General features: G+C 38.7%; 11 protein-coding genes and 1 pseudogene across 19 annotated transcripts; 6 read left to right on the forward strand and 6 right to left on the reverse strand.

The window, feature by feature from the left end:
* Window positions 1-1,797: 1,797 nt before the first annotated feature.
* Window positions 1,798-12,062, reverse strand: wdr97 (WD repeat domain 97). 2 transcript variants are annotated; one of them, XM_059533225.1, is made up of 21 exons: window positions 11,710-12,062; window positions 10,916-11,257; window positions 10,131-10,381; window positions 8,921-9,039; window positions 8,018-8,717; window positions 7,733-7,881; window positions 7,400-7,636; window positions 7,023-7,113; window positions 6,778-6,907; window positions 6,448-6,509; window positions 6,316-6,379; window positions 6,077-6,232; window positions 5,854-5,979; window positions 5,321-5,473; window positions 4,643-4,837; window positions 4,325-4,516; window positions 4,018-4,139; window positions 3,719-3,887; window positions 3,464-3,633; window positions 3,076-3,137; window positions 1,798-2,806 (listed from the first exon to the last, which is right to left on the reverse strand). In XM_059533225.1, exons 1-21 carry the CDS (start codon window positions 11,824-11,826, stop codon window positions 2,622-2,624), a joined length of 3,792 nt encoding a protein of 1,263 aa, XP_059389208.1. In that variant the 5' UTR covers window positions 11,827-12,062; the 3' UTR covers window positions 1,798-2,621. The 2 variants fall into 2 exon arrangements, with proteins under 2 accessions (XP_059389208.1, XP_059389199.1); XM_059533216.1 differs by having other exon boundaries at window positions 5,321-5,476.
* Window positions 12,063-21,818: 9,756 nt separating this feature from the next.
* On the reverse strand, window positions 21,819-36,834 carry LOC132112979 (cytoplasmic dynein 2 intermediate chain 1-like; annotated as a pseudogene).
* A 6,120-nt stretch (window positions 36,835-42,954) lies between these two features.
* On the forward strand, window positions 42,955-87,122 carry esyt2b (extended synaptotagmin-like protein 2b). Of its 4 annotated transcripts, XM_059533236.1 has the most exons (24): window positions 42,955-43,943; window positions 47,960-48,001; window positions 49,001-49,135; window positions 51,467-51,543; window positions 51,638-51,710; window positions 53,559-53,648; window positions 56,549-56,604; window positions 68,055-68,175; window positions 68,285-68,461; window positions 69,210-69,292; window positions 69,385-69,433; window positions 69,932-70,021; window positions 70,454-70,534; window positions 71,130-71,231; window positions 80,801-80,857; window positions 81,854-81,928; window positions 82,007-82,093; window positions 82,423-82,572; window positions 82,683-83,047; window positions 84,008-84,106; window positions 84,427-84,558; window positions 85,779-85,884; window positions 85,963-86,012; window positions 86,092-87,122. In XM_059533236.1, the coding sequence occupies exons 1-24, from the start codon at window positions 43,554-43,556 to the stop codon at window positions 86,135-86,137; spliced, it is 2,733 nt and encodes a 910-aa protein (XP_059389219.1). In that variant the 5' UTR covers window positions 42,955-43,553; the 3' UTR covers window positions 86,138-87,122. The 4 variants fall into 4 exon arrangements, with proteins under 4 accessions (XP_059389219.1, XP_059389228.1, XP_059389236.1 ...); XM_059533245.1 differs by lacking the exon at window positions 80,801-80,857 and having other exon boundaries at window positions 42,956-43,943; XM_059533253.1 differs by lacking the exon at window positions 71,130-71,231 and having other exon boundaries at window positions 42,957-43,943.
* A 20,951-nt stretch (window positions 87,123-108,073) lies between these two features.
* On the forward strand, window positions 108,074-108,895 carry LOC132114608 (protein C19orf12 homolog). The gene is made up of 2 exons (XM_059522817.1): window positions 108,074-108,233; window positions 108,601-108,895. The coding sequence occupies exons 1-2, from the start codon at window positions 108,074-108,076 to the stop codon at window positions 108,867-108,869; spliced, it is 429 nt and encodes a 142-aa protein (XP_059378800.1). The 3' UTR covers window positions 108,870-108,895.
* Window positions 108,896-112,386: 3,491 nt separating this feature from the next.
* ncapg2 (non-SMC condensin II complex, subunit G2) lies at window positions 112,387-132,294 on the forward strand. Its single transcript, XM_059533276.1, has 27 exons — window positions 112,387-112,518; window positions 112,945-113,035; window positions 113,955-114,143; window positions 114,240-114,354; window positions 116,702-116,859; window positions 116,963-117,097; window positions 117,197-117,291; window positions 117,936-118,092; window positions 118,421-118,513; window positions 118,647-118,772; window positions 119,633-119,812; window positions 120,180-120,332; window positions 120,662-120,884; window positions 121,042-121,136; window positions 124,204-124,377; window positions 124,500-124,570; window positions 124,962-125,115; window positions 125,201-125,377; window positions 127,751-127,861; window positions 128,745-128,873; window positions 129,241-129,340; window positions 129,674-129,867; window positions 130,082-130,222; window positions 130,396-130,499; window positions 130,583-130,683; window positions 131,813-131,915; window positions 132,070-132,294. Exons 2-27 carry the CDS (start codon window positions 112,958-112,960, stop codon window positions 132,137-132,139), a joined length of 3,426 nt encoding a protein of 1,141 aa, XP_059389259.1. The 5' UTR covers window positions 112,387-112,518; window positions 112,945-112,957; the 3' UTR covers window positions 132,140-132,294.
* A 1,597-nt stretch (window positions 132,295-133,891) lies between these two features.
* ptprn2 (protein tyrosine phosphatase receptor type N2) lies at window positions 133,892-377,421 on the forward strand. Of its 2 annotated transcripts, XM_059533291.1 has the most exons (23): window positions 133,892-134,179; window positions 172,863-172,913; window positions 207,615-207,728; window positions 218,307-218,424; window positions 218,913-219,033; window positions 219,801-220,203; window positions 228,316-228,552; window positions 228,647-228,681; window positions 228,759-229,177; window positions 244,442-244,528; window positions 248,446-248,525; window positions 307,690-307,754; window positions 348,653-348,868; window positions 352,722-352,934; window positions 358,421-358,568; window positions 358,849-358,922; window positions 362,650-362,727; window positions 365,268-365,387; window positions 366,421-366,587; window positions 369,160-369,213; window positions 370,179-370,243; window positions 373,340-373,413; window positions 376,714-377,421. In XM_059533291.1, the coding sequence occupies exons 1-23, from the start codon at window positions 134,101-134,103 to the stop codon at window positions 376,783-376,785; spliced, it is 3,090 nt and encodes a 1,029-aa protein (XP_059389274.1). In that variant the 5' UTR covers window positions 133,892-134,100; the 3' UTR covers window positions 376,786-377,421. The 2 variants fall into 2 exon arrangements, with proteins under 2 accessions (XP_059389274.1, XP_059389284.1); XM_059533301.1 differs by lacking the exon at window positions 172,863-172,913.
* An 18,318-nt stretch (window positions 377,422-395,739) lies between these two features.
* Window positions 395,740-416,822, reverse strand: dnajb6b (DnaJ heat shock protein family (Hsp40) member B6b). 3 transcript variants are annotated; one of them, XM_059533312.1, is made up of 11 exons: window positions 416,595-416,822; window positions 412,759-412,879; window positions 407,705-407,814; window positions 407,220-407,273; window positions 407,013-407,117; window positions 404,699-404,824; window positions 404,477-404,627; window positions 404,183-404,253; window positions 398,827-398,877; window positions 396,339-396,494; window positions 395,740-395,865 (listed from the first exon to the last, which is right to left on the reverse strand). In XM_059533312.1, the coding sequence occupies exons 2-11, from the start codon at window positions 412,821-412,823 to the stop codon at window positions 395,765-395,767; spliced, it is 990 nt and encodes a 329-aa protein (XP_059389295.1). In that variant the 5' UTR covers window positions 412,824-412,879; window positions 416,595-416,822; the 3' UTR covers window positions 395,740-395,764. The 3 variants fall into 3 exon arrangements, with proteins under 3 accessions (XP_059389295.1, XP_059389303.1, XP_059389312.1); XM_059533320.1 differs by lacking the exon at window positions 398,827-398,877 and having other exon boundaries at window positions 416,595-416,819; XM_059533329.1 differs by lacking the exons at window positions 395,740-395,865; window positions 396,339-396,494; window positions 398,827-398,877 and adding an exon at window positions 403,438-404,074 and having other exon boundaries at window positions 416,595-416,816.
* Window positions 416,823-424,008: 7,186 nt separating this feature from the next.
* Window positions 424,009-454,845, reverse strand: ube3c (ubiquitin protein ligase E3C). The gene is made up of 24 exons (XM_059533342.1): window positions 454,721-454,845; window positions 453,579-453,717; window positions 453,268-453,321; window positions 452,771-452,845; window positions 452,516-452,662; window positions 452,214-452,329; window positions 451,931-452,088; window positions 451,629-451,782; window positions 450,043-450,263; window positions 449,786-449,937; window positions 449,485-449,672; window positions 445,317-445,403; window positions 445,055-445,209; window positions 444,609-444,835; window positions 441,336-441,440; window positions 439,734-439,821; window positions 437,978-438,075; window positions 437,637-437,769; window positions 437,042-437,289; window positions 433,652-433,864; window positions 429,416-429,604; window positions 429,118-429,184; window positions 427,615-427,745; window positions 424,009-424,539 (listed from the first exon to the last, which is right to left on the reverse strand). Exons 2-24 carry the CDS (start codon window positions 453,642-453,644, stop codon window positions 424,369-424,371), a joined length of 3,243 nt encoding a protein of 1,080 aa, XP_059389325.1. The 5' UTR covers window positions 453,645-453,717; window positions 454,721-454,845; the 3' UTR covers window positions 424,009-424,368.
* A 5,494-nt stretch (window positions 454,846-460,339) lies between these two features.
* Window positions 460,340-463,094, forward strand: mnx1 (motor neuron and pancreas homeobox 1). The gene is made up of 3 exons (XM_059522831.1): window positions 460,340-460,943; window positions 462,050-462,210; window positions 462,390-463,094. Exons 1-3 carry the CDS (start codon window positions 460,460-460,462, stop codon window positions 462,669-462,671), a joined length of 927 nt encoding a protein of 308 aa, XP_059378814.1. The 5' UTR covers window positions 460,340-460,459; the 3' UTR covers window positions 462,672-463,094.
* A 3,736-nt stretch (window positions 463,095-466,830) lies between these two features.
* nom1 (nucleolar protein with MIF4G domain 1) lies at window positions 466,831-473,366 on the reverse strand. The gene is given in 12 exon segments (XM_059533353.1): window positions 466,831-467,186; window positions 467,521-467,630; window positions 467,804-467,935; window positions 468,777-468,909; window positions 469,022-469,143; window positions 469,368-469,538; window positions 469,831-469,941; window positions 470,113-470,439; window positions 470,599-470,656; window positions 471,485-471,622; window positions 471,757-471,869; window positions 472,324-473,366. Coding segments are annotated over 12 exon segments (2,541 nt in total). The 5' UTR covers window positions 473,275-473,366; the 3' UTR covers window positions 466,831-467,011.
* Window positions 473,367-475,649: 2,283 nt separating this feature from the next.
* LOC132122870 (limb region 1 protein homolog) lies at window positions 475,650-510,209 on the forward strand. Of its 2 annotated transcripts, XM_059533365.1 has the most exons (17): window positions 475,650-475,857; window positions 477,953-478,025; window positions 479,147-479,186; window positions 479,474-479,613; window positions 481,453-481,556; window positions 488,680-488,806; window positions 488,913-488,981; window positions 492,740-492,804; window positions 492,916-492,988; window positions 498,315-498,404; window positions 500,405-500,481; window positions 500,625-500,702; window positions 505,379-505,452; window positions 505,615-505,705; window positions 506,033-506,099; window positions 509,200-509,361; window positions 509,535-510,209. In XM_059533365.1, the coding sequence occupies exons 1-17, from the start codon at window positions 475,795-475,797 to the stop codon at window positions 509,618-509,620; spliced, it is 1,479 nt and encodes a 492-aa protein (XP_059389348.1). In that variant the 5' UTR covers window positions 475,650-475,794; the 3' UTR covers window positions 509,621-510,209. The 2 variants fall into 2 exon arrangements, with proteins under 2 accessions (XP_059389348.1, XP_059389354.1); XM_059533371.1 differs by lacking the exons at window positions 475,650-475,857; window positions 477,953-478,025; window positions 479,147-479,186; window positions 479,474-479,613; window positions 481,453-481,556 and adding an exon at window positions 488,240-488,376.
* Window positions 510,210-512,998: 2,789 nt separating this feature from the next.
* On the reverse strand, window positions 512,999-522,254 carry rnf32 (ring finger protein 32). The gene is made up of 8 exons (XM_059533384.1): window positions 522,139-522,254; window positions 520,701-520,956; window positions 520,470-520,612; window positions 517,762-517,794; window positions 517,528-517,652; window positions 517,309-517,417; window positions 515,461-515,634; window positions 512,999-513,614 (listed from the first exon to the last, which is right to left on the reverse strand). The coding sequence occupies exons 1-8, from the start codon at window positions 522,145-522,147 to the stop codon at window positions 513,399-513,401; spliced, it is 1,065 nt and encodes a 354-aa protein (XP_059389367.1). The 5' UTR covers window positions 522,148-522,254; the 3' UTR covers window positions 512,999-513,398.
* Window positions 522,255-576,716: the final 54,462 nt, after the last annotated feature.

The following is a 576,716-nucleotide window of genomic DNA, read 5'->3' on the forward strand; positions in this document are numbered from 1 at the left end:
TGGGAACGGGGCGAGGCTGGTGGAGTGATTGGAAATGAGCGACACCTGCTCGACCCACCGGTCTCGAGTCCCACGGAGGAGATGGAAGGATTTAAAACAGGAGCGACAACAGTGATGGACGAGAGAGGACCAGGCCTGGATTTTAGTTTGTATTTTGTTTTTTTTTTTGTTTGTTTGTTATCAAAAGAAACACAAAACAGCGCGGCAGCTGTTTTGTGTTTCTTTTGATTATTAAAGTCTTATTTGATTGTCCGCTGGTTCCCACTTCCTTCTTCCCGATGATTATGAAGTTTTAATGCATTACAGCAGTGTTTATGGCAAGCACCAACAAAACGAGCCAAGACAACTCTTAAAGGGGTTATATGATGGGATTAAATTTTTTCCTTTCTCTTTGGAGTGTTACAAGCTCTTGGTGCATAAAGGAGATCTGTAAAGTTGCAAAGACTAAAGTCTCAAATTTAAGACTTGTCCACGCTTGTCCTCCTAAAACATGTCGGCGTGTGTGGGAAGATTTACAGAACACCGCCCAAATGTTCACACAAAGAAAGGCAGCGTACCTTTTATTCTGGCTGTTGCTGCCGGTGCCATGTTGTGGAGATGCTGTGTGTTTCATTGTGAAAGCGAAACTACTTTGTTTGGCCTTCCAAAAGAGGATGATATCCCTTTCGTCATGCCTAGAGCTGATCCGTGCTGGTCACTGAGGATATACATTAACTTTGCGCTGTGGATCGCTGGATCGGCCTTCACCATGGACGAAGCAGAGTCCAGCCCGGGGTCGTCACATGTGTTTGCCGCAAGCCCTGGCCACTCCTCCATCGAATCTAGCCCCCAGCCATTCCTCACTCTGGCCCCCGGCCGTTCCTCACTTTGGCCCCGGCCGTTCCTCACTCTAGCCACCTGCAGTTCCTCACTCTGGCCGCCGACCATTCCTCACTCTGGCCCCAGGCCGTTCCTCACTCTGGCCCCCGGCCGTTCCTCACTCTGGCCCCCGGCCGTTCCTCACTCTGGCCCCCGGCCGTTCCTCACTCTAGCCACCTGCAGTTCCTCACTCTGGCCCCCGGCCGTTCCTCACTCTAGCCACCTGCAGTTCCTCACTCTGGCCGCCGACCGTTCCTCACTCTGGCCCCCGGCCGTTCCTCACTCTAGCCACCTGCGGTTCCCGACTCTAGCCACCAGCAGTTCCTCACTCTGGCCCCCGGCCGTTCCTCACTCTAGCCACCTGCAGTTCCTCACTCTAGCCACCTGCAGTTCCTCACTCTAGCCACCTGCAGTTCCTCACTCTAGCCACCTGCAGTTCCTCACTCTGGCCCCCGGCCGTTCCTCACTCTGGCCCCTGGCCGTTCCTCACTCTGGCCCCCGGCCGTTCCTCACTCTGGCCCCCGGCCGTTCCTCACTCTGGCCCCTGGCCGTTCCTCACTCTGGCCACCTGCAGTTTATCACTCTAGCCACCTGCAGTTCCTCACTCTGGCCACCTGCAGTTCCTCACTCTGGCCTCAGTGTTCAGTGTCTCATGCAGAAAATCAAGTCCCTAAATGGAAAATTTACTGTAAAATACACGCAGAATTTAACAAGGTTCCCATGTAACTGAAAAAAAAATCTAATATAATAATTTAATTTTTTTTATGTAATTTTGCATTGCAGTTTTCTGACATAATTATTTGTCCTGGAAAATATTTTAATATTTAATCATTTATTTTGATTTAAAACTTTAATAATTTATATTTTGCACAAATTTTTATTATTTTGTCACTGTCAGTTGTTGCGCAATGTAAAACATTGTCAGAAGGCTATCTTGACTGAAGTTGTTGTATTATGTTATATTGTCTTGGTACATTTAATTTACCGGTACAGTCACTTTCATGATACTTTGACAAAATATCTGAAATATTAATATATTGCAAATCAAATCTCATGATTCAATTCAATTCCAAAACTTTCCATGAATATTCTTAATACTTTTCTCTTTCTCTATTAACTATTCTTCTGTGCAATGGAGGTGTGAATTTCCACTGCCCTCAAAATTTGATTTGATTACAGTTCAGACGGTAACGGATTACAAAATGACCCTTGATGCATCACATCCTCCATAAAATAATTTACAAAAAAAAATTGAATACATTATCGCAATTTAATTAATCTATTTATTTATTTATTTATCTGTCTGTCTATCAGGTGGGGGAGAGGATTAGGTTAGAGATGTTCAAACAGTATATCATCAAGAGTATATCATGCCATCTTTTGACCCCATCCATTCTAAGGCCAAAATACCAATACCAATGGCATTACCAATACCTATAGAGGATACTGGGCTGCACAGAACTGTTTTCCAAGGCTTGGTCTGCATGGGGTCAGCCTGTTTCGTTGCTGCTTTGCACAACACATCTTCCCCAGTGCTCAAGAAGGTGTCATGTAAAGTAAATTGCATTACAAAGAACTAGCATTCTCTCTGTATATTCTTTCACAATAAAACAAGCCATATGTCTCAAACATTCAACTGTCAAGTATGTACTAAAAGACTTCAAGATGACAGTGAGTTTGATCATTACATTTTTAGATTTGTGACATTTGATGCATCATAGATACAGTCTTTCACAGCTTCCATGCAATGCTTTTGGGAGTAACTATCTGTAATATTGTACATAGGAGCGTTCCAGGAAGAAGTATCTTTGTGGTGAGGGGCGTCTGAAGGTCTGAAAATCCAGGGAAAAGGGGAATGGAGAAAGTGTGACATGAGCCAATGGTAGAGAGAGGAACCTTGGGAAATCCATCAACATGGGTCGATATGGCAATGGTGGCAGCAGACGTCCTGTTGGTTTATAATGAAGATGACTGGATAAAACAAAACCTTGGATACAGTACAGTATATTTAATTACAGTTTAACAGATATCAGAACTGCAGAGTGAAAGAATCATTTCTATATTCCTTTGAGGCTGCACTTCTGCACAAGTTCGATTTCCACTTGAACGGAACATTAGAAACAAACTCCTTAACATCTTTTAGTGCCACGGGCATAACAGGTTGATAGCTGTGTTCAACAAATGAATGCTGAAAGTCTGACTGAAGTGTATTCTAACCTTGAGGCTCCCGTATCCTTGACATGCTGTACGTCTCTCCCAGGCGCTGAATTGGCTTCAGTCTAAACAAAAACAGAGATACATTTCTGATCATTTTAAACAAACAACGCTTATTTTAAAGAGCATTCCTTGGTTATGCAAACTATTTAAAGACAGATGCATTCAGTATTTTATATGAGGATCTTTTTGAGGCTGAATAGGACAAATTTTGCTGGTTTTATTTAAACATTTGTTCATGTTGTTTCTAAACGGACTAGAGGAAAAAAACTCTGGATTTGAATGTAAGGTTCCTGAGATCAACTTGTGATACATTTTAAAAACACCCACAAAAAATATACAACAGCCAAAACCAAATGATACTGGGAGTCCCTGTATTAGTATGACATACCTAGGCAAGTCTGAATGCACGATGACAGCATCTTTCCTGCCCTCTGGTGGAGGTGGAAGTGGTCGAGTCTGTTTGCCTTTTTGCACAGAGCAGAAATATTTGAGCACCTCCACAGATGCGAACACACTCTCTATTCCTTCACTGCTTAGGAACACAGACCCACTGTGTACCTGTGAGGCACAATAAAAATACAATTCAAATAAAAAAACTTTTGTTCTCAAAAATATCTCTACCGATCTGATATCTGCTCCATACCTTGTACTTTCTAGTCCAGGTAAGCAGCCAGTGGCTGGCCATGTCTCGAAGACTGTTGTGCTGGTCAGGCTTATGTTTCGTCAGGGAGTTCCAGGACTCTAATTCTGGACATAACCACAGTTCAGCTTCCTCCACACCCAACCTTTGCAGCACACACAGTACTAAAGCCCTACCAGAGATATAAAAATAGAATGGTTAATTCCTACATATGCGGATGTTGTGCAGTTGCTACTAAAGTAGGCCATTGACAAACATTTACATTGTACTTTGTATTGTGTTAAACATGCAGTATTCCTTACTTAAGATCAGCTTCTTTATTTGCCAACATAGCGAGTAGCTCTACAATGGTGTCAAAACCATCAGGACTCAGGTACACCAGTACATTTAGCAGCTCACCGACAAAATGCTGTTCCTCCCTTGACTGCAAAACACATATTCATGTTCTTATACTGAATAGAATTATCTGTAGTATTGACATAGAATTCATACATCTTACATGCTCTGTATTCATACATTATATTAAATCCAAACTTTAGAGAAATTGCTACCAAAATGTATTTTCAGCTATGCCTTATGGATTTATTCTAATATCACAATTTAATTTACCATGTTTTTGTGAATGTAGTTTTTCAGGCAAACCAGCAGTCCCGTGCTGAGAGATTCTTTGTCTAACACCTCCTGCTGTATTAGCATAAGTAATGCATTCAGGATGCTATTCTTCTGAGCCATGCTGCAAGTCACCATAAAGTTCAACAGATGCTTGCAGAATTCCTTGGGGCATAAAGAACTTGAAATACACTGCAAACACATGCAAGTATAAATGAGAACGATACAAATTTGGAGACTGAGATTGAGATTTTATAAAGAGTACGTCTGAACAGAAGAGTCCTTTTGAAAGGCTCATTGTTTTTGTATTCAACTTACACTCAGATCAGGAAACATCTTTTGAAACCAGTGTTCATCCACATACTGCAGGAGGAACTCTGGTAGATGTGAGGTGGGAGAGGGTAGGGCAGAAGAGGGCGAGGGAGGGACAGAGGTGAGTAAAGGTGGGGCAGACTCAGAGGGTGGAGTCAGAGGGGGTGTAGGACTCTTTATTGGTGGAAGGGCCTTTTGTGGCTGTAAACATAAGAGAGCAAATTAAAAAGAGTACAAGATGAAGAGGTTATGTGATAGCATTCCAATCTTTTCTTAAATGCAAGTAATTTATTCTGTAAGACAAGAGTACAATCATTCCCTGCTTTAATGAGAAATGTGATGTACAAATGTATTTATCGGCTGGACGATTCACATAATAATAATATGTTGTTGTCAAATCCTAGGCTTACTGAAGTGTGATTTCAGTCCTCTAAGAGGAAATACTGGTATAACTGTCTTTTTTAATTTATATTGTTCTGGTTTTGTACTCCGTGTTTTTTGTTAATTGACCTTGAGTCTGGAAATAAAGTTGAATTAATTGATTTATAGCCTGCAAAATTCCACTTGTGTAACCAGACCTTTATGCAACTTAGTCAATCCCTACATGATTTATGTAATTTCACTAAATGTGACTAAAATGAACATAAACACACACACAAACACAAAAAAGAAAAACATCCCAACAGGGTATATGAGTGTCTCTGCCACTGGTGAAGGAGGAAGAGGGCTCTTCTGTGTTGATGGAGTCTTTGCGATGGGTGTGCGATGCTTGTGAGCCTTTTCCCTCTTCTTCTCCTCCTCTTCATTATATAAGCATTGCACTTCATCTAGTTCGCTCTGCTCATGACAAGCGAAAACAAAAACATTCCACTATTTATTCAGTTATTTCTCCCCTCTGGGTACACTGTGTATTCACACAAAACCAGAATTGTATGTTGTTTTATGTTTATTGTATCTGCACAGCACAAACAGCAAAAACCTAGTTATTTTAGGCAATTTAGAAATCCTGGGCAGAACATGTGCCAGGGAAAGGGGCACGTCTGGACACCTTAAAATGTGATTCACACTATACAAAGAAAAATACTATATATTTTTAAGCAAAGAATATCTCTATTGGGTAATACATATACAGCAGACTAGTAATAGATATATTGTGTATGTAAAATGATAATTTTGTAATAAAACAACTCGTATGCATTTAATCCGCACTCTCTCACTTGTGTTTTAGGAGAATGTAGTCTCGTGGATAAGCCGTCGGTGAAGGAGGGAGGACTCAGAGGAGGAAGCTCAGGAAGTTTAGGTGGAAAAAGTGTAGCGTACACATCAAACATATCTTCTGGAATCTAGAGGAATGATGTGAAATCTTGTCATTTACACAAACCCATTTATTTGGAAAATATTGTCTAATACAAAAGACATGGAGACTGTTGATAAACATACCCTTATATCAAGAGGTCGCCTGCAGATTAGACCCAGGTAATTATTGAAAGCCTCTCGTTTGGATTTTATGTTGGCTGGTTTTCTCCTTCCGCACTCAACCTCTCCTTTTTGCAAGGATTCCAGATCTTTATGTAATGCCATAATTGCCCCAAAGTCCTTTAAGACAAACAAATGAAGGAGCTCTGACACACACACACACACACACACACTCACGCTCACATATATTTGATACTACTTACTAGATCTTTTATCCTGTCCTGCATTTCAGGACCATCCTTTCTAATAATATGGCAACTCTCTGTCCTAGAGTTAAAAGCAAAGGGTAAGGATATGGATGTGTATAAATGTATGTTATTTGAGTAGAAATTTACCTGCAGTCATGGCTCATGATTGGGATACAGGATTTGAGTAATTCAGAGTCTGGATACCATTTCTAAAGTGAATACATTCAAAATGAATGGTTAATTTTGTATACATAGACTATACAGATTATACTATATATTGTGTGAACCTCCTTTGTTCTAGAGTAAACTTTATTGGAGTAAACCTACAGTACAGTACTTTTATTTAGCCATCACTCTGAACTGTTTTTAACATCAGTGTTGGTAAAGACATCAAGAGTCTGACAACTTTTCAAATAGTTTGATTAAAAGAGCTTTTAAAATAAGATGAAAGCCATCTGATAAGATTTTAAGCTGTACTTGTGTCCTGAAGTCTAGAGGCAGTAGTTGTGTTTGGGGGATTCTGTAGAGGTCTCCAGTGATGCCCAATAGCAGGTCTCCACTTTCACAGTACGCCAAACACTCCGGCTCTGCATTCAGTTCAAGAATTCTAAAAAAAAACAACACAAAATTTGGAGTCAAAAATGGTATGCAATGATTATCAAAGTTTTTTGTTTTGTAGAATATACACAACTACAAACAAAAAGTAGCACTTAGGTCCTAACCTAAGAAGGTGGTTTTCCATATCCCAGATCCGTACAGTCCCATCCTGACTGCTTGAAGTAAACATGCTCAGTTGATGACAAGCACAGAGGCCTGGAGAAACATAAAACAGATTTACTCAATCTCAGGAGGGTAAAGGTGCGATATAATTTTATCTCTTTATATATATATTAAAAAATGAATGAGCTGATAAATTTTGGTTGAATAATTAATTAATTAATGATTTATTCTTTTAATTAAAATCAGCACAAATTCAAATCTGTATACACTTTTTGGGAAACTGGCATATTAAGTGTGTTTGCTTGCTTTTGTTTATGTGAAAGTATATTATAAGCTATTTTGTAATATTAGATATCTAGTAGAGTTTACTGTCTCTAACCTGTGATTTTGTTGTGATGCTTTTCATTGGGTTTCTGGTCAGATCTGCTTTGGCTCTCTAAGCTATATTGTACCAAGCTATAAGTATCGTTCTCAGGATCTTGTGAGGCGACGATGAGTTGGGTTCCCATCAGTGCCATCAAAACCGGAGGCATATCACACAACACGCTGAAATAGAGACTCAAACACTGCTGAGCACATGGGAACACACGCCAAACTAGCAAAGCTTTATCTTCACCTGTAATATAAAGCCATTGAGATTATCATCAGCAGATAGTCCATTTGAATGCAGTGTGATGATGCAGTAGAGTGTGTGTGAAGTGTGTGTGAGCACCTGCAGTCAGCAGGTAGCCACTGTTGGGGTATGCCTGCATGCTGCTGAGGTTTTGGTTGTTGTGAGCAGAAGTCCTGAACTGGATTTTGCCTGAATGCATATTAAGCACAGACACACAACCACCACAATGGCCCAGTACAACCAGAAACCTGTGAGGGACACACAAGCTAAGGATGTATCTTACTTTCCTTAAAAGAAAAAATTAAGGCATAATAAATGTTGAGAAAAATAACTTTTGACTTCTTATGACCAAAAAAAATTAAATAATCTACCACAAATACCAACCTGTTTTTTGCATCATGAAGAAGTTGTATCTTCTTTGGTTTTTGTGATCTCTGCATCTGTAAGGACCTCCATTCTTCTTGTCCAAGTTGTATACCTTTAACATCATTATATAAGACCATGCAGCAAACTATGCCTATATTAGCTTGCATCTGCCCACCTGACCAATCCCAATGCTCTATCCCATGCCACTCATCCAGTACTGTTACTGGACTGGTCAATGTACTAGCAGTAGTTACCACTCCATCCTCAGTGAGGACCAGTAAGATATCTTTAGGTACACAGTAATCAGCACACCTTACTCTTCCATTGGCTTGGAATCTAGTGAGCACTTCACCTGTTTCTGCCGCAACAACTGTGACATTGTTGTTTCCATGGATACAAACTACACAGGCATGGAAGGAAGGGGGGGTTGGTGGGGTCAAGATTTGGTGGACAGGTCCTCTCAGGACCCCATCCAGTCTGCAGTGTAGATTGTAAAGGCATTTGAAGGTCCAGAAGTCCACACTGTTGGTGGAATATGAGAAGAAGGTGCCAGCACTATCCGGGCCTCCCATGACAAGAGGAGGTGGGCACCCATTAGGAATGGGTATAATCTGGACCTGGTCTCCAACTTCTGGTCTCCAGCATCTCAAAGTACCATCAAGAGAAGATGACAACAACAGGCCAGACACAGGACACAGAACTAGAGAAGTGACAAGAGCTGGAGGAAGGACACAAAAACCCACACTCATGATGGTAGTAGACACTATTGTGACTGAATTACTGTTGTGAACTGACAAAGATCTTAAGTGCTGCTTGTTTACATCGTTGATACTTAATATAATTTCAACAATGCAGTTGCAAATACTGTCACTCATCACTCATACTTTGAAACTTTATTAATATTGAAGTTAATTGTCTGACCAGTATGTCCCACAAAGGCCATCTGAAGTTCCCAGTCTGGTCCCCACACTCTGATTGTCATATCTGATGCAGTAACTACAATATCCCTAAGTGGACAGTAGACCATCCCTGTAATTTCCCTAAAAAAGAGATTGATTTAATAGAACAAAAGTAAAAATTTTACATAACTATTTCAATTAAACCAATTTAATCATAATGTTTTCCCAGCTAACTGACTGCATGTATGTTACTCCCTTGGCAAGCCAATGAATCGAACCGGACACCTTGACAATAAAGCAACAAGCAAACAATAATTTTTTTCAGGCAATATAGTGCAGCAGGGATTACATATTTCAGTAAATTATATGAGCAATCTGTTTTGGTTTTTGGTTAAATGCAAAATATATTTCCACATTATTTTCTAAGACATGACATACATCCATAAGACCTCTTTGTGATTTTTAAGGCTTTTGTCTTGAAAAAGGCGGTTGCTATCAAGTGGCTGAATAGGATAACAGAGGTTGTCAGGGACATTAAACATCATCTCACCCAACAGGTTAACTCATCTACTCACTAGTCTGCTTTTACAGCCCTAGTGTGTTACAGTCAGTGTGTACAGTCTTACAAAACTATTCTAAATGAAACTTTTAGGAAAAACAATTGAATTGAATTGAATTGTTGAAACTTGAAAGCTTAATGGTGGTGACATTGAAATTAAGCGACCATGGCGTAGTGCATTTACAGCCTACAGCTTACATTTCACTTCTGGTTAATTGTATTTAGGCTTCAAAATTCATAAAAGATGTGAAGTTGTTCATTTGTGGAGATTATCATAAACGTTTTCTGGTTACAGAGCTTATTTTCTACAATAATTCAAAAGTCAGAAGAAAAATCCTATTGGGTTTTTGTCAAGGTAACCAGAGTGATGCTAACTTTCAGGTTGGCCTACAAAAATACATTATCACTGCAGGACTCTATAATCAAAAAATGGAATGGTCCAAGAATAAATGCATGCGTATTTGGATCTAGTCTGCACTTTCATTAATTGCTAAAATTTTATAATAAATGTTATTGGTCGGATTACGAATGTTTTCAACAAGAAAGAGAGAGGAGAGAGTAGAATTTTTTTTTTGGTTTTGAAAAATTTTCCAGTTTAGCAAGAACTCAATCCTTGTAAACAGGCCTTAATAGCTGCAAATGGCTGACTTAATACAAAACATTAAAAACAAACCTTAAATGGAGGTTCTTCTTATGCTCCATAATGCATCCCTCTGTAAGGTCCACCACAACCACAGCGCGTCCGTATGCAGCCAGTGCTCTGGGGCCCTGCTCAGTCCTGCTAGTCATCAGTGCTAGATGTGTGAACACAACTTGTCTCCCCAAACCCTCCACCACCCGTTTACGACACACTAAGTGTGTGAGGCACCATACACATACATTTCCTTTTCCAGCTGTGACAAGCTCATTAGAGTGCTCCAAAATCTGTAACACAGACAGATGAAAACGTCTCTTTAATTCACTTTCACTACAAGTTCCAGCGATCTATCAAACTGTGTCCCGATACCTTCACCAGTGGTTCTCAATCTTTTTGACTCCAAAAAAATTACTAAAATCATCATAATTTCAATCATTAAATTGTACAATTACAGAAGTTTGGGGATGAATGAAATTTAAATCAAATTAAATATCTTAAATTATTTTATTTTGAAGTTTTTGTCTTAATTTAAAAACTTTTAATTCATAGTCTAGCCAGAAAATATTTTTTGTCATAACTATTCATCACGTTGTTCCAGACCTATAAGCTTCTGTGGAACATACAAAAAGATAATTTTGTATGAACAAAAAATACTATGGATTCAGTAGGAAGCAGATGTACTTGAATTTTAGTCATATTGTTCCCTAAGGGGCCCATCCCCCTGGTTGAGAACCACATATACTGTAGCCTATATATTCTGTCAAAATTTCATAAAAAAATTTCAAGTTTAATTTAACTATGGTTTTTCATTAAAGCCACACCTTGCACACCCTCACATCCATGGGCTCCACAGCATAAACCAGAGGATTCAGTTCTGCATCTAGTACAGTGAGAACGGCCCCAGGTCCCCATCCAACCAGTCTGCCTGGTAGATGTGTGGAGGTGAGGCCGGCATAACGGAAGGTGAGGGATTGATAAAAAGACAGATCTCTTAGTCGGCCATCGGGATAATAGAACTGCACACGACTTCTCCTGTGAAGACTAGCGAAGCTCCCGGCGCCCACGCCACAGGTCATGTGACTCACAGACTCGTCACAGCAGAGGTGGAGGACATGACAAAGGCCATGGGTGAGGATGCTGGGGCTAACACTCCAATAATTCATCTGAACAGAGGCAGAATGTTCAACAGAGTGGAAGGAAAAGATGATGAAGAAGGTCCAAAGAAAAAATGTGGGAAGGGGGGGGGGGGATTAATGGCCTGTGATTAACATTTACATTTATTCATTTAGCAGACGCTTTTATCCAAAGCGACTTACAGATGAGAACAGTGAAAGCAATCAAAAACAACAAAAAGAGCAATGATATATAAGTGCTATAACAAGTCTCAGTTAGGTTAACACAGTACACGTAGCATGGGATTTTAAATAATATAATAAATAACAAGAAAACAGAATTTCATGCTCTGTTAACGCATTATGGTACTTAAGCATCATTATGAAGCATAAGATATACACATAATATAATAATGTATACTATATTAATGCATAAGCTTGACAAAATACATTTTTTCATGTGACAAGTAATTTGAGCTAAAGCATAATAGACATTCCCTTACTTCATCGATGCTCTCCGTACATGCTTGACCGTTTTTTTCTCCATTTGTTTGTTCAGGTGAGGAACTTTTCAGAGAATCAGCCTGTGAGGTCTCCATCTCCTCTTTAACCATCTTCATTAACTTACACAAGGTCACCTCACGGATTGGAAAGTCTCCTCTGATTCATCTGTTGTTGCGGAATCAAATTATTTTGATCTTCTTTGACTTGTATGTAGCGCTAGTTTATGGAGCTAAGTTCCTACTCAAAGGTCATCATGCTACGTTTTGTCTGTTCGTGGCAGTTATGTCATTTGTAAATTGCGGCTGTTTGTTATTAAAAATCTGTCGAAGGTCGTTAACTGATCCGTCTGAACAGAGCCGTTGGGCAACAGTTACCATGGAGAAAACGACAGACAACAGTCAACTCGCACTGCTCCTCATACAAGTTTTTGTAAAGCACAGATTTTCCTTTCTCTTGTTAATATTAAACATTGTCATGCAAAAAGATTTTAAAGGATTTCATGATCAAATTGACGCATTTACTTAAAAATAATAATATTTATTTCTTTATTGTTTTAAATGTTTTACTATGCTGTTTCATCTATTTTACTTAATTATGGAAAAAATAATAATAAGTGAAGTCGAAATAGCGCAGGTTTAATCGCCTTGGAAACGACGACAAATAAAATTTTACAGAAGAGTATAATGCAGTTAAGAGACAGACTATAATGCCTCGTTCAGACTGTCGAGAAGGGTCTGGCTGCAGACTTGCACGTCGCACTTGCACTCAGACTTGCATTCTCTCAGACACTTGCACTTTAGTGATGTGTCGTTCTTGAACGATTCGTTCATTTTGAACGAATCTTTAATGTGACTCGGGAAGAACGAGTCGTCTCGGGGAGTGATTCGTTCAGTCGCGCATGCGCATTATTCTATAGGTTCTGTTCTAGTAGTAGTGATTCACCTGTCAGTCAATGCAGTCTTGAGCCGGAAAGAGAATTGATTAGTTCATAGTTCGGGTCTATCGGGTTTTTGACTCGTTCCTTAATCACGTGACAGCCCCATACGCTTACCCAATGCAGTCTCTGAGCCGGAAAGAGAATTGATTAGTTCATAGTTCTTTTTTTTTTATTTTTATTTTTTTATTAAACAATACAAGCATTAAAACATTAATACAGTACACTTAAAATAATAAAGACAAAAAACAAAAACAACAATACACACAGATTTGTTTGTTATGCCAGGGTAACAACAAGAAAAACGAGGTAATAAAACTACATCTTAAGAAGACACAAAGGACGAATATAAAGAGACTGTTTTCATAGCTTTCAAATTAACAGAACTTCGGATAGTTTCCACATACTTGTCCAAGTCCAATTTGAATAAAGAAAAAAGAGGTTTAGAGCCAGTAAACTTTTGCTTATGAATGTGAAATTTAGCTAACAAGAAACATAAATTAATTATGTAATATTTTCCAGTATTCTCTTTTGAATTGTCAAACAATCCAAAGAAAGCATCATGAAAACAAAAAGAGAAGTCACTTACAAAATAACACTGAATAAATGCCAAAAAGTCTGACCAAAATTTTTCAGTGTAGGAGCATTGCCAAAATAAATGAATAAAGTCTTCTTCAGGAGAATGACAAAAACAGCAACTCACGTCAATGTCTGACTTATATTTCCTAAGAAAGGCTTTAGTTGGGTAACATTTGTGAATTAACTTAAATGTTATTTCTTTTACTTTATTGGTAAGCAGATATCTATGAGGCAAGGTCCATACTTCCTCCCAAGGTATATTCTCCACAATGCCATTCCAATAAGGTATTATGTAAGGAATTGTTATTATCTCTCTCTGAAAAAGAGCTCTAATTTTATAGTTATTTTTTTGTTGATCTGCAGAAAAGCAAACATTTCCGATCATTGTGTCAGTTAAATTCAGAGTGTAAGTACATGGCCATGGAAATGTAGTACCTTGGAACAGAAAAGACACACCAGATGGAATGGCATTGAAAACAACAGCATATTCATCAGCAGATACAGGAATATTATATTTCTGTGAGAAATCTGAGTAGTTGTAAAGTCTGCCTTGTGAATTAAAAAGCTGTCCAACTAAAAGAAGATTGTTTTCAAACCAGTTGTCAAAGAAAAGTGATTTATTCTTGTAAAGAATATCCTTATTGTTCCATAAATAATATCTGTGCGGGAAAAGTTATGTTTGTATATTAAGGACCAGGCCAAGAGCATCTGCTTATGGAAATTAGAAAGTTTGATAGGGATTTTTAAAACATTATAATTACAAAGTAAAAGGAAATTCAGGCCACCAACTTTAGAGAAAATATAATAAGGGATAATATTCCAAAGTGAGGAGGGATTTTTAAGAAAATTCTTCAGCCAATTAATTTTAAAAGTATTATTTAGGGTAGTAAAATCTACAAAATCCAGTCCCCCCCATTTAGTTTGGTTCATTATTACAGATTTCCTAATATAGTGAGTTTTATTTTTCCAAACAAAATTGTTTAACATGCTATCAATTTTTTTCAATGTTCCTTTATCAACCTCCAAGGAAAGAGCAGCATAAGTCAGTCGAGACAAACCTTCGGCTTTAGAGAGTAAAATTCTTCCTCTTATTGACAAATCTCTCTGCAGCCATGAGTTGAATTTTCTTTGGGTTTTCACTAGTAAAGGGTCGAAATTTATTTTGCATCTTGTTTTTTGGTCTTTATTAATTAAAATTCCTAAGTATGTAACTTGATCATTCACAGGAATGTTACAAATAGAGGGAAGATCACAGCGTTTGATTGACATTAACTCACACTTGTTGATATTTAAGCAGAGACCTGACGCTCTGGAAAAGGACTCGATCAATCTCAAAGCTAAAGGGATCTGAGAGGCGTCTTTCAGAAACAAAGTAGTGTCATCAGCCAGCTGGCTAATAATGATTTGTCTATCGTCAATTGTGATACCTTGCAAATTATTAGTAGAGATATGCAGAGCTAAAAACTGAGAGGCAAGTAAAAATAAATATGGAGATATAGGACAGCCTTGTCTTACTCCACGTGACAAATTGAATCTTGGTGAGGTTCCAAATTTTAACTTAATAACACTATTATTATTTCTGTATAATGTCCTGATGGCTTTGCAGAAATGATCTTCAAACCCAAATTTGTCAAGAGCTTGAAATATGAACTTGTGCTCAAGCGAATCAAAGGCTTTGTAGAAGTCTAAGAAAAGCATGAAACTGTTATTAGGAATGAGATTCTCGTAATCTAGAAGATCTAATATGACGTTTCTCCATAAAACCTGATTGTGATTCATCAATAATAGAGTTAAGGACGTCTTTAATTCTTCTTGCTAAAACTGAAGCTAAAATTTTGTAATCATTATTTAAGAGGGTGATTGGCCTCCAGTTTTCTAGACACTCTTTATCTTTGTTGGGTTTGGGTATCAGGGTGATGACTCCTTGTGTCATGGTTGGTGGAAGTGCTTCCAATTCAAGACTTTCTTCGAACACTTTTAATAAGAAAGGGGATACATTTTTAACAAACATCTTATATAGTTCAGCGGTTAGACCATCACTGCCTGGACTTTTATTATTTTTTAAATTCTTAATTGCCTGTTCAATTTCTGATTGAGCTATATCACCATCACAAGCTTCTTTTTCTTCTAATGAAATAACTTTAATTTGATTGACAGAATCAAAAAACAATTTGGCTGAATTATCACAATATCTTGATGTATATAATTTATTATAGAATTTGGAACAATAAGTAGCTATTTCTTTAGGCTTATCAAGAACTCTATCATTTGTTTGGAGACGATCTATAGAGACATTCATAGCATTGGATCTTTCCAACCTAAAGAAATAGGCTGAGTTCTGTTCTCCTTCTTCCAGCCATTTTTTCCTGGATCTAACATATGCTCCCTTAGCTTTGGATCTGTACAGGTCATCTAATTTATTCTGTAGATTAGAGTATTCAGTGTTTTGAGTCTCTGTCAATGGTTCCCCAACTGATAAAGAAGAAAGCTGTGAAAGAACTTCATCTTCAATTAATCTGTTTTGTTTTGCTATATTACTTCCAAATTTTCTTAAGAATTTCCCTAATTCATATTTTAGAAGCTCCCAATTCCGTCCATAAGATTTTTCTAATTCAGCTCTTTCCCAGTAAGTTTGGATTAACTCAACAATCTGCTCTTTAACCTTTTCATATTTAAGAAGAGAATTGTTAAGTTTCCAAAGTGACGCTTTAGAAGTATTAATTGTAGTATTGTGTGATAAATTAATTGAAATATAAATGGCATTATGGTCAGTCAGTGGACTGTTACTAATATTAACAGAGATATTATTATTCACTAGTGTTTTAGAGATCAACCAATAATCGATTCTAGACTGCCTTGAACGGTCTTTGTTACACCAGGTGTACTGTATTACATCCGGGTACATTTCTCTCCATATGTCAACTAAATCAAATTTATCCATAAATGCTATAAGATTTGAGTTTGGAGAAGCTGCTTTCCTTGGAGGGTGTCGATCTAGCATGTTATTCATTACCATGTTAAAGTCACCACCTAAAATCAGAAAGGCAGTAGGATATTTTCCTAATGCAGATGAAAGTTTATGATCTAGCGTGTTTAAGAAAGTGCAGTTTTCCCCAACAGAGTTGTATCCATAGATGTTGATAATAATTACTATAAACTGATTAATAACTACTACTATTAGCAGGAAGTGACCTGAAGGATCAATACTGGTTTCCAGAATACGACCATTAAAATTATACTTCATAATCCCTACTCCAGCAGAATATTCTGACCCGTGTGACAACCATATTTCATTGCCCCACTGTGACCTCCAGAATTTGGAGTCTTTAGCTGTGGAGTGACTTTCCTGGAAAAAACAGAAATCTACTTTGTGCCTCTTAGAAAACAAAAATAAGGCCTTCCTTTTAACATTATTTTTTAAACCTCTGGCATTTAAAGAAAACAAAGACAAAGACATAAAAAATAAACAAGAATATAAAACCTAAAGAACTAGGTATAGAACAAGATATCAATTAGAACAGAAGAAAACTTCACTAGAATAAGACAAAAAAAGCGATAATTCGCCTGACTCTGCAACATAGGCATGAGTAAAAGTCTGTTTTGTTTTCTTTTATCCTTAATTACAGTTCTTTCTCACTTTCGTTCTTTCAGTCATAATGACTTTAAATTTTGTTCAAAACGAGCGCTCATTCTTATTGACAGCTAAGGATGGTTCCAAAAGTAAATATTCCGTGTTTAAGAAAAATGTTCTAAACGATTAAAACCCAAAATAAAAATATGAACTGAAGATCCAGCACGTGAAGATTTTAAAGGTAATGGTACCTTTACATTTTCTAGCTCCAGACTCCAATTAGCTGAAAACTACACAGTCTGTCTATCCCGTTTAAAGAGAATAGAAAAAAAATAATAATAAATAAATAAATAAATAAATAATTAAGTAAATGAAAAAATCCCTGGAGCAGTTCGTGCTTAATCATGGGTATCAAGAGAGTCATCTGCTGCCTTGATTCTTCCATGAGGACGCCTCAGCATCATTCAGCCTAACTGATCTTTGGCAGAAATCCTTTTACCGTCCACATATGCAAACGGCCCTCTGAAGCCTGCTCTCTTCCCTTCCTTTCTCGCTCGTTCGACAAGAGGCCAAAGCTTGTTCCTGGCGTCTTTGGTGCTTTGTGTCAAGTCTTCAAAAATCCTGATTTTCCGATCTTTGAGGACGGCGGCGGTTCGAACGTTCCGTGAAAGAAACTGTACAATGATGCGTCGGCTCGAGCGCGCTCCCTCAGATCGAGCACCCAGTCTGTGGGCCACATCAAGCATGTAGATGAGCTGGTCTGCTATCCCAGGAGAAACTTTACCGAATAAGTCGATTAGAATCTTTCGAACATCTTCTCCTCGCTGCTCGTGAATACCGGCCACTCGTAGATTCCACCTCCTTTTGTAAGCATCCAGTTCGTCGCATTTCTCCCGTAGCACACAGTTCTCCTTTTCGAGTGATTCCACCCTGCTCTGTAATGAGCTCACCTTGCTTGTAACCTCTTCTACTTGATTGCTCATAAACTCAAGCGCCTCAGTCACACTGTTTAATGAATTCGTATTGTCTTTCACTGTTACCTCAAGGGACTGCATGCGATTCAGAAAATCCAATTGCATTTTTTCTACTCGCTCCAAAACTTCCATCAGGTGTAAATTGGAGACCGTCTGATTGTCCGACGCCACTCTGTCGACCATTTTTGATTTTTTGGAAGGCGGTTTAGGAGTTTCAGGTAATGGGATTTTCGATCCAGAGGCATTCGCAGCGTCATTCACTTTGAAGGCCAGAGATTTCCTCGCGTAAGAATGCATGGCTCTTCGAACAGGCTTATCTTCTTCCATGATATTCGTTAAAGGTTAGAAAAAAGTTAGAAAGACGAAAGAACGAAAAAACATGTACTTAGATCAGCAAATAAAGTATAATTATGTTCCCTTCTACATGTGTCAACTATAAAATAAGTGCAGAGCTTCAGCACATGGATGTTACACAGTCGCCATCTTGGCCCCTCTCCCTTAGTTCATAGTTCGGGTCTATCGGGTTTTTGACTCGTTCCTTAATCACGTGACAGCCACATACGCTAAAACCAATGCAATATGAGCCGGAAAGAGAATTGATTAGTTCATCTCATGAGTCTTCGGGTCGGGTCGAGTCATTCCTTAATCACGTGACAGACCCATACGCTAAAACCATAGACAGTAAAAGAATGCAGTATTGAGCCGGAGAGAGAATTGATTAGTTCATCTTTCGGTTCTTCGGGTTGTTCGTTCTTTTGTCCCGTGATGTGACAACATTGGCTAGAGTAATTATTAAATCAGATTGTCTGTATAAACCATACTTTTGTAACATATGACACTTTATAAACATTAAAAAACACTGTGTACATACTTTTGAATTGTTGTTTATTGTTTATTTTTGTGCCAGAAAAGCTTTGTAACAAAGAGGACAACTATTCCAAAATAAATCAAAATAATAAAAGTAAATAATTAAAAATAAAATTAAAATTAAAAGATAATAAAGCCACAAATAACAAATGAACTTTAAAAGTACAATATAAAAAAAGGAAAAAAAAAAGAAAAACTAAATATTGCACAACAAGCTTTGCTTTTTTTATATAATAATTTAAAATGAATACATTTTAAAATAAATAACACTTTTGTGCCAAAATAAAAACTTTATATCAAAGAGGATAACTATTCCCCAAATAATTTTAAACCATTTAAATAAAAATAAATGAAAATTAAGAGATACTAAAGCTTCGGAGCCTTATAACAATAACAAATTACCTTTAAAATCACAACAACAACAACAACAAAAATATTGCACAACAAGCTAGTCTTTTTAGGGGCGGCAGTGGCTCAGTGGTTCATGTAGGTTGTCTACAAACCGGAAGGTTGGTGGTTCCACAGCTCCCCCTGACCAAGTGTCGAGGTGTCCTTGAGCAAGACACCTAACCCCAGCTGCTCCCGACGAGCTGGATGGCGCCTTGAATGGCTGACACCGCAGTCGGTGTGTGAATGGGTGAATGTGAGGCAAATTGTAAAGTGCTTTGGATGGCCATGTGGTCTGTTGAAAGCGCTATATAAATGCATTCCATTCTTTTTCTAAATAAATAAAAATAAATAAGCTTTAAAATAAATAACACACTGTGGCTATATTTTTAGGACTTGCTTTAAGGCATGTTTGCATTAAAAAAAAACAAGCTCCCTGACCTTGGATGGGCTGAGTCTGTTTCTTCTATCTGAGATAATCTGCCCAGTTTTAGAAAAAATTCTTTCAGATGGCACAGATGTGGCCACAATGCAAAGTCTTGTCTTTGTGACTTCAGAAAGGCTTTTGTATACTGGTGAACATCTCCTCCACCAGGCCAGAGGGTCTGATGTGCGGGGTAAGAGTGGCTCTGCAAGGTAGGCCTGCACCTTTATAGCATCTGAGGTCTTAGAAGAGGTAGCAGAAGGCCTCAAGCTTGCTACCCTCTCGTCAAAGTCTTCCCAAAACATGGCCCCTGCACTGGCAGTCGCACCGGGATCTGAACTATCCTCCTCACTCTGAGCTGGGTTAAAACTGTTAAAGCTGAAGTTATCATAACCTTAATGTTTTAAACTAACATTATTAATTCAAATTCAAAATTTTATTTGCTTTTAATGTATATGTCATTATGTCCTTTTTTGAGCAATCTTCTTATACATATATTACACCAATATGTAAAGTCTGCCTAGGAAAAGCAATTATTATACCAGCAAACTCAAAATTGGAGTAAAAATGAACAAACTAGTATAAATACTTTTTATTGTAAGCTTGAATTATTATATTTTTATATAGCCTAGTGTTTATTTACCGATAGACAGTCAAAAAGACAAATTAATCAATATTTTATTTATAACAGGGTTTTATTTATTTATAAAATAATAACAAACCACAGATCCTCAACAAACAGTAACAAAAACACAGTGACAGAAAATGTCAGAAATAGCGTATGGGTCTGTCACGAGATTAAGGAACGAGTCAAACTCGACCCGAGACCCGAAAGACTCATGAGATGAACTAATAAATTCTCTTTCCGGCTCAAGACTGCGTTCGTTTTGCGTATGGGGCTGTCACGTGATTAAGGAACGAGTCAAACTAGACCTGAGACCCGAAAGACTCATGAGATGAACTAATAAATTCTCTTTCCGGCTCAAGACTGCGTTCGTTTTGCGTATGGGGCTGTCACGTGATTAAGGAACTAGTCAAACTCGACCAGAGACCCGAAAGACTCATGAGATGAACTAATAAATTCTCTTTCCGGCTCAAGACTGCGTTAGTTATGCGTATGGGGCTGTCACGTGATTAAGGAACGAGTCAAACTCGACCCGAGACCCGAAAGACTCATGAGATGAACTAATCAATTTCCTTTCCGGCTCAAGACTGCGTTCGTTTTGCGTATGTGGCTGTCACGTGATTAAGGAATGACTTAAACCCGAGGACTTCTTGTCAGATAAGAGGTGAGGTGAGCTAATCACAGACTGAAGACCCAGGTAAAGAATGAATTTTTTTTTCTGTATCTTATAGCATTTTAGTTTTGTATTGTTTTTAGTGTGATCAACGTTTGCGTAAGTACTAGATGTGTTGGGGAAGTAACACATAACATTTCCATTACATTTTGCTAAAATGAACGAAATGAACGAAATGACTCGAAAAAAGATTCGTTCATTTTGCTGAACGAGACTCAAAAGTCCGAGTCGGTAAAATGATCCGAACTTCCCATCACTATTGCACTTCCGCTAGCGACGTCACTTGCAGTCTTTACATATTTTATATTTTGTTCTATTTATTGATAACTTTTAGTTTGAATCTCTCAACATTTTACAACAGTAGCCAGGTGGCTAGGACAAGAAAAAAGAAACTAAATTACAACGTCACTTGCAATCGCCACTTGCACTCTCCGCTACCTGTGACGTCACTTGCAATCAACACAAATCGTGCGTGTTGCCAATGGAGGGGGCGATCCAAGATGGCAGCCGGAGCAGTCGCAGATTCATGCAGCTGATTCAATTTTACTTTCCATCCCCTATATTTTAACTCTATTTAAGGCTATTTTCTGTTTTGTTTAGGCGGAGTAAATTATTATTTAAGTTACTTAATTTCCTCCTTAAGTTGACGGTCGTTAACTGAACTCTTGAACGCACATGGAAACCAAGGATAGCACGATGAAACGCAAAGGAAAAAATAAGAATTCTATTTCCAAGTCGTTTATGGAAGAGATGGATTTAGAAGTTCCTGTCGCTGCTGCACACATCGAGGTAGACCATCCATATGACCAAAAAAATCCAGTTGTCACCCGGTCTGAAAGCCCAAGTCTCGAGTTCGTACGTGACTCCGACTTAGATACGCCTGTGAAACCTCAACAAAAGAAAGCTGGAGGCGAGATTTCCCTGACGGAATTGCAAGATAATGTCATCGAAGCACTGACATCCCGGATTAAAGAAAGTGCAAACATTGAGGGACTTAAGAAATCAATTGACTTTGTGTTTGAAGAAGTAAACGCTCTAAAAACAGACTTGAAGAGCTGCAAAACTACCACCAACTTAAACAGCACTAAACTCCACGAACTTGAGCAAAGTCTGAACGATGCCGAGCGTTATCAGCGGAGATGGAACCTCCGTCTGTACGGTATTCCTGAACATTCGGAAGAGAACATAAAGCAAAAAGTAATCGGAGTCTGTGGTTCAGTTGTTCCCGACTCAAACTTTTGTTTCAAAGAGGACATAGATGTTGTGCATCGACTGGGAAAGCGGAATGAGCTGGCCAATAGACCCAGACCAGTGATCATTCGCTTCGTAAGAAGATCTACGCGGGACCTGATCTGGCGGCAGGCCAAGCAGTCTGAATATCTGAGGAGTCACAAGCTGAGATTCACAGAAGATTTGTCTCAAGCAGATAAGTTGCTGAGGGTGAAGAGGTGGCCGTTGATTGAAGCTGCTAGGAAGGAAGGAAAGTGAGCGTTCTTTGTCGGTGTGCGCGTATTCATCGATGGGAAAGAGGTGCAATCACCCACGTGAAATCAAGTGGTTTTCATTTTGCGTCATAAGTACACTTCTCCCTCTGACCTATTCTAAGCCAAACTTGTAAGTTTGTGCTAAGGTTTATTACTTTCCTAATGCAAGTTAATTGTGGATGAATGTTTTCTATAATTTCACAACCGGGTTAATTCTTTCTTTTATTTCAAAGGGGATGGAAGTTACTCTAAAACTGTTCCTGTTTCTTCTGTTCATATATCCATGTCGTTTTCGTTAGTTACTCTTAATGCCAGGGGTTTAAGATTTAATGTTAAACGTAAAGCTTTGTTTTTATTTGCTAAACAGCAGAAAAGTGATTTTTGTTTTTTTCAAGAAGTTCATTCAACGCCTAAAGATGTAAATTTCTGGAAAGCTCAATGGGGTAATGATGTTTGGTTTGCTCATGGGTCTGAGCGTAAAGCTGGTGTTGCAATTCTAAAAAACTAATTTTCTGGGGACATTTTATTTTCTGAGGGGGATTCCCTTGGCCATTTCATTATTTTAGTTATTAAACTAGATCTGGTGTCTATAATTATTATAAATTTTTATGGGTACAATTCTAAAGTTGAAAATGATGCTCTACTTAAAAAGTTAGAGAGTCGTATTACACACTGTTTATCTAAATTCCCAAATTCACTTGTTATTATAGGAGGAGATTTTAATATCACCTTAGACAACTCCCTTGACCGATGGCCACCTCGTAGTGTAAATTATCATAACTCCACACTAAAGGCCTTTATGCAGAAGTTTAATGTAATAGATATTTGGATAGAGAAATTCCCTGGTATTAATTCTTTCACGTGGAATAATAAGGCATGTACCGTTATGTCTCGTATTGACTACTGGTTAACTCCGTGCAATTTACATAAAGAAGATATTTCTGTTAATATTCTTCCCACGCCATTAACCGATCATAAGGCAGTGTCTATCAACATTTCTTTACATTCCTCTCCTTCCTCCAGCTATAATAATTCTTATTGGAAGCTCAATAAGTCATTATTGGAGCATGAATTTGTTAAGGGGACCATTCGCAGTTTGATTGCACAATATTGGAATATAGCTCAAATTAGTAATAATTATTGCACCAATTGGGAGTTATTTAAATTTGAAGCTTGTAAATTTCTTAGACAATTTGGCAGTTTTTTGTCTAAAGCTAAAAAACTTGAAGAGGAGATGATCATTTCTAAAATTACATCTTTTACTCATAAATCTCCTCCAAATTTATCGGATAGTGAATATCTTGAGTTATACACGCTTCAAAGCCAATTAGATGATATTTATAAAAGGAAGGCAGAGGGGGCTTTCATTAGATCTAGACAGAGATGGTTAGAAAAAGGTGAGCAGAATTCAGCATATTTCTTTCAATTAGAAAAATTCCATGCCAAAACAAATACAATTTTGCATTTGAATATTAATGGTACGGTAACGCATGATTCAAAGGTGATTGCAGATTACTGTTCAACCTTTTATAGCACTCTTTATAAATCAGGATTTAATGAAAATTACTCCTCTGTTTTTATAGATAGTCTTACTAATTTGAAAACTATAAATGAAGTTCATAAAGAACACTGTGATAGTTCTATATGTATAAAAGAAGTCCTTCAAGCTATTGCAGAGCTTAAATTAAATAAATCCCCTGGTGTAGATGGGTTAAACTCTGAATTCTATAAAACCTTTTCAGAAGAACTTGCTCCTTTTCTTTTAAATCTTTTCTTACAGTCTATTGAATATGGTACAGAACAACCTCCTGGACAGCAACCAATCTGGCTTCAAAAGTGGCCACTCAACTGAGACTGCTCTGCTCTCGGTTACTGAAGCCCTGCGACTAGCAAGAGCAGCTTCAAAATCCTCGGTACTCATCTTACTGGACCTTTCTGCTGCTTTTGACACTGTTAATCACCAGATTCTCCTGTCCACCCTCAGAAAGATGGGCATCTCTGGAACAGCACTCCTGTGGGTTAAGTCCTACCTCTCTGACAGATCCTTCAGTGTGTCTTGGAGGGGTGATGTTTCAAAGTCACACCACCTTGCTACTGGGGTTCCTCAAGGCTCAGTACTTGGACCACTTCTCTTCTCAATCTACATGACATCATTAGGATCTGTCATTCAGAAGCATGGCTTTTCTTATCACTGCTACGCTGATGACACCCAACTCTACCTCTCATTCCAACCAGATGACCCGACGGTAGCTGCTCGCATTTCAGCCTGTCTGAGTGACATCTCTAGCTGGATGAATGACCATCACCTTCAGCTTAACCTTACGAAGACAGAACTCCTGGTGATTCCAGTTAACCCATTACTTCATCACAACTTCTCTATACAGCTGGGCTCATCAACCATTACTCCTTCGAGGACAGCTAGAAACCTAGGAGTTGTGATGGATCATCAGTTAAGCTTCACAGACCACATTGCTACAACTACCCGGTCCTGCAGGTTTGCCTTATACAACATTAGGAAGATTAGACCCTTCCTGTCAGAGCAAGCAACCCAACTTCTTGTCCAAGCTCTTGTTCTCTCCAGACTGGACTATTGTAATGCTCTCCTGGCGGGCCTTCCGGCATGTACTGTCAAGCCTCTGCAATTGATCCAAAATGCAGCAGCGAGGGTTGTCTTCAATGAGCCAAAAAAGCTCACATTACTCCTCTCCTCATCAGGTTACACAGGCTACCAGTAGCTGCTCGCATCAAATTCAAGGTACTGATGCTAGCCTACAAGACGACCACTGGCACGGCACCAACTTACCTAAACTCATTGGTTAAATCTTATGTGCCCTCCAGAAGTTTGCGCTCTGCAAGTGATCGACGCCTTGTGGTACCATCCCAAAGAAGTTCAAAATCACTCTCAAGGACCTTTTCCTGGACTGTGCCCGGCTGGTGGAATGACCTCCCAATCTCAATTCGTACAGCGTTTTCAACATTTTCAAGAAACAGCTAAAGACTCATCTTTTTCGCCTGCACTTAACCAACTAACACTAGCACTTTTCCTTTTCTTGTCTTTTAATAAAGAAAATAAATAAAATAAAATAAAAAAACCCTACCTATGCGTTCTATACTAGACTAACTGAGACTTGTCATGGCACTTGTGTACTGTTGTTGTTCTCTTGTTGACCTGACTGCTTCTATTGTTCTCATTTGTAAGTCGCTTTGGATAAAAGCGTCTGCTAAATGATTAAATGTAAATGTAAATATGGTAAACTCCCGCCTACTCTGACTCAAGGCCTAATTATCTTAATTCCCAAACCAAAAAAAGACACTTTAATTCTAGACAATTGGAGACCAATTTCCCTACTTAATAATGATTATAAAATTTTGGCCTCTATATTAGCTTCTAGAATTAAGACAACTTTGGATTTCATTATCGATGACACACAGTCAGGGTTTATGAGCAATAGGCCCATCTCGAATAATATTCGCTTGGTATTAGACCTTGTTGATTACCCACATCTATACCCAGACGAGAGTTTCATTTTCTTTTTAGAATTTCATAAGGCATTCGACATTGTTGAACATCATTTCATATATTCAGCCCTAAACAAATTTGGTTTTGGTGATTTCTTTATTAATTCCGTTAAAACTTTATACTCTAATGCAAATTGTTCAATCAAACTGCGTAATGGCACCTCACCCAGATTTAATCTCAGTCGTGGTATCAGACAGGGATGCCCTATTTCCCCATATTTATTTTTACTTTGTTAACAACTTCTTGCCGACCATATTAAACAGAGCCCTTTAAGAGGTATCACTGCTGCTGGCAGTGATATTAATTATTAGTCAATTAGCTGACGATACCACACTTTTTTTTAAAAGATGCAGGAGAAATACCTTTAGCCCTCAAGATTATTCATACATTTTCAAAAGCTTCAGGGCTTTACCTGAATTTAAATAAGTGTGAATTAATGTCTCTTAAAACCAGTAATCTTCTCTCAATTTGTAATATCCACATTAAAGATGAAATTACATATTTAGGTATTAAGATTATAAAGAATGAAGAGGAACGATGTAAACTTAATTTTTCACCAGTCATTGACAAAACAAAAAAAAAATTAAATCAGTGGTTAATGAGAAACCTATCCTTGAGGGGGAGAGTGCTGATCACAAAGGCAGAGGGCATCTCGAGACTTACATATGCAGCGCTCTCCTTAGCAGTTAATGATAACACTTGTAAAACTATTGATAAAATGCTGTTTAACTTCTTATGGAAAAATAAAACCCATTATATAAAAAAATCTGTGGTTATGAACTCAACTGAAAATGGAGGCCTGAACTTCTTAGATTTTACAACCCTTAATCATACCTTCAAAGTTAACTGGATTAAGCAATTTCTTAAAAAAAACAACTTCTATCTGGAATATTATACCACACTTTATCTTTTCACAAGTTGGTGGTCTCCAATTTCTTTTGCTTTGTGACTACAGTATTACCAAGCTTCCTTTAAAACTTTCTAACTTTCATAAACAAATGCTTCTTTCCTGGAATTTAATCTATAAACACAATTTCTCTCCAAACAGATGTTTTATCTGGAACAATAAGCATATTCTGTATAAATCTAAATCTTTATTCCTTATGAATTGGTTTTATAATGATATTGTTTTTGTTAGACAACTGTATAACAATAAAGGTCTTATGTTGACCTACTCTGAATTCCTTTCTAAATATAATGTTCCAGTTACTCCTAAGGACTTTGCTGTGGTTATGGATGCTGTTCCTTCTGGTTTAAACATGCTTCTTAAAAACACCTGTCCTCTGCTCCCTCCATACTCGTTTGATCCTGCTGATACTGAAGTAGGCCGTATCTGTTTCTCTCTTTCCTGTATGAAAAATAATAATCGTGGTGTACGGGCTTTGCTCCAAAGGGATATTGTCTCCAGACCTGCTATTATATCATTTTGGAATGGTTATGCTGATAATCTGTTATGGAATAATATCTGGAAACTTCCTCACAAATATTTAATCACAAACAAAATCAAAGAAATTTCACTTAAACTCATTTATAAATATTACCCATGTAATTATTATCTTGTGAACAGATTTAATTGTGATATTGATACAGTGTGTACATTTTGTCATCTACACGATGAAACATTTTATCATTTATTTTGGAGTTGTCCTCATACAATGTGTTTTTGGTCAGATTTCTGTTCTTTTATTAAGGCTCATGTCATGCCCAGCTTTCAACTGTGTTTTAAAAATGTTTTATTTGGTTTTTTCGCTTATGACAAAACCTTTCATAAGGAATATTACTTAATTAATCTGCTGCTTCTGTTAGCGAAATTTAGTATTCATAAAAGTACATTTGGAGGAAACAAGCCTTTATTTTTCATTTTAAGAGCAGAAATTTTACAATACCTAAACACAATATTGGGTTTGAAAAATAAGAAAGCTACAAAGTGTGTCTCAATCTGTAAACACTTTAAAATTTTTAGTTAACTTGTAAATTTGTCGCTGTTTATGTATGTTTTTTTATGTTTGTTTATCTGCTTTACGCGTTGTACCCCCCTGACTGTAACTGTAATTCTTAAAACAATAAAAAAAAAAAAAAAAAAATTTTTTGCCAATGTTGCCAATGGAGACAAGAAGCTGTGGTGGTGATTAAACGATTAAAACTAAATTAGTAGGCCTACTACTATAATGTACAGGGTCAGCAAGAAAAAGACCGGCAAATCCGTGGCCACAGAACAGCAGAATATAAACGCAATGCACAAAGTCTTTCGTTAAGCGTTTTCCTCCTTTAGAAAAAACAAACACTTAATATGGCATAATGTATAAAGATACGTTTAAGTTAAATTAAAATGCCAAATTCGATATATAGTAATTATTTAATGTACTACAAGGCAAGCAGATGGCTATGAACACAAAGCGCAAACTTTGTCCTCCCATACAGCAAAACGCTTAATGTGGCTTAATAACAGACTAAGATGATAAAGACAATTAAATAGGCCAGGCCTATATGTCTTGTTGTTGACTCAACGTATATACAGACCAGCAAATATATATGAACGTGCATTATGAAATGCATTAAGTGATTTTAAAAGGATCAGCTCCATACAGGCAAGCAGAGGAGTACAGAACGCAGTGCGTTAAATTGTAGGCCTACATTAAACGTTTTCCTCCTATAAAAATTCATTATAAATTAAAGCTGCAAGCAGTGATGAACGGGCCCTCGCACCCGGGCTCACCGCCAGCGAGAGGCTTTAGTAAATTGGCGAACGGCGAGATATATGCATTTAAAGTCGTAAATATAAGTGTAATATATCAAAATCATTTATATGTGCCAGTCTTCCTGTTGCCAGCAGGTGGTGCTATCACTATAATGGAATATTGGCCTTCAGATGTGTTCAGGGCTGCACTTTTATCGAACATGTGAAGTTTGGGGAAGATCAAACATTTTATGCCTGAGTTACAACAACTTCTCTTGCTGTGGCGAGACATCAAATTTTGTCATTTTTGCCATGGACACACTCTTTAACAAAAGCTCAAGATCTCCACAATTTAACATTACACAGGCCTTTAGATTAGACTGACCACAAAAATACATTAATGTCAAAAAATCTCTAGGAGTAGTTTGTCTCAGTGTAAAATATGTCACTTCCTGTTGCCAGCAGGTGGTGCTATGACTATAATTGAATATAGGCATGTAGAGCTGTTAAGGGCAGAAGTCTTATCTAACATGCAAAGTTTGGGGCAGATTGGACATTGTATGTCTGAGTTACAGCAACTTCCTTTTTCATGGCGAAACATCGAAATTTGTCAGGCCGCCATGGACACTCCCTTTAACGAAATCTCAAGATCTTCCCAATTTAACTTCGCAAAGGCCTTTAGATTTAACTGACCAAGTTTGATGCTGATCTGAATAAATCTCTAGAAGGAGTTCGTTAAAGTACAACCCCTGAAAATGGCAAAAACTACACCAATTTTGCAGAGAAAATTCTAAATAACTGACTTCCTGTTTGGATTCGGATTTCGTACCAAGAGACTTTTCGTAGATATTGGTGTGTTACATGTGTGTACCAATTTTTGTACATGTACGTGAAACATAGCTTGAGGCGCACTCCGTTGAAAGTGTATATGCACTCTGTTGAAAGTGTATAGGTGGCGCTATCGAGCCATTTTGCCACACCCAATGGAATATTGGCCTTCAGATCTGTTCGGGCCAGGACCCTTATCACAAATGTGAAGTTTGGGCAAGATCGGACTTTTTATGCCTGAGTTATAACATCTTTTATTCCCATGGTGACACATCGAACTTCGTCACGGCGCCATGGACACGCCTTTTAACAAAAACTCAAGATCTTCACAACTATACATCACACAGGTCTTTAGATTAGACTGACCACAAAAATGACATTGATGTCGTAAAATTTCTAGGAGTAGTTTGTCGCAGTGTAAAATATTTCACTTCCTGTTGCCAATAGGTGGCGCTATGACTATAACTGAATATTGGCATGTAGATCTGTTCAGGTCAAGAGTCTTATCCAACATGTGAAGTTTGGGGCAGATTGGACATTGTATGTCTCAGTTACAGCAACTTCCTTTTTTATGGCGAAACATTGAAATTTGTCAGGCCGCCATGGACACGCCCTTTAACGAAACCTCAAGTCCTTCGCAATTTAACATCGCAAATGGCTTTAGATTACACTGACCAAGTTTGGTGTTCATCTGAATAAATCTCTAGGAGGAGTTCGTTAAAGTACAACCCCTGAAAATGGCAAAAACAACTCCAATTTTGCAGGGAAAATTCAAAATAACTGACTTCCTGTTGGGATTAGGATTTCGTACCAAGAGACTTTTTTGTAGGTACTGGTGTGTTACATGTGTGTATCGATTTTTGTACATGAACGTGAAACGGAGCTCGAGGCGTGCTATGTTGAAAGTTTATAGGTGGCGCTATCGAGCCATTTTGCCACACCCGATGGAATATTGGCCTACAGATGTGTTCAGGCCAGGACTCTTATCACACATGTGAAGTTTGGGGAAGATCGGACATTTTATGCCTGAGTTATAACATCTTTTATTCCCTTGGCGAGACATCAAACTTCGTCACGGCGCCATGGACACGCCTTTTAACGAAAACTCAAGATCTTCACAACTTAACATCGCACAGGCCTTTAGAGTAGATTGACCACAAAAAGACATTGATGTCATAAAATTTCTAGGAGTAGTTAGTCGCAGTGTAAAATATGTCACTTCCTGTTGCCAATAGGTGGCGCTATGACTATAACTGAATATGGGCATGTCAATCTGTTCAGGTTCGGAGTCTCATCAAACATGTGAAGTTTGGGGCATATTGGACATTGTATGTCTGAGTTATAGCAACTTCATTTTTCATGGCGAATCATCGAAATTCGCCAGGCCGCCACGGACACGCCCTTTAACGAAAACTCAAACTCTTCGCAATTTAACATCGCAAAGGCCTTTAGATTAGGCATACCAACTTTGGTGTTGATCTGAATTAATCTCTAGGAGGAGTTCGTTAAAATACAACGCATGGAAATGACAAAAATGACACAAAATTTGCTCATAAAATTAAAAATAACCGACTTCCTGTTGGGTTTCGGATTTTGCTCCAAGAGACTTTTTTGTAGGTATTGGAGAGATACATGTGTATACCAATTTTCATACATTTAGGTGAAACGTAGCTCGAGGCGCACACCGTTGAACGTGTATAGGTGGCGCTGTCGAGCCATTTTGCCACACCCACTTCTGAAACCCATATCAGACGTAAATTGTCGCCAGTTCTGAGGTGTGTGCAAAGTTTCATGACTTTTCGAGCATGTTTAGGCTCTCAAAAATGCGATTCATCTTAGAGAAGAAGAATAATAATAATAATAATAATAATAATAATAATAATAATAATAATAAACGGAGCAATTCCAAGAGGGTCCTCACACCATCGGTGCTCGGGCCCTAATAAAACACATAATGTAGCTTAATGGAAAAGACAGTGATATAAACGAGTTGTAGACAGTTTATTCTATATGGAAAAATGCTTAACGCGAAAATTTGGGCTCACGTGCTTGCCTGTACATATTAGTTATGTATTTTAAAAATGTAGAGAAGCATATTGAGTTTGGCCTTTATCATCTTAGTCCATTATGCCACATTTTGCGGTATGTGAGGAAAATACTATATACATATTAATTAAAATAATAAACTGTATATTTAATTTGATATTTTAATAGCATCTTAATACATTAAGCCATGTTAAGTGTTTATGTTTTTAGCGAGAGACTTTGCGCAAGCGTTCATATTCTGCTGTTCTGTGGCCACGGATTTGCCGATCTTGTATTGTTCTTGCAGGACCCATGCATGTACGTTACAGTACTAAATTAGGTTTAATCGTTTAATCACCACCACAGCGTCTTGTCTCCATTGGCAACATGCACGATTTGTGGTGATTGCAAGTTACGTCACAGGTAGCGGACATTGTAATTTAGTTTCTTTTTTCTTGTCTTCGCCGCCTGGCTACTGTTGTAAAATGTTGAGAGATTCAAACAAAAAGTTATCAATAAATAGAACAAAATAAAAAAATAAAGACTGCAAGTGACGTCGCTAGCGGAAGTGCAAGTGTCTGAGAGTGCAAGTGCAAGTCTGCAGCCAGACCCTCTTGGGACTGACGATTTTACGACTGGAGTCCGATCTAAGTGAAAATGGTGTCCAAGTCCAAAAGATGACAAATCCATGGTGAGAGTGATGGTACAGCACAGGTTGCAGTTTCTAATATAGTGAAGAACACCCCTCTGCCAACAATCAAGTATGAGAACGAGAGAAATCACAGTCTAAATGTAATAGATTTTAATAAAAATATCCATCAATAATTATAGTATGACAGTCGACTTGATAGTGAAGAAATTATATGGAGCCTTAATAAAAAATATATTCCAGTTAAAAAGCTGCTCAGTGTTAATATTCATCTGTACAAAATGGATATAATGTCTTTATATCCCTGAGGAGCAGAAAGCTCATATTCATGTGCTCCCTTTAGTGTTTAATCGAACCTTACAAAATGCTGCTTACAGCAACAAAACCATCATGTTCTAGCAAACATCAGCAAACTTTCAGATGTAATACATTTTAGGCTAGGGAAGTTCATTTGTTATTTGTACAGACCAAGCGTGCCGCACAAGCCCTGAAAAGTGAAGCCAAAACGTCTCGATCGCCCCCTGGTGAGTGGTCCTAGTATAAGTCATAAACCCCGCCTCCCCATGTTATTCAATGGGACGCGAGACCAACTAAACAATTAAATTACCCTTCAAATATCTTTTTTCCGAAGCTGTTTTTTGTAATTTACTGTAGTTTGTATCACGCTAATGTAAATTCAAGTGTTTGTTTTTAAAATAAGTTGTTTTTTAGATAGTTATTTAATGCTCTAAAAACGGTGGTGTTACGTCGTGATTGACAGCTGTGATTGACAGCTCTCTGAGCCGGAGGAGGCACTGAAGCGTCAACAGGCTTTTTTCATGATCTTCGGAGGACTGAGGAGATTGTATTTACCTTATTTTAATGAGATTGGAGTGGAACGGAGCAGACAGAGTTCACAGGAGCAGGACTCCACTTCCAAAACAGTGCAGATTACGGTGTGTGCATTCTGCGAGGGAGAGTGAGGGCGGGGCACAGGGGCGGGGCCGTTGATTTCGCGGCTTTAAGGCTTTACTTCCTGCTTGCTACTGCGCATAGCTACTGCGCAGAACTGGTCCCTAGATCGCTATCTGCGCAGGCGCAAGTCCAAGATGTCAGCGCCATATCGGGACATTGGCGGCTTCAGTTTTGACCAATGGAAGAGAGCGAAGGCGAGTCGTCCATCTTTTTTTACAGTCTATGGTACAGACCAAAAAGTGTAGCCACTGTGACAGTAATAAACAACTATTTCTCATTCCTTTCATGCTGCTATAGCCACCATCAGTGTAGAATTGGGTACCTTATTGATGTAACATGGAAATATAATTCACTAGGTCAACCCTTACTATGCATGACTTTCCCTAATGTCTCTTTTTGTGTCATTTGCATTTTATGGGTTTAACTGGAAATTAATTTGAATCTGGGCTCAGATAGACCTTTGCTTGTTTTGGATGAGAATCCTTCTCATATTAAAAAAGCATTGTACAAAAAAGACTGAAGTTTTTCTTTGTCATAGGTGCTAGGTACTGTGAGGGACTCCTTAAAATACTGAATCTCCACTTCGCCGGACTGCTTGGCGAGCGAAATGCCAGAAAACGTGTTCTGTTTGACTGGCTCACCAAACACTGCCATGGCTGTCACCCTGTGAAAAACAGTGAGAAAAGAGAGGATTGTAAAAACAGTTAAGTGCCTGAGCATACAGCTCTACCACTGTATCACATACAGTATCTGACATATTATCTTACTGTATTGCACTACTTGAACTTTTTCTATCATATTAAAAAATATTTAATATTTGATGTCCTAGCTTTTTACCGGTCTTTGTGTATATTCTCAGTGACAACTGGCACATAATCCTTCACAGTCAGGTCCCAGATGTGAAGATCAGAGGCAGCATCTAGAACACAGAACACAGCTGGTCGTCTCTGAGACCACTGCACCGACAGAATGGAAGCGCCACTGGAACATCCAGACCATTCCATCAATGGATCTTCTCTCAGGACAGAGTGCAATCGGACTGTTCCATCACTTTCATCACTAATTACAGATAACTATGAACATAGAAAGACATAATAACACATAAAAAGCAATACAAGCTGCTCCTACCAAGAACAAGGGCTCCCCGGAAGGACTGAAGTCAAGTGCTGTGACCTCCACCGCTCTACAGCTATCAAACTGTGATCTGTAGGACTTTGGAAGAACTTTTAGGCTGTGCCTAGTACCATGTCTAACCAGACCCCTCAATAATGAAAGAAAATAAAGAAACACTTCAAGAAACATTTTAAGACCATGATGAAAGACTATAGGAAACACCGCCAATCCAAATATCCACTATCTTCAACAATTTCATGCAACCCCTACCATGTTAGTGCCAATGAAGTAATGGTTTGAGTCAGACGAGAGGAACTTTAACTGAAGGCTCACAGGAGGTCCAAATCCCATTATGATATCTTGAGAAGGTTTCTCAGTGGTCTGTAGAGAGGAGCAGTGGAGTAGTTTAACTTTACCATCAAATCTAAGACCTACCAAGGCAGATGCAGCATTATTAAAATGAGACATGTCTATTAGATGTGCATTTCAGCAAGTCACATGTATAGCGTTTTTACTTTTAAACATTGTTCAAAGCAGCTTTACAGAAACAATAACAATATTTTTAAACTTAGGCTTACCTAGGTCTGTTTGAGAACCAGAATCATTTCCTTTGGGCAGCTCAACCACAACCTGTCAGAGACAAAATATACAACTTCATTTAAATAATCTCTGTCTCAAAACAAAAACACAGTAATAAATGGAAGAAGGTTCCTGTGAAATAAAGTTACTGGTGAAATGCAGACATACCTAAAGAGTTAAAACTGAATTTTCATCTAGAGATCCTAACTTGAATGACAGTCCCAAAGACTCTAGAATTTTGCACAAGGAATTTCAATTAAGGGTTTTCAAAATATACACTACTGTTCGAAGTATTGGTGGGTAGTTATTACAAATTTGAAATCTCTTATGTGCAACAGGGCTGCATTTATTTTAAAGTGTTTTGGCAGTGATGGGAGTGTTGACATTTCATTACTCAGTTGAGGGGAAAAACAAATCAATGTTAAAAACAGCTTGTGCTGCTTCTTTAATGAATAAAACTTAAAAAGAAAAGCTAATCTTTTATAAAACTGTAAATGTCTTAGTTGTAACTTTTGATTTTTATTCTTGCTGAATAAATCTGTCAAAACATTTTTTACTGACCCCAACTTTTGAACTGTAGTGTTTTTATTTATTGATTCAAACACATTACCATCTGCCTGCAGTTAGTGTGCTCTTTGTACTTGTATCAGCAGTCTCCAGTACAGGTTCAATGGACACCACGGGAGAGAGGTGACCTACTCCTGAAAGCACAGCATCTACAACATATGCAAAACACAGGACACTTTATTTTCAACCTGTGACCTGACTCCAAATATCTATACCTAAATACCTAAAGTGAAGTTAGATAAACAGTTTTGCAAATGCTTGTGTTTTTTCTATTATTTATTTAGATGGCACAGCAGCTGAAGCAGTTAGCATCATCTGACCTTTAGAGAAGGTCGGATAGCATATTGTCCACACCTCCTTGCCAACCACCAAGTTTAAGTGAGTACCAGAATGTTCTCTGAGGTCCCATTACACCACTGAGCCTACTTCTGTACCAGCAAACACTAGTGTAACTTTACCAGGACTGAAACAGCAACACCTCACCTGAGAGGGGTAGACAAATAGGCGAATAAAAATTTTGATTTTTATTGGCTCTCATGGAAGAGCACTTAATTTCCGAAACATCAACAAATCCTTTTTTTATGATGCAAGCATGTTCTCCTCCATACCTCAGATTCATAAAGAAGAATTTTTTGGGGTCTGGATGGTTCCCAGATGTTCCAAACACAGATGATTGTCTCACAGTCGAACCGTACAGCACTGCTTTTGGAGGAAGGAGGATGAACAGATGGAAGAGTCTGTCTCTGGACCTGAGAGAACTGCAGCAGACTCACCTGCCGACCTGCAGACAGATGTGCACATATACATGATTGTACATATCGGTGCCATACACGTCCTGAAAAGTGAAGCCAAAACTTTTCGTTTGCCTCCTCTCCATGTAAACAAATGGGATACAAGCCAAACTTAAATTACACTTCAAATACATTTTTCCCAAAGATGTTTTCTATCATTTTAGGTAGTTCTTATCACACTCATGTATCCATCCCTCAAACACTGCTATTTATCAGTAAACATAATTTACAAAATATTACCATCCAGAAAGGGGAGATTGGTATGGAGTTGAATGCAGCCATCACTAAAGGACAGTGCGTCTTCTGATTGAATTACTCTCTGCCATATTCTCCTCTATCAGAACAGCCATTACCTGACATACAAATAAATACTTCAATAAATAGTACTTTTAATGAAACTAGTACTTTATCAGACAGTCTATGGACAACTTGATTTAATATGCATTTATTTGTTTATCTATTTCTGAGACAGAACAACACAAGACATGAGCACAGTGTTTTTAGTGTTTTTGCACTTTGGTTGAGATTAATTGTAATGTTTTAATTTTAATATGTTTAAAAAATTAGACCTATTAACAGGTAACTATTCTTAACCTGTGCAGCAGAGCGTATAAAAGTAGTCAGACACTGAGAATCAGTAGTTATTCTTGAAGTGGATTTATCTGTAGTGTCTTGAGATGCCTTAGATCCTGGTTACAGTTAGAGAATGAAACAGAACACAATACACTTTATTTGTTATTTTTATATTTCCATTTGGTATTCATTACTAATGACAGAGTCAATGCTGAACACAATACCTCCACATGCTGCATTTGCTTCTGGTGGATGCTGTGTCCATTTGTCTGTCAAGTCTACTTCTTCCGTTTGTATATCTCTATCAGTGTTGTCTTCATTGCACTGCATATAAACCTGGAGACACAGTAATCTCATGAGAACCTATAGACTTTCAAATATCAAAATGTCATGAATTAATATGTATTTGTGTACAAAATGACATATAAACATATTTTCCTATTATATTTTGCCTGGAAACGCTTCCAACACGCTTGTGTTGCGTGAAAAATAGGCGTCGGTTCTATTTCTAGCATGCACGCATTTTCCACGCGGCTCGAGCAGCGCCTGAGACGCGCGTCTCACGCAGGCAGTCTGCAAGCTCTAACCTGTTAACATGGGAGCCGAATTAAAAACAGACACAGCACGCAGCTGAGATGCTTGAGCCATGCATCCAGTGTGTCGCCGGCCTAAGGCACGGTTCTGGTGTCTAAAGACACAGAACCGTCTGTATATCTGTCTGAAAGAATGAAAAGACCGAGCTGAAGGCGGAGCGATTCGACCAATCAGATGAAAGCAGCGTTTCAGCTCCGCCCACAAGTGCGAATGAAATATCAGGCGTTGGATACTTCCTTGGCAGGACTGATCCTTACAAGTCACTTCCTCCAGAGGCTAGGCGAGACTCCTCTTTAGCATTCGGAGAACACGTAAATGGAACAGGCTAGCAAGTGCACGTAATTGCGTCATTATGTCAGTGAAAAGGTCCGTTTGAATAACGCTTTGAATGGTATCGTTAAATTACTTTGGACAACTTAACTAGTTATTTATAAAATGCAGATGACGCAACCAATTGTTAAATGACAGGTCCGGTTCAGTTAACCATTTGTATTTGTATAATTTACAATATCAATATGGTAGTAATTTGTACTGGCATTTAAACGTTAAACTTTACTTATATTTACTACAGTTATAACAAATGTTTGGTAACGTAAATAATAACCGTTAACGCTCCGACTCCGCTAACGTTCGACATTTTTTAATTTTTGAACAAGATAGCAAAGCTGCGCGCATAGGATTGTGGGTGATTTGAGAGCGCGAAGATCGCGAAGGATACACATATGCATCCTTTCCTGTGTATGGGATATTCTTCGACCGAAGGACTCAGTCCTTGGTTGAAATTCCGAGGATCCTCGACATTGGAACAGTCCTTCAACGGATGTCGATGACGTAGCATCCTCGAAATACTGGCTTCCGAGGATCCTTCCTTGACATTGAGAAACACCTATTGAAGCCATAAACCGAAATGATCAAAACTATGGCGTGCGGCCTGGTCCAAAAATAAGGCTACTGACTTGTGGCGGGAATTCACCGTACCATTGCCACTAGCCACTGAGTTTACCACTGATAGGCCGGCGGTGTATCAGTAACGTATACACACTCACCTCACGCAGCGAACAACTCACTTTCCTCACGCAGCGAACGAATCACTTTCCTCACGCAGCGAACGACACACTTTCCTCAGCGAACGACTCACTCACACAGCGAACGACTCACTTTCCTCACGCAGCGAACGACTAAGGCCCTGTCCCAAATGGCACACTCCGGACTTGTGGACTTCCTCAGAGTCCACACTTCGGTGACGTCATGTAGTGCAGACCTATAGGGCCCTTAGCGCGAGTCCGCGAGGGTGCATTGAGAGGTATTTTGGGACAGACTCGATCGTCACGCCGGAAACAGGAAGAAGGTCTGGTTGACTTATCCCTCTCCATACGGAGCTGAATTACCTGAATAAACTTAAAGGTCATCTCATCAGTCCCTTTATTAGAAAAATATCACAAATATCATTAAACAAATTACAGTCTTTAGCATAGAGAACAGGATTAATTTTAATTTCCCAAATAATATGTCCATGTGAAATACACAGCCTGCTTTTACAGTTCTATAATTGTAAATGCCACCTGGGCATTAGAATAGATGTCATGGTTATTTAAATGATAAATACATTTGTACATAATAATACATAATGTTAAATTTTAACACAAAATTAAAATGAGTTTAAGAAAAATATATAGGTTTCAATATTCATACTACGTTTATATGACTCATAAAGCCATGACATTCGGTTCTATTTATGTAATGAATCATAATGCGATCGTATTATTTAACGCGCTATTATTATGTTTGAGATATCAACTGGTCGATAATGTTTGTATAACTGTAAGTAACAACTGGTAAAATGTACGCCTATGTCATAAAAAACATTGATACTTTTACACTTAAATATTCTCTTCTCAGCCATGTTTACAGTCCGTGAGCGAAATATCCTCCCATCTGTTGTCTGATTGGTCTTTTGCAAGGATTCCTGGGTAGTTGAAGTGCGTGGAGCCTGCTTCTATGCGGGCTTCGCGGAAGACCGCTTCAAGGGTACAAAGGGGGCGCTGCTGAGCACACTTCGGAGCGTTAAAATGCTGAATGGGACGGCCTACGGACTCGTAGACTCGGCGAGCACGCGCATTTCAAGTCCACGAGACCGAAAGTCCACATGAAGTGCGCGATTTGGGACAGGGCCTAACTTTCCTCAGTGAACGAATCACTTTCCTCATGCAGCGAACGACTCACGCAACAAACGACTCACTTTCCTCAGCGAATGACTCATTTTACTCAGTGAACGACTCATGCAGCGAACGACTCACACAGCTAACGACTCACTTTCCTTAGTGAATGACTCACTCAGCGAACGACTCACTTTCCTCACGCAGCCGGCGACTCACTTGGCGCAGCCGGAGACTCACTTTCCTCACGCACCACTGACTGTCTCTTCATGTAGGGACCGAATATTATAATTAAAGTGACTTCTATATTACATCCAAAAGAATATTTAGATATAATATTTAAATATTCAAAAATGTGTACATTTCAATAAAATGAAATAATTGCCTAAAATTTATGAATGCATTATTAACTTTTTTTTCTGCAGTCACTAGGCTATATGTACTGAGACATTTAAAAAAATCTATATTTTGTAAAAAAAAGTTATATAAAATAAACCTGAATTATAATCTAAACATCTGCATTTTCATACAATTTCATAAATAAGTAGGCTAATAAATATATAATGTTTAAAAAATATATGATATAAACTATTATAATTTATAGTGAGAGCTAAGCTAAGCAATAAAAAAAAATGGTCCTGTTGGGGGTTGGTCCTGTAGCTAATTTTACATAATGATTACAAATTACAAAATCATAATTTTTAAAAACGTTTTATTGAAAATGTTGCCTTATTAAATGAAACTGATTAATTTCGGTAAATATTTTGCTAAATGTGTTTTTGTGCTGGTAGTAGGCTAGTGCTGGCACCTTGTCTGGTTTAGGCCTTTCATGGATAAATAATGATGACAATAAAACCGCCAGTAGGTGACAGCAAATCCATGGTTTAAGTATTTATTGAATCGTTCAAATCAAACTTTTCGTTCAAAACGGCTGATTCCATTAGAAAAGAAACAAGTGAGTCCATCTGAATGGACTGTTGAATCACTGGCTCACTTGATTCGTTGAAAATCTGATGAATTCAAGGAACGAAACACCGTTTTACTATGCACTGTTGTAGATATAAAATTAATAGCACTTTTGAGCTCGAGCACATCTGCTGATACTCAAGCATTGCTTAATGTGCAATGACTATAAAAAAGTAAAACTTTTTTTTTTCATTTCTTAAATTATAAGGACATTCTAACTTTATTTATTAATTCTAACAGACTTCATTTAATTGCGCAGTGAATGCTTTTGGAATCTCAGGACGGGATTTTTTTTTTTTTTTTGCAAAGTCGGTGACTCCAAATGTCAGCTCTATCGTCTCTCAATCCGTCACAAACAGCGTATGAGGGACAATGGAAGCAATCAAAAACAACAAAAGAACAATGATATACAAGTAGGCTACTATAAGAAGTCTCAGTTAGCTTAAACGCACACATAACAAAGGCTTTTAAATAATATAATAAAGGGGAAAAAACAGATTGAATAGAAAAAGAATAGAGCAAGCTAGTGTTAGAGGTCTTTCTTTGCCTTTGTTAATTGTATAATAAATTAAAAGTAAATCGATAGAATACAAAAAGATTAGAAAGCTAGTTTTATAATAGTGAATAGAATAGAATTAGAATAGTGAGTGTTAAAGTTAGAGGGTCAAATAAAGATGGAAGAGATGCGTTTTAAGATGATTCTTGAAGATGGCTAAGGATTGAGTACAGACAATCCAGTAAAGATTTACCCAAACAAAGGGCTGAGACTACAGAATATCCTCAATGCAGAAAGCACTCTCTCTCTCACACACACACACACACACACACACACACACACACACAGTATCACAATGTAACATGAATGATGTTTCTGCTGGGAAATTGCTGTTTTTTCCTTAACACAGTTAAATGTTAGTGATGTGGTGGAAAACAAATAGTTTATATCATATTTTTTTAAACATTATATATTTATTAGCCTACTTATTTATGTTATATATATATATACTTATATTATATTATATATATATATATACATATATATATATATATATATATATATATATATATATATATATATACTAATATAATATATGAAAATACAGATGTTTAGATTATAATTCAGGTTTATTTTTTATAATTTTTTTTACAAAATATAGATTTAAAAATGTCTCAATATAGCATAGTTACTGCAGAAAAAAGTAAACCATGCATTCATAAATTTGCAATAGGCAATTATTTATCAATTTATTGAAATATTGTAATGAAAGTAAAAAGAAAAAAAATACACTGTACACCTTTCTTAATATTTAAATATCATATCTAAATATTCTTTTGGACGCAATATAGAAGTCACTTTAATAATATTCAGTCCCTACATGAAGAGAGAGTCTGTGGTCTGCTTCGTGAGGAAAGTGAGTCGTTTGCTGCGTGAGTTGTTCGCTGCGTGAGGAAAGTGAGTTGTTCGCTGCGTGAGGAAAGTGAGTCGTTCTGAAGAAAGTGAGTCGTTAATTCGCTGTGCGAGGTGAGTTTACCGGCCTATAAGTGGTAAACTCAGTGGCTCCTGGCAATTGCATGGTGAATTCCCGCGACAAGTCAGTAGCCTTATTTTAGGACCGGACCGCACGCCATACAAAACGTACACGGACCAACTGTCTTGTCCATGTTCTCTCACTTGAATCCTCTTCTTGAGAATTGAGTCTCTTGACCTTCTGCAAGCCCCGCCTTGTTCACGCAGTTATTGACATGGAGGGAGGGGGCGGACACGTGATCGCCTCGGAATGCATTTTCAATGTGCACATTGAATTTTGCTACATTTATTCCGGGACATTGAATGAAAATGCAATCGTAAGTTTCACTCACAGTGAGTGTTAAAGCAATTTAAGAAAAATAGCATTTGAATGATAATTTTGCCACAGTTTTTGCTTGAACATGTTACACACATAATCATTTCTGTAATACATTTTCATTTTCATTTTGCAACTTATAAAGCGTTAAAATTAGTATTAATTTTACATATTAAAACTAGTGTATGAAATGGCAAATGAAAATTATGTAATTTAATTTTCATTTTGCACCAAACGTTGCAAAAATGTATTGGAAAATGTAAATGTAAATACAGAAATGCATTGCCATTTTACATATTGCATTGTCATTTATTACATTACAAATTGAATATTGCTACCCATATGCTTCCATATAAATGACTTGATTAGTTGTTTAGTTTAATCTAAACTGTGCAGGGCTGTGGCCCTCCAGGAACTGAGTTTGAGACCCCTGATCTAAGTGTATTCAAATGTGCTATTATGGGACATCATCAATATGAACTAAAATGTGCTTTTAACATAATTTTTTCAGTATTAAAAATGTATTAGATTACCAGTTTTAGTAGGCTACACTTAAACCCATCTTTCAAACACTAGTGGGTTCAAGTGTACTACAACTTGTACAAGTGGTAATACATTTTTTAAATACAGCATGTTAAAAGCACACTTAGTTCATATTCATTATGTCCCAAAATAGCAAAGTTGAGTACAACTATTTTAAGATTATCTTAAGAAGTATTAAAGGATCATTTTTAGTAGCTATTATTAAGTAAAACATTTGTGTGTGAAAATAGACCACTTTACTTTATGGAAGTGCACTTTTTTCACCTGGGTTGTCCCGTCCCTCCTTGTCGTGCTTTCGGAGTAATTTACTAAATGCAGTAGCCTAACGTAAAATAAAGCATGTAACTGGGATGAATCCACGACAGGGAAGGCGACGCAAGCAGTAGACTACAGCTTTTGACACAAACAGTCCATCAGAAAATATAAAATAAATGACGAAACGAACCGCTTCTTGTTATTGTTAATTAACAGTTAACACACTTGGGAGTCACTTGGCTGTCGACGCCTCATTGTTTGTGTATCTGCAGTTGCTTGGCTCAGGGTGGCGAGTTTGCGCTGTCTGCGACGCTCACTGACCTCCCGAGACTCGCTGCGTGTGTGTGTATGAAGAGCTCAGCTGTCTGTCATAAACCAGCACAACAGCACGCGCTTCTCCAGAGCAAACCGGACAGCACGCGTACAGAGGCGCTGGCGACGGCTGAGTTGGGTCTTCAGTTATGCACAGCTAGATTAAAGCAAAACGAGCCAGTATCCGCGTCTAAATATGGACTGGTGTATTGGCGAACTAACGTGAGAACATCCTCAAATTGATTTAGCCCAGCGTTGAACTTGAACCACGCATGCACGGGATGATCTGTAGCATTTTGTTTTTTACTCTCCAAGCTTTTGCATTTAAACGCAATGTTCACGTCCGACAGCCCTGCGTAACATTTCGTCCGCGCTGAACATGACAGAGGGCATAATGACTGCTGGGAGCCGAAATCTTTCTCAAACAGCAGGTGCCTCGGGACAAAAAGATAGCGGACAAACTGAACCGACAAACGGGGCGATTCCTTCGTCCTCCTCCGAGGAGCTGAGCCAGGACTCCGCGTCCTGCACCAGCGATCTGACGCGCACGTGGCTGCAGTTCGCCAAGACCTTCGTCATTATCTTCCCCATATATGTCTTGGGTTATTTTGGGTTCAGTTTTAGTTGGCTTTTAATTGCACTCACGATATTTTTCTTTTGGAAAAGAAACACTAGGTGTAAGAACACTAGGTTAAATAGAGCACTTTCGTTTTTTGAGCAGGAAGACACAGTTAAACAGGAGCTGGAGGCAACTGAATTACCATCATGGGTGAGTTCAACTCCACGTTCATTGATAACATTTCACTTGTTTCAAAGCATCATAGATCGCACACTAGAAAGAAGGGAAAACTAAGAGGGTGTTTATTTTTGTTTTCGAAATTATAAAGCTAGACTAAATAGACAGAATGGGTTGTCTTTTGTGGGATTTGATGAGATCGATGGACAACTTTAGTTTGAAATGTGGTAAACACAATATATTTCCTTGTTAGTTGTTTTGCTTCATTCAGGTTGTGTCCATTGAGCAAACTCTTGAGTGCATGAAACATAACTAAGTTTGGATCCCAGCTGACCCCGGGCTGTCAGACGTGAGGCAGTGAAGGTGAACAGTGTTATTCCAAATGATGCAGCATGTGGCTCTACCAATTTTCTGTCTATTTTTATCTTGTATATAAGCATTATCTTGAGCCTCTGCTCATCATGGCTGTAATCAAAAGCCAAGTGCAACAAAGTAAATATATGTTATGTAATGAGATATTCTGACCTGAAGGGTGAGGACCAAGGTCAGTCTGCATAGTTTAAAATGAAGATTCACTGACCTGCAGTCTATACAAGTGTAACAATAATGTTACTGCAGCATGTAAAACTGTAAATAACAATAAAGTGGTTAACTGCAATTACCTTACCATGTATGGCAAAAAAAACTGCATTATATGTAATTTTATTGTTAAATGCTATTGTTAATAAGGTCATATGGTTGATGATTTTTTTTAATTATTTTTTATTTTAACTGAGTATGTTTTTAAAGTGTTAAATAAAGATTGTTTTGGAGTATGGTACTCAACCTGCAACCTGTTTCTGGTGAAACCATGTAAAGTGTTTTGAAAAGTGACTTCATTTAGTCTTCAACTGCTCAGGAGCCTACTTGTCTGGAGCCTACTTGTCAGACAACTACTTATCTGTGTGAGATCAGAAGTCTGTTGAACTGGTTTATGAGTTTGAAGTGGTTGTTGTTGTTTTTTTAAAGAAAATATTTGTAGTTATGGATTCTGTGATAATTCACATTTTGTGGTGCCATGCTTTTAAACCAAGATCTTTTGAAACACTGATGACTTGTTGGTCTGGTTTCTCCGTGCTTCCTGGAAAGTGTGTTATACCTGAAGAAAATAGATAATTTTTTCTTGGTTCTCTGGAAGTACTCTCCAGAGGTGAAGTGTGTTATATCTCTTGCCTAAAAGCTTCAGGCTTGCTATACTAATGTCTAATTAAATGCATTTCAGAGTTCAAAGTATATATTGTTGCATACATGTTACAAAAATATGTAAGTACATGTAAAACCATTTTAATATATGCCAGTGATTCCAAGCAATTTTTTTTAGATAGGGACAAGATTTTTCACACAGATTATCACATTTTCATCAAATGATGTAACTGTCAGGAATCTATAGTCTTTACATTGCTACATAACTGTGCAATCTGTCTCATCTCTAGACAGATATTTTTTAAAGGAACATTCTCATAGTTATCTGTCTATGGCCTTGTCGATGTAGAGAAATCCTCAGAGATCTCGAGTGACCATAGAAACACAGTTACCATGGGAACTTTCAGTGTCTTTCTTTCCCACATATCATTAATACTAAACAAAATAGTCAATATTCATTTTGGAGGGACACCCAAAGTTTAGTGCTGGGTGTAGTAGCTATATCTGTGTCCAAACCTATCTGCCCTGATTGATGGTTATACTAGAATATGTCAGTGGGAGAGCTTGCCGACGAAAGTGCTGTGCACCAACACTGTTTTGTGAATAAAATAAATTCAGATTGAGTGCAATGCAGAAGGAAGTCTCACACCCCCATTTTGCCTCTTGAGATTACAATGTTACTTTTATAGGACATACAGGAGGTTAGCTTTATGGGTGCCACAAACACATTATCTTTTCAGGGTGAGAGCGTGTTGTATTCTCAGGTAAACTGATTTGGCTTACCTGAGATTTTCCTTTCTGCTTTCGCTTAATGTCTTTGAGAGAAGCGTTTATGGTTTTGCAGCTGTGTTACCATAGTGATGAGATTCAAATGTGCCCTATACATTTGTTTTGCTTGTGTGTGGCATTTGTTTGTAATTTAAAGTTTCAGTTGTAAGATGTTAAATTACAGAGGCCTTTTGTGGGTCAGTAAGTTTACATTCAGACAGGCAAAAGTGGCCGAAATCCTGTTTTTTGTTTTGCTAATAGACTCAGATCTGGTTTTGTTTTTATAGCAATGTGAACAGCACAAACCACATGAAATCGGATCTTTTTCATAATGGTTTAGACCACTTTTGGTCATGAGTCATATAGAGGTCTGCTGTTTTGCAGTGCGACCTCAGTCTGAATGGTTATATCATACATCACGAGAGTTTTATGGTTAATATAACATTCAATAAAAATTATCTGTTTTCAGAAGTCACTGAAAAAATTTTACATACCAGAATGTGGAAGAAAAAAAGCAAAGCTATTCAGTGAAGAGACAGTGAGCTGTTCTAGAAGTATTACAGTTACAGCTCTACACAATCAAAACCTGAAGGAGGACTATATGAGGAAAAACTTTGCTTTCTTTTTCCTCATCCTTGTCCTCCCTAATGCCTGCTCACAAATTTGCTGGTTCCTGCTGCACATCATCTTATAAATGAATGCATAAACACTGACTTCAGTGGCCTCCGCATTTTCTTTTGTATGACAGTATGCTGTGTGATATCTTTGCTATTCTTTTGTGCATGTGGGTAAGTTCAGGACCACTTCACACTGGAATCTGTTACTGACTATAAATGTGAACGTCCAACAAAAAATTATATCTGAGCAAAATAAGGCGTTGAGTGTCAATGTAGCCATGTTCTCAGAAGTTCTTTGTGGCATCACAGTGCCTGTTGGGTGGAAAAAACAATTATGTTTTTGATACCTGGCTGATAAGTTAAAGGGGTAGTAGTTCACCCGAGTCTGATTCTGACATAATTTACTATCCATCATGTCATTCCTAGTCTCAGCCTCAGACGTCATGCCCATAGACTGCTGGCTGAACGTCTGATGCATACAGCACAGAAAATTGGAATCACTTCAGGAGTTTCGAAGTCGTCATCTGAATGGTTAAATTATACAAGAATTCTGGGAGACATGCGTGTCGCATTCTTTAACATACCACCTGGCAACAAAGATGCCGTGCCGTGATGCCAAACCCACTCTTGAAAGAAGAAATCCGTCATGGTTACAATTTTGACAATGAGCACTCAGGATCAAATAAATGCTGGATTTATAAAAGTATGTGAAATATGTAAAGTTCACGGCATAGAATCTTTAAAATACGTCCAAGAGTTTTACACATCGGTCTGTTATTGTGGGGACATTTCCACACCCCTAAACCTGACGCAGCACAAAATGAAACGTGATTGCTGATTGTTTACTTTACCTGTCAGTCATATGGCCAGATGGGCAGTCCTTGGCCATTGAAAGCACCCAAGGTTCCCAGACCTTCTGCCGTCAGTCTGAAGATCTGGCTATGCGAGAATGTTGTTTCAAACCTGTATTACTTATTTTTCTGTAAAACACAAAAAAATATATTTTGAAGAATTTTATTGTCCGTATAATGAAAGTCAGTGGGGTCAAAAAAAAAAAAATGCTGGACCACAATGACATCATTGACTGTTATTGTATGGCACTGCTTTAGAAATGAAAAAAAGTGCAGTGTTGGTGTGTCATCTTGCTCCCTCCCACTGAATGAACAAATGCAGGCTAAGCATTTTACTCATACAGGGATTTGACTGCAGCTATGCTCATCCCTTATCCTACTGCTCTACATGAAGTCATGATAATACCACTGAAGTGAAATAAAAGGAGAGAATACACATGGGTGCCATTTTTTGGTATAGAGAACCATTCATGTTTAGACAAGGAAGTCTTTTTATTTCGTCATACATTGAATAATGTTTTTCATGTCATCTAGCCTGAGGGGTTTCTTCAGAGACACTGCAGCACATTTACAGAAGCAGTCTTGTTCCCTCTCTCTTTTATTAATATATATTTGTCAATTTATCCACTAGGTTCATTATCCAGATGTGGAGAGAGTTGAGTGGCTAAATAAGGTAAGAGAATTATTGGATAATAATTGCCTGTTTCTTAATGATTTCTTAATAATCATCATCCAGCTCTCTTGTGTCTGCAGTCAATATTCTAGAATCTGATACTCTCTCGCTCTCTTTCTTGGCGGGTTGTACACTGGTGCTATAATCCAGTGTGCTTTGCTCATGTTACACTACACGTAGCAACCATTTTTCACCCTCTGTGTCAAAATCAGTGGCTTTTTAAAATATTCATTGTACATATACATTCAGTGGCTCACAGCCTTCAAAAACATGCCTGATTTGAATATTTCATTAACATTTTGCCCAGCGGTGTAATTTATGAACCTGAATAGCCTCATGCCTTCTGCAAAGTATGTCTGCAACATTCAAAATCATGCAAATCTATTTACATGAAACACTGCAGAATCACTGATGTTTTTAAACATGACCAAACTGAGAAGGATAAAACTCTTACAGTACTGTATCATATTAATTTTACAGCCTTAACTTTCACATGCATTTTAAAGCTCATATTATTAATTATGTCTCTTTTTGATTATTTGGCTCTCTACATCTCTAACTTATTTCAAAGGTTTTAGATTATATTACTTTGCTCTCAGGCATGGTATGCTTCATTAATTTTTTTAATATTTCAGTTTTGTTCCTTCCCAGTATGGCTACCTGTTATGTTGTCATGGAGAATAGTTTCCAAATGTCTGGAGTATTTACAATAAGTCATAAGTTACAACATGTCCTCCAGCCTTTTAAATGAAAACTGTGAACCTTGTGTCACACAACCTTGTTGTGGAAAAATTTATTTTACACACATTGATGATTTTGTTTTTAGCAAATGTAGTCAAGAGGGTATAAAACAACATTTAAACCTTTCTGATGACTAATTAGTTTCAGAGCAGCTTATTTATCATACTTAAGTCAGTAACAGTAAGAAATGAAGATGCTCTAAGTGCCTCAGTTTACTCAGTTGCATAGTACTGAGCAGGTACACTCTTTGCCTTTCAGACAGTGAAACAGATGTGGCCTTACGTGTGTCAGTTTGTGGAGAAGCTGTTTAAAGAAACAATTGAGCCAGCAATCAAGGAAGCCAATGCCCACCTCAGTACATTCAGCTTCACCAAGATCGATCTTGGAGATAAGGTATGTGTGCATACAGAGTTCTCACTGCCTATAACATTAAATGCTTATAAAGTGCATCCTATTAGAGAACATGTAAATCTTTGTTCATGATATTAAATATAACATCAGTCATACTTCCTTGTATTTTATGGAGCTTTGACCCAGTCTGTCTCCCACTGTATAGACACCAACATATTGCATATACCTTTTTTGGCTCCTTTCTCCTCTCAGTCAGCTTGTGATTTAACATATCCACCAGCCAAGAATAATCTTGAAAGGGAGTAAAATCCGTTTTGGCACCATGGCTTAGCAGTGAGTCCACATGTGGCCACATTTAGTGGTTTTGCTCAGACAGATGACATGAGTCTCCACCTCTTCTCCCCATTATTTCCTGTACTTTTACCACTACCCCTATTAATAATTAAAGAAGAATTTTTAGTTCACCCAAAAATAAAAAAGTTCTCCTAAATAGCAGTAAAAGTTTTTAGCTCAGAGTTTTCTCTTAAAACCTATTCACAAAGCTGCTGAAACAAACTTTACTAAGGAATAGAAGAAGTTTTAAGCTAAGAGTAAGGGCAGAGCTGACCTTGCTATGGATGATGTCAGCATGGTTACTAATTCTGTGCACAGTGATTGGCTGATCTCTGTCAGAGATTTATTCATAGAAATATTGAAGAGCACAAATAAATAAAGGTTCAAGAACACGTTTTAAAAATAAAAAATTTAATTGCCACATTCAAATAAAGATTTTAAGATGCAGGCTAAGTGTCACTAATTAAACATGTATATGTTCATCTAATTGTCAGCCTCATAATATAATCAAAACCAATTAGCGGATATGCATATAAACAGTCTTTAATTAACAGAGTAGAATAATCATGGCTGATAGTAATACAAGCAAACATAAAAACAAAAAAAAACTGGATTCAAGAACAGCTGTTACTTCTTGCCAAACTGGTTGATGAACACAAGGATATAATCAAACAGCTCGGATAACTTTCAAAACCAAAGGTGATACCTTTTTTAAAAGGTCATTATCGTAAAATGTCATTTTCTAAAATGTTAATGTTCAGAGGCAGATTGTCGGCAACAGCCATTTTACAATAGTTTGGGGCTTGGTCTTAGTGACTTAGGAGTCCTCTTTACTACTACTAAAGTTTCACAGATTTAAGAGCTATTTTTAGTGCTAAAACGCTTTGTGAAATACTCTTAGTGCAAAAATTTAGGAGTCCTAAATTTAGGATTAACACTCCCATTATTTGTAAAATCTTCTCCTTAATCAGTGAGTTATGAGCTACTTTTAGTCTTAAAATGTTTTGTGAATATGGGCCCAGTTCCGAAGATACTTATTGCCTTATCGTAATCCGCCTTTTGCTCTGCAGACATTTTCCTCTTTTGTGCTCAGCTCGGCTAATGTCTGTCCTGTGCACTGAGTGCTCTCTCTCTCATCCACATCATAGATGTTTATCATAGATAGTAGACACGCCACTTACTGCTGATTGGCTATAAATTTTGTTTTGGTACTCAGCCCGACTTGTTTTTGAAAATATAAATACCCCACCTTTAATGACAGAATTTAAATTTTTGGGTGAACTAACCCTTTAACCCTTGCTGGTTTACATGTTTCAAATGATTAACAGTTAAAAACAATCATTCAAAATTTTGAAAATTAATTAAATGTAATCAGTTACATAACTTTACTTCAGTAATTTAAATAGTTCCAGTACGTATTACTTTTTAAATGGGGTCACTTGTAATCTGTAATCTATAACATTTCCAAAGTAACCTTCTCAACATTGGAAAAGACTGCTTCAGCAGACGAGTGCTTTACGAAACAATATACAGTATTTCATACAACTCTGCAAATGTAACTAAGCATTAATTCAAAAGCCTCTCTAAACAGTACATTGTAAAAATCTTTTATACAGCAAATCAAATTTCTAAACAAACAGTTTACATATTTTTTCCAGAGCAAATGTATAAATAAATAGATAGAGGCCAATACAGTATAATTTCTTATACTATAAATATATCAATAAATCGATCTAGTTAGTCTGTAAAACTGTTACATTCAAAAAACTCTATGTCATTTGCACAGTGTAAGACCACCATGCATATTTTATTAAAGATAAGATATTGCTTAACTACTTAACACTAAAACAACATTGCACTAAAAAGCTATATATTGCATCAGGAGTAGGAAGATTGACATGAGAAATTTAAACCTTTTGGAAAAGCTGACCAGCTGTCAGATGGAAATAGTTTATGTTGTCAGGGCTCTGTGGAGGAATGCATGCTGGTTAAAAAAATGTCAACCACCTGACGGGGCATCTGTGCTCATCTCTGTCACAGCCTCTCAGAATCAATGGGGTCAAAGTTTACTCTGAGAACGTAGACAAACGGCAGATCATCATGGACCTTCAGATCAGGTGACATCCCATTAAATATGCTATGCTGACATCTTTTGATCTTTTATTTAACTTTCTGTCCCACAGGTTTTAATATTTCTCTTTTCTTTTATAGCTATGTTGGAAATACTGAAATCGATGTGGATGTCAAAAGGTTCTACTGTAGAGCAGGGATCAAAAGTATACAGGTATATTGTTATATATTCTCATAAAACATTTTAGAGTGATAATTCTCTGCTCTTGTGCCACATACAGCTGTAGGATTGCACAGTTATTTGTTCACAACAGATACACATCAGCTCTGTTATGTATGGCATCTTCCATTGAGTTTGTCTCAATGACCCAATGGATTATATTAGCCAAGGCCAGAGAGTTAATTTGTTGGATACAGGGAAGCTTTTTCCTATATTGTGAAGCAACCACGTGTTTCATGGAAAGAATCCAGTCGACTGTAGAATGGAGCCTATTTTATTTTTACAGAAAGGGTGTGTGTGTATTTATAGGGAGGTGTGTAACCAAATACTAAAATGCCCTTGTACTGTTTGTAGTGCATGATCAGATATATACACACATGCTCACACAATGACCGTTTTGTACATGATTTATGGACTTGTTTCATCCTGTCGCATTAAATGCATTGCATAGTATACTCCTTGTGTGACAGCATGCTGTGTTTATGTATGATGTATTTTTTACTATATGTAAAGGAGGTCTATAATACCTGGAGAGAGCTGTTAGCATTCCCATTCTTCTCTACAATAGTTACACAGGGAAGTCTGAGTCTACCATCTTTGCTTTATGGAAACTTAGTTCCAGAAAAAAATAGCAGATTTGATGGCTTTAAGAGCCACTGGTAAAAAGATTTTCAATAATATAATAAACATTTTATTGAAACTTTGTTTTTTACATGTCACGAAATGTAAATTAGTGAGTAAGGTGGGGCAGGTTTACAACTTTCATACACAAATTGCAATTCAAAGTGCTTTACATACAAATAAAAAAAATATAAAAATAGAGTAAGAAAAAAAGTAAGAAAAATCATAAGAAAAAAAAGTTCATATATATACACCGACTTGCCTTGTATAACCTCTTCCACATATTAAGATTTCATAAAGGACTACTTGATACAGGACATTCCCTTGAGATATTTGTTCTCATTAGCAGCTCTTTGGTAATGGATGATTGTTCAAAACAGAAGCTCATAATTCTGTTGTGAAGGTGAAATGTCTATTACAGAGCATGTCAGAATGCTGTCAGATGCAAAATAATAAATGCATCAGTGTCAGGATCCTGAAACACTCATCATCAGCCTGGGGCACGTAGTGGTTACATTGACAGCACTGCTGTCTCATGCCAAAAATCTTTTTCTCATTTTGCAGAAAATAATATCCATCCTTAGAAGGAAATTACAGGAAAATAAGACAAAGATATTAAGAAAAAACAGTTCTGTCATTCCATTTGAGGTCTCCAAGGCTGATGAAGTGGGTTCCTAATTAAGGCAGCACTGCTTTCATTAATATAATCTGGTGAATGCCAATTTTTTTAATATATTTTTTAGCTTTTTTTAATTGAGAATATTTGATGTGTGACCCTGCACCACAAAAACAGTCTTAAGCCGCTGAGGTATATTTGTAGCAATAGCCAAAAATACATTGTATGTGTCAAAATTATAGATTTTTCTTTTATGCCAAAAATCATTAGGACATTAAGTGAAGATCATGTTTCATGTAGATATTTTGTAAATTTCCTACTGTAAATATACTAAAACTTAGTCTTTGATTAGTAATATGCATGGCTAAGAACCTCATTTGGACGACTTTAAAGGCAATTTTCTCAATATTTAGATTTTGTTGCACCATCAGATTCCAGATTTCAAATAGTTGTAAATAGTTTTATAGGTCCAGGGTCACATATTGCCTTAATTGGAGTAAGGTACACACCAAACCTCTAGTGAGAATCCTTATCAGTGTTTCAAAATGTAATTTGATGTGTCTGTCAATCTCTCTGTGTATGTGCTTGGCCGCATGTATAAATAGATACATGGAGTTCTGCGGGTGATTCTTGAGCCACTTTTGGGGAATATGCCTCTGGTTGGTGCTCTTTCCCTCTTCTTCCTCAAGAAGCCAGTGAGTTTACCAACAAATTTATTACTACCTTGATAATGTTGTCTGTATTTTTGCCTGATGAAAACTGAAGTAACTTTTTTTCTGATAAAGTCTGAAACTGTTTTATCAGTGTGTGGTCATGTATTCCCTTTTTGACATGTGCTGCCCCTTTACTGCAACTAAGTTTAACTCAGATTTGAATGTGAGCATTTTCCCAAAAAACTTCTATTTTACCACAACATACAAAGGAGCGTTGTGTCTGAAATGCTGTTGTTTGCAGTTATTGCAAATAATATGTTATACAGCATAATGAGATACAGCTCTTGAAATGATTAAATTAACTTAAAGTTGTATTGTACACAAAAACCTGGGTGAGTGTTAGGGATAAAGGATTTTAATGAAAGAGTGTTTTGAGGATATCTGACGAGACTGCTATCAGAGAAGATTGTGAATAATGAAAGAAGATAAGGCATAAGATCAGATGTCAGTGTGGAATTTGAGTGGGCAGTAACTTGGTTCTTGTTAAACAGCAAGAAATATTTAAACTTTTCAAAGTACATAAAAGAGTCCTCGTAATGAGTGCATGCAGAAGAGATGTTGTAGATCTTTTTTATTTCTGAATATTATGTTTTATTACTGCATTAGAACTATGTTGAAATTTGTATTGAAGTACAGGTAAAGGATATAATCAAGTTTCTGGGAATTGTTTAATATTAAAGTGATAGTCCACCCAAACTACTTACTTTCATGTTGTTCCAAACCTGAATTTTTATTTGTGTGTTTTTGTTTTTTTCTTCTTTTTTTTTCTGTGGCACATAGTTGAAGATATATTGAAGAATGTTGAGAACCGTACAGCATTGGATCCCAATGACTTCCATTGTATGGACATAATCTGAGACATTTCTCAGAATATCTTTTTGTTCCAAGAAAGAATGTTATACAGGTTTGGAACAACAAGAATGTGATGACAGTATTGTTATTGAACTATCCCTTTAAAGGTCCTGTTCTTCGTGATCCCATGTTTCAAATTTTGGTTAGTGTGTAATGATGTTGTTAGAGTATAAATAATATCTGTAAAATTATAAAGCTCAAAGTTCAATGCCAAGCGAGATATTTTATTTAACAGAAGTCGCCTACATTGAACGGCTAGTTTGGACTCAGCACTATGATACGGTCTAAATCCTCACTGGAAATCTTCACAGATACCATTTTTCTCTGCAAAGGAATCTTCTTGCTTCTTCTTGCTGTTCCCACCTACGTGGAGATGCTGTGTGTTTCATTGTGAAAGCGAAAATACTCTGTTTGGCCTTCCAAAAGAGGACACAACTAGAAATCAGTGGTTAAGTTGTATTTACAACCCTGTTACAGAACAGTTCAACCCAAATATTTAGATGTGTGCAACGCATTTTACGGAGGACGAGGTTCCTGTGAGTAGTTTACAACACCAGTGTCCGTTTCTATAAAGTGGGGCAATTCAAACTTTGCAAGGACAGTCTGGTGCTTCTGACTCACAGTCTGTAAGTACGTTTTCATGTAAAGAATTTGCCACTGATGATTCAAATGCAGTTTTGAGCAGTGTAGAGTAACTGTTACAGCTTGTTGTTTCTCCAATCACAAATGCAGACATGGTTTTATGTTAACGCTGCGTGACACTCAATGCAACGCTTAAAAAGACAGTCATTATAATTAGTAATTATGTCTCCACTGGATGGAACAAATGGCTCGTTTTGTCTCATGGCGCTGGGACATACAGTATTACAGTATTGTAAGGGGCGTAACATTTCTGTCACATGCTTGAGGCGTTCAGCCAATCACAACGCTCTGGATAGCTGGCCAATGAGCTTTGTAAAAATCGACTCGTTTCAGAAAGGCAGGGCATAGAGGAGAAACAATAATGTACAGTATGTGGAAAATAATGTGTTTTTTAACCTTAAAACACATAAACACATTGCATTATACCAAATGGACAATTTTTCTTTCCTTTTAGCAACATCATATGACCCCTTAAATAATAGTCAGAAGAGGATGTATGACTTCTGGAATAACCTATTTTAGGAGCTTAGATGGAATAGGATCTAACATACATGTTATTAGTTTAGATGAAAACATTGGAAAAAAAGTTATAAATGAAGAGAAAGTTATTAAAGATATTTGTCTTTTGCAAAGCTGCAGGATTGAGATTCTATTTAAAGGCTTGCTAAACAGCATAAAATGGTCTTAACAGTTCTACCATGTGCATATAGCAGTGGCAGACAGTCAGCGTCAGTGACCCAGATTCTACAGTCTGTCAGTACCAGTTTAGTAGCAGGGCTAATTTCACTGCAGGTTATCCCAGCTCAGCCTGATTCTAGCTCACATTCTGCTGCTGTTTCTGAATGAAGGCTTTAGTGAGTTTTCCTACACCTGCCTCATTGAGTTTAAGTCCTTTGCGAGGTGTCCAGTGTCCTGCGGTCTGACTGTACAGTAGTTTGTGGTGCACTGCAGAGGTGGCATCTCTTCATCTATTCCCCTGCAGTGTGGGCGACACTGAAATTCTAAGAGGAAAAGAGGCTAAAATAAATGTTTTATATTACGTCTATCCCCATTATAATGGATGGTTTATATTTATGTACTTTGTTTCTTTCCATCCTTTCCTCTTTCTTGTTTATGATCTAGTGCACTGGGATTCTTATTGTTCTAACTGCAGTAACAAACAGTACATAGTATTGTTATTTATTTGCTGTTTTAGAGTGAGACTTAACATCCAAGCTGATATTAAATTAAAGCCTCAGGCATGTCTACACATATTTTATTGTTGGTTGTCTTTTTGTGTTATCTGGTTTGTGCTTGTTTCTCTCCTCTGAACAGATATACCTGTATTTTCTCTGTGTTAACAGTTTGTTTAAGTTATCTATATGATTGATTCTCTCTTTTTCATTCAGCTTTTGGACATAAACTGGACAGGCCTCACAAATTTATTGGACATTCCAGGGCTTAAGTAAGTTAACTTTTTCTTCCTACAATGGATTCAATTTTTACTTACTTAGTCTTTGTTTCTTGGAATACTTTGTAAGTTTATTTTAGTCCTGCCAGGCATTTTATATAAACTTTGATTTATTTGTATTATTTTCATGTTGGTTAGGCTTCTGGTGCTTTGTTAATTTTAGGGCCTCTTGGTTTTCATCCATAGATACAGTAAATAAAACATGGAGTCGTGGCCTCTTCTTTTGTTTTTGTCTTCATTTAGTTGTACTTGGATTTAGGCCTATTTATTGGAAATAATTGAAAGAACCTTTGTTCAGCAGTCTTAGTGCATAATCAATAAAATCATTCTTCTTTCTCTCTAATGTATGTTGATTTTAATTAACTATAAGCTTTTACACATATTATAATTGGACTGTCTCATACTGAGTAGTGATGAATTTACCTTTTTGGCCACTTTGCCTGAACAGTTTATATTATCAGTCTAACTCACTTGACTAAATTTAAGTTTCACACATAAACGTTTCTGGGTAACACTTTAGAATAGGTAACACCTATTAGTTGATTATTAGCATGCATATTACTAGAATATTAGCCATGTATTAGTGCTAATTAAGAACATATTAATGCCTTATTCTACTTGACCATATTCTACATCCCTAATCTTACCCAATACCTAAACCTAACAACTACCTTACTGACTATTAATAAGCAGCAAATTAAGAATTTATTGAGAGAAATGTTAGTTAATAGTTACCAATTGTTACCTATTCTAAAGTGTTACCCCCTAATAACAAGTAAATTATATGTAATAAATATTTATATAGCTTTATATTTTATACATAGCTTTATATTTTTATATTTTTCAGTGGTGTGGTGCACTTGATAAAAGATAACTGGTAGATTAGTTTAAAGCCTTACCTTCATAATCAGGTTAATGCTACTGACAATAGTTGTTTTCATAAAGAGAACAACTACCCTTGGCATTTTATATATATATATATATATATATATATATATATATATATAAAAGAGCACTGTTTCTTCCCTTGGCTGTTATGAAACTTAGTAGTAATATAACTGGTGATTTTTCTTAATATATATTTTTTATAATAATAAAAATGACATCTAGTATCAAATTTGCTAGTGGCTATGAGAGAGTGTTCACTTAGAATGTATATGTATAGAAAAGCATGCATCATAAACAGTGTAATTTAATTTTGATCATTAAACCTGCTCTTTTTACTTTCAATATGATATATATGTGTGTGTATATGTTTACTGTATCTCCCTGCAATACATTCACAATTAAATTAGAATAATCACATTTATGCATTATGCATGAAGATTCAAGGAACACACTTTTTCATTCCCTAGGAATTATTTAGACGCATTAACTAAAACAATGTTAAACATCAGCCACTTAGTGCTCTCTATAATGGCAGATTAGAAATATCTTTAATGTGTTGATGTAACATACTGTCTGTAGTAAAAGTTGTAGCAGATTCATGAGTGTTGCACTTCTAGTTGTGCTGATCATGCACACACACACACACACACACACACAGGCAGATGACTGATTACACCCCTCTAGCTGTTTCTTAACACAGGCTACTGTGGACAGGGGTGGCCCATAGAAATATACAGTATAAGTTAGTATAGTGAAAAGTAGAGCTGTAGTCAAGTCCAGCTTTGTCGAGTCCAAGTCAAGTCCAAGTCCAGGACTAGTCGAGACCGAGTCAAGACCGAGTCCAAAGAGGTTAGAGTCCAAGTCAAGTCCAAGTCCAAAAGTTTAGAGTCCAAGTCAAGACCGAGTCCAAATGCGAGAAAAAAGGGTCCTCTTCAAGACCACATACTTAATTACTGATAATGTATGTGATGCGAGAGACAGCATATCTCCTATTCTAAGAAAATAATTTTACATTATTATGTAATGTATGTAATGTATGTAATGTATGTAATACATTTACGGAGTATGTAATGATCAAGCATGTGCAAAGTAACAACTCTGTAGGACGGTGGATGGCACCTATCTGGAAGATTCTAGTGTGTCTAGTAAGAGCTTGATTAGCTGTTTCAAGTATGTTTTATTAGGGTTGAAGCTAACAAGGGTGTTACACAAGATCCCGGGCCTATGCATAGGCAGTCCTGATGGGCCCCCATGCCCCCCACCCATGAAAATATCCAGGTAAAATAAAATATATTTCTGATTCATACTTTTCAGGGGCCCTCTCTTCCTTTGGGGCCCTGGTAATGAGTACTGGTTTTACCCCCAGTCCGACCCTGGGATCTAAAATCTAAAGGACAATGGCCCTCTAGAACAGAGTTCTGTAAGGTCAAATTATTTTTATGTACTTTATTTTCATTTTATTTACTTAATAATGCTGCTTTTGCTGACATTATTTCTGTGGTCAAAAATGTAAATGACTGATGCCTTGGCACAGTGCACATAAATGCAAAGCTCGAGATATGACAAATGCGCCCAGCAAGGCTAGAAGGGATAAGTTTGGCTCTACTGGGCATGCGCACATAAATACAGCGAAATTTTTGGCATACTATACTAGTGCTTGCATGGACTAGTCCAGCGCTGTCGGAAACAATCAACTGCTCCAGCATGCATTAACCATAATGCATACAAAGTGTTTGCAAGTACGACGTAAATTTTAGAATTACAATATTGTTTGGAGCTGTTACTTTCTATGACCTTATCTCTGTTGCATGTAAAATAAAATATGTAATGTAATAATTAGCAATTAGCAACACCGCATTGTTGTCGCCTCTCTGTGCATCTCTCAGAAATCAGTTTTGCTGGTTTGCGCGGCACACACACATCTGTTTAGTGAAGTTTACTAAACATTAAGACTCGCCTAAAGAGTTAATGTAATGAAAATGTGCGCATTGAATGGATCCAGTCGTTTGTCATGACATCTCTCTGCTTGCATGATAAATTTTATTTGAGAAATTAATAATTATTTTATTTTAACACGACATAGCTACTTGTTCAGTGATAACTACGAAAAAAAAGATAAAAAGTCGGTCTTATCAAGTAACTGTATGACGTTGTATCCGAATGCAGATACGAAAAATGTTGTGATTGTTACAGATACAAATACTGGCAGTTACATGATCATTTAAATATGTAAAATCATAAAGTTTTTAAAATTTACATATGTAATTGTTGCATAAGGCTATACATTAATAAGCGTTTATTGATAAAAAAAAATATTTAATGTGACTCGAGTAACTCAAGCATTTTTTAATTAAAAAAATCGACTAGTAGAAATCGGTAGTCTTGCAACCTTTATAAGTATTTCACTATTGCAAAGGGTAGCCTACGTTTAAGGCTATCTAGGTGTAGACATAAATAAAACACAATCTAACAGGTAGAAAATTAAATTAGAAACATCTAAACTTTTCAGGTCGCAGAAAGTGCACCGCTGGTCATGCACATCCTTTCCCGGAACAATACTGAAAGCTAAGCCAAGATGGAGAAACAGATGATCATAGCTGTACAAGGATGGATAGCCATTTTTAAATGAATCTATCAGCAGAGCTACTGCAAGGGATGTTTAGTGCTGGAAATCAATTTATTTTGTGCTGAAACTTCTGCGTCTTCATGGAGAGCGGCGCGGGTCATGGTTGCCTGGCAACAGCAGACGCCACTGGAGCGCGAGCAGAGATCGCAGGCTGCAGACTGCTTTGGAAAGCGGCGCACCTAGCGTTTTTCACACGTTTTCAGTCGCGACTTCGTGCAAATCTGGGTTTGTTTTGAAGGAGAATTTTTTGCTGGACTCGGTCGAGACCAACTAGTACACTTGGCGAGTCCAATGGCCAAGTCCGAGACAAGTCCGAGTGCAAATGCAACGAGTCCGAGACGACAGAAAAATGTCTCGAGTCCGGACTCGAGTCCAAGACCGGACTCGAGTACTACAGCCCTAGTGAAAAGCTTCTTCACTAAGAGAGTTTGAATATGTCTATTTACAATTTTGTGTATATTTTGTTTGCATTATGTTATGTGTATCCTGTTTCTGAAAAAATAATTACACTAGCTGATGCTGTTTGGGAGCTTGATGTCTGGATAATCCTTATTGCTAGCACAGCAAACAAACAAAAGTACCATTAGGCTGTGGTTATTAGCACTGCAGCATTGAGAGTGCTTGTCTTAGGCTATTAAAGTTTATTGGTGCTGCTTTGGATCTTCACAGCACAAAAGCTTCTCTCATGTCCACCATACTCTTTGCATCATACAGTAAATGTAAGACTGAAGAATAGTACACTGATCTTAGATCTGTCCCTCCAGGCAACCATAATACCTAATACAAACAGTAATGCAGTGTATTTCTGTGTTGTATATCTGTGGTGTCCCACTGCTGGACCGGTGAGTTATTTTTGTAACCTCAGATAATGCTATGCTTGCATTATGAAGATGTTTGGTCAACTGCATCTGCTCAGCAAGCAAATCAATAAGAGAGTTACGATCATCATTCTTGCTTTCATATTTTTTATGGTGTTTATAATTTATGTTCGGCTTATTGTTACCCACTGAATGTTGGTGCTCTTTTATTAAAGAGGAAGTAATTCACAATGACGTTGCCTTTGATCACAGAATTTGGGAGATTGAATGTCAGGTGTTACTGAAAAGAGTAACAAAAAACACATTGGAGGCCAATGTAAAAGAAAGAACGAGTGTAATTGAAAGCATGAATGGAAACAAAATTTAGAGACAGATTGTGATAAGCAATTTGAGGTTATAAAATTAAATAAATCAGGCTAAAGAGTTTGAATTTAATAAAATGTCCACTTGGAGGTTGGTGAATATCTTTTATCTTAAAAGTCTTTTATCTTCATAAAATCAATACATTTGCCTTGCGCATCTCCCATCCAAAGCTCTAAAGTTTGGTAAGATTATCTAATGGCCATAGGGGTTAAAGAACACCTTTAGAAATGCTTTTATGTACTAAAGTAGTTCCTCAAGCTTAATGTTATGTTGGATGTTGATATAATATTAGGCGTTGAACAAGCATTGTGCTTTCTGTCATGGATTCATAGTTTGCAACTCGTATCTGCATCAGTCCGGTACAGCATTCTTTGTTCTGTTGTTGAGTATCATGTTTCATTATCGTGAGGATGAGCTGGGTTCCAGAGAAGCAATTAACTGTATTTACCTTTAAGCTTATTTTTGTGTGTTGTATTATAAGTATGCCAACATTGCACAGAAAGGTTAATGTTTCTTTTACCTTGTAGAAGTGTCTTTGGTTTATAAGTATAAATTTCCACCGATTTAAACTTGCCTGCTGCAGTGTAAAATCATTTAAAATGCAAAGAAAACAAATGTTTTGAAAATGAAAGTACAGTAAATTGCTAGAACAATTGTGTGAAACTTTGTTTTAGTATTTTGTCATTGCATAAAAGACAACAATTAAATGTATTGCCATTTTGGCACACATGATGAATTTATTCATCTCGAATAATAAACAAAAAAACACTTGGCACTTGCTTAATAGTGGTGTTGTTGTTATACATGTCTTTGTTCAGTTGTTTTTCGATTTCCTTGTGTTTTTGATGAATGAAAATGAAAGTTAGTAGGCGTTGACAACAGCAATGCTCAAAATTAGTAATTGCTCTTGTGATTATCTTGAATTTCAAAAGAGCAAAGCACAATACTATACAATGTGCTGAAATCTATAATAATGTTATACAGAACATTTATACAGTACAAAAGTTATTTATTGTCTAAATTTGACTTGGACTGTAAACATATTAATTTGTATATGGTTATTCATCTGTGTATTTACTTATAAATAAATGCAAATGAATGTGGTGTGTGCTGTTTGTATGCAGTGAGAGATAAGTATGCATAAGACTTAAATCTTATTTGTGTATATATATGGCAGTAAAGTTCTCTCATCTACAAACATGCATGTACAAACCCGATTCCAAAAAAGTTGGGACACTGTACAGATTGTGAATAAAAATAGAATGCAATGATGTGGAAGTTTCAAATTTCAATATTTTATTCAGAATACAACATAGATGACATGTCAAATGTTTAAACTGAGAAAATGTATAATTTTAAGGGGAAAATAAGCTGATTTTAAATTTCATGGCATCAACACATCTCAAAAAAGTTGGGACAAGTCTGTGTTTACCACTGTGTGGCATCCCCTCTTCTTTTTATAACAGTCTGCAAACATCTGGGGACTGAGGAGACAAGTTGATCAAGTTTAAGAATAGGAATGTTGTCCCATTCTTGTCTAGTACAGGCTTCTAGTTGCTCAACTGTCTTAGGTCTTCGTCACATCTTCCTCTTTATGATGCGCCAAATATTGAGCTTCGTGTTAGCTCAGTCAGGCCAAGTTAGTCACGCTTGCATCAGCCGACAGCCAGCTGTTCCTGACGTGTACCAATCCAGTCTTGACACCTATCACCTGCGGTCTATTTAAATTCCCATTCTTCAGCGTCTCTTCCTCCGCATCGCTGCTTGCAATTAACTCCCTCCTCCAACCCCAACTCCACCAACTGAACCTGTAATCCGATCTAACTTTGTTCTTTCTTTACAGTATCTTCATTGGAAGCAGTCTCTATCACATTTGTTTACAACTCATGTAATTGTGAATTGTAATTATGTATGCGTATAATGGTTATGTTCTGTACCCCAGGGGGGTTTGTCTTGCTGTTTTTCCCGCTTTGTCCAAGCATGGCTGCATGGACAGGCGTGTGGAGTGTTGCCCAGAACATAACCATACCGCCAACACTAACTGCATGCAATATAATTGTCATAAATATACTTGACGGAAGTGGTCCTGATTGAAGTTTTCTATGGGTGAAAGATCTGGACTGTAGGCTGGCCATTTCAGTACCCAGATCCTTCTTCTACGCAGCATGATGTTGTAATTGATGCAGTATGTGGTCTGGCATTGTCATGTTGGAAAATGCAAGGTCTTCCCTGAAAGAGACGACGTCTGGATGTTGTTCAGAACTTGGATATACCTTTCAGCATTGATGGTGCCTTTCCAGATGTGTAAGTTGCCCATGCCACAGGCACTCATGCAACCCCATACTATCAGAGATTCAGGCTTCTTAACTGAGCACTGATAACAACTTGGGTTGTCCTTGTCCTCTTTAGTCCGGATGACATGGCGTCCCAGTTTTCCAAAAAGAACTTCAAATTTTGATTCGTCTGACCATAGAACAGTTTTCTGGGACTGTTATATTAAATGTGGACATAAAACTCATAAAGGTTTTTAACTCAATTGTCTGCATAAATAAATAAAAAACATTTCTCACCTTTTATTTGACTCTTTAGTTGCCCTTTAATGCTATTGTCCAGCTGCACATCATGTTATAGCCACTGGAAACCAAATGCTGGGTCCAACACGGATGCTACAAACTAGGCAATGGTGAAAGGAAATTTGGTGAGACCTCTTCCTTCATCTGACTCGCATCCTGGCATCATCACTGCACTGAAGATCTCTGTGAACCTTGCTTTCATGGAGTTCTCCAGAGCTCTCACCAGTGGCCCACAGTATCTGACTCTTTCTCTTATTTCCTGCAGATGACTGTGCAGAGTGAGGACACAGGGCACAACAACACTGACAGTGACAGTTTTCTCTCCCTGAGTCAGGTTGGTTGCCTCTAAGAATGGATCGAGAACTTCGATCAGTTCTTTAAGCTGAGCATATTCTCGCTGTGAAAGGATTAGACTTTTGTGCCCCTCTGAGTCCAACACATATGCTAGCATTTGTATGCCTTCACTTGCTTCAAAGTAGAATTCCATCGCGTACCATTTGCTGTTGGAATCGTTGCATCACCGAAGTTTGCTTCAAAGCAGTCTTTAAACGAGGTGCCACTGTGGAGGAGGTTGGCTGCACGGGACACCTTGGATAGGGTGCCTGACAGCCCACTGGCTTCTTTCAAACCATCTTTTATGACCAACTGCAGTGAATGTGTGAAGCACGATAGTCTCTGCATCTTACAGTTTTCATCCAAAGTAGCATTGACTGCCTCTTGATCTTCTGGTGTCAGATCTTGCCAGATTTCATCCTCGGCTCTGGCTCTGCAGCCTCATCTTCCTCTGGCAGAAATCTGGCCTGGAATGCTTTCCTCATATTGGACGCATTATCAGTGATGACAAAAGTTGATCTTATTCTTAATCAGATACTCTTCAGCACAGCATTCAAACATCATTGCAATCTTTTCTCCGGTGTGTTTGCCATGGACTCTTTCGCAGGTAAGAAGATATGACTGAAGGCTGAGTACATGGTATACCTCAGTCACTGTGTGTGCTGTCACTCCAAGGAATGACAGCATCTTGCGATCCACTCCAAATATCTGTAGTAACAGCAACACTCGATGCTTCAGCCAGCTGGCACTTTATCCATTCCTTTTGAAATTGTACCATTCCTGGAATGGTCACAGACGAGATAGTGGATCTTGCTATAGGCCTATACTGAGGGTCCAGGACATGAAGGAAGTGCCTGAAGTCCTCATTGTCAACCATGGAGAGAGGCAAGCAACAGCTAATGATAAGATCTTTCACAAGAGCATCACTTATAGCCTTTTGACGTGGATGTTTGGTGTCATAGCTCCCTTGTGGTCCAGCATGGAAAAATTATGTAATAGCACTCTGACCTGAAGCAGCCGGTGTCAAATGTGAAGCAACGGAGGCACAGTATTGTTGGTACCTAGTATATACAATATATACAATTTATATATTATATACAATATAATATATAAAAATTATATACAATTAAGCCAAATCAAGCAACATTTTTCAGGCACTCTTTCTTGCAGCTAGAAATGTGTATGATATCACTAGAATTGTCTTTGACCTTAGTTTAAATCATTGTTAACTAGCTGTGGCACGATTATATTTATTTAATTGTTTAAATATTTTTTTATAAGTAACATTAAAGGATTAGTTCACCTCAAAATGAAAATTTCCTAATAATTTACTTACCTTGATGTCATCTAAGATATCCATGTCTTTCTTTCTTCAGTGGAAAAGGTTTTAAGTTTTTTGAGGAAACAATAGCAACCAACTGATTTGGTAGGCATTGAAGTCCATTATATGAAGAAAACATCCTGAAATGTTTTCCTTAAAAAACATAATTTATTTTTTACTGAAGAAAAAAAGCCATGGATATCCTGGATGGCATCGGGAGAAGTAAATGATTATTAGGAAATGTTCATTTTTGAGTGAACTAATCCTTTAACACTGTATTACAGAAATCACTCAGCGAAAAAAAGAAATGTGCATTTTACAGAACACTGTATTTTAAAGATACTTAAAATGTAAAAATCAATACGATATGCAGAGAGAGAGAGTGAGAGTGTGTGTGTGTGTGTGTGAGAGAGAGAGAGCGAGAGAGAGCGTTTGTGTGTGAGTGACCAAGTGATTTAGCGTGAGTGCGTTTGTTTGTGTTCAAGTGAATGTGTGTGTGTGACGGCACGCGACTGGTCAGAAAGCAATGTGTAACGTTAGTCTGACATGTTTCTTGTCCACGACACCACAGGATTTTAGGAGTCAAAATTGCGTCATCCGTCTGACACAGTGACCATTGCAACAGACAAAAAAATTGTGTAATCTGACACAGTGACTATTGCAACAGACAAAAAAAATCATGTAATATGATCTGACACAGTGACTAGTAAGTTATCAACAGACAAAAAAAATTGTGTAATCTGAACCAGACATTAGACATCATCAATGCATCCGTGACAGTTGTGTGTTAAAGTTTGAAGTTGTCCCAGTCTTTTCCTCAATTGTGTGATTACACACACAACATTTAGCACTGCTCTTTCCAGCATTAGATGCAAAATTTGTGTAGGCGAAGTTCACGATCCGGGCACATCTTTCTGCATTTTCCAAATGTGAACATTTGACGTCAGTGAGTGTGTTGTCAAGCAAAGAGAGTGAGCGGTAGCAGTGTCTGTGAGGGAAAAAAACAGATCCTGGCCGGTCTTGGGCACGAAACATGAAAAGTGTAACACCTTATATAATTTTTTTTATAACATATTTAGTCAAAAACAACGTGATGAATGCTCAAGTCCGATTTTATATATCCTCAAGTCCGAGTCCAAGTGCGAGTCATCAGTCCGCGAGTCCAAGTCGAGTCACGAGTCCAGAGAATAGTGACTCGAGTCGGACTCGAGTCCGAGTCCAGGACTCAAGTACTCCATCACTGATTGGGGCTGTTGGTGATCCTCTGCCCATCTTGACTTCTGAGAGACACTGCCACTCTGAGAGGCTCTTTTTATACCCAATCATGTTGCCAATTGACCTAATAAGTTGCAAATTGGTCCTCCAGCTGTTCCTTATATGTACATTTAACTTTTCCAGCCTCTTATTGCTACCTGTCCCAACATTTTTGGAATGTGTAGCTCTCATGAAATCCAAAATGAGCCAATATTTGGCATGACATTTCAAAATGTCTCACTTTCAACATTTGATAAGTTAACTATATTCTATTGTGAATAAAATATAAGTTTATGAGATTTGTAAATTATTCCATTCCTTTTTTACTCAAAATTTTTACAGTGTCCCAACTTTATATTGTTATGGTTAACATTTAATTCAATTTAATTCTCTGTACAGTACGTTGCCTACTTGTCTGTGTTTGTGTGTAAAGATGACTTGAGGGAACCCAGTTCGCACTGACAAACCTACAGGCCTTTCAACAAAGACAGTCAGCTGCCCAGAGACAGGAGTATTGGGTCAAATGAGAGAGGGGGGAGCTGAGGAATGTCAGCACAAACCTCAAAATGGCACTATGGCTTCTGTGTGTTTCCTCTCCATTGCCTCTCTCCCTGCTTGTGCTTTTATTTTAACAAGGTTGTGGTGCATTTGTGCCAGGACAGACAGGCTGCAGGCCAATTAGATTCATGTATTGTCACACCACATGCTGCGGTAGGAGTCTGCTGAAATGTAGAAAATTTATTCATGCTAATGTTACAAAAACATACTTAAATAAACATTGTCAGATGATCTTTGTTTTTTGTCACATTGTTGGTTTAGTTAGCAAGGTGGCGTTTGAATGTGGTGGTTGTGGTTAGCAAATTAGCAATACATCCGGGAGATACAGGATTGTTTTTTCTCTTTCTCTCTCTCTTTTTTAAATAAAATAATCTATGGAGATCAGCTAGACTTTGTTTTAAGGCAACTTCTAAGACAACACCAACTAGTAGTAGTAAAACAAACTCCTTTAGACACCATTAAACAGGTTTGGTTGGTTGGCATAGAAATATTCCCTGTAGAACATTTTGAGTAAATCTGAAGCTTTTCCAAACTATTTGTGTCCTTTGTTTTTTTTATTACATTTATTTTACCACAGTATTTATCTTCTTTTTCCCACAAAATAATGTATTCTGAGAAAAGTTACACTTCTGTCCATTGCATTGATGATGATGATTGATATCTAGAAGTACAACATTTCATGTAACACATAATTTATTTTTTCTTGGCAGTGGCTTTTCAGAGCACATGATCCAGGATATTATCAGCACTTACATGGTGTTGCCTAACAGGATCACTGTACCACTGATAGGTGAGGTTGAACTGGCACAGCTTCGTTTCCCTATGCCAAAGGTGAATACACACACACTCACGCATCTCATCAAACCCTACAAATGTTTATTCATATAAATATTCATTAACCTCTCATTGTCTTTACTACATTCTTTCTCACACGCATTAGGGAGTTCTAAGGATTCATTTTCTTGAAGCTCAGAATCTAGAAGTTAAAGACACATATCTGGGCGGGCTGATCAAAGGGAAGTCTGACCCCTATGGCATGCTGCTGGTCAGCAATCAGCTCTTTAGAAGTAAGACCATCAAAGAATGTCTGCACCCCAAATGGAATGAGGTGTATGAGGTGAATACACACACACACACATACACATGCTTATTTAAAGGGTTAGTTCAGCCAAAAATTTAAATTAAGCCATAAATTACTCACCCTGAAGTCAAACCCTAGGTGTATATGACTTTCTTCTTTCAGACGAATTCATTTGGAGTTATTTTAAAAATTGTCTTTTTAAAAATATCAATATTCAAAACGTAATAATCACTTTGTTCTAGCTTGCACTCACTGTTGTAAAACAGAAGCAGTTCCGGGGCAGATGACGTATGAGGTCAGCGTTTCACATGTGCCGGTGAGTCTTGATAACAGGAGCAAAGGAAACAAAGTTTCCTTATTTTAGCAAAGGAAAACCAATCTCCTCTTGGCTTATATTCTTCTTTGCAAATCCTTGTTTTGTACTTCTAATTAGTGACAGTTGTTTTGATCTCTTCACTGCATTTGCGCGTGCATCACTTCTGAGCTGCACATGCGCAATGCTGACCTCATACGTCATTCCCCCGGTGAGACACTTCTTTTAAATGGATGAGCTTTTAATTAAACTTCTCATGGACCGATGGAGTATAACACCCACTAAGTTGCATCAAACGGCTTGAAAGGTCGAAGACAATTTTTAAAATAACTACAACTGAATTCGTCTGAAAGAAGAAAGTCATATACACCTAGGATGACTTCAGGGTGAGTAATTTATGCCTTAATATTCATTTTTGGCTGAACTAACTCTTTAATGCACTCGTAAGACTGAAATGTGTTTCATCATCAGGCACTAGTATATGAACATTCAGGACAACATCTGGAAATTGAGCTCTTCGATGAAGACCCAGATAAAGATGACTTCTTGGGCAGGTGCCACATTTATTTATATAGCTAAAACTTACAATGTTGTCTGTTATAGATCTTTATAAAGATGTATAATGTTTCTTTTATTATTGTTCCAGTCTAATGATTGACTTGAGTGAGCTTCATAAAGAACAGAAGGTTGATGAGGTAATGCAGTCACACTATTGTTCTTGCTGGGTTAGGGTTAGGGTTTGGGAGTGGTACCAGTTCTCTTTCAGCACCCTCTCATTAATGATCTGACTTTGAATTTACAAAAATTTAAAGTATTTTCAAACTCTTCATTCCAATCATTCTCAACACTGCCCTCATTTTTTACTCTCTGATTCATGAATTATTAAGCCATTCATTCATTTTTTTTTTTTTACTTCAAAACAGGAATATCTTTTTTCCACAATATGGAAGAGTACATTATTGTTAAACTTAATTTTATCTTATTAATGTACTGACTTCCGTAAATGTAGACATTTCCCTGTATTGATAATGGCATTGTTTTTTTTCAAAGAAATACCAGTTGTCATTTCTTTTGAACTTGTAGATCTTCATCATTGGTTTGGTTTGGAATGAATTGAATGTCATTTATGCTCATATCTGCCATTCCAGTGCCCTAATCACAATATTTATTATTATTATTTTATTTTTTTGCAGTGGTTTGACTTGGAAGAAGTTACTACAGGCAAACTTCATCTGAGATTAGAGTGGCTGTCATTGTACCCGAGTGCTGAGAAACTAGATCAAGTATGAGCACACACACACACACACACACACACACACACACACACACACACACACACACACACACACACACACACACACTCACACACACACACTCACACTGGTATCCATATCATTATGGGGATGTTTCATGGTTTTTATAGTTTTAATGGTTTTTATACTGTACCAGCTATACTTTCTATCCACTTACCCTAAACCTACCTCAACTTTCTGCATTTTCAGATTTCAGATTTTCAAAAAACTTAATTCTGTATGATTTATAAGCTTGTTTACTCATGGGGACCAAACAAATGTCAAAATGTACTGGTATTATTATCCTTGTGCTAGGTATACACATACACAATCACTGAATCATACTGACATGGTTAAACATACACTAGCTAACTATATCATTTAATTTTTGTCATCATCATTTGCTCTTTTCTATCTTATTAGGTATTAAGGAGCATAAGGGCTAATGAAAATCTTTCCTCAGCTCTGCTAGTTGTTTACCTGGACTCTGCCAGTAATTTGCCGGTAAGAACAAGAGTGAAGAACGTACATAGCTTCTGTCTGTGGATCTGGCATATTTTCTGATGTCCTGCAGCAGATACATGTTTTACATATTTGTTTGCTTTCAGTTCCATTATTTAATGTTCTATGTTTTTGAAATGCTTGAAAGTGTTTATTTATGTTCTATAATAGTCTACTTCAATATGAATACAAATGTGAACAAGCTGCAGTTTTACACACCCAAATGATTTACATGCACCGATGTTGTTCCCCAGGCTGTATCTTGCAAGGTGCAATTATCGTCTTGCTTCCCCCCTAAAGATATTAGTCACCCAGATATGAATCATCTGTCATCATTTACTCACCCTCATGTCGTTCCAAAACTTGCTTTCTTCAGAACACAAAATAAGATATACAAATATTTTTGTGCATACAATGAAAATCAGTGTAGTCCAAAATAATATTGGAATTTGTGGCCTAAAAATCATTTTAAAGAATGTTTGTTATTTAATAGACACCTTTTAATTATGCGGCCATAGAATTATGTATTATTAGATGACTGATGTACAGTGCCGACTTTATTAACACTTTACATTTTGCCTTCCTCCTCTACTGTAAGAGTGTCTTTGAGGGCAGCTTTGGCTGTGGAAACCTAAAGGAGAGGAGGGCCTCTGGTCTAGTCTTTTATGAGAACCCCGACTCTCTCTATAGAACGTTATTTGTGAGTTTGCCAGTAATCTGCATCCTGGTTCTCCTGACCTAGCGTATAGTTTTTAATCTAACATTGTGTGTAGATATTGCTTCCATCCAAGCTGTTCATTAGTAACAAACGAACAACACAGAATACGTTGATCTGATGCATGCAAACTTCCACTTTTGCCTGTTGGGCATGTGTAGTAGGGCTGGACGATTAATCGAAAAGTAATCAAAACCGAAATTCATAACCTCTAACCATCGTAATTTTCCCATGTCGGTTATTTCGTTTTTTTAATCCTGTTAACACTTCCCCCTTAAAAGCATACTACCGCGTGTGTAGCCGCATGACTCTGCCCCATCCAGTCAGTGGCATATAAGCAAAACACGGAGGTGAACGCCGGTTCAACACATAGTGATGGCGCATGAGCGGTGAGCCTTGCGTCTTCACTAAACTTTGTCAGTTGTATTTGTTTTATGGTTTGGACATTCAAGCGATTAGACGGTCTGATGTGTATTATTATATCGAGCTACCATGTTCGCGTAGCTGCATTGTGGCACGAACACTCATATAAACAGTAGATGTGAAGATCGCGCGCACAGAGGAACACAGAAACTAGTTGTCAGCGCTGTCCTGTGATTTATCACTAAAGTAGCTTGGAATCTCAAAACTTATTATAGCATGTTTGTGTGCAGCGGACATGAAACACAAGAACGTGCACATAGAGTAGCGGTCGGCGGTCGCGCTGCGGGATCACGGTTTGTGTCCGTTCTCGGACTGTTCTGTGTATTTTAACTGTAGAAAAGGTTGTTCCAAGTCGAAACTACGATACAGAAAACTACATCAGTATATCATCATAAACGCAGCCGTTTTTGTCTTACGTGAACATAAACAGCTGAGAAAGAAAACACACATGTGCAGTATTTTTGCTTAAAGAGACAACAGCCTAATAAACGCGCTGTCTGTCATTAATGTTAATCAAAGAACAAAAGAAAATCATTCACTGATCTTGACTGAATATATTTAATAACTTTACTTGATAAATCTTTATTTTATTTATAAAAGGAAAACTATGCAGTATTTTTAAACTTTTAATTACAGTTCCTCTTCAGGAACTCGAGCTGCATCAAACAATGCTTTGGGGAACGCGTTTAGCGTGAGCGACTCTGAATATCGTGTGTAATCAGTCCAATGGAAGAGCGTGACGTCGCAGGCGGGGTGACGTAAGCGACCAGGAAGCTATAAAACCACGTACCGCGCTGCTGGCGTCAGCTTCGCGTCTTTCAGCAAGAGCTCTGTGTGTGAATATCACTTGTTTGTCTTGTGAGTCTTATTTACTGTTGTCTGTCCAGTTAGAGCTCCAAGTCATGCCGAAGAGCAAGGCGAAATCAAAACATAGTGAAGGCGATTCCTGATCACGTTATAGGTTGTGTGTTCCTCCCTGCCCGCGATATATAACGGGTGGGGATACACACAGCTTATGCGTGGTTTGCCTGGGAGCGAAGCACGCTGAGTCGTCCCTCGAGGGGAGTGATGTGGAGTCCGTCAACAGGGATTCGCCACCCCATTCGCCGCAATATGAGGAGCTCTTGGAGGTGGTTACTCGCGCGGTGGCCAAATTAAGCAGTGAGTGGCCCGCTGAAAAAACGACCGAAGCACAGCAAAGCAAACTCGATGAACGCTTCCTGCACGTGAGTCAGCCACCTCCCAGCCGGGGCCTTCCCGACCTGCATGATGAGATCGCCAGGTCGTGGAAACGCCCATTCTCAGCCCGCCTCTACATCCCCTTGTCTGATTACTACGGCAACGTAGTGGGGATGGGAGAGCACGGTTATAGAGCGATGCCCCGGGTGGAAGAGTCCCCCGGCGCGGCATCGTCTCTGAAGACCCCAGCATTGCCCTCAAAGCCACCCAGAACAACATTGGCCTTTTTCTGTGCAAAGGGTATGCAGCTGCAGGTCAGGCTGGTGCGTGTCTGCACACCATGGCGGTGTTACAGGCGTACCAAGCCGACCTGCTTAAAGAGCTAGACGAGGGAGAGGAGATCAAGTCCCATGATGTCTCAGAGTTAAGAAGGACCGCTGATCTCTCCCTCCGCGCCACCAAGGAGACCGCCCGAGCGATTGGGCGGTCCATGGCAGCTATGGTGGCCGTGGAGAGGCACTTATGGTTGACCCTGTCCGATATGAAAGAGCGTCGGGAACGAGAGTCCCAGTGATGCTCTCGGCCGAGGTCTTCTAAGCCTAAACAAGATCTTAGGGCAGTCATAGAAGCTAAGAGGTCCTCGGCCAAGAAGCCCTGACGCCAGAAGCCCAGGGTTTCAGAGGGCAGCCTCTGCTGGGGTAGAGCGGTACACACTGCAGTACATGGTGCCCGTCTCGCCTCAGCACCCTTTGGGGCCGATCTGCCAACCCTGCCAGTGTTCCAGGGCACAGCGGTCGCCAGCAAGCATCGTTCTCAGTATCTTCCGCCCGTGCGTGAGAGACTGATTCCCTTAGTAGATTATTTAGCAGCGTGGAAACTACTGCCAAATCTATCTCAATGGGTCCTGCATACAGTAGAAAAAGGCTACCGTATTCAGTTCGGCTCTGCGCCGCCAATATTCAACGGGGTCGTTCCGACGATAGTCGGCCCCAGGCAGGGTCTGGTTATGGAACAGGAAGTGAAAACCCTATTAAAGAAGGAGGCCATCGAGGTGGTCCCTCCTCAAGACAGGGAGTCCGGATTTTACAGCCGGTATTTCTTAGTTCCAAAGAAGGATGGGGGGTTGCGTCCGATTATAGACTTGAGGGTCTTAAATCGTTCAGTTATGAGATTGAAGTTCAAAATGCTCACAATCAAGCATGTTGTAGCTCAGATCAGGTTCGAGGACTGGTTTGTCAAAATAGATCTCAAAGATGCATACTTCCACATATCCATCCTTCCACAACACAGGAAGTTTCTGAGGTTCGCTTTCGGGGGCGAAGCTTACCAATATCGAGTACTTCCCTTCGGCCTTGCACTCTCACCCCACAGGTTCACAAAATGTGTAGACGCGTCCCTGGTTCCCCTGCGCATGCAGGGCATCCGCATTCTTAACTATATCGACGATTGGTTGATTTTAGCTCAGTCAGAGCAGGTTGCGGCTTGGCATCGAGATGTCGTTCTCGCACATATGGGGGGGCTGGGTTTGAGACTGAACGCCAAGAAGAGTGTACTTTCTCCGGTTCAGAGAACCACCTATCTAGGCGTAGTATGGGATTCGACCGCGATGCAGACACGATTGTCCCCTGCTCGTATCGAGTCGATCCTCAGTCGAGAGAGTCAGAGAAGGCCAGTCACTTACTGTCAAACAATTTCAGAGATTGTTGGGTCTGATGGCAGCTGCGTCCAACGTGATACCTCTTGGCCTGCTGTACATGAGACCCCTACAGTGGTGGCTCAAGACCAAGGGATTTTCCCCGAGGGGCAATCCACTTCGCACTATCAAGGTCACGCGGCGCTGTTTGGAAGAAACCTTGGTTCTTGAATCAGGGCCCGGTGCTGTGAGCTCCTTGTCGCCGTGTAATACTAGCGACGGATGCATCCCTCACCGGTTGGGGTGCAGTCATGAGTGGCCACCCTGCCCGTGGTCTGTGGAGCGTTTGACATCTGACATGGCATATCAATTGTCTAGAAATGCTAGCAGTTTATCGTGCACTAAAGCACTTCCTCCCAGAAGGGGTCACCATGTGTTGGTGCGCACAGACAACACATCGGTGGTCTCTTACATCAAGCACCAGGGAGCTCTGCGTTCGCGCCCCTTGTACAAGCTGGCGCACCAAAGCAAACTCCTCTCATTAAGAGCAGTATATATTCCTGGGAAACTAAATATGGGAGCAGATATACTGTCGAGGCAGGGGCCGAGGCCCGGGGAATGGAGGCTTCACCCAGAGGTGGTGAAGCAGATATGGAGAGTGTTTGGCAAGGCTCAAGTAGACCTTTTTGCGACTCAAGAGACATCACAATGTCCCCTTTGGTTCTCTCTAGTTCATCCAGCTCCTCTGGCACTGGACGCTATGGTACAGACTTGGCCGAGGCTTCGTCTGTACGCCTTTCCCCCTATTGCTCTGCTCAAGGGAGTTCTGGCGAGAGTACACCGGGACAGGGTCCGTCTGTTATTAGTAACCCCGTTCTGGCCGGGCCGAGTATGGTTTGCAGATCTGGTCACGCTCCTCGACGGCTCTCCATGGGAGATACCGATCAGGACACACCTACTCTCACGGGCGCAGGGCACGATAATTTACCCACTCCACGCTGAAGGTTTACGTGGCGGCCATTGCGGCCTACCACGCCCTTCTCGTGGGGTGTGTCTTTGGGAAGACACCCCCTAGTTACACGTTTCCTCCGCGGTGCGCTGAGGCTGAGACCTCCAGTACAGTCCCGTATTCCCCCGTGGGACTTGGTTGTGGTGTTAGAGGCAATGTGCAAACCCCCGTTTGAACCCATTCAAGATATTTCAGACAGACATCTTACGCTTACAACCGCCTTTCTGTTGGCTATTACCTCTCTGCGGAGAGTAGGAGAACTTCAGGCCCTCTCTGTGGCCCCCACTTATCTTGAGTTTGCACCTGGCATGACCAAAGCGTTCATATACCCTCGAGCGGGATATGTTCCTAAGGTTCCCTCTGTTACACCACGACCTGTAGTGCTGCAGGCCTTCTGTCCTCCTCCCTTTCGGGAGCTCAAACAAGTGAAGCTAAATTGTATGTGTCCAGTTCGAGCGCTGGACGCATACGTCAACAGAGCTGCACTGTGGAGAAAAACTGACCAATTGCTTATATGCTATGGTCCCCCCAAGAGGGGTTCTCCTGCTTCTAAGCAGAATATTAGTCATTGGATAGTCGAGGCTATCAACGCCACCTATGAGACCTCTGTTCGTCCCCCGCTGTCGGGAGCCAAGGCTCACTCTACTCGGGGTATGGCGGCCTCCGAGGCCTTCCTAGCAGGTGTATCCATGCTGGACATCTGCAATGCTGCGGGGTGGTCCACGCCTTCTACGTTTGTTAAATTCTATGGCCTAGACATGCCAGTCAGCATGTCCAGGCGCTTCTGTCCTCTCGTCCTAAGCTGTGCTCTTCGGATACACACTACTCATTGTCGAAATCATACTCTAGATTTAATACTGTCACATGGAATTGATGTTGATGGTGTTGAAATTATTCAGCCAAGTGATGATATCTCAGATCATTATTTAGTTCTTTGCAAAATTCATATAGCCAAAATTGTAAATTCTACTTCTTGTTACAAGTATGGAAGAACCATCACTTCTAACACAAAAGACTGCTTTTTAAGTTATCTTCCTGATGTATCCAAATTCCTTAGCATATCCAAAACCTCAGAACAACTTGATGATGTAACAGAAACTATGGACTCTCTCTTTTCTAGCACTTTAAATAAAGTTGCTCCTTTACGCTTAAGGAAGGTTAAGGAAAACAGTTTGACACCATGGTATAATGAGCATACTCGCACCCTAAAGAGAGCAGCCCGAAAAATGGAGCGCAGCTGGAGGAAAACAAAACTAGAGGTATTTCGTATTGCTTGGCGGGAAAGTAACATATCCTACAGAAAAGCATTAAAAACTGCTAGATCCGATTACTTTTCTTCTCTTTTAGAAGAAAACAAACATAACCCCAGGTATTTATTCAATACAGTGGCTAAATTAACGAAAAATAAAGCCTCAACAAGTGTTGACATTTCCCAACACCACAGCAGTAATGAGTTTATGAACTACTTTACTTCTAAAATTGATACTATTAGAGATAAAATTGTAACCATTCAGCCGTCAGCTACAGTATCACATCAGACAGTGCACTATAGACCCCCTGAGGAACAGTTCCACTCATTCTCTACCATAGGAGAGGAAGAATTGTATAAACTTGTTAAATCATCTAAACCAACAACATGTATGTTAGACCCTATACCATCTAAGCTCCTGAAAGAGGTGCTTCCAGAAGTCATAGATCCTCTTCTGACTATTATTAATTCCTCATTGTCATTAGGACATGTCCCCAAAACCTTCAAACTGGCTGTTATTAAGCCCCTCATCAAAAAATCACAACTTGACCCCAAAGAACTAGTTAATTATAGACCAATCTCGAATCTCCCTTTTCTGTCCAAGATACTAGAAAAGGTGGTATCCACACAATTATATTCCTTCTTAGAGAAAAATGGTATATGTGAGGATTTCCAGTCAGGATTTAGACCGTATCATAGTACTGAGACTGCTCTTCTTAGAGTTACAAATGATCTGCTCTTATCATCTGATCGTGGGTGTATCTCTCTATTAGTTTTATTGGATCTTAGTGCTGCGTTTGACACAATTGACCACAACATTCTTTTGCATAGACTTGAATACTTTGTTGGCATCAGTGGAAGTGCATTAGCATGGTTTAAATCGTACTTATATGACCGCCATCAGTTCGTAGCAGTGAATGAAGATGTATCCTATCGATCACAAGTGCAGTATGGAGTACCTCAAGGCTCAGTACTAGGGCCGCTACTCTTCACGCTTTATATGTTACCCTTGGGAGATATCATCAGGAAACATGGTGTTAGCTTTCACTGTTATGCTGATGATACTCAGCTCTATATTTCTTCGCAGCCCAGTGAAACACACCAATTTGAAAAACTAATGGATTGCATAGTCGATATAAAAAACTGGATGACGAGTAATTTCTTACTGCTAAATTCTGAAAAAACAGAGGTGTTGATTATAGGACCTAAAAACTCTGCTTGTAATAACCTAGAACACTGTCTAAGACTTGATGGTTGCTCTGTCAATTCTTCGTCATCAGTTAGGAACCTAGGTGTGCTACTTGATCGCAATCTTTCCTTAGAAAGCCACGTTTCTAGCATTTGTAAAACTGCATTTTTCCATCTCAAAAATATATCTAAATTACGGCCTATGCTCTCAATGTCAAATGCAGAAATGTTAATCCATGCATTTATGACCTCAAGGTTAGATTATTGTAATGCTTTATTGGGTGGTTGTTCTGCACGCTTAGTAAACAAACTACAGCTAGTCCAAAATGCAGCAGCAAGAGTTCTTACTAGAACCAGGAAGTATGACCATATTAGCCCGGTCCTGTCAACACTGCACTGGCTCCCTATCAAGCATCGCATAGATTTTAAAATATTGCTTATTACTTATAAAGCCCTGAATGGTTTAGCACCTCAGTATTTGAATGAGCTCCTTTTACATTATAATCCTCTACGTCCGCTACGTTCTCAAAACTCAGGCAATTTGATAATACCTAGAATATCAAAATCCACTGCAGGCGGCAGATCCTTTTCCTATTTGGCGCCCAAACTCTGGAATAACCTACCTAACATTGTTCGGGAGGCAGACACACTCTTGCAGTTCAAATCTAGATTAAAGACCCATCTCTTTAACCTGGCATACACATAACATACTAATATGCTTTTATTATCCAAATCCGTTAAAGGATTTTTAGGCTGCATTAATTAGGTAAACCGGAACCGGAAACACTTCCCATAACAACCTATGTACTTGCTACATCATTAGAAGAATGGCATCTACGCTAATATTTGTCTGTTTCTCTCTCGTTCCGAGGTCACCGTGGCCACCAGATCCAGTCTGTGTCCAGATCAGAGGGTCACTGCAGTCACCCGGATCCAGTACGTATCCAGACCAGATGGTGGATCAGCACCTAGAAAGGACCTCTACATCCCTGAAAGACAGAGGAGACCAGGACAACTAGAGCCCCAGATACAGATCCCCTGTAAAGACCTTGTCTCAGAGGAGCACCAGGACAAGACCACAGGAAACAGATGATTCTTCTGCACAATCTGACTTTGCTGCAGCCTGGAATTGAACTACTGGTTTCGTCTGGTCAGAGGAGAACTGGCCCCCCAACTGAGCCTGGTTTCTCCCAAGGTTTTTTTCTCCATTCTGTCACCGATGGAGTTTCGGTTCCTTGCCGCTGTCGCCTCTGGCTTGCTTAGTTGGGGACACTTCATCTACAGCGATATCGTTGACTTGATTGCAAATAAATGCACAGACACTATTTAACTGAACAGAGATGACATAACTGAATCCAATGATGAACTGCCTTTAACTATCATTTTTGCATTATTGACACTGTTTTCCTAATGAATGTTGTTCAGTTGCTTTGACGCAATGTATTTTGTTTAAAGCGCTATATAAATAAAGGTGACATTGACATTGACTAGGCAGGGGTTTGGTAGTCTGGCGCCGTTGGTACTCGTTCCCCAAAGCGTTGTTTGACGCAGCTCGAGTTCCTGAAGAGGAACGTCATTAGGTTACTTATGTAACCCTAGTTCCTCAAGGGAACGAGACGCTGCGTCTCGGAGCCATACCCCCGGCACCCATGCCGGCGCTTGCTGGTACTCGAAGCTGACGCCAGCTGCGTGGCACATGCTTTTATAGCTTCCGGGTTACTTACGTCACCCCGCCTGTGACGTCACGCTCTTCCATTGGACTTATTACACACGATATTCAGAGTCACTCACACTAAACGCGTTCCCCAAAGCGTTGTTTGATGCAGCGTCTCGTTCCCTCGAAGAACTAGGGTTACATACGTAACCTAGAGACGTTTCTGTAACTGAAATTTTGTTTAGTTGTATTTATTTATGATATTGCTAATTGATTTGTTTGTTCCTATCTTATTACTGACTGTTTACTTGTCTTTAACACTTTAATATTTGAAATTTATATTAATCTAGTTGTTTTTGCTATGGTATTTTTTTAATCACAGGCAAAATTCCTCTTGCAGTGTTTTGTAGGCTGCTGATTTTTGCTCATGTTATTCAGCTGCAACAGAATGCTTTGTAAAAATTTTGACATCTAAATATTTGACTTAATTTTTTTATATTGGATTTTTTATCGAAACTAGGAATCGATAAGAATCGGAATCGATAAAATTCAAATGATACCCAACCCTAGTAAGAAATGTTACTAACATAGATAAAATAATTGCTGATAGTCAATCATATTTACAGTACAAACCTTGTCAGTGAACTATGAGGGCAAAAAAACAAAACAGAAACAAAATAATCGTTCATTAATCGTAATCGAGGTAAAATGTTCAATTAATCGAAGGTTTGATTTTAGGCCATAATCGTCCAGCCCTAATGTGTAGCTTGTGATTGTCATCCAATAAACTATGAGCATAACATTTCTTAAATCTTTGTCCTATTCTAATTGCTCAGTAACTGAGTATGTATGTATATTTTTATTACATGTTTATTTTTATTACGTCAGAAGCCAAGGTTTAAATATATAGATTTCATTCCTCCATTTATTTTTACCGTCACATTAAGTCATCTAAATGCAGCTTGGTCATTCTTATACATATGATTGAAGTTACCTGATCTAGACTTGGTAAGTAGTCTAAAGAGAAAGGACAAAACTTTTTTTTTTTAGCTCCTTTTGTCTCTGCTAGTATTGTTACACTAATTGGATATGCATATGTATTTGTAATATTTACTAGAAATCTGCAGGGCTGGACCAATCGAACTATCATTCTTGCATGTCCTCTTGCTTTATGTTAACCGTCCTATTCTCAATTTCTCTCAATACTTCCTGTGGAAAGACCAATCCTCTTGACTTTAACCCTGATGGCCCCAAACCCCCTTATAAAGGCCTGAAGGTACATTGAGACTGCATGCCGTTGATACAGTGACATGTATAACAAGCATTGCATTGCATCTGGAACCCTAAGCATGATTTCACATCATTTGTGATTTTGAATTTTCTTTTTTTAGTGCTTCTCCTATGTATTCTTCCCTCATGCCCCACTGCATGTGTTTAAATATTTAGCAGATGTTATAGAAATACAAATATACTTATATATACAGATATATATATATATCTGCTTACCCCCAGGTCATCCAATATGTAGGTGACTTTGTTTCTTCAGTAGAACACAAACCAAGATTTTTAGCTCAAACAGTTGCAGTCTATCAGTCTTATAATGTAAGTGGATGGAAATCACGGCTAAAACATAAAAAAAAAAAAAAAAAAAACATAAACCATACACAAACAAAACCAAATTAAACCCTCCGGCTCATGTCGATACATTGATGTTTAAGCAATCGGTCTGTGCAAGAAACTGATCAGTATTTATATTGTTTTTTACCTCTGATTCACACAATGTCCGAACTGTAGAATTCTTCTGAGCATGTCCTCAAGCAGCAGACACATGAGGCGTCTTCTTCTTCTTATTGCTTTACTGTGGATCCCAGACTTATAAGTGAATTACCGTCAACTATCTCTCAAATGGACCAATGACACTCTATCTACAATCTCAATTAGGAGTGTCAATGGTCCACTTGAGAGACAGGTGGTGGTAATGCACTTATAAGTCGATTTTGTATGGTTTTTTTTTGTAGTTGTTTTATTGTTTGTTTTAGCCGTGATTCTCATCAACTTACATTATTAGACTGATAGATTGCAACGGTTTCAGTTAAAAATCTTGGTTTGGTTCTACTGAAGAAACAACCTATATCTTGGATGCCCTGAGGGTAAACAGATAAACATCACATTTTCATTTTGGGTGACCTATCGCTTTAATGAGACTGTCATATTTGGAATGTCATATCATACTGTATAATTGAATGTTTTCTTTCTATTTTTTGTTCAACAGTCTGGGAAAAAAATGAGCATAGATCCAAATCCTTTTGTCAAACTGACTGTAGGACAAAAGATGTACACAAGCAAGGTAACATTGATTAATTGGCTTTAACATGTTCAAAACTAGAAATACACATATACCCAGTCCTGTTTTGCTGATTTTCAGGTGAGGTATAAAACTAGTGAGCCGCTGTGGGAGGAGGCTTTTCACTTCCTTATCAACAACCCTCGCACTCAGGAACTGGAAATTGAGGTATTCTAGAAGGGAACACCCCAAAAGCATGAATATTAAAATTACTAAGATAATGTAAGTCTACTGTAGTTCACACTAAGGCTTCAAAAGTTTAAGATTTAAATAAAAATAAATTAATACTATGATTCTACGTGGACACATTGACTTGATAAAAAGTCATAGTAAAGATGATTATTACTCCTTTAAAAAAAAAATCGTTCAGAGTTGGTTAGAATAATTTACTGTTCATTTTGAGAACTCTTCAAAAGATTTTATACAGTGTGTTCCTGATGGGTTTTGTGTTTGTAAAAAGTCAAGTGTCATGCATAGATGTTGTTTGTGTGTCTCAGGTGAGGGATAGTAAGCACAAGTGCTCTCTGGGTAGTGTGGGAGTTGCAGTTGCTTCTCTCCTAAAGGAGGCGGACATGACGCTGAATCAGCAGTTCCCCCTGCAGAACTCGGGCCCCAACAGCACCCTCAAACTCAAAATGGCTCTCAGGGTTGGTGTGTCTGTATGCTATCAAAATATATTGTCTCATTTTTGTGTTTGTTTCATTCAGCACTTGTGTCAGTGTGCTTTATCCATATAAATATGTTTTTGTGTAAACAGGTCCTCTGTTTAGAGAAGGAGGTCACATCCAGCCAGCCGTCTTCTATCCGGGTCAGACACAGTAGTCAGTATAACTCTTGCTTGACCCCTCAATCTCAAACAGTCACTAGCACCAGCAACTCCACAGTCATCCAGTCGTCACAAAACCCATCTTGTACCCTCGCACCGGACACCCCTCAAGTGAAAAGAGGATTGGATGGCTCCCCAGTGCGGTTAGAAGAGGCAGGCCGCAGCATCTCCAGTCTGGAGATAAGCAGCTCACACAAGCATCAGTCTCACAGAGACTCTACACCTAGTCTGGCCTCTGACATTTCGCTGCCCTCTGCCACACTGGAACTGCAGCAGAGGTTACAGAAGCTACAAAAGTGAGTCTGTGTTTGTGACACGCTGATACCTATATACAGAAGTCGTTTTGCTTTTGCATGTTTCCTGTCAGTGTAATTAAATTTTGTTAGAAGCCAAACTGGTGACTACTTTCTGCTTTGTTTGAGAAACACTAAAACCAAAATACAGCCAGAAGTGAGACACAAGTAGTACCCAGGGCAGTGTGAACCATTTATCTGCACTGCCCAGTGAACAACACGGCCTGCTCTGACTGGATAGCACTTAGCAGATTGATCTCTGCTGAGCCAGTCAGACCAATTTGAGCAAAGAAACAGTGGGAAGCATGACATGACCCATTTGTATTTGTCACTGATTCCCTGTTACAAACCACTTATGACATCAATTTTTCTCAGATAGTTGAAACCATATTAAACAATCTAAACCACACTGAGGAAAACTGGAGAAAACACAGCCATAAAGTAGGAGGATTTTCAATCCAAATAAAGATTACCAGGAGTTTACTCAAACTGGATTTTTTTGCAGCAATATTGCATATTCATTCTCAATATTACAGACTACCATTCAAAAGATGGGGCCGGGGATTATTATTTACTTATTTATTTTTAAAGAAATTAATTATTTTGTTCAGCAAGGATGCATTACATTGGTCAACCATGACAGTACAGAAATCTGTAATGTTACCAAATATTTCTATTTCAAATACAGTTAGTACTGTTCTTCACATTTTCTTTTCATCAAAGAATCCTGATTTCTGAAGGGTCATGTAACAACAAAGGCTGGAATAATGGCTGCTGAAAATGCAGCTTTGTCATCACAGAAATAAATGACATTTTTATATATATATTAATATAGAACACCGTTATTTTAAATAGTAATCATATTTAACAATATTATAGTTTTTACTGTATGTTTTTATCAAATAAATGCAGCCTTAAAGTAAATATTGTAGATATTATAAATATAAACTGTTTCTGTTACAGCGGCTCTGGGCTGAGACAGTATCTACTCGGTGAAGTCCAGCTCACTATCCGACACAGCTCACAAAGGAATAAACTTATTGTTGTGGTTCATGCCTGCAGGTGAGACTGCCACATACACATTAACCTTCATCTTTCTGTTTTATGGTACCATTTGCAATCATTTTATTTGCTAGTTTATTACATTTTTGCTATTTTTTACATTTACATTGAACACATCCAGTATAATAGTGATTTTTTTTGGGGGTGAATGATCAGTGATTAACTCTATTGAACAACAACAACAGTGTGTGCAAACAATGAGGGACATGTGTTTGCATTTGTATGTTTGAATTTTTATAAATGTGATTTATACAACAAGTCCTCTTGAAAATACTTCTCTTGCCTTTGTGTGAATATTTTTCCTTGTTTCCTTTTCACAGAAACCTCATAGCACTGAGTAAAGATGGTTCAGACCCATATGTCCGTCTGTACCTGTTACCAGACAAGAGCCGGAGTGGCCGCAGAAAGACCAGCACACTCAAGAAGACGCTCAATCCTATCTACGACCAGTCGTAAGAGACACACTAAGCACACAGGCCATTTCCAATTATGTTCTTTATAATAATTGGTTCAAAAGACCTTTTATAATTGGTCAAAAAGAAAAAGTTTTCTAAAGTGTACATCTTGTTTTTACAAGATAGCTTTGTTTTCTGTTTTATGACACTTAATTGCAATTAAATGAAAATGAGTTTAAATTCATATTAAATGCATTTAACTGAACTGAATGTTTTTGACTGACTTTAATAAGACTTGAGGACATCTTTATATATAAATTTATAATTACTTCTATTGTCTTTGAAATATGGTTGACAAATACTGACAAGCATTTATAGTACTGATGCAATTTCTATTGAAACTAATGAAATGTAATTAATGTATTTACATATGATTGCAATTACATATTTGTAATTATGAAGTAGCAGTTCATTAAATTGAAACTATATTTACTTATTACACACTTCAGCTAACATAAAAAGTCAAGTACTCTACATGTGCTTTAGTATGTTAGTCAATATAATACATGAATTAAATGTATTTATTTAAAACACAACAATAAATTATAATTTTTGTTTTTTTTAACAATTTCATTAATTTGCCAGTACAGCTTTTTTTTTTTAAATGAGGCTTTTAAGTTTTGAAGTACAATGCACATTTAGTACAATTAAGCACACTTCTTTTTCACAATCCATCTTCCACAAACTCATCTTCCATTTAATGTACAATATTGTGTAAGGTGATTATAAGGGCAGTTGAGGAGGGATTCACTCTGTTCATTAACCATCAGAGTGTTTGTTTTTTATTTTTTAGAACTTTTGCTAATTGTCTTGGCACACTAAAACACATTTTACTGATAGTATTCACGTCAAACCTAATGTGGTTACAGACATAGTGATGTCTTTAACTCATTTAAATTGCATTCAAATGAGAAGAGGACCCACCAGATCCAATTCGTGTCTGCTGTGCTGTTTATCTTTCTGTTTGCATTTGCATGACGTATTAAATCCACAGCGGAGCTTCTTACTGAAAAGAGCTAGCTAACTGTTTTACCCTCCAAACCAAGTCTTTATAATATACTGTATGATGCAACTGCTGATATTTCTGAGAAATTTTCTTTTGTATAACTGCATTACTGAAGGTCTCCTGATCCCAGTTGCCAGCATATTCAAGTGCAGAGATGCATGTCGCATAGTAAACCAGTATCTTGACTATCTTGTTGTGTTGCTTTTGTCAGCTTCGAGTTCAATGTGTCTATAGTGGAACTGCACAGGAGAACTTTGGATGTCGCTGTCAAGAATGGCGGAGGACTGTTGTCCAAACACAAAGTACTACTGGGCAAGGTAAAAAAAAAAAAAAAAAACTCTCATTCAGTTGATCACTGGATTTTTATGGAGGCTTACAGCTGTCTTTGTCTACAGGCACTTGTGGACTTGGCAAGTGAAGACATTTCTAAAGGATGGACTCGATGGTATGATTCTTATTTATTCGTACAGTCACTCTTGTAAATGTACTTTTTCTTGCTTACAAAAACTTCCTTTATCTCTCAGGTATCATCTAACTGAGGATGGCTCGAAGAAGATAATTCAGATGTAGCGGTCCATGCTAGAAAGCAGGAAAAAATGGAACAGCAGATAACTGGGACATGCCACGGCATGCACAGGATAAAGCAGAGGCTTTAGTAGCAGAAGAGCAGCGCTGGACTAACTAAACCAGGCTACTTCTACTGGGATTTACACTGGCCTACAAAGTGTCTCTCTCTCATTCTCACCAAAACTAAAATTGCCACCTTAAGCATTAATGGTCCGCTTACTATCTCGTTCTCAAAGGATTCAATCTGATTGTCTTTTTTATTTTTTCTGCTTGTTTGTTTTACCCTTATATTCATCTTATTGGTGTTTGGATGCATAACTTCATTTTTTATCAGATAAAAATGGTTGCCCATGGAGTTAAGAAACAACAGTAGACAAAAAGATCATAAGATTAATTATTAAATGTGCCTTTATTTATTTTATTTAAGTTATTTTGATAATATTATTAACCTTTTTGATTTATTTTTAATACTATGTTTTATAAGCAATCAAAATCACATTAGAATTTTTTTTTATGTTGCTGGTAAATCAGACATGTTATTGTAGCATTGTTGTTTGTTTGAGGCAGTATAAAAGACACTACACATATATGTGTATGTACTGTATGTATGAACATTTTCTTTCCTTTAGATTTTATGCTGTTTTTTCTACCACATACAGTTATGGAAAATTCAAGCTATGTTAAGCTCTTCATAAATGACCCATTGATAATTTATTTTAAAAGTATTTTACTGTATCCTGTTGAACACAAAAGGAACAGCCTGTAAAGAAATGTTTGATACGCATTTTGTCTGCAAGAGTTTTATGAGAAAAAGTAAAATGTGTTTTTAGTATGTGACATTTGTAAGATGATAATAGCTTGGTTATAAAGTGTTTTGGATTGTTTAAAGACTGTGAAATGGCTGTTGATATGATTTCCAGCCTTATTCTTCTCTATGCATTATGCATGATATCATTAAAATATGAAGATCAACACGAACCACAAAGAACTTGTAACTTGAATCCATTTTAGAGTTAAAGGGCCTGAATGCATTTTATAACCTTATTTGTTTAAACAGTTATTTTAATTTTGTGTCTATTCGTACTTTTGTTTTTGAGGTCGGGTCATTCCTGAGATTATGGTGCCTTTTTGACATCATAACACTCAAAAAATGAAACACTATATTATATACTACTTATTATTGTGTAATTATGATTACATAAGAGTAATCATAATATTAAAAGGGAGCTGTAAAACATGAAAAAATAATTTTGCTATATACATATATTGTATATACAACCTAGGGTATATAAATTCAAACAATTATAAGCTAAATTAATGCTGCAAGCAGCAATCAACGGGCCCTCGCACCCGGACTCACCGGCAGCGAGTGGCTTTAGTAAAAAGGTGAACGGTGAGAAATATGCATTTAAAGTCATAAATATAAGTGGAATATATCAAAGTATATTCCATATATGTGCCAATCTTCCTGTTGCCAGCAGGTGGCGCTATCATTATAATGGAATATAGGCCTTCACATGTGTTAAGGCCTGGACTCTTATCGAAAATGTGAAGTTTGGGGAAGATCAAACATTTTATGCCTGAGTTACAACAACTTCTCTTGCTGTGGCGAGACATCAAATTTTGTCATGGCGCCATGGACACGCCCTTTAACAAAAACTCAAGATCTCCACAATTTAACATTGCACAGGCCTTTAGATTAGACTGACCACAAAAAAATACATTAATGTCAAAAAATTTCTAGGAGTAGTTTGTAACAGCGTAAAACATGTCACTTCCTGTTGCCAGCAGGTGGCGCTATGACTATAATTGAATATGGGCATGTAGATCTGTTAAGGGCAGAAGTCTTATCTAGCATGTGAAGTTTGGGGCAGATTGGACAACTTCAGCAATGGTTTAAAAAGGTAAACTTAATCAAATGTAAGCATTAGGAGATAAACAATAGTTACGGTAGCTATAATGTCTAATAATATAAAAGTATAAATACCTTTTCGACCAAACAAAAGTAAAAACTCTAGGCCGTGTCTGAGGAAATCACCTGGACGACCGTTAACTGTCACTAGCGGCTGAGCGTTACCATGGATACATGCCGCATGCCCTAAAATGACGTCATTCAGTCATGTGCTCATTTGATCGATACCTGCTATCTCGGGGGGTTTTCCAAGATGGCGACCTAACTGCACATGTTTTGCTGAGCGCTTGCACTAGAAAACTAATATTGGCAATAAGACCATAATTACATTTTGAGCAGATCTTGAATGTGATATGTAAGCCCTATTTCATCAACTATATGTCTACACTAGAAAAAAGGAGGACGATGAAGGCGGTTAAACAGGCCAGTGCAACAGGTTTGACCCCCTCATGGCTAGCTGCCATGACTATAGTAAGCCAGTCGGTCAGTTATCTATGATGCTTTCTGAAGAGGAATTTCCTTCATTGCCAGTGACACCATGCAAGTCTTCTGCATCTAAAAAAGCTGTCCTTAAAGATCATTGTGCAGTTTCCCCTTCTAATTCGGATATAGTTGATACTCTTTCTAAACTGATCAACGCGAGATCAGATGCCATCGAAAAGATGGTAGGTGAAAACTCCATGAAAATAGAAGGTTTAAAGCTGACAATTGATTTTGCATGTGCAGAAATAAAGGAAAGAGTCGGATTGAGAAAGTTGAAAAATGCCAGAAGAAAGAAGAGGTGGTTGCGCAGCTTAAAGACAGAGTAACAGAACTGAAAAATTACTCAAGAAGGTGGAACTTGAAGTTACACGGGCTACCAGAGTCCGTCGAAGACATTAAAATGGAGACCATTAAGATCTGCCAGACCCTTTTGCCTCAAGAACAGAGCAAGCTGATGGAGGTGATTGACATTGTACACCGTCTGGGAAAGAGGATGCCGCGGGTCGTGAGACCAAGAGGAATCATACTTCGCTTTCTGTCAAGAACACACCGGGATGCTATCTGGGCTGCAGCGAAGAACAACCCGTTCCTACGTGAGAAGGGCTTAAGGTTTGCTGAAGATCTCCCTCAAGCTGTTAAGGAAATTAGAGCCAAGTTTTGGCCTACAATTCAAAAGGCGCGTAGTGAGGGGAAATCAGCTTATTTCATCGGGGCGCGTGCCTTCATCGGGGGCGTTGAGCTTCGTCTCCAGCAGATTGAGGATGCTCAGCGGGATGTTAGAGGTGATGGAGATGAAATGACTTAAATTCTAGATCATCTGCGGTCTATTTGATTTTTTCATGCCATGTATAGGTTACAGTTAGAAAGACTCCTCTGTTCAGGATTTATTTTTCTTGTTGATTTTATTTGACTTATGATATGGTGCTGCGTTCAGTCCATTAATGGATATATCTTTGCACAAGTGATATTTGGTTATTTTATTTTTTTTATTTTTTCAAGTTGACGGTTTATGTCTTTATCTATATTATCTGTAAATGCCAGGGGATTACGGCTTAATTTAAAACGTAAAGCACTTTTTTTATTTGTTAATCAATTTAAAACTGATATTTGCTTTTTCCAAGAATCACACTCTGTACCTGAAGACTCCAAGTTTTGGAGATCCCAATGGGGGAATAATATTTGGTTTTCCAATTGTTCTGAGCGTTCTGCTGCTGTTCTTACTTTGTTAAATCGTCTTAATGGTAATGTCTTACATTCAGAAGGTGATAGTAATGGCCATTTTCTCATACATGTATTAACTATTATTAACATAACAGTTTTGATTATCAATATTTATGGGTACAACTCCAATGCACAGAATGCCCGGTTGCTTGATTTGATAGAACATAGAATTAACCACTGGTTGACTAAATTTCCTAGTGCACATATTTTAATGGGAGGAGATTTTAATATTACGCTTAATAGTCAAATTGATCGCTGGCCCCCTGGTAGAAATAATTCGATAACTACAAAGATAAAATCATTAATGGATAGATATGGACTAGTAGATACGTGGAGGCAAAAATTCCCAGATGATCCGGGATTTACTTGGTCTACCAAGAACTGTAGTAACTTTTCGCGCATCGATTACTGGTTCGTATCAAAGGATTTTAACCAAGAGGACATTTCTATTTCTACTCATCCTGCTCTGTTGACTGGTCATAAAGCTATTTTAATACAAATTAATATATGTGCACTTACGAGAGAAATAGCCGGAACAACCTATTGGAAACTCAATAGCTCATATTTAAAAAACGAATATGTTAAAACAGAAATTAATCGTTTACTTGAATATTTCTTAAAGAAAACAACTGTAGGACAGTCTTTTTGTAAAAACTGGGAGCTATTCAAATACGAATGTGCAAATTCTTCAGCTAAAATGAACAGAATCACATAACAAATTAGACGAAATTTACAGAAGGAAAGCTGAGGGTGCATTCGTTCGCTCCAGGAAGAAGTGGCTTGAGGAGGGCGAGCAAAATTCCTCTTATTTCTTTCGCTTGGAAAAACAGCGTTCAAATCACAATACTATACATCAACTTAATATTGATGGTACGATTACCTCTGACTCTAAGCTAATTTCTAAATTTTGCTCTATGTTTTATAGTAAGCTATACACCTCAAATTATTCAGAACATTTAACATCATCCTTTTTTTCCTCTTTAAAAGATTCTAAGAATATTTTAACAGAAGATAAGATTTTCTGTGACGAACCCATAACTATTAAAGAAATATTGGACTCTATTAATCATTTAAAAAATAATAAATCACCTGGAACAGATGGGCTAATTTCAGAGTTGTATAAATCTTTTGCCCAGAAGATGGTGCCTTTCTTACTGCATGTATTCAATGAGAGTATTTATGGTCAGCTGCCATCTAGCATGGCTCAGGGTCTTATCACACTTATTCCAAAGTCAAAGAAAGATTTGTTGTTTATTGATAACTGGCGGCCAATATGTCTACTTAATAATGATTATAAAATACTAGCTACAATATTTGCTGAGAGGCTTAAAACTGTTCTAGACTCAATTATTGATCAAACACAATCTGGATTCATGAAGAATAGACACATTGCCAATAATATTAGACTCGTTTTGGATATTCTTGATTATTCCCATTTGATTTCTGATCAAAGTTTTATTTTATTTCTGGATTTCTACAAAGCATTTGATACTCTTGAACATAATTATATTTTCCTTAGTCTCAAAAGGTTTGGTTTTGGTCCTTTTTTCTGTAATGTAGTTAGAACTTTATATTGTAATGCTAACAGCTCAATTAAACTGAAGCATGGGACTTCATCTAGATTTGATGTTAAAAGGGGTATACGTCAAGGTTGTCCCATTTCTCCTTATTTATTTTTATTGGCGGTGCAGCTATTAGCAGACCATGTTAAGCAAAGTGATCTTACAGGTATTACTATTGCAGGGAGGGAAGTGGTCATCTCTCAGTTGGCGGATGACACTACTCTCTTCTTAAAAAATAGTGATCAAATTGCAGTAGCTTTAGGAGTAATAGATGTTTTTTCTAAAGCATCTGGCTTACACCTGAATATTTCTAAATGTGAACTATTGTCTATTATGGATTGTACCATTCCCTCAATTTGTAATATTCCAGTTAAAGAAAAAGTAGTTTATTTAGGAATTGTTATAACCAAAAATGAGTAAAAAACTTAACCAGTGGCTTCAAAGAAATATCTCTTTAAAAGGAAGGGTATTACTTACTAAAGCTGAAGGTTTATCTAGATTGACTTATGCAGCTTTAGCTTTACATTTGGAAAATAAAATTTGTAAAATGATAGATTATGTGTTATTTAACTTTGTTTGGAGGTATCATACCCATTATATTAAGAAAACAGTTGTGATGAACACGTATAAAAATGGAGGACTACATTTTCTAGATTTCAATACTCTTAAAGTAGCATTGCGTAGGTTCTGAATTTTCTAACCGTTACTGACACCAGTGGCCGTTAGAGGAACTGCAGCCAGTCTTATGCTCGTTCTCAGTGCGCACGCTCTTTTTTTTTTTTTTTTTACTTACGAGAAGTGTCCGTGGGTGTCTGAATTGTGCTGGAGGCTGGTCGCTTCTTTCCATCCGCAGAGTCCATTTGAAAACACTATTGCCGCTGCTTACTATAATGGCTGGCGTGCCATACGGTTGTAAGCCTAAGTAGACGAGAATGCGCATTACGTCACATTTTGTGAATTTTCGCGCCAATTCGGGCCCGACTCCTCCACACACAATTGAGCCTACAGGCTGATAGAGGCAACCGTGGTGGACAGTCGAGGTGTCATTCTTTTTTTTACATCATGGTTGGCTCGTACATGTACAAATGAAAACTCTATCTTAAAGATTTAAAGTAAAGTAAAAACTTCCACAAAACTCCTTTAATAACACTTTTAAAGTTAACTGGATGAAACAATTCTTAAAATGTCCCTCGTCGATTTGGAATTATATCCCTAATTATGTTTTTTCACAATTGGGTGGCCTAAATTTTCTTTCCTTGTGTAATTATAATATTGAAAAATTACCTGTTAAGCTCTCAGCATTCCACAAGCAAATGCTTCTTGTTTGGTCTCTTATTTATAAGCACAATTTCTCTCCTCACTCTTTTTTATATGGAATAATTGTAATATACTCTATAAAAACAAGTCTTTATTTTTTCAGAACTGGTATAATAATAAAATAATTTTAGTACGTGATCTTTTTAATGAAAGTGGTCTTCTTCTGTCATACTACGAGTTTTTAAAGAAGTTTAACTTTCCTGTTTCACCCAGAGAATTTGCAGTTGTCTTTGATGCTGTTCCTTCAGGAGTCATTACTTTATTTCAAGGCCTTGATAGAATTCTATATTCAGTACCACCTCTTTGTGATCCATTCCAAACAACAGTGGGTAAAGCTTGTCTCGTACCACATTCAAGTAACAAACTGATTCGGGCTCTTTTTCAGAAGGAAGTTGCATCCAAACCATATGTTATTGCTTATTGGAGTAATTTTATTAATATTAAAAAATTGGAAAAAAGTTTGGCTTTTGCCTCATAAATACCTCATTGTGAACAAAGTTAGAGACGTTTCCTTCAAATTAATCCACAGATTCTACCCAGTGAATAGTTACCTAAAGAAATTTAAACCTGATATTAACACAATGTGCAGCTTTTGTAATGCACAAGATGAAACGATTGTACATTTATTTTGGCACTGTAATTATACAAAAGTGTTTTGGAACAGTTTTTGCTAATTTGTAACTGACTTTGTGTACGCTAAATTTTTCTTTGTTTTGGAAAGATGTTTTGTTTGGTTTTGTGGATGTAGAAAAAAAAATATTGAGAAAGAATTTTATCTTATAAATCTTTTACTTCTCCTAGCCAAATACCATATTCACAAGTCCAAATTTTCCAATAATAAGCCGCATTTTAAGGTGTTTTTAGAGAGCTGCAACAATATTTTGAAACGCTTTCAGCATCAGAAAATACTAAGGCAAGGAAAACACTTGAAAACTTGTTTTGTCCTTTTCAGAATTCCCCTGTAAAATGTATCACTTTGCATTGTATTTTTCTGTTTGTTTACTTATTCATTTATATTCATATATATATTTATTATTATCATCATTATTATTATTATTATATATCATTATTTTTATTCAGAAGTTAATTGTATTTTTTTCTCCCCTGGCTGTTCTCTGTGTTCCATTTATTTCTGGTTTATTTTATTGTTATTATGATATTTTGTAATGTGATATTTGATTAAGTAGTTAATAAAAAATAAAAAAAGATACCTGATATCTCCCACTGTGGCTTGCTTTTTTTTTTTTTTTTGAGCTGCTTGTAGTATAGCAGTCTTAAATGCAATATCTAAAATAATATATTTCCTAAATAACTTTTCTTGTTGGCTTACCAACAGTTTAATGCGTAAATGAAAATAATTCATTTATTTGTCTTACCTTAAGACCTTATCTGTGTTATTTTCCATTTTCTTTTCTTCATGTTTTCCTTGGCTGCATTCATCACTCTGGAACATTCTTGTAGAGCTCCTGGAATCTAACCTTATTTTCTTCATTCATGTATAAACCTAATTGTAGCTATATGTTCAATTATATTATTGAAGGGTTTCATGAATTTTTTATGTTTAAATGCTGAAAACAATGACATTTTTCATTACAGAAGTTACTCCTATTTTCTTTTTCCATGAATGAAAATTATTTAAAGGAGCTATGTGGAGGTTTTTATTTAAAAAAAAATCTTTAAGATAGAGTTTTCATTTGTACATGTACGAGCCAACCATGATGTAAAAAAAAGAATGACACCTCGACTGTCCACCACGGTTGCCTCTATCAGCCTGTAGGCTCAATTGTGTGTGGAGGAGTCGGGCCCGAATTGGCGCGAAAATTCACAAAATGTGACGTCATGCGCGTTCTCGTCTACTTGGGCTTACAACCGTACGGCACGCCAGCCATTAAAGTAAGCAGCGGCAATAGTGTTTTCAAATGGACTCTGCGGATGGAAAGAAGTGACCAGCCTCCAGCACAATTCAGACACCCACAGACACTCCTCGTAAGTAAAAAAAAAAAAAAGAGCGTACCAACTGATCACCTCCATGCCGTGCCGAATTGAGGCAGCAATCAAAGCAAAAGGAGCCCCTACCAAGTATTGAGTACATGTACAGTAAATGAACATTCTTTTCAGAAGGCCAACAATTCACTAAAATTTTTTATTTTTTTATTTAATGTTATTTTTTACTGGTCTTATATATATATATATATCATTCCATTTTTACTTTCACTTTCTGTATTGTGAATTGAATTGAGATTAAGAAGTTCACCAGAGTAACTTGCAAAGTATGCTTGTGTGTGATATCCAATTGGCTCTCTTTCATGCTTTGAAACAGAAATATTTCCAACAATACAACGTAAACTAGAAAAAAAAGTTTGTTGAGAGAAACTTTAAGTTGGCTTGAGAAAGCCTGACCAGAAATTTGAAGAAGTTTAAAGAAGTAAAAAGTAGTTTAAAGTTAGATTGATAGAAAAAAAAAAAAGAGCGTACCAACTGATCACCTCCATGCCGTGCCGAATTGAGGCAGCAATCAAAGCAAAAGGAGCCCCTACCAAGTATTGAGTACATGTACAGTAAATGAACATTCTTTTCAGAAGGCCAACAATTCACTAAAATTTTTTATTTTTTTATTTAATGTTATTTTTTAACAATACAACGTAAACTAGAAAAAAAGTTTGTTGAGAGAAACTTTAAGTTGGCTTGAGAAAGCCTGACCAGAAATTTGAAGAAGTTTAAAGAAGTAAAAAGTAGTTTAAAGTTAGATTGATAGATTAGTTGAAAGAAAGAAAGATATATTAGAGAGAAAGAATGATAGATTAGTTCAAAAGAAAGAATGATAGATAGATTAGTTTGAAAGAAAGAATGATAGATTAGTTAGAAAGAAAGATAGATTAGTTAGAAAGAAAGATATATTAGTTAGAAAGAATGATAGATATATTAGTTAGAAAGAATGATAGACAGATAGATGAGTTCAAAAGAAAGAATGATAGATAGATGAGTTCAAAAGAAAGAATGATAGATAGATAGATAGATTAGTTTGAAAGAATGATATATTAGTTAAAAAGAAAGATAGATTACTTAGATAAATAGAAGTTAGAAGCATGTTTCAAGCATGATTAGCATGTTGCTAGCATGTCACTAGTATGTTTCTAGCATAATTAGCATGTCGCTAGCATGTTGCTAACATGATTAGCATGTTGCTAGCATGTTTCTAGCATGATTAGCATGTCGCTAGCACGTTTCTAGCATGATTAGCATGCTGCTAGCATGTTTTTAGCATGTTGCTAGCATGTTTCTAGCATTATTAGCATGCGACTAGCATGTTGCTAACATGATTAGCATGCGACTATCATCTTGCTAGCATGTTTCTATCATGCTTAGCATGTTTCTAGCATGATTAGCATGTCGTTAGCATGTTGTTAGCATTTTTACTCTTTGGCTTTTAACTCCGCGTGAGTTGTGTGGTACTTTGTGGTATTTAATATTTTTTATCTTTTGTATTTTATATATTTTTAATTGTTTTGTATTATCTGAATCTTTTGTGCAGCACTTTGGAAACTTGGTGTTTGTAAAATATGCTATAGAAATAAAGTGGATTGGATTGGATTGGATTGCTAGCATGATTAGCATGTTGCTAGCATGTTTTGAACATGACTAGCATGCGACTAGCATGTTTTAGCATGTTTCTAGCATGATTAACATTCAACTAGCATTTTGCTAGCATGTTTCTAGCATGATTAGCATGTTGCTACCATGTTTTTTCTAGCATTATTAGCATAATGCTAACATGTTTCTAGCATGACTAGAATGCGACTAGCATTTCGTTAACATATTTCTAGCATGATTATCATTTGACTAGCATGTTTCTAACATTATTAGCATGTTTGCTAGGATAGATGGATAGATTTAAAAGAGTTAAAGCTCTAGGAGGAATTAGAGTTGAAAATTTTGGGTCAGAAGAAGAAGAAGAAAAAGAAGAAGAAGAAGAAATTTAAATAGGATTTCTCAAGCCAACTTAACAAATCACTGTCGTATCGAACCGAACCATGAATTTTGTGAACAGTTATACCCCTATATGACATAGTGACATATTATATGCCACTGGGCAGACAGCACGTTGCCTGTTACGACGTTTGGGCTGCCTTGTTGAGCGCAGTGGCACTGAGAACATTATATTTCACTTACACACACACACACACACAGTTTGTAGACGGTTTGTAATGCGTACTGAACTGAATGTTCAAATATGAATACGTGATCATTAGCCTACAACCCCAAATATAGCCTATAATGTTGAGGAAAATATGCAATCATCCCAATTTTGTCTTTTCTTTATAAGTTATTTTTTAACCGTCACAGACATTTTGTAACCAATTTAATGTTATAAACCATTTTGTTTTGCTAAGAAACACACACACACACACACACACACACACACACACACACACACACACACATATATATATATATATATATATACATATATATATATATATATATATATATATATATATATATATATATATATATATATATATATATTATATATATATATACACACACACACACACACACACACACACACACATATATATATATATAAATTTAGGTAAGTTAAAGTGGAATTAATATAAATTGCACAAAGCTACACATGTAAATATTAGACTCATTTGAGATTAGCAAAATCTGAAAAGAAAAACTCTTAGTGTTTTCCTAACTTTCAATCAAATAAAAAAATGACAGAGACTGATAGCGGCAGTCAGAAGAGATAACAAATGTCAAATTTAGCATCCCTCCAAAAGTAACACCCTTGCATTATCATTAACTAGTTTTTTGCAATTGAATACAAATGTGATGCACATCATAAAAAACAAACAAAAAAAAACTAAATATATACTGTATAAAAATGAGGATTTACGATGCTTATGACAGCTGAAACACATTATCAGTCTTGTGAAATTGGTCCATGATCTCCTCCTGAATGCCCAACAGATACAGCAGAAAAATAGTGCACATTAGTGTACTTTTAATAGCTTTTCTGTGTAATGTTGAACAGAACATAGGCATTGATAGTAAGGTGAACTCATGTTGTCAGGGTCGTCAGCAAGTAGTTCCTCACCATCAGTAAAGTCTGCAGTGCTGCTCTCAACAAGTGGGTCTCCTCTTATTACCACACCTATTCTGAGATTCTGTGTAGGCTGTTCATCGAAAAAAATATATATATATAAAATTAAATAACAAAATATTTACATTTATTCATTTAGAACAGCCTTTTTTCAAAATATCTTAAAAATGAGGAACACCACAGGGAAATTTTTGTCATATTAGTAAATTGATAAATGGTTGTGGACTAATTAAATGCATAATATCTATAAAATAATAAACACTATGTAATGTGTGTGTGTGTACACTATATGTATACACACATGCACAAACTCAGATTTACCTCATTTATCATATACAGTCCAGCACAGCAGGGTCATCATGTAACAGGTTTTCTTTATATACTGTGTATGTATATATATATATATATATATATATATATATATATATATATATATATTGTGACGAGCGTCCCGATTCCACATCAGCATCGCCCTGGTAATTCACGAGGAGCACCGGCTCGAGGCTCATCACGGGCTGATCACCCGCACCTGCCTCTCATCAGCCGGGCCTCATATAAACAGCACGCACACAGGAAAAGGGTGAGAAGCCTCTCCACGAGCTAGCACACTGACTCTCCTCTCTCTGCCTTCCAGAAAGCAGCCTGTGACCGGAAGACTTTGCCATGTGCACTCCGCCGACTCACCTGCACCTGGAGGACAAACCGAAGCCCACCGCGGACCCTGCATCTCCCGCGCGGACGTGGTTGGCGGGCTGTATCGTACACCGCGACCTGCCCAAGGGGGCGCCGGAAGAGGAGGTGAAAATTGACGGCCGTCCAGTCCAAGCCCTCCTTGACTCCGGCAGCGTGGTCAGCTTGGTGCAATCTCACATCCTCACGCGGAGAAACCAAGGCTACCTGCCCCATCACCTGCGTGCACGGAGACACCCGCCATGTCCCGACCCGGAAAGTGACGATCTCCGCTTTCCCGGGCGCCTGGCCCCTTGAAGTGGGCATGCTGAAGGATTTGCACCATCCCCCTCCTTTTTGGCCGAGATTTCCCGGGGTTCGACCACCTCCTGGCCGCTGCCGTACAGCCCGCCACCACGAAGGGGAGCCGCCCCAAGAAAAGGCCAGCAAGAGGAACCCGTCAGCAGCCGGCCCTACTAGCCACGGACAGCGGGAGAGATGGTGAGTCCCCGGTTGTGGAAACTAACCTCTACCATGATCTGTTCCAACAGGTGAATGGGGGAGGTTCATTTGCCCGAGAACAACGTGAGGGTGATCGTCTCAAGCATTGCTGGTCCCAAGTGCGCATGGTGGACGGAAAGGAACTAAAACCGGGGCCCCATCCTCTCCCGCACTTCATTGTCCAAAATGGCCTACTCTACTGTGTCGCACAGCGAAGGGGGGAGGAAAAAACTTTTTTAGTGGTACCCCGGACGAAGACGGAAACGGTGCTAGAGTTGGCTCACTCGCACCCCCTGGTGGGCCACCTGGGGCCCGAGAATACCACTCACCGGGTTAGGGATCGTTTCCATTGGCCTGGGCTGGAAGCAGAAGTCAAACGTTTCTGCCAGGCTTGCCCGATCTGCCAGAAGACGTCCCCTGGAAACCTCCCCCCAGCCCGTGATTCCACTGCCCATCATTGGGGTGCCCTTTGAGCGCATCGGGATGGACCTCATAGGGCCGTTGCTTAAGTCTGTCCGCGGCCACAAGCACATCTTGGTGATTGTGGACTATGCCATTCGGTACCCCGAAGCCGTGTCCCTACGTAAGGCTACTGCCAAGACCATTGCCCACAAGCTCTTCCTGCTCTTCAGCCGGGTGGGCATCCCTTCGGAGATACTGACCGACCAGGGGACCCCCTTCATGTCCCGGCTAATGGCTGACCTGTGCAAACTCCTCCAGGTAAAGCAGCTAAAAACCTCTGTTTACCATCCCCAGACTGACGGCCTGGTGGAACGGTTCAACCAAACCCTCAAGCAAATGCTACGGCGGGTCGTGGCCGAAGACAGGCGTGACTGGGACCTCATGCTCCCCTACATTTTGTTCGGCATTCGAGAGGTCCCTCAGGCGTCCACGGGCTTCATCCCCTTCGAGTTGCTGTTCGGGCGCCAGCCTCGGGGACTGCTAGATATCGCAAGGGAAGCGTGGGAGCAACAGCCGGCCCCCCACCATTCCGTCATTGAACATGTGAGGGCGATGAGGGAAAAAATCGACCGGGTCATGCCATTAGTCTGGGAACCTCGCCAGGGCACAGCAAGCACAGCAGCGGCACTATGGCCGGGCCGCCCAGCCCCGTGAGTTCCAGCCTGGAGACCGGGTTATGGTCCTCATCCCCAACTCCGCCTGCAAGTTCCTGGCCAGCTGGCACGGCCCGTACACTGTCGCTGAAAAAGTCGGGCCCATCACCTACCGAGTCCGCCAGCCGGGGCGGTGGAAACCAGACCAGATCTACCACATCAACTTACTCAAAAAGTGGGTCAGAACAAGAGACCAGCTAGCGGCCCTCGCCACCAGGGACCCGGTCATAGTGGATGTCAACCCGGAACTGTCAGCGACCCAAAAGACCGAGCTGCAACACCTGGTCGGTCAATTCCCAGATGTGTTCTCGTCAGCCCCCGGGCGGACCCACGTGATCCAACACGAGATCAACACCCCAGCCGGAGTCATCGCCCGGCAACGGCCCTACCGTGTCCCAGAGGCTCGTCGGCAGGCTATTGAAGAGGAAATTCAATGCTGAAGTTAGGGGTAATTGAGCCATCAAACAGCCCTTGGTCCAGCCCTATCGTCATGGTCCCCAAGCCCGACGGCACCCTCTGCTTCTGTAATGACTTCCGCCGCCTGAACGAGGTCTCGACGTTCGACGGCTACCCCATGCCTCGGGTGGATGAGCTTCTCGATCGCCTGGGAAGGGCCCGCTATATCTCCACCCTGGACCTCACCAAGGGATACTGGCAGGTTCCCCTATCTGAAGCCGCCAAGCCCAAGACCGCCTTCAGTACCCCTGGTGGGCACTGGCACAACCGGACCCTCCCGTTTGGCCTACATGGGGCCCCAGCCACGTTCCAACATATGATGGACATCTTACGGCGGCCTCACCAGGCCTACGCTGCGACATACCTGGATGACGTGGTCATCCACTCCAAGCACTGGGAAGACCACCTGGACCATCTGCGGAGGGTGCTGATGGAGCTACGTAGGGCTGGGCTCACTGCCAACCCCCAGAAGGGCCACCTGGGCTTGACAGAGGCGAAGTACCTGGGTTTTCAAGTCGGATGGGGACTCATCTGACCACAGGAGAAGAAGGTCGAGGCGATATGGTCTGCCCCCAGACCCAGCACAAAGACCCAGGTACGAGCGTTTTTGGGGTTGGCAGGATACTACCGCTGTTTCATCCCTAACTTCTCCTCCTTAGCCGCCCCCCGACAGACCTGACCAGGAAGGGGCAGCCAGATAAAGTATGCTGGACACCGGAAGCGGAGGAGGCGTTTAAGAAGGTGAAGCTGGCCCTCACCTCGGAGCCAGTCCTGCGTGCCCCGGACTTCAGCTGCACCTTCCTGCTGCAGACGGATGCCTCTGACACAGGACTGGGGGCCGTCCTGACACAGGTTCAAGAAGGTGAGGAACATCCCATCCTATACATCAGCAGGAAGCTGACCCCGGCAGAAAGGAACTACGCCGCCGTCGAGAAGGAAGCTCTGGCCATCAAGTGGGCAGTCCTGGAGCTGCGGTATTACCTCCTTGGGCAGAAGTTTACTCTCCTCACAGACCACGCGCCCCTCCAGTGGATGGCCCGTGCCAAGGACACCATCACCAGGGTAACACGGTGGTTCCTTGCGCTCCAGGACTTCCACTTTGAAGTGCTCCATCGGGCCGGAGCGGCCAACTTCAACGCCGATGGCCTTTTCCGGATCTGGTCAGCTTATGCAGGTCTTTCAGGGGTCACTCCCCACCCACCCCCTTATTCACCCCTGCTAACAACATATTTCTCCACCAGACCAGGACAACGCTTGGGGGGGGTGGGGTGGGGGGGGGGTGACGAGCGTCCCGATTCCACATCAGCATCACCCTGGTAATTCACGAGGAGCACCGGCTCGAGGCTCATCACGGGCTGATCACCCGCACCTGCCTCTCATCATATAAACAGCATGCACACAGGAAAAGGGTGAGAAGCCTCTCCATGAGCTAGCACACTGACTCTCCTCTCTCTGCCTTCCAGAAAGCAGCCTGTGACCGGAAGACTTTGCCACGTGCACTCCACCGACTCACCTGCACCTGGACCCGAGTGAGAGCTAAAAAAATAAACCAACAAAGAGACCTGTTAATAAACTAGAAATAATTCAATGTTTTAGACCGCTTTCTGGTGTGTCTCTGCAATTGTTCACTTATTTACACACCTTCAAAAGATGGGATAGGTCCAGTGAGGTCTTTGCTTCACATTTGGGTCTATACCACATAGCCATATTCATGAAACATATGCAGAACAAACTTCTTTATTAACTGCTGAATAAAAAATAATACATGATAATTTTTTAACTGTTTAATTCAGTTCAGTGTAACAGCGTATACAGGCCTGGATTCACATATAATTGTGCATTAGGCCAGGCTGAAACACTATTTCAGTTATTTCAATAAATAAATACTTTACAAATAATACAAAGTGCTGCTCTGTGAACCCTTTGCGATTTTAAGAGAACTCATGTATAGTGGATGTTCTGAGGAGAGCAAATGATAAAAACAGTTTTATGTACGTGTAAATGACCAAATATATATATATATATATATATATATATATATATATATATATATTTTAATAGGCTAACATCTTACTATACTGAACAAAATTATAAACACATCACTTTTGTTTTTGCCCAATTTTTCATGAGCTGAACTGAAAGATCTAAGACTTTTTCTACGTACACAAAAGGCCTGTTTCTCTCACATATTGTTCACAAATCTATCTAAATCTGTGTTAGTGAGCACTTCCCCTTTGACAAAGATAATTCATCCACCTCACAGGTGTGCAGAGCTGGGTAGTAACGGATTACATGTAATCTGGATTACATAATCAGATTCCAAAACTCAAGTACTTGTAATTAGAATAAACTACTTTTTAAAATACTTGTAGTCACACTACAGTTACTTTTTTATGGATTACATGATTACATTTTATTTACACAATGGTAATAAAGCCTGGTTCACACGGGACGATTTTAAAATTGTCGGCCGATTTTCCAAACCTGAGAGACCCCACACACCGCGATAAAAAATCACGGGTCTAACAGTTTTGGTCATACAGTGTGTGGTGTGCAGCCACACGGCAAAATCAACACATCACACACGAACCGATTTGACTCCCGAGCATTCCCAGGTCAGACGGGAAATCTCGCAAAATCCCTCGAGATCAAACTTGACTTCAGAGTAAACAATCATGGCGGATGAAGAGGATGCAGTGGCCATAGTTTGTGCTTTGTTTGTAACCGAAAAAAAACATAAGAAAAACGAGAAAAGGCGATGGTCAAAGAAGTGGAGACAAAGTCCTCCATCTCCGACATCCACCGGACTTTCTGGTGCGCCATGCCGCCAGCTGTTTTGATTTTGTTTCCCGGTACTTCCTCGCCGCCTCGTCACCTCGCTTTCTGATTGGCTACACGCCACAGTCCACAGGCTGCGTGATCGTTTGTCCTCGGGGGACACCACACACGAGAAGAAATCGGGAATTGAGATCGGAGCGATCCCAACGTCCTTCCGAGCAGAGGAGAGCAGTCTTAACACACCACACACGGCAGGAATATATGATCAGATTATTTTACGATAATCGGAGCATCCTTAAGATTGTCGGAAGGTGTCAATCGAGGCTAAAATCGGCCTAATTATCCTGCCGTGTGAACCAGGCTTAAGTTGTTCACAATTCACTGATTTTCCTAAATGTCAATTTTTTTACGTTTATATTTTTTCCTATTAAACCTGATGTTTATATACGAAATCAGCAACAAGATAATGGAAAATTGAGGGGAACACTTTAATCACTTGGTGTACAGACCTGATTTCATTGAAAAAAAAAAAAAAAAACGGAAACCTGTCACTGTTCAGTGTAAACTGCCTACCAAGGATTAATTTGCTGTATATATATATATATATATATATATATATATATATATATATATATATATATATATATAAGCAATGTTATTGTTGTGAGTTTAACGTTCTTAATATTAATTTTTGTAATATTGTTTGTCTTTTCCTAATTGTTACTATGCACTTCAAATGTTTTGAGATGGATAGAAATGCCATTGCTGTGTGAATATAGTCTTTTTCAAAATTCATGTTTGCAATGTAGCTATTTATGTTTTTCATTGATACAGTCATATACACTTCTAGTGTTTTTAAGATTCAATATTTGACCTGGCAGTGATATTGCCGTGAATTTCATGTTTTTCAATATTGGTTTTTGTAATGTAGCTGTTTTATAAAATTTTTAATACTTAATTCTAAGTAAATATCCTTTAAAGGTGCCATGTGCAAAAATTTAGCTAAAAATATTCAAAAAATGACCTACACGCATCAAAAGTATGAGAAGAAATAAGGTGCGATGTCATTAAAAAAATGTAAAGTTATAGTGCTGCAGAGATATCAACCTTAATTAGCAGTAGCATTACTAGCCCCGGCCCGACAGGTGTCGTAATACCAGTTTCGGCCATGGGAGGCGGTATGCGGGCAACATAACCACCAGCCCACCTGCAATACACGAATAACTTGCACGGCTTGTGTGCGTAATCTAACCTGATGTCAATCATGTGGAAAGTACAGCCCACTACTTCATTTCAGTTCAGGGAAGAGAGCGGAAGGATGACTTAAGCCCTTGGCAAGAGACCACCACCCGCTACAGGGAAACAACCGCGCTCGGAATCACAAATCAAATCTGATAAGAAAAGGAGCCGAACCAGAGTAAACATCGGCACTGCTTTCAATCGCTGGAGACAACTGATGGACCTGAAAGAAATGAGGTCCGACACCGAACTTGCAACATTTCTTTTGGATTGGTAAGTTAGATGCTGTAAGTATTTCGTTAGAAGTTTGTTTTATATGTTTGTGTATTTTTTTTTCGGGAAGTTATAACATAGAAATGTATCGAAGGCTGTTCTATAAACGTTCTAATGTTAGCGATGGCTAACCGTAGCTGTGTTTGATAATTAGCTAGCTATAACTTACCCATTTTTTTATATCATAAGTAACCTGCTCTGTCTAGTCTGTTGGTCTCCGTGTCCTCTTTGCTTCGTGGTTTTTCTGTACGTGAGAAAATTGATGTGTGGCGTGAAAGCGTGTGAAAAGAGTCAATTGCGTGTGTCTCACGGTGAATGCTTGAGAGTTGGCAGCTCTGGTTACGTTGGTTGGCGCTAGCTTGGTCAACATCAGCTGTCTGATGTTGACCAATGATGTTGACAGAATGCTGTCTGTCAAATTAATTTAAGTCCAATAATGTGTATTTACAACTCAATGTAATCTGAACAAAACGAATATGAACATATTCACTGGTAAAGGTGAAGGGGAGTAGCTTGAAGATGTCATGTTTCAAAATCACTTGACATCACCCAATGTTCCTCTGGAGGCAAAACGTCCTCTTATAGCAGCGGTTCTCAATTCCAGTCCTCGCGCCCCACTGCTCTGCATATTTTGCACATTTCTCTTTGTTAACACACCTGATTCAGATAATCAGCTCGTTAGAAATGAACTCCGTGCATGAACTTTTTCAAATGTTCATTGCTCCCTACTCTCTGAGCAGGGGAAATCTGTTGAAGTTTACCTCACATCGAAACATTCATTCACTGATTTGTGCTGTGCAGCGTCTTTAAACATGGACAACTGTGACATCATATACCTCTGTAAATCAATACAATTTAAATTCACGTCTTGCACACTTCAATGCACTTTGATTGGAACATATAGCTACGTTCACTTCGAACTGGAATCATGGCTGAATATCCTGTGATGTCCACTTCGCAGGGCACTTATGTTCGAATAGAACAAATGTCTGAAGCTCTAAGAGAAACGTTCAAAATGTGCAGAGCAGTGGGGCGCGAGGACTGCAATTGAGAACCGCTGTCTTATAGGCTTCAGCTATGCTCTAGGGTTGTTGTGAAGGTAGGGGCGGAGCATAGAGACTATGCTGTTTCTCGTTTGTTACTCTAGAGTAGACCAATTCACTTTATTGAGGCATACTGCCCCCATCTGGTATGGAATGTGGAGTATGACTTGATTTTTTTGCCAGATATGACAGATGGCACCTTTAAAATGATAAGATGTGAATTTGTTTTATTCAGTGTTACTAGCAAACACTAACAGCAAGGTACATCAGTGTTAGTATTTTATAAGTATTAATTGTCCATACGTTACACTTGGAAAAGAAGCAATTGTGGCTCTTGTTGGTGAATTAAATATATTTTGTGTAATATATTTTTTCTTTGTATATGTCAATATTACAAGATTAGACTTATTCAATATATGTGATATCAAATAAGGGTTTGCACAAATGTAATCTAAATGTAATCCAAAAGTAATAAATGTGTAATCTAAGAGATTATATTACTGACTACAAATTTTGTCATGTAATCTGTAATCAGTAACTGATTACAATTCAAAAGTAATCTACCCAGTTCTGCAGGTGTGGCATATTAAGATGCTGATTAGACAGCACGATTATTGCACAGGTGTGCCTTAGGCTGGCCATGATAAAATACATTTATCACACAGCGCAATGCCACAGATGTTGTTTTTTTTCTGACTGCAGGAAAGTCCACCGGAGCTGTTGCCCATGAATTGAATGTTCATTTATCTACCATAAGCCTTCTACAAAGGCATTTTAGAGAATTTGTGAGTACATCCAACCACCTCACAATGTGTAATGTGTAACCACATCAGCCCAGTGATCCAAGTTTTTCCAAGTAGGTTGATTTTGTATGTATCATTGTTCTATTATAAGTTGTCACGGTTTTCTTGTGTTCAGTAAGCTTGGTTTACTTGAGCTAGTATTTATTTGTATTTTTTTGTGGTATTGAAATTGGTAACAAAAATTGTGAAATTTCAGTGCACCAAAAAAATTTTATAGCATAAAAACCCTACTTAACATACTGGCTGATTTGTAGATTTTGTATTTCCTTTTATTTTTATTTATGTTTTTTTGTAAGTGTAATGAAAGGGCGACTCCAGAACCTCAGAACTGGAAACAAAGTTTTTCAATGATCCCAAGAGTTCCTGCACAAACTGCAAAGACTGTAATGGTTTTTCCAGGAACCCTATTAGGAGGAAAAAAATTATATATTTTTTAATTCTGAATAGGATATCTGAGGCACCTTTAGTTCTTACAATGTATGCACAGGTGCAATAACAGGTGTGCTGCGCTTGCTTTTCTAAATGTAAACTACAAGGTACACTATTCGTATTATCTAAACATACAAGGGGTGATCAAAAGTTCAGAGACTATGCCCATCATGATAAACAATTGAAAACCGTCCTCTTCAAGGTAACATTAGTCTGTTTGTGTAATGATGCAGTAGCACTCCGGAGTCCTGACACTCGTTCTTAAAGGGACCCCATCACCATTTTCATATCACTATCACTTTCATTTAGTTCTAATGATGAAAGCATGAACTAAAACTAAAAGTTTAAAGCACAATACTACTAGTTACAACCCCGAACTGTGTTTGGATATGTAATAAGTCCAGCAATAAGTCCAGAGTAGAAAAGGAGAAGAATTGGAGCCTGCACGATGTAATCTGTGGTGTTTTATGAACAGATATTACATGAAACGGTTCAAACATTTCTGGGATGCAAAGGCACCTTTTTCCACCTTTGACCACAAGATATCATTAGTGTGCCATGTCTTGAAAAGCTTCCAGTAATAAACCATTTTACGATAGAGTAGAGGACAAAGTTTTGGTGCTTCGTAAAGCTTTTTGCTGTTTTATAATAAAATCGAATTGGTTGTGGGCAGAGTGACATGTATTGCACCGCCCCATTGTCCAGGCTGAAATACCTGCTGCTTTTTGCAGATTTCTCAAACCAGGAGTAACTTCAACTAAAGAGGTACTGTAAGATAAAGTCTGAGATGTATTAAATATGTAATGTAGTTTCAAACCAAAATAATTTTTTTTTTATGTAGCCTAACTTGTTTAGCTTGAACTTGTTCAGCTTTGACTCTTTAGTTTGTTGTAGTTAAAGACTGCTTGTTAGATAGAGTCTATGATTCTGTAGAGTGTTAAATCTTCTTGCATTTAAGAATAGTCAGCTCTTTGATTCATGTTTCTTCTCCTCAGACAGTGTTTGATCACAACACAATGATGTCCAGTATGCTCCCTCAGATAGATGATGTAATCGAGTTCTGCTGTAAGATATTAGAGAATACCCAGATTGAAGCGGCTGTAAAAAAATCTAAAAGAGGAGCTGTTGCTACTGGGGGAGGGGCTATTATAGGAGGGCTACTAGGAGGTCCACCCGGTATATTTATTGGTATGTGCACTTATGTTTTATTTCTTTTCCCTTACAAACTTTGACCCACTTCACTTCTTAACCACAGAGTGGTGCTATAATATCATCAAAATAAATAAAACACTTCTTTGGAACCTTCATTTTTAAAGTGTTGCTTAAATATTAATACATTTCGATTGCACTATGTACAGTAGAAAATATGGGAAATTCATCAGTGAAGCCAATGTTTAGGAAACTTTCTAACTTGATATGCTCAATTATAAATTGTAGTGAAGTGAAGAAAAAAACTTATTTTATCAATTAATAATTGTGGATGGTATTTTTAGTGAATCAGGTTTATCTTAAGCAGTTTGTTTCTTTGTTCTTGATCTTCTATTGTCATATGCAGGTGGTACTTTGGGAAGTGCTGTGGGATGGTTGATGACTAGAGACCAATTCCGTCCTCTTCATCAGATCATAATGGAGATGTCTCCTAAACAGAAGAAGAAACTGTACTCTGCGGTGATGGAAAAACTGGGCAATCTTGCATGGGATAACCTGCCTGAACTCATTTTGTCAGTGATAAGAAATGCCTCTCTAATGACGCAAATACTTGATATTTTAGAGTCTTTTGCCAAAGAGCAGCTCAAAGCCAAAGTGAAGCATGGAAAAAAGTAGAATCTTATAATTTCACCTAGGGCCTGTTTCATAAAACAAGTTTACCAAATAATCCAGGTTTATATAATTTAATCTGATTTATTGTCTTTTTTTTTTTTCAAAATAAGTCAGACTAACTGAAATACGCCTGGCTTATTTGGTAAACTTGTTTTATGAAAAAGCCCCCTGCTTAGTCTAAGCCTAGTTTGACTATCTGAAGAGCTTTTGAGGTTTTGTTGTTTCTGAAAAAAAATGTTTTTTACTTTACTTTTCTTTATTATAAACACTATTAGCAGCCCTTCAGCATCCAACAAAGGAGGAGTTTTGATAGTTGACTTTGATTTATTTACTCTGCAATAAACCTAATTTCTGAAGTATTTGCTGTCTCAGTGTTTTTTTTTTCATTCTCTCCATTGCATCACAACACTGTGTTCACCCAGTAATTGTCTTTATAGCACAATAACAAAGCATCACAACATAATGGCACATAAAACTACAAAGAAAACAAATAAAACAAACATGAACGCAAGAAAAATTTACTCAAACATTCATTGCATTAACAAAACATATTAAAATTAATCAACAATATCATACCAAAGAAATACATGAAAAACAAACCCTCTGCTTGCCAAAGGGATACTAAAGTTGAAGTCTCAAATCATTCTCCTGAGCTGTTCATGTAACAAGAACAAATGTGGACTGCTCTTGCTCTACTTCCTTTCACTCTGGTAGTGATGCCAAGCAAAGAGAGTTAAAGCCAACAATACATATATTAAATTATTATATATAATTATTAATATATTAAAAATATTTAAACCTATTGTCTGATCCAAGAGATTTACCTGCATCAATGAATCACCATTGAACCATTGCTCCCTTGAATGACCTCAACAACCGACCTAACTGCCACTGGATCATTGGCAGCATGTCATCCTTGATAATGAGTTCTGTCATTTTGAGATATTCAGGAGATACTCTCCTTTCCAATGACTCCAGACCAGAACTGTTTAATTAAGCATTGGACTCTGTACAACCTTTAGTAATGTCTTCCTTCAGAAATTTCCCAGGAGTTACATATGAAGGTGTTATAGTTGACTCCTTTTCCTCATTTCAATCCAGTTTACCAGAGTCACGGAGTATCACTGTGAACCTCAACATGTTTAAAATATTTCAATGTTGAAAATACTTAAAATAAATGAGGAATTAATCAATAATCTTATGATTCATTCTTATGAGCCGTTTCAGTACAGTTAAAGGGATAGTACAGTGCAAAATGAAAATTCAGCCATCATTTACTTGCACCACATGTGACTTTCTATTACATGTATAAATAATAATATGGATAATTTATCAAATATTGTAACAGTCAAAAGAAGAATGAAGTGAATTATGATTTAGTTTTACTACAAGAGCGCTGGAGGTTGTATAATGTTGGTTGTTTGCACTGATCTATATATAGTGCACAGTGGGTCTATAACATCTTTTATTCCCATGGCGAGACTTCGAACTTCGTCACGGCGCCATGGACACGCCTTTCAACGAAAACTCAAGATCTTCACAACTGAACATCGCACAGGCCTTTAGATTAGACTGACCACAAAAAAGACATTCCTGTTGGCTTTAGAATTTTGCTCCAAGAGTATTTTTTGTAGGTATTGGTGTGTTACATATGTGTGCTAATTTTCGTGCATGTACGTGAAACATAGCTGGAAGGCTGTTGATTTTTTTAGTATAGGTGGCGCTGCTGAGCCATTTTGCCACACCCTCTTCTGAATCCTATATCAGACGAAAATTTTCACCAGGTTTGACGCGTGTGCAAAGTTTCATGACTTTTAGAGCATGTTTAAGCCATCAAAAATGATCCATTTGGGAGAAAAAGAAGAAGAAGAACAGCCTGTTAGGTTTTCTGTGTGTTCATCATCAAAATGGCAGACACAGGCCTGGGGACATAGGAAAAAAAAATGTATTTGGTGGTTTAAAATGCTGTAAAAATGTTTAGATTTATATAGCTAATAAAAACTTAAATATGCTTAAAGATCACAAGGTGTTTTATGTCAAAGACAACTTCAAAAATTTTGTTGAAACTTTTAAGGCAATAATATAATGATCTTTACTGGGGACACAAAAGGCACCAAATCCCAGGAATATTTTGATAAGGTTGTGTGGAAGGTGTTGAAGCTAGTGATGGGAGAAACGAAGCTTTTCGAAGCATTGAATCAAATGAACCATTTGCTTCGAAAATATGATTCGATGTTTCGAAGCACTGGAAACAGCATATGATGGCGCAATCTGCTGGTGACAACGTTGTAAAAGCATCAAGAACTCAGACCAAACTTACAAAACAAATGGAAATACATTTTTAATAAATAATAAATACTTAAATACTATTAAATATTAGTGATTGTGTTGTGGTTTTTATTCAAGCGTAATCAAACCCTTACAATGAACTCAATTACTTATTTAATGAATTTATGTACTGTATGTAATTATTTAATTGTTTTCATTAGAGCTGTCTATAAAAACCAGCAAGCAGTATTATCAGTCAGGCGAAGGAGGTGGGTTTAATTCTATCACAAACTTATTTTGGTATTTTAGGGTATGATGTGATTTGTAGATTGGAAGTACTCAATGTTTTTACACTTATTTAAATTATATACACATCTGTGTCAAATGGAAGTTATCTTTTGTTTAACCCACAATATCTGGCCCTGAATTGTTTATTGTAAAATTTCGTGGGATTTTATGTCACATGATTAACTGGGCAACCAGAAGTGGTTCATTTTGAGATCAACACCCTCTCGAAACAGTGTGACGTAACGAAGCTGCGTTTGCTAAAATCACGTGACCTGGTTGGTTTGAAACGCGCTCCGCTGTTTTTATCTTTTACTGTCTATGGTTTTTATACAGTCTATGTCCGAAACATGATTCGAAACAAAAGATTCACAAATGTTTCGAACGAACTAGTTTCGAACTAGTTGAAGCAACCTAGTAAAATATAATGCTTAATATTTTGGCCTTTTTTTTTTTAGGTCCAGTAATACTAAAACATGATTCTGATAAAGACTAACATTTTGAATTTAATAATAATAATAATAATAATAATAATAATAATAATAATTTCTAATTACTGTAAAAACAATTGTTTCCATTGCTTGGTATTCCAAAAACAGAATAAAAGTTGTTTTGTTTCATTAGTATCTTTTTATAGCAGAACATTTGTAAGAATGTAATTACAATATAATGTATCATCTGTCATTAATATCTCGGAGACTTTTTTTTCGGAGACAACGTACTTTTGGCTCCGTCTGCTGGACATTAGCCTTTAGTTGTAGATTTTGAAGTAGTAAATTAACAAACTGAGTAGGTAGCACTTGATGCGTGTTAAGAATTATGAATAACGTTATACAGAATTTAGAAAAGATGTTTAATAGATATATCGATCAACGCATTGCATTTCATAGATATATACATATCTGTGTATATATGTATGGTTGCATTTAAACTCTAGCGCGTCCATCTCCCATACAGCAGGTGGCGATGTCACATCAGCACGCCGCGGATGAAACGTTACGCCTGACGTCATGACGCTTCTTTAATTTTGAGCGGGGAAACATTGAAACGGACGGAGCGAGTATCTCTGAGGATCTTCTGTGTGGTAACAACCTGACAGGTTTGCTCCGATGAAAAATATATTTGTAATGTGCTGTTATATGAGCTTCCGTGTCGAAACTACTGTTATATTAATACTTGCGCGGTTGCATACATAACGTCATTTTGTGAACTGGGGCGTCGGACAGGGGTAATGTTAACGTTAATAGTGGAACTGAGTAACAGGGGTCTATAATGATATACTGATTTGTATTATTACTAATATTATTATTAATACTATGATGATTGATGAGGCGTTGTGTTGTGAGAAGCCCACTCCGTTGGATGTGTGACTGGGGCCCAACATTTGGTTCTACGCTCTTGCTGTGAAGGGACACAAACATAAAATAAAATTTAAGTGTTACTCGCCGAAGTGCGCAGTAATCAGAGCCGTCTCTCTCAACGGCTCTGGTAGTAATTGTGTTTCTCTTTCTCTTCTGTCTGCTAGGACTGTAAGCGAGATGTCGAAACGAAAGCAATTTCTGGAGTCTTTCCATCATGAGCACGTCCAGGATTTTCTGACCTTCATCGGATTGCATGTGAGTCATGTTTACAACCAGCGCTCTCTGTCCGTGTCACTCAATACAGTTTAATGTAAAAACAAACTGTTAATGAATGTGCACGTGTACTTCTGAAGTAACGTTACATAAAAACTGTACTTGCAAATAAAGTAGTAATATAAACAACAGACCATTTAAGATTACTTGAGATTATATTTTCATGAATGTTACTTAACACACTTAAGTGCACAATTTACTTTGACATGCTTTAAAGAAGCACTTTATTTGAGTTGTCTAATATTAAAACACCTACTTGTTTTAATTTTATTTGTAGTGAGTTATTCAATATTACATAAGAAAATGTATTAAATTGCAAATTTAACATTAGAAATATATTTAACTACAAAACTTTTCAATAGAAACTACATTAAAATTTTGTTTACTATAAATTTTTGTCAGTACATTTGACCGTACACTTTAAACATGTTGCACAATAGAAATAAGAATGTTGTAGAAACAACAATAATAGAGACAATATAAATAATTATGAAATAACATTTACTACTTGCATTGTACTAATTGCATTTAATTAAAAATAACATGAAGTTAAGTGTCTAGAAACATTACATTCAGTTTGAGTCAATTCTTTTTAAGTATTCACACTTCTTATTCACAAGGCATTGTACATATTGTAATCTGCTTCAGGTAAATTACACTGGATACATGTTTTAACTGTTCAAATAACTAAAGAGAACAAAAGACAAACAAGACCTTGTATTTTGACTTTACGATGCAGTAGTTTCTTAGATGTATCGAGTTTACATTCAGAATAAAGAAGCAAAAAGTCTACGTCATTCAGACTTCCAAGCTACCATTGAAATCAAGGACATAGAAGGAGCTAAAACACCAGTCTGTATTATTCAGAAGATCATCCCGTTCATTGCTGTTTGTGTTACAGAAGGATGGAGCGGATCCGTTTGACCTGGCGGAGGTTTTGCCGGAGCTGCAGAGGAGTCAGAGGCAGGAGCTGTGGGAGAGACAGCTGAAGCTGCTGCAGCACAGCCTCATCGCTCACCCTCCAGAGCGCTGGATCACAGGAGCCGAGGAGGACGCGGGTGACATGGAGGTGGAGATATCTGAGGAACAGGTAAAACTGCTAATGCTTCGAAAGAGGCCGTAAACCAAGAGCAGTTTTAGGGAATGTGTCAAAATGACAGGTGGTTTGTTCTTGTTTCCTTTTCAGATACAGACAATGGCAGTAATAGAGGGCGTTACGATTGTTTCTACAGTCTCTGTAGACATTTTGCAGGAAAATGACAACTATACTTCTCTTCTCGAATGTGCTCAGACGCTAAACTGTAAGTACTGGTAAATCATTAAATATCTAAGTATTGACTTTTACATTTTTTTTTGTTTCTTAAAATGTAATCTGACTTTAAACTGTTTGTGAATGCTTAATAATTTTATCAGATTTTATGTCATATTTATACATACAACCATATATATATATATATATATATACACAAATACATGCTTATAGAGTTTGAATTTCAGTTTGGGTGCATAATTCTACTCATTAACGTGGGAAATTCCCAAAAATATTTAATTGTGAAAGACGTTCCGGACAGATTATAGAACGTAGCCTATCATTTTCAAATGCTTCTCAGTCTGTGCAGTGAGCAAGATGACGCCAAAGAGAACTCACTCAATTCAGTACTCTCTCTGTGAGACACTTTCTCTGAGCTTACACCCAAAGCGCGCACACAGATCCGCATCTGAAACAGCATGCAACTACAGAAATGAGTTTTGTGTTGAGCCTTATTGTGTGTGAATTGCTGAATTCAGACAAAATTATGTCAAAGTGATGAGTATTCACGTAAACACAGTCGATTTCTACTCAACATTATTCAACCCATTGCTTTTCATTTATTTGTTCTTATTTTATTACTGACTGTTTACTTGTCTTTTTTTAGTTAAAGTGCCCCTATTATGCCATTTTAAGGTTGCTAATATTGTTTAATGAGTCTCTTAAAACAGGTTTACATGCAAGGTCAAAAAACACATTCGTTTTCTTGAAAAATTTAAAAATGTAAAAAAAATTCTCGATTTAATTTGACCTCATTTCTAAATTATTCGTAAACAACTCATGCGAAGCAGTTCAAAGAATCAGTCTCTTTAAACCCCTCCTTTCCATGAGCCCTCACTGCTGTGATTGGTCAGATGGTGCAGTCCTCTGTGATCAGTCCAGAGCTGTAGATATTGGCTCTGGATTGGTCTAATGTGTACAGCGCGTGTTGGAAATGAAACGCTCATTGCCATGACGGAATGACAGCCCTGGAGACTTGTCGATACATAGAAAAGAAGGTATGGATTGTAGCTTACAAACTTGAGCCTGAGTCTGATAATGAAACGGTTGAACTGGCTGATTGACATGAGACTGATTCACAAGCACGACTGGAGCAGGACATTTCAGTGGTAAGTGTCAAATGTAAACAAGTTTGTGGTAATTATAAGATGTGATAAAACAAATTTTCTCTCACAGCGTAGGATACAGCGTCTTCTCAACGTGATGTTAACCACACAAAAATTTTTAACTGTTAGTGGACCGGCAAGTTGGTGGCGTAGAACATGGGCGGAAATTATGCAAATATGTTACTTTGTGACGTAGAGCCGTAACAGAATAAGATTCGAATTTCTGACGACTCGCTCAGGCGATTCTGTTAGGCCACTTTTTTTTCTTTATTTATCGTGCACTGTCGGCTTAACAGCTTCGCAGATAGTTTATGTTCACATAAAGCTACATGACACACTGCATGAAAGGTGATATTCGAAAAGGCACAGTAGGGGCACTTTATAATTAATTTTAAAGTTTAAAATCGAAAGTTCTTTGTAAGTAAATTCCTCATAATAAAAATATGAATCAAGAAACATTATACATTGTAAAACACAAATACACTGCATGACAGAACATGTTTAAATTAGATGATTGTAATTTAAAAATGTCTAAAAATATCCCCAACTCCTCCCTCAAATAAAAAAAAATCCGTAAGAGTCACCTAAATGGGGAATTCCCCACCAATTTCCAAAATGAAATTCAGGCCTTGTATATATTTATAGAAAGGTAAGATTTATAACAAATGTCCACTTATACTACTATAAAGTAGTTCTTAAGTTTTTTATTTTTTTTAAATGTTTTTAATAAGTCTCATGCTCACCAAGGCTGCATTTATTTGATCCAAAATACAGTAAATATGCAATCAATTTTTTGTTGTTGTTTTTTTTAAGCCATTACTCTAGTCTACAGTGTCGCACGATTCTTTGAAAATAAATCTGCTGAATAGCTGCTCAAGAAAATATTTATAATTATTATTATCATTGTTGAAAACTGTCATGCTGCTTAATATTTTTTGTGGAAAAGTGAAACTTTGGTTCTTTGCCAAATAATAGCATTTATTTGAAATAGAAGTATTTGTATTGCAACATAAATGTATTTTCTGTCACTTTGTCAACATAATGCATCCTTGATGAATAAAGTAATAATAATATATTTTTTTTAATGTAATAGGTTAAATCCAGATGTAATCTTACTTAATACAATTTTTGTCATTTCACATCACCTTTGTTCACTTCAAAAAGCTTCATAATTCAAATTCTTCTTAAATACAGTGTAGAATATATTTCCTCCATTGTTGTCCTTTATTCCAGGTATAGAGAGTGCTTTGCCACTGTCCCACACTCCCCTCCAGCAGGCTATTCATTGGCTGTTTGAATGCTGGTGGAGGCAGGATCTAAAAGGGAAGGAGGAGCTTGGTTGGACTGCTTTCCTTGTCTGTTTGGAGAACACTGTTACACTTGAGAAACCGGTAATAGAACCACTTTATATCATTATAAAATATAAACTGGCAGATCATTTAATATTCTAAATGGTGGATGAGAAATGTTTATGTGTTTTGGGTATGTTCCCAGGTCAGTGAGCTCAGAAGGCTCTGTACTCTACGAGAGGTGCTTCTCAGTGTGGACTTTGCATCTGAGAAAGGGCAGCAGGTCATCGATCCTCTCCTCCAGTGTTTCTTCAGGCCCTCTCATATTAAACAAGAAGAGGTTTGTGTAGATGTGTCTGTGGGAGCATACATTCGAGACATTATTTTCTACTTGTCATTGATCATTTTTATATAACTCTGGTTATTGCTAATTTTTCAGGGGAAGCGGTTCCTTGCCTTCCTTTTTTCTTGGAACGACAACTTCATTCGGATGATTCATGAAACTATTAAGAATCAGCTGCAGTTTTTCCCAAAGTATTTCAAACACTCATGACCTGTTGTTTTATAATGCTTAAAGGTGCACTCTGTAAATTTGATTAAGGGACAATATGAGGGTGAAACACCATTTGTAGTAATGTGAATCTGAAAACCTGCTACACTCAAAGTATAGACGTTAAGTATAGCAGCTACAACAATGGAAGTTTATTTTATGTGTATGTACATTAAATGCCTACCAAGATTTTTTTTTTTTTAGTTTTCTAGATGTGATATCAAGATGGGAGTCAGGAATACTGACTTGCATTTTTGGACTTTATGTGGACTTGACTGTCATTTGGGATGTATCTTTTTAATGCTTTTTAGTGGGTAAATTACTCAGTGCACCTTTAAAAATATTAAATGAAATGATACTTCACATATTTGGTGTATAAATTGCATGACGCTGCTTGATTATGGGAGTTATCAGGTTATCACTCACACAGACTCATTTTCTTCACACAAAACTTGTGCTTATTATAACAAGCCAAGCAAGACGGTTCTGTAGTATCTTCACATATATTAATCAGACAAGCAGTGTTAGAGTGGTCTCTGTGCTATCAAAGTACACTGTGCATTTGTTCCATTTGATCTGGTATTTTTTTTATTTATTTTAATCTTTTTTTCTTCCGATCTACCTATAGAGCTTTGTCTGTCCATGTAGCTGAGATTTACTTCAGAGCATGGAGAAAGGCATCAGGCTCTTTCCTGGAGGAGATTGAGTCCACCTGCATTCAGGACCTAATGCAGCATGCTATGCTACTGCATAGAAACTCACCTGTACACAGCAAAGTCAGACAGGTCACAGACTATTTCATCTTTATTTCAGTGAAGTGGTTAATTAAATGTGAATTTGTTAACGTTCAGTAACTTTCAAAAGTTTAGGGACGGTAAGATGTTTTAATGTTTTTAATAGAAGCCTTTTATGCTCACCAAGGCAGAATGTTTTTAATTTTTTACTTGGAAAATTACAATTCACAACAATTCATAATAAATAAGATAAATAATAACAAGAAAGCTTGCTACTTACACTGGAGATTTGACAAATGGAACAGATAATTTAGTGATGTGAAATTGTAAACTTAATTCTTCACTGTAAGTGAAAAATTGTCCCTGTCTCTGCATATAGATCCTTACATATTTCCACAAGCAGAAGTTCCGAGAAGGTGTCGATGAGATGCTGAACAGGCTCTACAAGCCAATTCTGTGGAAAGCATTAAAGGTAGATCATAAATCAGTTGACAGTGTGTTGTTTTATTTTGCTTTTATTTTAAACATGTTGTGCAAGACTAAATTTGGTGCTTTGAAGTATATCCCCATGTTCATTTAGACATGTTTTTAATCGTTTTCAACAGGCCACCAATGCTGAGGTTCGTGCCAATTCCACACTGCTCTTCACTGAGGCTTTTCCCATCCATGACCCCAGCATGAGCAGTGAGATGGTGGACCAGGCTGTTCAGAAACAACTCGATTTACTGTTTGTATGTCTTGCATTATTGTGCATTATCAGTATGTTGTAAGTGTTCTGTGTGTGTAAATGGATTGCATTAGTGTACACCCATTTTGTTTTCAGTGGCCTTGGTTACAGACGTATTTCTTTATTTTTAGAGAATAAAAAAAGTCTTTAAAGGGGTCATCGGATGCGACATGCACTTTACAAGTTGTTTGAACTGTAATGTTTGTTGGCAGTGTGTGTACACAACCATCCTATAATGATAAAGATCTCATTATAGATCAGTTATTCTCGTTAAATAATTTCTCCTTTCTCATATCTAGCCATTCTTAGATGCCTGTCTGTGTGAACTCACAAAGACCCAGGCCCCTCCCATGATTGTTGATTGGCGTTTTACCTTAGACCCATCCTGAGTAAACTGTGAACAGTCATTCGGTCATTGTTTCATGGTTTCACGGTTGTTGGATGTAATAATAAACATAGCAGTCGTCTAGGGATATGCCGGTATCAAATTTTCCTGTTGCGATTAATTGCTCACATTTAGCTACATTTGCTACAGAAGTTAATAATCTTTAAAAAAAAAAAAAAAAAAAAAAAAAACTCTTAGTTCATGTCAGCTCATTAAATAACACAGTTGCAACTTTCGATTGTAACAACGTGTTATTAAATATTGGAATACCTGAGATTAATGAATGTTCAGAAGGATTTTTTCATTGGCAGTTTATGTTGACTAATTAATTAACTAATATTAACCAATGAAGCCCTAATGTAAAGTGTGAATGTACAATTAAGAATCACAACTCTAGGGCATGTTGTAGTTCAGATTAAAATTAATATAAAAGATAGTAGCTTTAATGGCTATGAAATTGACCCTTTCTGTCTCTATAGGCTCTTCTTGATGACCCACAGCCCCTCGTAAGATCTTCTGCAGTGCTGGGTGTATGTTCTGTCCTGGGTCGTTGCTGGGAGGTCATCCCTTCCACGGTCATCACTGACCTACTGGAGAAGCTCATCCTGCAGCTGGCTAATGACACAAGCTCTCCAGATGTCCGATGCTCTGTGTTCATGGTAAAAGCCCAACCATCTATCAGCCACTTGAGAAAAGAGCAAAGTGATTAGAGAGTGATGGGGAGCAATTGCTTAACATCTTTCCAGTTTTGCAGTGGAATGCAATTTTAAAGCCATTTACAGCTTGAGAAAGGTCACTGTCTTGAATCACTGAGTGATTTTTAGCTTGATTTAGTCATTTAGGAGTTTCAAACCATAAAAGGATTTTTAAAGGGAATTACCAAATCAATTTACCAAATCATTAGTTAAAAGTTTAGAGTTTAGCATATTCATTTTAAATGAATATGTTTACAGGTCATTCGAACTTTATATATTTTTTTAACTATTTTCCATCATCAGTTTTAAAACCTGTGTGTTTGCTCTGCAGTGCATATCTATAATTCTGGATAACAGTTTAAGTCATCCACTCATGGAAAAACTGTTGCCTGCTCTGAAGAGTAGCCTCCATGACAGCTCTGAAAAGGTGCGTGTTGCTTTTGTGGGCATGCTACTCAAGATCAAGGCTGTACGGGCAGCCAAGGTAAGAAAAATAAATGTTTAAATCACATTCTGAGCCCTTCCAAGCTATAACTGAGACTTGTCAAAGCACTTGCATATCATGCATATGCTCTTTTGTTGATTTTGATTGCTACCATTGTCCTCATTTATAAGTCACTTTGGATAAAAGCTACTGCTAAATGACTTAATGTAAATGTAAAATTACATTGACATTGTTTGACACTTTATTTGTTCTTTCACCAAATTTGCTGTCCTTTGAGTTAAAATGTTATTATAAAAATATAAAAAGTTAATACAAAGCATTAGCATACTAATTGTTTGCCTGTTTTTTCCCACTTTGCCATGATACAGTTTTGGAAAGTTTGTTCCCTGGAGCACCTGTTGGCTCGATTGGAAATGGACTCTTCTCCAGTTTCCAAGCGAATCGTCAACCTCCTGTTCAACTCCTTCTTTCCAGTCAACCAACCAGAGACTGTCTGGTGCGAGCGATGTGTCACCCTGATTCAGACAAACCCTGGGGCAGCTCGAAAGTTTTACCAACATGCTTATCTGTACACGGCTCCTGCTAATATAGGTTAGATTGCTATGGATTACCGAGTAAGCTTTCTTAAATACGAATTCTGTTTTATATTGTGTGTTGACTTATGAGGGTTTAGTTTTGACATTTGGATGTACAGTATGTGTCATTTTTAGAAATGTCAATGTAAACTCACAGTGCTTTCTCTTTGTAGTCAAGCTGATGCTAGTGACCCGAAAGTGCCTGAATGTGTGCATTCAAAATGCAGGAGATGATGAAATAACATCTAGCAATAAAGAAAACAGCACGGTGAGACTTGCTATGCTCAGCTGTGTAAAAGTTTGGGGTCAGTAATTATTATTATTATTTTTTTTTTAGAAGTCTTATGTAAACCAAGGCTGAATTTATTTAATCAAAAATACAGTAAAAGCAGTAATATTGTAAAAAAAAAAAAAAAAAAAAAAAAAAAAAAGGTTTCCAGTTTAAAAGAGTATTTTCTATTATAATCTATTTAAAAAAGTTATTTATTTCTCTGATGGCAAAGCTAAATTTTCAGCAGTCATTACTAGAGCCCTGCATTTCAGCCCGAGCCCGACGGCCCCTGACTTTTTACGCCCCTCAGGTGGGCTTTGGGCCAATTTTCATGTTGTAGTTTAAATGCGGGCTTCTCCTTAATTTCATATTTTAGACATCCATCAATTAGTGATAAACAAAATAAATTCTGCACTGGTGGAAACAACACGAGATCGTGCTATCGCAACTGTGAGCGACTCCACGGTGTTTATTGTCCTGCCTGCAGCAGCCTATATGGTGCGAGCCATCAGCACAGCTGAACAGTTCTGTTCAAATGCAAACTATAAGCACAGGCAAAAGTAATTACCATAAATGTGTCAGGGGAAATACTAAGGAGATATTTGAATTATTTATTAATAAATTAGTGGTTGCTGAGTCGGTGTCACAAGGATGAAGTTGCAGATCCTGACTCGCCATCTCCGCATTAGACTCACCTTTAGAGAGAAGTGCATCTTTACTGATTATGATTATAAAAAAAAGTTTTTTTTGTGGGGTTTTTTTTCCGTTAAGTTGTAATTTAAAGCTTTCTATTAGGGCTGGGATAAACGATTATTTTTTAAACGATTAATCTAGCGATAATTTTTTCGATGCATCGATTAATCTAACGATTAATTTTTCAGACCGATTTGATTTCGATTATCTCCCCATTAATTGACTACTAACAATTTATACATGTTGATTTACATATCTGAATGAAAAAAACATCAATTCCTTAACATTGCAATATATGTTTATTGCTCTTAAAATTACAAAATAAAAGACTGACTAAGAATGCATTACTTTGCACTTGTATAGAGATAGCATTCAATAAAACCTTGAAAACACATAGCTCACTGAAACAAGCTTACTGAACACATAGGGCCTAGCTTACTGAAAAAAGAAGTTCTTTCAGATGTAGTTGTTGTTATTCTTTCAAATAACAACAACTTGATGTCTAGTATTCAATAAAAAAGGTCACCCAAAATACTTGTTTAGAGCAATTGAAAGAATACAGTATGTAAATGTAAACTTGAGGGCTTTAAGCTAATACAGAGAGTGCTTTTCCAAAAAAAAAAATAAATAAATTAACAGTGGGAGCCAGCAGCCTGTCATGGAGAAAAAAAATCTCTGAATGCTCCACGTGAAACTTTGGCATTCCGCCCTTTTTCTATCGTGTCTAATGATTTTGGTTAATATGCACAAGGGAGGGAGAGAGCAAGAAGCGCTCGTGTTGTTTGACGACTGTGAGTGCGCGCGCAGCCGGGGCTCTCTCTCGTACGCGCCCTGTCACTGTCACTCACCGATCAAATAAGGCTTTGACAGCCGCCAAAAAAAAAAGATCAATGCAGAAAAACCCCTGGATTGGTTATATAACGTTGGACAGAATGTTGATCCGGCCATCACGTATATTCAGCGCACATAAAGTAAACGTTTTGCAAACGTTTTTTTAGAGAAATAAAAACAGGTCGACGAATCGATGCGCATATTTTGCGTCGACGTATTTTTTGCGTCGACGTCATCGATGACCTCGACGCGTTGTCCCAGCCCTACTTTCTATAGATATATTTATCATGTCTGTGAGGCATGTTTTCACGTTTTATTTTTGTGAAGAGCTCCTGTTAAAGACGAGGCAAAAGAAAGCACATCATGTTTGTTTTCTTTATTTTATAAAAGCACAACATTTCGTTTATATTGTGTGAGTGCACACAAATAAAAGTAGACCCTTTATTGTTACAAATGATGTATTACCTTCATGAGCAAAAATTATGGTGTAGCCACTGAAAAATGGAAGTGATCGTGCTGGCACTTCCATGTCCTGCAAAGCGTGCTTCAGCTTCCACTCTCCGCACAAATTATTGGATATAGCACACATTTATCTAGTTTTAATGTTTAAACATTGTTATATGATTTGAGAAGGCTAACTTGAGCAAAAATAGGCTCACTGTCTACCGCTGGCTGCTTGGTTGTTATTTAAAAACTTACTTATATATAATATAACTTATATTCAGCAAACAAAAAAATGCTTTTTATAAATTAACTTTGAAAAAACTAAACGAAACATAACCACTTTACCATTACGCACAAAACTGAACAATTTTAATAGCTGAAATAGTAGTATACTGTAGGCTGTTTTGGGAGAAGGGAGAAAAACAGATGGGCTCGGCCCGTAATTCTGATGAGCTATCAGACATGGGCCTGGCTAGGGCCTGAGCGCCTTGGGCCCAAGCCAGAGCCTAAATTTGAGGCCCATGCAGGGCTCTACTTCAGTGTCACATGATCATTCTGATATGTTGATTTGGTGCTCAAGAAACATTTCTTCTCATTAAAGTTGAGAACATTTGTGCTGCTTAGTTTTTTTGTGAAAACCATAATACTTTTTTAGGTTTCTTTGGAACTTTTGGTCAATTTCATGCATCCATGCTGAAAAAAATTAACAACTTATGTATGACTTAAAAAAATACAAATCTTTCAAATGGTAGTGTATGTACAGTCAGATATTCTTTACAAACTGAATCTCACTTATATTATTATTTATATTATTAAATGTATTTCATCCAAATGTTTTCCACAAAATCCAACAAACTGTCGAGCGATGATTTGGAAGTTCAGATGGATATAAATAATATAGTAGTAGTAATATAAAATCCAAATTTAGTTTTAAGTTTGTTAGAAAAAATGATCTTAAACATATAATTTAGCTTTAATTTTGAATAACGTCTAGCTCTTCCCTATGAACATAGCCATACAAGCTGGCATGGAGTTAAAAAGGGAAAATATACTAAAAAATAATAATAGTAATGTTTATGTTTGCCGTTGTCACTAGATGTTGGAGGATGTTCTCTCAGTGCAGGACACTGCCACCATGGCCAGCCTTCTGGAGATCCTCGTAATTCTGTGGAAAAGTGTTCAGAAATCTCTCATGGCGAACCAAGAGGCCTTCAAGTACACCACGTCAAAGTTTGCATCAATTCTGCCTCAGTATCTTAAAATCTTCCAGGTAAGAGGTACATTCACACAGAGAACCAAAGGACGATTTAAAAAGCAAAGCTGAACACCCTTAAAGCTGATGCAATATGGTTGCAACATGATGCAGTTTTGTGCATATGTGTGTGTGTGCAGGAGGAACGGTGTAAAGCCCCTCTCATTCTTCTAGCCTCTCTACTTCCTGCCTCTTCCGTTCCAGCTCTGAGGTTAGTAGGACTCTCCCTCTCAACTACCCATCTGTGCAGCTCACATTGTTAAATGCCTCATTTTAAAGCAATAGTGCAGCTAAAAATGAAAACTTGACATGAGACAAATCTGAATTGAAATTTTTCGGGGTGCTTTTCATGCAAAGGGCAGTTCAATGAAGAAAAAAGCATTTCAAAATCATCTTTCCTGCTGAGTGTCTATACAGTCTGTATGGTGTCTCACCATCTCCCCAGAACAGCAGGTTGGCTCAGAAGCGAAATGCCAATTCTGATTCCTCTTTGATCCAAAGGCGTTCTCTAATGCTGGTGGGATTGAGTGTGTTTTGAAGGCTTTCGAGCGATCTGTAGTGCTGTCTGGGTGTACTGCATGACTGTGTGTTCCTCTCTGCAGGAGTAAAGTGATGTCTCACTTAAGGAGTCTGAAAGCGGGCACCGCTGTGACAGCATACAGTCAGTCGGTAGAGTGTCTCTGTAGCTGGGGGCAGATCAGCCATATTGTGGAGCTGATAGAGAACTGGCTTGTGGAGGCCGTACCTGTGAGAGCGGTAAATGTCCTTTTAGAGTGTTTATGTGGGGGTCATGAGGGTGTTTAAGGTGTTTTAATATCCTCTTTGATCCCTCTCTTCTCAGCAAGGTGATGAAGATACATCTGGTAAAGTGCATTTTGATGGGCTGGAGGAGTCGAAACCAGATCTGGGCCTAGACTATCTAGATTATTTACTCCTGCACCCTAAAACCCGAGACTGTCTGTTCACGCTGCCACTGGATCAGATTAGACCACTCCATAAGGCCCTCGACAAATGGAAGGTACAGAGGTTTGAAGATTACCATTACAGAGAACTCTCTTTACATGGTATTACTGTCATTACGAAGTCAATATGTTAATTGCAGGTTTTTACCAGTCTTGCTGTAAAGATACTGCTGCATTGAGCTGTTCAGCTAAATGACAGTGTTGTTATTGTATTAATCAAAGCTCTCTAATGAGCTTATAGAATAGGGTTGTGCCAATGGCCTAGTTGCATATCTCCTCCATCTTGGATTTCCGGTCTAGCAAGTGTGTGCATAGATACTTCCGGTTGTAAAAGGATACAGCTAATACATGACAAATTCAAAGATTTGTTTTATCAGATAATTAATGCAAAAGAAATCGTAAAAATATACATAATTATTTATGCAATATCTTTCACAAAACCAATATTAATAAAACCACACAGGTAGCCTAATGCAAACACGATCTTTTAATTAATGCCAGCCTGCCGTAATGACATTGTTAAATTGTACAGTTAGTTATTAAAACATGCAGAAATCTCAGAGCGTCTCGAAACAATCGCTTGACAGTCCCAAACCTTATAATCGTATAAATAGCAGACAACAAAATCAACTCTCCAAAAATGTACAGTATTGCAGATTTGAGTAGTTTGTGTTTGAATGAAGAGATCCCCTCATAATCAACAGAAGAAAGAACGAATCATTCTCGATCTGCGTGGTATCTTAATGAATTTACACACATATGTACACAATAATGTAAGAAGGATGTTTTCTCTTTTTAATATACCGCTATCCGCTTTTTTAATTTGAAAAACATTAATTAGTTCTATCTAGCCAAGTTTTGTATGTAAGTTTCCCCTTACAGTAAATGAAAATGTCGCAAGACCGGTAGTATGCACACACTCGCATTGCTGAAGCTCACTGGCGCCATCTTGTGCTCTGAGCCCATAGACGTTAGTAGCAAGTATCGACGAGAGATATTGTCACTTTGGCTGATGCCTTTGACGATATCTAGACTATTTTTATTATTGTTATTACTTTATTTTTATTATTATTGTGCTAATATTGTTATCTAATTAATATTAGGGCCTATTGTTTCATCATATTTCTTTTTACGCATTTTTACAGAGTTGTGCATTATAACCAATCACACACGATTCCATTGAGTTTATGAATGCTATGGCCAATCAGATGCGTTGAGATGAGTCATGTTTTGTTGCAGAGTTCGCACTCTCTGATGGAATTCTGCTCTCTCAAGTATTCTCTTATCTAGTGGTTGACCGATATTTGGCATTTTTCAAATATCGACATCGGCCGATTAGTTTTTCTGCTTGGCCGATGTGTTCGAGGTGGGACTTTTATTTTGATGTCGCTGAGAGCGGCAGCGCCTGAGCGCACACAGTGCTCACACTCTTTTTCTTGTTCATCATCTTGTTCGTCGTTAACCGTTCTGTCTGATATGGATAGAAGTCTGTCTAATAATAAGATAGAACGGTTCAACAAAGGAATGAATGTATGCAATGGAATGTAATTCGTTTCCTCATTTTAATATCATGTCATTTTCACTGTGTGCTGTATGAAAAGTGAGGGTTACCCTGAGTTTATTTGAAAAATATTATTCCCAGTGCACACAAACTTCCCAGAATACTGAGTGCCCTGTTGGTTACAGTGTTTGCTTTGTTTTTTATTAAATATTTTATTTATTTGTTAAAAATACTGTCATCTAAAGTATGTTTCTTTTACACAATTTTTTTTTTTTTGAATCCACTGTCAAATTATTTCAGATTTCTTAAGTATTAATAATAAAAATTGAAAAAAAATCATATCGGCTTTATATTGTGTATATATATATGTATATATATGTATATGTATTGTGTATGTATGTGTATATATATATATATATATATATATATATATATATATATATATATATATATATATATATATTAAACTCATGCTAGACTGAAGTAGGTGTTTTTTGATAATGTAACTGAGGAACCGTAAGCATTGTTAAATACAAATTCAGTTATATTAAAAATATTTTTCAAAGTACTTGAATATGTAGTTTAGGCTGCTTTTAGCCTTACCCTGGATTTGGTTCACTCTCCGGCTATAAATCTAAGTAAATAAATGTACATGATAATATTTTGTATCAGCGATCTCACAGGCTGAGGATGTAGCTATGGAGCATATTATAATTAAAACATTAGAATAGTTTTGTTCAAGGGAGTTTGTATTTACTAAGGCCTTCAGATATTACATAATATTTTTTCTGCCTCTATGATCTGTAAAAGAGGGTATGTTTTTCTGGTGGAAAAGTTTTAAGGTCCTTTTATGCCTAGTTCAGAATTGATTGCAGAATGTACCATCATTTGGGAGCTATTGTCATTTCTGTTTTGTATATGTGTGCAGTCGCTGTTGTTTTCCTCTCTGAGTGGAACAGAGGTCAGTGTGGCAGTCATTGAGACAGCGCTGAGAGCTTTTATCTTCCATGGCCGACTCTGTATCCATCTTCAACACAAAGTGAGTGTACAGCAGTAACCCCTCTGCATTCACTCTTTGAGTCTTTCACACTCCAAACAAAGCCAACATCCACTGAACATACTCACACAAGGGATGTTAAGATGTGAAGAGAGGTTTAAAGGAAATAAGTTGTCTGTCTTTAATTTAGCTACAGTATGCATTCTCAAGCACTGAGGTAACATGACACAATTCATTTCAGCAGTTAAAGTAGGTCTCAGAATCTCAAGCTATTATAGATGCAAACTCCTCACCTTTCAGTGACATTTCACTTTTTTTAAGCTAAAAATAGGTCACACATGAAATTTGCTTAGATCCAATGAGAAGTGTTTTTATTGGAGGGGGTGTCCTACAAGGGTCATGTCTAAAAAGGGTAATATGTTTTGTATTTGAGGTCTGAGATGTGGGAACAATGACGAGAGAGGGCAAACATTTTGCATTTTAGGTCAGCATTGCCGTCTAATTGGCCAATATTATCTTATAAATGGCCTGCTTAGCACTTCATCTTTTGTAAAATGGGATTTTGACACAATATATTCAATCTTGATTTTTTTTTTTATGTTGCAAGATTATTATAAATTTTTTTTTACAGTTTTGGACATATAAGGTAAAACATATTTGTAAAAATTACCTTAAAGTAACTACAAATGAGCATGTAAAACAAATATCTTCACACCTTTTTTCCACCTTACCTGTTTGCATCTCTGTACAGTAGAGAATTGATTTTTTTATTGCTGTCCTATGCTAAACTGTTCATGTGGTTTTCATTGGACATGACTTGGATTTTGTTCACTGCAGATCAAGCAGTGGTTGCTTGTATAGCCTGTAAGCTCACATAGACTGTACAAATAAAAGTCATAATCAGCACCTCTTTCTGACCCTACAGTACCCAGAGGAGCGGGAGTTCCTCAAATCTCTGGAGCATTCTGTGTCCTGGGTAGAGAAAAGAGTCCTTCCTTTCCTGGCCAGCTCCAGCAGTGAACAGCAATTGTCTTTAAGCAGGAAGACCATAGAAGTGAGTGGCATGATCAGTGTGAAAGTAGATTTTGTTGTTGTTGGTGGTGGTAATTTGTCAATTTAAATTGTCATAATAATTAACAAAATTACCTTTTTCTTTTTTTTTTGTATTTTTGATCAAATAAATGCAGCCTTGGAGAGACATCAAAAACTTAAAAAAAAAAAAAAAAAAAAAAAAAAAAAATCCTACTAACAAACATTTAGTGTACATGCAAAAAATCTATTTTTTTTATATAACATTATTATATTTAAAATAGTTTTTTCCTTGTTGAAAATGATAGACAACACATGAAGTCTAATCTGTGCAGACACAGATTTTGCATTATCTGTATATAATATGTTTCCCTTTTCTGTGTCATTGTCAGAGTTGTTTAACGGTGTGCAAGGATGTGCTGCGGGTTTCTTTAGGAGACGGTGATTTCAGAGACCACTTACTGCAGCATGTCGCTTCTGTCCTGCAGACAGGTGAATACGTCTTAAATCTTTATGCTGATGTAGGACCTAGTGATTGTATTATAAACTGACAGATTTGTGGTGTTAGTCAAGATATAATTACATGTTTAAGCACTTTCCCACAAAAGTTTACAAGTGCTGCATCTGTGATGCCAAAACCCAGAAGACTCATTCACCATTCAAGTTCCCCTGAGATTTTTCTTACGGGTTTTTCAATTAATTAGTAAAATAAGTTCTGTGTTGAACATATGGTGAATTAGTCTTCCGGGTATTGATATCTTGATGTTGCAGCACTGTATAGCGTAATGCTTTTATAACAATTGTTGTGTATGTGTGTTCATTTAGAGAAAGGATACATGTGCATCCCTCCTGTACTCGCTCTGCTTACTGAGGTGGCACAGGGCTGCCTTTCCCATAAGCCTGAGGACGATCAGGAAGATCAACTGTCCCTCACTATCCGCATTTTGACCAACATCTTTCAGAAGGTTGTGGAGATCATAGCTCATCGACTGCGTAAAGACAAGGAAGAGGGGCAGGAGGTGAGGTGTTAGCACCTTCCTCAAATACACTTTGCATTTCTGGATGTTTCTGAATGTGTTTGACAAACGTGTGTGTGTGTGTGTGTGTTTGTGTGTTGCACATGTACATATTTAAACTCAGTTTAGTCTTGTTAAAATTTGACTGACATTTCTGCATGACGACATTTTTCTCCTGACACTTTATTTTCAAAAGCCTTTCTTTATGTATCTTTAGTTGTGTTGCTCTTCTGAAGAAGCTCTCTATGACTTCTTGCTGGTGACTACGTTTACAACTGAGAGGTCAGAGTTCATGACCGGAGTCTTTTCATCACTCTGTGCAGCAGTTATTATTGATATCAGCCGCACCTTGCAGAAGGTAAATCTGTGAATAGTTTCATTTATTGTGCTGTTTGATGTTTGTGTGGCCTTTCTCCTTTGTCTTTTTAATTGAAAGACTTTTGAGCTCAAACCATTTCTTTTACTCTGATGTCATCTTTAAATGAGTTATTTGAATAAGAAATGTTTAGTTTTTGATGTTTCTTCATGCAGATCTCTCATGTGGAAGAGGTGTTGACTCCAGAGACGGTTAATGACCTTCCACCTCTCTCGAACACCATACTCAAAGTAATGATCAGATCACCTGCTGTTACCAGGTAACATTAAACACCAGCTAGAACTAAAATCCTTTGTTCATACTCGAATTGAACAATTCTAATCATTTTCTGGTATGTTCTAGGTTTTTTCTGTCTGAAATGAGCTCCTCCATAGAGTCAGAGGCCATCGATAGTATCACGCAGTGGGCTGCAGTTACGCACATTCTGACCATCATCCAACAATGTGAGTTTTTGTTACTAATTTTTAGTTGTTGTTAAGGCCCATTCACACCAATAAAGATAACAATAACTATATTAGCATCTGCACCAACTGACCATAATATCGTGCTATATATGCACACTGCAAATGTCATCTGCCACTTAAAATGCTCAAGCTCTGACTATCATCAGGTGGACAAAATAGAAAATGATTCCAGTCATATTGTTCCTCTGTGTTATCTCTACTGTAATTGTGTTCTGGCCTTCCATATTCTCATGAAATTATAATGATTTTTATTACACAGCTCTGTGGAATACTTGATTCTGATTGGTCAGTTGCAACATTCTGAGGTATGTTATCCCTCGATAACAACCGGTAAAAGCAGATAACACAGGTTTATCTGGGTAACTGAAGTTGGCGCTGTACTCTTGCTAGGAACAGTTTTTCTCAGTGGAAGCTTTGCATTTGTTTAGCTAATAAAATAATTAAACAACTGTACACCATTTTTGGACAGAGTTTTAATATGTCATCCTGCTATCACAGACTCACTCTCTCGTTTCATACAAACACAGCTGATGCCATTTTGATTTGATTTTGTACGCTGTAATGGATTATAAGATAACTAACAAACTGGTAAGATTTTAAATGATTTTCGGCTTAAATCTTTTATTGTCTTAATTATTTATGAGGTGAAATAAGTAATAAGTGGTTTGACTGCACCTTTTCCCTTAAATGTCATTTAGTTTGAATATGCCGCTTACTCGCAACTGCTGTGTTCACGGAAGCTTTGTTTTCAAATATTTCAACTCAAATCAATATTTCATATCTAATCATCCTGCCGGATGTACATTATCCCTTGCTTAAAACTTCAGCTATCGTTATAGTTATCACCATTGGTGTGAAAGGGCCTTTATTTAGTCCCATCACCTGAATGCTTGATAGTAAGAATTTGAGAAATTTCTATAATAATTATCCAACTGAACACGTTCTCAAAGATTTCATTTCATAGAGCCTAAAACATGTATCAAGTCCAGTGGAGTTGGACTTGAAGTAACTTGAGTGATATGAAGTGAAAAAAGAGACTAAAATGTCTAAAAGAATAAAAAATCCTCTGATACATGAAGTTTTTACCCTACTGCTCTGTTCATTACAGCTGATGCATTTATGGTGGAGTTGAAGGAAATTGCTTTGTCTGTACGCAGACAAATACAGAACTATTACAACATCACTGCTGAAAACGCTGAAGATATACAGAGGTAAAAGATTTAGATGTCATATTGTGAAAGCATGCTGTCCGAGTATTTATAATAACAGCTGTACAACTGTTCATGGTGTTTTGCTCTCTCTCTCTCTATCTCTCTCTATCTCTATCTCTATCTCTCTCTCTCTATCTCTATCTCTCAATCTCAGGACCATCTATGAATCCACTGTCAGGATGCTGAATGATATCCTAAATCTGTGCCAGCAACCAAGCAGTTAAATGGGGATGCAAATAGTTTCGAGCTTCTGCATACTGCCACAAAATCGTTTATTTCTTATTTTGTTCTCTCAGCTGTATACTGTCTTGGATATTTTTATGTTTTCACTCTATATTACAAGAACATTCACTTTATAAACAAAACTTGCTTAAAACTTTGTCTTGGTTCATTGGAATTTCTATTCATTTTCTTTTGTACAGTTTCAGATGCAACCATGTTTCCATTTGCATGCTACTGTAGGTTATAATCTTATCAGTCTTTGCAATTCTGGGGTTTTTTTGCGCTCTTTTTTTTTTTTTTTTTTTTTAAGACATTTAATTGAATCTGGTTTATCTTAAGATGTTACTTCTGTTTAAGGTTTCTTTAATTAAATGCATCCCTCCTATTGACCTTTTCTGCTTTATACTTCAATCCAAACACTGGGGTGTGATGTGTTGTTATACTTAGACTTTGCCCTGTTAAACCGTAGAAATGTACAGACAAGTAATTGGCTTAATGTACTCTAAGATATGAATATATAATTGAATATTTTTTCACAGTGTCACAGTCTAAAATCATGGTGTGAAATAAAGAAAAAGAACATGAGATTCAGACTGATTTTGAAGAAAGCTGTGTAGCTTAAGCCTGAGCCTAATTGTTTGGGTGTATTGTGACTTCTACCGTTACAATATTATTACTACCTTAATTGTTTTCTCCTTTTTTGTAGTTCGCTTTTCTTCACATAGCCCTAGTAACACTTTCCCATTAATGCCCAATTAAATCTCTGACCCGACTTTTGATTAATCTTGTCATAACTTAAAGTGACGTGTGCCCATAACCATTTAGTCTTCTCTATCGGTCCATGGTGTAAATTTCACGTTCTCCTCTTTCTAGTATATGAATGGCGATTCTTCGACATGCTAAATTATAGCATACATTTGACTTTGTTCACCACACACGTGGCATGTGACTTCTTATTGTAGTGCGTTGTTTGTCAAGTACATCCTTCCAGTGTCTCGGTAGGGGGCACAACAATTGAGCAAAACAACTACGCTCGAGAACAACGTTGAAAACCCTTCTCAACCACGTCTTTCTGGAAAAAAAAGAAGAGAAGACGAGAAGTTCATCACTGCAAACGAAGAACACCTGTCGAAAACACACACACTTAAAAAAATAATGATAATTATATATATATATATATATATATATATATGCATACATAACATATGTACTTTGGCTGTTTATTAAAGTTTAATAAAAAAGAAGTTTATATATACACATACATATGTATGTATGTGTATATATACACTTTTTTTATTTTTATTAAACTTCAATAAATGGATCCACTACGATAATGGTTTCACATAAAAGTCTTAACCCTAGTTAGGACTACAATAATAAACATACATAAAAAATACTAAATATGTACAAAATACACATACAGCGAGGGGGGTGTGCTAAACATTACGTTAATATGTTAAAGGACTTGCAAATCGAGACAGTCTTAATTGCTTTCTTATTATGTAAATAAAAAAAATTCTTTACATAAATGTACATTTCTTTTTCAAGAACCAAAAATAAAGGATTTGCTTTACTGGCGTTTATACACTGTATTACTACTTACACTTTTATTTGAGGGGATATTAGTGAAAACAAATAAAACATGTTCTAAGCACAAAGAAAAAATTGTGGTCAATGTTATCATTTATAAATCTAGTCAAATCTTTCCAGTCTTAAAACACGCACGTGTAGAAAGCGCACGTAGCTCGTGACGTCATCGGCCGAGGCGGGGCGCTGACCGTGGTGCTGAATGCGCCTCGCACCTCTCAGACTTAAGTACAGGACACTGGGTACCAGAGCTTCACTCCTCTCACTATCCTCAATCTCAGTCGCCTCTGACCTACTTCCACTCTGACCACATCACCCCTGAAACGCGAGAGCCGCTATGCCGAATTAACGAGAGCTGTTTGGGCTCGACGGTAGGATGGCTTGTGTGCGCGCGCTGCTCCTCGCCTTGCTGTCTGTCCACGCGCTCGCCGCTGTATCCGCGGACAGGAGACTCGGTAAGTTAGTTCAAGTGTGTGATGTTTGTCGCTCTTACCTTTAGAAATAAGTCAACTTGTGTTTGTGTATGTGTGTTTTCCACGAGTACAATAATGAGGTATATCACAATAGCAGGTTGGCACGAGCTTGATGTTTTTTTATGCAAATTAGCGGGTCATGTATAAATGTGTACACAAAGTCCTTCATCCTTAAGTTGTGAGGTTTCACAGCCCATTAGTGATTTGATTCTGTGTCACATGTACCTCGGCCAACATCCTTGTTGCTCCTGGAGCTATTTCCCCATCAACCAATCAGATTTCAGGGATAGGATATAGAGGGATTATACACTATCAATTTATCATTTACTTACTGCACTCTCAAAAAATAAATGGTTTATGGTAGTACTTTAACCTGTATGCACCTATTACTGGATGCATGTTTATTTTTTAAGCGTGTATTCACACCTGTCTTGTTTGGTTCAATTGTTGTTCAAGTTCATTTCCCCCTGTGGTGAAGATCTTTTGGGTGGGTGTAGATACAGCAATCACACTTGGGTGCAGACCAAACAACCATACAGAGACCCAGCTGAAGAGGGGGACTCCAATAAATGGATGAATGGATGACCTTTGCGCATGTGTGATTTGTTTACAATTTCTGATTAACTTGCAAAAAGGGAATTGTGAAAGCAAAAAAAAAAAAAAGAAAAAAAAAAAGTGAACTACTGGACTTTCCTGGTGTGAATGCACCCTAAGTTAATGTCCCAGTGTTGAGCTGCAGGTACAGTTTTTGCACATTTATGACAGTGTGTTTTAGTGGTAGATAGTAATAGCTGGAGCCATGATATGATTGTTGTTCCAGGATCATCAAAATCTGCTGATCCAGTAACATGTTCTGGTCCTCAATTGAAATAGGTTTCAAATCTGTGTTTTAGGACAGTTACCTTGGAGTCTTGTTTCCATGAGCATGCAGAGCGCATAGGGGTTGCTAGACAAATGGGAGATAGTTCTAATGCTCCTCAGTGACAGTGGATTACATAATCGCGTTACGGTTCATTAAAGCATCTTGGCAGGCTTCATCTTTCAAAGGAACAGGCCGAGAGCGAGAGCCAGCCTCAGTTGGGAAGGACCCGGCTTGAGTTTAAACACGCTTCATGAACTGGTGCGTTCACACATGGATAGTGAGGGAGCTTTGATCATTGAAGACATGAGTGACTTCAAACTTTATTAAAGACTGAAGCCTTCAAAGACTTGGGCTGGCTTGCCTGTGAAATTTCCAACACATGCCATGTGCATCAAAATCTTGTTCTAGTTCAGAGTTGTGGCGTAGCGGGTAGTGCACATGCTCAGTAGAATGCAGATATGAATCTGGCTTGTGTCATGTTAAGATCACATTCCCAGTCTCTCCCTCTCACCAGCAGTCTTTTTATGGACTTTTTTCACTTGATCATGTGGATATGTTTTAGTAATTTTGTGAGCATTTTATATATTCTATCAGGACTGATTTATATTTATATTTTCATTTTTTGCAATCTAAAAGCCAAATCACACTAGGCTTGATGGTTCTGAAGTTTTTTCTAGAATGCACAATGTGTTACTAAATGATTTGCAAACACTCAGCTGGGTTTGCACAGGATCATCCTTGTTAAGTAAGCTGTGGTTGGAGAACAGTGCATCATGGGAAGGGTGTTTAGAAGCAGGCAATCTCTGTGGTTGGCATATGAGGTTGGCAAAGGCTGGGATGAGCGAGTTCTGTGAAGCCCTGATGAATAGAGCAGCTAAGCATCTCCAAACAGTCTGTTGGAGGCTTATATATCTCTGCATTCAGACTGATTCTGGGTCTCCAACTTTCTACATCCTTCTTTTTTCTCAGTTTTTCGAACATTCTGTATGAAAATATCTGGTAACACCATGAAGCCTGATGAAGTCTGTATTTCAAATGAATTGTAATAAAATTAAAAATAAACCTAAAATGTCATATTTAAAAAGAACAAGAAGAACAATAATCTATTAAAACCTAAATAGATATGGTGTACGTTGTGTTGGTTTTTTAATCATCACACTCTTAAATGTCATGACATACTGTTATAATTATTTCCGGTGGCATGGACACAGTGTGCAAAGCTGGATTTTTTTGGACAGGATTTAGAGATTCCGGAGACAGAAACAGAGTGAGTCAGACTTGTCCTGTGAGAGATGCAAATGGTCAGAGGTTCTGAATTTTTTATTCTTAGGGTTTTGTTATAGTCTAAAGTGATGGTTGAATTCACAATCTGTGTATGTTTATGTAGACACAGAAGCACATTGTTATTTTTAATAAGTCCCTTTGTGTATTATGTTTACGTCATCTAATGAACATGATATAGGAGATGGTAATTTCCCTGCATCCTGTTCAGCAGCTCCATGAACTCCCTGTGTGGAGATGGGGAGCGTGGGAGATGCTGCTCATCTCAAGCAGAGATTCAAACTGAGCTATTTTAACAGAAGATTTATGGCTCACTTAGAATCTCTGATGCTTTTTGTACATTTGAGGTGAACAATATCGCCCACTCCTGACACACCTAGCTCAAGATGACAGAAGAGCTGACGTTTTCCAACACACATGACTGGCAGTATTCTTCTCTACTGTCACGTAAAGGAATATTCCGGTTCAGTACAAGTTATGCTCTATCGGTAACATTTTTGGTAGATTTTTTTTTTTTTTTTTTACTTGTCCCTCCTTTTCTTTGAAAAAAGATCAAATCTGGGTTATTGTAACTTAAACTGGAAGTGATTTGGGCCAGTTTGTAAACATTCCAGTACTCATCATTTCAGTAGTGTAGGCACAAAATGTAAACATGAATATTAACAGGATTTTCACTGTAAAAAATGATTTGTAATTTTAACAGTAAGACTAAAAATCTATGATAAATACCTGTTAATTGGATAACAGTACATTCCATTATTTTATACACTGTGCAGTGAAAAATCTATCAGTACATTTCATGATTTATACTGTAAAATACTGTTAAGTAAAAACTGTTATCTTATCATTTACAATAAAAATGTAAATTAGCATTCTCAGAATTCTCTTTATGTTGCTTCACAATTTGTTTTTTTTATTATAAAAAATGTTTTCTGCTTTTTTTCTTGTAAGTTTATGTACATTAGAGTTTTATGTTACATTATATGTTGGTAAATTAATGTTTATTATATTACCTTAATGTCACGTGTTTTACAATCATGGTATTTTGTTTTTGTTTGTATAACACTGTGCATGTTCTATATATTATAATTTAATGCAGCTTGAACTTATTATGAATTTTGATTCTTCTTTTTGATTTGTCTTTCTCTGTACCACTTGTGTTATTAGGGTTATTGTCAGTAGCCTATATGTTAAAGGATCAAAACAGAATTTAGTAGCATTGCGGTTGTGCCAAGTCAACAGAAAAAGGCTGTCGGTTTTGTTTTGTTTTGTTTTGTTTTCAACTGTAAAATGTAGGCTAGTTGTTCTGTAAAAAAGAGAGAGAAAGAGAGAGTAAAAGCATTAAGTTATCAAAGTATAAAAAATAAAAGTAAAAAAATAAAAAAATTACTTAAACATAACACTTAAAACCTTTAACTAACCATAACAATGAGAGGAGTTTTATCAAGACAAATTGTTGTGCTTTTCTAAATGTATACACTTCACATTTCTAGTCTTCTAAAAACTGGACCCATTTATTTCCTTTGTAAGTGCAATTTTTGCTTTATTATTTTTATTTTTATTATTTTTTAAAAACACAAGGGACATAATCATATTTTGTACTGTAAATTGCACTTAAATTATAGAGAATATTGTTCACATTTTATTCCAAGGTACAATTCTCACTATAAACAAACCAATAACTATGATTTTTGCCTCAATAAACTCCTAACTTGCTGCTTATTAATAGGTAGTAGGGAAATTGTTAAGTTTAGGTATTGATTAGAGATGTAGAATATGGTCATGCAGAATATGTGTTTTATTAAACAGCCAATATTAATAACAGGCATTCTAATAAGCAAGTTAATATAGGCCCCTATACGAATGTGCAACCAGAATATTCCTTTAATGTTTGGATAATATACCCTGACCTCATGGTCAGAGTCCGCTTGAAGCTATATATAGGCTACTGTAAGTCAGAATAACCCCATTTAAACATACATAGATAAATGATCAGAGTTTGAGATGGATATGACACCTGGTCATTTATCTCAGTCAGATTGTATTAAATAATTCAATATCTACCTCTGTCTCCATATGTCGTCCAAGCCATTCACTGAGTTCTGTTTAAGAGATAAATTATTTCTATGAGACCTGTGAGGTTCAGCTTCTCAGTGACTTTAATAAAGCTGCTGTCAGGCAGACATGCAGACACAATGCGGACAGCCTGGCTGAATTTTGCAGACTGGGTCCCATTCAGGCTTATCCAATGGAGAGGCCCACAGCCTTCAACACAAAAATTTATTTTAATTGATATTTAAATTATATTTAATTAGTCGATATCAGCAAATAAATAACATCAATCAAATCTCCACCTGAGATAACCATAACAATAAATAATATATAGTAAATAGTAGCGTAAACATAGTTTTCAACATTCATTCTAAATCAGTGGTTCTCAAAGTGTGGGGCGCGCCTGCCAGTGGGGGGTACACGAGTATTGCAGGGGGGCATGGGCCATCAGCAGAAAAAGAAAAGAAATAAAACAGGAAACAGCCAAAGGATGTAACTTAAAATGGGAGATGGATTGGTGTGTGAAAGGGAAGAGAAAAGCCATAGATCAAGTCGCATAGACCCAGGCAGGTGCTGGTCATTCAAAAGCTAAATGCAGAAAATATGACAAGGCATATCTTGTGCTGCATCCCAATTCGCCTACTTATACTTTGCCCTAAAAGTACGTACTTTTTTGTGAAGAAAAAGTACATACTTCTGAGTATATAGAAGAATAGTAGGCAAGCTTTGAGACATTCTACTTTGCCATAGCTGCTTCTGTAATGGACGCTCTGTTGTTTAGTTACTTTGCATTCTGTCACTGTTTAAACTGCTCTGTCAATCTTCTTGTCACAGTTAACATCATCTACATCTCGTTTAATTTGATTTCCTACCGTATTGGAGAGAAATGAAGAGGAACGTTGATCTGGGCCTATCATGCCAAGAACTCTGCTCATGTGTTTGCATAATGATGCATTTAAAAGTTAATGACTAAACGTATTGCAGTGTTGCTGCAGTTGAAATAATGATTAATAATAATTAATATTTTTCATCAGGTTAGACAGTGATTATTTATCCCTCAAAAATTCCTTTCTCTACCTGTTTGTACGTACAGTAGGTGGCCAGCCTATCTGGGCCTTACCGCCGTGCGTACCGCCGCGGTGGTAACTGTAATTCAATCGCGTGTTAAAATCATTCGCGAAACTACCGCCAGGTGGCGCAAAGGGACGGATTTCAGAATGAATGTAATTGTAAAATGAGATAAAAGAAGGAAGTAAAACAACAATAACATTATGATATAACATTGTAACATTAAAAAAAAAACATAATTTTTTTTACAATTTGTTAATTTTTAAGATGTAGGATAGTCTTAGGCTACAGTCTACTAAACAAAAATTAAAAGAAGACCTTAACACCTATTTTTATTAAACAGTAAATAAATATAAGGCCTATATATATATATATATAAAATATATAAAAATTAAGTATTATTTGTTTCAGCTGTTTGAGCGTGCTGGTGCCTCGCGCACATATTCACTGGAAACAGCAGTGGTTCACCGGACATTCGGCGTGAGCACTTTGACATATTGTTAATTATTATTTTTTTTCCTCGATACTGAAACGCACACAGCCTATTTACCTCATGAATAATAGTTAAGCTTCAAATGGGCAACATCACAAAAGGTGGTAAAAATACTGTGAAATTAATAATGGCATGGATTTTAGAGCATAACAACTGAAGGTTTATAAAACATTAGCCAATAAAGCATTTTTTTAAACAACGGAACTTAAAGTTGTGAACTAAAATATTATTTCAACCATACAGCATGTGAATAAATAAAATGCATAATTTTCATAACATTTCATTATTCATAAAATGCATAACGTTTCTGGTGTTTGGATTTGTACTTCAATATAATGAGCTCCAAGTTTAAGAATAGCCCTAGACTCGTTTCTCTCTCTCTCTCTCTCTCTCTCTTTAACAGCATTAGCTCAATGATATACGTCTTCCTTCCGTTAGAATTTTCCTGCCTTGCTAAATGTTGGGCTCATGATCAATAAGTTGTATTGGCCTCAATCTGATTCAGTAAAGTCAAACCGCAGACAGTGAAGCTGCATCACTGAGCGCGCGGGCCTCGCTGTGAGGCGGGAACAGAGGATTCAGCTTGGTCTTAAAGCCTGCTGCAAACATCCACGATCACAAATAACAATGATTTTCTTAAAATTATGATTAATTATTAATTGATGATTTGTTATTATCATTATGGTCTTGTGAAAATAATAAAATTATAAATACAAAGAGTAGTGCTGCTGAGTGCAGGCATGTTTCAGCCCAGTAACACACCGTTCCTCAGAGCCAAAACAGAGACCGAATTCTGTTCAGCTGGAGGGAGTTGGGTTTTGGATAGTTATGCATGGCTTGTGGGGGTCGAGATAAAGGTGTGAATTGCTCTTTCATATGGACAGTGTCTTAGGAGGCTTTCACTTGCTGAACTGGTTTATATATGACTGTTGTTTTGGTTATATTCAGAGTGCTGTCTCTCCGACGAGAGAAATGCAACATTCGCAGATTTCACAATTCGTTTTCGTTTAAAAAACATTTCAAGCTTTCTGTAGATATATTTTTAATGTTCCTATGTGAGACACCACGATATTATGTTAATTAAAAAATTATACATTCATTATCATGAAAAAATTAAAGCGATGAGACGGCGCCTTCCTGTCATTAATGCACATTAATAATTTTTGCACAAACACTTGAATATGAGCTTCTTATCACGAGTAAAATTCATGCCAACAGCCAACATTTTTAGCTTGATCAGAAGGTTGACTGCAAGAGTCGAGCGGGATGTTAAGAGTTTGTCTGTTTCTTTTACTGATTATTTTCGGGTTAAAGCATGATATAAACAGATTCACACTCAATCGCTTTTGCAATAATGCGTTCAAACAAATGTAATCTTACAGTGCTACTACATTATCAGCATGCTATCTGATTTTGAAATCTTGAAGAAGTTAATCGATCTGTTTAGATAAAATAACTGACAAAAATATACTGTTATTTTCATCACAAACAAAATTTTTACAGCAGAAAGCAGCAATTAAAGATGTAATGCTTACAATGTTATTAGTTTTGCATGTGATAGGCTTTAGGGGAAAAAGTTTACACAAAATAGCTTAAGCCACTTTGAAACTTATTATTATTATTTTATATGCTTTGTTATGAACATAACATTTCAAACATACTGAAATACTTTATTCACGGAGTGAAGGTGAAGCGTGTTTCTGGTATCAGTGCGCGGAGGGGAAGTTGTTGCTGCTCACAGACTCTGCTGTGAGTGAGAGAGATGTTTCACCCGACGAAATGAAGACGACCACGGGAACACAAGCACAGCACATCCGCCAAAAAGCAACCCGCAACAATGCTCGTTCATCGACTCGCTAAGCTTTACTTTTGTTGGTCGCATGGCAGTAAATAATTCAATAATATGACCATGCAGTCAATACAGATATTTAATAAAAACATTAAAACAAGCAGGGCTGTAAAATAAAACAATAAAAAACGCACGCCAGGTCTACACCGGACACAAGTGGAACGATCCAACAAAAGACAACAGAACACAGTGATGGATACACTGGACACGACCCCCATCATTGAACTGATGCTCGTTCTGTTAATGATGAAATGTTCTGATACTGCGTTCAGATGATTTGACACTATAGTGTGATGTCATCAAGTTTAGACACACTTTTCGCTGTGGGGCACAGATGACAACTCGTGTCTGGTGTAGACACAGACAGTGACTGCTCTATTTACAAATAAGTTCTATAAGAAAAAAAAAAAAAAAAAAAACTAAACCAGCGGCATAACGAGATGGAAATATAAACTAGAAAAAATATTAACAGGTCCTCCGTCCATGACACTGACTTACAGCGGAGCTGGCAGTTTTAATCTGAACAGCTCTTAAAGCTGAGTGGATGGTTAGATGCATGATGGGCTAGTATTAAAAAATAAATAAATAAATAAATAAATAAATAAATAAAAAAAGGTCTTTCCAGCATTTAAGTATAACAGTACTGTTTTTTTTAAATCATCTTGTTGCAGTTATAAATTTGACTGCTAAATTAATGACAAAGAACTATATTAAAACTTGTTTTGTAAAATTTCTTCGTCATTTGAATATTGATTTAAAAATCGGTTTAAATCATGAATCAGATTTTTTTTTCTAAAATAAAAAAAAAAAACTGGGATTTTTTTTTAGGCCATATGATGTTACCCTACTTTAAAAGCAAGTAAAGAAGGTTTCCTTTAAAATTACTTTAGTTGTCAATTACTAAAGCTTTTTTTTTTTTACATCGTGTGAATGTTGTTGATTATAATGAGAGAACTTGAGTTAAATCGTGAGTTTCAAAGATTTAATCGTGCCGGTTTAATTTTATTCGTTTCTTGTTTTAGGCATATTAGGCCTAAATGATGGGAATGAAATTATACAGTGCTTCACATTTGAACATGCAACAATTTCTTAATCAGTTTACAGACAAATGTCTTTTTCCCAATAAGTTATGTCAAAATAAAGGACAGGTAACGAATAACAAAAATGCATGTTGTTTTATTAAAGGAAAAAATATATTTATATTTAAAATATAAATTAAAATATAGGCATAATATATTAAAATATTGACATTTTGCACATTAATCCATGTAGCCTACCCCCCTAAAATAGGCTACCACTTTTAATGCTCCGATGCAAAGTAAACCACAATTTCTTTTGAATAATATAACGGATAATTAATATAAGATAAATAATACAGCACAGCTTTTAAATGTGTCAAATCTAAAATATGGTTTAATACCATGTAGCTTAGAAAATATAATCACAAACTCAGGCTGTATAAATATATTAAATATTTAAACTATAGTGTTTTTCTTTTATTTTCCGTTACTGAAGCAGTCAAATGTAACACATCAGCGAGGCAAAACAGACGTCTATTTGCGAAAATGTGCTTTGATGCGCTTGTTTGATAACTTGTGGTTAGCAGCATTGCTCTCTGCTTCACTCACTGTGTCTATACCAGATGCTACAGTTGTTGCGTCGTGCCGCAAGTCTACACTGGACATGACAAAGCGACCGTTGCAAATCATATTAACTTTGTATCAGTACGTCATGAATAGAACAAGGCATCAGTTTCAAGATTCAAGATTTTTATTCGTCACATACAAGATTATATATAGCATATATAACCAGCAGTGAAATGTGAGTCATGTCCGCTCCATGGACAGTGGAACTTAAAGAAGTAGGTAAAAAAGTAAATAAAAACATAATCTAAGCGGAGCGACCTGGACGGCGACCGGACCCGGCGGCGCCATCTTGTAAAAATCTGGGGGATTTGTTGTGTCGTGTAGCGCCTCGCCGCATTCACTGATTATAATGGGTTCTACTGTATTTTACCACTTGCGTCCGGTGTAGATATGTTAATTTTTTTATAAGTTTAAAGGGGGCCATGACCCCAAATGTTTGAGAACCACTGTTCTAAATAATGAGCAGCATGGTGCTCATTTTCTAGTTAAATGCATTTCAATAATATTTAGAATCAAATGATTATAAATCAAACTATTTACTGAATAGAAAACCAGGTGTAAATGTGCTAAATTTGAAGGCAAGTATTACTGATACTTAATGGGATAATTCACATAATATCAAAAATGCTGTCATTGTTTTCTCACCCTCATGTCCTACAAAAAAAAAAAAAATGTATATATATATATATAATTGCCACCCTTCACCAGGCTCCCGACTGGACTGGGTGCGTGAGAGAGGAGGGGCGCTCAAATAACCTGGGCCGCCGGACTCCGCCCCTTGCCTGGACCCTTCCTTCCTGAACACTACCTGTCCTTCACAAACCCCGTAGCATGACAAGGACACCAGATCCCCTGTTTTTTTTTTTTTGTACAGTTCCCCCTTTGGACACTTTTATTCCCTGTTATTTATTTAACTGATATATATATATCAGTTAAAAATTGTGTTCCAAATAAGAAGGAAACTCATACAAGTTGAAAACCAGTTGAGTGTGAGTAAATGAGCAATCTCATTAGGTATGTCTATTTTGTTGGCTGTTTCTCAATAAAACTGTCATGAGAGAATCATGAAGTTCGGTCTGTCACTACTAATCGTCTCAGTGTGAAATCTGATAGTTTCTGAAGCACTGCCTGAGCTGAATGTGTCTGTCATCCCTGTCCTGTTTTTGCTAGATGAGCTTTTGTATCTGAGTGTGGTCTTGTCAGCTGTCTTTGTTGGAGTGTGAGAAGGAGAGAAAGTCCTCCTTTCTGCTTATGTGTGCAGACAAGCTGTTGTCTGTGAGCATATCCCAGCATCCTTTTAGCACCCTGCAGTGTCTGGCATTCTGGCACACACAGGTAACACAGACTGCAATTATAACACACTAAGTACTATGTGTGTGTGTGTGTGTCTGCTTCTCTCATATATCATCTGTGACATAATTATCCATTTTACTGAATCTGTAAATAATCAGTGACTTATTAAATCTGGTCAAATTACTCAAATCTCATCTATCATGTGATGGCATCAGCCCACCTGCTGCTATTTCAAGTATGTGATCTGTGTAACCAGACCCTTTTAACTGCCATAGAGTCTTTACTTTATACACATCTTAGCTGGGGTAGATGGCATATTTATCTTTTTTGTGAATTACAATGATGCAAGTTTTGTGTTTGTGTAAGGTAAACAGGAACTGATTAGACATACATACTAGACATTTTGTTTCACATAACAACTGAAAGCAAAAATTACAACTATTTAAACATACTGTACTTTTTACAGCTTCATTTTCATTTGCAAAAACTAAATAAGCCAAACAAGTACTATTGAATATGCCAAAATAAGTCCAAACAATATTGGTTAATTATAGACTTTAATTATGGTAGAGCCATATTTAATTTCTGACAGGAATGAAAACCAGGCTGTGGGGGATAGAAGTAAAAAGTTTTGGCAGTGACCACAGGTTCTCTATGGGATTGAGTTCCGGGAGTTGCCTGCCCACGGATCCAAAATGTCAATGTAATGATCTTTGAGCCACTTGTTTATCACTTTTGCTTTGTGACCTGGTGCTCCATCATGCTGGAACATGCACGGATCATCACAAAATTGCTAATGGATCGTTGGAAGAACTCGCTCTTGCAGGACTTTTTGATACCATTGATACCATTCTTTATTCATGGCAGTGTTTTAGGCAGAATTATGAGAGACCCTACTCACATGGATGGTCTCAGGATGCTTCACTGTTGGCATCTCACAGGACTCTCCGAACAATCGATTTTCCAGATGTCAGCCGGAAGAGAGCTTCAGAAAAAATAAATTAGGACCAGTATTCTGTTGTCCAATCCTTGTACTTCCTGCAGAATTTCAGTTTGTCCTTGACTTTATTTTGAAGAGACACTTCTTGACACCAGGCCATTGTCCAAAAGTCTTGGCCTCACTGTGCGTGGAGATGATCTCACATCAACCTGCTGCAATGCCTGAGCAAGCTCTGCACTCAGTGCACTGCTGGAGACATGATTCCATAGCTAACTCCTCAGGAAGAGATGACCCTGGTGCTTGCTGGACACTCTGGGACGTCCTGAAGACTTCTTCACTGCAGTCAAGCTTCTCTCCCTGAAGTTTCTTTAATGAATTTAATGGTTCTTTCAGGTTCAATATTATTTGTAGCAATATCCTTCCATGTGCGACCATTTTGATGCACTACAATGATGGCTGCATGTCTCTTTGGAGATAACCATTGCTAAAAAGAACACAATGATTGGAAGCACTTCTTCCCTCCTTTTATAACAATCAGTCTGTTATTACAATCTATTTAGTATGATAGTGATTTCACCTGACTAGTACTCATTCACACTTTCACATGTGCTGCTGTTATGATTGGTCAATTAATGCTAGCTGGTCATTTTGTGTCAGAATAAAAATACAGTGAATTTTTTTAATTTGTAATTTTTTGGTGAAAAGTTCATTTTTTGGCCAATGAAGCTTTTAGAAATTATTTAAAATGCATCTGATCACTCTGCACAATAATCTAGAAACAATGTGAATGCACACCACAACAGCTTAAGCAGCTAACTTTAAAAAAAAAAACTAAATTTATGTCACTGCCAAAACGTTTGGCCATGACTGTACAGTGCATTCAGTAGATTGTACTGTTAAGTAACATACAGTTTGTTCAGCTGATTAAACATCTTTTTCCAGAAAAAAAAAAGACTTTCAGTACACAAACTGTAAAGATTACAAATCTGTCCTTCACATCTTTGTTTTCATCCATGGTTAACCTGTTGAGGATTCCCTCAAATGTCTACTGTGGTCAAAAATGTGTCCACAAAACCTCTTATCAAGATAAGTATCCCAGAGCAGATTTTCACATGTGAAAGAGCATTAAGAAAAGGTCAGATCATAATTGATGGCAATGGCCAGAGTTTACAGTCAGGAAACACATCTATATGTTCAGTTTATTAATGGAGAAACTCCCTGTGGACAGCAGGTGAACAGACTGTGATGTATTTTCAGTCTTCATGTATTCCTAGAGATCCATCATGCTTGCTTAAAACTGTGCAATGATGTGAATAAGTATTATGTTAATTTTTAAATTATTTCCCTTATGACCTAGATGTGGATGTGTTTTTCACAATCCTTTCCTAGCAGATCTTGTATTCCCTAATGACCTACATACAACTGCAAGCAGTACGGCAGAGCAGTTTCACACATTAGGCTATGAGAAATTTTGTATTCAGTCTAGAAGTTTCCTGAGCTTTCAGATTGCAGTTCAACTCAACATACATATATTTGTAGAATGAAAGTAATAAAAAACACAAGCACAAAACGGTAGCTCATGCATCACAGCCCAGTGCCCAGGTTTACAACAATTTCTCAAACTTAAGCATGGCTATGCATTTTATTTCATTTCTCATCCAGGCCAGCATGCAACTTTTGTATTTTTAATATGTGCCCCCCAGACCAAAATTTCTACCAAGGGGGAACCCCCTGTCTACCCAACCTGGATCGTGAATATTACAGAGGGTGACTGCGATTGTGCCTTAGCAACAGCACTTAGCACCCGGTCTGTGCACACACAAATACATTCTACATAGGGAGAATCTTGAGTACTATTTTAGGTTCAGTACAAGTTAAAGGGGTCATATGATGCAATTTCAATTTTTCCTTTCTCTTTGGAGTGTTACAAGGTCTGGGTGCATAAAGAAGATCTGTAAAGTTGCAAAGACTAAAGTCTAAAATCCAAAGAGATATTCTTTATCAAAGTTAAGACTCTGCCACAATCCCTAAAATGGCTCATTCAAACACACCCCCACATCTCTACGTCACTATGTGGAAATATTTGCATAATGCCACTCAAATGTTCACGTAAAGAAAGAAGGCGTGGTTTTAGTAACAGCAGTTAGTGTTGAAGCAGCCGTATCAGGGAAATGCTGTGTATAGGCGAAAGCAAAAGCACTTTATTTGGCCTTCTAAAAGTAGATGCATTTAAAAATCTTTAATATTACTTACTACAGAACAGCAACGCATTTTATGGACAACCGTTTCGTGAACCTAGGAGAGGAGGTCATTCTGACTTGCTTGCAGTGTTCAGCTAATCACAATGCACTAGGTCAGTTGGCCAATCAGAGCAGACTGCGCTTGTCGGAAGGAGGGACTTTGTAGAAAACTATGTGTTTGAGAGAGGGGGGGGGGCATAGAGGACCTACAATAATTCACAGTATTTAAAAAAAAAAAAATACTTTACATATATCATATACATAACATATTCTGTTACACCAAATATACAAAATAATGATCTTTAAAAAAGCATCATATGACCACCTTTAAGCTCAGTCGACAGCACTTGTACCATAACTTTGATAAACAAAACAAACAAATAAAAAAATCTATTGAGCTTAACTTGTATTGAACCCAGCAGAGACCTACTAGCAAGATATTGCAGTTGATTAAATCCTTTCCTATCTCTCACACACACACGTACACAACAAACCAATCCTGAAACACTCTTACCTCTATCTGACAGTTTTGGTATGTGGGCAGAGGAGTGGTCTCACATGTCCTTAATGATCAGCACTCATGTCTGAGCATGTGAATTGACTTTGCTAATTAAAATAGTAGTTCTCTCTCTCACACATTCCCTTCGTTGAGTGTCACTCTTCTCTGTTTCATCTCTCCCTTGGGTTTTGACAGTCTGTCATGTGAGTGCTTATGTCCATGGGCATTTTGTGTCCCTAGAGAAATAGCTCTGGTTTACTCCAAAATAAGAGGAAAATCTATCTCACCATGCCTTCTATTAACTATTTTCTCTCTCTCTCCTTCGTTTATACATCTAAATCATTCAGCAGGACAGAGGGAAAGGTCACACTGTCTGTTCCTGATTCCATAGTCCCACCATGTCTCTAACATCTTTAATTCATACCGATAGGTTGATGCCTGGAGCCCCCTAGTGGGTAATTGCTTTCAGCAGGACGAGAATTCAGCTTAAATTTTAGTTTTTGTTCAGGGGTAGAAAAAGGAATACAGCTTGAATATTCAATTTATACACGTGGGTGGGAATTAAATGCCCCGTTCTGCTGATTGGTCATCTTAAGATCAAACCATGCAGTCATCAGTTCTTCCACAGTATCACACAGCAAAATAACAGTCCTCCACTGCTGCAGTTGTACGGATTCTTAACGCATTTATTGCAACTGCATTTCTTCTATTTTCATCAAACAAACAGACTAATGAATAGCTCGACACAACTCACACCGGGGCAGAGTCCAGACAGGGCTGTCTTCTATGTAAATATAAATTCTATTCTTTTCATCAGCTGGGTATGTGAAGTGAAAAAAAAAAAGTGAAGTGACATTCAGCCAAGTATGGTGACCCATACTCAGAATTTGTGCTCTGCATTTAACCCATCCGAAGTGCACACACACAGAGCAGTGAACACACACACTGTGAGCACACACCCGGAGCAGTGGGCAGCCATTTATGCTGCGACGCCCAGGGAGCAGTTGGGTGTTTGATGCCTTGCTCAAGGGCACCGAAGTCGTGGTATTGAAGGTGGAGAGAGAACTGTACATGCACTCCCCCCACCCACAATTCCTGCCGGCCCAGGACTCGAACTCACAACCTTTCGATTGGGAGTCCGACTCTCTAACCATTAGGCCACGACTTCCCTGAGTATTATATGACAGCTGTCATAGCCTACCCTGCTCACCCAGTAAGTATGTTTGTTTAATTAAGAAATTAATTAATTAACTGTTTCAAGATAAAAAATTTAAACACCAAGACAAAAATGAAAGAATAATAAATTGGCTTGGGCATATATCCCTATAATGTTCACGAAAGAACTGTCATTTTGACTGACAACCGGAGAACATCAAATATTAAATAGCCTACTGTTAGAGTTTTATAATGTAGTCATGTGTTTTATTAAAATTGATTATAACTGATATCTCAAAAGGATATGCACTTGTACGCGGCGTGAGCTGCTACGCACTCGCACACAGGACTGTATGCAAGATTTTCATAAAATATAATAACTTGCCATTTCGGTTTGTTTCTCACCAAACCCCAGTATACCTTCAGAATGCTTGGAATATACGCCACGAGATGCATAGGATTATTTTATGCCAGATATGCATCCGCTTAAAAAATAATCATAATAAAACACATTTTCGGTCACCATTCTCTGCCATTAAATTGGCAAGTGCGAGCAGGACATTTTTGTGTTATTAAGTAATTAAATAATTAAGGTGAGTAGTCACTCTTGTTCACAGAGTTCTAATAAATTACGATAGGTTGAATAAACTCAATAATTAGCAGACAGACGCAACTACAGTCATGAGCAGACCAGTATCGAAGTGCACAGGAAATAAGCAGCAGTCATATTTAAAGCAGTTTAAATATGCAGTTTATATTAATATTGAGTACTAACTGATGTTCACCTGGATTTTTTTCCACATCGAGGGGAAATAACTTATTTATAGTCGTATGGTAAAACGTATATTTTTATTTGTGTAACGTTATGTTCAAAATGACTACAAAATGTCATGCCTTTGAAAAATAAAGAGAACAACAGAATGTTCTGCTTTAGCTCATCTCAGGCTCCTTTACCATCTTTCTGGCGCATGCCACAAACATGAACCACAGCGAATACTTGTCTTTTAAAAGGCTTCATTTAGATCCGGGGTGCCTGACCCTGTTCCTGGAGATCTACCTTCCTGCAGAGTTCAGTTACAACCCTGATCAAACACATCTGTCTGTCATTATCATGTGCTCTTTCAGACTCTAATTAGTTGGCTCAGTTGTCTTTGAACAGGGTTGGAGCTGAACTCTGCAGGAAGGTAGATCTCTAGGAACAGGGTTGGGCACTCCTGATTTAGATTATTTGACGTTAAATGTCACATCTCCAGCGGTGGAGGACTGTTATTCTTCTGCGTGATACTGCGGAAGAACTGATGACTGCACGGAACGAGGTGTTCTTCCTGGTGAATAAAGTGTCATAAATAAGTGTACTGTCATCATAAAACTCCCCTTTTACTCAGTGTATGTGAAGTGGAACACGACTACGTCCCACCAGTCCTCGTTTAAGACTCTCATCAACAGACAACTAGTTTTGAGTGCGGGAAGAGGCACTTTTACTACTAAGCAGCACAACAGTTCATGTGCTGGTCGTCGCCTAATTAGGACCCGAAGTAGATAAATATAACGTGTGCTTTTTAAAACAGCAGCTGTATATTCATGCAGTGTGCGCATGTCAAAAGAATAAATCCGATCAGAAGCTTGTGACATGTAAACGCGCACATCAACCCGATCACTTTATTTACCGTTCACGTAAACACTACATTCGGATTCATCAATCAGAATGAATTCATTCCGATGGAAGCAAAAAGTGTCCATGTAAATGAACCTAGTGATGGATTCTGGTTCAGGGTGGTAGTACTTTCTCTCCTACACTGCTCCTTCACATGCAGTCAACATCTTAAAAAACAAAACAAAAATCTAATTTGGGCAGTTTTCTGAGGAATAAAATTGTATCCTTAAGTCTTTCCGAGAACTCCTGTCACCGGTTCCTTCAGTAACCTATAATAAGCCATTATAGGCTTAGAGGCATAATATTCATCTATGGAGTAGGATATTTTTAGAACTTTCATGTTTCTTAAACCCCCAATGATGTTGAGTACTTAATTATTGTCCACCATCACCATTTATATTTTCAAGTCAAAATAGCTTTATAGGTAACCCTTGCTAGGCCTCTGACAATGCTGACATAACAGCAGTTTCATTGGATAAACCAGTGTTCATAAACTTTATTAGATTCTGTCTTCTTTTTACACTGAGAGGGAGAGCCAAATTGAACATAATGTATGTGGGTGTGAGAAGATTACCTATATGTCAAGTGTTTTCACAACAGTAAGATTGTCTTAATCATTCCTTTTAAATGGCTTGATATATTATAAATCAAGCAAAAAGCTTTCATTTGTTAAAGTATTTTCATTCAAATATTTATGACTTATTTACTAGGCAATCCAGTGTTATTTTGAACAGCTTGGTGGCTTATAGCAAACCATTTGATGAGAAAAGTCTTTAAGAAACAATAAACATTATATTATTAAATAAAACAATTATGTTATGATCAACCTAGATGTACTATCATGCTCATCATCATGCTCATCTTTTCTCTGTTATTATTTTCCCCTTTCCGAGAAAACAAGCATAGCTGGTTTATTAAAAGTGTTATTGAAACATTTTTTTAACCTTCACCTTGAATGAGGTGGCTTTTTAATGAGACTCAGTGAGCACAAAACTCTCCTGTTCAAGATGCGCTATTAATTTACACTGGGGTCATGTACCCTGTCTGTGTGGCAGAGTATGCAGCTGAAAACGTACTCGGTTACTAAACGTAACCTCGGTTCTCTCTAGAAGAGCGAACGAGTACTGCGTCTTAGCTAAGACGCTACGGGAAAAGTCTCTTTTCACGAAATACTGAAGCAAAAAATTATCCTTAATTTTGTATTTTTGTAAAGCGCATTTGCAGCAGTACACAGCCATAGGCGAGACGGCTCGTTCGCTCATTGGCTTGTTCTGCGGCAACTGCACAGCCTATCGAGCGCGGGCTGATGCAACATCAGACCAATAAGGGCGCTTCGCGCCCTTCTTGCCACTTCCCGCCGAAACGGGTGTGGCCCAACCTATAAAAGGAGCTCGAAAAGGCTGACTCACCTGATTTATTTCATCGCCGAAGCGAACCAGAGTGAATCGTACGCACGGCAGAGAACGCAGTACTCGTTCGCTCTTCTAGAGAGAACCGAGGTTACGTTTAGTAACCGAGTACGTTCTCTTACGAGAGCTCTCTCGTACTGCGTCTTAGCTAAGACGCTACGGGAACCCGATGTAAAACGCCGTGCGCGCAGGGATCACACACCGATAAACCTGAAGCAACGCCCAGGATTTACAGTGCACAGTCACCTGAGGGACTCACAGAGAGTCCGGGACAGAAAAAAGGGGGAAAAACCCTCCGTCCCATATCTAGCAGCATCCGTAGATGCGGCAATATGACATCACACAGCCGAGGCAAGGCCTGACCAATGTGGCAATGCGGGTCTTACGCAATACTGCCCATATAACAGTCGGCAGCGCCTAGCGCTCATGAATTCAGAATTCCCCTCAGGGCCCTGATTCTTCTATACCGACAGCAGCCTTGCTTGCAAGGCGGGAACCTCCAGGTTATAGAACCTGATAAATGTAGACGGCGAGGCCCAACCCGCCGCCATACATATATCCTGCAAGGAGATCCCAGTAGACCACGCCCACGACGAGGCAACGCCTCTTGTGGAGTGTGCTCTGACGCCCAACGGGCACTGAAGGCCCCTGGAAGCGTAAGCTAACGCTATGGCGTCAACTATCCATCTGGATAGAGTCTGTCTCGAAACAGCCATTCCTTTGGAACGTCCACCGAACGAGACAAATAGCTGCTCCGTCTGCCGAGAGGCAGCAGAGCGAGACACATAAGCTCTTAAAACCCTGACAGGGCAAAGAAGACTCGAGTCTCCATCCTCCCCTGACACCGGCAGGGCAGACAGGGCAATAACCTGAGCCCGAAACGGTGTGTTGAGGGATTTCGGCACATAACCGTGCCTAGGTTTGAGTATGACCCTTGAGTCATTGGGCCCAAACTCCAAGCACGACTGGCTCACCGAGAGCGCGTGCAAATCACCCACACGCTTCACAGAAGCGAGAGCCAACAAGAATACTGTCTTGAACGACAGATGCTGAAGGCTAACCGATTGGATAGGCTCAAAAGGGGGACCCTTCAAGGCCTCCAAAACCGCCGCGAGGTCCCACATAGGGACTGACGGATGTCTGGGAGGATTCAGCCTCCTAGCTCCTCTGAGGAACCGGATGACTAAATCGTTCCTTCCTATTGACTGACCGGACGCCGTTTCAGAAAACGCCGCGATGGCCGCCACATAAACTTTGAGCGTGGATGGGGCTCTGCCCTTATCCAACAGCTCCTGTAGGAAGGAGAGGACCTCCGTCACCTCACAACTAAGGGGTGAATAACCTCGAGCTGTGCACCAGCTGGAGAACACCGACCACTTCGAGGCATACAGACGTCGTGTCGACGGAGCTCTAGCCTGAGTGATGGTATTTAGCACTCCCCCTGCGAGATCAGCGGGTAACCGTTGAGTGCCCATACATGGAGGGACCACAACTCCGGTCGAGGGTGCCAAATCGAGCCCCTGGCCTGCGAGAGGAGATCTCTCCTCAACGGTACCGGCCATGGGGCGACATTTGCTAATTGCATCAAATCTGGGAACCATGGATGGTTCTTCCAAAGAGGTGCCACAAGCAGTATTGAACATCTCGTTTCTCTCACCCGTTCTATCACCTGCGGAAGGAGGGAGACGGGAGGGAACGCATAAAGCGGGCAGCACGGCCATTTCCGTGACAGCGCGCTTTCGTTCTTGGAAAAGAATGTGGGGCAGTGAGCGTTTCCGTGGGACGCAAAGAGGTCCACCTCCGCCATGCCAAATCTCTCCCACAACAGCCGAACTGTTTGCGGGTGTAGAGACCATTCTCCCGTAGGGACATTGCCTCTGGACAGCCTGTCTGGACCCAGATTCTGCAGTCCAGGCACATGCACCGCTCTCAGCGAGCGCACGTTGCGTTGAGCCCAAATCAGGAGGCGTTCCGTCAGCCTGTACAGGTTTCGGGACCCGAGACCGCCCTGGCGATTTATGTAGGACACCACGGACATGTTGTCCGAACGGACTACGACGTGGTGATCCTTGATATGGGGACAAAAGCGCGTCAGCGCATTCTCCACTGCCAGCATTTCCAGGCAGTTGATATGATGGAGCTTTTCCCGTTCTGACCATAGGCCAAAGGACGGTCTGCCTTCGAGCAGCGCTCCCCATCCCGAAGTGGAGGCGTCCGTCGACACCATTTTCACACTCGGGGAAGTCCCCAGGCTTACACCTGATCGGTACCAGCCGTTCGCTGTCCAAGGTGCTAGAGCCGCAACACAGCTCTGATCGACCTTGAAATGCAGCCGGCCAGACGCCCACGCTCTGCGCGGCACTCAAACCTTCAGCCAGAACTGCAGGGGGCGCATGCGGAGCAGGCCCAGCCGCAGAACCGGAGATGCTGAGGAACTCGCTGCACGCTGAATGCCCATCGCGCGCTGTGGTGACAGCCGCGCCGTCATGGAACACGAGTTCAGAACTATACCCAGAAACAGGATCGTCTGACTGGGGTTCAGCGAACTCTTCACCCAATTGACACTGAGGCCGAGCTTCTCGAGGTGATCGAGTAAAACGGCTCTGTGGTCCATGAGCTCCGCTCATGATCGGGCCAGAACCAGCCAGTCGTCCAAATAATTCAGCACTCGTGTGCCTCTGAGTCTAAGAGGAGCGAGCGCTGCATCCATGCACCTCGTAAGCGTACGAGGAGCTACGGACAAGCCGAATGGCAGGACTGCAAACTGGTATGCCTGGCCCTCGAAGGCGAATCTCAAATATCGCCTGTGGTTTGACGCTATCTGTATTTGAAAATACGCGTCCTTCAGATCTATTGACATGAACCAGTCCCCTCTGCGAATCTGCGCGAGGAGCTTCCTGGTCGTGAACATTTTGAAACTGTGTTTCATCAATGCCTGTTCAGCTGTCTTAGATCCAGTATGGGCCGGAGACCCCCGTCTCTCTTGGGCACCAGAAAGTATCTGCTGTACAGCCCCCCCTCGCTTTGAGACACAGGCTCTACAGCCCCTTTGCTCAACAGTTTTGATATTTCGGCCCGAAGTATGTGTGCTACTTCTGTTTTGACCGTAGTTTCGACGCGCGCTGAAAAGCACGGTGGGCGTCGAGAAAACTGTAGCGAGTAGCCTCTCTTTATAATGCCTAGCACCCAATCCGAAACCCCTGGAAGCACTGACCATGCATCTGCATGAATGGCTAAGGGCTGGATGCGAAACGCGCTCTGTTGACTGGGCAACGGCGGCGCTCGAGTGTGCTGCGCATCTGAGGCGGGGAGCGTGCTGATCACAGCGGGCAGATCGCTCTTCCTCGACCCCGTTCCGGCGCTTAACCGACTGGAGGGAGGCTGAGCGGGTCCCGTGGGACTCGATATATCTGCGAGTAACCGTGGGCTGCATGTGTGCACTTTTACCACTTTCAACTCGCTGTCTGCCTGTGCAGAATGTACGTGCACGGGTCTCATTTTTACAGAAGCCCCGCGCCGTATGTGACATAGTGTATGTGGGCACTGGGAAGTGGGCACGTTTACTATGCGGCGCACTCGACCGATCTGTGTCGATCTTATGTGCGCTAGCCCTGTGTGCAGGGCTGTGCTTACATGTGGAGATGGGCACTGGGTAGTGGGCATCGTCACTGCATTTATAGCACCATCGGCCGTGGCCGGACGAGCATGCACGGGTTTCGTTTTTACAGAAACCACATGACGTGTGTGACATAGTAATTGTGGGCACTGAGGGGTGGGCACGTTTACTATGCAGTGTGCGCGACCGACTTGAGTCGACATTATGGGCGCAGGCCCTGTGTGCAGGGCTATGCTTACATGTGGAGATGGGCACTGAGGAGTGGGCATCGTCACTACATTTATAGCACCATCGGCCGTGGCCGGACGACCGTGCACGGGTTTCGTTTTTACAGAAACCACATGACGCGTGTGACATAGTGATTGTGGGCACTGAGGAGTGGGCACGTCTACTATGTAGTGCGCGTGATCGACTTGAGTCGCTTTTATAGGCGCGAGCCCTGTGTGAAGGGCTGTGCTTATATGCGGAGATGGGCACTGAGCAGTGGGCATCGTCACTACATTTATAGCACCATCGGCCGTGGCCGGGACACCAGAAATTACACCTTTTTCGGGAAATATCTGGGTAGCCGTGATAACGGTTTTCGTGTGCAGGCAAGCGGGCAACCGTACAGGCTTGCGCATTGCAAACAACGCTGAAACAGTCACAATCTCTGGAAACTGAAACAGCGGCGCGCTTCGGTGACAGCCCGGCCGCAGCGGAACTCGTACACCGGCGCTTCGATGAAGCAGCCATCGTGTGTAGTGCCGACGCAGCGTCATGCAGCATGCGTAGATGGCTTTCCCAGGATGGCTTCGGGGCTCCCGGCCTCACCGTAATCCTCTGCCGCGGTCCCCGCGGCGCGGGGCGACCGCCAGTAGAGCGAGAACGGGGGTCTCGAGCTGCGTTGCTGAAGCTGTTGTGATAACGGCTTTTGTGTGCAGGCAAGCGGGCAACTGTGCAGGCTTGCGCATTGCAGAAAACGCTGAGACAGTCACAATTCCTGGAACTGAAACAGCGGCGCGCTTGGGTGAGAGCTCGGCCACAGCGGAACTCGTACACCTGCGCTTCGATGAAGCAGCCATCGTTAGTAGTGCCGACGCAGCGTCACACAGGAGGCTTTAGATGGCAACACCGCTTTTGCCGCCGTCCAGCAGAGGGCGGACAAAGGTGCGTCGCTATCGCCTGTTCCACCGGCGGAAGTGAGTGGTAGTTCCTGTTTTTAGCATCATCAGTGTGGAGAATGCTAGTGAGACAGACGAACGAGTTCGTGCTGAATATGGAGCGTTCCAAGCCTTCGCCACCTCTTCGTGAAGCTCAGGAAGAAATGAGGCGGGCTTTGAGAAGTACGCTCATCCGAAAGGGAAATACCATCCAGCCGGGAACGAGAGGGGGGGGCGCTGGTGCAAACCACTCACGGCCGAGACACATCGCGGCCAACACGAGCATTCGCCCCGGCTCCTTCTCGATGTCAGCTCGTCTGCTGGGCTTCTGAGCAGAAGGCGCGAGATCCTCGGAGCTCGCCCAGCCATCACTGCCCGAAGCCAGCAGAGAGCGCGTGTCCTCTTCCCCCGACGCGGCCCTGAGATCGACTTCCTCGGACGACGCGCCGGCAAACAGCGGGCGCTGCCCACCGGGAAGCGATGCAGGGGGGGGCCGGTGAAGCAGGGCGAACCGGCGAGCTCGGTTGAGCTGAAGACGGTTCCGGAATCCGCTGGAAGCGATGCTTTTACGGCGCCTCAGCGCAGCGGAGAATGCAGGCTCAGAGAAAAAGGCCAGGCGAGTCCTCAGAGTCACCATGGCAACAGCTCGCAGTGGGGGCATCCGCCGTCAGCGAGCGAGCGCTGCATGATCTTCACCCAGGCAGGAGACACAGATGACGTACCGGTCTCCCTCGCTGAGTGGGGCTCTGACGAGCCGCAGGAAGGCATCTTAAAAAAGACGCGAGCTCTTTTACGAGTGTGTGTCGCAGGGCGAACACACACACACACATAAAGAACAGCTTGTATATAACAGGATTGAAAGGATATAGGCGCCGGATAGCGCAGCAGGAACGGCAATGGAAGGCGGCGATGCCAGCAGCTTCAGAATGGCTCGTCCTGCTGATGTGCTTTCTCAGACGGCGCTTGCTTCCTCCGTGATCCAGCGATGCGTGAGCTTCGCTGAAGAGATGAAAAATCAGGTGAGTCAGCCTTTTCGAGCTCCTTTTATAGGTTGGGCCACACCCGTTTCAGCGGGAAGTGGCAAGAAGGGCGCGAAGCGCCCTTATTGGTCTGATGTTGCATCAGCCCGCGCTCGATAGGCTGTGCAGTTGCCGCAGAACAAGCCAATGAGCGAACGAGCCGTCTCGCCTATGGCTGTGTACTGCTGCAAATGCGCTTTACAAAAATACAAAATTAAGGATAATTTTTTGCTTCAGTATTTCGTGAAAAGAGACTTTTCCCGTAGCGTCTTAGCTAAGACGCAGTACGAGAGAGCTCTCGTAAGAGAACAACACTGCTTCTTTTCCATTCCACTCTCATTTCCTCCTTCTCTCTCTCTTTCTCTCTCTCTCTCTCTCTCTCTCTCTCTCTCTCTATTGCTCGTTTCATTCGCTTTTCTTCTGTTTTCTTGATTTGCCTCTTTGCTTCACCTGCCAAAAGCTCATTTAGCAAGGTACACCAAGGGAGAGTTTGAATCTGAAAACAAGCCAACATGAGTTTGAAGGAATAGAGAGTTGTGTCCTTGACATATATAACGATTGATGGTAATTGGAGGAGAAGAGATGGTGCCTCTTAATCAAATGTCTCCTATGCTTGTACACACCTAAACTGTAGTGAATTCTTCCAGTGAAATAAAGATCTTTATACACTCTGAAAAAAATGCACTACAGCTTGTCACTAGGGTTGTCTTCATACCTACATACCACTAAAGAGTCCCTTTTGTATTTAAGAGTTGTAATAGAATTTTATTCACAATAAAACATGGTGATGAAATGGTTCTGTGTTTTTCATAGCAGCATAAACAGTCAATATAGCATCAAAACTGTTTCATATATTATGTATTTCAGCAATGTTAACTCATTATTTATGTAATGAATTATGAGTGACCCCTGCTGATAGGGCTGCACAATTAATCAAATTTTTAATCGCAATTACAATTATGGATGCCACGATTACGTAATTGTTAAAAGCGGCAATTAATCTTTCGCACTAAGGGGGGTGTCTGCGGTCTTGGGTGACGGGATGGGGGGCTTATGATATTAGACTTCGTAGCCTATAATAAAAGATAATGAATTTCAAACCTTAACTAAACACATTTTTATTCAAAGATCAACCGTCTGTCATTACTCTTTAGTCTGCCACAAGAAACAACAACATTGAAATCATGCACTCAAATGTCATTGTAAAAAGAAAAAAAAACAATGACTGTTGTAACAGTGCATAAATCAGACCTTTCTGTAATGCTAACACTAATAAGCTTAAACATATTTTCTGTACACAGTGCAGCGAACTGTCAATCACTCCTGTACGCGTGCATCACTGTCCTCCTCGCAGCTTCTCTTCATCAAGATTTAAAACAAAAAGGGGACAAAAAGGTTGTTTTGTCTTTGTTGATGTTTATCAGACAATAACTACTCAAGATTTTGCTTTAGTGTAATTTTCGGGACAATTAGGGCCAGATTCGGGATTCGGGACAACAGTTTAGATTTCGGGATTGTCCCGAATTTTTTGGGACGTCTGGTCACCCTACCTGAAAGAGCTACTGCATTACTTCATTAGCTTGCGTCTGACGTGCAGTGCAGTTTTACTTGTAAAACTCAAGGGTGTATGGGTACTGTAGTCTCTGCTCTCGGTGGGACGAATTAGGAAGCTTGCATTGTGAAGGGCACTCTGAAAAGCGTCAGCGCAGGCAAAAGATTAAAACCTCTATTAAAACAGATGTCCAAATGAGCGTACCGGTACGCTAAAAGCACGTTCTGGGCGCATGGAGAGGTGGCGGTACGCTCAAGAGTTATATTTGGAAGTGGCGGTACTGAGTACCGGTGCGTACCGGCCCACTTAAAGCACTGGTTAGAGTGTTTTCAGCTTGTTTATTTTCATAGAAAAATATGGCATGCTGTTGCATCAAACAATGGTATAAACATCATTCAGTGTAAATTGTGACAATTGTAACAAAAATTCTCAATTACAATTTCAAGGGAATAATCTAAAATTATGATGACTGTCATAATTGTGCAGCCCTGCCTGCTGACTTTATGTTGCATCATTCATCTTTAATTTTTAGGCTCACATTTGACAAAAACCTCAAAAAAAAAAAAACATTTCAACAAATTAGAATACTTTATAAGACCAATAAAAAAACATTTTAGTGAATTGTTGGCCTTCTGGAAAGTATGTTCATTTACTGTACATGTCCTCAATACTTGGTAGGGGCTCCTTTTGCTTTAATTACTGCCTTAATTCGCTGTGGCATGGAGGTGATCAGTTTGTGGCACTGCTGAGGTGGTATGGTTTCTCTGACAGTGGCCTTCAGCTCATCTGCATTGTTTGGTCTCTTGTTTCTCATTTTCCTCTTGACAATACACCATAGATTCTCTCTGGGGTTCAGGTCTGGTGAGTTTGCTGGCCAGTCAAGCACACCAACACCATGATCATTTAACCAACTTTTTGTGCTTTTGGCAGCATGGGCAGGTGCCAAATCCTGCTGGAAAATGAAATCAGCATCTTCAAAAAGCTGGTCAGCAGAAGGAAGCATAAAGTGTTCCAACATTTCTTGGTAAATGGGTGCAGTGACTTTGATTTTCAAAAAACACAATGGACCAACACCAGCAAATGACATTGCTCCCCAAATCATCACATACTGTGGAAACTTAACACTGGACTTCAAGCAACTTGGGCTATGAGGTTCTCCACCCTTCCTCCAGACTCTAGGACCTTGGTTTCCAAATGAAATACAAAACTTGCTCTCATCTGAAAAGAGGACTTTGGACCACTGGGCAACAGTCCATTCCTTCTTCTCCTTAGCCCAGGTAAGACGCCTCTGATGTTGTCTGTGTCCAAAACAAAAACTACGACTTTATTCAGCATTGTCTTCTCTTCCGGGTCTTTTTCACGACGTTCTAATTTATTGAGAAGCACCTGTACTGTCATTGTCAGGAACTTTTTTTAGTGGAAATGCAGCATTTAATGAATTCAAAAAAGTAACATATCAATTCATAAACAAAACAAATGTTTTGCATCGTGCCTAACAATACCCTTCAGCCATGACTTATTCACAGCAAAGCATGGCCTCTGACACCTTGTTCCTTACATAAAGTAATTATTTGCGCTCTTTTACTATTAACCATTTAGGTGTAACTAAGGTGTCTTTTTGAGGGTACTGCCCCAATGAATTTTTTAAAAATAAATAAACTGACCTTCATGTGCCTTTTTTATTTTTTCTCATATCTTTCTCTACTGATATTGAAGAAAAGGAACCATATACCTGCTTCAGAATTCATTTAAATTAAGAATCAATTAAGATAAACAATACCCATGACCATTTCAGTGGAATAAAGGGAATGAAAACACATTTCTTACAGCCATAAGAAAGCACTAAAGGCCTATAAGAACACTGCAATTTGCATTACTCAATTCAATTAAAGTTTATTTGTATAGTGCTTTTTACGATACAAATCAACAAAGCAACTTTACAGAAATTGTAATATTTCGTAGTAGCTTATCAGTGGTGACTGTCAGTTTATGTGCATATGACAGGAATTTTCAGAAAAATTAATACAAGAAATAGTCAGCCAGACGATGAACTTTATTAACAGCAATTATTATGCGATTGCATAGTAAGTAGCAATATTTGTTAGTTCTGTATGTTGTTTCAGGGTTAGCATCATCTGAGGTCCTCTGAGGGGTTGGCATAATCTCTTCTCAGGTGTTCTGGATCCAGACTGGAGCTTGTGTACATCCTAGTTACCACGGGATGTAAATAACTTTATAAAAATAGCATTATAAAAAAATCTCTCTCCAATGCAATTACTGAAGAGTTATTTTAGAAGTGTGAGTGTTATAAACATTACAGTGACATTTAATCCAGATCCAGAGTCCCTCTCTGAATGGGTTTGTAGAAATGAGTGTCTGAATCGGGGCAGTTATTGTCTCCGTGGCATGGGGAATACTGAAGATGGGGTGGTAGAGGTCAGGAAAATTCAACAGCCGATTTTGAAATACATCCTCAGGATGAAGTGACCCTGAAAGATGACAGGTCTGTTTATGTGCTTGTTGATGGAATAAAACATCTAGGCACTTTCCTGAACTATATGAGAATTTTTAGCACATTTATAGTGATATAACATTTCTGAGAAAGAGTTTATTATATATATATTATAATTATATTGGTTATCTACCTCAGTAGCCCCTTAGATCTAACCCTAATCCAAGGCATAGCATTGAATAAAGAAAATCGTATGTCACAAACTAAAACCCAAAGAGTTACTTTGAAATGCTTTTTGTTAAAAAATAAATCCATGTAATTCCAAAGGATCCATAAACCACTGCTTGTCTGAATTTGAGAATGACTTTATGCTTAACACTTAAAGAATGGGTAATTTTATAATTAAATATATATATATATATATATATATATATATATATATATATATATATATATATTTTTTTTTTTTTTTTAATCAAAGATTAGGATAAAGTCTCATTATTTTAGCTATCACACAAATACAGTATGTCCATTAGGTTTATACATGAATAATGTATGTAAGTATTTGTAATAACTTCATGCAGTAAGTAATATAATGTTTTTTATTTATTTATTTGCAATAAAATGGTATTAGGAACATAGTCACAACACTTTCATAAATATAGCAGCCTATACAATGTTTTATATTTATAATATAGCTTTTTGATAACCGTTATTAAGGCTGTTGGTTGTTGAATGTCATAATTATATCTATATAAATATTCTGAGAATAACAAAATGTGTAATTATATAGCAGTCAGTTCGTTTACATCCTTATTAAAGTGGTCTACAGTAATACCAGGACAAAAATGATTAAACAAGTCCAATCATAAGTGAATAGAATCCCCTATCCTCCATGGATCATAGTGAATTAATAATTCAGAATCCAGGTCACTTGGCACTGTTTATTTTTAACCTCACCAAAATCCACTTTCACACCACATGCAGTTAAGGTGGTAGAAGTACTAGACTTTTTAGCCAGGTGTCATTCATATAAACTGTTATTTAACCTAAAAGATGTTGGATATACATAAAGACAGTAATATACAAACCTGATACCAAAAAAGTTGGGACACTGTACAAATTGTGAATACAAATAGAATGCAGTGATGTGGAAGTTTCAAATTTCAATATTTTATTCAGAATGCAACATAGATGACATATCAAATGTTTAATTTTAAGGGAAAAATAAGTTGATTTTAAATTTCATGGCATCAACACATCTTTAAAAAGTTGGCACAAGCCCATGTTTACTACTGTGTGACATCCCCTCTACTTTTTATAACAGTCTGCAAACATCTGGGGACTGAGGAGTTTGCTCAAGTTTAGGAATAGGAATGTTGTCCCATTCTTGTCTAATACAGGCTTCTGGTTGCTCAACTGTCTTAGGTCTTTGTTGCATCTTCCTCTTTATGATGCTTCAAATGTTTTCTATGGGTGAAAGATGTGGATTTTCAGTACCCGGATCCTTCTTCTACGCAGCCATGATGTTTTAATTGATGCAGTATGTGGTCTGGCATTGTCATGTTGGAAAATGCAAGGTCTTCCCTGAAAGAGACGACATCTGGATAGGAGCATATGTTGTTCTAGAACTTGGATATACCTTTCAGCATTGATGGTGCCTTTCCAGATGTGTAAGCTGCCAATGCCACACACACTCATGAAACCCCATACCATCAGAGAGGCAGGCTTCTGAACTGAGCACTGATAACAACTTGGGTTGTCCTTGTCCTCTTTAGTCCGGATGACATGGCGTGACACAGTGATTGTTCCAGATTCTCTGAATCTTTGAATAATATTATGGACTGTAGATGATGATAACTTCAAAATCTTTGCAGTTTTTCTCTGAGAAACTCCTTTCTGATATTGCTCCACTATTTTACGCCGCAGCATTGGGGGGGAATTGGTGATCCTCTGCCCATCTTGACTTCTGAGAGACACTGCCACTCTGAGAGGCTCTTTTTATACCCAATCATGTTGCCAATTGACCTAATAAGTTGCAAATTGGTCCTCCAGCTGTTCCTTATATGTACATTTAACTTTTCCGGCCTCTTATTGCTACCTGTACCAACTTTTTTGGAATGTGTAGATCTCATGAAATACAAAATGAGCCAATATTTGGCATGACATTTCAAAATGTCTTACTTTCAACATTTGATATGTTATCTATATTCTATTGTGAATAAAATATAAGTTTATGAAATTTGTAATTTATTCCATTGCTTTTTTACTCACAATTTGTACTGTGTCCCAACTTTCTTGGAATTGGGTTTGTAAGTGTGTATAAATTTCCCAGCCTGAAAAAAACACTAATGCACTCCATCATCGCTAAGTACACAGGTCTGCAGTTTTGCTGTAATCACTATAGAATGGGGCTTCGCATTCACTGCTGTTGTTGTGCATCCTCACAGACGAACCTCTGGGGAAATGAGGCACTGTGTGAGTGGTGGGAGGGTTAAAATGGATTCCTCATAATGATGTCAGCCTGTAGGCTTCAGTCAAAGCATCTTGCTGTGGTAGAGGTGAAGAGTCAGATGTGCTCAGCACCTGGTGTATTTCCTGTGGCTCAGAGTAAGAAGGAAATTTTCATCAGACACAAGCACAAAATATAATCTGTGCTAGAGTGTTGCTCTGCGAGCTGCAAAGTTGTCAATCGATGGCATATGCCTTTGTTGAAGCCAACAGTTTGTATTATTTAAAAATATTTTGTAAATATTTTTTAACAAAGGAATTCCTGGTAAAAAAAACAACCATTACCATCATTCTGCAAAAAGAAAAACATTTGTTCGGGGCTCTATTGCATACTTATTTTGATTGACCATACTTGTTATTCCCCTAGGGAAATATATACTTACTGATATAAAAATTATAATTAAACTTTGGAATACTACTTGTGCACAAAGCTCATTTCTTAATATTAGGTGTAAAATGTGTTTTAATATCAATATTGATGAGGATTTTATCATCTTTGAATAATCTTTAAAAGCAAGATATTTAAAATGTATTTGCAGTTGGACTTCAGCACTACTTCCACACAATCAAAGTGGGCCTGGAATGCAGTTTTACCAAGGGGGACCAATATATCGACCAGTAAAGATTATCTAGGGGTTCAATATTAATATTACAAAAATGTTATTCTAGGCCTATTGATTTGTAATGGTCTGGATAATTAAACAATTTTAAGGTTTAATTATGTTTTAATAATGTGATCATTTTGTCTGGGTTAATATATTAATAATATTCACAAAAACAATTATCTCATATATTGTCTTCTCATTATACAGTGTTGCTAACAATAATCTTAAAACAAGTGTTTTATTTAGACTGAACCATGGTAATCCATCGCTGAAGTGTTTCTCTTTGCCACTGGAGCCTCTTGTCTACCCTACAGTGAAAAAATAGACTTCAGCTATTACTCTTTAATTATGTTTCCTTTTAATCAACCTCAGGAGTCAACAAGCACAGGCCGGCCAGGGTGCACAGAATCTCTTCGGAGATAACAAATTGTTTTGTCGACCTGATTTAGGAGCTAGCGGCAGGCAGAATGCATTTTTTCCAGACAGACGTCAAAGTGAGGAACGGGGGTAATTAATATGGAATGCTGATGAGAATTCTGACAAGCTCTAATAAAAGAGGCAGAGTGGTTTGATAAGACTTGAGTGCCCAGGAGTAATTACAGAGCTTTAAACAATGTGTAGAGCAGAGTTTAGTGTGGGACTGTCTTCATGTTTAATAGAGACAGAATCTTCAGTTGACCCTCCTTCTGCCATTGACAGGCCATTTATTACAGCCGGCTTTCCGATTCAGCATGCCAATATCAGCACTCCACTGCATGGCTAATGTCTTTTAGCAAGATTTTCTGAGTAGATATGAGGTCTTTTGCAGACTTTTATTTTGTTGACTCTAGTTTGTCGATTCTTTTTGGATCTTTATGGATTATGACAGTGATGACAGCTGTAAGGGCATACAGACAGGGGCAGAGAAAGACAGATAATAAAGCAAATGTGTGGGTTATAAAGTGATCTCAGAGGCTTGAAAAAGGAGAAAAAAATGAAACATTTTTCTACTGTGAATGACGTAATATATGTGGTAATGAAAAAGGAAAAGAGCTCTGATTCTCGCTCTCTCTCTTCCTTTCAGGGACATTTGTCTTTCCCTTGTGCTTCATCAAAGGACAGCTGCTTAAGAGTCCCTTGGCCATGTGCACACACACACACACTGGCACGTGTACAAAGCTCTGTAATCTTTCCTCTTGTCACCTAAGAGCTCTCTTTCAGTCTCGTCTCCATGGAGACGGCAAACTGTTTTGTGTCACAGTTTGGGTTCTGGTTGGTTCAGCCTAAGCAGATGTGTGTTTTCACATCTAATCCTGCCTCATCTCTCTAGAGCTGATGTCCACAATAATTACATGAACTTTTGTTGTTTCCTTTATGCATCCACTAGAGACTGACCAATGTATAGGTTTTGCAGATTAATCGGCACCGATAGCTGATTGCTGGAACTATCGGTTATCTGCAAAAATCCATGCCGATAGTTTTCCGGGTTGCGTCCATTGCTGGAGGGGCCAAGAAGGGTCTTATATAGAAGTGTTGGCCCAGATCCGGCCCACATCTGGCCTGCGTGAAATCCATGTGGGCCAGATGTGGGCCGGTCTGGGCCGAAACTGCTTGCTGTCTGGGAATGTACACACAAACTATGCCAATAAAGTACATTAAACTGAATAGAAAATCAGACTTAAAACCCACAAATCATGTAATTGTGCAATAAAAAAAAACTTATTGCATTGATTTTTTTATTTATTTTTAGAAAGAACAAATCTACAAATAAAAAGTGAGTGTATAAAGTATACAGTCTATAAGAGAAACGTAACAGATAGACACATGTAAATTAATCAAAATAATTTATTGTAGATGTGTCAAAGAGCAGTACCACAATAATCCAAATGACGATGCATTGCAGTTGCAGAATATAATAGTAGTGCGAGGAGCAGGGCATAATATAAGTTGTTAAAGGCTGGAAATACTATCCCGATCCACTCCGTCAAGGGGCATGTTTCTCATTCAAAACACGCATCACCGGAAACACATCATGTCGCAATCTATGATAAAACCGCGAGAGCCAATGAGCGTTTGATATCGCTGCCTTAAAATTTGTTGTTAAACTTCTTAACGGCAAATTTTTAAATAGTTACTATAGCTACAGAGGAAGGAGATGCATATCGCCGATGAATGGTTTGAATTTGGATCTGTTCCTCACACCAAGCAACACATGGATACAGAGGATTTAAATAAAAAATAAGATACTTTCATGATCATTTTATTTAATGCTTGTGCATTTTATTTAATGCTTGCCGCGACAGCATACGAATAAAAATGATGTGCCCCCACTCTCTATTATAGATCAGTGTGTGCCCCATGGTAAACCAAATAAATATTACATAATAATGGTTAAATGATCTCTCTCTCTCTCTCTCTCTCTCTCTTTTCATGTAAGGATTCTAAGAATATTGGTAGCAAGAATAATAATATAAAATATTAATTAAGTGCATTTTAAAGGGTTAGTTCACCCAGATGGCAAAATTATGTAATTAATAACTTACCCTCATGTTGTTTCAAACCCGTAAGACCTCCGTTTATCTTTGGAACACAGTTTAAGATATTTTAGATTTAGTCCGAGAGCTCTCAGTCCCTCCATTGAAGCTGTGTGTACGGTATACTGTCCATGTCCAGAAAGAAAATAAAAACATCATCATTCTGTTCATGGACAGTATACCGTACACACAGCTTCAATGGAGGGACTGAGAGCTCTCGGACTAAATCTAAAATATCTTAAACTGTGTTCCGAAGATAAACGGAGGACTTACGGGTTTGGAACAACATGAGGGTAAGTTATTAATTACATAATTTTGCTATCTGGGTGAACTAACCCTTTAATGCACTTGACTGATTTGCTTAATTTTGAAATGATAATGTTTCATTCTGTTATGAATTGCCATTTAAAAGAATACATTTTAACAATTCTACACTTCATTAAAATGTATGTGATCATTTAACCATTATCATGCAATATTTTATTTATCTTGTTTATCAGATAGCGTTGTTTTCACACTGCGTGACTGTCTGTGGGTAGCATTCAGTTGCTGCTGTGTTCACATTGCATGATGGATCGGCGACAGGGGGTTTCACATTGCATGACTTCACAATAGGAAGAATTGCTTACAGCTCTGTTCTGTCCGAAACTACATTTCACTACAAAACACAGGGAGTTGCAGGGAACAGGGATTGGGTGTTTTAATGCTGATGTTGTGGCTGGCCAAGCAAATGTTTGTGCTTGTTTCTGTATGATATAATTGTTCAAATATCTATTAAAAATACTTATATTCTGGTCTATAACTCCTCCCCGAACTTTCCTCTGCCCTGTATCTTGGCCTCTCATTGGCTGTAGGTCATCGCAAAATCTAGTTTTCAGTCAGAAATCATTGCACACAGCGTGATTGTGAATTGCCAACAGCTCTAGATAGTTAGCATGCCAAATATTTTGCAGGCATTGGCGATGTGACGGCTATTCCCTCAGATTGGGTCTTTAATAATTCATACTGCGTGATTGTCACTCGCGTGAACAAGCACTGATTTGCCTCCGATTTCGGGCATTTGTCAGTGATTCCGTGAAACCTGTGGGCTAGTGAAAAATTGGGCTAAAATCATGCAGTGTGAACTCGGCATTAGTGTTTGTCCGGTCTACTACACCCCTACGTGTTTATCCTGCCTGTATCTACCCTCCTGTGGATTATTAAAAGGTCATGAAACCCCAGACTACTTTGTCTGAGATTTTAGCTGAGGTGTTTGTGTTGCACATCATAGAAAACTGGTTAATTTTAAGCTTTTTTGCTCTATTTTCATCTTCAGGGTTTAAAATCTACACCTGTGTTGACGTCACAATTTGTGATGTGGCAATGGACTATAGTACATCGCTGACGCGTCAGTGTCTGTTGAATTATTCATAAGACTCCGTGTTCTTATTCTATGAAAAGATGCTTCACTTAATTATTCACAACAACATGTTTTGATTTGCTATGACAGACATTTTAGACTGTGAGATAACATTGAGCACATTAAATAAGAGAAACGTTCATAGATCGAAGAAAAGTTTGTTTTTGCTTTTTAATAATAGTTCAGCACAAAACGATTCATTCACTTGGTGAGTGTAATGATTTTTACAGCTCTTTGACACAACCCATCAAAACGCTTATATAAACGACACATAATAAGTCTTAAAAGAGGTGCAACAGTGTAGTGTGTTCATATGTGACCCTGGACCACAAAACCAGTCATAAGGGTACATTTCTCAAAATTGAGATTTATACATCATTTAAAAACTGAATAAATAACCGTTCCATTGGGGCATGCTTGAGATACAACTATTCAAAAATCTACAATCTGATTGTGCAAAAATATCTAAATATTGAGAAAATCACCTGTTTGTAAGTTTTGACATTTACAGTAGGATATTTACAAAATATCTTCATGGAACATTATATATAATTTTATTAATAATATAATTTTGACCCATACAATGTTTTTTTGGCTATTGCTAGAAATATACCCCAGCGACTTAAGACTAGTTCAGACAGGAACCACTTTGGCAAGTTTACTTGAGTTTATTGAACACAATTTATCTTTGGCAGTATGGTTCCTTATGGGGGTTCTTGCTCCCAGAATAATTGAACATACAAGAGCTTTAACATTAACCCCCCGGAACCATGAGTTTAGAAATACATAACAATTAAGACTTTTAATAAAGTCTTTAAAGCAAACAGTGATAATCATGTAGATCTGGCAGTGGTACGTCTATCCTGTAGCCTGGTTATGAAGATGGGTGTCTCTCCGTAGTGAGGTCCATACCAGCTAAGATTTTGGAAGCCTTAGTGATCTGAAACAAAGAAGAAGACAGCCAGAAGGTGCGCAGTAATGTGCTCATGCTTATAATGGGATGGGAGGGAGGGTTGCGAGCCATTGAGCAGTGCCGGCCCTGACCAATTTGCTGCCCTAGGCAAGATTTTACCCATTTCACCCTGTCATTGTGTTCATGATTTAGCATATATATATATATATATATATATATACACACACACACACACACACATTACAGCAGAACTGTTTCCAACACTCATAATAAATCATCATATTAGAATGATTTCTAAAGGATCATGTGATAGACCAGATGTCACATGTGACACTGAAGAATGGAGTAATGATGCAGAAAATTCAGCTTTGCATCACAGAAATAAATGATAATTTAAAGTATAATAAATTGAAAACAAATTATTATAATATAAGGCTTGATGAGCAGAAGAAACTTCTTTCAAAAACATTAAAAATAGTAATGTTTCCAAACTTTTGGCCTGTACTGTATCCCCCCAAAACTGCACAACTGTAGAGTAAAACATTAATAAAAAAGTGATAATAAAAAATGCGTCTTAAAACTGACATGATTGTACAAAATCACAGTCTGGGGACTCAGAACTCAGAACAACTGCTAACATTAAGTTTAAGGTAAAAATAACTGCCATGAAATTATAGTATCTTACTCCTATGCAATAAATTGTTCATTCACTACATCTCTTTACCTCTGTCTTTATCCTCTTCTCTTCTTTTTGGCACTTTATCTATCGCAGACTATGCTCATTTATAATGTGTCATGTAAATTCGGCCTTCCGTCACAATCACAATCAACTTTCACCGTGTCTAGAACTGGCACGAGCTGCCAGGCCCGTTTCTACGAGCTGTGTGTTAACAAAAGCAGTGCTGTCTACATTGGATGCGGCATCGGGCACGCTACACAACAAATTACCAACAACTGATCGTGCGTGCGCTCTGTTTCTGACGCACTTCAAGCACTCGATGGGCGGGGGAAGATTGAAGAGCCGGACTTTTTTTTTTTTGCTTTATTTGGTAGTATTTCGAATTAATGGTTTTTAAATAGTAGCCTATTATAAAAAAAAAAATGTAAAAAAAAATAAAAAATTCTCTCGTTCACTCATTCTGGCGCCCCTATGGATGAGTGGCGCCCTTAGCATTTGCCTATACCGCCTATGCCGCGGGCCGGCCCTGCCATTGAGCATACTTACCGAGCAGTAGTGCCACGTATATATATGTCCCATGTCTAATAGGAGACTGGTAGTGATTGGAGCAATTTGACAGCTGATCGCATCAGCTGTTCACAGCCTTGCCTCCGTGGCCTGACTGAACTAACGCTGCGCTCGATTTTTGTGGTCCAGGGTCACATTTTTGTTTTCGATGCAGAGTTCAAAAGGCTGTGCGTTTATAAGTGGCAGGACAGAGAGTACATCTGTCTCCAAGACTGATGGTGCTGTGTCTGGGGAACTGGAGTGAGTAGCGTCCAGCAGGCTTGAGAATGTTCAAACAGTCTCGCTTGAGAACACTGACTCTGCGTGGCTCGGGAGTGCTGAGTGTGCATGGCTCTGGATGACAGCTATGACATTACAAGACTCTGGACGATCAGCTGTGACGGTTGTGGCAGGCTTGACGTGAGCAGTCTCTGGTTTGGCAGGCTTGACTTGAGCAGGCTCTGGAATGGTGGCCATGACAGGCCGAGACTCAGGAGCGGCGGCCATTTTGTGAACAGCGTCCAAGCTGGCAGCCATTTTGTGGAGAGACTTTGGGCAGCCATTTATCTTGTTAACCGCAAAACAATCATAAAAACCAGATAAACAGTCTAAAATCCAAAATACACAAAGGCAAGGACAAGGCAAGGCAAGGCAGGAATAAGTGCAGTCAAGACGGACTGTTCTGAGCTCTCGAAGTGGAACAGATACCTATTGCGAGTATTTTGGCACATGTCAGCATGACATCAGAGCAAGTTGGACGTAACTCAGACATTTTTCTAACCGACATGCATGTCATTGTGTTCACTGGTGATCGGTTCAGTGCAGATCATTTCAAACGAGCCTATTTACTCAACCAATTCAGTCAACAACAGTGAATCATTTAGAAATGAAAAACTAAGTCAATTACTAATTTACTCAACTGATTCATTCAGCAATAGGCTCAACTGTGTGTCGCCCAGAGATGCGAGAAGTTAAATCTTTTTTTTTTAATTATAGCTGTATAGCTACAGTATATAGCTGTTGCATGACTTAAAAGTGATAGCCATCCAGTGTTGAACAAAAGCATATTTATTAAAAATAAGGATATTTCAAACCTTGTTTACTTCTCAAATTGAATTTCTGCTAATTAGAAGTCTGTCTTAAATGGGGTTGCATCGAGTTGCATTCCAGATATTGATCAGCAGGAACTTGATGAGCCATACAAACCGCTTTTATGAATTCCCTCAGCCATTTCAGTGGCTTTGCATTTCAATGATGAAGTTTTTTTTCCCCCACAGGTTGTCTGTTTGAAAATGAGGTATGTCAGTCATATGAAGTCTGCATCAACGGTGAGTCATTAAAAGATTACATTTTGCACTTTCACCATTTGAAATAAATTGTTCTCATTAAAACTGCAAAAGCTAAGTCTCTTCCAAGCTGTCAACTCTGCTACCCACTCTGTGGCTGTCTTTTATTTTATGGCTTTAAATGATATTGTGCTAGGATTCATTTTCTTGGTACACGTGTCTTTATCAAACATATTCTCTTTAAAAGTCTGCACAACACATAAATGTTGCAAAAATGTAGATTATGATGGAAGAATGAAAAATCGCTAATGTGAACGCTGTCATCGGACCCTGGTTTGCACTGGGGTACCGAACCCAAGACTACCTGGAGAAGGTGGTCTGAATTCGGTTGCTCCCGAGCTGTGGCGCAGTTCGCGTGAATGTGCAAACAACACGGACTCAGGTGCGCACTTTTTCAGGAAGTAAAGTATCCCACTCATGCGTAACACTGTCAATATCAGTTTCCTCAACACAGGAGAGAGCCGAGGTTGATTCCACACACTCCTAAAAGTCAAAATTAAATTAATTAAAATTAAATAATAATAAAAAATTAAATAAAATTATTATACTGTGCATAATAGCACCAAAATAACAAAAAAAATTACAACTATGCTCAGTTGCGTTGTGTTCTCCATGCGTTTTCCATGTGCGTTTGAAATGACGTAAGGTGACTGCAAACGCACCTTGGTTCGATACTGAGTGTGAAAGCAGACCAACTCTGCAGACAGCGCAGGGAACAATCGTGCTCGGACCGCAGCAAACGAGCCCAGTGTAAAAGCCCTCTATGTCTCCCTAATCTGACACACCCAATTTAGTTCTTGCAATGAAACTATTTAGTCTCTACTAACGAGCTGATGAGTGGAATCAGGTGTGTTAGATAAGGGAGTCATACAAAAGGTGCAGTTGAGATATCAACTGCAATGCTGGAGCATTATTTGAGTGTGGATTTAGTGTGCAGTAAGGGCACTGCACTTTGGCGTTTTTAAGATCTGTACAGTTTTGCACACTTATTTAAGTGGCAAAGACTGCAAGTGTGGGTATTTGGACAAGGCATATGTCTTTAGGTTTGGTGTCAACAATGCCAATGTGAACCAGGACCAAATGTCTCATTTTTCTTTTTGGTGCAGATCAAATGGACCAAATGAACCAAACTACAAGTGTGAACACACCCTAAGACAGTAAGACACGTTCCTGGAGGCGGCCCCCCAACACTGCACATTTTGCATCTCTCCTTTGTCTTACACACCCAATTCAGGTCTTGGAGTCTCTACTAATGAGCTGATGATCTGAATCAGGTGTGTTTGATTAAAGAGAGATGGAAAACATGCAGTGTTGGGGGCTTCCAGGAACGTGGTTGGGAACATCTGCCCTAAGATTTATCTTGTGCTGCTGACTGATTGCAGATAAGATTCTGTCAGCATTTAAATTCTCTGTGGTTTAGTCTTGTCATAATTATCAAACAACTGGCTTCTTGTCAACATTTATAACTTTATGCCTAAACAAGAACATTTTATTTGTAATTGCCTCATTTTTAGTACTATCCCAACGTCTTAATGGCAGCTCTTTCTAATGTTCCTATAGTTAAAAAAAAGGTGTTTGAGGTGTTTGTCAGGGGTACTCCAGCATTGTCAGACCCAATCACCTCACACAACCTATTACAATCACCAGAGAAATCAGCTGCACATGTCACCAACCCATCAACACTAGCTCAAATTCACAGTCACTGCAGTTGCACAGTCTGGTCTTTACAACCCGAATTCCGGAAAAGTTGGGACGTTTTTTAAATTTTAATAAAATGAAAACTAAAGGAATTTTAAATCACATGAGCCAATATTTTATTCAAAATAGAACATAGATAACGTAGCAAATGTTTAAACTGAGAAATTTTACACTTTTATCCACTTAATTAGCTCATTTAAAATTTAATGCCTGCTACAGGTCTCAAAAAAGTTGGCACGGGGGCAACAAATGGCTAAAAAAGCAAGCAGTTTTGAAAAGATTCAGCTGGGAGAACATCTAGTGATTAAGTTAATTGATATCAGGTCTGTAACATGATTAGCTATAAAAGCTTTGTCTTAGAGAAGCAGAGTCTCTCAGAAGTAAAGATGGGCAGAGGCTCTCCAATCTGTGAAAGACTGCGTAAAAAAATTGTGGAAAACTTTAAAAACAATGTTCCTCAACGTCAAATTGCAAAGGCTTTGCAAATCTCATCATCTACAGTGCATAACATCATCAAAAGATTCAGAGAAACTGGAGAAATCTCTGTGCGTAAGGGACAAGGCCGGAGACCTTTATTGGATGCCCGTGGTCTTCGGGCTCTCAGACGACACTGCATCACTCATCGGCATGATTGTGTCAATGACATTACTAAATGGGCCCAGGAATACTTTCAGAAACCACTGTCGGTAAACACAATCCGCCGTGCCATCAGCAGATGCCAAATAAAGCTCTATCATGCAAAAAGGAAGCCATATGTGAACATGGTCCAGAAGCGCCGTCGTGTCCTGTGGGCCAAGGCTCATTTAAAATGGACTATTTCAAAGTGGAATAGTGTTTTATGGTCAGACGAGTCCAAATTTGACATTCTTGTTGGAAATCACGGACGCCGTGTCCTCCGGGCTAAAGAGGAGGGAGACCTTCCAGCATGTTATCAGCGTTCAGTTCAAAGCCAGCATCTCTGATGGTATGGGGGTGCATAAGTGCATACGGTATGGGCAGCTGGCAAGTTTTGGAAGGCTCTGTGAATGCTGAAAGGTATATAAAGGTTTTAGAGCAACATATGCTTCCCTCCAAACAACGTCTATTTCAGGGAAGGCCTTGTTTATTTCAGCAGGACAATGCAAAACCACATACTGCAGCTATAACAACAGCATGGCTTCGTCGTAGAAGAGTCCGGGTGCTAACCTGGCCTGCCTGCAGTCCAGATCTTTCACCTATAGAGAACATTTGGTGCATCATTAAACGAAAAATATGTCAAAGACGACCACGAACTCTTCAGCAGCTGGAAATCTATATAAGGCAAGAATGGGACCAAATTCCAACAGCAAAACTCCAGCAACTCATAGCCTCAATGCCCAGACGTCTTCAAACTGTTTTGAAAAGAAAAGGAGATGCTACACCATGGTAAACATGCCCCGTCCCAACTATTTTGAGACCTGTAGCAGATATCAAAATTGAAATGAGCTCATTTTGTGCATAAAATTGTAAACTTTCTCAGTTTAAACATTTGCTATGTTATCTATGTTCTATTGTGAATAAAATATTGGCTCATGTGATTTGAAAGTCTTTTAGTTTTCATTTTATTAAAATTTAAAAAACGTCCCAACTTTTCCGGAATTCGGGTTGTAGTTCACAAACGCTACTACTTACCTGACTCTCCTACCTGTTACCCACCTGTCTTCATCTTAGGCATCATCTGTCTGACCTGTTAAGAGATACAAGGATCTGTTATCAACCTGAGCTAAATCCAGTCATTATCAAAAACTCTGAGTTACTCATCCTTTTGCTCTTCATCTCTCCCCTCTACACCAAGCTGTTAATAAAAAGCTTTAACTTACCTGTCTGTCTCCACGAAGTCTCCTTCTGTAAAGTGAGATAAGAACAGACCAACATGGAGCCACAACAACACAACCCAGTTTTACTTAAGGAATTTATTTAAGCGTTAAGAGCATCTGTTGCATCTGCCTCCTCCTTTAAGACAGCTGTGGCCTAATGGTTAGAGATTTGAACTTGTAACCCAAAGGTTGCAAGTTCGAGTCTTGGTGCTGGCAGGAGTTGTAGGTGGTGGGAGTGAATGAACAGTGCTCTCTTCCACCCTCAACACCCATGGCTGAAATGCCCACAACATAAAGCAAATTGTGTTATACCCAAAAATGTTCATATAGTGTAAAGAAATTTATATATATATATATATATATATATATATATGGGACCAAAATTTATTCAGACACTTTGATCTGACCATGTTTTGCTTACGTGTTTTTTCTCCCCCAGAATTGCTAATGCAACCTTTTCACACCACAGACTTTACAACAAAATTAAAGTTCTGAAGTTTTGTTTGATTGTAATCCATTACATATCTTTTTATCAACGTTATCTGATATTATCAAGATGAATTTGTTCTGACAGTTTAATAACTCTGAGTTATTGTAATATTTTATTACCATTTTCTGAACTATAGCCAATAAAATGATAATGTGAGAAATGTTGAAGGTGTCTGAATAAATTTTGGTTTGACTGTATATTTAACTTTTACAGTGCTATTTTACATTTAATTATTTGGTTTCTGTACCTGGACACTTACAAACTTGAAAAAACTTAAACACTGTGTAAATAGCACAAACAAATAAACAGAACAAACATCTGTACAAATTGAACACTTTCAAACAGGGCCCACTGGTAAAACCTGCACCGGGGCCCCCTAAACCCAGCTATGCCCCTGGTTTTATTATACTGTGTTGTAAATAAAATACAAACAATAATTAAAAACTGCATATTACTGCTACTAAACAACAAAAACAACACAGCATATCAACTAACTTACTTTGTTTTTAATTGATTAATCAATTGCAGTTTACAAACAATATGCTCAAACTTTAAAGTGTTAGTTCACACAAAAATGAAAATTATGTCATTAATGACTCATCCTCATGTTGTTCCAAACTCATAAGACCTCCGTTCATCTTCGGAACACAGTTTAAGATATTTTAGATTTAGTCTGAGAGCTTTTTGTCCCTCCATTGAAAGTGTATGTACGGTATACTGTCCATGTCCAGAAAGGTAATAAAAACATAAAGTAGTCCATGTGACATCAGAGGGTCAGTTAGAATTTGTTAAAGCAAATCCAAAATACATTTTGTTCCAAAAATAGCAAAAACTATGACTTTATTCAGCATTGTCTTCTCTTCTGGGTCTGTTGTGAGCGTGTAGTGATATCCGGTTCGCGAACGAATCACCGGATCTTATTGAATCAGTTCGCCAAATCGAACTGAATCGTTTGAAACGGTTCGCGTCTCCAATAAGCATTTATCCACAAATGACTTAAGCTGTTAAGACTTAAACTTTTTTAATGTGGCTGACACTCCCTCTGAGTTAAAATAAACCAATATCCCGGAGTAATTAATTTACTTAAACAGTACACTGACTGAACTGCTGTGAATAGAGAACTGAAGATGAACAGCGAGCCGAGCCAGATAACGAACAAAAGACTTACTCGTTCTCCAGTCAATAACCAGTTGCATCAGTTTTCAGATCACCAGTAGTGATGGGAAGCTCGGTTCTTTTCGGCAAATCGGTTTTCGGACAGTTTGATTAAAAAAAAAACTGTTGAAAAAAACGGTTCACCGGTTCTTTTGCGCTCGACGTAATGTCATTGGCGATGATTGCCCTTCATTCAAGCCTTCGGTTTACCTGTGCTCATAACATTAGCACAGAATCAGTTGTAGCGTTATCTGACTCGAACCAGACAAATGAAAGAGTCGATCAGGGCTGTGGTTGAAATATGAGCCAAATTCCTCAGGACGGCAACCGGAGGTCATAAATCAGTTCTAGTTCCACAAGTCAGAAACAAGTTAACCAACCAACCAACTCTTTCACAGAACAGCTTTCAACATTAACAACACTAGAACAATCATTGACAATTTCAATTCGGAGAAGAGATTGTCAATTTTGGAGCAAGTAATTGATAGGCAATTCCGGACATCACGTGTAAACCCATGAGAGTACTACACAAGATCCTTTGATTTCCCCCACCTAGCAGAACCAGACTGAAATTCCTAAGGGGGGCCTTTTAACCTCTGGTCTCCACAGAAATCTTTGTCAGATAATGGCACAGAAAACTTTCTTTTCTACATATATATATGGACGAAAATGAACTCAAAAAGACTTGTAAATGAATATCAGTCCATCGCTTCACTCCATATTCATTTATATGTAACCCACACATTTGACTATCATGTTTATAATCACTTATTATGTATGTCTTTTAATAAGTATTGGATAGCTTAAGGATACATATTCATGTTTCATATGTATTTGCTTGAATCTGCTTGCTTGAAACAGAAGTCATGACCATCAGTTATTTGTCAAATGTATCGTATTTTTGTTATAGGAATCATGTCCAAAATTAGACCCTGCAAGAGCGGGAAAATTTGGACCATGTGCTTGATAAGATAACATATTATTTATGATACCCCCGAGCCAAGACAATATCTGATTGGTCAAGACAACATTTGAGGTGTGACCAACAGGCCAGTTTAAATACTCAGGACACCATAAAATTCTGCTTTTAGTTTTAGCTTTGCTTTTGCTATCAGTCATGCCAGCTTTTAGTATGCTTTTAGTTTGCTTTTAGCTTTTAGCTTGTAGCTTTAGCTTTTAGCCATGCTTTTAGTCATCACTGTTAGCTGTTCTTTGAGCGCGGTTCCAGCGTGCTTCAGCCTGCACGCCTGCTGCTACTTAGCCACGATGAGAAGAAACACCACCTAGTCCCGTCAAACTTTACTTCTTTTCTTTTCCGTTTGAGAGTTTTGTGTCTGACCTCGATTGCCCATTCAACTTCAACCAGCCACACAACTCTGCATCTTCAGCCAACGCCCAACCACGGGCTTCCCAAGACGTCACTTCAACGACTACTGAACTTCCAGCCAATCAGTGACATCGGGAAACCCCTTTCAACGACAACAAAGGGGACTCCCTTTTCACAGGAGACTCAAGTAACTTTACCTCCAGACTGTGACCTTTACTGGTGTATCTAATATAATTTTAACCTCATTGAGGAACTCAATGCGAGGGCTAATTAAGTGATTGATGGCTGTTCATGTCTATGCAATTTTAACGTATTGCTTTAAACTTGGGATTCCACATTTCCATTCTCTTAAACTTATTCTTTCCCTAACTTTCGATCTTCCTGCAACTTGTGTGAATGTGTGAGTGCGTGCGTTCATGTGTTAGATTAGTTTATATGTCTTAGATTTATCTAATAAAGCCTTATTCATATTGAAAAGAGAAGTATCTTGTGTTTTGTGCTTACAAGTTAATGTCTTAAACTGCCGATCTTGTTACTGTGCTAATTGATAGTGTTTTCACTATAGTTTGGATATTAATATCCCGTGCAGATTTGATGTTAAACAGCTCGTTCAGTGAATCGCAGGGCGTCTCAGTGATCAGCCGTGAAACAGTGATTCTGTTCAAATTCCCTTTAAAATCTTAAATGATTCCCTTTGAGCTAAATTGACCTGTTTCCCTTACACAGTTCAGAATCAATCACAAAAAAAAAAACAGTTCAGTTCAGACGCACTGTGTGTGAGTCTGCTTCATGCTGAATCACGCATGCATAGTATCATCAGCAACTCGGTTCTCGAATCGGATGCGTTCAACAGAAACGGTTCTCGGTTCAGTGTACCAATAAATGTCGAATAAATTATTAATTATTGTTCTGCGTAGTTTGAAAAAAAATTTGTTTTATCTTTATCCCGGATATATATATTTTTTTAATCAGTAAGAGGGTGGGGGGTCAAATGGGGTGTCAAGGTTTTTTGGCAGGGTCTTGAGACCCCCCCGTGGCACCGCCGGTGGCCCATTATGGGAGGCCTTTTGTCTCTCAGGTGTGAATCACTAAATATTCATGGCCATTGCCACTCACTTGCATAAGGGCATTCTATCACAAAACATGTTTTACAAATGTTAAAACAATATGTTGTTTTCTGTGAACAGGATAATTTTGACATCATTTTGTAACAAAAACTCTAGTCTACCACCTCCAGTTCTCAAAAGTTTTGTGAACAAATATTCTGTATATGTTTTATCGCCTTATTTCAGTGACTTAAATTTTTTTGTTTTTCACTAACCACACATAAACATTGTTTTCTCAAAAACACAAACATGTACATTCATGCTGCTCTTATATTATCGTAGCCCAGTTTGTGCTGAATACAGTGTTATCAGAATTTAGCCATTAATATTTGTTTAAGATACTGAAAAAAACAGATGTCAGGGCATTCCAAAACTTATTCAGGGCCCCAAAACAGCTTTAGGCCAAGAGGGTTAACTGGAATACCAATAAAGTTTGTATCATTTTTACAACTGGAAGATTGCATTCATCACACCCACTGGACACTATGGATATCTTGTTATGCCATTTGGATTATCCAACTCACCTTCTGTTTTACAAGGATTTATGAACAAGGTATTCCAGGAGTTCCTTCATCACTTTGTGATGGTGATAGTGTACATCGAGGACATCTTCATATATTCCCAGAATCAGGCAGAACATCGTCAGCATGTGGAGCAGGTCCTCCAGCATCTGAAGAAATACCACCTCTACCTCAAGCTGGAGAAGTGCGAGTTCCACCACACCACCATCATGTTCCTCGGATATTGGATCAGTCCCCAGGGTATCTAAATGGATGACAATAAGGTCCAAGGCATTCATAAAGAACTCCAAAGCTTTTTGGGATTCTCCAACTTCTACCACTGCTTCATTCATCCCTTCAGTCTCATCACCGCTTCTCTAACTTCCATGCTCCGAGATAAGCCCAAGTCTCTGTCCTGGACACCCGAAGCCCTCAAAGGTTTTGAGAAGCTGATGTTTCTACGGTATACTGAAAAACAATGACAAGCATATAATGTTTAAAAAACTTTTATTGGCAAAAATGTATAATTTGTCATTATTTACAGTGTTGACACTTATTATTCATAACCTCTTCAGTTCACTCTGGCATACTGGATATTAGCTTCTGTCCGAAATCCTGACTGATGGCAATCCATTCTTGCCTTATTAGTTTTTGGAGTTGATCACAATTTATGGGCTTCTGCTTGTTCACTTGCCTTTTGAGGACTTACCACAAGTTCTCTATGGGATTGAGATCCGGAGAGTTGCATGGCCATGGATCCAAAATGTCAATGTAATTATCTTCGAGCCACTTCTTTATCACATTTGCTTTGTGACATGGTGCTCCATCATGCTGGAAAATGCACGGATCATCACCAAATTGCTCATGGATTATTGGAAGAAGTCACTCTTCCAGGATGTTTGATACCATTCTGTTTTCATGGCATTGTTTTTGTGAAGAATTATGAGAGAGCCCACTCCCCTGGTTGAAAAGGAACCTCACACATGGATGGTCTCAGGATGCTTCACTGTTGGCACAGGACTCATGGTAGCATTTACCCTTTCTTCTCCAATCAATCAATTTTCCAGATGTGCCGATTTTGTAGCTGACTCCTCAGGAGGAGATGGTCCTGGCGCTTGCTGGACACTCTGGAAAGTCCTGAAGACTTCTTCACTGCAATAAAACCTCTCTCCTTGAAGTTCTTCAAGATCCAGTAAATGGTTCTTTCAGGTGCAATATTCCTTGTAGCAATTTCCTTGCATGTGAGGCCATTTTGATGCAAAGCGATAATGGGTGCACGTGTTTCTTTGGAGGTAACCATTGCTAGCAAAAACACAATGATTTGAAGCACTTCTTCCCTCCATGAGTCTTCTCTTACAATCAATTTAGTATGATAGTGATTTTACCTGACTAGTATTCATATTCATTCACACTTTCACATTTGGTGCTGATATAATTAGTCAATTAATGTTAACTGGTCATTTTTTGTCAGGATCAATTTTTTTTTTTAAGTTCCTCTTTTTTGGGCCAATGAAGCTTTTAGCAATTTAAAATGCATCTGATGACTCTAAACAATAATATAGAAACAATGTTACCTATCTTCCGGGAACCAAGAATACCAGAGCTAATGCCCTTTCTCATCTCCATCAGCCCAATGAATGACCATTGCCCTCAGAAACCATTCTCCCTCCAGCCATCATTGTGTGTCCCATCCAGTGGACACTTAATGAGGAAATCTGCCAAGCCACTCATCTAAGCCTGCTCCACCAGGAGGTCAATAAGGGAGGACCTATGTTCCATCAGCGCCTCTGCATTACCCTTCTGGACTCGCTGCACTCTTCTCTAGGCTCTAGACATGCAGGCAGCCAGCAAACCCTCTCGCTCCTCCAAAACCAGTACTGGTTGCCCAATATGGCCCCAGAAGTCTATTGTTTCATCCAAGGATGCTCAGTCTCTGCCATCACCAAGTCTCCCTGTCATTTACCACAAGGAAAGCTGGTACCACTTCACATACCCCACCGGCCTTGGTGCCACATTGGAGTTGACTTTGTCACAGACCTCCCCGAATCAGAATCTCGCACATGGATCTTCGTAGTTGTTGACAGATTCTCTAAGTCTTGCAAACTTTCCCTCTCAGAGGACTACCTTCCTCCGTGGAAACCGTAAAGCAGTTGTTCAATCAATGTTTTGCAACTTTGGCATTCTTGAAGATATCTTCTCCAATCATGGGCCCCTATTCATCTCCTGGATCTGGCTGGCCTTCTTTCAGCTCCTCTGAGTATCTGCAAGCCTCACCTCTGGATACCATCTGCAATCAAATGGCCAGACTGAGCGAAAGATCCAGCAGATCGAGAGATATCTCCGTAGCTACTGCCATAACAATCAGAACTGCTGGAGCCTTTACCTTCCCTGGTTTGAGTATGCACAAAACTCCCTCAGGCAGAATACCACCGGCCTCACACCTATTCAGTGCATACTCTCCTTTCCACCTCCCTTTTACCCCTGGACCGGAGAACCATCTGAGATACCAATGCTTGATCACTGGTTCAGAGAGAGCAAGAGGGTATGGGCCTTAGCACCATATCCAGCAGGCAGTTCTGAGACACCATATCCAAGTGGACACTCGTCGCATACCCACTCCTTAATACCAACATTGATATAAGGTTTGGTTGTCAAAACAGGACATTTGTCTCCGACTGCCTTGCTGCAAACTGAGTCCCTGCTATATTGGTCCGTTAACCATTAGGAGGTATATAAACAATGTCACCTAGAGGCTTGATCTAAGTCCAGTCATTATCAAAGAACTCTCTGTCTTCCAGAGGTTTCCTTCTGTATTGTCAAGTCAAGTCACCTTTATTTATATAGAGCTTTAAACAAAACAGATTGTGTCAAGATTGTATACAGACACACTGAGCCTTGAGGTTCTCCACACTGCACTTGTGATCGACATGATACCTCTTCATTCACTGCTACAAATTGATGGTGGTCATATAAGTATGATTTAAACCATGCTAATGCACTTCCATTCATCTCAACAAAGTTTTCTAGTCTATGCAGAAGAATGTTGTGGTCAATAGTGTTGAATGCAGCACTAAGATCCAATAGCACTAGTAGAGAGATACAAACACGATCAGATGATAAGAGCAGGTCATTTGTAACTCTAATTAGAGCAGTCTCAGTACTATGATACGGTCTAAATCCTGACTGGAAATCCTCACAGATACCATTTTTCTCTAAGAAGGAATATAATTGTGAGGATACTACCTTTTCTAGTATCTTGGACAGAAAAGGGAGATTCAAGATCGGTCTGTAATTAACTAGTTCTTTGGGGTCAAGTTGAATTTTTTTGATGAGAGGCTTAATAACAGCCAGTTTGAAGGTTTTGGGGACATATCCAAATGACAATGATGAATTAATTATAGTCAGAAGAGGATCTATGACTTCTGGAAGCACCTCTTTTAGGAGCTTAGATGGAATAGGGTCTAACATACATGCTGTTGGTTTGGATGATTTAACAAGTTTATATTATTCTTCCACTCCTTTAGTAGAGAATGAGTGGAATTGTTCCGCAGGTGATCTATAGCACGCTATCTGATGCGATACTATAGCGGACGGCTGCATGGTTACAATTGTTTCTCTAATTGTATCGATCTTAAAAAATAAGTTGTTCATAAAGTCATTACTGCTGTGCTGTTGGGAAATGTCAACACTTGTTGATGCTTTATTTTTTTTCGTTAATTTAGCCACTGTATTGAATAAATACCTGGGGTTATGTTTGTTTTCTTCTAACAGAGACGAAAAGTAATCAGATCTAGCAGTTTTTAATGCTTTTCAGTAGGATAGGTTACTTTCACGCCAAGCAATATGAATACCTCTAGTTTTGTTTTCCTCCAGCTACAATTTTCCTCCAGCTCCCTCTTTAAGGTGCGAGTGTGCTCATTATACCATGCTGTCAGTTTTCCAGGATATTAAATCAGCACATTCTTTAATAAAGTCTGTATGGTGCCCTGGTGGCTTGTATACAGTAGTCAGTACAAACATCTCAAGGGATTTATCATTTACACTTGTTTCTCTGGACAATGTTATATGAAGCACCATTACTTCAAACGAGTTATACTTGAAGACCGCCTTCTGAGAAATACTGAAAACATCTTTTAACCCACACCTGGACGCCAATGCACTGAATGCTTTTTCTTTGCATGTGTTAATGTTTACGAATAGATTAAATGAAAAGGGACATAATTCATCTTAACAAACTATATATCATTCTACAGATCTAAGCCTCAAGCATTGATGATAGATTGCTGTTTTTCAATGGAAAGCCTATAAAGAATGTATTTGCTAAATTTGTGTAAGCAGTACACATCAAAACATGCATATTCAAAATACAATATGTACCAGATTCTTCGTAATAACGAGTCATAAATGCATCCACATTACTGATGTGGGCATAAATTAGCGATCCGTTTTTTTGCACAAATAATTTTTTTTTAATATATATGTGTGTGTGTTTTGTGGGGAATGTGGCTGTATCTGCATGTTTACCATCTGTCATGGTACTGATTACTGTGTGTATGATAGTTATCAGTGTGAATGCGGTCTATATGAATAGAGTGTGATTATTGACTATAGGGCGCATCTGTATGATTACCATCTGTACTACCAGCCATCAGCATGTGCTTACTGACTGTATCAGCAGGTGTCAGTGTGAATTCTGTATTTCTAGCAATCTCAGGATGTAGGATACTTGGCATACATAGCTAATTCTTTTTATCGTTATTTATTTTTATTACTCAAAAAATATTCTTATTGTATTTTTCTAGTGCTCAAATAAATAACTTATACAATGTATACAAATATTCTGTTTATTGTTTTATAATTGAAAATCTATGCAGTGTTATATTTAATGACTAAAATAATTTGTAGAACCCTTCAATACATTTGGTAAATATTTTTTTAGGGCTGGGCAAGTTAACAAATTATTATCACATTAATGCATTAATTGATTTAGACCGACAATTATTTTATTGCGTGTTAACCCAGTTTTTATTATTATGAAAGTCAGTTGATCACTGGCTCTGAATACACATACAGACAAATCATGGGTCACAGGAGGGGATGCTCCCGATATAATTATTTAGGCTAAGCATCAATATTCACAAACCACTATCCACTGTTATTTTTAACAGAAAAGAATGCAACAAGCTTGTAATTATGATTTATAAGTTGGAAATAGGAAGTTTCTGATAACACGTGAAGACAGCAGAGAAGCGCTAAACACAGTGAAATGAATCGTTTTGTTAACTTTGTGGTTTAATATTTTGAGTCGTATGGGATGTGGTAACACACATCCCTCTCACAATATATTGTTTTACTTTTGCCGCTCAGAAATTTTCACGCAATCATGCAGCACTTATCAGAAGATCTGCACTCCGGAGCGGTTAGCGCTCACACTCACTGATCTATATATAACTGAACTGCACTCTTGCCAACCTCTTTCAACCAAGCCAGGGACTGCTAAATGGAACAATCACACTATTCAAACGAACCAGGCTTTGGGGGTCAAACACGCTCCGGTGTGGTTAAGATTTCCTAGTTTGTGCACACCCTAATTATTCTCCCGCATCCCGCACACACGAGTCTCTACCCGTTCATCAAGTTTTGTCCCGCACCGCACTCTGTTGTGATGGGTCCCCCGATCATGCAGGTCTCTAATAGGAAGGTGCCTGTTATAATGTTATGATCGAGGCTCTGGACTCTGAGCAAAGCTTGCTTCTCTATAACAAACTATAAAATATTTTCTACAAAAACGTTAATGTCCTGGCAGTGACAAATGGCTTGTTTTATATTTAATTTAATTACATTAATGTTATAAGTTGAGATTTAGGCTACAATAAATATTTAAATGCTACTATGTAAAAGGAACACTGCTGTAAAAACCACCTTCTTTGTTTAAAGATTTTGCAAACCATTTGTTATTACACTTTTGTTCATATAGCATTAGGCCTACTTCTAAATGAAAAAAGTGCACAATACACTACTTTTGAATGCATTATTTGTTTTGTGCATAACAATGCGATCAATTGCAAACAATAATGTGAATAATCATGATTTAAAAAGTTTGAATTTTTGCCCAGCACTATTTTTTTTAGTAGTCTCAGAAAAAGGGGTTGCAGGAATCTCATTTTTCATGGTATCTACTTCAGATTTGAAATAGAAACTCATGAGACATGTGACTTTCAACCCATTACTACTTTCCAAAGACACCAAAGTAGTGTATATAGCACACTGAAGTCAGGAACTGTTGCAATTTTAAGTCAGGTAAGTCATTTTCAGCCTTTGAGTATAATGGGGAGTAAAACTCTATAGTGATATCACACGGCTACACAGCAAAACAGTACATTGACCAAAATACTTTCTGATACCTGTAAACTTACTTGCTGGCTTTTGTGATCAAAAGTTAAATATGTAAGCATTTCTTTCATTTGTTCAGAGCTGCATTTGGATGTATCACAATTTTCCAACCTGGTCTCATAAAAATACCTACCGTACTTCTGTGCACTTTTTGTGCAACACCGTTTTACGTACCTTACTGAACGTTTCGCTGCAGTTTCAAAGAGAAATGTCCACTGAGTGGCGCTAAAACAGTGGTTCAAATCGTGAACCCTGGCACATTTTTATTACTTTGAAATAGGTACATATTGCTGTATTTTTATTATATTGCTTCTGTTATGTATTGCGGTGGTTCAGAATTAAAATATCTGGTGACTTTCGCTAAAAGTTAATGCTCTATCGTGTTGGAAATAATGTATGCTCTACACAAAACCCAAACCCTACCCAATAATGTTAACAAATGCAAAACTGATATAAAATGCATTTGTTGATGCACCCATGCCTTTTGAGCTTACTTATATGCAGATTTTAAATGCTTTGTCGAAATGTGGTTACATGGGAATCAAACCGGAGCTCCTTGCCCCTTAAGTATGTCTCCTTACTTCGTGAGCTACCGAATAAACCTAACGCATATGAAAACTCATAGATATGAAGCTGGATGCTAACATTCAAAAGCATCAGTTTTCAAATCTCCCAGCATATTAATATTGTTTTGAAGTCATAACATAATATTCTTCAAATAATTGTGCTAAATTATGCTTTATTTATCGAAAGTTTTACTGCCTCTAGTGCTCATATATTTTGGAAACTGTAACATATGTACATATTGGTACGTATTTTGCATCTCGCTAAAAAGTGCACCCAGGTACATTTATGCCACGAGACTAGCTTGCAATTTTCTCTTCACGTGGAATGCATTTAAAGCTCAAACTAGAAAAGAACCATTTAAAGTCATTCACTTCAATTAAACAAATGCAGTGAAGAGTGAAAACCCAAGTACACTGGGAGTGCTATCAAACCTTAGGACATATGAGGGAAATATCCCAAGGACTGTCAGGGGACTTTTATCTCCCCTCAGTTTCTTTCTCCATCCTTTGCTTTGTGTTGTTGCACAAACTGTTCTCTTGAGAATGATTTGGAGTGACAAGATTTATTTTTGATGGATGGACTGCTTATTCACTCTTTTTAACAGAGACAGAAAATTAATCTTTAGATTGAATTTTTGTTGTCGAAAACAGGCAATATGGTGTCTAAAACGTAAGTTTCTTAATTAACTTATAATTAATTGAACTTGTAAAAAAAATCTACATTTATCATGGTTATTTTTTAAGAAAAACATTTACTCTTCATGTGAAATTGATTAGCTATATGAAGTGGTATAAATATATAATTTGTCTTGAATTTGTGATCATTCTGAATGTATTTTAATACTAGACTGAATCATGCAGAGAAAGAGCACACTAGACTTAACGTTAATGCATGCACACTGTATGTGTTTTGAATGTTTTTGCGTTGTGAGAATATTCCGCAAAATAACTTGTCATGGTACGTTACTTAACTATATCATGTTATGAATAAACTAAACATTTTGAATTGTTACCTCAATGTGTTTCTTCTGAGTTTCTTTATGTGTGATGTTATGCTCATTTGTTTTGAAATCTCTCACAAAGAGACAAACAGAATAAGCCTCAACAGGTTCCCATTGAGCCTCTTTTGGTTCCCGTTTGGTTATTTTTTGGGGAACCAAATACTTACATTAGGGAAACAATCTTTTTAGGTTATATTTTTTGTAACCATAAAATAACGTTCCTAGAATGTTGCAGGGTGGTTATTTTTAAAATAACCTAAAAATACCTTATAGAGAACGTTCTCTAATGGTTATTCTCAGGTTATTTTTATAGCCCTATAAAACTTTCCAATGAAAATGTCACAGATGTTAATGTATAATGACCTATACAGAGCCATGAAATTCATTTAATGCAGCATTTATTAAAATACAGACATTAGATCAATCAAAACGCGATTTAAATTATAATATTGAGCCAGGGTTAAGCATAGAGTGATAAGAGAAATAAAATAAAAAAGTTGGTTTGTTTAATCTTTATTTACTGTGTACCTCTGATCTGCACGCACTTCTTCAACACGCTCTTTCACCTGTTGTCCAGAGAGTAGCGCACTCACAGAATTTAAAAATTAACAGTTATTTTTTGTTTTACTGGCTGACTGACTCATTGTTTTTCGAACTCTTTATTAAATTATTACTTCAAATTAATGTATTTATGAGAGTAAATATGATTTAGGAAGGATTTAAAATGCCTAACTGAAGAGAACATGATGTTGAGCCAGAGGATTTTGTTTATGGATCAAAAGAAGGTCCCACTGCACAAACTGTAATGTTACACTTTAGTGGTAAGAATGAATGTACTGATATCCTACTTTAAGTCAGGTAATATATATATATTAGTGATGCACCGAAATGAAAATTCTTGGCCGAAACCGAAAACCGAAAAAGAGAAAACCAAGGCCGAAAACCGAAACCGAAACACCGAAAGAAATTATGCCAATTATTCCATTGCATTTATTGCTATGACCATGTACTAACTTTACTAAAATTAAGACATTGCAATTGCATAAATTAATATTAAAGTTTCAAAGATAATTACAATTACATAAATTATAAAAAACATAAAAATACATAATTACAAATTATGCAATATTTATTAAGCACATTGCAACAATGCACAGTATAAAATAAAATTCAAACTAAAAATGTATCCCACTCATGTGAATATTAAATAATAATGTACAGGCCTACTGGCCTGCAGAAAGGTTTTAAAATGAACTGTTCTCTCATAAAAACAAAGTGCATTTAGGTCAAGTGCATTTGAAATTGTTCTCTGTAGGACTAGAAAGTGCATTACTTCTCCAGTAGGCAAGACTGTTATCACTTCTGGGGATGGGGACTTCAGACAGATAACCATCTAGCTGTTGAGCAGTTGAGCTTGTCATCTGCCTGACATTTGAGAAATATTTGAGAGAGTGTATTTAAATAGGGGCAGGGCATAAATAATTTGTTTTATCAAATTAAAGCAGAAATCTAGCAGAAAATCTAGCAGAAATATGGCTACAATCTGATATTATGTATGTATATGTATATATATATGTGTGTGTGTGTGTGTGTATATATATATATATATAGGCTACTGTAAATAAAATGTCACATATATAGTAGCCTAAGAACTAGAACAATAGCCAATGTATTATTATTTGAGGCACTTTCTTGCAGAATTTCACTGAAAATATCAGACAACGAGGGTGAATGCCAAGAGACGAGTCTTTTTTCCGCGCTCTGATCTGTCTCCTGCGCTTGGCGCTTCTCGTGCGCGCTGCCTTATTTCCGCATCCAAGTAATGATCTTTATAACGCGGATAAAGCACATTCGCGATGAAGTGCAGAGGATCCGAAAAGATCTCAGTGAGACGTGTGCTAACAGACTCTATAAGACTGTACCTTTCTTTGTTCTCACTTCGTGGTCCGTCTCAATCTCTTTGTTAGGAGACGCTTTAGTGCTGCGAATAAAGGAATAAGAAGAGAGAGAATGTTCTCACTGGTGTGAAGTGAATGTCGCGGGGAGCTCGTGGTCTGCGCTATGCAGGTGCACGTTCAGGTCGCGGTTTCTGTTTGCGTCATCATCACAACATTTCGGCCGTGTTGTTTCGGTGATAAAAGTCTTTCGGCCAAAAACCGAAAATGCTCTTTTGGGCCATTTTCGGCCGAAAATCTTCGGTGGCCGAATATTCGGTGCATCCCTAATATATATATATATATATATATATATTAGTGTTGCACGGTGCACCGATACTTCAAAAGTATCACGATTCTCGGAAATTAAATGAATTAAAAACGGAAATTATTAGTATCGATACTTCAAAGAATGACTGTGTTCCAGATTTGTAAGAGACGTATTTCATGTTGGTGTGTGTAACGCACGGTTCCAGTGCCTCCCTATGGACGGCTGTGTTTTTTCTCCTCACGCAAGCAGCAAAAAAGCACTACAGCGAGATGGCTTCATTAGTGGCTTTACTAAACTGATTTGGCTTTACTAAAATGTGTGCATTTTACATAACTTTTTTAACGTGGCTGACACTCCCTCTGAACAGGGCCGTGCAGAGACCTTTGGAGGGGCAGGTGCTCAAAGTATAAAAGGGGCACATGGAACAAAGCTTTAAATGGCCCTGTTCAAAATATCAATACAGCAATATATTGTGATGCATTCCTTGCTGATTCGCGTATCGATATGGATGATTATGTATTGATACAGCAGCAAATGCTTTGATGCAGTTTTGAAAAAGAAACAATAGAGAAGACAATTTTAAGTTTAAAATAATAATAGCTCTGGGCTTAGAAACTGAAATGTCTTAAATTGTCCCAACCTGATGGCTTTTTCTTCTCTGTTCTACAGAATAATTAAGAACAGCGGTTATAGTAAAAACTATAGAAAACACTTGTGCCTCTACATTTTCCTCTTTCTCACCAGCCTCTGTCTCCTGGCATTTCTTATTGACATTGATATTTTTACATTTATTTCCAGAGAGATATTATTGAGTTTACAGGCTGAAGTGGTCTTGCTGTTGTAAACACTGTTGCTATTGTAGAAAAAAATATATATTTGCATCACATTTAAAATATAATTATATTTTAATTCATTTCTGAATTGTTTTTATTTTTATAATGATAATTCAGAGATTGAGAAAATCTGAATAAGCCTTACCAGTGTTGTGATAATTCTTTTTAAGGAATTTTACGTGTTAAAAAATTAATTAGTACTGTAATATAATAAAAGTTAGGTCAAATAACATAAAAAGACCAGACCCCTTGATGCCTGTTAAACTTTTCTCCCTCAAACAGCACGCTAGTTTCGTCTCGGTCGGATGAGGACGTCATCGTCAGGTGAAAGGTCATCATGTTGGTCATTGTATTTACGGCTAAATTATTAATAATAAATTGTACTAATATTATGATTGGGCGTGGGCAGGCATTCACAAAAGGGAATGTTATTACAAAAAAAAAAATCGAGGAAATTTTGCTTTGACAAAAGGGCACTTAAGGGGCAAAGGAGCAGGTGCTCAAGTGAACTGGTTCTTTTGGACAATTCGATCAAATAAACCAGTTGAAAAAAAAAACGGTTCACCGGTTCTTTTGCGCTCGATGTAATGTCATTGGCGATGACTGCCCTTCATTCAAGCCTTTGGTTTACCCGCGCTTATAACATTAGCACAGAATCAGTTCAGAATCAATCACCAAAAGAATCAGTTCAGTTCAGATGCGCTCTGTGTCAGTCTGCTTCTCTCTGAATCACACATGCGCAGTATCATCAGCTCCTCGGTTTTTGAATCGGAAGCGTCCGACAGAAACAGTTCTCGGTTCAGTGTACGAATAAATGTCAAAATAATTATTATTTATTATTGTTCTGCGTAGTTTGAAGAGAAACATTTTTTTAATCTTTATCCTGGATATATATATAAATGTTTTAATCAGGAAGAGGGTGGGGGGTCAAATGGGGGGTCAAAGCATTTTTTTGCAGGGTCTTGAGACCCCCCAAGACCCTCCCTGGTGCCGCCGGTGGGGGCGGGCCAAATAATTATATAAAAGCGGGAGTCGGGACCCCGCGGGTTGGAAAAAAACCCGACCCGCGCATCACTAGGCTTCATGTGCGAGCACAAGTGATACTGTGACCGTCAGTCCACGACTGGTAGAAAAAGATGACGCTCATTAAAGATGACGCTCATTAAAGCTCACTGGCTGAGTTTTCTCCTCTGAAAGAAAAGGTTGCACAACTGACAGAATAAGTTACAATTTCTGAGATATTGCTGCTAAATTTTATTTGCTTTTTTTTAACTTGCCATTGCTTAAATTGATATTATTTATCTTTTGACATTTAATCTTCTGAGTTCAGATACATTGTTTAATATATCTGCTGTTCATATGTTCATTTATTAATGTGTTGCATGATTATAATGTTGTCCTGGTTTTAAAATAAAGCACAGCAATGATATCTGACAGTGTATTTTCCCTTTTCAGGAAAAGTATCGAAAAAGTATCGAAATCGCAATTCTTGACTAGGTATCGGTATCGAAACAATAATTTTGGTATTGTGACAACACTTATATATATATATATATATATATATATATATATATATATATATATATATATATATATATATATATAATCTGTGAATAAATGTCTCATTTTATGAACCATATATTGTGTTAAAGTCATTTTTATTTGGTGCTTAAGAAATGTAAAATCTGGGTAATGTATCCGTAATCTTACATATTAATGGACAGATTTAATTTTATTTAATCTTACATATGATAGTTGATGTACTCAGATTATTACTTAAACAATAGATGAAAAAAAAAATTGAGGTTTTTATAATACTGATAAGGTGTCCATATCATTTCCATGCCGCTTAGATGCATGAACAGTCAGAGCATTGAAATTTTGACAGATTCGGTGCTTTTTATTCTCTGTAGTTTGTCATTGAGCCCTTAAAATGTTATTTCCCCCAAAAAATTAAATGTGTAACCCATAAGACTTCAGTACAGCTTCGAAAAACACAAATAAAATGCGTGTTTGACATTGGATGTGCTTTAAATATGTGCAGTGATCTAACATTTTATGTAAAAAAAAAATATATATATATATTACATTACATCTGTTTATCCTAATTGTATCATATCCAAAAGACTTTGATTAAACGACTTGATTTACGGTGTATGGATAGCCTTTATGCTCACTTAATGAACCTTTTGAAGTGTCTAAGTTTTGGGTCAGTGGAGGGTCGGAAATCCCTTAGGACTTCATTAGAAATATCTTCACTTGTGTTTTTGAAGATGAAGGCTAGACTTATAACAATTATGATTTACAACGACATGATGATGTTTGGAAGAACTTCCTCTTTAAGGTGTATGATGGTGTCAGGGAATATACTATGTAGATGCTTAAAATAAACATCTAGTGTTGGTGGTGAAAGGAAGTGCTAGTTATGATCTGACAGATGCATATTGTACACACAGAATAGAGGAGCTTTCTCAGAAACACAAGCTATTTGACTGCTGTTTACAAGGTATTTGGGGCTAGATTGAGCACTTTTGAGAAGGAACAAATCACTAGAGTGGCAGAAGTTTTATTTAGTAGGTATTTATTGGCAAATAACCTAGAACTGCATCTAAGTCACTGTTCCCTGAATAATCAGTGTTTTCGCACTATACAGATTTCCTGCTAATTTCTTTGGCAGTGTCTGTACAGACTGCTGCGGTATTATCAGCCGCTTGTGCTTGCCAGTCTATTATTGTGGTTTTAATCAGTTTCAGATTCGCTTTTCCCTAAATGTCATGTGAAAATGAAACCAGCTCTGATTATTTGCCTGTTGTAACAGTCAGATGGTTTGTTCTCATCTTTAGTGGGTGGTTCTTGGCTAGAATAAGCTGTTAAGTGGACCAGACTTTACACCGGTAGTCAAAAGTCTGGCTCTCTGAGACTAGGAAGTGTTTAAGAGCACCAGGCAGCATTTGAGTGGGTGTTTATTGTCACATCGTATTCTTCTATTGTATGGTTGAATTATATTTGAGATAGAAGATTACACCAACGTTGACTACTGTGAATATGTACTTGACAGTAGTTTCTAAGTAACTCTGAGGATGTGTCTGTGATAACGCACAATTGGATAAATATGTGATTATCAAGGACTTGAACTCCGAAAGCATTTTGTGGACATTAATAAAAGGTTTATTCAGTAACAATTTAATTCAAGTAAAATTGTGTTGCTGTCAGAGCAGTTAGTTCTTCTTTTTATATATATGCTGTATTTTTAAAGTACTTTTAACCTGTTAACCTGCCCCCCCGACGCAGGCGTCCTCAACTGCCTGTGTTCGCACCTGTCAATATTTATGAATAGATTAAATGAAACGGGACAAATTTAATCTTGACAAACTATATATCATTATAAAGATCTAAGCCTCAAGCATTGGTGACATATCACTGTTTTTCAATGGAAAGCTTATAAAGATTGTATTTGCTACATTTGTGTTAGCAGTACACATCAAAACATGAAGAATGAAAACGCAGTACATACCAGATTCGTCGTAATAATGAGTCATAAACACATCTACAGATGTAAATCCCGGTTTAGTTAGGAAGGTAAGGGTCCACTGAACGACATCTCGTGGAGCAAGTTTAGTCCAACGAAGCAATAACGTTGTAATATGGATGATAATTCCTTTGTTTATGTTTCAGTTCTTCAGGGATAGAACTATTTGTGTCCGTTATGGAATAACTCATGCTCAGAAACTGCATCTTGGTAGTAAAAAACTGCATGCAAAAACTGAACAGAATGAGATGATCCAAAAAAAAGAAAAGTGAAAGATAGACAAAAAAATTGTTTATTTGAATTCTGGCGCTCTCTCGTGACGCGCTCTGATGCACCTGTCAGCTGATGGAGGTGGAACTTAGCGATACCCTTTTTCTTTATTTGTTTTATTTTTCAACAGTTTTTAAATATGTGAGAGTGTGTTTTATGTTGAATGTGAATGTATCTGCATGATTACCATCTGTTTGAGCACAAATCAGCTCACTATTACTGTGTAATCACAGCTATCACGGCTAAATATGAACGCCATCTTTATGAATAGAGAGTGGTTTATTGACTTTATGGCGCATCATTATGATTACCATCTCTATAACTGGCCATCAGCACATCAGCACATATTTTCATTGTAATTCATTGCAAATGCTGCATTTCTAGCTATCTTAGGATGTAATTGGCATACAAAATTAAATATTTTTTGTTTTATTTATTTATTTTTCTTACTCATTATTCTTATTGTATTTTCTAGTGCTCAAATAAATCACTTATATGATTTCTAAGTTTCTGTCTAGTGTTTTATAATTGAAAAAACTATGCAGTGGTATGTTTACTGACTAAATAGTTTGTAGAAGCCTCCAATACATTTGGTAAAAAATGTATTGGTGGTGTAGACACAGTCTCAGAAAAATGTTTGCAGGAATCTAATTTTTCATGATATCTTCTTCAGATTTGAACTAGAAACTCATGAGACGTGACTTTCAACCCATTAATTTTCTAGATTGCTCCAGGACTCATTTCATGTATTTTTAAATTTAAAAAAAAAAAATCAGTGTGGTAAACAAACTTTCAAGGCACTTCAGTGTCTATAACTTTTAATATTTTTGAGCATCATCAAATTTGGTTGATAAAAAGTTCTTTCCAAAAACACCAAAATTATGTGTGTAACAAACATAAGTAAGGAACTGTTACAATTTTAAGTTAGGTAGGGCACTTTCAGCTGTGAGTCCCATAATGGGGGGTGCTGGCAAACAGGTTATAGAGGTCATATTATGCGATTTAAATTTCTCCTTTCTCTTTTGAGTGATACAAGCTCTTAGTGTATGAAGAAGATCTTTAAAGTTGCAAAGACTAAAGTCTCAAATCCAAAGAGATATTCTTTATCAAAGTTAAGACTCTGCCACACACCCCTAAAATGGCTCATTCAAACACGGCCCCCACATCTCTACGTTACTATGTGGAAATATTTGCATAATGCTGCCCAAATGTTCACACAAAGAAAGAAGGCGTGGCTTCAGTAACCGCACACAGTTAGTGTTGAAGCAGCCGTATCAGCCGTAGATGCATTTAGGCATCTTTAAGATTACAGCAACGCATTTTATGGATGACTGTTTCGTGACCATAGGAGCGGAGGTAATTCTGATTTTGCTACGACAATCTGGCACTTCTGAATCAGCTACTGTAAGTCTGTTTTGTTATTAAAGTATTTGCTACTGACTGTTCAAATTCTGAGTTTTGTGTGTTGTGTATGTGTGTGTGTGTGTGTGTGTGTGTGAGAGAGAGAGAGAGAGAGAGAGCGAGAGAGACAGGGTCACACAGTGGAGTCAGCTGTCTTAACTGTCCATGGCTTGTGTACTGCAAACACATACAAGCTTCATCACTGTGTCTGTCACATGACTCTGTTCCTCTTTCGGGCTTGAACTGATGGTAAAACTAAAGACATTATTAACTGTCATTACATTTATTTTGAAAGATGAAGCTCATGACTATGGAAAGGGGCATTACATTTCCAACGAGTGCTTGCGATGTTTGGCCAATCACAATGCACTGGGTGAGCTGGCCAATCAGAGCAGGCTGTGCTTGTTGGAAGGAGGGACTTTGTAAAAAGGTGGGACATAGGGGACCTACAATAATGTACAGTATTCGAAAAATAATATGTTTTTTTTTACATTAAAGCATGTCAACATAATCTGTTACTCCAAATGACACAAAATAATTATCTTTAAAAAAACATCATATGAAAATATGTTACAATTTATGAGCCAGCAACTGTTAGTGTTAATCTTTACTTTCCCCCAACATTCAACAAATACCATAATATGCACATGAACTGGCTTCCAGTCAGATAACACAACAGTTATTTGTGGCACGTCACTTCAGATCTCCAATAATGCTGGAAAAAATGCCGGAAAAATTTGCAATTTTTTTTAAGAGCATTTCAGTTTTGATTTATTTGTTCTTGTTTAGCTGCCAGCTATTGATCCTCTGTGATCTGTCCTCCACTGAATGATAATTACAAACTTAGATCATCCATAAAGTAGAGTACATTATCTGAAAACATTTTAGTATCAAGGGGAATCATATTAGGATGTTAATGTTAAAAAGTAAAATCAGATACATACAGTGTGATATGACAGAATTTGTATTTCCACCAGTGTGTTTGAGGACATGCTACAGTATGTCCCGGAAATTTTCAACGCCCTTATTTCACCACTCCCTGCCAACTGCAATATTGCTGGCTTTATGAGAAAGGAAGAAGTTGACAAGTTTAATTCTTTAAATGCAGGAATATTTTAACTAACAGTACAATTCATGGGACATTCACAAAGGCCATTATTTACTTCTGCCATTAAATAGTATTCCTGTCTCTGTAAAGGGTAAGTGACTGATGGCATTGACTGTGGGTGCCCAAGGTTTTTAGAAAATATACAAACAGGAAAGCTGCCAATTAGTCCCTCGGGGCCTTGACCAATTAGACCATTCTTCCTGTCTTATATGTCTAGCAGAATAACTGCAAGCTTACACAGGAATATATTCAAGATCAGAATGCAAGTCATTATTTGCTCAGACAATCTAACCTTTTGTGTTTGGACAGGAGCTGTATGTATGTATGTTTTCACAGACTGACTAGTGCCAAACCACTTGGCATTTCCTATACACTGAACTTTATCTTTAAAACCTTGCTTCATTATACCAACTTCAATGGTATTGGAAGCATAATTACTCGAAGGCCAAGATATTGTGATCGTAAAAACAAGCTTCCAACACTGTTTTCTCTGTTGCCTTGATAATTTAAGATTTTTACTAAATATTTTAAACTTATTTGAAAAGGTTTATGCATATACATTTTTTAAAGGACTATGAGAAATTAGTAGCTTTGAGTTATGAGTTGATCAATAAAAATTAACAGTGAAGTTTCACTATGTTTTTTTATCCTCTTTGCAAAGCATGGTTTAAAGTTTTAATTATTTTGTGTGTTTTTTGTTCTATTCAAAACAAGAAGGCAGGCTTGTTGTTTTTATGAAATGGTTATTTTGGCTTCATTGTAACCTAAGCTCACACTCTAATGTGTGAACAGAATTCCTCATAAGGCCTTCTATCTATTTTAAAATTGCAACTTGCTCAGTTGCAAGAATGCAGAAATGGAATAACAAAAGAAACAGTAAGGGAACAACTGCCTGAAAAATGAAAACACAAACTGTATTCTACATTGTGATGCAGGTGATATGAAATTGCAATCATTATGGTGACATTATACTTCCTGAACTGAGATGTATTTCTAGTCAGCAAAAGGCAAAGGACCTTTGGATCCAATCATTAGAAGGAACCTGTGTGTTATATGCTATACTTTGTTGCTTTGGTCTTAGGTTCAGTAACAAAGATTTTTTTCTTTCATATTAAATAACACTGAAAAAAAAAAACGCTTCATAGAAAAGTAACACCAGCACCAACTTATACACACTTCACTGCAGATTGGATTCCTCTTTTAGATGCCCACTTACTTGTACTATTTAAAAAAAGATTGAATCTGTCATGAAACAAGCATTAATTTGTTTTTGTACTTTTATTTCAATTATTGGAATATTGTAATGGCCAACTTATACAGTATTATAGCCAAGGTGATACATTTTGGCAAGATTCAGCATTCAAACATCTGCTTTTCTTTTTAATGTCTGCTTTTCGTTCTGTCTTTGTTCTGTTTATGTGTAGTCAGTGGCATACCAAACATCTTAAAGCATCTCTCCCATTTACATAGCTAACTGATATATCAGTCATGAATGTGGTGAATTAACATTGCATTGATGCATTTCATGTAGGCTAATGTCCAACACGTTTCAGTTCAAACACTGTCCTACATAAGACTCACTAAAGCCAGTCTCACACTACAGTTTTAAAATCATAACCGATTTTGAAATCTGGTTGCAGCACACACATGAGGAGAAACTTTGCAGATTATCTTCCCTCAAATATTAAACATGCACACACTACAAGATTTGAACATCGTGGCACATCACACACTGCAAGATTTTATTAAGACTATAATGCCAGAGGGAGCGCCTCACATGATCTCACACAGCAGATCGTCACTGAATTGTAGCTTTGTGCACTCACCCGGTGCATTCATACTGAGGCAATTTCACTCCAGCGCTTCTCTTTCTCCTTACAGTTTGATCTGTGAACGCCGCACATTACCAGATAATCTGCACCAAACATCGGGACAGATCGAGGTGCTTGACAAGATATTTGCTCTGATTCTCGGGAGGGGGAAATCAGGGCTAAATCAGGCAAAAATCCTGTAGTGTGAGCCATGCTTAACTATTTAAAAAAAAACTATACAAGCAAACTTCATGTCTTTCAGTATATGAATAGAAAAAAAACTAGGAGAAAAACAAATTAAAGGAATAACTATATGTGCTAAATTTTGAGAAAAAATAACTTTCTATACATTTACCAACTTTTGCAATTAGCTTATTTATTATTTTTATTAACTGACAACCACAAACAATAAAAACTCTACTGAATCCTTTGCGCTCTCAGAACTTTTTGGTCTTGACTGCAGCTTGTCAATGTTGCGAGTGCTTGGAATCCTAATACTTAGAGCTAAACTGAAGAGTCTTCTTTGTTGTAACATTGTGCACCGGAGAAATGTCTTGATCACTTTTAATTTCAAGAACGAACGATTAATTGCATAACAAAATATCTGGTGACAAGTCAACAATGAATCCCTAAAACGTTTGCCATTGAAACAGAAAAGAAGAGCAGCGGACCAGGGCACAAAAACGTCTAAATATAAAACATAAATATATATCAAGTTTACAATATTCTTTTCTTTTCTTTTCTTTTCTTTTCTTTTCTTTTCTTTTCTTTTCTTTTCTTTTATTTTCTTTTCTTTCTTTATTATTATCATTATTGTTATTTTGCTAAGGCTTTACAGTGATGACTTGCTTGTATCATCGTTGGTATCTGACTAAATTACGAATAACAGTTGGGAAAACAATGCAGTGATCGCACTGGCTCCTCATGCGCACACAAAACATTTTTGCTCCCTTGACATTGCATCCTGTTCATTATCAAAACAAAACAATATACATACAATGAAACATATAAAAGTTACAGTGCTCAATTGAAATAGTCCGTTGTTGCGTTCAGCGTGACCAGAGCATCACTGTGCGCTTACAGCCTTTGTGAAGGAGGATGATTTATGTAGATAATGCCAGCTAAGTGTAAAACTTATATGTAATAAATATTATTTTGGCATCCAAAGAGAGGTAGGCTTCAGTTTCCCTTTAAATTAATTTGTTTTTGGCTTGACGTTTATAAAGCCTAAATAGACTGTTAAATAAAGAGGATTTGTTGTGGATAGAAGGGAATATAATAGCCTGTGTTAATAATGTTTAAACATTTTGATTTAAATTTAGCCTACATTAATTCTGAATGTGATAATAAAATGTGACATTTATTTTTCCCTCTCAAAACACAATTTTAGACAAGTAAAAAAAAATTATCCATGCAGCAAACATTTTAAATTTCTTGAAAAATGCTGTCTTTAAAGCTTTGACTGAGTATTTTTTTTTTTCGTTTAAATCTGGGCAAAATCAAGAAAAGATGATGCTGGCTATGACTAAGTGCAATTTAGGCTAAGACTCTCTTTGTATTTTTTGATGCTATGACAAGATGACACAATTTTTTCTACTCAAACCGGTTTCAAAACAGTAATAATACAGAGAAACGCATGAACAGAAATCAGTAAAATATCAATTCTGCTCGGAGTGAACGTTTCGGTTACGTACGTAACCATCGTTCCCTGATGAAGGAAACAGAGACGTTATGTCGAACGACATACAATATGGGGTCTCACTTGGGAGGCCAATCATCTCTGAGTTTAAGAGAAAACACCAATGAAAATTGGCTAGTGGATTTAACATACCTGAGCCAGTCCCCATGCCCACGGGTATAAGTAGGCGATAGGTGCATCCACTCATTCAGGTTTTACGCTGAGGAGCCGAGAGCGTGTCCCGGCAACAGCGAATGGTTCAAGGTTGTGGCATGGGGACATAACGTCTCCGTTCCCTCCATCAGGGAACTAGGGTTACGTATGTAATCGAGACGTTCCCTATCTGTCGGTCACTGCGAGTTATGTCGACATATGGGGTCCTATGGAAAATGGCACAACCTGAACACCATCACAACCCTGTGGCGCTGCAATTGTCAACAAGCCCTGGCGTGCCACAAAAGCTATTCTTTCAGCTTGGCAAAACGATGGGGAAGTGAGCCTTAGGAAAAGGTCACTACGGAGACCACATCCTACCCATAGGGAGGTGACGTGGAGATACTGATATGGACTGACCCAGGGGGCAGTACTACATATGGAATGGGTCTCTGAGGCAGGTCATACCTTAGAGTAGAGATGGCAACTGCCAGAAGAGACTGACAGAGCGGGTTTGTCAAGGGAAGACATGGGTTTACCAAGAGGAAAACCTTACCGTGGAAGAATACACATATGGGATTACCCGTAGGGTATCCGTAGAGGAAGGAAACAAGCATCGCTTATCTATACCCGCGCGAGGACGCGTCTGATCCATGGTCTGATCGTGTCTTTGCATTGACTTTGTATGTAATCTACTCACGCAAATAGTTTAACTTGCATTTGCTATGTATGCCCAATTTTTGTGTTTGACATGTCATCAAACACAACATTTATAAAACTTTACCTCATCCGTTAAATCCATGATTTATCTTTCCGTCTGATTGATGGGCGTCAGCGGTTGGGTAGAAGACAAAAAGTCCCATCATTCCACGCTCCTTCTTAGCATCATCAAACCACGCGATTGTTATTGTGAATAATATTTCAATATTATATTCAATGTTTGAATTTTAATAGCAAATCCCCTTTACTTACCAAAAAAATAAAATGTTTAAATTTCATTAATTAAAAGACAAATTAATTGTTTATTAATTATTTGGGTGAAATTGCTTACTGTTTTTCATAATTATATTACTTGTAGAAAAACTTTAAACACAATTGTAAATAAGTATAAAGAATGGCATTGGTTTTATTTTTAATGATAAAAAGTGTTTGTTTTTTTTAATTAGCAAATTTTTGTGTTTTGCTTTGGTACTGAAATTGGTACAGAGAACCGTGGATTTTCATTGGTATCGGTACCGAATACTGAATTTTTGGTACTGTAACAACATTACTTGGTAACAATTACACTGCTGTATTGGCTTAACTTTCAGCGAGATCTGCATATGAACTAATTGCCTCAATGCAACAAGGCTTCAACATATCCAGATAATCTACTGAATTTGTGGTTCTTAATGCTGCAAAAATGGACTCCTCTTCTGTGGCCCTGGCTGGCCTTTATCTTCATTAGTATCACTCTGGGGTTCACTCTGCGCCGTGGAATCGATTTTCTGCAGCGATCCGTGTGGTCTGCCTGAGACTCATTAAAGTAATAGTTTTAACGTCTTTGAACAGCTGACTGGGTATCTGAATAATTTTGAAGCTCTCTGTTGTTCATTGCGGCTGTTGTCTCGCATACGACCACAGCCTCTTGTTCTGTCATTATCTGCCCATCTCATGATTTAGACAACAAGGTGTCGACTGACCAGCAGACTGCGAAAAAAATTCAGGAAAAAGAGCAACATCGTGTTTCACTTGTTTCATCGATTAACATAATTGCCTCAGCATTGTCAATGGGAGACGTGCTTCACTGCCTCATTCCCAAGAGCTCCGTTTGCATCCTCATAACCTGCTCTCTTATTGAAACAGTCATTGAGGAGGAAATCGTGAGTTATTGTTATTTGTGAATCTTTGGCTATATTACTGCAATTCGTTTCAAGTCCTCATCATCTCTGACAGCAGCTCAGTTAAATGTGGGTTTAATGTGTTGGGTTAGGAATCATAACCTGAGAGGAGGACAGGAGACATTTCAGTTGTTTTATAGTTTGCATTAAAGAGTAAAGCAGATCTAGTGACCTCAACTGACTGGACATGGAAAGATAAGGTCAACCACAATTTGTGCTGTAATATTGTCTTGTCGCTTCCTAGAAGAAGTGCTTTAAATCTGTTTACTCATGGGGAAACAAAAGAGATGAGAAAAGAAAACCACTTAGCAAGTCTTGTGTCCACAATTTGCTTTTAATGCCAGTTCCTAAAAAAAGAGAACATCTTAAATATGAGACACAAGTTTAACATCTCATTTTTCTCCCTTTGCTAAATAGCCCTGTCTTTGCTAAATCCACTGGCAGACTAGATTTATTTTATTATTATTTTTTTTAGTACTGTACTGTACAGAAGTGTCACATAGTATAATATAAGTTTTCTAGTTACTCTGTATTTGCATTTTTTTCTACTGTTTGTTTCAGTTCAGTAGTTTCAGCAAAGGATTTGAAATGTGGTCTTCTTTCTCATTATAATCCTAATGCTCTCAGTCTGTGCAGAAGTGTCATTTTCTTAAAATAGTACTCTGTTTTATTTGGCTGTGGATATTGATTTCAGATCCATCAGTCAAAGCCAATATCTACTGGCTTCTTGTCTTAGTAAGAATTGTGTTTTCCTGAACTATTTTTAAAATGTAATTGATTTTGAACGATGTAGTCATTCTCTTCGGTGGAGCTATAGTATATGTGAACATGAAACAACAAAACAATTCAATTAAAAATCATCTAGAATTTGAGCAATCATCCAATTTAGACAGTATCTGCTACTACAATACACCATGAATATATTTAACACATTCATTTCCCACAGGAAGGCTGTTCTGTGATCTCAGAAAAGGAGGGTATCAGTCACACTTTTTGCTTGTTAAGTCTCCTCCTTGTGGTATTTCACAAGAATTACAGCACATTAAGGTGAAGGCACTATGAGTGAGACAAATAGACATTTTCATATAATATTAGATCACTATAATCAGAGTGTTGACCAAAAATTTTGAAATATTTGTAATGTTTATTGGTTTGATTATGGCATAATTCTAACAATCTGATTATTATTATTATAAGTTTTTGTTTAAAATAATCACTTGTTTCTCTGAAATATTTAATCCGGTTGCTTTCGTTGTTTTTAAAAATGCTTTTTCTTTTTGAATATAACTGATTTGCTTGCAAGGTTAGAGTATCACATGCCTGAAACCATTTGTCAGCTTACATAGAGAAGGTTTCACTGTGACAGAGGCAGTTTGAGAGATCCAGACCTTCTCTAAATAGGTCAAATGTTGTGAAATGTCAATCTATATTCTCCGTTTTCACTTCACTTCTGATCTGTCAGAGGAAATAATAGCCACAATACCGATCATGGAGCAGTGTAGGATTTTCTTGATGACGGACCCACCTAAAGCTCTCAGAGCTTTTATTAAGCTTATCGTAGCTAGTATTAAGAGCGTTTTGCAAATGAGTGACAAAGTGCAGAGTTCTAGAGGCAAAGCATGTACCACCAAGTAGGAAGCAAATGTATCATGTTTGATAACTCAGACTGCCTGACAGATTTTATATTACCAATCACTCTATTTCCCCGTGGCAATGTTTTATGGTTGTACAGTGTAGAGCTTGAGGAATCGTGGGATAGAAGAAAGCGCAGCCGAGTCTATATTTGAGCACAATGACTGTAATTAGAGTGTGATTATTCCCGGAGACGTCGGAAAAAGAAAAAAAAAAAGGCAGCCGACAGTGAGGGAGGTTGCTATGGAAACCGACACGGAGGCAGTGAAAAGGGTCTGTTTGCCGGTGGTTATATCATGTGTCTGCTGTGCATGTAAAAAAGTTTGGACATTGCAGGTTTCAAGTCAAAAGGAGGCAGAGTAAGATGTTAAGTGTGTGTATGCTGTTTTTGTTGTCTCATTTTCAGTTCGTATTCTCTTAATTGACTCTTTGTAAAGACCCACCCCCCTTAGTTTCTGTTGCTGTATCTGACAAGCCTTGGAGCTCTTATACCACACATTATGTTCTCACGCAGTGAAAAATACATCGCGAAGCAAAGAGGAAACTGACAACTTGCCAACAGACAAGACAGCATGTTACTTCTGATCTGAAGTCTAAGCTTTCAAATTTTGTCCTTTATTTTTTAAAGAACCTCAAACAATAAATAACATTTTGTGGATCTTTATTGTGTCATGACAGATCACTGTAGCGCCTCAGTTCAAGCGGCACGTGAACCGATCGTCTTTTCATATTTAGCCCTACAGTTACAGCATAAAATACCATTTACCCCATTACTATTAACATTTTACATTTAACATTCACCTGTTTTATATCACAATTCTGACTTTATTTCTTGCAAATGCATGTTTATATCTTCTAGTTTGGACTTTATTACTCAATTTAATTTAACAATAACGAGTTTGTAAATTCTGAGGGAAAAAAGCCAGAAGTCGGCGATATAAACTCATGATTTTTTACTACTAGATAGGCCCTGCCCACAAAACAACATCATCACTGATTGCAAACACCCAATTGGTCCATACACACATTTTTTTAAAGTTTAAAAGTCCCAGAAAAGAATGTACTCTCCTGTCTGGTTTGTTTGTTGGACAAAATGGCGGATTTGGCATTATGCCTTTCAATCAAACTCCCTGCGAAGGGTCAGTTGCTTCCTCTCGTTGAATTGAATTATTTTTTTATTGCACTTATTCTCTCTCATTCTCCCCTACTATGTTCAAAGATGCTCATGTTCACATATTAGAATACCATTTTGCCAATTCAGCTTGCTTCCCTAAATAAATTAAGTGAGCCAGTTTGGAGCTTACAATGAAATAATTATTTATGATGAAACAATAAGGCTAATTAAATTGACCGTTTATGCCTTATCATACGACATTAGTCTGACAGATCCCATCACGTCGTGGTGCAGATGAAAACTGTTCTTGCACGGTGGAGGAACACTTGTGGTCATTAGTATTCCTCGTGAGGGCCGTTGCTATACCCTGCATCCTCCCTGTTCGCCCAGATAGCCATTGAATTATGAAGCCAATCTGAGCCATGGTTTGGGTTGCCTAGCAACAGACTATTGAGTGGCACTGGGTCCCTGGTGATGGGGAGATAAACAAGGGGCCAGATAATGTGTGTGTGTCTCTGTATAGGTGTCTTTCCTGATGGCCTGTGTGCTTATCTTAAAAGTGTCAAAAAGAAAGAAAGAAAGAAAGAAAATACCCCAAACCCCTGTGGCTATTATGACCCCAAGCAGAAACTTCAGCCTCACAAAATAAACTGATGGCTAGTAGACACAAACAATTGTGCTTTTTCCTTCAAGCCTAACATGGGTGGGCAGGTTTTCTGTTATAATGGTCACTATCATGATCTAGATAGTATTTTAAAATTCATATGGTTTCTTGCTCATTTAAAGAGCAGGAAGTAGATTACCTGATACAAAATAATGTTTGCCTCAGTAAGTCTTATGTTGTGATCCTGATGGAATGATTGCCATGTTTGATTATTTGATATTTGCACAACATGAACTTATCTAAACTTATTTATTTTAAGTATTTTATGAGGCTGGTTTGTGTGAATGCCATACAGGATTTGGTTGTAAAAGTTGTCTGTGTATTTATTTTGCAGATGGGGTGTTTGGTCAATGTCAGAGATATTCCGGATCACTTCCCCACACTTACGATGTGTCTGCAGCAGCTGTGCAGCGTTTGAGGAGCGTTCTTCAGAAGCTGGCCCACCGAGGTATCGCATCTCTTTGTGTGCACAGCACTCTTGTGCGCTTGTTTATCATGTTAACGTATCACATTTCATTGTTTTCTTCTTTCCACAGTATAAGATACGTTTTACTGTGGAAATTATTGTTTATGTATTCACAAGTCCATTGTCTGTTTTTCTAATTACACATCTCTTTGTTTACCAACTTCCCTGACTGTTAATTATTCACTTCTTATCAGCTGTCAGTTGCTTTAGCTTTCAGTCTGTTACCTTCTTCAGATCTGACATTAGCCTGCTGAGTTGTCAGAGTTACTGTAACTCTTTTGCAATTATACCTACTTAGTGCAGCAAAGCCATGAAGTACGTGGAAACGTACTGTATGTCTATTTGTTATCATAATTATCTTCTAAATACTCACATTACCATTCAAAAGTTTGGGGTCAGTAAAGTTTGATACTTCTTTTCTTAAAGAAATGAATGAATTTATAAGAAAGGATGCATTAAATTAACTTAAAGTGACAGTATAGACTTTTACATTTTCACAAAAGATAAATGCTTTTCTGAACTTTCTATTCATTAAAGATTCTAGGAAAAAAAATTACGTTTTGACAAAAAAAAAAAAAAAATATCGTGATAGCAGTGTTAGGTAAATGAATTCACTGGCTATTTTAGCTGTTTTGACCTTGATTGCTGTGCACCTTGTTGACATGATTAAATGCTGGCCAAACATTTGTGAAACCTAAGATCAGTAAGTAACAGATTAAAAAACATTATCAAAACTTCACTAAAAGCAGTTTCTGGTTTTGTCAATGTACTTAGCTAGTAAGTTTTATCCTTGGCAGAACCGTGTCACAATCAGTTCCAGAGCTCGTCATCTCAAGTCAAAGCTGACACACAGCCAAACGTGCACTCATCCTTTGTGGCACGATGTTGCTGTCTGTCACATGGACAGATGAAAGAGAGCGGGATGAAAGGATGAGACTGAGCACTCATCCACTGCTCAGGGGCTTGGAATTGGACTTCTGAGGGCTTTCGTGACAGAAAGGTTTCTCAATGATACACCGCGTTAGCAGGGCTGGACTGAATGTGCTATCACTGATAGAGGAGAACTTCTGCAAAGAGTCTTAATCTGTTCAAGCTGAACATATTGTTTGAACATGCCTGATCTGTAGATCTGACTTAAGATACTTGCACTTGTACAACAAACTCTGGATGCTCTCTGTGTTAGACGTCTGTTCAGTGTGATGCAGTTTTGTTAGAATGGGGTTTCATCAAAAACTTAAAGCCACTTTATATGAAAAGCTAATTAGTAACATTGAAGTGATTTTGATACACATTGTTCACACGGTTTAAATGATTATAAACTATTTCCTTTAAGCTTTTTCGAACTGTACATGTAACATACAAATTATACCAACCCTATAATATATAATTTTTCAGTTAATCATCTGTATTATGATTTCAAAGCATCCAGATTTAATTCAGGGGGTACAAACATTGGTTTTATCCAATGAGTCACATTCATTTAGCTGTTATAATGCAATTTACTAACCATTTGAGAGGAAATAGATCTGGTGTAATATGACTGAAAAAAAAATTACCATTATGACAAAGGGAGGCGAAATAAGACCCCTATAACTGTATTAAAGTCTAAAGAAGGGAAATTTTTCACCAACCCTGATGTCATTACAAACCTGTTTGAATTTCTTTCTTCTGCACAACAGAAAAGTAGATATTTTAAAGGACACTTGGGGTCTAAAATGACATTTGATGCCAATGAATTTCATTGTATGAACATAAAACATGTCTCCTTATATCTTCTTTCATGGTAAGTCAGTCATGTTTGGAACAACATGAGGACAACATGAGGGTGGGTAAATGAGAGAATTTTTATTTTTGCGCGAACTATATTTCCTTCATAATTGTAGCTATTATAAAACAGTATATGGGTCTTATTTAACATCTCTTTGTCATGATGTTATTTAGTGGGATGTAAATAAGAACTACTCGGTTCACTCTGCTTTTGCACCAGTGTATATTCAAAGCATGTTTTCTGACACCAATCAGAACACAGGGCTTATTGTTGTCAGTTTCCAACATAGCCATTTGGGGGCAGCATGCTCCATCCTGTCTGTCTCGGCGAAGGATCTGAGCCTTTAATAGGCTGCAGAGGCTTGCTCCTAGCTTGATCTTTTCAAACAGCCATAAATGAGAGTTGAAAAGCGTGGAAGGCACGCAACCGTCTTTGGGTAAATTACCAACATGGTAATGAATATTAGAGAGCCAGAGAGATGGCCGACTTACTCCAATTACCCAAGCCAAATAAAGAGAGAAGGATCAGGAGGATGAGAGGCTGTTTTCAGCTTCCTCTTGCTCTCTCTCTCTCTCTCTTTTTCTTTTTGGATGCAGATGGTGTCTGAAACCTCGGCTTTTGATTGACGTACTGTGTTGCAGTGTTTTTATTTTAATTTCAGAGCGCTTTTGCAAGGGAGATCTCAGACGTCTTTAGATGTTCCCTTGTGTTCATTTGTTTGTGTTCGAGCGGCAGTGTGTTGTGCGCATGTGTTTTGTTTGTGTGCTTCCGTCCATGAATTTGTGCCCAATTCAGCAGACAGATGACAAATGTGTGAACCACTAAATGTTTCCAGTCATCCTATCTTGTTTTCTTGTCCATTTGCCCTGGGTTTGTGTGTGCCTGTGTGACATTTTTATGCACACACCCTTTGTTTGTGCATGTTTGAGATCTGATCAAATCTGCCTTGCAACCATCACATTCACACACTCTTTTTAATTCTTACAAAACCCTTCAGCAGACCAACATCCCTCCACATTCCTCTTCACAGCAGAGAGTGAGATCGGCAGATATTTGTAGAGAACATCAATGCCATCGATTCAGAATTCTCTTTATCACGCATTTAGAGTAGCTGTAGAAATCACGCAATTTGTGAAGCCACCGTCGCACACCCTGCACAATGTCATTAGATCGATGCCATTGACCGGACGGCCAGAATGCTCTCTCTTTGTTATACAGGTCTATCATGCAAACTGACTGCCCTCCCTTGCTGTGAGCTGCCCCATATTTCTTGGCATTGTCTTTAGATGTTCTTCAGATTTCCCTGCTCCCTGGATTTGAACATTACAGCCCGCTCATAAAGCATCATGCCATCCCTTTGATCTTCAACTGTGGTCAGTGTGTCTAGAGATAATGGGAAGCTACAGATGTCTCCTGGAGTAGAAGGCTATTAATGAATAGAGAGGGACAGATAGGAGGTGATAGACAGACAGTTTGGTAAGGAGCTGCTGGAAGGGAGAGTGAGAAAGAGGGGGAATTAAGACGCACTTAATGGCTTGTCTCTAAAGTGAGGTCACAGATAATGGACAGCTGAAATACCTCAGAACTGATTCTCTGAAATAATTGAAAGTTATTTGTTCTTTAAAAACAATACTCTCCTGGAAGTCTAAGTCACGTAATGCATACTTTTTCTCATGCTGTTTGCCAGGTTGGAAACAGGGTGATGTTTTACTGTCAGTCAGCTTTCAATTAAATTTTATTTAATTAATTGTATAAATCACAGTTATTGGCTTAATTGCCAAAAAAAGCACACAGATCAGTAAATACAACTGTACTTCGTTTTAGGGGTTAGTAAGTTGTAATTTATTTGTTTATTTATTACATTTTTTTTAAAATAAATTAATACTTTTATTTCGCAGGAGCACATTAACTTGATATTTATGAAATTATGTTTATTGCGACATTGAAAACTGGAGTAATGGCTGCTAAATAAATAAATAAATAAAACCAGATTTAAATATATAGAAAAAAAGTAAATTAATGGTATTAATATTTCACAATATTACTGTTTTACTGTGTTTTTTGAAGAAATAATAAATGCAACCTTGATGAGTATAAGATAAAATCATGACAAATCCAGACTTTTGAACAATAGTGTAATTTAAAAGTATGATTTATTTTCGGTTATGATTTTTATTTATCGGTTTTGGGCAGCCGGCAGGAGTCCCCGTTCCCTGCTCCTCCGGATTCCTTCACGGAGGCAGCAGGCTCCGGCCCCCTGGCGAACGGTGCCGACTCCTCCGCCCCCTCACGGATGGCAGCCGCCTGTCCACATCGCGGGCGGCCGGCAGCGAGCTCGCCCGTCCCCGGCAACTCGCTCCAGTCCACCGCCTCGAGCGTCCATGGCGGCACACTCCTCGCCTGCTCGATGGCACCGCGGATTCACCACAGCGGCGAGGGATCTTCAGCAGCGCGTCCCTCCTTCTCCCGGGTTTCGGCACCACTGTAATAATAAAACCTTAATAATCATCGGGAAGAAGGAGGCGGGAACCGGCGGACACAGGTGTCGTGCCCATTCAAAGTGAGGGGGCACGTGCCCCCTCAGATTTCTGGGCCAAGTGGATTTTAAATGCAGCTTCCAAACGAAAAAAAAAAAAAAAATAGCAGAATAATATTTTTTATATATTTGATACAATCACAGCGGTGTGATTCGATCGTTCAGTGCACAGCATCAGCTGCTAAATTCAAATCTGCGTTCGCTGGCTGGCGCTGAGCCAGAGACAGACGCGTTCGTACAACGCTTCATGATAACCAATCAGAAACTATTCTGTTGCGCTTATGGATGCAATGGCCAATGAGAGACGTCCAGAAGAGTCATCACTGAAACGCGGTGTTTTGTTCACTTGCTCGCTGACTGAATTATTTAGCGAATTCTCTCATCAGAAACAACAAAAAGTGCAGATGTGCGTACGAATGTAAGTAAGATATTCGTTTCATAATGTAAAGTGCTTCAGTGATTTTAATGGGAGTTTTTGAGAGTGCCTGAACTCTGGCTAGACTGAATGAAAATGTTTTTTGATAATGTAAATGTTATTTACTCTCTGTAAAATGAAAGTGTTAAAATAAGTATCTTACAATATTGTTATTAAAATTTACATTAAATGCAAATTCAGTCGTATTAAAAATATTTTATGGCATGATATTGCACTTAAGTAAAAAGTCAGGTTTTTATGTGTAGTTAATAGATTACACTACATTTCCATATATTGATCAAATAACAATCTATAAAGGTGCAAAACGCGTTTACCTACACATATTTGAGAAACGAGATATTTCCTGATATATTAAGCATGTTTGGAATTGTTTTGAATAAAAAGGAAAAAAATAATTTAAAAAAATAAGCCAATATCAGTTATACAGTGCTTTCGTAGAATGACTTATACTCCCGACCCCCCCACCCCCCCCCCCCCCCCCCAATGTGCCCCCTAAAAAATCATGAATGCATGACGCCCCTGCCGGCGGACAATCAAAATGAAACTTTAATTACAAAATAAACACAAAACAGCGCATCAGCCCCTCACGGACGACTGATGCGCACAAAATAAAACCAAAACATAAAATAAAGCCCAGGCCTGGTCCTCTCTCGTCCTTCACTGTCGTCGCTCCAGTTTTATATCCTTCCATCTCCTCTGTGGGACTCGAGACTGGTGGTGGGTCGCAGGTGTCGCGGATTTAACAATCACTCCACCGGCCTCGCTCGTGTTCCCACATCCCTCGGCCCCACCCCACTCGTCACAATGATATTTTTAAGGAAGACAAAATTATGCTTTTGAAGTCAATATATTGCTTAATTTTAGGTGTATTACCGGCCTATAATGGTCCATAACAATCCATTTTTGTAGTCTTTCTGAAGTATGGGCTGCATGTATTTATTTATTTATTTCAAAGAATATCTTCTTGTGTTTCAACTGCACAATTTTTATATTGCAAAAATGAAGACAGACATATTTGGCTATTTAGTCTTTTGCCGCATTCCCGGCAACCCATAACCTGTGTTTTTCCAACCTTCTAGCTGTTAAAGTGCACTGGAACAGCAGTCAAACTCGTGACTTCCCACCCAAGAACTTGTATACTGTAGATCGATGTATTCCCAGTTCTGAGCTCTGATGTCACATAACCCGCGAAACAACAATGGCAGCCTCTACGGATGCAGTGTTTTGGCAAGTGGTACACAGTGAGAAATAGACTTAAGGACAAATATAACAATGCAATCAAATTAATAATAATATAATAATAATATAATAATACACACACAATTATGTATAACAATGTTATGTTTCTGAAATTATAAGAATGTCGTGAAAGTATATCGCCACATGGAAATGTTGGGCATAGCTAACGTTAAGGTAGCGTTAAGTAAACCTGAACTTGACCCTGCAAACGATCATGCTTATAATTTATTATTATTATTATTATTTAATTACGTTTCCCTCAAATAAGAAAGGAGTAAGCATGTTTGGCGATAGAAATTATTGTAAATGAGCATAAGCCCTGTACGGTCCGCCACGCTGTTTTTTTTACACCTAGCAACCACAATTCCTTGCGCTCAGGCAGTTTGGCTTGACTTGCCTGGAACGCTACAAAGTCATGAGTCGTGGTTTGAAGTCATGACTTACGGGCTCAAAAGCTGCCTGGAACGCAGTATCAGTAACATCTTTCGTAGGGTGACCAGATGAGATTGGCTTAAATTCGGGACGGTGGGGAGTCTGCGGTCTTGGGTGAGGGGATGGGGGCTTATGATATTAGACTTCGTAGCCTATAATAAAAGATAATGAATTTCAAACCTTAACTAAACACATTTTTATTCAAAGATCAACAGTCTGTCATTAGTCTTTAGTCTGCCACAAAAAACAACAACATTAAAATCATGAACTCAAATGTCATTGTAAAAAAGAAAAAAAAACAACGACTGTTGTAACAGTGCGTAAATCAGACCTTTCTCTAACGCTAACGCTAATAAGCTTAAACGAAAATAACGAAATAATTGTGTAGCAGAGTATTTTTTGTACACAGTGCTGTGAACTGTTAATCACTCGTGTGCATGTGCATCGCTGTCCTCCTCGCAGCTGCAGCAACTTGTGTTCTCTTCATCAAGCTTTAAAACAAAAAGGGGACAAAAAGGTCATATTGTCTTTGTGCATATAGATTAATTAGATTTTTAATGTTTATCAGACAACTCAAGATTTTGCTTTAGTATAATTTTCGGGACAATTAGGGCCAGATTCGGGATTCTTCGGGACGTCTGGTCACTCTAATCTTATGCCATTTTTAAGATGCAGTGCCAATGTAATATATATTTGAAAAAAGTGTCTCAACATTCCTATGTTCTGTTCCACACTAGATAATATTGTACATATTCTAAATTACAGATACTCCATCTCCAAATATCTTTATTTCACCTTATATATTTTGCTGTGACATGACATCAGGTACATAATTAGTGACTGTTTATTTTTCAAAATAGTTGCAAATTTACAAATTAGTTTATTAGATGTATATAGTGTAACAGATTATGCAGGTTCTGGTGTGGGGTACAGGTAACACAACACAAGGCTTATGAATAGACACTGGTGCCATGAGACATTTATAGATGTGTAACAAGGCCCTCCAGACTTCCCAATGACCTCTGGCCTTACCATCATCCAGGTAGGAACTCTATGTTCAGATAGGAGCTCAGTGAAGCAAAGTGATTCACCTTGACGTGCATTAGAGCTACTTACTTTCATGGTCCACAAAAGATGAGACAAGGGAAACAATAGTGAAAAGGACAGAAAGCAGGCGAGCAGGGGACACTGGCCACAATAGCAATTTTTGATGGATACCTCTTAAAACCATCCATGACACCTGTGTAGATGTTTGCGTGCAGGTGAGATGTTTGAAAACTCCTGGGAATAAATTTGCTTTAAAACCGTTTCTTGAAATATCTTTCCACAGTAATGTGCAGAATACAATAGTACCTTAATAACTAGATGGCCATTTTGTTTTCAGCTTATTCGATGCTATGGTGAGCTGTAGGCTGATAATAAATAGTTATGTGGAGCTCAGATTTGAAATTTTTTCACATACAAATGTATTTAATCTTGAACTTAAAGTGAAAGGCATGACAAGACAAATAATGAAATGGCAAAATTCTGTAGCTAGCAGTAGGACAAAAACATTGGTATAAAACTTGCAAGTGGCATAACAAATAACAGGAAAACACAAATAAACAGGAAAACACAAATGCATAACAATACAGTACAATTCAACAGCAATAAAAAGGCAACAAATTAGATTTCAGCAGCCACAATGCATGCTGGGAAAATGCTATACTCTGCCAAAGTGCTACAAATGTATTTATATGTGTTGTTTATTTGATAGTGTGGGAGAAGCACTATATCTGACAGATCAGGCTGTGAAAACACATTTGATTGGTACCTGTTAGCCTGTGTGTTAGCCTTCCAACATGCTAAATAACGAGTCCTACATTTTACTTAGATTTCTTCTTTGCACGCTCAAAGCTAACTGTTAGAAATAACAGTGTAACTGGTAAAACCTGCATTACAAAACAGGGACTATTACTTTGCAATCCCAAAATTGTTGGCAATAATTGCTATCAGTGCTTTGACAGAGTATAAGTGCATGTATCCTTGGACATGATTTTTTTTTGCATATTTAAAATACATTTGAGTTAACAAACCTGCCAATATGATTCACATTTTGTTACCTGCATTCAGTTTTGGGGAATTTTTTTTTTTTTTCTTCAAAAGTCCTTTTCAGTACAGTAAATGTCAACAGTTTCTACAGAGCTCTCTGTGGTTCTCTTTAGCATAGAGGGCTTATGAAAATAATATTATATCTTCCTGCATTTGTTACTCTGCAGCAAAGTTCACATCATTTTGCATGGGCTTAATTCAAGACCGCCAGACAGTATTAATCTGTCCAGAAGCCTTTTCTTGAGGCATAATTTTATGCTAGATAACAGTATTGCAAACATATCAGTTTGCTCTCACAATGACAACTGAAAAAAAAAGATTTGTGCCTCTAATGGTTAAAATAATGGGATACAAGGGTGTACCATATTTGTGGAATGTGCCACCTGAGTTATATTAATTAGATCATGAAGATACTATGGAAATCCCATATAATCCCGGAAAAGCCCACCTGCCCCACTGCCTAATTTATGCTATTATACTATCACAATAAATTAGGCAATTCATGATGAAGAGAATTAAATCGATGTTTGTCAGCTCTACTAATTGGAAGATGGTTCCACATTAACTTGTGCACCCATTTTTGTATTAACCCACACAACCAAAAGCCAGTCAAAACAAAGAATGGAAGGCAAGTCTGTTGCTGAACAAGGGATTTAAACATTTAAAGATCATGTTCTCTTCAAAAAAAAAAAGCAATAGATGCGTGGAAGACACCCCCACCACCACCATCACCCCCACACGTTTTGAGAGCAGGGACATCAATGACAAGTCTGCTAATTAGTAATAGCACATTATATCAGGCTCCATCCAAGGCCTAATGAGATGGACCTTTGCTGAGGCAAAAGGATGTCGCACTCATGGGTGACAGGAAGGTATAACAACATTGTAAGTGTGTGTGTTTCCAGGAGGGTAAATGTTGGTGTAACACGTAAATGCTCAGCTGTCCTTGTGCTTGCAATTTCTCTTTTGCTGTTCTCTTAACTGAATTTTTAGGCAGTTTCTTCTTTTAGTTATTTTTGGTTTTGGATGAAAATAACAATTAAGTTCATTAATTAATGTTTGGCGACTAATTTTAGTGAATAAAAATAACATTTTAATGAAATTTGTGCTAAATTAAACCAAATACTAAAACATGTTAAATGTTGATACACTCTCAGAAAAAAAGGTACAAAGGCTGTAACTTGGATGGTACCTATTCAAAAGGTACATCTTTGTACCTAAAGAGTACATATTGGTACCGTAAGGTAAGCATCAATACCTAAAGTGTACATATCGATACCTAAAAAGTAAAAAAAAAAATACTTTTTTTAAAAAGATACTGCCTTTGTACCTTTTTTCTCTGAGAGTGTACAGGTTAATAAAATGAATACAGTATTTAACAGGCAGTCTCTTTCCTCTGCATCTTTGGGTGGTTAATGACATTCCTCCCATCGATCCGTTCAATCACTGCATACCTGTGTCCCTTAGTGTGGTGAACAATCTCAAGTATGTCTGATTGGGTGACATTTGCATGAAAGCTGGGTGAACATGTTTTCAGAATGCACAAGATGGGATTTGATGCATCAGTTTTGTGTTTTTCTATTTATGTTTCTCCTCCATGGAATTCAGAAAGCTTTGTGATTCTGACCTGGCCTGGTCTTATTTCATTCCTAGTGGTTTTTTTCTTGGTGAGATGCAGAATTAGATTTTGATGTTAACCAGAAGTTTAACATTCCTTAAAGCATAGCATTTTTCAAAATGCTAAATTCAGGTGAATGCTTGCATATGCAATTCTTCAGATTACTGCGCAAGTCTTTAGTCAGCATGAAAAGATACGAACTAATTAACGTGAATACTTTGAATATCAGCAGCAAGTTATTTAAAGTTCTGCTTGTGGGCAAAGAGAGCAGCAGTGTACTTCAGTCATGATGGTGACTTTAAATAGTTTCTCTTGTCTGGTCTTTGTAATGTCTTTTTAAATGTCAGCAAGGTCAAGATGTAAACAGGGTTTCTTTGAATATAATCCGGTTAGTTTATGTATATGTTACTTTATGGTTCACTCTGTCCATTTTCTTATAGGATATACTTGGCAGGATGACACAACTCAGGAGGTAATCTCAAAAGAGCTCTCACAACTACCCAAGGTTCCTCTTGAAGGATTTACAAACACCTTTTCTCATTTCAGAGGCAATTCCAGGTGAGCTCCTAAATCCTATGTTATGTTTAACATCCGTCACAATAATGTGTTTATGGAAACTTTTGTTGTAGTTATTTTATTAATTCAGTTTCAGTATCTTTATGTAACAGTTTAGTAACACAAGTTTTTTGCAGTTAACATTTATTTAACACATTTGGTGTCTTGAAATTATTTGTGCAGCGTATAATTATTTAGCTTAATGATATTTATAAATATAGTATTGTTCATAGTTATTTATTGTTTGTTCATAATTCATTAACTAATGTTGATTTATGCAACTAGAAATGTTGAAGTGTTTTAGTATTTGTTGAAATAAGCATTAATCAAGCTTTATAAATACTGTAAAAGTATCCAGTGTTCATAAATTGAACCACAGAGTAAAGTGATAATCTGATCTGGACAGGTGTGTATTCTAGACACTTTATCTATAATCTGTTCATCTGTTTTTAAACATGGTATTGTATTATAAACATTCCCAATGGGGACAGGAACCTGAAGGCTCAGAAAGAAGAAGTGAGCAGGACACTGCAGAAGTACCTTCAAGGTTTCCTGCCTTCTGATGTTGCTTCCTTCAAACAGAGTCCTCAAGGGCAGCAAGTTCTTTGGAAGGTGAGTCTCCAACAACTATATAAATGAATAGTTGAGTTTGCTCACATATCACTTGAAGTATATGAATGCATAGTGACTTCTCCCTAAAAGTGAAATCAGTAGTTTTTGGAAGGGTATATTTTCAGCTTGAGGCTGTAAACAACTGGGAAGAACTACCACACATACAGTAGATGGATATGCTTTCAAGGTGTACAAAATATAGTAGTTACTAACTTCTGACAAGTGTACTGTACTGTACATACTGTGGAATGTCAGATTTAGCAAAAGTAGCCATGTATTGCTATCTGCTCTGCACTTCATTAGACGACTGTCAGATAAGCACATAGCTACTGGGGACATGTGTAATCTGAGGTGCAACCTGCTTTGTACTAAAAACACCATCACCAAACCACTGTTCTTGAAGCTAACAGTCGTGAGAGTTGAAAAGTTCACTGCACTATTGAACATTAGTACCATGCAGTGCTTTTGGAGCCAGCCATGTATGTGCTGGTTTGGACAGTGAAGTCCACCCTGCTGTTCTAAAGGCAGCTTGGCCTTCTATTCTGCAAAGGTGGGAAGAATATAATTGTTTTATATAATCTCTCAAATAGAGCAGAACAATATGCAGAACCGAAAGAGGGAGGCTGATACAATGTTAAAATGAGGCTGAAATTCTTTAAACATTATTATCTCTGGTCAGTTTTTGATAAAGATATTTTTACAAAACCATATGTATATTATGTACTGTATATTATTTATTTACATATTTATTTATTCTTCTCCCATAGTACAAGGGAGATGCCCCCCGTAATCATAAGGGTGTAATCCAGCTCAAAGAGAAGCTTCTTTCACCCCACATCTCCTTCCTACAAGGCCAGCCTGATCTCCAGGCCGTTGTGGAACAGCCTCCGCCAGATCGATCATACTTCACTGGTTATGAGCAGGATCGTACTGGAGGCCCTCTCGCTGAGCTTCAACAGTATCAAGCTGGGCCCATGAGAGCACAAGATCCTGGTAAAGGTCAAACACAGGGAAAGCTGCGTTACTTCAGCCTTCAGCGCACTCCAGCTACCAAAATAGAAAAACTGCCAGGAGCTTCCAAGCAACCTCCAAAGCCCCAAATCGAAAAATTGTTTTTCAAATCTTCAGCAAGCAGCCCTGCTTACAAGGAAGCCCTCAGCTCAGTAGATGGTGAGCTAATCCTTATTTTTCCATATGTATATATGTTATTCTGTATATGTTATATAAATATTTATATGTGCATTAGGGGTCCTCTAGAATAGTCGAAGATTCGTTGCTTTGATAGGAGGAGCCTGATTCGAATACCAATCTCACAGTCCAATATTCGCCGGGTGTTATGATCTTGCCATTTTGGTTATATGGGGGAGCTCAAATGTCTGATTTCGCATAGAACTACTGGTTTTCTCCCAATAAATGAATATACAGTCTATTAAAATAATGCTGTAAATAATAATCTGAAAAGAAAGAAGCTTCAAATAAATATGTTAACGTGCCTGAATATATCCAACCACCCCTATAGATTTAAGTTTCACTTTCCATAATCCTTGACCACCAGAGGAGCATATTGACAGCAGGTATTTAAACCTTAAACAAGACTCAAACTGACACAGGCAGAGTGAAAGGCAGGATTTCTTTTCTCGATCAAGTAGTGTACAAGGGATTTCAAAATATTTCAGCTGGTAAATATATATTTTTTATATATTATTTATCTCATATAAGATGCATTTGCTTGCGTTGCCCTGTAGTAAAGCACTTAATTGTAGTAGCCTCCTACGGTATTTATCTCTTCAGCGCAGCGCAAGCAGGACAAACAACAATGCAAAATATTAATAACTGTGACTGGGACTGTCACATAACATTATAATGAGAAAACTATTATAATAAAACGCTGTGAATTTTTAGAGTTTAGTTGCTGTGTTTCTGCACATTGTTGTGAAGAACGCGTCCACAAAAGGAGTTCATTGAAAGCCACGCAGACACGTTCATGTTTCACGTTCACGTTCATTTGAGGTATGTTGTGCAGATAGCCTATTAAGTTGTAATATTAATGTTACGTTGTATAAATAATGAAGCATATTCTAAATGAGATAAATGATGAGTTAAATCCCATTGATTAAAAACCTGCTGCCTCATTCTACTGGTCATCTGCGCAGCTCAAAACAGAAATGCAAAATAATAACGTTATAATGAGAGCACTATTGTAAAAAAAAATTGAATTCTTAGGGTTTCGCTGACCTTTAATGTTAACTATCTTTTTATCTAAACATAAAACGTACTCGGTTACTAAACGTAACCTCGGTTCTCTCTAGAAGAGCGAACGAGTACTGCGTCTTAGCTAAGACGCTACGGGAAAAGTCTCTTTTCACGAAATACTGAAGCAAAAAATTATCCTTAATTTTGTATTTTTGTAAAGCGCATTTGCAGCAGTACACAGCCATAGGCGAGACGGCTCGCTCCCTCATTGGCTTGTTCTGCGGCAACTGCACAGCCTATCGAGCGCAGGCTGATGCAACATCAGACCAATAAGGGCGCTTCGCGCCCTTCTTGCCACTTCCCGCCGAAACGGGTGTGGCCCAACCTATAAAAGGAGCTCGAAAAGGCTGACTCACCTGATTTATTTCATCGCCGAAGCGAACCAGAGTGAATCGTACGCACGGCAGAGAACGCAGTACTCGTTCGCTCTTCTAGAGAGAACCGAGGTTACGTTTAGTAACCGAGTACGTTCTCTTACGAGAGCTCTCTCGTACTGCGTCTTAGCTAAGACGCTACGGGAACCCGATGTAAAACGCCGTGCGCGCAGGGATCACACACCGATAAACCTGAAGCAACGCCCAGGATTTACAGTGCACAGTCACCTGAGGGACTCACAGAGAGTCCGGGACAGAAAAGGGGGAAAGCCCTCCGTCCCATATCTAGCAGCATCCGTAGATGCGGCAATATGACATCACACAGCCGAGGCAAGGCCTGACCAATGTGGCAATGCGGGTCTTACGCAATACTGCCCATATAACAGTCGGCAGCGCATAGCGCTCATGAATTCAGAATTCCCCTCAGGGCCCTGATTCTTCTATACCGACAGCAGCCTTGCTTGCAAGGCGGGAACCTCCAGGTTATAGAACCTGATAAATGTAGACGGCGAGGCCCAACCCTGCCGCCATACATATATCCTGCAAGGAGATCCCAGTAGACCACGCCCACGACGAGGCGACGCCTCTTGTGGAGTGTGCTCTGACGCCCAACGGGCACTGAAGGCCCCTGGAAGCGTAAGCTAACGCTATGGCGTCAACTATCCATCTGGATAGAGTCTGTCTCGAAACAGCCATTCCTTTGGAACGTCCACCGAACGAGACAAATAGCTGCTCCGTCTGCCGAAAGGCAGCAGAGCGAGACACATAAGCTCTTAAAACCCTGACAGGGCAAAGAAGACTCGAGTCTCCATCCTCCCCTGACACCGGCAGGGCAGACAGGGCAATAACCTGAGCCCGAAACGGTGTGTTGAGGGATTTCGGCACATAACCGTGCCTAGGTTTGAGTATGACCCTTGAGTCATTGGGCCCAAACTCCAAGCACGACTAGCTCACCGAGAGCGCGTGCAAATCACCCACACGCTTCACAGAAGCGAGAGCCAACAAGAATACTGTCTTGAACGACAGATGCTGAAGGCTAACCGATTGGATAGGCTCAAAAGGGGGACCCTTCAAGGCCTCCAAAACCGCCGCGAGGTCCCACATAGGGACTGACGGAGGTCTGGGAGGATTCAGCCTCCTAGCTCCTCTGAGGAACCGGATGACTAAATCGTTCCTTCCTATTGACTGACCGGACGCCGTTTCAGAAAACGCCACGATGGCCGCCACATAAACTTTGAGTGTGGATGGGGCTCTGCCCTTATCCAACAGCTCCTGTAGGAAGGAGAGGACCTCCGTCACCTCACAACTAAGGGGTGAATAACCTCGAGCTGTGCACCAGCTGGAGAACACCGACCACTTCGAGGCATACAGACGTCGTGTCGACGGAGCTCTAGCCTGAGTGATGGTATTTAGCACTCCCACTGCGAGATCAGCGGGTAACCGTTGAGTGCCCATACATGGAGGGACCACAACTCCGGTTGAGGGTGCCAAATCGAGCCCCTGGCCTGCGAGAGGAGATCTCTCCTCAACGGTACCGGCCATGGGGCGACATCTGCTAATTGCATCAAATCTGGGAACCATGGTTGGTTCTTCCAAAGAGGTGCCACAAGCAGTATTGAACATCTCGTTTCTCTCACCCGTTCTATCACCTGCGGAAGGAGGGAGACGGGAGGGAACGCATAAAGCGGGCAGCACGGCCATTTCCGTGACAGCGCGCTTTCGTTCTTGGAAAAGAATGCGGGGCAGTGAGCGTTTTCGTGGGACGCAAAGAAGTCCACCTCCGCCATGCCAAATCTCTCCCACAACAGCCGAACTGTTTGCGGGTGTAGAGACCATTCGCCCGTAGGGACATTGCCTCTGGACAGCCTGTCTGGACCCAGATTCTGCAGTCCAGGCACATGCACTGCTCTCAGCGAGCGCACGTTGCGTTGAGCCCAAATCAGGAGGCGTTCCGTCAGCCTGTACAGGTTTCGGGACCCGAGACCGCCCTGGCGATTTATGTAGGACACCACGGACATGTTGTCCGAACGGACTACGACGTGGTGATCCTTGATATGGGGACAAAAGCGCGTCAGCGCGTTCTCCACTGCCAGCATTTCCAGGCAGTTGATATGATGGAGCTTTTCCCGTTCTGACCATAGGCCAAAGGACGGTCTGCCTTCGAGCAGCGCTCCCCATCCCGAAGTGGAGGCGTCTGTCGACACCATTTTCACACTCGGGGAAGTCCCCAGGCTTACACCTGATCGGTACCAGCCGTTCGCTGTCCAAGGTGCTAGAGCCGCAACACAGCTCTGATCGACCTTGAAATGCAGCCGGCCAGACGCCCACGCTCTGCGCGGCACCCGAGCCTTCAGCCAGAACTGCAGGGGGCGCATGCGGAGCAGGCCCAGCCGCAGAACCGGAGATGCTGAGGCCATGAGACCCAGCATCTTTTGACAGTGTTTGAGCGACACAGTCGCGCCGCAGCGGAAAGAACTCGCTGCGCGCTGAATGCCCATCGTGCGCTGTGGTGACAGTCGCGCCGTCATGGAACACGAGTTCAGAACTATACCCAGAAACAGGATCGTCTGACTGGGGTTCAGCGAACTCTTCGCCCAATTGACACTGAGGCCGAGCTTCTCGAGGTGATCGAGTAAAACGGCCCTGTGGTCCACGAGCTCCGCTCGTGATTGGGCCAGAACCAGCCAGTCGTCCAAATAATTCAGCACTCGTATGCCTCTGAGTCTGAGAGGAGCGAGCGCTGCATCCATGCACCTCGTAAACGTACGAGGAGCTACGGACAAGCCGAATGGCAGGACTGCAAACTGGTATGCCTGGCCCTCGAAGGCGAATCTCAAAAACCGCCTGTGGTTTGACGCTATCTGTATTTGAAAATACACGTCCTTCAGATCTATTGACATGAACCAGTCCCCTCCGCGAATCTGCGCGAGGAGCTTCCTGGTCGTGAGCATTTTGAAACCGCGTTTCATCAATGCCTTGTTCAGCTGTCTTAGATCCAGTATGGGCCTGAGACCCCCGTCTCTCTTGGGCACCAGAAAGTATCTGCTGTACAGCCCCCCCTCGCTTTGAGCTTGAGACACAGGCTCTACAGCCCCTTTGCTCAACAGTTTTGATATTTCGGCCCGAAGTATGTGTGCTACTTCTGTTTTGACCGTAGTTTCGACGCGCGCTGAGAAGCGCGGTGGGCGTCGAGAAAACTGTAGCGAGTAGCCTCTCTTTATAATGCCTAGCACCCAATCCGAAACCCCTGGAAGCGCTGACCATGCATCTGCATGAATGGCTAAGGGCTGGATGTGACACGCGCTCTGTTGACTGGGCAACGGCGGTGCTCGAGCGTGCTGCGCATCTGAGGCAGGGAGCGCATTGATCACAGCGGGCAGATCGCTCATCCTCGACCCCGTTCCGGCGCTTAACCGACTGGAGAGAGGCTGAGCGGGTCCCGTGGGACTCAATATATCTGCGAGTAACCGTGGGCTGCATGTGTGCACTTTTACCACTTCCAACTCGCCGTCTGCCTGTGCAGAATGTACGTGCACGGGCCTCGTTTTTACAGAAGCCCCACGCCGTAAGTGACATAGTGTATGTGGGCACTGGGAAGTGGGCACGTTTACTATGCGGTGCGCTCGACCGATCTGTGTCGATCTTATGTGCGCCAGCCCTGTGTGCAGGGCTGTGCTTACATGCGGGGATGGGCACTGGGTAGTGGGCATCGTCACTGCATTTAAAGCACCATCGGCCGTGGCCGGACGAGCGTGCACGGGTTTCGTTTTTACAGAAACCACATGACGCGTGTGACATAGTAATTGTGGGCACTGAGGGGTGGGCACGTTTACTATGTAGTGTGCGCGACCGACTTGAGTCGACATTATGAGCGCAGGCCCTGTGTGTAGGGCTGTGCTTACATGTGGAGATGGGCACTGAGGAGTGGGCATCGTCACAACATTTATAGCACCATCGGCCGTGGCCGGAACACCAGAAAAAACACTGTTTTTGTGAAACATCTGGGTAGCCGTGATAACGGCTTTTGTGTGCAGGCAAGCGGGCACTCGTGCAGGCTTGCGCATTGCAGAAGACACTGAGGCAGTCGCAACTCTTGGAACTGCAACAGCGGCACGCTTGGGTGAGAGCTCGGCCGCAGCGGAACTCGAACACCGGCGCTTTCCCAGCAGTGCTAGGATGCTTTCGGGGCTTCTGGCTTCACCGCAATCCTCTGCCGCGGCTCCCGCGGCGCGGGGCGACGGCTCGAAGAGCGAGAACGGGGTCCCGAGCTGCGTTGCTGACGCTGTCGTGATGGCGCAGCAGGAGGCGGTGGGCGTGACTGAGAGCTCTGTGGGGCCGGTCTAGAGCGGCTAGCTGCAGAACTGGAGCGCTTCGGCAAGAAGTGCTTGAACGCCTGTGAAGCTTTCTGGTCCTCGGCGAATCTCTCCACAAACTCGTTGACGGAAGATCCAAAGAGGCCGGCAGGAGTTAGCGGAGCGTCAAGAAACGCAGCGCGCTCAGACTCCTTGATGTCAGAAAGCGTCAGCCACAGATGCCTCTCAGCCACCGTAGCGGAAGCCATAACCCGTCCCATGGACTGTGCAGCGGACTTAGTAGCGCGGAGGGAGAGATCCGAAGCACTCCTCAGATCCGCGAGACAGATCGCTTCAGGTCCCATCTCATCCAGCTTGCGGAGAAGATCGCCCTGGAAAATCTGTAGCGTCGCCATGGTGTGTAACGCAGACGCAGCCTGCCCAGCAGCAGAGAATATCCGTGCGAGCAGCGATGACGTCATGCGGCAGGCTTTGGATGGCAACGCCGCCTTAGTCCGCCGTCCAGCAGAGGGCGGGCAAAGGTGCGCTGCTATAGCCTGTTCCACCGGCGGAAGTGACAGGTAGCCTCTGTTCTTAGCACCGTCCAGTGTGGAGAATGCTGACGAAACAGATGAGCGGATTCTCGCCGAGAATGGAGCGTCCCAAGCCTTCGCCACTTCTTCGTGAAGCTCAGGAAGAAAAGGGGCGTGTTTTGAGCTTGAGGAAGAGCGCTCATCCGGAAGATAGCTACCATCCAGCCGGGAACGTGAAGGGGGCGCTGGTGCAGACCACTCGAGGCCGAGACTCGCCGCGGCCAACGAGAGTACACGCATTAACTCCTTATCGATATCCCCCCGTCTGCTGGGCCTCTGAGCAGCGGGCGCGAGATCCACGGAGCTCGCCCAACCCTCACTGCCCGAAGCAAGCAGAGAGCACGTGTCTTCTTCCTCCGACGCGGGCCTGAGATCCACTTCCTCCGATGACGCGTCGGCAAGCAGCGGACGCTGAGCATCGGGAAGCGATGCAGGGGAGACCGGCGAAGCGGAGGGAACCGGCGAGCTCGGCCGAGCTGGAGGCGGTTCTGGTAGGCGCTGCGAGCGGCGCTTCTTACGGCGCTGCGGCGCAGCAGATGATGCAGGCTTCGAGAAGAATGCCAGGCGAGTCCTCAGAGTCACCATAGGCAATGAGGACATCCGCCATCAGCGAGCGCGAGCGCTGCATGGTCTTCACCCAGACAGGAGACGCAGATGACATGACGATCTCCTTCGCTGAGCGGGGTTCTGCACGAGCCGCACGAAGGCATCTTTAAAAAGACGCAGCTCTTTTGTGAATGTGCGTCGCAGGGCGAACACACACACAGAATATCACAGAACAAGGATTATAAAGGATATGGGCGCCGGATAGCGCAGCAGGAACGGCAGTGGAAGGCGGCGGTGCCAGAGGCTTCAGGATGGCTCGTCCTGCTGATATGCTCTTCCAGACGGCGCTTGCTTCCTCGTGATCCAGCGATGCGTGAGCTTCGCTGAAGAGATGAAAAATCAGGTGAGTCAGCCTTTTTCGAGCTCCTTTTATAGGTTGGGCCACACCCGTTTCGGCGGGAAGTGGCAAGAAGGGCGCGAAGCGCCCTTATTGGTCTGGTGTTGCATCAGCCTGCGCTCGATAGGCTGTGCAGTTGCCGCAGAACAAGCCAATGAGCGAGCGAGCCGTCTCGCCTATGGCTGTGTACTGCTGCAAATGCGCTTTACAAAAATACAAAATTAAGGATAAGTTTTTGCTTCAGTATTTCGTGAAAAGAGACTTTTCCCGTTGCGTCTTAGCTAAGACGCAGTACGAGAGAGCTCTCGTAAGAGAACAATATTTATCCCGTTTGTATCTGCGAAGCATCCATTACATATTTTCCCTATGTGTTAACGTCAGTAATTACGACTGTCGGATGTCTGACTTGACACTTGGTAATGTATTTTGCCACGCCCCCAAAACATATGATTCGACTATTAGTCAAATATCAGCAAGATTCGAAAATTCAGATTCCACTGTGAAAATCCTTAGTCAGAGATGCCCCTAATGTGCATTAAAAAAGAAGCCAGGAGTAACAAATAAAGAATTCAATTTTCATATTTATCTCATATGTTTAATCAAACTAATTTTATGTTAATAAGGAAAAACAGGGTCATATTAAATTGGCTGTGATGAGTTTTTGCATTATAATTATCCATGTTCAGGATCAGTTTGAAGTGACTGAAGAAACATTGATATCATTATGATAATTCATGCCCCAAAATGTGGGGGATTGGGGGGGGGGTGGATTGTACACTTGTAAAATATCAGATAGATTTTCTATCTTTGTCTCTGTTTTCTCTCAGAAAAGTTCATTGATGGAGTGGTTAACCAGCTCGGACGTCAGAGCGTCAGTGTGGATACTTTGACCCCAAAGGACCTGGACAAGCTCTCCAAAGTCATCACCAAGGCCCTGCAGGTGGTGGATGGAGTGGAAGGGGTCAAAGGTAGAGAAGCCACACAGGATGAAGTGGAAGTAAAGAGGGAACCAAGTCAAGAGTTACATCAGATGGAGAAAGCAGATAATGACAGCACACATAAAGGTAGTCACCCCTTAGTCCCTGGTTACCCTAGTACAATTCTCTAGTATCAGTCAAGAGCCATGATCTTTACCATCATTTTAAATTCTGTTTACAGAAGCAGAAGACACTACCCTTAAATCTGATGATAAGGTAATATGTGGAAATACACAGGGCCATGTGACTCATATTTTTGTGATAAAATTTCCAGTTTCATTTTCTGTTTCCAGGACAAAGGTTTCATCAGCCAGCTGCTAGAGTTCCTGGATCATAACTCTGGCCCTGGATCTGTGCGTCCTCCCCAAGCTAAAGAACCTTTTCTGGGGTACGTTGACCAGCCAAATGCTGGAAGCCCATTGAGAGCTAGTTTGGAGAATGTCCAGAGCCGGACAATGCAAACAGAACTGGACCTGATGAGGAAGAAAATGGAACCTGACACTTTAGATATAGAGCCAATGGAGTACGCTGAGGTAGAACCGTGGACGCACAGTTCTCCGGAAGTGAAACCAGAGGTTCAATCAGGAAAAGAGACACAAAAAAAATCCATGGAGAAAGAGGAAGTGGAAAAGAAGGGTGTGAGAGTGGAAGTGAATGTTGCAGCATATTCAAGTCCACATGATGGAGACTTTGGCTACATCATTACTGAAGAGTAAGTATAAATTCTACAGAAACACTTACATAGACTGTCATAATGAGAAACAAGATGTATGCACTCAAGAAGGACAGTATGCTTTCGAAAGAAGTCTCCTTTGCTCAGCAAGGCTGCATTTATTTGATAAAAAAACTGTAAAAACGTACTCGGTTACTAAACGTAACCTCGGTTCTCTCTAGAAGAGCGAACGAGTACTGCGTCTTAGCTAAGACGCTACGGGAAAAGTCTCTTTTCACGAAATACTGAAGCAAAAAATTATCCTTAATTTTGTATTTTTGTAAAGCGCATTTGCAGCAGTACACAGCCATAGGCGAGACGGCTCGTTCGCTCATTGGCTTGTTCTGCGGCAACTGCACAGCCTATCGAGCGCGGGCTGATGCAACATCAGACCAATAAGGGCGCTTCGCGCCCTTCTTGCCACTTCCCGCCGAAACGGGTGTGGCCCAACCTATAAAAGGAGCTCGAAAAGGCTGACTCACCTGATTTATTTCATCGCCGAAGCGAACCAGAGTGAATCGTACGCACGGCAGAGAACGCAGTACTCGTTCGCTCTTCTAGAGAGAACCGAGGTTACGTTTAGTAACCGAGTACGTTCTCTTACGAGAGCTCTCTCGTACTGCGTCTTAGCTAAGACGCTACGGGAACCCGATGTAAAACGCCGTGCGCGCAGGGATCACACACCGATAAACCTGAAGCAACGCCCAGGATTTACAGTGCACAGTCACCTGAGGGACTCACAGAGAGTCCGGGACAGAAAAAAGGGGGAAAAACCCTCCGTCCCATATCTAGCAGCATCCGTAGATGCGGCAATATGACATCACACAGCCGAGGCAAGGCCTGACCAATGTGGCAATGCGGGTCTTACGCAATACTGCCCATATAACAGTCGGCAGCGCCTAGCGCTCATGAATTCAGAATTCCCCTCAGGGCCCTGATTCTTCTATACCGACAGCAGCCTTGCTTGCAAGGCGGGAACCTCTAGGTTATAGAACCTGATAAATGTAGACGGCTAGGCCCAACCCGCCGCCATACATATATCCTGCAAGGAGATCCCAGTAGACCACGCCCACGACGAGGCGACGCCTCTTGTGGAGTGTGCTCTGACGCCCAACGGGCACTGAAGGCCCCTGGAAGCGTAAGCTAACGCTATGGCGTCAACTATCCATCTGGATAGAGTCTGTCTCGAAACAGCCATTCCTTTGGAACGTCCACCGAACGAGACAAATAGCTGCTCCGTCTGCCGAGAGGCAGCAAAGCGAGACACATAAGCTCTTAAAACCCTGACAGGGCAAAGAAGACTCGAGTCTCCATCCTCCCCTGACACCGGCAGGGCAGACAGGGCAATAACCTGAGCCCGAAACGGTGTGTTGAGGGATTTCGGCACATAACCGTGCCTAGGTTTGAGTATGACCCTTGAGTCATTGGGCCCAAACTCCAAGCACGACTGGCTCACCGAGAGCGCGTGCAAATCACCCACATGCTTCACAGAAGCGAGAGCCAACAAGAATACTGTCTTGAACGACAGATGCTGAAGGCTAACCGATTGGATAGGCTCAAAAGGGGGACCCTTCAAGGCCTCCAAAACCGCCGCGAGGTCCCACATAGGGACTGACGGATGTCTGGGAGGATTCAGCCTCCTAGCTCCTCTGAGGAACCGGATGACTAAATCGTTCCTTCCTATTGACTGACCGGACGCCGTTTCAGAAAACGCCGCGATGGCCGCCACATAAACTTTGAGCGTGGATGGGGCTCTGCCCTTATCCAACAGCTCCTGTAGGAAGGAGAGGACCTCCGTCACCTCACAACTAAGGGGTGAATAACCTCGAGCTGTGCACCAGCTGGAGAACACCGACCACTTCGAGGCATACAGACGTCGTGTCGACGGAGCTCTAGCCTGAGTGATGGTATTTAGCACTCCCCCTGCGAGATCAGCGGGTAACCGTTGAGTGCCCATACATGGAGGGACCACAACTCCGGTCGAGGGTGCCAAATCGAGCCCCTGGCCTGCGAGAGGAGATCTCTCCTCAACGGTACCGGCCATGGGGCGACATCTGCTAATTGCATCAAATCTGGGAACCATGGATGGTTCTTCCAAAGAGGTGCCACAAGCAGTATTGAACATCTCGTTTCTCTCACCCGTTCTATCACCTGCGGAAGGAGGGAGACGGGAGGGAACGCATAAAGCGGGCAGCACGGCCATTTCCGTGACAGCGCGCTTTCGTTCTTGGAAAAGAATGTGGGGCAGTGAGCGTTTCCGTGGGACGCAAAGAGGTCCACCTCCGCCATGCCAAATCTCTCCCACAACAGCCGAACTGTTTGCGGGTGTAGAGACCATTCTCCCGTAGGGACATTGCCTCTGGACAGCCTGTCTGGACCCAGATTCTGCAGTCCAGGCACATGCACCGCTCTCAGCGAGCGCACGTTGCGTTGAGCCCAAATCAGGAGGCGTTCCGTCAGCCTGTACAGGTTTCGGGACCCGAGACCGCCCTGGCGATTTATGTAGGACACCACGGACATGTTGTCCGAACGGACTACGACGTGGTGATCCTTGATATGGGGACAAAAGCGCGTCAGCGCATTCTCCACTGCCAGCATTTCCAGGCAGTTGATATGATGGAGCTTTTCCCGTTCTGACCATAGGCCAAAGGACGGTCTGCCTTCGAGCAGCGCTCCCCATCCCGAAGTGGAGGCGTCCGTCGACACCATTTTCACACTCGGGGAAGTCCCCAGGCTTACACCTGATCGGTACCAGCCGTTCGCTGTCCAAGGTGCTAGAGCCGCAACACAGCTCTGATCGACCTTGAAATGCAGCCGGCCAGACGCCCACGCTCTGCGCGGCACCCGAGCCTTCAGCCAGAACTGCAGGGGGCGCATGCGGAGCAGGCCCAGCCGCAGAACCGGAGATGCTGAGGCCATGAAACCCAGCATCTTTTGACAGTGTTTGAGCGACACAGTCGCGCCACAGCGGAAAGAACTCGCTGCACGCTGAATGCCCATCGCGCGCTGTGGTGACAGCCGCGCCGTCATGGAACACGAGTTCAGAACTATACCCAGAAACAGGATCGTCTGACTGGGGTTCAGCGAACTCTTCACCCAATTGACACTGAGGTCGAGCTTCTCAAGGTGATCGAGTAAAACGGCTCTGTGGTCCATGAGCTCCGCTCATGATCGGGCCAGAACCAGCCAGTCGTCCAAATAATTCAGCACTCGTGTGCCTCTGAGTCTAAGAGGAGCGAGCGCTGCATCCATGCACCTCGTAAGCGTACGAGGAGCTACGGACAAGCCGAATGGCAGGACTGCAAACTGGTATGCCTGGTCCTCGAAGGCGAATCTCAAACATCGCCTGTGGTTTGACGCTATCTGTATTTGAAAATACGCGTCCTTCAGATCTATTGACATGAACCAGTCCCCTCTGCGAATCTGCGCGAGGAGCTTCCTGGTCGTGAACATTTTGAAACTGTGTTTCATCAATGCCTGTTCAGCTGTCTTAGATCCAGTATGGGCCGGAGACCCCCGTCTCTCTTGGGCACCAGAAAGTATCTGCTGTACAGCCCCCCCTCGCTTTGAGACACAGGCTCTACAGCCCCTTTGCTCAACAGTTTTGATATTTCGGCCCGAAGTATGTGTGCTACTTCTGTTTTGACCGTAGTTTCGACGTGCGCTGAAAAGCACGGTGGGCGTCGAGAAAACTGTAGCGAGTAGCCTCTCTTTATAATGCCTAGCACCCAATCCGAAACCCCTGGAAGCACTGACCATGCATCTGCATGAATGGCTAAGGGCTGGATGCGAAACGCGCTCTGTTGACTGGGCAACGGCGGCGCTCGAGTGTGCTGCGCATCTGAGGCGGGGAGCGCGCTGATCACAGCGGGCAGATCGCTCTTCCTCGACCCCGTTCCGGCGCTTAACCGACTGGAGGGAGGCTGAGCGGGTCCCGTGGGACTCGATATATCTGCGAGTAACCGTGGGCTGCATGTGTGCACTTTTACCACTTTCAACTCGCTGTCTGCCTGTGCAGAATGTACGTGCACGGGTCTCATTTTACAGAAGCCCCGCGCCGTATGTGACATAGTGTATGTGGGCACTGGGAAGCGGGCACGTTTACTATGCGGCGCGCTCGACCGATCTGTGTCGATCTTATGTGCGCTAGCCCTGTGTGCAGGGCTGTGCTTACATGTGGAGATGGGCACTGGGTAGCGGGCATCGTCACTGCATTTATAGCACCATCGGCCGTGGCCGGACGAGCATGCACGGGTTTCGTTTTTACAGAAACCACATGACGTGTGTGACATAGTAATTGTGGGCACTGAGGGGTGGGCACGTTTACTATGCAGTGTGCGCGACCGACTTGAGTCGACATTATGGGCGCAGGCCCTGTGTGCAGGGCTATGCTTACATGTGGAGATGGGCACTGAGGAGTGGGCATCGTCACTACATTTATAGCACCATCGGCCGTGGCCGGACGAACGTGCACGGGTTTCGTTTTTACAGAAACCACATGACGCGTGTGACATAGTGATTGTGGGCACTGAGGAGTGGGCACGTCTACTATGTAGTGCGCGTGATCGACTTGAGTCGCTTTTATAGGCGCGAGCCCTGTGTGAAGGGCTGTGCTTATATGCGGAGATGGGCACTGAGCAGTGGGCATCGTCACTACATTTATAGCACCATCGGCCGTGGCCGGGACACCAGAAATTACACCTTTTTCGGGAAATATCTGGGTAGCCGTGATAACGGTTTTCGTGTGCAGGCAAGCGGGCAACCGTACAGGCTTGCGCATTGCAAACAACGCTGAAACAGTCACAATCTCTGGAAACTGAAACAGCGGCGCGCTTCGGTGACAGCCCGGCCGCAGCGGAACTCGTACACCGGCGCTTCGATGAAGCAGCCATCGTGTGTAGTGCCGACGCAGCGTCATGCAGCATGCGTAGATGGCTTTCCCAGGATGGCTTCGGGGCTCCCGGCCTCACCGTAATCCTCTGCCGCGGTCCCCGCGGCGCGGGGCGACGGCCAGTAGAGCGAGAACGGGGGTCTCGAGCTGCGTTGCTGAAGCTGTTGTGATAACGGCTTTTGTGTGCAGGCAAGCGGGCAACTGTGCAGGCTTGCGCATTGCAGAAAACGCTGAGACAGTCACAATTCCTGGAACTGAAACAGCGGCGCGCTTGGGTGAGAGCTCGGCCACAGCGGAACTCGTACACCTGCGCTTCGATGAAGCAGCCATCGTTAGTAGTGCCGACGCAGCGTCACACAGGAGGCTTTAGATGGCAACACCGCTTTTGCCGCCGTCCAGCAGAGGGCGGACAAAGGTGCGTCGCTATCGCCTGTTCCACCGGCGGAAGTGAGTGGTAGTTCCTGTTTTTAGCATCATCAGTGTGGAGAATGCTAGTGAGACAGACGAACGAGTTCGTGCTGAATATGGAGCGTTCCAAGCCTTCGCCACCTCTTCGTGAAGCTCAGGAAGAAATGAGGCGGGCTTTGAGAAGTACGCTCATCCGAAAGGGAAATACCATCCAGCCGGGAACGAGAGGGGGGGGCGCTGGTGCAAACCACTCGCGGCCGAGACACATCGCGGCCAACACGAGCATTCGCCCCGGCTCCTTCTCGATGTCAGCTCGTCTGCTGGGCTTCTGAGCAGAAGGCGCGAGATCCTCGGAGCTCGCCCAGCCATCACTGCCCGAAGCCAGCAGAGAGCGCGTGTCCTCTTCCCCCGACGCGGCCCTGAGATCGACTTCCTCGGACGACGCGCCGGCAAACAGCGGGCGCTGCCCACCGGGAAGCGATGCAGGGGGGGGGGGCGGTGAAGCAGGGCGAACCGGCGAGCTCGGTTGAGCTGAAGACGGTTCCGGAATCCGCTGGAAGCGATGCTTTTACGGCGCCTCAGCGCAGCGGAGAATGCAGGCTCAGAGAAAAAGGCCAGGCGAGTCCTCAGAGTCACCATGGCAACAGCTCGCAGTGGGGGCATCCGCCGTCAGCGAGCGAGCGCTGCATGATCTTCACCCAGGCAGGAGACACAGATGACGTACCGGTCTCCCTCGCTGAGTGGGGCTCTGACGAGCCGCAGGAAGGCATCTTAAAAAAGACGCGAGCTCTTTTACGAGTGTGTGTCGCAGGGCGAACACACACACACACATAAAGAACAGCTTGTATATAACAGGATTGAAAGGATATAGGTGCCGGATAGCGCAGCAGGAACGGCAATGGAAGGCGGCGATGCCAGCAGCTTCAGAATGGCTCGTCCTGCTGATGTGCTTTCTCAGACGGCGCTTGCTTCCTCCGTGATCCAGCGATGCGTGAGCTTCGCTGAAGAGATGAAAAATCAGGTGAGTCAGCCTTTTCGAGCTCCTTTTATAGGTTGGGCCACACCCGTTTCGGCGGGAAGTGGCAAGAAGGGCGCGAATCGCCCTTATTGGTCTGATGTTGCATCAGCCCGCGCTCGATAGGCTGTGCAGTTGCCGCAGAACAAGCCAATGAGCGAACGAGCCGTCTCGCCTATGGCTGTGTACTGCTGCAAATGCGCTTTACAAAAATACAAAATTAAGGATAATTTTTTGCTTCAGTATTTCGTGAAAAGAGACTTTTCCCGTAGCGTCTTAGCTAAGACGCAGTACGAGAGAGCTCTCGTAAGAGAACAGTAATTGTTACGGATCACTCGGGAAGCTGAGGAGTTACAGAATGAAGATGTTTATTATACACAGACACAAGCAGAGGAGCAGGTAGTGATGAGTGACAATGAGGATGGATCCGTGAAGGTAGGGTGAAGACTTCTTGGAGGGACGGTGAGCCACACACACGCACACTTGGGGAACTGGGTCTTCGGAGAGAATCGCTGGAGAGAGTAGAAGAGGAGTTAGGCCTTATAGTAAGCATACAGGAATGATCTTGTCGCGAACGTGACCGGACAATGTTTGAGTGCGTGTGTGTGGCTTTTATGGTGCTGCGGTGATAGGCTGGTGATGAGGATCAGGTGGATGGGATTTAGAACTCCGGTGAGGGTGTGCGTTGTGATTGTGTGGAGGTGGAACCTGGCGTGTTTGTAACAGTAATATTGTGAAATATGTTATTTTTATTATTATTTAAAATAATTGTTTTCAATTATATCATATTTAAAAATGTAATTCATTCCTGTGATGGCAAAGTTTAATTTTTACATGATGATTTAGAAATCATTGTAATATGATAATTTGCTGCTCAAGAAACAATTTGTCTTATTATGAATGTTGAAAACCGGTGTGCTGTTTAATATTTTTGTGGATACTGTGATACATTATTTTCATGATTCTTTATTGATTGTAAAGTGTAAAATATTTGACTTGAAATAGAAATCTTTTGTAAAATCATAAATGCATTGGTTATCACTTTTGACCAATTTAATGCAGCTTTGCTGAGCCAAAACATTTCAACAGTAATGTATAAGTTGTTATTTATACAGTACATACAAACATGTAAATATAAATTTACAAAACTGTTTTTTTTCTTTGTCTTTGCTTCATTCACAAAATCACTCATCAATGATGTAGCACTGGCAATTTTATTTTAAATGATTTTGCAGTATATCATATTCCAGTATTTTTTCAGAGCATGGCCCTATACATATGTTATGACTAAAGATTCTGCATGTTTTATGCAACATTTTCATCACAAGACCAGTGTATGTTTTATCAGATTTTATCTAACCATGGTAATGAGTCATCTGTGGTTTAACCTGGTGACAATGATTTCTGTGCATAATGGAGTCTTTAACTCTCTCAGTCACAATTTCTTTTGTCATTTAGTGTTCACACTGAGTTTATGTTCCTGCATTCCATATTGCAATTTATTTGGTTTCTCTCACCCGTCCTCTCTGAGAATATTAGTGTTAGTGTGTAAATGGTTGTGTGTGTTGTGTACATTTCTCAAAGCGAAAGATGATGGCATCCACAGCCTCTGCGTCTCCAATAACTTGATTTATCTCACAGAGGCTCGCCTACTACAGTCCCATTTAACTTGGAGTACGTGAAAACACACAGACACATTCTCAAAAAGGAGATTTAAAAGTGTGTAAGTGTGTATTGGAAGACAGTGGTAGGCGTGAAGAAGAACCAGAAAAAAACAGTTGCACTCCAGCATCTTCTAATTCTCACTTTCTTTCTCATGTGTGGGAATATGCTTCCATTTAAATGCATGGCATGACAATCTTAAGGCTTGTGTGCAAGCCGCTTCGTTTGTGTGTTTGCACGTGTTCTGATGTGTGAGTGAGTGTGTGTGTGTGTGTTTTAACTGGGGCTGGCGTGGCCATATCATAAAGACATCACACTTCACAGGGATTCCATTTACACCTTATTGTTTGCCTCATTGCTGGAAAATACAGGTGATTTATCAAAGCATACAAGCCACCTGTGTTCTATTCCCTGTGTGTTTTTATGCACTCTCTGCTCTCTGTATACCTCCTGTGAGCTGTGTTGAAGTGTTAATGTTCTCAGTTCTCTTACGAGAGCTCTCTCGTACTGCGTCTTAGCTAAGACGCTACGGGAAAAGTCTCTTTTCACGAAATACTGAAGCAAAAAATTATCCTTAATTTTGTATTTTTGTAAAGCGCATTTGCAGCAGTACACAGCCATAGGCGAGACGGCTCGTTTCGCTTCGCGCCCTTCTTGCCACTTCCCGCCGAAACGGGTGTGGCCCAACCTATAAAAGGAGCTCGAAAAGGCTGACTCACCTGATTTTTCATCTCTTCAGCGAAGCTCACGCATCGCTGGATCACGGAGGAAGCAAGCGCCGTCTGAGAAAGCACATCAGCAGGACGAGCCATTCTGAAGCTGCTGGCATCGCCGCCTTCCACTGCCGTTCCTGCTGCGCTATCCGGCGCCTATATCCTTTCAATCCTGTTATATCCAAGCTGTTCTTTATGTGTGTGTGTGTGTTCACCCTGCGACACACACTCGTAAAAGAGCTCGTGTCTTTTTTAAGATGCCTTCCTGCGGCTCGTCAGAGCCCCACTCAGCGAGGGAGACCGGTACGTCATCTGTGTCTCCTGCCTGGGTGAAGATCATGCAGCGCTCGCGCTCGCTGACGGCGGATGCCCCCACTGCGAGCTGTTGCCATGGTGACTCTGAGGACTCGCCTGGCCTTTTTCTCTGAGCCTGCATTCTCCGCTGCGCTGAGGCGCCGTAAAAGCATCGCTTCCAGCGGATTCCGGAACCGTCTTCAGCTCAACCGAGCTCGCCGGTTCGCCCTGCTTCACCGGCCCCCCCTGCATCGCTTCCCGGTGGGAAGCGCCCGCTGTTTGCCGGCGCGTCGTCCGAGGAAGTCGATCTCAGGGCCGCGTCGGGGGAAGAGGACACGCGCTCTCTGCTAGCTTTGGGCAGTGAGGGCTGGGCGAGCTCCGAGGATCTCGCACCTTCTGCTCAGAAGCCCAGCAGATGGGCTGACATCGAGAAGGAGCCGGGGCGAATGCTCGTGTTGGCCGTGATGAGTCTCGGCCGCGAGTGGTTTGCACCAGCGCCCCCCCTCTCGTTCCCGGCTGGATGGTATTTCCCTTTCGGATGAGCGTACTTCTCAAAGCCCGCCTCATTTCTTCCTGAGCTTCACGAAGAGGTGGCGAAGGCTTGGAACGCTCCATATTCAGCACGAACTCGTTCGTCTGTCTCACTAGCATTCTCCACACTGATGATGCTAAAAACAGGAACTACCACTCACTTCCGCCGGTGGAACAGGCGATAGCGACGCACCTTTGTCCGCCCTCTGCTGGACGGCGGCAAAAGCGGTGTTGCCATCTAAAGCCTGCTGTGTGACGCTGCGTCGGCACTACTAACGATGGCTGCTTCATCGAAGCGCAGGTGTACGAGTTCCGCTGTGGCCGAGCTCTCACCCAAGCGCGCCGCTGTTTCAGTTCCAGGAATTGTGACTGTCTCAGCGTTTTCTGCAATGCGCAAGCCTGCACAGTTGCCCGCTTGCCTGCACACAAAAGCCGTTATCACAACAGCTTCAGCAACGCAGCTCGAGACCCCCGTTCTCGCTCTACCGGCCGTCGCCCCGCGCCGCGGGGACCGCGGCAGAGGATTACGGTGAGGCCGGGAGCCCCGAAGCCATCCTAGGAAAGCCATCTACGCATGCTGCATGACGCTGTGTCGGCACTACACACGATGGCTGCTTCATCGAAGTGCCGGTGTACGAGTTCCGCTGTGGCCGGGCTCTCACCTAAGCGCGCCGCTGTTTCAGTTCCAGAGATTGTGACTGTTTCAGCGTTTTTTGCAATGAGCAAGCCTGTACGGTTGCCCGCTTGCCTGCACACGAAAACCGTTATCACGGCTACCCAGATATTTCCCGAAAAAGGTGTAATTTCTGGTGTCCCGGCCACGGCCGATGGTGCTATAAATGTAGTGACGATGCCCACTGCTCAGTGCCCATCTCCACATATAAGCACAGGCCTTCACACAGGGCTCGCGCCCATAAAAGCGACTCAAGTCGATCACGTGCACTACATAGTAGACGTGCCCACTCCTCAGTGCCCACAATCACTATGTCACACGCGTCATGTGGTTTCTATAAAAACGAAACCCGTGCACGTTCGTCCGGCCACGGCCGATGGTGCTATAAATGTAGTGACGATGCCCACTACCCAGTGCCCATCTCCACATGTAAGCACAGCCCTGCACACAGGGCTCGCGCACATAAGATCGACACAGATCGGTCGAGCGCGCCGCATAGTAAACGTGCCCACTCCCCAGTGCCCACATACACTATGTCACATACGGCGCGTGGCTTCTGTAAAAACGAGGCCCGTGCACGTACGCTCTGCACAGGCAGACAGCGAGTTGAAAGTGGTAAATGTGCACATATGCAGCCCACTGTTACTCGCAGACATATCGAGTCCCACGGGACCTGCTCAGCCTTCCCCCAGTCGGTTAAGCGCCGGGACGGGGTCGAAGAGGAGCGATCTGCCTGCTGTGATCAGCGCGCTCCCCGCCTCAAATGCGCAGCACACCCGAGCGCCGCCGTTGCCCGGTCAACAGAGCGCGCTTCGCATCCAGCCCTTAGCCATTCATGCAGATGCATGGTCAGCGCTTCCAGGGGTTTCGGATTGGGTGCTAGGCATTATAAAGAGAGGCTACTCGCTACAGTTTTTTTCGACGCCCTCCGCGCTTTTCAGCGCACGTCGAAACTACGGTCAAAACAGAAGTAGCACACATACTTCGGGCCGAAATATCAAAACTGTTGAGCAAAGGGGCTGTAGAGCCTGTGTCTCAAGCTCAAAGCGAGGGGGGGCTGTACAGCAGATACTTTCTGGCGCCCAAGAGAGACGGGGGTCTCAGGCCCATACTGGATCTAAGACAGCTGAACAAGGCATTGATGAAACGCAGTTTCAAAATGCTTATGACGAGGAAACTCCTCGCGCAGATTCGCAGAGGGGACTGGTTCATGTCAATAGATCTGAGGGACGCGTATTTTCAAATACAGATAGCGTCAAACCACAGGCGATATTTGAGATTCGCCTTCGAGGGCCAGGCATACCAGTTTACAGTCCTCCGTGGCTCCTCGTACGTTTACGAGGTGCATGGATGCAGCGCTCGCTCCTCTCAGACTCAGAGGCATACGAGTGCTGAATTATTTGGACGACTGGCTGGTTCTGGCCCGATCACGAGCAGAGCTCGTGGACCACAGGGCCGTTTTACTCGATCACCTCGAGAAGCTCGGCCTCAGTGTCAATTGGACGAAGAGTTCGCTGAACCCCAGTCAGACGATCCTGTTTCTGGGTATAGTTCTGAACTCGTGTTCCATGACGACGCGGCTGTCACCACAGCGCGCGATGGGCATTCAGTGCGCAGCGAGTTCTTTCCGCTGCGGCGCGACCGTGTCGCTCAAACACTGTCAAAAGATGCTGGGTCTCATGGCCTCAGCGTCTCCAGTTCTGCGGCTGGGCCTGCTCCGCATGCGCCCCCTGCAGTTCTGGCTGAAAACTCGGGTGCCGCGCAGAGCGTGGGCGTCTGGCCGGCTGCATTTCAAGGTCGATCAGAGCTGTGTTGCGGATCTAGCACCTTGGACAGCGAACGGCTGGTACCGATCAGGTGTAAGCCTGGGGACTTCCCCGAGTGTGAAAATGGTGTCGACGGACGCCTCCACTTCGGGATGGGGAGCGCTGCTCGAAGGCAGACTGTCCTTTGGCCTATGGTCAGAACGGGAAAAGCTCCATCATATCAACTGCCTGGAAACGCTGGCAGTGGAGAACGCGCTGACGCGCTTTTGTCCCCATATCAAGGATCACCACGTCGTAGTCCGTGCGGACAACATGTCCGTGGTGTCCTACATAAATCGCCAGGGCGGTCTCGGGTCCCGAAACCTGTGCAGGCTGACGGAACGCCTCCTGGTTTGGGCTCAGCGCAACGTGCACTCGCTGAGAGCAATGCATGTGCCTGGACTGCAGAATCTGGGTCCAGACAGGCTGTCCAGAGGCAATGTTCCTACGGGCGAATGGTCTCTACACCCGCAAACAGTCCGGCTGTTGTGGGAGAGATTTGGCATGGCGGAGGTGGACCTCTTTGCGTCCCACAAAAATGCTCACTGCCCCGCGTTCTTTTCCAAGAACGAAAGCGCGCTGTCACGGAGATGGCCGTGCTGCCCGCTTTATGCGTTCCCTCCCGTCTCCCTCCTTCCGCAGGTGATAGAACGGGTGAGAGAAACTGGATGTTCAATACTGCTTGTAGCACCTCTTTGGAAGAACCAGCCATGGTTCCCAGATTTGATGCAGTTAGCAGATGTCGCCCCGTGGCCGGTAACGTTGAGGAGGGACCTCCTCTCGCAGGCCAGGGGCTCGATTTGGCACCCTCAACCGGAGTTGTGGTCCCTCCATGTGTGGGCGCTCAACGGTTACCCGCTGATCTCGCAGTGGGAGTGCTAAATACCATCACTCAGGCTAGAGCTCCGTCGACACGACGTCTGTATGCCTCAAAGTGGTCGGTGTTCTCCAGGCTGGTGCACCGCTCGAGGTTATTCACCCCTTAGTTGTGAGGTGACGGAGGTCCTCTCCTTCCTACAGGAGCTGTTGGATAAGGGCAGAGCCCCATCCACGCTCAAAGTTTATGTGGCGGCCATCGCTGCGTTTTCTGAAACGGCGTCCGGTCAGTCAATAGGAAGGAACGATTTAGTCATCCGGTTCCTCAGAGGAACTAGGAGGCTGAATCCTCCCAGACCTCCGTCAGTCCCTATGTGGAACCTCGCGGCAGTTTTGGAGGCCATGAAGGGTCCCCCTTTTGAGCCTATCCAATCGGTTAGCCTTCAGCATCTGTCGTTCAAGACAGTATTCTTGTTGGCTCTCGCTTCTGTGAAGCATGTGGGTGATTTGCACGTGCTCTCGGTGAGCCAGTCGTGCTTGGAGTTTGGGCCCAATGACTCAAGGGTCATACTCAAACCTAGGCACGGTTATGTGCCGAAATCCCTCAACACACCGTTTCGGGCTCAGGTTATTGCCCTGTCTGCCCTGCCGGTGTCAGGGGAGGATGGAGACTCGAGTCTTCTTTGCCCTGTCAGGGTTTTAAGAGCTTATGTGTCTCGCTCTGCTGCCTTTCGGCAGACGGAGCAGCTGTTTGTCTCGTTCGGTGGACGTTCCAAGGGAATGGCTGTTTCGAGACAGACTCTATCCAGATGGATAGTTGACGCCATAGCGTTAGCTTACGCTTCCAGGGGCCTTCAGTGCCCGTTGGGCGTCAGAGCACACTCCACAAGAGGCGTCGCCTCGTCGTGGGCGTGGTCTACTGGGATCTCCTTGCAGGATATATGTATGGCGGCAGGTTGGGCCTCGCCGTCTACATTTATCAGGTTCTATAACCTGGAGGTCCCCGCCTTGCAAGCAAGGCTGTTGTCGGTATAGTTGAATCAGGGCCCAGAGGGGAATTCTGAGTTCAAGAGCGATATGCGCTGCCGACTGTTATATGGGCAGTATTGCGTAAGACCCGCATTGCCACATTGGTCAGGGCTTGCCTCGGCTGTGTGATGTCATATTGCCGCATCTACGAATGCTGCTAGATATAGGACGGAGGGCTTTTTCCCTTTTCTGTCCTGGACTCTCTGTGAGTCCCTCAGGTGACTGTGCACTGTAAATCCTGGGCGTTGCTTCAGGTTTATTGGTGTGTGATCCCTGCGCGCATGGCGTTTTACATTGGGTTCCCGTAGCGTCTTAGCTAAGACGCAGTACGAGAGAGCTCTCGTAAGAGAACGTACTCGGTTACTAAACGTAACCTCGGTTCTCTCTAGAAGAGCGAACGAGTACTGCGTTCTCTGCCGTGCGCACGATTCACTCTGGTTCGCTTCGGCGATGAAATAAATCAGGTGAGTCAGCCTTTTCGAGCTCCTTTTATAGGTTGGGCCACACCCGTTTCGGCGGGAAGTGGCAAGAAGGGCGCGAAGCGCCCTTATTGGTCTGATGTTGCATCAGCCCGCGCTCGATAGGCTGTGCAGTTGCCGCAGAACAAGCCAATGAGCGAACGAGCCGTCTCGCCTATGGCTGTGTACTGCTGCAAATGCGCTTTACAAAAATACAAAATTAAGGATAATTTTTTGCTTCAGTATTTCGTGAAAAGAGACTTTTCCCGTAGCGTCTTAGCTAAGACGCAGTACTCGTTCGCTCTTCTAGAGAGAACCGAGGTTACGTTTAGTAACCGAGTACGCTATTGCTGACAGACCTCATATTTAACTATTTTGTAACTTCTAGTGTTTAAAGGCACATTTTAAATATTAACTGTTATTTTTTGCAGATATTGTCATGTTTATCCTAGAACAATTGTGTTATTTTTTTCAATCCCAAGGCGGAGAACCTTTGTTGTAACCCTAAATATTAAAACTATGATGTGTAACTATGCTATAGACATGAATCATACCTTAAATTGAACAGGAGAAATGTACTAGTATGTACCCTTTTAAGCAATTGGATTAGTGATTTCCACCCAACTTAAAATAAAGATTTAAAGTAAAGGAGAGACCTTGAGCCAGATCAAAATATCAGAGACGTATGAATTTGAAGTTATCTCCAGTAATCTGCTGTCTACACTATTAGAGAAAAAAGGTACAGAAGCTGTTTCTGGTCATTTGAAAGGGTACCAATATATACCATTACCCCAGTGACAGAATCTTTTTTTTTTCTTTTTTTTTTTAGCTACTGCATGGCAACATTCTAAAAACTACATAGAACATTTTGTAAACTCTTTGCAACCACTCGCAACACCTTATCTTTCTTGTGACAATGTACAGGTCTAGCTAATTGTTTTTTCTCTTCTTCTTTTTGTCCATACTTAGTTCTCTGTCCACTGATCAGGGGCTGAACCTCATGGACCACTTAGCTGAGAGAGTCAGCCTTCATGTAACAGATTTTCTACAGCTCTCGTAAGTGCATGCGTGCACACACACACACATACACACATACATACAGAATTGTTAAAGACAGTTTCATGCTGGTCGACAGACTAATGGCACTAATGGAACACTCAACCTGTGGTTTTGTTTTGTTTTTCCATTTTGCAGTATAGTTTGGAATAAGTACTTATTTTCAAGTGACAGCACAGTGATTATGAGTGTGTTCTGAATTCTGTGCATATAAGTTCAAGCTTTATATAAATGGTTCAGAGAGAGGGAGAGAAAGGAAGAATGCATCTCAGTGTGTGTAGGTGTGTTATTTTGACCTGCCTGCAGTGGTAAACTTCAGTTCAATTACAGCATATTTTCTGATGATAACCAATGATGATAACAAGTCCACAGATTAAAGACAGCTTTCTGTTTAATTGTTTGGAATGCAACAATTGCTTTCTTGCACTCTTGTAATTCATTGAGAAATTTGTTGTGGTTACATTTCACTCACACGTAATAAATGAAGCTTTATATACAAGGATAAAGGAAATACAAATATTAATGCAATTATTAATTTCTTTCACTCTTTCCCTCACACCCCCAGGTTTACTTGACTTCTGTTATTTAATATATACACATGCACATTCTCATGAATACATTCTCACTGTAACTGAAAACACAATTTACTTTATTTCTATATTGTTGTTACAAATGAGATTGTTTCTGATTAGTTTTTTTTCACGTTTAGTTTGCTTCTTGGAATTAAGTTTTCAACCAAATATGTGCTGCACACAGCACACACACACACACACACACACACACAGAGAGAGAGAGAGAGAGAGAGAGAGAGAGAGAGAGAGAGAGAGAGAGAGAGAAGCGCTTTTATAGATCATAATTGTACTACCATTCAAAGCATTTTTTTCTCAAAGTTTTATTCAGCAAGGGTGCATTAAATTGATCAATAGTTATAGTAAAGACATTTATAATCCCTTTTCAAACGCATGCTGTTCTTTTGATTTTCCTATTTATCAAAGAATCCTGAAATAAGCAGAACAAATTTTTTTGTATAATTATAATAATATGCTTCTTGAGCACCATATTAGGATGATTTCTGAAAAATTGCGTGACACAGAAGAGTAATGGCTGTTGAAATTTCAGCTATTTCATCACAGTAATAGATAAAATTTTATTGAAACAGAAAGCAGAAAAAAAAGTAGTGATATTTCACAATATTATTTATTGAGACTTCTTTTAAAAGCATTTAAAAAAGGTAAATTTTAACATGTACATTTTAACTGTATTTAAACATATATCAATTTATTAATGAAAGAATGACATTTTTCATCACCTGAGGAACACATTCATTTCCTCTGTATTGATGGGTGCGAGCATAAATGCAAGATGTTGCTAAAGACATGTTTAACAGGCTTTACAGATATATTTACACAGCTACCTGCTAATACATCTTTTGTCATCTAATGCTTTTCATCTTTCTGAGAAATAATGGAAAGGTGTACTGCATGATGTGCACTCTTATATAAAACATTATGTCATAATGTAATATGGCAAGATAAGACGGCTAGAAAAGTGGACAAGCAGAGTACACAGTGCAGAAACCATCTTCTGCTCATATGATCATATAAGCATTCAAAGATCAGGAAAATTCACCACACACTCACACAAACGTTCGTACACTCAAACGCGGTGCTGCCATGTTTGGGCTTCGCACTGTGTTGCAGTTACATAAAGAGTCAGTGTAGCACCTCTCTGAACTCCAGACATGACGTAAGTGTTGTACTGTGTGCAGACAGTAGGGGGCACAGAAACACACACACAATCATGGATTTGCAATCAGACAGTTCTGTTCTCTTATACACATCGAAACATTAACACACATGCATTCATTTACACTAATTCTACCTCTCTTTCATTCTCTCACTCGCTTATGTATTTTTCTACAACCCACGCACAGACACATGCACGCACACACAAACACACACACACACACACACAGTCTACCTGTCATCTCCATCCCACTCTCTCCCCTATGGTCCAAAAGGAGCCGAGCAGAAGCAGTATCGTTATATAATGGCTTTCCTCTCTCTGTGTGCTGGACGTTGGTGACATTTTGCTGATAACATATCAGCACTGATGCTGTTATAAATGGGAGTCTGGACCATTGTATTTATTTAGCTTTAACAGCCACTGTTTTCATCCAGAAATTTCCAGAAGCCAAATAGAGGTGTGTGCTCAGGTATGAAGAGGAAAGCAAAAGATGGGTGGAAATTGGCATAGGGAAAGTAAATAAAAAGAGATGTAATATGTGTATTTGTTAGGGGAATTGTGTTTTTGTAGATATTAAAAAGCTCAAGTGCATGTAGAAGGGCATGCATGGTAGCCAAAAAAAAAAAGAAAAAATAAATCACCTTATTCAGACCTGACTGTAAACAATATATGTATATTATAAAAAAGTACATTAAAATTTGCACATTAACGATACAATTTCCTTTTTTTTTTTTTTAAACTAACTTAAAATAGATTACTGTTTTAGTAGAGTATACAGTTTTTTCCTGCTCTGGATATTAATTTTAAAACTGAGAGCATGTCTTGATGGTTTAACATTGAGCTATAGGTTTACAATAATTTAAAATAAGATAAAATGATAATAATAAGAATAAAATGAGACATGAGACTCTAGAAGCTCTTTTATTTTCCAGCAGATATCTGGGAGTCTGTGTGTATTCATTCTACTGAGGATGAGAGGTTACCTTGGACTTGCTCTTGCCACCTGCCTATGTGTGAATGGGATTTTGTTCTGGTGACAGATTCATTCCTCCAGTCTTCCACCTCTCTCTCTTTTTCTCTTTTATTTTCACCCCTCTTCTTTTTTTCTATCCTCTTTTTATTTGTGACCCTCACTTCACCCTGGTCCACAGCGGGAGTAGCTTCAGAGCTGCGTCCCAGATAAATGCATCTGCCACAGAATCAGTAACCAGGAAGATCCCTTGTTGGACAACTACATGTTTGTAAACTAACCATCCCCTTGCCCCACCCCATGCCCACTGCTTTAGTCACCCTACCCAATATACAGACATGTTGAAAAGTAGCTCATCTGTGTTGGTGTCATAGTGCCGTGCCAGTTTGCAGATCCTTCTCTTCCTTTGCCTGAGTCTGTTTTTCTGTTCATGAAGCGATATGTGACGGTTTGTTTTAACTGTGCCAGTTTTGAATATATTTAGCATTTTTTTAAAATAATTTCCATTCCCTTTAAAGGAACAATTCACCATGAAATATTATACTTCATAGGATTCTCTGTCAGAATAGATAAATGAATGAGGATTGCTGCTGGGATCTCACCCAGACAGCTGTTTGGCTCTATCACAAATGTCATTTGTACGAAATGCCATCATGCATTTGCACAACATTTCTGGATCACCAATTAAAATACTGCAAAGAGATTCTAGTCCAATGTATTGAGTCTCTGAGCATTTTTTTAAAAGAATGATTTCTTTTATTTTTTACTTTTCCATTTAGACCTGTTTGCTGAATGGTGTTGATCCACTAAACATTTTAGACAACTCTTAAGAACATCAGGTTTTCCCGTGAGGATTTATTTCATGGAGGAAAAACTTGTCAGTTTATGTCAAATGCAGAGAAGGAAGCTAACGGCAGAGATCTGTCATAAGAAAATTAAGCAAAATGCAATATTCCCTAGAAGTCTGCTGTTTTAACTCTGGTGTAGTGGTACTGCAGTTGACTGTGTCTGAAACAATGTATTTTTTAAATGATAAAAAGATTATGTTTATGACTCACAGCTGCAACAGTTTTAGCTCATCACACTCGTTGCATACTGGCATTCTGTTAATCTTTCTCTCCTCTTTCTTGTTTTCTCCTTATTGTCTCATTCTCGCTTTGTCTCTTCATTTCTTGCTCTTTTTCTTCTCTGTGTCTCTCAGGGTTCTGGGTCCAGCAGTAACCTTTCGAGTGCGCCCCAATGCTCGAAACATCAGCACGGCCCAGCTAGCCAGAGTGGCAGGTACACACAAACACACACACACACACACACATACTCCACTCGTTCCGCTACTGCATTCTAGTTGCTATTCTGATCATCTCCTGACACATCGCAGAAGAATCCTCTCATAGTGCCACGACCTTGATTGCAGCATTAGTTATTTTCAGGGTTTAAACTCCCTTTTTACACACAATATGTGCACATACACATTTATCCATGGAAATGCAAGAAATCTAACAAAACAGATGTCAAATATTGACTATTGTGAAATCACTTGAATGTGATAAGTGCAAGTGAATGTACTGTACTGTTTTAGTTTTTTTTGTCTTTTATCTGAAGGTGTTTTGCACGGCACGGCAAATTATTCTTGTTTTTAATTCAACTTTTTGTGGTTGTTTAATGGTGTAATTTTAGGGATACATCTTTCTTTGTGGTTCATGGTATATAGTTGTACTGATCAATACCATGGTTGGGCAAAATTCTGATTTGACGAATTGAATTCCAATTTGCCAAATTGGTCTCACCCAATTTTGAATTGGAAAATACTGAAAGTGGAATTTAGTTAATTCCACTTTGTTTTGGTTATTGAGTTATTATTTAGTTACTACATTTAGTTATTATAATTTCACTTTGTCCACTTTTTTTATTTGGGTCCAGTATGCCCCCCCGTCTTTTCAAAATTAAGTAAATAAAATGCATTAAACACTTTTACATTGTTACAAAAGATTTGTATAAAAGAAATGCTGTTTATTTTACTTTCTATTCATCAAAGTATCCTTTTTCTTTTCCTTTATCCTTTTTTTTTGTCTTTTTGCCGTTTTCAGCATTGATAATAATAATAAATGTTTATTAAGCAGCCAATCAGAATAACAGAATGATTTCTAAAGGATCAAGGGACACTGATATAATATTTTAAAATTAAAACATTCAAAAAGTTATTTTTAATTTCAATGACATTTCACAGTATTGCTCTTTTACTGTATTTTTGTTATGAAATACATGCAACCTTGATGAACATGAGAGACTACTTTTTAAAAAAATGTAAAAGTGTTTGAACGATAGTGTATATGTACATATTAAGTACACATTTCTATTGCTGACTTGGTGATCTGTTTGTCTGAATGTTTGCAAGACCTATAAAGCCTTTACATTTCAACTCTAAACTTAGAGACAATGAGTTTTCAAGCCAACATGGAAACGTTTTATCTATTCTAAGGTAAAATGTACTGATTATTTTATTACATTTTATTACATTTTAATTAAAATGAATTTGAATTGCAGTTATGTATCATGATTGGTACCTCAATTTAAATTATATTTGAATAGCACTCTTAATTCAGTCCTGAATGCTGCACAATGCTGGCCAATACAGCATTATACTGACCATTCTGGCCATTTGATTGAAAATTCAACACTGCAATCAGGAATTGACCAAATTCCTAAACTGGACCAGAATAGACTGCAGTCCTGCTTCCCTTTTCAGTCACTGTTTTAACATTTAACACTCAGGATTTCATATTTGATCATTAATGCACAAAAGAAAGGGCAATGAATGAAAGGGAAAAACAAAAGGACTCTGACATTAGAAGGTCTCTATTCCCTTGATCCATCATAATTACTTCTTGGTAAAACAGGTTTGTGTGAATTTGTCCCATGCCTGTTTGTACTTCCTGACAGGTAAGACGAGATACACAAGGGAAATTATTTCATAAACTGGTCCTGAAGTACCCCGTTTTTTTTTAAAAACAAAGTAATATGGGTATTTGCTGAAATGCTTTCGTAGTTTGACTAAGTCATTATAGGCATTTTTGTTTATTTCTCTTTGTTTATATCTCTCACTACAAATAAAATAATGACATGCAGCCAACAAGCCAGTACATGAAGTGCATTTAATGAAATTTTTGATTTTATTTAATTTGATGATCTGAGTTTTGAACTCAGTAGCAAATGCACTTTATTTAGTTCTGCGAATAATACATTTGTGTGCATTTGTGCATTTGTGGCTTGTTGTTGAAGTTAATGGACATGTCGTTCTGATTGACTCTGTGTGAGCAAATGTGTTTGTGCATGTTAAAGCTTGTGCATTAAAGCCTTGGTATCCAAGGAAATGCGCCCCAATTTTGTCCAATTGCTATGGTGCGAATTTCGACTTTTATTTGTGTACGTGCGTCTACGTGAGTGTGTATATCTCCAGTCTCTCCACCCTTTGAGAGTCTCTTGTAGCATGTTGAGAGAGTTAATGGCTGGGCTCGTCAGACCCAAATGTCAGACAAAATGTTAAGTCAACATGATCAGCCGCTCTCACACGGCAGATAAATTATGAAAACCCTGGTGCCTGAATACCAATTTATTACTTTATTTAAACAGAGAGGATCTCTCCTCACACTTTATTACTGCTGTATACACACCACTGATCACACCTAATCATTTATTCCAATTTTTGTGCCTTTGACATCACATACACCCCTGAGGTATTTAAGCAACTTCAAAAGTATTTATGTCCAGTGGAAATATGGTGGAGTTGAGGATTATGTTTAAGGTTGTACATTTTAATATGTGTATATATGTTCATAATCAAAATCTTGACTTTGCTTGAATTTTTCCAGGAGCAATGCTTTTATGTTTAAAACAACAAAAACTGACTCACTTATTTAACTGCAATATTCAAAGGATATTAGAAACTTTTATTATACTGTAGCTTGAATGAACTAATTTTGCGCCTTGTTAAATATTCTCAGAAAACTGTAATATATGTGGCATAATTGGCCACTAGCTTAGAAGCACTGAAAGGCATTAGTCTTCTGTGCATGTAAGGAGCTGTTTTGTAGCTCCAAATGACACTAAAACCACACATACTGTTGACCTAAGCACATTAGAAAACATTAGATCAGCATGTTAGGCAGGATTTTAACTTTGTATATAGCTCCCCTCTATTCAGACACACAGAATGGAGAATGGTTTCACAGTTCCACTAATCTAGTAGTATTCCTTTGGTTCTGCCACAAGCATCTGTCTATGACAGTAGCTCCCATGTGTTTTTTTGTCTTTGTTGTTGTTGTATTTCTCTTTCGTGGTCAATAAAGTGTGTCTTTCTGAATTTGATAATGTAAGATGAAAAGAATAAACAATTAAAATACCACAGCAGTTATTGAAAAATTATAGATGATGAGATATAAAGCTGATTGAAGAGTGTCTGAAGAGGAAGGTATTTGTTCATCCTTCACAGCAGCAGTTAAAGGTACTGTATGTAAGTTTTTGACTTTAGTAAAGCATAAAAATACTATAATATGTTTGCAGATATTTAAGAAACATGCTAAGGCTATGTCTACATTAATCCGGATACATTTGAAAACATTTTCGTTTTAAAACGCTCTCCGTCCAAACGTTTTCCAAAAAGTGTTTCATCCACACAGAAACATCAGAAAACATTAAATTCACTTTCTGCGCATGCGTAAAGCCTAAAAAAAGCTCCCTGCAGATAATACACACGGAACAGACAAGAGATGTTTTCATGCAGTTTTTCTGACAGGAAATTTTATTTTATTTTTTACGAAAAGATCTCCCCATTTACTGACACGTCCAGGTCGCACACACTCACGATTGTATGTCTGATCTATAACGCAACTGCCCTCATGTTTTGCCGTAAATATTTTTCTTTACAGGACTGTGATATGAAGAGTGTTCAAAGTAACACATCTATAGGAATAGTGTGAAAGTACATAGCATATAACATGCACAATACCAGTATAAACACAGATATCTATTGGTATGTTTCACAACTAAACTTGCATCATCGTTTTCAAATGCCTCGGTTTTCACAGTCTATACACTAAAACGCGAAATCTGCATTTTCAAATGTATCCACTTTTGAAAGCTCTGTTTCAAACAAAAACGTATTAGTGTGTACATGGACTAAGTTCTGAAAAATAATGCTACAGTCAGTTATTCTCCAGGCTGTGTGTGTGTGTATATTTTTTTTATTAATATGTAATATGCAAATGCACAATATTTTTAAAATAAACAAATACACTGTAAATGCTTTATAGCATGTAGTTATGGTAAAGTGTTGCTCTTATTCCTTTGATGCAGTGCCCCCTTTCAAAAGTAATTTTAAAATGTACTGTATGTCAGAGCTGTTCACGACACCTAATTTCTGTAACCATAACTTCACAAATGTGCAACTATTAATTTACTCTGACAAAAAAAATAATCACTTCCTGCCAAGCTATTTCTAGTGGAGGAGCAGCAGTATAGATGGGTCGGCTTGTATCCTGTAGGGTCTATGTATATGGGCAGGGATTTGGTATTCTGATGCAAAGCTGTGCTCAAGTCTTTCAAGCTGCTTAGAGCACAGCAACTAACTGAAGGGCTTTATGGGGGGTCTGGGGTATATTCATTAAGAATGAGGAATCTGCTGTTGTACTCTATTCATCTGGAAAGAAAGCTTTGGACAAAAGACTGGATATGGTAATCCCTGCTTGGTCTCAAAACAAAAGATAAACCCCCTGCTTTGTGTGTGTGTGTGTGTGTGTGTTTGTGTGTCCTTCACAATCATTTATCGGGCCATTAATTCATCCATATTGTTGATGAAATGGCACCCTAAACTGCACAATGTAATCTTACAATGTATCATCTCTCTCTTCATCTCTCAGTTGCTCTCTCTTTTCTCTCTTTTTAATATGATTTCTTCTGCTTTGCTCCCACTTCTGCTCCTCCTCACCTGTTGCAGTCCCCAACTTAATTTATATTAGTGCTTATTTTGTCTATACTTTGTCATGTGTGTTTATGTGTGTGCATTTGCTCTGTCCTCTTTACTATGTAATATTAAAGCCTCCTGACCTTTCCTCTTGGCCATAGATGGCACTAATTCTCATCTAAACATCAACATTTAGATTTATTTCAGGTGGACAGAGGTTAAACGATCTAAAGTTTTGTGTAGTAATCTGTGGATTTTATTTTATGTTGCATATGAAATATTACAGTATTATTTAGTTCTGCTTTAATCTGAGTAATCTGAATTATAATATTTTTTATTGATTTCCTTGGGGTAAGATCCCCCTGAAAATTAGGACAGAAGGTTGCTGTTGTTTTTATTATTTAGTTTAATAATTACTTAATAATTGTTTAATTCATAAAGATTATCATTTAATGACTCAATTAATTACATTTTTAAAAAGTCTTTATACATTATTCATCAACCTAAAGGTTTTTTGGGTGGAATCAATCAATCAATCCAAAATATTAGGATATTGCTATTATAAAATCCTTTCTAATTAAAAAATATAGGAACAATATACTGTAAGTGGTGCATAAAATTGCATAGAATAATTCATGTGTTTCCTTTACTGGTTATTTGATTTGTTGTTGATTATTAATTAAATAATAACAATAACTTAAAGGTCAAAATGCATGCATTTAGAATATTTTGTAACAAATGATTAAAAATGTGTTGTTCTGTTTAGTTGATGTTCCAACAGCATGACTGCAACCTTGGATATTCACAAAACATCATGTATATATACACACACACACACACACACACACACACACACACACACACACACACACAGACACACACACACACACACACATATATATATATATATATATATATATATATATATATATATATATATATATATATATATATATATATATATATATATTCTGTTCATTTGTTATGACATTCTGAAAAATGCTCTCAAGAGAACTGCAAGTTACATTTTCAAGAAGGGGCATTCTGCATCATCATTTGTCTTTTGGGTGAGATTTCATTAAAGTCTGTTGTACACTGGTGCATTTTTTATGATGCTCTTATCAGACAATATTAAACTCATAATGCTGCATATCAATCACAAGAGAAAATGGTCTCATCTAAATTCATGTCCTGAAAGGGAACGTGCGACAGTGTAGATTTTCCTGTGATAGAGGAGCAAAGGCTTTTTTGATAAAACAGAATGCATTGTGCTTCAGCCACTTAAAAGTGGAATGTTTGTGTGGGAGGTGTGTTAGTGTGCTGAGTGAGGCAGTGTTTTGTAGAGTTGATGTGCTCTTCTGGAGAAACTCTGCTTCAATCTCAGTGTTTCAGTGTACTTGCTATACATGACAAAGCAAGCAAAGGAATTCTTTAATGTGAGGCATATTCTTTGTAGATTTTAAGGATGTGATATGGTGGGCATATCAGTATAGGCCTATATTCATGGCATTTTAATGTTATCTTATCAATCTAAAGGTGTAATGTGTAATATTTACAATGATCTATTTAAAGAAATGCAATATAATATATATAACTATGTTTTCAGAGATGTGTAAACACCTTTCTTAATGAACCGTTATGTTTTTATTACCTTAGATTGAGCTATTTATATCTACATACACCGCGGGTCCCCATACATGGAAGTCGCCACCATGTTTGTACAGTAGCCCTAAACAGACAAACTGCTCTACAGAGCGTGTTTCGTCACTTTGTTGTTTTTGCGAATAAAACACTGACACAATGATGAACAAGTACATTAACATTCACAATAACATTGATTTATTGAATAATTAAGTAAATATAATTCCTTGATTTACCTTTGTAAAGAAATCTCATTGCTCTCTGCTGACTTTACCAATGATATCTTGACTTGTGTCAGCCACCGTAGCTTCTCTAAAGGGAGGGGTGAGCGGGGATTGAGCCGTGGGTTGCAATTCACAACCTCACCGCTAGATGCCACTAAAAATTACACAGTGCACATTTAAGATGAATTATAGCCAACTGATCATTAATTTTCTAGTCATCTTATATTTTAAAACACAAGTAAAATTACGTTTACTCCGAAACAGTAAGATTTCTGCCATTAATATCACAAATTTTAGATTAACCTTGGCTTGTTTACCAGTTATTTGCTGTGTGTGCGTGTATGTGTATAAATATATACATATATATGCACACAAATATGGATAATTTCTTATCTTTTTTTCTTTCTTTTTTTGGTGTGTGAGAAACAGAGGGTATCAGGGTGTGTCAGGCTAGAGATGACGACTCTTTGTCTGGCCTTTCATATCTGCGGGGGAGATCTTGGGGGTCTTGAAGGGGTTGACCCTGGTGTTGCTCCCAGGGCGTGAGAACCCCGGATGGGTCAGAGTCTGGACAGGTTAGGGCGGATGGGACATGGAAACCTGATGGTCATGTGCCACCGGGAAAACAATCAGAGCCACTGTCAATTCCATCTTCACCTGCTACCACAGCAGAAATGAAGAAAGAGAAAAGGATAGCAGTTTATGTAAACCGATAAAAAGAGAAAACGGAAAAAAGGTGACCAGTGCGCCAAAATAGGAAAAATCTACTGAAGGTTACAAAGAGTAAGAGGAATCGTGACCTGAATTGCTATCGTGTCATAGGTCATGATCTTCTAGAACAATAATGGCCATGCTTTTAACTTTAACATAGGTCAGAGTGACAGTTTGCGACAGCCTCATTTATTCCTCTTTTTATCTTCCACTCCCTTGAGCGAACCCTTCAGTTCACTTTGAGGAAGTTAAACTGAGCCGGCATCTGTTTAAGAGTCTGGTTACTTCATCTGATTTGCACTCCCTCAATCTCATGTTGTCTTTATTTTCCCCTGACATTTCTTCACATCCGTCCACATCTCTGACATCTCTGCCGTGTTTACTTCCTCACCCACTCATTCCTTTCTCTCTTGCTCTATCTCTCTCTCTTTCTCTCTCTGTAATTGCAGTGGTGCGGTGCAGGGGCTGCTCGTCTGTGCTCCAGCTGGGCAGATTAGCATAGATCTCCCACGCAGACACAGTTGACCTTCACTCCACCAAACACTTGTCAAAATGCCAGCCATAATTACCCTGGCCTCTCCAGCTAAAGTAATGGCTTACATATTCCTGACTCACTCTTTGCCACCAATTGGATGTGAAATATATTTGAGTGTGTGTGTGCAATGAGATTATTATGTATGTGTGTGTGAGTGTTGGACTGTATCTTCTCACTCATCCTTCATTAGGGCTGTATGAATTTTCAGCACAATTGTACAATAATTCATTTCTCATCAGCATTTGATAATCAAGTAACATTTCTTTAAGGATTTTGATTGATTTAGCTGTTTTTTTTAATTGTCAGTTTTACAGACCATATAATGCAGATCCTTGATAGTAAAAGGTTTGCACTGTTATGCGAAGTGCAGCTGAAGTAGAAACATATTCCATTTGTAGCATGTTTAAGCATCTCATGCCTTTTAGAGCCCTCTAAAATGAGCAGCAAATATCTACTATTATATATAATAAAATATTTGAGGTTCATATGTTGTTTTAAAAAACAACAGTGGACATCAGTGGAGAAAGTGGTGTTGTTATGGTATCTGATGACAGCATTTAGCTGGGTCATGCTCACCAGAGTGAAAGTTTTAAGACTGTGTGTATTCGTACTTTGTTATTTGTCCATTAAAATAATGTCATAGTTTTCCTGTGGCACCATTGAAATGTATGGAGGCACTGAAGGGGTCATGCACTGTGAAATCAACATTCCCTTGATCTTTTGACACGTAAGAGGTCACTGTACTATCAAAACATATGGTAAGCTGCAGAATTCCAAACTTTCTAATCAGTCTAAAAACAGTTTATATTGAAAGCTTGTGGAATATACCACTCTATGATGTAATAGTGTGGATAAGCACCGCCTGCTTCTGCATCGCTGCCTGTTTAACCCCACCCACTGAATCGCACATGTATTAGGTAAATTATGTAACTTTTACCAAACAATCATTTGTTTACTAACAATACACAATTCGATGCAGGATTTTCCAAAAAATTTAAACTAAAAGACGATGCTTTGTTCGAGTATTAAAGGAATATTTACCCAAAGATGAAAATTGTCATTTAATCATTCTTAAGTTGTTTCAAACCTGTGGTGCATTTCACTTATAATGGCATAACTCGCTGATTACCCGCCATAGTTGATGCATTGTTGTGGATCCAAACTTGCTAGTTACGACTGTTTCCTGAGCACAGTCACATCTTTTTGAATCACATTGTTTGAATCAACAATATAGGGCCATTGTTAATGACATCACACGAATGTGGTGGAGTATTAACTGCTATTTAAAGGGGTCATATGATGTTGCTAAAAACAACACTATTTGGTGAAATGTAATGTGTTTATGAAGTTTAAGGTTCAAAAAACACATTATTTCTACATACTGTACTTTATTGTTTCTCCTCTATGCCACACCTTTCTGAAATGTCTCGATTTTTACAAAGCTCATTGTTCTAAAAAAGCGGAGGTGTGCGTTGTGATTGGCCGAATACCTCAAGCATGTTACGGAAATGTTATGCCCCTCATCATACTGTGATGACATGTGTCCCAGCACGACAAGACAATTACAATAAAAGCCATTACAAACGAGACATTTGCTGCATCCAGTGGGGACATAATTACTGATTATAATGACTGTCTTTTTATGCATTGCGTTGAGTGTCACGCAGCGTTAACATAAAACCATGTCTGCATTTGTGATTGGAGAAACAATAAGCTGTAACAGTTACTCTACACTGCTCAAAATTTGTATTTGAATCATCAGTGTCAAATTCTTTACAAATGTAAACGTACTTACAGAGTCAGAAGTGCCAGACTGTCCTTGCAAAGTTGTTAATGCACCACTTTATAGAAACATGCCTTCTTTCTTTGCGTGAGCATTTGGGCAGCGTTATGCAAACCTTCCCACTTTGTGGCATAGACATGTAGGGGTGAGATAGGATGAGTTGTTTTAGGGGGGTGTGGTTGACTCATCTTTTATAAAGAATATCTCTTTGGATTTAAGTCTTTGCAACTTTAGATCTTCTTTATGCACCAGTGCTTGTAACACTCCAAAGAGAAAGGAAAATTTTAAATCACATCATATGACCCCTTTAACTGATGATAGAATTGTAAGATGCTGCTGTATTGAACATGGCACCTGATGACTAATTTACTATTTTTGTTTAATATCATTTTGCTTTATTTTATGTTTGATTAATTGCCGGTTGCTTCTTACGTCATACTCCGGGATTCCCTTGCGCATTCTTCAAAAATTGCACTTATTGAGGATGCACAAAAATACATACAATACAAAGCATTTATATTTAGATAGAATGGAAGATCTAAATTGTACTGCATGTTAGCTTGCTTATTGTGCCCAAGAGCATAATTAATTTAAGCCAATATGTCTTTGTAACAAGAAACTATGCCTCTAACTATGCCTCTAACCAAACCACTTAAGTTTGTGATGCTGTTTGTGAAAGTTCGCTTTAAATATTGTTTTGGGTAATACCGAATCTTTGAACTATGTTGGTAACAACAGAACTAGCTGGCTAACAATGCTTTTGCACCACTGTATGTGTTTCTTCTGTTGAGAAAAACAAATGGTTAGCAAACTACTGATGGTAGCTATTGACTTTTAATAAATGAATGTAATTATTGACTTTTAATAAATCAACACAGATTTTGCCATCGTTACACTGGCTGTCATGGAGTGAGTGCACTTGGTGAGATATAGTCATTTATCTTTAGCTTTTTTACACATTTGAAAGCACATTACACATTTGTCTTTCCAAAGAAAACTTCTGATGTAGAATGATACCCTCGTTTTAGCCCACTACTGCCTCTGTGAGTTTAGTTAATTCTTGCCCTTCTTAATTTTCCCTCTATCTCTCATCTTCCCTTTTCTCTAATTCCCTCCTCTCCTGCTTTCTCACACTCTCTGTGTCTCTGCTCCCCTTATTCGCCTCCCACCCCTTTCTCTTTCTCATCCTTGACTGCCCTCCTTGGTTGAGCGCACTTGTGATCAAAAATTTCCCCTATCTCCTCTTCCTTAACAGGCTGTGGGTGAGAGTAAGACAGAGGAACAGAGAGTGATAAGGTTTTCAAAATATATTAGAAATTTTAAAAAGGCATACTCTGAAATAAATTGATCTTGTTTAGATTTGTGGATCCATGTGCCTATATTTTTATGTGAATGTGTCTGTGGTAGAACAGTAGAGGACACTTTCATATTTCATGGGCAAGGCAGAGTCTCGGCTTCACCTGGATTGCACGTGTCAATCAAAAGGCACTTTGGGCTCTTTTTTGCCTCTTGATTTTGACGGGTGAATAGAGTGGTTTTAGCAAGGATAATTTGTGTGCTACTGTTCTTATATTGTATGTATGTATTGTACACTACCAATCAGAAGTTTGGATCAGTAAGATTTTTTAATGTTCTGAAATAAGTCTCCTATGCTCACCGAAGCTACAAATAGAGTAGAACTGTAATATTGCAAAACATTATTAAAGATGCTTAATATTAAATATATAAAACAGTCTTTTCTGTTTTAATATACTTTATTCCTTTGATGGTTAATCAGAATTTTTAGCATCACATGATCACATGATCCTTCAGAAATTATTCTAATATGTTTATTTGTTTATTAAAGGTGCCATAGAATGCAAAAAATACTTTTATAAGGTGTTTAAACACAGTTGAATGGCCACAGTGTGTGAAAACAACCAGCCTATAATGATAAAAATCCAGTCACTCATTGTTTTTTAATTCCAAAAAATCATAAACAGTCTCTCCACACGAGCAGTTGCAGACTATGACAACACAGTCGGTGAAAGTCCAGTGTTGGGAAGGTTACTTTGGAAATGTAATAGGTTACAGATTACAAGTTACCCTGTTTAAAATGTAATAGTAGTGTAACTTTTTCAATTACTTTATTAAAGTAATGTAACTAATTACTTTTGAGTACTTTTTGATTACTTTTCTAAATTTGTGAAAATTAAAGAATAATAAATAAACGCATATACATCAACTTAAATACAGTTATCTAATAAGCATGTGACGTATTCTGTGTAATAAACTCCTGAAACATTGGTGTTTTTTTTAAACTGCTGTTTCTTTGTATATGATGATAGTTTTCCCAAAATAAGTAAAATGCACATGAAGTGACACAGAGCAGTTCTAGAAATTATGTTTATGTGCTCGTGTACTCCTATATTGAGGCAGCAGAGGTTGAAAACACTGCGAGCTTCAGTAGGCCTATGTGTAGTAAATGAAACCATGTCTTTGCCATTAATTTACAGCAGGGGCAGACTGGGAAAAAATTCAGACTGGAAAATTCAAACTCATACAAACAAATTCATGGACAAAACTATTTTTTGTATGGACCTGAGATAAAAAAATGTTTAAATCTTTAATTTGGGGACATGCAAAATAATTAAAAGTTCTCTCCTGAACTGCACCTTCACTTCCATTTTTCTCTTCAGTCTCTTTATTTTGCCCTGTTATACATCTCTCTCATGACTTTAATACTCAAGATTGAACAAAACTATACTTTACAATACAATACTCTACAATACTACAATATCTTTATAGAAAAATCCTAACACTGTACACGAGTCATGTTTTTTTTCTTACAAAAATTGACCATGCTTTTTTTAGCCTATATACAATAACCTTGTTTTGTTTTGTTTTTTTGCAAATGGATTTGTATTTATTTTTAAATAACTCAATTTGTAAAATCATTTTAAATTTTGGTTACCACAGTTAAACAATAGTAACTATTTTCTCTTTTTATAGTAATATATTAAAACGTTAATTTTCGTAAGGGTTGTGTTGTTGTCTGTCGTAGCTCCCCCTAAACCTATTAAAAAAATCTGATTTTTTTTCAGCTAAATTCCTACTGTAACATTACAACAGATAATAATGATGTCCTTTATATAGTATTTTGAGTGATGACTGATGAGCAACGTGCTGCTGCTTGATTAAATAAATAAAAAAACAAAGACAAAAAAGCATCTTTACAGATGAAACTGACCTGAAACCCTGAACAGTAGTTCAGCTTCTCTGCTCCAGCTGTCCACTCTCTCCCTCTCTCTCTCTCTCTCTCTCTCTCTCTCTCTCTCTCTCTCTCTCTCTCTCTCTCTCTCTCTCTCCCTCCATCTCTCTCTCTCTCTCTCTCTCTCTCTCTCTCCCTCCATCTCTCTCTCTCTCTCTCTCTCTCTCTCTCTCTCTCTCTCTCCCTCCATCTCTCTCTCTCTCTCTCTCTCTCGCATTGATTACTCTGAGTCTGATCCAAACCGTTTAACGGAGGCGCGGAGAGCGCGCGAGTCATGACTAACACTTCATGATTTATTAGAGATTTAATTATCAAATGGCGGATTCGCAAATGATCGCTTTAGTACATTCGGCGTGCAATTATACAATAATGATATTAAATAGTGGGGCAAAACCGGCTGCCAGGCCACCGGGAATTGTCCCGGTTCTCCCGGTGTCCAGTCCGCGCCTGATTTCCACAGACACGCAGAATGTGCAGGAGTCATATATTGCATTTTTGGGGCTTAATATTCACAGACACTAGTCCATGTCATGTTTTGATTCAAGTGTACTGACCTACTTTTGATTTAGTCATCCAAAATGTGGCATATTCCGTCCGCGTTAGGCATTCCGTTTTTATGACTGGATTCTACAAACTAGACTGTGTTTCCGCATCCCGGAAATTATTAGGGCGGTATGTCTCAGAATAGTCAGTGCAATTTGGGAAAGAAATCAATTAAATCATGAATGTGGATGTGTGTAAATATTCAAATGTAATCCACTTTGTAATCGTTCAAAATTTCATAAGTAACTGTAATTTAATTACTCATTTTTTCTTAGTAACTGTAACTAATTACAGTTACATTAATTTTGTAATTAAATTACGTAACGCCGTTACATGTAACTAGTTACTCCCCAACACTGTGAAAGTCCCACCCATTTGTTCCACTCTCTGCCCTATTAGCATATACACAGCCCTGAGTGAGAAGCTGCAGTCCACCATTACTGTTCTCTTGCTGTAGCTGCTGGAGGAACAGTGTAAGCACTAAAGAGCTTTTAAAAGTGCTGTGTGTTGGGATGAACCAATGAACAGCCTCTATAGACCGCTGAGGACACGGTGGTTACTTTTCATTTTCGAAGGAAATGTCCTGGAAAAAAAACGGAAAAGTCCTATAATGTGTGCTAACATTTTACACCGGACTCGACTGCATCACAAACGAGGGTCAGTTTAGCGCTGGAGTTGTGCAAAGATTGCTTCAGCAACAGTGTTAAAGTCGGACAATTCTGCTGGAAAACCATGGACTTGGCAACACTGGAAGAAAGGCGGGATCTCCAACTCATTCTCATTTAAAGGGGACAGGGCTTAAAGTTCTCCGGCACCGTGCCGGATTTCCAGTGTGCAGTATTTGGCTGCGGAAAAAATTATTCTACATTAAAAAAAAATAAAAATAATAATCTTGTTAACATCTATCTATGATAATAGAGCAGCAGCTTTGACTCTCAACCAAACTAACATTACTAGCCAATCTGAATGCTTTGCTCCTATAAACACAAGACACGCATAATAGTATCCAACTGCAGAGTTGCAGCCCTGATGAAAATATCTGACAGAATTTTCATCTTCGAGTGAAGTTTAAGTATTAATAAACCTCACACATCTGGTGTTGTTCAACAACCATCAAGGCATGCTAACTAATATAAGTCACTATAATTGATGATCTTGTGCAATTATTGACTTTTAATAAATGAACACATATTTTGCCATCGTTACACTGGCTGTCATGGAGTGAGTGCACTTGGTGAGATGCAGTCATTTAATGTATTTTCATGTCCTCATTAAATAGGAGCTGAATCACAAGTGTTGTTTGGTGTTGACTGACTTATGCTCATATTTTTGCAGCTTTTTTTTAGACATTTGAAAGCACATTACACAATTGTCTTCAAAAGAAAACCTCTGATGTAGAATGATACCGTCATTCTAGCCCACTGCCCCCTTTGTGAGTTTAGTTAATTCTTGCCCTTCTTAATTGTCCCTCTATAGGGGGAAATTATGAGCTCCAACTCATTCTCATTTAAAGGGGACATACACAGGGCTTAAAGTTCTCCGGCACTGTGCTGGATTTCCAGCTTGCAGCATTTGGCTGCGGAAAAAAATTATCCTACATAAAAAAGAAAAGAAAAAAAATCTTGTTTATTGATGTCACTTTCGAGTCCATGAGCTCGCCTACCAATGGTAAGGGAGCAGCAGCTTTCACTCTCAACCAAACTAACATTACTAGCCAATCCGAATGCTTTGCTCTTCTAAACACAAGACACGCATAATAGTATCCAATTGCAGAGTTGCAGCCCTGATGAATGGAGAAGCGTGACGAAAAGCTGCGAGGCACAATGGTCAAAGATGTCCATCTAGCACATTTACATAGAAAAGCTAATTATAAAGCCGCGGAGCTTTGTAAACAGCTAAGAGTAATAATGTCATCTCCATAAAACGATATGATTGCCAGAACATATTTACTGTGATTTTCTAAAAGGTCCCGTTAATACATCAACCTATGTTTAAATATGCCATATGTTGTACTTCGCGATTTTAAAAGAAAAGTTTGTGCACGTGGCCAAATATTACAATTTAATGGATTTAAAAAAAGTTTAATCACACTGTAAAGTGAAATGTCATCAGGCCGTTGGCTCCCTCTACAGGTATTTGTTTTAATACATAATGTGCTTAAGTTGGTTATGTTCATATTATGCATAGGCATATTACATTATGTATTTTAACATATTTTAACATGTAAACAAACACATTTGAACTGAATTAACACCATTATACCTAATAAATATAATAATCTTACTTCACAATTAGCTAAAATAGAAAAAATGACGGGAAGCTGCAGCGAAGCTCAAGCTTGCAGTGCAAAATGGGCGTTAGTATTATAAAAATTGAAAATGGCTGTGCTGCTTAATATTTTTTGTGGAAACCATGAACCATACTTTTTTTTCAGGATTACAAAGTTCCAAAGAACATTTCTTTGAAGTAGAAATCTTTTAAAATAATGTTAAAGTCTTTACTGTCATTTTTTATCAAAGTAATATTCAGGCTAAAAGTTTTAAAGTTTATTTATTTTATTGTTTTTAACTAAGTTTTAAATACTTTTTCCCAGTAATGAGTACATGGTTTGGGAATAGTTGGACTGTATGATAGCATTATATTTTGAAAATAATCAGTGTCGGTACTGGAGTTTAGATTGAGATTACAAAAACATGACTTATAAAAGAAACCCTTACATAACCTTTGATTACAGATGAAAATATGAGCCAGTTTATACGAGCCTTACTTTTTTTTTTTCACCATCAGCTCCATCTTGTTAAATTGAACCTGTGTCTGGCTGAGTTATCGGTTTCTAGACTATAGCTCTGTGCTATCATGTAATCATACTGGCGGTGATTTTGAGACATTATGCAAGCCTTTGATTAGGTAGCATGCTGTCCTCTGTGCACTTGGATATGTGTCTAGGCTTTTCTCACAGTAAAAATCCTGAGTTTGAAAGAGTGTGAAATTTGGGCCATGATTACAGCAATGTCAGGACGTGCTGTACTCTGGGCATACTGTATGGCATCTCGATTAGGGCTTGGGCTTTTTGTGCATGGAGATTTATCCGGCTTTGAAACTGAGAAGCGAAGTGAAGGAGAGAAAGATTTTATCCGCTCTGTGATCTTTTCTGTGTCATGGCCTGTTCACACCAAATGTGGAATAAATCGTTGACCAAAGGTCTGTTAACAACAAAGCTGAATTAAATAGTCACTGGCCTACATGGAACTAAAATTCACTCCCGTACAATAGGTGGTGCAGTTTGTGAAAACCACACAGAGCAAGCAAGAAAGCTGAAAACTCTGTCCTGAACATCTTGACTCTACAAGGCCTGTCAGTACAGACGTGTGAGATTAATTCAATGTTTTAATACATTTTCTTAATTGTGTATTATATTGTCTCTTTTCTGCACTTTTACATACAAAATCTGTTTTTTGTGTTTTTTTTTCTGTGTCTTTGTATATTTGCACATAAATTGAATTACAAGTGTAGTTCTCAACTGCATTCTGAACTAAACAGTTATTTTAAATAAGGTACAGTGATATTCATTTAACATGTTCAATAACTGAACACAACAAAAACACCGGGTATAAGGTACTTCAGGACTTTCTTCTACTACAGAATAGCATTAGCACTACTAGTATGGGAGACCAAAAGTTCATATCTTTTTGGCTTTCATGCCAAGTGTTAATAGGTCAATAGAAATTCATTGTTTTTCATAATCTCAGACATATACAGTATTGCAGTCCTACACAGCTGATTCAAAACGTTTCACCATCTTGCACCATGTGTTTTATGCAAGCTCATCGATATCTCTCAAACTGTTGCGGTCCAGACGAGGCAGTCCCCAGTCTGGGCAAGGTGGCAAGGCAGTAAGCACTCACTGTGTCAACACAGATTTGTGGAGAGGAACTTCAAAACAGTGGCAGCCAGTTCGACAGCCGTACTGAGCTCTAGGGTATTGGTGGAGGCTCTGCCCATAGACAGGGATTAGGAGAATGTGGGCACTGTTTTTGTTTGCTAATTCCCCCTGCGAGGTATTTGTGGAAAACAAGCATGAATAATATCAAGTGATTTGGGCTTGATGAAGACGAAAGTGTTGGCAAGTGTGAGAGATTAAGGAAAGTGACAAATGAGACAGGCTGTCAAAGAGAGAGAGAGACTACACACTGCTCTACAGAGACTAAGCAAAGGTAAACACAAACTTTTTTCAGATTTTACCCATTATGCCCCAATCCATACCAATAAGTTTTTTTTGTGATTTTCATACAATATGTGAAATAAAGCTATTTTATAAGGGTTATTGAGGTTTTAGGTGTCAAATGTCAAAAGTATGAATGTCACCTTTTGCTATAAATTCAGATACATTTTGCAGTATAGTTATAATTGTAATAGTTAAATTGATATTTTAGTCACTGGTTACCATTTCTGCTAGTAACTTCTGACAGGGCAGTGGGCCTACTTTACAAAGGGACATTGTACAACTGTCATATCCACACCCAATAATTATCAGTCCTTCTTCAAGTCTTTTTATTCCATTAAGTGTTATCACAGTTACACAAACCAATGCATTGTTTTTGTTGTTGTTGTTGTGGTTTTGTTTATTCTAACATGAAAACCAGTGGCAAGGCTGCATAGTTAAATATTTTCCTTGAACACTTTATATTATTTTTCCGTTGGAATCTTTAGGCACCTTAAGATTCAATCAGGTCCAGAAACCTTGATTCTTTTAAGTATTTTTTTTTCTTCTGTGCGTTACAGGTGTGTTCTCATGATTTGATATATAAAGGGTAAAAAAGGGGTATATATATAAAGGGTAAAAAACTCTCAATGCATTTTGTCTTTTTAGCAGAACACACTTTTTTAACTATTTAACTTTAAATTACTTATTAAGGACATCATGGCAGATCCAATAGTCTGCATTCACACAGTTGCGCTATACATCAGCGCACTAATCATAAGGCTATTGGTGCCGACAAGTTTGAATATTGTTGAATTTTTAGTGAATATTTAGGCAATAAGTGAATAATTGTGAAAAAGATAGTTTCAGTTTTTTATTTGATGTACAGTATTTTATTTTCTAGGGAGGTTGATTTTTTTGTATTCACCAAAAAATAGGATATTGATAGGCCTTAAAGCTGACCTCAGCATAAAAGGCATTGACTTCAGGATCCCAACATTAGGGAAGTGTCTGTCATTAATTATTCAGTCACTCAAAAATTCTGTCACGTTGAACAGGTCCTTGTCAAATTGATATTCATTATGTTTTTCTGTAAATCAGCTTCTGCAACCAGTGCTACTCGAGCAACTACACAAATGATAAGAATGAGGAAGATTGATCATATTAAATGTATTTATTTAATTATTTTGTTTCTTTTATGAATATTGAATTCCCCCACATTTGCATGACAAACGATCCCTTGCATTAATCCTTCTGTATTATCACACAGCAGATAAGCATATTCAACCCGGTATACGTTTTTAAAAATCCATGCAAAAAATGTAATGATGGTGACACTCACATCATTAAGGGAAGAGTTTCACGGTAAATTATCACCACATGACACATAAAAAAATGATTCATTCATGCTATGGTGGGAAACTGAGTCCAGCATCCAGAACCACAGTGTGCGTATTCATTTTTATGATTTATATGATTTATTTTTTGTTGAATTTATAGTATATTGTCTCATTGTTGTGTTTTCCTTTATGTAAGCTTTCATGTAAAGAGCTTTGAGAAAGCACTATATAAAATAAATTTATTATTATAAAATGAATGTATTATTAGGGTTTGGTTTAGGTTTAGCAGCTTGTAATTATCTATAATTAATTTTTATTACTACAGTAATTTCATGTAACGTAGCTACACCTTAAAACGTTGGCAACTGCTCAACACTGTCTGAATCATTGCCTGAAAGTATTTTTTTTTTTTGCTTACAAAGCTTTGCCCCATTTCAAAGATTTGATTCCACTCTTCACTCTAAAAACATAGTCAGCTGGTTTCTTTCAGGTAGTGTCTCAGGAGGAGGGCGATTTGATCGATTACAGCCACAGGGGGTCTTCTACATGCTGGCAGAATGTTCTAGTCTTCCTCACACTGCGGCTCTCAGCACACTAAATAACACATCTCTTCTCCACCTTTCTCCTCACTTCTCATCTATCACTGGCCTCTGCCATTCTTGTCTTCTTTCTCCCCTTCTTTGCATCTCCTGGATGCCCTCAGATAGCAGGCTCTTGATAGAAACAAGTGGTGGAGAGAATTGATTGGTCTACTTCAAGGTGAATGCTGATTGTAATTGCACAGAGCTTTATTTGGCTCTCCCACTGGACAAACTCAGGAAGTCACAGGCTCTGCTGCAACAGGGTTCCTGTGATTTCAGGGTGGTTTGGCTTTGCTGATTTGTCTTTATCAGTTGTGTACCTCTGATTGAACATTGCATTGTCACGCTGCATATTGTTAGGCACTCGAGAAAGATTAGGATTTTAATTGGACATATCTATTGCTCAGGAAACATTTATATGACCTGTTTGCACAAAAAAAAAAAAAAATAAATAATAATAATATATATATAGAAATGCAGACCGTCTGCGTTTTTATAACAAACATACAACCCGAATTCCGGAAAAGTTGGGACGTTTTTTAAATTTTAATAAAATGAAAACTAAAGGAATTTCAAATCACACGAGCCAATATTTTATTCACAATAGAACATAGATAACATAGCAAATGTTTAAACTGAGAAATTTTACACTTTTATCCACTTAATTAGCTCATTTAAAATTTAATGCCTGCTACAGGTCTCAAAAAAGTTGGCACGGGGGCAACAAATGGCTAAAAAAGCAAGCAGTTTTGAAAAGATTCAGCTGGGAGAACATCTAGTGATTAAGTTAATTGATATCAGGTCTGTAACATGATTAGCTATAAAAGCTTTGTCTTAGAGAAGCAGAGTCTCTCAGAAGTAAAGATGGGCAGAGGCTCTCCAATCTGTGAAAGACTGCGTAAAAAATTGTGGAAAACTTTAAAAACAATGTTCCTCAACGTCAAATTGCAAAGGCTTTGCAAATCTCATCATCTACAGTGCATAACATCATCAAAAGATTCAGAGAAACTGGAGAAATCTCTGTGCGTAAGGGACAAGGCCGGAGACCTTTATTGGATGCCCGTGGTCTTCGGGCTCTCAGACGACACTGCTTCACTCATTGGCATGATTGTGTCAATGACATTACTAAATGGGCCCAGGAATACTTTCAGAAACCACTGTCGGTAAACACAATCCGCCGTGCCATCAGCAGATGCCAAATAAAGCTCTATCATGCAAAAAGGAAGCCATATGTGAACATGGTCCAGAAGCGCCGTCGTGTCCTGTGGGCCAAGGCTCATTTAAAATGGACTATTTCAAAGTGGAATAGTGTTTTATGGTCAGACGAGTCCAAATTTGACATTCTTGTTGGAAATCACGGACGCCGTGTCCTCCGGGCTAAAGAGGAGGGAGACCTTCCAGCATGTTATCAGCGTTCAGTTCAAAAGCCAGCATCTCTGATAGTATGGGGGTGCATATGTGCATACGGTATGGGCAGCTTGCATGTTTTGGAAGGCTCTGTGAATGCTGAAAGGTATATAAAGGTTTTAGAGCAACATATGCTTCCCTCCAAACAACGTCTATTTCAGGGAAGGCCTTGTTTATTTCAGCAGGACAATGCAAAACCACATACTGCAGCTATAACAACAGCATGGCTTCGTCGTAGAAGAGTCCGGGTGCTAACCTGGCCTGCCTGCAGTCCAGATCTTTCACCTATAGAGAACATTTGGCGCATCATTAAACGAAAAATACGTCAAAGACGACCACAAACTCTTCAGCAGCTGGAAATCTATATAAGGCAAGAATGGGACCAAATTCCAACAGCAAAACTCCAGCAACTCATAGCCTCAATGCCCAGACGTCTTCAAACTGTTTTGAAAAGAAAAGGAGATGCTACACCATGGTAAACATGCCCCGTCCCAACTATTTTGAGACCTGTAGCAGAAATCAAAATTGAAATGAGCTCATTTTGTGCATACAATTGTAAACTTTCTCAGTTTAAACATTTGCTATGTTATCTATGTTCTTTTGTGAATAAAATATTGGCTCATGTGATTAGAAAGTCTTTTAGTTTTCATTTTATTAAAATTTAAAAAACGTCCCAACTTTTCTGGAATTCGGGTTGTAATTCAAATGATGTGCCATACAGTTTCCAGTTTATTCTTTTAAATACCTGCGTACAGAATATAGGGATTTAGGCAATAATTTGGTTTTCTGCACTAAAAATGCTATACTTGAGAAGTTTATAGAACTACATGCATAAAAATAATACTGCACTGTATTCATGGTCCAGACCCACCTGTCTATTCAAGAGTGTGTTTGTATGTGTATGCACATATATTTTTTTCTTTCTGTGTAATGGAAAAGTGTGTGTCCAAGATGCCCTCTTAAAAGCAGTAGTGTTCTATCTCGCTCACTTGTGTTTTGTGCACAAACACACAGATAGAGGAGAGAGAGAGGGTGGAAAAACAAAGACAGGCACCCTTCACTTCAAAGCAAGCGGGTGACATTTAGGGCCCTCTGTGTTCAAAGCCCCCATTTTGCTTTTGTAATTCCTCTTTGAGTATAATTAATATATTTCCTCTTCTAAAGGACTTGTTGGGAGTTGGATTAGCACATGGCTTCAACCAGTCTCTGCTTATTTCATTATGCAGCTGCACTAAAGGAAATTCATGAATATGTCTCTTTGTTTGATTTTTCCCCCTCCCAGTATTTTCATTAGGAACAAGTTAGCTTATGACCATATCTGCTACCACAGAGACAGAATAAAAATAAATAAATAAATAAAAACATACACAAACTGTGAGGAAAAACTTGCTTGTTTAATTTTCAATGCAGTTGACAGAATGGCAACTGAAATTATTTTTGACTGAGAAAAATGCCTTTATTTCAATGACATTACAATTTATTACAATGTCTGTTTTCAGACTGATTTCACATCCATTGTGTTGCTGTGAAAAGCTATTTAATCAGATTCTGTTTATCCTTTGGTTTCTCGTGTACGTCTTCTATCTGCTTTCTTAGGCTTATTTCTCACTATACCTTTTTTGTCTGTAAAACAACCCATCAGGCTTATTGTCACAAGGCTTATTGAGCTTTTGTCTTGGGATTAGTGGCATTGCTTCTGAAAGTCTGTCTTCCTTTTTGCTTATATGACCTGGATGTTTTTAAAACAGAAATGATGAGAGGATGTTTTTCTTGACCCAAGAATTACTGCTTTTGCCATTTAAGAATTTGAACTGTGTTCTCTGCTCCAAGCTACTTGCTTTATTTTCTCACCTAATATGTAATATCAACTGTAGTATTTTAAACTGGCAGTACTTTCAAAGACACATTCATTTTACTGCTAATTTAAGTAGTTTTATTAGTTCATATTTGATTAAGTGTGATATTTAAAATGGCCAAAAATACAGTTAGAACTTATAAACATTTAGTCAGTTCAGCTTTTTGAAGGCTTTGATATTTCATTGCACTAGTTTTAAAAAATTCGACCTGGAATGAATTGCTCTGAGGCTGTGTGTTCAGCCAAATGATGCTCATCTTTTATAGTTAAATGCACATTTGCTTTTTGACTGACAGGTGAAGCTCTTTTGTTCCAGTCATGGAGGTGTAGTGGTGGACTATGGCTCTGTCTTTTTTATTGAAGCCTCTCATCCCCTTATGCTTATCTTCACCCTTTCCTCTTTCCTCAGCCTTTGTTTTCTTTCCTCTTTGTTTATTATCCTGATGTATGCAATTTTTAGAAGGTCAGTGCAAAAATATTTGTATCATATCCAAAGAGAAAAATCCCACTCATGTGCCACTTTGGTGATGGATGCTATTTAACAGATAGCACTTCCCCTTATCCTCAGCAACATCTTCTCAGTCTCTGCCTTTAAGGTAACAGGGTAGCTTGATTCAAAAGCACTGGGTAATATAGAGGTTCCACTTTAACCCTGCCCCTCACATTCAATGTCAGTCGTCATTTATATCCTGATGAAGATCAAAGTTTTGGGTATTGGGATGCATCCAAAATGCCAACCCCTAATCCCTCACTAAAATCGAAAGTACCCTGGAGTGCACCCTTCAATAAAAGAAAAACTGAGAGAAGAAGAAGAAGTAGACACAGAAAGAAAAGTGAGAAAAGAAGATAAAGCCTGGAATGAATTATGTATCACTCCTAAGAGGAATATCGCTCCTCTTGGTTGGCCTCTCTATCTCGCTCTTCAAATCGATACAGGCTCACTGTCATGGGTCACTACCCAGCGTGCACCAGGGTACCACTGTGCTTCCAAAGTAAGCCATCCCCTGCTCCCCCATCCATCCGCTCTCATGGTGATAAGTCTGCCATATCTGAGCCTTAGCTCCAAGAGGACAGACTCTTTCAATTTAACTCCAATATCCGCTTCTGATTGAGTAGCGTAGGCCGAGCGGAGCAGAATTCATATATTCACCGCTCTTCAAGGTTTGCGTGGGGGCTCTTGGCCATGGGGAATGCATCGAGAGTATGTTATTATAAACCTGCTCTGAGTGAGACGTGTCATGTGGTGCTCCATCTGTCACCTCTATATTGTCAAAAGAGGCACAAATTTCCCCTCACATTTTCAAATGAGCTTTTTCTAATAATCTAAAAATTCTTTTTAGTTATTCTCGAAGTGGCACGCTGAGTAATATTCCAGGTTCAGTACAAGATAAGTTCAGACGCCACCATTTAAGGCATTATGTTGATTACTGTGCAAATGAATTTCCACTTGGGTCCCTCTTTTCCTCAAAAATAAATAAATAATAAATATATAAATAAATAAATAAAAATGTAGGTTACAGTGGAGCAATTGAAATTAATGGGACCAAACGGTGAACGTTAAAATACTTGAAGTATAGCCACGAAAGAGAAATGTGTTTTACTGTGAAAATACACTTGCTAAACTTATCTATGTAATGATATATCCAATTTTACAGGCTGTGACACCAAGCCTATGGAAGGCAGTCGGTGAACATTGGGGCATCGTTTGTTAGCTCAGTTTTTGTGATGTATTCTGCACCGCATGCATTGGACTCCATTGCTAGCTTTTTGGTCAATGTTGTATCGCCATCAGCCACTGGGTGAGATAGATCACTCTGATTGGCTGTTCAGTTTAGTGAATCAGTGTATGAGTAGAAAAGCAAAGAAATTGATGAAAGCGAGCAGACAATGAAGACACAAAGAAAGCTAATTTAATTTCACATCATTTTACCAGAGTATACAATACTCACAAATAATTTCATAACGACATGGTTGTCTGAAATGAAAAGTCAAAACCACTGTTAACATGATTCATATTCAAAATTGTATGTAAGTGTTGCTTTGTTTATGATTTGTATATCCAAGTGCTGGTTTCCCCTTGAATAATGTACATAGACTATTGCCACCTGTTGAGACATCTGCAATCGTAAAACATGTTTAGTCGGCCGTTGGCTAAAGTCTTCATGGTGTGTGCAAGCGCAACTTTTTAGCCCAGAAACACAAAAGGTGAGGCGAAAACATAGTTGGCTTTCTTTTACATTTATTCTGTGATGTCTGTGTGTTTCACAGCTTAAACATGACTTTAAAAATGACAAAAACTTTACAGCTCAAATGATACACAAATTGTGGTAAAGTAATTGATGAAAGTTCTTCATAAACCTCCCATTTCTGCTTTTATTTCCTGCAAAAATGGCCTCAGCCAATTCCGTTGGCTTTGTCCCAAACGGCATGCACTGTGGTCATGCAGACTTACAATGGCCACTGTATGCGTGTGTCTTTTATGTCCACAAGACCATAGGGTGTCCCATGTGTCATTTAAGGCTTCAGAAGGGTGCTCATGAGCCCCCCTTTCAGACCGTTAGACGCCCTAGATGTGCACTTCTGCTGAATTCATTGAAATTAATTTAACAGTAGACTTCAACGGTAGACTTCTAAAGTCAAAGTGGCATTACATCACTTTTTTATGGAAAAAAGCAACGAGAACATTTTTTGGATGGTAATCAACATTGTAAATGGTGTCAATGGAGCTTAACTTGTATTAAAACCAGAGTATTACTTTATAAATTAAGATTAGTTTTTTTGTAAAGATCTATGTTTATAGTTACTCTGGAAGATGCACTTAACTCTCCTGGACGAATGTGCATAAAAGCTCAAAAACAGATGATTAAAGCAATTTAAGCTCAATTATCCATCCTGGTTAAAGGCAAAGCATTATTTTCTATACAGTCAGACAACAGTTGATGAAAAGGTGTAAATTCTGTCACAACACTGTGATGGTGGTGTTCGTATTCTTGGCCTTACACCAGCGCCACACTAATTACCTGCCTGAAGGGTGCTGTGGAGAGAGTGGCCCTCTGGATATTTTTCTACTTCACACAACACCTCTCTTTTCCTGTCCACACACCAGGGACACATCCCTCTCTCTCTTTCTCCCTCTCTCTGACGCTCTTTCCATCCTTCGCTTCGGCCGAGGAGGTGTCACATTATCACCTGGAGGTGTAAACAGCCGAAGAATTACCTTTTCCACACCGATTTTCCACGTACACACATGCACTTTCAGCACACACACACACTCAGGTACTTATATACGCTGTCTCTAGTCCCGAAATGAGTCTTTCTCTCACTCGATGAATTTGACCACATGTATTTTTGCTCTTAAATGATTCTTAAACATTGTACACTGATTGCAGTTATCTTTTACCACTGCTTATGCTTCGAAACACTTCTGTCCCTTCTTTCTCCTGGCTGTCTCACTATTTTTGGCCTCCATCTTTCTCTCTGTCCATCTTTTTCTGTTTCTCTCTCTTGATCTGATGGATGGCTCACAAAACTCACAGAGGCGAGGAATCCTCTGTTGTCATCAGTCTGTCCTCCGCTGTCAAAAAGCCTCCTAAATATCATCCTTACATAATACATATCTTGCATATTTTCTCATACCGCATACACTTTATCATTTTTTTTCAAGTGCAAATCTGTTTACCGGATGCAAAGCTTAGTATGCATTTATCTCATTCTATACTGATGAATGTCAACTTAGCTGAAAGTATGTAAATAGCATTCTGTAGAGTTGCTGACTTACTTCAATGTATTTAAACATGGTCTTTTGAGTTTTAAACTTTGTTTTGAAAGACAATGTCACTGATTTTAAAAAGACAATTAAAAAGTGAAAATCTATTTGCCTCGAATTGCTTTGTATTTGACAGAAACGCTCAAACATGAAATAATTTTCAGAAAATTCTACAGTTCTCAATGCTCAATTTCTCCTTTGTTTTTATGCCTTGTTGCTAAAGAAAATTTCTTATTGTTTCAATGCTCTCAATAACAGAAGAATAGTCCTTTAAAAGGGATAGTTCTTACAAAAAATTCTGTCATCATTTACTCACCCTCAAACCATATGACTTTCTGGAATTTTAATAACATATTCTGCACATTTAATTCAATTTATTGAAAGTTAATGGCTCAGAGGGAAGCTATAACCTTTTTTCCTATTTTAGAGAGGAGAGGGGTATGTGTGGTGTAGATGTGCCATAGATGCCGGTACATGGATTTATAGATGAGGCTGCTGTTTACAGCTGGCTGTTCGTGTGTTTACCGTTGTTTCCCATTGTGTGTGTTTGTATTTGCCTGGGTGTAGTTCCACTTTGCCAGACTGTGTAAGCTCCTGCAGTTGCTCCATGTGGTCTCTCTACTCTCTGGCAGTATTGCAGGTCCTGATGTTGGCAGTTCCGCCCTGCCAACCCCGGCAGCCCTCAGCCAGACAGAACACTAGCCACATTCATTACACATTCCATGAGACACTTGCCAATGTGACAACTGCTACATGCACTGAAAGAAAGCTTTATTGTTATTAGCAGAAGAAGAATTAGACAAATAATCATAATTAAGTGCACTTTATTGATGCTCAATCATTATTTCTTTATTTTATTAAGTTATAATAATTTTATAACATTGATGTACTAGAAAGTTCATCATGTTTGAATTTGCCAGGTTTTGTGACATGAATGTTATTTTTCCTAGTATGTTTTTTCTAATAAGTCAAGTTTATTTAAATAGCACATTTCATACACAATGGTAATTTAAAGTGCTTTACACAAAATCTTAGACCATTCCAAAGTAAAAGTGGTAGCTTTTCTTTAAATATCTGATAGCATCTAGATTTGCAATAAAATAATATTCATTCACACTATTATGAATTATAAAGAATCATTTGCAGATTTTTGTTTCTGTTTTTAACTATGTTCTAACTTATTTCATTATTGACTAAAAATGTGTAAAAAGTTTAATGGATAAACACTACTAAAAGTAATTTCTTTCTTTAGTATTTCTGCCTTGTTTTACAATAAGTATATATTAACATGCTTAAATCAAGATAAATTTACTTGAAGGTTTTATGTCTTGTTTACTGAAAGTGATTTAGTGAGTTTACATGTACAAGTTCATTCAAATTGAAGAATATATATATATATATATATATATATATATGTTAACCCATTGGCAGGGATTTTTTCTTGTTTTAAGCTTAAACACAATTAATTTTAACACTCTTGTCAGGAAACAAGACTTAGTCATTTTGCATCTCAAGTAAATGTTTCTCAAATTGAAGATGTTTAGATATTTGTACTGGAGTAAGAAATAAAAAAAAAATTCTGCAGCCCAGCCAAACACATTAAAATCTTCATAAAGCAAAACGTATCTAAAACAACACAATAGATGTTCTCCACTATCATATAGCCATGTCTGAACATATTCAAAATGATCAGCAGCGATCAAGCCCCTCACCTATTCAGTTCTGAAATATTTGTTGTATAATACATATGTAGCTTTTTTGTTTTGAATGTTTCTGAGACTGACATTTAACATGCCCTTAAAAGCATCTATTTTCACTCTCTTTACATCTGTTTTAAGCATGTGCTTATACTGTACTTAAGCTTTAAGTGCATTCACATATTGTAAAACCTGAATCATAAACTCTCAGCCACCCACAACCTCTATAAAAGGGCTTTTTAACCCCAGTCTTTGCATCGCGACGATGTGAATCATCCTCTCCTCATCAGACATAAAAAATATGTTTTGAATCTGAATTGTTCTTGACACTTTGAACCATTAAACTAACTTCTCAGCAATTGCTGCACAGACAGTGAAAGGTGATGAATCTTTTAAAACAAATATAATATTCAATCTGTGTTATGTTGTTGTGGAACTTTTACATATGGAGTTTTAACAGACTATGCCGTCAAATGTTCTCTTATGAAAGCTCTCTCGTACTGCGTCTTAGCTAAGACGCTACGGGAAAAGTCTCTTTTCATGAAATACTGAAGCAAAAAATTATCCTTAATTTTGTATTCTTGTAAAGCGCATTTGCAGCAGTACACAGCCATAGGCGAGACGGCTCGTTCGCTCATTGGCTTGTTCTGCGGCAACTGCACAGCCTATCGAGTGCAGGCTGATGCAACATCAGACCAATAAGGGCGCTTCGCGCCCTTCTTGCCACTTCCCGCCGAAACGGGTGTGGCCCAACCTATAAAAGGAGCTCGAAAAGGCTGACTCACCTGATTTTTCATCTCTTCAGCGAAGCTCACGCATCGCTGGATCACGGAGGAAGCAAGCGCCGTCTGAGAAAGCATATCAGCGGGACGAGCCATTCTGAAGCTGCTGGCATCGCCGCCTTCCACTGCCGTTCCTGCTGCGCTGTCCGGGGCCTATATCCTTTGTATCCTTATATATCCTGTGTGTGTTCGCCCTGCGACGCACACTCACAAAAGAGCTGCTTCTTTTTGTCCCCAAATCAAGGATCACCATGTCTTAGTCCATTCGGACAACATGTCTGTGGTGTCCTACATAAATCTCCTTGCAGGATATATGTATGGCGGCAGGTTGGGCCTCGCCGTCTACATTTATCAGGTTCTATAACCTGGAGGTTCCCGCTTTGCAAGCAAGGCTGCTGTCGGTATAGTCGAATCAGGGCCCTGAGGGGAATTCTGAGTTCACGAGCGCTATGCGCTGCCGACTGTTATATGGGCAGTATTGCATAAGACCCGCATTGCCACATTGGTCAGGCCTTGCCTCGGCTGTGTGATGTCATATTGCCGCATCTATTACTGCATATTACTGCTTTTGACTCACTGTCTGCCTGGGCAGAACGAACGTGCACGGGTTTCGTTTTTACAGAAACCACATGACGTGTGTGACCACATGACATAGTGTTTGTGGGCACTGAGGAGTGGGCACGTTTACTATGTAGTGCGTGCGATCGACCTGAGTCGCTTTTATGGGGGCGAGCCCTGTGTGAAGGGCTGTGCTTATATGTGGAGATGGGCACTGAGCAGTGGGCATCGTCACTACATTTATAGCACCATCGGCCGTGGCCGGGACACCAGAAATTACACTCTTTTCTGGAAATATCTGGGTAGCCTTGATAACGGTTTTTGTGTGCAGGCAAGCGGGCAACTGTACAGGCTTGCGCATTGCAGAAGACGCTGAGACAGTCACAATTCTTGGAACTGAAACAGCAGTGCGCTTGGGTGAGAGTTCGGCCGCAGCGGGACTCATACACCGGCGCCTTCCTAGGAGTGCTAGGATGACTTCGGGGCTTCCGGCCTCACCGTAATCCTCTGCCGTGGTCCCCGCGGCGCGGGGCGACGGCCGGCAGAGCGAGAGCGGGGTCTCGAGCTGGGTTGCTGATGCTGTTGCGATGAAGCAGCAGGAGGCAGGGGGTGTGGCTGAGAGCTTTGCGGGGCCGGTCTAGCACAACTCGCTGCAGAACCGGAGCGCTTCGGGAGGAAGTGCTTAAATGCTTGAGACGCTTTCTGATCCTCGACGAATCTCTCAACGAACTCGTTGACAGAAGATCCGAAGAGGCCAGCGGGAGTCAGCGGGGCGTCGAGGAACGCAGTGCGTTCAGACTCTGACATGTCTCAAAGCGTCAGCCAGAGATGCCTCTCAGCCACCATAGCGGAAGCCATAACTCGTCCCATGGCCTGTGCAGCGGACTTAGTAGCGCGAAGAGAGAGATCTGAAGCGCTCCTCAAATCTACGAGACAGATAGCCTCAGGTCCCCTCTCGTCCAGCTTACCGAGGAGATCACCCTGGAATATCTGCAGCGTGGCCATGGTGTGTAGTGCAGACGCAGCCTGCCCAGCAGCAGAAAAGATCCGCGCAAGCAGAGATGACGTCATGCGGCAGGCTTTAGATGGCAACACCGCTTTCGTCCGCCATCCGGCAGTGGGCGGGCAAAGGTGTGTCGTTATCGCCTGTTCCACCGGCGGAAGTGACTGGTAGCCTCTGTTTTTAGCATCATCCAGTGTGGAGAATGCTGGTGAGACAGACGAACGAGAGATTAAATCAGTCATTTGAATCCATGAACTCTCTCAGAGCGCGCCTCTCATCAGCGCATCAGTGACCTGCACGCTGCGATATAAGACTCACTCGCATTTCAGGACAGCTGACAGAACTGTCACTTGACTAATCGGGTCATTGTTGCATTGTCACAAAAATGTATAATAATTTGCACACCTTTTTAAGAATTTTAAGCCATTTGGTACTCATGCACTCCAAAGGCTGTATTATGTGCCCTCACAGTCACATCCAAAGCTCGTGTGTATAAAGCTGACTTGTGAGTATTATATAAGAGTTATTTTCCATAGTTTGTTGAGTTTAAGCAACCAAATACAAACAATATGATGTCTGATGGGTGTTGACAAATAAAACAGTTAGGCACACTGTACTAAAATACAGGGGGAAAAAGAAAGAATAGGGGGAACAAATCAATAATTAAACAACACTGACTTTGTATCAGACACTTGGAATTAACATATGCTATATGCTATATGAAAAACAAGCTCAAATGGAGTTAACAAGGTCTTTGGCCAGCGAATGAGGAGATCTGTGTTTTGTCCGCTTCTGAGGCAAGTTCAGCACACTATATGCCATTATCACCTTTTACAGGTTACGATATAACGTTTATGTTTTTATGTTGTTGTTTTTTTTGCTGTTTAATACACTTGGCCAAAATCTCATGATATAAACGATTAAGCAATTATGCACAGGATATTTTAAACGTAAAAAATTATATTGGCTAGATGGCAAAAAAACTACTTCTCCAGTATTCAAACACACAAAAACAATAGCCTTTAAAGACAAAGTGTTTGAGTAAAAAAAATGCTGTACTATTCAAAGTTATTTGTTTACCCTTGCTTTGGGAATAAGCGGAGATCTGTCTCCTTCAGGCTGTGTGTTTAGAAGCTCCTTTAAATACGTATCATTGGTTAAATATTTCTAAAACCCTGTGATTTAAAATAATAATGACGAATTATAATAGAGATATGAATTTTGGATAGTTTTTCATTGCACATATCTCTGTCTGCCATACTGAAATGCCGCCCCTGGAGGAGGGGGATCTGCCAAAATGAGGTGCCGGATCGGATTTCGGAGGTGCTGGATCCGGATCCGGCTTGTTAGGGCAACAAATTAAGCCCTGAGTTTATTAGACCGCTTCATTTTCTTCATCAACTGCGCACTTGCCTAACGTAACGTAACGGCAACCCTAGAGGGCGCCCCCAACATATTTGTCGCCCTAGCCAATCGCCGGCCCTGCACGGTGCGCTTTCAGATTTAAAGGGGTCATATGATCCTTTTTTAAAGATCATTATTTTGTATATTTGGTGGAACAGAATATGTTGACATGCTTTAAAGGTACAAAGTACCTCCTTCTGACAAGCGCAGTCTGCTCTGATTGGCCAACTGCCAATTAATTTTTTTAATGAATTTAAAGTAGAAATATTTTATCACAACAAAAGTCTTTACTGTCAAACATGATAAATTTAATGAATCCTTGGTGAATTAAAGTATTTATTTAAAAATACTAATGCAACTGTTTCCTCCTTTGTGCTAATTGATATAGTTTGTTTGAATTTAACTCAGTCTCTTAATTATATCAAAACATTGAAATAATTCTTAAAATTACTAGGTTAATAATTAAAAGATCCAAATTAAATCATAAGATTTTGCTTTCATAGATAACCGCATTTGTTTGATCCTGTTTTAGTGATGTCAGTGCTTATAAAGTTGAGTTTTTTTAAAGTAACAGAGTGAGTGCTATTTCAACAGTAGCGTTACTTCCCAAGCACAGCCGGGGTTTCCAAACTCAATTGTCTTCCTTTTTTTTCTCAGCATATTAAAAAGCATAGAGAGCTCAGCGTTAGAAGTTCTTTGTTTTAACCAGGACTTTCTTTATTAATAAAACTATCACATCTGCTCTGCAATGCTGTGGGTTGCCACTGAGCCTTTATCTCTCCTGAGAAACAAAAGGGGAAATTAAGCTCTGGGGCGGCCATTTTCAAACTTCAGTCCAACTAATGACTAACCATGCAGAGCTCTCCAAAGCCGCCTCCAGCTAGACTTATCACTGTGCCGTATATGATAACATATTATTAAAATTTATTTTCCCAATATTACAGTTGCTCATTATAAAGGAGTAGCAGCTGAGAGGAGACAGGAGAGAAGAAGGCCAAAATGGAGGGAGTCGTGTGTTGTGGAGGCTGAGTTTGTGAGCCACAAGGTCATGAAGAGGTTCAGTGATTAATGCATTTTGTGGTTTATATATGTGTGTGTGTGTGTGTGTGTGTGTGTGTGTGTGTGTGTGTGTGTGTGTGTGTGTGTGTGTGTGTGTGTGTGTGTGTGTGGATGTGGGTGGGTGGGTGTTATGCAGTATATCTGATAGGTGTCATCATTTTCAACTACACCACTCTCTCTTTTTCCCCTTCTCTCTCGTTGCTACTCTGAGTGACGCTGTGTGTGATTTTTAATGACAGCTGGAACAAATGGGTTGTAATGAGGTGACCTTGCCGTGTAGTCTGTTTGCCTCTTACCACTTTCTCTCTCATTCTCTCTCTCTGGCCAGAGGGCCATAGACCATGCGTTTGAAGCAGTGTGAGGATGAACCAGCTACAGGGCAAGGTAATGAAGCTATTTTGTAGTGTGGCGAGTTGGCACCAAATCACTGATGCCTATGGCAGGTAGTCTTAGTATTTTTTCAGTCTATATATAATTCAATTCAAGTTTATTTGTATAGCACTTTTACAATACAAATCTGTTTTGTAGATGTTATTCTTCTATCGGATAAAATATATTATTATGAACCCTTTGGCACATTTGGATGCGCAATTTTATGTTTGTAGGTAGCAAACAAACTATTGTTATTATTATTATTATTATTATTATTTTAATCTCAGTGGGACCCTTCTTGAAAAATAAAGGATAAATGAAAAATAAAAAATAAAAAAATGATGACTTATGGGCATTCACTAGTTAAAGTGATAGTTAAATCAAAAACGAACATTCTATCATTATTTTCTAACAACCATTACTCAACCCCCTTAACTTTCATTAAATGGGGATGGGGGAACACTTTCTTTATAAAATATCGATAGCACTTTAGTATAGGGACCAATTCTCACTATGGCCTATTACAGTAGTTAATTAGTTTATTAGCATGTCTTTTACCATATTGGCTGTATATTAGTTCTTATAAAGCACAGATTCTGCATGATCATATTCTACACCCCTAACCCTACACAATACCTAAACTTAACAGCTACCTTACTAGCTTATAACCAGCAGCAAATTGGGAATTTTTTTGAGGAAAATGTCATAGTTAATGGTTTGTTAATAGCAAGAATTGCTCCTTAAAATAAAGTGTGACCAAAATATCTTCTTTTGTGTTCTACAGAAGAAACAAAGTCATACAGGTTTGGAACACCATGAAAATGAATAAATAATGATACAATTTAATTTCTGAGTCAACTAACTTTAAGAGACAGAGTCATTATATTGCCCCATCTATCAACAGCTGGCATCAGTTAAATCAAATGAATTATTTAAATACCATGTTTGCAGCATCAATATTTATTGAATAAAAAGTTTCCTACACTGTTTATTGCTGTGATTCAGTGCCAGTAAAGCTGCTTATCTGTCCAGACAGAGCACAGGATCTGAGCATGTGAAAGCGTATTCACATGCCATACCTCCTAATGCTTTAGTTTTAGCCAAAATGGACATCCTCCCGCTGTGTCTCAGGGCTCCCAGAGGAAAAAAGCTGCAGCTGGCTACCAGCTTGCCAGATCTTACTTCCTGGATGTGTATACATTTGGCTTTTGGACAGAGAAGCCATCGAAATAAATGAATCTGCTTTGATTGTTTCTCAGTTATATTTACACTGATGAAAGTGAGGATATTTCACAATAGAGCTGATTTTGATTTAATTCCAAAAAATATATATTTTTGTATTGTGAATTTGCTTGCATCCAGTACAGTTGTTACAAGGGCTGGTTATATTATTAATTACTTATTTTAAATATTGTTTGTGAACTTGAGAATGTCTTAGTATTTGGTTTGTTCCCCTGAAATCGACAAGTATGTGTTAAAAACTTTGGATCTTAAATCATCAACAGAAATAATGCATAATCTCTTATTATTATGTAGTAACCTTTTTTGACATTTTTCCTAATCCCTACATTTTCTATGGGAAATCCCAGATTTTCTGTGCTTTTAGTGGAACTTCAGTGGGCTATGTGACATATAAAGGCTCTGACATATAAAGTGATTTTATTTTGGAAAACAACTTTAACTAAATGAAAAAATATGCCTTAAACTATTTTGCCACATTTCCATTCCTGAAGTTTGCTTTTAGCCCACCTCTCAGAGTTTTGGACCCCATTGTGTAAATGGTATACAGATAACTGATTAAATGTTTTTAATCATCTACAGACTAATTGTAGCATTTGCACTGCAGGGTGACTAAAAGGTAATGATGAATTAGAATATTATGCAAATTATACAGGTTTTACTGCTCATTTTAATAACATTTTTCAAAACAATTATTATATATTAACTGTGAAGAATTTTGAGAACTGGAAAAATAAATAAATTTATGAAAAATAAGATTTTGTGTTTCATGATTTTGTTTGGCTGCTTTTAGAGGTCCAGTGAATACCTCAGTGCCAAAATAGATGCTTTTGGTAATAAACTATAAATGTAATGCACAATTAAAGTTGTTTAAATCTGAAAGGAGTAGTATTTCATTCATTTTGGAAATAAAATACATTAAAATAAGGAGGGAAAAATATTCTCTGGGGTGCCAGCTGCTTAATCAGTGTGAAAGATTAGCATCACCATCTCCTCTCATTTGACATGCCTATATACACAGTATTACAGAAGTCACAACCTATTAATCAGTGTGTGTGTGTGTGTGTGTGTGTGTGTGTGTGTGTGTGTGTGTGTGTGTGTGTGTGTGTGTGTGTGTGTGTGCGTGTGTGTGTGTGTGTCCGCGTGTAACAGAAAAAGAGAGTGAAAATGTTCAAGCTCTTTCCAATGTGTCAGTCTTATCTGTGTTTTTACAGTTTCTCTATTTAAATGTCATCTAGAGTTTGAACATGCAAAGTCTGATGTGAAGTGGGATCATTGTGTGTATCAGTGTGTCTGCTTGTAGGTGGGTGGGTGCATGCTCGTATTTGTGTATTTGTGTGACAGACTGCTGAATTTGGTTTGGTAACAACTGGAGATGTGTGAATGCACCATATCCAACAACAGCCTTTATCTGAGACAAATCCAGGGATCTGAATACAGCCGTCGGCTCTAGAGTCATTAAGAGTGAGTGAGAATGATTTCATTCTATTTCAGAGGTTGCTAGGCAATTTTTAGGCCAATCAGGTAATGCATCCTTACCTCACCTCCCTGCTAGACCAATCAGGTATTGATCACGACTGATGATAAGAAAGTGGAAAAGCTAATAAATAATCCGGTTGGACGATGCGTGAAATAGATTTCAAAGATTTTCTGTACGGCATTTGGTTGTTAATAAACAGATCCTGACAACCATTAGTGTATGCTGGAAATAAGAGTCGACAGTTCATATGTATGTACAACACACCCATTCTGCATTGATCCAGCTGTAAACAACCTAATGTTTCACTGAGGCTTTCTTTCTTTCTTTCTTTCTTTCTTTCTTTCTTTCTTTCTTTCTTTCTTTCTTTCTTTCTTTCTTTCTTGTAATGAACAATTTATGTTCAGCTCAGTCTCTTGTAGTTTCAACAGTTGCACCTTACTGAAAATGTTCTTTATTTTTATTTGCAGTAGGCCTATGTTGGTATATGTTTGTTAAAATAATGTATATTAAAGCCAGACTCTATTACAAATGAATATGTACTGATAGCTACTCTACCTTCCAGGTCTAATAAAATGAGTCATGACAATGTTAGGTCAGTTTCAACAGGGGTAAGAACAATGTTCAAATAGTAACAGATATAGATTTAGCATGTGCAGAAAATGATGCATCAGCCAATGTGGTATAAATGGGATTAATGTTACAGATTTTTCAGAGACACGCAATTGAATCAGTTAAAGTCTTTAGTGTTTTGACTGACAAAATCTTACAAATGATGATGTTCAAATGAAATGAGGGTCCCATTTTATATTAAGTTCCAGTTCTCACTATTGACAAACTAACTACGACTTTTGTCAGCAAACTCCTAAATTGCTGCTTATTAATAGTTAGTAATGTTGTTGTTAAGTTTAGTTATTGGGTAGGATTAGGCATGTAGAATTTGGTCATGCAGAATATGTGCTTTATATGTACTAATAAACAGCCAGTATGTAAATTGGTCCCTGTTAGTGATATATCAATTTAAAAGAGTTCCATTGAATGTGTTCAAATGAAGTTTGGTATATCTTTGATCAAGAAAAAAATTAAGGTACATCAGGGAGCATTTTACCCTGTCTTACCCTAAATTAAGTTTGATTCAATTCTTTAAAGAAAAAGCATGCAAACATTGGTGCTAACTGGTTGTCGAGCGATATTGATTTTTTGACAGCTGATGCCGATATCTTGGAAAGCAGTGAGGCCGATAGTCGATATAAAGTCTATATATAAATCATTCGACAGTGGATTCAACATAAAATGTGTAAAATAAACATACTTATACTTTAGATGACAACATATTTTTCACAAATAAATAAATATTTAATAAAAATTAAATTAAAAAGGTAGTAAACACAGTAACCAAAAGGGTATTCAGTATTCTGGGAATCTTGTGTGCAGTGGGAATCATATTTTTCAAATAAAGCCAGGGTAATACTCATTTTACATACAATGCAAAGAAAAAAATGACATGAATAGGACAGCAGGCAAATATATAATTTGAAATCACGAATTTAAAGTTTAAGGCGTTCAATTTACACAGACTGACCATCACACAGAGAACACGCAATCATGCTGGATAACAATGCACAGTTCACAAGATCTCACAGCTGGATTCGACTAAGTTTGCAAGGTTTGTGAAATTAAATGTTAATTAGTCATTCAAAGATTTGTTTAGATGATTTACATGCTTATTTGTGTAATGCTGATGGCAAACAAGAAAGTATTATGTTGTGTATGTTATGTATGTTATGTATTATTACTAATAAAATAAATATAGCAATTGTTTTAATACTTTTTGTATACATTAATTCCTTTGTTTAACCGTTCTGTCTGATTATTTAGACTTCTATCCGTGTTAGACAGAACTGTTCAGAACTACAGTAAACAAGAGGTAGAATGTGAGCTGTGTGTGCTCAGACGCTGCCACTCTCAGTGCCGTCAAAATAAAAGTCTGGTGCGCCTCGAACGCATAAGCCAAGCAGAAAAACGTATCGCTCAATGTTGATATTTGAAAAATTCCAAATATCGGCCGATATATAGACCACTAGTGCTAACACTACCAACAATTTCAGAGGAAAATAAGTAATCAACATGTGAAGGGACACGTATTGGATATAACCATTATCACTGCTCAGCATTTGTATTCAATATCCTTCACAGTTTCTTTAGAGAATGGACATTGCTTTGTCCGTTGCCAAATTCTGATCTGGATCTGCTCATTGTTGGCTGGGTTTTGTCTTCAGAGATGAACACCATTGATATGGCCTTGAACTTTTGAACAGCTTTGATTCTAAAGTATGGCAGCATCCCACAGTTCCAGCCATTTTATATGCAATCGCGCACCTGCATCTAGCTCTAACTGCATATGGCCAGGTCACTGCTGTGGTAACCATATCAAACTACTGAGTCTTATTTTTCTGACATTTCTCTAGGCGAGGCTATATTTCAGTGTTTTCTCCAGATCTGCAGGCTGAGACGTGGCAGTGAGATGTAAGACACAGTTTGTGTGGCTTGTTGCTAACTGATCAGCTGCTTGCTCAAACACCAGCTCTTTGTTGCTGCACCTCTCATCTGTCACAGTCGCTTCATCTTATTGTTTCTCCCCCTTTCATCGCCGTCCCTTCATCCCTCTTTCTGCCCTTCCATCTTCATTCAGCACATCTTTGTCTCTCCTTCCCTCTCTCTCTTTCTGTCTATCCCCTTCTCTTTGTCTCTTTCAAGGTTTTAGCCTTTTGCTTACTTCCACTATCACATCTCATTTTCTCTCTAAAATTCATTGGTAGACTCAGAGCAGAAGGTTTCTTGCTTTGATTCCATCTCGTGGGCTTATCAAAGGCAGGCCAGCACAATGTCATATCAGCATTGAAATATACAAGGACGAGACGCATTATTGCAGAAGGATAGATGATTGCTCACTTTTTAAAATGGGTGGGGGTGTGCTTGTTTTTCCTGCACAGCAAGCCCTCTGACCATGATACAAATGAAGCAAGACTGTCATTTCATGTTGAACGAAAGGATTGAACTTAGAAGACATGCCTGTAAACACACCTATTTGGGCTTAGATGGTGGGGATTCAACTCCTGAACATCTGTCTGTAATTTGTAGTGGGATTTCTTCAGTTTATGAAATAGATAGTCATAATATCTAAATACTGCTTGGATAAATAATGTTTGAAGCAACTGTACAACACTAAAAATCATACACCTGTGATAAATGTTGCAATGTTCTGTCTTTCTCAAAAACCATAAAACTTTTTTAAATAAAAAAAAATTATTTACCAGTTAGTAAATTCATATTGCATATTAAGGCTGTTATGTTGTCCTGGTTTGTCAATGCATGATCAATGCGACCAAAAGAATTCACAATAAAGGCCCGTTCACAACGCCAGCGACTTTTTCGATGCTTTCGGCAATTTAGGTCACTAGTGGGCGTTCCCACTACTGGTTGCCTAGTTACCCCCATAAACACTCTACTAAAGCTGATGTATCATGTGCCCTCCACTGACTTCACTCCCATTGGTTGTCACTGTGTGTCGCTGGCAGTGTGAACAGGGCTTAATATCACTGTGATATCTATAGAAATAGTGTGATATCTCTTTTTTTGCAGATGAATCACAGTCAGTATGGAGAGTAGGGGTGTAACGGTACGTGTATTCATACTGGACCGTTTAGGTACAGGGCTTTCGGTACTGTGCACGTGTGTACCGAATGACCGAATGCAATATTTTGTATGTGGAACATAGGTACATTTTCGTGTTTCCAAAAGAACATATCAAATGGCGAAAGTCTCCGCGTTCAGCGCAAATCCTGCCCTGCAGCTGATTCTAAGGCCGGTGACACACTGGCTGCGTGGCGTGAGCGTGGCGTTTCTGCTGCGTGTCAGTTGCGTGACGGGTGCTTCGCGTTTTCTGTGTCTTTACACACCAGAATCGTGCCTGACGCGGCGCTGGCGCACTGCTGCTACTGTAGGTGACATAGAGGCCGCCGACAGACCAGGATCTTGTCTTCACGACAACAATATCTATAGTTCATGTTGAGCATAAATATAAAGCCTACTGATAAAGGACACCGTCAACAGTATTGACAGCAATATAGACTATGTTTGACAGGTGCAATATGCCAGTGTGTCACCGGCCTAAGGTTTTCAAAAGGCATCACGCAGCTCCCGTCGGCATTTAAACAGACCTTTGCTCTTAATTCCGATCGGTCCAACGCAATAACGAAATCTGAGCAGGTCTAAAAACATCTAAGGTTACGTATGTAACCCTGGTTCCTCGAAGGAACGAGACGCTGCGTCGAGAACGTTTGGGGAACGCGTCCAGCGTGACGTCTCTGAATAATGTGTATAATCAGTCCAAAGGAAGGGCGAGACGTCATAGGCAGGTGACGTCAGAGACCAGGAAGCATAAAAGCATGAGCGGCGAAGCCAGTAATCAGCCTCAAAGGATGAAGCAAGCGCCGGTCAGAGATAGCAGAAGTGTGGCACTGCGACGCAGCGTCTCGTTCCTTTGAGGAACCAGGGTTACATACGTAACCTTAGACTTTCCTCTTCAGGAACTCGAGCTGCGTCGAGAACGTTTGAGGAACGAGAATGCCCACGCCGCCAGACTTTAAAATCTCTGCCTAATGTGGAAAAGCACAGCTAAAGCAAGAGAAGGAGCCTGACAGAATTCGGGGACAACCCGTCCAATGGCCAAACTTCTCTCCTGACGGGAACCTCCCATGGAGTGCCGTCAAAAAGAGAAATCAGGCCCAGGAACCATATCCGGCCCGTCCAGAACGGGGCTACTAACAGCAGCCAGACTCCGTCCCGGCGCACTCTCTCCAGAACTCCCGAGAGCAGAGCAATCGGGGGAAAAATGTACAGATGAAGCCTCGGCCATGTCTGTACCATGGCGTCCAGCCCCAGTGGAGCTGGATGAGTCAGAGGAAGCCAGAGGGGACAGTGCGATGTCTCTCGAGTCGCAAACAGATCCACCCGAGTCTGGCCAACATCTCTAACTCTGCTTCATCACCTCAGTGTGAAGCCGCCATTCCCCGGGCCTCGGCCCCTGCCTCAACAGGATGTCTGCTCCCACATTAAGATGCCCAGGAATGTGAACTGCTCTGAGCGAGAGGAATTTGTCCTGGGCCCACACAAGGATCTGGTACGCTAGTTGTATAAACGGCATGAGTGCAGACCTCCTTGGTGGTTGATGTAATAGACCACCGCTGTTGCTGTCGATGCGCACCAACACATGGTGACCTCTTAGGTCTGGGAGAAAATAACAAAGTGCACGAAGCACGGCCAGCATCTCCAGGCAGTTGAAGTGCCATGTCAGATGGCGACCACTCCACAGACCACGGGCAGGGTGGCCACTCTTGACCGCACCCCAGCCGGTGAGGGACGCGTCCGTCGCTAGCATCATGCGGCGACAAGGAGCTCCCAGCACCGGGCCCTGGGACAAGAACCAAGGCTTCCTCCACATATCCAAGGCACGTAGGCAGCGCCGCGTGACCTTTAGCATGCGAAGTGAGTTTCCCCTCAGGGTGAACCCCTTGGTTTTGAGCCACCACTGTAGGGGTCTCATGTACAGCAGGCCAATAGTATTCACGTTGGACGCAGCTGCCATCAGACCCAGCAATCTCCGTGACTGCTTGACAGTGAGTGACCGGCCTTCTCTCACTCTCGCGACTGCAGTGAGGATCGACTCGATCCGAGCAGGTGACATACGTGCCTGCATCGTGGTCGAATCCCACACCATGCCCAGATAAGTGGTTCTCTGAACTAGAGAAAGCACACTTTACTTGGCGTTAAGTCTTAACCCCAGCTCTTTCATGTGAGCGAGAATGACACCTCGGTGCCAAACCGTCATCTGCTCAGATTGAGCTGATATCAACCAATCGTCAATGTGGTTGAGTCGTGAAAGTGTGGGTTGAGAGTGCAAGGTCAGTGGAAGATCCGTATTGGTAGGCTTTTGCCCCCAAAAGCAAACCTCAGGAATTTCCGATGAAGAAGGATGGAGATAAGTGCATCTTTTGATAGATCGTGACACACCAGTCCTCGGACTTGGCCTGTGCAGGCGTGCTAAACTTCAGTCCCCTGACTGAGAGGTTCAAAAGCACAGATCTAGAAAAGGACACAACACCTCATCCTTCCTCGGAACAGTGAAGTACTGGCTGTAGGACCCGGACTCTGCAACCCAAGGAGGGACCACCTCGATGGTCTCCGTCCTCAGAGAGAGTCTACTTCTGTTCCATTACCAGAACCTGCTTGGGGCCCACCAGAACTGGATTCTGTGGCCTCTCACTACAGTGTGCAGGACCCACTGAGACACATTTGGCAGTAGTTTTCATGCTGCAATATAGTCTACTAAGGGAATCGGCGCACCGGCAGGAGACGGCCGAACTAGCTGCTCTGGAAACCTCCAAGGAGGTCGCGAGCCTCTTAGCACCGTTACGTTTCCGGGCGGTAACTGAGAGAAGCGCTCGCTGGACACCGCTGTGCCCTGGAACACCGGCAGGGTTGGCAGATCGATCTCCTGAGGGCACTGAGGAGAGACGGGCACCGTGTAATGCGGTGTACACCGCTCTTACCCAGAGGGGCCTGCCCTCCGAGGTCCTGAGCCACAGCATCAGGACTCTCGTAGCTGAAGTCTCTTAAAAACTACGGTCCTCAGACCCACATCGTCTGCTAGGAAGACTAGACCAGAGCCTGCTCGGGGCAGGACCCCGTGAAGTACATTGGCAGGGGCTCCCACACCGCCATGTGACCTCCTAAGGGAACCAGTCTCGCGAGACTGGCCTCTGGTGCGCCAAGAGCCACTAGCTCGGTGCCCTGAAGCGGTGGACCGGCAGGGGATGACCGTACTAGCTGCTCTAGAGACCCCCGTAGAGGCAGCGAGCCTCTCAGCACCGCTATGTTTCCGGGCGGTAACTGAGAGAAGCGCTCGCCGGAGATCAAATAGGGCCCCTGAGGGCACTGAGGAAAGACGGGCACCGTGTAATGCGGTGTACACCACTCTTCCACAGAGGGAGCTGGCCCTCAAAACGTCCTTGGTCTAGGCATCAGGATGTTATGATGAAGGCTATCCAGCGGAAACAACGGCTTTCCACTAGACGCCTTCGGCCTGGGAGCGCCACTTTGACTCTAGCGTTTGCGGAGTACAAAAGTGACACCCCCGGCACGTGGGGCTGGAACACGGTTGGGACTGCTCCGCCCAGCAGCCCCTGACCGCCTCAACCTCCTCAGAGGAAGAGCGGTACACACGTGTTCTCACACAAGAAATCACATCCCTAGAGCCCCTGTACATCTAACTTCACATAGTCAGATAAATATGTCATTTTATTCCTTAGAATTAAATGTAGTCAGCAACCAGACTAGTCAACATGGTCTGGTGTAGAAAAAACTCACATAAAAATAAAACAATTAAATACACACGTTGCCTCGGCAGCGCTCATGTCTTTTTTATATATATATATATATATATATATATATAGATATATATTTTTTATTTTATGCTACTCAGTCACACAAACAACATCAATCTCCTCAGAGAAAGATGGATGCTGCAGCGAGCTGTCTCAGAGGGCAAAGAAACCGCAGTGCTGGTTTCCAAGCCTCGAGAACGAGCTCTAGATCTAGTGAACACGGGTGGAGATAGGACGAGCCGTCTCCAACCCGTTCACCAGATCATGTGCGATGTGCGCAAGAACGCATGCACGGACACACTCCTCGGAGCGTGCCCGGCGAGAGCGGAGCGCTTAACAGCGAGAAAAGCACAATCAGCCCCCCAAGAGCTGACTGCGCGAGCTCCACTCTTCATTAATGCTGCTTATGTTAATATTAATATGCTTGTGTGACTGGTGCTTGTGCAACTGGCGAGCTCATCGATGCCTTTCCACATTAATCTCCTCAGAGAAAGACAGGCAGCGCGTCGCGTTGTGGTGGCTAAGAAAGAAGATAGGGACTTGCCCGTCTTACATTCCTTCCAGCAGATCCGAAAGCGAATCCCGCGAGCACAACCACCGTTCCGCCTCGGCGAAAGCGGGGCTGGCACCGCGAGAAACAACAGTGAAAGCACTCTCCTCAAAGAGAGCCTTCTGAGAGTGAAGCAAAGGCTCGCATCGCAGCCGTCAACTCCCTCGAGAGCTGACACTGCGCGCTTCACTCTCAAGCAGACAACACACGAGCGTCGTGTGTCCCCACCTTTTTTTTTTTTTTTTTTTGGCAGGGAAAACGCACAGCCTGAACGCTGCCTGCTCTCGCCCAAAACCTCTCTTGATTGAAGCTTTGACAATGGAGTTTATCAGTGGACAAACGACACTAAATAAGACTCACAAACAGATAGCAACTGACACACACACAGAGCGCTTGCTGAAGACACAAGGCTGATTACCGGCTTCGTCGCTCATGCTTTTATGCTTCCTGGTCTCTGACGTCTCCCGCCTATGACGTCTCGCCCTTCCTTTGGACTGATTATACACATTATTCAGAGACGTCACGCTGGACGCGTTCCCCAAACGTTCTCGACGCAGCTCGAGTTCCTGAAGAGGAACTGAAACTGTTGATGCTGCATTTTACACTTTGGAAAAGTTATATATATATTTTTTAAATATGAGCAGGCCTACAAGCTGGGATTGGTAATGCTTCAATGTAATCATAGTTATTTATTTATATTTTTCATTATATTTTATTATATGATATCGGTTTGAGACTGAGAGTATTTTATTTAGTGGAGAACTTTGCAGCAGTATTTTATTTCTTATTCTTTTTTTATTTTATATATATTTTATTAAAAAGTATTTTCAAAAAGTGTAAACAAATAGTTAAAAAAAGTTTATAGTAATAAACAACCTGCAGTTTAATGTTTGCATTTCTTTCCTTTACTGTACCGAAAATGAACCGAACAGTGACTTTAAAACCGAGGTACGTACCGAACCGTGATTTTTGCGTACCGTTACACCCCTAATGGAGAGTGTTTGTAACCACAGTTATGACAAAATGTTCAAATACAATATGTTAAAATAACAAAAATGTTCTAAAAGATTTTGCAGACTGGGGTGTCAAACACTTCATCTGTTGTAAGGCATCCAAAAAACTGGCGATTTAACTTTGTTTGGGCAAAAGTAGAGCATCACGCTTTTGCCTGTCTTCTCAGATGATGTGTTGGTATTGGGTTAGGTTGACATGAAATGTTTGCCAGCTGTTAATGCACAATTACCATTTTAAATTCATAAACTGTAAAGACAGTCACTTGCTTTATCTATTGAATTAATTAGTTGTTTGAATCAATTAAGACAGTGACTTGCCAGCACCTACTGGTGGTTTGGTTTCATATTTAAAAAAGTATCATTGCATTTTTCCAACATTTCAGTTTTATGTAAAAAAAAAAAATTATAATGTAAAGCATTAATCTTATAATGTTATTTATGCATTATTTATGCATGTGTAAATGCATTTATGGAACCTTTTATCTTCATTGAACAGTCTGAGTAATACACTGCACTTTTGATGCAGCTTCAGAGTTTGTTGATGCTGATTTCATTTGAAGAGTAACAACCATACAGTATCTAATTATTCTAACTGAATGTATAGATAAAATGTAAGAATTTGACGTCAATGATGATGCGTACATTTAGTAAGGTTAGGAAAATATTGCCTTTTATAAAGTTAAAAAGTCTCCTACAAATCAATTTAAGGCAAATATCACAAATATGCTAATGAAAGTAAGACCTGATAGAGCACTGATGAGACTATAGCTTCATAACGGATTACATTTACACCAAAAAAAAAACTAACAAAAAGTAAAACTAAAAAAAAAGTAACTTTTTTACTCTGAAAAAATGACTGACTGATTTACTTGTCCGAAAGACTAGGACATGTCAAGGCTTATTGTCGAGCCCTTGATTAGTAATGATTTTAACTTCTGCAAAGTTGTGTATACTGTTACATTTTATATGTTGTCAATAAGTACATATACATGGTATGTTTTTGTGCATTTCCATCTATAACTAGCGAGATCAGGATACATTTTGCTGTATGGCCATGTGATTTTACCATGATTAAGAGAACAAAGGTGACAAATTAAAGTAACGCATACCCTCTCGTGGCTTGTTGCATAATTTTAATTCACACGATCTGTTTTGATTCTGGCCTGTTATTTGGGTCCTGTGCCATTCACTTTTAGCATCTGCATTTTTTGCTTATTAACTCCTTGTTGCCAAAATTCTTTCTGTTAATTGAATGACTTTTGCTAAACATTTTCTGCCTGTCTGCCTGAAAAACAAGCATCCCTCATATATCCCACCTCACTCTTTGTCTCTCTCTTTTTGTTTTTCTCTCATTCTCTGTGATAGATACGTATAGACAGGCTTCATATGTGGTGGGTTTGGCGTCTGTCATGATGTCTGCTCTAATTCTGGAGTGATTGCTCGATAACAGTTATAGCCACGTCGGGCAGGCACTTGTCATCATCTCTTTGCTTGCAGCCGTTTTCATTGGCAGCCGTGGAGAGGGATGGATTGATTGGGTGAATAGGTGAGCAGAGGAACGTGGGTGGTGAGATGAAGATGTGATACTAAAAGATCCATGAGCGCTTTCTAGAAAATGCTTTTTTCTGTCATCCTAAAACGGCATTATGTTTTTGCAAACAGATCGGGGAAAGGCATGATGGGATGGCCCTCATTTTATACCATAAATCTCTCAATCACTCTTCCTCTCCTCAGTAGAATGAAATGGATACACACACACCTCAGCTCAGTATAGGATAAGATAATGATAACAAATAAAAATCATGTTGCAAAATGTATTCTTTAAAAATAATAAAATGTTGACATTAACTTTAACAACTATAAATGCTTTCATACTAGAAGTTGTTTAGTTAAGATGAACAATGTTACCAGAGTGACCAAAGTTAATTTATCAGACACACTGTAAATATATTCACATTCTTTATCAGGTCAAATGGCTTTGTTGACTTATTTACATTTTACTGTCATGCTTGACTTTGTTTAAAGTGGGCCACAATTTCCAAAAGTCCTTCAGACATCTTGACTTTTGCAGGACAAGCGTAGAGAGCTTAAGAGAGAGAAGTAGCACTTGTTTCTGATGAATAGTGTGGTTTAAATAAAATCTCCTGATTTAAAGCCAAGGGCAAATCATGCTTGATTCAGAGCCAGTCGAACAGGTTGTCCTTGTTCCCTGTCCAATGAATCTTTGGAGATAAATTGTTGTTTAAGTAAATTTACAATCAAGTTTTTAACCTACCTACATCACACAAATGGTATCACTGATAGACCTGTTACAGCTTAACTGCTTAAATTTGTAAACATTGTGTAAACATTCACACTGGTCTCAGCTTGATATGCAGGAAAGGTTGAGGAAGCTGAACCTTTCACCATAGATTAGGGTTATTTTTGTGTTTTGACATGGATTTTTTTTTTTTTTTTCAAACAAAACATTTCAGATTAATTTTAAATGCATTTAAATTGGCTATTTATGTCTTTGAGAGGACTTTAAAAAATGTGATCTATTAGTACAACGAAGGCGTTGGAACAGCTGGAACATTAAGAAATGCATATCTGGAATAAAACTGTAGTGACTGATACAATAGCCAATTAAAGCCAGTTGAAAAACAACTTGAAAATCAAGCCTGACGCATATTTTCATGGGCTGTCTTGAATAATTTGGTAAGTCAAGAAAATGTATTACTGAATAAAATCAGAAATATGCAGCTTCCAGAACTTGTGTGTGTGTGCTAAACAGATTGTAATTCGGATAGCGCACTGAAAGGGGCTTTTTATGTTTTTATTTGTCAATATGACACATCATATATGAAATCTGTAGAAAATCTGTTTCATTTTCAAAGGCCTCATTAATTGCACTCCATGGCAGCTTTGCAAGACCACCACCTCGCACGGTTATTTGGCTGCTGTCTTCTGTCATCATATGTGGACAGATCTTTTCTCTGTTTATCTTTCATTACCTTTGAACCTCATCCAAATCCAGCATACACTCCAAACGCAACAAAACACAAGCCTTCATGAGGCATTTTTTCAAAAGCAGGGCATCTTACCCTCATGCAGTGCCTTTCTACTGAGAAACGCTCAGGCTCCCTGACTCTGTCCCCAGCCTTTCATTTACATTTAAAGTGGCTGCAGACAGGCCTGAGTGCAAAGTGGATGGAGGAGGCCTCCACAGTCTCTGAGCTCTAATAAATGGAGACTCTGAGGGGTTCTGGGGATTGGCTGTGACTCAAGGTTAACCTGGGTGTAGATTCATTCGCAAGAGTGGGTCAAAGCTCAGCTCAGGAGAGAGTGAGATTTTGTCCCTCATGTGCGAATATGCAATGTGAGAAAGCATGTTTGTTAACATGGTTGCATTTGCTCTCATTTAGCATTTCTTCGGTACTCTACAGAGAAAGACACATTAACAAATGATGGATGGATATTAGAGGCACAGTATTTCTGCTTGTTTACCACAATTTCAATGCAGTATACATTCCTCGGCATGACACTATAATATGTATGATTTAGTAAGCTTACATTCAGTTATTTACCATTATCCAGGTACTTCATTAACAAGAATGGGTCAGTGACACAAGATTGGCAGTTGCTATGATAAAGAAAATGATTTTTTTGTGCTCAGAAATTTACTCTTTGTGGTCATGATGGTTATGGAATGATATTGCGGACATTATTCAAAAGGCATTGCAAATTGTATTTGCAATTGCGTTTTCAATTTGTGGACGCATAAAATGTGACATAATCCAAACGCAAATGCAAATCGCGCATTACCGTTTTCATTTTCGATTAAGTGGACGCACAGTGTCTGCCAAATTTAAAATGGAAATGCAAAGTCCGTTTGCAATTGTGTTTTCCATATCTTACGAGCTATGAGCCTGTCATATTTAAATAGCAATATTAATTACCACATTTGCCTTTTCACTCTCTCTGCACTGTGCATGTAAACTGCCAAAACTCAAATGGAATCGCAATACCTTTTGCATTTGAATTTCCAACGTCTACACGGAAACCTGTCAATCAAGTGACAGGGGTGGGGCCATTTTATTGGGCGTGTTTGCATTGGGAAGTAAAGATCGTACTAAAATGTAACATGTTTTTACTAGGGTAAATATAAGTTAACGATAGTGTTTATAATTAAGCCACAGTAGCCACAAATGTACAGATGTAAGATGTAAGACGGTCACAGATCGGGTGCTGTTTCAGTGTAGCTTGGTAGCTCAGTGGTTAGTGACTGTCATCTCTAATGGCATACTGTCTTTTAGCGCGTGTTCGAAACCCGGGCCAACACAGACGTTCTTTATTTTTTTGTTTATCCTACTAACTTCAGCCGCTGATTTCGGACTTGCATCCTCAGTAGTTCAGACTTTGTGCATTCGACTCAGGAGTGTGATGTCTGCGAGGACGCAGGTCCGGTAATTCTGCAAACAGCAGCGTACTTGATAACATGTCAGCTCGCCTTGACTACTGCAATTTTCCTCACTGTATGATCGCCCGTTTGGCGGCTGAAGTTAGTAGGATAAACAAAAAAAATAAAGAACGTCTGTGTTGGCCCGGGTTTCGAACATGCGCTAAAAGACAGTATACCATTAGATATGACAGTCACTAACCACTGAGCTACCAAGCTACACTGAATCAGCACCAGATCTGTGACCATCTTAACGTGTGGCCTGTGTTTACCTATTATGAAAATAAACAATAGCAGAACACTGACTACATTTTATGGTTCATGATATTAAAGAACATTTCATAACGTCTCAGACAACTGTACATTTGTGGCTACTGTGGCTTAATTATAAACACTATCGTTAATTTATATTTACCCTAGTAAAAACATGGTACATTTTAGTACGATCTTCACTTCCCAATGCAAACACGCCCAATAAAATGGCCCCACCCCTGTCACTTGATTGGCAGGTTTCCGTGTAGACGTTGGAAATTCAAATGCAAAAGGTATTGCGATTCCATTTGAGTTTTGGCAGTTTACATGCACAGTGCAGAGAGAGTGAAAAGGCAAATGTGGTAATTAATATTGCTATTTAAATATGACAGGCTCATAGCTCGTAAGATATGGAAAACACAATTGCAAACGGACTTTGCATTTCCATTTTAAATTTGGCAGACACTGTGCATTCACTTAATCGAAAATGAAAACGGTAATGCGCGATTTGCATTTGCGTTTGGATTATGTCACATTTTATGCGTCCACAAATTGAAAACGCAATTGCAAATACAATTTGCAATGCCTTTTGAATAATGTCCACAATATCATTCCATAGGATGGTTTCATGCTAAAGTTTAAATTTAATGACTGTAAAATTGTCAAGTGGAGTAATTATCAAGTAAAAAATAATAAAATATTCAAGGAGAAATGAAAATAATTTTACGTACATTTTTAAAGGTTATTTTTTTTTCATGAATTCATTCAAATTAAAAAAATGACATTGTTTTTATTTTTAAGTACTCACATCACACAATATTTAAAGATCTGAACTTGTCTTGCTTTGCCCAACAAAGGTAAAAAATATGTGATATTGTTAGACCATGACACAATCAATAGGGTCTGCATGGGTCTTCATGTGATCACCTCTTGTTTTTTGTTGTTGTTTTTTTCTGGATTTTGGTTGCATCACATTACGACTTTTGTTTGGACATTTATTAATATGCAGTTTATAGGTGAAGTTATTTTTAGTTTTTTTTTTTTTTATATAATAAAAAATTTACCAAACTACCTAGTTTGCCAGCCATTGTATGAGTTACGTTTTGAATGTATTTTAGAATTAATTAGTGTCACATCCAAATTTTGTTTTGTTACGAAAGCAAGAAGTTTTCAGCTGAAAATGGCCACATACAAACAGCCGAGAGTATATTTGCCGCCTCTCTTTCTGTGCCTGTACAGCAAAACAGTATATATGGCAGTAATAGATGTTTAGCGAGCTTGGATGATCTCTGTCTCAAGAAGTGATGTTGTGGTGCAGAATAGCTCAGCTGTATTTGAGTCCCAGACACTAAAAAAAGTGTCTTTCATTTTCTCCCAACTGCAGCAACTGATCGACACTTTAGTTCACACACTCCCCCTTTCTCGTTCTGTCACACAAACACACACACACACTCACACACCTGTTTATAGAGGCCAGGCTTTAACGCTGACACAAGCGGTAGAGTGGGAGAAAGAGTTCTTTCATGAGTGGAAGACAGACAGTCAGCGAGAGAGTTGAGTCGCTTGTTGATTGTTCTGAGGCATCGTGCTTAATCATATGGAATGTAGCATTAAGAGTGTACGGCGAGAGGAATGGGCTTTGATAGATTAAAATCCTAATTAAAGAGTCTCAAGCAGACAAGACCAGCACTGGAGACCAACTCAGCTGGTGTCATTAGCATAGACGTCATCTGGAGACACTTAAAGAAATCTTTCTCGCTCTTTTCTCGCTCAACTAATTCCGTTCTGTATTCCTTCAGAATGTTTGTTTTCCCCTTTCTCATTTCTGTCCAGATTCTTCACCTCGGCTTCCTTGCACTGCCATTTATTTTCATACTTTTCTTGCCTTATCTTCCTGCGTGTATGACAGTCTGTTTTTCTTATATATCTTTCTCTCTCTCTACTATCTCAGTGCTGCCTCTTAACCCCGCTCCCTCACTCTGTCGTTCCTGCTCTGGCAAAGTAAACAAAGTCAATTATAATTTCACACTGTATAATTATTTTCCCTTCTGTGTAATCTGTAAAAAGCATTTTAATTTACCGTCTCTCTCTAAATGCACTATCAAAGCTGTGCTTGAAAAGAGCAACTTACATAAGAATCAAAGTAGGAGAAAGCGTTTCAACTTATATGTTGAGCTTTTTTTTTAACTAATGCATTTTTTTTTTTTATCATCCTAAATTACGCTTCAATCCACGTTACATAAGCGTCAGAGTGTACAGAGTCTATGTTTCTTCATGGCTTATAGAACATCGCAGGTAATTGTTCACACATTTAGATCAGTAACTGACTGAGATTATTCCCACCTCTCATAATGAACGTTTCTGATGGCCTATTTGTTGCTGAAAACTGCTAATTGTGCTATTTATTTTGACAACCAGACAGAGCAACGGAAATCTTTATGTATGCATCTACAGTATTTTAATTTCTCAGTTATTCACTTTTTTACATCTTAAATACAGAGTAATAATTTTAAAATGTAGAAGTTCAACATTTAAACTGCTGCTTTTGGTGCCACTTAATGAAAATAGCTTCATGACATCAAAGGCATCCTTAGGAAAGTAGAAGTTACATTCTAAAATTGATTTATCAAAGATTTATCCCAGTGGCTAGCTGTAATAAAGAAAATAAGTTTTCATGGCATGATTCAAAAATAATGTTTTTGTTGATATATTGTAGGAGCAAAAATTCAGCTTTAATCTCTAAGCTAGTCATCAGAATAATGTGTTTCAGACAGTCATAGAACATTGAAGAGAAAGGGTGTTGGTTAAACATTTGAAGGTCTGATAACTCTGTTCCCTATCTGTCGGTCACTACGAGTTATGTCGAACGACATATGGGTTCTCACTTGGGAGGCCAATCATCTCTGAGTTTAAGTGAAAACGCCAATTAAAATTGGCTAGTGGATTTAACACTGGAGCCACTCCCCGTGCCAACGGGTAAAAAAAGTGTGACAGGTGCATCCACTCATTAGATTTTTGCTTCGGAGCCGAGAAGTTGATGTATCCAGTCTCTACAAAGCCTTCATCTGTGTGTTCGAGAGCTGTTCCTGGTCGGTGTAACGGCGCAGTACAGCGGTGTCCCTGTGACGGCGATTCCCCTGGGCGCTTCGGCTGAAAGAGCAGTTTCTAAAAGAGCAAATCACGGACAATTCGCGTCTTTTTCAAGATGCCGTTTCATCCGTGTCCTTCTGGATGCGGTCGTTTCCTGTCTTCGGTTGACGGTCACGAGCATTGTCTGCAGTGTCTGGGCGTCCAACACGCTGAGGCTGCGCTCATGGATGATTCATGCGTCTATTGTGGGCGTATGAACATGGCAGCGCCGCGATCGCGTCTCTCACTCCTCAAGGAGAGTGCAGCAGACCCCTCTGTCTCCACCCATCCCGGTTTCTCTGGCTCGAGCAGGGGACCGTGCAGCGCGTGTCCCATGCGGCTGCTGATTGATTCTGCTGGGCCGTCTTACAGCGGCCCCAGCGTGTCTTTCGGTGCACCGCCCGAGGATCAGATGTCGATTGCTGCATCGGAGGATGGGTTATTGACCTCTGAGGATGAGGATTCGGCGGGGCTGCCCCCCTCGGGTGTTGTCGCTGCTGCCGAATCGGACTTGGAGTTGTCGGCCATGCTTGCCTGGGCAGCCGTGAGTATCGGGCTGGAGGTGACTACACCGCCCAGCCCCGAGCCCTCGCGGCTGGACGATTGGTTTCTCGGTGCGGAGCGCGGCTCACAACCTCGTTCTCCCCCGGTTCCTTTCTTCCCGGAGGTGCATGAAGAGGTGACGAAGTCGTGGACGGCTGCTTTCATGGCCAGAAGCCGCTCGTCTCCCTCTTCCATCCTCATCACCCTCGATGGCGGGGCAGCCAGGGGGTACGTGGACATTCCCCAGGTGGAGAGGGCAGTTGCGGTGCACCTGTGCCCACAAAACGCCGCCACTTGGAGGAATCGTCCGCGTCTCCCATCCAAGGCCTGTAAGCTTACAGTGCTGTGGGCCAAGCTGCCTCTGCCCTGCATGCCATGGCTATCCAGCAGGTACATCAAGCCAAGGTGCTGAAATCAATGCACGAGGGAGGTACCGACCCGAGGTTGATGCAGGAACTGCGCACGGCGACTGACTTCGCCTTACAGGCGATGAAGGTCACGGCACGGTCCCTCGGGAAGGGGATATCCACGCTGGTGGTCCAGGAGCGCCATCTCTGGCTGAACCTGGCTGAGATGAGAGACGTCGACAAAGCCCGCTTTCTCAATGCTCCCGTCTCCCAGGCAGGCCTGTTCGGCGACACGGTCGAGGACTTTGCCCAGCAGTTCTCAGCGGTGCAAAATCAGACTGAGGCCATCCAGCACATCTTGCCCCGACGTTATCCTCCGGTTGCCACCATTCCGTCGCGGGCAGCGCCTCAGCCTGCTCATCGCCGTGGGCGCCCCCCTGCGTCCTCCACACCAGCTCCGCCCCGTGCTGAAAGTTCTTTGAGGCCGGTGCGTCGAGCCCCACGTGTCACTCCCGGATGCGAAGTCCTCTAAAAAGATGACTAAGCGGCTCTGACACGGGCAACTCGGAGATGTGGGAGACTGCTCTTCAGGAGCTGGTGGAGACAGTGCCACTCCTTCCCCCGGAGGAGGGCTGGGTGGAGAATCCTCAGTTTTTGTTTCTTTCTGTTCTGCCGCTGGTCCAATGGCCGGCGGCACCCACTTTGTCAATAAAAGAGCAATTCCCTTTCCTCCGAGTTGCAAGGTTCGTGGGTTGATGATGAGCAACACACTTCCTCCTCATTCTCACCCACGACGCCCCCTTTCGCCAACAGTCAAGAGGTCGCGGTTTGGAGACGCAACGCCTCTCCACACGTCTCTGGCCAGTTCCTCTGGGAACACGAGGAGTGTGGCTGTGATGACTTGGAACAACTATCTCGACGACTGGCTCATTATGGCCCTGTCCCGAGAGCAGTTGTGCGATCACAGGGACTTGATGCTCCGGCACCTCAGTCAGTTGGGGCTTCAGGTCAACCGAGAGAAGAGCAAGCTCTCCCCTGTGCAGAGAATCTCTTATCTCTGTATGGAGTTATACTCGGTGAGTATGACGGCATGGCTCACCAGCGAGCGTGCCCAGTCAGTGCTGAACTGCCTGAGTTCCTTCAGAGGCAGGACAGTGGTACCACTGAAACACTTTGGCACCTGCATCCAGATCTTTGGAACGTCCACGTGTGGCTTCTGGATGGGTCGCAGCAGACCTAAGTGATCTGCCCCCAGCGGTGGTAGACACTATCACTCAGGCTAGATGGGCTGCCATTGCAGCCCATCACGATGCAGTGGACGGCCGGTCCCTGGGGAGGCACGACCTGATCGCTAGGTTCCTTAGGGGTGCCAGAAGGTTACATCCTCATAGGACACCCCTGATTCCCTGCTGGGACCTCTCTATTGTCCTGGCGGGACTTCAAAGGGGGTTCCCTTTGAGCCGCTGGATTCAGTCGAGCTTAAGTTCCTGTCTCTCAAGACCACTGTTGGGAACGTTACTTTAAAAAAGTAATTAGTTATAGTTACTCACTACTTGTTCCAAAAAGTAACTGAGTTAGTAACTGAATTACTCTATAATAAAAGTAACTCGTTACCAGGGAAAGTAACTATTTGCGTTACTGTAAAAAAAAAAAAAAAAAAAAAAAAAAGTTGCTATATGTCAAAGAATTTGTTTTTGATATTTATTGCACGTCAACAGACAGCAAGAGTTTTATCCTGCACTCTTTGTAAGAAAAGTGTTTTTGGCTACTAGCTTTGTAGATGCGTGTGTATCACATTACATGTACACATTACATGCACGTTCTTGCCTTTGACTACAATGAATTTGTAGTAGTGCTTATATCTCCACCTTGAAAATGCCAACTTTTAATCGGATTGCTCCTGACTCGCCATTTCTCCTGCTGCTGCGAATCTCTGTGTACAGCTGTTGGGTGTGTGTGACTGTGTGTGTTTGGTGCCGCTGGCACGTGTGTGTAAAAACACTGGCTCTGATTGGCTACCATGAAACACATGACTCTGCCTTAGCCAATCATAATCGCTTATCTCGTTATTAACCCACCTGCTCACTCGCTGTGTGAGCCAGGGGTGCGTTCGGATTGCATATTAAATCAATGCATAGTAACGCACCGCCTTTAACGTTCAGTAACGTTAACGGCGTTGTAACGACGGGAAAAGTAATTAGTTAGATTACCCCGTTACTGAAAAAATAACGTCATTACTTAACGCCGTTCTTTTAAACGCTGTTATTCCAAACACTGCTCAAGACAGTGCTCCAGGTCGCGCTCACTTCCATCAAAAGGGTCGGGGACCTAAAAGCATTTTCGGTAGGTGAAGAGTGCCTTGTGTTCGGGACAGCCTACTCTCACATTGTCCTGAGACCCTGGCCGGGATATGTGCCCAAGGTTCCCAACACTCCCTTCCGAGACCAGGTGGTGAACCTGCAAGCTCTGCCCCTGGAGGAGGCAGATCCAGCCTTGCCGTTGCTGTATCCCGTGTGATGTGAGTGCCTTTCTTCTCCCAGTAGAAGCCAGCCAGGCCCAGTACTGGTGTTAGCATGCCCGGAGTTCCGGTCAGCCCCTGTACTGGGCTAGGTGTTCATATGGCTTGATTCCCTACAGGTAATCCCATATGTGTATTCTTCCACGGTAAGGTTTCCCTCTTGGCAAACCCGTGCCTTCCCTTGACAGACCCGTTCTGTCAGTCTCTTCTGGCAGCCGTTTCATCCCTACTCTAAGGTAGGACCTGCCTCAGAGACCCCTTCCATATGTAGTACTGCCCCCTGGGTTAGTCCATATCAGTATCTCCACATGTCACCTCCCTACGGGTAGGATGTGGTCTCCGTAGCTGCCGGTTCCTAGGCACGCTTCCCCATTGTCTTGCCAAGCTGAAAGAACAAATATGGAAGATTTGAAGCAATCTTTCACTGAAGGTTGAAATCCCTTCTATTAACTTAAGCGTAGCTTTGTGGCACGCCAGGGCTTGTCGACAATTGCAGCGCCACAGGGTTGTGATGGTGTTCAGGTTGTGGCGTTTTCCATAGGACCCCATATGTCTTTCGACATAACTCATAGTGACCGACAGATAGGGAACGTCTCGGTTACGTACGTAACCCTCGTTCCCTGATGGAGGGAACGGAGGCGTTATGTCCCCATGCCACAACCTTGAACCAGTCGCTGTTGCCGGGACACGTTCTCGGCTCCTCAGCGTAAAACCTAATGAGTGGATGCACCTGTCGCCCTATTTATACCTGTTGGCACGGAGAGTGGCTCAGGTATGTTAAATCCACTAGCCAATTTTCATTGGCGTTTTCTCTTAAACTCAGAGATGATTGGCCTCCCAAGTGAGACCCCATATGTCGTTCGACATAACGTCTCCGTTCCCTCCATCAGGGAACGAGGGTTACATACGTAACCGAGACGTTCTATATCACTTCAACAAATTATTAGTTATTTCAGATGTCCTTCCAGCTTACAACAGCAAATGGACCAAAACTCACAAGAAAACCAAGCAAACAAATGTAAATTATCAATATCATTTTAAAATAAAATTTTCATGGTTTTCAGTTGTGATAAATCTTACAATTGCTGACCTTCAGGCTGATATGTTGTCAGTTTGTGTTGTGGTGAGACAGCACACTGTGACAGATTAACAGAAATTGTAATATGTTAAGTAGTTAAGTATCACTTCAACTACTTTTCTGGGGCTGTAAGCAAACTAACATTACTGCAGGCCAAGAAATGGTTGATATGTACAGGTAACACATCATGCTTCTTTAATTTTTCTGACATGCCGCAGATGCAGCACTCTAAATGACTCATGTATGTGTTGAAGGATTAAACAGTATTGTAAGAAACTACTGATTTTAATGTTCTGAGAAGTTATCAAAGAAAAAGATATCTCTGACACAACTTTTTTTGACATACAAAGCCCACACAATGTGCCATATTTTATGGACCTTTAATTCAATACAAAAGCTCTGTAATCTTTGGTTCCCTTTCAGTCAGTCACGTTCCATGTTATGTCAGAATCGCCTTTGAGTGTTAACAAAACAAGCCAATGAATGTTGGTGTGCGAGATTTGCATCGCGCACCCCACCACGCAGCACGGACAACACTGCGACCGTTGCATGCATCAACCACCAGGGCGGTCTACACTCCCGTCGCATGTCGCAACCTGCCCGCCATCTCCTCCTTTGGAGTCAGAAGCATCTGACTCATTCTGCGGTCACTTCGTACCATTCACGTTCCCAGCGGAGCCCAATCATGCAGCCAGCAAGTTCTCATGACAGCCCTGCCTTCCAGGAGATTGGCGACTCCACCCTGAGACAGTCCAGCTGATCCTGAGGTGCTTCGGGGACATTCAGGTAGACCAGTTTTCAAGTGCAAGGTCAGGGAGCACAAGGAACATGTCCTCTTAGTAACAAGTCCTTTTAAATAGCTGGAACACTAAATTGGCATTTATTAACAGTGTTTTTTTCCTGTTGTGTTGCGGCTCGACGTCGGCTTCCTCCTCATTTTGTTCTCTCTTCTCTTAAGGGGTGCGTTGACTGCGCTTTCCTACCAATGATGACCGTTTCTTGGTCTCTTTAACATTCAGGTCATAGTCATCCCTGTAGCACGGGTCCAGAAAAAACCGTCGGTGTGCATACATTTATAGAAAACAATGGGTTTGAATTTTAAAGACATGGCGCTGCGCTTCTCGTCCGGTGTGTGAATCCCTTAAAATATATATGATTCCGGCTTTCAGTTTGGCTGTCAGTTGTCCATCCTCTTCCGATGGGGCCAATGTGTCATCTTTAATAAGACACAGGGGGAAGAGATGACGCGGTTATGCTAATCTGTGATGTGACTCTCTTGGCAAGCAGCATGTAGCTGCATTCAGTTTTTAATTATAGTGTATGCTTTCTTTTAAACTAAATTATTTATAATGAACATTTTACTTAATTCAAATAAATATTTTATGAAAAAAAAAAGAATACTTTAAAAAAATCGGCGGGAAAGTGATGTAACCGGTGTTGTGGCTTTAAACTGGTAACACCGTCAACACTGTCTATCGCGGCAAGCCTAGTCGTCACACCATCTTAACTGTTGCTTGCAAAAATTTATCATTTCATATATATTTCAGTATTCAGATTTTATTTATCCAAAACAAATACATTTCTGGAACATCTTTTCAAATATGGAAAATCATTTTTACATAACAGACTCCCTAATGCCCATTCAAATGAACTCATACACACCTGTCACACACATCCATCTCAGCACTGATGACATGCTATAGCTTCTGATGTGCTCTCACTCATTCACCCTTTTTTCCCTTTAACAGTTGAGCAGAAAGGACAGCTGGAGAAGGAGAGTGGTCTGCGGATTCTTGAGGCTGGACTGAGTGATGTAAGTCAGAGGAAAGGAGTCTTCTTTCTCTCCCTTCTCCCTCCCTCCAATGATGACATCCTCCTTTCCCAGAGTGCAACCCCATATTGAATGTGTTTTACTTGCAGAATCTGTCCCTTAACTTAGCATTCTTTTATAGATGTTTTTTATATTAAACTCTAGAATGAAATGTCATGGATTAGCAATAGCACTACCAGCATTAAAGGGATAGTTCACCCAAAAATAAAGATTATGTCATGTGCTCTCACCCTCAAGTTATTCCAAATCTCTATGAATTTCTTCTTTTTCTTGAGCACAAAAGAAGATATTTAAAAAAAAATCTGTTGCCCATTAACTACATACAGTAGTTAATTTGAAAGAAAACTTCAAATTATGGATTGGAGACTTTATACTACATTTGTGGTGAGCAAATACAGGTCAAGGCAAAATCATATGTTATGACTAGCAGTCACCTGATAGGAAAAAGTCTTATGACCAACTTGAAAGATTAAGTTCCAGAATTGAAGTCCTGTTATCATTGTAGTTGGTTCACTAAGACTGTTGCGAACAGCATCTTATGTAAAATCTCTTGTGGTTGCTGTATTCATTCTGTATGCTATGGCATTTATGTGTTATTCCCAAAAACACTATTATTGTGGTGCAGGGCTCCAGACTTTGACACACACACACAAAAAAAATAATAATAAAAAAAAATTATTGCTACCAAATCATGTGGCTGTATGACCATCTGATAAAGTTAGTCGCAAAAGAGCGACCAGTGGGTAAAATGAGTCTGGAGCCCTGTATAGTAATGGTGTTACTATAGCATTTACTCTCTTATTAGCCTGCTCTATTCTTGTGAATTATTAGATTAGATAGAACTACAAAAGCTAAATGCTAAATTGGATTTATTTTTCGACTTAATATTACTATTGCCTCCTTAAAGAATTTACAAGTCTTACATTCGAAGGAATGGGGTTACATCATTAAACCTCTTTCTATGATTGTTTGGTATATATTTATATGCGCCTTTGTGTGTGTGTGTGTGTGTGTGTGTGTGTGTGTGTGTGTGTGTGTGTGCGTGCGTGCGTGCGTGTGTGTGTGTCTGTGATTGCCATTAAATAGAGCTAAGCGGCTTTCTATGTCACTGATTCAATTCACTGTCTGCTGCAAAGGCAACATGCCAAATATACTCTATCAATCAAAACAGCCACAAAACAAAGAAAGAGAGAGAGAGAGAGAGAGAGAGAGAGAGAGAGAGAGAGGATGGAAGGACAGATGGTTATTAGTTATCTCAGTCAAATACATGGAAAGAGTTGTTTAGAGACTTTTGCCTAACACATAGACATTTGGCAATTTCACTGGATACTTTAAACTAAAATGATTAAAAGTGCTGTTCTGCATGAAACATAAAACCCTTTAAAACATAAATAATACTGCACATGTATATACCACAGTGGTAGTTTAATATCTTAGATTGAAAATGTTAAAATTTTCTTTGCTTTTGTTTGGGATAATAATCAGCGAGGATATCCTTGCATTTGTCCTAAGAATTTAAGGGATCACTAAGCGAATGAGACTGTATTTATGCTGGGACATTTGACCTCATACCCACTGACCACCTGCCCTTAAGTCTGAGCACTACTTAAAAACTGCATTGTTGCAACATTTCCATGTTAGACCACTGGCAAAAAGTGTTTTATGGATATTAGAGGTGTTATGAATATTAGATTTTTGATTATTATTTCATGCTGACTTCAGTGAATTAACATTTATTAAACTAGTATCTTATGATGAAACTTTTTTTGTATAAAATTAATACACATTTTACCTTATATGAAAAAAAAACATAGGAATAAAATTATTAGCATTCTCGATAGGGCTGGTCTTACTAGCAAACTGTCATAGCCTTTTTGTTCAACACTTGGTAAAATTGGTCAATGATCATGATCACCATGATCTTTCTGGTGAATATGATTGACCATTTAAACTTGCCTCCTGTTTTAACATAATTTAGTCGTCACTGACACTGATTTTTCAGAGAATGTCACAGAGAATCCATTCAGTATATTTGAAAACGATTGAGGATATTATGGGATTGCTGTTGTTTTATTTTCATAAATTACAGCACTGCTCTGTACAAACCCATATGTTAGTGGAGACATGGAAATATTTAGTGATTGTCTTTTTTTTTAGATTTCCTTTGAATCTGCTAGACTTCAGATTAATTAGCCACAATTTATATTTTAATCTATGCATTTAGCTCATGCTTTTATCCAAAGTGACTTAGAATAGAGGAACATAGGACATTTTTTACAAACCCAATCATATTCATAGTATACAAGGGAAGATTTATTAGAGATTTGGAAACAAGCTATGTAAATAACTAAGGACAAACCTATTTTCACTACAACCTAGTGTGTTTATGATTACAATAATGGATTAAAAAATGTTATAACAAAACAGTTTTTAATATCAAGCAGCATAATGGACTACTGTATTTTTGTAGAGATTATAAACTTTGCACACATAAACGCCCACTCTACACTGAAAATAAGGTGCATTCATCAACAGTATTTACATTAAAAGTATGTGTTTTAATCATCCATATCACATGACATTAAGTGTTTTGCAGAAAGCAAAAATGTGAACATTTTCTTGGTTTTTTGTGACTTTGGACAATCATTGAGATAGATGTTTTTAATTTTCAAGTTTCTTTCCCTGCACCGTTTGCCACGATGCTCCCATTACATGAAAACCCAGGCATTGATTGTTTGCCAAGAATTAACGTCAAGCATATTCTTATTGAAAGCAGCACTTTGATAACCCATCCTCCCACCTCCACAAATTGTTTTCCGATCCACTTAGGGTTGTCTCCATGCCAACATAAGACAAACACAACAATAGAGAGAGGGAAAAAATAAATAAATAAAAGGATGCATGTTTTTTGACACATTAAGCAAGAGATGCAGCCATCTCGCTGAGACAATAGGATTAGCTCAAGTGCTGTCAGTCTGTGAACTGACATAATGCAGCCTTTAATATTCATAAAGAAATTAAGTGAAGAAGGTTTTGAGGGGCAGTGGACGGATGTGATAAAAGGGGAGGGTGCGCATGCATCCACATTGATAAATATTCATTGAGGCCTCTCAGCGGAGGTGAGAATGTAATCAAGTAGGGTATTGATGTGCCGGCAGCCTTTATGAACCTGGTCTAAATGAGCTTTCCAATAGAGAATGTGACCATAAGACCTGCCACAAACAAGCAAAGAGGAGAATACATCGCAAAACAAGCTGCACTTCTTCCAGCTTGTCCATTATCTTTTCATTCAACTGCTGGGTTGGTAGTAATAATTGTCATTAACATTATTATTTAAATTTTACAGGGTCATGAAACAGCTTTTATGTTTTACTGGTCAGAACTTTGCAAAATGTTCATGAGTGCATACATTTAGCATCACCAACTGACAACACATCATGTCATTTATAAAATATAAAGAGTAATTGACGATGTAATGAAGTGCAAGTAACTACTTGAACCCAGAGCTCTCATCACAGCACTATGAAGATAATACTACCCTTTTTTGTCCCTCTCTTTCTCTCTGCTCACACAACTATGATAGTCATTTTCACCATGTTGTACGGGCGCAGGGCCGCTGTCTAAAGTTTGTCATCTTGGCCCATTTTGTTGGTAATTAGCCTTAATCATGACTGCTCTGCAGGGGTCGGTGGGGGTGCAGGACTCTCAGCTGAAAAGGAAAGAGAAATTATCCTAGCTGTCTGAATGTATTCAGATAGTGCAGAATAAAATAAAAAGCCACGCAGAGCTGTGCAAACGGCTGTGTATGCGTTTCATATAGCAGGAATGTGTGAGAGTAGGTGGATTGACACAGATTATGAAAGGCATAAGGTGAAAATGATGGACGTACTTGCAGGAAAAAGGAAAAGGATCATAAGCAGATCATAAAGGAGTGAAGGATCTGAGGATCCTCAAATGCAAACTGTGTGTATTTTGCTTCAAGAGAGCAATCATACATTTGTGTTGTGTTTCACTTTGTTTCTTTTATTTTTCATTCATTCATTCATTCATTCATTCATTCATTCATTCATTTATAATTATTTATAATCATTTAATCATTTTTATTATTCCATTTAATAATGTAATCATTAAAAAATATATATATGTAGATATATAGATATTTGATTCATTCATTGAGTAGTTATTGCAGTAGTCATGCACTGGGGTTGCATGAGTTAGTGCACTGTTAGTGCACTCTCAGGGCTGGGTTGCAGCAGGATTGGCATCCAGTGTAAAATATGTGCCAAATCGGTTGTGCTGATCATTCCGCTGTAGCAACCCCTGATACAGGGAGCAAGCTGAAAGGAAAGAGAAAAATTGTTCTTCTATTATTTTTCCATTGTTGTTTAATCTTATGACTGTGTGTTTCAAGGGCTGTTTGTCTACTTGAATAAGAAATACAAGGGAATATTTATGGAAATTCAAGGTTTATGCTATGTTGTCGTGAATAAGTTAACAGTACTTGTTGAATTTGTGCTAGTCAGACAAAGTCTGAGCACTGAAAGATGTGCGACTAAGACTATTCAATAAACTGCTCTTTTTTATCATCATCACCTCGTCTCCTGCTTCTGCTCTTTACTGCCTTTTCTCAGACAACTACTTGGCTGACTCGTTTTGGGTACTAGACAAGACTTGCTGTTAAAAGGTTTTGGGTATTAGGCTACTTTGCTGACTAGTTGTTCTGTTACCAGACAAAACAGATATTTTCTGATAGGATCTGGCATCTGGGACTGGATCTTAATTTTCTGGCATGGAGGCAAGCTCTAACAGGGGCATGACGAAACTAGGAGAATTTTTATAAAATAAATAAATAAATAAATAAAAAGAAAGAAAGAAAGAAATGTCTTCCCATGGGGGCCAATCAAGTCATAGGATGACGGAACGGATGACTAAAATCTCACTCTGCTAAAGTAATGACAGAAATGCTTAGCTAGAGTTCTGATTTGACAGTGGTGGATGTCGTAGATGGAGACTCAGGTAAGGAAATGTCACAGAGATAAGCAGGGAGAATCAGTAGGCCTTCGGTAATCACGGAACCAGATTTACTGACTAGATGCGCATGATCATATCGTTAGATATATCGCCCAGCCCTAGTCACAACTGCTAACTGCGTCATGAGTCCATGGGAGCACAGATGTTGACGAGCCAATGTGTCACAACCAAATGCACCTCTCCTCCTCACAACATTCCAGTGCCCAAGACTTAAGACCTCATTCTCCAACATCCGGGAGAGCTCCATAGAGGCAGAGGTCCCCTCAGCTGGAGCCTTTTCCAATAGTAATACTCACCATAATATAACAGCTGAGAATTTTTGGTAGTAACGTTGGGACAGTGACTATTCCCCCTAAAAAAAGGCACTGAGGAGATCACATCCTACCCGATGGGGAGGTAACATGTGAAGATCCACCTATGGACTAATAAAGGAAGTACCACATAGGGAACGTACTGGGAGGTTCTCCACCTAAGGGGAAATCTACCAAGACCCAGAACCTATCGACAGAAAGTCCATCTAGGGGAGCACTGAACCTCAGGGGCAATACAGTGGAGAATACACACATGGGGCCTCAAGAGGAGTCACTTCATGTGGTGCACTAACCCAATACAAGAGTTTACTCAAGGGAATGCATTCTAATAGCAAGTTCCTTCGTCGAACTTTGCTAAGAAAAAAGTGCTTAAGTGATAGAAGTGTAGTCCAGAGTTCATGAAAGGAAACTGAGCTGAACTGAATAAACACATAATTACCCTGGGGAGAGTAACACCCTGCCAATCCATCCATCCATCCATCCATCTTCTACCGCTTATCCGGGGCCGGGTCGCGGGGGCAGCAGTCTAAGCAGAGAACCCCAGACTTCCCTCTCCCTAGACACTTCCTCCAGCTCTTCTGGGGGGACACCGAGGCGTTCCCAGGCCAGCCGGGAGACATAGTCTCTCCAGCGTGTCCTAGGTCTCCCCCGGGGTCTCCTCCCAGTGGGATGTGCCCGGAACACCTTCCCGGGAAGGCGCCCAGGAGGCATCCGGAACAGATGCCCGAGCCACCTCAGCTGACCCCTCTCGATGTGGAGGAGCAGCGGCTCTACTCTGAGCTCCTCCCGGGTGACTGAGCTTCTCACCCTATCTCTAAGGGATCGCCCAGCCACCCTGCGGAGAAAGCACATTTCGGCCGCCTGTATCCGGGATCTTGTCCTTTCGGTCATGACCCAAAGCTCATGACCATAGGTGAGAGTAGGAACGTAGATTGACCGGTAAATCGAGAGCTTCGCCTTGCGGCTCAGCTCTTTCTTCACCACGACAGACCGGTACATCGACCGCATTACTGCAGAAGCTGCACCGATCCGTCTGTCAATCTCCCGTTCCATCCTTCCCTCACTCGTGAACAAGACCCCAAGATACTTAAACTCCTCCACTTGAGGCAGGAACTCTCCACCAACCTGAAGTGGGCAAGCCACCCTTTTCCGACTGAGGACCATGGCCTCGGATTTGGAGGTGCTGATTCTCATCCCAGCCGCTTCACACTCGGCTGCAAACCGTCCCAGTGCATGCTGAAGGTCCTGGCCTGATGAGGCCAACACGACAACATCATCCGCAAAGAGCAGAGACGAAATCGTGTTGTCACCAAACCTGACCCCCTCCGGCCCCTGGCTGCGCCTAGAAATTCTGTCCATAAAAATCATGAACAGAACCGGCGACAAAGGGCAGCCCTGCCGGAGTCCAACACGCACCGGGAACAAGTCTGACTTACAGCTGGCAATACGAACCAAGCTCCTGCTCCGTTCGTACAGGGACCGGATAGCCCTTAGCAAAGGGCCCCGGACCCCATACTCCCGGAGAACCCTCCACAGGCCGCCGCGAGGGACACAGTCGAATGCCTTCTCCAAATCCACAAAGCACATGTGGACTGGTTGGGCATACTCCCATGAACCCTCCAGCACCCTGTAGAGGGTATAGAGCTGGTCCAGTGTTCCACGGCCTGGACGAAAACCACACTGTTCCTCCTGAATCCGAGGTTCTACTATCGGCCGGATTCTCCTCTCCAGTACCCTGGCATAGACTTTCCCAGGGAGGCTGAGAAGTGTGATCCCCCTGTAGTTGGAACACACCCTCCGGTCCCCCTTCTTAAAAAGAGGGACCACCACCCCGGTCTGCCATCCCAGAGGCACCGTCCCCGACTGCCACGCGATGCTGCAGAGGCGTGTCAGCCAAGATAACCCCACAACATCCAGAGACTTGAGGTACTCAGGGCGGATCTCATCCACCCCCGGTGCCTTGCCACCGAGGAGTTTCTTGACTACCTCGGTGACTTCAGCTTGGGTTATGGACGAGTCCACATCTGAGCCCTCAGCCTCTGCTTCCTCAATGGAAGACGTGACAGCGGGATTGAGGAGATCCTCGAAGTATTCCTTCCACCGTCCAACGACATCCCCAGTTGAGGTCAACAGCTCCCCACCTCTACTGTAAACAGCGTTGGTAGGGCACTGCTTCCCTCTCCTGAGGCGCCGGACGGTTTGCCAGAATCTCTTCGAGGCTGACCGATAGTCCTTCTCCATGGCCTCACCGAACTCCTCCCAGGCCCGAGTTTTTGCCTCCACAACCACCCGGGCTGTAGTCCGCTTGGCCTGCCGGTACCTGTCAGCTGCCTCTGGAGTCCCACAAGCCAACCAGGCCCGATAGGACTCCTTCTTCAGCTTGACGGCATCCCTTACTTCCGGTGTCCACCACCGGGTTCGGGGATTGCCGCCTCGACAGGCACCGGAAACCTTACGGCCACAGCTCCGAGCGGCCGCTTCGACAATAGAGGTGGAGAACATGGTCCACTCGGACTCAATATCTCCAGCCTCCCTCGGGATCCGGTCGAAGCTCTGCCGGAGGTGGGAGTTGAAGATCTCTCTGACAGGAGACTCGGCTAAACGTTCCCAGCAGACCCTCACAGTACGTTTGGGTCTGCCGAGTCTGTCCAGCTTCCTCCCCCGCCATCGGATCCAACTCACCACCAGGTGGTGATCGGTTGACAGCTCCGCCCCTCTCTTCACCCGAGTGTCCAAGACATACGGCCGGAGGTCGGATGAAACGACCACAAAGTCAATCATCGACCTACGGCCTAGGGTGTCCTGGTGCCACGTGTACTGATGGACACCCTTATGCTTGAACATGGTGTTCGTTATGGACAAGCTGTAACTAGCACAGAAGTCCAATAACTGAACACCGCTCGGGTTCAGATCAGGGGGGCCGTTCCTCCCAATCACGCCCCTCCAGGTGTCACTGTCGTTGCCCACGTGGGCGTTGAAGTCCCCCAGTAAAACGACGGAGTCCCCAGTCGAAGCACTTTCCAGCACCCCTCCCAGAGACTCCAAGAAGGCTGGGTACTCTGCATTGCCGTTCGGCCCGTAGGCACAAACGACAGTGAGAGACCTATCCCCGACCCGAAGGCGCAGGGAAGCGACCCTCTCGTTCACCGGGGTAAACTCCAACACATGGCAGCTGAGCTGGGGGGCTATAAGCAAACCCACACCAGCCCGCCGCCTCTCACCTTGGGCAACTCCAGAGTGGTGAAGAGTCCATCCCCCTGCCAATCCCAGATGTTAAAATCTCTAGAAGAAACTGGTTCCATTTATAGATTATAAAATCTAGCAAATGTATTAGGTGTAGCCCAACCTGCATCCCTTCAGATATCTGCTAGAGAGGCCCCATTCACCAGGGCTGCTGATGCAGCCATGCCCCTGGTAGAGTGATCCTCACTCCCAGTGGGCAAGGTAGGCCTCTGGCCTGATAGACCGTTAGGATTGCATCCACAATCCAGTCAAGTCACCTTTATTTATATAGTGCTTTAAACAAAATACATTGCGTCAAAGCAACTGAACAACATTAATTAGGAAAGCAGTGTGTCAATAATGCAAAATGACAGTTAAAGGCAGTTCATCATTGAATTCAGTGATGTCATCTCTGTTCAGTTTAAATAGTGTCTGTGCATTCATTTGCAGTCAAGTCAACGATATCGCTGTAGGTGAAGTGACCCAAACTAAGAAAGCCAGAGGCGACAGCGGCAAGGAACCAAAACTCCATCGGTGACAGAATGGAGAAAAAAAACCTTGGGAGAAACCAGGCTCAGTTGGGGGGCCAGTTCTCCTCTGACCAGACAAAACCAGCAGTTCAATGATGTGGGAGTTCAATCCAGTGGGAGATCCTTTGTCTGAAGACAGCATTCCACTTCTGCTGTCCTCCAAAGCAGATAAAGAACTGTTCAGAACGTCTGAAAGTGCAATCTAGGTATGTGCATAGGATTCGCATGGGTTGCATCCACTCGCCCCTGAGCGAGACCTGTCACAAGAGGAGATCCACTACACGACTGAGGTTGCCCAGGATATGAGTGGCATGCGGAGACTTGAGTCTGTGATGGCTCCAAAGTAAGAGATGATGGGCAAGTTGTGACATGTGATTGGAGTGAACGTGAATGATTTATGCAACCGTCACTGTGTTGTCTATCAGGACCAACACATGCTTGCCTAAGATCAAGGGTGGAAACCTTCTCAGGGCCAAGAGCACCTGTTCTAAGGACACTCCTACCCATAGAAAAGAGATGTAGTCCCAAGGACTGGAGGTACAGTGACACAACGGTTTGATGTTCACACGTTCAGCTGTGACGCCATGCCCATCTCGGTACTCGGGTACGAAGTCAATGCTGAAGCAGTCTCATTTGCATCTGTCCAAGCTACGTGACCACGGCTGAGGACGCCATATGCACCAGGAGCCTCTGAAAGTTTTTGAGACTTGTGCACTTCTGGGAAGAAAGGCACCGGGGACAAGCATGGTATAGTATCGCGCTCAGCACCCAGAAACCAATCATCAAGCCACGAATGCACGAGGCAGGGTGCGGGAGGGGGCAGGCCCCAGGACGGGCTTTCAAACACATCTGGGAACTCGATTGGTAAGCACGAAGCAAGGGAAGATCGGAAAGCTCACAGGGATTGCCCCAGCATAACTAATCCCTCCTACCAATGTTCTTCCGCGGCGCACATCGCTGTGGCCTCATACCCAGAGGTAGAAGGACCAGTGCAGCAAGCAGCCGTGGTGACTCGGGGTCTTTTGGCATAGAACCGGAGACATGAGCACAACATGCCGATGAGAAGTACCTCACAAGTGGGGCACGAAACATCCACAAATACTGCCTCAGCATGAGCACGGCCTACAGACTGAATACAATGCTTGTGCTGGTCATCCTTCAAGACATGCCAACCGTAACCAGAAACAGACATTCAGAAAGGCATGATGGAACACACAATTCCACCCCTGTAGCTCTTTCAGAGAAATTGTACTCTTTTTAGAGGAAATTTACTCTTCTAGAGATTGCCGTTGAAGCACCCAGGGGTACTCTCACAACACTTATCTGTGTATGAGTAGGGAGAGACCACTGACCGTGCCTTAGATCCAACAATGAGGAATCGAGAGGTGATCGCATCTTCTTTATGAGAGACGCTGTATTCGACTCTGAAAAACAGAACAAGTGAGCAGATGCCTGTTTATAGGGCGTCCAGGGCATGGCCAGCTATGCAAATTCTGCACACCCAATTTCATTGGCCTTTTCTCAAAGATGTCAGAGGTGTTTGGGCTCCCAAGAGTGACCCCTAGTGTCATACACTTGACACAACGTTGGAGTGAATTACAGAAAGGGGACTGGCAGTTGTGGTTGCCAGAATTTGATAGCAACATTTTATGTTTTACAGATTTAACTTAAATTTAAATTTTAAAAACATATTTTATTAACTGACATACTGTTAATATACCAATCTATTGAAGTAATGAAATCTGTTTAATACCTTTGTAATATCAAAAGCAGGAGGTGATGATAAAGTCAAATGATGAACCAAAGCACATCACAAGTAGCTTTTCCACAAGCTGAGAAGTAAAAAAAACCTAAAATATATAAAAGGTTCACAGTGTCATTCAGACAAACACTAATAACCATCACATGAAACTGAAATTATCCAATAAACATTACTTTAACAACATTAGATGTAACATACAACCCTAATGTACAACTGATTAGAATTAAGAAAAAAAAACTAAGAAGAAATATGGTTATTAAAAAAAAAAAAAACATTAAATGTAAAATTATAACAGAGTGATTTCTGGGAATGTCATTTTATTTTTTTTCACGGTAAATTGTACATTGTTTTTCTACTTCCAAAACTGTATTTTTCCATAAAAGTACATGTAATGTCCAATATAGTAAAGGAACTTGTCATTAAAAAATTAATAGGTTTTTACTGTAGCATTTTTACAGTCTTTGACCGTTAAAATCAAGTTTATTTTTTACAGTGTAGGGTTTTTTACTATGCTCAATAGCAGTACAGAGGGTGGCAGTGTTTTTTTTTACATTATTATACTAAATATTTGTGAAATCTGGTAGAGATGAAGGAGAGAGACAAAAAAACGTGCAAGATGGAAGCAGGGAAGGGGAAGATTTCTTTTTTCAGCTGATAGTTGATAAATGTGTTGATTAATGTTTTAATGAACTCATTTGCTGGCCAGTATATCATATCTTTCTCCCTGTTAAAAGATGAACCTCTTTATAGCTCCTTCTCTGATTAAAAGACAGAGAGAGAGAGAAAGAAAGAAAGCAAGAGAAAGAGAGAGAGAGAGAGAGAGAGAAAGAGAGAGAGAGGATGGGTGTTTAAGGGATGGAGAAACACAGGGCTATGCACAAACGATGTAAAATAAAAGGGAATGGGAAATAGGGAGAGCAATATGACTGGGATGTGAGAAATGCAACGTGAAAGCGATATACATAGCTCATAAAAGGCAAAAGGAAAAGCTTGACCTTTTTTCCTCCTCCTATCACTGCCAGAGGTCATGGGGGGCACACAACACCTGGTGATATCACCCGCCCCCGACCACCTGTATGTCAGCTGGCCCAGTTGTCATAGCGACAGTGACTCTGCCAACCCACGTCAGCAGTGATAGGGGTTTCCATAGCGACTAAATCCCCAACACTCTATGTCAGCTGCACAGTCCTAACGATAACTCACAGTCTTTGCCTAGCAGTTGGTTGGAAGTGTGGGAGAAATCCAGGTGTAGAGAGGTGATGGAAGGAGACCTTTAAAAAGAACCGTCTATCATCATCCAAAACCAGCCGTGCATTTTTTCTGCCCAAAAGCATCAAGATAACATTTTTACCGGAAAATATGGTTCAATTTGTTATTAATTAATTATGACTTGCAATGCACCTTTGATATTGTACAATATCAGAAATAATTGTAACCACAGTTAATACATTATAACACTCATCAAATAATTTGTACACTATTAATTTTAAATTTGGTTATAATTAATTACGACAAGATATAATGTGTTAAAAATGCACATTATGAATAATTATAATGCATGATACCCTTTAATAACAATTGCTATCAGATGGGTCAGAGTTGGAAGATTTGAAGTTTCTAGGTTTATTTTGATGTCAGATGGAGTATTGGATGCACTTGTCAAGAAACTGTGGATGATTTGGGAAGGTCAAGTGAAGTATTTTAGAGGAAAAGAGATGCGTTTGAGAATGGTGTTTGTATGAAGATCCGTAAAGTGCTGAAATAACTGTTTAGCAGCTGTCCTAGGAGGGATGGGCTGTGATGGCATCTTGCATCAGGAGAAGGTAGAGGGAAGGATGTGTATGAATGAGCCTGCTGCTGTTGGCTACTTTATTATCAAATTAGCAGCAGGCAGATCCTGTCAAACGGTACATCTGACAGAGTTTGTGAATAAATTGGGGCAGGAATTATTGCAGGTTGTTTATGCGTGGATGCAGCCATTAGCAGGAGAATTCTCCAAGCACCACTTCAACAGATAATGCAGGAAGAAGCAGAAAATCATCTATGACAGGCAGGAATCTCAAGTGCGATTTTCCTGATTTGCTGATGTGCGTGCGTGTGTGTGTGTGTGTGTGTGTGTGTGTGTGTGTCTTTGTGTATACATTTTAATGGAGAAAATTAAGCATGTCTACATGCTTGTTTTCATAGAATAGTCTTAGGGTGATTTCACACCTGTAGATTGATTGTTTTGTTCTAAAACAGGGATAAAAATTATTACAATGTTGCTTTTTATTCTTGGTGCCGTTCCCATCCACACGGCACAGTTTCTAAATGGACCAAAATTGTCAATACAAGTCACATGTAAGTAAACTGTCCTCTCACTGGTCTCACTTGTTGTTCAGTTGCTTTGATGCAATGTATTTTGTTTAAAGCGCCATATAAATAAAGGTGACTTGACTTGACTTGACTGGTCAAAGTTCCACAGTTTATTTTCCAGAATTCCGCTCATAGCTGTCATCGGTCAAGATGGAATGACAACAGCTTTGAGGGCTTATTGTTTTTTTTGTTTTTGTTTTTTGTAGCTATAATTATATTAATTTTTCATTTTGAACAGGAGTCCAGGATTCATTTGGGAAAACATTTTTAAAATGTACCTAACAGCTGCTATGAAGAAGAGCAATAAGACGCCATTATAAAATGAAAAGGCACACTTAAATTTTAAATGGTGAATATGTGCTCACCCACAGATAGTGCCTGCGACCCAATGTGCATACTGTCCATCCTAAATTCTATGTGATATTAGTAATTTTCAATACTATTTAGGGCAGATAGGGTGGATAGTATGAATTTAGGATGGATAGTATGCATATTGGGATGTCGGGACGGTCTATTGCTTTTCACAAAACTTATGTAATTACCCATCATACATTGGATATAGCCTGGTTCGTTGGAATCGGATTGCTTTCTCACTACAACTGAACCACTCCAGAGAATGTTTTCAATCAAGCCGAGACCACCTCGTTCAGGCAGTCTCGGACCGATTGTTTTGAGTGCTATTGCGGTGTTCACATATGCCCAAACGAACCGAGCTAAGGGGGGAAGGTTCCGAAACAACGGAACAGGTATGAAAGCACCCTTAGTGAAAGGCTTGTAAACCTTGTCTGCTTATTTACTTTCAGTTATTTCACCTTAATTTAACTAGGTAGGCCATTTAAATGCTAATTTCATTTCATTGTAGAATGGGAGCCTGGCAGGTTACAAGGGATAGTTCAACCATAAATACAATAGTAAAAAATGGACAGAAAAGAAATACAGAGAGCAAAATTAACTGAAACGTGAAAAGTCTAATTATTAAGGGTTGTTATAATATTTAAACATGTAAATGCATAAAAGACTTAACATACAAGCACAAATGTGTTAAATTAGTTTTTAAAGTAAAAATGCATTTTTAGTGAAACATCCCCTTTGACAAAGACAGAGTGTTCAGAGTTTTGTATGTGAACACAACCTTGGAGAGCCTACCCAGGCTCTTTCTCCATCTCTGCATTGACTTTCTCTTTCTCTTCCCATCTCTCCCTCCCCCAACCCAACAAGAGTGTAGAAATTGATTAGTGAAAATAAACATTAGCATATAATAATGTCAAGGAAGGGATCTGCTGTTGAATCCCATCTTGCAGGTGTAGAAATAGGAAGAGGTTTCTCCAATAAGTTCACAGATTCAAGCCTTTTCACCAGAACTTCCTTTCTGATATTTGCCTGCCTTGCCCTGCTAGTATTACACTACATGCTACATACAGTATGTGACAAATTGTCGCACATATGCGCAAATGCAATAATCGTTCACATGTCAGTCTGGCAGAAAAAAACTCAGCTGAAGAGTATTATTATAGCAAATAATAAGGTGTGAACTGTTATGTGCTACAAAAACTCAACTAAATAAAAATGTATGCTATAATTCGGCTTACTGCTATTGAAGATGTTTATTGGGTGCAAAATATGTCTTTTCTGGTCTAAAACAAAATCATGGTTTATTTCTATTACTGTAATTAAGGTTTTAAATTGAAACCTGAAAATGTCTCACACATCTATCACTTCAAAGTAGCAGTTAATATAACAGCTGATGTTTTACTGCGGCACTTGAGAAGTCTTTGGGGGAAGATATTGGTGTTTTGGTTGTGATATGTAAATGGGGTTTCCGTAAAGTCCCCATTTACACTCACGACTCATTAAGAAGCATCTCAGAGTTGCACGTGTGTCAGATATAGTACAGTCAAGAAAGTTTTGGAATACTATAAGAAAAAAAGTAATACCAAGCTTGACAAAGGCATTTTCACTTGGGTCTAGTGATGATATTTCTGTTAATTAATAAGAAGTAATTTTCTATATACTGTATTTAAATATTTTATTGCTCACGATGTGAAACTCGGAATTGTATTTACAGTTTGCAAGACTGGAAGCTTCTGAATGTGCATCAATTCATATCAAAGGAATATCTGATACATTCCACCGTGTTCTACATGTCTTTGATTAGAAATGACCTTGAATGTGTTAATCAGCCAGATAGAAAGGAAGAGACAAAGTCAAGATTACCATGGAAACACAAATATTTGTTATATTGAAGGCCAACAAATATGGCCTTCGTGTCCACTGCGTGGTGGCACAAATGAATATCCACTTTACCCCTAATGGTAGCTTTCAGCTTTTGTGCAGCCAATACCGCAGTTTAATGTGCGGCTTCATTGGTGGTTAGATCGAACATCAGTTTGCTTTGTACACTTTATGTGAGGGTGATCAAAGCAGCACAGCACAGCCAGCTGTGAAGATCACCTCAATCTAATCAGGTGAATGATCAGATTTTTATTGATTCAGTAACAGAAGGTCAAAAGCAGCATAATAGGCTTGTGTGAGCATCCATTGAGCAATATATATATATTTTTATATATATATATATTTGCTGGTCTTGCATTTGAATTTATCATTTTGCTCATTTTAAACATTGACAGAATTGTGAAACTTCTGACTTGTTATTTTGACAATATGTTTTAGTACATTTAATTATTCATAATTTATTTAAATATCTGCAAACTCAAGGAGGAGGAGGGCTTAGGTGAGTCTGATTCCTCTCAAGGTTTATTCATCATCTACTTCAGTATCTTAAGGAGGTTTTGTTTTGTAAAAAGACTATATGAATTGAACATTTTAAACTATTTTCCTAACAAGCCCATATAGTATGATTCTTCAGTCTGTGATTTATTAAAAGATTACATTTTTGACGAAAACCTTGTGACATTCTAATATCTCTAATTATAATAGTCATGTTTATGTATAGTAATTCTGTAATTGGAAATGCATTTGTTTCATTGTGTAATATACAATGAAAGTCAGTGAGGTCCAATGCTGTACTTTTTTTTGTTGTTGTTTGTTTTATTTTATAGACCAAATTTAGAAGAAGATGAAAGTCAGACTTGAAATGACATGAGAGTGCATATTGTAAATGATGCCAGAATTTTCGATCTTGAGCGAAGTATCCCTTTAAGGTCATGATCGTGTCTGCTTTTTTGTCGTTTGGAGCACACAAGTCGAACAAATAGATCATAATTCATAACATGTGTTTCCATAAGCACTTTGTTTCAAACCTTAACTTGTCCCACCGTCCATTTTGAGCCAGTCTTGACATAATTTAGATTTGTGCCAGTCCAGAGATTCTTTACATCTTCACTGCAGAGCCATGATATTTCTGCATCAGACATCAAAGCAAATTATGTTGTTCTCCTAATGCAGAGGAAAAAGGGAGTAACACAAATGAAATGAAATCAAAGATAATAAATTGATCCTGAAATACCAAGAGTGCTGCACACAACTTCAAAGCTTAACCCTGTTTCCTCTCTTTCCATCTCTTTTCTTTTTTTTTCCCAAGGGACTTTCAGTGGTCTGGAAATGAAAGTCCTCTCTTATTAGTGCATATACCTTCTTATATGTGCACATTCTGTTGTGTATGTTTTAAACTTTGAAATGTAAAGAGGCTGTGGTAGGTTGACAAACCCTTTATGATAATATTTATCCAACAAACACCTCAGATTTTTATATTATTTTATATTATTTCGAAAACATATTGATTAAAGGGAGGTTATTGTTGTATCAGACCTAAAAAAAAACATAGCAAGAAGATTTTCTAAAGCCATGCTTCGTCTTTTATCAGTGTTGTAAATAAGAGGTCAAAGATCCCTTTGCTTGGTTCTTCAAAGCTCAGCTTTGCTATTATTTGCAACCCTAACTGACATCATAAACACCTACACTTGCAACAGATGGAGGGCATCCTAACTTCCTGAGCAAAAAGACTTGTGTTAACGAGATGTCAGAGTGCTAATGTGGTGTGTAATGTTCAGACTGTGTGAACCTGTCAAATGAAGTGTGTGTGCGCGTGTGTCTGAGCCTTGATGTCATAACTTTGTTTATGCTGCATTTTTAGAGTCAGCCTAATGTGCCGAGATCTGAGCTGCCTGTGATAAAGATTTCAGCGGGCACATCAACCGCCACTAACAACAGCCATGCTGTTAAGAACCCGGTCTGCCTGCTTGAAAAGTAACTTAAATGCCAGCGGTTGCTGTGGTGGATCCCTGTGTGAAATGTCATATCGGAGCAGCCAGAGTGTTTCTCTCTCTCTCTCAAGGGCTCCAGAGAATGGATGAAAGCAAGGAAAGAGAGGTGAACTCGCAACTCTGGCAACCTTTTACCATGGTCTGACCTTTTGGTCAGGGAAAGAGCATTTGATGGCGGTCTGTGCAGGCATTCCCCCCCACCAATCAACCCCTGAAGCAGCTCTTAAAAGCAGTGTGAGAGGCGTTTTTTTATTTCATTTATGAGTCTTAAAAGGGAATAGTGAGTAACGTGTGGGCAACTGCATCTAGCCCTCATTACACCTCCCTTTACTTCTCCGTTTTAAAAGGTAATGGCTAGGTCGGTCTTAAACTGATGGGATTCAAACCAGCTATTTTGAACTTCCACCCTGCAGTCTTTTTACATCAAATGACAGTGACATACAGTATGAGAGACCATTGGTTTTATGACAATTGCAGCTTTTACTTTGTGTTATTTTAAAGTTACATTAAAAGTACTGTAAATGCTGCTGCTGTCATGCCATTAGAGCTTGTCTGACAACAAATGCTTGAAATTAGACATCACACCCAAATACTGCTCTCGTGGTTTTATTCCTTGAAACACCTAGATCATTGCCTCGTGTTACCGTATATCAGTAGCAGATTTTCTCTCTATTGATTGTAACCTCAAGTATCCAACAGAATAATGGCATTTTTCTTGAAGCATTCCAAACATTTTCCCTGCCTTGGCTTATTTAAAACCAGTATTGGGGGAGTACTGGCTACTTTGAAACTATATCTCACCAAGCAACAATCATAATTTTAAGTAGTTTGTTACACTTCAACAGAATCATTAAGTAAAGTACATTTAGGCAATATAAGGGACCATATGTTTTTTTTATAAATATAAAAATATACCTATATGATATACACACTATCATTCAAAATTTGGGAGTTTTATTTTATTTAGCTCAGATCAGCAAACCCAAGTCCCCTTTTATAGTATATCATATCATATCTTGTTGTCAGAAATTTTTTTTCTCTCTTCAAATCTCCAAATAACAGTGATACAAGGAATATGCATTCTAAATATTCCAATCTACAACATGTTAAAAGCATAAATTAATTAACAACCAAGATATTATGTCAAAGCAAACTAGTTTTCTAAATGTTTTGCTTGGGTTTGGGCCATTAAACAAATAATACTAGATATTTTTGAATATACTGCAAATGCATTTAATCATATTATTTCTCCATTATATTGCAGGCTTTTAATTATTGAATTTATATTTTACTGGTTTATTTTATTAGAACAATTCAATTCTCTTTTGTAGTTGCCCTAATGAAAAGCTATATACTGTACTGAAAAATTAATTGGTGTTTGTATAATGGAAACCATCATAAATAAATTAAACTAAAACAATCTATACAATATAAAAGTAAAAGTTTGCCCTTATAGTATCCAATATTTAATATTAGTAGCTTATATTAATAATGTGGCACAAATGACAAATGCCTTAATACCATATTTCTACAGTTTTAGTAACTGTATGGAACGTAGAGGTAGTGCTGTGTGGATTGAAATGCTTGTGTTTTCTCATTGGGTACAGTTAATCTCAAGCCATTTAATTTGGTTTCAGATAGCATCAGTTTTTTTTATCAGTTCATAGAATGGTTTATGTGTCGTCTCTTGAATTCAAATGTACCAAGCAACTTGCACTAATTCATCAGCACTGCGCAGGAGACACTGTTCCGGGGTCCAGCTGTTCTGCGCAGTTTAATGAGGTTCATTGCAGGGCTTTTGGTGTTTGTTTCCCAAGTGCTACAGCTGAGGCAGTTCAAAGATACCTGCAGCTTTAGTTTAAGCAAGTACAAAGACATTTTATCGCTCATAATTTTTGAGAGAAATACCGCAGACGCTTGACGAGAATATGTGTGGTGGGCAGAGTTTCTGCGATCAGCCTACTGAGAAAGTTCGGGTGCTCCCATTGGCCACTCAGTCTAGGCTTACTTTACCTTTTGTCCATAACCAATAACAGCCCTCCATTTCTCGGGCCCTTGGGTTTCAGCCCCGCTTAGCCCTTATGTTAATCCGGCACTGCATAAATTGGTCAGAAAGCATAGTATGGGGATTCAAAACTAAATGTTAGAGAAGAGGACCATTTAGAATGAATAGATTCACTAGAATCGATCACTAGACATCAGAGAGACAAATGTCTTGGGATGTGTCATTTTGTCTCTCATAAATCAGTTCCGTGCAAAACAGTGAAATGACTTGTCTCTAACAGTCCAGATGTACTATTGCCATATGTTAGTCTAGTCTAGCTTTCCTCTCAGCATGCCGTCTCATTTGTGTGTATGTAGAAAAGAGAGCAAGAGAAAGAAACAGACAGAGCAAGCACCCTCAGGCACTGAGGGAGGGTGGTGCCGGGACACAGCTGGGTACAGAGCTGGGGTTTAAATGTCAGCCTGGCAGGGTCTCCCTCTCAGTGCCATTTTGTGGGTAGTGTCACATGGTAAAGCACTGGTGGGGTCAGAGGCAGAGCAGGTCTGAAACCCAGTGAATGGTTGACTGCTGTTTCTCACGGCAGGCGTCACTTTGTGAGTCTATCAGCAGAACACTTTTAGAGACAGCCTGTAATACCACGGATATTAAAAATACACTGACTTCAGCTCAAACTGTGTAGCTGATTTTCACAGATTGCTGTCCACGCTATAGCAAAAAGAAGCTGCTTTGATTTGGGTTATGCAGCACAAATTTGAGCAAATTATTCATTAAAACTTTTTTAAGTGATATGTGATTATGATTAAACATATTAGTGCTGTGTTGTGTTAAAAAGTTAATTCATGTTGTTAGCGTTATACATTAGATGCACGGATTGAGTATTTCAGTGCATGGTTTTATTTAAATTACCTGTGTAAAGAAAAGTAAAAACATAGAAAGATATGACTCTTTCTGTTTTGTTATTCACATTTCTATTTGAACTCTTCTGCTGGTGAGCTGTTTGTAACATATTGTCTTAACCTTTAGAAGTACCTTAATTCTAAATAGTATCAAGAGCATCCTCCTCTTTCTCTTTAAGTTAAACTGAACTTTTCAAATGAATCACTATGAAAATTGTTGGTCATATGCTATCAATAGTGCTCTTTATAAATACCATAAATCATCAGCAACTCTTTATAAACCAAATAAGTGCATTTATTTTCATATTCAGCAGTTTTATTATACATGTTCTATTCCTTTTTAACATTGACAAATTAAATATAGTGTATGCCAGTGTCACATTTATTTTTGTCGTATGTCTGGTTTTCTCACAACAAATGGTAGTCATCAGTTAATAGTCATCTTAATCATTCCATTTTAATGCATGTCTGCCCCATTCATCTTTTTGCATTTGATTGACGCTATGTTTTTCTCCCCAGTATGTCTTTCATCAAGGTTATTCAGCATAAATGAGGTGCTAATATAAATGCAGATTGTAGAAACACTGCAAAATAATCAGAGATTTTAAACCGCCTCAACATGGAGCCTTTCCTCCAACAAAAAACGATCATATAGGTTGTTTGTGCAAGCACCTTATTACAACCTATATTAACATTTTAAAGTTAAGCACCCTCCAGCGGGTGTAAAAATAATGACAGTATCGCGTTGCGTCTGTCATCATGAAATGATGTATAACGTCATTACCAATCAAAACGCACGTTTATTTAAATGCAATGTGTGGGCTTTTTACACCGATCTCACAGTATTTCCTACATATTTTACTAGGTGGCTTATTCGTTCAAATGACCACACCTAACCCCACCCCTAAACCTAACCCTCACAGAAATCATGCTAAATTATGATTTATTGAGCATATACATTTTCGTGCACGTCCGTTCCCTGGGATCGAACCCATGATAGCATGATTACCTATCAATGTATAGCGCAATAATCTACCAACTGAGCTACACGAAACGCAAATCAGAGTGCAAATAAAAGAGTACAAAACATTAATATGCAATTGTAGTATACGCTCTGATGGGTCGTATTTCAGGGATTTGGACAAACGACCTCTACGAGCGTATTGGTTGGAGGACAGGTTGCAACATGAGCTGATCATTAAAAGTAATGAAGTGATAATGTGCGCTAATCGAATATGTCGCTGATTGTCTGTGCTATCTGCTCAGCGCGTGCTCTTATATACAGATATTTTGCTTGATGTCCTATGAATCTTTCGAAACTGTCAAAAAATTTGTTTCGATACAGTTTAGCTATGGTTAATGTGCTGTAAACCTCCTTAACCAACACCTGCTGACTATCTGACTCCTCTAATATTGTGTCTGGTGGTAGAAATATGCAGAAGAAAAATACAGCCAGACGGTTCCTCATAGCAATTCATGCCAACATACAGCCATGAGCATGGGCTTCATTACACATTCACCAGAGCTTGAGTTGTGCCCGGTCTTTTGCCTCAAGGCAAAGAGAGAACAGCTTTCATGTGAACTTAAGACACCGTTAGCTCTGGCCGAGGTCCTCTGGAGTGAACTGAGAGAGAAGCCCAGGCTCCATAGCATCATTAGCAGTTGTGACACAGTGTTAGATTAGCAGTAATTAAGCATTGAAATCAGAGTGATTGGCACCGAGTCAGGTCTCAGCGTTGGCCTGTCAGGAGGAATTGTGAGGCGATGGATCAAACTGGCCTGGCTCTGTTCCACGTTCTTGACCATCTCAGACACAAGGGGAGAAGGAAAAATAGATAGAGGTGATGCATGTGTCCAACTAACAGCCCCACTAACCAAGAAACTCAGTTGCATGTTGATAGATAGACAGACTCATGTAGATGAAAGTCATCAAGCTGTGTTTCAGTCATGTTTTCATGGCAGTGACTAGGCAGGGGAAAACGTCTTCTCCCACTGGTTGCACTGTAGTAATGAAGATGCTAATGAGAATTTATGTGACCATTATGTCGTCTTTCGTCTTCTCTTTTTTGTCTTTCTTCTGTGTAATGGCACATGGACCCTCTTTTCTTAATGACTGACTTCTCTTGCAGTCAGTAATGTGTGCTTTGTGAGTCTGGTGGGCGGGGGAGACAAATGAAATGACAAATGAAGTAGACATTTTGGGAGAATTTAATGTGTGTGTCAGCTGTGTGTGACATCAGCAACCATTGTTGTGATTGGTGTTTCTGTAGCTATCTTTTGCAGTATTGTTTTAGTGGCAGGTATCTGTCAATTGTAACTGTGTATAATGAGTGTTTGCTGCCTTAATTGATGTACTTGAGGTTTTAGTGGAGGCTGTGGCAGGATTATTGGTCAAAACCAGAGTCAAAACTCTGCAAATGCATAGACCATCTGAACATGTGCACAGAGCTCTTCACATATGCAGCATACCCTGCTTTTTAAAACATGTTTTGTCAAAAGACATTTTCTGAATCATGTATGTTTGAGGAATAGCACATTTAACAATTTAATATGACCTATTGTAAATGTCATAATTAGTTATACACATTTTAAATTAGCAAATTTTTAGGACGGGTCATACAGTTGCATGTTCTTGATTTAGTACTGGCCTGAATAAGATAAAATAAAAATGGAATGTGTGTGTGTGTGTGTGTGTGTGTGTGTGTGTGTGTGTGTGTGTGTGTGTGTGTGTGTGTGTGTGTGTGTGTCTGTGTGTGAAATATATGCCATGCCCACCAGAAAGATCTGAAAGTTTAAAGGTAAAGGTAAGGGTAAAATTTGTTTTACAGTGTGTTTTAGGAATTGGTACTTTTAAAACAATAAAGTGTCATGTCCTTTTAGCTCTTTTATTATAAGGTAGTGTAGTTTTGTCCTTTAAAATGTAGTTTTAGTCTGAAGAAAATGTATTTCAATAAACCTACTGTTTTTTTACAAGCATCATCAGAAAACAAGAAAAAAACATGTGTCTGGAGGTTGTTTTGAGCATAATGCTGAACTTTAAACACTGCAGCATTAAAGAGGCATTTCCACATAATATTGTACAAACCCCGTTAGCAGAAGTGAAGCAATGATCCACAACTTACGATTAAAGTGTGTTTAAGCATTCATTAAGGATTCATGAATGAGTATGTGGATAATATAATCTATAAAATGGTGTATCCTAGCTGTATCCTAATGAAAATCGGGGCATAGCCATAATCAAAAGCCATAATTTTACAGAGACATGCATAATAGATTCAATAGGACCACAATAGCACATGCAATTCCTAGTTGGATGACTATAAAAAAGCCACGTGTAACTCAATATGGTCCATCAAACATTTTAAAAGGAAACCAATTAAAGCAACAGTGTAGCACTGTGGACTATCACAAAAAATAATAAAGGGACATGTATTAGGCTTATTGTACTGCTTCTAATGTACTTGTTTGTGTTTGTACAAAAGTACTTCCTTCTAAGCAGATTGGAATGTGTTGATTACAACAGTCTCATGCGATGCTAAAGGGATTTTTAGTTTTTTGTTTTTTTTTAAGTTGCTCTGGATAACAACATCTGCTACATGACTTAAATGTAAAAGTTCTCCATATCAACAGTTTGCCTGCCAGAGGTGTTTATGACTGTTTTATGGTGATGTGCAAAGATTGACCTGATAGCACTCTGCTGTTTTCAAACCCTCACCGTCTTTCTTTAAAGTCACAGGTTTCTTTTAAAATTGTCCATTACCAGATCAGGAGAAAAGCAAGGTGTCATATTTGAATGAGAGTCCTAATCAGCAGTAATGAGACTGCATACAGGAACAAGGTGGCAGATCTGACACTGATGTATGGATGGTGAGTAATGATGTCTGCGGTGATGGTGTAACAGTGGAAGCTTTCTCAGAATCCTCAGTTTATAGACCTCGGACGACCCTAGAAAACATCAACAGGGACTGTCTTAAAAACATCACCCAACTCTTTCTAAGGTTCATTAATATAAGTGGTATTGGACCTGTAGATACTAGCTCTGCTCCCACACAAGCTTCTAGTTTATTACGGAGTAGCTGTTGCTATATAATTTTTAGATGGAAAGATCTTTGCAGAGCTCTTTGCAGGTCATTTTAGGATTCTGCTTCAGCCGACGATTGACCATTGAGATATCTAATAGATTGGCTGTTGGTTTCTATGTGGAAGTGGAATAATAGGATTGTAAGATATTAAAAACATGCTTAGAAAAGTTTGCCGGTATAGTGGAATGCCTACTGATGTTTTTTGTTGTTGTTTTATGTGCATTACATACTAAATCGTTTTAGATCTTTAAGCAAAATACAACATAAAACAAAGGCAACCTGATCAGACATATATAGTTTTTATTTTTTTATTGAAGCAAAAAAAAAAAATCTAATCTAATCTATAAGATCAATCAAGTAAAAAAAATTTTTTTTTAGATCTAGTTGTGCCAGATTTAACAGCAATAACTGCAACCAATCACTTCTAATATCTGGAGATCAGTCATTCACAGGGCTTTGGTGCAATTTTGGTCCAGTTGTCTTTGCAGAACTGCTACAGTTTAGCTTCATTGGATGGTTTTCAAGAATGAGCTGCCCATTTAAGGTACTGCCACAACAAAAAGTCAGGACTTTGACTAAGCCACTGCAAACTTTAATTTAGCTAAATTGAACCCATTCAGAGGTGGACCTACTCTTATGTTTTCTATCACTGTCTTCATAATCCAGTTATACTTGAGCTTCAATTTATAAACTGAAGACTGGATATCCTCCTTTAGGATTTCCTGGTAGAGAGTAGAATTAATGTTTCCCTCAGTTACTGCAGGTTTCCCAGGTCCTGAAGCAGCAATGCATCCCCACACTAGCACACTTCGTTTGTGGAATTTAGTCTTTGTTTTTTGTCAGATGTAATGGGACCCCTGTCTTCCAAACAGTTCCACATTCAATTCATCAGTCGACAAAACAGTTACCCAAAAGGTTTGAGGATATCATCAAGGTATGTTTTGGCAAAATTCAGACCAGTCTTAATGTTCTTCTGGGTTAGCAGTGGTTTTTGATTTTCCACTCTTTCATGGATTTTGGCCAGTGTCTTTCAGATAGTAGAGTAATGAAAAGTGTCTTTTATTGATGCAAGGGAGGCCTAGTCCTTTTGATGTTGTCCTTGGGTCTTTTGTGGCTTACTGGATGATTCTGGGCTCTTGGAGGAATTTTGGAAGGTCATTCACTTCTTCTGGCAAGGTTTGCTACTGTACTGATTTTTATTTATTTATTTCCATTTGGAGATAATGATTATCTCTGTGGTTCTTCCAAGAGCCTTTAATTTTCAATCACTGTATTCATCATCACTTCTAGAATTTCTTTCACCTTTAGCATAGTGTGTTAAGTCAAGTCAAGTCAAGTTTATTTGTATAGCACTTTTTACAATACAAATCGTTACAAAGCAATTTTACAGAAAATTATGTTTCTACAATATTTAGTAATAGCTTATAATTGGTGACTGTCAGTTTGTGCACGTATGGCAGGATTTGTAGAAAAATTAATACAAGACGTAGTCAGCCAGATGATGAACATTATTAATATTATTAATAATTAATAATTATTATAAGATTTAGTCACACTTGTAGCAATATTTGTTAGTTCTGTTTGTTGATTCAGGTTTATCATCATCTGAGGTCCTCTGAGGGTCAGCATCATCTCTTCTCAGGTGTTCTGGATCCAGAGCTTGTGTAAATCCTAGTTACAAAACATGCAAAACATAGAAACAAATAGAGACATCATTAGCATAGCTGCTGATCCAACAAAGTAAAATTAATTAGTTTAACCCAAGCTAAAGAATAAAAATGCGCATTTGATCAGATGCAACTACACTCACAATTTAAGATACATTATTCGAATGCTTGGCGAAAGAGATGTGTTTTTAATCTAGATTTAAACAGAGAGAGTGTTTGAACCCCGAACATTATCAGGAAGGCTATTCCAGAGTGTTTTGTGACCTTAGGGAGCGTGATGGATTGTAGCGTGGTAGAAGGCTAGTTAGGTACGCAGGAGCTAAACCATTTAGGGCCTTTTAGGTAAGTAATGATAATTTGTAACTGATACGGAACTTAATAGGTAGCCAGTGCAGAGACTGTAAAATTGGGGTAATATGATCATATTTTCTTGACCTGGTAAGGACTCTAGCTGCTGCATTTTGGACTACCTGTAGCTTGTTTATTGAAAAAGCAGGACAACCACCTAGAAGTGCATTACAATAGTCCAGTCTAGAGGTCATGAATGCATGAACTAGCTTTTCTGCATCAGAAACAGACAACATGTTTCGTAGCTTGGCAATTTTTCTAAGATGGAAGAATGCAGTTTTTGTGCCATGGGAAATCTGATTTTCAAAAGACAAGTTGCTGTCTAATATAACACCCAGATTTTTTACTTTAGAGGAAGTAACAGTACATCCGTCTAGTTGCAGATTGTAATCTACTAGATTCTGTGTAGTGTTTTTTGGTCCAATAATTAATATCTCTGTCTTATCCGAATTTAATTGGAGAAAATTATTGGTCATCCAATCTTTTACATTTTTAACACAATCTGTTAGCTTAGACAATTTAGAAGTTTCATCTGGTCTCGTTGAGATATATAGCTGAGTATCATCAGCATAACAGTGGAAACTAATTCCGTATTTTCTAATAATATTACCAAGGGGCAACATGTATATTGAAAATAGAAGGGGACCTAGGACGGATCCTTGTGGCACTCCATATTTTACTGATGATAAATGAGATGACTCCCCATTTAAGTAAACAAAATGGTAGCGATCAGACAGGTAGGATCTAAACCATCTTAGAGCCTGCCCTTGAATACCTGTATAGTTTTGTAATCGATCTATGAGTATGTCGTGTTCTATGGTGTCGAACGCAGCACTAAGATCAAGTAAGACTAGAAATGAGATGCAGCCTTGATCTGACGCAAGAAGCAGGTCATTTGTAATTGTAACAAGTGCAGTTTCTGTGCTATGGTGGGGCCTGAAACCTGACTGAAATTCTTCATACAGATCATTTTTGTGCAGGAAGGTGCTCAATTGAGAAGACACAACTTTTTCTAAAATTTTAGACATAAATGGAAGATTTGAGATAGGCCTATAATTTGCCAGTTCACTAGGATCTAGTTTTAGTTTCTTAATAAGAGGCTTAATAACCGCCAGCTTGAATGGTTTTGGGACGTGACCTAAAGATAACGACGAGTTAATAATATTGAGAAGCGGTTCTTCGGCTACAGGTAACAACTCTTTCAGTAATTTAGTGGGTACAGGATCTAATAAACATGTTGTTGGTTTAGATACAGTGATAAGTTTATTTAGCTCTTCCTGTCCTATATTTGTAAAGCACTGCAGTTTATCTTTGGGTGCGATGGATGAAACTGAAGTGTTAGATGCTGTAGAATCTACATTAGCTATTGTATTTCTAATGTTATCTATTTTATCAGTGAAGAAATTACTATTTAAAAGTCATTACTATTAAACATTGGTGGAATATTTGAATCAGGTGGCGTCTGGTAATTTGTTAATTTAGCCACTGTGCTAAATAAAAACCTTGGATTGTTTTGGTTATTTTTTATGATTTTGTGTATATGCTCTGCCCTAGCAGTTTTTAGAGCCTGTCTATAGCTGGTCATACTGTTTTTCCATGCAATTCTAAAAACTTCCAAGTTAGTTTTTCTCCATTTGCTTTCAAGACTATGAGATACTTTCTTGAGAGAGTGAGTATTACTGTTATACCATGGCACAGTACGTTTTTCTTTAACCTTTTTCAATTTGATTGGGGCAACAGCTTCTAATGTATTAGAGAAAATAGTGCCCATGTTGTCAGTCATTTCGTCTAATTCATGTGTATTTTTGGGTACAAATAGCAGTTGAGATAGATCCGGCAGGTTATTTGTGAATCTGTCTTTGGTGACTGGAACAATAGTTCTGCCCAGACGTTAATGCTGAGACATATAGTTAATATCAGTGATATGCAGCATGCACGATACAAGGAAATGGTCTGTAACATCATCACATTGAGGTACGATATATATAGCGGTAAGATCTCTTCCATGCAATATAATTAAATCTAGTGTATGATTAAAACGATGAGTGGGCCCGGTGACATTTTGCTTGACTCCAAAAGAGTTTATTTGGTCAGTAAACGCAAGTCCTAATGCATCATTTGTATCATCAACGTGAATATTAAAATCTCCCATGATTAGCGCCTTATCAACTGTAACCAGAAGGTCTGAGAGGAAATATGCAAATAATTTTAGGAATTCTGTATACAGCCCTGGTGGTCTATACACAGTATAGTATAGTATCACGATAAGATTTTTTCTAGATCCTACATTAAATTTATATTTTGACCTCACTATTCGGGGAACAGACACAGTCTTAACAGATTTTACAGTGTAAGTACTTTTGTCATTTAAGCGGGTGGAACAAAAGTCATCATAATAGTTATTTGAGAATTGTCTTACTAGTCACATGGAGCGAAGTGTCCTGGAGATGTTGTCAGAGAGCAGCTCCGCTCCGCCTCTGCTGGGGTGCAGACCATCAGCGCAAAACAGTCTTGGACGCTTCCAGAAAAGATTCCAGTTATTAACAAATAGCAGTTTCTGTTCTTTACACCATGACAACAACCATTCATTTAAAGCAAAAAGTCTACTGAACCTTTCGTGTCCTCATCGATACGTGGGCAGTGGTCCTGACACGATGATCATCGCCGCGTCATGCTGCGAACCGTCTCGATCAGGCTCCTGAAGTCCCTCTTCAGCGCCTCCATCTGCCGCAGCGTGGTGTCGTTAACCCCGGCGTGAAGCACGACCACTCTGGGGCTCTCGTCGACCTTCAGGATCACGGGGATCTGCGCAGAAACATCGAGAACACGAGCACCAGGGAAACAATGAGTGTGTACTTTACCTTCGGCTAACGTAGCACGGACGTGTCGGACGATGGAGTCTCCGATGATCACAGCGTCGCGTCCCATCTCGCTGAGGGGAGCGAAGCGGTTCCGGGTGGAGATCTCGAAGATCGGAGGGGGAGAAGTCGTCGCCCGGGGCCTGGCTCGCGTCCTCCACTGTGGATGCACCCAGGGTCCATGGTGTCCCGGTGCCGGAGTGAAGGATATCTGGGAAGATCGCATCCTGGGTCCACCGGGCCTGTGCAGAGAAACACACGGAGTAGACGTGGTGGGACTGTTAGCAGCGCGCTGTATAATTACCCCGGACTTGTGAGCGTCAGCCCGGGATGATTCCAGCGCGGCTCTCCACTCTCTCAGCTGGGCCTGCCTCACCTCCAGGTCACGAATCTGCTTCTCCACGGCCTCGAGCTCGAGCTGCGAACGTGTCCTCACTTGCAATCAGGTAGACATTCATCCGCCATTAAAGCAAGTAACAGTGAGTACAGCAATGGTAATGTGTGTGAATAGAGTATTAGGAATGTAAGCACAGTTAGCAGCAACCACGGCGCTGATGCTAACGGGCTATAAACTAATAGCGGACCCAGGAGATAAAAAAAAAAACTAGTGATAACGAGGCTCTCTGATTGTTTTTGTTGTAGAATACAATAGAGTATATATTCACACATTATATAAACGGAAACGATGGTCTATAATATGGTCGATAAAAAGAATATAGTGACGGAGCTCAAACGTAGTACAGACGCCAACAACAAACAGGAAGTGTTACTGTGTTAGACCTTTTAACCAACCTCCTGCTGTTGAAATTTTTTAAAGATGCAGTATGTAATGTTGACAGTTAGTGGTTAAAATGGGTACTGCAGTCCAAATTCAAAATATTGGAGAGAGCTGTTTCTCCCGCCTCCTGCTCAGACTTGACAGCTGCCAGATTGAGGACACTCAACAGGAATGAGTGCAATTGAAAATGGAAGGTGACAAGCCTTACGGCTGTAAGCTGATGAGTTGATTTATCTGTTTTTTAATATGCCTCTGGTCATAAAGCTTTTAGGTCTGGTAGATTGTGTGATCTCTGACCCAGTTAATTTGCCAGCTTCTATGGCTGCTGTGTTTTTCATCAAGTGGCAAACCGGGGTGTTGAAATACTATTGGGTAAATTTGCAGTGGGCGAAATAACAGATCAGAACAAAAACAGACATTCTGACACTGAACACACATTTCAAAGTCTAATAACTGGCTGTAGCATTGTTTTCGGTGAGGGGGGTGAAGTATGGGGAAAAGGCCCAATTTCTATTAGATGACTTTTATATTTCAATAAATAACATTATCACTTTTGATAATGTTATAACAAATTTGTTTGTTTACTTTGTTTTATGTTAGATTTTGTTTTAATTTCTTAAAATAATTAGCATGAGATACTTAAAAACAGAAAATGGAGGCAAACACTTTTTCACAACTCTGTGTCTGTGCATTAAGTTTTGAAAATTTTTTTTTTAACTGGAATAGCCAAATCTGTTTGTTTTTTTTACAGGATGTGCATTACGCATACTTTTGGCCATGTTGCAGTTTTGCAAATATGACTCCAACTCCAATTTGTTGTCATTTCATGTTATTTATTTATTTGTCAGGGACAAAACACATTTATCAGGCATCACACTGATGTAAATGCAACAGATGTAGCCAGTTGCTGTCCCTATGTGCAAAAAATACTATCAAGTTTTGTACAAATGTGAAATGAGTCAGGACTAGAATACACTGTACCTGTGCGATCAAAGTAGCTTCTTCTGGGCAATGTTTTTTTTTCATTCTATAATTTTCTTGTGGGCATAGATGAATTATGGGTCGTAGCCGCTAACCACTCACATCTCTTGACCTATCATCAATGACATCACAGTAATCTTTCTTTTTACACTTTTAGACTTTCAGTGATTGCTTTTAATGTAACTGCAGGACTTGACCCATAAAGTGAAGACATTTCATCTATGGCAACATAATGGCAGTAAGAAATAAGTTCTGTGAAACTCTCCAAATTCTTCAGCAGGTAGATCGCAGTACTTGGGTCACTGGTCTTTTGAGGTTTGAGAGGCAGTGGTGGAGCAGCAGTCTGTAATTACTGCATCTGACAGACTCTTAGTGGAGGCATAAGACACCTTCAGCAATAGGCTGCTCTGATTCTGTGCAAGGTTTTTAAAACAGGGCTTTCTCTTTAACCTCAAAAGTAATGCTTAAGTTTAAAGTGGTGTTTATCAATTACAGATAGTCTTTTAAACACAGTTTAACACTGAGGGGAAGTCGTGGCCTAATGGTTAGAGAGTCGGACTTGCAATCGAAAGGTTGTGAGTTCGAGTCTTGGGCCGGCAGGAATTGTAGGTGCATGTACAGTGCTCTCTCCACCCTCAATACCACGACTTAGGTGCCCTTGAGCAAGGCATCGAACCCCCAACTGCTCCCTGGGTGCTGCAGCATAAATGGCTGCCCACTGCTCCGGGTGTGTGCGTGCACGCACTTCGGATGGGTTAAATGCAGAGCATGAATGTCACGTCACTTAAAAGTAGGGCACCACACAGAGAGTGTGGCACCTTATACTCGGGGGTGCGGGGGTGTTTAAAACTGAAGGGATTTCCATGCTCCAAATACATAATCTGTAAGATTCTTTGTAGGGGACAGATTATAATTGTTTTGTTGTTTTCATAAATCTATTAAGGTACAACTGAAAAGTAAGGGACAAAAGAAGCAATAAAAAATAACACAAAAAAATGTATGCATGTTTGTACATTTAAGCAGATTCATCATAGCCTTCCATCTGATGTTTGAAATGTCCTAAATGCCCAATGTGCTGCAATTCCATCATAACATTTCATCATATCTCATTTCAAAGTGGCTTCCAAGCATGTCTTTAAAAAAGCAAGAACTGCTAATAGAGTTCAACATAATAACTACAGCTGACGGCCCTGAGAGTAAAATGTTCCTAATGAAATCCATTACTCTTGAACTTTAAAGGGAGCCTATCAGAAGTATTGATATGGGCATTAAGGGAATACTTTAATTGTTGGCCCTGGCCCGAGCAGCTTCGAGTAAGGTGGACTGAAACGTGAGTCAGCATTTCTAACCAGATCAGCAGCAGCATGGAACAGTAATTGCGCAGCTTAGAGAGTTTTTATGACTCGGCAAAAAGTTGTAAAATTTGTAGAATAGATGTTTTCACAGTGGTTCCAGTCAATACCACATCATTTTAAGAATTTGAAGGATTGTCAGTCGTTTCTCCACTGAAAATGTGTATCTGAATGTTTCAATGTTAGTAAGACTCATATTTATATTGTGTTAAACAATACAAGCAGCACCCATATTACTTTGACATCCTACTCTCCATATTCCATGAAGATTTATTCTTAGTAACTGTCATCTCATGGTTAGATTTTCTTTATTGGTTTGTGTTTCAATGTTATTTTGTAGCTAAGTCAGCTGTGTATGTTGTGTGTTGTGTTTTGATCATGCTGAATCCGTATACACAAGATGACAAGCGTAGCATTTACCTTGATCGCTAGCTTGTTCATAGCTTTGAACCGTCTGGCATGGGTCTAGCTCTAGCCTAGATTCAGACAATGAGGGAGCTTATTTTAACAAGCTAATCTACAGCAAAGACTGCAGCGACATGGCCGACACATATCTCTCCCTAAATTAGTCCTTTAAGCCTTATATATGTATGAGACATAGCGAGCCAAATGTTAGCGCTCGCCAATTAGTGCGCCAGTGTTCAGCGTGGATTAGAGATGGGTTTTTTCATCTTCTCCCCTCCACAAAATCTCTTTCATCCATGAAGTAAATGTAAAGTTAATTCACTCCAAAATGCCCTGAAAATGTCACACAGCATCCTGATGTTGGCTCATCAGTGGTGAAGTAGATTCATGTTCTAAAACTAGCCAAAAATGCAAAGTGTTAAAATGCTCTGACAGACAGGAGATTTATTAAGCAAATGCTTGTTTTCCCAGTCTTTCATATAGGATTGCTGAGTCAAATAATTATTTGACTATATGCTACTTTTTCTTCTTAAGTTGCAGTCACATTTACTGTTTTTTGAGTGAATTTTTGTGGTTGAAATTTAGTCAGTTCAATAGCAATATATGCAGTCGGGAATTTCATTTGAGGGGGACTGGTTTCCCATCACAGATTTTGCACCAGGTTCAAATTTGTCATACTAATTCATCACATTGACTGACAGAAAGCTGTTTGGTTTGAAAATGCTATCTGGGAGCTGAACTAATGGCAATGGAATTCTTTTTGTCCACAAAATTTTGCTAAAGCTAGCAAAAATTACCTTAAAGCTAGTGATCAAAGTACAGTAAAAGCAAAAAAAAATTGTGTAGACTTATCTTGTGTATATAACATGATCAAAACCAAGAACACACAACGTATACTGATGAGTTAGCTACAAAGTAACATTAAAAAGGAAGCTAAAAAAGAAAATCAAATCATGAGGTAAAACAGATATTAAGAATAAAACATATATGGAGGGCAAGACGTTGGTGATGTTTGTGCTGTTTTACACAAAATACACATGCGTCTTACTAATTTACATTTGAAAACATGATTTCAGTGATGAAACAATTGACAGTCCTTAAAAATATGAGTCATATATAGTATATAGCATTGACTGGTACCCCTGTAAAAAATGTAACACTTTGTCTAAGAAACAGCCTAAGCTGCACATTTACTGTTATACAAAATGTTACTGATGTGACCACATGTTACACTATTATAGCCAGCACTCTTTAATGCCAACTTAATACAGTATGGCAAAATCTTATTATATCATATGACTTGGATCATAAGAAAGGTTGTTGTAGTTGTTGTTTTTTTATTAAAATTATAGTTAAGTTTAGGTTTGGGTTGTAAACTTTTAATATGGTTTTGCCAACGTGTATGACTCCTCACATAAGCAGTTAAATAAGCAGTTTTGCAAATAACCTTCCAACTCTTAAATAACCACCTATGTGAAGTCTGCATTAACTATACGTTGTTCAAGCATCTACATTTGAGACCGAGGGTTATACCTGAGGAAAGACACTGACAGATGGTGCTGTGTGTACGGATGGAGGCATAGTTTAGGCAGCCTGACTTTACCCTCTATCCAGATGCTTGTTCAACATCACTCTATCCTTCTCTCCACGGTCAAGTGAGTACATCAAGTGATTATACTATTGTTTGTCAGTCACCACAGGACTCTTTACAGCCTGAAGACATGGAGTGCTTTTTCTCTTATATAGTCTATATAGTGCTATGTTGCTAGGTTTACAAGTGAGTCCTTGTTGACAAATTATATTGTATTTTTGGTGACATAAAATTTTGGTAATTTCACATATCACTCTTTAAACAGCTTTGTGTGTGTGTGTGTGTGTGTGTGTGTGTGTGTGTGTGTGTGTGTGTGTGTGTGTGTGTGTGTGTGTGTGTGTGTGTGTGTGTGTGTGTGTGTGTGTGTTGTAAGAAATGGAAGTGAGGTTAGTCATCCAGATTTTGTTCTCTAGAAAATTGCACAAATGGTTGATGCATCATCGGTTGAAGCTGTGAAGTAATGATTCAATGCATATTAGGACACAGATGTCCCATTCCTGCAGGAATTTATTACACAAATATAGTCATAAAGTGGATACAGGAAAAATAATAATGATGGAATAAATGTGAGATATGTAGGTTGTGGTTATCTTGGCATTCTGTGGTTTTAGGCTTGTGTGCAGTTTGTCCATGTCGAAGATCATATTGTATACAAGTCATCCACTACAGCACGCCCAGATTCTTGCAGCAAGAAAGGAAAATAAAGCAAGGTGAGGTTAAAGGTGGAAGTATGTCTGGCCGTTGCTAACTCTGAGGTCTGTTTATCTGATCTCGAGATTCTGGAACGAGTGAACCACTTTATTTGTTCCCCTCTCATTTCTGCCAACTCCAGCTGTCATGCTGTGGGACAAAGAGGGGTAAGCAGGGGACAACGGAGGGAGGCGTGCAGCTTAAACCAAAGATAAACCGAAGACCCATTCGCACACTCGTCATCTGCATTTGACGGGGACCCCACCCCCAGTTCCTCCAACCTACAGACACACAAACACACACACACACAGCCACTTACACCTCACGGGCACGTTGTATAGTTTTTACACACTCTCCCTCTCTGAGTGCTTGCATTGCTTTCTCTCGCACACACACAAACACTCAAACAAGCCTCCCCCTCCCCTCTTTTGCCTCTCTCTATTCTCTTCGTTAGACTTGGTAATCCCTCTCTGCTCGCTGCAGCTGTTCCCCTCCTCAAACCTCATAATACTCCCCCAAAATTGTCATTTTTATAAAGAACAAAATAAATTATATATTTTTTTAATTTAGTCACTACTTCGTCTCACTGACTATAAAGTGTTTCCTTTCCCTGCAATGAAAAAAAAATAGTATCTTGAAAAAAAATTGGAAACATCTAAATTAATAGATTTAATTCAAATAAAAAATATTACTTAACATTGTTAATTTACCATAATATATTAGGTTAGGTTACACCAACAAAACTAAATTTAAAAGTAAGATTAGGAATAAATAGATCTTTAACACTCTGAGCAAACAAAGGAAAGGAAATAATCTAGTGAAGGAGGAAATACTTCAGAGAAACCAAACTCCTCCTCTGGTAGTACACACATTATAAAAAAAGTGTGCATACATATTATCTAAGTATGTGTAATACTAGTCATGTGTGCTATATTAATAAGGTAATACGCAGGACAGTGTTTAGATAGTCTGGCTCGTACAGACTGTAGTTGGCAGAAGGCGTTGCAACATTAGTTAGTTTGGATTGCGATATAACGGGTTAAAGAAGTGGGAGAAAGCTTAGGGAAGATCCAGGCGCGAGCGATTCAGCAGGCACAGAAATCCAGAATAGTTGAACAAATGAGTGACAAGCTCTCCGTCCATTCAAGCTGGCCCTGCAGCCCGCGCGCTGTGGGCAACATGTGGAGGCATCGCTATAGCAACCAGTGGATGTGACATGTGCTCCAGACAGCGACTCGAGTCTCGCTGAATATAAGGAGGGGCTCCGTGAAAAAAACCCGGCTTTTCAGTAGCACATGATCATTCAAAGGACAAGACAACCCACTGCAGCTTCTTATAAGTCATTGGGAAATGTGGCGGATGATTTAGCTCTTTTTTTCTCTCCCGCGCTGCCTCAGTCTTTTTCTTTCAAACTGTTTTTTATTTCTTCTTCGTTTCTGTTTTAAAAAAAAGTATTCGAGCAGCGACGGTTTTTTGTTTAGGTGGACGCGAATGGGGAGGTTAAAACTTTTCTTAGCTAGCGGGATTGCGAAAGGAGGCTGCAGTCGCCAGTCGGACATCTGCGGAATAGGATCTTCAAAAGCATCACTCGCGCGCTGTCCGACAATGGAACTAGGTAACTATCTATTGGACGTGCACTTGTCTGTTGATGCGCATGTATAATGGTCGGTAAATAAATGTTACGAGGCTCTGAAAGCACCATTAAGCGTCACCTAAAACTTATTGCGCATCCGGATGCATCTGGACTGATAATGAGAGTGACACTGTCCTGCAAGACTTACGTGGCGGTGCTACAGCGTGAAACATTTCATCGTGCTTTTCATTTAAAACGCTTCTGTTGATAGAAGCTCGTGTATAGTGCGTGCGATTTGATGGCTGAGATGGTTTGCAGACCGTTATGTAATTGATCTGGGTCGTGAGTCAGTGTAGAGTGGTAGTAAGAGCTGAGCAAATGGTACAGAGTACAAACAGAAACACCATTCTGTTTCTTTATAAAGGGAGGAATCGGTGTTTAGCTGTTTATTTTTGGGGAATATCAATCGCACTGAAAACGGTGTGTTCAGTCAGCGTGGGTCTTTTCGAGTTGCAAATGACTTGGAGCCAAAAAATAAATAATAATATAAGAAAAATGTATAGGTGGGTAGATGGTGGATAAATGAAAAAAAAAACCTTCTTGCAGTTTGGTGGTAATTTATAAGGGCTATAAGTAGGTTTTTTTTCTTTTCTTTTCTTTTTTTTTTATCTCTGAACATTTTTATTTTCATAAATGTTCCAATCGTCCTGTGGATCAATAATGTATAAACTTTCCAAATTTCAGTAATCAGAGATTCAATGTAGGCTTATTCCACATATTCAGCTTGATGCTTAATGTTAATATTTTTAAACATTGGATATGTCTAATTTCTAATTTACATTAAAACGTTGACTTGAGTGAAATGGTTAGTGAAATGCAAGATATAATTAAATTCATAATGCGTTTACATATATCCCCTAATGCACAAATTAACGTTGAATTTATCCAAAAGGATGAGGGCATGCAATTTAGACTGTATTTCTATATTTAACAAACATATTTTTCTCACTTAATACAATTTTTAGTGTAGTTTTGTATTGTGCAAAATATAGTCAATTAAATTGTTAATTTGTTCAGGATCATGAGCATGATGCTTGTGTATAGTTTTTTAATTCAGTGCATTTATTCTATTATTTTCTTCCTATTTTTAAGATCTATAGAGCTGAGATTGGAGTGGATGGTTTTAAGGCAGAGCGATTATTGTGTGTAATAGTGAAAGGATATATGGGCGGCCCTTGTCTCAACCTTTCACCCATCACAGTCTCTCCTCCACCCATCCCTTCCCTCAATGATTTAAATCAGCCGGTGCATCTCAAATCTGCCTTTTGTCCTTGCTGAAATATACAAATCTTTTTGTTTATCTTCTGTCCTTTAAAGAATGAAAAAAGAGGGGGTAAAATAACTTGAAAATCAAAACTCCATACATACAGATTGCTTAAAAATTTTTATTGCTATCAGTGATATTTGTCTGGCCGTACATTGTTTTTTTTGTTAGGTGTTAAATTTATGTTTTACCTTGGTTTGGACAGTAGTCCTGGATTGAAGTGTTATTTTGTATGGATGCTGATTCACTGTTCTACAAATTTTGTTTAATCGCTCATTATAAAATGTACATGTATGAAGATGTAAAAAAAAATTAAGTGTGGTAAAGTTTCAGTCAAGAGATTTATTAGCTAAAGCTGAGGATAAGAAATATCTGATGACCGTGCAAACACACTCATTAATCCAGAAACACATCTCACCCAGTAACATATTTTTCCTCTTCTTGCTATGTCTTGCTTTTCATTTATTTACTTTTTATGCATATAATTTTTTTTCTGGAATTTTTTCTCCCATTATCTTTTGTTTATTTTAAATTCTTATTATATATTTAAATGAAGACAAAAAAAATTTCACTGAAGCAAATTTATGTGTAATTCTAGATACTTTTATAGATTTATACCCACATAATTCTTTGTATTTCTACTTCAGATGAGGATATGAGAATCTTAGCACTTTTTTTGAGAGAAAGCTTGATGTGAACATGTCTGTCTTTTTTCAGTACTCCTGTGAATCAGAAATTTGCAAGTACAATTTATTCCCTACAGAAGAACGAAACCATAAAAGCATCAAGGATTCTCTCCCTCCCTTTTCCCATTTTTCTTTGTCTTTTTCTTCTTCTCTGCTTTTAAGTAAACTGTGTTTTTGCGGGTTTTCTACTATAAAACTAAATGTGTTGTAGGAAGGGAGAAGATTTGACACCTTATTTTGACACCTTATTTTCAGTTTATTTTCTTTTATAGAGATATATTATTTTTGCGTGTTTTGAGAGTAAAGATTTAGGTAATTCCACAAAACAACATACTGTGTAGAGTCATTGTATTGCATTTAAAAATTTTTCCTGTCTTCTTTAAAATAAGAGAAGGTATGCCATAGAATGGTTATTTCTTTCTCTTATTATTTTACTAATAATTCCTTAGTGATGTTGAGATTTTTTTTCGACTACATATGTAATTTGTACATGCTCCAAAATAATATATTTAGATCATACGAAACATTTTTGCAATGCAGTCATTATGTACATATAACACAAAATATTTTTTTTTGTCGACCTTGCTTTGATGTAGGTGCTTTATTTTATTTTCATTATATATATTTATGCTGTATGATTCGCTTTCGTAGTGTCTTTTCATTCACTGTAATATGCGTATAATTTGGCAATAGACTACCTCAGGACAACATTTTTCAATTTTTTGCGCTATTTTCCAGTCCCTTGCTCAAATGCCTAATGCATATATTCTATTTAGTTATAATTAATTGCGGACGTTATTTAGCCAAGCACAATTTTCTTTTCAGAGCCAGCTTTTCATGTTAGAGATCTTTTCATGTAATTCGATTGAGAGCGCTAAGCCTATAGAGGGATGGAGGGAAGGAGAGAGGGGGGATTCTATTCCAGCTGAATGCACCCTCTTCTCTACACACTCTCCATGCAATGTTTGATGGGTGGAAAGCAAACCATTTCTGCACCAACAAAAGCCCACAATCACAAAAAGTAGCTACTAATCCTTGGAAACTACTAAACCTCACATTTAGGTGCTAATATTTTCAGCAATGTGTAGCCAGTATATGGGGGATTTTCAGTATGTGTTTAAATGGAGTGAGCTTGACTTTTATTTTGTGTGCTTCACACTCCTATATGTTATGTTGGTACCGCAATAACAAATTTGACGTAGATTATAGTCATCGTTTATAAAATACAGATCAGAAAAATGTATCTTGCTTGCATCTTGCTTTGCTTGCATGGCTTATAGTTCTGTGATCAGTCAGTTGGTATGATAGCACTGAATGTGAATAGAGGCAGATTAAAAAACTCTGAACCCCATTCTAAAGGCCTCAGTCTATTCAGCCTCACAAGGCATTTGGAAACAATACGCCGCCAATCCCCCAGCAGCTTAGCCCCGGCTGTCAGCCCTCCCCCCGAGGGGCTAACAAGCCTGACAACCCCCTCTACAGTGGAACGCTAGTGGGGCTCGGACCTTTTAGGTACTCCCCCTCGGCTTAGCCCCTCTCCCATTTTATTAACTTGGAGGTCTGAGCCAATTCCCCCATCCCGACCAAACCCAAGACTTGGAGGCTAATTAGCAACAAGCTGGTACAGTGAGGACTGACCCTAATTGCTCTGTGGTGGCATGCTTCGACCTGCCAAGACAAGAGTGGAGCGGGCCTTCACTTCCCAAGTGTCCGCTTGAGGTGTATCTACATCAGTGTATAGCTAGTAAAAATTGCAAGCAATATGCATCTTGGTGCCTAATTCAAACTATCATATGAAAACACCAATTGGACATTATACTGTGATCAATTGGTGATATACATACATGTATCATAAATACATCTTGTCTTACATATATATCTTACATTTTGAAATGTTTAAAATATTATTAAAATTTTAACTCTTTTATGTTTATATGTTTGTTAATTAATGTTTTAGACATGACATATTTCAGTAATGGCAAAGCTGAATTTTCAGCAGTCATTACTCCAGTCTTCAGTGTCACATGATATTTCAGAAATAATTTTAATATGCTGATTTGGTGCTCACGAACCCTTTATAATTACTATCAATGTTGAAAACAATTGTTGTGTTTAATATTTTTGCATATTGTATATATAATGTGTGCATGCATTATCTTGTTTTAAATTCACAATCTTCATCCGAGTTTCTCCCTCTGTTCTTATTTCAGAGGGGCAAACTGAACCACATCCCCGTGGTCAAACAGAGTCAAGTGGAGCCAGGCAACTTTTTGATTCTGGTGGTGGTTTCCATGGTTTTTATTGTGATGGTGTTGGGGATGTCGGGGGCTCTGTACTGCTTGCGCCATCGCTCCCACCATAAGCTGAAAGAAAAGCTGGCTGGTTTGGGAAGCTACACAGGCCACGATGCCACAGCAGCCTATCAGGTAGGAGCCGGGCCGATTATTTCAGCCAATCATGTTTTCTCTGACATTCACCCATGCATATTAACATGAATAAGCGTCTCTGTTTTTCCAGATATAGTGAACAAGTTGTCCTCATCCAAGGTTATTTTTACTTACCATTACAGAGTAACACACTCTGTATTTGCGATCCCCACCAGGTGTATTAAAGGTTCTTAATGGTTCCAAAATTATTGTAGCTCATTAACAAAAAGGCAATGAAATTCATTTAAAGCTTCTTTTCCTTAATTATGACCCATTGGAGCAGGCGCAGATGTCCTTGCACGACAGCAGTGTTTAATATGAATCCTAATTGAGGCAGAGCCCTTTTTAGCAGGGAAATGAGTTTGTTGTCTGACCTTTCTTTCACGGCTCCTGGAGGGAGGGCTTGCGGTGAAGGTTTATTGATTTTGTGTTGGGCTCAGCTGTACTCAAAGAGACTGGATCGCAGGGTGCAAGCGCTTGGCTTCCTCCCCCGCCTTCAATATTTAATAAACCTCTCACACTTTGTCGAGAAGTCCCTTCCATTAACGTCGGCCCTATCAGTGTGGCAAAATAATCGGTGTTTCTCAATATTGTTATGGGGCAGTCACACATTATGTATTGACACCTTTGTTATGTTTTCATTTCAGGTTTTAATTACTTTGTATTGATTTTAATTTGTGTGTAACGTTGTCGTATCGTGGTTTGTTGCGAGTGCTCTCGGCCCTTTAGATCTGCCAGGTTGCTTAGGTTTTTTTTTTTTTTTAAGCCAATAAGATTAAAGGCGTAGACCAGGCTCTTACTGTGTAGTTGTAAGGGATTTACCCAACTGCTGTAGCTGGAATGAATGCAGTCTTGTGCACAGGGACTCTTACAGTGAAACATGCAATTAGAAATAGTTCTGCCACAATGATTCTGTAGCAGATCAAAACACACACACACACAGCACCAACGCCACCCACCTTTCCTCTCTCTCTCTCTCTCTCTCTCTCTCTCTCTCTCACACACCCTCTCACATTATTACACTTTATTTTTATTCCTTCATCAAACACACTCACACATATTCACACTTTTTGTTCTCCCTGTTAATACCTTATTATATAACAAATTTCTTATTCTACATTTTTTCTTGTTGTAATAGAGTACAGCAAAGATACTTTTTGGTTTTGTTCCTACTTCTCTGACTTATTTTATTATTTAAATTTTACTTATATTTACTCAAAAGTGGAACAGGCTTAAACAATTACTATTTGGAGCAAATTTAATAAGTCCCTAATCTGTAACTTGACTGCAATTTATTTACAAAATCTGGAAAAGGTCAGTGTTGTGAGATCAACGGTAGTTTCTCAATGCTATTGATGCTTTTACATCAATACAATTCATGACCGTTTTTATCTCCCTTGCATTCTAACCATACTTACAAAAACCATTATCCAACAGGTATTTTTTATTAAGGAAACTAGTTCCATTTGTGTTACCATGCAAAGAATTTACTTTTGTTAAGACATATGACATTAAAGGTAATAATTATGTACACTATTTAAAGTAAAAACATGCTGTTAAAGTAATCTTTCTTTAAAGAATTAGATATTAAAGTTTAAATCATTTTTAGGACTGATTTAAGGGACTATGTGAAGGCTGCTAGACTAGAGCATGGCACTAGCAACATCAAAGTCACACTAATGAAAACATGATGATGTACACCTTGAATACGCTGAAAATCACTTTAGATAAAAGCATTTACCAAATGTTAATGTTAAGGAACATGTATTTATTAATTTACTTTTAGTTTATATATTTGCAGCTTTTACTGCTCCTTGATGGGGGAGTGATTCTCCCAACTTTTCTCATTGCATTTCACTTTATTTACTGTTTCAGCCTGTTTTTTGTTTTTTTTAATCAGTTTTGGAAATTACTCACAATATTTTTGCTAAATAATTTAAAATGTAATTTTTTTTAATACTTATTAGTTTACTGATTATAAGAGAGGCAAATGTATGCATTATTTGTGCTGGCTGGCATGAACATGATTTTATCAGGAAGTGGGCACTGTTTTAGCAGTTGGCACATATTTTTGCAGTTTTACTTATTCTAAGTCAGAATGACTCATGATGGACATCAGATCAGATATTAATGTCAAGGGTGGACTCCATCCTTTAGTCCTTGACTGATTTTAGAGCTCTGTGGTCTCTGTTTCAGCCTTCACCACCTTCCCTCCTGGTTTCTCTCATTGAGGAGCTCCATTAGTGAGACGCACTAAACTTCCAGCTCCAATCCCCACACTCCCTCACTGACCCCCTGTCAGACTCACTCGGCTCTCTTTTTTTATCTGGGTGCTTTTTTAACTGTTGGACATTTGATCTCAGATGGGGTCATACTGTTGTGACTAGCAACTCCTTCAAAAAGTAATTGTCTGTGCTGTTTCACCTCTGAGTAAATAAAATGAAAGGAAGGCTAAGGAAAGAAGAAATAATCACAACCGAGCACAATTCGCAGAAAGTTTTTCACTCAATAAAATTGAAGCTTTTAATGCTTTTAAAATGGCTTTCAAATGTTACAAAATGCTGTTGTGTTATAGCAAAAAAACTAGATGCTATTTGCCAGAAAATGCACATAGTTGCTCGAAGCTTTTCAGAATGGATTTAATTCCTTGTAAATCGTTGTAAACATTATAGAATGCATGTAGTCAGAATTGTTTTGTTAACAGTGCTTTAAGTGTGGTTAGCCATTTCACTATCTTCCACCACTGGCTTAGTCTGCCCTCCTCCCTTTTTAAAATCCCTCCTCCAAAAATCAATCTTGATCTCATCTTACCGAATCAAATTCACAAAATGACTGACAGGCAGAGAGTATCACATCATCTTCTGATTGGCCTAAAGAATAGCGCCCCGCACCCGAATGTATTTTTTTCTATTAACAGACATAATATCTCAGGACTTCTATTTCAGTGATATCAGTCAGATAATGCAGACATTTTCTGTGTGCTCTTCTATGAATAATTGCTCACAGCAATTATATGTTGAGAGCCAGGTTAGCAGGGATCTAATGACACATCTGTGAGAGAATCTATCTCGTACCCTGAAACATCCATCTGAGATCCTCATAGTCACTGATCCTGGTGAAGGTGATTTGAAAAATCACCGGCAAACAGCAAAAGGCTGTTTGTTTCTACTTTTGGTCTTTCAGTCTGCTGCTTTGTTTCATTTGGTTGAAGTCAAGACAAATGGTAGATAAAATCTTGGAATTATAATTCCTGAATGACGTGAGTGATGGAAATGTAGCCATTAAGGTTATGAGGATATCAGTAAATATACGGATTTGCAGTTGGTTGACAAATGCAGTGACTATATGCTGAGAAAGAGACTTAAATTGCTAATACTAAATGTTTCATGACAAACTCTCATACTGTAAGCAAATATTATGCATGCTTTTGATTTATTATATATGTAAATGTATTATTTTTTTAAAGGTTAATCCCTTATCTATGAACCTTGTGTTTAAATTTGACTGGTAGCATTTAGTAATTATTTGCTCCACTGGTGGGTCGTGAGTTTATGCAGATGAAAGATTTCATCTTGTAGAGCAGACAGTGATGTAATGTGTTGTTGGATGTATAATGAACCCACTCTGAGATGCAAAGTGGAGATAAATGAAACAGAGTTTATTTGATCCAGAATGCTGATGTGGTATCAGTTTGCATTCATATGATTTTCTTATATAAATACCCATTATAATATTCTAAACATAATAACCAGTGCTTTGATGCTGTAGCGTGTGTGATTGATCATTTTACTCTTTAAAACAGCTTTGTGAGGTTCCCCTGCAAATGTCTTCACAGATATATTATTCTCGATAGGATCTCTGTCGTCAGCGCATGGCGGTGCAGACATCAGAGCGTGGAGACCGATCAGAGGTGTTTCACCCATCGCACACGTCACGCATTAACAGCGTGTCCTCACAGTTCAGTGATGGGCCGATGCAGAGTCCCTCCGCCCGCAGCAGCACATCCTCCTGGAGTGAAGAGCCTTCCCAAACCAACATGGACATCTCCACTGGACACATGATACTGGTAAACAGTTTAATATATGCTTACGTGAACACAGGACAGAGACTATTAAATCCAGTGCATTATACTACTCACACTCGCCATACACAGACTCTGTCGTTGCATACATAATCAAGATGAACATAAATATCCAAACACATGAATGTTCTCCTGCCTCTATCTCTTTGTTTTTCCTTTACCTCTATCTCACATCAATCACTTATCTCAGATTTTGGGTTTGTTTTTGCTCTGAAAGGGACTGCAGGGCTCCATGGACGCTGGCTTTTCTGACACAATGGATTGTTTTAATTTCACCCCAACTTTTGTTTTATTCATATCAGCACAGCTTCGACAGGAAAGACTGATAGGTGCCTGGTAGCGTTGTGTTCATTACCGAGCAGGAAATCTATCATACATCCAGCAGTGGAGCAAAAGACAGCCACTGAGTTGATTCATTTAGTGTATTGTGTTTTCCTGTAATGGATGTCCCTTATTGTGATTGTTTAAGGGGTTTTTTTTCAGCAGTATAATAAAACCGTGTGCGTTGTTAGGCACAAATGCATGTGCTAAAGTGTACACAATTACAAAGCAATTGTTCAAGCATTCAGAACTTCGCTGTGGTAATGATTTAATTGATTCTTCAGCTGTTTTGAAGCATATTGTCTTCATACACACACAGCAAGGATAGTAAGACACTTGGTAGTTCACTCTTATAGACTGTTAGGCCATGTCCACACGTATATGGGTATTTTTAAAAACTGAGTTTTTCCTTCTTTCATTTAAAAAGAGAAAAAAGATTTTTAAGTGTCTTAGAAAAGCGCTTACAAATTACATGTATTATTATTATTATTATTATTAAAAAAAAAATCTCTGTCCACATTAAAACGCAAGCGCACATTTTGAAGCACTGTCAAGAGCATGCCAAACCAACAGGTGGCGATATAATCTCAACCGTAAAACCATGTTGGTCAGTCAGAAGCCTGAAAAGTTTCCAGTAGGCGGAGATAACAGCACATACTCAATGTCACAAGCCAAAAAAAATAATAATAATCCTCACCCTGGCAGGAGTTTTCAAGAATGTTCATTATCAGTGACCTGCTTCTGCGTTTGCATGTTGACGAACAGCCCCAAACCGTGTGTGTGGACAGGGCCTTAGAGACAATTAGATTTCTTGTTTTTTTTTTCATGTGCAACCATAGAAAATGTTTATGCGCACCCACAATGTTAAATGCACATTGGATTCTGAACAGTGCAATAATGCTTAAAGGTAGTAGTTGGTATATGATATTTGCCAATTTTCACCATCGACCAGTAAGTTTACTGTTTGGTCGTGACGTAGTGGCAATGTGTCTTTTATTTTGACATCTCCCAGACTTTTATTTTGATGCACAGGAACTCCCATTCTCTGTCTTTGTTAGTTTGCTGTATATATTTAACTGTTCTTTTTAATAAATTATTAGACAGTAGTGTTAAACAAAATTGACTTATTAGCGAGAGAAAAGTGAACACTATTATACTCTTATATCATCAGTATTCAGCAAATATGCATTTGAATATATGATACATTTTTATTATTTGTTATTTATTATTTTTATTTGTTATGTTCCTTTTTAAAATATTTCTTTATTTGTAAAAAAAATTTTTTTGTAAATATTATGTCCTAAAAAAAGCAGCGTTTTTTTATGACATAGTTTGATATTTTATGTATTGGCTTTATATTGACCATCGGCACTGCTCTGTAAGATGTCAACATCAGCCATGAAAAATCCATATTGATAAGAAATGTCAATGTGTTACAGAAAACCTCAAAATCACATCTCTAAGCAATGACTGCAGTAACAGCTAGTGCAATGTACTGTCAGGTTACTGCTTGGTCAATTTCCATCTCTCAATGGGTGCAATCAAAGACGGGTTATGAAATAATAACTATTCTGATAGCGTAATCTCTCAGTATGTCAGGTTGCTATAAGGCATCCGTTTTCATCCCTCCCCAAAGATAAGAGTGAAGCTAGAGAATACATTCTCCATAGCCCAGCCTCACATTGAGCTGCCCAGCATTATAATGGCACCTTGTTTTGCCATCATATTTTGACTGACAATCCTACAGCTTTTTTCTCTTTGGTTTTATATATACTTTGTATTTGATTTCCATCTTCTACCACATGGTAAGATGAGATCTATTCATATTCCAAAACTGCCTTTTGTCTTTCACCATCTTTACATAGTTTTAATCACATGAAAATACAGTTAATTATTTAAATACATTATTACAGATGTTGTTTCTGTACATTTAAATGGGTCAGATATGCATGTTTTTGTGTACATAAAATGTGAGGCTTAAATCCTATATTATGACATTTAATTGGTTTAAGAGTCTGACATTGCACCCAATAGCAAGAACTTCTCTATATAGAATGCGAAAAACAAATATGCCATAAGAGTAGTATGTCCAAATACAAAGTATCCAAGAACCAGTAGGCGAAAAGTACCCAGCTGACCTATTACTTGTGAGATTCTAAAGTGTGCATTTGATGGACAATTTACTATCCCATGAGGCCATAGGAGAGGATCTGTGAATGGCAGTAAAGCAATGCTACTGGCACTGTAGGTCAGCATCACCACAATTTGGTTCAAATAGAACATACTTTTTTAACAGCCGCATAGTAAGTTCAATTTCAAATGTAGTACCTATTCAGACAGTGTGCGATTTCGGACACACTGTGAGATTTAGCCCAGATATCTGACCTTTTTATTATATATAGCTACTGCAGGATCATGAAGAACTAATTCAGAACCTTGGACAGCGCCGCAGTTCACTGCTGTTGCTCCACTGCACTTTATTATTATTCATACGTGCAGCATGGACATGGTGAAAGATAATGCGAGAGAGAGGCAGGTTTTGTCTTTTTTTTTTTTTTTTTTTTTGGAGTAGAGCAGCAAATCCTTTATATGTTCAATATGAAATGTGTTTAAGTGTGTGCATTTGAAAGCCAGTAGTATCCTGCAGTATTTAGTGCTTATTTGACATTGCTTAAAGAAGTGATGCAGTGATTTTTTTTTTTCAGTGTGAATGGAGAGAAAAGGGTCTGCTGTCTGTCAGGGAGAAGTACTTCAGTGATTAAATGGTTGGCTAGTTGCCAAATCCCTCTGTCTCTGATTAAATCACGCACCATCTTGCTAATAGAGGAGGTATTAGAGAAGGCAAATAGAGAGAGTTACTGTTACATATGGTCTCAGAAACACACACACACATAGGGCAGATGCTCCATCAACCATCTGTAACAAAAACACAAGAAAATCTAAAGGAGAAAAAAAAAGAAAAACTTCTGTCCAGAAGGTCAGATAAATGTTTGAGAAGAACAAATTGTCCTCATAACAGCCTTATGTGGCCACTTACAGTTGTCATTTGTCTGCTCACGGCACTCAGGATGAACTGGTGAAGTAAACTGATTGCTGGGTAATTTGTTTCTCTTGTGATATATAACTTCAAGGATGAGAACATTTTAAGTGCAACAGCCTATCATGGTTTATGTCTGTTAATAGTTTAGTGCTTTGTTTGTTATTAAGTTAAGGTAGATAGAGATCAAAAGACATCATGACTTAGTAAGATTATTGTGCAGGAGATTTTTAATTATTCTTGTGCATTATTAATCATGTATTTGTGCAACAGTTTGGCTGAGTAAATTTAGTTTTTTTTTGTTTTGTTTTTTTTTTGAAAATTGAAAATAAAGACTTTTATAATGTTACAAAATATTTATATTTCAATTTTAAAATATTATCTTTCTGTTTATCAAACACTCCTCTCCTGGTTTCCACAAAAATATTAAGCAGCCCAACTGTTTTTTTTTATATATATATATATATATATATCTGCAATAAGAAATATTATTTGAGCACAAAATCTGCACATTAGATTGATTTCTGAAGAATCACGTGATACTGAAGACTGGAGTAATGACTACTAAAAAATTAAACTTCGCTAATACAGAAATAAATTATATTTTAAAAAATAAATTTGAATAGAAAACATTAAATGCAGCCTTGATAAGTAAAATCATTAAAAAATCTTATCGAACCCAAAGCTGTTATGGAAATTTTGAGGTAATAGCTTTGCTTTAAAATGATAGCTGTGTCTTTAAACTAAAAGGGAAGCCTTCCGACACCTAGACGTTTTTGGCCACTGGCCACATTTCTCTCCTGTTTGAGTTGATCTTATTACAGTGGCATTTAATCAAAGTCTTTTCTCCTTCACTAAATCATGAATTCCATATGAATCGTAATATCTTCTATTAAGTGACTTGTCACACGGTTCATCATCTCTTAAAACAAGGTCTCTCATACACTGTTCAGAGGAGTGCAAAATGCGATTCAAATAAGAAAATATATCTAAGAGAATGTTCATATAGTGGTAATGAAGGTGTACATGAAGAAATAGATGTTCTATAAATTATTTTTAGTTATTATAGTTTTAAAAGGGCACGTTTGGCATGCAGAAACATTTGAGTGTGTATCAAACCCCTGCGAGATCACGGATTGTTGTCTGTGTATGGGCCAAGAGGATTCTTGACATTAGGTTATGAGTGTGTAATTTGTTTTCACACAATAAACTCAAACACACATTCACATGCCCACATGCACAAGGTAAACCCCTTCTTGTGGGTTAACAATGGGAGACCAGAAATAAGCAGCCAAAAAACAAGACACCAACCGCCAAACAACACTTACGCTCTTACGCTCTGGCCAGCGACACAGTCCTCTGAGCTCTCTGTCTGTCTTGCTCTCTCTCTTTCTCTCTCAGTCTCTGTCTCTCTCCCTCCACTCCCCTTTGTCTCAGTTGAATTCAATTTGGGCTTCTTGGGAAGGCGGCTTAAGCGCAGACAATCTTATCAGCATTTGTGCAAGCAGTGAAAAGGAGTGATTGAAGGAGGCTGAAGAGGCACTGGTGTGCCCAGGCCTTTCAGGAGTCTTAATTGCATGTGTGATTGTCAGGACAAGCCCCCTCCCTGCAACCCACCTTTCTCTACCTCTCCCTCCCTCTCTTCTCCTTTGTGGTGCATGTTTAGGATTACTGTCTACGATTCCCGTGCTGAGCGGGTTTGAGCTCTTGTCTGTCTGAAGGTGGATAGGTGAGTGATTGTATTGTTGGGAAGAAAGAAAGCACAGAAAGCGATAGGTTGGCCTTCGAGGTAAAGCTGGATTATAGCAGACGAATGGAAACTTGCTATGGAGCTTTTTTACTCACCGGATTTAGGGGAGGGATGGATACTTAATTCAAAAACGTTTACACGGAAAGGCAAATGGCACATGAAATGCATAAGAAATATGGTTCATGCTCTTGTTTGCATTGTATAAACAACAAATGTAACCCTGAGTTGAACTGAAATCCTCTGCTTTATATGTACGTCACTCAGGGCTGGAATGCTTTCCGTCTTTGAGTTATGCATGTTACAGGAAATATTTTATTCACCTTTCAAGCAACTTTTGTCTCTGTGTCTTTCTTCCATCTGTAGTCGTATATGGAGGATCACCTGCAGAATAAGGATCGTTTGGATAAGGAGTGGGAGGCTCTCTGTAGTTACCAGGCTGAGCCAGCAGTATGTGCGGTGGGTCAGGAGGAACAGAATGTCCAGCGCAACCGCCCACACGGCGTCCTTGTGTGTGAGTGCTTCGCAAATTGTATCTGCCTTGAGTGAATTTGTATTTGTTTTCTTGAGCACTATGCCGTAGAACGGCAGCACGGCCTGTCGCAGGCTAATGCGTTCTGTTTGGATTCATTAAAAAAGTCATTGGCCTCTTCTAATCATACACTGATCAGAATTTTTATAAAAATGTGCAGTCTCTACTAAAGGAATGATCACTTGTTTAAGAAAAGTGTGTTGAAATGTTGATGCTCTAGTAGTTACGTCATCATCGGTCTGTCTGTCTTTGAACAATGTAGATGATCACTCCAGAGTCATCCTGAAGCCGGAGAATAACCAGTCCAGATCTGATTACATTAACGCCAGTCCCATTGTAAGTAGCCATGCTCATTATTTACGTATTTTATGAATCATGTCCAATAATGGGAGTGAAAACACCTCTTACAGGTTGTTCATATGAAGGAAACACTGACTGTTTTTGAAACAGTATTAATGTCCATTTTTGCCAAATACTTGGACTTTGCCAGGTCTGTTTTATCCTCTCCTTTGAAACATGAGGCTTGCTTATATTTTTTATTTATTTGTTTCCCTTTTCTCCTTCACTTCTCTCCTCTGTGGATCAACATTGACTATTCTCAGACTGTTAAATATGCTCTTTTATGTATATGTAGAAGCACATAAACTGAGGGACTGAGAAAGCACAAAGAAAAAAACTCAAAAGTAGGTTCAAATAGTCAGTCATTAATTTCTAGAACAAATATAAACACAGCAAACATTATAAGCCAAAAGGAAGGTTTGTCTATTAATTTAAGCTTTTTGTGTGCATAATATAAGACACAGACCATTTGAATGCCTTAAAACCAAACACAGTGATTTCATTGCCATCACAGACACAATAATTTTTGTTTTGGCCCCTTAATTAGTAAATACACATAATGTTAATCAGTATAATACCTGTGCAGCAATATCACACTGAGAAAGTCAAACTGAGTCATTTTTACATGCTGTTATTTTTGGACTCCAACTCGTCAAAAGATGAAACAAAAGGCACAAGCGAGTCAGCCCTCCCTCCCCGAGGCTTTCGCGCTGCAGTCGGGGTTGGGTGCACTGATCCACTGGTGCGGAGACAAATGCATGGAGGCGCGGTAATTAAAGCGCAGCAGGGATTTGTCAATGTGCGTTTCAAAAACTGTGATAATTATGTCTGTCAATGTTTGTAGCTTCTTTCTCATTAGCTGCAAGAAAGAAAAGGCCTCAAAGTAAATCATTCGTGATATTTTTCACAACCTCCTCACACCAACACCCTCTCCTTTGGATCTGGTGACAGTTTAGGGTTGAGTTGTATTCCGGACCTCCATCTTTCAGTCATACAAAAAAAAGTATAAGTGGTGCAGAAAAAGCTTTTCAGATGATATTTAAAAACATTTTGTTCCTTTCAGTAAAATTGAGTAAATGAAGTCAGGTGAAAAATATTACATTCTTTATTTTTTTCCATCAATCTTGACTCCTTTTTGATTTGTGATACGTAAAATTTTACATATTAAGGTAATACAGTATATCCTGTGCACAAATCATACAATGCCCTTTCTTTTTCTTTCTTTGATATTTTCCTTATAGGGCATCACAGGATGCTGAATTTACTGATAAACCCCTAAAAACAGAACTCTTAAAGTAATTAGACCTTAAGAGTATGATAATCTTTCTGAGTGTGAAATGACAAATCGACTATAATAACACCCTGTATAGCGAGCGGTTAGTCAAAAAACAGTTTCATATAGACTGCCAGCATTAGCCAGCTTGTGTGTATATATAATTGTTCTACCCTTAAATTGCTCTTGCCAACAATTAAGCTTGTGCAAAGCAATTATATCCATTTTCTGCCATGCTAATGGGTGTGCGTGTCATTCACTGTAACCATGGGGTTTGAATCTGTCTCTCTCATGCAGTGGTGTTTGATCTTTTTGTGAGGCTATAGAGAAATTAGTGCAGAAGTACTGAACCATGCAATTACTTTAGCAAAAGTTTTGAAAGGCTTTGTGATCGGCTTTTGTGCTTTAAAGACATACATACTCCACAAAGACAGACAGACGTGCTATCAAGAACACTCTCACACAGACAGCTGTAGTGTGGTGAAATGTTCATCAAATTAGAGCATTTTGGATGTGAAAAATGGCCACATTGATCAGTAGGGCTACACTTTTTAAATGATCTTAGCTTAGAGCTTCAAGGACACACACATTCACTTACATATGAAAGAGCAGCAGTAATTCTAGAAGTGTTTGGAGCTTGTGTTACAGTCTCGTCCACTCTCTCCTTCCTTCACTTAATAAGCCCAGGTCTGACACCCTAACAAGACTGCATACCTTACCTCCTTACAGCAAACACCCTTTTGTTACAGCTCATAATGGGAACATTCCACCCTGATGACAGCTTTCACTTCTTTTTGTAAGGGGACATTTCAGGTCAGGAGAATGTTCTCCTGTAATGCATCCGGACAATAATATCTTTCCACTAATAAGAGTGTGGACAGGGTGTGTTGTTGTTTTTTTTTGCTTCACCTTTCCTTTTAGACCCGATGAATGGTGGTTTGTGTTGATGTTCTTTGATGGACAGATAGTGGGATGTGTGGACTAATGGTCAGAGTGAAAGACGGGATGCCATACATCTGACACAGATAATAAGAGCTGCATTCTGAATTGTGGTCATCACAGCTTGTAGACATGGATTATTAAATAAGAATTGATCAATAGCATGCCCCGTTTTGCCCATTATCCTGTACTGCATAAATCAGTAAATGCCCAGTATCCCAGAATATATGTTATTTGTTGGGCTTATTTTCCATTTACAGTAGACTCAAGATTATTTTTTTCCCTTTTTACATACATATTTATATACAAAATACATTTTATACACACAAAATACATAGATTTTACTTTAATGTTCATTTTAATGCTAAATGAAATCCAGTATGGTAATATTAAAAATATAAAATATTAATGTTAAATATTAAAATAGTATGAAGAGAACAAAAGGTTATGCCATTAAAACCAAATTTAAGGGTTAGGTCAGTAGAAATAAGCTGCAAGATAACGCTTTTAACAGTGAACACGTTCTGGTTTGTGTCAAACCAGAATCTCAAAAGGTTGAGAAACGCTGGCAACATTTGCCAGTTTGTAAACCTATTAGATTAAATAATTTTTTATCCCTTTGCTGCGGTTTGAAATCTACTTTAGCTTGTTATGGTTTTGCTGCTGATTAGCTGAAGTGCTGGTGAAGATCTTGCCTGTCATTATTTAATTGTGGCTAGTACATTATGAATGTCACAGTCCATATCCATATAAAAAAATTCTTTCCATCATTAGCTTTTTTCCATCGGGACAGCTTTCACTCAGACAGACACACAATTACACGCAGACACCCTCCTCCAGCCACTGAGCTTCTCATCAATAAATGCGTTTGATTAGAGAGATGCCTTGCTTTACTCCCAGAGCCGACTTTAATCAGAGGTATTAAAGAATGCACATGCTTGGAGAGGACAGACAGGGGAGAGAGAGGAAGAATGGGTGACTGAAGATGATAGAGCGATATAGAAATAGAAGACAGAGTGGATGTGGAGTAGATTACAATGAGAGTGAGAAAGACAGGAGAGAGGGGTCGGGAGAGGGGAGGTGGTCGTGAGAGAGACGACTCTGCTCTCATTAGTGACAGGTCTCTGTGCCTTCGCTTTATTTGATTTGCTTTTCCTTTTCCTTTTTTTTCTCTCAAGCTTTTTAACTCCAAACAGAAACAGATTCTGTTTCTCTTGGCAGCAAGTTTGTTTACCCCTTCCCCAAAGATCGGAGGGGACCTAAGAATTGTTCAGAAAGCAAATAAATAAGATAAATGAAACAGTGCAGTTTACATAGAGGGGCTTCAAGTCAGAAGAGAGCACCATAGAAACTAACATCCCTCCAACATGCAGCCATATCACTTTTGTTCTTCTGTAGAATAGAGATATTCTTTCATCAACAGACCACTCAGTGTTTCAGTTTCAGTATTGATAAAAAAAAATTGTTTCATGAATATTCATTAAAATATTTGCTCTGTCTTTTACTTTTAAGATGGACCATGACCCCCGAAACCCAGCCTATATCAGCGCTCAAGGTCCTCTTCCCTCCACCGTGGCAGACTTCTGGCAGGTAAGATACTCCGATAGTGTTGTCCAAGTCTAATCCATATGGATAAAACACTAGTGCAAAAACTGTTTCATGTTGCATAGTTGGATAGTTGGGACATTTTTGGGAATGTTAAGGGTAGAAAGGACACATTCCCTCTACACTAAGAAAGCTGCTTTATAAACATCCTTATATTACCTTAATTAGGAAGGCCGAAGGTCCCATAAGGTTTGGGATTCCTCACTGCACAGTGTCTGTGCTGAAAATATAAGTGAAGATCTGAGCTTTTTCTCCAACACAAATGCTTTGAATGAGAAAGTCTCTCACTACAATAGTTTTGATAATAACAAATTGATTTCAGCTTGTTTTTTTGCATATTGGAATCAGTGTTAATTGCTCGGTTGATTTTAAGAACCACCTAAATGCTTTTTGGTGTCATGCGTAGGATGTTTTCAACTCAATTAATATTTTATGATCAACTGCAGCTTTGAACAATTTTTTTTTTTTTTTTTTTGAAGGTTACATAAGTAAATGGTGTTAAATACAAACCATAATCTACATTTTAATAAATTGACTGTGGTAATGTGTTGCTGTCACTTGACCCTCTATAATCACAAACCTGTGTTACTAACAGATGTGGGTGTACACTAATTGATGTTATTGGTTGTTTGAATTTGTCATTTCGTCAATTACTGGCAGAAAATTAATGATCTTAACTAATTTAATTGCATGCAGATGAATTAAAGACAGTCAGGCCACTTCTGAATCGAAATAAAGGCCATTAAAAGCTCTATTTAAATTAAAATGAGTATATTAATCCCTGTCAATTAATGTAGTGATGTCATTGTCTCTGCGATTCTTCTTATTAATGAAAAGGTGATTCATACCAAACAGAGCCAGGCTTTTAAAAGTTTGCAGAGTCTTAAGTTTTCTCTTTAATAAAGGGCATGTATGCATATTTATATATTAAGTGTAAACCTTTTAGTTCTTCATTAGGCATGGCTTGTAAGACTCTCTAATGTGTCATTCAAAGAAAAAATAGAAACAGTGTTAATTAGTGATAAGTCTCCATGTTGTTTAAGTTCTGAAGTCATTCATTAAGTATATGCAGGTCTACATCCAAACAGAAACTACTGATTAAAGAGCTTATTATAAAAATGTAGTTTAATAAAACTGTATTTGACATATCGGTGTTATAGGTCTTTTTTAGATGTACTTCTCTAAAACCATTTATTTCCACTGAACTCCTAAAGAAGTGATAAACTAGTGATGATTCCATTTAGGTCCACATTACAATGTGATTTTTTTATATGAATGTTAAAATTGGAGCTTTGTCCACATGTCAGAAAAGAAAGTTTTTTTATATTTGCATAATTCTCTGAATTAGTTTTCCTCAGAGGGAAAGAAACTTCTACATCTTTCAAGTTTTTTTTCACAGAATATTCAATTGTCGCTCCGTGCAATTTTTATTCATAATTCTGGCCAAGCACAGAGCACTCAGTGCTGTTCTCTGCAGAGTTTTAGAAACATGTTTGTGGGTTTTGTTTGACCTTTTCTGCATATTGCACTGCAAAGCTTAAACTCAACCATATTTGATCACCTGGTCTGGAACATTAGTGCAAGCTCCTCCATTGACCTTCATTTCCCACTCCTGTATTGAAGAATCCAGCATTGTGATCTTTGTATATGAGCTCCTCAGTCAGAAAATGTTAAACTACATAAGAAATAGTTTTTACAGTGCTGAATAACATTTATCTTTTAACACCATTTGACCATTAATGTACACAGTGCTAAGCATCTAAACACATTTCTGTCTTTATTCCTGTAAGTTAATAGTTTTAGAAAAGTAATTCTGTTATAGAATAGTAATTCTGTTAAGATGAAACATGTGAAACAAAAAACTCTTTTAAATACTACATTCAGTGAAATCTATTTTTATTGCTACAATTCTCTCATCATATAATCGTGAATTTAAGACATTTTATTTTTCATCAGTTTCATCTCCAGTGTTTTGTGAGATTAAAAATGATAACATATTCATAATGATAACTTTATATTGCTTTTTGAACCACTTTTACCATGTTGTAATGTCTCCACATTTCTCTGTTAATGACTCTGTGGGGACGTGTGGCACATGAGTTTGATTATTTTATGAGCAGGATCATTGTATTTTATTGCTACCATAAAAGTCAGTGTTTTCCCTCATTTTCCTAATGGCCACAGTGGGCCTTTCCGTGATGGAAGGACACAGTAAAAGTGTGATTAGGGGAAATGGAGCGAGGCTGAGGAGGCTCCGTATACAAGGGGAAGAGGAGATCGAGAGATAAAGGGCATGAGAGGTGGGCTGGAAGACTAAACTGAACTTCCATTACAGTGACGAGTGGGGTTGAGTTATTAAGACCAATTAAGTTTAAAGCAAACTCTGCTGACAAGCTTAACTCTCTGAATCCAGTCATACCATAAAGGAGGGAATTTTTTTGTCTGGCAAATGTATTTTTGGCAGTTTTTCCCTGTTTACCTTGTAACATTGCTTTTGCATTTTCTGTTGATGGCGTTTTGTGTAGATGGTTTGGGAAAGTGGCTGTGTGGTTATTGTCATGCTGACACCTCTAGCTGAAAACGGTATCAAACAGTGTCATCAGTATTGGCCTGATGAAGGCTCGGACCTCTACCACATATATGAGGTAAAGCTCCTGTGGACAGTGTGGTTTTATATATTTGAATAATGATTTATTTTTTCAGGTTTTAATTCACCTTAAATAAATATAAGGACAATGAACCCTTTTCACAGACTTTGATGACACGTTTCCGCAATTATTTACTTTGTAAATCTAGCAAAGTTTTATATTATTTCATTTTTTTTTAGATGTACATTCATATCACTACACTGTAAAAAAATAATAATAATAATAATTGTAGTTTTTACAAATTTAATTTTGACTGCTGTGGTTACCAGAATTATTCTGTTCAATTATTCTAAGTTCATTACAGTTCGCTTTTACGTCATCTGAAGTAACAGAGAAAACACGAAAACACAAATCACCAACATTAAATAAACAACAGATGTAACATAAAGCTGATAAAAAAACTATTAAGAAATTATTTAAACAAAATACTTTCTAATGTGTCATGCAGGGAAATCTGGGAATATCTGTTTCAGTTTTGTTTTACATTTAAAAACTGTACAATTAATAAAATTTTACAGTAAAATGATATGAAATGTATGGTTAGAAAAAATTTATAAATAAAATACAAGAACTTACTGTCAACCTGTCAATAGCTTTTTTTACAATATTTCACAGTTAAAATTAGTCTTTTTTTACAGTGTATATTTTGTTTAATATTACCTTCAATTTCAGAATACGACTAATAAAATGACAGCAAATTTGACATTTTAAATTTTTTCCACCTTAAAAAAAACTAATCGAAACACAAAAACAGTGTATTTTTTTCTTTTGCTACTATAGTAAACGAGAACCCAATTATGACAAGTTTACCAGATTATGGCAAGTTTACCCAACTATGACAACTTCCACTTCTGAGAACCCTGGAAATGTGAAAAGGGTCCATATAACTACCCTATTAGTTGTTGTTCCAAAATAACAGTATTTCCTTCCAGTTTTGTCTGTTTGTTAACACTATACATACTCCATCAAAAAAAAAAAATGAATTTTACATGTCAGCGTGTTAAAACACACTCTGCATATATTCTTGAAGGTAAATCTGGTCTCTGAGCATATCTGGTGTGATGATTTCCTGGTACGCAGTTTCTACCTGAAGAACGTCCAGACTAATGAAACCCGCACAGTCACTCAGTTCCACTTCTTGTCCTGGATGGACCAGAACGTTCCAGAGTCAGCTAGAACAATGCTGGACTTCCGCAGGTATGTGTCCAGCTGCTGCATTTCACCAGGATGTTAATGGCAGAATGTTTACCTATGCAGTTTTTGTCTTAAAGGTTTGGGCAAATATACTTGTTTTCCTAAAAAGATTGTCTTCATTCACCTTCAGCCCTTAAGTTTAGAAAGAATAGAGAGTATGTCTTTGAAGAAATAAAATCTAGCCCTTCTGTGTGTGTGCATAGTAGCAAGCGTATAGCAATCCTTCCACCATAATCCCTATTAAATTAAACACTCCAATTAAATGTGAAATGTTCAGCAATAAAACAGTAGTGAAAGGAAAGCCAATCGCAGCATATGACTCTCTCATTTTTCACCTGCTGTGAGCATTCTGAAGAAATGCAATAGGCCTCTGGGGTAAAACCTTAAAGAAATTTAACAACCCTGGCACAGGCGGATGTGTACCTGCAATAGGACAATCCATTTTGGACTTCTAGTGTCTTTGTTCATGCTCAAGCAGAGTGTTCTGCTGTGCTGTTACATTTAGTTTATTAATCCCACTACTTCACCACAGAATGTAGGGAAATTATGTTGGCAGACTACCTGCTTTGTATTTTTAGAGTTCATTGTGTAATATTTTGGAGAATTTCCTGTTGTTGACTCAGAGCTCTGTGCAGCTCACTCTTATTTGCTTACATTCATGGATTATGGTATATCTATCATTTATCTAACCATTCTACAGACACAGTATGCTTTATTCATTTTTACATGTGCATATGCCTATTACGTATGCCTGTAATATGAGATTCAAATGTATGTGCTGAGATTTCTAAAGCGTCAGATTTGGAGTGCTGATTCTGTTGTTGATTCATGGGAGGACTGTTGGATCATATGCATAAAGCGTTTAGATCTGGAATGCTGATGCTGAATCTTGTGCCCTGAGAAATGATGGGGTAATAAATATGCACCGATAAATGAAAAGGGTGGGTCTGATCCTCTATCAGCATCTCGCTGATGATTGACATGTGATCCTTGAGTCTGAATTATAACTCCCATTCTGAGACTCAAAGTGTTCTGAGTATTCTTTTCACTTTAGTAAAGCAATCTGCCAAAGTTTGAATGACACCCTGAGCATTGAGGCTTTGTTGAGATGGTTTTAACCCTGGAGCTTCTGTTTGACTTGCTCTGGTTTCTGTTGCCATTCTGAATGTCTCCCCAAAGGCCTGTGACACAGTCTTGTCTCATACACTGCCATGACTCACACTGAATCTGTCAAACGCTCCTCACTCACCTCTCTTGTTTTTTCGTTGGCCAGCTAATTAGCAGTTGCCAGTGTCATTTTTGTGATGTTGCAGCTAGTTATATGAGCCCAGTTGCATAGTCACAAAAGTGATCATTGGAAACTGTATCTCCTCTTCCAGGCCCTTGATTTTTCCTTGCCTCCCCACCTGCATCTCAAACTCACCAGATGTCCCTGTTTCTCACACTCATCCACCCTTTTTCTCTGTCCCTCTGTTTTTCCCAGAAACACACACTGCTGCCCTAATGCCCCAATGCATGATGGTCCCCTCTGCACTCTTTTAGATCTGCACTGTCTCAAACAAAACTGATATTTAAAGCAGTTTTCTCACACATTTCTTGTGAAGGAAACATCAGGCTTTATTTTATATTTATTTCAAGATCCCAAAATTTACTTTTTTTGTCAAACGAGAAAAAAGAAATTTTCCTCATACTTTTATTAAATGAATATTATGATAAAAGAAAAATACAACTTCAGGCATTCTGCTGGTAATTTTTACACAATGTTTAAAAGTCTGTAGATGATATGTGAGTAACAGGATTTTTTTTTCTTTAATAGTTTTGATTTCATTGATTTTAATTGAGCATGTCATTTATATCAGTATGGGTAAGGTAACCATTCTTATACTTTGACTACAACCATGTAACCTGTTGTAGTTCCTCATAAAATTAAAGTTAATATATTATGTTTTATACTCGCCAATGCCAGTTGTTCTTGCATTTGGCTCTTGCCGAGTGATAATTTTGGACCCAGCTGTCTTTAAATAACATTTTAGAAAAGTGTGCAGGAGGTTTAGAATTGAAAGTCGTCCCATGAGCATTCAGATCTGATCGTAAAACCTTTTTTGGTGTCTCTTGAGAAATCAACCTTGAGGTATGCACAAAGCATTTTTTTTTCTTTTTGGGATAAGCAAAACAATATGAGTTCACACAGTAGGTTTCCATGGCAACAGCACCTATGTGCCTTAAAATCCTGCAAGGCCTTATGGTTTTGCAGGCTTTAGAATTGTGCAAGGTTAATGTGTTTTGGATCATGACACCTAACCACACATAATTTACTTAATGGCTTGTCACAATGTGGTGGATTTAACAACCTCTCCATTTGTTGTAATTGTTTGGCATGGACCTTTTGCTTTATTATGATTTTGATAGACACGTGTTAGAAAGTCTTCTGGTTTGAAAGTAACGTGTTTGATAATAAGCTAATTTAATATGTTTATATAATATGATCATATTTCTAAAGTAGCAAATAAATATGTCCATAATCTACCTATTTGCACTTAAAGTATTAATGGTCTCTTTTTTTCTGTCATTTCAGAAAGGTTAACAAGTGCTACCGGGGCAGATCTTGTCCAATTATTGTTCATTGCAGGCAAGTACCAGAATAATATAAAAAAAATGCATTTATAAGCTATTTGCATTTATCTCAAATACTATGACACTATACTTATATATATCAAAGCAGTATTAAATCCAGTGATATAAATTATCAGTGGTCTGAATTATCTCTCAGGCACTGGTAAAATAAATGAAGTATTGAGTGAATATCTACATGAGTGATGGTAAAAATGGATGGCCTTTACCCTCAGGGTGAAATTGAGGAACGTGAGTGTCTGTGTAAACTAAAATAGTGGCCAAATGATCTTTAACACCAGGGGCTAATGAGCAACATGTTTTGCATTGTGGGGAAGACAGGCTTCACAGCTGTCATGCATATTTGAATAATTCAGAATGATATCAGGCGAAAGGGGAGAGTTTCCCTAAATAGTTCTCATTTCCCAAACTCCCCACTTGAATGTGTTTTGTGTGTGTGTGCACGCTTAAACCTGAGCAACCTCAGAAAGTGGCATACACACACATTCATTCAGTAATGCACTCATAATATTCAGCCGCATGTCTTGAAAAGCAACCTTGATTTCAAATCAGACTGCAGTTAACCATCCAACTGCGTCTGAGTTTGGCTGGTTCTCGCAATTTAGTCGATTGCGTAAAAGGTAAAACAAGTTTAAAAATGCTTTTTCAAGTCCCTTTAAATTCCCACTGTGTTCAGACACTTTGTTTTTGCTTTTAAAAGAGCTGTGTTGTATTATATCTTTTTCTTTTCTTTTTTTTTCTTGCAAATTCAGTATAGTTTTGCAAAGAAAACAAGACAACAGTCGTCTTTGACAGAATTATTGTGAATGCTGAAGGATGATGCAACAGCAAACAATGCAGCTGAAACACAACAGAGAAATGAACGCTTTGTTTTTCGTTTCAGTAAGCACATACTGTAATCCTCATTCAGACAGGTCTGCTCTTTTCTCAGAAGTGATAACGAGTTTGTGTCTCCTTTTGCAGCGATGGCGCTGGAAGGAGTGGAACCTACATCCTGATTGACATGGTTCTAAATAAAATGGCCAAAGGTAAGAGCGCACAGCACAGATGAGAAGGCGCTGTCATAACACACAACGTTTCACACAGTGAAGGTCTCGTTGTGCATTAGAGGATGATTGAGGTCTTTAATGAATGGCCAAGGCTATCAAAAGGCTAATGTGAATAAACATGAAGAACAGAGAAGAGGGTCTCTTTCTTCTTGTGTTTGGACCTGTAAGCAACTGCGAGGGTTTCAGCTTCGTCTAATACGGTTGACTTTTTCACATGCAAATATTATACGTTCAAGGCTTCATAGAGTTTAACAAGTCATGTGAATCCAGCCATGGAGACGGAAGGTGCCTTCATAACCTGTCTGAATCATCACCATTCTTCCTGACCCCATCTGGTGAGGTCACCCATGCATTTGCTTCCCCCCACGCTTCTCTATTCTCACACCAGTCCATCCCTACTCCTGGCCTGACCATGGTCTGTGGCTTTTTGCCATAATGAGGGATCAAAGGCCAGCTTGTGCCTCTTTCCCATGCTGTCAGGGGCCCGGAGCCTCGGACCTCAGCTACCCCCTCCATCTCCCTTTTGTCTGCTCTCTGGGAAGAAAGGGGAGCTCCCAGGTTGCCCACTTTCCAGTGTTCACTTGTGTGATCAAAGCCCCAGAAAGTCCCGAACAACAGAAATCTCCTTCTTCCATTCCCCTTTTTCTCTCTCCTGTTCTTCATGTCTTCCTCTTCTCTCTCTCTCTCTCTCCTCTCAAACACCCCAACATATTTTTCTTTCGCTTTTCTTTCTCTCCAGGAATGAATTGTAAATTAGTGAAGAATGCTGTTTTAATTCCAAAGCCTTTTCTTGTAAGATGCCCCCTCCTTTGCTCGCTCTCTGTCTTTCCTCCTAAACTTCGTAATCTTGCACTTCTTAAGACATGAAAGTGTTGGAGCACTTTTGAGGCTGGAACCCCAGCTGCACTCGCTCCCTTTCAGAAAGCATCTATAAGGATTCCCGCTTTTCTCTTTCCTTCGCCCTCAAACTCTCTCACTCTCGCTTTCTATCAATCTGTGCAGAAGGGGGGGTAGTCTTTCTTTTCTTTTTGAAGAATGAATGAATGAGAAATAAGGCCTTGTTATACCTCTCCTTCTCTCCGCTCATTTATGAGAAGTAACAACAATGGACCTGTAGAAAAGGTCATTCAAGCGAAAGGTAAAAGGGAGATTTCTCCTAATCAGTTCTTTCACTCTTACTGCCATGTGAAAAAAAATTCATATTCACTTTACAGTTTTGGTTCAGTCAGTGGTGCAGTGATTTGTATTGCCAGGAACAACAGCTCCGCATGAGTGAAGCCGTATGTAAACTGTGCAGGTTCATTGTATTTTCATGAGCTCTACTGCTATTAAATACTGTCTCAGAATCTTTTATTTTAAGTGATTATTCATGTTAGAATTTAAATTATCTGGGGTCTTGGCTAAATCTGCTGAATATAAACTAAAAACTGTAAAAACAGGTATTTAGATGACCTTCAAAATCTAAATGAATGGCTTTATTCAAGTCAAAAAATAATATGTAATATAACTGAATCAATCTGACTAAATTGTATTACACCAACTTAAAAAGTCAGATCGGGTAGAAAAAAAATTACATTTAAATTTTTTTAAAAGATTCGATTTTTGTAATTGGTATTATTAGGGCCCGAGCACCGATGGTGCGAGGACCCTCTTGTATCTGCTTTGTCTATTATTATTATTCCGCTTCTTCTTCTTCTTCTTCTTCTCCCGAATGAATCACATTTTTGAGGGCTTAAACATGCTCAAAAAGTCATGAAACTTTGCACACGCGTCAAACCTGGTGAAAACTTTCGTCTGATATAGGATTCAGAAGAGGGTGTGGCAAAATGGCTTGACAGTGCCACCTATACTAAAAAATCAACAGCCTTCCAGCTATGTTTCACGTACATGCACGTAAATTGGCACACACATGTAACACATCAATACCTACAAAAAAGACTCTTGGAGCAAAATTCTAAACCCAACAGGAAGTCGGATATTTTTTATATTATGAGCAAATTTTGTGTCATTTTTGTCATTTCCATGCGTTGTATTTTAATGAACTCCTCCTAGAGATTTATTCAGATAAATCTAAAGGCCTTTGCGATGTTAAATTGCGAAGATCTTGAGTTTACGTTGAAGGGCGTGTCCGTGGCGGCCTGGCGAATTTTGATGATTCACCATAAAAAATGAAGTTGCTATAACTCAGACATACAATGTCCAATCTGCCCCAAACTTCACATGTTTGATAAGACTCTGAACCTGAACAGATTGACATGCCCATATTCAGTTATAGTGATAGCGCCACCTATTGGCAACAGGAAGTGACATTTTACACAGCGACAAACTACTCCTAGAAATTTTATGACATCAATGACTTTTTTGTGGTCAGTCCAATCTAAAGGCCTGTGCGATGTTCAATTGTGAAGATCTTGAGTTTTCGTTAAAAGGCGGGTCCATGGCGCCGTGGCAAAGTTCGATGTCTCGACATGGGTATAAAAGATGTTATAACTCTGGCATAAAATGTCCGATCTTCCCCAAACTTCACATGTGTGATAAGAGTCCTGGCCTGAACACATCTGAAGGCCAATATTCCATCGGGTGTGGCAAAATGACTCAATAGCGCCACCTATACACTTTCAACGGAGTGCGGCTCAAGCTATGTTTCACGCACATGTACAAAAATTGGTACACACATGTAAAACACCAATACCTACGAAAAAGTCTCTTGGTACGAAATCCGAATCCCAACAGGAAGTCAGTTATTTAGAATTTTCTCTGCAAAATTTTTGTTGTTTTTGCCATTTTCAGGGGTTGTACTTTAACAAACTCCTCCTAGAGATTTATTCAGATCAACACCAAACTTGGTCAGTGTAATCTAAAGCCTAATCTATTTTGTTCTAGAATAAGACATGAAGTTCTGCTATAGACTAAAACAAGACTTGCTAAAAACTAGGTACAGACACAGTCTATAAGCTTTCTCCAACATTGCAAAGGGAATGTAATTCCACAGAAAAAGCGAGCGCTGGAGAGAGTTCTAGATGATCTATGATTATGTGGAGTACTTTGAACTCATGTTATGTGGCTCTGTTGCAGGTGCCAAGGAGATTGATATTGCTGCTACCCTGGAGCACCTGAGAGACCAGAGAGCAGGCATGGTACAGACCAAGGTAAGACACCATGTAAAACTCACTGCTTAAAGGAAAGTGAGGAGGTGCAAAATGATAGACAATGGGTATTAAGGGTCTCTGTTATTATCAAAATGTAGGGTTTTTTCTGTAGCACTGCTGTTATTGCTTTGAAATTTTCTCTCATGGATATGTCTGTTCAAGGCACTAATCCTTATATTTGGTGCATTTTTTGTATTTTCACAATAATTTAATATGAATGCCATTATTATTAAATTTAATACCATAAGCTCAACGTCAGAAGAGAAAGTTCAGTCAGTGAGCATAAGTGCAATTACACCTGCACAAATCGTCCCGAGACGTCCTGTACAATACGACCCTAACCACACTGCTACAATTAACATTGATTTGTAATCTAAAACCACAAAGTCAATAAAGCACCGAAAGCCAGCATCAGAAAATTAACTTGTAATTGATCACTTCTTCCATGACAAATACGTCCTGTTGATGCCGCAAGCAACAACGTTTTGAACATCAGCCAGAATGTGCTAGAGTGTCTCCAGCATTACAAGATATAGGATCTATTTTTTTTAACTATGTGTGGCAAGAAGTGATCAGGTAGGGGAGGGGACCCACCAAAAGTGGATATACATCGAATACGCCACCCGGAATATACCGGGACACAACAGCCCTACGAAAGGGGCACACAGGTTTGTGGCCAACAGCCTGGGTGAGCATGGAGACAGAGATAGTATAAAACATTTGCAATTTATTTATATACAACTGTAATGGTTCAAACATTGGGTTTTTTGGATACAATATAAAACATGCCTAATACACAAGTCTACCAGTTACAAAATGACCAGGAGGAGAAAAGTGACCAGCAGGGGCCTTTTGGATTATCACCTCACAACATACAACAAACTGCTCAATTGTGAAAGCAATACAATTGGCCCAACACCACACTACCCCAAATGGACACACTGAAAGTATAAAATCCCCGCTTTAAAAGTTCCTACTCATTAATCACATAATTAACTGGTATAAACTAAGACATTCATATTACAACAGTTAAACGGTTACACAACAAACACTAAAAACAAAGCAGCAGTGCAGTCATACTGATGTACATTCGTCTTCAACCAAAGTACTGGAAACCCCTGGAGATGTAGCTACACCTGCACACGAGACCACGGCTGCTAGCATGTTGCGACACTAACAGGGAGATGCAACAAACCCTATCCTTTATCCATGACTTTCCACAATGATCTAGTACCCAGGATGATGCATCTTGAGTAATCAACCCATTCCCTTTTTAATAGGATCAATCCCAACACTGATAGGTTCATTGGATTTAAACCATTTTAACCAATGACGAAGGAGTAGGAACACTGATAGGTTCCCAGGATGGCATGACGTCAACCAATCATATCTGGGCTAATACCTTACCCTGCTACATATGCTAAAGAGACATATTTAGCATTCTACTGTTTGGAGATAACAAGATGAGCAAATGACAGTCCCCTCCTCAGAGCCACACTGAATTACATTAGCTGCTGTTTATGAAAGATAAAGACCTGACTACCTGGTTAGCCACTGTAAACTGAGATACTGAACCTCCATGGATTGTGTTGAAAAGATAACATTCAGCTGTAAATCTATTCAGAGGATACTGAAAATAGTCAATACTGTATGTAAGTGGTATTATAGAAGTAGTAAATGTTAGTGGAATGTTAGCTTACTCTTTGTTCTATTAGTTATTCATATATTCAGTTTAGTGAATACATTTTGCTGTAGCAATCAGCCTACTTGACTGAATAATAAGCTATTCTTTTTTTTTTTCATGTATCATGGTGTGCAACAAATTCCTAATATTTGAACAAAAGTCAAAGCTGTTTCCTCAGCCAACAGTACTGGTCTCTAAAATAACTGCAAGTTAACAAAATGTACCAACAACTGTCAGAATGTAAAAGATATTTTTAAAAAGTCACAAAAAAATTACTGCTATTAATTCCTGAGCAAGTCCTCATCCTACTTATCATTTCCTAGTCACAGTGTAGTTAGCCTGTGACTATATGTCTCTGACTCTGTGATGTAATGTCTGATGTGATATTTTGTTTTCACCTTTTTATAAGCAAACTAGTATTAGTATTACTAATATAATCATGTCATTTTAATGAATGAGAAAGCTTTGTACACCTTGGGACTTGCTGTTAAATTTTGATCTGGATCCTTTCATTAGAAAAAAAACAATATTATTTAATCCTTTATCCTTAATCCTGAGGATTAATCCGGTTTCTCTCAAACTCTGTAGTTTGTGATTTTATTGTTCTGGCCCGCTAAGTACTTCAGCTCTGTGTTGCTCCAAAAAGCAACATATGTCCAAAGGATGCCCCCTCGCCCTGCACGTTTAGAGCACTCTCAAAGCAGGTACTCGTGTGTGAAATTGGTCTGAATTCTACCCTCTCCATTCCTGGCCCAGAATAGGAATGTTTCGTGCATTAGCAGCTCCATGAGCTCTCCAGCTTTTGTTTACCTTGGAAGAGAAGCTCATAAACAGCTTGACTGATCAGATCCTTCATCATGTCTGGAGAACACTGAGGCATTAATGTGACACCATCTAGTGGCAAAATGGTCACATTTACACTTTTAGTACGCAGTCACCTTTTTCTTCCAAATCGCCTTGCATATGACAGTGAATGATATTCGTGAAAATCCTCATGCATTTATGGTCATTTGCATGCATTAGGTGGTCTATGTTTCCAGCCGAAGCTATTACCACGACAAAGTAAAATGATAAAATAATACATTAATTCAAACTGTTTAGTTTTTGTACTGACATAGCATGCACTTTTCTGTATTTGAACCAACATAAATTAGTATGTAGTAAGTGAAGGTAAAGGTTTGATAAGTTAATTCAAGAGGGATTTTTATCCGTTTCTTGTTTTGTGAAGCTCTGCATCTGACTTAACGCCCACTTTAGCTTGGTTTATTCCATGGCCTGCAGTGGGAGGCTTTGGTTTCAAACGTTAGTTTTGAGGGTCACTCTTCAGACAATGATCGATCTTCACAGGGTGCCCCTCAGGGAAGAGACAGATTTTGAGTCATAGTTTGAACAGAGCACATTCTCTGCAGCTTTAAATACACACATCTACACAAGGAGCACACACATATTTTGTATGCACTTTCCAGAAACTTATTAACGTCTTCTTCTGACTGATATTCCCTTTAGGTCCATTTTTCCCTTATTTTGCAAGTTAAGTTTGTGCTTAGTGTAAAATGTTGGTGTTTTTTTTAAGTACTTGGCTGAGTTTCTTCCACTTTCTCTCCTTCTGTCTTCAGGAACAGTTTGAGTTTGCATTGACTGCTGTAGCAGAGGAGGTGAACGCCATCCTGAAAGCTCTGCCTCAGTGAACGAGACTTCCACAAACACTTCCAACCTGTCTTCTTCCTCTCTTTTCTGTGTAACCTGGATGCTTATAAAAACTGACACAATTTTAAGCTCTATCCAAACTTGGACACATTGTATTGCGCAAGACATTTCTTTGTACTAAGTGTGTGTAAAATTCTATAGCATTGAAATAATTGTTTAGAACGATATTCAACTAGCCAACTAGGCATGCAATCATAGATTGTATTTGCTGCTCGGATTGGTGTTTGCATACCCAGTAGTTGTGTATATGAAATGTCTGAAGTATATGTGTTTGTGAGAAGCAGATGTGATCTTAGCATTGTTGTATTAGTTCACTGCGGTTATGTTCTTATACAGTGAGTTCATGTGACTACACTTAAGTTATGGATGAGCAATACTAATGTGACAATGAGAATACTACAGTATATTAGTGTTCTGCAGTTGTGATCTCCTTGGCATCATTGTTGTGATATATTGTTTCTAGAACAACTAATAAACAGATTCTATTACATATAGATAAATTAATTATGCATACAGAGTGAACAATGTGATTAAAAATGGTCTGCCAAAATGTAATTGTACATATTATTTTTGTGTATGCGATGTAAAAGTAACGTAATAAATCTCTATATGCTGAAGCTTGAGTGATAATTGCATTCATGAATAATTTTGTGTGATGGAGGGAGAAAGACTGGTTGAGAGAAATTGTACCAACTGTTATCCTCACGTGAATTGTCGCTCAGTTTTCTAAAATCAGTTCTGGCGAGTTGAAGATCAGAAAAATGGGCAGTTTTTAGTTTTGCACATCCTTGGAGCAACTAATATATAGACAAATGCACAAAAAATAAAAATGTATTATTGTTAAGAATTATTTGTAAACTTTTCATTTAAAAAGGCGCGTACATAAATATTCACACCTCTTAATTTCCTGTCTGCAGTGTTATTATTGACAGCACTTATGACGTCCATGCGCCTTCCTGCTATTTCTGTATGTTGATTTGCATTCCATTTGCATATGTATCTGTCACTTAACCTGTGTCTTATCAGTATGCAGCCAAACTGAATGTAAGGAGGGCATGCTAATCATCTTATGAATAACTATATGGTAACCATAATTGTGCATGTTTAATTGGTCGTCATCAGAGGGAATACAAGTTTATTAGAAAAAATTACGGATGGTAATTGCTTCCTGCAGCAACTAGAGTATTATGCTGGACAGTGATATGCTGTCGTCTCCTGTTCAGGGAATTCATATACCCTGGTATCGTTCAGCACTGCTAACATGATTAATTATTGTGTTTGGCGACAACTAGTTTAACTCAAGCTGATTTTTTAATTAACTTAGTTTCACTATCTTTCTTTTTTTTAAATGAATCAATTTAGATTGTCCTTGATCATTTGCATTGTCACTATTCTCGCCTTTTCAAAGTTGTTAAATCAGAATGTCGTTATCAATTTTCTTTTCTCTCACACACAAACATATCTCATTTTTACCACCACAATGTCCGTGTGTCAAAGAGGAGGCATTACTGCTAGTACTATTAGTCCTAAATTGATCAATTTCATTACATTCACTGACACACTAGAGCTGCAAATAATGGCCTATTTGCATGTTTTCTGAAATCTGTCAGCTCAAGACCTCAAGTGACCCAAAAACGTACAAAAGTCTCCAAAACTTAGTTTGCAAGTCATGAAGGTTGATGTTAGAAATCACAAGCATAAAAAAATGCAAAGAATTCAAAGCTCGATTTCCTTAGAAGTGCATAATAAATGAATGATACAGATTTTAACTGAAAGATGAGCCTTGCTGAATGAACCATGTAGCATCTGAAATGCTGTTTCATGGGACATATTAGGAGCAGAAAGATGAAAACAGTGTTCTAATTGGTTAACACTAGTACATAAGCATTTTACTGTTAATGAACACAAATGACCGTGTGTGCTTCTGCACTACATAAGAGCTTTACTTCTACCTGCCACTGCATTAGAGGATAAAAAGGAAACTACAGAAAGACATGAAGCTACACAGAACGCCCACACTTACAGACAGAACAGTTCAAATGACTCATCTGAAATACTCAACTTGTTAAATGTGATTGAAGGGAGAGACATACTGTTACAGATTCGGTAGTGCTAAACGTAAAACAAAGGGAGAGAAGAGGATCTGGAACAAATAAAGAGTTTACTGGATGACGAAGAAGATAAGGTTACATTTACATACATTCAACAACGATATCAACATTTAGTATAGCCTACATTCAACAACGATAAAACACATCAACATCGACAATCACGGACAAGGGAGAACTAAACAGACCAGGTATTTAAACACAGGTGATGAGGGAACTGGGGACAGGTGAGGATCAATCAATTAACTAAAACAAGAAAAGGAAGATGACCAAATAAGGAAACCAAAAGTTCATAAACGTGACAGTTCGCCCCCTCCCGGAAAGGTGCGTCCTCGCACCGCAAGAGGAATACCAGCGGAGGGAGGGTGGGGGTTCTGGAGGCGGGCGAGGAGCAGGCCAGGAGCAGGTGACGAGGGAGCATGGAGGTAGGGACCAGGGCGGAGTGGATGGAGGGAGGAGCCAGGGAGGAGCCCGGAGCAGGAGGAGCCAGATGGTCCACCAGAGACCAGCCAGGACGGAGATCCACGGTGGAGTCGACGGCGGGAGGAGCCACGGTGGAGAAGCGGCCGACGACACCAGGGGGCCGACAGGAGGAGACTGCACCGGTGGGTGAGGAGCCCAAGATGGAGCAGCACAGCCGCAGAGCCAGGGTGACGTCGAGGATCCGGAGGGTCTAGGTGGAGCAGAAGGCTCTGGCGACCAAGGCGGAGGCGGGGTCCTGGAAGACCGCTGTGGAGCCGGAGTGACGGAGGATGACGGTGGAACCAGAGGGAAGGAGGAGCCTGACAGAGCCGGAGGGATGGAGTGACGAGGTGGAACCAGAGGAGTGGAGTCCCGAGGCGGCGGATGGTCGACTACTGACCAAGGTGGAGCCGGAGGGACGAGGGAGCCCGGTGGAGCAGGTGGGATGACAGGCAACGGTGGAGACGAGGGAGCTAAGAGCCAAGGCGGAGCCGCTGGGTCGAAGGACCGAGGAGGAGTCCAGGGCTCGGAGGCTGGAGGCGGAGACAGGGCCTTAACATGCCAAGGCGGAGCTGGAGACTGGCAGTCCAGCGGCGAACCATCGCGCCCAGATGGCGCGGACTGAGGGTGAGCTGCGGGACTGACTGGCACCAGCAGGGATGACCAGGAACTGGCTGGTCTAGGAGGAGAAGAGAGAGGAAGGATGGGAGGAAACACAGGAGGATCAGGGCTGGACGGAACCAGCGGAAGTGGAGCAGAGGGACCGGCAGGTCCAGGAGGAGGTGGGAGAGGGAGGCTGGGAGGGAATACAGGAGACATAAAATTCAGAGCTGGGCGGAACCAGCAGAGACACAGGAAATTCAGAGCTGGGCGGAACCAGCGGAGAGACAGAAAATTCAGAGCTGGGCGGAACCAGCGGAGAGACCGAAAATTCAGGGCTGGGCGGAACCAGCGGAGAAACAGAAGATTCAGGGCTGGGCGGAACCAGCGGAGAAACAGAAAATTCAGGGCTGGGCAGAACCAGCGGAAATGGAGCATAGGAACTGACTGGAGGAGGTAGGAGTGGGAGAGTGAGAGGGTATACAGGGGGATCAGGGCTGGATGGAACCAGCGGAAAAACAGGGGATACAGGAATTACCTCCATAGACCAGTCAATTAGATCCAGAAGTTGCTCCATATTTCCCGAGATCGAATACAGCTCACCCTCAGTCGCAGGAGTGTGGGCAGGGCTTTCCTCCACGCCCTCGATCTCCACGAGGACTCCCACGATGCACGGTGTTGCCGGCTCACACACCTGGTCAGTCGCGCTCTCGACGTCCTGAATCGGCTCGGGCTCTGCGGCTGCGGTGGGCTCTGGCTCCGTGTGGCGAGATGGTGGCTGGCTGGTCTCTGGGTCAGGAGTGGGGCTGGAGATATCGCCCTTTGGCGGTGCAGATGGTCCATGACGATCCATTCTTCTCCAGCACCCACTCCACAAAAGCGGCGAAATCCTCTCGGGGACCGCTCGCTGGTAGGCGTGCCTTACTCCGCTCGCTCAGGCCGGTGTAGAAAAAGTTAGAGAGCGGGCGGTCGGGGAAGTGAGTAAGGCACGCCAGATCTAAAAAGTCCCTGGTGTGGTCCTCCAGCGAACGGTCCAATTGCTCCAGGAATAGGAGACGGACTGCTGGGATGGCCATTCCGGGAGAGGAGGAAAAAAAGGCAAAAAATAAATGAAAGAAAAAACACCGCTAAATTAAACTATACTGTTTAGGTCCGTGATTCTGTTACAGATTAGGTAGTGCTAAACGTAAAACAAAGGGAGAGAAGAGGATCTGGAACAAATAAAGAGTTTACTGGATGACGAAGAAGATAAGGTTACATTTACATACATTCAACAACGATATCAACATTTAGTATAGCCTACATTCAACAACGATAAACACATCAACATCGACAAGCACGGACAAGGGAGAACTAAACAGACCAGGTATTTAAACACAGGTGATGAGGGAACTGGGGACAGGTGAGGATCAATCAATTAACTAAAACAAGAAAAGGAAGATGACCAAATAAGGAAACCAAAAGTTCATAAACGTGACACATACACTGTAAAAAGTGATTTTTATTTTTTTTACTTGTAAATAAAGATAGCATCAGTTAAGTAAATTTTACAAACAAATACTATTTTGTCTATTTACTTCAAAATGTCACGTTTAAATCAATAAGCTACTTGAGGTTTTGTTTTCATTTATTGTACTTAAATACATAAGTAAATTCAAATGGAACTGCCTAAGTAGAAATTAAAGTTAAAACTCATAAGTATATTTTACTTGGAACCATTTGTTATGTTTACAAGGATTCTTTAAGTAAATATCAAAGTTATGATTCCATATTTCATATATATCCCATATAACATGAATAATTAAAAATGTACACTGTGTACTATGGTTGCTTTTGTTGTTAGTTGTTTAGTTTAGTTGTTAGTTGTTGTTTGTTTTAGTAACATACTGTCTTGTGACACCTGGAGTTTATTTTCTACTCAAAATGACCCATTCATACTCAAACACTATTCACTGATTGTTACCGTCATTGTGTGTGGTGTACCAAGTACTAAGGTCTCTGTGTTTATTTGGCTATTCGTTTTATTGAGTGGGCATATTATCTTAAAAGGATAACAGCCTGTTTACATGCTTGCATGTTTGCAAGTGAACCACATGCTTTAAAAATAGCATGGTGGTTTTCCAGTGTTACCTTGTTAAAGTAAATTGTATAAACTCACAGATTATATTTAATTTAATGCTTAAGTTTTGCTTAAAATATATGACTGCAAAATTTGCAAAATAAATTTTGTACACATTTTTACAGTGATAAGCATTACATCATGTAAAATTTACAAACAAAGAGTCAACAAAATTAACTGGGAATTTCCAAGTAAACTTAACTTAAAAATGTCTAATTAAACCTACTAATAATTATGTTTAGGCTCTTACTTGGCAAATGTTTGTAAATTTACTAGCCTTTTCTGAGTGAAAAAACTTTCCAAGCTTTTTTTTAAGTAAATCCTACTCCAAATTGTTTACAGTGTACTTGTGGCAAAGACTAGAAGCAAAGGTAAGCGTTTTATAAAAATCCTGGTTCATGTAAATTAGGTGTACACTTTATTTTAAGGTGTCCGTGTTACGGTGTAATTATACAATAAAGTAATGAGTAATATTAACTAATGTGTATTTACTATGTTAGGACTATGGTAAAGTTTAATTATACATAATTTACTGTTATTACTATGTAACATGTAACAAGGACTCTGTAAAATATATAGATATAAATATATTGATCATAGTGTCACGTTACCTTCAGTTTTAAACTTTCTGTTTGGAGTTTAGCTTACTTCCTCTTCCTGTTTGCCCATTGTCATCATAGATACAGTATGAATCTATAGGTAGATGCACTATTAGCAGCTGTTTCTATGGGCTGCTATGCGTAAACTATCTGCCATATTGGAATGGTCAAAGCAGGTCTGTGATCACTCGAGCGCAAGTTGTCTTTTTGTCTGCAACCCTAGTTGTACGCATGTAAGAATATCGATATCTGCAACAGACTTCAGCAGATGATTTTGCCAACACAATACAACCAGACAAAGCTGTTAGCTAACACGACAGGTACTATAGTTTAAAAACCAGTAATATATGTAAATGCGTAATCACAAACCAACACATTTTTACCTGGGAAAGTTAATCCAATTTGTTCAGGAATTTAAATGTAGGTGTTTTTTACAACCAGACGCTGCACAATGTTCTTGAAACTGACTGATTTTTATTGTGTGACGACATATACGTATAGACCGTTCCAAGATGGCGGATATTCCTGGAGTGGTTGAATGTGGCATCTGTCTATACATATCTATGGTTGTCATTAATCTGATTGTTCCCAGTAAGTTTATTTACACTTGTGTATTTAAACCCTTGTGTTTTCTTTGTTCATTGTCTGGGCTTGTTTCTTTATGGATGTTCCATCAGCATCCTCAGTTCTGTTCATTGTGTTTTGTATTTTTGTTGTTATTATTTAAATAAGCACTCTGCATATAGATCCTACTCTCCGTCTCTGAGTTCATCTGTGTTGCAGATATTATGAGCATGGTCACTACATCTCATGTATAAAGGTTCCCACAATATTCCAATATCAATTACTGATGTGAAGAAAGTGAGATTTCCCAGCTCTGAATTTTTCACTGTAAAAGGACTAAAAGTTGGGACTAAAAGTCCTCGAGAGTATGACTCAATCACAGCCCTGTAGTAAAGCTCACTTAGAAACCCAATTATCTTTCCATATTATGCCCAAGTCCCCTCTGACAATCACTGGCCCAGTATCCCAGCTCTTTAAGAGGACCCTTTTCAATAGGAGATTCCCTTCAATAGTACTTCAAACTCAGTTCCAATCCAGCACATATTCATGTCTTTGCACCCATTACCCTCCTAAGAAATAGGCTGAGTCAATGAAAAAAGAGAGAATCTCACGTTCAGAAGCAGTTTGTATTTACTCTGAAATCAAAGCATATTCAAACCCATGGTGGAAAACTTAAGAAGTGGATAATTGCTCTTAATTGTAATATTGAAACATCCTCCCACTAACATATATAACAGCTATATTACAGTATTTCCACTTATAGCTTTAAGATATAATCGGAGAGCCAGTTTATCCTGTCTGAAATACTAGACTGTGTGAATTTCCTTTTCGGAGAGACTTCCAATAACTATATCTTTCGGCATAATGCAGAAGATCATCACAAAAGTTCATTGGTCTTAAATCAGAAATAATCTTAGCACATCTTGGTTTACCAGCAGCAATGGGCTGCTTTTAAAAGTACCTGTTTGATCAATAGGTGTCTGCACAGGTAGCCGGTTTTACCCCTAAAAAACAATGGTGAACTCTGATGCTGTTTGGCTTGGGCGACTTCCAGAAGAGGCATGTGGGAAGTGATCCAGGTCTCCTTGAGACGGCTGACTGAAGCAGGGCTTGTTTTCTCCCATCTGAATGTGCAGGGCTGTAATGAGAGGGGAGCAGATTGCAGCAGTAGCGTCTCATGTCTGGCCAAGACCCCTGCTTGCTTTGATCTCCTATAAAACACAAACAAGCTTTTTAAACATGGTGCTACAAGGCAGGGACTCTCACCATGTTCTCAGATGCAATGGACCCAGTGAATAGAGAAAACATGAATAGGAGTTTACACACATACATACACAAGCGTTCCCACTCGCCCAATGCCTTCATATGCTGGTATATGGATATATATGAGGTATATTTGCCCTCCCAAACTTATAACCAGACAGTACAAAAAGTAAAAGAGGTTGCTTTTAGAAGGATTCATAGCAGAATGTGTGTGTGTGTGTGCGTGCGTGCGTGCGTGCGTGCGCGCGTGTGTGTGTGTGTGTGTGTGTTTGTGTGTGTGTGTGTGTGTGTGTGTGTGTGTGTGTGTGTGTGTGTGTCTGTCTGTGTGTGTGTGTGTGTGTGTGTGTAAACTAATTAAAATTATTGAAAATTAACTGTTTTTTCAATCATTTTGAGAAATTCATACTTTTATTCAGCAAGGATGCAGTAAATTGATCTAAATTGACAGTAAAAATAATGTTACATGAGATTTCTGTTTCAAGTAACTGCTGTTTCTTGAAAAGGAAAGTTTCTTGAGTACCAAATCAGTATATTACAATGATTTCTGAAAGATCATGTGACACTGAATTCAGGTATGCCATCACACAAATAAACTACATTTGAAAATATTTTAATATAGAAAACAGTTATTTAAATAGTAATAATTATCAAATAAATGCAGGTTTGGTGAGCAAAAAACACTTCCAGGAAGTAAAAAAAAATTGACAGATCTTGCCGACGCCAAACTTTTGAACAGCAGTGAATCTTGTGTATTCAATAAAACATTTTATTTGAAATAACATGAATTCACGTATATGTATGTACATTTGGCTACGCCAGATGATTTAACAAACAAGGTGATTTCCACATGTTGAGGAAGTGAGCGTTAGATAAGGGAAATCTTCTGATCTGAATGAGAATCTCCTCTCATTACACCTCATGCTCTCGCACGGTTATTAACCATAGAGGAAGCACAAGGAGGGGCTGACAACACAAATGAGGAGAGAAAAACAGACTAACATTTCACAAGCTTTCATCCCTGTCCCATCATACGTCAGGGGACACTTCTGGCATTTTGTGTCCTCTTTTTTCCTCATTTTCATCAGTGTCGTTGACGGAGGTCACCTCCGCGACCCCAATATTGCAAACTGTCACTCAGAGTAAGTGAGTTTATCAACACACATCTAATCAGCCAGCCTCTCTGCAGGGACTTTAACCATCTGCATACTGAGATTGGCTTTTCCCTCCCTTTCCTGCTCGGAGTCGAGGAGGCGTCACCCCATGCTCGCATAATTATCAACGATAAAGAGCGGCGCTAACAAGAACGTCATGGTTTATTAGTGTCACAGACGAATTTAGACACCTAAATGATATGGATTCTGCAGCTGAAAGTCAGAGGTCAACGATGATACGGGAAGCTTGAGAGGTTATTTACAATTCTAAAATTTACCAAAGGATTATATATGGTCACATCTGTGATACAGAAACACCAACCGAACAGTGATGCACATAAAACCCTGAAGAACACAAAACACAGTCTTGCTCGGAAATCCTGACTAAGATGATGTAGAATAAGCAGAGACATGTTGATGTCTAATTAAGGCTATGATTACGTTCATGTGGGCTTTTTTCCGCACGTGTCACTCAAAATGGGCTGTATTGTAGATAATTGCTAGGTTTTATGATACGCCACTGACCTTATTCTCCCCCCTACTGTTGCAAGTGAGCTCACTTTTTTTTGTGAGTGCAAGACACCATGCTGTCACCGTGTAGGTGTACATGCATGTGTTTCTATGTTTGTGACATTGAAACAGCAGGCTCCATATTGTCCTTCATCTGTTTATGGTAATTATGGCTCAGCACAGGAGGCTAGTTGGCCCGATTCCATATGAAAGGTTCCAATGGTTTATAGGGGAACAGCTGCACTAGTAAAAAAAAAAAATTAAACCTTTGTATCAAGCACATGTGTTTTTTCTTATATAAAGGATGAAATATCATGTGCTTGTCACTGCAAAATCCCTCCCTATGTTCATTGTGCGAATGTTCAATAACGTGTTATTAAAAATGCTCGGAGCCATTGTAAAGACGACCCGCACGTTTAGACCGAGGTGGAGAGCTGATTATGCATTTTAATGAGACTGTGATTCACAGCAAGAAAAAGGTGAATAAAAGACTGAAAAACAAAATGTGTCATGCAGAACAATAAGCTGCAACAACTGAATCTGCATTCTCGCAAAGTTACATAAAACACTGGGAAGGGCTGCTCAGACTCTGTGTGGAGAGACACAGAGATTTCATTATCCACTAGAGTTCAGCTTATTGTGCACCTCATCCCCGTGTGTAACCTTTCTTTTCAATTTCCCAGCCAAAGTGTTCCAATAAGGGTCTCGTCCCATTTCACATTTACTGTTACATATGCGCATCCTTCTTTCCCCTCATGCCTTAGATGGGTTTTTTTTCAGTTGTTTCATCCCTATTCCTCCCCAACTTTCCTCCAGACCTCTCCTGTCTGTCTGACCGACCCCCGTCCCTCCTTCCTCAGTGTCTTGTCACTCATCAGTGGCTAATCTCTTAGGTTAGTGGAGGTCAGGTAAGACCAAGAGGTCAACTCCCTGGTGCTCCTGCTGAACAAATAACAGATCGTGAACTCTGAACTCTGAGCCTTTGAACGAGAATCAACATCATTTTTCTGCAGCTGGTAACCACAGCAACCAGGACTCTGCCAAACGCCTGCCCTAGGGTTTGAGACACCCCCCTCTTTCTTCCACTCTCTCTCTCTCTCTCTCTCTCTCTCCCCTCTCATCTGCATCACAGATGAGTCCTCTCTCTACTCTGCACAAAAAAAAGGGGGAAAAAAATAATTCATCCATAATTCATTGTGTGTGTCCCACCCCCCTTCAGGCACGACAGCCTGTCCTAGTAACAGGAACCTAGCAACAGCAACAACTCTCCACTAAGCTTTCAGCCTATGGGGAACTTTCAAGTCTCATCAAATTCAGCCAATAGGGTGAGAGAAGAGGGGAGGGAAGGGGAGAATAGTGTTTTCCTACACAACTGGAATGCACAGTCAGGGTGTATTACAATCATCCAGTAGCACCCTGCAAAGTGAATTTTAAGTGGTAGGCCATCTTAAGTGAGTATAAAGCTCATAAGATATGTGAAAATTACAATTTATTCAAGGCCATGGGTTGCAGTTAAAAAAGCACAACACATTTATTTTTGTATTAAGCATTGTAACTGTTTATTAAATAAAAGGAATTTAAGCACGGTGATTTATATTTATAAATTATATTATGATTTATGATTTATATTTACTGACTTATGTTTTGCATAAGTGGATATATACATGTACATGTAAATTTACATATACATACAAATATTAATTTAATTTATAAATCTATATATTTATAATATATAATTTGATATATATATATAATATGTATATCATAGTATATAATAGTTATTTGTAGTATATATTATCATCATACTCAAAATATCATACTCAAATCATTGTTCGTTGATGTTACAGGACATTCCATACCAAACTAATAAACTGTTAAGTGAAGTTGATTTCTACAGATGTCCCCTGCTCAGTGAGTCAGGAGCAGTGAACACTCAAGTGTAGGTCACCATTTATTAAGTTCAATGACCATTAACTATGACTTTTGCCTCAATAAACTCCTCATTTACTGTTTATAGTAAGGTAGCTGTTCAGTTTAGGTAGTAGGTAGGATTAGGGATTTAGAATATGGTCATGCAGATTATGTGCTTCATAGATACTAACAAACAGACAATATTTAAATAATAGGCATTCTAATAAGCAAGTTAATAGTGAGAATTGGTCCCTACACTAAATTATTACCAGACAAACTTACTGACACCAGCAAATACACGTAACTAAAATGAACAATGACAGAAAGAAAATAAGGAGAGACATGAGATATATTTTATGTGAAATTTAACACTGGAAGCAAAATTAAAGTAATAAAAGCTAAGTTTGTTCTTGGGGTGACAGGACCAATAATAAAGCAAGCCAGTATTTTTATAAGTAGGCCGAATAATTTTCTCATTTTTTTAAGGTTTTCCAGGACTACGCAACACCCGTACATGATGTTGAATTCTGATCATTTATGTTTTTCCAGACCACTTGACTGGTGACATATTCAGGGAACCACATGACACAGAGACCAGAGCAATGCACATCAACAATTATCCTCTCCAGTGATGGAAAATTAAAGCAATGCATTTGTCAACTGAATGTGAAGAGTTCTGAAGACCCAAAAATGCTTGCAGGTCTGTCCTGATGAGCCACAGCAGGAAGATAATAATGCAAAAATAATCATAATAATAAAAGGCATTTATTATAAAAGGGTTATAAATGTGTAAAGTGACAAACGAGGTCCCAGTCACACCCATCTTGTCTGTCTGCAGGTGGTGCACAGATGTTGCAGTGAACACAGCTCCATCAGCCAGCACATAAATGGAGTATCTTGTTCACTTTATATTTTTCAGGGACTAACACATCTAAACAGCAGGGAGAGTTTGTTCTCAACATTGGGTTCCAGCCAGTGTAAGTTTGGTCAAATTTGATCTATGGTGTAGGCAACCAGCTGTTCAGCAACTGGTGCTAACCAAGTAGTTACAGTTATAGCAGTCTTTGTCTGGATCACCTACCACATAACCTTGTTTTAGACTATTTCAGTTGGTCATGTTCTCTCTGTGTGCAGCAAATGTGGCCCAGGGTTTATATATAAGAAAGTAAAATGTTAGCATTTACATATAATTGTGGCTAGGACTACTTAGAAGCTCAAATTTCTTTAGGGTTATAACCTTACAAAATGTCTTTTTACACAGCATCAAGTTTAGCCTTTTAATCCTGGCAAGAGGTATTATCATGGAAAGCTGGTTATATGAAATTAAACTAGCTAAAAAACAACCTTGCTACATGAAAAAGAACAATGTTCAGAAATATATAATAATGAACAAAACATTTACTATTAATGTGTAGTTTGTGAGGGGAACCATTAAAACAGAGAAGTAATGCAGAAATCATACTGTAAATGAAAGCATTTTGATGATGCCATTTGAATGAGCTCCGCAAATGCATCAAACGCAACAACAGGTTACTGCAAAGCTATTCAATGTCTGGACACACATCAAGGATTTGGCACTTTCAGCTAAGTTTGAACAGTTTTAGACTGTGTTATATAATAAAACTTATGGGAAGTGTAGATTTATAACTCCCTCTGTAGGAAGCTGTTGAAATCAGAAATAGAATGGCACTGGGACAGTGAACCATGCACCAATGAGCTTCAAAAGCATAAAATTACTAGTAAATAATGTACCTACATGTTGAAGTATGTGAAATAGATGTGAAGGTCTTAAAAGACGTTAAGACAAAGAAGGTCTGAAGGAATTACAATACAATACATACTTATGGGCAGGTGGTTGTAGAAAAAAAAATCTAAATCAAGAGCCATTCATGCATAACAGCAGAGAAATTAAACTAAAGCAGCACTTCAGTAGTATAATGAATACAATAAAAAACCAGACATGATGACAAATGGCAAAAAAAAAAAAAAAATTTGTTCAATTCCAGTAAATATTAAAATAATTATTTTGTTGTTGTTTTCCAGTGGTTTCATATTTACTCTCACCTGTGTCCAGTGAAATGTAAACTTTCCATGTTACAACAAGTCGCCCTGTTGTAGTGACATCACCATTGGTATAAAGCTGCATTATGTATACAGAACTGAAGTGAACGGTTAGTTGTTGGTGCAGTGACGTCACTCTCTTTTGACAGAACTCTTGTTTGTAGTTTACAGTGGCTGTAAGAAGTCAAAGCATTGCTATTGTCATCAAGTCATTCATCAATCATTGTGAGAGACTTGATTAAGTGATCCGATGCAAGATCCATCCTGCATTTAGCCTCAGTGACCACTACAACTTCCGGTGCAGGAAGTCTGGAGGAAGTGTCACACAAAAACAATATTTAGGTATTTAAAGCTTGTGGAATGCATTACTAAAACATAAAGTTTTATTATAATATACTTAACTCTTATGTTAAGCTCTGAGATTTTAATTTCAGTTGTCACTCTTTATAATAATTAATGCTCTATTAAAATAATTAATACATAAAGTAGCTGACAATGTGACATTCTGTTCACAAACTTCAATGTGTTTGATGATTTTACATATTTGTTTTGCTACACAAATTTGAAGGAAATCTATGACATGTATGTTATAGAACCAGTAATTTCATTTGTATGCAGGGAAGAGAAGAACTGCTGTCACCTTAGGAGCTTCAGGTCATCGGACCAGATCTTTATAACCACTCTTTTTAACAGTGTAACACCCAACAGAGCTCCGCAATCCTGCACAATGAGGTAAATGTTTCAAATCTTATAAGATACATTTTATGTTGAATATCTAATTTTCCCTGAAGCATACAGTGTGTTATTGAGAAATGATGAGTTTGAGAGTTCTGAGTTGAGTCCCAGACCAGACTTCCCAAAGCAGTGTATAGTACTCTAGCTGTTACTTCACACCGTGAATATAGCTGTGGCCACGGCAGGCTGTTTCCCCATGCATACATAAAACCGCAAGCTAATTACTGTGCTAAACCCATTCATAAATCATGTCTGCTCATATTGAACTAATGCCACATGAGATGCTGTGTCAACGTTTTCTTTTGCATGAGTGTGTTAACTACTGGACATGCAAAAACAAATTAATGCAATGGTTGCAATTAAGGGTCAGTAAATAAAAGTGTAATTGAAGGCCCGAGCACAGAGAACAGTATTTAGGGAGTTCTTAGAGCCTTTATTTCATGAGTTGGCTTAATGGCTTAATGACGTTGGACATTATAATGTGGTAATTTGGGTACAATCTTAATACTAGTAAAGAGGAAATTACTATATAGACTGCTTGCAAACACACTGCACCTTTTGCTGACTTCATTTTAAGTTGATGCCATTCTCTTTTTTTCTTTCTTTCTACAAATAATACTGCAGCTAAGTTACCATAGTCATTGAACAGATGATTTTCTCATCTGTTTTTCAAAGACAATATATTAGGTACACATATAGTCTTTTAATTCTGTAACACTTTAGTATATGGTCCAGTTCTCACTAGTTGCCTATTAGCATGCCTATTATTAACATATTAGGTGTTCATTAATTTTAAAGGACATATTCTGCACGACCACATACTACATCCCTGATCCTACCCAATACCAAAACTTAACAACTACTTACTATTAATAAGCAGCAAATTAGGAGTTTATTGAGACAAAACTCATAGATAATGGTTTGTTAATAGCAAGAATTGGACCTTAAAATAAAGTGTGACCTTTCTAATTGCTTATTAAAGTAAAAATTCTGTCATCATTTACTCACCCTCAAGTTGTTTAAGCCTGTATGAGTTTCTTTCTTCTTTTGAAGACAAAAGAAAACATACGCCAGTAGCCAGTAACTTCCATAGTATTCCGTCAATGGCTACTGGCAACTGTTTGTTTACCAACATTCTTCAGATTATCTTTGTGTTCAACAGAAGAAATAACCACTTGAGTAAACATGGTTTGGAACAACCATGGTAAATGGTAAATGATGACAGAATTGTAATTACTGGCTGAACTATCCCTTTACTCTTGGCTAAAAGAAAAATGTGTGCATCCAGTGAAATCTATATGAACATATATTTATGGCAGGTACAATGAAGTATCTAGACTCTGGTACAGAACATTGTAGTCCAGACCTGCTACAGTAGCAATGAGCTAATCAGAGACAGATAGAAGGGTAATAAAAAGCAGTTTCACATGGAAATCATCATGTGAAGTCTATGCTAAAGAGATCTCTGAAGCTGTTTGAAACCAATTGGGGCTAATGTAGAAGCATATTGTCTGCAGGCAGAGACAGAGGAAAGGTGGAGAGTAAAGAGACGTAAGGGAAAGAAAAGAGGAAAGTCTCGGGAGGACAGGAGGAGATGGAAGGAAAGAGGAGTAAGAGAGAAAGATCTCACAGGGGAGCTCTGTGTTAGAGCATTGTTTACCTGAGATGGGTCGATGTGTGGGTGGTGAGGGGGCAGGCTACTCTCTGAATCTTTCTTTCCTTCATTCTCCTTCTCACAAAGACAATGTCTTTTTAACATTGTAAGCCTACGGCAGTGATTGCTATTCGCTGACCAGTCTTAGTCATCACAGTATACAGCAGGACATCCTTTTAAATCATTTTTCAGATTGTGCCAAATGCCTGTTGGTATACTTTAAGTGGAGCAGAATATTTGTCTATAATGTACAGAAAACATTTACTTTTTTATAAATGTATTTTTACACTTTTATTCATATTTTAATTATCTAAAGTACTATGGTCTTAAATGCTGCAGTTGACCAACCAAAATCATGCATTCAAGAGAGTTAAAGATAAAGCAGTATGTTATGTGAGGCAGTGTTTAATGAAGCTACAGTAAGAAAGAATTCAGAGTCTAGAGAAAATATGAAGAGTGCAGATGCAAAGCCTCTAAGTGCCATCTGAAATCTAGAATTAGGATTTTTATCAAGCTCCTATGCTTAGGTTCAGTCATTTTACTTTAATGGCAATGTGCATGTCCTTTTCCAGGCTATTAAAGTGAAATAACTGAACATAAATATAGGAGCCTGATAAAAATGCTCATCTTAGATGAAGATTTCAAATGGCACTTGGAGGCTTTTGCATCTGAGCTCTTCGTATTCTTCCTCGCAGAAGCTGTTCAGCTGTAAAACATGAAACAATTATTTGAGAGGAATCCACATGAGTGCCTCATGTTAAGTATTGTCAGTGATCAGGAATTCACAAACTAAACATTATATGAAAAAATTATAAATCATTAACCCTAGCCCTAGAACCCTAACCTTAAATAAATAAAATAATTATGTCAGTATTATTTTAACAACTGTAAAATACTGAACACAATGAATACTAGAAATAACATTGAATAAAAATTAGCAAATTAAGCTACATAAACAAGCTTACAGTTCCAGTTCCTGAATCTGAATTGAATTTGATTTGAGAAAGCAAGCATGAAGCAAATGCTTATTATTTAAATGTAAAATGAATTGATTCAAATAAATTTTAACTAGAAAACGATCTTGTCGAGACTTTGAATGTTGGTTTGGCAATACTTTGTTTAAAAGTAGATAGATAGATAGATAGATAGATAGATAGATAGATAGATAGATAGATAGATAGATAGATAGATAGATAGATAGATAGATAGATAGATAGATAGATAGATAGATAGATAGATAGATAGATAGACATTTTCCTTTCTCAGTCAGCAACAAATACCTGAATCTGAAGTGTTCCTTCCCATCAGGATCTATATTAATCTGAGTTGAGACAGCTTGCAAATTGAAAGCAATGGAGAGAAGGTGAGCGAACCGATATGACTGCTGCTCTGCTATCTAATTAAGCCCTGTGAGACTTCAGTCAACCAAATTACTCTACAGGTCATGTGCACATACCTTGCCATGAATTATTCTGTACTCCACAAGCTGCATTGGCAATTATATGAAATACACACACACAAAAAAAAAATGTTTGTTTGTTGTTGTTTTTTTTTGTTGTTTTTTACAAATTAGTGATATTATATTCACAGAACATACAAAATATGCAACTTTCAGGCTTTATTGGTGTATGTTTAAAAAAGGCAGAAATAACTAGACATACACGCTTCAGAAATAAGCCTTTTGTCAGTATTACAAAGAAAAACCTTCACAGCTTTAAGTAAACAAGCCATTTTCTAGTATGGTTAAAATTTGTTGTGTTTTTCCCCAATAACAGAGTTTATCAGTTATTGCTGTACAGCATAAACAGACATTCACGGTTTTGAAAATAACAGTGCTTTATTAAAACTGCCTCAGTTCACACCACTACCAGTTAACAGCATACATTTTTATTAAGAATTAATACATATTGATAGAGCATTAGCAAAAACTGACTTTAACACATCAGAGTAGAAACTTTTTTAATGTGTATTACTAAAAGATGTGTCTTTGTAACTCTTAATTTCTATTTCCATTTTTAATATAGGAACTATGAATTTCCATAGATTTGGGTCTCTGTTTCTTATCAAAAACAAAACGAAATGCACACATGCAGTAGTTGGGGTAAATTAAAGCCATGCTGCCAGTTCTGAAAGGACATAGCATATCAGCAGTTTTCTCTGAAATATTGATACAGTGCTTAAGACTGGATCAAAAGGCAGACTGGTGAAAACGTGTTCTTTCACATTGGTGAATGAATAATTTAAAAACCTTTTCCCCTTCTTTTTCTCCCTTGTCTTTCTCTCGTTCCATTCTTGGAGCACTAGTCCGACCAGTTCTATTTTCCCACATCAACCTGTCTCTTATTTCTCACCTCTATAGTTATGCTTTTAAGCATACTTTACATATCATGTCAATCCTGAGTTTGTGCTCCATCGTTTAATACAAAATATATAAAGCACCAAATGTAGGGCAAACACACAAACTTAAAAATGCCTCACTTTTATGTTTATAATTAATAATTATTATCTTCATTAAAATTGTATCGAAGTGCTGAAAACAGACATGTGAGTCATCTAAACATAATTTTACAAATTAATGAAGACCTCTGTTTAGTGTTTTAAAACATGAATAATGTATTTCAGCTGGGTTTAATTATCCTATGAGTGATATGTTTCAGGTTTAGGGGGGTTTCAGTAACACAGCAATGCAGGGGAATGTCCTACAATGTCCTTAAAACCATGAATAAAGTAAGTACAAAAGAGAGTGTGATTGCTTTTTACACATTAAATCTAGATAATGAAAGAGCAGTTGCATTACATGCATGGTGATGGATCACGAGATGATTCAATCATAGGGTTGGTTAATGCGGATTGTTTTAACTTTATCCTATATCCAGTAAAAACAGTAAAAAATAATAATTGAATGGAGAAAATAGTTACAATGAGCTGATGCGACTACAACTTTTTAGTGGGACATATGACTCTGACAACACTAGATGAATGCAACATGTCAAAGCAGAACATTGAAAAATAAACTTTCTATGTACTCTATTTCAAAGGAATAATTCTGAGCATGTGTGACTATCTAATATGCATTTCTTTATATATCTCCTATTACTGCTACTACTCCTATTACTGAACAGTAATATATATATATATATATATATATATATATATATATATATATATATATATATATATATATATATATATATATATATATATATATATATTGCAAATATTGTTAGAACCACACTCCAATCCGAGGAGTCATTTTTGGCATCCGCTTCTTTTTGGTGTCTGATTCCTTCAGCAATAGTTTCTTTCTCCTGGTGTCAAAAATCCCTACAAAAATGAAAGTGATTTACTTTGAGGAACTTTAATGAGCTTTGATGTTCATAATTCCACAAAACAACAAAAAAGAACCGAAACAACTTGACTAATATTTAAAAACATCATTCTAATTGTTATAGACATTATCTGTGGCTCACAGAAGAGAAGAATTTAATCACTTTAAACCATTAACTCCACTGGAATGTCTTTGTTGGAACCTTTAATGGAAATTCATTTCCAGATACTGTTGAGTGCTTGAACCAGTCAAGAGCCAGTTGTATTAGCTATAAAAGTTGCCTGCTGAAATAAATTTCATGAGCAAGCAGACAGCACCTCCACCACGCTGACAAATCTTTAATATCTGACTCACTCATGCAACCTTGAAAAACACAAAACTGAATATCTTTACAAATCAACACTGCATGAAACGGCCCTGCTCCTCTGATCCTGATCCTACAGGCACAGCATCCAGCTGAGACACAAACCTCTGGCAAGTCCCAGATTCTGCAGGCCTCTGTCCTCCTCCTCCTCCTCCTCTGAAGGGTTCTGGGCCACATTTCGAAGGTAACGGTTGTGCGGGACAGTACCAGTGAGGGCATTCTGTCTGCGGCTGTCCTCCAATGCATTGTCATCAGAAATACCTGTGAGCAAGACCAGACACGGCTCAGATAAAATGTTGATTACCTTGTTTTTTTGTTTTGTTTTTTCACTTTTGCTGATTTGTGCATGCACTTTGAATGCACAGCATGATATAATTCAGTTTTTAGAATATAGACACATTTTGGCCAACGTTCATAGTCATAATTCTCATAGACGTCATTTACAATTAAAGTTACTCTGACTCCGTCTTAATATCACTTATATAATACATATCAGTGTCCCATATCGGTGTATTGACAAAACAATAATTGTGTATTCACTACACGCTTTTACCGTATTCTAAGTACTCGACTATCTGTGTGAATTTTATAAGGTTATTTAGGAATCTGATAGCCCTGTCCTATCCACTATGAAAGAAAAGCTGTGACTGTTGAGGTTTGAAGTGCATTTCTGTGGCTGTTTAGTAGTACAAGCAAACCCAAACAGAAGGAAACTTGATGTTGCGTTTGCTGGAACACAGTGTTTATGTATCTTTGGGCAGTTATTTATTTCTTTCAAATCTAACATCATCCAGTTCGCTTCAGGGCATCAATTCCTTCTCATATTTTTCTGCATTGCTTATGAGAAAAAGTAGACAGAGGGCTTAAACACAAATAGAAAAACATCATTTTTGTATGACATCAGTGTAACAACAAGACAAAACTATGCAAAGTGTACTCCATCTTAATAATCTCTGATGATAATATTCAATGCACAATCAAACATTTAGTCAACCTTCATGAATTATGTTAATTTGATCACTGCAACTTATTGTTCCGCATAAAACAGACAAATGATATGGAACATTAGCAGTTTATAATAAATAAATTGGGTTAATTGTTTTTATTCATGTGAAATATCTGTCAGTGCTCTCCTAGACACATAAAACAAACATGATCAGGTTGGCTATTATCGAATTCCTGTAATATCCAAAAAGCATACCAGTCAGGAATATTGCTTGTTTTGGAAAGTCACATTCATTCTAATAGTTATACAGTTATAGTGCTTTTACATTCTTTTCTAAGTTCCTTCCTCCTGAAAGCTTGTTTAATTCCACACTACCTCTAGTCAAGATACTGAGCTGATTGCATTTATGTACTCTGCTTGAACAGCTTCTGCTTCTAGACAAATGTTGTAAAATTTAAACAAAAAATCTGACATTTGAAATAAAAAATAGAATAATAAAAAATATTTCACCTGTTTCAGCTGACCTTATTCCTTTGCCATTTCACTGCTTAATTCCCTAAATTATATTACAAAACAAGTTGATTCAAAAGTTATATGATATAAAACATTATTAAGGTTGTTTTGTATTGACTTATTTTGTTTCTTTATATCTTCATTATTTTTCACAAAATCTTTATTTTTAGTTTATTTGGTTTCACAGAAGTAGAACTTTTGACTATCATTATAAATTCGAATCACATTTGAAGTTTATTCTGACAACTGATCATCTGATCTGAACATCCAGGCAAACAGAAAGAGACAGTCTGGCTGAGAAATAAACTGACCATTTTCCATTTGTTTTGCTTCATACAATAATAACAGTGCTATTATTATATATATAAAAAAAGAAAGAAAATTAGCTGAAAATGTGTAAAGAAATTGTGAAAAGAAAGTCAAAATTATAATAAGTAATGTACTGATTATTTCACAGACAAAAAAGCACAACCACAGTTTTCTTATATATTTATAAATATATCATTACTATATTACTATCAACTGCCTCTAACTTTGAATTTGAATCCATGAAGCTTAAATACTTCTGCAAATCCAGTGATTAATTATTCTTGTTGCAGCTCAGATATCAATTCAGCCACAAATTTTTATTTCTTAGCAATTTAGCAAGATGACATTTTCATTCAGGATCAAGTAGAACTGGTAATGCTATATTGTCACCTCTCAGTCTAACACATTAATTTATATCACACATAACCTGCCATTTACAGACACTTGTGCATCACCCCACAAATACACAAAAGTGTATGAGAAGACTGTAAAAGAAAAAAAAAAGTTAAATAGCTGCTAAAGCACTCCTTGCCTAACAACCACCCACCACCCCTTTTCCCCATAATCGTGATGCATTAATCCATATTTCATGTGGAACGCGTTTATTGTGATTAGTCATGTAAATAGATTGAGATTTCTTTATTCTTTCCGCGTGTTAATTTACATTTATATTGAATTAGCGTACGGAATAGGGGTTCGGAAGAGAGAAAAGAGAGGCTGATTATGCGTGCAGATTATGGGCACATCTCATGGCTATTGTGTTGTGTAATTAAAGGGGAGAGAGGAGAAGAAAAGGGACAGATGCTGCTTCTCAAACTACCGGACCTTTTTTCATCTCCGGAAAAGGCCTGCGTCTGCTGCAACACCCTTCTCCACCTACCAACAACCCCCCAATGAAAAGATGAAAAATAGAATACATTTAGAAGACAAGCCACAAGCCTTTTACCACGTCTCTTGTTGTCTGGCGGACCGTCTTACTTGAATTTGCAGAAAAGAATCATTGTGTCCCAAACCACAACAACAGCTGCCTAAGGTGACACTGGGAAATGTCACTGTTTGTACTATGGATCCTCTAAAAGCTTTTAACATCAACAAGTTAATGACTTTAAATGATAACATACTCAGAACAATATTATAAGGGATATATGTGACCCTGGAGTACAAAACCTGTCTTAAGCACTGTAGCACGGGTAATGTATATTTGCAGTAATATCATTAAGATCATGTTCCATGAAGATATTTTGTAAATTTCAATTTCAAAATAGCCCAATTGGCCCTTATAACTGGTTTTGTGGTCCAGGGTCACATATATTAAAGGAAAGAATATGGTGTCATCATTTATTCACCCTCATGTCATTCCAAAACCATGTGATTTCTTTAAAAGACAGTCTTTTGAAAAAATATTGTTAACCACATATTTAATAATCATAATAATGGTTGTTGATGTTGTTATTCTTATTATCATTATTGGGCCTATTTTATTATATTTATTGTATTTAGTTTTCAGCAGAAGGAAGAATGCCATACAAATTTGGAACAACATGAGTAAGGAATAATTGACGTCTGTGCATCCCTCAACAGTCTTCTGCTGCAGCGTCTCTAAACAGCGCTGTTATTACCTTGTTGCTACACTATATAGGCTAATTGATAAGATCGTTAGGGCAATGCTGACAACACATTTTTGTGCAAACTGCGTGACCGTGCGAAGTGATATGGAACTGTAATGCGGTCAAGAGAGCTGCCTAGAAATACGTTCGCCGTGAGTTTCCCTGAAAATAATTTCACACTTCAGAACGTTCGTCAGCCAATCAGACTCAAGCATTCAACGGCCCCGTAGTATAAGGGTGAATAAATCATGACCAAAAATTCTTATTTTTTATGTCATAACTACAACTTTTATATGTGTATAACTATACTATACTCATACATCACAAAGAGTGCACTCAAAATTGTAATTACAACTGGGAGCATCTGATATTATTTTAATAATCTTGGACTATTACCATTCAATGTGGTGGAAAAGAGGACCATTTCAATAAGATAGTTGGTTACTATATATTAATTCTTCTAAATGTAGATAGCCTGACTTGTTAGCTGTTGCAGTTTCAGTTTATTTATTTATTATTTATTGTTTAGTTTCAGTGCATTTATATCTGTAAATATCTGATGCATGATGTTTTACACAGAGAAAAGTTTATGTGTTGTATAATACATACATCAAGATGGATATTTACTTTCTTATTGTCAAAAGTCGTGACATATTCCTATATATAACTTGGGACAGGAACTTCAAACTACAGTAGCATATGAGCAGAGGACCTCCTTCGGACTTTCTAGTATAGCCTACTAATCTAAATGTGCTCTTCTATCTCTATCCTGAGCTTTTTTCATCCCTGGCAGGGAAAAAGAAAAAGAAAGAAACAGATTAAGGATCAGTAGAGGGGGAAATGGCAAAACAGAATGACACAAAATGAAAGATGAAGGAAGAGATACAGATGAGAGAAGAACGTGTCACAGAAGAGGCCCAAACCGTAACGAGCCTGGTCAAAACAGAGACAAAAGCAGGCCGCGCAAGTCTCAATGTCCACGCGTATGATTGTTTTTATACAGTCTATCGACTGGACGTGTTATTATCGCGAGAGGCGCACGTCCATACAAACGCATGCATTCAGATGCTTTTCTGACATGCATCTGAGCAAATCATGGCGCGGTCAGGTGTCTAAATCCCAGTCAGGGACTACACGTGGAAAAGAAGTGTGGAGGTTACCCGGATGATATGACAGGAAATGTTCTAATCCATTATCATTTAATTACTTTCAGCGGCGAAATAAATATTTTGCTTGGAAACAATTAAAAACTGTAAAAAAATAAAAATAAAAAAAAAATGCAATCTGTTAATACATATTATTAATTATTTTCTCTGTTCAAATCTCAGTTTTTCTTTAATTACACGGTGTGTTTCAAAGATGTGCTTTGTTTGAGCTGCAAATAGCATAAACTTTCATGTGTCTGAGGTTTAAGGTGACAGTAATTGTCTGTTAGTTTTTTAAAGGTGCACTTGTGTTGAAGACACATAACCAGCTGAATAGGCTGCTACTAGCTTTATCTTGGTATCCTGATGTTAATGGACACTGTTGCTCACAGAATTAATAATGGTTGACAGTGAATAGAGCATGTTTTCAGTGGCTGGAGAAAACAACTACAACAAGATGACATGAAAAACAAAAAGTATTGCCATCACTGAGAAATTTAGTCTCTGAGGATCTCTAAAGGAAAAGGCTGAGACTCTTCCAACAGATAAAAACAACAAAAAATCATTCACAAAGTCAGGAAAGTGAGCAGCCCCATCTTTAAATGAGACCAAAGTCAACAGCAAACACTTCCCACAGTTCTGATGTTCTGATAGCATCTCAACAGACACTAACTGAAACCCAGAGCCGGCCTCATGTTTTTCTCATGCACCACTCCTATCTTTACCATCTTTCATAAGCCTTGGAAGGACAGCGGTATAACACGAGGGAAAACACTCTTCATCAGGCTTTGGATGTTTTCAGCTTCCGGTTTCATCACAGTTGTGGATGATTTTGATCAAATTTGGATCATTCATCAAAGAAAGAGACAAGGAAAAATGAGGAAGGAAATGAATGTCTATTTTTGTCTTCATTGACTTGTATGTCTATAAGTCTATTTTTGAGGCCTGCTTTCATTTGTCAGCTACAGTATATAATTTGTTTTCTTACTGGGATGGCTTAGAAAAATTCACATACAAAAAATACACATTACATTTAGTGTGTTTGTGATATTTTTAAGCCATAAAGTACAAAATAGCCCACTGTAAATATGTTCACAGCTAGGTGTTGTGCTCAGTTTTATTATTATTTTGTAAAGTCCTTGTAAAAGGTCAGCCATTCGTGTTACACCTTGTGAGTAAAATGTTTTTGTTAAATTCATCTTTATAAAATTGTAAGCATATTTTTGTGATATCAAAAACGTTTCGATATCACTGAAGAAATGTCGCCCTCTAGCGCTGCAATATCGTTATAGATTAGACACTGCCTTTGCGTTTCAGTGGACAATATGTAGTGGAAATTACACCGCTACAGAAAAGGTTAATAGCCCTTCAAAGGACATTCATCATTAGCACATGTCAAATCTATTTTGCTTTTATTAAAGGTAAAGGACAAGGCATGAGTGACTGGAAATGTTCGTGCAACATTTAGACTACAGGGGGCGCCATTGGACAACAAATCAGAAAACAGAGCAGCTCTACACCAGGTTTGCCCAATCCTGTTTCTGCAGAGTACAGCTCCCACCCTGATCTAACACACCTGTCTTAGTTACCAAGTGCTCCTGAATATCTTCATTTTCTGGTTAAAGTTTGTTTGAACAGGATTAAAGTTGAACTGGATTGGGCAACCCTAATCTCTAAATAATATATATTATCTCTTAATATTTATTAAGGAAGAAAATATTTTATTTTCAGTTTTGAATATAATTTTGAAGACAGATTACATCAAAATACAAAGGAAAGTGAGGCTGGCTTTGCAAAAATCAATATCTACTCATGTTCAGACACGAAACACACACACACACACACACCCAAAATATTTCATTGTAATAGTGAGGACATTTTGACCTTGCAAATACATTTTAAAAGAATCATTAGCTTTGTTTATTTAAAATAGTTATGTCAGTATTTATTAAATCTTTTATTCCTGATTTATATCTAAAAAAAATTAAATGTTAATTTTTAAATTAAATTAAAATTCTTTTAAAAAAAAGCTTCAAAGTGTTGAATAAATGGTTTAAATATGTATAGAGACAATCAATTAATACTCCTTTGCTGCATCTCAGCTGCCATCTTGTAATGATCTGCACTGTGTGTGTAAGGTCATCATGAAGAGTCTGTAGTGCCAAATATTTACATCTACAGAGGATCCAATTGTCATCCTGGCATTTCCTGATTTGGTTATAAAATAGATAATCGTAATTCATTATTGGTTAATGCTAGCATATGTGTTCACAATCTTGAGGATTATTGAGGCTATTTAAATCAATATGAGAAGGACAAGGTCTGGATAAACGAACATCTGGGGAGGCTTTGAGCTTTTCACATCATGGCTGTCCAAGACTGCAGTAGCAAGTGATCATTGCATATATTTGCAGTTAATCAAAAGGTGAAAACTTGTTTTTGTGTCCTGAAATCAACATTGTAGAACAAACCAAATAAATCAAGTATGTGCACATGCATGTGGGAATATTTTAGAAGCTAGTGGAAACAATAAGGTGATGTAAAAGCAGATTAGAAGGCAATGTTTTACTCATTTTAATTTTGTAAGTGCTGCAATGAGACATCAGCCAAGCAAAAAAAACAAAAACAAATTATAGGCAATTTTTTAAAAAACCACCGCAAAGAAACTGAGTGCAACATTCCAGACAGGTGAAAGTGAGATTTATTGAACCTGAAACTTTGTCCATCTTTGCTTTTTGTCTTACAAAGAACAAAATGTCTAGAATGTAAAGTCACACAATATATATTCTTAATAATGGAAAGGTCTCAGGTTATGCAACAGTTTGGTCTAAAGCCAAATGAAGATGTATTTTATAAACAGATTGATATTATAAACAAATGGTGGCTCTTAACATTGGTTTGATCATATTAAATATTCCATAGTGGAGAGGTTAAGACTTCAACATTTGAACAGTTGAATGGCTCTACAGCCGAAAGCAGATACAAGCGGTTAAGCTCCAGTTTCAAACAGGCAATAAGCACTTATGGATGAAAGAACAGTCATCAGCTGACGGAAAGGAATGAATTACTCTTGTTCGAACGAAGGTCTCCCGTTTTTGAGGAATAAATGGTCCCAGTCTCCCAAAAAAAACAAAAACAACAACAAACCCCCCACCCCCCACCCCCGCTTACATTGGAATGAGAGTTCACCCTGTTTAGGTCAGCGGTTCACTGCACAGAGGGTAACCGCGCCACCTAAAAGCTCACATCACATGGATGCGTCACGTGACCTACTCTTGGCTTGCTGACTGGTGGAGAGCAGGTGTTTTAGTAGCCATCAGCCTGGTTGAGAGGGTTGGTTATGATTAGGAATGTTTGGGTTAAAATGTTTTGTATGTTCATCTGCAGAGTTCAGAGATCACTTGTCCAGTCGGAGAAGCTGGTCCTTACCATTGACTGTTAGAGATTTGAGCTGACCGTCCTCCTCTACCTCCACTCTCTCTTGACCATTCTCTACAACACTGTGATGATAAAAAAAGTTAGCTGTAGAGTGAGCCAACATTAACTGTTCAATTATTACCATAGACAGAAGTTAAGGCTTAGTCAAATAAGCATCAGTTTATGAGCATTTTGCATAGTTATGTAGTGACTGAACAATATACAAGAGCGGTTTTGTGTAATATGCTTGAAGTTGTGAATCATTATTCAAACAGTTAGAGGCCATTACAGAATGTTTTTTGGTACCGTTTGGTGGTGATCCTCTTTCCATTGATGAATTTGGTGGATGTAGAGACAGAGCAGAAGTTTCCCATTCCACCACCCCCACCACCCCCAAATGAGGAGGAGGAAAATGAGGTGAAGCCACCCCCACCCATTGGGCCAAATGGGGTGAAACCTACAGAAATGATGTTTAAATAAACAAAAATGATTTTTCACTAGCTACACAAAACACACACACTAACAAACCTGCATCAAACCCAGAAAAGGGGGAAGCAAATGGAGAAAACCCAGGAAAGAATGAACCTGTCGTCCTGCTCCTGCTAACACCCCTGTGACGCCGCCCACCGAAGAAATCTTCAAAGGGGTCATCAGCTAAATCAAAAGAAAAAGGATCTTAGTGAAAAACAATATCATGGCTGTGCATGTAAAATATGTTGGAATAAAGTGATCCCACAGTACTGAACAGAACTACTGGAGAATAGATTTACATGCTTGACAGACAGATCACTGAAACATACAACTAAAGTTCCATACAACATGGACACAGTGCAAAGGGAAAAATATGTTTTTTTAAATCTTCCATTATAAACGAGACAAAGTGTCAAGAAAATTAATTCCTGATATAAAGTTCGATGACAAAAAATGGATTATAAAAATAAATAAAGGAAATCGTAATTAAAATGCAAATAATAATGAAATCATGAATATCGAAACTATTCCAGATTTTTTTTTCTATGTTTGAAAACAAGCAGAATTGTCTATTTAGAGCAGAAATACCAGATGAAATCTCCTAGTCAATATGGGAGACCTTAGAATATTGTGTTAGACAATAGGGGGCCTTTCGAGTCAAAAAGGTCAGAAACCACTGGCTTGGCTAAAAAAAAAAAAAAAAAAGGTCACCAGTTTGATCGATCTGCTTTGTTTTAGTCACAAAACATCTATTGACCAACTCTAGCCTTTTGCCACTCAGAGTAAGGTTAAACTTGTGAGCTGGCTGTCAACCAACACATGTTATAAGAGAGAGAATCTTGCTCCGGACTCACTGATCCTTTCATGCAGAGATCATCCGTTTCAGGTTTTTAATAAATTTGCACATTTTGTGTTTTCCTTTTCGATTCATGGAAAAACTTGGTTGATGGGAGCTTCACAGGTCTATTTTTATTCATCCATATAATTTCAGAACCAGTGTTGCAATGTAGCATTATGCCCGCTGAAATATGTCTAGATCAATGCTTCTCCATTTTCAGGCACCTACATTGAACTTTTGAATCTCCTTCAAGCAGTTTGATTTGGCAGGCAACATGATATCTTCTCTCACACACACACACAGTTATTCTAACCCACCCCCAACCTTGTCATGGCTACATAAACACAAATAAGCATCAATGACCTTCTATCATCATGGATGGTCTTCCTGAAACATTCCAATTTGAAACAATTCTAAGAACATTGACTTGTTGCTCACAGAAAAAAACACCCATATGTGCACACATACTCTCTGTAGCAGCCTCAAGCTATTAGCCCTTCACTTTCTCTTGCTGTTCTTTTATTCGGAAGCTATTTCTGAGAACATTCCTAGTGGATGATGCACAGTCTCTTCTCGTCTCCCTTGCTGGTCTGAGCGCCCTCGCCATATTTAGAGTGCCTGTATGTTTCACACACATGCTGTTCAGCCATTTGCTCCCAGCAGTTAGAGTCAGTGGGCATGTGTTTCACAGATGACTAATAGGTGTTATGTATGATCAGCTCTACAACACTATTTTCACCAGTTACTGAATTCCTATATCAGCTTTCATGCTTTTAAGGGATTATTAAACAACATATCAAATTAGTTCACCCAAAAATGGAAATTCAGTCATCATTTACTCTGCCTTGTTTCACTCCAAACCTTTTGTTATTTTATCTTTGGAAAGATTTTTTATTTTATTTATTTATACAGATACTTTTCTCCCCTCCACAATTCTGGCAATTTATAGCGACTGCAGTCTTTCAAGCTCTAAAAGGATATTTATATTGAGCCATTATTCATGGATAATCCTCAGAAGACTTGTAATGTAGCACACAAGTCATATGGACTACTTTCATGGAGCTTTTTTGTCCTTGACATCCTGTAATAATTCTATACAGGTGTAAAATGATTGCATGTATACATACATATAGAAGGTAAAACAGCCCTTTCAGTAATGTGCGGAAAAAATTCCCATAATACACACCCAAGTTAAGAACACATTTTTAGTGAACAATATAATTATGGTAGATTAACAGAAAGCTAATCATCTAATGAACCCAAGCTCCAATCATTTCATGCAAAACCTAATTATAACTCAAACCACATCATTAGTGTCACTGAGACACTGTGAGAGATTAAATGACCTTCATTTCCTCTCTTTGGGGATTTTGTTCTCATTTTTAACTCTCCTGTTTTCACTGACAAAAACCTCTATTTAGAAATGATGCAGGTAAAACGTGGTTTTGCTATTAAAAACATAATACATCTTATTTTTCTATTCCTTGTGTATTTTTTTGTTATTTAATCAGTTTAACTTACAGTTGTACCTACCAAAGAAATCTGCAAATGGATCTCGGCCTCCAAAGAATTCCCTGAAGACATCATCTGGATTTCGGAATGTGAATCCACCCATAAAATCCTCATCATAATGGCCTCCTTTTTCCAACAAGTAATAATTAGAGGAAAACCACATAAAAAAAAAACAGCAACAGGTAAAGGTGTCAACAGATAACATAAATCAGGAATAACTTTACTTACCTCTAGGAGATAGGCCTTCTTTACCATATTTATCATACTGTCGCCGTTTATTTTCTGTATGAAAAAAATGCTGCTTTTAGTTTCACTCAAATCAACACATTAATGTTTTATATTAATTACACACTCCTCCCACCACGTTAACGTATTATTTGGAGCAAATGTAACTGGTCATTTTTAAACAGAAAATTTGGTTTGTAAAGATGACATTTATGTAAAAATCAAGCACTATACCTCAATATGTTTAAAACATTCATGAATCAAGGCTTTCAACTACTGGCAGCCTTATGAGAGTGATCATAGATCGATCTTGGTACAGCTTTTTATGTTTTTATGCTGTTTTAACCTGCATGAAGTAAATATCTCAAGGCATGGGACATTTATTCCACAACAATTCTTTAATATAAGAAATAAGTATTGCGATTTAAAATATATTATCAAATTAACATGGCAACATATAAATAAAAATAAAATATAAATCATAGTACCATCTGACAGGACTTCATATGCCTCCGAGATCTCTTTGAACATTTTGTCTGCCTGTTCATGGTTGTTCGGGTTCTTGTCTGGGTGCCACTTCAGTGCTTTTTTTCTATACCTGTAAAACACACACCCAAACCCTCATTAAAACAAGATTTCTTAAGTGTGGAAAGACAACACAAAAGAAAGGGCATTCTTAGTATATCTGACAACATTCCTTCAAGTTTAAAAGTACAGCAAATATGAGGGCCATTATATACAATAATATACACTGCGTCAACTAAAATCTATATATCGACTAAAATAAATATTAGCAATATTACACTAGTTCCTGTGTGATATCGTTATATACAGTGGGTACGGAAAGTATTCAGACCCCCTTAAATTTTTCACTCTTTGTTATATTCCAGCCATTTGCTAAAATCATTTAAGTTCATTTTTTTCCTCAATGTACACACAGCACCCCATATTGACAAAAAAACACAATTGTTGACATTTTTGCACATTTATTAAAAAAGAAAAACACATATCACATGGTCCTAAGTATTCAGACCCTTTGCTGTGACTCATATTTAACTCAGGTGCTGTCCGTTTCTTCTGATCATCCTTGAGATGGTTCTACACCTTCATTTGAGTCCAGCTGTGTTTGATTATACTGATTGGACTTGATTAGGAAAGCCACACACCTGTGTGTGTGTGTATATATATATATATAAGACCTTACAACTCACAGTGCATATCAGAGCAAATGAGAATCATGAGGTCAAAGGAACTGCCTGAAGAGCTCAGAGACAGAATTGTGCCAAGGCACAGATCTGGCCAAGGTTATAAAAAAAAATTCTGCTGCACTTAAGGTTCCTAAGAGAACAGTGGCCTCCATAATCCTTAAATGGAAGATGTTTGGGATGAACAGGACCCCTTCCTAGAGCTGGCCGTCCAGCCAAACTGAGCTATCGGGGGAGAAGAGCCTTGGTGAGAGAGGTAAAGAAGAACCTGAAGGATTCTCTGGTCTGATGAGAACAAGATAGAACTTTTTGGCCTTAATTCGAAGCGGTATATGTGGAGAAAACCAGGCACTGCTCATCTGTCCAATACAGTCCCAACAGTGAAGCATGGTGGTGGCAGCATCATGCTGTGGGGGTGTTTTTCAGCTGCAGGGACAGGACGACTGGTTGCAATCGCAGGAAAGATGAATATGGCCAAGTACAGGGATATCCTGGACGTAAACCTTCTCCAGAGTGTTCAGGACCTCAGACTGGGCCGAAGGTTCACCTTCCAACAAGACAATGACCCTAAGCACACAGCTAAAATAATGAAGGAGGGGCTTCACAACAACTCCATGACTGTTTTTGAATGGCCCAGCCAGAGCCCTGACTTAAACTCAATTGATAATCTCTGGAGAGACCGTTTCACTAAGGAGGTTCAACCAACTCTGAGTTTAAACTTGAACTCTGAGTTGACTTACCCTGAGATGGGAAACTGAGTTTTCAGTTACAGAACAGCTGAAATGAGTTGGTTTAATCAACTCTAAATTGACTGACTGAGTTAAGCGTGTGCACCACAACTATAAAAAGCCATTGCATACTTCAGACTCAATACAAATGTAATTCTAATCAGTGTTATATCACAGGTGAAAACTGGCAGAACGTTAGATTAATGAACTAATAGCTAATCATTTTATGGTATCTCATGGGCAAAAAATATACAGTACAGACCAAAAGTTTGGACACCTTCTCATTCAAAGAATTTTCTTTATTTTCATGACTATGAAAATTGTAGAGTTAAGGCCCATTCACACCAAGCACGATAACTATAACGATAAAGATATAGTTCTAAAAATCGTTCTCAATTAACACTGCTTTACACTGAAGGCATCAAGGGCTATTTGAACAAGAAGGAGAGTGATGGGGTGCTGCGCCAGATGACCTGGCCTCCACAGTCACCGGACCTGAACCCAATCGAGATGGTTTAGGGGTGAGCTGGACCGCAGACAGAAGGCAAAAGGGCAAACTTTAGAGAGTTAAAAAGTGCTAAGCATCTCTCGGGGAACTCCTTCAAGACTGTTGGAAGACCATTTCAGGTGACTACCTCTTGAAGCTCGTCAAGAGAACGCCAAGAGTGTGCAAAGCAGTAATCAAAGCAAAAGGTGGCTACTTTGAAGAACCTAGAATATGACATATTTTCAGTTGTTTCACACTTTTTTGTTATGTATATAATTCCACATGTGTTAATTCATAGTTTTGATGCCGTCAGTGTGACTCTACAATTTTCATAGTCATTTGAATGAGAAGGTGTGTCCAAACTTTTGATCTGTACTGTATATAAAATAATAATATTAATAAATGATATTTTAAGTGCGATTTTCTTATTTTACAAATGATCTGCCAATAGAGTAAGAAAAATACGGCAGTGGCTATTTACACTAAGTGGAATTAACATACTTTCTTAGCGATAGATCCTATTTACAGTAGGCTAAGTGCAAGTAGCTCTAGATGCCATTTACAGAAAAAATGTACAGTGAAAATCGTGAGATATTCTATTTACAGGTACCATGTAAAAGTAGCGGTTCTTTGCAACAGGCTAAGTGTAAATAATAATTAGATGCTAGTTATACTTTATACTGGCAGATACATTTGCACCTCAGTATTGTTATACATAAACAGGATTCAGTAATAACAGATTGTAAATGATTATATTTATTACAATTATAAATAGTTGTATCATTATTAAACACTCGTTGGGCACTTTACTTCCACTTTTAGAACATTTTGTTCATTTCTATTGAAAATAAATTCTAATGTGACGTGATGGGAAAATTGAGAAGAAGGAGCTCGGCAAAAGCCGGACTCTAACCCAATCAATCGCGTTACAAGCTAGTTTTCCGTGCGCAAAACATTACTGCCTACACCATTGAAGCTGTTATTCACATGTGTCGTACTTAACCTTATGTGTCGATGGAGGGCTACAGTAGATTTGCACTTAGTAATAGACACTCAGAATAATCTTGTTTTCCATTTGCATTAAGATTATTTTTATTACCACACTGTCATATAATTTTACTTAAGTAAAATGCACTTAATTTAGACCCCCCCCCAAGAAACAAGACTAAGTATCTTATATAATTTTCTAATATAGAAAATCAATCTTTATTTTATTATTTGTACTTAGGGGAAAAAAAGAAGAAAAAACTCTTAGTAAGAAGAGCATTTTTCCAGCGTGCATCAATGAAGTGTTTAAAAAGGTGGAGGAGACCTGAAAGAAACTATGGGTTTATCGAAGAAAACCTGCTCCTGACCAGTTTAGGTTCATAGAGTAAGTTACCATGGTAACTGACTCGGAGTATAAGTTATGTCTCTTTCAGAAACGGGCTTGACTTACCCTGCTTTCTCAGGTTTGACAAACCTCCCATTCTGAAACAGAAAACCTAGAGTTTCCCTCATTTCAGGGTTAACATACTCAGAGTTTTCACTTAACCTCCTTTGTGAATCGGCCCCTGAAAATGGCTGTCCACCAACGTTTACCATCCAACCTGACAGAACTGGAGAGGATCTGCAAGGAGGAATGGCAGAGGATCCCCAAATCAAAATCCAAAACTAGCTTCATCTATCCCAAAAAGACCCATGGCTGTATTAGATCAAAAGGGTGCTTCTACTAAATATTGAGCAAAGGGTCTGAGTACTTAGGACCATGTGATATTTATTAAAAAAGAAAAACTGAAATATGCAAAAATCTCAACAATTCCGTGTTTTTCTGTCAATATGGGGTGCTGTGTGTACATTGAAAAAAAAAATGAACAAATGATTTTAGCAAATGGCTTCAATATAACAAAGAGTAAAAAATAGAAGGGGGTCTGAATACTTTCCATACCCTCTGTATCAGCATGGCTGTGATTCGACCATAGGCATGATTTGTTATCATCCATTAACTGCCAACTTGATTTGAATCCATGGCAGAAGAAAGTAGTTCTGCTTACAAAATGTTAAGACACCCTGTGGTTGTTTCTTATTTTTTTTTAAATACTTGTGCCGTCAAACTATTGTATAAATGGCCTCGTACATATGGCCAAATCACAGCCATGGTGATATTGAGCAATATACATTACTCATATATATGCACCTATCTTACTGAAGATGCATTTGTAGGAGATTGTGCTGCTCTTGGAATATTGCACTGGTCATTATGGAAATTAGATGTTTTGTCTGTATGCTTTAATGTACCAGTAAATCACACACAGACTTTTTCCATCCCATCAGCACTTTTATGGAATTGCACGAATTCTAATTTGCCCTGTTTAGTAAATCTGGCCCATAATATGTAAATCAACAGTTCAAGGAGACTCATTTTTCATTGTAAAGTACTGGACAGTCCTCATTCCTGATGCTAACACATCAATGCATTACAAAGTCATGCACCTCTTAACAACTACTTTCAATACAGGTCATGCTGCACAATACGACTTCAGTAGGTGTAACAACAGGTCAGCATCTCTACACACTAGGCCTGAGTCAGCGATACACACCCAGCCAGCAGCACACAGCAGGGTCAATGGCCTAAACCAAACAGTCCATGCACTAGGGGATTTGTCCTTTGCACATCTTTTATTAGTGTTTGCCCTCCATAGCGCTGTGCTTTAGAAATTCCCCCCTTTACCATCAGCAAATTCAGTGACCAACAGAATCAGGATTCAATAGACGTTTGCTTACCTGACAAAGGACAAAACACCCTTTCCAGGGAGGCAGTAAATGAATAAGCATGGGGCATAAGGACTATGTGTCTAAACACCACTAAAAGCCGTATGCTCCCTGTCTACCCATAAACTCCAATCCCTTTCTCCTTGTATTAAAAAATTATGGGCTGATGTTTATTTCTTTTTAAACAGAGAACATCAGAAGCGAGGGATTGAGACGAACACACATTAATAGAGACAAGCAGCAGAGAGCAGAGAGGTCTCACATGGACAGGATCATCTAACCCCTGTGCTGCACAGTCACTGTTATCATTACTGCTGTACTATGTCCCGTGTGTAAAAATAGATGACCATGACAGGACACGGAGTACTTACGCTTTCTTTATATCGTCATGGGATGCATTTCTTGTCACACCCAGGATCGCGTAATAATCCCCCATGGCTCAGGTTTTGGGTTTCCACTCCTCTGGATGAGAATAATTTTTCAGCAGTGGCTCTGGAAAGAATAAGATGTGAGAGATCTAGCTGAAGACGATGTAAAAGGGGATAATAAACAGAGGGTGTGTTTTTGGTAGTTATGTGTGTGGGTGGCTACTGTGACGGACAACCTCAAACACCAACTCGTCATGTGAAAGTATGGTTCCACTTTACATTTCATAAATAAAAGCATTTATCAGGAACTGGCCGATTCATGATTGTATTTGTTATCCATATAACGTTTCAGTTTGCTTTTGGGGAATATTGGATCATCTTCGTATCAACATAATCCATCCTTCTCTGCTTCAAGCTATATAAGATAATAAAAAATATACAAATACAAAAAAAAAAAACATATTCAAATCAGGTATAGAGAAAACCTACAAGTCATTTTTAAAGCCAATTTCTTTGAATCATCTCAGATTGAAACATCTTATTGTGAAGAACAAAATGTCAACTGCTTCCAAACAATCAGGGACCAAATAGCCGGTTCCAGTAGCTTTCCAGCTGGATCTCATTGGTGTTATTTATATCTGCAGTGTCCTTCAGGACAGGCTCAGAGGTGATCATGGCACAGCACTGGCTTTCCTCTGCATTGTAATAGCTGGAATAAACTACACAACCTAAAATCAATACATTTAGTTCACCCAATAGTTGAGTTGATCACCCCCCCAAAAAAAGAAAAGAAATGAACAATTCTCAAAATGTATTATACTTTCATGCCATCCAAGAAGGAGTTTATTATAGATTCTGAAAAATTTAGCATTACATCACTTGCTCATCAATGGAGCAGTGAATGGGTGCCATCAGAATGGGAGTTCAAACAGATGATCAATGACTGCAAATCGGGGCCATGTTATTCCACACTTGATTTAATTTTAATTGATATGTACAACAAAAACAACTCAGTCTTTTTTGCTCAGTGCTCTGTTTGCATTTATTTCCCTTTAGATGAATGCAAGATAACATTTGTTGATAACATTGCTCACTGCTCAAAGGGATAAATAATGCTTACCAAGGCACTGAAAAACACAACATGATTTATATTGCCATTATTTGAACAAACCTGAGAGCTGAACAACCAAAAGGAAGATTATATCATATACCTTTAGGCCAGCCCAACACACTTAAATTTCACAACAATGTTAGGTACTGTTTACTTGGTCTCTAAGAAACATCTACTGTACAAATGGCACACACACAAAAATAAACACTGAACACTGCCACTTAGACAATTTAAATTTGATTTTTATTATTATTATTTATGTGCTGATTTTTAGGTATAATCTGAGGAATTCTGTGGAATGGATTTAAATTTGGAAACCTGTGTTAAGAGAAACGTTCTGTTGGTAACTAAAAGCACAATCAAATTAGAAAAATGATTTACTAAATGGCCAGAACAAAAGGGCGGTAGATATGTAGAATTTTGTCAGTGACTGATGGCCCAGTTTCTGCAGCAGATGCAAATTTCCTTTTCACTGGTAACAGGACATAATCATAATACTCACAATACACTGCCACCATTTCATCTGCTCTCTTTTACCACCACTAGACCATTAAGTGCTTTTCTTTCAAACCACACCTTCAGCCCCACAGCCCCAGTCAATCTGGTTAACCGTTTTGAGACAGCCTCTTCATGAAAACACTTTTAAACAACAGTCCTCCCTTCATCATCATCATCATCTTTCCTCTGTTCTATCTTATTCCAAATCTCTGTTGAACATTCCTTAGCTACTTGTCATGAAACAGCAGTCAGGGCAAGCTCACAAATGTGTGAACAGATGTGAAATGTCTGCTGAATTCTCTGGAGCTTGTTTTTGGCTTCTCACAGTGGCACTAAGAGAAGGCTGTCAGCTCAAAGCAGATCACTTGACTGCAATAACTTGCACCGAATCTGGCCACCGTTCAGCCAGTTTTGTTAGCAGAAACTGGTTCAGTGGTTTAAAAGGCTAAATTAGACTTCTACATGTGAAAGGCAAAGAGGTACACAACAGGAACGGTCCTAAAAAGTGAGTGAGTTTGATAGGATCAGGATGTAGGCGTGTTACAGAGATGCTCGGATGCAAGGTCAGCAGATTAAATAGCTGGATTCGTTGGCCAGGTGTTGCCAATATAATTACAATACAATCTGCCAATTTGCTTTTTTATTTTTCCTTCTATGAGAACTCAGGAGGAGAGACTATTTGACAGAGCGTGTGTTTGTCAATGTGTCTTAACAGTTCAGGCACTGCTTCGGTGTTTGAGGTTTATGGCTATTAGAAAACTTTAAAAAGTTATGTTTCTCTTTCTATCTTTGAACAAGTATAGTGACATTCATTGTGGTAATTTCTAGAACAAAGACACGCCTCCTTAAAGTAGCTGTCTGGCAACCAAAGACTTATTGTAAGAGCAACATGTTTGTTCTAAAGAGAGACTGTAACAAAAAGACATGAGCATATATGTACCTCCTGTAAATTCTTTAAATGACTAAAGTGCCAGACCATTAAAACCTGTTTTAAGTACTATGCAATGCTTGTACGCACTAAACCAATGCGTTTACGATAATAGCGATGATAGAAAATAGACCTAAATATGAAAATGTGTTTGCTTGAAATTGCAGACCAAACCCTCAAAGACTACAGACCATAGTTCACAAAATGTGACCCTGGATGACAAAACCTTTCATAAGTAGCACGGGTATATTTGTAGCAATAGTGAAAAATACACTGTATGGATCAAAATTATCAATTTTTATAATTAAGATATTAAGCAAAAATCATGTTCCATTAAGATATTTTTTACATTTCCTACCGTAAAAATATACAAACTTACTTTTTGGTTAGTAATTTGCATTGCCAAGGCAAGGACTTTATTTGGACAACTTTACAGCGGATTTTCTCAATACTTTAATTTTTTTTGCCCCCTCAGATTCCAGACTTTTAAATAGTTGTATCTCGGCCAAATATTGTCCGATCCTAACAAAAAGCTTATTTATTCAATTTTCAGATTATGATAATTCTCAATTAAAAATGTTTAATAATAATAACCTTATGACTGGTTTTGTGGACCTCAGTCACAAATAGGCTAATCAACAATGTATTTAATTTAAAGACACACATCAAGCTCATTGTCATTCTTTCAGTATAAGAAGTATATTGAAGTACCACTCAAGTACCACATCTGTTATATCGCAGATGAGCTTAAGAAAGAGAAACACTAGTACTTCCTACTAAAAGTGAAAACCGAGATGACCTCAGGTACTTTCCACCAAACACAGGTGTCCACTGACATGCATGAACAGTCTTCGGGTCATTTTCTAGATGTTTCCCTGTCTTTATGTTGTTCTACATGGAATTGACTGAAGGGCAATGTGATCTCTTTAAGTTTGTGCATAATTTCTATAAACGCCATAAGAACTAATAGTGGAAAGCATTTCCACCATGCAGCCTACCAGGTTCATATGACATTTGATTGACACAAGATTAAAGGTGTGATCAAACGCAGAAACGTCTAGAAAGTTAAGCCAGTTTCAAATCGTTTCACATGCATGCGTCAGTTTACAGAGATAATAAAATAAACTATTTGACAATGACATGTAACACGGTCATTTTCCATCCTATTTTCGCTGTTATAGGCGATCCCTCCAAGGATGCTTTCAGGGGAGGCAGCTGTCAAGTTTTGAGACACAGGCTGTAAATGTTTTTCTTCTCCTTTTCATATCATACCGAAAAACCTCTAACCAACTTGAAACTCACCAAACTTATGTAACGGAGATTATGTCCTTATCCCGCTGCTTTATTCGGACCTCCGCTGAGTTTACCGAAGTTGAGGTCGAGTTTCGTTATTTGTAATAGTAGCCGAGGTCTGAAGTCAGAAGTCCGTCTGTTTATAAAACAGGCTCAGGTGATCATAACAAACTCCCTGTGTGACAGACAGGGATGAGCAGATGTATGACTCTTATTGAGATGTGCAGCTTCGTCACTTCCTGTTACCCAAACAGCTGAAGGAGGTTGCTCAGTAAGTGCGGTGTGTCAGCTAATGGGTTTGTAACATGAGGAAATGTCAAAAGACTTCTTGAGGGAAACGGATTCATTTTATATACGATTCAGCAGATCTGTCCATTAAGCTATAGAACGAAAGCAAATATTTACATAATCCATTAAATAAATTAATATCTATCTAGCTACATATCATCAGAAGACACAAGCTGAGGATAGTGAAGGTCAGACTCTTGAGGTCCTATGAAGTAGAAAGTGAAAGTGCAGGTGGAGGAAAGGGTGAGGTCAGGATGTGTGATGTGTGATCACAGATCTATATATGTTCTATATTATAGATCAGTGTGTGTGATCTGTGTGTGTCTGCTCTCTCTGGGTGTGTATCACAAACCTGCGTCCCAATGTGCCTACTAGTAGCCCTACTAGGCTACGCCCTTGAAGTATGTACTTTTTCGTGAAAAAAGGTATACACTTTTGAGTGTATAGTAGAAGAGTAGGCAAGCTTTGGGATATACTATAAGGTCATACAATTGCGTCTTAAACGGACCGCTCTGTCGCATAATTACACGCACCCTGTCACTGTAAACTGTCAATCAGCTTCTCATCATCCTCCACATTTAATTTGATTTAACTTCCTACAGTATTGGAGAGAAATTGAGTAGTAGGCAACTTTGATCTGCCAGCCGTGGGTCTTTACGCGGAGAACTCTGCTCATATATATATATATATATATATTTTTTTTTTTTTTTGCATAGCCTATTGATTGAAAAATTAATGGCCAAACGGATGTTTATAAAAGTTCACATTGTTGTTGAAGATGAAATATCCTAACAGACGAAAAAAAAAACATTTTACCAGGTTGATTAGTAACTCAAACCCCTTTATCTAAAGTATCTTTATCCGTCAGTCGCGCACATTCGCCATGTTTGTAGTTTTTAACGGTTTTTTTTATTCGTGTTTGTAGTTCTGAACCGAACAAAGACTGTATCAAAGCGCATTGTGGGTAGTATTAGGTAGGCAAGTTTATTTATATAGCACATTTTATACACGGTGATAATTCAAAGTGCTTTATAGAAAAGAAAAGAAAAATAAGAAGAAAATCACAACAACAAAACAAGGAATTTAAAAACATTGAAAATGATATAAAATTGATTTAAAAGGTTTAGAATTAATTTACAATAGTTAAGATTAGAAAATGATTATACATAAAAATAGTGCAATGAGTCCGGACATTGCACAGTGCTCATTCAATAAATGCACAGCTAAACAGATGAGTTTTGAGTCTGCATTTAAATGTGGCTAATGTTTTAGCACATCTGATCTCTTCAAGCTGATTCCAACTGCGGACTTTCCTTGTTTTGAGTGAACCCTTGGTATTTCTGACTCGATTCTAACGATCTAAGTGGTCTGTTAGGTTAATATTCAGTGAACATATGTGCTATGTATTTAGGTCCTAGGCCATTGAGTGATTTAGAACATGTAAATGTACTTTAAAATCAATCCTAAATGTAACTGGAAGCCAGTGTAAGGACCTGAGGACTGGTGTAATATGCTCAGATTTTCTGGTTCTAGTCAGAATCCTGGCAGCAGCGTTCTGGATGAGCTGCAGCTGTCTAATGGTCTTCTTGTGAAGGCCGGTGGGGAGACCATTACAATAGTCCACCCTGCTGGTGATAAAGGCATGAACAAGTTTCTCCAAGTCTTGACTGGAAACAAAACATCTTATTCTTGCAATGTTTTTTAAGATGATAGTATGCTGATTTAGTTACTGCTTTGACATGACTACTGAAACTGAGGTCTGTCTCCAGAATCACATCAAGATTCCTGACTTGATTTTTAGTTGTTGGACCCCTAGATTTGAGGTATGCATTCACCTTGAGAACTTCATGTTCGTTTCCATATGCAGGTACTTCAGGGTTTTTTTCCTTGTTTAACTGAAGAAAATTCTGGCACATCCAACTGTTAATTTTATCAATTCATTGGCAGAGGGAGTCAGTGGGGCTGTAGTCATTTGGCGATAAGGCTTTGTAAATCTGGGTAAATTTGGCAATTTGGTTATTATATTAGCCATTAGAGTGTGCATAGATCCACACTTCAAAAACCTAAATAGTAGACCACCTGAGGGACTTCTGGCATAGTCTTTTCAACATATTAATCTTTGGGACACACTTATTTTAATCACACATACTATTTAGGATGGATAGTATGAACATTGGGACGCAGGGCAGCCCTCTATCAGTTTAAGAGTCTTCCAGCAGGACACATTCCAGGTGCCATACCACACAGTGATGCAGCTCATCAGGATGCTCTCGATGGTGCCTCTGTAGAAGGTGCACATGGTGGTGGGGCTCTGGCTCGTCTCGGTTTGCGGAGGAAGTAGAGATGCTGCTGTGATTTCTTGGCCAGTGCTGCGGTGTTGTCGGTCCAGGAGAGGTCCTCTGTGATTTGCACACCCAGAAACTTGGTACTGCTCACTCTCTCCACAGTCGCACCGCTGATGGTCAGAGGAACATGCTGAGTGTGTGCTCTCCTGAAGTCAACTTCATCTTCTCCACGTTCAGAGAGAGATTGTTATCACTGCACCACCCGGCTCACCTCGCTCCTGTAGTTTGTCTCATCTCTGTTGCTAATGAAACCTACCACAGTCGTGTCATCCGCAAACTTAATAAAGAGGTTGGAGTTGTGTGACAGTTTGCATTCGTGTGTCAGCAGAGTGAAGAGGAAGCATGTATTGTTTATGTTTCCTTCAGAATTCAACCAAATGATTGCATCTTAGTAGACAGGTTGTGATGCAGGCGTTGAATTCTTGTTGCCTTTACCTTTCCTGTCGCCCCGCCTCATTTATAAACGTTGCGTACGCACAAAAGAAGGCGTACGCCACTCTCTACGCAATAATTCATATTTATAAAAAGCAAACTTGACGGGAAAATGTGCGGTCCTTCACGCAAGCTCTGACCCAGGCGTACGCACAAAAACGGGTGAAATGAGAAATGGCGACACCGTCGGCAGATGGAAGAAACACGTGAAAGTGAAAGTGAAAATACTGCCTCTCATAAATAACATGAAGACTTTACAAAGCAAGTCTTACAATTAACAGCCTACACGAACACACGTTTGATCGATCAGCAGTGAAACAAACAAAAAAAATCAAACGAAAATTACAACAGAAATTCAAATGAACACATATTTGCAAAAGAAAAATGAAATATGTTCTGCAATAAAACTGGCATGTTGTGCAATTCATCCTCATAAATAATATAGTTAACAGAACGAAATAATGTACAAAACTGATATTCTCGTCAATGTGTCCGTCTGGCGGAGCAGATATAGATGCAATTAGATAGACAGATAGATAGATAATTAAGGAGATAGATAGATAGATAGATAGATAGATAGATAGATAGATAGATAGATAGATAGATAGATAGATAGATAGATAGATAGATAGATAGATAGATAGATAGATAGATAGATGTATTAATTGTCCACTGGGGAAAGTTGTTTTCATAGTAAAACATTTCTTCATAAGCTACGGAATTATGGTATTCATGCATATGCCTTTAGTTTGTTTTATTTTTGATAAAACAATGTATAGCGTATGTCTCAACCATTCAGAAAGCAACAAGAAATTACATTTGCGCTGAACAATTTCCCATTTCCACGTCGATTATTAACGACATCTGTAGCTTGTCAGATGCAAGAGGGTCAGCTCCGGTGTCCCCTTTCCCCCACCCGTGGCAGCCACACTCTGGCGATGGAGCGCTAGACGTTTTTTTGCCTCGACTTTGATGTCCGACCATTTCTTTTTAATTTCGGCCACGGTCCGAGGTTGTGAGGCTACAGCATTTACGGCGTCTGCCACCGTTTGCCACTCAAGTGCCTTTTTGGCATTAGTAATGCCCACACTGTGCCCTCCAAACAACATTTTTCTCCTCTTTTCCACCTCGCCAACGATAACTTCTACTTCACATTGAGTGAAGTTACGTTTTTTTGATTTCCTCTCTGTGTTTGCCATGATATACAATCAATGAATATTAACTTGTGGGCGTTTCACGGACTATTTATGGGCAACTATGGGCGTGTCATGAAGCCGCAAAAACTGCGCTACATTTAGAATTGATTGTGATTTATTAAGGGAAAAATGCGTAGGATGTGCGTGCGCACGGTTTTATAAATCCGAATATTTCTGTGCGTACGCACGTCCTATGTTTCATCCGTACGCCACTTCTGACGCAAATCCTACGCAAAGTTTTATAAATGAGGCCCCTGGACTGGAGGTTGAAGAAAAGGAATAAGAATGATTATTCATGAGTGACTCTGTGTTTATTTATACATTTATTTATTTATTTATGTGTGTGAAAGAATGTTCCAAAAAGCTTGTTCTGGAATTTGATTCAGGACTTGATTCAGACATTTTGTCAGGAAGCACATTAAATGTCAAATGGCTCTTATCATGTTATTACTGACAAGGTGAAGAGAGAGAGAGATTAAAAAATCTTGTACAAATACTGCATGAACATTAAAAGATGTAGACTTATAGATATTTAGGATTTCCAGCTACAGCTTTAAAGCTGTATTGTGCCCTATTATCAAGGAAGCATGTGCTGCATTTCTAAGTATTTGCCAGCAGATGGTGAAAATTTCTTTCTTTTGATCATGCATTCACGTATCCATTCAACCACGCTATAATAGTGAACTATTAGCCAATAATAATACCAATATGTGTATTTTCCAATATCAATAATTCAATTAGACTCATCTTGTAATAAATGAGGTCTTGGTTTATAAATGCTGCATATTAAAACTGATAAAAAATGTATTTCTAGTTGTGCTAAAAAACCTCCACAGGGAGGCACCCTTGGTCTTATAGTAAACCAATTTCTCTGTTCATTTTTATATGCGGCTGTTGATTTTATGATACATTAGAAATTAAGTGAACTGTAATCATGTTACTATCAATTCTATCTATCTATCTATCTATCTATCTATCTATCTATCTATCTCTGTGGAAAATCAGACTACTGTATGTGTCCAAAAACAATAAAAAAAACACCCCAGGTGACTAAGGGTAAAAAAAAAAGTAACCAAGTACATTAAGACATATTAGAGTCAAAAGTTTTCACAGAGGGGATTCAGGATATCCCTTATTATCATTTTTAATTAATAAAATGTTGTATAATTATATATGAGCAAACCCATTTGTAAAAACCTTCAGAATATGGATAGGAATAAAACACAAACATTTATGGAAGTGCTACTGAAGTGGGAGTTTCTGTACAATGACAGAGAAATTATATATTTAAATGAAATCATATATTTAATACTTGTTTTACAAAACACGACGTCTTTAACACAACTCAAGCCAGTCTATATTAGAAATCCTTTACCTCCCTTTAAAAAAAGCTGTCAGACCCTTTTAAATGTAAAGGGTTTTATAAAACCCATTAATTGTTCCTAATGAATTCTCTGAAATGAAATCTTTAAGCTTTCATATTCTGGTGTGAAACGACTTGACCCTAAGTGCAATAATAACATTTCTAAAAGCTATATAAAATACCTTTGGAATATCTTTGCACGTGGAAGTGATTGATGACCAGAGGCATAAAGTTTGCGAGCTATAATCCATTATAAGGTAATAGGCCCAAATAAATCTTCCCATAATTAAGACCAATCCTTCATAGCTATAGGACAAGTTGTTTTTTTAAGACCCAATTACCCCCGTCTGAGATTGCTGCTAAAATGCTGGAGATTCGGTCAGAGAGAGAAGAGTCCAGAGGCAGAGGCTGAGGCTGCCAGAATATATGAAGATGATCCAAGGAGGAATAAAAAATTCCCCCTGCTCTCCGGCCATCTCTTGCTCTCATAGCAGGACCCTATTAGATTTATGTCAAACGCACAAACCCTTAATTTATGTCATACAGATAATGCATTTGCGGTCTGGACTAGCCTCCTTTCTTGTTCCATCACTGGATGTTTCTTTAATTATATGTCAAAGGCCATAAAACTCAAAATGAAATTGTCATCCCACAGTTGTTTCATTTCAACAAAAGATGCTAATATCTCCAGTGCAAATAAAAACTCAAAACATATTTAATCATTGCAATACACTCCGATACACTGATTGAACACCTGTCTTTGTCTTCTAAAAAAAACATTCAGGCACATACACTTAAAAGTCGGTAGACACACATCTTTAGACAAACTTTGCTTGTCCTTCCTAATCAGCAACATCAAGACAAACTACACATCAGTGTTCGTAAACAATCAGATATTCAGCACCTGTGTGAAGTCATCTATTCCCATTTAACAGATGTTGGGAGACGGGTTATTACTGACAAGGTGAAGAGAGAGAAATGAAAAGTCTTGTACAAATGCTGAACGTGAATGTTAAAAGATGTAGACATATACATATTCACATGTCCATCAGCATCAGCTCTCTGCCAAGCAACCGACATGTCTTTACAGCCATGCTGAACCCAGTCAAGTAGCAGCAAAAAAGGCAACCAGAGGATGCTGACAGGAAATACTTCAATCCTCTTCAGTTTACTAAATTGTTCTGTGCTACAGCAGATGTTGGAGTAGTGTCCAGTACACAGTCCTTGGCTTTGAAGTCACACTTTTCCTTCACTCATCAATTTGACTTACAAACCTCCCCTTGAACCACTTGAATGTCCTCAAAGTCTGTTTTTATTTTATTGCACAAATGTTAGCAACATATCCATTGCTATAATGCCAAGGCCCAATGTGTGGAATACATAATTACACAATTTTTTTTCTATTAGGTGAATGTCTCGGAATCAGCCAATTCAAGTCATCTTTATTACATGATTAAAACAAGACGACTACACACCATTTTCTGTGCTAGCACCCCTCTTAACCTCACGCAACTCTTTTGTTGGTGGCATATTAGCCATCAAATATTTTTTTAGCCTGGAAAATGAATAGCTCAGTTTTCAGTGAGTGCTACACCATTAGCAAGCCCTGTATCTAGGCATGCGTATTCGTATAGCTGAAGCGGTGTGACCTAAAACCTAGCCAGCTGTTTTGTATACCTTACCGGAGACATTTCAGTCATGCTGTTATATTTGAGAAACTTGTTTGGCTTGTTCTTGAGTCAGCAAGGCAAATGCATGCATTTTATGGCGACAAAGAGCAGTTGAAAAACGACTGTCTAAAAACATCTATTCTGGTGGTAGAAATGCAAAACCAAGGAAAATCTACAAGTTAAATTTTTGCGTTGCCATTTTATTACCTCAACATTCAGATGTCCCTGTTCAATGTTAGTGCTTTTGATCGATGGATGCCTTCTTGGATGTTGCTTTGAATTTATAAATGCATTATTTACAAGATTACTTTCTTTGAAGTAAAAATAAAACGGAGCACATATTTCAACCTGTCTGTTTTCCAGCAACTTCTCCATATCAATGTAGATCCAAACTGTCTGTCCATTCCGATCATTTCCTATCTGGTCACCACGTCAAAAGCCGAATACTCTTGTCAGGGTTTCAAGGCCATCTAGGAGTTGACATATTCCTCAGCTGAGCTCAAAGCCAGCAGAGGATTCGATAGCATAGAGCAACTTGTTCCTCATTTGCTGTTGGTCACAGAACTCTGGCAGCTTGAGAAGGTTCATGCAAGTGCTAGCAGTAGGGAGACGCTCCAGGTCTGTGCCTCCATTATGGATGCAAAAGGCTGGGTACAGCTCCTAGAGACAAGGAGAAAGTCTCATGAACATCAATGACAACATAAAACAATACTCAAACACATTTGATAATATACAGTACATGGAAGAATTAAGAAATGATTTTTCCAGTGACAAAATAAATCATAATTTAGTCAAGTGAAAGTGAGATTGCAATCTTGATAAAAAAATAAAAATAAAGGCACAATTCACTTTTTGATCCAGTTCTTTTAATGAATTGGTCAAAAACACTCGGACGTTACTGGGTTAAATCAGTCTGACACGTCTTTCACCTTCATCTTTTCACACTCATTGAATCACTCAGGGCGGTTACTGAATCAACATCTGACTCACTGCAAGTTATGATTCATTTCAGTTATGACCGCCTAGAAATGAAGCAAGCTTTGTGTACTTGTATAGTTGACCTAAAAATGAGCATTTGCTTAAAAATGTCCTCGCCATCAGGCCATCCAAGATGTAGTGGAGTTTATTCATATGAACAGATTTGGAGAAATGTAGCACTTTATCACCAACAGATCATCTGCAGTGAATTGTTGCTGTTAGAATGAAAGCTCAAACAGCTGATACACAATAATCCACATGCAATTCACAAAACTTTTAATAAACAAATCCATCAGTAAAAAAGTCCAAAAGTCCATTATCCATAATAATAACAACGTTTCCTCCAGAAAAAAAGTCCACCTTTCACATCGAAATCCACTGACTTATTGGTGGACTGATTTTGCTAATAAACACCGTTTGATCCGTGCAGATTCCTCTCCTGATTCAGATTTAAATTTTCAGTTAAAAACATCTTGATGGATTTGTTTATTACAAACACTAAGCGTTTCACTTCACAAGACTTTAACTGACGGACTGGAGTCGAGTGGATTATTCTGATGTTTTTATCAGCTGTTTGAACTCTCTTTCTGGTGGCACGTATTTACTGCAGAGGATCCATTGGTGAGCAAGTGATGTAATGCTAAATTTCTCCAAATCTGTTCTGATAAAGAAACAAAGTCAGTATTCTGGATGACCTAAGGGCAAGTACATTTTCAGCAAGTCTTCATTTTGAGTAAACTACAGGGTGGGTGAAAAGTAACTAGGCTATACTTAATGGCTATAACTTGTAGCATCACTGGCTGGCGCTACCGGTGCCTACGTTAAAATTTAACGATTTGCTTTCATTTTCCTATGTAATGAAGCATATATACATACAGTTTGTTTCAATACATTTGTATTAGAAATATAGACTTTATTACCAATTTTTAATTCCTAGTTCTTTTCACCCACCCTGTGTTTCTTAAAAAACAGTAAAGGATCACACAGTGTAACATTGTGTCTACACTGATTGCGATCATTTTGACGTGCCACATCGTACAGCTATACACTGAAAGCCAAAGTTTCAAATCCATTTGTACAGTTAGAATTAGCACATGGGGGATGTCCGAAATAAAATGGGGCATCAGTATAATGTCAATGACAAAACCACTGAATACAAATTGTCTTAATTTACGTCAAGTGACTGTACTGACTGGTTGGGTAGAAATAAAATGTTTAAATAATAATAAAAAAATACTAATGCACATTTTAATTGGGCAGCATCTGTGCAGATAAATGCAACAAACTACAGCCTGATATCACATTGATGCAAAATCTATACTTTTCAGATCTGTGAAAGGTTACTGGAAGAACAACAAGATAGGTCTAATGAAAAAATTCTCCACGTGGCTGCAAGGCTCAACCCCAAAATGAACCTGATTAAACCTGCTTTAACCGGCCAATTTTTCTAACAATTAAGATATTAAAGTATCGTTGCTTATCGAGAAAGTGTCATGGTGGGAGCCATCATTTTGAGAAAAGGGTATCCATCATCTTTTTTAAATAGCTCTCCGTGACAGGGCTATTTCTCCCCTAATGAATTCTGGGGTGTTTAACGGCACCTAATTAAGGCTGAGCTGGCTAAAGAGGCAGACAAGGTGGGAGGCCATCTCCCCTTGATCTGTCTCTCTTCGTCTTTTTCCTCTTACTCCTCCTTTCCTCAGAGCGTCTGCACCAAAGTCAAATTCATTAAACAGCCCCACTTTAATTTTGGCAGTAACACATATCTGTGGAATTGCTCGGAAGCTATGATTTTTCCCCCACCCAAATTCATACAGGCTAAAGTAATCCGCTTTAAACTGATGACAGCTATTAAAATATGTGATAAAGTCAATGAAATGCCAATTACTGTCCTTGGTTAGTCTAAGCAAGGCATAAAAACACATTTAATGAGGTTTCTGTTCTCCAGATTTTGCTGAGTGCAATAAGACTTCACATTGTGACACACAAGAAAAAGACTTTCCTAGAGAATGAGACAATAATAATCTTGTTAATAAAGAAAACAGTTGGCAGAATAATTCGTTAACTGTCCTATGCTATTCTCTTAAACCAATATTTTCTGGCATTTGATTACCCACTAGATCCAGTCAACATTACGTGAGAGCCACTGCAAGTTCAACAGGGCATTTATACGTTTTTATCAGTCAGATGGATTTTACACACCCAGTGGCACTTGGCAAAGCCTCAAATAGCATTACAATGCAAAGGGGCACAACCTCTTTAGCACAAATAGAGGCCCAGATAAGGCCTATCCTGATAGCTGTTGTAATGTGAAAATGATTTGTTACAATGAGCCTGTTTGCTCATACACCCTTGTGTAAATTAATGACAAAACATTCTGTTCACTTCATTATTTCTCCGTTAAGACAGCACACCTTAAAGCGAGTAGAATTCTTTGTGGTGGGGATCCTGATAACTTTAGAATAAAAATGGAGAAAATGGGACAAAATCATCAGCAGGTGTGAGCTGTTGTGAACTTCAGCTGAACTCCATTTGCGATAACAGTGGTGCAAGTCATACCGATGCAGCTGAGTTGGGTCATGTCTGTACATTTCACTTTTCCAGTGCACCCATTTAAGGCACCATACAATCTCAGAGGAATCATTAACTTGTATTTAAAGAGTTCAGACACAACAGAACAGAGTGTCAGATGTCTTCTACAGGCCAAAAGTTAATTCATTCAATTCATATTTTCAGAGGGTCTTGGCCCTCACTGACCTTGAAGCCTAAGAGCGGAGGTCGTGAGCAGCTTGTAACAAACTTGAGCAGCTTGCGTTTCTCCTCATCGCTGAAACTCTCCACCACATCCCAGAAAATTGTGATCACTGGATGGTTCGCTGAATAACCACCTGAGTAATGCAGCAACAGTTGAGAAAAACAAAAAGGTTAAGAATATAATGCAGGAACTAAAAGTCTAACCCTTATGAATTATCAGATAATACTGCATGTCCGCTATGTGCTTTACTTCAAAACATGGATCTAAAATTTGAAACCTTTTTTATTACATCATGTTTAAGTAGAAGAAAAGTTGACACTTGAGGCTGGATTACACTACACAACTTTTAAAATCGGAACAACTTTTGAAACAGTAGGAATCATAAACTTTCCACCTTTGAAAAGACTAGACATGCAGAAACATACCCCTCGCTGCTAGGAGGTGCATGAAAAATTAAAACAATGTGTTCTAAAATTTGCGCAAAATATCAAACATGGAGAGTTCAGCGGTCCGACTGGTCTTCAATGAGCCAAAAGAGCCCATGTTACACCTCTCTTTATATCCTTGCACTGGCTTCCGGATGCGGTTCACATCAAATTCAAGATATTGATGTTTGCATATACAACAGCCACAGGCTCGGCACCCGCCTATTTCCACTCACTACTATGAATCTACATCCCCTTCAGAAGTCTGAGATCCGCTAGTGAGCGACGCCTGATGCTACCATCACAGAGAGGCTCAAAATCACTTTCCAGAACATTCTCGTTCACCAAAACTGGCTGGTGGAATGATCTTCCCACCCCTATCCGGAACGCTGAATCCCTGACAATTTTCAAGCAACAGCTGAAAATTCATCTCTTTTGACGCTACTTGACTTCATCCTAAAAAATAAAAAAAGAACTGTCTTTCTCTTTACTTATTCCTTGCCTTTCTAGCTTGTACTTATCTGAACAAATGCCTGAAACTTGGTATTACAAAAACTTCCAAATTCACCAATTATATCCAAGTCGCTTGGGATAAAAGCGTCTGCAAAATGACTAAATGTAAATGAAAAAAAAAATAATAATAATCCTTTCTGTGCACAATATACACATGATATGCATGTATCATACATATGTTAAATCTGTCAAGTGCTCAGAATCTACAGACTGACATGAGCTTCTGGCAACTAACAGCAAATCCTCCATACTGCAAATCAAGCTCAAATCTGGGTAAAAGCTGTTTAGTGTAATCCAGTCTTTATGGGCGGTACCAAATACAAACAATATAAATCAAATAACAACAAACACACTACCTAAGCTTTATTACTCATTAATGAACAAACTATAAATTAACATTTAACCTGTGCGTGCTTTTGCTCTCCCTTGCTAGTAGATACAGAATAAAAAACAAAATAGCAACCTGATTTCTCTGTAAGAAAAAAGACAAAGGCTCTTAAATAAAGCTAAATCTAAAATAAAAAATGAAGTGACTAATAAAAAGTGCAATGGCTGTTCTTGCAGTACCTGAGTAGTTAGTAAATCTCTTCAGGTCTTCCAGACAGATGGGCACATGTGCACCAGAGATCAGTACCTGTGAATACAGATGGACTAGGCTGTTTACATTTAATTAATGACCACAAATAGGAGTGTTTAAAGTAGAAGTAGGAGTAAAGAAAAGACAGGCAGTGTTATAATACCGGTCAATAATATCTGCTAATCTTGTTATTAATAATCTTTTCTGACACTTGACTGATTGTGTGCGTCTAGACAGATGTCCCTTTTCCTCGCATTTTCAGTGTAAAGTATGTGTTTGTGCTGCTACCTGAATTTCCTGCTGATCAAACATGCGCAGCCACTCCAGGTTGACCACATTAGCCAGACCCTGTCGAAAGGCCAGGCAGTGTGCTCGGATCTGTTTGTTCAGACGGTAATCGGCCACTAAATGGATGTAGGCTATACTGTTGGCTGTGGTTACCGGGATGTCCTTTCCCCCTGGTTTGAGCTCGACCACCTGGAAAAAGGCACAAATAGATGGAAGTGTGACATGCACCATCACCCTGGGTTCAGTGATGATTTAATTCCTTGTTGAAAGTGGAACAGTACAGCTGCAGAGGAAAGTGCTGAAGGCAACTGAGGAAAACAGAGGAAATAAGTGCACATGGACACCCTTTACCTCGCTAATGAAGAGGAAAGTAAATAAAGGTTTACTTTTACTCGGTTACTCCTGCTATTATAAGAAAAAGTCATCTAACAAATGTTTTTTTATTTATGGAAATACAAGTTTATCAGTAACAACTATTATTTAAATGACTACTTAGGCTAAATCTACCTAGCCGTAGACGCCGTCTCGAACTTCCACTGTAAACAGGTATGCTGCGAAAAAAAAAAACATTGAGCGAGTTTCACTGCCTTTTTAACCTCATTCTGCATGAGAGCAACCAAGGGGGACACAATCACAATTATCACCTTGCCAGACTTTGGTCTCCCCAGTTTCTCGCTGACGATCAGTAACAGTTGATAAATTAAACTTTTCCCAAAACCGGTCACGATTAGGGCCACAACATCACCTCCATTCAAAATATAAAACAAACACTCTGCGAATAGCATCCCGTTTCTCCATGTCCGCTTGTCGTTTTCGATTTCCCTAACCTAAACTACGATCTTACATTTGGTGCTTAGCGTCTACATCACGGCTCTCAGCCCGCCCTCTGTTCATTGATTGGCCGGCTGTTTTGAGGCCGGAGGAAAACTGAGAGATAGGTCGCTCTCGCAGACTGAGTACAGAAGCGAAATGAAATTGAGCGGAAGTACGAAGTCTGAGGTAGACAGGCTAAAATCTACCACTGTTACCCATTCTGGCATAGGTTTTTTTTTTTTTTTCATGATTTTTTTTTATTATCTATTTTATTATTCAGAATATATATATACTGTATGTGTTTATATTAGGAGTGTAAAGGTACACAGATGTCACGGTTCAGTATGTACCTCGGTTTCCGGGGTCACGATTCGATACGATTTCTGTATATTCGGTATAACAGGGAAAAAAAACTAAAACAAATCTACTATGCTTGGTTTCTTTTCATTTATTTTGAAAAGACAGTAGTCTTTAAAAAAAAAAAATCCTTTATCAAAATAAAATACAGTGAACCAAACAGATCATCAGCGCACCTGCCTCTGTGCCACTGTTGGAACATAGCTAAAGTACAAAGCCTGTAATTTACATAAGAAATTGTAGTTTAGCATTCAGATACATCGCAAATATAGCAATATTATGAAACTTTTGGATTTGTGCCGAATGAGAGAGGTAGGATACATGAGCACAAAGCTCCATTTCGCAAACAACTGAGTGCGCAAGCCTTTAAAATATACTATAAATGTATACTAATGTATATATGTATATTTAAAGTATACTATATAACTATACTATATATGACAGACAGGTTCAGAATCAGCACATGGTCACTGTCTACTGGGCTTTGTATTTAAGTGTGCAACTCATGGCATTTGCTCGCTGTTTTTCTGCTGGCAGTTATCAAACAGCGTTGCATACTGCGGGCGCCCCTTCTGGACTGAGGGTGAATTGCCTGCATTCACTGTAAGTCCTCATGCACCAAACCAAGATGTCCGAACCGTAACGGTTCGGTACGAATACATGTATCGTTACACCCCTAATATTATAATATATATAAATTTTTCATATATAAATTATTCATATATATATATATATATATATATATATATATATATATATATATATATATATATATAGAGAGAGAGAGAGAGAGAGAGAGAGAGAGAGAGAGCAATTAAAAGTAGTGTATTATGCACTTTTTCATCAAAAGCCTTGATCATATCATTACAACAGGCACGCGGGACCCATCGCAGCAGAGTGTGGCGTGGGACAACATTTGATGAGCGGGTAGAGACTCGTATTTGCCGGATGCGTGAGAATAATTAGTGTGTGCTCACACTAGGCAATCTTAACCTCCAAAGCCGGGTTCGTTTGACTAGTGTGATCGTTCCATTCGGTTGAAAGAGGTGGGCAAGAGTGCAGTTCAGTTATATATAGATCAGTGAGTGTGAGCGCTAACCGTGCCGGAGTGCAGATCTTCTGATACGTGCTGCATGATTGCGTGAATAATTCTGAGGGGCAAAAGCGATAGATCGGTAAAGCAATATATTGTGAGAGTGACGTGTGTTATCACGTCCCATACGACTCAAAATAATAAAGCAAAATGTTAACAAAACGATTCACTCCAATGTGCGGAGCAAGAGCGCTTCTCTGCTGTCCTCAAGTGCTATTGGAAACTTTTTATTTCCAACTTATAAAGTCATTTAAGTCAATTATCAGCTCGTTGCATTCTTTTCTGTTAAAAATAACAGTGGACAGTGGTTTGTGTATGTTGATGCTTAGCCTAAATTAGTTTAGCTGTCCCTGGCTCGGTTGGAAGAGGTGGACCAGAGCATGGTTCAGTTGGACTTGGGCGCAGTACGCATGTAGTGCTAACCACGTCGGAGAGCGGAACTTCTGATACTTGCAGCATGATCGCGTATATATATTGTGAGAGGTCCGTGTGTTACTGCATCCCAAACGACTCATAATAATAAACCACAAATACAGCGTTTCCACTGAAGTTACCCGGAACAATTGTACCAGGAACTTTTTTCCCCAGAAACTATTTTCCCCCCAGACCTGTTGCTTTCGGTCTTTCCACCGCAGTCTAAAGTACCGTGAAGATTAGACAAATAGTCTGGTGACGTAGGTCTGCGCGCGTTTCTCAATACAAAGTACGCAAATTTTGGACTTGCATTCTCGGTAGTTCGAACTTTGCGCATTCGACTCGGGAGTGTGATGTCTGTTTATAAAGACGCAAATCTGTTAATTCTGCAAACAGCAGCGTACTTGATAACATCAGTCAGCTCGCCTTGGCTACTGCTATTTTCCTCACTGTATATTTACAATAAAACGAAATAGGATATCAAATACCACTGCCTCCTTTTCATTTTCATTTAAACATAATAAGTTCAGGGAAATGTATATATACAGCCATTACAATGAAACAAAATATTACCTCAATTGCCTCTTTTTATTTTCATTTTAACAGATAAATTTAATACAGACCAAAGGTTACCTGTTAGATTTACCCAAAACGTATTATATTTTATGTTTAACCACTAAAGAGACATCAGAGCCAGCAGCGGCACATATCAGAAGGACTAGACGTGGTAAGGCTGCTCTCGGCAGATAAATGATCACTGAGCTCCCGCTGATCGTGCTGTCTTTATAAATAAACCACAGATTTGAGTTTTAAACAACTACATTCTCGCCTGGAAAACATTTAATTGACACACATTTCATGACACAATAACTGTAATATTTTTCAAATAATCCGAATAAATAGTGGTTGAAATCACAATGCTGCGTGAACTCAACCAATCAGCATGTTTTGCGCCCAAGTCCCGCCCCCGAAAGTTCTGGAACTGTGAAAAAGTACCACCTCGCCAGCAGGGACTTTCTGAGAGGCATGTTTTTTTACCCTGAACTTATTTAGTTCCTGGTTCCTGCGGTGGAAACACACCGAGTATCAGCCCAAAGTCCCTAGTTCCTGGGTAAAGTTCCTTTTTTTATGTATACATTTCGTCTATATAATTTTATTATTTAATACTTGTTACTAAGGTTGACAAATCAACATTTTCTAAATGTAAACCATTTGTTAAAAGAACATAAAAATCTCACATAAACTTCAAACAAATGTGGAATTTCCCTTTATACGTTTTTTACTTTGTTGGTGGTAAGGAGTGGCAATGCTAGATATCATGTGGGATGATTAGCTCTAATACTATGCTAGACACCATTTACTCCCAGCAGGTATGTTTGAGCTGGTCAACAGAGAAGTTCTTTCAGAGAGCTCTAGACAGAGACGTGCTTTATCTCATCAGCTTAGACTAAAAACAGTTAGATCAATCATTAACAATGCCAGAGAACAAGAGAAGGAGAGAAGAGACACAAAAAGACAAGCAAAAGAGCACAAAAGAAGGAAAAAAGAGTGCTGTTCACCTGGGCCTCCCCAAGATCATTGTTAACCACAGTGAAGTTAAGGCCGAGGTCTTCGACATCACCTTCGTAGCTCTTGAGGAAAAGCAGGTTTCGGTACATCTCTGGGTCTAGAGAGGCCAGATGGTGGATGTCCACATCTGCACTCGTGCCCAAGAGCTTGGACAGGAAGAAACTTGCAAATGGCAATTCCACTAGCATGTTTTCATACAGCGCCTGGGGGACAGAAGAGAGAGAGAGATATTTAACTAAAAACAACCTCCAGGAGTGCAATGTGCAACCAAGCCAATATGAGCTATGTAACTGACAAAATCATATATTCATCCTGTGGGCTAATCTGTCTCAAATTCGGACACTTTCAAATGAAGAAGCTCAAACTTGAAAAACATTAACTGTACCCTTAACCTATTGTTCCATTAAGAAGCTCAAGGATGGTGAGTCAAAAAAGCTAAAGTACCGCAATAGTCCTAAAAAGACCATATCTGCGGACATTAAAATATACAGGCCTTGAATAAATGATTGCACTAAAATCCCTTGACCACATAAGCTAAATGGATTATAAATTTCCCAAATCTCCATAATGCATGCATCTAAAACACACACAGAGGCTGTAGATCAGAGCATTTTCTAAACACAGGTTAATTGTGTGACTTCAAATACTGGACATTTTTAATGCAAAATAATCCACTTAGCAACATTCTTACCACAAGCCCTGTTGTGGGAACATATGTGCTGCGCCCTCCAGAAACCTATCAATAATGTCGCTCCCAAGAAAAAAGACGCAATAAGGATATAGAGGCACAACACAGACTATTATTTATGAGTGTTTATTGCCAGAAATTGTGCCAAAATGACTTGGGATAAAAAGGATTAATGAATGGCCGGGCCTTTTAATATAAGTGAGTGCAGTGGCAACGCAATTAATGCAAATTGTGGCACCATCAGGAAAGTAAACGCCAACAACTTAGCAGCTGCCTTCTGTTTCTGCCAAATAAATTAGTAAATTTACAGCATTAAGAATCAATAAAAAATTTAACACACTTGCCATCAATCACGAGTGGTGACCTTCTCTTTCCTCTCTGTTGCCCTTTGGAGAGGGACAGTTAAGCACTGCTTGTTGAACTGCAGAACATGTGGTATTTGTCTGTGTGTGACTCGGTTTGTATTTGAGGATATGAGCAGACTGCAGAAGTATGTGTGTGAAAATAATTCAACGGGGTAATTCTATACAACTTGCTTCAAAGCTTGAATGGCTGTAAGCATGTCTCGATACTTTAATATACATCTTTTTTTCCCCCAAGTATCCATTTGAATGTTGTCAAAGCATGGTTTTCTTCTACATCATGATCTAATATGTAATAGCAACTACTAATGTTCAAATTCAAGATTTTATTTGTTCAGTACCCGGTAAACATCTTAGAATGTAGATTAAAAATATAAACAGTAAGACAAAATGGCATTATAAACATCATAAAAGCAATCATTAAAAAAAAAAAAAATGAAAACTAATAATAAAACAAAATAGCAAAAACGTATAAAAACAGAATGGAAAACTAGAGTTGTAATATTGCAAATATGGCTGGGGATCTAATTCTGTGTAAAGCACTGTTTAGCAGGTGCACACAAAATCAGCATTTTCAATGATGCCTAAACTGCATTCAATGAGCAAAAAGTATAGATTTCCCAAATCTAAACTGTATCAAGTCTGTATTTTCTTCACAAACCCCACAACCAAAAAAGACAAGTTTGACAGAAATATTCACAGTTTCACATTACAATCTTTCACATTAAAACTTTTTCTTAAATGTTTTTAAGAATAATTGTACAAACACTCTTGCTAGAAAACGATGGTATACCATATATAAAACACTCCTGACAGGTTCAGATAAAATCTTCAACCAAAGCCAGCTATATAACATTACCTTGGTGACAAATCAGCACAATTTACAAAAAAAAAGTGCGATACATCAGAGAAAGTAAGATCAAAAGTTTTTCTGTGCTTTTGTGTGCGTGTCTTTGATGGGCCCAGCCAAACAGCAACAGTGACGCAATTGTAATCTATACAGGTCGTCTTTATAAAAGCACTAAACAAATATCAATATCCCACTCACAGTCTGCCACTCCTTCACATATTTATGGAGAGAGAAGTAGGGTTAATTGAAAGTCAAATTCAAATTAATCTCGTCACCTTAATTGCTTTGCACATTACTACGGAGCGGGGGCAATTGAATGGAATAAGATCAGGAAAGTAAAGGGCCCGGGCCAGCCATTCCTCAAGGCAAGAGCTCAGTTATGTCCCTTCCATCTTACAAGGTGTGCATGTGTGTGTGTGTTCATTATAGCTCTCTAATAAGTGGCCTGAATTGCCTCTTCACAAGTGGTGTTGATGCCCGTGACTGTAAAACAGATCAAAACTCTATTACCAGTGGCACGGAGCTTTAATTTATGGTGCTAACTGATTTAGCGTCCACGGCCAAATGCGATGGCTACACAAACAGAGAAGTGGAATCATGGGCTAATGGAGTAGCTTAATTGAGCAGCAAGCTTCTTGGCATGAGGTAATTCATTTACCCTTCCCCCAGTCAATGTGCTTTGGGATAAACAATCCTGGGCATATGCATTAATGAAACTTTAAAAACATTAACGGCTAATAAATACCAGCTAGCGGACACACGAAAGAGAAAGCCAAAACAATAGTGACAATAAATTGTAGCTCAAGGTGTAGAAAGAAGAAAACACAGGGCAAAATTAGGATAATCAGAAGACTTATCAAAATTGAGTTATTGCACAACATTTTTCACTTATTATTAACCCTTTTAATTAACCACATAATGCTACTGTATGTATAGATTCTGAAAATACTTGTACACTGCAAATTGTCATTTTTGAAGCTATATTAATGTTACAAAACTACTTTAAGAAATGATAAAATTAGACAAAGTAGAGTAATTTACATGCAGCCAAACATTTCTAACGTTTTAATGGAGGTTTCCTACAAAAATAAACCCAGATAAAGGAAAAACGATTTGGATCAAATAAACTTGACTTTAAACTGCAGTGACCTCGTAAATCAAATGGATAGGATTTATGATGGCACCTAAGCTACTCAGCCTGAGACCACTGATTGAACCTGACCCTTGACCTTCAGCATTGATCTAAATGACCCCGTTTGTGTCTGAGAGTGTATGTGAGTAAAAGAAAAATCAGACAACTAGGAGAAAACCCAAAGATAAGCCACTGCTAGAGATATCAAATAATTAATTTGCAGTAAAATAATTCAAATAAACAGAGAGCAGGTGTAGCAGAAATTTAAATGGATTCTGTGATGACCTGTGGTTGGTGAAGAGATAAAAATGTTACAGTGTAGTGCAATACATGTAATTCTAGTCTTACCTTTCCCAGTATCCTGCCAAGGAAGTAGTAATGTCGGGTGAAGGATTCTCCCACAAGCATCTCTGCAGTGGGACTCGGATAGAGAAGACCTTCATTAGTTGTCTTGAAGAAGCCTTGGTTAGGATTAAAGCCTGACTTCAACAGCTCATTCAAGAACTCTCTGAATATTCCTCCTCCATCAATGCCAGCTTCATCTAGCCCATGTGCATTGAGCAAATGAACCCTGATCCTCTTCTTAAGATCAGGCTCTGAAATGGAGATTAACAAATATATTTAGCATTTTACAAAATTTGTCAAAAAGTTTTACAAAATAATATAAATCAAAATGTCAGAAATGTGTCCTTATCTATAAAAGTCTGACGCTATACAACTAAAGAGACTTTCTAAGAGACTTGAAGTGAGTTCTAACACTCAAGAGGCTTGTCCTAAATCATCTAAACTGCTTTTGTTGACAGCTGCTATGAAGAACTGTATCTAATTCCTAAGCAAGGTTAATGTCTTTTTCTCTGTGTTTAAGAAAGCCACATTCGTTGCGCTAAATGCTTTTTATTAGGAGTTTTCAACATGTCAGAAGGGATCGGTTTGCCTTGTTTACCATTCTCGGGGGATAATTTGTCGTAAGCATCTTCATAGATGTAGTTCCGTCGAATGGTGATATTAATGCCATCCAAGAAAGGGCCGTCTCCTTGCACTTCACGCTTATCAGCATAGATCAACTTCTGAAAGATCTAGAAGCAGAATGAACAAAGATTATTAACATCATTTAATGCCTCAGAATCTAGGCATGTATTCCATTTAGATTTTCCCTAGCATTTCATATCTAAAGCACAAAACAATGTCATCACCTAATTACAATTTTTAATTCACAGATGACTGAATTTGGAATTTTTGTTGTGCACAAAACACTCCACACTATACCAGTGATGGCTGTCTTACCTTCACTCTCTCTTCAAAGGGCACAACAAACGGAAGTTCGGTGAGGATTGCCAAATGTCTCTCCTCTGATACTGACAATGGTGGAGGCTCCAGTCCAACTGTGAGGAACACAAAAACTATTTCTGTAAACCTTAATTCTTCAAGTAATCTTTTAACCTATATCTCTTTTCAAAACTACAACATCTCTAAAACCAAATATTCTCAACAAAGATCTACTGTGTCCAATGCAAGTGATGCAAGATAAAATCCTCTTGCGTCATTTCACGAACCTGTTTCCGATATCCTTTGTCACTTTTTGTCCTTGCAATGCAAATGCATAAAGAATGAAAATGGCAAAAATAAAATAAACAGCTACAAATATAATGAAAACAATGCTCTGTTTTTTCACCTTTAGAAATCTATCCATTAATTTATCAATATGCTCCTGAATTTACATGGACAACAAAAGACAACACCGACATAAGCTCAGAGCACGGACTCAATAACCACAGAATTCATCTGCCTCCATCTTCATCTATCCTGTCGACAGTCAATCTCTAAAGCTCTCTATTCATCATCATCCAGACAAATACACTAGCAGTAAACCCAAATTCCTCCCCACCTTAAAATGCCATTATATTAGTACGCTTAACTAAAAAAATTACAATTATACACTACCGTTTTAAAATTTGCGGTAAGATTTTCAACCAGAAATGAATTCTTATTTTGTTATAAGGAAGGATGCATTAAAAGTAACAGTAAATACAAATTCTTCTGAACGTTCTTATTCAACAAAGAATAAAAAAAAAAATCTATATATATATATATATTAAAGCATGCACTAAAAACGGCACAATTTGCACAACTCTTTTTAATACTGGCTATACTAGGAAATGTTTATTGAGCAGCAAATCTTCATATTAAGAGTAATTTCTAAAGGATCATGTGACACTGAAGACTGGAGTAATGGCTGCAGCAAAAAATAGCAAAGCTGGATTCTTTGCTATCACAGTAATAAATTCCATTTGTAAATACACATAAATAAACATAAGAAACTCGATGTCTGCTGCAAAAGACCTAGTTCATTTTGCATCTGTACACTTGCACAACCTTGAGTGAGGTCTACTAGCAGCCTTGCTGAATGCAGTATTTACAGAGCATCCCATTAAAGATCACTCAATCCCCCTCTGTCTTTCCTGCCACACACTTTTAATTAACTCAGCAGCGATTTGCCCATCCACCTGTCCTCTCCTTCCATTACAGGGACGCTTGTTTTGTATTAAAACTCCATCCTACAAACGTTTCGACCACAGGAAAAAAAACTGCCATAGCAGCAGATGAGAAGTGTCATTCATCTAATACGCTGCTTGCATGGTGGAATGATTCTACTCAATCAGTCAGTCCTCTCTCTCTCCTCAAACCAGCCATCAAGGGGCCATCTTGGTGGAGAAATATGGCGCAGCATGGTCAATACAGGAGCCATTCGTCACTACCTTAACAAGTGCATTTAGGGAAATGAAAAAGGTCCAGATAAACAGGCAGCCAGATGTGTCCAGTCTTAGGCTGATTGAATTTTTATGTACATATGCTCCAGGGTGGAATGGAAAAGACCAGAAACACTGGTACTAGTTAGCGTCAACACCCTTGGGAGAATTCTGACTTGCTTTGGAATGAAATTGCTTGACTGGCTGTCATTATTACTTCTTGTTTATTTGTTTATGTGTGTGTTTTCCACTAAACTACAGTTGAGGTTGTTCTCCATATGGATAAGTCTTACCATCTAATGTGGACTGAAGCGGTCCGATGCGTCCCATTCTCCTGGTTCTCCACACATGTCTTGCTGAGGGCACATAGAGCTGAGTCACCTACAAACAAACATTATTAAACAAAACGCAAGTTAGATGACTACAAGCTATTAGTGATTCTACACATATACACATTTGAACTTATTTTTTTAGAAACGCATATCCATGTTTAAAAAATATTATGTCAATGTCAATGTCACTTTTATTTGTATAGCACCATTCAAACAACACATGTTGACCAATGTGCTTTACACCATCTCAATAAAACAATACAACAATATAAGGACAAACTGATTAAGAAAAAAAAAAAAAAAAAATATATATATATATATATATATATATATATATATATATATATATATATATATATATATATATATATATATATATATATATATATATATATATATATATATATATAAATAATAATAATCATTATCATCGAATAGATGAATAAGCCATTTCAAAGTGTGTCTTAAGTTGTACTTTAAAAACATGTACAGAATCAGCGTCCCTAACATGTGATAGTAAGCTATTCCAAAGTTTTGGAGCAACTACCTCAAAGGCACGATCCCCTTTCTGGCTTAGCTTGGTCCTCTGAACTTTTAACAGGTTTTGAGTTGATGATCTCAAGGTTCTACTTGTCTTGTACCCTATTAACAAATCTGATAAATAAGTCGGTGCAAGGCCGTGAAGAGATTTATACACTAATAAAAGGAGTTTAAAATCAATTCTATATTGTACTGGGAGCCAATGTAAATGGACCAAGGACGGAGTGATGTGTTCACGTTTTTTAGTGTTAGTTAATAATCTCGCTGCAGCATTTTGTACCTTTTGTAGCCGTTGAATAGATGCTTGACTAATACCCTTATATAAAGAATTGCAATAGTCAAGTCTTGAGGATATAAGAGCATGGATTGCAATTTCAAGGCTCTTATGTGTCAAAGCTGATTTCGTTTTAGCCAAATTTCTCAAGTGAAAAAAACTTAATACACATAATTTACCTGTGCATTCAATTTCAGAGCGTTATCAATATAAACACCCAAGTTTTTTAACACGGTCTTTCACATATAATGACAGTGATCCGAAATTGAACTCTGCTGTACCTTTGGTTCCTCTAGGGCCAAACACTACAACCTCTGTCTTTTTATCATTGAGGTATAAAAAATTACAAGCAAGCCATGATTTAAGATCAGACAGGCAAGACATTAGAGATTGCACATTATTTCCATTTTGTAACGGTAAATATATTTGCAAGTCATCTGCATAACAATGAAATGTGATGTCGTACTTCTTAAAAATGTCTCCTAATGGGAGCATGTAAAGAGAAAAAAGCATAGGGGCTAGGATAGAGCCTTGTGGCACACCACATTTAAGTGATGTCGATATAATAATAATACTTGCATAATAAAATGTATTTATTCTTTTAAATGCAAATGCTTTACAATTATTAAAATATAACTTAATAAGTTTTCATTGGATTTTTACTATTTAGTGATCAAAAAATAAATTGCTGACACTTTCTGAATTCTGTTTAGTAGGATTTATTCATATGATCAGCAAATGAATTTTACCTTGTCTGCTCTGATGTTGACCTCATCAGACAGCCAATGACCCGATGGACAGAACGGTCTTCGAATATCTCGGGCTTTCAGCATTTTTACAAGGTTGGTAATCACCTTTAAAAAAGAAACTAATGTTCAGCCCACTGTTCATTCACTCATATAAATAAACATTTCAATTTTAAAAGCAAAATAAAATATTAAGCTACAAAAATTTTTAATCAAAAACATTGTCATCAATTTGCCCCATGTAAACCCATTTCTTTAATAGGTAATTGCTTAGCTCACATGATGGAGAATGTGCAGACAGACAAACTTTCATTGTTCAGCCAGCACAAATAATCAGTGTGTAATTTGCTGACACAAATACACAGATAGTGACTTTTACAGAAAATAAATATTACAATGATCCAAATGTCTTTTTTATGCCTTGATTCTCTTTAAACACTGGGTAATTTACCCATGTCAACAAACTTCATCCAAATTCATTTATCTACACTTCTGTTTAATACTTAAGCTTTTTCTTCTCCGATTACAGGGTCTAACAAACGTCTGGCTGGCCATTTCTAGAGAATGCCTATCAATCTCTGACCAAGACATGCTAATGCCAGAGAGTCTGTAATAAAGACAAGTGCAAAACTCTGTTGCTAGTGAGTTTATGGGGCAGGGGGTCCGAAGGCTCTTCCTGTCTAAGTGGACTGAATAAGCATTGGTTAATTAGCCCATCGGGTTAAGTGCAGGCCTTAATGGGTCTCTCCAAAACTCCAGCGGTGACATCCCTCTCCAAACACAGCCAAGAAGAAAGTTCCATTAGCAATATTAATACAAGCTTAGTTGATCATTTTCATTCAATTAACTTCTTTCAATTAAATAGATAGCTCGACAATAGGAGTGATAAAACATCCGGAGGGACGGCCCATGGCTGGAGGCAAACATTAGTGTGTGAGGGGTCAACAGCGTTAGAGCCGACTGTAAATTGCACATTCAATTTGGGAAATGCGTTTCTCCTGCTTGTACTTCTTTAATGGGTCGTTTTCGCTGACAGGAGACGTTTTCCGCCATCTTTTGTGGAAATCTTTCAGAGCCTTTTGTATGCCGTACTGACTCGACTAGTGGAACCCAAACAATGATCTGTCACTTACAGTGATTCATTCAGACGCTTGCTGAAATAGTACAAACTTAAAAAATAAAATAAGCATTTTCTTAAATCCTTTAGAATATTTGCTTTGTTCCAAACCAGGGAAATGTTTACAATGTTGCATTCTCTCCTTGGGATGGTTCACTTTAACAAAGGCAAAATTTCAAAGTGCACCAAAAAGTGTTTATGCTGGTTACATGCGAGTAAAACTGCCTTCTCATTATTCAGAGTCCAACTGTTCATGTTCTGGGATTCCACTCATAGTGTTCGTACACGTTGAATTTTTTTTTTATTGTTCAGTGCGCGCTGACTGAATTCTGACTTGTGAAATCTCTCATCTTAAACAACAAAGTGTAAATGTACGTGCAATGCAAGAATGTTATGTAAGAGATTTATTCATCATACAATGGAGACAGGTTCGCTGATTATAATAACTAGTGACGTGACATTCAGCCAAGTATGGTGACCCATACTCAGAATTTGTGCTCTGCATTTAACCCATCCAAAGTGCATACACACAGAGCAGTGAACACACACACACCGTGAACACACACCCGGAGCAGTGGGCAGCCATTTATGCTGCGGCGCCCGAGGAGCAGTTAGGGGTTCGATGCCTTGCTCAAGAGCACCTAAGTCGTGGTATTGCCGGCCCGAGATTCGAACCCACAACCCTAGGGTTAGGAGTCAAACTCTCTAACCACTAGGCCACAACTCCCCCACCAAAGGGAGTGTTTTTTAAAGTGATGTTATTCAGTGACGTAAATGTTCTTTGATGACTGTTTTTTGAATAACTGAGGAAATGGAAGCCTTATGATTAATAACTTACTTAATGTTTCTATTAAATTGTTATCGTTAAATACAAATTCAGTCTTATTAAAAATATTAGGATGCTTTTGGTGTTATGCTGGAATTGATTCACTTTCCAGCAAGGAAACGAAATAAATTATTAAATTAGTATGATAATTTTGTGCATCGGTGATCTCACAGGCTGCTGATAGGATGATATGATAACTGAGCTTGAATAATTAAGCCTTCTAAAACAAATTGGAATTCCTAAGAATAAAAAAAAGCATTTTACTGCTGCACTGCTTTAAAACTATAACTATTGTTTAAATAAATCGTTTGTTTATTATTATTATTTTGTATATTACATTTTTATCTCAGTTCATTTTACACATTTGTCCAAACTAAGACTAATGATCTTAATCATCAGCCACATGAACCTGAACAATAGGTTTTGAAAATGAATTGTGAAGTTTGCATTCCTGTGCATGTACATTGATGAATACACGCTATAACCAATAGTGGAAAACATTTTTTTTTTTTTTTTTTACATCTAAACGGACAGCGGTGTGAACTGTTTTGAGTGCACTAAACACAGTTTGGAGTCAAATGTAAAATCTGGTAATGATTTATTTCTTTAAAGGGGAACATTCCTTTTAAAGCTGCAGATTTTAACAAGCTCCTGGAGAAACATATGTACTCTGACATGTATCATATAATTAAATTGCTTCACATTCATTTTTATAATGCATCAATCACTAAGATAAAGGTTTATAAATTATGACCTTTCATTTTTAAATGTCAACGTTGAAAAGCTCTACAAATCTACTGAAAAGATTTTTAGTTAAATGAAAGGACAAAAGAAGGTCAATGAGCTGTCAACAGCAAGCAGGAGATCTGGTCATCCTGTACACATAAATAATGAGTAAGAAGACGAGGAAGAGGATGATGGAAGAAGACAGAGAGGGAAGACAGCTGACTAATATCCTAACGCTGTTGTTCAGCTCACTTAGTCTTGGCAAACAACCTATTAATTTCCTGATTGAGTGGTCTTCCTGCCTGGCTGATCAGCACTGATGGCCCTAACAGATGCTGAGACTATTCGCCTCATTAATTGTCAGTTCATTTAATTAGGTCATCAAAGACGTTGTTAGCACTGCTAATACAGCGACCGGTTAAAAGTAACGCCCACCATCCACTAAAGATATTATCAGTGTTAACGAATATTGAATTCATACTAGTGAGAATCTTCTCAGTACTGGTAACATTTAATCCCTTTCAACTACAACACCTTATGAAAGTGAATATACCATTAATATCAGCTAGGAAATAAGAGTGTGAGATGTAGATATGGAGTGAATCACCTTAAAGAGCTGGACCCATCGTTTCTGCCTAGCTTGAATGTGCTGCTGAACTTGGCTGTTAGTTTTCACCCCGACACTGCGAAACGCAGCTACATACTCCTCTTTGTGCTCCGTCTTAGTCTCAGGATAGGCCAGCTTAATGATTCCCAGACAGGCGTCCCGCAAACACCGAGACAATGTCACCAACTCAGCCAGAGAGAAGGGCATCATCGATGTCTGGCTCTGACCTGCAGAGCATTGAGAGACATTTATTTGTAACATTCAATTTTAAAAAAAAGTTAGCAACGAGAAACTAAAATTTCAGGAGTGCTGTATAGTTAACAAAGACCTTAATCAAAAGAAGGTGAAAGAATAAAAGACCTGATGTGTTTTAATGTATTCTATTAAATACTTCAATATATTATGATACAGTAATTTGTACATATTTGCAGAATAGATGTTAATACCGTCTGCTGAGCCAAAGAACTCGCTGTCATGCACAGAGATGAGTGAATGACTGAAGAGTGAACTAAAGAGATAGAAGAGGGGGATGATCCTGTTGGCGTCCTCCAGAGACATTGGAGAACCTCGAGACATCACTTGCAACAAGGGAACCATAGAGCTACACAAAAGACAGGGAGAAAAAAGAGAGGGCAAAAGAAAAATGGTTAATATCGTTAATATTATATTAAAGTACACATTAAAAAAAAAACAATGTAGAAATCTCACCCTGTGATCATTTTAGTCTTCATAGATGTGATTAAATGCCATAGGTGTCTAAGAAAGCGAGCGTTGAAGGCTAAACTGTACAAAAGCCTGAAAAAGACAAAAAAAGAGATAGAAAGAATATAGATCTTTAAAAGTACAATAGTTGATAATACGAAACATTATGTAGATTAATAAAAACACTTATTAATGTACCCTTAATGAACATAACCCACCAACACTTTTAGTCAAAGGTGCTACAGGAACTACGCTCATCACTGAATGTTCAAATAACCACATCTCCTGTCCATAAAACCTAAACATTACAGCAGGACTAATAAAACAGAAAAAAATATAAACAACCCAGTGAGCTGGAATTTCTAGTCTTTGTATGTGACCACAGGAAAGATTAAATGAGCCATTAAGCTTTATTTAGGTGAGGCACCTTCCATTAGTAAACTAGCAGTCTGCTTCAGGGTCGTAAACAGACCAGTGGTTCCTGTGGGGGCTCCATTTAAGTTAATGACAGCCAGAGAGACAATGTAGCACGGTCACAACTGCTGGACCGTAGAAGTAATGTTGCTATCACAAATTAGATACTGTGTTTAGGTCGCACCAAATCATTAAACCTAACAGCCATCACACCAGGGTGTGAGAAATCACTCTGGTGGTTACTTGTTTTGTGTCAAAGCGTGAAAGAATAAATAAAGCATAATTAGAAGTAACTGAGAGAGAAGATAGTTAAATCCACTTCACACAAAGCACTATTGTTTACAATTTTATAGACCTTTCTGCCCAATATGCTATATTATCTAACGTTAACAATAAAATAACAACACGGCAATTGCAGAACTCTCACTGATAAATGGATTAAACGCTGAAGTAGACAAAAAATTCTAAATTAAATAAAATGGACACACAAAGCAAAATGTTATCAGGTTTTCATTTTCTCAAAATAATTTTAAAAAATGTACACGTGTTTGAAATTGAATCAAAGCTATAGGACTATATCAAAGTCAATGTCACTGTTATAATAACTCCATTATCTTTTATTAATATTAATAATGTGACAATGTTTTTTCTGTATTTTAAATTCATGTTCTTTGCATCTAATCACGATTTAAAATCATCTTCATAGAATCTTTAAATAGCCAAAACAAATACAGCAAGCTTAACATTAATGAGAAATTTCAATGGACAAGACCCAAGTGCGCTATTTACACTAACTCAGTCTGATACTATAATGACCTTGTTTAGTGTGAAATACCGCCATACTCTTCACTTTAAAATATGATCATGTTTTAAAGGCGACCAAGTTTGCACGCTCTTTAAAGGTTGTAAATCAGGGCCAGCTGTTATACCTCTTGTAAAACTATCCCATCCACTCCTGCAGGAATTAATCTTCCTAGGCCAGCTAATTATTTTGTACAGATATCCGATAATGATAAAGTAGTGAAGGCAGGATTTATGATAAAAGCCTTCTCCTTCTGGACGGAGCTGTAAAATATAAAAATACCTCCAAAAAAAATGGAGGAAAATACAGCATGAGGAAAGGATATGTAGGAAAACATAATGGAAATCCAAGAGCTTTATTTAATGTGTGAATGAAAGCAGAACCTGCAAGAGAGGTCTAAGGTGTCCCACAGAAACAATTTTGAGTTGCATCAACTTTGAAATGTGCTTTATAGGGTATGTTATACTTTTCATTCATTTCCGATTACTCTATATTTTCAAAGAACTATTAAAAATATTAAACAGTCTAACAAATAGGTTCATTTTGGTATGTAATTTTTGTCTATGAAAAAAGCATTTTTATTAGACCGTAATATGGGTGTTAAATGGACTCAATTTTAAGAAAAGTAGTTTTCCCACATTAAAATAAAACTGGCAAATTTAAACATGTCAATCATTAATCAAAATAAATAAGTATTTGTAGAGAAAATGTAAGCTCCTAAAATAATTTATGAGTAGTATAATAAAACATTAGCTACGACGTTTTTTTTTTTTTTTTTTTGGAAATGCTCCCTTTTAAGAAATTCTAAAAAGTTACAATTTTGGTTAAAGTGGTACGATCTTTTCTAAAATGTAAGGGGTTTGTGAATGCTGCCTCTTCTACTGTGAAGACTGTTTCCTGATAAGATTTTAATACACAATACAACTTTGATATTAAGAACATAAAAGGTATAGACTAGGATGCACACTTCATGAGTGGAAACTTTAAACTAGTTCAGATTGGTTGACAGACACCACCTTTTAAAGCTCAATGGTTTTATCTGATATCTCTCTTCCTCATTAAACCAGACGTTCTCCTCTTCTCGGTCTTTCATGCTGTCTCTCTCCATCACTTTCCTCCTTTCTTTCATTCTATCGGCTGAAATCCTGTTCTCATTTTGTCAACACTGCAGAACCAGAAGTACATAAAGCGAAGGTGATTGAGAGAAGAGCTCATTACACTAATTGATGAGTGGCAGCAATTAAAACTGCTCTGGTAATACAAATTTAAAAAAAACATAGTAAGATGAGACTAAACTGCCTGATCGCAATGTTGCTTTATCGTTAAATAAAGTGGAAAAACAGAAGATTGAAAAAAACAATCTGCTTATAGACCTGACAGTTTGATGTTGGGGAATCTTTTCATACACGTATAAAAGTGCATCCAGTTCTCATCTGATTGCAGCTCTTTCTTGACCGCATCTCTTTTTATTAATTAAACTGGTCCATCATGCCTACATTATCTTGATGTAAGAGAGTGATAGAGCTCAAGTGTGCACGGTGAAGTGAATCTAGTTATATTAGTTATCCTGGGTGATTCCTTTTTTGGAAGGGTTGACTCCATTTGACCCCCCCCACCCTCTTCCTGATTAAAAAAATATACATATCCGGGATAAAGATTTAAAAATGTTTCTCTTCAAACTACGCAGAACAATAATAATTAATAATTTATTCAACATTTATTCGTACACAGATCCGAGAACCGTTTCTGTCAGACGCGTCCGATTCAAGAACCGAGGAGCTGATGATACTGTGCATGTGTGATTCAGCGTGAAGCAGACCGACACACAGAGCTTCTGAGCCGAACTGATTCTTTTGGTGATTGATTCTGAACTGATTCTGTGCTAGTGTTATGAACGCGGGTAAACCGAAGGCTTGAATCAAGGGCAATCATCGCCAATGACGCCATTATGTCTAGCGCAAAAGAACCAGTAAACCATTTTTTTCAACTGGTTTATTGAATCGAACTGTCCGAAAGAACCGGTTTGCCGAAAAGAACCGAACTTCCCATCACTACTGGTGATCCGAAAACTGATGCAACCGGTTCTTGACTCGAGAACGAGTCAATCTTTTGTTCATTATCTGGCTCGGCTCGGTGTTCATCTTCAGTTCTCTCTTCACAGCAGTTCAGTCAGTGTACTGTTTGAGTGCATGCATTACTCCGGGATATTGGTTTGTTTGAACTCAGAGGGAGTGTCAACAACATTAAAAAGTTAACAGCTTAAGTCATTTGTGGATTAATGGTTATTGGAGACGCGAACCGTTTAAAACGATTCAGTTCGATTTGGTGAACTGGTTCAAGAAGAACCGGTTAAATAAAATGATTCGTTCACGAACCGGATATCACTACACTGCAGTGAACGCACTCACAACAGACCGGAAGAGAAGACAATGCTGAATAAAGTCGTAGTTTTTGTTATTTTTGGACCAAAATGTATTTTCGATGCTTCAACAAATTCTAACTGACCCTCTGATGTCACACGGACTACTTTGATGATGTTTTTCTTACCTTTCTGGACATGGACAATATACCGTACACACAGCTTCAATGGAGGTTGAATTGGAGAGCTCTCGGACTAAATCTAAAATATCTTAAACTGTGTTCTGAAGATGAACGGAGGTCTTACGGGTTAGGAACGACATGATGGTGAGTTATTAATGACAGAATTTACCTTTTTTGCTGTACTAACCCTTTACAGTTTGAGCATACTGTTTGCAAACTGCAATTGATTAATTTAAAACAAAGTAGTTGATATGCTGTGTTGTTTTTGTTGTTTAGTAGCAGTAATATGCAGTTATTAGACGTGTCCACTTTTTTTTTTTGGTTTTCATGAGACCCCCCTTGTAATGACCAGGACCCCCATTGCCCCCCCCCCCCAATCAAAAATGTCTGGAGCAGCCACTGCATATATGATCTTACCTGACTCTGGGCACCATCATACGATGTTGCACCATCAGCGTGTGACAGATGGAGGCCATCATGGTGAAGATGTCTTCACTTGCTGAGTCTCTCCACACTAATGTAAGCAGAGCGTTAGTCTGCTGCTTGGTGTCCATCTTCTGTACACACTCCTCTGTTATATAATGCACAGATATCCAACTGCCATCCTTTAAAAAATAAGACAGAATTATATTCATCAGTTTAAGAACAAATTTGCACACTGTGAAGCTCTCTGAATATTTTTGTGCAAAGGAGTGGATAAGAGAGAATGTGTGTGTACCTGTGCAGCAGGAGTCTGTACGGTCATTTCTTCCTCATCTTCTGAATCGCTGTTGATGTCAGCTCTACTGTTGCACTCCGTCACTGGCAACAATGGCAACAGAGTCTGGAGTGCATTCAGGTACAACAGCAACCCTTCCTCGGAGAGTGAACCTATATAAACAAAATGGACAAAATCATTTTAGTCACTGATCGGGCACCTTGCTAACACACAGTATATGAGTGACACTGTAAAGTGCCATTAAGCACAAGGCTTACCCAGTCCTGATTCTCCAACTGATAGCACAAAGTAAAATAGCCAGGGAGCCTGAGCTCTGGCCTGGGCAGAGGAGGCTATGGTGGCCTGAAGTGACCAAAGGAAGTTCTGAAATGGGAAAGCTAGTTTTGGGTCTGACAAAGCTGGCACGAAGAAATTATAGATTTGTTCAGTGAAAGGCACTGAAATGAACTCCTCAGTGAAGGCCGAAAAAACAAACTGCCTGTGAATGAAAGAAGAAAAAAAAGGTTGAGAACCTGTGAATTTATTATTATTTATTGTAACTGTACTGTATGTTTCAGTCTGCAATAAGGACATTACCTAATTCATTTTTCTATACATCACAATGAATATAAATTTTTATACTATTATACTTCCCAATATATATACAAACAAATGTATGCATACACGTTTGGCTATTTGTGCAACTATGAGACAACAATACCACAACCTTTTTCTTTTGCCAACACGAAAGCTCTCACTTAGAAGAATGTAGTTAGTTGGCCTAATTTAAGCATACATATAAAAAAAAAAAAAAATAATAATAATAATAATAATAATAATAATATTAATAATATTATTATGTATATATATATTTATTTATATATATTTATATCTTAAAGTCTTTTTATATAGAACAGTGTTCATTTTTTAATAACTGATTAGAAAATTGCGTTTTGTGTTTGTTCATTGTGTGGTGATGTGTATTTTTCTTTGTGACTTTGTCCTTTGCTTCCTATCTTGACTAGGACTCCCTGGTAGAAGAGATATTGTATCTCAACAGGACCTTCCTGGTTAAATAAGTAAATAAATAAATAAAATTTTCCCAACTGACATTACAGTAATACAATAATTCTAAAGGATGTATTTCACCATTTCCTTATAAACACAAAGTTTAAAAATAAATAGAAGTGACACCACCATAATTTGATGTATCCACACTGGAATTAAACCTTACAAATTAACCCCTAAAACTTCTGAATAGTAGTGTAAAATTATTAAAAAACATTATTTATTTTTTACTTTAAATGCTCATTTAAATCATACGGTTTTGGGGGGAAACATGGTTTGTCTGCTTACATGCCTGTGTGTGTGTGTGTGTGTGTGTGTGTGTGTGTGTGTGTGTGTGTGTGTGTGTGTGTGTAAGAGAGAGAAAGAGTGAGAGAAAGAAATAGGGCAAACACGAGACTATATGCACAAGCTTCTTCTCTCGCGCTCATGTCGTTCTTCAGAGAGAAAAGCAAAGAAAACAGCAGTGTCCATCACTCAGAGTGTTAGAATGGAGGGTAAATGTTGTGTAAACATTACATGTTGAGTCAATGAGTCTGTCTGGAGTTTACTACTCTCTGTAAACACAGCAGTGAGAGAACTACTGTCCCCTGGAAGGATGAAGCTAACGGTCTGCAATAAGGGGTCAGTGTGCAGCCTTTTACTGAGTGGGACCCTTGCAACACACACACCAAAACAAAGACATTCCTCTAACAGCTTCAACTGAATGCTCTTCTCAGCATGTATAGTATAAAAGGCAATGAATCGTTTGAATCAGTTTAGACTTTTTTTCCCAGTATACACCTATGTGAACATGTACCTGGTATCTGGGGGGCAGGAGCTGTATGTAAAGTGCAGAGGCTTGAGCGTGTGCTCCAGCAGTGTTTGTGCCAGTGGAATGGAAGGGGCATCTCTATACTCTAGACTCGATGGCAACTTGTGATTCACTAAAACATACAGAGATCTGTAGTAACCTAAAAGAGAAAAAAAAAAGATTACGATAGATAACAGATGCAAACTTAAGCTAAATTAAAAAGAGTATCTTTCGTAATTTCTCTAACTGAATATCCTCATCTGTTAACCCTAATGAAGATAAATCTAACATGGGGCAAAACTCTGTACCTTTCTCTACCATATAGTGCAATATTTGTTCAATTAGTGCAGTGACATAGTTTTCATCCTGTAGAAAGGGCAAGTAGGTTCTCTCAGATGAAAACACCTCGAGCATCCTCATCGGGATGGCCACATTCAGACTGTCATCCTCAAATGCTTGCAATAACCTTAAACAGACAGAGAAAATGCTTAGCAGTCAACCAACAAGATGATCTAAAGGTTTACACGTGACTGTGATTTATTTTGGGTATGCTTCTACACAAAGCGGTATCTGAAGAACATCTAATTTTACCTGCAACAGTGCCCCAGTATCCTCTTGATCTGAAACAGGCAGCTCTGTCTTTCTGGCCCCGTCAGCAGCTTCACGAACTGAGCATGATGCTTTACCAAACTCTGACACATCCAGATCTACACAGTTAAGACATTAACCTCCATAAATGACAATGAAGGTTCATGGCTTTATAAAGTCAGTGACACCATAACAATACCAATCTGCCCAACTTCTTTTTTCTTCAAACCACATTAAAATGGCAAATAACAAAACTTCACTGAGCCTCATCTGGCAATAACACCTTTTAAACCTGCAGTCCTTACCATTCTATGTCTGTCTTCACTTAGTCTGTAAAAAAACAGAAGCTGGCGAGCAAGTTGGCTGAGTATGGCACTGTCTTTGAGCTGAGGGCCAGAGCCTGACTGGCACTGACACACACAGTGGTCAAAGCAGCCCCTCTGAATGGCATACTAAAAGAGAAAGAATAATTAGGAATTTAACAAACAGTCTATCAACTACAAGAACACAAACATGCTCTCTGTTTAAAGAAAGTAAGTGTTTAAACCACTGTCACATACTTGCTGTTTCCTGTCTTGGTATCCCCTTATGTATGACTGAATGATGATTGCATTTTTTAATCTTTTCCTCTCATCCTGTGGAAAAACAAAGATGAGTAAAACCATATATGAAGGACAAGACCATAATCTCCTGTTTTTTTGCAACTTTAAGTTTCATATCCTCATTTCGAGCTCTAAAATGAAAATAGATACGATTATGCAGAAATACTGTACACATCATGGGTACAATGGCAGCAAAAAGTATTTTTACTCTCAAGACACACTTGAAAATGTTACTGCATTCGATCAATTAGTCAACCCAAGCTTTTTTTTTTTTTTTAACTAACATCAGTTTTACATTTATTCATTTAGCAGACAGTTTCATCCATGAAGAATACAAGTTATTCATCATTAAGAAGTGTTCATAATACAAAGTTTTAGACATTATTTAGAACTTTTCTGTCCTATTTTTACAATACAACACAGCACTTTAAAATGCCATAATGGACGATTCTCACCTCCCTTTTCCTTCTTTCTTCTTGTGTTCGATGAAGAAGTGACGCTTTTTCCTCCTGTACAAAACACACATGTGAGACATATCAAAATAGATCCAATATCAAAATGATACAACAATTTTTGCCGTATTCATGTAGTCCATATGTTAAAATCCTTTACACCAAAAACTCACAAATATACCATATCAGCATTTTCCAAGTAATAATCATAGTAGACGAAAGTAGTGATGCACAGAACTAGACACATTTGTGTAAACAAAGTAGTCTGGATTTAGACACTTTGATAATTCAGCCATCATATATGGAAAACTTACTTTTCTGCTAGCACCCCGAAGGGACACCTTGGGTGTTCTCTTGAAATCTCCCTCAAAACTGAACATTGTTACACTTTTTCCATCGAGCAGCGATCAACTCAAGTACCCTTTGTGCAGAGCAACAAAGTGCTGTCTGTGCCTACGAGACAGAGAAAACACAAAGCTCATGAGACTGATGTTAATCCAATGAACTAATCGTAATAAAATCTGCTCTCTCTCACAACAGAATTCATGTTTGCTACTAACAATAAACACTGGCCAAGAACACAAAAACATGTGCATGACAAGCTTAAATACATACTATTGTGAATAAAGCAAGCAGTTATGATGAAGATATTTGAAGCAACTTTATCCTTGTGGTAATGTAGATAACTGAAGAGGGGCAGAAGGTCACAGTGGGACTGAATGGAAACTGTCACTACAGCAGGAACTAACCTGGCACTTCAGCAGGTGTCAAAAGCACGAAACAGACAGAAATCTCAAAAACATTTTAAAAACAAAAACTTGAAGTCTGGAAATAGACGTTTGATTCAAACAAATATCTGTGTGGATGAAAAGTGCCTTGCCCTGCGGTCTCATCTGAGCGAGACGTGTTCTAGAAAGGGTAGTGTTTCATAAGAGACAAATACATTAACGGTACGTCTCCAGCCAGGCTAACCTTAGTTAGCTTGCTAACCTACAGAACAAGCAAAGAATCACAATACCAGAAGTTCATCATCATTTATGAACGCGTTCTTTGATGTTTTATGCCTAAAGGAGCACTCGTGCTATAGAAGACACAGGGTTACGGTGGTTTTCTCTTCAGTCAGATCGACTGAACTTCTCTGTTAGCCTTTCGGCTAAAGGTTCTTTGACTAGCTAGCTAATGACTCAGCAGCAGGTCAATTGTGTTTCGCCTCGACAATTCACCATTTATCAGTAATTTATATGTAAACGTATATGTTATTGGGGTATGTCAACGTTTAGCGAGAGTTAAGGCAGTAATTTTGACCATCAATGTAGTACTCTGTTCCGACATGATAGTTGAGCTTGATACAAACTTCAGTCATCTGTCTCTCTGGTCGCTTCTAGTGATTTCAGTGATGTTTTACCGCTTTTTCTACTGATGAGTCGAATTAATAGATGAAATGCGAATTGTTTACCTGGTTTTATTGAATGCTCAGCCGAACGATACAGTTCAGCGACTGGAAATCAGAGAAAACAAAACCGAAATCGTTGCTCTTGCGCTACTAAACAAACACAACACAGAATGAGAAGAGTCCGCCCAGCCAGTGAAATGTGGAATTGTGAAATGTGAAATGTGATTGGACAACATTACATTTCCTCCCAAACGATTGGTTTAATATGGGGTCAATACTGTTACAATTACTTCCTGGATGAATCCCAGCAATTAAAGAAAATCAGTTTCGGTGCACAGGGTCTAATCTCCGGAAAATGTAACTTAATCATATTCTCTAGATCTTCTTAAAAATGTGTTATAAAAAGCCTTTCTTTTCTATTTTGATTGTAAGAGATGTAAAAAAAAAAAATTAGGAGACTAGGCCTACTGTTTTTATACAATCTATGGCTCTGAAACCTTATTTTTAAATATATATACTCAATTATACTCAAGTCAGAATGTAAATTATAATATTAATTATTATTATTATTATTATTATTATTCTATTTTTAAAAAGGTTTACAAATCCCTTTAGGATAAATAGTTTTTTATTCTAAATATATATGAATAAATAAGTAGATATTTATTTTTGTTCATAGAATATATAAAAATAAACAGAATTTTTATTCAAAACATTTATTCCATTGCATACATGTCAAACACATAGAAAAACAAACAATCATCTACTGTGAATAAAGTTTTGAAACATAAAATAATTAGTTAACTGTTAGTTAGTTATTTATTTAGTTAGTTAGTTAGTTAGTTAGTTAGTTAGTTAGTTAGTTAGTTAGTTAGTTAGTTAGTTAGTTAGTTGCTGTTCTGTGTAGGGTTTTTTATTTTATTTTATTTTTTGGCTTTTAGAACAAGACAAATTATAACATACAGAAACACAGTACAAAACAGGAGGAAAACAGTGCAGTACATATAAAGCAAGTCTGACAACAAACATAAGCCAATACAAAAGCACAAACAATGAAGCTAAATTTACATGTAATCATGTGAAGTGTTGGTGTAAGATTGTGTATGAGTTGTAAATCTCTATCAGAGATAGAAGCACATCACATGCATCTTCCTAAATATTGTAGAATATAACACTCATGGCTTGGCATCTGATTCTTGTTGGACAGCAGCAGCAAGAAAACCACTCCGTTTCTCATATATGTTATAGAGGGATTTATGAGTTATTGATTGATCATATCCTGCCTTTTAGACCTGAAAAGAGGATAACGAGCCACTACAGCAAGCCACTTCTGGAGCTGCTTCAGAATACAAAATGGTCTCATCATCTCAAAAGGTCTCTAATTTTGAAAGATGTCAAAAAGGTCACTCATTTATGTCAACTCTGTGAATTATATATCTCCATAACTCTTTGTTGAGGCTGGTTAATTGCTAAACTCAAGAGTCCTCTCTTCCTGTATTTTTAAGTGTATTTAATATATTTCTTAAATCCAGATGGTTCAAAAGAACCATTTTCCATCCTAAAGACACTTTTGCAAAACAGAAAATTTCCATGGCTGTTAAAGGTCTTAACCATGTCAATTAAGATTTCTATTTTATTTTATTTATTTATTTTTTCATATAGCTTAAATTTAAGGATCAATTGTTGGGTATTTAACAATTTATTACAAAATCATGCAGCCATATGTTTTTCTCAAACATTGAAAAAAAAAAAAAAAAACATTAAAATATGGGTTAACAGATGTGGGTTATAAATCATTTGTTCACAAACACGGATCACAGAGCACAGGTTGCTCCAAAAGAGCATTTGTCAAATTTCACAAACCAATTCAAAAATGATATTCTTACCTAATCTTTAAGTCTTACTCATCAAGTCCATTATGTGCTGGGATATGTGCTTTATTTGCAGTCAGGCTACAGCCATTGTTTAAATGATAAAACTCCTTAGATACAAAAACAAGTCTTACATTTTGATCTATGATCATTCATCAGTCAGTGAATAAAATGTAAAAGCTGAGCTTGAGAAACATTAATAAGAAACAGACAGTTTTAACTGACTAAAAGCTGTTAGCTCTAGGATATCGGTTGATAAATTGAAATGCACCTTCATTCTCCTTTTTTTCCGAAAAAGTAATCAAAATGAGAGAAAGAAAATGGGAATAATGAAACTTGGCACCCCTTATATATATATATATATATATATATATATATATATATATATATATATATATATATATATATATATATATATATATATATATATAGGGAATAGACCTTTAAGGCAACATTGTAGCTTTCTTTATTATTGTTTCTAAATGTGCAGATTCAAATCATTGTAGCTTGCAGGGCAAAGAAATGTCCTAATCATATTTTTTTCGCGTTGGGCTTTTTAAATGGTGCCTGCTTGTAAATGTTAAATCATAACGTTTGTTGTTGATTTAATTAATACATTTGTTAGAAAAGAGACGTTGCTTTTAAAATCTTAAGTTGGTCCTCAGTCTTTCGCGGGGCACTCATTTCAATAAACAGAGAGGTCTTTGCGTACACGACAGGTATGAAATCAGTTCATTTGAATTAGCCTGACATCTGGTGACATCGTCAATCACAGGCTCGTGTCACGGACAGAGGGGACTTGTGGGTCATCTCGTTTAAAGCACATTTGAAATTACACCACTGCCTGAATTGTGTGTGTATTCATCACATTATTGTAGTCCACCAGTGCGCTCGGTTAAGAGACACCTGGCTTTCAGGCTAGTTCACTGGTTTGTTTGGTCCAGTGAACCACTTAAGAGATAGGCTATAATCAGGCTTCTCAAATAGCCAAGAAGGGATTGTTAAATATGCAGTGCGTTTAAAATGAATTATCATCACGTTCAGAGTCCTTGGGAGACGAAATCATGCAGCTTTAAGCACTGAAATCGGATTTCCTATAGACTAATGCCTTTTGATACTGAGACCATTCACTGTAAGTAGCCTAGGCCTAACTGTTCTCCACAAATTAAATTGATAAAAAGATTATGAGTCCCAAATGTGTTTAAAAGCAGTGCAATAAAGGCCTACATTTCAACATTGTGCCATTACGATCGAAAATATTTATTGCAATAAAAGAGACAGTGGAGGTCCCGTTAAATTGGCTTTTCATAATGAACACATTTACCATGGATAATTAATATATAAACTATTTCGATTTGTCATTGTGATATGTGTTCCACTTAATTGTGAAAGTAATTAGCCTACCGAGCGAATGAACAGCTTTGAGGAGAGTCCCTGTTTCAGGCCCTTCTATCTCAGAGTGCAATAATAATTTTACTCTCTCCTGATGTGATGAAAAAGAGCCATAAATCTCACTGATCGCTGCAGGTCCACGGCTTCATATTTCACTGCTGCTTTAATAGAAATATTCATGCAATCCCTTAATGAAATTAAAACTGGGAAACAGACAAAGCGGCTTTAATGTGTAGCCTAGCGCTTAAAGTCACAAAAGCATTTGATTGGAAAGAATGTTGCAGACTTCAAACTACAGAAGAATTCCATTGGCTAGATTTAAACATAACACAGGGTTATTGTGGCGCTGTAAATCACATACAAATAGGCCTAGCCCACCTATTTTCGTATTTCAGCAGGATATCGTCAAAATACACTTTACAGTAGCTATACCGTGCACTATAGCTACATATGACATTAAACATTACACATACATTACATAATTGGTCACTGTATCATTACTGCACCCTGTTATTCTTCTTCTTTCGACCCGTGACTTGTTGATTTCCCCTGAGCAAATAAACGCATGCGACCGGTCCCTGGAGGGTTAGCTGATGAATTGAGAAAAACTAATCCGCTTTATTGGTAGACAGGTTAAGGGCAACAGAGTGTCAATAATTCTCTCTCTGACCTCTTCCTCCATTAGCTTAAAGAGGCTTATAAGAGGACCAGACCCCACTACATATCTCCCACATCCCCATCATCCCTCCATGTGCAGCTACTTGAAGAAACAGATCATTTCGATTTAAAGTGTGCATGCGAGATCCAACGTTTACTGAAGACACTTGAAAACCTTTAAGGCAGCCTAACCCGATCATTTGATCATAAAGTAGCCTAGAGCTAGGCCTATGTAGAATAAATAGGCTACCAATATTCGTTCTAATGGACCAACATGTTATAATTATAAATGTGTAGCCTAGCTGTTTTGATAATACGATGAATTATAATCTCCTGATTTCACACTTGGTGTTTCTGTAATTTAGCCTGTAGGGTAGGTTATTTATTTTGGTAATATCCTAATGTTAAAAACAAATTACGTAATGTCAACAAATAGTAGCTAATAGCCCACAGATTAATTTAGTTAATAGCGTAGCCTTATTAAGATTTAAAAACATTTTTCCCGCTTAATAGTCATAGTCTAAATGCACAGTCACACTGAAAAGTCAAAAATTAGATCGTAAAAAATGGTTTCTCTAGCAGAAGTTTTGTGTTTCAATCTCCTCTCAAATTAAAACAGCCTGCTTTTTGTGAATTTTATACTCCTTATACTCTTTACTAGAGTAAACATTTGTAAAGTAAATAAATTACACTGTAAATAGCCTATTTTCAGGCAGGGGTATGGTTATTTTTCATAAATGTCAGGTCGGTGCATTTTTGGTGGTGGAGGGGGGCAAGTTGTCACATGAATTTTACATAGGCTATTATAAATGTCTAGGCTACAATTTATTAAATATAGGCCTATTTGGTGCTCAAAACATGTTTGATAATTTTGTATGCGTATTTTCATTAGGCTAAGTGTTTTATGTTTCATTATTTTACTGCTTACGTTTTTTTTGCTGAAAAAATAGCCAGGTTGTTCATAAATATATGCACTGCAGTAAAATTAGGCAATTAAGGTAGGTGTCCAAGTGAAACAGTCTTTCCACAAATTTGTCCTCTTACTCAATGTATATGTTTTAATATCAAACGTGTGGATCCCACTTATTAATTCATACGCCTAATCATCAAATAGAAAAAATGCCCATAAGCCTAAAGTCTTTATTGGCAGTAAACAGTTCTTGGCGGATGATTGTCTTTCTCTCTCTTAAACGAATATCGTTATCTTTAAATAGATATAAATATAGCCCGGTTTGGCTAAATTTTCTACATCCGAAAGAGCAATAGGTAGGCTACTACCAATTTTAGACAATCAGTTAGTCATCTTAGTTCATCTTAGTTCCATATTTTTAAAACGACATGTCGAAAACACTTACAAAATTATATGATTAAGGCTATAGGCTACTCTTATTATGGGATGTGATGAAAATGTTTCAATCTGTTCTAGAGGACGATGAATATCAATCATTACTGCTTAATACACTTTTCTTCATACAATGCAGAATATCTATAAAACAATTATTATTTTCTTCAAATATGGACCTCTATAGCCTGCCAAAAGTGTGTGCTGTGTTAATAACTATATTGTAACATTTTTTATTTATTGTTTTTATTATTTTACTTTTTTCAGTTTCTCACACACCCTTAACTTCCGCAAACGATACAAATCTTATTTTTTGAGAACTTCTATAAGCGCCCAGTGAGCACTGACATCACTGTCCAATCGGATATCCACAAGGATGACGCGAGTGATCCACACCCTCTCACGAGCAGCAGTTGACAAGTGGACTTCTAGCTTGCACACCTTAGCCAAGATCATAACTTTAAGGAGAGGAACAGTGACACTCGTGACATCCTTTTAAAGTTGCGAACGACGCGTTAATCTGTTTGTGAGGTGGGTCAGATGGAGAAATCCAAAAACTTTCGCATCGATGCGCTTCTGGCCGTCGATCCACCAAAAGTGCAGACCTCGCCGCTGGCGCTGGTCACCTCCCTGCCCACCTCTTCAGTATCATCCTCCTCCGAGAGTGTCCAGGCGTCGGAGCTGAACACGAACTCCGAAGCTCTTCGACCCGAGACTCCGTCGCCTCCCAGGATATCGTCTTGCGGCTTGATTCCCAAACCGGGTTTCTTGAACTCTCCTCATTCAGGCATGTTAGGACTACACCCTCAGAGCAGCACCGGGATCCCCCCTCAGGCTCTCTACGGTCACCCAATGTACACTTATTCGGGCCAGCACCCGGCTCTGTCTTACTCATACCCGCACGGCTCGCACCATCACCACCCCAGTGACCCCCTCAAACTCACCGCCAGCTCCTTCCAGCTCGACCACTGGCTGAGGGTCTCCACCGCGGGGATGATGCTGCCTAAAATGGCAGATTTCAATGGTAAGTTATTTGAAATGCATGTGTCTAAATAAATAACATTGTTATTAGGCTATTATTATTATACTGTCTAAATTCATTCCATTCTCATTTTTGTGGCCATGCTGTTCTGTTATGACTGATTATTTTTTATTTGAATTCTTTAACCATATTTAATCACTTTTATATTCCAGAATAACGCTGTTTATTTTCAACACGTAGCCTATAGGCTAGGCTACTGTAGCCTACTTTTTTATTAATACAAAAAAAATCAAATCAAATGTGTTCAGTGCTACGGATCAGCCAGATAAAACAAGCGCGTGCAGGGTCAGTAAAGCTGTTCTTTGAACGAGACTGAACGAGCTCTGTCTTTCAAAGAGAGGTTTAAATGGACAGATAATGGACAGAGGGAAAGTGGCGGACGAGTGTGAAAACCACAGCCTGCCAACTGTGTGCACTGCGGACACTGTCTCTCTGTTCCGCTGATCGTCTGCACATTTTCTCAAACCTCTCCCAAACAAATCAGATAGGGTGGAAATGTTAGCAGATGTACTGACAATGCCGTGGCACATTGAGTCTAGGTGTGAGTGGGAATTGCTTTTGAGGTATTTTTTTTTTTTTTTTTTTAGAATGAGAGCTTTTATTATTTCTTGCCGTGTCATTAAGGCTACACTGTGTGCTAAAATCCATTGCGCGTAGCAATATAGGCTACTACACTAATGTTACAGCGCAAGATTATAGGCCTTTAAAATAAAAATATGTGGGAAAACAGGACAAACAATTCCGCTGTCCGTGCCACTCTCAAAAATATGTTAGTGTGCGGTATATGTTCATCAAATAACATTCTGTTAAGAAAATGATTAAGAAAATGCTTGATGCTGTGTTAGACTGGGTTATTTAAGCATTTAGGCATATTCTCCATATATTAGATTTGGAGAATACAAAAATCTTTGTAGAACTTGAGAGGTTCTCTTAAGGTGTCAACATGTAAAAACACATTTTAATTCTAATTGGAATTTTTTGTTATTTTGGAATCTTTATTTTTATTTTATTAACATTCAGTCCTAAACATTTAATTTATGAAGTGTTGTAGCCTACACAATATCCACGCTCCGTTTTTTGTTCTGCAGGCCAGGCGCAGTCAAACTTACTCGGGAAGTGCAGGAGACCAAGAACCGCGTTCACAAGCCAGCAGCTCCTTGAACTTGAGCACCAGTTTAAGCTGAACAAATATCTATCGAGACCAAAACGCTTTGAAGTGGCCACATCATTAATGCTAACAGAGACACAGGTAAACCATCGGCTTTTTAACATTAAAAAATGTCTTCATTAATTTGCTGAAAGTCTATTAATACATAATAATAAAATATGTTTTATTTAAATAGGCTATTAAAATCAGCAAGGTCAAATAATATTCGATTACTCGGAATTATTTATAAATGACACAGCATGTTATGTTCATATTTCCAGGTGAAAATCTGGTTTCAGAACAGGCGGATGAAATGGAAGCGCAGTAAAAAGGCTAAAGAACAAGCCGCTCAGGAGACAGACAAGCAAAAGGGTAAAGGAAGCCAGGACAAAACGGACGGACTGGAGAAGGACTACCAGAAGACAGATTCAGTGAAAAGAAACAGAATACGGGACTTTAGAGACAGTGACGACGAAGAAGGAGACAATTACATGCTGAATTCATCTGATTGTTCCTCCGATGATGAACGAACCAATGCCAGTGATATCAGTCCACAACCATGAAACTTCGTTTCCAAAAACACACTTAGCCTATATTAGTGAAGTAGGCTATGTGATGTGCATGTTATCATCTTGCAGTCAGTATGGAAATGCTGAGCTGGACGCTTACATGAGCTGTTTGTATAGGCTACTTACAAACAACTGACTACTGATACTTCTGAAGGTGAAGCCATGATGTTATGGCTGCAGAGCATGTGGTAAAATGCATTACATCAAGCCAAATAGATTAGTAGGCCTATCAGCTAATAATTCGCATCATCAAGATGTTCCTATTTGATAACCACTGTGTTAATTTATAAACTCAAGTGGGATAAAACAAAATCCGGCTTTGTTTCATCTACTCCCAGAACCATAGCCTAGTGATCTGTTTATTTTTATACAATGTATTTATAACGAAATCGCTTTTAAAATGCATGTAATTTATTGTGTAGGTTTATCAGTTAAATAAAACGTTTTTTTCTAATCTCGGAGGGCCTTGTTTAATTTGTACCAGTGTTGAACTCGGATAGCTATTCCATCACAAACGTAAAGGAAAGAGCTTCAGCAAGAGAAGGCTGGATGTGAAGCGGTCTGTTGTCAGTGGCACGGTCGGGTCATGGGAATCTCTGTTTATAGCGCTCTCATATCCGTGCAAATGTGCGAGGAAGCATACTCGAATATGGAGAAACATTTCTCACCACTGCAGCAATGGGCAGCCCATAATGAACCTTTGAGACGAAGCCCATCCATCATCAGAGCACATCACACAAGCTATTTTAGGTGCTTTTCTATTTATGTTAGACTTTAATTCAAGTAAAGTGAAATTAGATTGACCTTTTTGCTGATTTGAGACACTTCATGTTATATCTAGCCGGGAGTCTGTTTCTATCATGTTCACAGAGTAATGATGAAAATGAGCCTGTTTGGCTAAACCAGAGAAACTTGCAAGGACATGAAACGAAAATGATAAAGAAAGAAGGAGAGTATGCTGGATCACTCTACAGCAAGACTTTTTTAATGGTCTTTTCTGCAATCTAATCGAGGTCTATTTCGCATAAGTGCATTTCCTCCTTTATTAATAACGACATGCTTTATTGGGTAATAAACCCAGAGATCCATCTGGTCTTTGCCAAGGAGCTTCTTCGAATCAATTAGAGGACATTTAAATATAATCACTATCCACTATCAGTCCAGGGCCGTGACAACTGTCTACTCGGACACTGAATGTGATCCGAAATGTTCCTTGTTTTTCATTTACTAAGCCACTTTAGCCATATTCTCAGTGGAAAATAATCGTATATATATATATATATATATATATATATATATATATATATACAGTACAGACTAAAAGTTTGGAAACATTACTATTTTTAATGTTTTTGAAAGAAGTTTCTTCTGCTCATCAAGCCTGCATTTATTTGATAAAAAATACAGAAAAAATGTAATATTGTGATATATTATTACAATTTAAAATAATTGTTTTTTAATTTATTATACTTTAAATTATCATTTATTTCTGTGATGCAAAGCTGAATTTTTAGGATCATTATCACATGATCCTTTAGAAATCATTCTAATATGATGATTCATTATCAAAGTTGGAAACAGTTCTGCTGCTTAATATTTTTTCAGAACATGTGATACTTTTTTAGGATACTTTGATGAATAAAAAGTAAAAAAAAAAAAAGAAGCTATGTTTTTAAAATATAAATATTTTGTAATAACAATATACACTGGTCAGTAATTTGGGGTCAGTAATTTTTTTCTTTCTTCTTTTTAAATAAAATCAATACTTTTATTCAGCAAGGATGTGTTAAATTGATAAAAAGTGATAGTAAAGAAAATATATTATTAGAATTTTTTATTTTATTTTGAAAAAATGCAGTTCTTTTTAACCTTTTATTCATCAAATATATTAGACAGCAGAACTGTTTCCAACACTCATAATAAATCAGAATATTAGAATTATTTCTAAATGATCATGTGATAGACTGGATGTTACATGTGACACTGAAGAATGGAGTAATGATGCAGAAAATTCAGCTTTGCATCACAGGAATAAATTATTTTTTTATTCAAATAGAAAACTATTATTTTACATTGTAATAATATTTCACAATATTACTGTTTTTTCTGTATTTTTGAACAAATAAATGCAGGCTTGATGAGCAGAAGAAACTTCTTTCAAAAACATTAAAAATAGACTTTTGGTCTGTATTGCATATATATATATATATATATATTCCAAACACATTTAGCATAATAAGCTGTGGATTTTGGTGAAATAATTCTTTACAACAAACTTTTTTTTTTTTTTACTCTTTACCCTTTTATTACTCTGAAACAGAAATTACCAGTCCTGTGATGTGACTAAGCAAAGCATGCAGAAACTAAAAATGATGGTTAATCTATTAACCTTCGCTTTACTCTTGGGTTCTAATAGGCTATAATCAAACAAGAGGACAGCATAGGATAGCACAGAAACAGGAATTTCCTAGAGGGGCAAAATGATAAAATACTGTTCAAATGTTGAAATGGTTTACTATAATACATCATAATTAATGTTAAGATAACTAGACCATAAATATAAACAAAAGCTTCAATGATGTTATCCAAAATACTCTGTTGGGCAACAATAAACAATAATTTAATTATAGAATTAATTTTGCCTTAAACAGGTAGTAGTCAATTTAGGAAACATTAGTTACTGATTTAACTAATGCCTAATAAGTTTACCCAGCTGCAGAAGTACAAAGGACTCAACCTTATCAGTGCTACTACCAGTCTCTAACGATCGGGAAAGAAACCACACACAAGTGAGCAGGGTGGGACACCTATGTGAAGGCCTGGATGAGACAGGGGAAAGTGAGACAAAACAAAAACTCATAAATTCCATAATAAACCACACAATACAGATTTATCAATAGGCCAGTGCAAGTGATTCGTTTGACCTTCTGGCGGAGATTCCTGCACATAAAATTTTTGAAAACATAAAAGAACAAGCCAACAATGGTGAATTTGTAAAACAACGCACACTAAGTCCCATGGCCTTTTGCAATACCCTCGCAAACAGTATTTTAACTGTGGTCTTATCAGTTCGAAGACAATTTGCTTCCTATAACCAGTTCAAACTAGGGTCAGTTTCAACCTTCCTCTGGTCTCACACAGACAGACAATAGCACACACTCTTTACAATCACCTGTGTTTATCTTTAGTGGGCTGGACCCCCATTATACGCTTCTCTTCACACATGGTGACAATGTTGTCTTTGTCAAAAGGTGGAAAAGTGGGGCATCTGAAGCTAACCCTCCTTTTTCCAGCTTTAAAACTGAGAAAAAAAAGTCGTTTGAGCTGACATTGAGGGATGCGATACGGTTTAATTAATCAAATATAATTAAAGAGTTAGCTCTTTTGTTGTAGAGCTGCGAGGGTGAGGTTTCCGCTGCCTGACCCCATATGATTGTAGCTCACACTCTGGTCACTCCATGCTGTGGATTGATGTCAGTAATGCCGATGTTCCTAATGAATTATACTAGTCAGTCACGTGACAGTGTGCAGTTGCTCCAGACAACTGCAATCAACCTATATATCATGACGAGTAGAGCAATGCATCCTTGTACTCTTTTCTGAATAAAGTTAATACAGTATTGTTTATATGGAGTAAGATACTCAATAATTAATCCTGTTACCAGAAAAGACACTGAACAGATGTGCATGGGAAGCTAATGAGCAGCAAAAGAATGAATTACCTTATTCTCTTTTTCTGCTTGAGAAATGTTTCTGGCTTACAAAAAACACTAAGAATATGAAGCAGGCCACTGTGATTTTCTATTTTGTATCTATATTTAAATTGATGTTTAAACGACTTGATTTTTTAACTTTATTTTTATCATTTTTGGGGGGCATTTTCTGCACTTACATTTTTCAAATGAAAGATTAGTTTGTCCTTTTTCATTACAGTGACTCTGACTTGCCATTAAAAAAAAGACACATTATAATAAAACCAAACATTTAAGCATAACACTGTTATTTTTTTCTTCTTCTCAGAAGTACGTAGATCTTTAAGTGAATAAAAAGTACAAAATGTCAGATATCCAAATTTCAAATCTGAAATCTGTTGACACCATAAAAATATAGAGCAGAAAAACTGACCATTGAGCTTTTGTGGTAATTCTTTATATACTTTACACATTTTGCGTTTTATTTTTGTACAGAATGCAAGAATTAATACAAAAATGCAGTAACATGTCAGTGATCTGCACATGTCGTAAAGTGTGCATACAGATTAAACACTGTCCCTTGTGGTAATTCACACTTTTTGAGTCTGATGCATTATGTACACATTTCTGTGTGCAAGAGCTCTATAGCTTCATTTTGGCATCCCGGGCCTCCATGGCTTTGGTGGCGACCTCAGCTCTACCCTTGAGTACCTTGGCTTGCTCGGTTTCTTCTGTCTGGATGTTCCGGAGCAGAAAGTGACTGATGAAAAGCTTCAAGCCTTCCCGAAGCATTCCCAGCTTGGGGATTCCAGAGATCCTGGCACACAATGTTAGACACACAGGCAGATATTGACACACTAGGCCACACACAAGCAATTTTACATTCCCAAAAATGGTCTTTTTAAAAACTTGTCCTGACTAATTCTTACATTAAGGAATAATGTAACAATTGTTAAATCTGACAAAGTCATTTAATTTTCTTTATTTTTCATTTAATATACACTGCCATCATGAAATTTGCTTCGGAAACAACACTTATTTTTTAATAAGCGATCACACTTTTGCTAAATCGCAAACCACTCAACATTATGAACATTTATATATACATAAAATGTACTATTATTCATTTTTGTAGTACTAAGGATACTCACCTGCCAAATATATTCACAAGATCTTCTGGCTCGGTTTCTTTTAGGAGTTTTGAGAGAACCTGCTTCAAGAATTTGACTTTGGGCTTATCCAGCTCCCCAAATTCAATAGCCTTGTGAAAAGAAGAGAACAGGTAGAAAATTAAGCTGCCCTTCATTAACTCATTTGTAAGCGGTTTATAAAGAAGATGAAGAACATTACACACATATAATACAACATTACATACAAACCACAAATGCATTCTAGAATGGCTTCTTGGAGAGGGGTGGATTTATCAAATATTACCTTAAGAATGGAAAGAGAGAGACACTTCCTGTGAAGAAGATGAGTGACCAGCTGGACCAGGTTACTGAAGGGCTGACTGGAAAGGTTTGTCAGGTCTTTGAACTTGTCCCGCAGACTAAACTGAAAAGTCATCTAAACACAGAAGGTTTTAAATACTGCAGTATTAGATGTAAATGAACTGACTTACATTATTGATATTCATAGATTTGCTTATTAAAAAGCTTACAGCTCATTACAGAGTAATATCAACAACAATTTTAGCTAATTTAACCACTGGATCAAAGAACTGAAAAACATCTGAATGTACAAGTTAAACACATAAGACATAGACAGAGCAGCTCCTAATGCAGTGAACCCAGTGCCACCTATGCCGCGTTTCCACCGCAGGAACTTTACCCAGGAACTAGGGACTTTAGGCTGGTACTCGGTGTGTTTCCACCGCAGGAACCAGGAACTAAATAAAGTTCCGGGTAAAAAAATGCCCCTCAGAAACTCCCTGCTGGCGAGGTGGTACTTTTATTATGTTTAAATGAAAACGAAAGGAGGCAGTGGTATATGATATCCTATTTCGTTTTATTGTAAATATACAGAGAGGAAAATAGCAGTAGCCATGGTCAGCTGACTGAAGTTATCAAGTATATGCTGCTGTTTGCAGATTTACTGGATTCACATCGTCGCGGACATCACACTCCCGAGTCGAACGCACAAAGTTTGAACTACCGAGGATGCACGTCCAAAATCAGCATACTTTGTATTGAGAAACGTGCGCAGACCTACGTCACGAGTCTATTTGCCTAATCTTCCCGGTACTTTACACCGCGGTGGAAACGCAGAAAGCAACAGGTCTGGGGGGAAAAAAGTTCCTGGGAAAAAAAGTTCCTGGTACAAATGTATCGGGTAATTTCGGTGGAAACGCGGCACTAGTGGCACAAGAACACAGGGAGCGCTAGGAATCACTGCTGGTCTACTCTACCTGGAACCGCCGGTCATGTGAGCAAAATTTCTCTGCCAGGACTGCATAGAATCTATTGAACATTTTCTCTTGCAAGCAGCAGTCCATCAGAACATGAACAATTTCCTGCTCTTTTTGGTCTTTCAATCCTAACCTGAGAAGACATGAATCCACTGAACTGGGTAAATAATGGTTCATGACAAATATTACAAACATAGTGCATCACGTTTGCAATACATGGGAAGAAAACAGGCATGCTGACAAACCTTAAAAGTTTCTCAAAGGCATCTAAATAGTCTTCACTTGACATAAGCACACAGAAAATGTTCCTCCTGATGTCAGTGTTCATTCTTTGTTTGTGTGTAAGCTCCAACATCTTTGCACTGTTCTGCAAATTCATAAAGAGAAACAAAAAACTTCAGATGACAATTTCTGCATCGACTTAAAGGACTCTCATAAAGGTCCATAAAACATGCCTAAATGGAGAGATTTTATAAACAGAAACTATATAATTTTACATTTTTTATCAGATCAAAATAATTGTAAATCCGAGCATTTAAATAACAGATGAAAACATTTCCAAAAAAACAACAATTTTATTTTTTCATTTACTTGTTCCCCTTTGGAGGATGGGGTAGTTGTCTTGTTTCCATGGTCGTTGATCATGGGTGCTCCACTCCAGGAAGATCCTACAATCCACCAACGACCAACACACTCAGCTTCCAGAAGACTGTCTAGTGAGACTCTCAACTTCATGTCACTTCCACCGGCACTGCTGTGAATCTGTTAAGAATGTTACATTCAGTGCATAAGAAACCAGGTTTAAACACATTCCACATTTCTGTAAAAATACCGTAGAAAAGTCAGATCAATGTGACTACACTAAACTAGCGTTAGTCTGCCCCCTAGTGGACACGGCGAGAAGTACATTTAGCATAGAGTACATTTTAGTGTTAATAATACAAATGAATATTAAATATTTAACTGCTCTAAGCATTTTATTGCAAGTCCACCTTATAAATTTAACAGTGTAAACAGAATAAGTAATGCAAATTAACACTATTCGTTTTCTCACCAAAGTCCTCTGCAGTTTTCTTAACTTCTCCACAGGTTCAGGGTCATAACCTGGAATCTTCCGCATGTCATTGTTCTTCAGCGCCAGCATAGTCTCCAACATAAACCGAATCTGACAAGCAAGCCAACATAACAGACGTCTGTGCTTGAGACCAACTGCAGACCTCATTTATGATTCGCCTCGGTTGTCCTGGTTTGTACCGTAATTTGTTTAGGATTCATGAGTAAATAATTAAAAGCTAATGTAATATGATAATTCCTTCTCATGACAAAGGTGTCTTACCCTTGTTTGGTCTTGAAAACACTCTCCTTCAGCGTTGGCTTTCTGCTGAGCCTCGGAGATCAGCTCCTTAAGAGCTAGAGGATCGTCCTTTCTCAGAGCGAACCCGACGTTCTTCAGCACCAGCAGAACCAGTTCTACATCCTTTGCGCTGAAACGTGTCACCAGTTTCTTCAGAATGTCAAACACCAGGAGAGCATGGACCACATGGAAGTTGTAGAGGTGGGCAATTATGGACACCAAGTTGCCACATTCTTTGTCTGTAGCAGCAAGCTGACTGTAGGTTTTATCAAACTGACGGACTACAGTCTCCAGAAATTGAGCTCCAACCTCAGGGAAAACAAGTGAGAAATTAGCCAGCATCAAGCAAAAATACACACTTCAACAACAGAGATTCTAATAATAGTATGCCACTGAATGCAACAGTAAGTTAGTGTAGACTATATTGCCATGATGAGAAGTTTAATTCGAGGTGAAATATTAAGATACCTCCAGGCCAACACTATGGTGAAGGACACTGACAAGAAGGATGTGCTCCATTAGAAGCCTGGAAGAGAGAGTGAGTGTTTATTAAAATAATTTACAACTATTTATTAGTGTGTTGTTTTAAGGTCATATTTAATTTCTTGAGTCAGAAGTTAAGTGAGCCAGGATTCAGTACAGTAACTTGAATGCTGACTTAAAGGTTTGGTTGATTATGATTGCACTTTTTATGATGTTGCTGTCAGAGGATAAACAACATCTGCAAAGTTACGTCGCCCCCCCCCCCCCAAAAACCCTGTTTAAGGACCACAAAAAAGGATGGAAGGGACTACATTACCAGGTCTGTGACATCTGTGAAAAGCTCCTTACTGGGTCTATAACATCACTAACCCCGATGTTTACATAAATGTTTACATTTTTCTGAGGGAGGGGCTTCATAGAATCAGGAAGTCAGCAGACCGTTTTGACGAGAATGGAAATAGTAGTGCACAATAAACGTAAAATATGTGAAAATAATGTTGTTGTTTTTTGTCGTCTGGCTAGATGGAACCATGAAGGTAAAAAATCTGAATCTGAGCCCATCACAAACAATGCTCTGCGAAACCTGTAAACTCAGACTGGCCAAAACCTGCAGACTGGCTCTGACTTTCAGCAACTAGTGTTTATGTGTCCATCGTCCAAACTGCAGATCTGGGCAAAAACTGTTCTCAACGGTTTGAAGGTCTGAGCCTTATTTGGTGGATGTGACTTAAATGCTCTAGGGTCTAATGTCTCAGAAGAAGAATATTAAGTTAAAATAGAATATCAGCAAGTAAATTTTCTCAAATCAACATACATTTAATACAGTGATTATCAAAGAGTCAGTTAATAAAAGAAGTCATTATTGGTTAACCTTTCAGGCATGAGAGCAGGTGTGACGCAGGCAGCCAGCAGAATGTCAGTGAGGGTTTCGTTCATGTCCTTCCTGCTGGAGCTCATGTACAGCTCTTCCAACTGACTGCTGATGGATGCCACGTTGTGCTGACTCAACCTGTCCAACACGAGACAGGGTTATCAAACTGGCTGAATTGCACTTGGTTTACCAAAGACTGTATTTATTTTTATAAAAAAACAGATTCTTCAAATTGTGCATTTCTGTAGCCTATACCTTCCATTGTATCTTACCTGTTTATCAGACCTTTCACAGTGCGCTTCAGTTTCTCCAGCTCGGCTTTGCGTTTGCTGTCCATGGTTTCTCGTAAGTGAGGGGGAACATACTTGCCTGCTGTGGCAGGATTCTATATAAGAAAACATGCACAGATATTAGCTTCAAAACATTCTTCTGATGAGCACGCAGTGTGGGGAAAAAAAGAAAAATAACCAAAACTCACTTTACGACACTGAATAATGACACTATTTTCTTCTGTAGAGCTGCTTTATAGTTGAATTAAGCTTGTTTCATGACTGATGACACCACTATTAAAATACATTTCATCAACACTGAACTAAATTGAGCTGAATGATGACACTATTGTCTTTGGTTGAGCTGTTTCACAGCTGGCATTGAATTTATTCCTTAATAGATTGATTTTGCTACATTAACACTGTTACTTTTGTGTTTATTACTATGATGCTGCTTTGAAACTATTTGTAATTTTATAAAGCATTGGATAAATACATTTTATTTGAGCACTAGGGAGAGTTTAACTTAAATAATAATAAAATGTAATATCCAGATTTAAAATGACATACGGGCTCCTGGCTTTCAGGTGTTTTTTGTTCAGAGTCGATGTCCTCCCCATCATCATTTTCCTCTGATGCATCTGTATCCTCCTCTTCTTCATCTCCTTCCACCTCATCTTCTAGCTGTTTGTCATCTTCTACATCCTCCTCTTCTTCCATCTGTGCATCATCCTCTTTGTCTCCTTCCTCTTCATCACTGTCACCGTCATCCTTGTTCTCATCGTCTGTCATTTGCCCATCGCTGTCCTCGTCCAGCTCCTCGAAGTCATCTTTAGCTTTGTCAATGTCCATCTCTTCATCACTCTCATACAGGCCCGTTGCAGATGCTCCAGGCTCAAGAATCCCTAAAATGTAATCGAGTCCATCGTCGGTGAATGACTGAGGAGGTATACTCTTTTTGTTCTTTCTTTTATTGAGCCCAAGGCGTTTCTCTAGTCTCTTTATTTCTTTGTCCTCTTCGATATTCGCCTCTAATAGAGCTTGCTTTCTGCTCTGGTTCAGACTAGATTTATTTCTCTGTTTTGCCAGATCTTCGGAGAAGTGGACCTTTCTTTTTGTCGTCTCTTCTTTATTGTCTTTAGTATTAAAACTGTCTTTATTTGCCTTCTGCTGTTGCTGAGCGGCATTTTTAAGACTTCCAGTCGTCTTCGGGGCTAGTTTCTGTGTGTTCTCCTCCTTCTCCGCAGGAGTTTTTGGAGCAAGCTCCTCTCTGGGGTTCTGCAGTTACTGACCCGTGTGGTGACTTTTCTTTTTGGCTTTCTTTAATTTACGTTTCTCTTTGCGCAGCTCTTTTCTACTCTTCCTCCTTACGAACAACCCTCTTTGGTCGCTGTCATTTTCACCGGAGACGCCTTTGCTCTTCACGAAGTTAGTAACTGAATCCCTGAATTTCTGAAGTTTATCCTTGTGTGTTTGCTTTCCAGCTTTCACTTTGCCCTTGCGCTGCGCCTTTGCCTTCATTTTCTAAGCGAAATATATCTGGCTGTGAATACAATCTTTATATGTTGTAAATGGTTGCATGATTACAGACTGAAAGTTCTCAGAAAAAAACCACACATCGATGCTGCTTCTTCGTTAGACGTTATGACAGTAGAGAAAAGACAATTGAGTGGCTTTATCGCCATCTATTGAGATGGAGCGTAACATTACTTTTCGAAATATGAATTAATTTAATAACAAGTATAAGGTTTTGTTTTTAATATATAGGCCTCTTTTAATCTTGGAGACAGCAGTAGCCTAAGACATTTGCTCATAACTTGATATAGCGTACTATTTGATGGTAAAATAACAGGATGAGTAATAATTCAAATAAAAATGAACATGTTCATCAGTAGCTGATGCACTTCTTAAACTTGAAGTGATTTTTGTAAATCCAGTGGTCAAATGCTGTGTAGATTGACATAGTGACAATGACTAATGACTGACCTTATTAATGTCCGGACCTGTCTGCTGCTTTTGACATCGTTAATCACCAGATTCTCCTGTCTACCCTCAGAAAGATGGGCATCTCTGGAACCGCACTCCTGTGGGTTAAGTCCTACCTCTCTGTCAGATCCTTTAGTGTGTCTTGGAGGGGTGATGTTTCTAAGTCACAACACCTTGCTACTGGGGTTCCTCAAGGCTCAGTACTTTGACCACTTCTCTTCTCCATCTACATGATGTCATTAGGATCTGTCATTCAGAAGCATGGCTTTTCTTATCACTGCTACGCTGATGACACCCAACTCTACTTCTCATTCCAACCAGATGAACCGACGGTAGCTGCACATTTCAGCCTGTCTGAGTGACATTTCTAGCTGGATGAATGACCATCACCTTCAGCTTAACCTTACAAAGACAGAACTCCTGGTGATTCCAGCTAACCCATTGCTTCATCACAACTTCTCTATACAGCTGGGTTCGTCAACCATTACTCCTTCGAGGACAGCCAGAAACCTAGGAGTTGTGATGGATCATCAGTTAAGCTTCACAGACCACATTGCTACAACGACCCGGTCCTGCAGATTTGCCTTATACAACATTAGGAAGATTAGGCCCTTCCTGTCAGAGCAAGCCACCCAACTTCTTGTCCAAGCTCTTGTTCTCTCCAGACTGGACTATTGTATTGCTCTCCTGGCGGGCCTTCCGGCATGTACTGTCAAGCCTCTGCAATTGATCCAAAATGCAGCAGCGAGGGTTGTCTTCAATGAGCCAAAAAAACCCACATTAATCCTCTCCTCATCAGGTTACACTGGCTACCAGTAGCCGCTCGCATCAAATTCAAGGTACTGATGCTTGCCTACAAGACGACCACTGGCACGGCACCAACATACCTAAACTCACTAGTTCAATCTTATGTGCCCTCCAGAAGTTTGCACTCTGCAAGTGAACGACGCCTTGTGGTGCCATCCCAAAGAAGTTCAAAATCACTCTCACGGACCTTTTCCTGGACTGTGCCCAGCTGGTGGAATGACCTCCCAATCTCAATTCGTACAGCTGAGTCTTTACTCATTTTCAAGAAACATCTAAAGACTCATCTTTTTCGCCAACACTTAACCAACTTATACTAGCACTTTTCCTTCTTTTCTTGTCTTTCCATTTATAAAAAAAAAAACTAAACAAAAAAAAAAAACAACCCTGGCTAAGCGTTCTGTACTAGACTAACTGTGACTTGTCATGGCACTTGTGTACTGTTGTTGTTCTCTTGTTGACCTGACTGCTTCTATTGTTCTCATTTGTAAATTGCTTTGGATAAAAGCGTCTGCTAAATGATTAAATGTAAAATGTAAATGTAAAATATCCACAAAACTGAAGAATTTCTGAGTGCATATAAGCAGTTGGCTATTGGGAAATAGAAATAAAAAAAAATAAGAAGATTAATTAGGGAGAATCCATAAATTATGGATAAATTATTGCTATTGTATAAATAATATTTAATCATGTAATCTATAAAAAGTAAATGTAGTCTGATGATTACGATTAAAACATAATTTAATCTAATTACAAGTACTTAATTTTTGGAATGTGATTACATAATCCAGATTACATTTAAGAACACACACACACACACACACATATGTGTGCGTGTGTGTGTGTATGTATATGTATATATAAACAAAATACATATTTATATATTTCTATGATGCTTTCTCAGTATAACGTTACAGCTACGTCAGGAAACATCAGACCTGTCCAAAACAACGCTGAGCAAATTTTGAATTATGTAAACCTTACATATTATTTTGCCTTCACTCTCAGTGACAGCGCCCCTGTGTGCGTGCCGTGCGTGAAGCCTCTCGTCCTGTCGCGTGTCGATGAATGATGACGCAGTATATTTTGACTGTGTTTTGGTTGTTTATTTGGCGCCGAGACTCGAGCGCTGTCAAGTCAGTCGAGCTCTGCTCCGGTAGTCTGTTTATCTCACAGAGGCGCTTTCTCTTACAGCGAATGGAATCGACACACAAATGCGTTGCTAATGAATGTGTTTCTGCAATATGAAGAATGGAAGAAGACGATGTGACGATTAGAGAGCAGAATTTCCACAGCCAAGTGCGCGAGTACATTGTAAGTAACGTACAGAGAAACTGATTAGAGTACAACACACTGACCGCGTGTGCGCACTTCAACTCGCACGAAGCCTCATTTACCTTTATTTCTTAAACTAAAAAAGATGAATGGGTTCGCTGTAATTGAAATGTATCATAATTTCTCAGTAGAAACCGTAGTGTATATGAGTGAGGTTCATTAGGCTAGTTAGTTAGCTAGCATGTTAGCTTGTCGTTAGTTACAGTATTGAGCTAATTAATCCCTTTCTGTAGCTATTGTGGCACATTTGATTCACTATTGTTGAATGTATGTTTATGCATGATGTTCTTTGTTATGTTTTTGTGACATGTTGTAGTAGAATTAGAGCAGACGCAGCATTCACTAAGCAGTATTATAAAGTGGTAAAGTCAGTTAGATCAGTTGAGTTATCGTAACGGTTCCACACTGACAGCTTGTTTACTGTTGTTGGTGTACACATGAGCATTGCAGATTTGCAGTGTTTATTTCGGGTGTCAAGATGTAATGTGTCTCTCCTTCCTGCGTAGGCAAACCTGTTCTTATGTGTCATAGATGAATGGATTGCATGATCTGCAAGTGATTAAATATCACGAATTAATCTTTTAGAGCTAACTGGCATGTCTGACTGGACACATTTTGCAACCTTTGCTTGTAAGAACAGCCAACAAATATTCATTGTTGTTTATAGTGGTCCCAGCTTCTGCCTTCTAAATGAATATCAATGTGAATGAATGAATGAATTAGTGGTCAACGTTGTTCTTGATCCACATTTTGAACAACCAAGAAAGTGTTTCTGTAGTGTCGAGTGCAGCAATGAAAACCTTTAACAAAAGTTTTAAGTTTATTTTCTTATTATGATAACAGTAATTTATTTTAAGAGTAACAACTGACATTTCAGTTCAGATGAAAGTTGTATAAGTTGTAATCGTCTTGGAAGCATCAGTTAGAATGGTTTTGAAATACGAATACATAAAGTTTTCCACCATATGGTATTTATTTCCAGCACAAGTGTTTATGATGATGGATAGCTTTCACAGAGTAACATTATTCCTGTGAAATTTATAGCTGTTGAAGGAAATGGAAAAACATTTATGCATTGTTAATATATATTTTAAAAGAAGCCATGTTTAATAATAAATATAAATGTAAAAATAAAAGTGAATTTTAGTATGCTAAATGTTTTGGTGTGTATTTTGAGTGCCATCTTCCAGTGGAGTTCACAAAACGTCTGTGCTTCACTCTGCAAAGGGTTAGGTTAAGCATATTATGTATGCTTTAATAGAAGTTATTTGTGATTTCCAAAGCAGCCTGGGGTATGAATTTCTTCTAATATATGACAATCTGAAGTCCTTGTATTGACAGATCCTTCACCCTGTTGTAGGTTTATTTTCATGGTGGAGCAGAGTTGCACTTATGTAATGCAGATCTCTGTTAGTGTTCTGTGGTTCTGTGAGGTTACAAGCAAGGTGTAATATGAGCAAATGTTCAAGCATGAGCGGCATGTTTACATATTCTCATCCATCAGTCTGTCCTCTTAAAATACACTTCAGTCTCCTGGACACTCTCTGCTGATTCTCATGCCATATAATATTGCTGCAGATTACTGATCAGCATATTATTGATGATTAAAACAGAGACACTTTACTTTGCCATTCAGTCTGACTATTACTGCTATTAAATACAGGCAAGACTTACATTAACATTACATTAAAATTTAGTCATTTAGCAGACACTTTTATCCAAAGCTCCTTACAAATGAGGACAATGGAAGCAATCAAAATCAACAAAAGAGCAATGATATACCAGTGCAGTGACAAGTCTTGGTTAGCCTAGTGTATTACACGTAGCAAGTTTTTTTATTTATTTATTTTTTTTATTATTATTATTATATAAAAAGACTTGCTTCCTGAATCAGTGAACTTCTAGACACACAGGGCACTAAATCTTACTTGGGTAACATTTTTAGTCTACTCCGTTTCAGTTGATATAAGATGATGCTTTTATTTAAAAAGTGTATGAATAAAAAGTTTACAAGGTAAAAGTTCTTGCAGAACTGAAGTGTTTGAAAACTCCATCTTGTTCCATGTGTTTCTAGGTTTGCTTCCTCCTGTTTGCAGTGCTGTACATTGTATCGTACTGCGTCATCTCACGCTACAAGAGAAAAAGCGGTAAGAAGTTCTGTTTCTGATCAAACTGTTGCACTATTTAAATGCAATAGTATTTATAATATTTACTATGTATACCCTCGGTTTCACAGACGAGGCTTAAGCCTAGTCCCCGACTAAAATGGAAGTCTGATCTGTTTCAAATTAAAGAAACTGGCACTGATTGATATTTAAATATTAGATTAGATTAGATTACATTCAACTTTATTGTCATTGCACATGTAAGGTTCAAGGCAACGAAATGCAGTTAGCATCTAACCAGAAGTGCAATAAGCAGAATTACAGGATATACAGTGTCTACAATATGTTACAAATGTAAAATGAATATACAAATAAGGCAGTACTTTGGACATAATTTACAGATTTTAAATACTATCAGTATAGATAGCATGATATACAGACAGTTGTACTATGAACATACTATACAGATGGATTATTTAGAACTCTATAGCACTCTTCTCTACAGCATTTTCCAACTCCATAACACAAGCCACTGCCCCTCCAACCTTCCTTACACAAACAATTACGAGGACACATTTGGTTCCTGATCAGGTCATGCCCTCCTATTTAAAAGTAGCATAACTAATGTCAGCTAAGCCCTGTGGAGAGCATCGATCGCAGGTGAAAGTAAGTTGTTCTTAAGCCTCCTGTCTCTATTAAAGTACAGCTGAGCTGAGCTGCTGTTGTGAAGCATGGCTATAAAGCTCTGTGGCCTCAAGTAGAGGCTTTTTCAAGGGTCTGAATATTCAGTTACTGCAATTTATGAAATTCGTTTTCATAGAGTGATGTTACTCTGCACTTTCTATTCATCTTTCTCTTACCCTTTCTTTTTTTTCTTGAACCCTCTTTGACTCTTGACAGCCTCCATCTGGCCGGTTGATTGTAAAGGTTTATTCACATGTTTGTGATTTATGATTATCCAGTACTGTTTTCCAGTAGCTTTCAGTTAAATGAAGAGAGATCATGCTTTAGACGTATTAAACCATCTGTCACGCTTCTATGTCCTCTGTAGCTGAGGCTGTTTGACTATGCACTAGGAACATGATCTCAATCAAAAACAATATCACTTTGAACCTGTGTCTGGTTTTATTGTTTGTTTTTATGTTGTTCTCTTATGCCAACAGATGACCAGGAAGATGAGGATGCCATCGTCAACAGAATATCGTGAGTTGTTTGATATTGACCATATCGGGCATTATAACAAGTACTAATTTTTTATTGTGCATTTAAAGGATCAAGTTATATACAACTTAATATCAGAGAAACTTTAGTCTAACGTTTTCTTATAAAATCTTCCATTGTACCTTGAATCGTAGTCACTTGTTTTCTTAATGTAACACTTTATTATTGCATAATTACATCACCTTAAATGTGAAAAGAAAACTGATTAAAATCATTAACATAATAAAAAGTACTGACATACTTTTCACATTGTTTCCACTTTTTCTCAGTATGTACCTGTGTACATTCACACTGTCAGTGTCTGGAGGGGCTGTCCTTCTCTTACCATTTTCTATCATCAGTAATGAGATCCTGCTCTCCCTGCCAAAAAACTACTACATACAGTGGCTCAATGGATCACTCATTCATGGTCAGTATCACACCTATTTATTTATGTACTTTAATTTCAATTCAATTCAAGTTTATTTGTATAGCGCTTTTTACAATACAGAAATCGTTACAAAGCAACCTTACAGAAAATCATGTTTCTACAATATTTAGTAATAGCTTATAAGTGGTGACTGTCAGTTTGTGCACGTATGACAGGATTTGTAGAAAAATTAATACAAGACTTTGTCAGCCAGATGATGAACATTATTAATATTATTAATAATTAATAATTATTATATGATGCAGTCACACTTGTAGCAATATTTGTTAGTTCTGTTTGTTGATTCAGGGTTAGCATCATCTGAGGTCCTCTGAGGGTCAGCATCATCTCTTCTCAGGTGTTCTGGATCCAGACTGGAGCTTGTGTAAATCCTAGTTACGGCAAAACATAGAAACAAATAGAGAAATAATTAACATAGCTGCTGATCCAACAAAGTAAAATTAATTAGTTTAACCCAAGCTAAAGAATAAAAATGCGCATTTGATCAGTTGCAACTACACTCACAATTTAAGATACATTATGCGAATGCTTGGTGAAAGAGATGTGTTTTTAATCTAGATTTAAACAGAGAGTGTGTCTGAAACCCGAACATTATCAGGAAGGCTATTCCAGAGTTTGGGAGCCAAATGTGAAAAAGCTCTACCTCCTTTAGTGGACTTTGCTATCCTAGGAACTACCAAAAGTCCAGCGTTTTGTGACCTTAGGGTGCGTGATGGGTTGTAGCGTGGTAGAAGGCTAGTTAGGTACGCAGGAGCTAAACCATTTAGGGCCTTTTAGGTAAGTAATGATAATTTGTAACTGATACGGAACTTAATAGGTAGCCAGTGCAGAGACTGTAAAATTGGGGTAATATGATCATATTTTCTTGACCTGGTAAGGACTCTAGCTGCTGCATTTTGGACTACCTGTAGCTTGTTTATTGAAAAAGCAGGACAACCACCTAGAACTGCATTACAATAGTCCAGTCTAGAGGTCATGAATGCATGAACTAGCTTTTCTGCATCAGAAACAGACAACATGTTTCGTAGCTTGGCTGTGTTTCTAAGATGGAAGAATGCAGTTTTTGTTTTTAATATGTTACTTAACAAGTAGTCTTACATAGGACTGTACAATATTGTCTGACATGTAGAAATGAAAGCTGCTTGTGTTCTGCTGATGGTTTACTCTGTTCTTCCAAATACGCATTACGTTATTTGTGCCTAGCTTTTGATACTTTTCATCTAAATTCAAAAGTTTAATTTGTGTATTTCATAGAAAGTGTTTATTAAAATGATTTGTGCACTGAACAATGTATGTAGTGTTTAATTTTGTTGTTGGGGCCATACTTCTCCCATTTCTAATCATTTCAATACAGCTGAATCATTTTTCTCCTTAGCTTCAGTCATGGCCACAAGGTGGTGTCATGTGTCTATTTTTTGAGCTGATGGTTTCTCTGTTAAACTGATCTGGGCTGTGTTTCCCAAAAGCATCCTAAAATCATTGAAACCAATGGAGCTACGATCAAAGGCTTAACGCAGCCCTGAGCTTTTGAGAGCAGTTTTTGGATTGTTTTACACAAGGATGTTTGGGGTTTTGAAAAAAAAAAATGAAGACTAGAAGTTTGATTCCCTTAACTTTTTAATTCATTGGTTTTTGAGGAAAAATCTATGAAATCGTTTTAAATGTGTTAAACCAACTAAAACTAAATGTTTAATGAACAAGGAATTGTGTGTGTGGGGGGGGGGGGGTGTTTTCCATTTGCTGTTATTATGTAAATTTATATTGATTAGGTTAGTTATCTGAACTTAATATTGAACAAAATGATTTCTCTTTCTTCAGGCCTGTGGAACCTGATGTCCCTTTTTTCAAATCTCTGTCTCTTTGTGCTGATGCCTTTCGCCTACTTCTTCCTGGAGTCCGAGGGCTTCGCTGGTTCGAAAAAGGTATGTGGTTATGTGTGTTTGTGTGTTTTCTGCAAGCTTGTGGCTTTGCAAAATGATATTATGTATAGGACGCATAAGATGCTAAAGACATTTTTACACATTTGTACAAACCAGATATGTGCTGTTACTCACCCTCGCTTGGCCAAACATGCACACACACGTGTGACCCTTTTGATTTCAGCCACTCCCCCACCCTAAAGAGATAAAAGTTCAAAAGCAGAGCTCTCTTAATTCTACAGCTCATTCAGCCTCATGTCATTAGTCACTCAAACAAGCGTTGTCACCGGTGCTCATAGAGACCATTAACCAGCAAACACACACCGTCACAATAGAGCGTGCAGATGAAAATGAAAGGGTGGGAGGGAATGCATCAAGTTGCCCTCTGTCTTACTCTCATCACAGTTTGAAGTCGCTCCTGGTTTATGTCCCTTCTGGCAAAGCTACATAAAGATTAGTTGCTACTGTAGTTTATGAGGGCTGCACTCATTTGTACGGGAGCGAGGCGCACTGCTTCGTTTTGTCTCATTTGCACCATGACTGTTTCTGGCCATTGATCAACCAGAAACACAGGAGAGAGGGAAGCACTGCTTTATGTTGGCCTACACGTCTCAGAATGACCGGCGCAACGTATGTGTGTGCGTGTGTAGGGAAAGAGAGGAAACGATCAGAAACTGCAGCTTGTATGAAAGCCCCCTGCTGATACAGGGAAGGGTTAAGTCGTCAACCGTAGAAGCCCATAAAAGCAAGATTTCATGTTTTCTTTTTAAGTATAAAGTCAAATGGCCTGCTTGTGCCAGTCTCCATGTTAGATGGTATATATGGCAAATTACATTCAGTAACTGGAGGAAATGAAACTGGGTAGTTTGTTAAAAGCTTGTGAGCTGTAGCTGCTGCGTTTTATGGGCCAGTGTTTGCATTAGTACTTCATCAAATGTAATAAACAAAACCAAAAATCTGTGGGGAAGGAAAGTGTGTGACTGCTTTAGAGAAAGAGAAAGACTGCTTTCTCTCCCTCTTTCTCGCTCTCTCTAGAAATAATTAGAATAATTAATTGGTAATTCTCACCAAGGCTGCATTTATTTGACCAAGAATACAGTAAAACATCAATATTGTGAAATTTGTACAATTAAAAAATAAAACTTCTTTGAGTATATTTTAACACATTCTTGTGGTGTCAAAGCTGAAATTTCAGCACCATTACTCCAGTCTTCAGTGTCACATGATCCTTCAGAAAGCATTCTAATACACTGATTTGGTGCTCAAGAAACATTTCTCTTTATCAATGTTGAAAACAGTTGTGCTGCTTAATATGTTTGTGTAAACCATGATACAGTACTGTTTAAAAGTTACAGTTAAAAGTAAGTAAAATAAATAAAAAGGGCTAGAAATAACACTTTCTTTCAACATGGATGTATTAAATTTATCAAGTGTTAGTAAAGATATTTGCAATGTTATTTTATTTTAAAATAAAAATGTATTTAATCTTTCTATTCATTAAATAATCCTGAAAAAATTTATTGCAGTTTCCATAAAAATATGAAGCACTTTTCAAATACTGGACTGGATGATTCAGGGTTCCCTGTCAAGGGAACTTCAAACTGCGTCCTCTGAGGGGACACTATGGGGAACACCTCGTCGTCAGTGTTGTGCCTGAACGCGTTCATTGAACGATAGTTCATGAACTCGTTCATATTTTGGGCGAACGTGAACTGAATGTGCTGTATTAATGCCTGATGAACGTTATTGTGAACGCGTTCATTCTGATGTCTGTGAACGGCACGCTCTCTCAGGTTAACTTCGTTCAATAGGGTGCCAGATTTCTATAGAGCCTTCCAGGCCTAAACCCGGCTAAAACACACCGTAAACGGGTCTTAATATGTAGCGGAAAACCACCCAATCTGGCAACGCCAGCCACCAGTGTCGCACCGCCGTCCGCCGCATGCGTGACGCGTCATCAAAAAAAAAAAACAGCAAACGACAGCAGCATGTAGCAAGAAGGCGTATGATCATTTAAAAGAAATTTATGATGTTTATGACATGGTCGGTGAGAATGGGAGACAAAGCATTAAAGCAACAATGGGGAAATGCTGTCCCCTCAACGCTAATGTAAACCCTGGTTGGATAAGGATTCAAAATTGGATATGAAGATGAAATCTGACGCATAGCTTCATTGTTAAAACTGATAAAATAATTGCTGTCTGTGATTCTATATGGGCTGTGGCAATAATTTTGAAAAATAATAGCTCGCAGCAACGTATGGAAAAAAAGAACTATGAACTAGTTCATTTTTGGAACTGTGAACTTTAGTTAAAAATGTTGTAGTTTGAACTATGAACTGAACTAGTTCATTTTAAAATTTGTGAATTGAACTTTGAACTAGTTCATGTAGAAAGTGAACTTTCCCAACACTGCTCGTCGTGACCCGTGTCTGAAGCATACTTTGAAAAACGCCAACGTGTTGGCCGGCGACAGCCTCTGACGTCACTACCAGCGCGACTATAAATACGCGCCCGTAGGACCCGCCACTTATCTTCTTCGTCTTCATTGACTGTTTTGTTTGAAGCGTGCATAAAAAAAAAAGTGGCAGAGGCTTCATCTGTACGTTCCGTTCGTCCAATTGCTCTGCTCCCGGGCCATTCCATCTACGAGCTGCTCTATCAGAGTTCCACGAGAGCCCCTCCTTAGAACAGTATTTGTAAATACATGTTATGGTAAGTGTGCACGTGAAGTCTTTGCACACTTTCTGAAATCCACACTGTGGTAAGTTCGCACGCTAGTACTCTGTGTTCTTTCTAAAATCCTATATGGTAAGGGCTTCGCGCTGCTGCTTCGTGCCCTTTCTTGAGTCGGTTAAAGCCCCGTTCATCTTGGGCACCACTCCACCTAGGTATCCTCTGATACCTATCTAGAACAGGGCGCCGCTACTAGAGTACTGTTGGGACAGCTCTTTCGGCAAGTTTTTGCGAAAGCTAGCAGTAGCCCCTGTGTGACAGGCAAAGACTTGGTAGAGGAAAGTGCCAGGCTCTTAGCCGTATCCCTTTAAAGGAATCTTTTGTGATTCCAAGCCTTCAGCTCTACCCCTTAGGCCTTTGGCCGTAAGGGATATTGTCATAGACAGCCGTCGAACCGTCCCAGGGGCGACTCCCAGTGAAGTGGTAGAGTTGGTAATTAGTGTTTGCCATGATTCTGGTCTGCACTCCCCTCAGCATGGCGGCGTGGGTATACTGTTCCCCATAGTGTCCCCTCAGAGGACGCAGTTCGAAGTTCCCTTGACAGGGAACGTCTCAGGTTACGAATGTAACCATGGTTCCCTGAGACACTGCGTCCTCTAGCTCCCTGCCATGCTTCGGACGCAAGCTTCACGAAGAAGATAAGTGACTGGTCCTACGGGCGCGTATTTATAGTTGCGCTGGTAGTGACGTCAGAGGCTGTCGCCGGCCAACACGTTGGCGTTTTTCAAAGTATGCTACAGACACGGGTCACGACGAGGTGTTCCCCATAGTGTCCCCTCAGAGGACGCAGTGTCTCGTTCCCTCTCAGGGAACCATGGTTACATTCGTAACCTGAGACGTTTTTTTTCAACGTTGATAATAAAGCGTATCAAATTACAAAATAGCATATTAGAATGATTTCTGATGTATCATGTAATCATGTGAAGGATCTGAAGTCTGAAAATGTAGCTTTGCCATCACAGGAATCAATTTCATTATTTAAATAGAAAACAGATTTTTTTTTTATTGTGAAAATGTTTCACAATATTACTGTTTTTACTGTATTTTTGATCAAATAAATGCAGGTTTGGTGAGCATAATATACATTTCTTTAACATTAAAAAGCTTATTTATCTCATTTAAATTACTCTTTGAACCTTTGAATGTACACACAAAGCTTTTAAGGGTGCTCCAGATAGACAGATGTTGTGTGTAGCCTGGGCCTGTAGTTCTGATTTTGTCCAACAGATGGCAGGATAATGATTTCAGTAAGAAAAGAGACTGATGCCCCAGTCAGTGTAACATTAAAAAAATCCAGTGCGAAGATCCTTATGGCCTCATAATTCCCTATGATGCACATGGAGATAACACTACTGAAATATGTAAACTGATTCCTTAGGAATGACATGAGCCTTGAACATGATCAAATTATCTCTCTCTCTCTCTCTCTCTCTCTCTCTCTCTCTCTCTCTCTCTCTCTCTCTCTCTCTCTCTCTGTGTGTGTGTGTGTGTGTGTGTGTGTGTGTGTTTGTGTTTGACAGTCTCTTCCTTTGTAGTCTGTCCACAATAGGGCTGATATTTATTTTTGAGATGTGATTCTGGCTCCCAGGCTTTGCTTGCTGAGGCCGTGACACTGCGTATTTACTTTGCCTGCGCCCCATTCTATACCCGTTTCTATGACAACATATGAGTTTCTGTATTTTGACGGGAAAAGGCGCAACACTGGATTGGATAATAGCCTCCATAGTCAAAGCCTTAGAAAGCGTGAATGTTTGTGTGTATTGAGATGTTTCTTGCGAGGTTTACTTTAATGCAAATGAATGTGTGTGCACCATTCACTACCATCAGCACGGCGACACACTAGAAGGACTTATTAGTTTGACTATTGCACTGGATGTGTCTTAATACTTTTAAAAATGATTGCCTGTTTGCCTTTTCTATTTGTTTTGGAATCATTTCTTATTTTTATCACTCTTTTAAACATTCTCTTGACTTTTAACATCCTGCTGTTTGTGTTCTTGACAAACCCCAGATTAGTTCGGAAGCCGTTCTCAAAGGTCTTATTTGTGAGACACCTCATGCTAACAAGAAAAAGATGGTGACACTGTAGGGAGAGGGATAAAAAGAAAATGAAACACACCCACAAACTTCAAAAGTACTGAAGTGCCTTCCTTAAGTCATATATCCTGTTTTCTCGTCATTTTGACGGGCTTCTAACGTATTAGTCAGAATGGCACATCAATGGCTTGTGTGTGTGTGTGTGTGTGTGTGTGTGTGTGTGTGTTGATACACAGTGATTCATGTCCCCTGTGTGTTCTGCGCTCTGTTTTGTGTCTCTGACACTGCTTTCAGTGTAGCAGGCTTAAAAAGAAGGTAATGACTACTGTTCATGCTAAGCCTTTATTGATGAGAGTCAGTTCATGGAGAGGAAATCATAGTGGACAAAGGAAACACTGCATGTTTGTGAATTTTCTGGTGTTTTGTGTACAAGATCAGAGATTCGAACTTTGTTCCTGCAGTCAGACTCTTTTAGAAAATCTTTCTTTCTGTTTTCCTTCTTCAGACTGACATGCACTAAATATTAATAACGTTTAAAAGATGTGTCTTTATTATATTCTATGTTTGCTTGTTATGCAGACATTGATTTTGGAGAATGAGGGAGCAGTTTGTGACCCTGACGCTGACTGAGGGTGTGTAAGATCACGGAGAGCCCTCTCAGAGTGAATCAGACTAAGAAAACATGCAAAAATGCAAACACTCGCTTTTTCATCTCTATTTCTCCCCTTGTCTCCCTCACACATACATGCATTTCTTGGAAGTCAACATATTAGCAGCTGTCCAATTAGAGTATACTGCAGTGTGTGTGTATGTGAAAGAGTGAGAGAGAGAATGGACTAGATGCTGAATATTTTAGAGTTACTATATTAAGCAGTGCTCACATTTAGATGGGAGTGAAAAGAAGAGCTCAAGTCGTATCTGGCTTTTCTGCCACATCTCTCTCTTTGTCTTGGCTTTGCATCTCTCTTTTCTTGGCTGTATTTGTTTTCTTGCTTCCAAATACATTGAGAGCTCTGTACTAGTTACTTTAACAAAATAGCCTTGTGACACCTTTGCATGCATTGTTTTTGCAGTTTTTCAGTGTTATTTATGGACACCAGTTCTTTAAATGTGCTAATTCACAGTCTAAAAATGAAAGGTTCAAAGTCCATTGAGGGGAGACTGATATGAGGCAGATGTTGTTCATCAGGAAGTCACTTGGAGGTGCTCTAGATTCTCTTAATATCAAGAAGAGCTATTAAATACTGCACATATACAAAGTCTCTAATGGATTGAGACAGACATGTTTCAGGTAGACGCTTGAAAATGTGTGAAAGGGACAGGTGAAGGGAAATCATCTCCATGGTCAGATTTTTTTATTTTATTTATTGCTTATAAATGCTTGTAAATCAATTTGTTATTTCTATATCTACTGTCATTGTGAGTGATGGATGTGTACACTGCTGTTCAAATGTATAAGATTGGTAAGGTTTTTTTGAAAGGAGCAGTCTCTTATGTTCACCAAAGCTGCTTTTATTTGCTCGAAATACAAGAAAATATTACTGTAATGTACTGGTATAATAAAAAATGTTTTCTATTTTATGTATTTTCAGCAGCCATTACTCCTGTTTCACACGATACTTCAGAAATCATTCTAATATGCTGATTTGCTTTGATGTTTTTATTGTTTTCAATGTTTAAAACAAGTTGTGGTGCTTGCTAATTTGATACATTTAATGCATCATTGTTGAATAAAAGTATTATTTTCCTTCCAAAAAAAAAAAAAAAACCTTTCAGACTCCAAACAAATACCTGTGTGTATTTGTGTGTTTTCTGCTCAGTGAAAGAGCAGACTCATCTCTTCACAGTGTTGCAGTTTGACTTCACTTGCAGTCACCGACATCAATATGTAGGTTCGGTGGGGAAGTCAGGAGTGGAGTTAAATGCCACACATAAGGCACTTACTGAACCAGAAAAAAAACTCCTAATAGTTTCCAAATGAGCCTCTGGAGTTAATCTCAGACAGTATCTGCCACCTTTTTCATTTTAGCCGCAAACTCTGACCGGACATGGTAATAACTGTTCATATAAGTGTGTGTGTCAGTGAATGAGAGAGAGGAAGGTCATTAGTTTCTTTGTGCATCTGGTGACCTATTGTTGTGTGTGCGTTTTATATTGGGAAGGGGGTTGACATTGAGTCAGTGTTATAGGGAAGTCCCGGGGCTTCCAGAGCTAAATTTCCAATTAGAGCCTCATTTACACCTGCTGATCTCTGTGTGTGTGTGTGTGTGTGTGTGTGTTTCTGAATCACTCTTGGCTACAGCAAGAAGTAAATAAACCTGAAAACATTAAAGCGGGTGTTTTGTTGGTTTCAGGGCATAAAGGCTCGAGTGCTGGAGACGTTTGTCATGCTCTTTCTGCTGGGTCTCCTCATCCTGGGCATTGTATGGGTGGCGTCCGCTCTCATCGACAATGATGCCGCCAGCATGGAATCGCTCTATGGTTTGTCTCTTAACTTTCATTCTGCAGTTGTGGATGCATGCATGTGATGTAATCCGTTATGTATTGATCTGTGGTTTATTGTGCCTGTCACGTTCTCTTGTTCTAGATTTATGGGAGTTTTATCTGCCATACCTCTACTCCTGCATCTCTCTGATGGGAGGCCTGTTGCTGCTTAGTAAGTTCACATGAAACTGTGCTGTCAGTGAATGATCACTTCTGTATTTAGCTCTCAGTGGATGCTGTAAATTTCAATGCAGTGAAGAGTAAAATTAAGCACTGTCTTATGAAGACCTTGAAGTTGGACGGTTTTTAAGCGTATTGGAGGACTAGTGTTGCAGTTTGGCCTTTTGAGTTGAACCTCCTGGTTGAACATCAGCTTTTTATTTTCATCCGTTTCGAGGAAATTAAGAACAAATTAAATCTCGACAAAGTGTCCCATAGCAGGACAGTTTTCTTGATTCAATCCAATTTGACAATAAATGTACTCATTACTAAATTACTAATATGTTCTTATGTAATTTACCAAAACTTAATGTTTACTACCCAGCATGCACACATCATAAGATGTTGATATTTGGTTAAATTTAAGGTGCGATGTCGAGTGAGAAATTCAGTGTCAGTTCAACGTCTAATGTCAATGTTAAAATCCAATGTTAAGTCAATGCCAAATTGGCGTCAAATATGTCAACACTATTTTCATTCTCAAAGTTACATTTACATTTATTCATTTAGCAGACTCTTTTATCCAAAGTGACTTACAGATGAGGACAGTGGAAGCAATCAAAAACAACAAAAAGAGCAATGATATATAAGTGCTATAACAAGCCTCAGTTAGGTTAACACAGTACACGTAGCATTAGATTTTAAATAATATAATAAAAAAAGAATAAAAAAAGAATAGAGCAAGCTAGTGTTAGAGATCTTTTCACACACACACACACACACACACACACACACACATACATACAATTGCATAATAAATGAAAAGAAAATAGATTACAAAAAGATTAGAAAGGTAGTTAGATTTTTTTTAAGAATAGAATTAGAATAGTGAGTGTTAAAGTTATAGGGTCAAATAAAGATGGAAGAGATGTGTTTTAAGCCGATTCTTGAAGATGGCTAAGGACTCAGCTGCTCGGATTGAGTTGGGGAGGTCATACCACCAGGAGGGAACATTTAATTTAAAAGTCTGTAAAAGTGACTTTGTGCTTCTTTGGGATGACACAATCAAGTGACGTTCACTTGCAGAACGCAAGCTTCTAGAGGGCACATAAGTCTGAAGTAACAAATTTAGGTAAATGGGCGCAGAGCCAGTGGTAGTTTTGTAGGCAAACATTAATGCCTTGAATTTTATGCGAGCAGCTATTGGAAGCCAGTGCAAATTGATAAACAGAGGTGTGACGTGTATTCTTTTTGGCTCATTAAAAATTAAGTTCTGAATTAATTGTAAAGGTTTGATAGAATTGGCTGGAAGACCCGCCAAGAGGGCATTGCAATAGTCCAGCCTGGACAGAACAAGAGCTTGAACAAGGAGTTGTGCAGCATGTTTCGAAAGAAAGGGCTTGATCTTCTTGATGTTGAATGAAGCAAATCTGCAGGATCGGACAGTTTTAGCAATGTGGTCTGAGAAAGTCAGCTGATCATAACTCCAAGGCTTCTAGCTGTTTTTTAAGGAGTTATGGTTGATGTGCCTAACTTGATGGGAATTGTGATGAAACGATGGGTTTGCTGGAATCACAAGCAGTTCTGTCTTGGCAAGGTTGAGTTGAAGGTGATGGTCCATCATCCAGGAAGAAATGTCTGTTAGACAAGCTGAGATGCAAGTAGCAACCGTCGGATCATCAGGATGGAATGAGAGGTAGAGTTGAGGCACTGAGGCACCCCAGTAGTTAGATGTTGTGACTTGGACACCTCACCTCTCAAAGATACTTTGAAGGACCTATCTGATAGGTAGGACTCAAACCATTGAAGTGTGGTTCCTGAGATGCCTTTTGCCAGTAGGGTTGATAGGAGGATCTGGTGGTTAACCGTGTCAAAAGCAGCGGACAGATCAAGCAGGATAAGTACTGAAGATTTGGATTTTGCTCTTGCCAGTCTTAGAGCTTCAACAACTGAGAGCAAGGCCGTCTCAGTTGAATGTCCACTTCTGAAGCCAGATTGGTTGCTGTCAAGGAGGTTGTGGTTTGTGAGAAATGTAGAGACTTGGTTGAACACAGCTCGTTCAAGTGTTTTTGCAATGAAAGGAACAAGGGAAACTGGTCTGTAGTTCTCTAAAAGAGATGGGTTGAGGTTGGGTTTCTTAAGTAGTGGAGTTAAAAGTGCCTGTCTAAATGATGAGGGAAAAACACCAGTGTGGAGGGATGTGGAAAAACACCAGTGTGGAGGGATGTGTTGATGATGTGAGTGAGTGAAGGTACAACTGCAGGAGAAATGGCTTGAAGGAGATGAGATGGAATAGGATCAAGCGGGCAAGTAGTAGGGTGATTAGAAAGGATGACTTTTGAGACTTCTGCCTCATAGAGTGAAGAGAATGATGTAAATGAGTGTATGTTTGCTGGTGATATGAGCTTGACTGATTGTGGTGTGGAAAATTGTGCACTAATGTGTTTAATTTTATTAATGAAAAACGTTGCAAAGTCGTCAGCTATTAGAGATGAAGCAGGAGGTGGAGGAGGAGGACAAAGAAGTGAGGAAAATGTTTTAAAAAGCATGCGAGAGTTAGACGAATTGTTAATTTTGTTATGGTAGTATGTCATTTTAGCAGTGGAGACATTAGCAGAGAAGGAAGATAGGAGTGACTGATACACATTAAGGTCAGTAGTATTTTTGGATTTGCGCCACACCCTTTCAGCAGCTCTAAGCTTAGAACGGTGTTCGCGTAGAACATCAGATAACCATGGGGCAGAAGGGGTGTTACGGGCTGGCCTGGAAGATAAGGGCAAACAGTGTCTAAACAAGATGTAAGAGTGGAGCAGAAAGTATCAGTAGCACTGTTAGCATCCAAAGATGCAAACAGTTTAGGGGAAGGAAGTGAAGATGAAACCATTGCAGATAGCCGGGAGGGTGAAAGTGTGCGTAGGTTACGTCGAAAGATGACATGTGGAGGGGTAAGTGATGTGGCAGGGACCATGTTGAGGTTAAGAGTGAGGAGGAAGTGATCCGACGTGTGCAGTGGAGTAACCAGAACATGATCAGTAGTTCAGTGTGAAAACCGTGAACGAGCCAGTTATGCCTATGCAATTATTCCCATGTATTGCTGTATTGGTGCATTGGGGCAGTCGTGGCCTAATGGATAGAGAGTGGGACTTGTAACACGAAGGTTGCGGGTTCAAGTCTTAGGTCCGGCAGGGCTCATAGGTGGGTGGAGTGAATAACCAACGCTCTCTCCACCTTCAACATCACGACTGAGACCCTTGAGCAAGGCACAGCACCCCCAACTGCTCCCTGGGCACTACAGCATTGGCTGCCCACTGCTCTGGGTGTGTGTTCACTACTGTGTATGTTCACTACAGTGTGTGTGTGCACTTTGATGGGTTAAATGCAGAGCACAGATTCAGAGTATGGGATCACCGTACTTGGCCACACATCACTTTAACTTTCATACAATTAAATTGATTCATTCCTTCTTTTGTTAATTTAGTGAAAAACAGTGTGGAAACATAACTAGATTGTTACTTTTGAATACTTTAAGCAGGTTGAATCTCATTGGCAGCAGTAGCTGTTTGGTTGAATGGTTCCTCTGATTAAAATGGCTTAAAATATATTTTCCAGAGCAAACAGATGCATATTAAGATGTTATTTAAATTTGTTTCAGCCACTGTTACAGTAGTTAGATACATTTGAGCTAGTTCAAAGGTTATTCATATTTTTGCTTTCGAAAAGCATAAATGAGCATGTGTGTGTTTAAAGCAGCCTCTTGTCTCTTCTCATCAGTGTGTACTCCAGTAGGACTGTCACGCATGTTCACAGTGATGGGCCAATTACTAGTCAAACCCACAGTAAGTACTATTACACCATGTGTGTGTGTGTGTATGTGTGTGTGTGCATTTGTTAAACATCTACTCTAATTCTCCCTCACACTCTGTTCCTCTCTTTCTCTGTCTCTAAAGATTTTAGAGGATCTGGATGAGCAAATTTATTGTATACAGCTGCAGGAAGAGGCCTTGGAGCATAGACTCAATGGTGAGTGTTTTTGTTTTTATATGAAGAGCAAATGCAAGGTTTATTGCATATTTGTATTATTTTCTGTATTACCTGAATAACAGCAGATTATTTGCATCTATAAATTCTAGCATTTATTCTGCTGCCAAAGTTTTGGTGATGCTGCAAGAAGTGTAGAGGATCACTTTAGTTGGGTGGTTTCTTATGTTTTTGACAGCAATAATTCATCGCAGTAATAAATGGTGGTGTACAAATAGTGTTGTTTTTGGTTTATTTTTAGTAAAAAAAAGCAGAGAAAAGAAGAATCTAATAGATTTATGTCCCTGTTGAACCACCCTTTCATGTTTTTTTTTCACTTTCTTTAACTCCCTCCCTTAACCCCCCCTCTATATTTGAGAAATAATACCCATATGCTCCAGTGTTTCCTACAGGATTTTGTTTGAATTTAAATCAGATAAGCAACCGGTGAAACATCATTAAAAATATACTATAAGGTTTTCTCATACTTGTACGTCTTCTTTTAGCTGACACACAATACAGGAAGTGTTCATGTTTAAAGCCAAACTAGACTTTTGCTTCAACTCATGCACGCAACAGAGTGTACAGATGCCAGTTAACATAGAACATGTGCTTTTCTATTGAATTCACGGAGGTAAGCTAGATCATCTTAACTGATAGTGCCCAGTTGCTCAAATCCCATGGATGAATTTCAATAGCCTCTCATTTGGTTGTTTGGTTCTGTAGTGTTAGCACCAAAGGCAGATTTGCTTTGAACACCTGATAAAATAATTGTAATCTGTTTTAACGATTTTCGCTTCTTTATGATTGCCGTTTGATGTGAAGCGCATTGGCAGTCACTGTGATCGGGTGACAAAAGGCCACTAGGGATGTGGAATGTGATTTTGGCAAAGCTCAAAAACTCTGCGTTACAGGAAGATCTCGCTCAGGCGTTAAAGAGAGAACGACTTTACCTTATCAGGAATTTAAGGAATTTTCATTCTTTTCTTCTTTCACCCCATAAATGCAAAACCTGAGGTGAAGTTGGGGGGAAAAGAGTTCAGGAGGAAACTGTCTACTTTGCTTTACTCTCTTATCTTTGTTCTATCTAATAACAATTATTCAGCTGACTGTAACTTCATTTAGATCCTACATGCCTGCACACACTCTCTTGGAGACCCTTGATATGGGCTAATTCATAAGCATGTTAGTTATTACATTAATGCCTTGATCTGGATCTCTGCTTATTCTCATTAGTTGAGGCCATTAATACAGGTTACAGTATTGAAGTATTAATCTGAATGCATTCATGTAATTGCATGAGTAAGAATGTGTACATTATGGCACTTTTTTTCTGAACTGCGGCACTGTGAACTGAGTCTTGCAGGCTCTGTGTTTAGGTGCATTTGTCTGAGTGTATGCTTCAATACCAATCCGGGTGCAGGCATTTGTTTGTCCTCTGTCTTGGCGCTTTTCTCTGTTGCCCAGATGCGCAGTGGCAGGGTGACCTTGCAAAAACTCTCCTCGGTACCGGATGGCTCTCTGCTTTGCATAATTACCACGTATGTAATGCAGAGCCAGCCGAAGTTTCTTTAGAAAACAATGACATCATCTCCTCTCCTTCTGCCAGCCTCCTTTGCTACTGAGCATCACCTTAATTGAAGGGCTGTATGCAGGAATTTATTCAAGAGTTTTCTAATCTTCTTGAAATGGGGACAGCAGCAGTTACTGAAATTATTGACTAATAATTTTTAATTTTTTTAACAAACTATTGGATTTATTAGTGTGTTCCCCCACCATTGTTTTTTAACGGAATTTGGGTAGATATTTATTGATGATGTCATGAATGCACTGTACAAACAAAACTACAAAAACAAAACCATATCTGCAAATCTGCAGATGATACAATGCAGTAAGTGTACCTAATTAATAATAATAAAAAATATTTAATAACAGTAAATTTGAAGCTTCTGAAAGGTAAAATTCACAATGAAACAGAACTACTAGGATTAATTAATCTGTTGTTGATTGGATTTTGATATGTGGACACATAAATGAATGCAAGGCAGACTAAATGATTGAAGACCAGCATATAACCATTATTATTATTTTTTTTTGTGAAATGTAGATAATGTAATTTAACAGTAACATGCATTAATAAATTACATGAAAGTGAATTTTTCATTTCATGCCAACTTTAAACTGTGAAAAAAATGCTATTAATAATAATAGGAAATCAACAGTTATTCCTTACAGCATTCAGATATCTTAACTGTTGTTCTTGCTCTCATTTTTCACTCACATCTTGTTAGCCCCTCAGGGCAGCCTGGAGCCATGTTTGGCAGAACAATCCAGACCTGATCAGCTAATAGTGACATTTCCTATTCCTCACAATTTTGGTTGGAGGGTACAGATTTTCCCTAAAAAAATCACCGGTATGGACAAGTTACACGATCAGGAACACACCTGCTGTGTTTTTTTTTTTCTTTTAATAGATTTCTTTATGAACCTGAACCTCTACCAGACAGGGCGTGGTGCACTCATCATAATAATAATCACGTTTTGATCAAAGTGATTGACTCCTCAGCCTCATGTCGGTGAAAAGATGAAAGATTGTGTTTTTATTGCACGCCAGTAATGGTGTAACACTGAACTAATTGCTGCTGATCTGCCAGTGTGTCCCCCGAGGCTCTGCAAACCAATCCTCTGCTTTGAGGAGCAAACAAACCACTGAAGCTGTGAAAAAAAAATACCAGCATGAAACAGATAAATAAGAACTAAATGAGACAGAAGTCTGTGGTTTTCCTGGAGAACCCCTCTCTGGTTTTGCCCTCTCGCTCTCACCTCCTGACACACACACACACACACACACACTCCGTTTTCAGAAGAAACCTCAGTCCCTTCTTCCGTCAGAACCAGTCGCAGCATGCAAACGTCTGGCCTAGACTCTGCTGTTAGAGTTATACAACTACTAGTGTTGGGGGTAACACATTCCCAAAGTATACTTCAGTTCTGACGTAAACACTTGGTGTATGCTTGCAGCCAAATGTTTAGCATTGTCCATTTGATCCACACTCACAATCAATGGGCTGCACATGTACAGTACATGTCTACTGTGTTCAAGTCAATTCAATTTAAACTTTTCCAAGTAACTCTTTTCTTTTGTACCTTAATATTTGAATTTCAAATATGCTACAAACATAATTTTTCTTTTTAAAATGTTCTGCCACCAGAAGCCTCTCCTTTCCCTCTGTCTTGAGACTCCATCCCGACACTGTCAAGTCTCTTATGGCAAAAAAATTTAATTAAGACATAACATTTTCCAGTCTTGGACCAGCATATCAGACATGCTCCTGTCAAATAGGTTAACATTATTGTTCTCAGAGTATGAATAACGAATATAAGCCATAAAAAAAGACAAATGACCATTCTAGCAGTAGACCTATTATTTTCATTATAAGCTATTTTTGATAGTAAAACTTTTTTTTAGGTGTACTTGTTACACTTTACATGTACTTACTATTGTAATAAGAATTTATTGTGCATAATTACATACAAGTAACCCTAAGACTAACCCTAACCATATAGTAAGTAATTGATATAATTAATATTTCTCAGCACTTACAAGCAACAAGTAACAAGCACACCTTCAAATAAAGTGTAACCTATTGACAATAAGGAAAAAACTTTAGAGGCAAAACTTAACAAAACGTATTATACATGTTAATGATTTAATGTAATTAATCCTTACTTACATTATTCATTTTCATTTATTGTTAGAAATTTTAGGACCCACTTTATATTAGGTGACATAAAAATAAGTACTATGTATTTATTGTGGTCATATTGTATTGTAAAACACTTTTGCTGAATTTGAGGTGGGATAAGGGTAAGTTTTCGGACAGGTTGGGTATGGGTAGGTTTAAGGGTGAGCTACAGTGTAAGGGATGGGTCAACAGTGTAATTATATTAATTATATTGGTGTGAAATATATTAATAATTACAGATGTAGTTACATGCAGGTGTTTTTTTAAATAAGGGTGTTTCACACTTGGCTCGCTTGCCTGGTCTGAACCTGAGTTCGATTGCTCCCCCCTCCCCCTCCCCCCGCTGGACTGTATTTATTATTTTATTTGGGTCCGAGCTGCAGTTCGTGTGCGTTATCAAGCCAGCAGCTTTTTCCCCGTTGCTTAGTAACAATGGCACAGGGGAAGGCGGCAAATGCATAACATTGCTCTCTGCACTTTTATATATTTACATTTTTTGAACCGTTTGTTTTGTTTACAAAGCTTTGGTACAAATTGGCATTTACGTCTGTCTTACAAATGCACTGCAAATGATCTAAAGAACGCTGAAGGCGATCAGTAATGAGACATACATACAGCTCTCTTCTTGCAGCACGTCAGTCACGCTCGTCAGGAAAGTGAGTGGAACTGAAACGCACATACGAACACACACTTTTATCAAATAATACGTCATTTAATCGCACTTCTGCGGTTTGGTACGATTGCGTTCACATGAACCGTACCCCGGACCAACCTGTTTTAACTCATGTACAGTTCGCAGGTGCGCACCAGAGTTCAGAAGACAGCGGTCACATCATTCAAACAAACTGAACTCAATCAACGTCAATCGAACCCGGGTGCCCACCAAAAGAGCTAGTATTAAAGCACCCTAAAAGTACAATGTATGTAAACAATAAGTAGATTGTATCAAATGATCAATTGAAATGAAAGGCCACCTAATATAAAGTGGGACTTTGTCTAATAACATATTGTAATAATTCTATTTATTTTTAAGGACTAATGCAATAGTTTATTTTTCAAAACATTGTTGAAGAGCACTGTTAACCACATTAGACATTGCAGACGTGTGGTGCTGATGAGATTTTCTTAATTGTTGCAGATGTTAAAAGTGTGAGAATTAGCAAAGCAAAATCGAAGGTTTAATAGAATTGTTCAAATATACAGTATGGCTGAACTGTGGTGATAAACCTCCTGCAGGGCACTGAACGCACTCTCGCTTTTCAGGCATTCAGATGTTTAACTGCTGCCTCCACACTGTGAAAGCTGTTTTTTACTTGCAGTAAATGAATATATTTTTCCTTCTTGACAGATTTTCTGACAGATGGTGTGATTAAATTAAGTAGGTACTTGAGTAACAGTTAAGATAACAAAGTTCAAACCACTGATTTATGTTCACATCCCCGATGTTTCCTAGTGGTTTGATCTTTTTACAGAAGCTCTTAATAAGCCAAGGTAAACAGAATGATAGTATCTTTCTTTGTTTCAGTTCTTTGCTCTCTATCTGTCTTTTTCTAAAGCTCCTTCTGTCTTTGTCTGTCTCTCAGGTATGATGTCAAACTCTTATTTCCATGGAAACTCTCAGCTCCATCTCTACAAAGAGCTGGACAACATTCGCAATCAGAGGAACAAACTCGGTGAGAGATGTCTTTAACAACGTTTAATTAAACCAAATTAAACTCTGATTCTGTCAGAGCTGTCAGTTTCAAATATGTGTAGGCTGCAATATCCACTCCTCATAATATTGTTGAATTGCCAAGTGTGTGCATATTTGAAAGTGAACAGTCATTTGGACGGAGACCAAATAGGGTATGGCTGTATCATTTTCGACGTCAGCCTGTGTTTTGGGGTATAATAAATGATTCCGAAGAGACGAGCAGTTGGAAGGAGAGGAGGCCACAAAGGCACTTAGGATATTGGAGTGTGATGCAGACTTTATTGTGGCTGTCTCTTCAAGTGCGGTCATTAATTTAGAGGCAGCGTGGTGCATATGCAGGAAACCCTGCCAAGCTCAGAGCCAGAGCAGAATCAGAGCGAGAGATGTTGAGAAGGAGAGGGTAGAGGACAGAGAGGCACAGGAGTGACAGACACTGGGATTGAGAAAAGATGTTCTAGAATTAACTTCATGGGTGTAGCAGGAGAATCCCTAATATTTGTCACTCTTCTGAACTGTATTGAAACCTCTGCTCACACAGATGTGGATTTACTTGAGTTAACCCAGAAACAACTGGTAGCTGTATGTCAACACTTAATAAAATAACAAAGCAATACATTTTCTACAGTAAGGCTGTAGTTCTTATTCACTACCGTTCAAGTTGAGGTCACTAAGGTTTTTGAAAGAAGCCTCTTATGTTCACCAATGCTGCATTTATTTGATCAAATGTACAGTAAAATTGTGAAATAATTTAAAATGAATGTCTTCTATTTTAAAATGTAATTTATTTCTGTGATGGCAACGCTGAATTTTCAGCATAATTATTAGCCTTCAGAAATCATTCTAATATGCTGATTTGCTGCTCAAGAAACAGTTCTTATTACCAATATTATAAACAGTTATGGGGAAAACCATAACTATATTTTTTTTCACATCACTCATGATCAGTTTAACGCTGAGTTTATACGTACCTCTGTACTTTTTGTGCAACAACGTTTCTGTATTGCTGTGTTTTTATTATGTTCCTTCAGGTACGTATTGTGGCGGTTCAGAATTCAAATATCCAGGGACTGTCTAAAAGTTAATGTTCTATCCTGTTGGAAATATGTCCTACACCAAACCCAACCCTAAACCTACCTGATAATGTTAACAAATGCAAAACACATATAAAAATGCATTTGTTGATGCAACCATGCCATTTCAACTTCCTTATATGCAGAAGTGAATTGTTTTGTCGATCCGTGGTTACACGGGATTTGAACCGGAGCTCCTCGCCTCTCAAGTGTGTCTCCGTACTCCGTGAGCTACCAAACAAAACTACTGTTGGATTGGTGTCCAGCTGGATATGTGTGATGCAAATGGTCAAAAGCATCAGTTTTGAACTCTCCCAGCATATTAATATTGTTTTGAAGTCATAACATGATATTCTTCAAGTAATTATGCAAAAATGATGCTTTATTAATCGAAACTGTAAATTTGTGTGAAAAGGAATAAAAGGTCGGAGTTTTACTGCCTCTAGTGTTCATTTCTTTTGGAAACTCCAGTGATATATACTTATTGATACGTATTTCGTGTCTCGCTAAAAAGTGCCCCCAGGTATGTTTATGCCATGAGACCAGGATTGATTCTGATTGGGTGTCAATGTTTGTATCGTTCATCAGCTGGAAAAAAACTTTTCTGAAAGTGATTCCCACACAATATAATTTCTCTGTGCCTTTATCGTTATAGCTGTGTGGACTCTTCTATTCTTTAATATTGAGAATGATTTTTAGAAATGTGTCTTTAGCGTTATCTTTATAGTTATTGTCCTGGGTGTGAACAGGCCTTTACTCTTTATCTTGGTGTGAAATAGTTTTTCTGTCAGACACTGAGAGGAATGGACTGATTAAAGGGATTTGGGGTAATTTGCTCAACGTCAGTTCATGGTAAACACATGTACCGCTAGTCAGAAACTACAATCGTTTCTTTCACCTTCTGTCCTAGAAAGGAGAAAGAAGGCCTCAGCCTGGGAAAAGAACCTCCTTTACCCCATAGTGATGCTGATCCTGCTTGCTGGAACGGTACGTGTTTATTTAGCCTTTGCAGGGTTATCATAATGAACCACAAAGCATTTGATTCGATGCAGTTTTTTTCATATGTTGGTTTGATGTTTCTTTCTACTGTTTATAATGCTTATTTTTGTTTCCATCCGTGCTGCTTGCAGGCGATTTCTGTTCTACTGGTTGCCCTGAACATTGTGTACTTGCTTGTTGATGAGACGGCTTTGCCAAAGGGTTCAACGGTAAGAAAAATGCAAGTCAACAAAGCTGAAAATGTAAACAAATACTCAGCTTTTCGTTCACTTGCTCACTCTCTCGCTGTCCAGCAAAAAGCACGCTTTGCATCGTGGCACACTGAATTCCAGATATGCTCAGGTGTGTTCTGTAGAAGAAAAGGCAGGTCGAGATGTGTATCATGTCACTGCTGTTTGATGCTTTTTATCAGAGTTGCGCTCCCATTCGCTCTGCTTGATGTCAATTCAATGGCACTGACGCACCGTATGTGTGTGAAACTCTGGACACAGCCCTCATTCGTCTTAACTGGGTGTTTTGAGTCAAAGCTCTGCAATGAAACCATCATTGCACAATTTCGACTGTGCGAAGTTTCTTTTCCTCCATACGATGATGGTCTTATCTCACAACTTTACTACTCCCACCTGCTGTCCCTGCTCCATACCATCTTCCCATGACAAAGGAAATTCAACATATCCTTTTTCTGGCCATGGTTTGATAGTGTTGAGCTGCTCTATAAGAGTGCCCGCTCCCCATTCTAATTATTTTATTAGTGTCGATATTTGCCTTGGCATGACGCTTGACTGAAAACCCCCAAAATTACACTTGTCACAGTGTTCAGAGACGAAGGGCCCTATTGACAGGCTGGTTAATGGTTTATGCGTTTGATGAGCTGGACTTGTGCCATGCTTAAGATCTCATGTAACCACGACAACCCAGCAACGGTGTCTGCTCGTCTATTTGATGGTTTTTACGTCGGCTTGGGATGTGGCAGGGGAGGGCAGCATTCTTAAGAGAGATTGATGCGAGTTAAGGTAACTAGGTTAACGCCAGACTGTCAGATAAGGCAGGGCATCGTAAATGTGGCTGTGAGGTAAAGAGATCTAATGCAATGGCACTGCTTGCATTAAGCTGTCTGATGCACTGTTGCTAATGACTGCAGTAAAAGTCTTATTGCTGTCACTCCCCATGGATTCAGAATTATTGTCGATGCTAAAAACAGCCTCATTAATGTCCGTTTCTCATCCGAACTCGTATCTCACGTGTCATGCAGAGCAGAAGGAATGATGGAATGAGAAACGAGATGAGAGGGAAAGCGAGAGAGATCATATTTCTCTTTTTGACCTCTGAACCTTTGACAAGAGTCAACAGATGACACTTAACCTGTCAGTAAACCTCTTTCTAAAAAAGAAAAAAAAAGGCCTCTCTAATCCATGCATTTTTTCTGTTATTATCCTTCATCAGAGGAAGCTGAGGCACATCAAAACATGCAGTGTAGTTAGGACACACCTGAAGGAAGGTACACACACAGATATCCTTAAATTCGCTTAAAATCACAGATGTTAAGCAGCGCCAACAAACACCTCACACAGCTCTAAGCAGAAAATTGGATTTGAGATACCTGGCCTGTTCAATAATATCAGTCGGTTTATGGCTGTAAGTTAAATGACAGTCAAGGATGGATGTGTCCACACACACACTTACATTATATATATATATATATACACAGTACAGACCAAAAGTTTGGAAACATTACTATTTTTAATGTTTTTGAAAGAAGTTTCTTCTGCTCATCAAGCCTGCACTTATTTGATCAAAAATAAAAAAAAAATGTAATATTGTGATATATTATTACAATTTAAAATAATTGTTTTTAAATTTATTAAACTTTAAATTATCATTTATTTCTGTGATGCAAAGCTGAATTTTTAGGATCATTATCACATGATCCTTTAGAAATCATTCTAATATGATGATTCATTATCAAAGTTGGAAACAGTTCTGCTTCTTAATATTTTTTCAGAACATGTGATACTTTTTTAGGATACTTTGATGAATAAAAAGTAAAAAAAAAAAAAAAGAAGCTGTTTTTAAAATATAAATATTTTGTAATAACAATATACACTACTGGTCAGTAATTTTGGGTGAGCAATTTTTTTTCTTTCTTTTTTTTAAATAAAATCAATACTTTTATTCAGCAAGGATGTGTAAAATTGATTAAAAAAAATGATAGTAAAAAAAAAATTATTAGAATATATATTATTAGAATTTTTTTTTTATTTTGAATAAATTCAGTTTTTTTTAACCTTTTATTCATCAAATATATTAGACAGCAGAACTGTTTCCAACACTCATAATAAATCAGAATATTAGAATGATTTCTAAATGATCATGTGATAGACTGAATGTTACATGTGACACTGAAGAATGGAGTAATGATGCAGAAAATTCAGCTTTGCATCACAGGAATAAATTATTTTTTTAAAAGTATATTCAAATAGAAAACTATTATTTTAAGTTGTAGTAATATTTCACAATATTACAGTTTTTTGTGTATTTTTGATCAAATAAATGCAGGCTTGATGAGCAGAAGAAACTTCTTTCAAAAACATTAAAAATAGTAATGTTTCCAAACTTTTGGTCTGTACTGTATACATACATATACATACATACATACATACATACATACATACATACATACATATATACATATATACATACATACAGGGCTTAACATTCTCCGGCGTGCAGTCTTTGTCTGCGGAAAAAAATAATCCTACATTAAAAAAAAATAAATCTTGTTGATTGAGATCACTTTCGAGTCCATGAGTTTGCCTATCAATGGTATAAGAGGAGCAGCTTTCACTCTCAACCAAACTAACATTACTAGCCAATCAGAATGCTTTGCTCTTCTAAACACGAGACGCGCATAATAGTATCCAATCGCAGAGTTGCAGCCCTGATGAATGGAGAAGCGTGACAAAAAGCTGTGAGGCACAATGGTCAATGATGTCCATCTAGCACACATCTATATAGAAAAGCTAATTATAAAGCAGCAAAGCTTTTTAAACAGCTCAGATTAATCATGCCATCTCCATAAGAATGATATGATTGCCAGAACATATTTACCGGAATTTTAGTAAAGGTCCTGTTCACACATGATCTCTTAATGGTAATTTACCATTAAAGACTGTATGTGTGAAAGGGGCTAAACTCTTCCTCTGCATATGCTGTGAATTTGTATTGCTTAATGTCATCTGGTAAAACAGTGTGCATTATGTCACTAGATTTGTAACGTAAATCATTTATAAACCTTTGCCAACACAGGACAATACATCAACCTATGTCTAAATATGCCATGTGTTGTACAGCACGATTTCAAAATAAACATTTCTGCACGTGGCCAAATATTAAAATGTAATGGATTTAGACATCGTTTAATCACGCTGTAAAGTGAAAATCACCATTCTTCAGGTCAACCATATATTCATGAAAAAGAAAATCAGTTTGAATAAAGAAAGCAATAACTTTGCCATAGTATCCTTTCAAATTTTAAAGTTGCTGCAGCTATTGCATGCTTTGCATGTGCTGCCCCACCCCTGGAAAAAAGTTCAGGCTCAGGATTTTTTTTTGTTTTAACCCCTGTATATGTGTGTGTGTGTGTGTATATATTATTTCAACTACTGGTGACACTTTAGTATAGGGACCGATTCTCACTATTAACTAGTTGCTCATTAGCATGCCTATAATTAACATATTGGCTGTTTATTAGTACTTATAAAGCATGACCATATTCTACATCAGTTTGAGGCAAAATTCATAGTACGTGGTTAGAGAATTGGACCTTATAATAAAGCGTGATCCAACTACTAGCTAGCTATTCACTTATATAACAGTTTGATTGTTTGATTATGTTTTATGAGCAGGTGTTTAGTTTAGCTTCTGCGGTTTTTCAATCACATGTAAACTTTCTTCAGGCCTGTCATCAATAACAGCAAGCAAGACTGGCAATATAAAATCTGGTTCAGATTTGATCTAATCCGGCTAGAAAGATCGTCATAAATATTTCTCCATGCTCTGTTGATTTTGAATTGGTCTGCTGTCAAATACACATCATTAGAATGAGAGCGGTGATTGATTCTTATTTTATTTTTCTTGCTTGTCAAGCCCAGACTAAAGTTGTTTTACATTGATAAATTATGTCAAATAAATGTTGGCTTTTATTGTAATAATTCCAATCTAAACCTTCAGATCGCGTCAATGACTTCAAAAGATATTAAAGGCCTGAGATTGAAAAACTTTGTTTGCCAGCGCATTTGTTTTGGTTTCTTTTTTTTCAAATTTTTCTCTTAATTTTTGGCAGCCATTCATGCTATACAGCCTCTTACTGTAAGAGCTCCATTGCTTTTTTTTTTCTTCTTCTTCTTCTTTTTTGTTTGAACACCTGCTCACATATTATGTGTGTGTGAGCGGCGGTGAATTTAAAAAAAGATTTCTTTCATCTGCTTCCATTCATTACTTCGCCAATTTCACTCTGTCTGTCCTCATTGGTGAGAGGGGAAACTTCGCTAATCTGAGCTTTATATGTTTTATTTCTTCATAATAGCGTTCACTCAGAACAGTTCCAAATATTTGTGCCGCTTTTTGCCTGAAGCACTGAGGTGTCAACACTGTAGTCTTATTTAGATTACACAGCTTCGGTTGTAACAGGAGCCTGTGTGTTGGGCACGTCGCTAAAACACGTCCACTACATGCAGTTACTCCACTCAGTTCTGAACCTCATACGGTGCCTTTGAGAGACAAACGAAAAATGTTCATATTCTGAAAGCATATTTTATGTGGAGGAAAATAAAATCAGTTGATGAAAATAACCATTGACAGTAACTTTCACTCTTTGTTTCTGCAGGAAGGAAATATTGGCAATGCCTCCTTATCCAAATTTGGAGTTGCCCAGGCAGTTATTGAAATCATTCTCATATTGTATCCTTTGCTGTGTGTGATAATCTAATGCTGCATAAGCTCCAGTCGAGTGTTTAATCACAGATTGTGTGTGTTTAGTGAGGGGACTCAAATCTGTTTGCTTGTGATTGTTGTGAGTGTGTTCTTGAGGAAACAACTGGGTTCGTCTTAACTCTTGAACAGTTATCTGATGGTCTCATCTGTGGTTGGCTTCTATAGCCTTCGCATCTTTCAGGAGCTCACACCCAGAAAGGACGACACTACCATGACAACGGTAGGATCTGCAACACTGCTTCACTTTTAAGGCCTGTTCACACTAGGTTGAACTAAATGTATAAAACATTGACAATTTGTTGTGGAGTCAAATCGTTTCCAATTCTGAGAAGTTGAATTCTTGTCTTTTTCAATACCTAAATATGTTGTAAAGCATCTAAGCAGTGGAAAATAAAAACAACACATTATTGCATTTTGTACTTAATGTTAAGCAGTTCAAGGATATTAGTTGTTTTATTTGATCTTTTTCTTAATCATTTTGCAAAAAATGTGGTCATAGTGCATTCAATGGAAATGTTTCTTAGTCTTGTCTTGTCTTGTCTTGTAGATCATTGGTTGCTGTGTATCCATTCTAGTGCTGAGCTCGGCCTTGCCTGTCATGTCCCGAACACTTGGTAAGGTCCTCCTAACCTGCATATGTACATACACTGCCGTTTAAAAATTTGGGATCAGTAAGGTTTTTCATGTTTTTTAATGGAGTCACTTATGCTCATCAAGGCTATATTTATTTGATCAAAAAAAAAAAAAAAAAAAAAAAATATATATATATATATATATATATATATATATATATATATATGTATGTATATATGTATGTATATATATCTATGTATATATATATTATTGCAATTTCTTATATTTTTTTCTGTTTTTAATATTCTTTAAAATTGTATTTATTTCTGTGAAGCAGAACTGAATTTTCAGGATCATTACTCCAGTTTTCAGTGTCCCATGATCCTTCAGAAATCATATATATCTAATATGCTGATTTATTATTAGTGTTGAAACTGTTTGTGCTGCTTAATATTTTCTGGAAAGTGTGATTCTTTTTTCTTTGATTATTTGAGGAATAAAAAGTTAAAAAGAAACAGCATTTATTCAAAATAGAAATGTTTTCTAACAATATGTCTTTACGATCACTTTTTACGAACCTTGCTTAAAAAAAGTATCAATGGAAAAAAAGGAAAGAAACATTTACTGACCCCAAACTTTCTATTTTGAATAAACACTGTTCTTTTTAACTTTTTATTAATCAAAGAATCCTGAAAAAAAATATCACCGGTCCCAAAAAAATATTAATCAGCACAACTGTTTCAAACATTAATTATAAATCAGCATATTAGAATGATTTCTGAAGAATCATGTAATGATGCTGAAAATTCAGCTTTGCTTCACAGGAATATAATTTTAAACCGTTATTTTAAATCGCAATAGTATTTCACAAAATTGAATTTTTTTTCTGTGTTTTTGATCAAATAGATACAGCCTGGGTGAGCATTATAACATTTAAAAAAAAAAACTTCCTGATCCCAAACTTTTGAACAGCAGTATAAGCGTCTGTGTTTTTGGGTTACCATAAACATAGCATTAAACATTTGTTTGTGTTTGGATACTACCATTTTTATACATTTTCCATCTGCACTGATGTATAAACATACAGGCAAACTCATTTCCACTGTTAAGATTTAACAAGTTACATTCCAGCGGGATTTGCCATAGAGATTTTACACAAGAATGGAGTGAGAAAAAGGACAGACAAACAGCCGTCACAATAGCTGCAATAAACAACATGGCAAGCTACAGACAGCTGTTCAAATAGCTTTGTGTGTATGTGTAAATGAATGAGTGAGTACAGTGACTCACTGGGAGCTTCAGAAACATCAACATTTCTGCTGTGCTGCACTCAATAGATGAAAGGAGAGGTTGCTAGACGAATTAAAACACATTTACTGTTACATAGACTCAAACACATCCCCCGTGTGGAAAGATGGGAGTCCTGCAGAAATACAGTGTGTGTGTGTGTGTGTGTGTACAAATATTTGCTGGTTTGGCTATATCTGTGAGGTCCAAAATATCCTCTCTGTCGAAACATGTCCTCATTATCACTAATATAGTAAAACATGTTGAACGCTGACTAGTGAGCCAGACATCACTGGTTAAAATCATGGAAAAGCTGAATCATGTTTTTGTGGAGGTCAGGGGTCGAGTTAGGACATATCATTGCGCTTATATAAAACAATGGAGGACTATAATCATAGTGGTCACTAATGGAGTGAAACGTGTGTATGTGTGTGTGTGTGTGCAAGACTGCAGGAGCCTGTTGTTGAAAATGTGGGAAAGGCAAACTGACTTGTGTGACAGCACTGACTTTTACACACAGTTAACAACTCTCACCCTAACACTCTTCTTTTTTTAACAATATTAAACTCTTGATTTTTTTTTTACCTTTCTGAGAAGTAGGTTTCTTTATTTCACTAAGCCATTAAAGGGGGTCACCTGAGAAAGAATTAGCTAAATAAGAGATTTAATCATCGGTTAGAGAGTGCCATTCATCTAGAGTTTTATGTCATTGTTTTAATTCAACTGCTGCATGCAGAAGAGAAACCTTTTGACATTAAAATTTTGCTCTGTTTAAATGTGATTCTCTTTACAATTCCTTTTAAACGTTGTAGAGTACAGAAACTGGCCTTCGCCCTCATCAACTAGTCATCAAGTCTAGAAAAGCTCATTTAATTAAACTAAATTGTTTAATTTATCCTTCTGCAGTTTTTTCTTCTTTTAGGGCTGGCGGAAAAAGAAAAAAAAAACTACAAGGGATTTATCAAGGTGAAAATCCTAGGGAAGAAAAATCCTAAAAAATAATAATATTTTTTTTATTGGGGTAACTAATGATTACATTTGAGGATTTAAGTTTGCCAGTGTACATTGTTGATCTTTTGTGATTTTACTAGTGAATACAGTTTTTTAACCTGGCTGGTCAGTCTGAAAACTAAGCACATCTAACTTAGAATGAATATGTTTTGCCCACGAATGAAAACTTGACCCTTTTGTTTTGGTTTGTTTACCACTTTCAACAAACTGAATGGTGCTTGAGATTTTGGATGGAAACACTGAAGTTGTTTTAAGTTATCCTCAGGAGTCAGCCTGTTGTACCCAATGTTTTATTTAGAGGTAGTCCAGAAAAAGGTTGAGTTATAATGTTACTTAAAGGAGCACCCAAAAGCATGAGAGGAGGAAAAAAAGAGATTTTTATGCTGTACAAATAGCATTTCTTTTGAATGTCCACATGCACCCAGTGGCTATGGATCATTTAGCCATATAAAAATAGCAGAGTGCAACTTGTTGTTTCAGAAATAATTTATTATCTGATGACAATAAACAACCTTCATTCTAACTGAAATATGACAGCAGATGGTAAATGTCAGACTTGCTTATCTAGGATGTTGGAAAAGATACTTTATGATGTGGTGTAATCTGATTAAGATGGAGATGCAGTCCTTGAAGTGTCTTTCAGAATGGCCTTCTTTTTTATCAAGTCTTCATCACAAGCCCTCACCTGCTCTTTCAGTCCTTTCTTTCCAACAAACCATCTTGCCCTTTCTTTACTCTTTGTTTCTATTTATGCTTAAGACTTTTTAAGACACTCCCACCTATTGTATGTCAAAAAATAGGAATCTGAGAAATGACCATTTTTCTGTGTCTTACTTGCTGCAGGAATAACAAGGTTTGATCTCCTGGGTGATTTTGGACGATTTAATTGGCTTGGAAACTTTTACATCGTACTTTCGTACAATCTTCTGTTTGCTGTAGTAACCACATTGTGTCTGGTCCGAAAATTCACATCTGCTGTGCGAGAGGAACTCCTCAAAGCCCTCGGTAATGTATTCTGCTCATATAATCTCTTTTTATGCTCATGTCTTCGTGTCTATATATTCAGGGCAGTGCAAAAAATGCATACTGTAGTTTTAGTTTTGAAATGCTATATTATCTGTCAGTCTGTAAGAGTCAAAGAGTCCAAATGTTTCAAATACTTACCTCTTTGGTTTCAGGTCTGGATAAATTAAATCTGTCCAACAGTACGACAGATGCAGAGTCGGGGAAACATGCTGTCAACGGGCATCAGAAAACTCTGTGAGAACAAAATCGAGCCATTCTCACACAAACTCATGTGTATGCAGTTGGCGTCTTCATTTTAAGAGTACAGTGGTATTTAGTCAGAGAGTGGAAGTGTTTAGACTTTGAGAGGTCAACCTACAATACAGTAGTGTAAATACCACTGTACCTCACTTCAGAATGCTTCCAGCTTCACAAATATTTTATTCGGGTTAGTAGTGTTTGTTGTTCAGCTTGTAAATGCTTTCATTTCAATTCTTTTAAGTGAGAACATGTTATTTTCTTGCTGACCTGCACGCCTAAAAGGCCCCCTGACTGCACCCTTCAGTGAGGGATTATTAGTATTATTTTATATTATCTATAATTCTTTCTCTAGTTTGATTAGGGGAAATATTAAGCTGTTTGCCAAGCTGATCATTTCACGTTTAATGAAGCATGCATTAGTCTCAATTAGGGCTTATAATTTTCCTCCTTAATTATTATTTGATTGCATTTTGTGCCCTCGTAGATCAGTATTTTGTAAAGTTAAATAGACCTTGTTAAAAGAAATGGGTTTAGTTCCCATAAAAACAGCACACAAATGACATAAACATGTTTGTTAATGACAAGAGAGGCACCTTTATTACACACGATAATATTACTAATATTAGAAACTACATTCTCTGAAGAGTTGCAGAGTGGTCAAATTGAACACTGGCAAAGAAATTGTTGCAGTGAGTCTAACGGAACATAGATCTCAATTCAAGTTATAGATGCTTTAATGCCAAATTAACTGGTTCTTATGCAAATGGGGCACATTACAAATTCAGTTAAAAAAAAATCTACAAGCAAAACACGATGGCCAGTCACAATGACAAATACTAATAGTAAGCATCAGTCTATAGCTGTCAAATTTATTGCTTGAATTTTGATATGTAAGTTTGTAAGGAAGTTTAGTAATCAGAAAACTTGTTGTTCGTCTGTAATTGCATGTGTTTACATTCACTTGGTTAAAATGAAGATCAATTATTATTTACAAGTTGATCCTTTATAAATGAGGAAGCATTATGATTTTAGTTTGCTCATGCTTTACTGTGACAATTCAGGTTTGTTGGATGTGACAGAATTAAGTAATGGGAATTGACGAGGAAACTCCCCAAAACGTGCCTTACTCACAATATTGGCATATACTGGGTAGTATTACAATATTACAAAGAGTGGAGGAGCTTACCTGCCAAATTTCTTCTTGTACTGCAACTGCTCTTGTTGTTTTCATTGGTAGACAAGGTTCAGATGTGGACATTATGGGAGTCCCATTATTCGAGTCACTACCAACGACCAGCCTAATATGTTACTGTGTTTACTTGAACTGGTTGTGGCAGATTGTGTTTTGGGATGTTGCCACCTGCCAGTCACTCTTCACAAAATCACCTCAATGATTTAACACGTTTAATGGAGTGTAGTGTATTGTAGTCTTGTACAAAATTGAAAAGACAACAGAGAAATGCTGTTTACTGTCGTAGTAGTAAAACTGCACCAAATGTATGGGAGAAGATGAGGCACAATCTTGGGATATGCTTCCTGTCCCTGTACTTAAATCTGCTGCTGCTTCCTTCACAACATTTGATACTATACTATGCTACATGTACTACGCAAATCGAGAGCATATTTCCAATAACATACATCCTTTTAACTTGGTTTTTACTGCAGAGCTTGTAAGGATCTATATATTTGCCTTATTTCAACATCACTAGCAAAACAGCCTTCACAACATCTAGTCTGTACCTCTGCAGCTGCTTTGCTTTTTGCAAATGGCAGATTATCCATGAAGATATCTGTATGTTTATCCACTCACTCTCATGCTGGATTTTAAGCCAACTCAGTCTGTTCAGTCTAACAAAATACCGGTCTACACAGATCGGAGGCTAAACTCTTACATTATGTAGGATCTTGTATATAATGGCTGTGAAAACAGGACTGCAGCGCCACATCAGTCTGATTCACATCTATTAAAGCTTATTGTGAAGTCCGAGCGGAGTCAGTTGTCATTACGCGTGTAGAGCGCAGCACGACTCAATGAAGGGTCTCCTTTGTAGCTATGAAATTCAGTGTCATAGAAGCTATTTTTGGTTTGTTTTTATTTTGTCTAAATGTTACTGATTATAAAGTTAATGTACAATATGTTAAGTATAGTTTCCAAACATTCCCATTCTGATGATAAAACCAATAGGCTAAAATAACATGAAATCATGATGTTTTGGCCATTCCTGACATTTCTCTTAAGGGTTTATGTAAAGCTGAACAGACATTCTGTGTGCACTCTTCAGTTTTCATCTCTTTAACTATGGCAAGCCTCATAATAATGTAAATGGTGTATTTACATGTATATACAGTATATTTCTTTGTTTTATTTTTGTAGAATGTAGATATGAAGTGGCCTTTGAGCCTCATTCATACTATGCTATCTGTGGAAAAGGCCAGACAGTTAGTCATTCATTTGTTAATTGTACAAAACAAAAAAAATCACCTCTAATGCCTTAAACAGGCTTTCTAGGCTTTTTCGTTTTTGTCTCCTGTTGTCCAGTATTTAGGAGATAAGTTATGCATGTGTGAGATGTGCAAATGAGTGAGACCGATTATTAGTTTGTGTACCTTTTTATTGACTAATTCACTGTGAATCCCTTGTGTGATTGTCAATAACATGGCATACCAAAACTAGGGGCGTATCTTTTCACTCGAACTGGCCAAAGTCAAAAGAAACTATCAGGGCACTGATATTGAATATTAAAGTTTGGGCAGAAATCATTTTAAGAAATGGATTGACTCTGCAGAGGTCTAGGATTCACATGAGGGACACTGGATTCAAAGCCTGTGAAAAGGACATTTAAAAATGGACACCTCAGTGGGTTCTGTGGTTCAGTTTGATGCGTTGTTTTGTGGTTTTCATTGTCACGGATTTAAATACGTTGCATGTAAAATATCTTTTTCTTCCTGTTGATTTGCACAAAGAACATTTTGTAAGAAGGGAATAAGTGTATTATGTCAATAGTTGTGTCACTGAAGTAAATTTATAATGTTTTTTTCTTTTTTGTGTGTATTATAATTTAATGTCACAAATTTTATAATGCCAGAGCATCTTATATTATTATTACCTATATAATACTACATTCTTTAATACTAAATTCTACTCTTTGGCTTTAATCGAATTGGTTTTCGAGGAATGTTGCTGTTGCTTTATGCAGGACAAGGACTGGTGTCAGTTGGTGTGTTGGGTTTCTCAAAATAGAGGCATTTTGCAGTGATACACTAAAAAGAACTGAAAGAAAAAAGAATGCGGTTTCATTCCATATTATATAATCTGCTTGTCTGTACAACATTGGCACAAGAGTTAAAAAAATGTAGTACATCAAAGATGCTGTGGTATATCAGTTTATTAGTCTGTTGGAACTGTTGACAGTGTTTCACTAGAAAGTGTCCTGTCTACATCAAATAAGCTTGTTCATCCATGAATTCTAATCTTCAGATCCCAAGGGAAAGCTTAATTCTATTTCCATTTTTGCCTGTTGCTTCTTTTACATGTGTGAATGTATTTTCAGAATGTTTTCTCTCTTGTGTTTGTAGAGTTTCATTGCATATGTTTGTGAAGCAAAATGTTCAGATTGTCTTTAGTTTACTTTGTATTTCACTTCAGTTTACAATAAAGTTTGTGACTTTTGACCATTTCTATCAAACTGTTTGATGATGTAGAATCACAATGTGGGAGATGTTTAATTTGTCTCGTGCCATAAAACATCAAGACAATCTACTAAATATCCTGATCTCTAATTTGAAACAAGCATTTTAGCATAGTGTGACCGGCAGAGAGGGCATGTGGGCTTCACCTCATGGCAGAAAAGCTCAAAGGCTTGCAGACAGGGTTCATGGAAGAGATGGGAACAGGACAATAACAGGACATTCCTGTCTTCCTTAGATGAGCCATTGTGTGAGCCCAAGGGATTCAGGCAAATGGGGCAGTCCTGAACGCCACGCTGGACAGCCTGGTGGAAGCAAGAAAAACAATCATGTGTGATTATGTAATTGAAAGAAGTCATTTCAGTACTAGGAACCGGCAGCAGTAAACACGTGAGTATAGACAAACCGTAATATCGCTAGTGAGAATTACACAATGCTTAAATGCATCTATGCCCATCCAGTTGCTTTCAGTAAGGTGCTAAAATGTCAACTACATAATATATGTCATACAGTGTCCATTTGAAAATGTTACTCATGGCCTGTTACGATCAAAAGTTAATTAGGCACTTTCCATAAAATGTGCTGTCGGGGACAATTCTTGACTTTTAAGAGACTATAACCATTCAAAATGCACAGTGATTAATGCTGCCAAGACACCACACTGACACCAGCAATCAGAAGTGCCACTCAATTAAATTGCTGCTCTGCATCTGTTGATCATACGACCATTTACTGTTTTCATTCCTCTATCACCATTAATTCTGTTGATCGAGATTGAACGTAAGTGACTGGGCCATGCTTGGTGCTAATTATTGCTAGATTTCATTGATAAATAAATTAATAAAAAAATGTATTCTTCAAAAAGAAAAAATCTGAATCAATCAGCACATTAGAATATTTTCTCAAGAAAAATACTATAGCCTAGAGTAACAAGTGTTGAAAATTCAGCTCTGCCATCACAGAAATAAATAATTTTAAAATCTGAAGTTTATTTGCAAAAACTTTGCAATTTTTTTTTCACAAATCATGTTTTTTATAATGTTCTCATGTTTTTATTGTGTTAGCTGTATTTTTAGTTATTTTTTAACCTATTCAAAATAACCCAACTGCAGTTTGATTGAGATTAATTGGAATGCACAATGAAAAAAAATATTTTGTGCAAATTAACTCTTCATATATTAAGTCATTTTAATTTGTAATAATTTTTTTTTTTTTTTACTTTGTCTGATCAATAAATGCAGCTTTGGTGAGACTTTTTACAACAACTTAAAAAATTCTCAAGTATTGAAAAAATTTATTCTGACCGGTAGTAATGTTAATTTGTATTTAATCACCATGCTTCTATTATTTCCTCATGCAGATTTTATTAACAAGCCTCTGAAAGGCTCCTGTGAAATGAAAAAGCATGCCCGTGAACAGACGCACACCTCGTGTTCCATGAGAGTGTTTTCCTGCTCCATTATCAGGGAAAAATGATTAGCAGATTTATGACCGCTGTGTGCGGCTCGTATCACAGTCGAGTCTAACAGAAGGTAGGTGTGCAGCCATAATCATTAACTGACTGTCAAGCTTCCTTTATTCAGCAAAGGCCAATCGCTTCGCACGAAAACATTTCATAATTGTTCGTTCTGTTTGTCTGGGTGGGAACAGGTTGGTTCTGACTTGAACTCTGCTAACTCTAGGTTGGAGAGTCTCAAGTTATCTGCCCGACCTTTCATCCAGAAGATAAAAAATGAGCATTTTTCCTATTTTAGTGGATCATTGCCATTGGCTGCCTCAACACAATAACAATGAGGCCCACTGAAATGCCAAATCTTGTCTTCAGCTCGCATGTAATGAAAGGCTAGGCGTGCATTATCCGCGCAGCTTGTGTTTTTTAGTAAACACGGTGGATTATTTCCACTCATTCATTAGCAAGGTAAACAATCATCTCTTGGAGGGTTTGATACTGTTGAATCGGAACATCTGTGCCGCCAGCGCGGCTCGAGCGCTCCGGGACAGGTGGCGGCACGTTGGAGCGAAGGGCAGGACCGAGGAGCGACTGCAGAGAGGGATTAGAGGCATTGATGAGCTGCTCTTTTATAAAAGTAGACTGGTATTTCAGTCTCCGTCTGCATGTGTAGGTGAAGGAGCAGCGGCATTATCACAAACCTTCTCTTGAGCTTCCAGCCAGTCCTTATCCTCCATTTCAGAAACACTGGTGTACTTGTGGTCGAAGCGGCGCAGGATGTCATGGCTCGAGGCCACAGAGCGATCGATATCGCTCAGGAAGGCTTCCACGTCTGTGCTGCATGACCGAACCAAGCTGTCGTTCATCTCCTGAAACTGATTAAGGAAACGAATGACATGAAAATGGGTTTAAGGCAAACTGATGTTCCGTCATAACATAGATCAATTCTGAGTCTTGCGCTGACAATGAAAAGCTGTGAACAGCCAGATCAATAGCAGTATGAATGGATGTATGAAGGAAACTTTCTGGACGATCCCAGAAATTGACCTGCAAGATTAAGCATGCACAGGTACGCACATACATCCTGTGGCGGCTATCGCAGCGAATGACATCAGTGCTTTCTTTATAGCTGTATTTGATCAGTAATTAAACAGACGTTAAGCGTTCCACAGAGTTCAAACGTAGACCTTCCTAAAAAAGGACAAACAACACTTGGCAGTGTGAACTCTGCCTCCTTGCATTCAAGGAAAAAGAGAGGGCAAGTACAATCAATCTTAATGTCACCAATTTAACTTTCTAATATGTTGACTCAGTGAGGCACCTAAGGAAAAAAACGAGAGACTAGTTGATTGAAAACCTATCTAAGAGCAAAGTGATAAGCATACTGCATTCTTTCTCTCTTTGTTCCATTTTGTTTAGCTGGTTACCTGCTTCCTGGTGTGCCAAAGGTCCAGACAAACATGCGAAAAAACTGAAATTCAAGTTACATTCCTAAAATTCCATGTAATACCATGCCAATTTAATATCATGACACTAGCAAAACCAAGATTATGGATCTAAATCACACACGTATACCTTGAAAGTACTCCAAGTTACAGTAACAATATTAAACTTAATTTATATAACCCCTTTCAGACAATGTAGCTCAAAGAGTTTTACAATAAAAAACATCACAGTAAGCAGCACTTCACATGAAAAAAAGTAAATACCACAATAATAACATTTCAAAATTAAACATATGATACATCAATAATACATAGAATGCTTTAAAAAAAAGAAATGTGCTAATTAAAAGCTTAAATACTTTTTTATTTTTTTATCTTTCCATTAAAATTGTTAGTGATCTTTGGATAAGGTGTTTGCTAAATTAAATACATTTGATGTAAATGTAGATCATTTCCTCTTTTCATAATCTAACTTGCCTTGTAAGAGAGCACTTGGCTATTAGTTGTTTAGCAATCACAACTGAACCATACTCCCAAGTAGCCGACAAATTGAAATAAAAAATACATTTGACAATGCTCAACAGTATATGATACTGTCACAGGGGTCAGTGCATACATCTGTATGTTTTTAAATAAGCTTTTCAAAGCAGTTTGAGAATATGGGTTAGAGTCTGGAGTAGTGCTGTCAGTTCCAGAACCGTAACCAATACTTGACAGTTGATGCCTCACTAGATGGCAACCTTTGCTTTCCCTGGGCTAATGCATGGGGACTTCTGTGTGGGACAATGAGGGGGGTGTCAGCGAGGTCCCTGACCAACAGCTTCTAACAACCTTCACCTGCTATCAGTATCCTGCACTCTGAAGAGTCAAAGAGGGCATGAAAACTGCTAGGAAAAATGACTTTTTGAAACAAACCTTAATTTCTCAACTCCCAAATCTTGTACAAAATTAATTATTTTTCAGTTGGGGCTTTACTCTCTTGATTTTGAGTTTAAAATATTATATCAAGAATACAATAATCTAATTAATGAACTAAAAATGCTTTGAGAGACTGAAGTGTCAATTAACAGACAAAAATTGTCATAATGTCTCAATTAATGTTACCTTTTTTTCAAAGAATACTCGTCTTAATTGTTGGTCTTTCGGCGGCACATACTTCTTTATGTTGCTGTACCATTTGCGAACAAGGTAGCCACGCCAGAATGCCTGTATTCTGAGATTTGTCAAATAAAAAGCAAACACAAGAAAACAATGACAAGATTGGGAATGAGAGCAATTTAGATGGATGTAGATTGTCCAGCCGCATGAAGGTCACATCTTTACCTGACAGCACACTTTTCCCGATAGAGACGAGCACCATCGTAAATCACCCTGGTCTCATACTGCTCCGTCCTGCACATCGGGCAGCTCTTCCTGCCTGAGAACTTCTCAAAAGACTTCAGACACACCTGAAATTAGTGACACAAAGGAACTAAATCACAACCTCGGGAGTTTCATTAGGTGTTATCCAAGTCTCAATGCCAATTAATGATGTTGGAAGGATCTGTAATGACTTACTTTGTGAAATACATGAGAACAGGAGAGTAGCACCTAAGCAAAGACCACAAAAAACATAATTTTTTAATTAGCTGTCCTTTAATTAGCTATTATATAAAAATATTTAGTTGACCAAATGCCAAATGTAGCATGCGTGAGTTCCAGCATATTACTCAAAAATAATAGCATGGTAATGAATCGATCATTGTGGCCAGTGTGTTTATGTACAAAAAGATGTGATGTTCTTGATTAGTCACCAGAAACAGCAGCTGAGAGTATATGTATACTGTCTGTCTGATAATCTACATGCATTCAGTCTCTATTAGACTGTATTCAAGCGCAAATTTCTCAGACAAAGTCAACAAACACAGGAGCAGGTGAAGCATCTAGCTAACTTGTTAACAAATACAAAAGTTCCAAACTTAGTTCTGCATATTTATATTATATTCATATTTCTCCAATCAATTTGTATTATGTAGACAATAATATTTCAGACTTTCAATATTATTTTGTTAATGCATAAACTGGTCTACTTGCATGCACTTTATTAATCTTCATCTCTACAAAAAATTAAGTTTATGCCAATAATTATTATTTTGAGAATCATACCTCAAACTAATACATAGCTAAAATATTTAACAAATTATAATATGTATTAATAGAATTATACCAATTAACACTGCTGTTTAACCACAGTGCCTTACGTCTTTTTTTGCCACATCATGTGACTAAGTGTAACGGGGAGTCAGAGACGTTTGGATCCAATTGCAGTTTATTTATTGGAGAATGGTCAGACAGGCAGTAATCAGATAACAGCGTTGAGAATGTCAAAGGATATCCAGAAAGAGAAACAATACCAGGCAGAGGTCAGGACAGGCGGTGTAAACAAGCCAAGATCAGACACGGAAGGAACAAACACAAGGGAAACACTCGGAAATGTCAGACTGGGCTAAACAAGACTTCACAATAACTGAGAGTCCAAACACAGTATATATAGGGGAGTGGTAATGGGGAACACCTGGTAGTGATTAGCCCTAGGCACAGGATTATGGGAAATGGAGTTCATGGGCACTCCAGCTGAGGATCGTGACACTAAGGTATTTTAAGATATTTTAAAGATATTTTTTATGGCATCTGAGAGCTCTCTGACCCTCCCATAGACATCAAGGGTCCTTGCATAATCAAGGTCCAGAAACGTAGCAAGGAGATCGGTAAAATAATCCATGTGACATCAGGGGTTCAACAGTAATTTTACAAAGCTACGAGAATTATTTTTGTGAAAAAATAATAATAATTACGACTTCATCCAACAATTCATCTCCTCCGCACCACCCTAGTGCCATTTTGGAGAGGATCCACTGAAGTATGCTGTTCTGTGTCAGCTGCGCCACGCAGAATATGTTTTCTACGTTGTTTGTGCTTTGATTTGAAATGAAAACAACGTATCCGTGTGGTGCGGCTTTAGCTTCGTAAAATTACGGTTGCACCCCTGATGTCACATTATTTTATGTAGGATCATGTAAGGACCCTTGATGTCTATGGGAGGGTCAGAGAGCTCTCAGATTACAACAAAAATATCTTAATTTGTGTTCTGAAGATTAACGAAGGTCTTACGGGTTTGGAATGACATGAGGGTGAGTGACTAATGACAGAATTTTCATTTTTGGGTCAACTATCCCTTTAAAAACCATGCTGCGTATTGTAAATAACAATGTTTTATACTTTAAATAATTGTATAAGTAGTAAAACAACACAAACGGGGCAAAAATGGGTTTTTAGTTTAGAAACATTTTGAGTCTCCCCTCCCTTGCCTTACACTGCTTTGATCCAAATGCCTGCTTTCCTCTTTTACATCACCTACACACACACAAGTTCGGTGAGAGAGAACAAAGTTGATAGTTGTGGAACTCCAAAGCTGTCAAGGTTATTTTATTCACTTAAACATTGGATGAAGTGATAATTTTTTCCTTAATACAGATGATGCCAATGTATTCTTCGATGAGTCCTCTATATTAGCAATAATAACATTATCTGCTTGACGAAAAGGGTTGCCACGTTTTAATAACAAAACCCGCCCAATTGCTACTCAAAACTAGCCCAAACTAACTGTGTTTTGAGGGGTTCCCCAGGTAAAAAATTGCGTTCTGGGGGCTAAAATACACGTTACTGGCGTCGCTTCAACTCACGGACATGAAAAACAACCGACGGCAACAGTGATAAAGTAACCCAATTCCAAGGGAAACCATGGACTTGGCAACACTGTGACAGATAGTAACATCTCCAACAGACATGAGTGCTTTCACGGCGCAACCACAACAGCTTGACATTGTCTAATTTGACATGGTCTCCCTGCTGCACTAATAGTAGTTAACCATTCCTCTGTGTTACAAGTACAATTTTAGCTGTATTATTTGTATCCCCTTCAAAAATTGTTCTTGATAATTTTTTTATTTTTATTTAATTTTCCCCCTTACTGTTAAATGAAATTTACGCCCCTGTATATGATTTTAACAAATGCTAAAACTCTTTGGTTGTATTGTGCTCACAAATTTTGTAAAATAAATTGTAAAATGTTGGGATTGCCCCATTAATCACATAGGTTAAATGGCCTCTTTTGGCTCCAAATGTTGACAACTTTGTTAATTTTGTACCAACAATAATCATAGCACTTAACTGTCTGAAAAACGAGAGGGCACATACGTGGGCACGATGCATCTGAATGCAGTTACCTGTGGTTGCAGATGAAAGTCCTCCCTGCATATCACACAGGGCTGGGTTGAGTCTCCCTCCTGGATGGACCTGGTTTTGACCTCTGCCCACTCCTCTGCTGTTAGTCTTCTTGAAGGAGCTGCCACCAGACCCATCCTTTGGGCTGCATCAACAGCAACAAATGAATATTAGCCAATGTGAGCTTTCAGCAGTAGGCTACCTAAGCATGAAACACAATAATCACAACTTACCAAGAGTCAGAGGTGGAGGGCCACGATCCAGCACATACTCTCTCTCCTCTTGTCCTTGTGTCTGCTCAGGAAATATGATGCTCTGCCTTTTGTTGTGATTTCTGTGCTTCCTACTAACATGTGCAGCCCCACATGAAGCATTTGATATGGGGAGGTTACGGGGAATGTTTCGAACAAGAACGCTTCGTGTGATATGGTCCTGTAGTGCTACAGCTGCTAGAGTCAGCCTCCCGCGCTCTGCTTTACAGCTGAATCCCTAAGGAACATGGAGCTGTCAAACTCAGTTAATCCACTGAAACCATTTTAGACTTAATGGTCTACTGCTGCATGAGGGCAAGAAGCAAGTTTCCATATTGATGGCAATCCCAATGTAACTGTGTAATCTGATTAAATAGCCTTTTTGTCAAGGAATCTACTTCATAATTCACTGAAATTTAATTATATTAAAGTGGATCCAGTGTTTTATTTGTTGTTGTTTTTTTATCAGTGATGTCTACATATTTCTCAATGGTTCTTAAAAGTGTGAAATGGGCTGATATTTATTCTCTGTGTCCTGCATTTGATGAGTACTCAGTCATGACAAACATTCTTGAAACAGAGCGCTCATGAGCAAAGATGCCATCCATCAGGTCACATACTTTTGTGGGGTCCTTCAACAGTCGATCTTCTACCACTAAGATGAATGGCAATGCTAAGGAATTACAGACCTAGCTGGCTTTTTGTCTTGGTTTAATTATAGACGAATGGCTATGAAGCATTTCCAAATTTTAACCCAATATTTTCAGTCCAGTTCAAACAAATCTTTAAACTTAAACCTGTGTTCAAGAGCTGCGCTGAAGTCTGTCATACAGATATGGAGAGTCTGGGAGTTTTCCTTTTTTATGAGAAGATTGCATGTTGTTAAATTGAACGTTGCGTCATATGCCAGTGATTTATAAGCACCAACAATGGTAGATTATATTGTTATGATGATGATGATAATGATTACAGGATTAAATGAGCGTTACTAAATTCGTAAAGCAGAAAAGATTTTTAGTCACCAGCCTCATAAAACGGTCACGATTATAGGATTTTAAGTAACTATTATGCAGTTTATTTTACAGCGTCAATTTATCTTAGACCTGTGTCTCACAGAGATTAGCCTACAAACAGTTTACGAGCATAGATATATCTATGTTTACGAGAATTTGCGAATGTGTCGTTGATATGGCGGTCATTTGTTTACCGTGGCAACCTATCTTTACACCTGACTGTCTCGGAATCAGGACAGTAACCATAAGAGCTATAAAAATCGCGGAGACAAACGTTATCTTAAAATATGAGGCGCAAAATAAGCAGGGACGCATTTTGATAAATCACTTACAAGTCACCCTCTCAAACTAGCTTAACAACGCAGAGATGATCCTCAAAAAGAGTAAAGAAAAGCAAAGCACCTCACCCGCGGCATCGCTGTCCACAGAAACAGTGTTTACTTGGTCGCTATGCAACGAAGTTCCATTCAACTCGGTGTGACGTTCCCACGAACTCAACTCGTTCTCCTGATTGTCAATAGATCTGATTACGAGTGATGAATTGAATAGTCGAAATAGCTTACTTTTAAAATGTTAATTTAGATTCAAAAATACGTTTTTAAAACATTTACTATGCGGTTTGAAAACAATTATGTTCATTTTGAATATGCACTCATAAATAATTATTTGGCTAAATAAATGAAGAAACAATCATGTCAAGTTTGTGGATTTTGTTAAAACCATTACATAATTACAACAGCACCAAGAGCAGTCTTCCTCAGTCTAAACACTAGCTAAATTATTCATCATAATGGTGAACAAATGGTGAAAACAGAACATTAAACACTGTCTTTTTTCTTAACATTAAAAAACATTTACTCCTCTATTCCCTCACTGGGAAAACATCAGTTGCGGGGTAGAGTTTGCACTTAATTAGTCAGGGAGGGAAAACCATGTTCAGTGTAGGCCTACAGTACAATGTTTGCACTGTTTTTACTCTTAAAAATAAAGTTTCCAAAAGGACGTTTTACAGAAATGCCATTAAACAACCATTTTTGGTACCCCAAAGAACCTTTCAGAATAGTTCTTAAAATATCATATTTTTTTTCTTAGCATGAATTTTAATAATCCAAAGAACCTTCTGTGAAATGGAAAAGTTTCATGGATGTTCGAGGTTCTTCACAGTTCCATGCTTAAAGAACCTTCACTTTAAATAATATTGGATAACTATGTTACAGTACAACTCTTCTGTCCTTATTTTTGATTCACAAAAATTACTCACATTTTTATTAGGCCTGTGGATGTCTTAACTTTTAAAACGATTTTTCAGCGATACAAACATGGTAACAGCCTTAAATATTAACTTTAAAAGAATAAGGTGAATTTGTGGTTAAATCACATGTACTGCCTACTATGAGCAGGAGGATCTCATCATCGAGCTTTCATCAAATGCTGAATTCCTCAATGCTCCTTTGCTCATACCTGAACCATGAGCTCAGGTGTCTCAAAGAGGTCATTCTGAGATGTTAAAAAAACAACTTCAGAGAAAAACACACATACAAGACATTTCACCAGTGATCAAAACGTAATGATGTCTTATTTGATCATTCTGAATGTCTGATAAATGGCATATGATATGGTGCAGAACAACTGGCTATGTTGAGCACCCATCACTGGGTCACCCATCACATCAATAAAAGTGGGTGTCTTCAAAAAGAACATTGGACTTCTTTCTCAGTGTGACAGAGGAAAACCATCATGTTTTTTTCTATAGACTCATGCATTCTTGAGATTAGCGCAAGAAAAGCACAGCCTATGGCCTTTAATGCCACAGACAAAGGTGTGCAGCAATTTATTTGTGAGGAATTTATTCTCTGAGTGTTCAATCAAAACCTGTCTTCCTCAATCCCCATGACTTGAGGCCCATCGTTTGTGTTTTTAAGTAAATAATCACAGTTTTCAAAAAGAAGTACAGTCAAGTCTCTCCATAAAAGCTGCTTTCTTCCAACTGTCATCGAAATGGATCTTAGTACATGTTTTCATTCTCAACAGGGACTCTGTTTGTTTTTTTCGTCTCTATAAATACCAGTTTAAAGAGCTTTCTATTTAACTTTCTTCTCTGTGAACCTTTTTACCTGTTCTGAAAAAAGAGGGGACTCACCTTGCCGTGCATTGTGTCGATGACCTAAGAAACGAGGGCTGTGGTGTCTGTTGGTGTGATGTGTTGAATAGGGAACCTTTGCTGAACTTCTGTGCAAACTTTGCAAGGCACAGACAGCTTAAAAGGGAAAAGTAATCCATCGATTTATCTCTGCTCAAAGAAAAGAGGCAGGCATATTCTGAACAACAACGTTCACGTCAAAGTGGGAAAAGATCATTAAGAAGATTTTGCAATGATTAGTGTAAAATGTATTGCTGAATAATTTGAAACATCAGTGTAGAAATTCCATACGGATTGTTGATTGTTTCGCATAGGTTCTCTTTGAACAACAGAATGTAAAGCTTCCAATCAAGTCAGGTGATGTTAAAGCCTGATGGCTTTCAGAATGGACACACAGCACAAAAGCCATGTTCAAAGCCCTTGACTTAGTGGCTAGAATAAATAAATGAATAGATTTTTACTTGGCCTATAGCTGACAGTTTAAACTTACAGGATTTCTAATAAAGATATGATTAAGATTAAGCTCCAGCTTACACTGAAGTCAGTACTCATATGGAGAGAGAAAGAGTTATGTAGTGAATAATGGAACATATGTTAATAATTTCAGTGGTGGAAATTAAATGAATTATTCCAATGGTGCAGATGACCAGCCATTGTCCAAATAATTTTTTGTGTTTCCTTCTAATGCAGGTGCATCTCAATAAATTAGAATGTCATGGAAAAGTTCATTTATTTCAGTAGTTCAACTCAAATTGTGAAACTCATGTATTAAATAAATTCAGTGCACACAGACTGAAGTAGTTTAAGTCTTTGGTTCTTTTAATTGATGATTTTTGCTCACATTTAACAAAAACCCACAAATCTCAAGTCCAATAAAAAAAAAAATAATACAATTAGTGAATTGTTGGCCTTCTGGGAAGTATGTTCATTTACTGTACAAGTCCTCAATACTTGGTAGGGGCTCCTTTTGCTTTAATTACTGCCTCAATTCAGCGTGGCATGGAGGTGATCAGTTTGTGGCACTGCTGAGGTGGTATGGTTTCTCTGACAGTGGCCTTCAGCTCATCTGCATTGTTTGGTCTCTTGTATCTCATTTTCCTCTTGACAATACACCATAGATTCTCTCTGGGGTTCAGGTCTGGTGAGTTTGCTGGCCAGTCAAGCACACCAACACCATGATCATTTAACCAACTTTTGGTGCTTTTGGCAGCATGGGCAGGTGCCAAATCCTGCCGGAAAATGAAATCAGCATCTTCAAAATTTCTTGGTAAACGGGTGCAGTGACTTTGGTTTGGTTTGGACCACAATGGACCAACACCAGCAGAGGAATACGACAAGGGGAATACGACAGCTGTAGCCAAATTCCTTGACACTTCTGTGTATGGTGGCTCTTGATGCCTTGACCCCAGCCTCAGTCCATTCCTTGTAAAATTACTCAAATTCTTGAATCGATTTTGCTTTACAATCCTCATAAGGCTGAGGTTCTCTCGGTTGGTTGTGCATCTTTTTCTTCCACAGTTTTTCCTTCCACTCAACTTTCTGTTAACATGCTTGGAAACAGCACTCTATGAACAACCAGCTTTTTTGGAAATGATTGTTTTTGTTAAGTGTGTGCCAAAAATCATCACAATTAAAATAACCAAAATGAACTTTTCCACGACATTCTAATTTATTGAGATACACCTGTAGAACCTTGATATAATGCCACTCTTATCAAAAAAAAATACATCATCACCCATGCAGTTGAGTTGGGGGCTAATCAAAAAGTTTTTGCTATTGTGCTATTTTTGTGTCATTGCTGACTAGGTTAACCTGTGAAAAAAAGAGAAAGAAAACTTTGTCTGTAAAAAGACGGAAGACGAAATAGTTTGAACATGTCCATTGAAAATGAAATACAAATCACTGTGTGCTTTTGCGTCTTTTTATTTCATTTGCTAAGTGCTACATTACCTCATGCTTTGGACCTCACAAAAGATTTCCTATAAATCTCCTGGCGGCTGAGAGTAATCGATCAGGCGGTTTGATTAACTTGTCTGAAGGGTCCTCCCACAGTACTACAGGTTTTGGCTGGCTCTGTGTATGGCTTGTTGGAAATGTTTGTTGTCAGTTAGCCTGGCTGAGCTCAGACTGCAGAGGATACATTCCGGACCCGACTTCTGCTGAGGGAACATCTCTGCATTTATGTTGCCCACAAACTACAGTGACATAATTTTGACTTATGGATCAACAACATTGCAAGTGATGGTTTTACTATTTGTCTTTTTGGTCACATGGTACTTCCTGCCCATCAACACACCTCATCCAATTATACGACATATAATAATAAGTCTGGATGCTTTGCACTCGCTCTCATAGTCTGTAAGGACTTGCTTTGTGTGCCAAGTGGATTTCACTTGAATGTCGCAGTGGTGCCCAGCAATCTGCAACACACTTGCGAAGCCATCTCGTCCCCATAATGGCCAATAATTGAGCAGAATCCATCACAGGGGCTGAAAATAGACTGCCATAATGGCCATAAATTGTAGCCCAGGAGAGATTAACACACAGAGCTGTGCCGACCCTGCTGTGCCTGAGAGTCTCCTGCATCTCCAGAGACGAGCTTGTCTTGTTCTCCTCTCCAACACCTGCTGATTTCATACATGGGGCCAGTGATTAAAATTATAGCTCCTAAAGCAGGAGGCCTTGTGCTCTTGGTGGGTGGATGTGTAGGAAGAGCTGCGCTAATGCCCATAATACAGTACACTGAAGTTAGTTTTCTGTGATACCTCACCTGTGCGGCATGTGTGGTTTCGTTCTATTGAGAATAACATTGGAATGGAAAAAGGAAGCTTATAAAGAACTGACAGTCATCTGGATAGCCTCAGGTGGTTTGATGGCTTACTTTAACCCTCTAACTGTTAAAACCATACAGATTAAATCTGCATAGAAAATTAGTGTTTTCACTGAGTATAGATTTATTATCATTAATGTTGAACCCCTTCTCACATATACACAAACAACCTGAGAGGGTAATTAACTCATCTCATTTAAAGCAGAAGTTCAGAGCCTTAAGACTTCCTTACAAGTCCCACATTAATCATGGCTTATTTCATGTGATTGAGTGAATGAATGACTGAATGATGAAGGCTGACATTTGCCTTGGGTTGATGGAATGTGTTTGTGGTGAAATGTCGTAAATGCAAAAGTTCTCTGAGCAAGGAATATAAATGTGTCCCAAACCACTCACTAGAAATATCACATAATTGGGGACTTTCCACGTCTACCGTAGGTCAACACCCTTCCAACTCTCTGTGCTGTGCCCTGAGTTTGAGTTTGGTTAGGTTTTATTTATGGCTTCCGGACATTATCTCTCTATACAAAACAGTTTGCTTGACAGAGTCAATCTGAGTGCAGGCAGAAATTCTACAAAGATCTGTTCATTATACACACCCGTGGATTGAGGTTTGATAAACTTATCTACATGGTCTACCTTTAAAGTACTTACATATACAGTATGTACTTTATGTATTTTTAATTAGAACATAATAGTTTTGTTATTCCATACTATAATGCATGTAAATCACTGTTCATTTCTAAATAAAAAAGTGCCTCGAGAATCTTAATCTTCTAGCCAATGAAATTTCAATTATGACCATTTTTGATTATTACCATCATCATTTTGGCTCATTTCAAATGCTCTTGTGACTTTTGACTTAATTCACAGATAGTTCATTCCATTTGTTTGTTTTGTTTATTGTTCTCTCACACTCCATATCCAAATGATTGGATAGATAAGCACAATTCTTGAAAAAGAAAAAAAGCCTAAATGACACATGTTGCCTCACTGTTCAGCAGGCGAGTCATTCAGCACGCCTTTGATACTTCAAAGCATGTTGAGGTTGTGCTTTGGCACAACCTCCTTTGGGAGAGCACTACTTTAGTCTTGTGTTGTAATTTCAGACAGTGATGACAGATAAACTATCAGTGCATATTTACTTATTTTTCAACATAGCAAATATTCACTTGGCCTTTTATTGCTCATATTGACATATATACTTCTACAGTACATTTGTTTTTCTGTGCCCCCAGTCAATATTATCACAGTGATGTTCAAAGTATATGTTGTTTATGTACTTTATATCATATCTCTCATATTTTCACTGCACAATTGTAGAGATTATTTCCATTCCGAATGTACTGGCTAAATGTAGATTTTTCTAGGCTCTGGATGCTTTGGATATTTTCCTGAACATGTCCAGTGGAAATCACAACCTCTTCTGTGCTTCTAAATGTAGTGACATGTGACCGACGCTTGATAATACCGTTTCGATATGGGCCGTTGAAACATCCTTCAACCATACCACAGCATCTGAAGCATCTATTTGACATAGGCTGTGACGGGTGAAGCTGAAAGTTTGATATGCTCTGTTGCACATCGTTAATGTTGAGAAAACAAAATGTCTTGCCTTGAATTGCAGTGATGTACATTCACACTAAAGAGGTGAGAAGCTTTACACTAGAAATAAAAGTAATATGCCAGTAATATGTGCAATATTTTTACGCTTAATTTGTCATACTAAGTCAATGGAAATACAAAATATGACCACAGTTTCAATAAAAATGGTATATTATGTATTAATTAGTATGTTTATGAAAAGTATTGTGAGCTGTGCTAAGACTAACTCAAGCATCTCTGATTATGGAAAAACCTATTTTACATGTCAGAATCAAATGTTTCAAAATGGACCTATACATTTCAATGAGATTCCATCTGTGGCGTGTTAAAATGCCACTTTTTTTGTAATGACTGGTTGATAGCCTTAGGAGGTGACAGCCCGTTGGCTGCCAGCCTGACCCTGCCATCCGTGCCGAGGTAAACAGGTGCGTCTCTCATCACTTTACACCCCCTCAGCTGTATATCTTCGACAGCATGAATATGGAAGAAAAAATACAAAAATGTAAAATGTTCAATTTGTCTTAAATCACATGTTCATAGCTTACAAGTTCTCCTTGTCACCTCATTCATCCAAAGCTCTAAGGCATTAACTCTCTAATGGTCTGCTCACATTTTCCTTAATCCTGGCATCCTTCCAGATATTTTATTGTTTTATTCATTATGTAGGCCAGTAGTAGTAAACATTACCAAAAAAAAAAAAAAAAAACCTTGACAGCCTAATGAGAGCATGACCATCCAGAGAAAAAAGGCCTACAGTGTTAGCCTTTTTATGAGACGTTTTCCATTCAAGTAATCCCTATTCTGCATTCCCTTTTACTTCGTATACTTTACCTGACTTTCTGTTCTCCAAATGTCAAAAGGTACATTATGAACAATATTGGCAGGGGGAAGAAAAATGCCTTGGGCCTTGACAACTTCGATTGGATGATAGTTTTGTCTCACATTACAGTGTTGAACCATCAGGCCCATCCACGTGTCAGGCAAGGGAAATGGAAGATCAAGGGCAGACGAGAGTGACGTGTTTACATTTTTCTCTGATGTTCCACCCTCCACATCTCTCATCCAGCTCTGCAAATCAATAAAGGATGGATGAAGTGGAGGAGGAGATCTAGTTCACATAACCCTTCAGCAGGGTGAACATGCTTTGTGAGCTTTATCACGTCAGCAGGATTGCAGATTTTTCTCCTGTTGGGGAATTACAGTGAATCACTCAACTCAGTTTGGAAATATGGAAAGAAAGACCTAGAGACAATTCCGCTTATGTCATATTTTGTGTAATGTCAAATACTATGATATTAGCTTACATTTGTTCTCAGTTTTTGCACACATTTATAAATGAAGTTAGAAGTTAGAAAGCGCATGCATGTGTCGTGGTACTCTCCAGAATGGCGAAAGATGGTAACACGGGGAGAAGAATTGTTGAATAAAAAAATTGTATTTTTGTTTTTTTTGGGCACAGAGTAACTGATGTCACATGGACTATTTTACAGATGTCCTTACTACGTTTCTGGACCTGGGAACATTTCAGTTGCACTGCTGTCTATGGAGGGTCAGAGAGCTCTCAGATTTTATCAAAAATTTCTTAAAGGGGTCATATAATGCTTTTTTCAAGATCATTATTTTGTGTATTTGGTGTAACAGATTATTTTAATGTGTGTAATTATTTAATGTCTATGGCCCGCCTCTCTCAAACACGTCGGTTTCTACAAAGTCCCTCCTTCCGACAAGCACAGTCTGCTCTGATTGGCCAACTGACCTAGTGCATTGTGATTGGCCGAACACCGCAAGCACTAGTTGGAAATGTAATGTCCCTTTCCATAATCGCAAGCTTCATCTTTCAAAATAAATGTAATGACAGTTAATAATGTCCTTAGTTTAACCATCAGTTCAAGTCCGAAAGGGGAACAGAGTCATGTGACAGACACAGTGATGAAGCTTGTATGTGTTTGCAGTACACAAGCCACAGACGGTTAAGACAGCTGACTCCACTTTGTGACCCTGTCTCTCTCTCTCTCACACACACACACACACACACACACACGAGATGCGCAAAATTTTGCATTTGAACATTCAATAGCAAATACTTTGTTACTTTATATTTCCACATAGTGGCGTAGACATGTGGGGCCGTGTTTGAATGAGCCGTTTTAGGGGTCGGGGCAGAGTCTTAACTTTGATATAGACTATCTCTTTGGATTGGAGACTTTAGTCTTTGAAACTTTACAGATCTTCTTTATGCACCAAGAGCTTGTAACACTCCAAAGAGAAAGGAAAAATTGAAATCGCATCATATGACCCCTTTAATTTGTTTTTCCGAAGATGAACGAAGGTCTACCGGGTTTGTAACAACATGAGGGTGAGTAATTAATAACAGAATTTTCATTTTTGGGGTGAACTATCCCTTTAATGGTTCAATGAATGATACTTTTAGCAGCCTTCTTTCAAATAATAAATGTTTGGTGGGGATAAAACAATCAAAAACAAATGCAATTAAATTGTTACATGACAAGACCATTTCAGTAATAGATCAGTCAGTCAGTGAGCCTATAAGTTTCACATTCTGTCAAAGTTGCATAACAAAATAACTGGCCTTAAAGGGATACTTCACCCCAAAATGAAAATTCTGTCATTAATCACTTACCCCGATGTAGTTCCAAACCTGTAAAAGCTTCGTTGTCTTCGGAACACAATTTAAGATATTTTGGATGAAAACAAGGAGGCTTGTGACTGTCCCATAGACTGCCAAGTAAGTTACACCGTCAAGGTCCAGAAAAGTATGAAAATCATCGTCAAAATAGTCCATCTGTCATCAGTGGTTCAACCGTAATGTTATGAAGCAATGAGAATATGAAGAAAACAAAAATAACAACTTTATTCAACAATTTGTCTACTTTGTGTCTCTCCGCATCACTGAAGTGCCATTTTGGAGAATATCCACTGAACACAGGCAGCATATGCTCTTTTACCTAAATAGAGAGCACAAAACTGACAGAAATGGCTCTGGTCAGGACTCGATTGAAACCTCCAGGATGCTAGACAGCTCATATATCTCCATCTTTTTAAGTTACTGAAAAACAAGAAAACAAGTAATGCAAACTCGAAATGCGTGTGAGTCCAGTGACCTGAGGGCCAACATACGGTTCAGTTTTACGGAAGGTGGGAGTGTCGGTTTGCGGTGAGAACATTAAGTCATTAACTGAATTGTGTGTGTGAGCGTAACCGTATTAAAGGGGTCATAGGGTGCCCATTTTCCACAAGTTGATGTGATTCTTTAGGATCTTAATGAAAAGTCTGTAACATAGTTTGGTAAAAAAAAATTCTCAATGGTAGTGTAAAAAACACATTTTCCCCCTTTCTCTTTTCTGAGCATGCAGTTTAGTAGCCTTTTCCTTTAAATGTTAATGAGCTCTGCTGACCCCACCCCTCTCTTCCGAGCTGTTCTTTGAGGGACTGTTTACTTTAACTGCATTTATCGTGATACTTGCTAATTAGCACATTATTAGGGAAGCTGATTTGCAAAGAATCATTAGAAAACCTTACACTCACCTCTGTAGGTGAAGCTGGATCACGAATGATTTGCGCGAACATAGATTCATTAATGTAGATCGGAGGCGCACTCTCTTTAAAAACAAACATAAACCACTGCATCTTCAGTGGCTCAGATGTCGGGAGTAATTGAAGACTGCTATATTCATTATTACATCCAACAACAGGACACCTCAATCACTTCGGACTCATTTGTGTCTACATCTGCTCCGGCGGTGAAACAATGGTGGAGGTGGACTGATGACAGCTCACTCAGAGCAGGTCTACGTAAGGTAAGAGTTGAGTTGCAATGCTATTGTCAATCAAACAATCGTGGGAGGGGCCTGTCTGTGTGACGTCACACACTGCCAACACATATTTCAGTTCAAACAACTTGTAAAAGAGCATGTAGCAGCATATGATCTCTTTACATGTTTGATTCTCTATCAACCAACTAACTAGAATCATTCGTTCGCAAATTGGTTGCTTGTTGCATTGTACTGTATGTTTTTGATTCAGTAAAATTAACCGGTTCAATAGTCATTCATTCGGGAGCAGCACTACACTGTTTGCGCTCAAGACCCCCAAGATGGATATTTGCCCTACAGGTTAACAGTTGTTCGGAAATATCCTAATTACGAATCACGAATGACAAGCGAAGTCGTATTTACAAATGGGAACTCTTAATTTTAATGATACAGGAGTTGCCGAGACGTGATCTATAATCTATAATGTTACGTACTATAGATTATAGAAGACCTCAGATATTTTGGATGAAAACAAGGAGGCTTGTGACTGTCCCATAGACTGCCAAGTAAGTTACACCGTCAAGGTCCAGAAAAGTATGAAAATCATCGTCAAAATAGTCCATCTGTCATCAGTGGTTCAACCGTAATGTTATGAAGCAATGAGAATATGAAGAAAACAAAAATAACAACTTTATTCAACAATTTGTCTACTTTGTGTCTCTCCGCATCACTGAAGTGCCATTTTGGAGAATATCCACTGAACACAGGCAGCATATGCTCTTTTACCTAAATAGAGAGCACAAAACTGACAGAAATGGCTCTGGTCAGGACTCGATTGAAACCTCCAGGATGCTAGACAGCTCATATATCTCCATCTTTTTAAGTTACTGAAAAACAAGAAAACAAGTAATGCAAACTCGAAATGCGTGTGAGTCCAGTGACCTGAGGGCCAACATACGGTTCAGTTTTACGGAAGGTGGGAGTGTCGGTTTGCGGTGAGAACATTAAGTCATTAACTGAATTGTGTGTGTGAGCGTAACCGTATTAAAGGGGTCATAGGGTGCCCATTTTCCACAAGTTGATGTGATTCTTTAGGATCTTAATGAAAAGTCTGTAACATAGTTTGGTAAAAAAAAATTCTCAATGGTAGTGTAAAAAACACATTTTCCCCCTTTCTCTTTTCTGAGCATGCAGTTTAGTAGCCTTTTCCTTTAAATGTTAATGAGCTCTGCTGACCCCACCCCTCTCTTCCGAGCTGTTCTTTGAGGGACTGTTTACTTTAACTGCATTTATCGTGATACTTGCTAATTAGCACATTATTAGGGAAGCTGATTTGCAAAGAATCATTAGAAAACCTTACACCCACCTCTGTAGGTGAAGCTGGATCACGAATGATTTGCGCGAACATAGATTCATTAATGTAGATCGGAGGCGCACTCTCTTTAAAAACAAACATAAACCACTGCATCTTCAGTGGCTCAGATGTCGGGAGTAATTGAAGACTGCTATATTCATTATTACATCCAACAACAGGACACCTCAATCACTTCGGACTCATTTGTGTCTACATCTGCTCCGACGGTGAAACAATGGTGGAGGTGGACTGATGACAGCTCACTCAGAGCAGGTCTACGTAAGGTAAGAGTTGAGTTGCAATGCTATTGTCAATCAAACAATCGTGGGAGGGGCCTGTCTGTGTGACGTCACACACTGCCAACACATATTTCAGTTCAAACAACTTGTAAAAGAGCATGTAGCAGCATATGATCTCTTTACATGTTTGATTCTCTATCAACCAACTAACTAGAATCATTCGTTCGCAAATTGGTTGCTTGTTGCATTGTACTGTATGTTTTTGATTCAGTAAAATTAACCGGTTCAATAGTCATTCATTCGGGCAACCAATGATGCTAACCCTGAAACAACATACAGAACTTTTGCAACAAGTGTGATTGCATCATATAATAATTGCTATTAATAGTGTTCATCGTCTGGTTGACTATGTCTTGTATAAATTTTTCTGAAAACTCCTGTCATATGCACATAAACTGACAGTCACCACTTATACAATACTACTAAATATTGAATAAAATTAATTTCTGTAAAGTTGTTTGCAATGATTTGTATCGTAAAAAGCGCTATACAAATAAACTTGAATTGAATTGAATACAGAGAGATAAGTGAGCCAAGCAGTTTTATAGGGAATAGTGTAAAGGTAATCACTTCGTTTTAATACAGTCTATGGTTTTAACGCAAAATGGCCTCTATTTCAGAACTCCACTCATGCAGTTTTACATCAAAAGGAGTGGATGAGGTAAGGATGAAACCTAAAAGCTAGACTAAGACACATCAAGCTTTGCGTGCCCTTTAATGCTTAATTATACCTGTTAGGGTGATGAGAGACTTATCCCACAAGCCTCGTGATTAATAAACAAACCATCAAGGACCCAACAAGTTCCTGCTCATCACCTTGACACATGCATTCAGTAAGCGGCTACATATCAAAGCCCATGCTGTACATCTCACATAGACACACACACATACAACTGTTAAACTGGCCTACACCAGACCAGCTTTGTCTGCTCTCTGACCTGTTTATATCTTTCTCACTCCGTATCCTTTTGTCTCTCTTTTGCACACCTGTATGAGTGACAGACGATGAGAATGCGCTGACGCTTGTAGCTTGGATGGGTTGAGTGACAGCCTCAGCCATGCTTTCATCTTTCACTTCAGCTTTGTAGCAGACCAGCCAGGGTAAGGACCTTTGCATTTGGGCCGTTTAGTAAATAGACACACCTCTCTGGGAAAAAATCTATATATTCAGGATGGAGTTACTAACTGCTGGAGCTGAAAAACATACAAAAGTGACCTCAGGCCGAGGTCATGTAAAGACTCCTCTTTTGATAGTCTTACATGTGCAAAGAAATCTAATATATTATTTTCCTTATACACAGACGTCCTGGATAACTGCCATAGTAATCTGTGATAAGCACCAAGTTTGTACAAGTTTAAATGAGATTCAGAAACTAAATGTGAAGATGCTGTCTGATGTTAAGTAAAAGGGTGGCTTAGAAATTTTAGAAACGTCTTAAACCAAATAGGGTTCCTAGTTTTCCTGAGATAATAATTACGTTATTCGGCTGTAAAGATTTTAACTACTTTGTTGAATGTTTTTGGTTTTCAGATGCACATGGATTGTAGATCAGTTCAAGCCAGGTGAATGGTTTTTCTGGCAAACATTAGACAAATGCCGTGGCTGCAGTAAACATACATTATCTAAGTGTTTTGTGCGCTGTCATTTAGGCTGTCATCATAATAAATAATTATTATCATTCCTGATAAAGAGGAATAAACCACAGTGGTTTATTCAAGTATAGCGCTGGGCTGGATATTTTTAGCTGTAAGGATATGATTATTAGTATTTAATTATGCTTAGATAACATAGGTTTTTTTTTGTGTAGCCTAAGTTTAATGTGTTAATGAGAAAATGTTTTTGTGGCATCCAATACCAGTTTATTCTGCGGAGCTATGAACTGTGAAATAGCTATTTTGGGAAAGTATTGAAAAGTCTTCTTACCCCTGAGGGATGAAGAAAACTTTTCTCATTTACTTTTTACTACTTTGAGAAATAATTGAATAGAACTTCCTACACAGACTGCCTTACTAACACTGGTATTTCATTGGTTGCCTCTGTCTAGACAACCTCACACCACTTCTTCAGCTATATAATCAGTCTGGAGGTCTTGGAAGCTGAAATTGGTTCTGTCCATCAGCTTGCGTATTGCAGAAATTGACCTGCCTCTAGCCATCGTGTTTCATCTCAAACTATAGCCTGCAACAAGAAAGGGCAAAATGTCTCTCCGCTTGGCACAATACCATTCTATTAAGTCTCTTGCACTCAATATAAAAGTGAAAAAGGTCTTATGGAGCCCACACTAGTTGTAAATTGAACATATAGGAAGCCTTTTACTTTTGCTATGAAATGGTTTTAGTTCACTAATAACTTGTTAACAGAAGAAGGAAACAGTGTTTTCCCTTAAGGTGAATCTGAATGAATACTTCAGTCACAAGTTTTATATTTGATGCATGGGGTCTTATAATAAAACGGATAGTTGCAGTTTATTTTTCAGATTAGTTGATACAGCTTTGAAGGTGTGCTAAAATCCACAATATATTACAAATTTTCTCAATCACCTTGGCTCAGCTAGCAAATGAGAGTTTTTTATTGTTTTTTTTTCTTCCAAAAAAGCAAATTGTGAATTTTGGCACATTCAATACAAACACATACAAATGAGTAAGAGCAATTGTCTAAAATTTGCACAATAACTAAATGTTCATGTATGGTGGCCGAGACAGCTCAACACGCTGCAACTTAAGAAAACACATGCAAATTGAAAAAACATCCACAAATGAAGAAAATATCTTCATCAGTTTGAAAACACAAGCGTTGCAAATCATCACAACATGTGGTTTTATTAACAAAGATTAGATGTAAGGGTGAACTCGTGAAACATGCATATAACGAAACGTGCTGCAAATCCTTCACAACACATGCATATAACAAAAAGCGCTGCAAATCATCACAACACATGCATATAACGAAACTCGCTGCAAATCATCACAACACATACATATAAAGAAACGCTGCAAATCCTCACAACACATGCATTAACGAAACGCGCTGCAAATCCTCACAACACATGCAATCAACAAACGTGCTGCAAATAGCACTGACCACAATGGAAATGTTTCAGGGAGACCTCAAAAAGTGTCGGACCCGACTTGTTGTTTATTGTGCAGTGGCTACAGTGGAGTTATTGGTGAACTGAAAGGTGAGTTTTTTTTTCATGGTTTTTTTTAAACACCACAATTGCTTTATCTTTTGGATATTATTAGCCTAGATACGCTGAATATTTACATGATTAAATGTAAAACGTTACTTAAGATGGCTAACTTTAATATTCTCAACTAAATATAATTTCAAGGTTAATAAAAATAAATTTGCAATGCTTCATTAATTGTTTCTTAATGTGTATATGCTGTGAGTATTTGCAGCATTTCTTAATTTATATGTGTTGTGAAGTATTTGCAACGCGTTTCGTTATATGCATGTGTTGTGAAGTATTTGCAGTGCGTTTCGTTGTATGCAAGTGTTGTGAGGATTTGAAACGCGTTTCGTTATATGCATGTGTTGTGAAGTATTTGCAGTGCGTTTCGTTGTATGCAAGTGTTGTGAGGATTTGAAACGCGTTTCGTTATATGCATGTGTTGTGAAGTATTTGCAGTGCGTTTCGTTGTATGCAAGTGTTGTGAGGATTTGAAACGCGTTTCGCTATATGCATGTGTTGTGATGATTTGCAGCACTTGTGTTGTCAAACTGATGAAGATGTTTTCTTCACTTGCTGATGTTTTTTGAATTTGCATGTGTTTTCTTAAGTTGCAGCGTGTTGAACTGTCTCGGCCACCGTACTCATGGCTTGTTGATCAAAACCGAAGAGTTGATTCTCAGTGAAAGTCTTCACAACTTATAAATGTTCTTTCATCGTTTGAGATGCAAAATGTTTGAGAACAAATAATCACATGCAAAATGATCCATTCAATTATCAAAATCTATCAGATAAGCATGTAAATTCCATAAATATCAGATGTGGAATCGTTGTGATGTCTGCTAAGTTTGTGAAAATGTAAATTTCATAAATGTTTCCAGAATTTCGGGGAAATTTTATGAATTTTTGGACAGTTTTGGATTTTTTATTTATTTATAAAAAATTACATTTTCAGAGACCTTTAGAAGTTTTCCAGAAATTGCCTGGAAAATGTATAGCCCTACTTGCCATTGTAAAGAAATGGGGATCACAATCAAGTTTGGAAGCATATATATAGAGTTTGTCCAGCACAATCACTACCATTTTTAACAAGGATGACCATGACAACCAGTGCAGTGCTGTATAAATACATATTTGTGCAGTAAATTTGTGTTACGTGTAAACTGTGAACATTCAAAGTTGCTTGTTGTGGAAAGGCAATAAAAAGATATGTAAGAAAATGTTATGGTGTAGTGTAAGGGGAAGATAACAGTGTGTAAAAATGAATAAGCAATGGTGAGATTTCAGTTTACATGTAACACATTTATTTAAACAAAAAAAAAAAAAAATGTACTGTATAAATAAAATTGTCATTTCCTTTTTGTGTACTACAGTGTTTACTTTTCCTAATACATTATTACAGTTGAAGTAGGCTGTGTGATAAACAGATAAAACAGACATTCTTGTCAAAAAAGTAAAAAAAATGCATATGACAAATATGAAATGAAATTGCATCAAACAAAATTAAATTTGCATGTACAGTTTTTCTCAGTAGCTTTGGTCCATTTTTCAAATCAGAAATGAAATTCTCAAAACCTCCACATCATCTAGTCTTTTGTACACATCATAAAACCAGTTTCTTGTTATTTTTTTTTACATGTTGCAATTGCTTTGATACATTCATGCAATTGTTTACATTTATCTGCAGTTTCCTACATTATTAGTTGCTAATGTTGCTTTTAATATATAATATAGTTTTCTGTGCAGTAGTCTTACCTCTCAAAACATCTAGTCTTTAGTCATCGTATAAGTCATTTAATGTACCATGGTGTAAAAGTGTAACTAGGAATTCTTTCCAGTCTTTCTCAGTCAATATCCAACATACCATAATGTGTAAATGTGTACTTTTGTACAAAATCTACTGTTCAATGTAACTGTCATCCAAACTGTTGCCATAGTTTACATCAGGTAATACTAACAAAGTGCACTGTTATATTGACAGCATGACTAAGCATTTTGACTATCTTGTTTGTGAACAATGACACAAGGACTTTTCATTCTGATAGCACTGATATGTTCATTGACATAAATACTTTTGAGACATGAATTAACGATTTTGAGTAAGTTACAGGCTTTTGCAGTGCATCTTTTTTGTGTGGTGCTATTTGTACAAATTATTTTGAGAAATGCACATACTTTTTTGCAAATATTAAGGATGGTATGAGAAATGCACCAAAGCGACTAAGAAAAACTGTAACACAAAAATAAATAAAATTACATTTACATATAACACAACATTTTGACCAGTGTGGCTCACACAATGACAAATATGCTTTCTGTTTTGGCGATATTGGCTATGTCTCTGACAAAATAACTAGGTTTTAAAGCATGAATTCAATGTTTTAGATGAGTTACTACCTTTTGCAGACACGCAAAAGGGTTCTGATGTGTCAGTTAACAGTTTTGACAGTTGCACTTTAAGTTTAGAGATTAAGACTGTTTTGAAAAATGTGCCAAAGCATTTGAGAAAAACTCTTAACAGCTACGATGTGAAAGACCTGTTGACATCACTGCGCAACATCCAGATTTTTGTTCCACAGCAATGTTCTATTATCTTGTGGCAAAAGGATGCAATTGATCAAATTTGCTTATTAAAATAGTGTTTGAATTAAATTAAAATAAATTAAATTTATGCATTTAGCAGACGCGACTTACAGTGCATTCAGGCTATCAATTTTTACATATGTGTTCCCGGGGAATTGAACCCCCAACCTTGCGCTTTGATAGCGCAGTGCTCTACCAATTGAGCTACAGGAACACTAATAATTTATAATTTTGTGTATTAAAAAAATTGTGTATTAAAGCCATTTTGGAATGTAAATGTTTTTTTAAAGTAATGTCAATTGTTGCCATTCATCAGTGAAAATATTCACAAAATATTCACTACATACATCATGTAGTTTAAATGTCATTAATGTCATTATGTTATGTTGCATTCCACAGTTCGATTAAAGACTGCTGCTCTCTTACTTGTGTGAAAAGAAGCTCACTAAACTTTGGTCTATTTGACCTTTCTTGACACCCCCCTCTCTCTCTGCTCTCTGAGAGACAGCTGTTCCTGTCTTGGAGTGTTTGGTCACTGCTAATGAGGGGATGCTTTGTGGTGTCCCTCTGTCCAGAATGGTCTCTTTAGTTGTCTCTCTGTTTAGCGGTATGTCTAGACCTTTCTTTGACCAGCTTCTCATCAGAAGCAGAATCCCCATTAAGGACGGTCCGTTGTCAGTTGAATGAGAATAGAGCATAGTATGTGTGTGTATTTGAGTGTGTGAATCAGGGAAACAGCAAAGTCTTTTCCACTGTGCTCTTACTCAGGATATAAAGCACATCATTGAAATTGCAAAGGATTCCAGCTTTGAGCATCTGTGGCCACTCTAAGCCCATCTCTGCAGATGCATGTCCTGTGCAGATTATGTCAGCTTGCTGTCCACGGGACTCACTCTATTCAGTGAGAACCTACTCAGGGAGGAGGGAAACTCAGCAAACACTATAGCAGTTACAATGTATATACCATTGTTAAAGTCTACTCAAGTGGTTATGGATTTTTTTTTTTAAATGTAGCTGGATTCAAAGTATGTCAGGTAAAGAAGCATTCATGTAGGACATTCTGAAATATTTCATATTTCTTGTAAATTGGGGCTAATTCACATCCTGTTTATTTACAGTTTTATTTTATTTTTATTAGTTATTTAATAAGGCTTATAAAAATGCATATTAGTCGTAGAAAATATTTTTGAAAATAATATTATTGTATTTTATTATTTTATTTTATATGAATATGTAGTGTGTATGAATTAATTAATTTGTAAGATAAATAATTCAAACAATACTGAATCTTATCTAGATAACACTAACTATTTGAATTCCAAAAAGACATGAGTTTATTTTGATTACTTTTTGAGGTTAATTTTGATATTAATGATTTTTCCAGAATTTGAAAATATAATCCTATTACAGGATCTCTTAGTAATATAATAATGCTTCTGTATAACCTGCAGTACATTCTCAAATCGTGTGTACACACGCCAGAAGGTTACATTAATGCTAAAAGCTCTGCTCAACCAATCTAGCGCTGACTTTTTAAGAGAAACGATCCTACTAGGTAGATTGTACAGGTCAATGCAACTACAAGCTGTTGTCTTAACCTATTCAACTGTTTTGACTATCAGCCAAACACAGACATTTAAAGGAGGCCAGATTCAATTCTGAACAAACTGCCAGTGCATGCACCGAAATTGAAGAGATCGTTTTAAATTAATTTGCCTGTCCTCATGCATTAGAGAGCCTACATAATGAGTCATTAGTCCAAATTGTTTTGCCACAGCATTTGTCACTGAGGATCAAAGCAATATTGCATGAGTGGTGTACAAACGTCTGAGACAAACTCACAGCAATGCTTTGACAGGCCTCGCAACTCGCAGCATGTCATTTTAAGAGAGATGCTGATAGACTGATGAAATTGCAGAAAGGCAGAAAAAGAGGAGGTTGGCTTGTTGGTAGCTAGAAAAATGTGGTTAGAAAAGAAAAGATCATACCTTATCATTGATTTTACTAATGATGAGTGCCCCCAGTGCAACAATAGTAATTTTGCCATAAAACTGTCAGCAGTTCATCAATCTCTGGAGGCCTTTCCTCCCTCAGAGGAAGATTTATTAAATGCTTACAGTCATGAGCCTGGATTTGCCTGGTCTGTCTGTAGCATACAACAGAGCTAGCCTTTGAGATGCTCACTCACACTGTTACGCGGTGAGCGTCGCTTTCTCTCTCTGTATTATTCTTCATCTCGCTGTATGTCTTTACATGTTACAGAAGCCCATTTGGTTTTCCATGAAGAACAAATTCTTCACAAGAGGAAATCCTCTAGTTCAGTGATTTACAATCCCAACCCTTCTGATTGTTTTTGTCTTTTTATCTCTTTTGAGCTTGTGTATTTTGCCTGTGTTCTTGAGGCAGTCGTGTGCAGCCAAGACATGCACTTTAAATGCCTGAGGACTGAGGCCTGTCTGCCAACAATAGGAATTTCCCTGGTTTACACAGGATAGATTAAGCTCATCCTTTTTTTTTCCTTTCTCAAGAGCACATTATGGTTCTGCTTAAACCGTTTTGTGCTACACTTCGCAGCTATTGAATACCAGAGTTCATGGTATTGGATACTTAGTCGGATATGTTCAAGTTCTCGTTTTGTTTGAGGATAAAGTGCAGCCTCTACTGTCTGAACATTAAAACATGAACCTCAAATGAATTTTTTCTTCATTAATTCAAACAGACCCAAACAGACAAATACATATGGTCTCGACAGATGTCATACAGTAATATAATCTATGCTTCTGAACAACACCAGCCGTATTCATGACTCAAACCTGCGTGTTATTGTGACCTCGCATTACGCTGCCGTGACTTTCAAAATCTCTGTTACATATTAGACACTACTGCATTTCCACACTAATGCCATTTGTCATGCGGCTTAAGTTTTGAACACCTGGGTATCTGTATACAAAGTGATTGGCAGAATCTCAAAGATGAGTTAATTAAATTAAAGATTTAATTAACAGCTTGGAGATGAACCTGTAAGCTGCAGGCGGTGTGAGCGATCAGTGTCTACAGATAGTTTAGAGATAAACGGACACATCATGTTTAGATGTTAATCGAGGGGAAGCTGAGGGCTCCACCCACATGACACCTCAATCATCCTAACCCTTTATTACACAGAGTAAACATCGTAAAAAGCCACTTTAAAGATGATGAGAGAAATCCAAATTTTGCTTAATATTTATAATGATGTGATTAAATTATTGTTTTTGCTGTCAGAGCTTGCTCCCGCTGCTCTTCCACTGCTCCTTTGAAGTCAGTTTTAAGTTGTGTTTCATGTGGTCATGGAGTCTGCTCGTATTGCTTTCCAAACGGCACACAGTCTTACTTAAATACACACCGAGCACTGTAATTTTTTTACAAGTGAAGGTGCAATTTGCTGTAAATGCAGTATCAGGGTTTCAAAAACCATAGAGGGCCATTTCATTTAAACTCTTAATATTTAGGAGAGGGGAAAAATGAATAAAAAGTTAAAATGCACCTAAACAAGAGCTGCATCCTATAATTAAAAGGCATAATCATATAGTGTTTGAAAGTGAATTGCTACACCTGCTGCTTCCCATGCATAATAATTTTCAGACTTACAGACACTCATTTCTGTATCAATGCTAGATCAAATCTAGTCTTTCTAGATTGTTTTAGATATGCCTAAGAATTAACAAATTAACAGAATGTATGGTAACACTTTAGTATAGGAACCAATTATCACTATTAACTAGTTGCTTATTAGAATGCCTATAATTAACATATTAGCTGTTTATTAGTACTTATAAAGCACATAATCTGCATGACCATATTCTATGTCCCTAATCCAATCTACTACCTAAACTGAACAACTACCTTACTAAGTATTAATAAGCAACAAATAAGGAGTTTATTGAGGCAAAAGTCAGAGTTAATGGTTTGCTAATAGTGAGAATTGAACCTTAAAATAAATTGTGGTCGAATGCATGTATTAAATGAAAGAATCACTTGAGCTTTTTTACTGTCCTTAAATGCACAGTTCACTCTAAAATGAAAATTCTCCAATCTTTTATTCACCCTGTTGTGGGGCACAAAACGAAGCTATTTGGAAGAACACTGAGGTCCAAATAACATTGGACCTTCACTGTATAGATTAAAATGAAGCCATTTGTCAGAACACCTTTTTTTTTTTTATTGCACAGAGTACAAAGAAATTATTTCAGGTTTGGAATGACATGACGGTAATTAATTCACGACAGAATTGTCTCAACCTAAAATCCTGTGTATTCTGTGTATAATGGAAGATTCTTATTTAAATAAAGTTGCAAAATGTCAAGATTAGCATATTTCCCTGGTTTCAGAATAACATTCTAGAAGATGTATGGTGACTATGCACTCTTTTTTCAAAATTATGCAGCTTTAATTTATTAAAAACACTCCTCGACCACATCCTGTCTTAATGCATGTTATCTTATCTTGGTGTCCATTGTGACACTCTGAGTCATAATTCAATTCTAAAAAGTCTCAGAAAAACACTGGTACTATTTCATCAAATGATATGTGGTGTTTAAACTGTTTAACACAGTTTGGCCATAAAGCTGCTTCAGAGCTGCTCCATGATGTGAATATATGGTTATCAGGATGACACAGATGATACATAAATCACATTTCAAAGCTGGTTCTTTTCCATCAGTTCACAAGAGGCGAACAATGTGTGTCTTTCAGTATGAGGACACAGCTGGTCTGGTGCTGCATATTAAGTATTATAAACAAGCATTGCACCTATTTTATTTGGGAGATTATCATCTTCTAGGCTTATTAGGAGGACATTTCCCATAATATTCTGAAGATAGGTTTACGCATGAATCCCCATGACTTTGCATTTTGTTATAGACTAGTTCTTGTATTGTGATACTATGCCATTGAGTAACTTTTGTCTCATATTACCCACATTGCTACAAAGATTGTCAGAGACTTTGTTGAACATCACCAGACAAGAATTCCCTTGCACCACAAACTGAAAAACATAAAGGTGTGATCATGAAGGTCGTGGAAGTTTTGGATTATGTTACTTGTTTTGCTGCTAATAAATAATGATTCATGTGATGTTTTATTCAGTCCCTTATGAAACTGGTGACTAAAATATTGTTTATTGGAGTAAAAATGTACTCATATATGCACTAATAAAATGTAAATATGTGCTGTTGACAAAACTGAGTTCCTGGTGTCTTAATTATTGTATTGTATATTTACAATTTGACATTTTTGCCAAAGACAAATAGAGCTGCCATGTCTTTATGAAAGTGTCTGTCACTCAAGAGAGAGGCAAAAACATAATTTGTCCTCTGAGGACAATCCCCTTCACCTAAGTTGTTTTTCTTTTGCAGGTTGAGAATATTTTTACAAGCTTTTACAGTCTACCAGAGACAAGACCCAACATACTGTAGAGCGCTGGTGAGACATGCTTCAGATAATGGAGTAAACATGTCATGTAGTTACAGAACTATACGTGGGGAAATCATGTCAAGATACTCAGGCAGATGATGTGTTTCATACATGAACACAACTGGAAAAGCGCATAACTAGGTGTGACAATATTTGTGTAGTCCCTGATTGTAGTCTGTAAATTCTCTGTGATGTCAGATTGGTCCACAACATTTATCCTCAGTTTAGTAATATCTAAAATGTATTCTTCAAGTTATTCTTCTCCTATAATAATAAAAGTGCAATCCAAAATATATCAATGATATGTCAAATAATCAATAATAAGTTCAGTTTTTGTAGAGAAAAAAATGTTGCTGCAATGGTTGCTGTTCAAAAATGTTGAGCCAAAACAACATTTACATGTAATAGCACATCTCAGTATTTTGATATTTATACATTTCCCACAAACTAAAATGGCACTGAAATGTATTCATATCTCAAGGAGCATGTATTGTGACATATTTGTTGTAGCTTTACATTAGCGGAACATTTGAAAAAATTACTCAGCAGCTTTCCTTGGTCTTGTTCCATGATTGTGATGGTCTCTAAATTTGCACAGCTAAGCTGCACAGAACAGCAAGCCCTTGTTACATTAGAGTCCCCTTAACCCTCCCTCTCCATCCAGTTCTCCATCCTTTCTATTTTTAGAGAATATTTCTTTTCCTGATAAAATACAGTAAAATGCACTCAGGGCCACATGTCTGCCTCCCTCTGCTGCGCTCATACACAGTGTATATTTTTAAAGTTCTTAACTGCTGACTGGCTCGCTGACCTTCCTTCATTTTATATAATGCATGAAAAATTAATTCCAAAAATAAATATAGGCTTTTCTACCAAGTCCTACCGAGGTCTGAGCAAATTACCTTTTTAGATTTTCTATAAGTTCATTTTAAAGCAGATAATTTTTCTTCCTTCATTTTACTTTCAATATACTTATTGTTGCATTTTGTGTTCAAGAAGCACTAAATCAGTGTTTACATTTTTTGTGGAAACAGTAAAACATTTTTGTTCATGGTTGAATTTTTTTTTTAATGGAAATCTTTTGAAAGATTATAAATGTCTTTACTCTTTTGATTAATAACTTTGAATCAGTTTAATACGTACTGAATAAAAATAAAAATTTCTTTAAAATCATACTGATCCCTAATTATATATAGGCCTATATCTCAGTTATGCACAGTCATCAAATAACATGTAGCTTTTCCCAGTGTAACTACAGGAGGACATCTGACCCGAACGTCCACTTCTTTCTTAAAGATCTCAGTGAATTTTCCTGAATTTCCCATAAAACGCTAGCATATTTGTCATTTGTCAATATACTGTGTGTAGTGGTGATATGTGGAGGGAAGAGATCTCAGTTTTAGGCCTGTCATTTCTTATGACAAATCATATCTCTGCATCACTGACACAAGCATAAAGTATCTTCTTAAAGGCATAACATCATAGTTTAGTACCAGGTATAAAAATGGACTTAAATCAGAATTCAAAGTAAAAGCCAAAAGTTTTCTTGGCGTTTCTTCTTGCTTTATTTGGTCCAATAAAAAATGAAAATGCTTTGCACCAATTTCAAAACTGTAGTCCTTTTTATGCTGTTATGAATGTGTAGACACATATACTTATGAGCACCATTTTTTGGCTGGACTATTCTGTGAAAACGGTTTCATTAGTATGCTCAGTACAATTTGTCATGTATTACCTGTTTTGACGTTTCCCACACAAATTACTTAACTTGATGCTGAACCTCTTTTTACCTGTTTCAGAGAGAAGAAAATAGACTTATTTTGGTTTACATGATGCATCGGGATAAGGAATAGGACGCCTCCCTCCCGAGGTCACTGAAGTAACACCACAGCAAAACCATCCCACTTGATGTGGCAGGATGTGCAGGTAACAACAGCAAATAAGTGTTTCAATAGCAATTATTAGCTGCAAGTGAGGTATGTGTGCGTGTGTGCGTCTGGGGCAGTTCTTGGGCTTTAGAGTGTGGGTGTGCTCTGAGAAGAGCAGCCACTCAAAGCTTTTCATTAGTTTTGCCTTGTTTCTCCTTTTTCCCTCTCGAGTGTGTAATGTGTGTTGGGACACAATGGGAGGATCTGCTGAATTGTGATGAGAGGCTGTAGACTGTGTTTGCTGGCGCTCTGAAGAGCCTCTTCACCAGGCTTTGGTCACAAAGGCCTTTGGGATGCACCCATGGCTTACTTTGTTCACTGGAAGCATTTCACACGCACCCAGGGCAACAGACAGGCAGGGCTGAGGCCTCAACACTCGGCACAGTTATTGAAAAGTTTTTGTGCTTTTTTTTTTTTTGTCCACCTATTCCCCATCCCCACCACACCTCCTTTTTACCACAAATCCTTTCTCAGTGGTATTGTTGTTCAAATACCACTGTTGGGCAAACAGAACACTCTTCTTTTTCTCTCTTCTTTACCCATGATCTCGCCCTTCAAAATATCCGACTGTAATTGTCATGAGTTCTACATCAGTAACATGTTTGTCACCTCACTATAGTCCTTTTGACAATGGACATTACATCTTTATCAGGAAAGTATGAAGTGAAGTAAAAGAGTGAGTTAAATGATCACTTTCATTTTTATTGCATTTGTTTGGACTGGCTTCTCTTTCAGTCAGTGTTTGGCTGGATTTATTTTACCATTGCTCACCAATGAAGGTTATGACTTTAGGCCTTTGCCGTAAAAGTCATGCTGTAGAATTCTATGTCTTGGCTTTAATTCCCTTCTGGAGATCTCATATTTATGATTCACACATTTGCTGTAGGTCAACTTGCTATGCTTATGAATATTTACCATATGTATGCCATATCTGAAATATGTGTGCACACAAACAAGAGAAATAGCATTTTGTATCCCTAACAATCTTTTATCCCGGTGAACAAAATAATGCAGTTTTTCTGACATGCCTAGAAACCTCCATCTCCACAGCAGCTTAAGTGTCACATGAAAAAATTATGTGTCAGGGTTGGGGCCTGATAAAATATTGATGGTGGTCAGTGGCCCAGAGCTACTGTATAGTGTAAATTTCTGCTCTGGATGAAAGGAAGTGGTGATTGGGCCCATCCAGAATCAGTGCACATTTATGAGAGCATTTACTTTATGCTATAATATCTAATAAATGTTCAGAATCATGTTCATCGGACTCTAGTACTCTAGGACTGTGAACCAGTGATGCACAGAACTGACCTGTATTGGTATATTTTGGGGGGATATCAAAAAGTCCTTATAAAAACCAATTACATTTATCAGAAAGCAATTAAAATAATATAGTTTATATATCATATAAAAATCGAATTATTATTATAAATGTATCTTTTTAAGATCCAGCATATGTTGGGAACAGATCAGAGATTTTACAGTTTTCAGCACTGGGATGAACCTGTAAAGAACATACTGTATTTGTGCTCTAAAGAATTAATAAATATATAGAGATGTATTCTTCACAACAATATGGCTACAAGACTGAATGGTTGAATAAAGAGTAATGCAAATCAGTTATTTTAGGCCAAGCTTGGTGGGAATGTGTGAAAACTTATTTCTGCATGTTTGACTAGGACGAAGTTGCATCTCTGTCTATTTTCATGGGTTATAAAGATGAAATGAATAAAACATGGCTTCATCTTTGGAGCACTTTGCTAAGATGTTGTATCACTGAAAACAGCAGCACTCTGTCAGATCAGATTTAGAACAGTGCAGTGACACACCTCTGCCAAGGAGATGATAAAATGTACAAGCTGTATAAGGAGAGCAAGGGCATCCGTGGATGTCTCTCTGTATAGCGAATTTGTTCCACCATATAGTGCTGACACATACATGCGCACACACTTCCTCTTGATTTTTTTTTTCATATTAATCTGTAAGTGTTCATTTTCCCAGTAACACAAATTCTGACATTCTGCAGAGTGTGATTTATGATAATTGGGTATATGGCAATAGAGACCTTACAAACTGCAGGACTAAATATATTTTTGTTGTCTACTCAGCCACTTCACCTCCTGAAAATATTACGAGTATTTGGAATAATGTCTCATTGGGATGCTTTTCAGATGTTAATCCATCATGAGAATGTGGTAAAGTGTCTTTTGAGGTCTTTAGATCTGCCTTGTCAATTATTGCTTGTGTCTCTGAGACCAAAGGAGAGTTAATTATTATTTGCCAGTGCAGTCTGAGGAGTCCAATCCTTTTATGACTGGTTTCTTGAGCTGGAGACAAGGGAGTACTCCCAATCAGTGATGCCCATCTAACCATTAGAAGAGATTCCCATTCCCATTCCATTCCTGTCATCTTTAAATTGCAGTGCACTTACACTGTAGTTGAGAACAAGAGGGATAGTTATGGTAATGCAAAGGAGTATGTGTGATTCTAGTCTTTTATTATTTTTACAGCAAACAGAGACACAAGCTGAATACTAGTATTTTACCATTAACTACACATCGGTGTGAAAGCATTTTTCCTGTCTTGTGTCCGCTTTGGTTTTGAATATTACTTGGGAGTTATTGGTGATAAACAGTGTGGATGAGTGTGAAAATATATGTGTATATTTCCACTATCATTGTCTACTGAATACACGTTGACCTTTTGTGACTATATGCCCCCATAGCATGTGAAATATAGTTATATTGATGTGTTATCCCCTAGGGGTGTGAGGTGGAACTGCAGGAGGTTTTTAAGATTGTGACAAATCTCAAACTTGAACTCAGTCGGTGTTACAAAGATCACCATTTCTGATCACATGACTTTTGCTTAGAATGGGCAATTGGTGTTACTCTCAGTTAAGCTGCTGATGATTTGGCTGTGGGTGTCGGTAGCTTGTAACATTTTTCAACTCTAATGATTTCATATGACTCTCTTCTCAAAGCAGAAACACTTTTGAAGAGATGTATATCATAACAAAGCAGACTGATAGATGGGGGTCAACACTTATAATTCTACATTTAAAATCAAATGCACTTCATTATCTCAGGATTCCTGAAATTCCTTAAAGTGATCATAGGATGCCCATTTTCCACAAATTTATATGATTCTTTAGGGTCTTAATGAAAGTCTGTAACATAGTTTGGTTAAAATTTCTCAATGGTAGTGTAAAAAAATTTTTTTTACCCTTTCAAAAACGTCTCCGGTTACTCACGTAATCTTGGTTCCCTGAGAGGAGGCAACGAGACATTACTTATGGGGAAATCAATTTTCCTCAAAATTATGAAATCTGATTTGAATAACTCTTTTGCTTGCAAATAGACAATGGAGCCCCCGCCCTCACCTGATTGGCTGACAGCCCTCAATATAGGTGACGGGTCACCTATATTGAGCGCCAAAAAACCTCAGAATCTTCGACTGAACGAGAGCTATGAGGCTGGAAGGCTTTCCACACGGCAGGTTACGTAATGTCTCGTTCCTTCCTCTCAGGGAACCAAGGTTACGTGAGTAACCGGAGATGTTCCCTTATCGAGTACTGGACCTTGTTGAAACACCTCTTGGCACCGAGACAAATCGGCTCCTACACCTTTGTAACCCTGCGCAACACTGAACCGGTGTGATATGGGGAAAATGCAGCAATATGTTGGTGCGTTGGAATACACTGCCGGCTAATAATGCGGGCATAATAAGGGGGCCACATTAGATAGCTAATGAATACATCAACCACAGCTATTACTAAAATAACTCACTCTGCCTATACGACCTGGTCGAAACCATGGCTAGGGCACGCACCAGGTAGGGCGTGCTCATAGCCTAGTCCAATGACTGCTCAAACTCCCTCCTCCTGCACTGACTGTGTGATGCGAACCAGGGAATTTCCAAGTTATAAAATCTCGTAAACGTCTTGCGAGACGACCAGCCCGCTGTGAACAAACGTCCTGAATAGACAACTCCTTTCACCCAAGCCCATGACGATGCCAAAGTGTGGAGTGGGCATGGAACCCCATTGGGCAAGCGGTTCCCCGGGAAGCATAAGCCAGTCAAACTGCCTCCACTATCCCGTGTGATAGCCTCTGCTTCGACAGCGCGCTGCCCTTCTTGGCACCCGTGTAGCAGACGAAAAGTTCGAAACTGCCTAGTTCTGTTAACATAAGCATGCAGGGCACGCACGGGCAGTGTTGGTCATCCTACTTTAAAAAAGTAATTAGTTACAGTTACAAATTACTTCTCCCGAAATGTAATTGAGTTAGTAACTCAGTTACCACATTGTAAAAGTAATTAGTTACTCAGCAAAGTAACTGTGACATTATTTTTTATGTTCTATAACGCTATTACGTCCTTTAACATCTTTATTATATAAAATGTTTATATTAACTGATTGAAGAATAAAAACACTATAAGTATTTTAGAAAATGCTGTATTTATTTGAATTCAATAGATTGCAGCCTGCCATATGATATGCATAGAAATAAAAACATATAAAAATAATTATTGAAAATAAAATTGTGCAAAAATAAAAAAGTGCAAAATTAAGACAAACTAATTTAAACTTGGGTAAAAAAAAACAAAGGGAAACATGGCCATTAGTGCAAATCTCTGAAACTGTATATTAGGCCTAAGTTACTGCACAATAAACAGAACACTATCCAACTCTTAAATATTCAGTACAGTAACATGTTAGCATGTGTTGATGTGAGGTGGTTCATAAGATTTGAGTTGCTTGAGGCAGACGTGGATAAAGAAACAGAAACATTCTTGCCTTTAATTTCAATTAATGAGAAGTAGTGCCGGTACTTCCAGTTCGAGAACGCCATTATCGCTGACGCTGTCTTGTGTTTAGTGGTTGTCAGAGCGTGCAGTAATGATGTCCGATTCGCGAACGAATCGTTCAATTTAACCGGTTCTTCTCAGTGAATCGGTTGAACCAGTTCAGCAAATCGAACTGAATCGTTTGAAACGGTTTGCATCTCCAATAAGCATTAATCCACAAATGACTTAAACTGTTAACTTTTTTAACATGACTGACACTCCCTCAGAATAAACCAATGTCCCGGAGTAATTCATTTACTCAAACAGTACACTGACTGAACTGCTGTGAAGAGAGAACTGAAGATGAGCAGAGCAGAGCCAGAGCTGATTCTCGTTCTCAAGTCAGGAACCGGTTGCATCGGTTTTTTCAACCGGTTTATTGAATCGAACCATCCGAAAGAACCGGTTCGCAGAAAAGAACCGAACTTCCCATCACCTAGCGTGCCGTGCAGTGAGACAGGGTGAGCAGGGCACCACCCACCCAGCCAATCATCATCTGATTTGCAACGGCGTCATCATCCCCACTCCTGCTCTCTCAAGGCAGCTGATGTGTAGCCAAAAGCATGACACCTCGTGCTTTATTCAACCAAATTGTAGTAACGCGACACTTTCTCAGTAAAGATAATGGCATTGCAAAGATGGCAAAAGTAATTAATTAGATTACTCCGTTACTGAAAATTAAACTCTGTTAGTAACGCTGTTATACTTAAACGCCGTTACTCCCAACACTGCGCACGGGGCACAAAGCGCACTTCTGAGACACTGAATTACTGTCCTCATCAGGGCAAAATGCTTGAATTGTAACTACCTCAGCTCTGTATGATGTTGAGAGCACTTTAGGCGAGTAGCCGCGTTTGGGTAAAAGTCTGACCATACAATTTTCCGGTCCAAACTGCATACACGTGCTGTTCACTGACAGGGCATGCAAGTCTCCCACTCGTTTCCCGCAAGCTAACATGAGCAGTAGCACCATCTTAAATGAGAGCACCTTAAGGTCGCCAGACTCGGCTGGTTCGAAAGGTGGGTCGGACAGCACACTAAGCACTAATGACAGGTCCCAGACCGGCATCTAATGAAGGTGGGGTGGATTAAGCCGCCTACTGTAAGCAGCTCCCCGGATAAAGCTCACATCCCCTGAATGGCCATCTAACAAGTCACGAAAAACGGCGATAGAGGCCACGTAGACTTTCACTGTAGAACTGCCAGCATCCAGATGATCCTGTAGGAAGGTCAGAATAATGGAGATATCGCAACTCCTGGGGTCCTCCTTTTTGTCAACACACCAGTTAGCAAATACTTTCCACTTCAAAATGTATAAGCACCTCGTCGAAGGGGCTCTAGCCTCTGCTATTGTCTGCAGCACTCGCTGAGATACTCTACGCTGATCTGCCACACATGCAGGTCCCAAATCTCTGGGTTGGGGTGCCATATGGTGCGTCTCCCTCCAGAAGGGTTGCTGTCAGCGAAAAGTACTAAGGGCAGTGTGCATTCTCCTGCGACGCAAAGAGGTCGATCTCCACTTTGCCAAACAGATTCCAGATCATATTTATCGTTTGCGGATGGAGCCTCCATTCTCCGTGTACAATGCCGTCCCTGGACAGCATGTCCGCGCCGCAATTCAAACTGCCCGGTTCGTGCACTGCTCGAATCGACAGAAGTACCCTGTCCATCCATAACAGCAGCTGTCTCACTAATCCCTGCAGGGATCATCAACGCAAACCTCCCTGGTGATTGATGTACGTCACCACCGCTGTGTTGTCCGGTCTGATGAGAACATGACGATCTTTCATGAATGGAAGGAGACTCTGCAGGGTTAGATGAACCGCTTCCATCTCCAAGCATTTTATATGCCAGCGCATCTGCTCCCCTGCCCACGTACCGAATGCTGGTCTGCCATAGCATAGGGCTCCCCAGCCTGATAGTGATGCATCTGTAGTGACCACTATACGTCTGTCCATAGCAGCACCCTACTTGAACATGGTCGTGCCGGACCAAGGTGCCTCGAGACATGAACGCGTTATGATGTGAGTCCAGTATCATACCCAGGAATGTGATAGACTGGCGCGGCTGAAGTGTGCTCTACTGAATGTTCACAGACAGCCCCAACCCTGCCAGGTGGGTGAGGAGTCTGTGTTTGTGTTCCTCAAGAGCGTTTCTCGACCACGCGATGACTAACCAGTCGTCGAGATAGTTCAGTATGTGCATTCCACTGAGCTTCATGGGAGCGAGCGCTGTATTCATGCACATTGCAAATACGCGCAGGGCCAGAGCCAGCCTGAACGGCAACACTTTGAACTGGTACAACACACCCTCAAATGCAAAACGCAGGAAGTGCCTGTGATGTGGGGCTATCTGGATGTGGAAGTACACATCCTTCAGATACACTGCAATGAAGTAATCGTCGGGCTGAATGTGGAGAGAGGAGATTTCTGCCCATAGCAGCGGGGCGCTCTGTTCTGATACCTCTGTCATAATCACACTGCCGAAGCAGGGTGGTCTGCGAGCAAACTGGAGCGTTTTAGCCGCGTTTTACCATGTTGATCACCCAATAAGATGCCAATAGGATGCTGCGCTCAGATGGCTTGATAGAGGAGACATTGATACATGCTGCAAGGGGGTTGCGCGCTAGCCACCGGGGAAGCATTTACCGCTACACGAATGGCAGGTGACTCATCCGCGGCTTCTTGCACGTGGACATACATAGTCACATCCTCTGGTTTCCCCGAGCTTCCACTCTGAGAAGCATCTCCCTAGGGAGAGGCTTCGCTTAAGTTGAGGGTAATAGTAGAGGGAGGAAGAAAGCTCTTTGCTGAGGCATATAATGCATGTTTGAGGCATATAATGCATGTTTATTGACACAGCGGTTTTATTGTAACAACATTTACATTGTCGACAAACTCTGGGCGGGAACATGCCCTCTTCACCGCGGGTCCGATAAACACATCCCGCGCTCTCTTCCCCCTGGCATGAGCATCAGGAACGCTGCTTTTTTTTGTCCACTGGGCGCCATTGGCTGCTAGAGGCCGTTTTCGCACCAAAACGGTGCTTCCTGAACTGCCTCTGGCAGAACGGTGGCTCTGACTCATGACACTCTACGGCGTTCGGGAATGCGTGCCTGGCATATCCCGCCTGGTGCTGTGCTGAAGAGGACCTGGACCTCGCTGCAGGGGGGGCTTGAGACCGTTTCGGCAGGAGCATCATCTTAAACTGCTTGACAGTTTCGGCATATTTCTCCGACAGAGACTCCACCGTAACGCCAAAAAGACCCGTGGGGCTCACCGGCGCATCCAGGAACTGCTTCTTTTCTTGTGATTTAATCTGATGTCAGCTCACTCTGGGCGGGCTTAATGTAAGAGTCAAGTCTGTGCTGAAATGCTACTGTCAATCAAACTATTGTGGACGGGGCCTGTTTTTGTGACGCCACACAGACAGGCATCTGAGATTAGCTCGATTTTAGAAAGGGGTAAAGATTTTAGTAGAAACACTGGGTGGATATTTATAATTGTAGGGTGGTTGTGTACAACACTGCCAACACACATTTCAGTTCAAACAACTTGTAAAAGTGCATGTAGCATCATATGACCCCTTTAAATCACTTATATTTCAAACTTTCACAAGGGCAATAGCAAAGCTTTTAATCTGTATGGAAACCATTAAGACATAATATTTTGACTGCCAAAAATGCTGTGGATTAATGGAAAATGTAATGAAATTAAGTGGAGTGATTTATTGCCATGCAGTACAGAGATTTACCATAGGAGGGGTGTTAATCCTCATGCTAACTTTTTAAAAGCTTGCTCCTGTTTGTGCTTGTACTGCATATCAAAACTGCACAAAAATGACTCAGCAGAGGAATCATTTTATTCACCAATAATCATTTAAAGGTATATGATTTTTTCTCTATATGCTAGTGTTCCTTTTTATACATTTTAGGTAAGTGGACACTTTTTGTTTTGATTCAGTGTGATTCTTCTCTGTTTTAAAGCTCTATCCTGCTGCCACTATTAATTTTTCACAGTTGTTATAGCCTATATACAGCAGTGAGGTAGTCACACACAGCATACAGTTATATTCTGTATTTCTGTATTTTGTATTTCAATTACTATTACAATTTATTTGTCTTTAACAAATCAACCTTTGAAAGAGGGATAGTTTGATTGAAAGGTTAATATAATTGCAGGCAGCCATATCACCCTGGAGCCCAAGACCGGTTTTCCACTGAAGCTAAGCAGGGCTGAGCCTGGTCAGTACCTGAATGGGAGACCTCCTGAGAAAACTAGGTTGCTGCTGGAAGAGGTGATAGTGAGGCCAGCAGGGGGTGCTCACCCTGTGGTCTGTGTGGGTCCTAGTGCCCCAGTGTAGTGATGGGGACACTATACTGTCAACAAGCACCGTCCTTCGGATGAGACGTTAAACCGAGGTCCTGACTCTCTGTGGTCATTAAAAATCCCAGGATGTCTTTCGAAGGTGTGACCTCGGCATCCTGGCTAAATTTGCCCATTGGCCTCTGACCATCATGGCCTCCTAACAATCCCCATATCTGCTGATTGGCTTCATCACTCTGTCTCCTCTCCACCAGTAAGCTGGAGTGTGGTGGGCGTTCTGGCGCAATATGGCTGCCGTCGCATCATCCAGGTGGATGCTGCACACTGGTGGTGGGTGAGGAGATACCCCCTGACAATGTAAAGCGCTTTGAGTGCCTAAAAAACTGCTATATAAATGTAATGAATTATTATTATTATAAGAGTAAACAGCATATGGTTACTCTGTTGGTAATATATTTGAACAAAGCATATACTGTAAATGTTTACATAGTTCATTAACTTTGAGTAGTACTTAATTACTATTATTATTATTATTATAAGGGAAGTCGTGGCCTAGTGGAGGGAAGTCGTGGCCTTTTTAGGGAAGTTGTGGCCTAGTGGTTAGAGAATCGGACTCACAATCGAAGGGTTGTGAGTTCGAGTCCTGGGCCAGCAGGAATTGTGGGTGGGGGTAGTGCATGTACAGTTCTCTCTCCACCCCCTCAATCCCACGACTTAGGTGACCTTGAGCAAGGCATCGAACCCCCAACTGCTCCCCGGGCGCCGCAGCATAAATGGCTGCCCACTGCTCTGGGTGTGTGTTCACAGTGTGTGTGTGTGTGTGTTCACTGCACTGTGTGTGTGCACTTTGGATGGGTTAAATGCAGAGCACAAATTCTGAGTATGGGTCACCATACTTGGCTGAATGTCACGTCACTTTTCACTTTTACTTTATAACACTATTACGTACTTAAATTATTTGCACATCACGTCAGGTTTTATTGTTCATATAATGAATATATATATATATATATATATATATATATATATATATATATATATATATATATATATATATACAGTACAGACAAAAGTTTGGAAACATTACTATTTTTAATGTTTTTGAAAGAAGTTTCTTCTGCTCATCAAGCCTGCATTTATTTGATCAAAAATACAGAAAAAAAAAATTATATTGTGATATATTATTACAATTTAAAATGATTGTTTTTAAATTTATTATACTTTAAATTATCATTTATTTCTGATGCAAAGCTGAATTTTTAGGATCATTATCACATGATCCTTTAGAAATCATTTTAATATGATGATTCATTATCAAGTTGGAAACAGTTCTGCTGTTTAATATTTTTTCAGAACATGTGATACTTTTTTAGGATACTTTGATGAATAAAAAGTAAAAAAAAAAAAAAAAGAAGCTACGTTTTTAAAATATAAATATTTTGTAATAACAATATACACTACTGGTCAGTAATTTGTTTTGTTTTTTTGTCTTTTTTTTTAAATAAAATCAATACTTTTATTCAGCAAGGATGTGTTAAATTAATAAAAAGTGATAGTAAAGAAAATATATTATTAGAATATATATTATTAGAATTATTTTATTTTGAATAAATGCAGTTCTTTTTAACCTTTTATTCATCAAATATATTAGACAGCAGAACTGTTTCCAACACTCATAATAAATCAGAATATTAGAATGATTTCTAAAGGATCATGTGATAGACTGGATGTTACATGTGACACTGAAGGCTGGAGTAATGATGCAGAAAATTCAGCTTTGCATCACAGGAATACATTATTTTTTAAGTATATTCAAATAGAAAACTATTATTTTAAGTTGTAATAATATTTCACAATATTACTGTTTTTTCTGTATTTTTGATCAAATAAATGCAGGCTTGATGAGCAGAAGAAACTTCTTTCAAAAACATAAAAAATAGTAATGTTTCCAAACTTTTGGTCTGTACTATATATATAAAACAAGCAGCAATAGGGGGTGTAGTTTCCACTCTTTCCACAGGTGTTGTCTAGTGACTCAGGTTCAAAAAAAGAAATAATTGGTGAATATAGATGTTAAGAATTGAGGAACATTCACAGAAAACCCTAAATCTATGGCAGCCATTCTGAGGATTTATGGGGATTTCAAAAATAATTAAAATCCTGTTACTGCAGCTTTAGGGTGTAATAAAGACACTGATTAGTCCAAACAAATTAATAACGATGATAAGAAACCCATTGCTCTGCTGGTAGCAGATTTAGATAACACGGAGATGATATCAGGCTGACAGGACAATGAATGAATGAGCATGCCCTCATTTTCCCCAGTCGTCATGTCACATTGCACTTATATCTGGATTACTGGCTGACTTAAACAGCTTAGAGTTTCTTTTCTACATGCACAGCAGTCCGGGTGCTGAAAAGTGAAAGCCTTGAAACCTGTTCACAAAGTGCTAGTCTACGTGGTCTCAAGGTTTTCTGTCCGTGTAGCTGGCCTTTGACAAAAAACAATCAGTCTCTGCGATTTCAGTGCATGTGTTGCCATGGAAATGTCTCTGAAGCTCATTCTCCGATGTGCTTAGCTGATTTATGTTCAACTCAGTGTCACAATCAGCAGCTACCATATTGGTGCTCATATCACATGCAGAAGCTCATTTGATAATTTAAGAAGTGTGTGATCACACTTGACACTAATGATTATTGGAAAAGCACAATTTTCTTTTTTTTTGAAGATGCATGTCTGATACAGCTATTATCATTATTATTATTGTACATTTATATTTGACATGTTTGTAGCCCTGTGTGTGTTCTTCAGCAGATGTCCCTAGAATCAAATTAAATGGAATATCTAATAAAAATAAGGCTCCATATAATGACTCTTTTGTGAGTGGACTCAGTGTAAGTATTCAGACTGAATAAGGCTAAGGGGTGTTAGCGTGTCGCTAATACTCTGATTTCTGTAATTGTGACACTCACAGTCTGTACGGCTCTGAGCTCACCGTGGAATCTAGGCCTTAATGGCTTAGCATTCCCAGCCACACAAGAGTTTTCCTCAGCCCCCAAGTATGCGTCACAAAAGACTAGGCACAAAGAATACAAACATGTCATCGTTTTCAGACTTTTTAGTAATCTCCTACTGTGCCTTACTTAATCTCAAATTCACAGCGCCTCGGGTTTGAAATGGAGGCATGACGTGAAGACTCCAGGATAATTGCTGTGTCTGTCTTGGACACGTTGAATGAAGAGTCGTGTAGGAGCGAGGAGATCAGAGAGCACAACAACAGCAATAAGGGAAATCAAGTCCAGCAAATAGTCAAGGAATTTATGATGTTTATTGACCCATAATATTGGCCTCAAAAGAGCTCAACCTCAGAGACCGCTGAATGCAAAGTGTTAAATTAATTCATATGTTCCCTTTTGTTGTGGCTCGACAAAAGCGGCTGAGTTTCTAACTCTCTCGGAGTTGATGACAGATGAGTCTTTCGGCAGTGTTTGCCCAGGTGTCAGTCCCTCTAACCCAGTCAGCCAAGGGTGCGTCTCACTTTTTAACCTACTGCTCTCAGCGTCCTTGTTGGCCTTTACGCGCGCAATATCTTTCTCAGACAAAAAGCACCCAACAGGTCGATTCAGACAAGCCGTTAAGAAAAGCAAGAAAGCTCATTGGGTTCGCAAAGTTTCGGAAGTCGTGACCATTATCAGCATTCTTTTTTGTTTTGCAATGTTTGCACTAGCTTTCCAAACAGAATCCATCTTGGGGTTGGGAGATTAGACCTGAATAGATATGAAATATGTATATGTATCTGATCACAAAGCGCTAGGCGAACCCTTGGCCACAGCTGTGGCAGTCAGGGCCCTGGACCCGTTTCCTGTTTATGTGCAGTGTGCATGCTTTAACTAGCCCAGCTAAGCATTCTGTTCACTCCAAAGCCCATTTATCAACACAGCCCAACTCACCCTGCGCAAAAGTTTTAAGTTTTATGGCCCAAGAATAAAGTGCATAATTACTCAGATGGTTAAAAAAGGTATGACCTGGGGCACTTGGCAAGGAGAAGTTCACTATGCATCACACTAAAAGAACATTTATCTTTGTAAAGATGTAGTGAATGGCTTTAACATTTTGTGCTTGTTTAAAAGTCTGGAGTACAATTAAATTAGTCTGCTAATAAGCAGGATGTTTTGTTGGCAACAGGCCGAGAATGGGAAGGTCTAGCAAATTTTAGGACTTGTCAATCAGCACGTGTTGTGTAGTCTGGGGTTTGAGGAGGTGTGGTGGAAGCATGTGGTTTCAGCCTGGCTCCTCCCGCATTCGTACTGCTCCATAATTGGCCAGTAAATTATGGTTAATCCTACATCCTATACATCAGTACAGTCCAGCCCAGATCAAATGTCAGATCAATTCGTGATTACCTTGATAATGTAATGTTGAAATATTCAACACAATATGGCAACTAGTGATTGTATCTTATGTTGGTTACAATGTTGATTTTATTTTTATTATTATTATTATTTTAAATTATACTAAAATGTGGGTTGGTAAGATTTGTGTTTAGAAAAAAATTGTCTTATGTTGACAAAGGCTGCATGTGTTTGATCAAAAACACAATGAAAACGGAAAACTGTTTTCTAGTTTAGTATATTGAGTGTCTTTAGTGTCACATAATCCTTGCTTAATATTTTTGTGTAAAACCCTGATACTTTTTTAATCTCTGATGATTCGAAAGTTCAAAAGAACAGCATTTATTTGAAATAGAAATCATGAAAACATTTTTTTATGCATCCTTGCTGGATAAATGTATTAATTTATTTCCAAAAATAAACAAATACAAATATATATCATTTATATATATCATTTAAAAAAAGTAAAAAATCTTACTGACCTAAAACTTTTGAAGGTGCTCAAATTATAAATCATTTTTGAGATAAAAACATGACCACTGTTTCATATATCCTTACGAATATCTTTTTTATTTATATCAATTATTAGTTAGTTATTTTAGTAATTAGGAAGACCCTCTTATTATATTTATATGTAATATTTATATAATGTTGATTTTGAGATATTTACATGATTAAAGATCCATTTAAACATCTATTTCTAAAATATGTCTCTCACCTCCAGAAATCACGTATTCTCTAAATATAGCTTTTTGAAATAATGACACAAAAGAAACTGATGTGGCGCTTTCTCTTTGTGTCTCTGAAAGAGATTAGAATGCAAGCTCATTAGTTAAGGAATTGGGTCTGTTTAAGGTTTGTTTTTCTAAGTGTCTCCAACATAACAGGGAGCTCATGGCCATCAGCACCTCTGCTCAGGTAAAAGCACTTCCTCTTTCAGCCTCTGCCTCTTGCTATTTGCTCAACCTGATCCTGAGAAAAAAAGGAGCGAATAACTTTAAAACACTGTTGCACCAATGAAAAGAGCCAGACATGAAAGAGGTACAGAAATGAATTGAATGCTGTGCGGTTGATGTTTTTTTCCCCTCTTTTCTCCTTCCTCTTTGCTGCCCTTACATTGTGAGGCCCCGTCGCTCTATCTCTCTTGCTCCCTCTCTTTCTCTCTCGCTCACTTGCTCACTCTATTTCCTTCGCTGAAAGACTAGCGTGGGTGATTCATCACTGTGCCCTGTCAAAAGCCTTTTCCACAACATGATGAGAACAATGTGCCTGTGATTGGGATTGAGAGGCACAGATTGAGAGATAGAAGCAGGCCTCTGCTCTTCTCCGCTCTGCTCCGCTCAAGATAGGGCTTCACCCCTGAGACCATTTTAAAGGGTTTCGCAACTTGACAAAGAGCTCATGCGAGCTCTGAATAACACAAGTGACCGTGTCATGCTATGCTTGGACATGTAGCACCACAGAGACAACAGTCCTGACCATTCGTTTGGCCTACACAATGCCAACAAGTCCTAACAGATTTGTCTATATCATTCTTTTCTCCCTTCTACTTCTTGTTCCTTTACGTCATCCACTTCTCATTCTTCTTTTTCTGCCTTTATTTCTGTGCCTCTCTCTGATCTCTTTCTTTTCCTTTCGCCTAACTTTGACTCCATATTATCTTTTGTCCAAAAAGCAGTCCATGTGAGAGCTGAACAAATATCATCACAGATCTGATTTAATTCATGGTCACAGGCAGCCATTGTGCTGTCATCAATAGCATTATCACAACTCATTACCATGCCAGACAAGTTTGGGAGCCAATCCCTGTCCTCTTTCTGCCCTCCAACACCAATAAGATCACAGTCACAGAGCATATTCTGCTTCCCTATACTTGCCATATAATGGCCAGTGATAACTCATATCTGTCTCACTGAATATGAACCATCACCACCTTCATCAATTATCTCAAGTGCTTACAGTGGCTACAGCCCATACACAAATATAATGTTTGTACATATATTAAATGCATTGTTATATATTTAAAAACAGAAATGAAAACAGTTAACGTATAACTGATTATGTATTTATTATATATTATTAATGCATTTAAAAAGTAATCTGATTACTAATGACTAACTTTCAAGTTTACTTTTCAAGTTATCAAACCTAAGAAATACACTACAAAGTGAAACTCATAGTTCTTTCATTTAATATTGTCTTGAATGATCACTTGCATTTTTATTTACACACAGACATGAAATATATCTAAAGAAGCTTTTGGCTGTTGAAACCCAAACGACAGAGCTGTAATTGCGTGTTGTCTCTGTTTATGTGTGAGAGGAGTGCGTAAGCCGTGCATCAGCTGCTATTAGAGCTTGTGAGCATTTTTGCCGCTTTATTGGCTTTGAACGATTACAAAAACACTTATATGCGTCCAAATGCAAGTATCCTCATTTAGGTCTTAATGGGGCAAAACAATGTGCCTAGAGTACTTGTAAAACTAATTCCAGTTATCCTGAGAGGATAGGCAATGTAATTTATTTTATTCCATTTCCTAAATTCAACCAAAACGTTGAATGGCCCTAAGCATCACAATGAAGACCAAAACATTCATTTTCTGGATGTCATACTCTCATTAAGTTACACTTTTCATCTGCTCAAGCAGAACGCTAATGCCATTTTGTGCTTCAGCAAGGTATTTCTGGCTAAAACTAGCTAACGTTAGCATTAAAGTTAGTGAGTCCATGCTAACGTACAAACCTAAATAGCGAACTGTTCTCAGGTCATGTACCGTGCAGTGAAAGTCAAAAACACATAAATGAAGGTCTATATGAGAGTGCCTTTCCATTAATCTGGTTAAATGTAAATTAATTTAATCTAACTCTGCAGTATATGAACGGTGTTGATCTGGGATGTTGTCATTGTGATCGTGACTACCATAACATAATTCTCCCATTTACATTGTGATCTGTATTTGTACATAGTCTATTTGCTTTAATATCTTTTATATATGCCTTCATGATGTGTTTAAGTCCCACTTGAAGGTCCATCTGTGTCCCAAATTGATCAGAAACACCTCGGAAGAAGGTTTTCACTGACAGCTGTCATTGTAAGACAGTGAGCAACTCCGTTTGTTTGTCCGAGTTAGCAACAGTAACTAAGGGGGGTGGGGTTTACCGATAGGTCAATTGTGTGATATTGCATGCAACAGTTAAGTAAACAATTCAGTATTTAGTTGCAAATGAAAAGTGAGTTCATAACAAAGCCGTAGCACCATTTAACATTACTCCTCTAAGATCTAAGGCATGAATTTACCTCAAAAGAATGCGATGCGGCGTGGCTTAATAAAAGACGTCACTTCCTGTTTGTTGTTGGCGGCTGTACTGCGTTTGAGCTCCGTCACTATATTCTTTTCATTGACTATTTTTAACTCAAAAATCAATTGTATACATCATCGTTTCCGTTTATATAACGTGTGAATATATCCTCTATTGTATTCTACAACAAAAACAATCAGAGCGCCTCGCTATCACTAGTTTTATTTTGATCTCCCGGGTCCGCTATTAGCTTTTAGCCCGTTAGCATCAGCGGCGTGGTTGCAGCTAACTGCGCTAACATTGCTAATACTCTATTCACACACATTACCACTGCTGTACTCACTGTTACTTGCTTTAATGGCGGATGAATGTCTCCACTCTGTGCAGCTCGAGCTCGAGGCCGTGGGAAAGCAGATTCGCGACCTGGAGGTGAGGCAGGCCCAGCTGAGAGAGCGGAGAACCGCGCTGGAATCATCCCGGGCTGACGCTCACAAGTCCGGGGTAAGTATACAGCGATCTGTTAACAGTCCCACCACGTCTACTCCGTGTGTTTCTCTGCACAGGCCCGGTGCACCCAGGACGCGATCTTCCCAGATGTCCTTCACTGCGACGCCGGGACACCACGGACCCTGGGTGCATCCACAGCGGAGGACGCGAGCCGGGTCCCGGGCGACGACTTCTCCCCCTCCTGCCTTCGACATCTCCATCCGGAACCGCTTCGCTCCCCTCCGCAAGATAGGACGCGACGCTGTGATCATCGGAGACTCCATCGTCCGACACGTAAGTGCTACGTTAGCCGAAGGTAAAGTGCACACTCATTGTTTGCCTGGTGCTCGTGTTCTCGATGTTTCTGCGCAGATACCCGTGATCCTGAAGGTCGACGAGAGCCCCAGAGCGGTCGTGCTTCACGCCGGGGTTAACGACACCACGCTGCGGCAGACGGAGACGCTGAAGAGGGACTTCAGCAGCCTGATCGAGACGGTTCGCAGCACGACGCCCGCGGCGACGATCGTCGTGTCAGGACCACTGCCCACGTATCGACGAGGACACGAAAGGTTCAGTAGACATTTTGCTTTAAATGAATGGTTGTTGTCATGGTGTAAAGGACAGAAACTGCTATTTGTTAATAACTGGAATCTTTTCTGGGAGCGTCCTAGGCTGTTTCGCGCTGATGGATTACACCCCAGCAGAATCGGAGCGGAGCTGCTCTCTGACAACATCTCCAGGACACTTCGCTCCATGTGACTAGTAAGACAATTCTCTAATAACTATTATGATGAGTTTTGTTCCACCCGCTTAAATGATAAAAGTACTTGTGCTGTAAAAACTATTAAGACTGTGTCTGTTCCCCGAATAGTGAGGTCAAAATATAATGTAGGATCTAGAAAAAATCTTATCGTAATTAAACCAGAAAAATGTAAAGTAAATGAACAAAAACAATTTTTAAAGTTTGGGCTCATAAATATTAGATCACTCACACCCAAAGCAGTTATTGTAAATGAAATGATCACAGAAAATAGTTTTGATGTACTCTGCTTGACTGAAACCTGGCTAAAACCAAATGATTATTTTGGTCTAAATGAGTCTACTCCACCAAACTACTGTTATAAGCATGAGCCCCGTCAGACTGGTCGTGGAGGAGGTGTTGCAACAATATATAGTGATATTCTCAATGTTACCCAGAAAACAGGATACAGGTTTAACTCTTTTGAAATACTTCTGCTAAATGTTACACTGTCAGACATGCAAAAGAAATCTAATGTATCTCTTGCTCTGGCTACTGTGTATAGACCACCAGGGCCGTATACAGAATTCCTAAAAGAATTTGCAGATTTCCTCTCAGACCTTCTAGTTACAGTTGATAAGGCGCTAATCATGGGAGATTTTAATATTCACGTTGATAATGCAAATGATACATTAGGACTTGCGTTTACTGACCTAATAAACTCCTTTGGAGTCAAGCAAAATGTCACCGGGCCCACTCATCGTTTTAATCATACACTAGATCTAATTATATCGCATGGAATCGATCTTACTGCTATAGATATTGTACCCCAATGTGATGATATTACAGACCATTTCCTTGTATCGTGCATGCTGCGTATAACTGATATTAACTATATGTCTCAGCGTTACCGTCTGGGCAGAACTATTGTTCCAGCCACCAAAGACAGATTTGCAAATAACCTGCCTGATCTATCTCAACTGCTATTTGTACCCAAAAATACACATGAATTAGACGAAATGACTGACAACATGGGCACTATTTTCTCTAATACATTAGAAGCTGTTGCCCCCATCAAATTGAAAAAGGTTAGAGAAAAACGTACTGTGCCATGGTATAACAGTAATACTCACTCTCTCAAGAAAGTAACTCGTAGTCTTGAACGCAAATGGAGAAAAACTAACTTGGAAGTTTTTAAAATTGCATGGAAAAACAGTATGTCCAGCTATAGACAGGCTCTAAAAACTGCTAGGGCAGAGCATATCCACAAACTCATTGAAAATAACCAAAACAATCCAAGGTTTTTATTTAGCACAGTGGCTAAATTAACAAATTACCAGACGCCACCTGATTCAAATATTCCACCAACGTTAAATAGTAATGACTTTATGAATTTCTTCACTGATAAAATAGATAACATTAGAAATACAATAGCGAATGTAGATTCTACAGCGTCTAACACTTCAGTTTCATCCATCGCACCAAAAAATAAACTGCAGTGCTTTACAAATATAGGACAGGAAGAGCTAAATAAACTTATCACTGTATCTAAACCAACAACATGTTTATTAGATCCTGTACCCACTAAATTACTAAAAGAGCTGTTACCTGTAGCCGAAGAACCGCTTCTCAATATCATTAACTCGTCGTTATCTTTAGGTCACGTCCCAAAACCATTCAAGCTGGCGGTTATCAAGCCTCTTATTAAGAAACCAAAACTAGATCCTAGTGTACTGGCAAATTATAGGCCTATTTCAAATCTTCCATTTATGTCTAAAATTTTAGAAAAAGTTGTGTCTGCTCAATTGAGCACCTTCCTGCATAAAAATGATCTGTATGAAGAATTTCAGTCAGGTTTTAGGCCCCACCATAGCACAGAAACTGCACTTGTTAAAATTACAAATGACCTGCTTCTTGCGTCAGATCAAGGCTGCATCTCATTTCTAGTCTTACTTGATCTTAGTGCTGCGTTCGACACCATAGATCATGACATACTCATAGATCGATTACAAAACTGTACAGGTATTCAAGGGCAGGCTCTAAGATGGTTTAGATCCTACCTGTCCGATCGCTACCATTTTGTTTACTTAAATGGGGTGTCATCTCATTTATCATCAGTAAAATATGGAGTGCCACAAGGATCCGTCCTAGGTCCCCTTCTATTTTCAATATACATGTTGCCCCTTGGTAATATTATTAGAAAATACGGAATTAGCTTCCACTGTTATGCTGATGATACTCAGCTATATATTTCAACGAGACCAGATGAAACTTCCCAATTATCTAAGCTAACAGAGTGTGTTAAAAATGTAAAAGATTGGATGACAAATAATTTTCTCCAATTAAATTCGGATAAGACAGAGATATTAATTATTGGACCAAAAAACACCACACAGAATCTTGTAGATTACAATCTGCAACTAGACGGATGTACTGTTACTTCCTCTACAGTCAGAAATCTGGGTGTTATATTAGACAGCAATTTGTCTTTTGAAAATCATATTTCCAATGTTACAAAAACCGCATTCTTCCATCTTAGAAACATTGCCAAGCTACGAAACATGTTATCTGTTTCTGATGCAGAAAAGCTAGTTCATGCTTTCATGACCTCTAGACTGGACTATTGTAATGGACTTCTAGGTGGTTGTCCTGCTTCTTCAATAAACAAGCTACAGGTAGTCCAAAATGCAGCAGCTAGAGTCCTTACCAGGTCAAGAAAATATGATCATATTACCCCAATTTTACAGTCTCTTCACTGGCTACCTATTAAGTTCCGTATCTGTTACAAATTATCATTACTTACCTATAAGGCCCTAAATGGTTTAGCTCCTGCGTACCTAACTAGCCTTCTACCACGCTACAACCCATCACGCACCCTAAGGTCACAAAACGCTGGACTTTTGGTAGTTCCTAGGATAGCAAAGTCCACTAAAGGAGGTAGAGCTTTTTCACATTTGGCTCCCAAACTCTGGAATAGCCTTCCTGATAATGTTCGGGGTTCAGACACACTCTCTCTGTTTAAATCTAGATTAAAAACGCATCTCTTTCGCCAAGCATTCGAATAATGTATCTCTTAAATTGTGAGTGTAGTTGCATCTGCATTTTTATTCTTTAGCTTGGGTTAAACTAATTTTACTTTGTTGGATCAGCAGCTATGCTAATGATGTCTCTATTTTGTTTCTATGTTTTGCCACGGGATTTACATCCCGTGGTAACTAGGATTTACACAAGCTCCAGTGTGGATCCAGAACACCTGAGAAGAGATGATGCTGACCCTCAGAGGACCCCAGATGATGCTATCCTTGAATCAACAAACAGAACTAACAATTATTGCTACATGTGTGACTGCATCCTATAATTACTATTAATTAATAATATTGATAGTTCATCATCTAGCTGACTACGTCTTGTATTATTATTATTATTTTTATTTTTCTAAAATCCTGTCAAACGTGCACAAACTACTAGCTACTACTAAATATTGTAGAAACATAATTTTCTGTAAAGTTGCTTTGTAATGATTTGTATTGTAAAAAGCGCTATACAAATAAACTTGAATTGAATTGAATTGAATTAATAGGCTATAATGGAGGATCTCAATCTGATGAGTCATTTGACTTAGGTCTATATTAGTGACATAAACTTGTACACATTCACCTGTTGAACTTTTCCAAAATTATAATGCCAGACAAAATATGTGAAACTGAGTGAATGTTATTATTTGCTTATTGGTTTGTGATATTTATTTATATTTATGTTTATTTAGGGTCAGTGAAAAAAAAAAGAGTGCCTGTATATATGTATTTTGCTTGGCTGATTGTTCTTTATCTCATGTTTCTATTTTTAAAACATAATTGTGTTGAAAAAAGTTATTTTCTCTATCTGTTATTGCTTCCTGGCCTTTCTGATGCCTGGGGACTTGAATTTGGGAATCTGCCTCAAAGTTATATCAAAAAGGATTTCCCATCCATGAAAAGGGATTGACTTAGTGTTTGTATATACTTATGAGTGCACAATGATATTACATATAATTCCCAATGTAAGTGTTATAAAGGAGTCAGAGAGTACAAAAGCTCTGACATAGCATTTGAGTGATCTGAAGGCCTTTACTATTTCTACGTTTCTTATTTTCTTATGAAACTGGAGACATATCTCTCACCATACATAACCAAAGAAGTCATTTGTATCACAGACATGGGTATGTCCTACTGATCCCAAATTTGCTAAAGTACCAACTGATCAATGTTCAGATAAAGCTCAGGCAATAGCTCTGCACGGAAGGTGTAAATCATCTAATAACGTCATTTTTTCACAATCTGTTTCCCCACACTGTCCGAATATGTCCTGCCAAGATGGCGAGTATGTCTGGAGAATGCAAATTCTTTTGGCCTTTCCAAACTTAGATGCGCTTGGGCCTGTGGCTATGATCAACCTGTCCATAGACTTGCCAAATAAAAATGTATGATAACCTTTCAAAGAAGCAGCTCGTTAAATGTCAGTGTGGATCTGGTTGCATTTGGGCTAAATGCATGTGTTTTCTTGATTTAGTACAGCACCCTTTTTTACTGCCGGGAAACTGGATCAAAGGTAAACAGACAGTGATACACTTTCTTGCAGCAAAAGTAATTAAGAGTTTGGCTCCTCTCTCCTCTCATCAATTTCTATAATGTAACATGTGTAGACAGCAATGGAAAGAGTCTTTCAGGAAAGGGTCTGCACAAGGGTATGCAGTAACCAAAAGGGTTACAAATGCATTTGTAACAGGTAAACTTGAAGCACTGAACAGCATACTGCCATGCAAGAGTTTTAGCTCAGCAATATCAGTGCAGTCCTGGCAGGACTTGTTCCCAAAATGAATGTGTTGACTGAATTATTATAATCATTTGGCATTATCACATAATGAGTATGAAAGTGAGATACAATGACTCTGCATTTCTGCCCACCTTCATCCTGAAGATTTAGCGTTCTGTGGGCATAAAGAGTCGAATCAATCTTGTTTTCAGATACAGTATGTAATAATTATTCTTCTCTCGAGTGGATCCTTAGAAAGACCAAAGGGTGACGTCATCTATGGCTCCGTCGCTGTCTCTCTCCGCTTTTTCTTTCTCTTTCAACCACTCTTCATACGTCTCGCTTTTAAAGCCGAGCAGAGGATAGAGGATATTAAAAAAATGGATGTTAAAGCATAAAACTGTCAGACAGGACTTGGGTGGGTGTAATTGCTCCTTACGAGTCTGTCACCCAGAACTAACAGAGTCCCCTCAATACTAGACATCAGCCTCTCTGCTGATTATTCAACCTTCTGCTTAGCTGATAATTAAGCTGCTGTCGCTGTAAAACTGGAAACATAATACCAAATTAGCATCACATTAAGAAGCCTATATGAATTGGAATATGCCATAGGATAGATGAACATCAGTGGCTAAATCACTAGACTCTTTGTCCCTTCATTGACTTAATCACATTGAAATGTGATCTAGAGGATATTTTGGAAATTTATAAAGATATAGTTATTGGCATACCAACATCAAAACAGTCATCTATATTTATTTACATCTTACTGGCTTAGTAAGTAAGTGTTATTTCTTAATCGATTGATTGATTTATTACTGTTTTCTAACGCTTTTAATGTAGGGAAAAGATTTAGCAAACTTGATATGTGAAAGATCCAAAGACCAAAGTTACAGGTTAAAACTTTATGCTGCTGCATCACATTCGAATGAGGTCAATTAATTGCAGAGCAAGTTAGCATGCACTTCCTGTGTTCAAAGCCTTGTATAAAAACTGTAGACTGGGTAATCTCCACTAAACTTCACAGCTCCACATTGCCCCACCCCCCCCCCCCCCCCCCCCACACGCGAAAAAAAAAAAATACAGTGTTTAGTCAGCCACAAGAAAGTGAATCTCACTGCTCTCTGCAGCAATCCTGTAATTCTGTCAGGTACCTTCGTATTAGAGACGGCTGCTGAAATCACATCAAATAGAGATTAAAGCAGGAGAGCACAGAGGAGGAGCTGCAGACTGGCCAGACATCTCACACACTCTGAACTGGAAAATGATTTTCAAACAGAAACCGAATTAAGGTGCTATGAGGTAATTGCAGGTACAAGTCTTTCCCAGGTACATGTTGTTTTCCAGTAACATGGTTTTATCATTGATCAAAAGAAAAATCTTTGCACCAGAATTTCTTTAATTGATATCTAAAGAGTGATACCAAGCATGTGATAAATATTAAAGATAGATATTGAATATGATTTTTTTTGTTTTTTTAGAAGTAGGATATGGTGAGAACCCGTGGTCATTAATTTAACGGCTTAAATATATTTGTCTATTTTATTTGTCAGACCAATGCCAATAAATGTAAAATGTCACTTAATACTTTTATTCAGTCATACACAGTTAGTTAATGAATTAAAAGTGACAGTAAAGACATGTGTAATGTAAAAAAAAAATCCTTTTTAAATAAATGCTGCTCTTTTGACCTTTCCATTCATTAAGGAATCCCGAGAAACATGTATCATGGTTTCCACAAAATAATCCTGCTGTAAAACTATTTTAAACACTGATAATAATATGAAAAGTTTATTGAGCAGCAAATCAGTATATTAGAAATTTTTCTGAAGGATCACGTGACACTGAAGACTGGAGGAATGATGCTGAAAATTCAGCTTTCTCATAAAAGACATTTTCAAATATATTACAATATAAAATTTATTTTAACTTGTAATATAACAAATAAATGCAGTCTTGGTGAGTATGAAAAACTTCTGTTAAATATGTTATGTTTATAGAGTATAGATATTTCAATGTAGATCAGCTCCTCTGGCCCTCTGCTCATCTTCACAGTCTTCTCCCTCTTGTTTCTCGGAGGAACAGTGGATGAGAGATGTGTCTTCACCCCAGCTGACATTGTACAAGTCTCTGAGCTGCAGCAGCACCTCAAGGGTCTTCTGTCACAGACACCACCGCAAACTCAGCTCTAAACTACAGCATTTCTATAGCACTGTGTCTAAAGACAGATGAGTTCATATGGCTCAGACATGGAGTGTGTGTGTGTGTGTGTGTGTGTGTGTGTGTGTGTGTGTGTGTGTGTGTGTGTGTGTGTGTGTGTGTGTGTGTGTCACTGCTGCAGCCCTAGAGCCAGGGTTTGATGTGTGAGAAGACAGGATGGAGTCAGGGAATGCAAGATGAAGTGTGGTATTTCTGAGGATGCCAACACCTGCGTCAGTCTTGTCTCTGAGCTGTTAGCTCTGCCCCTGTGCTGCCCTGGCACCTCTGAGCCCCTGCCCTCTCATTCACTCCAGCACACACTCACACACACACACACACACAGCTCTTGTTTAGGTAATAGAAAAAGACTAATGCTGCAGACAGAATGGGAGAGAGACACAGAGAAAGGGAAAAATATCACTAAAACAGCTAAACATTTTGTATTGGTTGCTAATGTGCTTTTTGGACAATGTGAAGTTCCCTCTTATCCGGAACTGGTATAGTCATAAGAAACTAAATCTTTAAGATACTTTTAGCTCACTGCTCATCCTGTGTGCATGTTGAAACACTTAGGTTCATCTTGTGTGTTATGAGGATGATTTGACAGCTTAAATAAAGTCTTAACTTTGATGTGCAAAAACTATTTACTTTTAGTATATTGAACAGTGGCCCTTGTTTCCTGATGCACATGCATTTCACTCGAACACATCCCCAGCTATCAAACACATATATCACTGTTATGAGCTTCTTTGCAATGTAATGCTCTGTGAGCTTGCAAATAAATGCTGGTCATGTTAGACAGCGATTTCCATATGCAGATGGACATTTTAATCTTTATTTTTAATAAGATTTCCACCTTCTTGTGTCTGTAGCCTATAATTAGAAAGTCTGGCTGGCTGGATTGACAGAACATTTTGTCCCAGAAGAGAGCTGGTGCACAGTAGACGTTCTAAATCACACACACACAAGACTTGTTTCATCTAACAAATTGGTTTCTTTTTTATCTCTTTCCTTCTGTCTTTTATTCTTCTTGAATTTGAATACTGAGCTGACATCATTGTCTCATCCTTTTAAGGCTCGCAGAGGAATATATTTCACACAGACACGAAGCGAGAGAGGGACAGATGGTGTGGTGCAGAGGAAGCCTTGGGTCACAGATATTTTCGTGTCCTTTCACCTATTCTATTATCTGTCTATGTCAAATTTTCGGCACAAGTGCACTTAAAGAAATAGCTCATGCTGCTCCAACATTATGTATGACTATATCTTTATTTTGATTAACAAAAAAAGGAGATATTTTGAAGAATGTTTAAGCTGTTCAGAAAGTAAGTGGAGTCCAGAACTTACAGGGATACTTCACCACAAAATGTTAATGCTGTCATTAATTAACCCTTCACAAAGCCCTTCTTAGTTACTGTTGCCATCTCCAACAAACAATGCCACTCTCACACTAAACATCATGTTCTCATGCAGTAAAAAACTGAATGAATATAGCACATGAATATAGCATTATTTTTGTCACACTGTACAACAATATTAACTGTTTTTGCAATATTGTTTAGGTTGGGGTGTATGTAGTAGACATTAGTAAAACACAATATAATAGGTGGAGAATTTCATTTATTGTTAGTTTACGGCCGTAGCTGTTGGACCAGATGGCGGATTCTGTGTTATGATTGGTCAGATCGCCTGTCAATCAGGCTCCTTATGAACAGTCATTCGCTCACCCTCATGTCATTCCAAACCCGTGAGACCTTTGTTCATCTACGGAACACAAATTAAGATATTTCTGATGAAATCCGAGAGCTTTCTGACACAAGACAGTGATGAAATGATGAACTAATCCTTTAAAAGCAGTGTTATTACTTTGCATGAAAAGGAGACTGAAATTTAAGCTTGTTTCACTCTCAAATCGCACTGGTCAGTGAATGTGTACATAGCAGACAGCAAACATTCATAATATAGATTCAAACAGCTGAAACTGAAATATCTCCTTTTGGGTTCATATAGATTTGGAACAACATAAAGGTAAATAAATGATGACAGAATTAAATTTTTTGCATGAACTGTCCCATAAATGTGTGGCATTAAATGTCCAAAAACTCCTTTTTCCTTCTCTGTTCTTTTTTTAAGATACTGAGCACCCGTATGCTTCACTGTCTTTCTTCTTCTCTATAAGAAGGAGTCTGTGTCTCCTCCATCTATCATCCTCTCGTCTCACTCTCTATTTCTATCTCTCATGTGGATGAAGGGCAGGAGTGTAGTCTCTATATTTAGAGCAGGCTGGTTTATTTACCTGCTTCCCTTGCTAACGTGTCCTTGCTAAATGAAGGCGAGTAGGCCCATCACCATCCTAAGAACAGCACTTCACACCATCAGAGCTGACGGTGGTGTGTGTGTGTGTGTGTGTGTGTGTGTGTGTGTACTCGTAGGTATCTTGATTCTGCTTTTAATCAGATCCACACAGACGAACCAATCTCTGCTCATCAGTGTCATTATGCTCCTAACAAGAGTTATTGATGTGAGTTGCCAATCTATGCTGCATTATGCTTGTTAAAGTGGATGCTTGTTGTGGAAGTAGTTACACAATAGACTGCTGATCTAGCTATGTCTGCAGGAAGTATTATGTCCTCACAGCTGCCTGTATAATGTCTGTAATGTGGCCATTACTAATTTTAAACAGCTCAAAAGGTTCACCACTGGTTCTGAATCTCTTTTTGTGTGCAAAGCGTCTTCCTATTTTCTGCATTAAGCAACTTTAGTTGTTAATTGATGTACATTTGTTTTTCTTGTCACTCAAATCAATCTGCTGATCGGTGTTGGAGGGTTGGGTGCAACTCTTTCTAAACCTCATTTATCTTTGTCACAAAAATACATACGTCCATCTCTCTCATACAAATACATACACTAACCTTGAAATCTGAAAAATTCTACTTGTCTGCACTGCTAGCTTTTTTTCAGTCGCTGGGCAGACTGATGTATTGTCTGTTTGTGAGGATGTTCTGTGTGCACTTATTTCAACCATCATAACTGTAGAGTATTTAGGGGAATATTTTCACGTCTCAAACATCTTTCTTTCTTTTGTGGAAAACAAAAGAAGATATTTTGAAGAATGTGTTTGTCCAAAACAACACTGGACACTACTGACTGTTATTATACGGTAAAACACCGGAGCATTTTTCAAAGTGTCAGCTTTTGTGTTCTATAGTAGAAAAAAAAGGTTGTACAGATTTGGAATGATTTTATTGTGTGAAATATTCTTGAATTCGCCAGCTTTACTAAATTTTGTGAAGCATATATATATATACTCCCTCATATATATATATATGTATATGCTTCACAAAATTTATAAATATATATATATATATATATATATATATATATATATATATATGAGGGAGTTCCAATATGTGTGTTGTACCTTTAAGCAGAGTTTTGTTATCTAATACATCAAGAGGTTCCCTTTCTCTTCAGAAGGTTTTTCTATTCTTTTAGTTTTAAAATGCAGCTTCTGTATTTGTGTTTCAGAAGCCCATTCTTCCTCTAACCACTGATGATATTAAAGTGATGTCAACAACTGTTCATGAAGGGTCTCTAACTACAGTTAGGGAACACCTCCATATCGCCCCCTATTGGCTATTTGTAGTAGTTTGGACGCAAAGAAAGTATGTTACAGCTCAAATTGTATTGGTCCCTTCACCACTCAATCACACAGAGCATGGTGCTTAGAGCCATTTTATACAAGGTAAGACTCAATTACAGTTTTGGGTAAGAAGGCTGTAAACTGCTCGGCACCTCCTCATCCTCATCCTCGCCCCAGCCCATCCCCGCCGCTGCCTTTATACATGACATACATCAGGTTTTCATGTGCAGTCAGCTCACCACAGCTCTCTGTATCTTTAACTCATATTCTGGCTCTTCCTGGTCTCATTTACTGTCTTTTGTCCATTTCTGTGGGACAGGTGGTCAATTATACATATACTCATCATTCAGAGTCAGGACAGTCTTTTACTGTGACGCAATGTTCATATTCAAGACTCAAGATGTGAAATATATAGATATATGTTATGATACGGCATAAAACATTTAGGTTTGAATGGATTGAATTCTTGGAAGATTAACCTCAAAGATTAAGCACTAAATATCATTGCCCATTGCTTGGCAAGGATTTTGTTCTTAAATAAGACTCTTAAAATAGTTTTGGGATCAGAAACCTGCTTAGGAACTTTCTATTCATCATAATCCAAGCAATGTTGCTCAAGATGGTTGTTTCCTTTCGAAACATGCTAAGTAATGGTGTTGAGATGTGGAGGCTTTTTTGAGGTAAATGTGTTTCAGAGGAAGTCATTCTATATTTCTTGAACATCAAAGTGTCAGTGGGACAGGGAGATGTATTGTAATTGGCCGTTTCAGGTCATGCTCAATGCCAGGGTTGCCTAGAGACAGGAAACGCTTGATTCTAATTGGCTTGTGTGTCTGATGCTGCTCCCGGTGTCCTGTCCTGCATCACAGCACACGTTATTTCAGGCCGACACCAAAAGATCGGATTGACCCTCTGGTCTAGAAAGAAATAAAAATATAAATTGTTGCCTCTTTTTTTTGGTCAAAATTATAACTACTCATGATGAGTTAATGTTGTATTCATTAAGATTTTATTTGGCATAAAATAACATTTATTTAAATGCAAATATATACATATGATCCTTCAACTGTCTTATTTAATGATATATTTTTAAAAAAAGCTTATTTTTCTTTTCTTGTGTTTTCTCTCAC

The sequence above is a fragment of the Carassius carassius genome, chromosome 3 (genome assembly GCF_963082965.1).
Source record: "Carassius carassius chromosome 3, fCarCar2.1, whole genome shotgun sequence".
Lineage (NCBI taxonomy): Eukaryota > Metazoa > Chordata > Actinopteri > Cypriniformes > Cyprinidae > Carassius > Carassius carassius.

What these genes read in the sequence shown, in the direction of transcription:
- ptprn2 (XM_059533291.1), top strand. Translation starts at nt 134,101, where the DNA reads ATGGCTTGTGTGCGCGCGCTGCTCCTCGCCTTGCTGTCTGTCCACGCG. An exon ending in AGCCCTCAGCTCAGTAGATG is followed by an intron (nt 220,204 to 228,315) that starts GTGAGCTAATCC and finishes GTTTTCTCTCAG; the next exon opens with AAAAGTTCATTGATGGAGTG. An exon ending in CCGTGGCAGACTTCTGGCAG is followed by an intron (nt 362,728 to 365,267) that starts GTAAGATACTCC and finishes CGTTTTGTGTAG; the next exon opens with ATGGTTTGGGAAAGTGGCTG.
- LOC132122870 (XM_059533365.1), top strand. Translation starts at nt 475,795, where the DNA reads ATGGAAGAAGACGATGTGACGATTAGAGAGCAGAATTTCCACAGCCAA. An exon ending in ACGCTACAAGAGAAAAAGCG is followed by an intron (nt 478,026 to 479,146) that starts GTAAGAAGTTCT and finishes TTATGCCAACAG; the next exon opens with ATGACCAGGAAGATGAGGAT. An exon ending in CTTTGCCAAAGGGTTCAACG is followed by an intron (nt 500,703 to 505,378) that starts GTAAGAAAAATG and finishes TTGTTTCTGCAG; the next exon opens with GAAGGAAATATTGGCAATGC.
- LOC132114608 (XM_059522817.1), top strand. Translation starts at nt 108,074, where the DNA reads ATGCTCCCTCAGATAGATGATGTAATCGAGTTCTGCTGTAAGATATTA. An exon ending in TCCACCCGGTATATTTATTG is followed by an intron (nt 108,234 to 108,600) that starts GTATGTGCACTT and finishes TGTCATATGCAG; the next exon opens with GTGGTACTTTGGGAAGTGCT.
- ncapg2 (XM_059533276.1), top strand. Translation starts at nt 112,958, where the DNA reads ATGTCGAAACGAAAGCAATTTCTGGAGTCTTTCCATCATGAGCACGTC. An exon ending in CACGGCTCCTGCTAATATAG is followed by an intron (nt 120,885 to 121,041) that starts GTTAGATTGCTA and finishes TTCTCTTTGTAG; the next exon opens with TCAAGCTGATGCTAGTGACC. An exon ending in TCAGCCGCACCTTGCAGAAG is followed by an intron (nt 130,223 to 130,395) that starts GTAAATCTGTGA and finishes TTCTTCATGCAG; the next exon opens with ATCTCTCATGTGGAAGAGGT.
- rnf32 (XM_059533384.1), bottom strand. An exon ending in CCCTCCACCTCTGACTCTTG is followed by an intron (nt 520,613 to 520,700) that starts GTAAGTTGTGAT and finishes CTGTTGATGCAG; the next exon opens with CCCAAAGGATGGGTCTGGTG. An exon ending in CGGGAAAAGTGTGCTGTCAG is followed by an intron (nt 517,418 to 517,527) that starts GTAAAGATGTGA and finishes GACAAATCTCAG; the next exon opens with AATACAGGCATTCTGGCGTG.
- wdr97 (XM_059533216.1), bottom strand. Translation starts at nt 11,826, where the DNA reads ATGAAGATGGTTAAAGAGGAGATGGAGACCTCACAGGCTGATTCTCTG. An exon ending in GTACGGAGAGCATCGATGAA is followed by an intron (nt 11,258 to 11,709) that starts GTAAGGGAATGT and finishes GCCTCTGTTCAG; the next exon opens with ATGAATTATTGGAGTGTTAG. An exon ending in TGGCTACCTGCTGACTGCAG is followed by an intron (nt 7,637 to 7,732) that starts GTGCTCACACAC and finishes TTTATATTACAG; the next exon opens with GTGAAGATAAAGCTTTGCTA.
- ube3c (XM_059533342.1), bottom strand. Translation starts at nt 453,644, where the DNA reads ATGTTCAGTTTTGAGGGAGATTTCAAGAGAACACCCAAGGTGTCCCTT. An exon ending in TCCTGCCCCCCAGATACCAG is followed by an intron (nt 450,264 to 451,628) that starts GTACATGTTCAC and finishes TTTCATTCACAG; the next exon opens with GCAGTTTGTTTTTTCGGCCT. An exon ending in CAAATTATCCCCCGAGAATG is followed by an intron (nt 437,290 to 437,636) that starts GTAAACAAGGCA and finishes TCTCCATTTCAG; the next exon opens with AGCCTGATCTTAAGAAGAGG.
- mnx1 (XM_059522831.1), top strand. Translation starts at nt 460,460, where the DNA reads ATGGAGAAATCCAAAAACTTTCGCATCGATGCGCTTCTGGCCGTCGAT. An exon ending in TAAAATGGCAGATTTCAATG is followed by an intron (nt 460,944 to 462,049) that starts GTAAGTTATTTG and finishes TTTGTTCTGCAG; the next exon opens with GCCAGGCGCAGTCAAACTTA. An exon ending in TAATGCTAACAGAGACACAG is followed by an intron (nt 462,211 to 462,389) that starts GTAAACCATCGG and finishes TCATATTTCCAG; the next exon opens with GTGAAAATCTGGTTTCAGAA.
- esyt2b (XM_059533236.1), top strand. Translation starts at nt 43,554, where the DNA reads ATGACAGAGGGCATAATGACTGCTGGGAGCCGAAATCTTTCTCAAACA. An exon ending in AGATCGATCTTGGAGATAAG is followed by an intron (nt 49,136 to 51,466) that starts GTATGTGTGCAT and finishes TCTCTGTCACAG; the next exon opens with CCTCTCAGAATCAATGGGGT. An exon ending in CCCCTTATAAAGGCCTGAAG is followed by an intron (nt 80,858 to 81,853) that starts GTACATTGAGAC and finishes TTTGTTCAACAG; the next exon opens with TCTGGGAAAAAAATGAGCAT.
- dnajb6b (XM_059533312.1), bottom strand. Translation starts at nt 412,823, where the DNA reads ATGGGGGATTATTACGCGATCCTGGGTGTGACAAGAAATGCATCCCAT. An exon ending in TCCATTTGCAGATTTCTTTG is followed by an intron (nt 404,825 to 407,012) that starts GTAGGTACAACT and finishes CTTTTGATTTAG; the next exon opens with CTGATGACCCCTTTGAAGAT. An exon ending in GAATCTGGGACTTGCCAGAG is followed by an intron (nt 395,866 to 396,338) that starts GTTTGTGTCTCA and finishes TCATTTTTGTAG; the next exon opens with GGATTTTTGACACCAGGAGA.